The 570121-nt window shown below is 40.6% G+C and overlaps 40 protein-coding genes and 3 long non-coding RNA genes across 62 annotated transcripts; 19 read left to right on the forward strand and 24 right to left on the reverse strand.

Moving 5' to 3' along the window:
* Positions 1 to 220: 220 nt before the first annotated feature.
* LOC108114393 (GTPase-activating protein) lies at positions 221 to 16234 on the reverse strand. Of its 2 annotated transcripts, XM_017225363.2 has the most exons (6): positions 15602 to 16234; positions 4811 to 6672; positions 4406 to 4665; positions 4016 to 4021; positions 3656 to 3851; positions 221 to 2692 (listed from the first exon to the last, which is right to left on the reverse strand). In XM_017225363.2, the coding sequence occupies exons 1-6, from the start codon at positions 15747 to 15749 to the stop codon at positions 1700 to 1702; spliced, it is 3465 nt and encodes a 1154-aa protein (XP_017080852.1). In that variant the 5' UTR covers positions 15750 to 16234; the 3' UTR covers positions 221 to 1699. The 2 variants fall into 2 exon arrangements, with proteins under 2 accessions (XP_017080852.1, XP_017080853.1); XM_017225364.2 differs by lacking the exon at positions 4016 to 4021.
* Positions 16235 to 16329: 95 nt separating this feature from the next.
* On the forward strand, positions 16330 to 16884 carry LOC108114395. Its single transcript, XR_001772745.1, has 2 exons — positions 16330 to 16414; positions 16566 to 16884. It is a non-coding gene; the product is annotated as an uncharacterized LOC108114395 (long non-coding RNA).
* Positions 16885 to 18538: 1654 nt separating this feature from the next.
* LOC108114717 (poly [ADP-ribose] polymerase tankyrase-1) lies at positions 18539 to 20993 on the reverse strand. The gene is made up of 3 exons (XM_017225818.1): positions 20908 to 20993; positions 19461 to 20845; positions 18539 to 19059 (listed from the first exon to the last, which is right to left on the reverse strand). The coding sequence occupies exon 2, from the start codon at positions 20617 to 20619 to the stop codon at positions 19531 to 19533; it is 1089 nt and encodes a 362-aa protein (XP_017081307.1). The 5' UTR covers positions 20620 to 20845; positions 20908 to 20993; the 3' UTR covers positions 18539 to 19059; positions 19461 to 19530.
* A 369-nt stretch (positions 20994 to 21362) lies between these two features.
* LOC108114606 (85/88 kDa calcium-independent phospholipase A2) lies at positions 21363 to 25586 on the reverse strand. 2 transcript variants are annotated; one of them, XM_017225667.1, is made up of 8 exons: positions 25465 to 25577; positions 24985 to 25122; positions 24561 to 24853; positions 24207 to 24506; positions 23335 to 24152; positions 22636 to 23273; positions 22239 to 22574; positions 21363 to 22179 (listed from the first exon to the last, which is right to left on the reverse strand). In XM_017225667.1, exons 2-8 carry the CDS (start codon positions 25022 to 25024, stop codon positions 21947 to 21949), a joined length of 2658 nt encoding a protein of 885 aa, XP_017081156.1. In that variant the 5' UTR covers positions 25025 to 25122; positions 25465 to 25577; the 3' UTR covers positions 21363 to 21946. The 2 variants fall into 2 exon arrangements, with proteins under 2 accessions (XP_017081156.1, XP_017081157.1); XM_017225668.1 differs by lacking the exon at positions 24985 to 25122 and having other exon boundaries at positions 25465 to 25586.
* Positions 25587 to 25728: 142 nt separating this feature from the next.
* LOC108114489 (protein starmaker) lies at positions 25729 to 31827 on the forward strand. Its single transcript, XM_017225509.2, has 8 exons — positions 25729 to 25900; positions 26145 to 26451; positions 27629 to 27676; positions 28584 to 29017; positions 29513 to 30155; positions 30215 to 30538; positions 30610 to 31250; positions 31313 to 31827. The coding sequence occupies exons 2-8, from the start codon at positions 26170 to 26172 to the stop codon at positions 31620 to 31622; spliced, it is 2682 nt and encodes an 893-aa protein (XP_017080998.1). The 5' UTR covers positions 25729 to 25900; positions 26145 to 26169; the 3' UTR covers positions 31623 to 31827.
* An 8965-nt stretch (positions 31828 to 40792) lies between these two features.
* LOC108114551 (extensin) lies at positions 40793 to 46280 on the forward strand. 3 transcript variants are annotated; one of them, XM_017225597.2, is made up of 5 exons: positions 40793 to 40948; positions 41185 to 41434; positions 42032 to 42411; positions 44108 to 44407; positions 44468 to 46280. In XM_017225597.2, exons 2-5 carry the CDS (start codon positions 41398 to 41400, stop codon positions 46166 to 46168), a joined length of 2418 nt encoding a protein of 805 aa, XP_017081086.1. In that variant the 5' UTR covers positions 40793 to 40948; positions 41185 to 41397; the 3' UTR covers positions 46169 to 46280. The 3 variants fall into 3 exon arrangements, with proteins under 3 accessions (XP_017081086.1, XP_017081085.1, XP_017081087.1); XM_017225596.2 differs by having other exon boundaries at positions 40793 to 41434; XM_017225598.2 differs by having other exon boundaries at positions 40793 to 41434; positions 44114 to 44407.
* Positions 46281 to 46363: 83 nt separating this feature from the next.
* LOC108114550 (transcription initiation factor TFIID subunit 2) lies at positions 46364 to 50487 on the reverse strand. The gene is made up of 6 exons (XM_017225594.1): positions 50353 to 50487; positions 50236 to 50290; positions 48417 to 50182; positions 47947 to 48359; positions 47678 to 47888; positions 46364 to 47626 (listed from the first exon to the last, which is right to left on the reverse strand). Exons 1-6 carry the CDS (start codon positions 50400 to 50402, stop codon positions 46450 to 46452), a joined length of 3672 nt encoding a protein of 1223 aa, XP_017081083.1. The 5' UTR covers positions 50403 to 50487; the 3' UTR covers positions 46364 to 46449.
* Positions 50488 to 50566: 79 nt separating this feature from the next.
* On the forward strand, positions 50567 to 55252 carry LOC108114320 (calpain-B). The gene is made up of 4 exons (XM_017225233.2): positions 50567 to 50639; positions 51001 to 52089; positions 52154 to 52428; positions 52731 to 55252. The coding sequence occupies exons 2-4, from the start codon at positions 51152 to 51154 to the stop codon at positions 54290 to 54292; spliced, it is 2775 nt and encodes a 924-aa protein (XP_017080722.1). The 5' UTR covers positions 50567 to 50639; positions 51001 to 51151; the 3' UTR covers positions 54293 to 55252.
* On the reverse strand, positions 55190 to 55843 carry LOC108114325. The gene is made up of 3 exons (XM_017225243.1): positions 55645 to 55843; positions 55457 to 55593; positions 55190 to 55398 (listed from the first exon to the last, which is right to left on the reverse strand). The coding sequence occupies exons 1-3, from the start codon at positions 55714 to 55716 to the stop codon at positions 55254 to 55256; spliced, it is 354 nt and encodes a 117-aa protein (XP_017080732.1). The 5' UTR covers positions 55717 to 55843; the 3' UTR covers positions 55190 to 55253.
* Positions 55805 to 56668, reverse strand: LOC108114324 (protein Hezron). Its single transcript, XM_017225242.1, has 3 exons — positions 56480 to 56668; positions 56244 to 56432; positions 55805 to 56185 (listed from the first exon to the last, which is right to left on the reverse strand). The coding sequence occupies exons 1-3, from the start codon at positions 56558 to 56560 to the stop codon at positions 55862 to 55864; spliced, it is 594 nt and encodes a 197-aa protein (XP_017080731.1). The 5' UTR covers positions 56561 to 56668; the 3' UTR covers positions 55805 to 55861.
* Positions 56669 to 56715: 47 nt separating this feature from the next.
* On the reverse strand, positions 56716 to 61056 carry LOC108114322 (type I phosphatidylinositol 4,5-bisphosphate 4-phosphatase-A). 2 transcript variants are annotated; one of them, XM_017225240.2, is made up of 6 exons: positions 60950 to 61056; positions 60401 to 60647; positions 58331 to 58512; positions 58058 to 58267; positions 57833 to 57997; positions 56716 to 57767 (listed from the first exon to the last, which is right to left on the reverse strand). In XM_017225240.2, exons 2-6 carry the CDS (start codon positions 60516 to 60518, stop codon positions 57651 to 57653), a joined length of 792 nt encoding a protein of 263 aa, XP_017080729.1. In that variant the 5' UTR covers positions 60519 to 60647; positions 60950 to 61056; the 3' UTR covers positions 56716 to 57650. The 2 variants fall into 2 exon arrangements, with proteins under 2 accessions (XP_017080729.1, XP_017080730.1); XM_017225241.1 differs by having other exon boundaries at positions 60871 to 60961.
* A 108-nt stretch (positions 61057 to 61164) lies between these two features.
* LOC121530019 lies at positions 61165 to 61595 on the forward strand. Its single transcript, XM_041818345.1, has one exon. It carries the CDS (start codon positions 61165 to 61167, stop codon positions 61591 to 61593), a length of 429 nt encoding a protein of 142 aa, XP_041674279.1. The 3' UTR covers positions 61594 to 61595.
* A 776-nt stretch (positions 61596 to 62371) lies between these two features.
* LOC108114321 (nuclear distribution protein nudE homolog) lies at positions 62372 to 65562 on the forward strand. 2 transcript variants are annotated; one of them, XM_017225239.2, is made up of 6 exons: positions 62372 to 62482; positions 62561 to 62714; positions 62839 to 63112; positions 63175 to 63423; positions 63750 to 63841; positions 64734 to 65562. In XM_017225239.2, exons 1-6 carry the CDS (start codon positions 62403 to 62405, stop codon positions 64860 to 64862), a joined length of 978 nt encoding a protein of 325 aa, XP_017080728.1. In that variant the 5' UTR covers positions 62372 to 62402; the 3' UTR covers positions 64863 to 65562. The 2 variants fall into 2 exon arrangements, with proteins under 2 accessions (XP_017080728.1, XP_017080726.1); XM_017225237.2 differs by lacking the exon at positions 64734 to 65562 and adding an exon at positions 63978 to 64342.
* A 23053-nt stretch (positions 65563 to 88615) lies between these two features.
* Positions 88616 to 98546, forward strand: LOC108113906. Its single transcript, XM_017224613.1, has 4 exons — positions 88616 to 88637; positions 89762 to 90013; positions 91141 to 91194; positions 98417 to 98546. The coding sequence occupies exons 1-4, from the start codon at positions 88616 to 88618 to the stop codon at positions 98428 to 98430; spliced, it is 342 nt and encodes a 113-aa protein (XP_017080102.1). The 3' UTR covers positions 98431 to 98546.
* Positions 98465 to 99181, reverse strand: LOC121530025 (uncharacterized protein KIAA0754-like). The gene is made up of 2 exons (XM_041818366.1): positions 98975 to 99181; positions 98465 to 98884 (listed from the first exon to the last, which is right to left on the reverse strand). The coding sequence occupies exons 1-2, from the start codon at positions 99179 to 99181 to the stop codon at positions 98465 to 98467; spliced, it is 627 nt and encodes a 208-aa protein (XP_041674300.1).
* A 79-nt stretch (positions 99182 to 99260) lies between these two features.
* LOC108114524 (SCY1-like protein 2) lies at positions 99261 to 121885 on the forward strand. 2 transcript variants are annotated; one of them, XM_017225554.2, is made up of 19 exons: positions 99261 to 99443; positions 99681 to 99806; positions 99916 to 100014; positions 102015 to 102170; positions 102255 to 102375; positions 102478 to 102573; positions 102938 to 103083; positions 103561 to 103691; positions 105997 to 106111; positions 106464 to 106609; positions 107438 to 107591; positions 107967 to 108143; positions 108206 to 108278; positions 108775 to 108911; positions 108991 to 109204; positions 112025 to 112278; positions 113128 to 113187; positions 115987 to 116166; positions 119354 to 121885. In XM_017225554.2, exons 1-19 carry the CDS (start codon positions 99261 to 99263, stop codon positions 119378 to 119380), a joined length of 2595 nt encoding a protein of 864 aa, XP_017081043.1. In that variant the 3' UTR covers positions 119381 to 121885. The 2 variants fall into 2 exon arrangements, with proteins under 2 accessions (XP_017081043.1, XP_017081044.1); XM_017225555.2 differs by lacking the exon at positions 113128 to 113187 and having other exon boundaries at positions 116017 to 116166.
* On the reverse strand, positions 121851 to 122824 carry LOC108114523. The gene is made up of 4 exons (XM_017225553.2): positions 122567 to 122824; positions 122295 to 122502; positions 122132 to 122225; positions 121851 to 122070 (listed from the first exon to the last, which is right to left on the reverse strand). Exons 1-4 carry the CDS (start codon positions 122751 to 122753, stop codon positions 121906 to 121908), a joined length of 654 nt encoding a protein of 217 aa, XP_017081042.1. The 5' UTR covers positions 122754 to 122824; the 3' UTR covers positions 121851 to 121905.
* Positions 122825 to 123215: 391 nt separating this feature from the next.
* LOC108114586 (caspase Dronc) lies at positions 123216 to 126267 on the forward strand. The gene is made up of 2 exons (XM_017225642.1): positions 123216 to 124070; positions 125020 to 126267. Exons 1-2 carry the CDS (start codon positions 123642 to 123644, stop codon positions 125920 to 125922), a joined length of 1332 nt encoding a protein of 443 aa, XP_017081131.1. The 5' UTR covers positions 123216 to 123641; the 3' UTR covers positions 125923 to 126267.
* Positions 126268 to 126319: 52 nt separating this feature from the next.
* On the reverse strand, positions 126320 to 127186 carry LOC108114587. Its single transcript, XM_017225643.2, has 2 exons — positions 126788 to 127186; positions 126320 to 126720 (listed from the first exon to the last, which is right to left on the reverse strand). Exons 1-2 carry the CDS (start codon positions 127181 to 127183, stop codon positions 126331 to 126333), a joined length of 786 nt encoding a protein of 261 aa, XP_017081132.1. The 5' UTR covers positions 127184 to 127186; the 3' UTR covers positions 126320 to 126330.
* Positions 127187 to 127440: 254 nt separating this feature from the next.
* On the forward strand, positions 127441 to 128358 carry LOC108114589 (small integral membrane protein 13). Its single transcript, XM_017225645.2, has 3 exons — positions 127441 to 127490; positions 127995 to 128101; positions 128201 to 128358. The coding sequence occupies exons 2-3, from the start codon at positions 128023 to 128025 to the stop codon at positions 128356 to 128358; spliced, it is 237 nt and encodes a 78-aa protein (XP_017081134.1). The 5' UTR covers positions 127441 to 127490; positions 127995 to 128022.
* Positions 128359 to 128402: 44 nt separating this feature from the next.
* On the forward strand, positions 128403 to 129106 carry LOC108114588 (N-alpha-acetyltransferase daf-31). The gene has a single exon (XM_017225644.2). The coding sequence runs from the start codon at positions 128403 to 128405 to the stop codon at positions 128991 to 128993; it is 591 nt and encodes a 196-aa protein (XP_017081133.1). The 3' UTR covers positions 128994 to 129106.
* A 539-nt stretch (positions 129107 to 129645) lies between these two features.
* LOC108114577 (junctional adhesion molecule A) lies at positions 129646 to 228244 on the forward strand. 3 transcript variants are annotated; one of them, XM_017225629.2, is made up of 7 exons: positions 129646 to 130857; positions 160255 to 160739; positions 190670 to 190911; positions 194241 to 194451; positions 194906 to 195033; positions 198418 to 198586; positions 225399 to 228244. In XM_017225629.2, the coding sequence occupies exons 2-7, from the start codon at positions 160670 to 160672 to the stop codon at positions 225761 to 225763; spliced, it is 1185 nt and encodes a 394-aa protein (XP_017081118.1). In that variant the 5' UTR covers positions 129646 to 130857; positions 160255 to 160669; the 3' UTR covers positions 225764 to 228244. The 3 variants fall into 3 exon arrangements, with proteins under 3 accessions (XP_017081118.1, XP_017081120.1, XP_017081119.1); XM_017225631.2 differs by having other exon boundaries at positions 225417 to 228244; XM_017225630.2 differs by lacking the exon at positions 129646 to 130857 and adding an exon at positions 139133 to 139183.
* On the reverse strand, positions 211674 to 212543 carry LOC108114578 (FAS-associated factor 1-like). Its single transcript, XM_017225632.1, has 2 exons — positions 212154 to 212543; positions 211674 to 212085 (listed from the first exon to the last, which is right to left on the reverse strand). Exons 1-2 carry the CDS (start codon positions 212238 to 212240, stop codon positions 211720 to 211722), a joined length of 453 nt encoding a protein of 150 aa, XP_017081121.1. The 5' UTR covers positions 212241 to 212543; the 3' UTR covers positions 211674 to 211719.
* Positions 228245 to 241371: 13127 nt separating the features above from the next.
* Positions 241372 to 243637, reverse strand: LOC108114019. The gene is made up of 3 exons (XM_017224765.1): positions 243481 to 243637; positions 243238 to 243419; positions 241372 to 242816 (listed from the first exon to the last, which is right to left on the reverse strand). Exons 1-3 carry the CDS (start codon positions 243572 to 243574, stop codon positions 241641 to 241643), a joined length of 1452 nt encoding a protein of 483 aa, XP_017080254.1. The 5' UTR covers positions 243575 to 243637; the 3' UTR covers positions 241372 to 241640.
* A 929-nt stretch (positions 243638 to 244566) lies between these two features.
* On the reverse strand, positions 244567 to 246854 carry LOC108113978 (galactose-proton symporter). The gene is made up of 3 exons (XM_017224719.1): positions 246644 to 246854; positions 245835 to 246010; positions 244567 to 245777 (listed from the first exon to the last, which is right to left on the reverse strand). The coding sequence occupies exons 1-3, from the start codon at positions 246825 to 246827 to the stop codon at positions 244644 to 244646; spliced, it is 1494 nt and encodes a 497-aa protein (XP_017080208.1). The 5' UTR covers positions 246828 to 246854; the 3' UTR covers positions 244567 to 244643.
* A 425-nt stretch (positions 246855 to 247279) lies between these two features.
* LOC108113990 (solute carrier family 2, facilitated glucose transporter member 3) lies at positions 247280 to 249190 on the reverse strand. The gene is made up of 3 exons (XM_017224733.1): positions 248758 to 249190; positions 248523 to 248695; positions 247280 to 248466 (listed from the first exon to the last, which is right to left on the reverse strand). The coding sequence occupies exons 1-3, from the start codon at positions 249122 to 249124 to the stop codon at positions 247348 to 247350; spliced, it is 1659 nt and encodes a 552-aa protein (XP_017080222.1). The 5' UTR covers positions 249125 to 249190; the 3' UTR covers positions 247280 to 247347.
* A 666-nt stretch (positions 249191 to 249856) lies between these two features.
* Positions 249857 to 252016, reverse strand: LOC108113962 (high-affinity gluconate transporter ght3). Its single transcript, XM_017224676.1, has 3 exons — positions 251540 to 252016; positions 251136 to 251308; positions 249857 to 251068 (listed from the first exon to the last, which is right to left on the reverse strand). The coding sequence occupies exons 1-3, from the start codon at positions 251838 to 251840 to the stop codon at positions 249932 to 249934; spliced, it is 1611 nt and encodes a 536-aa protein (XP_017080165.1). The 5' UTR covers positions 251841 to 252016; the 3' UTR covers positions 249857 to 249931.
* Positions 252017 to 253279: 1263 nt separating this feature from the next.
* Positions 253280 to 254307, reverse strand: LOC108114068. The gene is made up of 3 exons (XR_001772732.2): positions 253724 to 254307; positions 253490 to 253597; positions 253280 to 253426 (listed from the first exon to the last, which is right to left on the reverse strand). It is a non-coding gene; the product is annotated as an uncharacterized LOC108114068 (long non-coding RNA).
* A 152-nt stretch (positions 254308 to 254459) lies between these two features.
* On the reverse strand, positions 254460 to 255976 carry LOC108114063. The gene is made up of 2 exons (XM_017224817.1): positions 255677 to 255976; positions 254460 to 255620 (listed from the first exon to the last, which is right to left on the reverse strand). Exons 1-2 carry the CDS (start codon positions 255974 to 255976, stop codon positions 254499 to 254501), a joined length of 1422 nt encoding a protein of 473 aa, XP_017080306.1. The 3' UTR covers positions 254460 to 254498.
* A 28990-nt stretch (positions 255977 to 284966) lies between these two features.
* On the forward strand, positions 284967 to 286369 carry LOC108114024 (antigen 5 like allergen Cul n 1-like). Its single transcript, XM_017224772.1, has 3 exons — positions 284967 to 285207; positions 285308 to 285726; positions 285799 to 286369. The coding sequence occupies exons 1-3, from the start codon at positions 285007 to 285009 to the stop codon at positions 286022 to 286024; spliced, it is 846 nt and encodes a 281-aa protein (XP_017080261.1). The 5' UTR covers positions 284967 to 285006; the 3' UTR covers positions 286025 to 286369.
* A 19256-nt stretch (positions 286370 to 305625) lies between these two features.
* On the reverse strand, positions 305626 to 345709 carry LOC108114516 (zwei Ig domain protein zig-8). 5 transcript variants are annotated; one of them, XM_017225540.2, is made up of 8 exons: positions 344993 to 345709; positions 341305 to 341521; positions 314694 to 314905; positions 313094 to 313304; positions 311774 to 311911; positions 309183 to 309310; positions 308507 to 308675; positions 305626 to 307979 (listed from the first exon to the last, which is right to left on the reverse strand). In XM_017225540.2, exons 2-8 carry the CDS (start codon positions 341342 to 341344, stop codon positions 307654 to 307656), a joined length of 1224 nt encoding a protein of 407 aa, XP_017081029.1. In that variant the 5' UTR covers positions 341345 to 341521; positions 344993 to 345709; the 3' UTR covers positions 305626 to 307653. The 5 variants fall into 5 exon arrangements, with proteins under 5 accessions (XP_017081029.1, XP_017081028.1, XP_017081027.1 ...); XM_017225539.2 differs by having other exon boundaries at positions 341305 to 341601; XM_017225538.2 differs by having other exon boundaries at positions 344938 to 345709.
* Positions 310011 to 311239, forward strand: LOC108114518 (antigen 5 like allergen Cul n 1). The gene is made up of 2 exons (XM_017225543.1): positions 310011 to 310283; positions 310337 to 311239. Exons 1-2 carry the CDS (start codon positions 310152 to 310154, stop codon positions 310952 to 310954), a joined length of 750 nt encoding a protein of 249 aa, XP_017081032.1. The 5' UTR covers positions 310011 to 310151; the 3' UTR covers positions 310955 to 311239.
* LOC108114517 (antigen 5 like allergen Cul n 1) lies at positions 323969 to 325474 on the reverse strand. Its single transcript, XM_017225542.1, has 3 exons — positions 325295 to 325474; positions 324823 to 325229; positions 323969 to 324764 (listed from the first exon to the last, which is right to left on the reverse strand). The coding sequence occupies exons 1-3, from the start codon at positions 325442 to 325444 to the stop codon at positions 324488 to 324490; spliced, it is 834 nt and encodes a 277-aa protein (XP_017081031.1). The 5' UTR covers positions 325445 to 325474; the 3' UTR covers positions 323969 to 324487.
* Positions 345710 to 349442: 3733 nt separating the features above from the next.
* LOC108114591 (nucleolin) lies at positions 349443 to 361370 on the reverse strand. 3 transcript variants are annotated; one of them, XM_017225647.2, is made up of 8 exons: positions 361175 to 361370; positions 355614 to 355848; positions 355197 to 355349; positions 354845 to 355111; positions 354278 to 354376; positions 350821 to 351055; positions 349829 to 350447; positions 349443 to 349757 (listed from the first exon to the last, which is right to left on the reverse strand). In XM_017225647.2, exons 2-8 carry the CDS (start codon positions 355837 to 355839, stop codon positions 349608 to 349610), a joined length of 1749 nt encoding a protein of 582 aa, XP_017081136.1. In that variant the 5' UTR covers positions 355840 to 355848; positions 361175 to 361370; the 3' UTR covers positions 349443 to 349607. The 3 variants fall into 3 exon arrangements, with proteins under 3 accessions (XP_017081136.1, XP_017081135.1, XP_017081137.1); XM_017225646.2 differs by lacking the exon at positions 361175 to 361370 and adding an exon at positions 360941 to 361106; XM_017225648.2 differs by lacking the exons at positions 349443 to 349757; positions 349829 to 350447; positions 350821 to 351055; positions 361175 to 361370 and adding an exon at positions 360941 to 361069 and having other exon boundaries at positions 352660 to 354376.
* A 13439-nt stretch (positions 361371 to 374809) lies between these two features.
* On the forward strand, positions 374810 to 376151 carry LOC108114014. Its single transcript, XM_017224761.2, has 2 exons — positions 374810 to 375435; positions 375504 to 376151. The coding sequence occupies exons 1-2, from the start codon at positions 374842 to 374844 to the stop codon at positions 375825 to 375827; spliced, it is 918 nt and encodes a 305-aa protein (XP_017080250.1). The 5' UTR covers positions 374810 to 374841; the 3' UTR covers positions 375828 to 376151.
* Positions 376152 to 377524: 1373 nt separating this feature from the next.
* On the reverse strand, positions 377525 to 379231 carry LOC108114069 (insulin-like growth factor-binding protein complex acid labile subunit). The gene is made up of 2 exons (XM_017224823.1): positions 378617 to 379231; positions 377525 to 378560 (listed from the first exon to the last, which is right to left on the reverse strand). The coding sequence occupies exons 1-2, from the start codon at positions 379229 to 379231 to the stop codon at positions 377571 to 377573; spliced, it is 1605 nt and encodes a 534-aa protein (XP_017080312.1). The 3' UTR covers positions 377525 to 377570.
* Positions 379232 to 379646: 415 nt separating this feature from the next.
* Positions 379647 to 380507, forward strand: LOC108114659. Of its 2 annotated transcripts, none has more exons than XM_017225736.2 (3): positions 379647 to 379761; positions 379823 to 380152; positions 380211 to 380507. In XM_017225736.2, exons 1-3 carry the CDS (start codon positions 379744 to 379746, stop codon positions 380505 to 380507), a joined length of 645 nt encoding a protein of 214 aa, XP_017081225.1. In that variant the 5' UTR covers positions 379647 to 379743. The 2 variants fall into 2 exon arrangements, with proteins under 2 accessions (XP_017081225.1, XP_017081226.1); XM_017225737.2 differs by having other exon boundaries at positions 380198 to 380504.
* Positions 380508 to 380586: 79 nt separating this feature from the next.
* Positions 380587 to 385827, reverse strand: LOC108114658 (phospholipid scramblase 1). Of its 3 annotated transcripts, XM_017225732.1 has the most exons (5): positions 385453 to 385827; positions 384139 to 384475; positions 381737 to 382227; positions 381519 to 381677; positions 380587 to 381261 (listed from the first exon to the last, which is right to left on the reverse strand). In XM_017225732.1, exons 1-5 carry the CDS (start codon positions 385618 to 385620, stop codon positions 381202 to 381204), a joined length of 1215 nt encoding a protein of 404 aa, XP_017081221.1. In that variant the 5' UTR covers positions 385621 to 385827; the 3' UTR covers positions 380587 to 381201. The 3 variants fall into 3 exon arrangements, with proteins under 3 accessions (XP_017081221.1, XP_017081223.1, XP_017081222.1); XM_017225734.1 differs by lacking the exons at positions 384139 to 384475; positions 385453 to 385827 and adding an exon at positions 382886 to 383257 and having other exon boundaries at positions 381737 to 382214; XM_017225733.1 differs by lacking the exons at positions 384139 to 384475; positions 385453 to 385827 and adding an exon at positions 382886 to 382984.
* A 15904-nt stretch (positions 385828 to 401731) lies between these two features.
* LOC108113971 (importin subunit alpha-3-like) lies at positions 401732 to 403253 on the forward strand. Its single transcript, XM_017224687.1, has 2 exons — positions 401732 to 402150; positions 402202 to 403253. The coding sequence occupies exons 1-2, from the start codon at positions 401791 to 401793 to the stop codon at positions 403144 to 403146; spliced, it is 1305 nt and encodes a 434-aa protein (XP_017080176.1). The 5' UTR covers positions 401732 to 401790; the 3' UTR covers positions 403147 to 403253.
* A 3630-nt stretch (positions 403254 to 406883) lies between these two features.
* On the reverse strand, positions 406884 to 408747 carry LOC108114008 (odorant receptor 67c). Its single transcript, XM_017224754.1, has 4 exons — positions 407473 to 408747; positions 407212 to 407410; positions 407001 to 407156; positions 406884 to 406943 (listed from the first exon to the last, which is right to left on the reverse strand). Exons 1-4 carry the CDS (start codon positions 408270 to 408272, stop codon positions 406884 to 406886), a joined length of 1215 nt encoding a protein of 404 aa, XP_017080243.1. The 5' UTR covers positions 408273 to 408747.
* Positions 408748 to 428241: 19494 nt separating this feature from the next.
* LOC108114742 (transcription initiation factor TFIID subunit 5) lies at positions 428242 to 432301 on the reverse strand. 2 transcript variants are annotated; one of them, XM_017225858.2, is made up of 7 exons: positions 432229 to 432301; positions 431974 to 432056; positions 431426 to 431901; positions 431032 to 431374; positions 430918 to 430981; positions 430706 to 430852; positions 428242 to 430650 (listed from the first exon to the last, which is right to left on the reverse strand). In XM_017225858.2, the coding sequence occupies exons 3-7, from the start codon at positions 431450 to 431452 to the stop codon at positions 428325 to 428327; spliced, it is 2907 nt and encodes a 968-aa protein (XP_017081347.1). In that variant the 5' UTR covers positions 431453 to 431901; positions 431974 to 432056; positions 432229 to 432301; the 3' UTR covers positions 428242 to 428324. The 2 variants fall into 2 exon arrangements, with proteins under 2 accessions (XP_017081347.1, XP_017081346.1); XM_017225857.2 differs by having other exon boundaries at positions 431426 to 432271.
* Positions 432302 to 434430: 2129 nt separating this feature from the next.
* On the forward strand, positions 434431 to 439896 carry LOC108113907 (odorant receptor 67d). Its single transcript, XM_017224614.1, has 5 exons — positions 434431 to 434476; positions 437729 to 438068; positions 438126 to 438563; positions 438618 to 438807; positions 438860 to 439896. Exons 1-5 carry the CDS (start codon positions 434431 to 434433, stop codon positions 439079 to 439081), a joined length of 1236 nt encoding a protein of 411 aa, XP_017080103.1. The 3' UTR covers positions 439082 to 439896.
* Positions 439897 to 497851: 57955 nt separating this feature from the next.
* LOC108114317 lies at positions 497852 to 531916 on the forward strand. Its single transcript, XR_001772740.2, has 3 exons — positions 497852 to 498507; positions 514168 to 514212; positions 525540 to 531916. It is a non-coding gene; the product is annotated as an uncharacterized LOC108114317 (long non-coding RNA).
* The last annotated feature ends 38205 nt before the right edge of the window (positions 531917 to 570121 follow it).

Genomic DNA, 570121 nt, shown 5'->3' on the forward strand with positions numbered 1-570121 from the left:
AAAAATATTCAACAGCTTTAACTTACTATAAATGTATCGTAAATACGACTAACACACACGACTAATTCAATTACCATATCGTTAGATATCACAACAACAGTATGCCAGATATTTCTAAAGCACAAGAATGAGGTACTACACTGGGAGGGGATAAGTAGTATAAGTATATAAAAACGTAACCAAACCAAAAAGCAACTCAAAAGAAAACAAAATGATAATCTCCATTGGCGATACGCTTTATTTTTCGCTAGAAAATATATTTAGATATATATATTTTCGTTTCTTTGTACCAACAACTTATTAGCTAGGCATGGTAAAAATAAACTAATATTATGTTCTTAAAATGCAACTGAAATTGTAAATGAACCAAGTGGGTAACTGCAAACAAATTAAATTCATAGCAACATCTCGTCGTTTTTGTTTTTCTCCGTTTCGTATCTCTATGTACATTATGCAGATATTGTAATTAAGAAATGCACAAATAATTGGAATGCAAACAAATAGCAATATGAATAAACGCGGCGGAGGAAGACACTTTTCAATGCGATTGATAAAACAATGAACTAAATATGGCAAAAATAAGATTATTTAACATAAGTTCTAAATGTGTAATTAATATTGGAAGAGCTTTGGAAACAAATCGGTGGAAGTAAGTCGAAGCTAACCAAATCGTGTTTGCGTTAACAATTTACTTGTTTATCGTTTAAGTTTAACATGAAATTAAATGCATTTAATAAATATATGTGTGCTTGTATGTATGTATGTAGGTGTTTATGTGTATGTTGTATATGCAAAATGGAAGTAAATTTGTTCTTAACAATGCTTTTTGTTTTAGTATCCTACAATTTGCCGAATACGTATCGTGTGTTTAACATTAGCTGTATGACAGTTATATAAAGTAAATATACATGTAGATGTATGTTTTTTTATGCTTTTCGCAGTTTTTGTTTCTTGTATATCGCGTTCACATTTTGTTAGAATTATTTGCTTTTTTGTTTGTATCGCCTCTGGGCAACACGCCTAATTTAGTTAGTTTTAGTTTATTTTTTTTAAAAATTTTCGCTACGCCTAAAATAACTGGTATAATGTAGTTAATATTACACTTGTACATATACATATAATTATATATATACGCATGTATCTGCTATTTACATTTTTTTCATTTCACTACTCATCATTGCGCTGGTATTGAACTTAGGCTAGGCTTTAAAAAATCTTAGCAATTTTTGAGTTTTTAGTAGTTTGGGCTTTAAAAGTTATCAGTTTTCAGTGGTTCTCTGCCCTCACAAAAGAGTAGAAATGCTCTTCTCATATTGGGTGTTTCGTTTTGCGTGTATAAATAATGTTAGCACATACAAAAAATAAATAGGCTTATAAATATTTAGATTTCGCTTTCTTGTTTGTTTTCATCTGCTTCTTATTGTTGTAGTTGTTGCTGGTGTAGGCGGTACCGTAAAAATCTGGTGTATAAAAATCTGTTAATTAATAAACTTAGTCTAGACCTTTACAACGTTAAACTCGTAAAAATTATACAAAAAAAAAAGAGCCTAGAAATTAGCACATAAAACTGTTTGTACAGCAGCATCCTGTGGGTTGGGGGCATCTCTCCTCGGTGTTTCAAGCTGCCACCATGATGCGTATTTCTTCACCTGGTCGTGATTATGGCCCGCGGCAAGGCGAATACGCATAGCCTTGAACGCTAATAAATCGGCGGAGCCGGCTGCGATGACGACGTGGTGCTTGGCGGTGCAGCCACCACACTTGAGGTCGTCGACGACGGACTGGATGACGAGGCATTGCCGCAGTTGTTGTTGTTCAAGTTATTGTTGTGACGCTGGAGTTGATGGCTTCGCAGGGGCTGAAACTGCGATTGTTGTTGCTGCTGCAGCGGTTGATGTTGCTGCTGCTGATGCTGCTGTTGGAACTGCAATCTCTGCTGCTGATGCTGCAAGTTGTGCAGATAGTAGGCGTTCATGTTACTCGTAGTTGGCTGATAGGGATACGCCCGAACATTCTGCATTTGCGGCAGCACTGGCTGCGGCTGGAACTGCTGGAGTTGCTGCTGCTGCTGTTGGTGTTGTTGCTGCTGATGGTGCTGCTGATTTAATTGGCCGGCTGCTCGCATCATTTGCCAATAGTTGTCATCGCCAATCGGCGCCTGTCTGCTGCCATACTTCAGCTGCCTCGTAATGCCCTGCTTGTAATCCCGATGATCCCGATCAATGGCGTACGCCTTCTCTCTTAACTTCTCAATAGTTCGCTTGAATTCCGCAAAGGCCTGTGGTGAATGCTTCTGCAGATCGGTGGCCAGTGGTACCAGAGGATTATGCTGTTGGTGTTGCGTCTGGGGCAGATGCTGGTGATAGGTGAGAGGATCAAGCAGGGACTCCAGCACACTCATGTTGGACATGATCAGCGTGTGGATGCGCTGCAGATCAAGCGGTGGATCCAGGGCCGTTACCAAATCCATCTGAAAATAGTCCATCTCCTTTTTCGACACATTCTTACAACCAGGTGAATTCTCATCCGAACGCCCACAACAGCTATAAAAGCCGTTAACAAAGGCCGAGGGATGGAAGTACTGCATCCGGATAGAGTTCATCAGACAAATCTTGTGCAGCAAGTCATACCACTCGCGCTCCTCCACGCAATTCGTTGTCTGTACAATTAGCGAGCGATCGTTGTGCAGAATCTGTGGGAGAAGAGGGGAAAGTAAGTCTTAGTCTCATCTTTGTGCAATTAACATAAATTCTGTGCGCGGCGCACAATTGCAAAACAATCGCGCCCAAGTGAAATCGCACTGTCTGAGATAATTCCCACCAACTCGGATGATACAAAAAACGTAACGCCAAGAAATCGCACCCACGATATGACTATTCTCTTTTGCGTCGGCTGCAGATGATTCTAAGGTTTTGGAATTTCCCTTTTTTGTCTTACTACCACCTCGACTGGCAATAACAATAGCGTACGCAAAGCAGAGCTCTGCCAGCAGCTCATCTGCATAATAATGCTAATTATTTTTAATTGCCGCAACTTGTCATTTGCAACACACAAAAAAAACTGTGTGAGTGATTAGTGAAAGTTACTTGGGCAACTGAGGTTCGGTTTTCACTATCACATAGGATGGGCCTGCTGCCGCTGCCACCGATGGATGGCTGTGCCATCGATTAGCAGAAACTGCTTTACGCCCACACAGCCACATGTCTCAGCCATGAGTCTGCCGGAGGCAGTGATGGCAGTTTTTCAGCAGTAATTTTAATTGGCTGAGAACTAAACGAAAGCTAATTAAAGCAGACCAAATCGGGATAATAAAATGAGTAGCTGTGATTTTACTTTTTAGCATATGAGATTATCTAGTGACCTATACGCGTGGCCTATTATAGGGATTGATTAAGTTGACTGATTTAAGTAAGCACCTGAATGCAAAGAACCTCAAATTTTTCCCGCTTTACATGTTTGCAAGTAACCACATGGCATGTAAAAACAGCTAAACTATCATCACTGCCCGGCGGTGAGTGGGCTTTTACTGTCTATTTATAGATGTGACGTGGATCACGCGTTTCCGGCAAACTGATCGTGTACATTATTTGTTGCAACAAGCGGTGCATGCAAATCCCAGATACCAAATCGAAATCGAAGTACATTCACTGCTCACCTTAAAGCAATTCTGCATCTTGAAGCTCCTGTCCTTCAGCTGATCCACGCTGGCGATCTCCTGGAGCGGTATATCACAGATGGGTTGTTTGCCCTTCGACTTGGCGTAGCTGAATGAGTGGGTGGTGAGGCGGAAGTAGCGCTGTTTGTACTGCCGACCGAAGCGTTTCCGGGATGTGGGATACTTGGTCATCATGCTGCCGGGAAGGAGAGCAAAGAAAGCGGGGTCTTAGCAACTGCCCTTCGAGATCTCGCACTCAGATAACTCTGTTCTTGTCCCAGACGCATGCACGCAATACGTCGCGATCGAAACAAAAACAGAGCTAGGATTCTTCAACAAATTACAAGCAATTTCTCTTACCCCTCGCTAGACGTTAGTATAGATTTAATGTGTGATGAGTAAGTGTGTGATTTTTGTGTGATGGGATGGTGATTGTGTGTGTTTGGCGTGATGGATTGATTTTGATTTATTATTGATTTTTTTTTTTTTTTTTTTTGGTAAAAGCAGCGCGCGGAAAAGAAGAGAAAGACAAAGAAAGTTTTGGTATTAGAATAAAACGAAGCGTAATTAACCAAATGTCTTGGGTGGGATATGCCAAATCTATAGAATAGGGTATATAGAGGGAGCATTGCACAATCCACCAATCGATATTCTCTAGAGGCTACAGTGAACCACCTCTGATCGGGCAGGTTTTCCCTGCCCAATCAAGGGGATCTCAAAGAGGAATAGTAAAAAAAACTCTTAACTTACCCCTCTTTAAGTAATACTGGTTCCAGTGGTGTTGATGCCGCCGCCGCCACTGAATGAACGCTGCTCGCCTGGGTGGGCGTCGAGATCACCTCCAGAAAGTGCTTTACCGCATCCACGTGCTGCTCCGTGCAGAACTTTTTGTATAGCTCGACGGTGAACTCCTCCTTGCAAGTCTGTTGCGATGATCGGGAGCTAACCAAGTTTCCCAACGATTGGATCGTTTTGGAGATCAGGGTCAGCGTACGACTCGTCTGGGCATCCTAAAATTTTAAAGAATTCATGAATTAAGTTTAGTCATTACGGTTTTCGCGATAAGCAGTACGTATTGCTCAATGACTGAGCTTGAAATTAAACTGAATTACTCAAAACTTTTGAATAAATCTCAGTTTAAAAGAATCTACTTACCAGACGCTCAGTGGTCAGATCGAAGAGTTTCGGTCCCAGTATGGCCGGAGCAAAGAAGCGCAGGAAGATGAAGCCGGAAACCACGGAGTAGCGCACCTCTCGATTGCTGGGGAAATGCTTTCCCGCACACTCCCGCAGGTCGTGAAAGATCTGACATAGAACCTTCGGGCAACGATCAGCACTTTTCGTAATCGCCTCAAAGATACGTTCTACATAATCCTGCAGATTGTGCAGATTCGTGTCCACCGCAGAGCGATCCTTAATCTTGCTAGGATCGATCTCACATGGTTTCTTTTCCGCAACAATCTGCGACAAGACGGGACGCAAAGTCTGATGTAGGTAATGCAGACCAGACAACCGCATCGCCTCGTCCATCATCTTAGATACCAATGTGTTTCCCCGGAAGATAGTGGTGGGATCCGTCAAATGAGAGATCTCGTGATCTGCCAACGCCTTAATGATAGGTGCAATGCGTTCCGTATGTGTGAAGAGTCGCACCAGCGGCTGAGCCACCTCCGTCTTGCCAGAGACCAGCTCGCCCAATATCGAGACAGCCGAGACGGTAATAGGTCGCTGATCCACTGACTCCAGGAGCAGGTTTAACAGATCATCGTAGGTGGCCAGGGGGAAGACGTGGTCGGCGGTGTAGTTCAGATTCAGACGGAGTGATCCAATGGTTGAATCCACGCTTAATCTCGTACCCGGAGGAGTGGCACATGAGCGGGGTGTTGCATTTAGCGAGCGACAACTGTGCGTCATGGAGCGGGGTTGCAGATAATACCAAGCCGATGGAGAAATTGCCTGCTGCTCCTGCTTGTTGAGCATTGGCAGTCGCACTTCACCGAGAAAAATCTTATCGGACATGGCGCCATGGGCATCATGCCAAAGGCTCACCACAATCTCCACCAGATCCGCTCCACCCAACGGGTATATGGCACTCTTATTACTCCCAGTGGTGTTTGTGCTGCCCGCTTCCGCATCGATGTGGAGATCAAAGTACATGGCCTCGTCAAACTCCGGATCCACAGTCTTCTTGCGCTGTTTTGTTCTTCTCGTCACCTGATGTTTATTGCTATAGTGAGCTGTGCAGACCACAAAGGGATCACAGGTTCCCTGCTTCTTGGCAAGATCCACGCAAGCTGGTACTTTGATGGTCACGCCAACGAATCTCCCATGCGACTTCCAATTGGCCAACTGATCCGACGATGTGGATGTGGTATTGATGGTCGGAAAGTGCTGTGTCTGCGATGGAGGATGATGGACGTGACCAAATAAACCAGCGGCTCGTGTTTTTAACGTCATGGCAGCGGAAGAAGATGCCGCTGCAGCTGCTGCCGCCCGCTGGATATTGCTCAGTTCGCTGTTCTCCTTGTAGTCGTTCAAGAGCGCCCGATGCTGGTGGGCTGTGTGATTGTGGTGTTGCAGGAACTGTTGTGTGTGCGACAATGTGTGCTGGCCCAGCTCAATGGTCTCCGAAAGAGACTGGGTTTGTTGGGCCTCTGCAAATGACACCTCCACATTGACCATGCCCTGAACTTCAGAGTCTTGATCAACTGGTCTCAGCGAGAACCAATGATCTTTGTGATTGTACATGTGCAACTCCTCCCGTTTGATCGCTATCTTTCCAATCGTCTTGTCCTGCTTCATGTCCCGATCCCACAGGTAAATGGACAGGTAGCGGAAACGACGCGGGATCTTGAACTGGTGCTCCTCGCCGAAGAACGGCGTCAGTGTGCGTTCGATGGTGGGTGTGCGGAAGATCTCCTCCTGGTCCAGCGCAATTGTGCAGTAGACATCGCGTGTGCCCTGTGTGCTGCAGCTTGTGTTCGCCGCATTTCGACTGCTCAGATTCTTAGCCTCACCTGGAATAAGCAAAAAATAGATATGAATTTGTAATCAAGTTGATATTACATAAATTTTTAATAAAAATCTTTTGAGTTTTAAAAGATTTTTTTTAGTTACTGCGTGGTTTCGTTGATTAACTGATTATCATAAGTGCAATATTATTGTTTAAGTTTAAGTTTAAGTTTACTCTATGCCAATTGATAAGTTTTCCCGATTGAAACTGAAAAGCAGTAATAGCCTTGTACTAAATTTAATAGGTAAAGGAAATGATAAGCTCCTATAATTAATAGTAACTTGAAGACTACTTAAGATAACAACCAGACTATTAATAGCTCAGGAAACTATGAAAACTAAAAGCCTTAATTAAAGAGTGGCTCGTGGACTAAGCACACATACTTTCTCCCAACCGGAAAGAATTATTAGCAGCTATTACTAGTTGATTAACATAAATTAATATATCACTATTCGCCCTTTTTAGTATCAGGTGATGTTCGGCCTTGACACCTGCCAACTGCTGCTGTAAACATTGTAAAAAAAAAAGGACACACTATATCCATTACACCTTATATACCAGCGGGCTCTTTTGATTTCCGAAAATGGATAGCGGACGTGACTTCCTGTGCGAATGCATCGTCGATACCTACGTATACATTGTATTGTGGCAATCTATTATGGATGCTCCGCCACCTGGGGCACAACAAATACAAAACAACAAGGGGGGCAGCAGCAGCAGCGCCACATTCGCAATGGCTGGCGCTTGGCTAGACTGTTAACGTTACTAATAAACGGCAGGCCTTGATAAGCGCAAAGGGTGAAGGCGCTGGCCCACAAGGCAAGCACTATAAAGTTGCTCAATGAAAGAAATTAGCGGCAGTCGAGCGGAAATATAATAAGTGCACACATACTTGGGCAGTTGTGCGTGTGCCGTATCTGTGTGTGTTTGCCGGCATTTGTATCTGTGTTCATATGGCAAATTTAGGTTTTGCCCACACTTCTACAGTCAAACTTCCATGACAAGCACCTTATGAATGGCTCTAGTTAGTTGCTTGGTTAAAAAGAAACTTACTAATCAAATTGTTATTTATTACAGAGTTACATAAATACTACTAGGCTACTGTCCTAATCGTATAAACTAGATTTTTGGCAAGTGGTTCGTAAAGTTTATGTTAAGAGCGGATTTCCGCTTAACCTGATTAACGGCTGGTTGGCAACAGCAAAGCAAAAGTCCATTTTAATCTCATAAACACGAACCTATCCCAATTGTTTAAGAAGTTGGTTTTAATTTAAACATTTTCCTAAGGAAATTTAAGTTATTAACTGATTGGGTAAAGATAGATGATAGAGTAGCAAAAGCCTACGCTTTGGAAGCTAAGAGTCATGGAAATTGAACTGTAGTTTGTTTTCCATTGAGACTCGATTGCCCCGCCTTGTTTTCCGCCCCTATTGACACAGCTGGGCGGTGGGCAATATGTGTTGGAGGTGAGCTATAGCTTCGTTTTTTTCTATATGTGTGTATATTTAGCTATCACCTCGCGACTATCAATGGGGTTATAAGTAGTGTGTTTGTGTGTTGGCAAAACAACGGCATTTTTCACAATCACAATCGCATGCTCTCACACTCTCGCCTGACGTTTTTTTTTTTTATGTTGTTGTAGAAACAAGAAACCCGCGATAACAAAGCATTCGTTTTCTTTTTCCAACAGTGTGCGTGTGTGTGTGTGTGATTGTGTGTTTTTTCCTTTCATGAATGAAAATCCCCGCAAACAGAAGCACATTTCATTTTATATGCAAAGTAAAGCAAAGTAGAGTAAAGCAAGGCAATCGGCAAAAGACAGAAAACAGAAAACAAACACAAAACGCCAAATGACGAAAAACAAGAGTATTGTTTTTGTTGTTGTATTTTGATCGAAGGAGAAAAGCAAAACAGTAAATTTCATTCATAAAATTATAGTGGTAGTAAAAGTATGGTAGAAAGAGGAAGAGAGAAAGGGGGGGGGATACCCGGCACAAAAGTGTTGAAATTTTTGCATTTCTGTGACGTTTTTTTAATTTATTTATGTGTGTTTTTTATGGCTTTGCCTTGTCATTGGACTGCCCCACTGAATGTTTTTTATTCGATTCGTTTTCGTTTTTAATACCCTTTAATAAGGTACTTAAGCTTTGACTGCAAACGTGTAACATAAGATAGATTCTTTACGGCTATGTAAAACTACTTTTTAATAGCTAATTTTAATTCTTACCAACTAAAAACATAATCAATCTTATTTCGCATATTTTTTATCGATAATCTAAAGGGTATATACATTTCGACTTGATTAACTTATCTTTCTTTCCTGACTTTTGGTAGACTTCCATGCAAAATGGCCAGACAGACAACGAAAGTTTTCTAAATTTAATGACATAATCGACGGAATTTCTATAGATTTTTTGCTTACTCACAAGCAGAAGGAAGGCAAGAATGAAAGAGCAGCGATAAAGGGGAAATTTCCCAATGAATGCCATGAGTCGAACGAGCCCCCACAGCGAATGGCGAAATCATATATTCAAATCCATATCGTTTAGATATAAAATGAATGTGTATTCTGGGTAACGTCCATCGGTCGTAGACCGTAGTCCGATAACCGACCTTCAGATGCATTGAGAAACTCACCACATCGGGTGATCGGTTGTGCATATATATGTATGTATCATCTTACATATGCCAAACACGATAAACGGAACCAGAGCTCGATGAACTGGGAAAATCCAGAAGGTTTATGCATGGATAAAGTCAAGCGGAAGTTGGCTCATCGCTTCTTCTTCTTTTTTTTGGGGGGTAGAGGATCATTTTGGAATTCTTTTTTGCACTTCCATGAGAACGGAAGTGGTACGATTTCTTTATATTACAACAAACATTCCTTTCCTATTGGGAAATATTTATATTTTAGGATTATGCAAGTTTTGAGTTTTTCGCATCTTCGTTGGGGAAACATACATATATATAGGAGGTTTATAGAGGAGGTTTTTAAAAATCCATTATCAAATATTGTTTACCCCGCCTAATGTGGGTGATCTGACATTTAACGAGATCCAATATAATCCCTCTGCAAACAGCATGATAAACATGCGGCATGTTTCTTTCAACATTTTCAGGGGTCACCAAAAATAGAATCATCCTGCCATGTGGCATGGCATGGTTATATGCCACAGCCCCGAAATAAAAATCGAAAACTTTTAAAGTCAGGACCGCTGGAAATTGCTTTTCCTCTCCACAACATTGACATTTGCCTTGGGGATGCTTGTTGAGGGGCGGCAGGGAAAATTACAACACGATCTCATTTCCACACCCATCATTATGTATTGGGTCGGGACAGGGTCTCATTAAATGCCTGAAATTTCCATGATTTCCCTTGCAGACGGAAAATTAAATTTAAAGACTTTGTAAGTAGATTTCCTTTTTTTTTTCTCCCTTTTTGCTTTTTCTGCACAATATGCAAATTGATTCAGTGCAGCATGAAACGCGCGCGAATTAATGAGGCGATTACTCCGCGAGTGCTGCTGCAAAAAAATGAAGAAAAAGTACAGAAAAAATATAAAGAAGGAAGCAGACAGCGCTGTAATAAATTCTAAAAAAGCAAATGAAACAAAAACCAGCCAGCCCAGAAGCAGACATTTATGCAAAGGAACGGAAATAGAGATAAATTCTTGTGTTTTTCTTTTTTTTCAGCTGCTTTGCCAGCGGATGGGAGATTTACACAGACAGATCTTTGTGTCTGTCTGTCTGGCTGGCTGTTTGTTTAAACGCCAGCTTCCTGCGGCCAAAATGATTGTTTGCACTTTTGGCGGAAAGGTGGGAAAAAAGCCCTTGGCTTCTGTTGCATTTCCCTGCACTCGATTCTATAGCTAGGGCACATTATATCCCTTTAAGTGCACTTCCTTTTCCGCTGCCACTTCCTTTAGCCATAAAACCAGAAAGGGCTCTCCTAACGTGTCGGGCAATTAGCCAGATTGTGGGGGCAAACAGGTTAGTTAACATTAACCAATCCCTGCTTAACACACAGACAGAAGTAGATCAGTTCGGAACTGATACTTTAATATCAATTAGATTTTCAAAACTTCTATAAACATCAAAGTTTTTGTTATAGTTTATAGGATTACAAATTCTATTAAATATATTACTAGTGTGCATTGTATTTATATAGAGAAACAGAGAGATATGAAACCAGTTTATTGCCTTCATCTCTCCTCCTCCTCTATATTTGCCTGTACGTGCTGATCGATTTCCGGTCTGATTACGCTTCTCATGATCATCTCACGATCTCCTTCTGTTGTGGCCAACTTTGTTTGGCTTCTGCCTTCTGTATGTTCATTGGCTTTTCATGAACGTCATCGATCTGGACTGTGTTTATTAACAATTCTCGCTGTATACAAGTCTATAGTATATATAGTCTTTTTAATATATATCTATTTTCCATATCAGATGAGTAATTCCCCTTGCGATTGACATTCCTTTCGACACTCGGAATTTAATTCCAATTCATAGCTTTCTTTGGCTTAAATTTTCGTGTTGCCAATTTACCTTTTTGGCACTATTAACCTTCAATTGCAAACATCACTCAATGTGAGCGACGCGAACGCACGACTTCCATTTCGAAATGGCCAAATTGGGCAGACGCCTATTACTTAAAAAAAAAAAACGAAAACTACAAACGTTGCTTATTAGAGGCAAGTCAACTGGCGACGACACAAAAACTCGCCTGACTGTGTGCCATAAAAATTTAATAATGATAAATACGCTTTGTAAGGCGCCCACACAATTTGGCAGTCAGCTGCGAAGCAACCAAGCCAAATTGGCCTTGGCCAAAAGTGGTTTTCTATGAGACGATATGTGAAATATATATATGAGCCAAGGATCAGTGGTTGACAAAGTTTTGTGGGAACAAACAACATTATGCAATTAAAAAGTTTGTATTATTGGAATATCAGGTAGGGTTCATTTTAACCATATTATTGATTTGATGGATCCAATGAATGAAATCAATCATAAATTAATTTTTTAGGAAAATAGAAAAATAGTGTGCTTTTTAGTGCTTTACTATCACTAAAAATCCAAGAATCCATTTCTGGCAATGAGAACACACAATTTCCGACCAAATAGAAGGTTACATTAATATAAGTATATATAAGAACACTTAACCCCATCATTATTCCACGTGGTTATGGTTTAACCCCTCCCTAAAACTCTTCAACTCGAGTTGTTTAGGCGCATCTAACGACTCCAAACGATCCCTCTTTTCCCATTAAAAAAAGAAAAACTTGTCCCCAGCCTTAGACAATTCTTGGCCCCTGACATTTCCGCTGTTGTGTTACCTTTGAGAAACAACCACACAGGCCAGAATAACAAACGACACTTGAAACGAGCCAGCGAAGCGAACAAATTGTGCCTCAAAATTAATAACACAACCCGAAAAAGTGAAATAAAAACAGAATTCATTTTAATTACAAATTACAAGAGACTGATTGTGAGATGGAACCGAGCAGCTCAGCTCCAAAGAAGCGCCACAATAAAAACAGAGAAACAGCATGAAGTTCAAAGCCTTGGGAGGTGGAGGTCCGGACGACAACTGACCGACCGGGGGTTCCACAGATGCCTCTGACCCCTGCCTAAAGTCAACAACATCAAAGTAAATGCGAGGAGGTCAAGCGTTAAGTCATAAAAAGGGCCCCCTAAAAACAAAAAAGAGTAGGGGAAATGGGGAAATGCGAGTATGTATAACATTATAACATGCTGCTGCCTCATTGTGAAAAGCCAGAGATAAATGTTAATCATCGCAGGCAGAGTCATCAACGTCATCGTTGTCATTGCGATTGTGGTTCCCCTTTTCTCTACTTATACACGGGAAGAAAATATATTTCCCACTTGATAATTTAAGCTAAAGAAACATGAGTAATGGTTGACCTTTGATATCAAAAATATATGATTCGATTTGAAAGTAGGAACCCAAACTTATGATTTTTAAACATGGATGATGATCATTTTCAAAACGATCTCATTTCTTTCTGTACCTGAAAACCACAAGAAGGCTTGACTTCGACCTGAATAAAGAGTATTTTAGAATGCGCTAATTATATAAAAACACTGGTTCCTTGGAAGCGGCAAACAAAGTTGTTGGGACAAACCTCGCTTGGCCAATAAAGCCTCCGGCCTTTAGGCTAATTAAAATTGTTCCCCGGCCATATTTTCAAATGAAAATATTCCGCTTTAATTGTGGCTCAAGCTGAAAAAATACACCAGTATGTGTATTAGAAAAATGATTTAAAGACACGACGAACCGAGGAACTAATTGTCAACATCGCTTAGGCTTCCAAAGACAACGAGAACGAACAAGCTAGAAAAGTTCCAAGCGATCTTTGGCTCGTTCAATTGCAACCAGTTTTTGGACCGATGGTCGAGTAGTGGAGCGTGGAGAGGGCGGGAAGTGAGGTGGAAAACTTGGCAACAAACTGGAGAACAAGACAACACAACCGGCTTTTAATTAATTACCTTTTTTGGCCAAACTATTTATTGTTGTTGCAGAACTAAAAAGAACAAAGTCGAGTCCATGTTAACTAGATATCTCTGTTCTGGGTCTTCAAGTTCAACGAAATCTCAATTGCGTGTGGTCTGAATAGTGAGTAATTCTCCCCAGTAAGCAACATTGATATGCAGAGGGAGATCGGTGAAGTGAGTCATGCACCCACACTCCAACACCTCTTTATTTTTGGTCTCGTAGAAAACGAAATTTAGGTTATGCGCTAAACATTTTAATTAAGTGGAAAAGTATTACGCCAATTTCGGTCGGGGCGGAGGTTTCGTGTAGAAATCGCAACGACCAACAAAATGGAAAGCTCCCGCTCCCAACAACAAAAGCGAAACTCCGTCTGTAATTGAAACTGAGCACGATGTGGAAGTATTATTATTAAGCATGCAAAGCACAATGGAGTGGAAATATGAAACTCGGTAGAAGAATGCAGGGAGTATACATATATATATATAGTGCTTATAACGTTATATGCCGGATGGGAACGAAACCGATTGGTAGGGGGTAAATAGGTGACAGAGCTAATGTGCTATAATGATGCGATAATCAATGATGATTATAGGAAATGAATAACTTTCATTCTCCAATCGTCGGAAAACGTGTTTCTATGCCGTTTCAAAATATTTTATGCCATCTTCGGTAAAGAAAAGCTTACAAGCATAGATAAGTTATAAATAATTATATATTTATTCAAATCTACAGAGATTTTAAAGGAGCGAATAAAGATATTACTTTTATGAAACTTTGTTGCATAGTCAATTCTACATTTTCAATAATAATATCAAGGAATCTCATGCAAGTTTTTACGTTTTTCGACCGCAAAGGAAATTGAGGTAAAAAGGTGTCAGCTAATGTGCCATAACGATCCGATAATCGGAGGAAGTGCATAACTTTCGTTCTTTAATCATCAGAGAAACGTGTTTTAATTCATTTTTAACCAATAATATGAACCATCTTCTTCACAGAACCCAAAAAGGGCGAAAAGGGGTTAAGACATCTGGAAGATGGAAGAAAGGGACTCAAAGGAAGTGGTGAGAGGAGCAGGAGGGGAGCAAAGAGGAGACCCCGACTGAGACAGAGGCGCATGCGAAAACAATTGAAGCGTGCAAAAAAAGCAGTTGGAAAGGGGAAAACAAGAGAAAAAGCAAGAGTTTTATGGCTAAAGAAAAAGAACACAAAACCGCATCACACGAAGGGAAACTTAGGCGATGGGAAACGGAAATCAAAAGCGGCAACATTGTTGTTGTTGCTTTTGCAGCTTTGCATATAATTTACGTTGCAAAAGCGTAGCAAAAGCTGCTTATGAGTTGTGAGATTGAAATTGTAAGAAGAAGAAGAGGTAAAAATAAATGCGTGTGCAGGTGTGAAATTGAGATCACGGGAACCCTTCCTTACCCCTGTTACCTCGACTGTGGTTATTCATAAATCTGCTTTACATACCGTATTTTTTTTTGACAGGAAATGTAAAACCAACAAAAACAACCGCAAGTTTTTTAGTCTATCTTTTGCAGTCTTATTCGCTCTCTCCCTCCAGAACGAAATAGATGGCAGAATAGAGAAAATGAGAGAGTGTCATTCATTCATTTGACCTTTTTGCCAATATATGTATAGTAAGCTATTAATCGATGCTCTTGTTCTGCTCTTTTCGCTTGTTGCTTTGATAATCATTCATAAAACAGACACCTTCGTATTGAGAAAAGTACACCGAATCCGAAAATTCCATTCATGAAAAAACCCACACATTGTTGCTGGGATCTCTCGACTGTGTGTGTGTGAGCATGCGCTGGAGCGTCACACATACATGCTTGATTTCCGATTCATTCACAAAAAGGGGCGCATTCAAAACGGCGGGGGGCGCATTGGTAGGAGAAGGGGCTCGGGGGTAAGGGTGAACCGAATGCCGTAACATTCAGCCTGGTCATCCATTACTTTTCCAGCAGCAACAACAAATGCAAATGCACTGCTGCTGCACGAATAAAAAAAACATTAGGGAAAAAGCAAAAGAAACACACACACACGCACATCAACACGCGAGTGAGAGCGAGACAGCATGTTTATACACTTGAACACAAAATGCATTTCTAGAACAAAAACACATTGGTTTGCTGAATTTATAGGTTTCTTTGGTTTTAAACCACACAAATTTGGATTTGCCACATTATTGCACTCTTCATTGAGTGACTTTTTAGTATTTTCTTCAGTTTTAATGTTGTTTTCTGCACAGAAGAGACTCCGCGGGGGAAACGGCGACGCTGTCAACATTCCAGCACACTTTGCACCATGAAAAACGAATGTTTCGTTCCGAATTTCACTCAACGTTTATGTCCGGCATGTTCTTCTATATTTATGTAGTATTTTTAAACCATTTCGCACTTGATTTACATACCAATTTTCACTTTTAATTGCTCTTCAATGCGCACTTCGCGTGTATCGGCCATTTTGTTGTTGTTGCTGCTTGGCTCGACGGCGAGGAGCGAGTTAATAATATTGACGTCTCGCTCGTCGAACATATAGCGCTTCTTCTTCAGCAGCATTGTGTGCGCCCGTTCTATAGCCGGCAGCTTTGTGTCGGCCACCTGCAGTTGGAACTTGCAACACACGCGTTGGGAAATTGTAATTTGTTTTCCCCTTTTCACGTAAATTCACTTGTTAAATTCACACAGTAAATTCGTTCGATGTTTTATTGAATGGTTATTAAACTTTGTAATTTCAACTCAAACTGCAGCGTTGCATTTTACTTTCGAGCTAAGGTGACGGAAATATGAGTCGATTTGCCGCTCACGAAATGCACTTTTCCTGTTGCTTCAGCTCAGCGAAATCAAACTTTTGTTGGTTTTTAGTATAAACTGTTTATGTCACGCAATCAAAACATATTGGATTAAATATCGAAGTATTAGAAAATTTAAGGTTTATTGTTTGGACTCGCAAAAACTTGATTTCTCAGAGTTTATCGGCTCCGCGAAGTTCCACGTCTCCGAGACACAACCTTCCCGAACGAAATCAAAACTCAGAGTGACCGTGCCGAGCTCGCTGAGTACAATGCTTGTATTTTCGTGAGACCGTCGCACGTCCATAACAAAATATCAATATATTACTACAATTGTTATTAATAAGTGTATGGCTTTTATAAAAAACCAATTCAAATCTTAAATGAACTGTGCATTCGTAAACTGATCTCAGTTGTGAAAAAACTTTCTAGGTGCAAATCGATCACTTTAACTAACTTTTATAAACAGTTATAAATTTTAAAAGTTTATCTTCTTTATGAACTGATGTTATGTTATATTTACTTTCATTTATGTTTATTTTATGCTTTCATTACATATAATTGGTTACTATTTATACGAAAGGAAACGCTCTCCGTAAAAGAAACGTGTTGCAGCGCCGCCGGAATATCACTGAATTCAAATTTTGAAGAAGCAAGTGTACGCACCACCAAAATTTTGTGAATGAAACGAACACATACAGAAATGGTCACCTACACTTGAACAAACACATGTTGCACCGGCGCCAGCGACAGCGGAAGCAGCGAACCGAAAACCAAGATCGCCTGCAGAGAAAGTCCTGGGCATATGCGACCTTAAAGTGCGCTACCTAAAAGTGTACTTTTGGATATACATACATAATAATATAAAATATAATATAATTATGTTTCTCACTGACACTTTATATATTTTTTTATCTTTTTTTAAATTGTGTTATTCGAGTACATTTGTAATACAATTGTAAAGCAGCAAAAGGATTTCTGTTTCTAGATCTGTTGTGAAAAGACTATTTTTATATATACGTAACATATCTAAGTCAGTGGCACGAAAATGCCTAGTTCATAATAGTGTAGCGCACATTACGTGGGCGTTCTGGCTCCCAGACAGTGCAGAGGAAGCAGCCAAACTACAAAATGTACATACATTTAAAATACACAAAAATACAGAAATGAGACAGCGAAACGTGAAATTCACACGGCATCCGGACAGCAACGACGCTCATGTTTTTTTTTAACGCATATGTTGCTCCTCCTTCATCTTCTTCTGGAAACCACATGCATCACAACAACAGCAAGGGAGATCAAAAAGTGAGACGGTGCAGCTCTTATCACAACTGCCGCCAATAAGTGGAAGCGGTTGGGTCAACATTTGAAATAAGTATGTAGTACGGGTTCCTTCTGCTCGGTTTCATTGTTTCCGTATGCCCTGCATCTGATATCATCTGCGACCACCTTACTTGAAATGCACTGAAGGAAATTTAGATGGAATAAAAGTTTTCAATTTTCAATTATATTTTGTTTCTTTCTCGAATTCGTTGCCATGAGAGAATGATAATTTAACTATAATCATGTATCATTTCAACTTAACTTCAATTCGTTATAAATATCATAAGTAATAAATGAATACCCAATTCGTTTTTAACTTTAAAATTGTGTGATTAATTTTGAGTGTAGGCTAATATTTATTAAGAAGGTATATTACGATATTTTCTGTGCATCGTGGTGCGTAACGACAATTTGAATATGTTGATCATTTCGCTCATCGAAACGTAACCGACGTGGGAAGAAGAGACACGGCTTTTCTTCTATTTTCCTGACCAGCTCTCCGCTCGACCCCCTCCCTTTCCATTTTCTCCTCCCACGAATTTTGGAGCAAGGTGCACATGTGATAAAAATAGTATTTTGTGGCGGTTTCATTCGTTTGAATGAATTTACGGGTTTCAGTTTCGGGTTTTCGGCCTGTTTATAACCCCCACCCATAACACATTTATATTTACGTCCGGGAAAGTGTTTTGGTCATTTGTCTAGCTTCCGTTATTATTTCTTTATGATTGGACTTTTTTTGATCTAGCTAATTTACAACATTTATTTCGTATTAACTTGCTTTGAACGTCAATATGGGTTCGTAAGCTTCGGTTAGTATTTTCGTCGTGGGCAACTTTTTGAAAATGTTTAACTTTTGTTATCCACCGCTTGTTAATGGGAAGTTTACACATAAATACTCATAAAAACTCTTAACGTGGGTTCCCTTAATCGCATTTTGAATACATTTACCCGTTAAGAGGAAAAAGCTGTTAAATAGATTTATAGATGACTTTCATGTTCCGATATTTTATTGAGTTTATGCATTTTTTAAATTATACTAATGATGGGCAATTAGTATATCTGATATTTTTATTGATTCGGCTTTAACTGGGTTTTTTGAGTTAGATGTTAAGTAATTTTATTTATATGAAACCTTTTTTTAATACCTTACCCTTTAAAATCTTATTACTCACCATCAGTAATCCTTATCACAAGTGTCCACCACAAACCAGAATTACTCACAAGTCCGCTCAGTTATATAGTTACAGATTTCGGCTTTATCTGCGGATTAAGTCAAATGGCCGTTTGGTTTTTCGTTTATTGTTCAGAGAGTGTTTACACGCATATGGTTGGTTTTTCTGTAGTATACAATAGACACTTAACGATTTCCATGTAATGTAGTCATTTAGTTAAATGTAATGTAGCAAATTGTTAGGTGTCCTCTTGAGTTGCGATTGCATCATTATTACATAACTTGATTACTTCTTTTTTTGGCGCGCTAAACGTAAAGCTTAAAATTTAATCATATTTGTTGATTGTTTGCATAAACAATAAACCTTAAATGAAATACTTAATAAAAGATCGCATGAAACAATGTGTGTTTTCTTTTGTTTGTGTGGGTGTGTGTGCTTGTGTGTGTGAGAGCGTTGGTCGTATTTGGCAGCTTGATTGAAATCAAGGATCAGGATCGGAATCAGGACCTCTTCCTCAACCCACTGCTTGTCACGATGCCAACTCCAGCTCAACGGCAGCCAAATTAGGAAACGATAAACAAACTGCAACAAGGAGAAAATAATATTTATTACCATATAACATTAGTGGATTTATATAATCTCTCTAATGTCTCTGGACTTAAAGGCAACCTATAAAATCCTGTGTTATAATATATCTTTCATTACCATTTTATTTTCATTTTATAGACTCTACTTCTATTGACTCGTGTGAATACATAATGTATTAAAGCGTTACAAACTTCTCTTTAAAATTTTATTACCCTTCAAAAGATTAAAATAATATAATCTTCTGAGTCACTAAAATCGCAAATAGTTTGTTGAAAGTCTTATGACAAATAAGACGTCACATGCTTTAAATATTTAATAATTCCGGCCACAACTTGTTTTTCTGTTGTGTAATTTATATCTGTTTAATTTATATATAATATATAAGGAGTACTCACTTTTTTTTCTCAACTCATCGAACGCAATTTGGGCCCGCCAGCGGATGGGTTCCCATGGCGTCCAGCGTGCCTACTTGTTGTTTATGGACAGCCGCTCGACACTGGCGAGCAGTTCGTCTGCGGTCTGGGATACAACCTGCTCCTGGTCATCGCTGGTGCTCAAGTTCTGTAGGCGCTTCTCCAGTGCCGAAAGATCCTCCAGCTCGCGCTGCTGTTTCACCATGTATCGCAAGATCAGCGTGGTTAGCATGCACATGTCCTCGAGAATCTTTGCCGTCTCCGGCGTGGGATGGTCATAGCGATTGCGCAGCAACCTAAGCTTGGCCTCAGCCAACTCTAGCGGTGACTTATTGCTTCGATCATACATATGGACACTGGCGCCGCCCTGTAGCAGCACGCCCACCACAACGTTAAAGTTATTGGAGCTGGCCGAGATCACAGCCAGATGGAGGGGTGTATTTCCCAGCGAATCGACCACATTGGGATTAGCTCCGTACTTTAGGAGCTGCTGGACAATGGGTATGTAGCCACGACAAGCGGCCAAATGCAGGGGACTGCGATTGTACTCATCGGCGGCATTGGGATTGGCCCCACCCTCCAGGATGCGGTTTAGCAGCTCGATGTTGCAGGTGGAGGCGGCGGTGCGCAGTTTGCGGCCATTTGACTGGACAATTATGTTGCTGTAGCTGTAGGAGTGCTTCAGCCGGTGCATTCGAGGACGCATCTTGAAGCTCTTGCTACCCGATGGCAAAGTGCTCGGATGAATCAGACTGGGCAGATACTCGGCATTGGGGGCATTGGGATTCAGCGGCAGGGGCGGCAGATGCGGCAGGGCAAAGTGCTCGCCCCGATCTCTGCTCAGCTGGAATGATGAATTCGTGCTGGGATTTGAACTCATGTTCAAGTTAAGGTTCAGGTTGAGGTTGATGTTCATGTGGGGCCACTCGCCGTGTGTGTTGGGCGAAGAGGTGGGCGTGGGCGGCATTGCCGGTGGAGGCGGCGTTATCATGATCCCCTTGGATGCGCTGGTGGGCATGGGCATTGGCGTCGATCTGGCCAGGACCATGGCCATCGACATGGGTGACTGCGGCATCGTCATCTCCACCTCCTCTTTGGCCGCCTCCACACCGGAGGAATCGTTGTTGGTGGCCGCAGCCATATCTCACTCTTACTCGGATTGCGTCCCCCGCTACCAGCGATGCAGTGCGTCTGTATTTCTGGTTCCAGTTTTTTGTCCTGCGGCGAAAAAGTCTTTCCAGGCACGCGCTGCTTATTTTCCTGTCTGTATTGTTTGTTTATTTTTGCTTATTTTCCTGTCTACTTTGGTCACTCTGACCACCAGCTACTGGTGTGACCCTGCCGTCTCCGAATCTATTTATCTTTATCTGAAAATGTTAGAAAGCACATATGGTTTAATAACTCATCATTTTAAATCGGTTTGACCCACCTGGTTTTCGATTTTTGATAAGTTGCGACCAAGAGCAAAAATTTGTGGCCCCCTCGTCTGTATTGTTTGTATTTGTTTTGGCCCTATCGATATGACTCATATCCTAGGTATCGATATGCTGTTCACGATAATGGTGTAAAGACTATCGGGATTTGTGGTATCCAGCCCTGATAGAAAAAGATTCAGCTTTTTTACATCTTGAAAAAAAATTTTTAAATTTTTAAAATTATTAAATATTTTCCATCTGTCCTTTTACGAGACCTTTTTATTATTATACAATTAAAACATATCAAACATTTCCAATTGGGTACTCCCCCGAGTTTAAAAATTAAATTTTAAATTTTAACATTTAATTTTATTAAGTTTTGTAATAAAAAGTAATTAAACGTTAACAAAATAATATAACTGTATAGTTTCGTCCTATGTATATAAAACTGTATAGAGAAACCGTTCAGTTAAAGTTCTGTAGTTCCGTTGGATATTTAAAGAATTCCATCCGTAAACCTGGGTATTTTTATTAAAAACTTGTTTAAACACCTATAAAGTTTTATTCAAAATTCGTGCTCAACTACATACATATATTCATTTTCTAACAAAGCGGCACGGAATGTTTGTTATCCATCATCCTATTAATTCTCAATACAATTGGAGGGTTAAATACAATACATCAGCGTTAATACATAAAATAAACGAATTTTGAAAGGATGACAATATGCTATCTTCTTAAATCCAATAACACAACATATAAAGCGTAATTCGTTTGGTAATCCTGCAGATTAAGCCTCGGAAGTAAGAAAAATAAAAGAACGTAAAGAATAACGCTTTCAGTTTGGGTGTATAAAAATACAGATTCTAGGTGGAGGACTTCGGTGTTATTGGGAAGGAGACGTCCCAGAGTGTGGGCTGATTTAGACCGCAGAAATGGTGCTTAACGTAAACGAACAGGGTAAAACGAAGCTAAAGTACACAGACAAGAGTCGAAAGGATCCCTCTAGCGAGAGATCATTACAGCAAATGCGGTCTAAATCCGTCTTGCATGCTATTTCAAGAAGTTGATCGTTTCAATGATCTTGTTTCGATTTGCGTGCATATACGCCTTGGTGTGCCACAGCATGTTGATTAGTTTTTGGTCGTCCTTTTCATCCATGGCAATGTCCTCGCTCAGCTGGGGATTGAACCTGAAGTAGGGTATGCCAATGGTACTGCACCAGGCACGGGCTCTGTCAACCACTCTTCCATCGGAGCAGGTGGCCTGGTCCACCAGCAGGTTGCCTAGAAATCATAAATATTTTTATAGAAGTATTCAAATAAGAATAGTATAGAGGCTTTACCAATGGTGGAGATGCCATAGGCAAATTTGGGCGTGTCCCAAATGCTTTCCGGACGGAAGACATCAATATCCTTTAGCTCAGTCACCGGAATGTGTCCTGTACCCAGGGACATCACCACGGACACGGGTATGGCCTCTGCCTCGCGACCTGCACTGCGCAGAGCCATATTATACTCGTGGATCTCGGTCATGGCGTCCAGCGTTGGGTTGTTGGCTATCAAGCCGCCATCTAGGAAGCGACCAAAAGCGCGGAAATACGAAGGAGCCGCTCCAGTAGCGCGGGCAGCACGCCAAACCAATTGCTCTTGTGGCGGCGGTGGAGGAATCCTACGATTGTCTAAAAAAATAAAACATCACTTAAAGTCACATTCATTGATCATATTGATTATTCTACTCACTTATAGAAGTCACAATGCCTAAGATGTCACTCGCACTTGTGTAGTTGCGGAATAAATGGAGATCAACGGGCTTGCGGTCCGCCATTACACCGGTGACCATGATCTTTGGGTGCTTGATATCAGTCATCACGTTGAACTCGCCCAGATTATCCTTCAGAATCGACTCAAAAAATTCACTGTTGTAGGGCCTTGAGCCTACGAAACACTGCTCCTTCATGCGCAAATAGAGGCCCATGCACTGACGCATCGTCTTACCGCAGCCCAATGCCAAAGCCAGAATTCCTCCCGTGCTGGTGCCGGCAATCCAATCAAACATGTGGATAATGGGAGTGCGCGAAAGCTTCTCGATTTCGAGCAGCATTTGTACCAGGACCAGGCCACGAATCCCACCACCATCAAGGCATAGCAAACGTCCACGACCGTAGGGTTTATCGCCTATTTCAGCGGCAATGGGCGATGGCAGCTGATCCGGGCTAACGGCGCCTGAAGCAGGTGTTGCAGAGCCACTAGCCAAACTATTCGAAGAGGTGTCTTTCTTCATCTCGTCAGCATTTACTTTGGTGGTAAACATGCCCAGCAGGGCATCCATAATGCTTTGGCCTTTCAATTCTTTCTCCGTGTCGACGACAACTGGTTTTCTGGAATACGCAGAGAAAACGGTTACTATATTTTTTTTTGTAGATCTAGACATTATCTTACTGTGCTGGTGGTGGCTTCTCCAATATTCCATTGGCCGCCGCTCCCAGGAAACCGCCCATCACTTGACGACTGGTGGTAGCCAGCATGGTTTCTATATGCTCGCGCTGTTCCACGGATTCTGGTGCCTCTGGTGGTATGCCATTGTAGTTGCCCTTTGCATTGCATCCTGGTGGGCACTTAGAACCGGACTCTTTGCAGCGTTTAGCCCCCACTGAGTGAAGGATGTAGAGTATTTCGTCCTCCTTATTGCCACTGGCATCATTGCCCACCATGTGACGCGGGCTTTTGCCATCCTTGTTCTTCAGGTTGATGTCACACCCAAAGACAACAAGACACTGGACTATCGGAACTAACTTCTTCTCTATGGCGATATGTAGCGCTGCGTTTCCCTCATTATCCAGCACATCAATATCCGCATCGTGGGCCAACAAAGTGACTACGCACTCAAATCGATTTCTGGCCACCATCACGTGCAGAGCGGTGCGTCCCTCAAAGTTCGTGGCGTTTACATCACATCCCTCCATTATGAGGGCGTGTAAAGTTTCACGAGAGGAACACCAATGCAAAGGAGTGCCGCCGTATTTCATGTCTTGTTTGTACAGCTTGCCCACATTGGTGCGGAGAAACGAGGATACCGAGGTGGGTGCGGATGTCTTGTACAGCTTGCTGATGTTCTTCGCATTTTGGTTGACGTCGGCGCCAGCCAATAGCAGTGCATTTACATTCTCCGGCTTATCGGCAAGGCAAGCCACATGAAGTGGAGTATATCCATCCGAGTTAAGGTGGTTTAGATTCACCGTACTTTTGTCCGTGATAAGCTAAGATTATAATCTTTATCATATGGTTGAAATATATATAGAATGTTTGCTCACATTTATAATATCTTTGGTGGTGCTGGCGGCATAGTGAAACACAGAATTGCTGTTGATATCCAAGTGTTCCAGCTTGCTCAGTGGTAGTAAAACCTTCACCATCTCTATGTGGCCCTGTTTAATGGCCAGCTGAAAGGGCGACATTAGGGAGGTGTGATCCGCATAGTCTACGCACTGTAGCATCTTCGGATTGCTGATATAATCCACCAAGTTGAAGTATGCAATTAAATGGGACAGTGTCCAGGAAGGATTCTCCGCCAGTGCATCGCAGACCTTTTGCAGCCCATTTACATTGTAATACTAAAATATATAATATTTGAAATAGTTCTATTTGTTTGCAAACCTCTCTAGAACCTCTTTCACAATGCTGACGAAGACGGGGAGCCTTTGAAGAAAAGCGTTAAAGCGTTCCTCGGCTTCCTGCTGAACCGGCGACCGGTACAGACTAAAGGATGTGGTACTCGAATCCGAGGTTGGGCGCTGCAGAATGATCTCATAGACGGCACGCTTTTCATTGCTGTTAAAGGGCGGTGCAAAGAGGAGCATCGCGTCATCGCGGGCTAGGACTTGAAGTGTTCCCAGTGATTCGCTCTTGACTTCCAAGACCTTATTGGCCGGCTGATCGCCGCCCAGCAGGCGCTGAAGAACTGTGTTCATAAAATAAAACACACATATGTAGTCATTAGATAAGAGTTTGCAGAAGGGTTAATCATAGGACAAATACATTCTTAGATAGTCTACTAAACAACGACACGACATGGAAACATGAGGAGAATACCAAAACCAGAGGCCAGGGCTCCAAAGGCCATCCACGACATGACTAAAGATTGCGGAATGTGCGGCTGTGGATGCTGAACGCGAACTTTGTACTCGGCAAATCAAATCAGATGAGCTGGCTAATGTGAATGCGGTGAACCTGACAGAGAAATAATGGCCAGTTTGTTAGTTACATGGGTGTGGGTGAGGACAGGCGAGTGGTTTGGTTGGGCTGCCAAGAAATCAATAGTACACATCTTTGGCCAATCGGAAGTGAACAGATCACCCGATTGTGCGCCCATGCTGTAATCTTCCTTCATTTTTTGTTCTTCCCCTTTTTCGTTTTTATTCAAAATCAATAACATGACTGTCATGAAAAGATGATTGTTCTGTGGGTCAGTTTCTTAAAATATGGCTTGATAACTATGATGCGTAATTTAGCGGAATATTTATGCCAACACATGTTTTGTTTGTATATTGATAGACACTTGTAATGGCTGACCATTGAACATATTACTGCTCTGCTTTTAGGTTTTCTTATCGCACAATATCACTTTTATTCACTTCCAATCACTCGCAACACAAAATAACATCTGAGCTGGTTTATGCAGCTTTTTTTTCTAAGGAAGATACGTTTGGCGATAATTCGTGACTTGTTAGCAGGGTTTACAACCATTTTAAAGTTGTACGGTTACCGGGTAACCCGGTTCGCTCAGTGTTGCCGTAAGTTAGAAATAATCGATAAATTTAAGCATAAATGTCTTCTTCACCTCTGGTCAGTCTGCGAGTTATTCGCCATTGCTAGACACATTCTTTGGAAGCGAAAAAGATTGGTGAAAATCCTAATAAATAGAAAGAGGACCGTGCAATTTTAAGCAATCGATTAACTGAACCTTTGCGCTTACTGTTACCGATCAGTAAAGAGTGTTACAAAGGAGGTAAGTGACGTAAATCCGTGTGAAAATAACCTGTAAAAAACTCGTGCCGGTGGCATATCGATTTTTTTCTCGCATCGAGCGACGCTACCGGTGACAACGACATTTCCTGAGGAAAAAAAAAGTTTAAAATGGGGTGCTTCGCTGCCAATGGACTGCGTTTTTTTCGCGCACATACACATACACGCTCCTAATCCTATCGGATATATCTCTTTCTGACATCTTTACTACCTTTTTTTTTGAACAGAATATAAAGGAAAAGTAAAAAAAAGATGCGAGGACGCGGCGGCTTCATTCCACGTGGTAGTGGCACCACTCGCGGCGGCTACTACAATAATCGTAATTCAAGCAATTATGTTAATACTCGCACCCAGGGCAATTATCGCCCCAATAATGGCCGGTATGAGAATAACTACCACAACAACAACAATCGTTACAACAATAGCGGAGGAGGAAATAGCCACTATGATAACCGGAGCAGGGACAAGTTCAACCATCACAATTCGAGCAGCGGGCGCTACGAATCCAGTTCATCGGGGCACAAGCGCAGCTATGTAAGTTCCATACTATTATTTCATAAGTAAGCTTTAATTTAATAAATAGCTGATTTACTACAAGAAACGATAGATAGCGTTGATAAATTATAAAATTAGTATATCTAAATCCGAAATTTATCTTATAGCTCAATTTTATCCATGAAAGAGATAAGGAAAAGTAAATAGTTACCAAATAAATAGTGAGTTTGGGCATCAGGGAGTAAATAACTGATATGGATTATTAAATTCAAATAAATAAAATCACGTCACAGTGGGATAAGGCAAAACTGTTGTTACTTCTAATGAGATAAGAACTATAATAATCTATATAATTTGAAGATAATGCGGTAAACAATGCTATAACTCTCAAGCGCAAATCTGTAGTTAATGAACATTAAATAGTTATTTCTGATTTACAGCTAAGTCCTTGCGGTATCTGCCATTCTTCTGGGGTCAGTTACCTGTTAGATAATTGTGGGAAATGCAATAAGATTTTTCATGTTATACACACACACACACACACACACACTAGTTTTCTCATAGAAAACAAGTTTAAGCTTCTCTAGCATATCTTCTACTTCCTTTTAGTCTGCAAACTGGAAATGTGCATTTTTCTGGCATCTTCATGCTTCTTCGCGAAACGAAAAGAGAAATATTTTTTCAATTTGATTTAACCTTAAGAACCTTCATTCTATAAACAAACTTTTGCTTATTCATAGCACACTTGTTTTCGTGGAATATATATATATATATATATATATATATATAGATATAAATATAGTATTCAGAAAATACAGGCGTGGTAAAAATATGTTTTCCACATTATTTACTTTAAATACAAAATAATAAATGGCAGCTTAAAAACGAATTTATATGAATTTTGAAATATTTTATATTTGAAATTATTATCTATCTTATGCAGTAGGAGATAGTTCTTAACATAGATATAATACGAAATATATTAAGTACAGAAAGTACCCATTAGTTTGACCACAACTATGAGATAAAACAAATCACCTGTTTGTCACAGATGAATATGAGTAATTATTGTGCCAGATCTTCTGCAGAAGATATATAGAGATTTAATTATATTTATAGTTTTCTGGCGGTTTTGTAGCAAATGAGTGATTTATTACACAAATCCATTTGTATTTATATTAATAATGCCATCTATTTTTGTTTAATGTGTGTCTAGGACTCATCTCGCGATCGCAGCGACGACCGAAAACGACCGCGCCAAGACGTAAGTAGTACTTTGCCCTAATTCCAATGCTAAACGCACGATATACCAAAGGTCTATACATATATTAATTATGCATTAAGCTAATCGACCTGTACTGTGTAATGTTAATGACTTTCCAAATATTTATAGCACTGTTTGTGAGGCTTAAACGCGGGACTGAGTTGAGCTTATCGAGCGTTAAAGCATAACATGTCCCAAAAAGACCAAACAGCGCGCGGACTCAAAGTTGCCAGACAAGCACTTTGGAGCACCGTCTGACCATAAATCTATATAAATCTGTGTATTGTCCATAGCATCGACAGCGGCGCGGCACCGTATAGATAATGATTTTGCCAGCATACGATCGATCGATATGATCCGATCCGATTCAATCCGAACTGAACCGCAAATATATGAGAAAGCAAAAACTTCTGTAGAGAACTATTGAAATATTGAAGCGATTGAAGCCGATTTTGATCTGTAAAACTCTTGTATATCTGTCAAATTTTTTCCCATACCGAATGTCGAAGGTCGGTTATCAATCCGAACTGAGAATATAGAAATCTATCAGTGTGTACATCCGCATATGCATTATATATCGATCCAAATCTAAGTAGCTAAGCTATAAGCGTATATGAGGTTTCTCCATCATGCGACCACACATTAAACACGCTGCAGGATATAATAACAATAATAATAATAATAACAGCATATTGCGATAATATAACCACCCACAACCAATCCGATCAGATCAGAATCAATATCAGTCTGTAGCTATATAGCAATTCTTTTCATACAACAAGTCTATATATGTTTTATATAAATATAAATCTACCACCTATATATTTGATAATTGATTCAAAAAATCAAAACCAAATCAACCAAAACAAAGCTCCTACACACCTTCCTACTCATCAATCGTCAATAGGATTACCGTCGTACGACCTCATCGAATGATCGCAGCGATCGACCCTCGTCCTCATCGCAGAATATTGGCTCCTCGTCGTCGAACTATCATCAGCGTAGCAGCACCGGCGGCACTGGCAATAGCGGTGGCGGTAGCTCAAGCTCCTACCGGCCTCGGGATGATTCCACCAGCGGAAGCCGGCATCAGCGGGACGGATCGATGGGTCCACCAAAGCGGATGATGCGCAGCGTGGCCGGCACCAGCTATATATCCCGACCCCGCGGCACAATGTCGATGAGAGGCGGCATGATGCGCACTGGGATGCGGGTGGGAGGAATGCGCGTTGTGCGCACCCGGGTCAACGAATCGAATGACCTGCGCACAATGCGTCGCCAACTGCTCTATGCACAGCAGAAAGACCGGGCCCGCCTGCTTAAAATTCAGCAGCTGAAAAGGTAAATAGACCAAAAAAAAAAAAAAAAAAAAAAACAAACCCAAATGAAAATACAAAAATCAGAGTTACGCAATTGTGTACAAAATTGAGGATACAGAGAACTATGAAAGCAATCTGTAAGATTGATGATAACGGGAATGTTATATGTGAGGAGATTCAGTAAGAAATATATAACCTGAATGCGAGATGGAGGGGGAGAGCACTTGGTGCCAGAATAACTAAGCAGCCTCCAGAGAAACTCCATTCTCTAATAGCACCAAGTATAATCCGTGTGTATATTGTTGTGTAACTAAGTATAACGAATTGAAATGTCCTGATATATAAAAAAAAACACTCGACACTCTATGACAAGAACGTACTTTGTTAGTTTACCCAGCTTCTTCTTATGTAATAGAAAAAAAACACAAAAATTTGAACTTGCCTTCCACCAAACAAACAAAAAAAAAACCATCCTGCCACATGACTTCACATTCGAATTCATTCCACCCAAATGTAGCTCGTTGCGACGACAACGCCAGGGCGGGAATTCCAGCGGCGATTCCAGCGGCAATGAAGACAAGGACGGCGATGATGCTGAGAAAAGCAAGAAGAAGAAAAGCAAGGACAAGGACGGAGATGGAGGGGATAACTCTGACTCTGATGATGATCATGACGATGATGACGATGATGAGAAGGACGACAAGAGCAAGAAGTCGTCGTCTGGTAAAAAGCGCAGCAGCAAGTCGGGCAACGATGACAAGAGCGACGCCGATGGCCACGAAGACGACGATGAGCACGGTGACGGCGATGACGATGATGATAAGGACCTGAATGAGTCCAAAAGCGCCAAGGCCGATGACGCCTCCGATGACGACGATGTCAAGGCAAAGGGCGAAGATGAGACCGGCGATGGTGACAAGTCGGACGAAAAGGCCAAGTCGTCGGCAGAGAAGTCAGGTAAGAAAAAGGACAAGGATGACTCGAAGGACTCCAAGTCGAAGAAGTCTAGCAAGAAGGAGCGATCGTCGCGTAAGGACAAGGACGACTCGGACGACGATCGTCGTAGCTCTCGTCATCGGGATGACGACCACAACAATCGCAAGCGCAGCTTCATCAAGCTCATTTGCGTCCACTGCCGCATCAAGTGTGTGACTTTTAAGGTAGGACGATCCTATCCTCTATTTTTTCTGCATAGTCACATATTCTTCTTGATCCGCAGGAGTACAACTACCATCTGAACTCTCGCTCTCACAAGAACTCCATGCGCCAGGTGGCTTTAAATCAGCGAGCTGATCTGCAGCGGATGCGTACCCGCCAACGCACCACGCAACGTGAGATCGAGGAGAACAGCAAGGAAGAGCACGAATCCCGCTATTGCCGACTCTGCCGTTTGGCCTATCGCCAGCCCAAGAATCTTCACCAGGCTTCCGAGCATCACAAGACCATTAAGAAGTTCTTGATGCCGTATTGTGGCTCTTGCCATTTGGCCTTTAAGAATGCCATGCTTTACGAGAATCATCGTTGCTCCCTCGATCACATTAGGGTGAGTTGTTATTACTTGCACCGATAAAGCATACTCCATTACTCCTTAATCTTTATAATTTTTGTTTGCAGAACAAGGCCCGCAACGATGAGTCTGGATCTGATGATAGCGTGGATGAGCGCGAGATTGATTTGAATAAATTTCACACCGTGGACTCCGTAGGCGAGATCGATGTAGATATGATTGATGCTGATGTGGATGCCATGGTGACCGAGGCAGAAGCCGCATTAAAAAGCGAGGATGAAGAGACGCGTAAGCGCGCTCTAATTGGTCCCGACAATGTGAAGACTATCGAGGCTTTCTACTGCGGATTATGCAACCACTATTCTGCCAAGACTGATGACGTTTCACTAGAGGACTACACTAAGAAGCATTGCTTGCAGCATTCCCACGTTAAGGCTTTCCTGCGCAAAAAGGAGGAAACTGAGAAGAAGAATAAGACAGAGGCTGATGACGATGACAATGATAAGGACAAGAAGGCCGATGATGATGATGCGGAAGGTGATGAGGACATCGATGACAAGTCGAACGAAGATGACGATGAAAACTTCGGAGATCGAGATGGAGAAGATGGTGATGAAACCCATGACGAAAAGTTATGGGAGGAGGTCGACAAGGATCTGGGCGACCTGCTGGCGGAAGTTGAACCTCTGGGACAGGAAGAAGATGAGGAGGATGAGGACGAGTCCGTGCTTAACATTGACATTGCAAGGTATGTGAAACTTAGTGAATTAACCATTATATGTATGTTATGTAATGAGTATCAACTTACAGTGAGAAAAACAAGCTTAAAGATGCCAAGGAGGAAGCGAACGGCGATGGCGATGAGGGAGAAAATACAGACAACGAGCCGGCGGCAAAATCGCCGGAGAAAAAGCCCGCTTCCTCGCCAGCCACACCAACGGCCAAGAGCACCGCTAAGCAGTCGGTCAAAAAGACAACGCCTAAGCCAGCTGGCAAAGCCGCCAAACCTGGTCCAGCTTCAACGAAGCGCAATGTCTTGGTCAGTGTGAAGCGTACTTCGGCGGCCGCCATAAAAGCTGCCACCAAGTCCACGAACAACGCGGCATCCGACTCCAAGTGAGCGACATTCAAGCAGCACTAATATATTAGTAATGGCAACAACCAAACCCAGTGAATGGGTTGCTACAAACATATTTCAAATATATAACATAACTATAATGTGCTCAAAAAAAAAAAAGTGCACACCAATGCCCAACCCGAGCTGCTCTGTCATCAGGCCACCGAGTCCAGCAAGCTTAATAAATGTCTAGACCTAACTAAACCAACCTGCTGTAGTACCCTGTTTGTCGTATCGTTGTTGGCGAATGTGCATGTGGAGTTTGAGAGTACCTTTCTTGTACCTTTCGCCATGACACCAGAGCGCTTTGAGTTCGGCCTTTCTAAAATGGACAAGGCTCTGCTTTGGCCACCTGGCCCAAACAATGGCAGAGAAATGCCTGTTGGTCGCCAATTTGTTGGCCCCTTCAAGGTGCTCGCATGTAATTGTCAGCTGTAATATTCACAAGCATGAATTGGCGCATGCTAAATGAGATTAAAAGGCGCAGACAGGCCTTGATATCATAAGGTTGGGGATAAGAAAACAATTCAAGCAAATGGAGATGTATTATGGGAAGTGAACCAGTTTTTACTTTCACTGATATGGAGTATAGGACACTATTTTATAAATATTTCAGGAAACAGTGTTGTTAATATCCTTATTTTTGATTTTAGAGTTAGCTAAAGTTCGTTAAAACCTTGAAAATTTTTAAACCTTATTAAGACGGGTTTTGTAACACATTTTTGATAACCCAAAGGAACTCCATATAGAGGGGTCAAAGAGAATAACCCGGCTTATCTGTTTGTATCACTTAGCGTGATGCTGTCAGCTCTTCCTGCTTCCATTCGAAATGAATTTATTAACCTATTGGGCGGCACAAGTGGCTACATGTGGCACCGTTTGCTTGTTTCTGTTTCCGCTTGATACTTGCCATTTGGCGGTCGGCGGTTGATGTTGTTGCCACAAAACAATGCCGATGCAGTGGCAACCGAAAGGAAAATACATTTCATAATTTTTCTACATATTTCTGGCAAATTAACTTTCACCACACGCCACATAGGATGGATGTTGTGGCGTCTTCGCATTCGTATTCGGCTGTTATGCAATCTGTCACTTGATATGCGTGTTGTTGTTGCTCGCCAGGTAATATCATCGTCGGTAGGCCTTTCTCACCTTCCGCCGATACAATCCGATCCGATCCGTTCCAGCTTCCTTTCTACGCCACTTTAAGTGGGGCTCTGTCAGACAATGTCAAGTTTTGATTTGATCACTGCGCCAGCAGGTTTTCGGGTTTTTGTTCACCAAGTTCCCCCTCCAACATGTGGATGGTTAATCCCTGGCAATCGCTCATTCAGTTTGCTTAAATTGCATTCATGTTTTGACGCTAGATTTATGCGCACATTGTTCTGTCGGTGGCTGCCACAAATCCGGTTTTTGTCTCAAGCGCCGCCGCTCCATTGTGGCCAGGTATTACTATTAACATTTAATTTGCGATTCCAACTCTATGCTGTGACTGCTTTTTAGTTACGTTTTTTATTTGTTTTTGTGGTTTTGGTGCTTCTATTAAGAAATTTCAACGGTGTCAGTGCAGTGAAAATAATTTAATGGTCAATTTTGGTCAATTGAAAATTCTATAAACTTCTGCAATATAACAGATCCTTCCTTATATCTTTTGATTTGCATTTTAGCTAGTTAACTAACCATTTATTGATATTTATTATTTTAAATTAAATAGAATATTTTAAGACAGCCTCAAGTTTTCTTTAGCTTACATTTAAAAATAATCTTTGGTTCCTGTAATTTATTGAAGATGAAAGTGACACATAATTGAATGACCAAGAAATGACTTTAAAAAGCTAAAAAAAAATATATTTGCTAAAGGCTTATGAGAGCAATTTTCTTGATATTTTGTGACCAATTTTCAGCAACTTTTTTATATAATCTTAAAGTGTAAGCTATATATTTTTTGTGAGCTGCGAGTGCTGCCATCTTCCTGTTGCTCGGCCACTTTTTGCACATGCTACGATTTAAATGCCAAGGTGGTGAGCTTGCCGCTGGGACTCGGCGAATCCAGTTATCATCATCAGCGGGGGGACCCACAGATCGCTTAATGCCAGTCACTGGCACTCGGACATGGTATCCGTGGAACCCAAGAATCAGAAGCCGAATCGCCACTCATAAATTGTGTTAAATGGAATCGTTCGACGATCGTATTGAAATGTCAGTTGGTTTACTATGGCCACTGGATGTCTTTAGATCTTTGTGGATCCACAGCCATGGCCCAGGGCCATCTCACTGTGCGGGTGCGTGGCTAATTGCCGCTTTTTGGCCAAATGCTTTGTTGTACATGTTTTCACATCGTTAACAATATGATGTGTTTGTTTTTGTTGAATTCATTCCCCAAGGGATTATTGCTGGTGTTTTTTTCTTGTAAAAAACCTTGGCACTCAAAGGCCAGGAATTTGCATACGTTTACAAAAGCGTTGAGATTAGAGAAAAATGTTGGTAATGATTTGATTGTGGGCATTTGTAATCTCCGATCTGTCATTGTCTTAGGATTTTATAAAAAGTTAGCAACCCAAAAGTTACAACATTGTCAACATTAACATTAACCGTTTGATTTTGTTGTCTTTTAAGCTGCATCTGATATAGGCTTAATTTATAAAAAACTTATTTTTAGCAACTATGTTTTGTTTAAGTGCTTTTGTTATGAGGAAACAAGCTTATAATTATCGTATAATTTTGTAATAAGTATTGTAAAAAATCTTCGAACCAAGAGCTCATTATTTTATTGGGTTAGTTTTGCGACTCTCCTGTTGTTTTTTAATTTGCACATTAAAATAAACCAAAAGGCAATCATTTAGGAGTTTAGTTTTCTCAAATAAATTTTGTCGTAAAATTATCTATTGGTGTAAGAAATCAGACCAAGGTTTAGATGTGGTTTTACAGGATATGAAAAGAAAGCTGTTATTTAAGGAGAGGCTTTAAGAGGGTAATTCTATCTTTAGTGTTTATAAAAACAAAACAAGCTACTTTTAAAATTATTGTGTATTATTAAAGTTAAGCGAGTTTTTAATTTGGAAAATGTACATTTAATTTAATTTCGATTTAACTCTAACACTAAGAGATTCACATTGGTATTATCTTAAGTGGTTTTCACAGAGCTCAACCCAACAATATTTCTAAGAGTTTTCCGAAACCCCCGATAGTTCCTTGAGATGTGTGAACATTTCGCACAGCGTTCTCTTTGAAAACCACAGGCGCTTACGAGACAAGTTAATTGCTTCGCTTGTGGCCGAAGTTAACCATGGCCAGGCAGCTAATTGGGACAGTAGGCAAATGCACTTTATGGCGAGTGCGCTTTATGGATGACGGGCATGGTTTTCCGCCTCGCCCTCATTATGCAATCTCGTCCCCCCTTATACTAACCATCTTTGGCACGCAATTCAAATCTGGGAGCAGATACCCCACATACCAAACACTAGTAGTTATAATCTAATTAAGCCAAACCGATGAGGCAGATCTTCTGTGTGTTTCTGCACCCGCCATTCTTCTCACGCCCAAAATGTAAATGAAGTTATCCGGGTGTGTCAGGGGGAGTCGCAGTCGGAGTTGGAGTCGTGGAGATCGGGGATCGAGGGTCTTAAGGCAGGGGTCTCTCTTAGCATTAGCTAATGCCGACGAGTTTACACGCCTGGTTGCCTGCCTGCGACTAGTAGTGTGAAAATCTTGTTTCTTCTTAGTTTTTTAACTATTTTATGGATATATATATTTTTTTCAACATATTCATTCATTCATTCATTTGGGGCTCTGTCATTGTTCGTTGGCTACTTTGTATTTTTGCTGATGACTGCAACGCTTTCCCGATTTCGTCCATTAAAGTCAGCGATTTATGGTGCAATCGGTATGTAGTGAAAAGATAAAAAGAAGAAGAAGTATAAATAATAAACAATAACCTAACCATCTGATTAGTGCGTAATAATCTTTTCTTTCTTTTCACCGTTGGCAACCATCATCCAGATAGATACTCTATAAATAACACACAGCAAGGTCGGCCACTTGGTAGATGCCCCATTATGCTATATATCAATTGTCCCGGCCGGCCCCCCCGACTCATTATCGGATCTCTGGGCTGGCGTGAATGGAAGGCATTAAATTATTGCACTGCCATCACAGCGGGGCAGTGGGCATTATCGCAGATGCATGGACTTAGCCCGATCCACAGTCCATATATTTTGGTCCAAATGACGGAGAAAATCAACACGGAGTGCTTAGGCCCGTCATTAAACGCTGCCCAGGTATTTGCCTCGATTATACAAAACACTTGTGGCCGCAATCCGAAATTAAAAAACCAGGAAAAGGCCTCGCAAATCATATAACAATGCAAGTCAAAAGTCAGCCAAAAAAACAAAAAGAAAAACCAAGCCAAAGATTCCGTTTTCCCCCATCCGAACTCCAGCATGTAAAGCCACGGATGGCTGCTCCTTTCCTGGGCTCATTAGCAAATTACTTTGGTGGTCGTGCATGTGCATTGGAAGAAATCTAAATAAATCTGGAGATGATCGATTCGATTGTAGGTGATGGTAGTTTTAAGGATTTCTTAAGGATTATTTAAATTTTATAAAGTTTTTTTTTTTGTAGAAAAAAGGACATTTTGAAAGCCTTCCCAAATGAATATTTTTGTATATATATTTTTTTAATTTTTACATAAGCTGTAGTATTAAATTTTTCTATAAAAATATTTAATAATCTAAATTTGTAAACAAATTGCTTTTGGTAAATTAAAATTTATGTGTATATGTAACATTTAATATGCTTAGTTAATTAAATTGGTTTTACAGCTTAAATTTATATGCTCATTTTTTCATAAAGTAGTACGTTTAATGCTAATCATAACATAATTACTTTACTATTTTACAACTTAATATGAGATTTTTAATCTATCTTATATCTTGGTTTCAATATCTTAAGAATTGAGGACATAAAAAATGAAACGTAAATTGATTCCTTGAAGTTTTATATTAAACTTTTACAAATTTATAATCAAATATTAATAACCATTTTTTATTACTAATTACAGAAATTATTATAAAACTTTACTACTTTACTTTGATTTTGATTTAGTTTTCTTTCTGTGTTGCAGCCACGCTTCATTGGAGTTGGGCGTCCAATCCCGGACTTTGGGGGCGAAAGACGGACACGGATTGTCGCCCGTTTGGATCACGAAATGTGAGGCCTTCGCTTGAGTAATACCTTAAGCATTCTCCATACCGTTTGGATCATTTTAATTGTATTTAAATGAATTAGAATGCACTTTTTCGCTCTTAGCCCGGCCGACTTGGTTTTATGATTCATAAATTGTCTCCGGTGACGTTTTATAGTCGGTTTGCTGTTTTGTTAACATAATTGAGCGCTGCAGATGGATATCTTGGATATGGTCTAGTCAGATGGCGATAGGCTAACTCAGCTGGAGATTGGAGGTTGTTTATGCACCAAGTTGGGCCCGAGCACAGTTCAGATTATGGAGTTATTACCGGGGCTAAGGAAATTCAATGGTTGTTCAATTTATGTTTTACCCAAAAATGGCTATTCTTTTTTTTCCCACAAGAAAAGCTTATTAAGTTGTTGTTAACTTTACGAGCTTATTAATTTGTTGTTGCTTACAGATAATATAATTGTAATAGGATTTTATTAAATCAATTATTTTTGTAGCGCATAAATTAAACTTATTATTAATTAGAAAAGTTGTAATCTATATTTTTATATGGGAAATCTTAACTGGGTGATATAATATACATCATGAGCACGTAATAAAAGTTATAGCTACTGTCTTTATTATTCTTATAACCCATTGAAGGACATAGATGTTGTTGTATTTCTGGTCTACCATTTGGATCTATTGCCTTTACATCATCATTGAAGATCACGATCTACCCACTCACTCTTTACTATTTTCTTGCAACAGTTTTAACATACCAAGAACACCCCGGCCAATTAGCCGCATATTATTGACCAACTGCCATTAGGTTTGTACATATATTATTGGCAATGCCATCTCGGTTCCGAGTGACCGAAAATGTTAACCAGTTGGGGAAGCATTTGAGGCATTTGTCAGTGAGTTAGTCCACTGCATAACAGTAGTTCGCCGAATGGCATTTTAATTGTCACTTGCCGTTGCTAAATTACACATTATTTATTCGTAGTACTGCTATTAACATTTACCCTGTCATATGGGGGCTAACTCTTCGTGGCAACAACTTGGCGATACACATTTTCCTTTCGACGTGTTATGGTATCTTCGCAGGTCATTGCTGGCCACAATAGTGATTGTGCAATTTCATTGTAAAACCACTTTTCATTAACAATCCGTTGGTAAGCAAGCAAAAAGGAAATAAGAAAAATAGTAGAAAAACGTCAAAATACATCCACGAAGTTGCCAATTAAGATCTCGGCAAATGTTTTCAGTCCGAGTATATCAAAAAGCATATACTAAATGTTAAGGTTGACTCCGGTCTTCGTCTGATAAATTGATACACATAAAATTTGGAGCATAAAACTGTCGCTTGGCTGCAAGAAAAATATCAAATCCACAGCGAATGTGAATTGCTGAATGCAAATGCCAAAATGTGAACTGCCAGCTACAGCATCATCATCATCATCATCGTCATCGCCGTCATGATCATCATTGATTTAAGTGGAGTCGAAACTGTTGCATTTCTGGTTGTTGCTGCACCACAAAAAAATTCAAGAAAAAAACCAGCAAAAAGCACTTGAAATTAAAAGCAAAGCAACAAAAACAAAATATCCATCCATAGCATAGAAACTAATACAATAATAAATAGTAGTTAAAGAAAAGAAGATGTTGCCACTGTAGATCGCATCGTCGTCGTCGGCTGATGTTGCTGCTGCAGTTGTTGTTGTTGTTGCTACTACTGCTGCTGCTGCTGCTGCTGCATGCAATGCAACAATTTCACAAGCAACACGCAGACAACTAAATGACAATGTGAACAAAATAGCAACAACATAGCTGTAGGAGAATTTATAATAAGTAAGTCCGATCAAGAGTTGCGCAAAAAAAAAAAACAAGGAGAAAAACAAAAGCTGCTGCCGCAAATCTTCCACTTAATTATAAACTTATTTATTTGGTTAGTTTTGCCGCCAAACTGTCCTAATCAATTTGCTAAGGATGAGGAAATGGCAGCTTGCATCAGTCGGCAATTTCCACGGATTTCCCCAGCGCCAAATTTCACAGCTACCGTGTTAACTTTGACACCACCAACGCAAAGCCCCGAAAATCGTAGACCAAAAATCGTCGGACTTAGCCTGGCATTAGCATTAGGTAAGCGGGCTCAATTAACCAGCACGGCAATTGCAATTGCCCAAATTGGCCACCGACTTGACTCCGTCCGTCAGCCGGAGTTCGCAATAAGTGATGCTGCCAGCAGGGGTTAACGCTAACTCCTAACTGTAGCTGCCCACGCATGCGCTGAAATGTTAATTTCCAATCCTCCGACAAAACAGAAGGCACAGGGCACAGTTGGGCAAAGTTTATGGTAATTCGGAATTCAGAGTTTTCGGAGTTCTTTAGTGGTTAAGAACTGAATTGTTATTTTTATGAATGAAATTTATTTTATAAAATATTTTAAAGTGATTTTATTATTAGAATAGAACACACCTAAAACAAATTTAGGACATCGATTAAAAGCGAATAAAATGACTTATCAATATTTCAAAGTTAGGATCTAGCAGACCTATGGGCTTTTTATTAATTAAACTTAACAAATTCTAAAGGCTTATAATGTAATGGTTATACTATAATTGTAATACTATTTAAATTGGTTCACTTCCGTCCACTTCCTATTTTTACATCACAAATATAAATCATTTCATATGAACATTTCACCAAGAACACATATTGAACCCACTGTGCCTAGGCAATTGCAAATGTCAAACGAAAGACTAAAGCAGCCAGCTTGCTAGCAGGGGTGGAGTTTTTCTTTTTTAGTTAGCTAGCTAGCTGGTGTGAGTACTCGTACTGGGCTTGGGCATATTAAATATGCATTGCTAATGCAAATGAAAATGGAAACGCAAATGGAGAGGCCCGCATCCGAATCGAAAACGCTTGTTAAAAGTAATGTGCCCAATTTGCAAAGATACAAAAAAGGTTTAAACCTACCTCCTCCCCAAAAAAATAAAAATAACAACAGAGAGAGAAAAACCAAAACAAAAGTGCCCTTTAGCCTCGACCAGCCCAAATAGCCATGGCCGGCAGCCAGATATCCCTCTCCCTGAGCCAACTCCGTGTTTTCCCGTCTCCGTTTTGGGTGAGGGCGGACGGCCAATTTAGTGTCACGTTAGCATTTTCGGGGCGCTTCCAGGCGGCAGGCAAATGCCCGGGCCGTACCATTAGCCTTAACTTAACTAGCGGTTAGCCACCGACAGGGCCGTCAACGTTCAATTGGCCCCCTGGAAACGAACATGGGTTCACGTAGAAAAAACTTCGTTTTTGTTTTGGGATTTTGGGAGTTTTCATTCAAATTAAGATTACCTAGTATTTTTCTTTAACCAAAATAACCTTGACAAATATGAAAGCTAGAAAATATTAATTTTATTTTTTGGGCTATGTAATTTAATATTTTACATAAACATAAAGCTACAGATCTTGGCCTAAAAAGTGATTGCGTTACCATTTCAAAGATGAAAATTAGGTTTAGGTATTTTATTCTGTAAGAATTTACAAATTCTGTTTTTGATGCAATTTCTATTATATAACTTTTATAGGCATACAATACTTTAATATTAACTTTAAAAATGCAATTTTAAGAACTTTTAGTAAGAAAATGAAATAAATATCTTCGGATCTGTACACATATATTAAACGGGTCTAAAAAATCCAAAAATAGCTAGAATTTTTAATAATTGTGTACAGAAAATAAGTGATATTTTGACCTCATCTTATTAGATCCAAATGAATCTCTTTTTCCCTCTGTAGAGCTGAAGAATCGAGGCGGAGAAGCGGTCGCAGACAGACCTTTCTCTTTGTGTTGGTGCCTGGCTGGCACGACGAGCCGCAAAGGTCGTCTTTTAGTGGCTATAGTGGCTATGGCTTAAGCTCGGAACTCGGGGATCGAAGCTCGGCTCTCGGCCGAGACTCGTCTGTTTTGGCCACGGGATTTATAAATACAAGTGTTGGCCGCATTAAACCAAAGATTCGTTGGCTGAACGTGCAGCAGCGCGCGCGATCTAATAAATTCGATCCTAAAAAAAAATTCACATCCGAAACGGAGCTTTAGCTCCTGGCTAAAAATCCAAAAAAAAAAAAGAGTACAAAATCAGGAAAGCAGAAGACGGTAAAGCAATCAGTTCATCTCATAACCAATTTGAAGCGTTACGAATTTCGCGCCAAAGACAAATCAAGGAATACGGGATACGAACTCCAAGCTGAGTTGCCCACTCAGAGTTTGATTTAGTTTCGGTTTTGCATTTCGCAATTCACAATTCGCAAATTCGGTTTCAGATTGTGTCGAATCTTCAATTGCATAACGGCAGTAATAATCGCATCGTGTTGTGTGCTTCTTTGGTTTAGTTTGTTGCAGCCGGCAATGCTCGATGCAGATGCAGCAGATGCGGCCATCGTAATCCCAACCGCCTGACAAGGAAAACGAGAAAAATAAAACAAAAATAAAAACGACTGGGAAACAAATAACCCAAGTGACTGTGAAAGTAACGAACGGTGAGGCACAGATTCAGATATTCAATTACTCTTACTAGTCTGCTGGTGCCTTGTCGCCGCTACACAATGAGAATCCAAATCTTGGTCCTGACACTCGTGCTGGGTGAGTAGACATCGGGATTTGCAATAAAAAAAGTGTTGGAGATTGTTAGTTTTTTTTTTGTAAGTTTTTGATAATTTGTTGGTCCTTAAAAAGAAAGGAAACGTAAAAATGTGCTTTAAATTCATTTTATTCATCATTTGGCTTACATCAAATATTTTATATTAATCAGGACATCGCCATTCCGTAAAGTTTGTAACAACAATTATTGTATTATTTTCTAAGAGTATGTGTAAAAAGTTTGGAATAATAATAGTATTAAACGAGAATTTTAATATCCTCTTTACCCTATGAACATCCTACAGTTTAAATTTATTTAGAAATTAATAGATTTTAAAATGTATATAAATGTAAATGTATAGTTTACTATCTTTGCTGATGATTAAACTAAAATATACAGCTACTGAATTAAAATAGTGAACATTTTAAAAAACAACTACTAAAATACTCATTTAAAAAAATGGTAACAACATTTATTACCCTCTTTAAAATTTTAAACATTAAACTAAATCTTAATGTGCACGATTACTGCATTATTTCCCATTATCTTAAATCTTAAACACTGTTATTTCTGACACCTGCACCTATCCTCCTACACAGGCCTCGTCTGCGCCCAGGCCGTGGATGCGGAGGCCAAGAGCAGTAAAGACAGCAGCAGCATTCGAGCGGCGGAAGACAGCAAGAGCTCCGCCTCCACACCGCTGGAAACGGAGGCGACCAAAGACAAGCGACAGGTGAGCTCCAAGGAGACGTCTCTGTACCCCAACCATCGTAGTTCGGAGGCATCGCCATCTGGCAGTGATGATCCCGAAGATGGACAGGAGACTATCTATGGAGCCAAGCCAAATCAGTTCATCATCCGTCCCATTGCCCCGCATCAACACCAGCAACACGAATCACATCAGGAACCGCAGTTGAGGAACTTTGCGGCTGGCAATTCCCGACCTCATGCAGCGCAACTTCTCGAGCAGAGCCAGGAGGTGAGTCCAAGAGATATTTATAAGGTTACTCTTAGTAACAGCCCAAAGCAATTTTAAAGTTTATGAAGATATATAGATGATGAAATCTTAAAATATTACCTAAAGGTTACCTGGACTAAGAAAGCATTTAAGAACTTTTTTCGAAGTTGACCCATTAAACTCCATCCAAATCCCTGTTTGCCTCACAGGGTGTGGGTGATCTATTGATCGAGTGGCCAACTGACAGATTACCTTTGCCTTTGAGGGATTGCAGTGTCTGTTTGTTTTGTGCCAATCAGGGGGCGTTTCATCAACATAGCGGCTGTGTTGTCTAAGGTTTTGACTTGGCCCCGCGGCCATCAGACATCGGACATTGGACATCGGACGACCTGGGGATCGTGACTTGGCATCGGCGGCAGCCACACGATTCTTTGCAAAATGCCGGATGTAAACATCTCGGCGTCCAACAGACATAAAAGGCAAAAGCCAAAAGGCCCAATCCCAAATCCCAGACGAATTTTGTCAAATTCTCCCTTTCGCCGAGGCCAAGAAACCTTGACCAATATCTCTCTCAAATTGCTTGACGGCTTTATATCTTCGGAACAAATTGCAAATAGGCACAGACAATGGCAATTGCAATTAGCCAAAGACAATGTTTATGTTGCAAAATGTATAGAAATTAATAGAGCCGGCAAAAAGTTTATAATAATAATATTTTTTTATTATAAATGCAATTGGCAAAACTAAGTCACGACATGACAGCAACGGCGACGGCGGCGGCGACAGCAACAAATGCATAATTGCACAATTATTATTTGTCTTATTACGCGTCAACACAACAATTTCCACCTTCCAATTCAACTCGAATTTCCACCATTCGTATTCGCCAATGGCTTCTTCATTTTCTTACCCCCTCTCTGGTTCCACCAACATTTGGTCTCGAAATAATGCAAGACATCGGAACACCGTGGAAAAACAATGGCGCTTGTCGTGGGAAGAAAGTTGACATAATGTTATAATCACCCCACTTTTGGTCTGTCAGCTTTGTGTCGCTTGATGGCGCCTTGACTCGCCGGCGGCTTTATTTGCCATAATAATGTGAACCACCGATGCTGATGCAACACTAGTCAGCAGGGTTTCGGTAGAATTGAAGGGTTTCTATGTCATATGTTTTGATTTTTCCAATATATTTTTTGTAGAATAGTATTGAATTCGAATACCAAAAAGTAGAATATAGAATATAGAATATTTAAAAAACCGAAGTTTTAGTATTAATAAATTAAGTTTTATAAGTTCCTTAAGTTTCGCTCTCTCCATTGATCTCTTTATAAGGCCTCCCACAGACGGTTCCTTTTAAGGCGAAGCCTTGTTGCACAGTGTAATGTTTGTTGTTTATGTTGCAACATCGAAGAGCCAAAGACATTGTTGTTGGTGTTGGCGTTGCCAAAGTTTGCCACAAGTGTTATATAAACTCATTTTTTAGATGCCACGCCATTCTCACAGCGTTTTCTGCTTTGAAGCACCTGCAACCAGTTGTTGCCTCTGTGGTTTTTGCTAAGTTTTGTTGTGTTTTTTCCTTTAAATAATGGTGATGGTGTTGGTCATGTGGCTCCATTTTAAACGGCTGCTGACATTGGCCGCCGGCTGAATGTTGGTAGTTCACACACCCACCATAATTATTCGCCCCCACTCACTTTTTCCCATCCGTATCTCGAAGGTGCAGCACTATGTCTATCTGCAAGATATAATGCGCCATCATCAGCCCAAGGCCCTGGTGGCCGCAGGTCAAGGCAAGGGTGCGGCCAGTACGCCCAAGAAGACATCGACTCCGGTGGCCGAGGAGGAGCAGGAACAGGAGGCGGAGCAGCGTTATGCGGTGTCCATTCAGCCGCAGCCACAGCCCCAGCAACCACGTCCGCGTCAGTATCAGGGAGTTGGTCCCTATCAACTCCCATTGCCTTTGCCTGCTCCACAGCATCAGTCGGTTAATCCCCAGCAGCAGCAGCAACATCAGCAGGTGGGTCATCTATAAGAAGCAATTTCGTTTTTCCTCTACCTAATCCCTAATTTCCCAAAGCCCTATCAAGTAATTCCCGAAGAGCAGTTCCTGAAACTTCTGGAGGAGGAGCTCCAGGCTAGGGCCTACCACGAGCAACTTCGTCAGCAACAGCAACATCAGCAGCAGCAGCAACAACATCATCAACAGCAGCAGCAACAGCATGTGCCACCTCAACCTAAGCCACTGCCCATCCACAGTACAGCTGCCACCCACAAGGTGCTGCAGCAAGCGGATCCCTCTCTAGGGTTAGGTGGCTATCGTGAGCGTTTTGTGGCCGATCAGGAACTGGTCACTCCCACTTACTCTCATCCTCGTGGCGGTCCCAAGTACCTTCCTCTGCCGCAGTCACAGCAACTCCAAGATGACGAAGAGCCTCAGCAGCAGCAACCTCAACGTGTACAGCTTCATAAGCCCATACCTCATCCTGGCCAGCAACTGATCCACGGATTGCCACCACAGATTGCCTACTACCAACCACAGATCAGTTACAAAACCCTGCCCAACCATCCTCTGGCCAAGTCCTCTCTTGAAAGCGAAATTGAGAAATTGCTTGCAGCCAATAAACCAGGACAATCTTTGGCCTATGTGGACAGCAGCAATGAACAGGTTGCAGTACGTCAGCCTCCTCCTCAACACCCACCGGCACCCACCTCTCATCCAGCCTTGAGGCAACCCAAAGCATATCTGGCCAGTACACCTAACTCCCTGCTGGATGCCAATAACCAGCCGTTTGTTCCTTCACTCTTTAAGTTTAGCAACTTCCAGCAACCGACGCCCATTTATCCAACCCCGGAACCCAAGCGATTGGGTCCCGTGGTCTATCCCACTCAGCAGGCTAATCAGCCGCAGCCGTCGCAGTATTACTACCAGGAGGCTACACCCACAGGTGCTCCCAAACCAAGCCCCATACCCAAGCAATATCACCGATCGAAACACTATAAATTGGCATCACCCACGAAAGCTCTGCTTTATGCAGACTATGATCGTCAGGGCTCGCCTTCTCCGCCACCACCATCCAACTTCTATCCCAGTCCGCCGGATCCGATAAAGCATGCCCAGAGAAATCTGGCCGTAACACCTACAGCTCTGCCACTGCATGCTGAATATCCCTCGCCCTCTCCTTCACAATCTAGTATCTATGTGTCGCAGGGAACTGGAATTGCTACCCCATCCCGACCCACACCTACTACAGCTCCGATTCAGAAGCTCCGAACTCTGGATGAAGTGAAGCAACTTAACCTGCCGCCTCCCAATGGCAAACCCCTTACCCAGGCTGAATTCCAAGCTCTCGTAGATGCTGGATATCCGGTAAAGGCAGTCCCTGTACCAGTTCCCGTTCCGTATGAGCAGTACGTAAAGGATCATCCGGAGTACCGTAATCACCCGCCTGTAGATTACGCTCATATCATGCGCTTGGCCACACGGCAATTGGCTGCTCATCAGCAACACAGATCACTGGCTGCTCCCTCGGAGCCGTCGGTCAAGATCTTGTCTACTCCGTCGGCTGGAGAGCTGCATCAGCAAACAGCGACTGGCATCGGTGGCGGTAGTATTACGTATTTGCAACCCATTGAGGGTCAATCCCATCCCCATACCCTGGCCCATGTCCATGCGCTGCAGAAGAGGAGGCCGCGTGATGAACAAGACACTGCCGTGGCTGGTAGTGAGCCCAAGGCGGCGGCTCCAGAAGCAGAGCCTGCGAAGGAGAAGGTGCAGTAAACCCGCTTCCTGTTTTAGTTAAAATGTCCTTGCCTAGTTTGTAAGTATTGTAAAAATGTTTCAGCACTTCCTTAATGTTAAATTATAAACCGACAAATAAAAATATAAAAAACTAACAAAAATAGTTAACCTTTTTAAGCATTTTTAGATACCTTGGTGATCTATTAGAGTTTTCCAAGAAATTACAACAGCTCCTTGGCTAAAACTTATTTTCCGTTTATTTTGCCACCTTTCCCCTTCACAAAAAGATAACGGTTTTTTCCGCCCATTAGAACCCTCACTTAGTTAAGGTTCATGGGCGGAAGGCTGTTACTGTTGCTACTGTCCGCTGAGCTAAGCGTGTCTGGAGTGGCAGTCTCTCGGGCCTGCAAACGAGATATCTGCGGATCTCGCTTGTCCTTATCCTTGCGTTCACGGTCCTTATCCTTATCTTTGTCCTTGTCCTTGTTGTGCTTATGCTTGTGTTTATGTTTGTGTTTCTTCTTTTCCTTTTTCTTTTTCTTCTTCATCAGGCCATCACCAGACTTAAGCTTTCCCTCCTCGTAGCTGCTCTCATATTTGGTGGAGTCGCCCACGTCAAGCATTACAGAAGAGTTATCATCCTCGGCATAGATTTCGGTTTTAAGGCGCTTAACAGCCTGATGCGATTCGGGTGCATCGTCATCTCTCGGCAGGATATTCACTTTGGTCTCACTGTCATAAGCCTGAACGTTGACTGGCTCATCCAGCACGGTGATCTCCTCGCTTCGTTCCAGTTTGATAATCTCATCTCCCACCTCAAAGGCTTCCGTGGCTGTTCTTTTTATTGTGACCAAAGCAGGCTTATGTCGCTCCTGCGGATCATTGTCTAAGACGTCCAACATTGTTTGCGGCGGTGGCTTAGAATCGCTGGTCTTCTTAAAACTGCCGGTAACACTGCCAGTACTGCCACTATTATCTTTCATGAAGTCCTTGTAGAAACTCTGGTTCTCACCGGCCTGTAAACAATTCGGACGCTTGCTTCCGTACAGAGCATAGTACAGATCGACGATATCGCAACGCAGTTTGGTGTCATTTGCCAGCGTGTTGATACTAAGCCACAGACGATCCACTAGATTGGGTTTATCCAGACGACTGCGAGATTCGCGAGTAAAGGGCGTATTGTTGATCAACAATTGAGCCAACGCATGGCGGGCAGCAGGATCGGGATCGGTTTCCAGCAGCGTGATCAAATGCTCCAGATCCTCACTTCGACCATCTACTTTTACAAAGTCTACCAAGCATTCCATAGCTGCAATACGGAGATCCAAATATATTCCATACTCCGCATAGCTGCGGTAAATGTGTGGCAGTGAGGGCAGGTGACCAAATTTCTGCAGCTTTCGGATAACCTTTAGGCAGGACACGGACACCATGTACTTGTACGAAGGGAGGTGCTTCTCCATGTTAAGAAGGCGAGTCACTTCATCTAACACCAGTCTGAGAAACGGAAATTGATATATGCCTTTCACTTTTCTGTTACAAACTTACTTTGCATCTGTTGATAGACTGTCCGTGGTAATTTGTGTTCCATGTATAGCCACCGAAACCACAGGTGTTAGTGTTTCGCCTAGTGCTTCCACCAAAGCCGCTCTGTAGTAGGCATCCGTGTAATGGTTACGCGAATTTTCATTGTACTTAAAGAGATCGAAGAGGAAACGCATCACTTCCGGCGGGCAGATACCGTGGGATGTGCGCAATCCTGCAATAAAAATAATTTAATGACTTACTCATGAACTCCTAGATAGTTTTTTTCTTACCCGCCATTGCCACGGGAATTGCCTTCTGCAGATAGTACAGCTGGAAATTTGAGAAGTTGTTCAGCTTGATGATGTGCGGAGCACTAAATGATCCAAAAAACTTCCTGAATATGTTTAGCATTGCGGGTGGGCCGCTCCAGGAGGCCACCATCTGGTTGGCTACTTTGGTCAGACTGTGCGCCGCCTCGCAGCGCACTTGGTAGAAACAACGTTCGCTCTCTATAGTGTCGGTCAAAGCCAGCCTTGTGGCATTTGTTGGGTATTTTTGCAGGGCTTGAATGGCCTGGAATTGGGCGGTAACATCGCGCTCATGCCGAAGCTGATACTGCCACTGGAAGTCGGGTTGCTCGATAATCAGGTCTCGCAGCAGAATCATCTCCGGGTCAAGACGGATCCAAAGCACAGGTGAGTCACTAAAAAGAAAAGATATTAAGTGGATTGTTTATCAACATATTTCATAAAAAACTTACTCCATGGCTGTTAAATCCATATCCACCTCCTCGCCTGTGCACAAAGGAATCTTTTTCTTTTTGTTACGCCTGCTCTTTGAGTGGCAGGTAATATCCGCCTTCACCAAGGTGTTCTCAATCTGCAGTGTGTGCTTGAAAGTACCATCCAACTCCTGTAGCTGAACTAGCAAAGGGCCGTTGTACTTCCTAACTCCTCGTTGGTTAACAAAGTCCTGGCGGATCTCCAGTTCAATGGTGTTCCGCTTGCGATTAAACACAGAGGTGAGTGAGAACTTTGCATGACCTCCAGTCCGCACCCACTGATCCATGAAAACGGACATATCCTTGCCCGTTACCGTAAAGATGGCCTTAATAAAAATGTTGGTCGAGATGAGCAGTTGAGACCAGAGTCCAGCACCAATCTTTGTAGTTGCCGCATTAGTGGCCAAAGCCAACTGCTTGTTGAACACCTGAATGAGCAGTTCCTGGCCGATGCGATGTTCCAGCATTCTAATAACCAAATGGGCCTTCCTTCTCATCGCCTCCACATACTTGGGCGAAACGGTGTGTAAACTCTTAATAGGAAAATAGTGCACAATTTCCTGCTGTTTGCTGGCAGCAGCCGATGGATTTGTACTTGAAACAGGTAACGGAGCTGGAGGCTGACTGCAATCGAGGATAATACCGCCATACTGCTCCTCATAGCGTACCACCCGCGCCAGTTCTGATTGCACCCAAGCGCGGTACTCGTTGTTGCCGAAACACTTTCTCGAATACAGTCCACACAGGTACTCGGCAATTCCCTTGGCCAGCCAGGTGTCCGACCAATGATGTGATGTTATGAAGCACCCAAAGAATTGCTCTGCCACAGCCCGTGACATAAAGGTTCGGGATACATAGGTCTGATCGATGATTGCTATGGAATGCAATAGGTTCACCGAGGCAATGCTCATTGTAGCATAGGCACTTATGTCCGTATCAAGTTCATCTACAAACACCTGTTTGTAGCACGAAAATGGATAGCGCGTAGATAGAGTCTCCTCGAAGAATTCAAAGGCCTCGTGCAGGTAGCGAACCGTGTTCTTAAGCAGAGGCAGCATTCCGGGCAGACAAAAATGGGTAACCTCGTGCATGTGCGGGTCTACGTAGATCTCGAACTGACCGACAGCCAGAGCAATATTTGGCGCACATACGGGAGTGGTTACCGAATAGTGAAAAGTTTTCTTTCGCAGATCGGGCGTCATAATAACTTCCACAAGTTCACCGCAAGATACTGCCGTCAGGTTTTTGTCCACAGTGAACTCCAACCGCCAGGTGCACGGATCTGCGAAGCTGTCCACACAAGGAAACCATAAACGAGTGGAATTCTCATAGCAGTTGGTGAACATATGTGAGCAGTTAATCTGATTTTCGTCTTCTGTTGATGTAGGTGGTATGACGAAATGGACACCGCCCTTAGGATTCTCCAGGGAGAATTCGATACGGATACGAAGACCTTGCCCCTCCTGGATCATCGAGTACCCCTCAGGCGGAACCTCTATCAACAGCTCTCCATTATTTACATCAGGATCAGTGATTTGAGCCGCGTCCAGATGGAATTTCGAGTAGACCTCCAATACGCGGCTTTTAGGATCCTTGTGCATAATGTCCCTGAAGGGATCGAAGTACAAAAATGTCGCCTGGCAGACATCATTTAGAACGACACTGTAGATCTGGAGCTGCTTGGCATTTAGGCGGATGAGGCGAAGGTTCTCGCTGTTCGGAACAATGGTTAGCTCAACCACGCCCTAAAAGAGGGAGGTTTTAACATATATCACATGTTAATAAGACTTATGCTTACGATTATGCTCTTCCGCTCGAAACTGATGCCTGTGAGACTCACAACCTGATGCGCCGTGCTGATGGAAAGAGAAAACTAATTACTTTAGTTTATTTGAAGGAACGGGGGAATACTTATAATTTAAATGGACGCAGCGGCACCTCGGGCACCTCAGGTTGTGTTTCCATCGCTTAATTGCCGGTTGTTCTCCAGATTTTTTTCTAAATATGCATTTGCAATCGAAAAACAAGAGCACTGTTTAACTTCTTCTTCTTCTTTTTGAGAATGCCGACAAGGCTAAAAAATACCAAAAATACCTTGCGTGTATTGGCAACTCTACTTGATGATGCAGCCCTGCAATCATAGTTTAACCATTATACGGTGCAGGTGCTCTGGTTCGATTTATATTATTAAATACAAATTAGGTATGTATTTAAAAATTGTTATTGAAATACCGAAGTTTCTTTAAATTTATAAAATTTGTTTCAAGAAATAAGTAATCGCTTTAACTTTTTTTAAAATGAGGAGCGCAAACAAATTTCTTAGTTTAGTATATAGTAGTAAGAATTTCATATAATTAAAAAATTAATTTAATAATAGTATTATTAAAAAAAATATATATATATTTTATAATTAATTAACTTGTATACATTAAAATGTTAAATGTTAACCCTTTTCATATAAAAAGCGAAAAAAAACCACTCCACACAAAGGTTAAAGATTATGAATCATTTACCGAGAAAGTTAAATTTGGATTCTTCTCCATTTAAAACGTACAATTCCCAGCGAGTCAGCAGTTTTATCACGGCAGCGAGTTAATCAACATCTGGATACATCTAGTCTCTGTAGTTTTACACGATTTGCAACGCCATTTGTACGTAGAATTAGGAAAACCCCGTGCGTGGAAGAGGAATACCACTGAGAAAATCCAGTGAAAATGTACGGCATTGATAATTACCCCAAGAATTATCATGCCAGTGGCATTGGCCTTGTCAATTTGGCGGCCTTGGGCTACAGCAAGAATGAAGTCAGCGGCGGGAATGAAGGAGGAGCCCCCAAGCCCAAAGCGGGTCTCTACCCCTCGCTGCCCTATCCGTCATCGGAATCCGTGGGCGGAATGCCATATGTGGTGAAGCAGACGACTCACGCCCAGAATGCCTCGTACCCGGGACCTGGAATGGGCATGGGAATGCCAGTGCCAGGAGCCCCATCTGCACCAGCACCCTATCCAAGTGCTGCGCCCTACCCAGGAGCAGGTCTTTATCCCAGTCTGCCTTCAGCTAATTCATCGTCGCTGCCGTATCCCTCTGCGCCTTTGGCGCCTTATCCAACCGGAATGCCCTACCCAACTGGAATGCCGCAACCCAATCTTCCCTATCCGGCTGCTCCGCTAGCCCCATATCCATCAGCAATGCCCGGATTGCCTGGCATGCCAATGCCATATGCACCATTGCCAACGAGCCCGGCTCCCCAGCATGGTGGAGGATTCCCAGCTCTGCCATATCCCACTGCTCCACCGCCGGCTAGTGCTCCAACTCAGGAGGAAGAACCTTCCGTGGGCATTGCCGAGCTGAGCTTTACCAGCGTCAAGGTGCCCGAGAACCAGAACATGTTCTGGATGGGTAGAAAGGCCACCAGTGCCCGGCAGAATAGCGTCAGTAAGGGAGATTTTGCCTCGCTTCGCGACAGCTGCGTGGCTAATGGAACCATGTTCGAGGATCCCGACTTTCCGGCCACCAATGCCTCGCTGATGTACTCCCGGCGACCAGATCGCTATTACGAATGGCTGCGTCCTGGAGATATTGTGGACGATCCGCAGTTCTTTGTCGAGGGATACTCACGATTCGATGTCCAGCAAGGAGAACTGGGCGATTGGTAAGACCCAATCTAACTTTTTTAAAGTAGAAGGAGATTTTAATCTATCAAAAACCCCTTACAGCTGGCTCCTAGCTGCAGCGGCCAATCTCACACAGGACTCGAAATTGTTCTTCCGTGTCATCCCGCCGGATCAGGACTTCCAGGAGAACTACGCTGGAATCTTTCATTTCAAGTTCTGGCAGTATGGCAAATGGGTGGAAGTGGTCATCGATGATCGTCTTCCTACTTATAATGGCGAGCTAATTTATATGCACTCCACGGAGAAAAATGAGTTCTGGAGCGCCCTGCTGGAGAAGGCATACGCAAAACTCCATGGATCCTATGAAGCTCTTAAGGGTAAGAATCGGTTTAAAAGATACACGAAATCATTATCAACATTCCTAAGAATTGTAGAAAACACATTACGGTATACAAACAATTTTTTCAAGTTGCTTTCTAAAAATATAAAATGCTTATCATTGGTTCTTCATTCAAACTTATGCTGATGTGGGCCATTCTGTGGTTGAAATTTTGTTGTTGAGATCTGGAATTTTACTAGGGTTTTCCTTTAACTTATCCGCAACTTTTTGCAATCAAAGAAGTTGTGTTTTGAAAACTCAAAATAAGTTTGATTAACCACTTCCTCTTTTTACATTTAGGCGGTACCACTTGCGAGGCCATGGAGGACTTTACTGGAGGCGTCACCGAGTGGTATGACATTAAGGAGGCTCCTCCAAATCTATTCAGCATCATGATGAAGGCCGCCGAACGTGGTTCAATGATGGGCTGCTCCCTAGAACCTGATCCACATGTTCTGGAGGCAGAGACACCTCAGGGTCTGATTCGTGGCCATGCCTACTCCATAACCAAGGTGTGCCTCATGGATATCTCGACACCAAATCGCCAGGGAAAGCTGCCCATGATCCGAATGCGTAATCCCTGGGGCAATGATGCCGAATGGAGCGGTCCATGGAGTGACAGCTCTCCCGAGTGGCGCTTCATTCCGGAGCACACTAAGGAGGAGATTGGCCTGAATTTTGATCGGGATGGAGAGTTCTGGATGTCATTCCAGGACTTCCTCAACCACTTTGATCGCGTGGAAATCTGTAACTTGTCGCCCGACTCGCTGACTGAGGATCAGCAGCAGAGCTCTCGCCGCAAGTGGGAAATGTCTATGTTTGAGGGTGAGTGGACATCGGGCGTAACGGCCGGAGGTTGCCGAAACTTCCTGGAGACTTTCTGGCACAACCCGCAGTATATTATATCGTTGGAGGATCCCGATGACGAGGATGATGATGGCAAGTGCACAGCTATTGTGGCCCTTATGCAAAAGAACCGACGTAGCAAGCGCAATGTGGGCATCGACTGCCTGACCATAGGATTTGCCATATATCATTTGACGGATAGGGACATGCAGGTGAAACCCCAGGGTCTGAACTTCTTCAAGTACCGAGCATCGGTGGCTCGCTCGCCGCATTTCATCAACACGCGCGAGGTTTGCGCTAGGTTTAAGTTGCCGCCTGGTCACTACTTGATAGTTCCCTCAACTTTCGATCCGAATGAAGAGGGTGAGTTTATCATTCGCGTCTTCTCGGAGACGATGAACAACATGGAGGAGAACGACGACGAGGTAGGCTTTGGTGAGACAGATGATCGCATTGCTCCGGCTTTGCCGCCACCAACTCCAAAGGAGGAGGATGATCCGCAGCGCATTGCCCTTCGTCGTCTGTTTGATAGTGTTGCCGGCAGCGATGAGGAGGTTGACTGGCAGGAGTTGAAGCGCATTCTTGACCACTCCATGCGTGATGTTATGGTAGGCACTGATGGCTTCTCTAAGGATGCCGTGCGTTCGATGGTGGCCATGCTGGACAAGGATCGCTCCGGTCGCCTGGGCTTCGAGGAATTCGAGGCTTTGCTTACCGATATTGCCAAGTGGCGGGCTGTCTTTAAACTATACGACACTCGACGCACTGGCAGTATTGACGGTTTCCATCTGCGCGGAGCGCTCAATTCGGCTGGCTACCATCTGAACAACCGTCTCTTGAACGCCCTGGCCCATCGCTATGGCTCGCGGGAGGGCCAAATACCATTTGACGACTTCTTGATGTGCGCCATCAAGGTGAGGACATTCATCGAAATGTTCCGCGAACGGGACACGGACCACTCGGACACGGCGTTCTTCAATCTGGACGATTGGCTGGAGCGAACAATTTACTCTTAAATTACCTGCAATTGATACTAATCTAATCCTAAGTGCCACAACTACTTAATCTACCTGTGCATTATATTATTCATGCATGCTATGAGCAAAGCAACACACAGATCCATGACATTACAGCCCGGAGATACACTCATTCAGCCAACAAGAGAATCTTATCGGATGACCAAATCCGGAAATACAAAATCATGTGGCGAAATTGGAGTGGCCTTGGTATGGCACGAGGTTGCTATACGCGATAAACGATATATAAAAACCTGCATAAACAATTTATACAATCTACAGTATAGATTTTATACTATATAGAGCCACTGGAGGGATGATGACTAAGAGTGAGCATCATTGGAAAATCTGCTGGATATTTGCTAGTACAAACTGAACAGTGCATTATTACCTTACATTTGCTACGAGCCACTCGAGAAGCCATTAATACGCATCATCAATATTTATTAGATATACGAAATGAATAAGCATGTATTTTTGTTACATTGTAATCTCTGAACCGCCACCATACACATTGAATCAGGTGCTAGAACTAAATCCGACCGGACTCTGTTGTCCAAACAAAAGTTGTTATTGTTATCAGGAAATGAAAGCGAAACGAACAGACCTTATCACGCATCGACTATTTGTAAGCTTTATCAGGATATGCAAATATCAATAAATTTATTGATAAATACAAATTAGTAATCCCATATAATTTGTATTCAGTGTTTTGATCAGCAATCTCAAAGTTTACCCTAAGCACCCTTCTATGTCAAATTAAGTGTTTTCTAACTAAAATTAACCAATTGGGATAAGAGGCTTTTTGTTGAATGCTTTTACACTATACTATATAATTTTTGTGAACAATTTAACTAATCAAAATGGTTTATCTTTATGTAATAGTTACAATCAAAATTTTAATTCTTGTATGTCTATTTTTTTATGTAAATAAATAAACTGCATTGATGCGACAAGACATCTATTTGACGACTACGGTGATATCGGCACCGCTTGGGATTCCAGCATCGACCATTGTTTGCTTCATTTCATCTATTTGTAGGTCGTTATCAGAGGCTAAATTGTTAAGAACCTCCAGAAAGTCTTCATATTCCAAGCGCCACTTTCTAGAGTGTTTGATCGAAGGTTATTTTAAGATTAATGTAGTTTAAATGTTTTACTTACTTGTATCTCATATAGATAAGACCCGTTTGTGTCCGAGTAATGGGATTTGGCATGAGCTTCGCCTGCTCAAGCCAGGCATCTAGTTGGGAAAGGAGTATACTGTCGAATACCTCGTTCTCGATATCCGTGGGTATAACCTGTCATAGTATAATGACTGATAATAATCTTAATTAACTGATTAGTCATACCTGATAGTTGGCGTACACCATAAACAGGGTGTCCAATGTGTGTTTCTTTGGTTTATCTTCATCATCGGCCATGGTTAAAATTTTTGTTTAGCAGTTCATAAAACCGATTGTGTACAAATTAAAATTGTGCTTTTTGGCAGATAAAGAGAAGTATTCTACGTGGGTGTATAGGGGCTATATGTATTTCGAATTGTATTGTTGATAAACAATGAGCTATCTATAAGTCTGTTGCCATGGGCACAGGCGTCGTCTGATTATTGTTTTTGTTAAAGTCCTCAACGATGCCCTGGATGTATACCGCCAACTTGGGGTCCCACCCACTACATTTGATATTTGACACAGAATACGGGGCTTCTATGATCACTTGCTGTAGTATCATAATGGCTACTTTGTCGCCTTGGTCATGCCATTTGACCGCGGGATCACCGAAACGTCTGACCATCAGTCTGAACAGGGCTTGACCAAAGGGCGAGGCATTTGGATGATAGCTTTGACAATGAAAAGTACGATTTTCCGTAGCCAATCGAAACCTCTCTTGAAGCTATAATAAATGTAATTACAAAAACACTGGATTTAAAGATAAATATAAATAAATTTACCACCCCGACATTGATCGGTTCAGGGGGCTGAACATTCTCCAATGGCAGCATCTCCTTGACAATTTCAATGTCTATGCATAGTGAAAGATTCACAATAGTCAGGTTGCAAAGGGTCTGTTCGTCGCCACCGCCTTTGCTGGGTGGACACTTCATTATCAGCATTTTAACACCAAGATCAAAGGCCAAAACCTAAGGAAATCTATTAATTACCATATAATTTTATAAAATATTTTTACCTCTCCCGAAATATTATCGCCAAAACAAGTTTTGCATCGGACTATTGAGCCCACGGTGAAGCAAGGAGCCAAACAAGACATTTTGTGAAACTCACTATCTAGGATAAGATATAAATACTGAAAATCAAATGGGATATGTCAACCGAATGTCCGATTTCCAATGTCAATGCCAAGGCACTCTCCGTTTTCTATAGCTTCGATATGTATTCGCCGAAAAAAAAATCGGTTATGCCATGTGGTTTTATTTCTTTTTATTTACAGTGTATGTATGCTAATTTATAATGTACTAAATATAAATGTTGTATATATATATATATTTCAAAAGTAAACCGTTCCTTTTAATCATATATATATTTATAATTTCGCAGTTTAGCAGTTGCTGTCTAAATTGTTTTCTTCTGCATGAGCGTTGCTTGTTCTCTGTTGTTCAAGAAGTGTTGGTTTTAATTTAATTTTCATTATAATTATGTATGTATGGTATATATGCGCGTATGTATGTACCTTCATTTAGCACTATTAGCATACCCTTTAAATTATTGCTAACGCCAAAAAACAAAACGCTCGCATCTGCTTTTGGCGGGAACTGAGAAGAGTGCATTGAATAAATTCTTAGCAACAAAAAAAATTCAAAGCGCATCAACGAATACGTAAAGAATAAATACCCAAATAACTGCAGGACAGGCACAAACGGATAACAAGTCGGACACTTAACAAAACTGTACAAATATTTTAAAATGGCTCCTGAAGATTCTATATATGAGTTGCAAGTGAATTGATCGGTCGCTGATCTAATAACTAATGACTGCCTACAGTTCTCCGTTTCTCTTTTTAGCACTTTAATGGTAGCTTTTCTTGCGACTCCCAAAATATTTGCTTTTAGTATAGTGTTTTAGTTAGTTACGGCCTTAACATCCTAATTATGCTTTTCAAAATCACTTTAAACGGGGACCCCTCTTTCATTAAATTTAGCTAGGTTTTCTATTTTTGTTTTTTGCTCAAAATTGGGAATTTTTTAGCTGGACTTCTGGAGAAATGTTCATATGTTCCGTCTGCAAATTGGCTGCTTGTGTTTAGTTAAATTTAATATCAAAAGGAATGATATATATGAATAATATATATATATAAAAATAAAACAATGCACTTCCTTTACTGCTGACCCCGTGGCTTAGCTTTACATTGGCCCATCGATGGCGCTCACTTTAAGGCGGAAATAGTAGGCGGAGCGGGCCAGCATGCACCCCGCAATCACAAACAGTGCCACATAGAGGAAGTACATGCCACCGTGAGTCTACAAAATTAAGAAAACAAAAAGTTTTAGAAAGTCGTTAACTTAATCTTCAAAATATTGCTTACCGAAGCAATCGAGTATGTGCCAATGGTTACGCCGATGCCTGTGATGAGGAACACCAATGCCACAATTGCAAACATTACGCCGCGACTATTGGCAAACCGAGAGCCCACCGATGAGACCTTTCTGCAGTGTGGACACCGGGCCAAGGCGTTGTGATACGTGTTGAACTGCAATGACAGCCATTAGAAGGTTCATTCTTTAGGGGCAAATATTAAAATAAAGCTTACCAAAAACGTGTCGGAACAATGTCCACAGGTGACGCGGCACATGCCCGGCATGGTGGGCACGGGCGGGGTGACGGGACTTGGGGCCAGGTTGATGATCCTCTTGCAATTCGGCCTTGGACAAGCGATACGCTGCGAGGAGCTCTTGCAGATTAACAAACAGTTGCATGGGCAGCGAACATACTTCTTGCCCGGGGGAGCATTTCGAATGGGCTGTGGATAGTGAAAGGGTGCGTGAGTTTTAACTCAAAGTATGTAGTAAAGTGTAAGACTCACAGTAGCCTCATTGCAATGGGTGCACTTGACCACGTGCTGCTCCCGCTTCGTGGTGATGTCAATCATTTGCTGACATACCCGACAGGTGACCATGGGCACGCCTCCGGTGTTAGAGCTCTGATGATACGGCGGCGGCAGTTCATCAGGCCCAATGCATGGCACTGCTGTTGGTGCTCCATTGCCTGCAATTCCATTAAAGAACGAAAAATATCAAGAAGATGAAGAGGTTAACCTTCTGCCCTGCAATGTATGAACCTTTGGTGTAGAATAAATACATCTCGCCAGCAGTGTTCCCTCAACAACACTGCTCATCTGGTGGAGATTGCCTCGCAGAGAGAATGAAAACTGCATTTTCTGATAGTGTGTGGGTTGGAGAAGCTGCGATAAAGCCAAATGGGTCAATGTTTTGGCTCTATGAATGCAGTGTTCCTGTCTTGGCAATAAACTAGTGCAGCTAGACCGCAGTTGTGGTTCTCGACTCTCGAGCAAAACAAGTTCGAACTTTGTGCAAGAAGTTTATGTATAAATATAAACAAACCGGGAGATGAAGACAAACAAAGGCCTCGTTGGCCTACACTTTCCATGAAGATCTTATGAAGTTTGGGGATCATTTTGCTGACAATAAACTTTTTTACGTCTACTTAAAAAAGAACCATGAAAGGTTAGGTTCAGTTTTACTTTAGCAAACAAGTCTTCAATGTTATTCATTTTTAAAATGACAAATGTAATTGAGTAATTGAGTTATATATCGTTTGCATTTTTGTTCTGTAAATAGATTGTATGACATCTTACAGTTTTATGAAAAAACCCATTGACTGAGTAACGAATTTGTAATTTTAATGTCAATGTTTCTTAAACACAGAACGCAGAAAAATGGTTATCAGTTCTTTAAATAGAAAACTAAAGAGAAGAGTAAACACTAATTTTTACTTTATCAACTGCGTTATTTTCAGACCTATCTACCTATTTGGCATTGCAAAATTTTGCCTAGTTATACGAAAAAAAACTGTATTGGGAACATCTGTCGTTAAGACTCAAACCCATTGTAACTCTTAAAGTGTATATTAAAGATATGGCTGAGCTTTCCCTGAGTTGAAGATCAGGTTCCTTGGTAAACAATGAAAACGGAGACCCTCTGTGCCTGCATATTCGCCTGGGCTGCGATAAGGCAGCAAATCACACGATGACTCATAAACTTGGCTGCCCCGCTCTGCCACCACTTTATCAGCACCGCCAAATCGATGTTGATTAAACAGCTGTGGGGAACGCTTTTTTACCTTGATTAAGGCGTCCTACCATAAACAAAAACAAAGGGAATTTGTAAATACGACGATACCGGCATCGGTTAACTAAAATCGCATAAACAGAGAAAAATATTGATCGAAGCAAAATTAAAGTAAATAATATTAACAAAAAAAAAAAAAAATGATGACATGTAGATAATAATCAGAGAAGTTGTAAGCTAAATTATAAAATCAAAGTGATATCTAGTCCAAGCGTTACAATATCTTACTAGATAATTCGCTTTTGAATTCTTTATCTGTCATATAAGAAGAGACTAGGAGTGGTATTTTTTGTCTCTGCTTAGAGGCTGATTTTAGCTTACCATGAAAGATCACTTCTTAATAAAATATTATATTTTAAATTAGTAAAATTGACCGAAAGATCATTCATATTTACAAAGCTGTTTTAGAAACTACAATAATACGGAGATTCTTCTATCTTTTTTAAACAAGTATTAAATGCCAAAATTTATTAACTTGGGCTTATACTAACCTCAAATGTATCTAGAAACTAACTTTGACTAACTAAGAGCATAAACTTAGAGCATTATTAGATAAGTTTTGGACCCCCCTACATAGTCATATCAGTTTTTCTTTTTGTGCTTCACCCCCACAATGACTCAGTTGGGTGAAGTGTGAAAATGCCAAGTGAGACAAGCAGACAACTTGGAATCACGGCTGTGGATAAGTAGAGCGCCCGCACACTTGTTGGGTTTCCAATGCCAACCAGTGCGTCCGGTTGATTGGATGCGGGTTGAATGCCCGGCTTTATACTAACAATACGCACCATCTTCGTTGGTAGCCACTGATGAGCTGCTCCCGGGATTATCGGCTCCTTCCTCTACAGCGTTGTAGTTATTGCCGTCGTCCTTGTTGATCAGGCTCTGTCGCTCTGGATCAGCCATAATGGATTATCTCCCCGGTTTGGATTGGCTATATATATATATACGTAGGAGCAACTCCCGTTAGGTTGCACTTTAAGCTGCCTTTGTTGTTGGTTGCTGTTGCTGCGGCTGCAACGCTATAATCTTCAACTGGAAAATGTGGTGGAAAACCAAAAATTTTAATTGCTGTGGCACATATTTTTGATCAGTTCTTTGTTCCCGATTGTCGCCGCAGTCACTTGTTCGTCGCGGTTTTCACTCTCGTTTATTGAAACACATCCTCCCTTTTTTCCCTTTTCGGCATGCGCCGCAATTAATCAATTTTATGCCGCTGCATGTGCAACGCCCACGAAGACTCCCTCCTTGCACTTACACAACTGGCACTTGGTTGCATATCTTGCAATTTAGTTAATTGTTTAACAATTGCTGGCCATATTTGTGCTATAATTTACCTTATTTTTGTTGAAAATGCACTGCCGTGACTGCGATCTGGCCACACTGTGTCAGACTTTCTGGCAACGTTTGGCCAGGTAGTGTTAGGTGTGAGACCAGCTCTGGTAGAGACTTGCCACTTGGTTTATTTTTTTACAAAGAACCAGTTTAAAGTTTACAGTAAACCAGTGCTCATTTTGGAATCAAAACAATCTCAACGCAGTTAATACGAAATATGTCTAAACAGTTAAAGAATTCCAATATAAACGATTATCAGGACACTGAGAACACACAGAACGACGATAGTAACACATCAACAAGTTCCAGTGATTTTGAGTACAGAAGAAAACACAAATTACGTCGTAAATGCGATCGAAATGTGTCGTTTCATTATCAAGCGTTGCCCATGCGTATAGTTGGCGATAATTCCGTCAAAATAGTCGATATTCCAAGCTCTTCTCGAGATATAACACTAAACTCTGCGCAGATAATCGAGGATAGTTCCGATTCGGAATTTCATATTTCAAACGATACTAGCAATGATGAGCCGGCCAACAAGCCCATAACTTTTACAGCACGTGCATTAGAAAAGCCCGATTTGAAATTTATAAGAAAACTACGTAAACGAAAGTACAAAACAAATAAAACTTTGTATATAGAATGACAATTTCAAACTACAACTGTTGACGAGGGCTGTCAAAAGCCAAAAAGGCAGAAATTATCCAACACTGGAAACAAAAACCAGGGTTGGCTATTGCATTTTTGGAGTAGTGGTAAATTTTTACGAGCATAACTATTTACACTGATTTTATGTAAATAAAACAAACAAAGCGTAGGAAATTTAAGTGCAAAGTGTAAGTAGGACACGTGGACAGGTGTGGAACATAGAACTGCAGCAATAGCCAATGGAATTTCAAGTGAAAATCGATGATGATTTCATTTTCATGCAGCGCGTTGTTGTATGGGAACTTCGTCGTAGCTTGGCTCTGTTGTTGCTGTTGCTCATCATCCCTTTGTTGCTGTTGTTGTTGTTCCTGCCGCTGCTGCTGCGTCACAAAAACAGCGTTTATTTAGTTTGATTTTATTTACCTTTTTTTATATAGTCAAAACCGCCTGCTATTTTAGGGCATCGAAAGAGAACAACAAATAACAACAATTACAAAAGCAGGGCAAACACCTGTTCCTAATTGATTTTTCGCATTTTCCGCCGCTCTATAGACTATTCAAACATAATTTCGACTTGAAGAACAACTGTGTTTTGGCATTTTTAATCGCAGCAATTAAAAATAAGATAAGCTAGAAAACACAACACGGAAAAAGTTGAAGCCACACATGCAGAAATAGACCAACCGTAGTACCTATTATTGAGTAGAAATAAAAGTTAATCAATTCGAACGAACGAAATTTCAAACCCAGTTTGACCACCGATTAGTACACAAGAAAACAAAAGTTAGAAATCAAGAGAACTTGAAAATGGAGTCGCCACCGATGTTTAACAGTGTCGAAGATGAGTGTAGATATTGGAAGGAACGATCCAAGCAGTACCACAAAGAGTAAGTACCTAAAATATATAAGATTAAATTTATTTTATTTATTTATTTATATTAACCACATCTGATTTTATTTACCAGATGGACAGACGTTAAACAGGAGTACGACGAGTTCGTGGAGCAGTCACGCGAAATGGAAATCGAAATGGACGCCACTCTGGACCAGAAGCAGAGTATAATCAAAGATCTCACAGCCAAGCTCACAATGTTTGAGCGGGAAAATGAGTCCCTCAAGGTGGGTATACTTTCTATAAATTTTACACTTGTATATCATTGATAATCAAAGAGAATAGAGATTGTGTGAATATTGTTTTTTAAATCCCATTCTGAAACTCATTAACATTTGATATCAATCTCAGCTCAAGCTAGACTCGCATGGCATTGAAATGTCAAACATGGAGAAACAGTTGGATGCAGTTAAGAAAGACCGCGACACCATGAAGGTGTATTTGAGGCAGCTGGAGCAGAAGAACGACGATCTGGAGCGTGCCCACCGCATACTAAACGAAAGCATAGAAAACTTCGAAAAGATGCTCGATCAGGCCTACGAAAAAAACGCCCTCCTAGAGCTGGAAGTGGATGAAAAGGGAATGCTGCAGGAAAAGCTGCAGCGGCTGATGGATGAGACAAGAGGTGAGTAATTGCTGGTCATCTTCGTAGTCCTAATTTTATTTTATTTTCTTAATTTATTGCAGATCTTAAGCAGGAGCTGAACGTCAAGTCACGCTATACCCCAGTGGTAAATGGAACGAGCATTCCCACGGCCAGCAACACCAACAGCTCCATGAACTCGTCCGCCTCGCTGCCAAATGGTATTGTGGCTAACGGCGAACTGGCGAACCACGACAATACCGTCGCCACAAGAGCCACCAGCGTCAGCGTGACCGCCCTCAATGGTAGTTTAGTTAATAGAAACGAATATAACCAGCAGCTTTCGCTTAAAAGTAAGATACTCAGTTCCCTCAAGAAAACCAAACACGTGCTAAAAATTTCCAAATCGAATCGGCAAACGTTCAAGCCTTGCATTTAAAATTGTTTATCATTTGTTTTTCTTTTTTTTTACTTTTTTGTCAAAAAGTTAGCAGGCTTAAGATCCTTTTTATTTGTAATTATATTGTATATTATTAAAATTAAGAGTCCACAATGTGATCAGAGAGTTTGCGACATTTCTTGTAGGCAAATTGTTTGCGTTTTGTGTGCGTCTAGTAGCTAGTAGTTGACCAACTAACCTCTCGACTAACCAGCTGTGTATGTGTGCTTCCTCTTGCAGATCCCGACAACCAAATCAATGGCAATTCCTTGAACCCCAGCTCCCGCACAACGGCGCTCAACATTGTGGCCGACATTTTAAGAAAACTAAACGTAAGTCCCTCCGAAAAACTATGTTCGCCCCAGCATGCCAATCTCCCACACTCCCATGTTTTCTCTATAATTTTTTGTTATCCCTGTACCCAAACACTCCCACCTCCAGCTTATGTGTTTTTCCGTATGTTTTTAGTGGGACAAGGCCCTGTTATGTCCCGAATGCGAAAAGTTTCGCTGCGTTTGCGAGCGACCGGCGACACTGCAGCCGCCGTCAACGGCCAGCGAGACAAGTCTCTTTCGCCGTGCCTTTGGCGGCAGCAGCAGCTCAGTGGCTACCAGTAGCGCCCAGTCCACGCCTGTCAGCGATTGCAGTTCCTACGGCAGCCTTAATACTGGCTCAAACATATTCAAGCGCTTCGCCGAGCGCATGCGCAACTCGCCGGACTCAAGTCTCCCGCCCTGACAATGTGCTTCAATATATAAGCCTAATTTTAGTTGCCCTCCGTTTGCATTTATTAATTGCATTGGTTAATAAATACAAAATTTATTTGTACCTTATTTTGCATTCTTTGTTTTTGTTTATTGAGCACTTGTATCTTGTAATGGCACACATCCTTATGTAATCACATTTTCAAAATTATGAGTAGGCTGATTACGTACAGTTCAAGACAAAAATTTGTTCGTAAAACCTTTCCAAAAAAGCTTACACATTTGAGACACAAAGTTCTTAACAAAATCATTAACATTTTTTTACATTATTATTGTACACTATATCATCATAAAGCTTAAGAGGATATTTCAATCGATTTTTATTCTACTGCAATGAAACTATCCATAAAAAAGTTGCAAAAATATTCATTTCAATTCCTATTCTACATAAATTTACCATTGATTGCTTTTGATTAGCCTGCTTTTTCCTAATCCCTTGCCGTTTTTGTACTTCTTATAGGCCATGGAGACGAAGCTAAAGACGTACCGCGAGAATGGCCAGCCCATGCCGCAGCGGCATCGCTCCGCCCAGCAGTCCACACATCCGGCACTAGCCGGACTGCCTTGCCTCTCGCTGGATGCCGAGTGATGGGAGTCACCTCAGACAAAGCCACATCCTTAAACCCCCATCCGCAATCACCAAGGGCGGGAAAACTGTTCAGTTGGCTTTACGTTTACGTTACGTTACTTTAATGTTACTGTTAGCAATAATTTAGCTTCTTTGCTGCCTCTTTATTTATTTGAGCTAACTTGACTTTGTATAAACCATTTGCGATATTATCAATTACACAATAGTTGATGTTGTCGTTTCGAGCCCAACATATAACATGCCTTAGTACGATTTAAGAGTATACCACCTAAGATAAGTCCCCCATTTTCGGTTCACTTTGACTTTAATTGTTAACAGCAACGCTATTGTTTTTGGCATACAATGTGTTTAGCGAGTAAGTTTAAGGATGAGATACCCCAGAAAAATTGATAAAAGCAAGCGAAGAAGCTCTGTCCAAGTATTATACTTAAAGCGGACAAACAAATACTCGTAGCGTTTAGGAAAAAAGACAAGATCTGAATCCGAAAAGAAAACACAATCGATCAGCTAGATAAAACTGTAACTATCCGAAGAGCTATTTTCTGTTTATATTTACGTGCGAATATAAATTTGTGAAAATGCAAAAATATTGTTAATGGCAAAAACTACTGTATAAAGCATAACAAGAAAATCCAACGAACAGGCAAAAATATATTAATATATGTATGAATAAAGAGAAAAATAATTAGTTTAATAGAAACACAAAGGCAGCACTTCTATGTCAAACTATCGTTTGTTGTAATTAATTAGTTTTAAATATTATTTGAGTTCATTACACAAGGTGAATGCTGCGTCAATTCCTATGCCAAGGCCAAGTCCGTTTGGAAAGCTTTTTGCAGGGGAAACTTCCCCTAGTTTTTAGACCAACTTCAATGCGGATTTCTGCCAAGCTTTTTACCCCAAGAAGGAAGTTAAGACGGTGGTTGGAGTTGGCAGGTGGACTAGGTGTGTTACTTGGGGGTTTCAAAAATAAACTGGATCTGAAGTCGACCTTGTTTGGCGGGAAGGTCCGTTGGCGGTAAGCTAATGAAAGTACTCTGCTTTTTATAAGTAAGCACGGGTTAGCGTCCTCGAGTGCTGGCATTAAGTGAGCACAGCCAGCATGGATGGAAAACTTCTCTTCAGATGGAAAATCTCCCACACAACAAATGCAAAAAAAAAAAAAGGAAGAAGAACTAGTAGAAAAATGAAAATATGACACAAGCTTTTATCATACGCAGAGCACTTACCCATGGCAAAAGGGAAAGGGACAGACATTCTGGTGTTGCTGCTCTTGTTTGCTGCTGAGTGCATTGTTTACCGCCAGGGGCGTTCGAGTTGGTCGTCCGCAGGGCGGGGCGTGGCAGAAGCCATAAGCGGATTGGGAATGGCACAATGCAATTGCTGTTTGAAATAAAAGTGAGCAGACACAAAAGCTAGTCCTGCATGGGTGCACCGAAAAACAATTTGGATGCATTTCGGAGATCAATTTATATTTATATTCAATTCAAAATGCAATTGTTTTGTAAATATTGTTGAAACTTTAGAAGCTGTTCAATAGAAGGCTTTCAAAAAGGGAAGATAAATTTAAAAAGGATATATTTAAGTGGGGACTGCCGTTAAAATCAGTAAATAAAATTAAAAATGATTTAGAGACAAAATTCTGTATTAAATCAAATATGTTAAAATATATATAAAAAAGTGAATTATTTCTAAGAGTGTTATTGTTAAAGTAGAAGTGAGCAATGTAGGCTATCTCCCTGTCCGGTTTTTTTCATTTTCCAAAAGTAATTTGAAAAATATGCCCCGGTTTTTTTCCTGCCGCTGTCGCTTGATGAAGTCCCGCGAGAGGGACGATCCCTGGCAGCTAATTAACTGGCCGCGAATACAATTTCCCGGCGAACGCACAAAGGCCAACAATCAGGACCTGGCCAACATCACAATAAGCGGGTCAAGCGAAACTGCGAACCCGATTTTCCCTCTGCAAACAAACTCAATTGTTTCGGCATAAAAAACGAGCAAACAGCTCGTAAAAAAACTGTATCAAAAACACTGGCTTAAAGTGGAAGCTCTCGAAATGCCACAAAACAGGGTGTAAGGTCTGTTGGCCAAATTATCGTAGTCGTTAAACGAATGGCTTAAAGCTTTTTGGGCATAACTGGGTGTGTAATTAAAGTCCCTTAACTGGTTGAAAAGTGGTTATTAGTTTATTTTCAAGAGTAATAGGCTGTAAAATAATTAAAAACAAAAATGTTGATCCTAATTTTATTCTGTTTTGTTTTCTGAAGGAACTTTAATTGAGCTCTCAAGCCATAAATTTGGTTGTTGTCTAAATTATTATTTTATTTTTATATTAACAAATTTTAGAACACCTTTTAAAGTCCAATCTCTTTAAAATCTGTTAACGAATTCTGAATTTAGACATTCGTATTTGCTCAGTAAATATTTATTTCCAGAGAAAAATCAGCCGGGAAACGGAAGTTCAATTCCTTCTGTATCATTATCCACTAATACCGATTTCCTCTGAAATATTGTGCTCCCATCTAATACCACTTCCTGCGGCACCCTCTAAAAATGTCTGAGGGAGGTTGGCCAAAAGTTTATGGCATTTATGCTCTTTAAATATTTAAAATACGCGACGCGACGTCGGTAATGTTGGTAGGTACGGAAACGAGTACACAAACGGAAATAATGATGAGGTGTGTGTATGCCTTTGTTTTTGGTGCTTTGTGGGTGCCCGAGGGCCTTCAGCCAGGACTATCCACACCGTATATCCACAGCTATATGGTATGGTCCGGGGCATATAGTCCTGCCTAAACATCAAACAAAATCGATATGTGGGCGGTGTATATAATTTTTGGCATAAACAAGCAACAAGCAGGGCACACACACAGGACACACACCCCATAAACAGACACACACACACACACACACACACACTTAAAGCAGACCGGGGGGCCGTTTACAGGTTTGGTCCTTGCTTTGTTTGAGCGCCGCAGGACGCTCATTTTTCGTAATGAGTTTGTCTATGGGCGGAGGATGGGCAAATACCAAACTTGACTGGCTGCTGCAGCAGCAACTACTGGAACCGAATCCTGTTTGGCCAAAGCCCGGCCATATCCTTGAAAAATGTTTCCTTTTGGGTTTAAACATGTGAAAGTAGGTCTGCTAAATGGCCAAGTGCACTTCATGGGGTTTTTGATGCCAGTTTTAATTGCGAACTCTTCAATATGGGTTATGAAAAGGTCAACAAAATATAATTTTAAAGAGGTAAATAAAGTTTTGGGTAAAATAAATGCTTTATAAACTTCTATCTATCTGTTTTTCAAATTTATTTCACAGTTTTGCTATAGCAGTCATAAATCTCAAAGTCTGAAACCACAAAGTCTTTACATCTTTTTCATTCTGGAAAGCTAATAAAAAACAGTTTATTATAAAACTGTCATGAATTGAAGTGCAGTTTATTGCTTTTGTCGCTAGCAAATTACAAAATATATCTTTATTTTATGTATCTTTTATGGTGTTATGTTTTATGTCCTAGATGTATATGAAATATTTTATTTCAGCTGCGATGACTATGTAAAAGCTCTTTGCCTTAAAGAACGACTCAGAAGTTGTGGATCTTGCCAGTGAGGGTATACCGTATAGAAAGCAACAATTCGCCTTGATTCGAGAAGTCCTTAAGCACACACACACACCAATACAGAAGCGGAAAGGGAAGCGCGTTTACACATACAACGGTAAATCGTCCTGGGGGTCATGCGAGTGTGTGTGTGTTAGCTTGTTAGGAGTTGCGCTGTCGTCTGCCATCTTCCTGTGTTGCCACCTTCCGGTTGCCATTACACTGAGCATTTGCTATAAATAATTTGGTCTCGATTTGAAGTGTGAGCCGTGATAATGAAATCCCCTTGATTAGCCACCGATTGGCTGAGATATATATCCATGGGTTATATGTAGGGAGATATATAACGATGGAACTGCAGTTGGTCAATCAGTTGGACTGCGCTTTTAATTAGCACCCACACACAACCCCCCTGGTCCTTTTGACCACACCTCAAGTGGTCCTCATTAGCTCACATTTAGAGATTTAATTTAATTGCATCGAATTGGATTCGCCTGACCTTTCGTCTTTTGGTTGGCTATAGCTATAGCTGTAGGATGATGTCCTCGTGTGCGTAAGTGTCCTCCTGCAATTAGATTAATTGACTTTCACTGCTACTGCTGCTTCACCTTCGCAGGGAAACCAGCTTTATATATATGGATTTTATGTTGCGCTCAATGAATTGCCGTCAGTGGCCTTATAAAAATTGCCAGCGAAATGGGCCAGAACCCATGTGTAAACTGTTTTTTATGACACCGTCGAGATGCTCACCTTTGTGCTGTTTAGTGAATGCCAAATGGCCCTGGCCATTGTCTGCCTTTCATCCGCCCCCGCCTCCAGTCTGATTTACAACCCAACACACACACACACACACATGGCCGAATATGACATTCGCATGTGAGCTCCACAAATCTCTGTGGACCATTTTTACAGCCTGATCCGGACTCGACCGGAATCCTAATGGAAATGCCGCAAGTAAATCATGCAAATATATATCATATCAACTGAACAATGCTATCCTGACAATCGATGAAGCATCTCGTTAGAAAGATATTCAAGGCAGGAACATTAATCAGCTTAACCATTGGAATGGAGAAGAACTTTCATGTACGTATGAAATACTATCCTGAATATTACTTAATTTGATATGGAAGATAACACATTTAGGGGAAATCAATAAGTCTAACTCAAAGATAAATCACGTTTTTCTCGGCTACCCGAACTTTATGTGTTATTTTTAAATTAGACTTATAACAGCTGTGAGCTATTATGAAAGTAAATATATATTATAAACTTCTTAGGTGAACAATAGATTTGATTTATCTTGACCACTGATAACTCCAAACTTAGTAGAACGCACACTTGAAAGCTATCAGGCTAGCCCGTATGAATCCCAAGAGCGAGCACCCCAAAATCAGTTCTGTAGCATACTTTTTGGGGGCAGCAGTGATTCAATTTCCGAACAAAGCGCAACTTTGTGTTGTCCACACTTAAGGGAACTTTTCCTGATGCCTGTGTTCTCCTGATCCGATGTAAGCGTAGACCAATTAAGCGTAAACAAATTTGTTACTGTGGAAATATGAGAACCACTAGTTGCCTTCCGCCCATTCAACCCACACAGCCAACTCAACCCATTGGCCATGGCCAATGTAACCCATCCACCCACTTACCCACCAGTACATTTGACATTGACAAAGTAACGGGAGGAAGGGGGAGGGCTGCTTTTCAGTTCGGTGGATTCAACGCGCGGCGTATGTAAATATTTTTGGCTATTGATACGCGCGACTGGTTGAGAGAAGGATGACCCTGATGGCCAACAAACTGTTGCTCGGGCTTTAGAACATGCCGGGGAATTTTTTTCCCCAGTTAAGGAGACATTTACATCGACAAGCCGACACAAGGCATTTTATATGGGATTTTCCCCTGCGCGCAACAGTCTTTTTCAGACAGTTTACTGGCTAGCACACCGAAACCAAACTGAACTGAACCAAACCAAACCGTACGAAACCTAACCACTTTTGTCATTAAAGCCAACTTCGTGCTGTGGCGCCGAACTCCTCTGCTCCTGAGTGGCTCCACAAAATGCTCCTCCAGTCTTCTTGGGGACTTGGCAGCGTGTGCACGTGTCTAACGCAAGGTGTTTTCGGTTTATATTTGTACTATAGCTAAAGGTGCCTCACACAATCCCCACCATACATCATATTTTTCGGCGAAGTTTCGTAAGTAAAAAAAAATTGTATATATATATATATAGATAAATATATATATATGTGGTATGACAATCTATTATCATGGCAAAATGAACGTTATGCTTTAACGTGTAAATCTCGGCGCTAAGAGGATTACAATGTTTCAAGTAATTATTATCGGTGTCTGTGTGTGTTTTTGTTGTTTGCTCACCATAAACCTGCTGCAGGGAATTAACTTTGTTTCGATCTAACCACGTTTGACAAGTGTTGGAGAAAAAGCGGAAACGGAAGTGGGCGGTGCAGGGAAGTGGGGTATAAACTGTTTTCGCCATTTAGTTTTTAGTGTTTGCCCGCACTTCTTTTTCCTCTTCTTCCATATTTATTTATGCGCTGGCACACACACACACACACACACCTACGCACACCACTCACACTGCCACGTGTATGTGTGTGTGCGGGTTCTTGTGATACACTTAATCCGACATTTACAATTTTTGCTTAAGGATTTATTTATGGATTCAATATGTGTACAACGCTTACATTTCCAAAGGAGTGCGTGTGTGTACACTGGGCGGGAAAAGTTGAAGTTTCGATTTAAATTCATGGGAAATAAGAATTTTTAATTATTTTCTATTAGTTTTATGGATCATAAATTCTTTAAAAAGCGGTTGTGATGATTTTTTTATAATGATTTAATCTGAAACTTTCTCTACTAAAAATCATTCTATTGGAAAGAAAACGAAAAGGATTTGCTAGAACTTTTTAAGATTACAGAGTTGAATTTCTGTAAAATATATAAATATATTTCTTTGTTAAACTTTGATTTTTAGGGTTTCAATATTAAACTGCATATACTTCTTTGCCGTGTATGTTGTGTGCCCGTCTTAGTGTGGGTAAGCTGGTACCTTTTAGAATTCTTTCAGGACCAATCCCAGCTCGAATCCCCAGCCCATTTGCATGCGCAAAAGATGCTCCACTGCATACACTTATTTTCTATTTTTTTCTATAACTTATTTTGCTCTGCACAGTCACATATATAGTGCATTACTTTCTAGCTGATCCAGTAAAAGGTCAGCCATTCCCTAGAAGAGTAGTAGTTCATCTCGGCAGTTGGGGTAGAAATTTAAATGGAATCTGAATGGCAGACGGCAGCCGGCAGACGACACAATCAACACAAGCTGACAAAATGTGCAAATTCACAATTTTTGAACAATTCGAAGTTATCCGGAGGAAAAAGTGCATTCTCTGGCGACAGAGAGAGAGAGAGAGAGAGTGAGGGAGCTCCAGGTGTGTTTGGAAAGTGAAAGGGATACTCGAAATAATTGGAAATGGCAATGGCACAATATCCAGATGAGACTGCTGGCATTTTTAATCGCTTCTTTTTATGCGTTTCTTGCATTAAATATTACGAGCTAGTGAAACACAAATTTGAATTGCATCTGCAGAGAAGAGGGGAAAAAATGGAAACAAAAGCTTAATGGCTTTTGACTTAATTAATTTTCTGTTGTGTAGCTCCTATCATTCTACCTTGTTTAACAAGAGGAAAACAGAGGGATCAAAGGAGTTGCTTTGAAGGTAGTTAAGGTAGTAAATTTATTTCATAAATTTGAATTGTGCTTAATATTTAATAAACAAATTTACACTATCAATCATTTCACATATTGGCTTGTTTAAATTTCGTCATTTTAAGCTCTTGGAAGTCCCAGTTGGCTGCCATTCAGGAAAAAGAAGAAAAACCAAATTGATTGACAGAATAAAATTAAAGATTCCATTTGGCTGCCTACCAAAAAAACGGAATTGGTAATTTCGGAAAATTCATGAATTTTATGGAGTAGTGAATATTTCCTTTGCGGCGCATAAAATCGACTTCTGAAAAAATTCATGCAAAAATTTATAAAAGTTTGCAGTTTAAGAAAATAAACAATAGGCAAATTCAGTAAAATTCCCCGAAGTGTTAAATATAATTAAAATGTTGTAAGGTTAAGAAAACTGACACTTTGATTGATTTCTGTTAATTGACTTAAATGTTTATTTGCCATATTTTAGATTAAAACCAAACTGAAATCTATAGCAAATCCCTTTGGCTTACAATTATAAATGATCCAAAGGGGGACTAAAAAGCACATTCAAAATATAAATTGGCCTTTTAAATCTTAGATAGATGAGAGATGACAGTGGCTTGTGGTTAAATCAATATTTCTAAGATGGGCAAAAGCGTATTTATTTCAGGCCAAATAATACCCAAGGGAATGGGTTGCAGCTGCGGCAAACATTGAGGTAAATATCTGTTTACACAATTCGGCCAGAACCATTTATCATGACATTCTAATGGCAAATAAATAGAATATATTCTTGTTTATTCCTTCTTCTTTGGCTTTCCCAATGCTGACTTGTGTAAACCGTGAAAGAATAACAATAAATTGTTTGTTTGTCTGCAAAATTCTACAACGAACTGACACTTGCCTATGGGCATTGGAAATTTATTATTGGTACGTCGACAAGTTCTTAGTGCAGATTTTCCTTATATTATATATATTATTTTTCACAATTCGATTTCAAAATGGTTTCCATTGAATTCATTAGCGCTGGCCATCTGCAACATTTGGTTAAAAATAGAAACAGTAAACCCCCGCATCATCCATGTGGACATTGTGTGCCGTGGTACTCGCTTTTTTTTTTTGGTTTCTGCAGTCATGGTTTCTGCAAACATGGTGACAGCGGATACTTTGCACCACTTACTCCGGCGGAACGCCCCCGCCTTTGTTTTTGGGTTCGAGTGGAGGGCAAACATTGCCAACAAGTGTACGTGTGGGGAGAGCACTGAGAGAAATATTTTAAGAAAGAAAGCCTTCTGGATATTCTAGCCCCTCAAAGATCTTAAAGGAAACATGGAAAATATTTGTTAAAGTTGTTGAAATGATAATCACGAATTCTAAAATACACAAATTCAAATCTGTTTGTAAACTATAATTTAAAAAATATAGTAAATCCTGGTTTTCTCCACGTGCCTGAGTGAAAAATAACTAAAAAATATGGCAACTGAGCGACGGCGGCAAAATCGATATGGAAACTCTACATGATGTATAAAGTTGTTGCTACATAAATATCAAATATGCAAATATTTGCGAGGCTGCCACCTGAAATTCGTTCGCCCTCCTCTGCGAAAATGCTTAACTGAACTGAAGCGTTGGAAAATTTGATGTGCCACTGGGATTTCGGGATGGGTGGTGGTTATGGTGATGGTCTCGGCCTCGGTCTCTTTTTCGGTCTCGATTTGCCTGGCAATATGCAAAATCTCTAAAGGCACGCTACCGTTGCTACAGTCGGCCTGGGGAATAGCTGTCACCTTGGAACCGGGAACACATTGGTACTCCATCCATCGACCAAAAGCTCAAGGAAACACCTCTCTATATGGGCTGCGTTATTAACGCAGTCAGCAAGTGAGGAACGAACGAAAAGATCAAAAGCTTTAACGCGCCACCGTAAGCATGTGCAAATATTTCAGTTGATTTTATTCTTTATTTTCATCTTATTTCCCTGCCATTCCGGGGCCCAAAATAATAACAAAAAAAATATATATATAATAATATTGTATTCGATGGAGATGAGCCCGAAAAGTCCCTTAATGCCAAAAACACAGACAGGCGAAAAGGGAGAGTTGCGCGGAAGTTAAGGGTCTAAACAAAAAAAAAAAAAAAGAAAGAACCTGGGATCTCCGCAAAAAAAGGACAGGCGGCCAACCGTGCTGTCATTTTTTTTTTTCTTTTCGTCCTGACTGCCTTTCCTGTTGCTTCTGCTTTCAGGACCTTCGTTTTCGGGTCGTTCTCGTTTAACGGTCTTATACCTGCAGCTGTTTATCATAATTTTGTTGATTTGCTGTCTGCTAACAGTAACAATAATAATCATAATAGCAACAAAAACAACGGCCATGCCGGCGAAATCAAAATAAAATAAAAAAGGGCAAAGAATTGCTAACAAAAAGTTCCACTCACCAAGGCGCGTCCCGAAAAAAAAAGGGAAAAAATGAGACAAAAAAATAAGCGAAAACTTTGCCAAGTAAATTTGAATGTCGAAAACTTGTTTCAGTCAACAGCATCGGCAAAAAGAAAATTCAGTTTCTTTTTTACTTCAGGCTGCCGATGCCCTTCAAGAGCGATATTATATTAATCAATTTTTGGGACTTTTAGGCGACTGAACTTTGTAAATTCGTTCAATAAATAAAAAGTTTTATCTATCAAAGGTCTCAATTTTATGTAAACAAGACCAGGTGCTATATCAAAAGTCTACATATGTTTTATGGAAAAGGAAAAATGATAAATTTACTTTATTATTTTTTTAACATTTTTCTATGTCCCAAAACTAATTCCAACTCCTTTGCTGTTTAATATTTATGAAAAAAAAACCCTAATAAATCTAATACATTTTTTTATATTAATAATTTCTATGAATATTTAAACTTTAATTAATATAAATGCTTTTTAAAATGGCAACACTCTTAATTCCAAAGAATTTAAAGATTCAAAGTGTCAGAATTGGTAGTTTGAAAGCCCGGCTAATCCCGTAGTACCTTACCAAACAAGGGCTTATAAATATATAAGCAGATATTAATATAAATATGTATAAGGCCAGCCGAAAAAGTTTGTTGTTTGTTTGGCGGCCAACGTGGCGTATACGTCATGTCAAATGGGTCGCAATGCTTTTCATAACTTTTTTTTTGGCAATGGCCCTTGGTTGTCCTTGGCGCCATTTTATAATGAATTGTTGTCACAATATAATGTGGCCATTGTTGTTGCTATAGGTGTGTGTGTGTGTGTCTGTGTGTGTGTGTGGTTGTCTGTGTGGCAATTTAATAAAATATTCAATTGACTTTTGGACGGTGTGTGTGTAGCATCCATCGTTTCCCCCAATGGAACGCAAATGACCAGACTTGGGCTGCCAATTAAAAACATGGCGTCATGGCAACATCAACTGCTAACGGCCAGCACGCAAATGTTTATTAGCCGCAAAACGTTGCTCATTAAAAAAGTTCGTCACGGCGCCAAGGCCTCGGGTTTTAACCTGGCTGACAGACAGTACTGGCCGCGGGATCTCTCTGCCTGATTAAAACTTTTCCGAAGCAATACACTTGGAAGAAAATGTGTGACTTCAAGTTAAGTAATCAAATCTGTAAGATGCAAAATATGTTAAAACAAGTTTTAAATAACAAAAAAAACGAATATTTTTTACTAAATATGCTTTTAAAATTTGGACTAAAATATGTAGCTTCATTTTTAATATTTTAAACTTTATTTTATAATATATCCTTGTTATCTTTGTTATTTTTTTTAAGTGCATCCATCACCTTCCCTTCTTTTTTGCCGTGGCTTTAGCAACTTGGCTTTAAAGTTCCACTAGTTGCCGGCTTGTCTGGTTCTTGGCTTAAACTCGTTTGCCGACAGGCGATAGCCTAATTACGGCTGCCCGTCATTATGGGCATTATCGTTATCATCGTTTACATCGTTATGGATGTCGCCTGATTTTTTTTCCGCCCGCTTTTGGCGGCCAGATGTTTCAGTCTTGGCCGCTGGCATTCGCTTTGATCTACCCGTTCTGATTATATGGCCACGATTCCGAGTCCTTTTTATTTGTTTTCGGTGTTTGTGTGTGTGTGAGTGTGTCTACGGATTGTATCCTTTTACACAGGCCAATGCCTTTTATGACTTCATTCATCTTTCAGCTGAAGAGTAAGGAAAATCCCAAGGTGCGGGTGGAGGAAAAGTTGTGAGAAGTGTCTGGAGGACATACTATACTATCTGTGTCGTATCATAACCAATGACCATGTGCAACGCGGGCGAAATTGACCGAGTATCTGCAGGTCGCCGCTCATCACTGCACCCTAATCAAGGGGCGGAAAAGGGGCTTGTGGAAAAGGGTTGAGAAAATTGTTGTTGGGGAAAAATGGGTTTGAGTGGAGACACGTCCGACACTTCTTGTCTCTGTGCGGAAATGTCGAGTGGAATAGATTACCATAATACTTTATACATGTGGGTTTGGAAACCCACTTTCTGGAATATAAAACTTTTGTCCTTCTTTATAGACTAGAGAAAAGTTATGTTACAATTTCGTTTGTTTGACATATAAAGTTAGGGAGAAATTGTGAGTTTATGTAATTAGTTTTTTTATACAAATAGTAAGCTTAACCTTGCTAACACATTCTAAATAATATTAAAAAAAACAATTTTAAACCCGAATATGCCTTGTTGCCAACAGAAGCCCAACATTTGAGTACCCAATAAATTGTAAATTTCATTTTTCTGCCAAGCTTCCTGTATAAATAAACAGTTTTCCTTGCATTGCCCTTGGGCTCTTTCGGTTAAAATCATTAAGAGACCAAGCCAAAGGAAGTCTTCTGGGAGGCAGTGAATATTCGAAACAATAACAACAGTCGACTGTGATGTTAACCCCCAGATATGCGAGACATCCGAGCATATCGTACAATTATATATACCGAGTCGGCAGACACAAGCCAGCTGAGTTGGAATATGAAGGCTATATAGCTGTGTGTGCCTGTTGCAATGTTCCATTTAAATAATGCGTTCGTATAAGTAAAAGTGTCTGTGAGACAGGAAAATGCATTGGGTTTCCACATGGGATGAAGGGATGGACGGATGGATGGTTGGGTGGGAGGATGGTAGGGTGGGAAATGAGGAAAATCGGGCTGTTGGGGAGAAACGACTCCTTGGCTGCGAAAGTTAAGCATGCTGTCACACGTTTCATTTATTATAAAATATGCAAACGTGCTGCCTTATAAATGATCAACATCTTCAATTTAATAATGTCATCGTCATCGTCAGCAAATGGCAGTCAGTGTCATTCGCAAGCAGCCAGGGCCATGGAAAATGGCCCATCAATTGCAATTATCAGCCAGATGACGAACGAAATCACAGCCCATCGCCGGATTAAAGCTCGCTTTTTCCACAATTAAGGCAAATAAGATTCCGGTTAATACACTTAATTGCCAGCGTTGGCATGCATAAATCTGCCACATTGTTTCAACAAAAATGCATTCTGATTTTTGCTTGTTCGATTTTTGGATTTAAAAAACTTGAATTATGGCAAGAATACAAATTTTAAACATTTTTCCTACCTTGCTAACTTTTATAAAATTACGAAAAAATCCATTTACAGCAGCGGAAAATATGAAATTCAGCTGAAAACTTTTATAAGCCATTTAAAATAGTTGGCGGATTTTGGCAGAGTTCCTGCTACTTTCGGTTGAACAAGTACCTTCGTTAATTAATTTCAACTTAATGCAACTACTAACTAGTAAAGTTCATACTTTTATTCCCGTTTTTTTTTTATAACAGAAGTCTGTATTTTTCCCGCTTGGTAAAGAGATAATCGTCAGTGGACAGTCTCTGTACAGCTCAGCGTTGACAAATCATTTTAGTTGCACTGTCGACAGTTGGAGTGTGACAAAGATACCAACTGACAGATGAACAGCGAGGGGGAGAAGGGGATTTTATGAGTGGTATATCCGCGTGATGACTGCCAACGCCATTTTTGATTGACATCCCTGCAGCTGTGCCGCTATTTCCGGTGGATATATATATATATATATATCTCGTATATATACTACAGAGTGTATAGCTAGTGTCGGCCTAAACTGTGTGCAAATTACATACATCATATTCATACGAGTGGCGAGCTAACAGATTATTTATGCTGCCCCTCCTCCAATGTGACTATGAATTTTTCAACATTGAGTTCCACTCGCCACTGACAACTATGCAAATTGTTACGTGTTTTTATATACAGAAAGGTTGTGTTCAAACTTATAGTGTCTATATAGAAAAATTAAAATAAGAAAATGAAAAGAAAAGTTACCTAAAAGTTGAACCCCTTTTGTTCATAAGGTAATAATATTTTGGTAGCAGTTTTATTTGGGTTTAAAGTTTAAGAATCATTGATTAGCATTTTCAATGGTTACTTTTTAGATTCCACTGCTATTAATTTGACCGCTGTTGTCATTATATATTCCTCTCTGTATATAGTGCATTGAAAAGTTGTTGCTTATTGAAAAAGTTTTGAGCATTTGTGGTAATATTATGCAGGTCGCCGGTGCCTGAACCCTTGCCCTCTCGACCGTCACCCAAATGGGCTTCATCGCAGTGTGAACTCTGCCATTGTCCTTTGGCCCACTAGGCGGCTACGTAACGTAACGAGAGGGCCAAACACCTTTACTTTGCATTTATTGTATGAGCAAGTGTATGTGTGTGTGGGTGAGTGAGGGTGTTCGAGCAACAAGGCGCAGGACAACAAAGCAAATGCTCCTGGACGGGGTCCGTACCCGGATCCGGACTCCAACAGTTTCAGTCGGGGGAAGCTCTTCAGTGGACCCTTGACGCGTTGATTGATTGCGTCAGGGAGGAGCTCTAAAAAAAAAGAGGACCAAAGACCAGAGGAAGTAGAGCGAGAGAAAAGGAAAGGAAAACGCACAGCAATTGCACATTGGTTAAGAAGGGGAAATCAAATTTAAATTTGCTTTGGGAAAAAACTCCAACCTAAGCAGAGGCATTTTCTTTAATGTTTTATTAATATATATTTTACCTTATTATCAGAATCTTCATCTTATAAAGCCTTACCTCCTCCTCCCTATCATTTCTTTGGAAACTATAAAATTTTCCCACAATGTTAATCCAATCGCCAGCCAACATTACTATTAAGCTATTAAATTTTTAAACCACAAGGCAGGTTGTACTAAAATCAATCTTATTTGCCCTTAGCTCGTTTGGGGATTTTTATTTTATGGCCCAATCCGGCATTGTGACAACCTTTCAGTCACTGTAATTTCGATTTCCCTTTATTGTCCGCCTTCTTTGTGCTTCCTCTATATATACACGTACATATATATATGGGATATCTAAAGGACCTTAGAGCGAGAGGATGGCGGTGTAAATTGTGTCTGTGTATGCGTATACAAATCGAGAGGGCAATGGCAATGTAAATTGTTGACGCGCATTGAAAGGCTTTGGCTGCTCGAGTGGCTGTTGCCTGTTTGCATAAGCCAGCCGAGCGGCGAAATCAAATGAATCGAATGCCAAAGCGAGTGGCTTTAAAGAATTGTTGTTTCACCTTTTTTTTGTGTACGAGAATTTTGCATTTTCATATAAAAACTGTGTGTGTGTGTCTGTTGGGATAGCTGGATAAACAGGCGCGAACTCGAAGGCGACGTGTCGGGCATGTTAAAGTTAGCGACCGCATATTAAATTACGGCCCACAAAAATGGCTCGATTAGGTGGCGTTGGTGTAGTAGTAGTAGTAGTGTGTGTCAACTTGGGGCTATGGCAGGTGGTTTTGTCTGTGGCCCCTAGAGTTTAAGCCCGGTCAACCGCAACAAGTGAACGCCCCCATTGGAAATTGTTGCGCATACGCCATGTTGGCAGCGTTAGCGTTAGCGTTTGCCTGCCAACGTAAAAGTTTCCATTTTTGTGGGTCATAAACGTAAAATATCTTTATTGTGAATGACGCTTTGAGGTTAAAAATAAATCAGTGCCCGACCACCACACGGCGTATGCGTAATGCGTAAATTTATATGCCGCTGTCTGCCGCGCGTATCTCTATATATATATTTACTTTTTTGGGTGGTGGCTTTTATGGCACTGCTGCTGGTGCTGTGTCTTTGCTTTAATTTTTCGAGGCTTCTTCTTCTTTTGTTTTTGTAGTCATTTGTGAAAATATTGCCTAACAAAGCGTTAATAAATGAGGCATTTAATTAATTGCCAGGCCAGGGCTGCAATTTAATTATGTAACCTTAGCACCTTGGGCGCTCCAAGGACTTTAATAGAATTTAAAGAGGCTCACTGCGAAAGTCCTTCTGTCAGCATGTGTACAGAGAAAAATACTAAATGGGAATCATTAAGCCTTTGGTGTTCGAAAATGTATGCTAGAAAATATTATATTTAATGTTCGTTTTTTTTATGAAGATAATAAAGAATTATGTTTATTATTTACTTTAGACTAATGGATTTATTAAGTTAAATATTAAAAATTTTATGACTTTTTAATGATAGTTAATAAACCTTTTGAGGTTTACTTAAGTATGTTTGATATGTTATTCATTTGAGTTGAGATTTAGAAACGCTTTTAACATTTTGTCTCAAGAGATAACCCTTTCTGGTTAATCAAGAGATAGAAAAAACGATATCTCTAAGGCATATCCCCTAAAAATCTATAAAAATGAGTTCTAATGAGTTAGTTAAATTAACTTTTTCTGCCAGTGTAAGTCTTTTGTAAATATGAGCGACACAAAAATAAATTGAATTGCATATAAAGACAAACAAAGAAAGGGGGGTTAGAGCGGTGTAAGCCCACTTGACAGCTGGTCACAAAAGCCAAGCAGACAGAAGGGGTAAGGGGGCTGCTTTTGGCCCAAGGGTTGGGGTAATAAGTGCAGACGTCAACACTCGACCCGATTGTGGGTTTGCTTTGGCAAGGAAGTGAGCGAGTTTGCTGCCACAATAAGCAGCAATAGGACAGCTACCAAAAAGCAATGTTTATTCTGAATCGCACACATCGAAATACACGGAAAGAAAGTTTGTATAATAAAGTCTAAAGTTAGAGCAATAATCTTTTCACTTTCTAAGTTTTTAAAACTAAAATAAAGTTTGCTTAAATAATAAGAAAACCAAAACAGAAACACGAAACTTTAACATGATTTTATATTCTGATTTTTGAGTCAGTGCAGTTTTTCACTTGCCAGCCAGTAAAATGTTTTCCACCAAAATCGTATACAAACACAGGAGCACCACAAAAACCAACACCAACACCAAAACCAACACCAAGACCCATAAAGGAGGCGAGGCAGTGCCGCAAGGAGGCGAATCGACCCAGGCTTAATGCTTAAGCCCGCTGCGACAGGACATTTAATCTCGCTGTATTAGAGGTAGTGTGGGGCAGCAGCTCGACACGGACGCCACACGACACGGAGGGATCCGAAAAAGAGCAGGGTAGAGAGAGAGAGAGCGAGAAAGGGGGAACTGGAACTCGAACTCGAACTGGGACTTAAAGTGCCTCAAGTGGAAGTCAACCGTGGCACAGGACTCCAAAGGGTAATGCCTATACTTAGCCTGTTGCTGTTGCCGCTTTTATTGTAATTCTAGGAATTGTTATTTCTACTTTAACAACCCAAAAACCCAATCTCGGTCCTCCATTTACGTGGACTCCGTATCCCTCCATCTCCCTCTCATTGTGTCCCATTGTTTGCCAGTGTGCGTCGGATTGAGAGATGTCATGGGGCTAATGTGAAATCTTTCCCCAATCTCTTTTCATCTCCCCGGCATCTCGTGTTATTGAGGTTTGACGCAAATTGCCAATGCTCGAGACTCGAAGCTCTCTCGAGTCTTCTCGAGTTTTCAAGAAGAAGTCGAAATGCCAATGCAAATTTTGACACACTCTGGATGGTGCTGCCGCTGCCTCTGCCGCTCGACTTTCAAATAAGAAATTCGAAATTTTTCAAGGGTCTTGCCTCAAGTTGCAACCTGAGTAGCAACACTCAAATTAAATTGCATGTTGACTTTTGCTGAATATTTTTGGCTACGCATGTTACAGCCAACTACTGGCTATGTGAAAATGTTTTAGCAAACAGAGTTTCTACATTTTGTTGGCCTCTGTGTGATTTTCATTACCCTAAGTGCTCTGTAGTTGGCCAATGAAATATGAGCAGCCGTTCCGGCCATTGGTCACATCTCGGTTGGCCAAAAGTGGCTTCGATTTGGGTTTTCAGATCAAGCACAAAGGGAAGAATGTTTTTGATTAATTTTTTAAAAATTCCTAAATGGGATGTTATTAAAAGTTTCTTTAGTTTAGACTTTAAAACTATGGAAATAAACCATTTTTATTTTTTCATTTTCATTTTAATAATTTATTTGAGTAAATTAATGGCTATTAGCAAAAATATAATAAAAACTCTATTGATATTTGCATTTAAAGACATATTAAACATATTTTTTGCGGCGAATGTTAAATAAAAACGAACAATTTTTCCATCTGTAAACAAAGTTGATTGCAAGTTGGGCAAACAAATTTGTAGTCCAACTCGTAGATGCAAATGCAAACACGTCGAACTATTGGACCAAATCAAATAAGAAATCTGGCTGCAAATGAAAAAAACAAAAAGAACCGGATCGCAAATAATGGTGTGAATTGAGAGGCAAAGAATAAACGAAACTAATTTCCGGTCACCGACACAAACAAGAGCGCATCGAACCGGAAATCGAGTTAGCCCGCAGGATAAAATTCCCAAAAGACGCAGTGCGTGTGTCTAATTAGAGTCAAGGTGGACCACAGCGGGTTATGGGGGAAATGGATGGAAAATCATCCAATGGAAAAGCGAGAAAAACATCTGCAGGATTTTGTGGGCGGGCAAAAGCTCCAACCTGCATGGATACTCCGCATATTGCGCATTGAAGTTTTTACTACCGCCTCCGCGAAGCTTCGTTGCCGTTGCAAGTTTGTAAATAATGCAGTTGTTGGCTGCACACCCACGCGATGTCTCTGTACATGTATATGTACGTCAGGACATCACACGGATGCTCACAAGGGAAACACACCGGATGAACCCCATGTGGCCAACAGCCAAGTGCGAAACTAACGAAACTAACGACGTGACCGAAACAACCCGAAAATGTAGCTCGAGTGCAGCTCAAACTGCGATTACGTTCGCCCTCTTTCCTTTCTTTTTTTTTTTTAATATTATTTTGCTCTCAATTTCTCTCCACTTTCGCTGTACTGCCTCCATATTTACCTTACCTGTTTTTTCTTGTGCTGCCTTCTTTTTGGCCCAGTTGCCAGCCATGAAATATGCATATTGTTGTTATTGCTCTTACACTCGTTGCACCTGGGAATCGCGGGCTATATTCGGTTGCATGTTGCATACCCAGTTGCAGTCTGTTCTGTCAACTGCCTTGCGTATTTGTGAGTGGAAATAGTTGGTACTAAATATTTACTAAATTTATGTTGTTTAACTTGAACTAAGTCGACTTTAAGAACTTTGGGAGGAATACATATTAGGTGATGATTTTTAAAAATATATTTTAAGCTCTGAAATGATGCAAAATAATTGAACTAACTTATAAAAAGAATATATTTCACTAATAATAAGTGAATTAACCTTTAGCTTTACCTTTTCCCAATTTTTACTACCTAAAAACTTTAAAGACCAGCACGAAAAAAATGTAAGCTTTTAGTAAACAAAGATTGATTGTGTTCTGAATTTGTTTCTACTACTTTTTCTGTTAATCCCTGCAAATGGCTGGGATAAAGGAAAGCAAAGCCAGAAAAAAAACTAGCATTACATTACACCGCATCACGATGTCGAGTGAATCGAATTACCTGGTTGTTGGCTGCTGCAGTTACAAGTGCAACTGCAACTGGATGCAACGGCATTTGCATGCACTCTGCACGCTTTTATGCATTTTTCAGGGGATAAACATCCATTTGGCCTCCGGGGTGGGGGAAATGTGACGTGAAAAATGCATTTCAATTATGTGCCGTGCTTTAAAACAAAGGCTAATTAATGGTCGGTTCACGTCTCGTTGGGCGTGGCACATATGCAGCTTAAATGGAGGGGGAGGGAACTCAGAACCGCGCCCTAGCCATGCACTCATCCAAATGAAGAGTGGTCCTTTTTGAGCCTTGGTCGAGGTCCTGTCGCTGGGCATTCTGCTCCCGACGCTCCGACGGTCACCGAGTCCTTTATTAAAGTGTTTCCTGCATGAAAAGGACATCGGTGGATGGGTTTGGCTCCGTTTGGCTCGGTTTAGTCCATCCGTGAGTGGATGTAAGTGTGTGTGTGTGTGTGGAAAAACATGGCCAAAACACACACATCCACACCCACAAAATGTTCACTGGTTTAATTTCCGGTCTGTTGTTCACCCAGTGAACTAATTAAAAGTTCAGACTACCTAAGATATTGAAGGTCTCCAGACGGTTTCTCAAGGCACCAAACTTGAAATTAAATTGAATTCGTTTTGTATGAAATTTTTGTATTAAATTCTTTATTTTGTAGCTGCAGATAAGATTTTAACAACGGTTTTTTAATTTTCTGGGCAATGGACAACAAATATGAAAAACAATGCGCTGGTGTTTGGTTTGGTTTGCTGCAGAACCAGCTGAAGTTGAACATTTTTGCAGCTGCAGCGACGACGACAACCACAAAAACCTCGTCATGGCAACCGAAAGTTTCGACGCTGCCACACACGAACTTCTGCATACATATTTCCATGTGGTTGTGGCAGCGGGAAAAAAAAGTTAAATTATGAAAGGCGGAGAGGTATGCCATAAGGTTAGCTTAAGCCGATTAACGTAAATTGAATTTTCAATTTGCAATTGATTGCACTCGCCACAAGGTCGGCCAATATACAGAAGGGAAAAGGGAAAAACTGGAAAAAAAAGGGTCCCTTTCACAATCCTTTTCAATACTCTGTCAGCCAAAACAAAAGTTGTTAATATAATCAGGTTAAGTGGCTTTATATGTACTGATTGTCCTTGATTGGAGCTGAGTTTCGATTGAGTCGGAAATCAGTAGATCCCATTTAGATTAAGCTTTACTTGGTAATAAAAGTCATAGATTAACTGCCCTTTAAAATGACTTTGGGAAATGAATTAATAGTTCATCTCTTTTCATGCCAATAAATATCAAATTAATTAGGTTAATTGCAAAATACTTTGTAATTAATGCTAGCAAAAACCTTTCCTATTTTTATACCCCAGGAAATCTGTTGAACTGGAAAACAAAAAGCATTCTCCCCCTAATAAGGCAAAATCAGGTCCCAGCTGGACAATTGTATTGAATTTTCTCAGAAAGGATTTTCTCACCGATCCGAATGTTTGCCAACTTTAACCCACCTTCTTTCTATGGAATCCTTGGCTTGTTTAGTTTGGTTTTTAGTTTTAAAATAAGAACTAAGAGAGAAAAACTTGTTTCGTACCGCAAATACTTTGACAACTTTTGCTGACCGCCATAAGAAGCTGACAAGCTGGCTGGAAAATCTGAGAGCGGTCGTCGGTTGGAAGGGTGGAAATTGTCAATTTGCTTTATCGCCTTATAGAAGACCTGAGACCGCAAAATTATATGTATAGTATTTATTTGTGGGCTTTTCTTTTGTGGCCTTTTCTTGCACGTGGGCGCCATATTCCTTCGTTCCCCCCTGATTGTCTTATTATGCGTTATAAATCGCATGACGACTGTTAAACTGACTTTGAATGCTATCAAAATCAGAGTCTGTGTGTGTATGCAAACGAGCATAAAAAAGCTTTTTAAAAAAAGTCGCCAAGTCACAAGGATAAGCAGACGTAGGTATATATTTTGGGCACTTTCCCTGCTTTTCCTTCTCTCTTTGTCTCTGTCTGTTTTCCCTTCGTGCGTTCATAAATATAAATATTTTTCACATTTTTCCTTTTCTTAGAAATCAAATTCAAGGTATCCCATGTGTTCGTCTCTGTGTGTGTGTGTGTGTGTGTGGATTTATTATGAAAATGCCATGAATTACTCGCGTATAAAAGTCATCATTAATTTCCCTGTGACGCTTTTTTGACAACCATTTTGGAATTTATTCACTCATTCATGAAGAGCCATCAGGAACAGACTTCTTGTGTGGCCGCGTAAGGTGCGTGGATGTGCCTACTTCCGGGGGAGGAAACAGTTTTTTGAGGATTTTCTAGAATTTATTACAACTTATAAGTATTATCTTTCTAAGCCTTTCTTAAGTGGTCGAATGGATAATCAAAATGTAATCCTTAATATTGATTTTTCCTCTCCTAACAACTGCCCTTGCAATTTATCCCTGCAATTACTGGGTAACTACTGTTCGACCCTAAGCACTAATTCATTTCCACTTATTCGTTATTCTTTTTTACGAGTTCATCAAAGTTGTGGCTGGTTTTTAAAGACTTTGGGCCATGTGACAAGGATAAACAAGGTCATAAAAGCGGCGTTGGCATATAAAAACGCTCGAAAGATTGCCACAAAACGGTGGCACAGATTCGTTCTGCGAGAGAGCAGCTGGCGTTGCAGTAAAAACCCGGCAAACAATGCCTCAAGTCTGGAATTTATTATGCATACGCCCTGTAGTGCATATTTGTAGCGTGATAAAATCGGTTAATAGTCGCATGAATAAAACATCAACCAAAAGAATGAAAGCTCAAAGCTAGTGAAGGTGTAAATAATCTGCACAAGAAACCGGAAGTTCTTAGCCATATCGCTTCCGTTGGCTACTAATAAAAAATTAGTCAAACAACATCTCTTCGCAGGTCTTTTGCCCAATCAGCTGACGGCTGAAACTAATTTACTTGTCACTTTTAATTATTGTTTGCCATTAAGCGAAGCGTAATGCCACGAAAGGGGGGATGCTGTTGGTTTTTCCCCTTACAGCTGGAGGCATATTATTAGACCATATAAATTCATGTCAGTCTACTTTCGGTTTAATTAACTTTCATGTTTGTATTAGCCGGGTCCGTGTAGGCTGGTCTAAAGTGTTGTTGCTGCTGCTGCTGCTGCTGCCAGAAAGCCAGGCAGTCTACTAACCAACCAAATAGGCTACCATCTAACCATACTGCTGATTGTTATTAGGCCATAGTCATACATAGTTTGGCTTCTGCGGTTGGCCCTTATTGTCGTTGGAAACCATGTCCAAAACCTAATTGTCTGTCCCCACAAATGTGCGACCGACGTTCGGTCAATTAGGCCTGTGTACGAGCGGAGAAATTAACTAAAATTTTCAAATTGTTTGGCGAACAAAGCAATGCACCTCGGGCCAAAATGGGATAATACTGTTTACTTCATATTTGAGCTTGGTTAGCAAGCTGACCAATATAAATTTAAACAAGGATTTAAGCTAGTCAGTCAACCTAAAGGAATGTATTAACAGATTTACACATTTTCATTACTTTTTTTTTAGAATTTTCTCTAACCAAATCATCTACCATTTCATGCAAATTGAGCCACTACAAAATCAAAATATTCATTCCACTAAAAAATTGTTTTAACTTGCGCATTCCCATAAACTCACCTTTTGACCTCTAAACTATTTGGTATTATCAATAACGAGAGCTGTGCATAAATGTGGAAAATTGCGCAGCCATTTGAAAAACAAGTGACTGTTAAATAACTTTGTATTTTTGTGAAAATGAAATAACATGGCTGTCATGAATTTTCGCAACTTCGGGGATTACAATTTCAGTTTGGCATTTTTTCTTTTTGGCCTACACAGACAAAATATTATTGAAATATTTCAGGCTCGACTTGTTTTTATAGGCAAAAACGGAACCGGATATGATTTGTTGTTCGTTTTTCTGTCATGTGGTTGGTTGTCGACACACACTCTCGAACTTTCAGTTTTGATTTCCGTATTTTAGTTATTTTAAATATTTCTGAATTTGTGTGTGGGCTAGCCGGTCATCAAATATTCGCACAGCTGCATCGGTGTGGCCGCAAAATTAAACCTGAGCTGGCATTCGAACCTGTGATTCGAAACAATCGGTGGTAAGATTTTGTTTTCCATGGCATGATACCATCTGGTGGAGCATGCAAACTATTAACCAACGCGATTCGAAATTGCAATCTCGGATTTACCTGGAAAAATATATTCATTTATGTTCGCATGTGCATGTGGCAGATTCTTTTCGGATCCTGGCCCTGTGAATAAACAAATGTTTCCACTCCATCCCTTAAATTTTCCGACCCCCCAGAGATCTCACATTTTATCCAGCATACTTTGCCGTCGTTATTTATAAAGAAGCGAAATAAACTGCAGCAAGGATGTAGTCAGATGTAGCTAGATGTAGATATATTTAAAGGGGAAAGGGCAAGTGATTTTAGCAGCTTGTCGTCTGACTCTTTTGATGACCTTAGCATTTAGCCTTGTCATTCGTTTTAGTGCATCTCCGAGTACTTTGCTAATTGAAGAAATATTTATTAATAGTTCGCTCAATTATCAGTTTCGATTATGACCTACCTGCTGCCACAAGGTTGTTCAAGTTACCGATTCATTATAAAATCATAAACTTGGAGGTCAACTCACTTAAAATTGCTCCAGGCTGCAGGAAAACTAAATACAAACGGAGGAAATGAAGTTACAGAATAAGTGATTAGGTTGAAGGGTCCTTCTACTTTTCTTTTCTGATATTAAAAAGGGCAAAAATGGAATCAATAAATTTGAATACAATTTTTAATGACTTTTGGCTGACATTTTTCTGTTAGATACCTCTGCGGCACCGCGAAATACCTAATAATAAATACAGAAACCATATTTATATACTTGGAAAAGGTTCACCTAGCCAGATGAAAAAGAAAAATCAAAACGACTTAAATAGAATGCCATTCAGAGGTATCGATTTCCCACTGACCCATTGATCGCGTATTTTTAGCCGACGCTTTGTCATCGAAATCAAAGGGCAGACTGTAATCAGTGCTGACTAATGCCGTTCACGGGGAATATCAAACAATGGCAGTAAACTTTGGCGACACAGAAGGCAGGATATTGAAGACAGGAGACAGGACCCAAAAGCAGCTGAGGGATATATAAACCTGACCAAGGGCGCGGCCAGTTCATGTGTGGCATAAAAATTGCCAACTAATTAAATACAGTTGCTATATATGGGCGTCACGTGCGCGACGATGTCTGGCCAGGTGGACACAGTTGGCCGTGTTGGGGTCACCTGTTTAATGTGCAAATAAAAAGGCGTCAATGTTCTTGCTGGGCATACTAATTGCAGTAGACCCGCGACCCGAATATTCCGACTTAATAATTGCTTTTCTTATTTTCTTTTTCTGGGAGCAGAGCAACAAGCATGAAAGTCAGGGAAATCAGCTGCCAAGAAAGTACCAGTACCAGTACCAGCCAACTCATAATTTACATAGCCAAGCAAGAAAAACTCCTCGAATGTGTGACATTGACTGAGAGACCCACTTCTGGGAACCGGCGGGCCGTCCTTCACCCACTTCTCCACCGCCCCCCTCGGCAACAAACTGTTGCTTCTCAGCTGTTTTAGTACCTGTACAAGTTCCCCTCCAATCCGCGCATGTGCAACAATCATATCCCTTTTTTTGTTTAGTACACATTGGAGGGAATTTCTCCAACTTTGCGCAACAGTTTGGGCCATTTTTGTTCTTTGGTTTGGATTGGGACTTTTTCGAGCTGTTGCTTCGCGGCATTCGGAGCATTCGACTTTCCTCCGGCGGAGTCGCAGATTCAGTCTGTTTGGGGACTTTACGGCGTGCGAACGTGTGGCAGCGTACGATCTAAGGTCGCTAACACAGTACTATAGTGATTTTCAAAGAGCCAACGGTGCGGATACGCAACGGTCAGCGTATATACACATACACATACAAGAATTTCACTCAGGTAAAGCACTCGCATCCTGTATGTGTCTACGTGTCTGTGTGTGTGTGTGTGTGTGTGTGTGTGTGCGTGCTGCATATAAACGCGTTTAATTAATGTGAAAGTGTCGTCGTCGTCGGCGATGGTAGTTTTTTTTTTCTTTGTACTCAGTACTTAGTACTCGCTTTCAGAATCGCATAACCGTTAGCCGTTAGCCGTTAACCGTTAACCGTTAAATGTGCCATTCATTTTCCGTTTCCGCGATTATCAAGTGCTAAAAAACGCTGAATTGATTTCACAAGTTTTGCTTTGAGAACTTTTGAATGTTTCCAAAGGAAATGGTAAACCAAATTAAAAAGATTTTCCTTTTCGGATTTTTAAGCTGAATTTTATATGGAAACTAATTGATATAACTCTATTCTAGGGAATTAAATTTGTGGTTTTGGTTTTACCAAGTATTTGCTTAGACTCAAAGAGTAGTGATTTTTGAAGTATTTTTAAGCAAGGACACTTTTACTTTAATCCTTCAATGGAAAAAAACTATTTGACTTGAAAATTTCTTTTGGAAATAATAATTTCTGTGTAGAAATAAGCATTCAAGAGAATTTTCATTTCGAATAGTTTTCGATGGAAATGATTTTTGTATGAAGAACAAACAAACTGACTTTTTAAAGGTTTTTAAAACCAAACCAAGCCAAATAACAGTGGAAGTCTCAAAGAGCAGTGAAAATAGAAACATAACAAAAAATTATGTATCAAATTCGGAAAGAGTTTACATTTTTAAATAATTTTTCTTTGCTGTTCAAAATGTGAAATTGATTTTAATCTTATCTAAGCTAAACTTCGAAGCGTTTTTATTTTTCATAGCTAAGTGAAAGGAAAGCCAATTAATATGTGCCTTGTTCTTAAACATGAGAAATAAAAAGCTTATTATATTAAAAAACAGATAAAAACTGCTTAGTTAGTAGTGAAAATTTTACCTCATATTTTTAATGACCAAGAAAAGTAGTTTTAATCCGAAAAAATATCAATAAATCTAGCAAGCAATTTGAAAGGCAAGTTAAATTTTCTTCTGAAAAAAAAGTATTTTAAATTCAAACTCTTTTACACGGCAGTCATAAAAGTGAAAATGTATTTTTTATTTGCCACAGCTCGGCGGTCTTGGTTTTGCATTGTGATCCGTGCGGCATACCTGGTCATTTCAGGTGAGTGAACAACTCGTATTGGGTTGCAGGGAGGTGGGAGGATGGAGCGGGGAATACTACTCTGGAAAACCCTGAAAACCACATTCAAAATGTTTCAACTTTGCAAAGAGCTTTTTACTTGGTATTTTGACTTTGTCCTTTGATTTTAGCTGTCAAAATGCATTAAAGTTCTAACCATAAACGTAACTAATTAAAAAGTACTCTCAGGCTACGAGTCAAGTGCTGTGCGGCCATAAAAATGTTCGCAACTAATTAAATTGTGATTATTCGAGGAAATTCAAGTGAATTTAATGCTCGCACAGACATATGGAAAATTTTCATGAAGTGTGAAGGGCAATTCGAATGACCTTGTGTGTGCTATGATTTTTAGATTATAAATTTTTAGCAGTCAATTAAATGATTAATAAACTCATTTTGATTTTCTGTGATTTTTGTTTTGTGATGAAAATATTAAAACGTATTTTATTTATGATTTAATTTAAAGCGTGCTATTTCCCTTGCATTAAAGATACACAAACATTGTATGAAAAGGCTTTCCATTGTATGAAAATTGCAGAGAAAAGGACAACAATCGAATTGTATTGAAAATGCTCAAACTGAGTAGGACTGAATTGGTTTTATAAAAGGATAATACCTTGAGCTTTTTGCTTTTGTTTGGCCAAACATAAATCAGGTTTTAAAAATAAACTGCATGACCTTAATATATTTATAACTTTTTCACGTAATTAGAAGACAGAAATACTCGAACTTGATCTTCTTACCAATAAGCTGCACGTCAAGGTAGCTTGTTTATTTTTTGCTTTGTCTTAAGCGCCCTTCAAGTATATATTTAGGTCATCGCGGAAACTGTGCCCTTATTATGCAGTTCAATAAGTTTTATGAAAGGAAAACAATTTGTTGGAAATTGGTTCCAATCGCAGACACCCCTGCAGCTATTTTCCAACTCAATGCAGTATTTTCTGCATCAACTTTGGCCACTTGAGGAGAACTGGTTGATTTTTCTTTAGCTCTGCATAAAATTTCACTTGAAACTTATGGAAATTTCTGGCTTATAATTTCGCCTGGAACGCAAATCAAAAGTTATAAGTAGAAGTGAAAGCTGCGTAGAGAGGGCAATGGAGAAACTTGAGCTTGTTGCCAATTTTAAGTGATTTTAAATAACTGCAGGCAACTTAAATGAAACAGCAAGAAAGTGAATTTATGAAAAAAATAAAAAAATATATAAGAGAAGACCGTGTAATGACATAATTTGTAATGTCTTTTGCCCGCCAACAAAGGACAATAACTCAACATCAGCGACAGCTACAAGGACGTCCTCTGAGTTCTGGCTTTGCAATTTAAAATAATTTCCACCGTGCCCCCTAAATGCCATTAAGTATTAAGTCAACTGCGGAGGGTGAAAACTTTCTGCGTTGAGTGTATGTTTTGTTATTTGTGTGTGTGTGTGTGGGTGGGTGTGTGTGTATGGCTGCAGGCTTTGTTTTGCTTGTTTTCTTTTCTTTTTTTTCCCTGTGTATTATATTTTTTTTGCTGCATTTATGCACATAATTGAGTGCTAAAAGTAATGGCCAGAAAGCTAAATTTTTTCCCTGCTGTCTGATGGTTTTTCACAGACCTTTTCACCTTGACAAAAGTTCATTTTGGAAAGTTTAAAATAACAAAGAAGGCAGATTTTTCTTAAGGTTTAACTCAAATAAAGTTTAAATTATAACCTCGATAAAGCCTTGTTTCTCAATAAAAAGGAAATACAGGGAGAACATAAATTTCTCTTCGTGTATCGCATTAAAGCCCTAAATCTTGAGGCAACATGCCACGTCACACCCTGTATTTATTTGTGCTCTTTTGCCGAGTAAATAACACATTTTTGTGCCACAATTCTGCTCGATTAGTTTTCGGCTAACACACACACACTCTCTGAACACCCTCCCTGTTCGATTGAACAAAAATGTATTTACCACTCCTGACACTACGGCAATTTGCAATTCATTGTCGCCTGGCAAACAGAAATTCATCATTTTGCATTGCAATTTTTGGAAAATATTTGCCATTCGCCATTGAATTCAGCTCTGCGCACAAAATTAATTAGGATGCTTTGGCAGTGCGGCTGCCAGACCAAATTAGATCTCCAAAATTGTTGTGGCACTTGTGAAGCAGCACCAAAAGGAATACACCCAAAATTCATCAAATATTCTGTGGCTTTATGTTATTTCTGTGTGAGTTTTATTTACCAAAATTGCAAAATGTGCACGATTCTAACTAGTTTATGCTTTGGCAAATTAAGACTTTTTATGCCTTATGGGCATAAATGGGAAAATTTTGTAGGTTCCTAATTGGAGGCATTCCCATTTAATGCCAAAGTTGAAGCTAGTTTGTATATTGAGGAGGTTTATTTTACATTCACATAATGCTTTATTAGATATTTTAAACACAAAACTAGATCTCTTTTAAACTTCATTCACTTAGCTATTTAAACCCGCTACATTTCCATCGAGTTAAAATCGAATAAAAGTTATTTCTAGCATATGCTGTCGCCTCGTCATATTAAAATTCATGTTGCGTGTGCAATAATAAGCTATCAAATTGGAATTTCCTTACGATATCCTTTCGGATTACTTGCAAACATGATAGTTACTCTAACCTAAGCTGTTAAATACCCCAACACAGAAGCCTTATTGAAAACTGATTACCCAAGTGGGGATGAGAGACCCTTCCTAGTGGCAACCCCTTGAACAAACATATTAACGCACGACAGCATCGAGGCCTGACTTTGACGCATATTGGCCTGGAAATTAATCCGCCTAGCCAAACATGGCAACATATTGTGCTTACGCACGCATAAGAATAACAAAAACATCCAAAAGGAGCAACTCTTCGGCCAAAACTAATTGCCCATTCTTTGGAATTGGTTGGTTTCTTTTCGGTCGGTGTTGTCTATCTACGAGCCGAAAATGTAATTAGGTTTCCTTGTGGCAGTAATTTGATTTCGTTTCGGTCGTCGGTGAAAACAGTTTACAATCCTTGGTGGGCAATAATTATGGCATGATTGTGTCTATACTGCTGGCATTGCATTTAGTTAGCATTTAGCCGCAATTCAATTATGAACGCTCGTCAGTCGCACTTAACCGAAGTCTTAAGCCGCCTTTGTTTGCCACACATACACAAGCTCCCGTTCAATTTTCAAGTGGATACCGTACTGTGGAGGATAACTAAACAAATTACGCAAAAGATTTAATTAAGCAGCCTTAATGCCTCAGTGACAGCAGCTCTCTGGCTCCCTGGGCACGTTCACGTGCCGTATACGTAATATGCAAATGTGTAGAGTGCCCGAGGGGCACTATCCTCCAATGTGGTGGATAAGGTCTTCTTCTCTGTCTGTGTCCGTGTATTGAACTCTCTTCTTAGTTTCCTGCATTCCCATCGGGGAATGAACCCTTCTTAATGGTCCGAGATTATTGCCCAACCTTAACAGATCCTTGAGTTCATCAGTAGGGGAGATGGTAATTAGCATTGCAGCAGGTGCAACCGCAGCAGTTGTCGTTAGTTGGCAAGAAGAAATGCGAGTGGAAATGGCCGGAAAGTATGCTATGAATATTCCTTCTGCTATCTTCCGGAGCGAACTGAGCGAATGTAGATGACTTGCACCGGGGGAGCCACTGGTCTCTGTTGTTCTTCTGCACGCCAACGCATTTGCTGTTGGCTGGGCACAAAACGAAACTATGTTACACTCAACGAAATATTTATTTACCCACAAAAAATGGTTATTTTGTAATTTCCTTTTTATTTACCAAAAAAAAAATAAGTTTTCCTCGTTTGCAATTCAATATCTCACACATTTTTTCCCCATTTAAGGCTTAAAAAATATCCTTGAGTCTAAAACGAATTCGTTTGCTGTGCATTTTGGCTTTTGTCCTGCTCGGCAGGCGAACAATAAATGAGGCAAGAGCAAACAAAAGACGGGCCGCATTGCCTTAACTGACACACACAGTTATGTTCGTATGTAGGTCCTCGTTATGTATGTGTATGAGTGTGTTGGTGCGGCTAAAGGACCATCATGTCTGTTCTTTTTCTAATTGAGACATCTGTGTGCGTGCGTCTGCCATCGTTTGTTTTGGCCACTGTGTTGGTGTGTGTGTTTGTCTTCAATCAGCGCTTGAGTTGGCAACACGTTGTTGCTTCTGCTGCCTACTTTTTCGGGCGCCTCTTTTGCCCATCTTCGTCTGACTTTCGGCTAAAAATATTTAACTCACATTGCTCGTTGGACGGAACATTAAATACATACACACACACTCTGATACTGTCAAATATAAAATACAGGAAAATCTCTTTCTCTCCGTTGCTGGTCCAAAAATATAATTCCCGGAGTTCCAAGAGCTTTTATCATTTAATTTTGGCTACTTTAGTTCGTGGGGTTCGTGCCAAAGACGAAATCAATAACGACCGGCACGAGCACGGTTAGCATTAACGGATTTTCACTGCCCCCGAAAACGAGCAACAACCGCCCACCCCCTACCTGGCATTTATAAAATTCAAATCGAAATGACATTTATTAGAAACCCGATGGCTGATCGATGGATTAGATATCAACGCCATTATTACTGCCATTAAATAGCCACATTTAATGTTGATTAAAGGCAGCCACTCGGCGAATGAATTATGTTGGGAAAATATAAATACGATACCCGCCTTAAATACGATACCCGCCTCGCCACAGTCTGCATATTTTATGAAACATATTCAATTAATTTTATTCATAATGCCTTACATAAAGCAGGCATATGATTTGATTTATTACCAGCTCGTAAGGTTTTAATTAATTTGATTTTGTTTTCGATTTAATGCTTGATGGAACTTTACAAGCCATAATTAAATGCTAAATCAAATTTTATTTGTGATGCATTTATGGGTTTAATTTGCATGCAATTTGATTTGATTTGGTTACAAGGCAATCGTGTTCTCTAATCGAAGGAAGGTAAATAAATAATATAAATAATAAAGTACAAAATGTGTTAAGAAATAAGTTTGGTAAAGTTAAAAAAGTCCCAACTCTCTGAAAACTCGTAGAGTTCCTTTCCCAATAGGATTACTTAACAACCTAATTAACCTGCGGTTAGTTTGGGAAATAATTCCCCAGAAAATAAATTCCAATAAAATGTAATTCACCCATTGGGAAAATGTCTTTTGGAATAAATTTGTTTTCCAAAATTACGTTGGTAAGCGGACTTAACCCACTAGAAAATTCCAAAAGGCTCGTAGATTGCAAAATAGAAATGCCGTAAAAGCAAACCGCATCCATTCGCCATGCTTAACCGTCTTAAATATTTAAGCTTGTTTGCCCTCAATTGAAGAATGCTGACCTAGAAAGTTGCCTCTGCCAATCGTTTTCCGCCGGACTTCGTTCTCTGCCCTCCGTCCGCCGTATTCTGTCAGCCATCATCAGTCCGTGACCGGTGTCGCCGAGTCCTTCCAGTCCGTATGTCCGTTTGTCAGTCCATCTGTTTGTCAGTGGATACTTTGTTCTCCGTGCTACATAGTCTATATAGCCACCGTTAAGCACACAATGCGGTCGGGCTTCTCGGGCTCTCATACTTTATTTATTTACCATCAACACAATTTATTTAACGAAAAAAATTTCACGCAACATTGCAGAAGATCCTGGGCGAATGAACGTTTTCCACTAAATAGTTTTACGTTTGCTGGAAAATTTATGTGGCCCCGTTTGCCCTCCTTCAAAAAGTTAAGATGTCTCAAGTCAATTTGTTGGCTTTGCCTCTGAGCTTCAGGGCGAGCATCTTGCCGAAAAATGTTTACTTGCATTGAATAATTCAGTCGGCAAAGAATGTGTATACACCAATGAGCGAACAGACAGCGCCGGGGGGGAGGGGCGGTAAAGTCGTCGACGGGAAAAGCCGGAAAAGTCGTCCGTGGCAGACTGAGTGAGTGCAGTCAGAATGCGAGATATGTGCCAGACACTTTGACACATGTTTGCCAAGTCAAATTGCATTAGGCTTCCATTTGGCCAATTGCCAAAAAAATAGTCACTCTCTGCTATTTCCAGAAAATTAATAAACTCATTAAGCCTTAAGCGCATTTTCATGAATTTGTAAAAAAAAAGTATTCCCGCCAACAATCACACGCTGTTTTATGTATTCCTGAAAAGTGAATGGTTGGGGCCAAACTCATTTAACTTTTTAATTGTGCAGTTTTGTGTGAAGCAGCCAAATAAATGACATGCCGTTGGAAACTGTAAAGCCAGGGATTTTTTAATACGCATAACCGACGCTTAAATACTCTACTTAAAAGGAAATTGAAGAGTTGTAGTTATTAGTTAGGTGCCCAAGAGAATTATATCTTTTTCTAAAGCCATTCTAGGTATCCAATTTATCTTGAAATATTTGCCAAATATTTGCGGAATAATTACAAAATTTAAACAAACTTCTTCTATATTTGAAAGAGTGGAATGGTTTTTAACTCACTGCACTGTGTATCCCCTTCTCATGCATTTTTTATAACAATCAATCCGATTATGGTCGACTTACGCTGAATTAAATACAAACGAATTGCAGGAACTCTTGACTTTATTAAGCAACTTATCGGATAATTGATAGCTCAACGATACGTATATGTAAATATTTGTTTATATTAAATAGTTACCTTAAATTGGATGCCAGCAACAAGTACAAATGAAAGATAACATTGAGTTATAATCACTTAATTAAGATAAATATTTTCACAAAAGCAGAGATGGAAAATATTCTGCTTAGAAATGCAAAAACAAATAAATATCAAATTTGGGCTTATTAAGTTTGTTATTGATTTGCACAACTATTTCGGTAGTTATTTTGCCATAGAATTATCCCTGCTAATTAGAGGTTCACTTTCTGGTGAAATATATGTTGCTTTCATAAACCTTAACCCACAACTTCTCTGGTAAAAATAATATCCAAAGGCGTATTGTGAATAGAATTAACCCACCTTGACTTAGCTAGGGAAATTTAAAGTCTCCTCTTTGCCCAGGGGGTTAATGAGTGTATAAATTGAGCACAAAAGCCAAGCCAGGCAATAAGCGCATTAATTGCCAGTGCAGAGGGAAGGGAATAAAATGGTTGTCTGGCCAACGGGGCGTATGAGCGATGTCAAGTGGCCGCAATTAAAGTGAAATTTGCCGCTCTTTCACGGTGCTTCCGTTTTCTGGAAATTTTACATTTATTTTTAATTTTTCCAGGAAGAACTAAATAGGGAACCGTCTGGAGGAGAGCACTCCTGGCCCATTTTAGATATCAAAGACGGCAACAACGGCGGCCAGAATTTTCTCACGTTTGGATAGTGTCGAGGAGGTGCAACGCGGTCGCAGTGGCAGCGCTGTGGGAATAACGCCGCCGGGCGGACCAGGAACGGTATCTGCCGGTGCGGTAACGGGATCAGGATCGGGAACAGTGGCAGCGGCAGTGGTGGCAACGGGTTCACCGGCCAGGAGTGGCCAGCAGCAGTTTGTCGGTGGCGTCGGTGGAGGCGGGGGCGTGGGCGTGGCGGGTACGGCTGCTGTGGGCGTGGCTGGTGCAGGAGGCGTGGCAGCGGTACGACAGCGAAGCGCCAGTACGGTGCTCGACATTAATTTGCCGCAGCGCAAAGTATCCGTGGGCGGTGGCTTGGCCGGACCACCATCTCCAGTTATTCGCAATGGATTTAGTGTCTATGATCCGCCGGTGTCAGTGATTCCCAGTCGCCAGCACGCCAACTTTAATGGCCAGGGAGTGGGTGGGGTTGGTGCAGCAGGTGCAACAGCCTCTGGCGTGGGAATAGTGCCGACTAATCGCGGACGACTGTCCATCAGTGCAGCAGCAGGTGGATCACTCATCGCATCATCATCATCACAATCATCATCGCCAGGAATTGGAGCCACAGCGGGATTAGGGATAACGACAGGCAGTGCAGTTTCCGGTTCAACCCTCGGGGAACCAGTGGGCGGAAGTGGATCGGCGCCGACCATCGGTGGCACTGCTCCAGTTCAGCCAGGACCCAAGCGACAGGGGAGCTTCTCGAATGTCTTCTCAAAGCTAATCGATGGTATGCCCGCCGGCACAATGTTTGCCAAATTCAAGAGCACCAATGTGGCCGCATCCACAGCCACTCAAAGCGTTGCCGATGGCAATCCCATTACGCAGTACTTCGAAATCGGCAAGCCTGTGGCCTGTGCCGGCCCAGAATTGGTATGGCGCATTCATGATGCCTACCGCAAGAGCGACAACAAGGTGAGTAAGGACGAACACAATTTTTTTTAAATTTAATTTAAATATTTTATATGTTAAGTTTCTGTATATAAAATCTTCTTTTTAACTTCAATTTTTAATAGAGTAAAGAATATGAAAAACCTTTTCTTACTTTTAAATCATTTTTGATTAACATTTAAGAACGATTCCCTCGCAGCAATGTAATAAGCTTTCTTCGTTCAACTCTTTTCTTAACGTAATTGCATCTCCGTTTCGCAGGAATGTTCGGTGTTTATATTCGAGAAGAAAATTGCCGAGAAGCTGCACAAGCCGCGACGCAAGGAGACCATAACGGAGCTGCTAAAGAGTTCGGTTAAGACACTGGAGCGCTTCCGTCATCCGCGGGTGAGTGTGCCGCGGTGTCCTCCAATCGATAATTACTTTTCCATGAGAACCCTCTCATGTTTTCCCTCCCTTTTTGGGTTCTTTGTTCTTTTTCCGTTTGCCCCCGCAGATACTACAAATCTATCACACGGTCGAGGAAAGTGCGGATACGTTGGCCTTCGCCTCTGAGCCCATCTTCGCCAGCCTCTCGAATGTCCTGGCCTTTCACGTGAGTTTTGGCCACAGTTTTAGTTGCCATTTTAGCAGTTGCCTGTTGCCAGTTGCTAGTTGGTAGTTTGAGTTGCTGACAGCGACATGGACATGCAATTTGTGTTGTCGCTTGGTTGCCTTTCAGTCCTATATTGGTTACGGCCTTTTTTCTGCCTTTTTACGCTTTTCAAAGATAAAACACGGAGAAAAATGTTTCGGGAATTTTTATTAAATTAATATTTATATATACTAATGTATATTTTATAGTTTATTAACAAGTTTTGTTAAAGTTATTCTAACTTTAATGTCGTTTATGGTTTTATAGATTTCTAAAATGTGTTTTTAAACTTTATTTTTAGGTTATTTGTGGTAGAAAACATATTATAATCCGCTTTACATTAGAATTTATAGCGGGAGACATTTTAAAATTATTTTCTAACTATTAATCATAACCCTAAATATTATTTTTTACGGTGCAAATGACCGTCCCTTTGCTGGTTCATCTACCATTTCACAGGTAGAGTGGAACAATGTTTAGACTGTTCGGTTGATTGTGGCTCTGTTTTTGGTGTTGCTGCTGCAGTGGATGGTGCTGTTGCTGTGTTTTGTTAAAGTTTTTGCAGGCCAGCCAAGTGCATAGTTTGACTTTGGAGCACAATTGCGAGTGGGTGGGGCAGTGGGCGTGGCTCTTAGCTCCTGGCTGCTGTCGGCTGGCTGCTGGCCAGTGGAAACTGGCAACTGATGGGTATGCATGACAGAAACACAAACGCCAGTTTGCTTTCACGCACACAACTAAATCGAATTACACAGTGTATGTGTCTGTGTCTGTGTGTGATTGTGAACGTGTATGTATTGGTGTGTGATTCTAGATCTGTATGTGTGTGTGTGTGTGTGGGAAAGTTTACGCTGCCAAGATTGAGTCAATAAAGAGCTTCAGTTGGTACGCAGAGGTAGGAAATTGATACTCACACACACACACACACAGTGCGTGTCGCAACTTAAAGGTGGTTTTAGCCAAGATATTGGATTATATTAGTTGCTCAACTCAAATTAATTTGGGGATCTAAACTAAAACTTCAACGATGAACTCACGAAATCGAGTTAAAGGAAGGAACGTTTTAGGGTTGGTCAGGAAAGGTAGATGGGGATTTAAGTAAGTTAAATTTATACTCAATTTTACTTCTTTCCATTTATTATGAACTTGGAGGTCTTATTATTAGACTCTCTTAATGGTTTATCTATTAAAATGTTAAAATTTGCAAGTCTGCTAAAGGGATACAAATGTATAGCATACTTTTAAGCGCTAAAAAGAAAATCACTTTCTTTGGGAATCTATAAGAACCCTTTACAGTATCGAAACGCACTGTAGGACTTCTGTTTAAGACTACGCAGAACAAAGCAACAACAACAACAGCAGCAGCCCTTATACCCATATAAACAGCTCAACAATAACCGGAAAGAACCGAAACCTGCTGAATAGTTTTTAGTTTCCATGAAAGTCGATTCGAGTTAAATTACATTGAAAATTGCAAAAAGGTAAAACTCAAAGCGTTCACACACATACAGAAAACAAACGAAAAATTGGTAAAGGAAAAGCCATGGGGAAAAACAAAAAGCCAGGGTCGAACAAACAGCAGAAACACGAGAGATTTGAATGGCTTATCATCAAATGCAATGCTCTGAATGGGAATTTTAAAGCCATGAGCTGAAAGTAGCTTGGTGAAAGTCCAAGTAGCCGAGGGTGAAAGTGAAACAAATTTAAGGCCATCCGGCCAGCTCAGTGCGGGATTAGGCCCTAACTCTTTATTACCTGTCCGCAACAGTACACAGGCAAAATTTTAAAAAGGTTTTTTTTAGCTTTAGATTTGTAGGCTAAGAATCAATCGAAAAAGTATCTAAAAACAGGTGATGGAATATGCCTACTATATACTTAATAAGTCAGTTAATAAGATAAATTTCGAGTTACTTAAATCAATGGGCTTAAATAGAAAACTAACAAAAATTTCGTTCACTGTTTAGGAGTCGAAGACCTACGAAACAACCAATGTCACGCCGGCGGCGGGTGGAGCAGCAGCTGCCCAGGCACAGGCGGCGGCGAGTACTGTGCCACAGCGACCGGCCCATGCCAAGGAATACAATTTCTTGGACATGGAGCTGAAGTACGGCTTTCTCCAGGTGAGTGGCACCTGGCAGGTGGCTGTTTTCAGGACAGCGGGTATAGCATGACCTCAAACGCTTTGCTTTCGTTCCCTTATCCAGCTGACCGAGGCACTGGCGTATCTGCACTATTCCGGTCACGTAATTCATCGCAATGTGTGTCCATCTTCTATACTAATAACCAAGCGCGGTATCTGGAAGCTGGCCGGCATGGAATATGTGGGTGAGTTTGTGTGTGTTCTTAGGTTTAGGTGCCTCAAAAAATTGAAATGGATTGGTGGCCGGATCAGCAATTTGTATTCATATTCACATATTTGGATTGCAGAGCGAATGAACGAGAACGATTTGAACAGCTCCATTCCGTGCCCGCCATGGAGCAACCGAGTGTCCAAAATGGCCCAGCCGAATCTCGACTTTATGGGTGAGTAAATACAGATTGGTCATGTCCTAAGCCACTTACTACTTCTGAAAAAGTCAAGAACATGAATGAACATCATCTATTTTGGGACTTCTTGATGTCAAAATAAATGATATATCATCATGAAGAGGCGTATTTAATTGGAATATTCTTAGGTTTAAGAGGTGGCTGGCAGATTACAGTGATAATGGTATTAACAAGGGTTTAAGGATATTAATTAAGTTAATTCAAATTTAGGAATATTTTAGGGTTATTTGTAAGTCAAAATTAAGAGAAAACAAAGATAGTATAAGACACCTTCTAAATCACAAACTAATTCCCTAATTAACTCGTATCACTTTATTATCTTTCCATTAACCTCGCTTAGCTCCCGAAACTCAGTCAACGTCCAAGTGCAGCCTGCTCAGCGACATGTTCTCGCTGGGAATGGTGATCTGTGCGGTCTTTAACAACGGAAGGCCACTGATACAGGCCGGCAACTCCACCTCCAACTATGCCAAGCAAATGGAAACGGTGGGTAAACAATTTCTAATTTCTGAATTGCCAGGATGGACTTGAGAGAGAGGGGGAGGAGGTTTTACGACGACAAGTGCCAATTGGATGGATGAAAAGTTTTGAGCCGAAGCAAAACGCTTGGATGGGCTTGTTTGCGAGCTGTAATTAGATTCGCAGCTTTGTCAAATGCAAATGTAATCAAAAAGTCCACTTGAAACTCTAATTATTTTGCCACTTGTGCGGACAGGTGACGGAGCAGGAAAAGCTGCAGGAGCTGGAGCAGCAGCAGTAGCAGATATCCCGCGGGCGCTTGTCATTAAAACTTTTCGTCCTGTCCTGGGCATTGGACGTTTCGAAGTTGCCTTCCCAAAAGTCCCCAAGTGGTTTCTAATGTTGTGGCAAAGTTTGTTTCGTTTATGCTTATGGACTGAGAGAGAGTTTCTGGCATAAAACTCAAACCCCTCAAACCCATCATCTTATTTACCCCCTTTCCAGCTGGATGATCTGGTCCACAAGTTGATGCCCAGGCTGCCAATTGCCCTGCAGGAGGCCACTTCGCGTATGGCCAGTCGAGATGCAACGGCCAGACCCACCGCCCAACTGCTGCAGCTCATCAAGTACTTCATGTGAGTGGCCAAATTAATTAACTTCCAGCTAAGACGACGAAAGCAACAGGAAGCTTAACAAACTGTGGCAATTTGCGCAGTTACTCTCAAAGTTTCTGTTTGAGTTTCAAATGAAATTGACACCTGTTGGGAACACTCACCTACACATACTCATACCCGTACTAACCCCGACGACACGCAATCTCTAAGCCAATTTGTACCTGTAGCTGAAATTCAATTGAAGGTTTCATTTTTTTTTCTTTTTTTTTTGCCCCTCAGTCAACCATCCGTCCTGCCACCTTTCCACAACCGACACACGCACACTTTAATTACGTCTGTTTGCCAAATGAAAGCGGTAATCAGACCTGAAAGACATACACAATGCAAAGCGAATGGTAGCTAGGCACTGAGAGAAATGGGTTAACTTTCAGTTCTCTTTTTACATTAAAGCTTCTGTTTACTAAACCAGAGAATGCTCTAGATTTCTGTCTGAAAATGACATCTCAGTAGTTACTTTCCCAGTGTAAGATCTCAGTGCTTTTCAGCTGATTGTGGTACGGTAGTTGAGCTGGAGTGGCATTGCTTCCACAACCCAGGCTGGCTGACTCTGGGATTTATGACGACAGCAGCTGTTGGGCTGCCTCCCGTCGAGATCTGAAAAAGGGGAAGGCGACGTGCCGCGTTTAGACAAACAAAGCCAAAGACGATGGAGATGGCAATGGCGATGGCAATGGCAATGGCAACGGAGAAGTGGCGACTGAAGTGGCTGCAAGGCACAAACCAAGCATGAAGTACATCAGTGCTCAGCTAGGGAATACCGCTGGCTGTCTCCGGGTTATATATGCCCCATAGGTGAATTGAATGTAAAGCAGCGCAAAACGTTGGCAATTGTGTGGTAATGCTGCTGCTATTGCCCTGCGAATTGAATTCAAATTGGCTTTTCATAAGTGCAATTTCATGGAGTAATCACGGGACAGGTCAAAGCAGTTCTTGTTTATTCATTTACTTAGAGCTGATTGCTTATTCGGATCTGGGTTTCGAGATTGAGACGTTTAAGGTTATAATACTGCCTTCAAGGATCAGGAAAATATATCTTCCTCTTATCTAATGAAAGCTAAAATGCTTTTCAGTTTCCCATTTCTTTAATATTTCTTAGTTTTTCAAATACATTTTAAAGGATATTTATTTTCGATATTATTCTCTTAATTTGTGTCTTTATTTTCACGTAAAATTATATTGTTTAAATATTAATAACCCCTGAAACTCAACCCATATACCTCCTGCTACCGCCTACGCTCCTAAACGCGCTGTCAGCAGCAACAGTGAAAGCAACAGCCTGCTGCCTCTGCTGCTGGAAAAGCACCGCCTTCATCACAATCTCAGCCTCTTCACCATGCCTCTCCTTTTGCCTCCTTTTTGTAGTCAGCCAGTCAGTTAGTCAGTTAGTCAGTCAGTGAGTCAGTCAGTGAGTCTGCCAGGTTGGTTGGTGGCAGCACTTTGAAGTTAATTTAAATGTTGTCAACATTTTCCGCGTTTTTAGCAGCGTATGCAAATGGCTTGAGTATCCTGGCAATCAGTGGCAAGCTAACTTTCCTCCAATTTAAGCTCAAGTAGAAGATTTTGAAATAAGATTTTTCCGCTTGGTCGATTGCCATGATTAAGTCAAGACTAGACAACGGAGGCGTATACGCAATGTGATTCGATTTCATTGCTTAACCGAGCGAAACTAAAAACAGTGAGGCATAGCTGAAATTTATTTGCCATTTGTGGTAAATTTCATAGAATCCATCTGTTTTTTGCGAGATAACCAGGAAGCCGCACTCAGAAAATCACTCAAAATGGGGAATGAAATGATGCGGGTCGAAAGTAAACACTTTTTGGCAATTAAATTTCAACAATTTAATTTACATAACAATGAAATGTATTTAGAATTCCATTTTAGAAAGTTTCGGCGCCTGTCTGTCCCTCTGCGGACTGAGAGGGGGACTTAATATTTTAATTTCAATGGCACAGAGATAAATATTGCCTTTGGCTAATTTTTGCGGGTTTTTCCCTGTGGCCATTTCCATTTGATGGCATTTCATTTTATTCGCCCTCGCACTTGCACTGCCAGCTTAATGTTTAATTGATGCCATTTACCAACTAATCCCAGGTACAATCGTTTAAACGAATAACACAAAAAATTCATGCAATTAAGCACTTAAAGCGATTACAAAACATTTTTTATTTACACATTTATACTCCGACATTTTTATAAAAAGCGTGCAAATAAGGTAATTTAATTCGTTGCCATCGACTTAATGTTGTCATATTTCTCGTTTCACAGCGATACGCCAATAAACGCTCTCAAATTCCTGGACGTGGTCAACATGAAGGACACGCAACAGAAGTCCCAGTTCTACAAGACCACCTTGATCGAGGCCATGCCGTTGATACCACGTGTAAGTGGCATCCACTCCTCTCTCTAGCCCTGCCACCGGAAACGGATGCAGCCTGTTGGACAACATTTTTGGGCCAACGAACTGACAGCACATTAATCATTAACGGCGCCAAGTTGTGCGCTTTACGGCCAAACAATTTGTGAATTACGAGCCGTTTTATGTCATTTGCAAAAATGTTGCCACTGTCCTTTTGTTTTCGGTTGGGGAAAAGCGGAAGGAGTTTGTCTTTATTTTCGTTTTGGCCATTGTCTGATGCCGCTTAATGACGGCTTAGCATTGGCAATTGAAATGACATAGACTGGTTAATGACTTCCCCGCATTCGTGAACCTTTTCCTTCTTTTTTTTATTTAGAAACTCTGGTGGCAGAACATCTGGCCCATGCTCAAGTCGGAGATCAACAATAACGAGGTCCTGGCCGCTGTCCTGCAGCCAGTAATGCTCTTTGTCCAGGAAGCCACGCTCACGGAGTACGACAACCTCATGTCGGCCACCATGAAGTAAGTGGTCTTATTTATAGCCTATTGGCTAACGAGGAAAATGGTTGTCCAGGTTGCTAGCCACCAATGAAAAAGCAGCTCTTGTTAGAACTAAAAGTGGCTTTAAAAAATGTAATTAAAGAGATTTTAACTATAATTAAGTAGGTGAGATTAAAGGCTATAGCCAGCAGTATAAATATAAACAAACTTTACATAATTTATAGTTTTCAAAGTCAAGCAAATGGAAGGCGGAGCTTAAATAAACCATAATTGAGAAGCTATTTCTATTCAATAATATGAATATCACTGAGGACATTCCGGTTTCAAAAGTTTCTCTATCGTGTCATTGTTCAGCCAGAATCCCTTCTGTTCTTGTCTACCGATCCGAACTTTTGTGTTTCTCTGAACAATTGAAAAACTTTCGCGACACTTTTTTTTATGTTATTCAATTTTCATGACGTTTTATTGCGCCGACTGCGACAGGCGACAGTTCGTATTGTAATTTATAGAGCTCGACTGGCAAACTTTCCCAGGACCTGGGAGCCCCCAGGAGTGCTCACCTTTGGCAGTGAGCCGTGCATAAATTAGTAAAACACACACAAAAGCCCGCACCACTACGTCTACGAAGCGACAGCAAGAGAGATAGAGAGAGTTCACTACTTTGGCCCAAAAACTTGGCGACAAACTTTGTGGCCACTTGTAAGACGCTTATTGACACCAGGCCAAAAAAGAAAAATACCTCAAAAAAGAAATCGAAACTTAGTCCTTGGAACTTTTCACGCGCATTTATTTTTAGTAATTTCTTCTGCCTAAGTTCTTTACTAATCAAATCTATGTGATATATCCCAGAATCATCTACAATACACCGAAATCCATTCAGGCCAGCGTTACGATACTTGAGAATTTGCATTTGATTATTGAGAAGACGAAGCCCGAGGACGTTACCACAGACATAATGCCAATGTTGTTCTACTCCTTCGATGGCTCCACGATACAAGTGCAGGTGAGTGCTCCTCTCGGCTATGCAAATCAGACCAGAAGCCGGGACAACCAATGGTAATGGAAATGGGTTGACGTTGACGGAGCTGATTGTGTAATTACAGCAGCAATTTCTTAATTAACTGCGACTCAGACTGACTCGACTGACTGGGAGCACAAAAAGTGCCGGGAAACTGAATTTGCATTTTCTTTCCGCAATTTCAAGTCCTTAGAGTGGGGTAAAGGAAATTCAAATTTAATAAATACTAACAAACATTTTAAGGACACAGGAAAATACGGTTTAAATTGAAGATTCAAACTTAAGATTATTATTTATTAATGACTAATATGACTGTAGACCACCCTGTAACTTAACCCTATAATTATATTCCGAACTTAGAGCGCTGCCGTTGTGGCTGTGGCCAATGTGTTTGATAGCATCGATGAGCTCTCCATTCGCCGGATGGTCTTGCCCAAGGTGAAAATGGTATTCGAGAAGAACATAACCGACCCGAAGATAGTACAGAATGTACTCATGTGCATTGAACGCGTCATGGACCGCATGGAACGGGCTCAGGTGAGTAATCTAGTTACCATTCCCGCTATCTACTTCACACATATATCACATTTCTATGATAGGTAATGGATGAGGTTTTGCCATTGCTGGCTAACATTCGCATACCCGATCCTGATATCATCATGCGTACTGTGCGTAAGTTGAGCCACACAGCCTACGGCAATTTCACACACTTCCAGTTCCATTGTTTTTCCAGGCTATTATCGAAAACTAATTAAAGTGCATGGAACACAATTTTCCCCTTGGCCCATTTCAAACAATGCAGATTTACACCGATTTATCTGCATGCTAACATGGATAAATACAAAATGCCCACAGAGGTTTACTTTTAAGAGAATTCTGTACTAGCTGACAATTTGATTTAGTTTGCCACAAAATTGGTGAAGCTTAATTGCTAACAGATAGCTTGATTTATTCTATAAACTACTGGGATTTGATTGTTGTTGCATTTAGTTTGATTTATATATTCATTAGAAAACTTTAGCTGTGATTAAAAGCTGGAAGGGAAACTGATAAGTTCCCATTAGATTGATTAAAAATGTCCCAAAGCTGACTTGTAGTTACTTGTTGATCATAAAAAAACATAAAATAGTAGTAAGTAATATGACAATCTTAATTTAAAATTCCCCAGGTATCTATCACAAACTGTTTGTGGACAAAACTTATGGCCTGACTGTGGAGACGATGGCCACCAATGTTCTGCCCCTGCTCATTCCGCACACCGTCAATCCGGCACTCAATTTCGAGCAATATTGCTACCTGCTGGAGGTGAGTGTCCCTGGGTGGTTATTTCAGGATGAAACTTGCCCAACTGCTGCCGTTTTTATTTTTCTTTTTTTTTTATCAGGTGCTGCAGCAAATGCTAGAGGCCATCGATCGCCAGCAGAGGAACAAGTTGAAGCTGGACAATCTGTCGATGGCCTCGCCGGAACGTCACCGCACCCTGCGCCATCAATTCTCGACGGACAACATGAATGCGCCGCCCTTCAATATTCCCAACTTGCGAATAGATCAACGCAAGACATCCAGTGCCGAGGACATGGCCCGCAAAAATTCTGGCGGTGAGTGAATCCTTCGATTTGTATAGAAAGACTTCCTGAATGGATAATAAGTCGCTAAGAATAATATCCACAAACATATGGGGGAAAGTGTGTTTTAATATTTAGGCAAATGTAGGTAGACTTAGAATTTAAAATGATTACTGATTGGAATAAATTTTTACATCAAAAATGCATAACATCACCTTTTCGATATAGAAATTAAACAGAAATCTTTGTGATATTTGTTCAATTTATAATAAATTATGCACACCTACCTACCTCTGGACAGAATAATTAAGCCATACCTTCGTATTACCTCATGACTAATGCATGACTGAATGAAAAGTAAACCAAATGCTGGGACTAAGAAATTTGGCGTTTTGCTTGTTAAGAAATCTATACTGAATCTGTATTTATGAGACTCCATCTGCCCACTTGGCTTGTCGGTTGAGTGGTTGCCTGTGGGCATGTATAATTGGAACTTTCGTTGTGATTTCAATTTGATATTCATCGAACGTGACAGTGGCTCGGTTTGCCATGCCCACTAATCAGCTCGGCTCCTTTCGATATCGGGACGGGGCCATTGTGCCCGGGCATTTAATTGTATTATCCTGGCTATGATAATTTTATAATTACGAACATGAAAATCAAAAGCACTGCCCGGAGCCTGGTATTATCGGCCATGGAAACACTGGCTGGCTGGCTGCTAGCTGCACTGCTGCTTAATGAACTTTCGCCGTAATGATGATTTATTATGATGGCCCTAATCGCCCGCAGACACGAGGCATTTCAGGTTCAGCTCAGTTTGGCTCGACCCACTGTGCTACTGCCCACCGACAATTTGCCACAGAGTCACCTTGAACCCACTCACCGACCCACTTGTTAATTTCCACCTTACCACCTGTCTGCAACTGCTGCATATTGCCACTTAAAAGTCACAAACAAACGCAAGGCCACGCCAGGCCATTTTCAGGCATTCAAACACAGGGCCAAAAAGCCAACCAAATCAAGATCAGAGTCTGAAAGTAAAAAAGTTCTTGATGTGTTTGATATTAAATTTTTGGAAAAAAAAATGACTTTGAAAATGTTATAAAGAAATATTTTTAGCCAGTTTGAGGGGAAATAAATTACAAGTATAACAGGGTATCACATTCCATACGACAATTTTTCGCATCAATCTAGCCAGTATTCTGAGTTTTCTATGCGAAAAATCATGATTACTTTTTTTGACGAAAGTTTAAGTATTTTCACCAGTTTTATAGCTACTATTTAGTAAAAAAGAGTCGCATAGAGAAACTACCGACAAGTTTGTGCAGCTAACGTCTAAATCTAAGTACCCTCATCATTCCTTTTCTGATTTTGAGAAAAATGAATTTTGGCCAATTTTCGATTTTTTATAAGGGTACCCCCCTTACCACCCCATTGACAAATTAAAAAAAATTCAAAATTCGATTTGTTATAGGTTTGAATGTTAGTTGAATTAGAAGCTTAACGCGGTATGGCACCCTATATTTGGACCATTATTGGCTTGGTTATGGGCACATTACTACTATTTTTGGGAAAAAATCGGGACTAACCAAATTTCGCATTTTTAAGAAGGGTTAATATCATCTTTGTTTGTCAGAAAATGTTAAAAATTTGACATTTTAAACTGTGAACGCAGTTTGACTAGGAATTAAAAAATAATCTCAACGAGGTATGGCGTTCCATATTTGGACCATTATTGTATGGGAATATGGGAATAATACAGTCTATTCGAGGGGGGAAATGTTATTAACCACATCATCAAATTTCTGGAAAAATGAACGAAAATTTACTTATTACTTATTAAGTTTGAAAGCTATTTGAATTGCGAGTTCAGCAAGCTTATTGGGTAAGTTAGGGACATAATACTGTCATTTTGAGGAGAAATTCTGAGATACCCAGTTTTCGGATGTTCGATAAGGGGTGATAGTATCAAAAATTGCAAAAATCATCTAATTTTTGGAATAATGGATAAAATATTAATTAATTGCTTATTATGTAAAATTGAAACTTTAATGGGATTTTAATTACGAGTTCAGGGAGGTATTGCATTCCATATTTGGACCATTATTGGCTTGGTTTTGGGCATGATTCTATAATTTTTGGCCCATTTTTACTGGCATTTTTGCTAAGGTAGCTTAATTCAAACACAAGAGATGATGTAATAAAAACGAACTAAAATCAAAACCCTTCACAGTTTCCGTCAAGGTTGTTTGTGGAATTTCAGGTTAATTGAGAAGTGAATGCCGAGAGTGACTGGCGCAGCCTTGACAATTGCCATGAATTTAAGTTAATAACTTTTGGCATAAATTGCCTTTGAATTGGAATGGAACTGGCAGGAGGGCGTTGAGGGTCTGAGAGGCCAAGTCAGGTGCAGCGGCCACAACCGCAAAATGTGCGAATGTCCTTGGCAGTGACAGAATCCCAGGCGTGCGAATCCTTGGCTGGCTGGGTTTCGGGTTTTCGGTTTGTCGGTTGTCGGTTTTTGGCACTGACTGCGGTCCCGACGTCGGAAAAAGCTACGTGCCTGTGTTTTAGGCCCTGACCGCGACCTTTATTAGACTTAATTAGCTTCACAACACAATGCTGGTGTGTTTAGCGTAATGGTATCTGGTTGAAAAACAGCATTCCCATATGTACAGCTACACTGGGAAAAATATTTGTAGGTATAAGTAAAGGAAAAATATGGTAAATTAAACTTCTTTGGACAAATTTGAATATGTAGAAAAGATTAAAGGTCTATATTTGAAAGGAAAATTAACCAAAATATTAACTCATTCACACATTTTGTTCTCCGTGTAATGTCCTTTTTCCCAGGCTCCGGCATGCTGGGTGGCTGGTGGTTTGGCTGCTCGCCCTCGTCGCCGGACAGCAATTTCCTGCGCGTGGGCAACGTGTTCCCCAACCGGCGGCTCTCGGACAACACACTGATGACCCCGAAGATCCGGATAGCGCCATCGTGCGCCTCCTCGCCGGGCGGTACTCCTGGCAGCGGGCTGCCGACGCGTCGCCACTCAAGCATTGGGCCCCAAGAGCGGCGTGGCTCCACCATCAATTTGTCACCGCCAACTGTAAGTTGTTTGTGTCTGGCCCGGCACAGGGTTTCGGTTTCAATATATACTCGTATATTATTTTATTTATCTTTTTGTCTTTATTTTATTGGCTTTTATTTTGTGGCCGTCATTGTTTGTTGTGGTTTCTCCCCCACGTGCCGCCCATGTGCCCTTTATTTATATATATATTTTACTTTTTGTCTTATTGCCATTGAATTGGTCACATCGACGGCCACAAAAGGCTTGCCATTATTTGATTTTTATTGAGATTTTTGATTTGAGTGCGCCCTGTCGCTTCTTTGTTTCCTTGGTTTGGCTTTTCCAGCAGCTCATGTGCTCATGTTTAACCCGCCGAACTACTCTGTATACTACTACTACTACTACTACTATAATTATATATAGCCAAAATATAGATATAGCGCCTAGAATAGCGTTTATCGTGTTTTTAACTACAGTCTACAGTTACAGTTACAGTTCAAAGTTTCTCAGTTCTACGTTCTCAGTTCTCAATGCGAACATTGCCCACATGACTACGTACAAAACCAAACAAGAAACATTCCGTTCTGGGTTCAGTTCACTCTTTTCCGTTCCGTTCTAATTTCATTTCCGATCTGATCAGTTTATGAATGCCATTATGTATTAGCTCATTTCCTTTCCAAATGAAACAACCGCAGCGAAGTTTACATATCACAGATGCTCTAACACACACTCTCTTATATATCTTATCTCCCCCGATCTCAAAACCGATCAACTTTTACACTTAACATAAAAACTTAAACAAATTAAAAATGCCAAAATGAACTACGGTGTTTTCCGGGGTCTTTCGATCGCCATGAATTTTATTTCTCCTTCCAAATTTATATATAGTACGGTGCCCGCGGTAGCTCTGGATCGAGTCTATCGGTGCCATCCACTTCGGTCTATGTTGTAAGTCTAAAAAACAAAGCAATCCCAGTGAACACTGCGAGCTTCGACCAAGTCGAAGATATTGTACCCTTGAAGGAAGGAAAATCTTTAAAGATTTTAGGATTTCTTTTAAAAGGAATCTTTAAGAATAAGTCAAGAAATTTGTAAAAGCCAACGATTTGTGATCATTAAATACTTCAAATAATTATTAGAACTTTAAAATATCTTGTCTGTTAGCTTCTATAAACAATTTTATATAATCAGTTTATAATATATATATTTCTAAGTACTAAGAAATTATTGCCTTCTCAAGGGTATAAAAGCCACCCAAACTTTGGCCAGGTCTATCTGAACGGATTCGTTTGCAATTCTTGTGCGAGTTGTCGGCAGCACTTTAAGCCAACATCGAAATGGACTTTGTCTTGCCAAGTTGTTAACTGTCGTTTCATTGTTATCGCTGTCGTCTCCAAAAGCACTTCAAAGCTACAATTTCTGTCCTATTTACCCATACACGAAATCACTCGAACAATACAACGATTGCCAGGCGAACGGAAGCCAAAAATGGATGCGTTTCCGTTTTCGCTTCTATTGCTCGCCCGCTCGCTCGCACCCGTCTCTTTGGCTGGCCTTTTTCGATATGTAATCGTATTTATGAGACTGCAACTGCAACTGCGTTTGAATATGAATTTGACTTGCTGCCTAAAAACTCTCGTTCTCGTTCTCGTACTCGTACTCGTACTCGTTCTTGTGCTGTTATTTGGATTGAAAACCTGTTGCAAGAATATTAAAAAAAAAAACTATTTTTAATTTCATATTTATGTTCATATATGTTTTTTTTTGTTTACATTTCCGTTATGTTTTGTGCATTTGCTGCGCTGCCGCTAACTGTTCCTCTACATGTACTCATCTCTGTTTGTTCTGAAAATGATTTTTATTTTGTGTGTGGTTCTTCGTTGAGTTTCAAGTTTCAAGTTTCAAGAGTCCTGTTCTTGAACTTTGTCTGCCTGTACTTCCGTTCTCTCTCTCTCTCTCTTTCTCTGGGAAAAAGAAAAGCCTATGCTAAAATCCAGTCTGGTGTATATATAAAGCAGTCAGCTCTGTCCCATTTCTGTTGTCTTTGGTGTTCATGTTATTATCTTTTCCTATCTACGTATCTTCTTATTATTTGTAAGTATACCAAAAGTGTCTTCAGTAGGGGAGAGTATTGAAAAAATTAAGTTCCACGATGTAAATTTGATAAATGGAAGAATTTTCAGCTAAGTAATCGAATTGATGGAGGAAAAATCTATCAAATGCGGCGGTTCAAGGATGTGTATACAAATTGTAGCATACTTTTAGGGCTTTGACGAAAAATGTCTAAATCAGACTTGTACCCAGGAATATATCTTTCATTTATAGATATTAAAGCTATTTACAAAATTAAAATCAGTCATATAATTCAAGTTTTTAAGTTATGAAAAGTGACTTTTTATAAAACAAAGGGAGATTACTACTCAGAATTATACATTTTCATTTGTAAGCCAACAAATAAATCGTAATTATTCCGCATAAAATGCTACACATATAACAACATTTTAGGTTTATTTTACTATAAACTGTAACTATACTATACTATACTATATACTTCATTAAATGTCCTGATCGTGCTCAGTGTTGATTTGATTTCGTTTCCATTTAACTTTGTTCATGTTGCGTTCGTATCAGAAAGAAACTAATGAAACACCAAATACCATACACACCTGAACATCTACACTATCTCTCTATATATATATATATGTATTTGGCTGATAAAAAAGAACGTTTAAAAAGTACAAATGGAAAGTCAGATTTTATGTGATTTTTTTTGCTGTTGAATTTTTGAACGACAGCGCTGTGATTTGATGTTAACTCGAGTTTTGTCTTTATTGAGCCAACAAAAAACACGAAACACAATACTGCCTTAAATTTCATGTGTGTATATTTCCGTTCTTCATTTCATGTACGAACAAAACAAAAAATAATTGAAACAAAAATCGAATATATACGTATAAAAATAAAAACAAAAAATAAAAAATTCGCAGCTTGCACGGAGCATGATCGTGAGTACACGTTTCATAATTTCGGATTTCGATTTAATTTTCTCTTTCAGTCTCTTCAACTCACTCCCTGACTTTTCTGCCTCTCAACTATTTAAGGTCTAGACACGCACACATATACACACACACACACAAAGAGACTTACGCACACACGCAGTATGCTGATATTAAATTTTATGTTAATGTAATTTGATTTCATTTGCCCCGTCCCCTTCCCCCACAACCACCAACCGCCTCTCCTCTGCCTTTCATGTCTGCGAGGCCAAATTTGATTTGGAATATACATATATATATGCATAAATACCCGAAACGCATTCAGCCTCATATGATGTACATACATATGCCTATCTATCCGTATATATCCTATATATATTCTCATTCAGTTTGACTTTCCATGTGTTCTGCAATTCGTTTGTATCAATGTTTTTTGATTCGACCTTCTCCTGTCCGTTGATTGATTGATTTCCAGTTTGGCTTTGTTTCATTGTTTGTTGGTTTGTTCGATTGTTTGTTTGTTGGTTGGTTTGTTCGATTGTTTGTTTGTTGCACCATCAGCTCAATGTATACTTATCCGTCGGTAAGGCTTGGGTACAACCAAAAAACACACATTCCCCCACATTGCAGACCCCATGTACATAGCACAGAAACCAATAATGATTATATATATATATAGTCACGATCCTGAAAGCATCCAACTATGATATATTGATATTACCATTGACAAGCCCCGACTAATCTTCCAAAGAAATCTCCTTTATTGTACTCCCAAAAACAGGGTGGCTCCATGCCGAACACCTCGAGCAGTGTACCATTCCTGCTATCTTCGAGTATGCAATCGATAAGGTCACGTCGCCAGTCAACCGTCCTGTCATCGGGTCCACTTGGCTCCGGATCGGGGCTATTGCAGCAATTGGGATCCGGCATGGTAAGACAATTAACTTCCGTATCTGGCACGGTTAGCCCGGTGCCGCTGTTGCGGGTAAATGGCACACGAAACAGCCACAGCAACGTCCGAAAGTGTCCGTCACTCAATATCACATTCAGTCAATAATACGATCTGAACGAAATCGGTGAGGCTACGGCCAACGCCGATTCCAGCAGATACGGTACAGCCAGCACCAGCAATTACAATTCCGGCTACAATTACGGCCCAAATAATTATGGCCTAAATTTCAATCAGAGCCTCAACAATGTACGTTACAAGGCCAAGCTGCGGAGCATGAATCTCAATCTCAATCCGCCAAGGAACTTTTAATTTCAGAGTCTCAGAGTAAACGAAAACAATCAGATCAAAACTATATATATATATATAGTAAACGAAATCAAACCAAATGGAGATGATATTATGCAAGAGGGGCAGAGGGTAAAATGTAGCAAAATCAAATATATATGCCAAAATCAATGAATGATCGTACCTATGTGAGACCTACTATAGCCTAGCCATACGTAATACTTACATTAAAAAACTTGATACTAAACTAATACCAGAAAACGAACTATCAATCAAATATTTATGTATATGCATACTAATAGATCGAAAACACACACAACTGTTGTCTTATTTTCTTTTTTGGGAATTTATTCAAGTCCTGTATTTGTATGTACCATAAGTGTTAATGTTGAGAAATATCTGAAAATCGTAACAAAGTTATCCAGCACATAGCCCAAAATTGGATACTACTAACTACTGTTTATCTTTATTATTGATTGATATTATTAACTATCTTAGTTGTTGCCATTCCAATCGATTTTAAATCCCTGCCCACAAAAAACAAACAAATCAAAAATTCAGAGAAAAAAAGTATATAACGACTGTGTGAATCGTCAAATTCAATTAGTTATTGGAAAATCAAAATTTAAGGAATCCCTAGAATTTCCCATCCACACATACCAACACTATGGCCACCGCTACACGTGTGTGTGTGTCTGTGTTTATGTGAGGAACGTGTATCCTTTATCCTTGTCGTCCTGATAATCGTGCTTGTAAATCCCACGATAGTGTTGTTATTGTTAAAGCCCACATTACCAGCTAGTCTAGCCTAAGCACCTGCACCATTAATTCACCGGATTTATGTCGGATTAGCTGGCATTATTCCAGCTCTTACGAGTTAGTTAGTGCGACTTGGAGTTAAACGATATTTTAGGATAGTTACCATTAGCAAAGTACTCTAAGCTAGCACACCTAAGTTCATGGAAATTGGGGTAATTGAGGTATATTGGTTTTTATTTTATTTTTTTTTTTAATTTTTATAAATATTTAAAAATGTTTTTTCAAAATTCCTTGTGCATGGTTTTAAAATTGACTTGTTGAGGATTTATCCCTTTGGAAGATATTTTTCCAATGTTTGCGGCTTATCTTAAAGTTCAAATTTATTCAAATTTTAATTCTTGAAAAGCTTAAATCTATACTATATTCCTAATTAAGAAAGTTCCAACTTTCCCAACCAAAAGTAATGAATGTAAAATGAAATTGCATGATAACTTAAATTTCTCACAGGATAGCCCTTAAACTTTAGGTTTCACAGGAATACAAAGATAAATATATGCTGAATCATAGGTGAAAGAGATGCTTTTTCTAAAGCTTAAACTCTAAGAGAGAAAAGATGAAATAATATTTAAAAAAAACAGAAACCCGTTCCATTGCATGCGCCTGCAAATATTTTTGGTTTTTCCCGTTCCTTCTGCATTTTCACGCAGCTGTAATATATTTTTGTGGTGTTCTTACTGAGTGTCATGGCATTATGAATGTATCTGTACTACTTGACTTGCCATTTTACTTTCTGCCCATCTGAACTGCACTATATATATATAAATATATATATATATATATATATACTCTGGAAATACAACAACTGAAAATGAGTTATACCGAAAAAGACGAAGTGAAAACTCAAGCTGATTAACGAATCGAACTAAACTGCTGATCATGGATATATTGTTAAATATATATATATGTGTAAACTTGATTGATTGACTGACACTGAAGGCTTCAGAAGGCTGCTATACCTGCTATCTTGCATACCTATATATACATATATATCGATCTGAACTATATGAATCTGTTAACCGACTTATCAGATGTTTATATGCATTTGTATTGTATTTTACTCAAACTACGATTAAGTCATTGCGAATTTATTGTAACTGTTAAATGTATACTTGGCTATTGCACAATCAGTGTTGCTTTTGACCTTTAATTAACCCCAAACTGACACCCCAACCCCCCCGCTTATGCATTTTCAATTATTATTTGCTTTTTGCCGTACTTATGATTACTTATCATTATACTTCGAAATGTGCCTTAAGAGTTCAAAGGTTCTCGCATTCCAAGTGCTTAGTGCGTAGATTGTGCGACAAATCTTTAAGAATATACTAAAACTAACTTTGATGAGATCGAGTAAAGAGTAGCTACCGCGATACCTAGACAAGCAATGCTCGGCTTGAACGTAAGTCAACCGGAGGTGAGAGGTCACTCCCGATGGAAACTCCTTCCCGATTATACCCACACTCATCCACAAATGTACCTTAGTAGTAGTTTTGTAGAGTCACCCACATATCCGGTGGTAATCCAACACACAAGACACATATCTTACACCTCCATAGCAGTAAGTCGTTGGCCCTAGATATATACTATATATGTTCGTAGTTTGCATTGCGTAACCAGTTGAACCCAATATACCAGATCCCTCAGAAACTCTACACCGGAATAACCCAGAAATAGGAACCAAAACCCGAACCGAAAATCGAAGCGATGCATGACAACCGATCCCGATGTTTGTCCCACCTTTTTTGCTAATCCATATAATAAATATATATATATCTTTATAATAACAATATATTGTGTGTGACCCTTTCTCTCTCTCTCTCTTCTTGTCTCCAAATATTTTGGTGTTTTCCCGTAATAATCGTAATTCCCGTAAAAATATACGTAATATCCGTAAACGGAGTGCGAGATACTTCGTTGCCAAGTAGCTTCAGCAGTTCCCAAACATATTTGCCCAGTAGCTAGATAATACCCACCATAGTATATGTATTTTGAAATAAAACAAAAAAGTTTGATACCGAAACAACCAGATTGATGGCCTAATTATCTTGCAACAACTCTATTACAGTATCAACTATTCTCCGGACGTAACTAAACAGATAAATACATTCAAAAGAATCCAATTACTTTTCAATGCAATTTCGGTCCATTTATGAAACACCAGTAATCAACTTATATATATTAGCGGTATAAAACATAAAAATATATAACATTGTAAACGTCTACCCGAAAGCGAACCGCAAGCTTAACTAAGTAATTTCAGTCGAATCTCTAAATGTTGTTAGCCAAACCAATTCGATGTGACCAATGCGACATAATAATCACAAATTAATTGTAATTTATTCAAACAACAAAAGTGTCAAACACAATCCAGCAATCACAATGAAATACACGATCCAAAAAAAAAAAAACTTAAAACCAAAATACACTATGCAGAATGCAATCAGTTCATAGAAACCCTAACTATTCTTGAATACATTATATATTTATTATGAATGTTTTACGCTAGGCCAAGATACATGTCAAATATACCTCTATGTGTCATAGAAATCATGCAAATTATATTTTCATTTAATTCATAAATAAGAAACTCATATCATTGTGAATTATTGATTTATTTTGCCAACATCAACCATATCGCTATCTCGGATACAAATATGCAATCAAATAAGAGGAAATCGTGTACCTACATCGTACCTAGCACCATAAAAATCAAACTTATCACAGAGCTTTACAGCAAACGCAATCAAAAAAAAAAAAAAAAACGAAAAATAATGAATATAAATAACCATGAAAGAGAAGTTTATTTTTAGCCAAGAACCTCGAGGGGTTCCCGCCTGCGCTTTACAGTGATGAATTACATATATCTATATATATATTTCCCATCATTCAATCCATTATATATACACTCTACTCTGTTCAACCGGAATATCTATGCAAACCACACCCAAAACTACTACTAAGGTGAATACACACGAAACCAAACCAAGGTCCACCGATCCACTAACTACCGATCCAAAATAGAACCAGAATCATTATTGCAGCCGATGTTCCTGAAGGCAAACATCTCAAATCTCAAAATTTATAGTCAATTTGTATAATTGGGCAGCTATATATATGCGTTTTAGTGTGTGGTATCTGGTATATTGTAAACTCTTGAAAATTTATATAGTGAAGACGTCATAAATGTATTCATAAAGTAACAAAAACGGCAATTAAAGCGATTATCATTGTTGTGGTATGTTTAGAGGAGTAGAAATGAAAAAAAAAAACTAAAACCAAATATGAATTTATATATGTATACAAGCAAGAAGCAAGACGAACTCTACCTAGGACACGCTAAAACCTACTTTATATACACATACATATGATCTATAATGCTCTGAATAAAACACGAACGGGAACGGGACAATCAAAATTGAACCGACATTAATTCTATAAAAAATACGAATTTCCAAAAGTAATATCTTTATATAGTTTATGTTACATTTGTTGTCGTTGTGTTTGTTCGATCCGTTGGATCTGCATTTGGTTTTAATGCCACCTTGAAGATAAATCCTGAAAACTCCAGCATATCCTTGCCATGCACCTGAATCTTTGCTTTGCATTTTGTTCATTCTGAAGTTTTTCGTTTAATATTTGGTTACGTTTTGCGATCTTAGACAAGGCATATCGTTATGGTTTACTAGCGTTTAATCGTACGTATACATAATTAGATTTACTTAATTTTAAATTAATGTTTACGTGAGAGGACACACAAACTAAACAAAACCAAAAAACGAAAAAAAGAAACAAAAAACAAAAAGCAAAAAAATGATAAATGAAAAAGGGGAAAACCAAAAGCTCAAACTGGACTGAACATTTAAGAATTATATTATGTACATTATTGAATTGCATTTGATTGTGTGAAGATCGTTTTAAATGAGAGTAACTACGGTTAATATTAAAGGGTATATTATATTTGTATTCGAACAATTTGTATGTATAACTCTGATCGTATGTACGTTATGTTATTGTAAGTGTGACATCCTAGAACCTATTACGAAATTGAAATGAAAAGCCAACTCTGTCTCTTGTGATTCTATTGTGATGCTATGGGAGTCAAGCAGCACTCAACTGTTTTTATGCCTCTTAAAGTTTAAAACAAAGCTAATCGAAGCAAAAACCAAAGGAACTAAACTACCTATCTCTATATACTCTAGTCTATGCAATGCAAATTGGCAACCAACAACTATTGAAAACAATCATGCACAATAAATGTTATGCAATTGAGAGAATCCAAGGCCAAAAGACCCTTAACCTTAAACTTTTTCTTATACTCGTACTTACACTACTTGAAGTAATTGTGTACAACTAAAGGAATTCTAGATTTTAAATGTGCTAAAACTGTTTATAGTCAAGTACTTAATTATGAGTGTAATTATCGAATATTAATACGTACAAAACGGTTGGGGCATTCGGCATAGTAATACTTTAATGTATAAAAGTGGGATCGATGGTTGATTGATAAGATGGAAAAGTGCAAAATGCATGTGACAATGTACGTATATAAAAACAAAACAAAATTGAATTTAAATGTTTAATAAATGTGTGGAAATGATACAAATGCCTTAATTTTTATTAACTTTCTAATCCCTGCGTTGGCTTTTCATCCAGAAAAAGCGGATCTAAGCTGCATTTGTTCGGCTGTTCCATATAGTCTAAGATCTGATGGTTACATAGACACTGTCCCATGCTGCGGGCCACATCATCTGACTCGTCCGTGTTGGCGTCCGCTATAAGAAGCTATTTGTTAAGCAGATTTTTAGTTAGGATCATCTTTTGATGGGAGGTGCTTTCTACTCACCTCGATTTCCCTGCACAGAAACGCCTTGGTGGTATCACTTAGCTTCTTCTGCGGCTGGCCCATCAAAGCATTTTCAACAAATTTATAAGCTTCGCTGAAACGGGTTAATAATAAAAGGATAAGTATTGTTTGGAAATTTTAATAGAATGAAAGTTATTCTTACTTCAAGTCAATGCCATGTAACTCCTTTGGCGAAGGCTTTGTCTCGTTCTGGATTATGGAATTAACAGTAGCAGCTGCCTCGAATTCACAAAAATCAGAAAGTTGGGCACTATTCATCAGTTCCAGCCACTGGGTGATGTTATTCAGGCTGACAGAGTCGCGATTTTTCACCATTTCCTCGCCTTTGGCGATAGCGTCGGTTACATAGTCTAAAAAGGATATAATTTATAAATTGTGAACAAGTTTTCTACTTATTATAATTATTAGACTTACGAAATACTTCATTTGTGTAGTTTTGATTGTTGTATTTGGATGCTTCTAGCAGGATTGCTTGCGAGTAGCCCATTCTGTTTAAACTCCTTTGAACCTTCAGCTTGCAGTCTCGTGATAATTTTCCATTTTTAGCTGCGTTTTTCGGCACAGGTGCCTTTGTTTCCGGCTTTGATTGGTTTTCCTCCATGACCTTTGTTTATGTTTTGCAAATTGCGCGAGTTTTTGTTGTACAAATATTAGGGTGGCCGTAGTATTTTTACCTGAAGAACAAGTTGCGGTATTTTTTTGTATACAGTGATTTTCAAAATTAAAAATAAATATTTCACATCGTATTTATTAGTATTCCAAAGCATATATTTAAAAGAAACCCACTTTTTGTAATAATCTTTAAATGCCATTTATTCAATGGCGCCTTGTACAATTTTTTGTATTGAACTGAACACACCTAACGTTTTTCATTTGGATAATTACACATTTATATATTACAAAGTTTTTTATTTGCAATAATCTTTTGTATTCAGATTTTACAGAAGAAAATGTAGCAGTTTTGCTCCATGTTGATCACAAATATATTTGCAGTATATTTGAGGTATATTTGGAGTTCGCGTTTTGTGGCTTAATGGTCTACCTCGCAGCAGTCACACCAAAACCCACAGTTAAAAAAATTTTGATTAGTGGCGAGTTGAGAACGAACGCGCTGTGTGGCTGCGTGAAGAGCCCAGAAATCCTTTTGTTTCAAAAGAAATCTTATTCGAAGATCTCTGATCCTGGACGGGATCTTCTAGTGCAATATATATGTAGACTAGGTAATTTGCTTTTGGAAAAATAAGGATACACTGCCAGGGTCGTCGATTCTTTTTGCTGTTGTTGTTGTTGCCAACAGAAAACAAGAAAAAGAACAAAAACAAATACTAAGACGACAAAAAGCGGAGACAAAGAAAAGAACAAATCGAGCGCGAAACGAAGTCAGTTTACGGAAAAACCTTGAGGTGACTCACTGCCAATTGGAAATTGATCACTGCCTTTACACATATCCTTGGAGTTGCCAAAAACGTAAAACAAAATTATATCCGGAATGCAGTCGTCGGAGAACGAGATTGGAATGCTGAATAAGCATCGGGAGCACATTCTGAAAAATCTAAATGTGTTGGTTAAAACGACTAATTACGGTCTTCTGGCTGCCAAATGCGTCCGATTGAAGATCTTGTCCAATCAGATGTTAAGAAATATCGAGGATCTAAAGGGTCGACAATTTAACATGGCCGACGATGATGTGAGTTTGGAGAATCATCGTCGGCTGTTCATAAAGATCACCAAGCGGGGTCCCACTGCCTACAACCAATTGATAACAGCCCTGCAAGAAATTAACTGTTTGGATGCGGCTAAGCTATTAGAATCGGTTGATGATTCCCCTTCAAGGCCACCCATAATCTCAATAAGGGGCAGTCGCAGGTCGGCAGATATTGTGGACACCCCGTCATTGGAAGGACCCTGTTTTAGCAAGGTGAGCTCCTTAGGTTTTCAATGTAAAATAATGTTTTTTTTAAACTTTCATGTTGTTCAGAAAAGCCTAATGGTGAAATTGTAGCGAAGTAGGTTATTGAACCGAATATTCTAAAAAACTGGTTTTTGTTCAATTTCACAAGCTTATTATGGTCATGTGTAGTTTTGTTAATACATTTAGGGCAAAATATGATATGATTTCACGTTTGCGACTCCAAACATATATTTTCATTCTAGATAATGTGGAGTGGTTTAGGAAGCAATAAAATAGCTCGATAACATTTCTCCTGAATCATGGAATCATCTTTGTTTGTACGTGCACTTCCGGTGTGCTTCGTCAGTTCATGCACTGTTTTTATATAAAGTACATACATGCTTATCAGTGAAGTGTCAGACTTTTCAATCTGTTTCAAATTTTGAAGAATATTATAATATTTGTTAATAATGCTAGGAAAAGAGTTAAAGATTTAGTTCTGTCCTAAGACAATGTTTGCCAAAAGAGTCATGCCATCATATTTGGTTCTTAAGTGAACATAATCAAGAGTAAATGACACCTTTTTCAATTAGCACATTTTATTAGGTTTATTTATAGATCAAAATTATGAAAGCTTGCTAATAAATAAACAGACCTAGCCAACTTTGGTGTTTATCACGAAATAATAACTTTTGCTTCCTATAAACTGACTAGGAATGTAAGCGGTTTAGTGATACTATCTAGTGACTTACCTATCAAGTAAATTAAGGGCTTCTTTACCACTTAGTAGGATGTACCTGTTGACTGGGAAGCTTTTAAATTGCATTTTAAATTCAAGAATCTAACGAATTATTCACTTTATGGCGTAGTAATCGAATTACAGAACAGAGTATATAGTATATAATGAGACCTCTTCAGAAACTAAAAATTAATCATTCCCTATCTTTTCTATCTTCTTTCCCATTGCATTTTTTAGAAGACCTCGGACGAACTGCTTGGAGAGCTCATACCTTACGAGAATCCCGACGTTAAACCCCGTCGTTTGGTGAATAAATCGGACAAGATTTACACGGATGATAATGTGGGCACATATAAAATGCAATCCCGTTTCAACCGCGGTATTTTGTTTATGGTGAATATTGTTGATTTCCCCGATCCCAAGCGCAAACGAAATGGTGCCGATATGGACAGCGACTCGCTGATCCAATTATACCACGACTTGGGCTTTACCATTTTTGCCTTCGAAAATCTAAGTCAGCATCAGTTCTTTGACATTCTGAAGAAGCTCACCTCCTCAGAGTATGCGCAGAAAACCGAGTGTTTCGTAATGGCATTGATGACACACGGCAGCCGTGTCCGCCAAGTTGATAAGGTGGAGTTTTTCGATGGATCCGTGGTCGATATGCAAACGATCAAGAATCATTTCCAGGCCAATATTAGTCCGTTTTTGGTGCATAAGCCAAAGGTGCTACTCTTCCCTTTTTGCCGCGGTGATCATCACGATTTGGGACAACATGCTATGAGTCCTTCGAACACATTGGCTATGTTGCATGAAGAGGAGACGCCTGAGATCGAAACGGAGGGTGTATCCAACGTTACCGTAAATGTGCCAACTCTGGCGGACACTCTCGTCTGCTATGCCAATACACCGGGCTTTGTTACTCACAGGGATCCCGAGACGGGTAGCTGGTACATTCAGAAGTTCTGCGACATAATGGCCGAGCATGCCCACAACACAAATTTTGAGGATATCCTTAAGAAGACGAACGCCTCCGTGGGCATCATGCGCACCAAAAAAGGTTCCATGCAGACGGGCGCCTATGAAAATCTTGGCTTCAACAAGAAACTCTACTTCAACCCCGGATTCTACAGAGAGTAGACCCATTAGCCACTGACTAAGATGAAATCATTCCCGACCAAATATTTGCATTTTTTAATACCGTATTTTAGTGTTTCTATCGTCGCATTTATGTCAATTTGTTCTCGCGTGCTATATATGTGTGCTCAACTCAATACTCCTATTCGGTCTTCGAATTTAAGTCTTTCTATGTGATAATTGCCACAAATTTAAGAACAAAAATTAAGAGATATATAAAACAGCAATTCCAGTATATATACACAGCCAGATTTAAGAAATCGAACTATTAAGCAAAATGTTAAGCAGTTTTCCAGTCTGATTTTAGAGTTTGTATTAAATTTACAAAATAAACAAAGAGTAAAAGTATATCTACATTCTTAAAATTTTATGGTGCACTTATTATGTAATCCTAGGAATATAAGTTATAACCTATTCATCCTGTTCATCTTCCTCTGCCAAGTGAGAGAGTTGTAGCTTACCAGTGGCACGACTTTGGTTCGATTTGGCCTTGGATTTCTTTTGTTTCTGTGACTTTTGGCCAATCACATACTCGGGCATCACCAGTTTGGAGCCTCTTAACTGTGGTTTATCCAGCTCCACATCCTCCATCTCCTGTTGTTTGAGGTTTTTGAGATTTCGATTGAGCTTGCTGGTTTTCTTGAACTCTATTTTTCCATCTGAATGATGGGAGTCATGATCTCCTTCAGCTTCACGCTGTGCATCCATTTGCCGGAGAAAAGATAGGGCGGCGGCGGAATTGCTCTGATCCGAAATGTCGACATCGGACAGGGAATACTTCTTCCATTTGTGGGGGTTTACCTATCAAATGGATAAGGAATTACTTAAGTAAGAACCTGAACTGCAATAGAGGATATATGTATTTCACCTGGTAATCTGGAGTTTTCCTCGGCTTCAGACAGCGACCAATGGGAAGTTCGGGCTTTTTGAAAATGCTCTCTTTTCCCCGCATTCGCCGTAATCTGCCATCCTCCGAATCGAGGCCAACATCAATGCTACGGCCGTGGCGGTAGTTCATCACCTGTCCGGATCCGGACCCATTTCCGGATTTGTTTCCCCGATCGAGAGCGTTGATGGAAAACGACTTGGCCTTGCTCTGATCCAAGGCAGTCCCCCTCAGTTCTTTGCTTGCATCATCGAGGCATGCGAACAATGCGTCACGCTTAGCCGAAAATTCCTGCATTTTAGTTTTGTTTATTGCATTAATCGCTTTATGTTTGCCCAGGTAAATGGTTTTTAGTCGAACAGCTGTTCTAGCATGCATACATCAAAAGCGGTATTTTTAGTACATCTAACTGTTGGTATATTTTTGTTTTTTGTTGAAAAATGACAATTTGGTAAGATTTAATTTAATTAAAAAAAAAAGAATGAAAGACCTCATATTTTTTCATATCTTTAAACTAAAAATGATAATTTAGAATTTTTCAATGAGAATTCAAAACCATACAGTATTAAGGCCAAATTATGATCGGTATATGTGTGGTATTTTCTCCTTCAACGAACTTGGTTATACTGGTGCCGGTGTGCAAGAAGTGTGCTCGTTCGCGAATATAAATAAATTAAACAGCAAGGTGGATATTAAATAAAACTAAGTCAAATGTGGAACAATATGTATTCTTAGCGAGTCGCTAATAATGACCTATTATAGTTTACAAATCAAAAGCAGTTTGTGCAGACTGCTTTGTGAAATTTCTAACCTCATGTGCTCTTTGGTGGCATCATAAGTTACAAGAGGTGCAAACTTTTTAAATAAAAGTGAAACCAAGAAAACATTTCTGGCTATTAGAAAGTTACCAATTAACTCATTAAACTCTCAACTTATTACTCGGTGTTTTTTGTTAAATTTTTCCTATATATCAAAATTTAGCTTTTTGTTGCAAAGTTGGAGCCCTGTTATTTGTCAGTACTGACAAACGGTCACACTTTAATTACAGCTGTTTTTTATTGTGATAGTCAGCAATTCATGAAAATCGGTGAAGAAATATTTAAATGACTGGCAGAGACTTAAAGCAAAACTTTTTACTAGTAGTTTAATGTTATTATTTCATAATCAACTTATAGTTTAATGTTTATAGTTTCCTGATTTCGAGCTAACCCGTTAGAATGTCCCTGCAAACGGGCTTGGTTTTCATTTTCACCATATTAGCCTCTGTTAGCATCGTCGCAGCAATTATTTTGTTGGGTAAGCAGGCGCCCGCAGACGATCATGCTATCTTGGAGTCGAATTTCATTACCCCGAACAACAACTCATCTAAAAATTTGATTTCTCTTTGTTTTGCAGGCTGGTTCCTTATCTGGAAGGCTTTTCTATCGAAATTTCGTTTGGTTCGGGAACTGTTGGGTCAAGAGGAGCCAGAGGAGCAGCAGCAAATCGCTTGGGATCATCAGAATATTCACCGACAGCAGCACGGTAGAGCTAGGAAAGCTCGCCGAGATTAAGAGTCAGTTAAGCGAAAAGGAGATCAAATAACCACAGCCCAACCATGAACATCCGCTGCGCAAAACCGGAGGACCTTATGACCATGCAGCACTGCAATTTGCTCTGCTTGCCTGAAAACTATCAGATGAAATATTACTTTTACCATGGACTCACATGGCCTCAGCTTAGTTACGTGGCCGAGGACGACAAGGGCGGTATTGTGGGCTATGTGTTGGCCAAAATGGAGGAGCCCGAGCCGAATGAGGAGAGTCGTCATGGGCATATTACCTCTTTAGCAGTAAAGCGTTCCTATCGTCGATTGGGTTTGGCCCAGAAGCTGATGGACCAGGCCTCCCAGGCCATGGTCGAGTGTTTCAATGCTCAGTACGTGTCCCTTCACGTAAGAAAGAGCAATCGGGCTGCCCTGAACCTGTACACCAACGCCCTCAAGTTTAAGATCATTGAGGTGGAGCCCAAGTACTATGCCGATGGCGAAGATGCCTACGCTATGCGTCGTGACCTCAGCGAGTTTGCCGACGAGGATCAAGCCAAGGCTTCGAAGCAGGCGGGCGAGGAAGAGGACAAGGCGGCTCACAGATCTAGTGGTCATGGTCATTCGCACAACCATAGCGGTCATGATGGCCATTGTTGCTGAACACTTACGCTGCAGGCTCATGCGGGTTTCGACGTTTTTTTGCATTTTTATGCATAGGGTTTTGTAATTAATTAACATATAAAACGTAACTAAAATTAAACAGAAGTAATGACAAAAAATCAGTTGTTTTAAAAAGGTTGGTTAAGTATGGTTAAAAAAAAACTTGTAATTTACCTTCGGTAAATTAATTTTGAATTTCAAAATTATTTCAAAATGTCACCCCTTCTCATCAGAGCGATAGAGGTCCCTTAGCCCTATGTAATGGGCAAATTGATGCCAAATGTGGGTTAAAAAATGTGGACCTTTTGTAATGTGAAAAGTTTGTTGGCCCGAAAAGTTGGCCAAGCGGAAAGATGCCTTTATGTGCGAAGTGTTGACTTTCGCGCCAACTTTTTGGGTCCAATTTCGGTAGGTTTTTAAGTTGTAGGTGACGTGTTGGTGGAAAAACCTTTATGGTTGAGCAAAAACTGTTCCCAATTCAAAGATTTTCCAGTCACAAAGCTTTAAATATTTCCCAGTTTTTCACGACAGCTCCGTTTGCGCATGCTTAGTGAAACATCTGCGGCAACAGCTGTTCGGCCGACACGTGGAGAACGGTACTTTTCCGGATGGCGCCAAAGAGAGAGAAGGCGCGAGAGCGAATGTACCGCAATCACAGCTGAGCCGAGATGCTGGCTTTTCGCGTATTTTCCAAGTTTTTTGAGTTCAGTTCGTGAGGCGCTGGCTGAGCAAAAACGTCATGTAAACGGATGTTTTATCAGTTATCGGCTAGCTACGTAAAACGTGCGCAAAACCCAAACCGAAACTTTAGCCATAATAGTGAAAAGTGCTAAAAAGCCTTAACGGTAATTCCGCTCTTTTTTCGGTAGTAGAAGAGAAAAGTGTTTTTAAAGTAACTCCTGATTGGCTACAAAAATAAAAACGATTCGGAAATGACTGCAATTTATTATTATTCGTGCAATAACGTTATTCCAAATCAATAAACAAGCCGGAAAAACAATAAATTTAACCGATTTGTAACATTCATTGAGTGTGCTGATCAAATAAAAATGAAAATAATGAAAAGTTCTTAACGGTAATTCTACTAAAAGGAAGAAAATTGATTGGCAAAACAAATCAAAAGGAAAATGGCTGTAGTTTATTTTTATTCCAGCAATAACGCCCTGCTAAATCAATAACAGGGAAGCCACTCCAAAAAAACCTCTTATTCAAGCTTACCATAGTAGCCCCAAAAACAGTAACGGACATAACTATAAACGTATTCAGTGTTGAAAAGCCAAAAAGCCGGCCAGTGGTTCAAAAAGCCGGAGAATAGAAGCCAAGCCTCCGCTCTTCTCGTGTTGTTATTGTCGAAACGGGGTCAAAAGTTCGTGTCTCACTCGCTAATTCAACCGCACAAAATATACACTCACACACACATTCACTAGCACACCATCCTAGATAACGGTTACTCAAGTGCAAGCAAAGACACTGCGTCGCCCGTCTGGCAGAAAAGTATGATAAAAGCATAAGAAAAGCAAAAGAAAGGCAGACAAAGGCATTAGACAAGTGCCAAGTAACTCAAAACTGCAGGCCTACGAAACACACGGAAAACCGAACCGAAAAACAACACCGAATCCAAATACCAGACTACAAAACTAGGCCAATTCGCGTGGAAGCGGGGGAAAACAGCTAAAAGAAAAGTGCTCAGTAAAACGTAGAGAAGTAAAATAAAATAAAATAAAAATATAAAACAATAGCAGCGCAGCTCCCTGGCCATTTGTCAATGACTCAGTCACTCGCGTGACTGCCGATTCTTGGGGAAAAGTGGAATAACTGTAGCCGAAACAGACTCCGGAACAAGGACTAGTCACAGAAATTTGTGGTAAGTCAACAGCGCCGGAAGTATGTCTATAAATATCTATAAATATTGATACAAATTGAATTTTTGTACACTTTATTTTGGTTATTTTTGATATCTTTTTATCGTTATTTTATTATTTATTTTATTAGTTAAAAGTTTTCTTACCTTAAGTAAGTGAACTAAAAGTACCAATAGAGAAAACTTCAAATTAATAATAACTAAATTCCACAATTTTTTTAATAAAAGTTAAGAAAGAACTGCTAGATTCTTTTAGTGTTACTCAAATATGACTGTAATTTGCACAAATATTTCCTGAAAACTTCTGTTCACTTAATATGGAAATATACAGGCATGCTAACCGTATGAACTTTCGCTGACAGCGGGTAGTGTATTTATTTATTTAAGCTTGCATTGCCCCCTTTTGTACGGGAAAACTTCAAAAGGCAACTTTGCTATGTAGATGGTGTAATGACATTTTGTCAGCAGGATTATGCCAAATGCTGGCCTGGCCTCCGTCTTCGTTTCCATCACCAGCACCGCCACCACTTCATTCCCACATCAGCCATGATGATGAGCCCCAACATAACCATCGTCGTCATCATTGTCTTTGTCACTGTCAACGCGTCTTGCATCTGTCAGGAGCAGAAGAAGCATCCGCAATCCCCATCCAAAAACCATACCATCCCATTCCATCCCAAAATTCCACTTCTTCTCGTGGGGTTCGCATCATTTTTAAGCAAACATTTGCTGTAGCTCCAGTTCTGGTCCTTCTTTCTCTTTGCCACTAGTGTGCCACTGTGTTTGTTCGTGTTGTTGTTGCCGCTGCTCCCGTCAAGTGTTTACTACTTTTTGTGTGTTTGTGTGTGTGTTTTTGTTGGTGCTGGCGGTACGTGTTGGCTCAGAAGATGTCAACAACTTTGCCTGGCACTCGCTGAAAAAGCCAGCAAGCCAGCAGCTCCTCCGTTCGCCACATCTGCGTTTTCGCTTCCTTCTTTTTATTCCATTCATTCTGATGAAATTTGCAATTTGATTAATTCTTTGCTTTCTTAGTTTCATTTTTAATTCCTGGTAGACATCGGAATGCATGGATGCACAAAGAAAAAATATAAGTAAGATCTGCTCAAGAAAGGAATATGAAAATCTGTGAAAAAGTTAAGTCTTGGATTTAAGTAAAAATGTATGCAATCTTATGAATAAAATAGATTTAGGAAACTTCGGTTTTGTTGTTTTTAAATCTCCTAAATAATCCTTAAACTAAGCTCTCAAATAAAGAGCTTTTATATTTGAAAACATTTTCTATGAATTAATATTTTAATACATTAAAAATACCTTAAAAGTAGTAAGTAAGTTTAAGCTGAGATAAAAACCTAAGTCTTTAACATATGTAAATCCTAACTTACAACTTTCATTACCAAACTCAGATCGTTACTTTTCGGGACACTGCACAAGCCTGTGAGCGTGTGCTTTGTTGCATAAGCGACAGGCACAGCTGTCAAAATGCTTAGCAATGGCCACGTGGCTTCCGCTGGCGTTTCCGCTTGCCATTTCCGTTTCCGCTGGCTCTCTCTCTCTCTCTGTATCCTGGAAACGGGCAAAGGTGATTGATGGCCGCATTCGCACTACTAATTAAAGTTATTTAGGGAGAGCTCCTGGCCGTGGCCATTTTTCATTCCCGACGCGCTCACTCCTCGCTCTGTGTGCGACTGTGTTGGTGGTTCTACTCCAAAGTGTTTATGGCTTCAATTCAATTAAACAACTGGGTCAGTTGTGGTCGCATTGGCACAAGGGCTTCCGCATCCGCATCCGTATCCGCATTCACCATCTATGCTGGGGATCAACTTTCAGCAGCGTAATTAATTCTCTGACTGGGCCATTGGAGGACAAAGACTCATCATAAGTAAGGCGGCGGCAATGGCGGTGGTGGCAGCAAAACAAGAAATAGAGCTAACTGCAAATTGCATTTATTATTCATTTTCTTGATATTAAATATTTCTTAAATGAGAGAGCCAACTCGTAAAAGGACGCCATGAAAATGCCTTTTAAACGATGCGAAAAATGATTTAAGAAAAAAACAGGCTCATTCTCATTGTGAATATTGTATATATTAAATCCCTTTTGAATGGAGAGATTGCGTCCAGACTGAGTCCTTTTCAATCGCTTCCATTGGACTTATTGCGTTACTCATGCCGAGCGGTATACTCCAGCTGTTAATAGTTTTCCGTTAGGTGCTTGAAAAGAAAATCACCGTTTTCATTACACATTTTTGCCCTGCTTTCCTTTTGAAGTTCTTAAATCAATTCCGCAATCGAAGGTACTGAATGCACGTGGGCTTGCGCCCAAGGAACGATTGCCACAATCGAAAAGTTTTCCTTACTCCGCAAACATTTTCTCAGAAGTTATTTACAGGAACACAGCGAGGATGCTGTTCTGCTACAACATGAAAAGTTATTAACGAGTGAGAATATGTAAAGCTGTTGTGCTGCACGAGCCGGGAAATCAGGGTTTTCATGCGACGGGATGTGGCATGTTCATAAAAAGTTGACCAGTTTTTCTTGAAAACTAATGATGGGACTTATTTTGAAGATGCAGGTTGTATTTAATTCTTGTTAATACAATGATTTAGATAATTAATTTACCCTTAAAAATATTTTACAAAATAGTTTGGTAGAGGTATGAACTTAGGGCTTAAAACTTCCAGAAGGGGCAAAGCTTTTCCTCATCTTTTACCGCACTTTAACCTTGTAAGTATCCCTGGGAAAGTTACTTTTTCGGGTCAGACTGCATGGCCCATTAATTTTTGCAATCACTGTCCACTTTGTTTCAATTTATAAGCTTCCTTATCGGGAGCATAGGAGCCACAACTATACCCAATCGCCATTCGGCCATTGTTTATTCGATGGCATTTATTTATTTTCCGGTTCCGCCATGTTTTCCTGTAACCCCTGCGGAGATGTTGTTCCCCATTAAATATGATTTTTTATTGCTGCTCCATCAAGCGAACAAAAAGCAAAATCCAGCAGCTCAAGCAACACATAATTTTGCAGCAATGAATTGGAAGTTTAAGTTTAATATTTATCTGCCATCGATTTAAATGTCAGGCAAAATATATCCTAAGGGAGTCGAGTGCGAAACTTTCCTTTGGGGCAGGCCGAAAACTTTTTGCCGGCCAAACTTGATCAATGAAATTAAAAAGATTTATGATTTTTGTTGCCCCCCCCTATCATCCCCCCAAAAAAAAGTTCCCAATGAACGGGAATCCCCATACGAAGGCCGGAAAAATCCCGGGTGCGAATCAGAATCAGAAAATCTTTTGCAAAACAATCAACGGCAATGTCCTGCTGGGAGGCAAAGTTTCTGGTTTCCGTCCAAAAGTGTCATCCCAGTTGGGTCCTTTGGATATTATTTTGAATTGCACTCATTTCGGTTAATGGAGGAACCCAGGTTAAGCAATAAAAAGTGCGACCGAAACGAAACTTATAATAATCATCAACGGGTCGAAATACAAAGCGCATTATTTTCTATTACGATCGAAGGGTCTTGGGCTAACACAGGAAATATAAAAGGAATTCGAACATAGAAAAGGAGAAATTATGTTAATTTAAAGTGAAGTCTCAATATTCGGGGGCCAAGCTCAAGTGTCCGAAAGTGTTTAAATCTGACAAAGGTCCTTCGGGGGGTTCAGCAAAGGCCTTAACCCCTTGATGCCACCCCGGAGTGGTCTGAGCAAACTTCCGACTGGCCCCTGACTTGCTGCCTGTTTACACTAAATCTCAAGCCGTCCTTACGAGGCCCAACTCGCCCAACAAAGGCCTCCCCCCCCAAAATTTGGTCCACAATTAAGGCTCGGTCACGCTAATTTCTGATGCTCAATGTTGTGTCAATGCCGCTGCAGCCACGCCCATAAATAGGGCCAACGCCCCCGATTTTGTTTGCAATGGCTTGTCCTCCGCTTGAGCCTTTAAATTAAATTTAAGCAGGACGAAGGAAAAAGGCGTTGCCTTGGGGGCGGTCTGCCAGATGTTTCTTTAATACACTCTTATTCTTCTCCTCCTTTTTTTTTGGGAAACATACATCCAAAATACACCCAATATCCACCCATACCACCCACCGTTAGCTGAAAGTGACAAAAAAAAAGGAAAATTGGAGTGAGTCTGAGGTGGAAAAAATAAACACGCAACTCTCTCGATGCTTCTGGGTTGAGTACAAAACAAGCAAAACTTCGGTTATCGCTGGTGTCACAGTTAACGTCAAGTGCACTGAGAGAAATTATTAAAAGAAACTTTAAAGACTATGTTATACTCTATAAAGCATTCATTTTCAGAGCTTGAAGACTTGTCTTTGAAACCATTTACGTTTAAATTTACTTTTATAAGTGCATGACACACCTTTTTTCTAAGTGTACTTATACCTCTCAACCATATCTTTCATCGAAAACTTAATTTAAGCGATTTTCCAGACTACGAGTCCCAAAAATGTGTCTGATTCAATGAATAGGTTAACCCACTCAAGCAGGTGGGCTAAGTTCCCACAAATGGCGTTATCTTTGGCCGTTTATCCAGTTGGCTGTTGGATTTTCTCGCTGTGCATTATCCTAGGCCCACCTATGCGACATGGCCATGGCCATTACATGACCCGCATCGCATCCCATCGAGCGGCGGGTGTCGTTTGCCTTTTGGCTGCAAAAAAACACGCCTTGGCAAAATGTAAACAACGTAAATGGAAATGGCGTTGAGCAGGCAAAAAAAAGGAAAAGGAAAAAAGGAAAAGTGTCACATTGAAGCCTTCCTTTTTTTTTCTCGCTCCTCTTTTATTCAGCATTTTCCCCTAGACCTCTGAACCTTTTTCCATCGGCTTTCCACTTTCTACTCTGGTATTCCTTATTCGATTGCTCTCGAGCTTGATGCCTGCTGTCAAAGGCAGTTGGCGGCGACGTTTGCCAGTCAAATCAAATGCTCAATTTGCCCGAATATTGCTCATACGCCACGTTGCCGGCCGGCCTGGGAAAAATAGAAAGAGGAATGCAGGAAAATAGCGAAAAAGGAGTGGAATATCCGCGCCTTTTTCGGATGGGGAATGTTCCCACACACACACACACCCGTCGCGAAATTAGTTGGCAACTTTTGTACGCCAAAAGTAATTGCGCAAAATCAGTGTGAAACTGATGACTCTGTAAGCTGCAACACCGAGAATTTGTTTGCGGTTCGTTTCGTGTGGCAGAATGTTTACTCGATTTATTGACACGCTTACCTGTCCGAAATGTTCAGAAAACTATTTTGCGTTGGGTTACCCGCTTGGCAATACCAACTTCACTGACAGCAGTTAATTAAAATTTAGTTTTGCATTTCGGTTTTTGTGTCCTGGCAAATGTTTATTCCCAAATATGGAATGGAAATTCGATGTCAATGGGGCGGTTTATTGAAACATTGACTGCAATTTGATTATGGCCAAACATTGACTAAAAATGCATTAATGTCAAGAGCTTTCACGTCGCGTATATGCGCTCTGAGCAGGCAAAATATTTACATTAATTAAAAGAAGACATGGGGCCACATGAGGAAAGTCAAATGTCAAGAGGACCGCAAATTAATTTATAAAAATATGTGTAGAGGGGCAATAATACCCTGGAAAGCAGCTAAATTAGGAGCTTAATTAGGCGTTCAATTAAAGAAGAAAGGGGATATTTTCCAGACAATGAATTTCCAATCTAATAGCTACAGCTAAACATGTGAGTTAGTCAGCAGCCGAAAGTTATCTTAAGCTGTTTATTATTTAATGGAGTCTCATTTTAGCATTCAAAATTCTGTCAAGGCTTAAGTTGTAATTTGCCTAAATTTTCTAATTAACAATAATGATGATTATGATTATGATAACGTCATAAAGGAAGTCTTAGTCGCACATGAACGATAATCCAATTAAATTTGGTTCAATTTCCATTTCCCTCCATTATTCAGGCTGGTTAACTATTAGAAAAGAGGATAAATAAATATTCTGTGAAATATTTAATACGATTCTAGTTTAAGCTGATTTAGCTGGTGGGGGGTATCAGGAATTCGAGACTTTCCAAGGGGCAGAGAATATTTCCAACTTGTTTTATTTTATTCCTTTTCGCCTTTTGTGTCTGCTTTATGCTAATGCCATGCTGGCTGTTTGGCTGCGGACGATGCCATAAAATGTGCTAATACACAGGAGATGAGGAACGGGAAGGGAAAGGGGAAGGGGAAGGGACACAGGAAGAGGGGGCGTGGCATGGGGCGGGGTCGCTTTGGGGCCGTAGCAGCGGGCAACAAGCGAGTGTTTGTAACTTTGCATTTAAAAAAGCATTATGTTAAAATCAGCCTACGGCCACAGCCAGCATCCCAAATGGCAAAAGCGGGAAACGTCGGGAAAGCGACGGGGAAATCAGAAGGAAAAGCGGCAGAGAGATGATGTGCAATTAGATTTCCGCTAAAGCGGATTTCGCGATATCGCGTGACTTGAACCACCCAACAATTCACAGAGAAATACACAGAGAGAAATGCTAGAAATTAATGGAAATATTTTTTCAAATATTCTTATTAAATAAAAGAATTGTGTTTTATGAACTGCAAGTTAGGAGAAACTAAAGATTATAATTAAATAGTGTTAAATTTATTTAAAATTAATTAGTTTATAATTTTATTTCCAGTGCATAGATGCGGATAGCAAACCAGCAGCAGTAGCGTTGCTTTTGGATTATATTTAAAAATCAGAGCGCAAAATTGTACAAAATGACAACGACAGCTGGTGGGTCGCCTACCAGGGGGGCTGCAAAAAAAGGAGGGGTGTGGCAAAGGGGGGGGGGAGGGGTTAGGTAGGGGTAGCGGCTGAAAGGCGGCAGGCAAGCGTAAAATGAAAACAAGTTGCTGGGCGCGCATGTAGGACGACGACTGAAACCAGAATGGCAACAACAATTACAGCGACGACGACAATAGGAAATGACGACATGAATAACAAGAGCAGTGGGAGGAAAGTGAGGCGGGCGGGGAGGAGTGTGACGGTTGGTTTTTAGGGGGACATCTAGGGGTTGGAGAATGGATGGCTAACAACTAGGCACACCAGGAGGCCCACAGGCGGCATCGCATCCATCGAATGATAACAGGCGCAAATATCAGGGATATTAAAAAAAGTCAAGCTGGGTGCAAATGCCTAACCAAAGGAAAGGCGACAAGTTAGATGCACTGAAAGAAAATAAGATTTCAATCAAAAATTAATCATTTAATAAAGTTAAAGTTGTATATAAATTAGCAATTCAAATTTCATTTTAACTTTTTATTGGCAATTAAGTTTTGATTATAAAAATCTTTTAGGCTAACTCAAAAGACCACAAGATTAATATTTAACAATCTGTGAGATTATGTATTTAGGCATAAAATTAAATTAAAATGAAAATGCAATTAAAAACAAAATTATAAATAAATAACTTCATGAGAAGGTCATGATTAAAAGGAATTACTATAAAAAAGAGTTGGCTTATTTAAGCATAAAGAGATTGATTAATTTTTTAGCAAAGAAAATTCCGCGGTTTGATGTTTTTTTTTTAAGATTAAAGACAGTTTGATTAAACGAACTAAATTATCAGCTTTTTTAATGGAAGGTTATAAAAATATTTAACAAATTTAAAGTAACTTTAACTTAATAGAAAGGTTTTTGTTTTCTAAGAATTTAGAAACAGAGATTTCTTCCCTTTCCTTTGATGCACAAATATTTCTTAGTACGAAGGGTTTTTATCAAATAATTTGCTTTTAATGGACCATTTTTTAAGTGTAGCAATTGTCAGAGTGTGAGAAAGGAGAAACAGAAGCAAACACCAGAGCTCCTTTTGTCTTAGCCAAGTGGGTGAGCATGCCCTCCTTATTATGCCTTGTTGATGCGCGATAACATCGAGGCGGAGGATTGATGGGGGACCAGAACCACGACCAACAGCTAGGGCAGGACGAGTAGCAGGATCAGGATCACAAGGACCAGAGCAAGGGGGGGAGCACTGTAAGCAACACTTTGCGTGACAATGCAAAACAAAGCGCGTCGAAACATAGGAGCGCTGTCGAAGATACTGGCACAATGAGCGTAAATTAATGCGGATTCGAGATGAGACCGATGCTGATGCTGATGCTGGAGCCAAACAGCCAGACCAGTACCGAGGGTGCCGGCAAGTGTCTCCTTCAGATACGTTGACATGGACATAATGGCGCTCGAGGCCCGAACCTTCTCCACCCTCTAACCCAAGAGATTTTTAATGGGCCGGGCCATTGGGTCAAGCAGCAATTTGAATGGCCCGGGGCATAAAGTTTGCCTAATCTGTCTTTCAGATGGATCAAAGATGGACTACAGGGTAATGGGGCGGTGTGGGCTATCACTTGAGTGCCAACTAGTTTAGGCCTTTAACTATCCTGATTTGAATTTTGAGATTTAATTAAGCCAGCTAACAACGAATCTAAATGGATTTTATACTTTATGGCTTTCTAGTTGTATAATTTATTTTGTCAAAAGTTGAACCGCTTTTATAGGGAAAGTTGTTGACCTTACGACGCCCCGGGGTGTATTTAAATATTTTTCGCATTTTTCTAGAGGCTATGAAAAATGGTTTTTATTTTGATCCTTTTTTTTAGGATTTTGTTTAAACATTTGCCGGAGGCTTACTAGCAAAAATTAATTAAAGGAAATTTAATATCTTAAATTTTTTTCGTTTTTGCGTTTATTTACTGAATTTGTGGATTCTTTTTAGTAGAATTTATGAAGGCAAATAGGAAATATTTATTAAAATGTTTTTATCTAGAAAAAAGTTTGATTAAAATTCATAATATTCGAGGAGCAGTAAAAGAAATATATTTTTTAATAAGTTATGTTTGCTTTTTCTGAGGATTTAACTTTCCTTTCCTAGGGCTAAAATAAGCATTTAAGCTCTTTAAATTTAAAAAAAACCTCAAATTGGTAACCAAAACTAAACCAAAGAATCCAAATTAATGTTTATCCTCGGTAATGAAATGCTTGTCATCAGTTATGGAGCCTAAAGACCTTGGCGATCGAGTGCCTTATGGAGCATTCAATGGTCTGAATCGTTTATGCGGCCGCAATTAACCCGCATGTTGCACACGGCGTATGCGTGATGTGTGCAGGCGTCAATTGCAGTGCGAAAATTCACTTAGGCACGGGTTAAAACGCGACGGTAAATGGCAACTGGAAATTGGGTAGTGCAAAACGGGAAAACGGGAAAACTGGTAAAATGTTGAATGGCGAAACCATCTGCGGATGGCAGTTGCCAATTTTGTGGCGGTCGAGCGGTTCAAATGTCAAATGCGATGCATTGCGGGCGCCTTAATTTATGCAACACCAGGTCAGCAGCACATGTTCACACGGATGTGTTTCTCTGTGGGTGTTGTCACATGTGTGTGTGTGTGTGTGTGTGGATGAAAATATGTAGGTGTATGTGTATGTTTCGGACTGTGTAAATAACGCATTCCGCGGCAGTCACCAGTGAGCAATATTTTCGTATGCCATTGCCGAAAGTTTGTAACTGAATTTTATTAGCACAAATTTCATTTGCATTTTATTTGCGTTCCAATTTTTTCGCTCTTCTATAAATTGCTGTGAAAATACCCAACTAAGTCAAAAACTAAAGACAAACAAAAGTACTTGGCCAAAAAAATTAGATATATAATAATGCAATTTCATCAGTTGGTTTTTGTCTTGTTTACCAATTTTTTCACCATAACTTTTTAATGCAGTTTGTGCGGCTCTGATGTAATCATACTCTAACCCAGAGGGATCGTACTATATATATATAGATTGTCACTCCGAAAGCTACAACTTCAAACTTTGACAGACCAAACGTCAAAGTTCCGCTGGCCAAAAGAGAATTTAAGAGAGAGAGAGAGGGAGCGGGGGGAGCAGCCTGGGGTCCTCTGTCCTCGGCAAATTGGCCATGTTCAAATACTGTTGCCAAGCGATGAGGGCCAGCGTGAAAATACAAATTCGTTTCGGCTCTGCTCTTTTATACTCGTAATGCCATAAAGTAGAGCAAATGTTTTGACCGAAATTAAACAGTTCTCTTGTTGTTAAACACAAAAAGGAAAAGGCCAACGAAACGCCGAGTTCTGGGACATATAATTGAACTTATAATTGGGGGAAAAGTTTAAATATTGTGCGGTATTTGAAAGTTTCTGGCTCGAAGGCTAAGCGAAGGCATAAAAACTTGGTCACTGAAATGAGGCTTAAAGGAAATGAAATAATATTTTACTAAAGTGTTCGGATTGTGTTGGGGACAGAAGTTGGTTAACTTGGTTTCGGACCAAACTTTCCGCCATTTCAACACTGCTGAGGTTGTTGGGGAAAAAGTTGTTTTCTTTACAGAAATAAAACGAAAATTTGTTTAGTTTTTTTTTATTATTTAGATAATTGTTAACTTAAAGTTAAGGCTTAAATTAAATTTTAAAGAATTATAAAAAAAACTATATGGATTTTTCCAGTTTCTTATAAAAAAAGCAATAATATTTTAGATTACCTTTGACATTATTAATCAAATTAAAGTCATTTACTGCCCCTTGACTCAATGACTGTAATCTGCTTTGGCAAGCTATAATTTATAAGGTTTTTTATGACTGAATCTGGTTGATCCCCCACTTGACTCCATTCCGACTTTTGACCAAAATCCTGGTCGCGTGTTTAAGCAGCAAATTTACGAGGTCCCCTTCGACCTCTCCGTGCAAAGTCATAGAATTTTATGCCCGAGTCATTAATTCGGGCGCTTAAATTAGCAGCTGGTGTGAATTATATGTCGAAAAGTTTGCTCGATAAAATGCCAAGGGGTCCCTCCATCTGCATGCTTATAAATATATTTACCCAAAAATACATATATATATATCCCTATATATATATATATATGCAAATAGTGAGGTGAGCCGACCCTCGTGTATGCATATAAATGCGAACTGTTGTCGCGTACCTTTTTTTTATTGACGTAATTTTATGCCATTTTCGGATTTTGTGTAAGCAAAACTAAGAGGCTTTTCCGGCACTTCCACGTACGTTCTCGTGGCGCTTATCAAAATTCTATGAAAATTTCGAATTGGCATTTAACAACTGGTTTAGTGCAAATTTACATTTAATTTGTATACGATTTTGATGTTCTCGCTTGTGACTTTTTATGATTCAAGATTGTGGCTTAATTTTCTTTTCCTTTTTTTATACGAGAAGGATATCAGGGGAAATGTGGCAAGCTGTCGTTTAGCCAGCGTAAAGTCATTAAAACTTTTTGACTATTTTAAGCACAGCGCTGAAAAATAAATAAAACTGTCATTTTATGTTGTTTGAGTTTGAGTTTTGTGCCGAGGATCATTCGAGGGATTCGCGAAGCCTCTCTAGGGAGGATACAGGGTGCCTCCACTCGAGTTTAAGCTTCACTTGATAAGCCACTCGTCGAGTTGCCTTAATTGCGCGGACAGTCGCGGTCGTTGTTGGCCCTTTGTCAAGGGGTTCATTCTAGGCGGAAGGGGGATTTATCCTCGCTAGCATAAAGCCAAAGTTTCAGATTTGAGTTACTCTCTCTGTCTCTTAATTGGGTCAAGGGGCATTCGCGGTGGTTCAAGGGATGGCTGCTTTTGACACATAATGAGTTATTTTTTGCCCGATAAATTTCTATACATTTTACAAGCAACAAAAAGAAAGTTTCGGTGTCGGGCTGTTGGGCTGAGGTAAATGAATTAGGTAATCAAAAGACGTAGAATCCCCGGCAAGATCAAAGGCTCATCGAGTGGGCGGGTATTAAAATTATGGCCGCAAGACGTGGTCAAAACACAAGAACAAGAACAAAAACGAGGCGAACCAACAGCAACCCAACTAATTACGCGCTAATTAATAATTCAAATTATGTTCTGTCCCCAAGACCCAAAAGAAACAACATGAACGGAAACAAGACGAATGTCAATGGTTCAGCTGAAAGGTTACAACTAGTTAGTACCTCTTAAAGGGGTACTAAAGCCGAGGAAGATCTAGGATTTCTTAATCAATCTCATAAAAGGTGCTTCTTGAGTACTTTTACAGATTAAAAGTGTATTTATAGGGCATCAAAATAAGAAGAAAAGAAATGGTATCCTAGATTACTGTCAATAAATTGTAATAAATATTTAAAAATTAAACAATTTCTCATTAAGAACTCCCATTATATTAAGGACATCTGCAAACTTAAGGCCCTTTGTCCCCTGTTTATCTTGATTAGAAGTTTTGCCCCAGAAAAAAAAGGGTTGCATATTTTTTCATTTTCATTTTTCGGGGCTAAATGAAAATGAATTAGTGAAGAAGTTTGATTTCCCGCTCACTGCCTCCAAGCAAGGTTGTGAGTTCTCTCCAAAAAATTCAACAATTTATCATCGGAATAAACTTTGCTTTTCTCCTAATGAATGAATGCAAAATGTTAATGCTCCTGCCGCTGCTCCTTCTGCTGCTTCTGGCAAAGTGAAACTTTTCGCGCATTTCGTTATTAATTGAAGTTACAGCAACAGATACAAAGGATACGGTTATAGATATAGATATAGATACTTTACGGGCTAAAAGGGGTGCTTTTCAAGGAACGTCTCGGCTTCATCAATCAGTTTCAGTGTTCATTAGCCCCAAGGATTTAATATGCGCGCTGAGTGCAGGTTTTATGATTTATACGGCGCGAGAAGGAGCATCGCATCGCAACGCCTCGCTTCGTATCGTTTCGTCCAACGCTGCGTATGAGTAATATTAATTATTTAAGTCCTCGTTATTCCGCTCCATACAGTGGGCAACAGTGGGTCATGTGAAAAGTCCGTATGTCTGTTTGTGGCACCCCAGTGCATTTGTCTGTCGGAGTCCGTAGTCCGGAGTCCGTTGTCCGGAGTCGTCCGTTCCGGATTGGGCCATTTGTTAGCCACTGCCAGTGGCCATTGGCCTGCTTTTTGGCCTGGCCCGGCCCCGTCCGACCGGGGCTTCATAAAAACCCATATATGTTTCTGGCCCCGAAAAGTGAAATAAAAAGAAAAACTGTTTACATTTTTACTCAGCTCCGTTTCAATGCGCATAAATGTTCTCCTCCTCTCCTTCTACCCACCCATCACCCATCATATATCCCATATACATATATACCCTATATATATATAGTTATGATATTTTTTTATATCCCTGAAAATGAGCAGCAGGCCCTCGGGCGAGTTCATTTCGGTTCTCAGCCATGGCAGCACACGAAAAACAAATTAAAGTCGACTTGCCATTGCTTACCTCTCTATATCTCTTTCTGGCATTATCCTCCAGGATCCTTATGCTTCGTTTTTTTTTATATTTCATTTCTGGCCCAGTTATCGTTGTGCAGTTACAAACGCTCACTGGGGAGTCATTGGGGGCATAAACAGCTGCTAAGCTGCTCTTGGCCATGAATTATGTTTTAATTGGGCGAGTTTTTCGGAAAGTAAAACCCCGGGATGATAATGAAAAGTGCGATTGCTGTTATGCCTTTCAAGCTGTTTCAAATTATATTTATGAGCCATTAGTGTTTTTATTTCTTTGGTATATAAAGGTATTTCCTTAACCATTAGAACTATTATTTCTAAATACATTTTGCATTTAGTTGACTTGATGAGAGAATGCTGAGAAAAAATCTATTAAAAATTATCAGCTAAATCTGAGTTTTGCTGCGGGATTCCTTAAGAAAATTTGTGCTTATCCTTGTCAGATCTTTATAAATATTTTTCATGAATTAATTATTTTTGCTTTTTGTCTAAAACTTAACCGATTGCCATACTTTTCTGAAGAAAAGCCTCTCAAACTCGCCTTTGTTTCAACGCCTATATCCTTGGTCCTTTTGCCCTTCAGTAGTTAGCTACTGATAAATTTTACGCCAAGCAGTTCGAGGGAATTGAAATTGAAATTCCTTTGTGTTTGGCTCAGAATTTTCGCCTCTTTTTTTCTTCTTCTTCTTCTTCTTCTTGTAAAGGTAACGGGGGCGTGGCACGTGTACAATTTATGTAGGCTGAAGTCATTCACCTAATGAATGCGCCAAGGTGAAGTGAACCAAAATTGGAACTGGAGGTGGGTGAACTCAACCATAAAAAAAAAATAAAGAAGAAAAAGAGCAATGACAGCAACAGGCGAAAAATCTGAATAAATAATGTAAAAAAATCAGCAAACTGATTTGTAAGGGGCGAAAAATATTGAAATCTTAATGAAGTTTACTTTCCGCTGATTTGTTGTGCTCCATCCGCGACTTCAGAGTTTCCAGAGTTTTCCCAAGCTTTTTTACGCTTCCTGTTGATTCTTCTGCCCGCAATCAACAAATGATTGGAAGCCATCCGAGAGAAGTTGTTGCCTCAATCAAATCAAATATTGATTTTAGCCAGACAGTGGCGTGCAAGCGTGTTATGTGATAAGAAAGCGAAAAAAGATTTTAATTACATTCCAGACAGCATCTGGGCCTGGTTCAATATAGACTTTGATTAAATTGGAAACTGAAGAAATAAGTAACTAAGTATTATATTTTGAAGACTAAAAGCTTGGATAGGATAAATTAGATTACACTTTTTATACTTCACTGCATTCATATTTGATTATTTGCTTAAAATTCTTCAAGTTTGAACTTTGATAATCAATTTTTGATAATAACTAACAGGTTACATCTTACATCCCTCCCAAACTCAAATCAAATCTAAACTTCAATAACTGAAATTAGCTATTTAACGAGCTTGCAACATATTCTTAAAAATTTAATTAGATTCTTGGCTAAAATGTGGCAACATCTTGGTCTCATTAAGTGTGTTCTTTGATGATTCGCTGTCTGTGTTTGTGTTAGGAGCACGTGTTGCTTTGATATCTGATTTGATGGGAAAAACTTTGCCACCTTCTTTCTGCAAGAAGAAAAAAGACAGCCATGGTGCCTTTGTGGAAGTCAAACAAAAAGAAAGTTTTCTGCATGTGAATTAAATGAATATTGATGTGTGTGTGTGTAGGTTTTCTTCTTATTTTATTTTTGGGTAGAGCCCCTGCCCTGGCTGAGTGAGCAATTATAGTAATTGCTTTGCCTTGGAGGTCGAGGGAAAATGAATGGCCTCGTCCAGGGGCCACTGTCGTCGTGTTCATTAGCATAAATATCAGCTTACTTCTGCCCATAATGTGCATATTTTAAAATGTATGAATAAATGTGTATATAGCTCAGTAGCGAGGTCCTGTCTTGGCTTGTTGATTCCGAATGAAATACATTATTATGGCAAACACGCAGGACATTGAACAGGATCCCTTGGGGGCTTTCTCGCCGCTCGCGCCTGCCAGCTTTATTAATTTATATTGTTGACTTTTATCAGCGGCGTCATGTCAATGTTATTCTTGTTGCGGGAGTCCTTGGAGAAGAAACACCACCCACCACCTGGCTGTAGTCCTGCTGTAGCCTTATCAGCAACACGTGTAATGAATGCCTAAACTGTCATTATCACCTTCTGTGTATTCGCCAAGTGAGAGTATGTTTTTCGGTTGTCATGTCAGCAAATATTGTACCAGGCCATATATCCCCGTGGCTCTGTGCAAGATTTATGGCAATGTTTCTGGGATAAGGCCGTGGCAGCAGCCGCGGGCCAACCGGCCTCCTCCTTGGAATGGCATAATGTGACACATATCAACATTTATGTTGTTCTTAGCCCGGGTAGTTATGAATGTATTTGCGTTGAATGTTGTTTATCCTTCGCAGGATGTGCAGCACTGCGATGGTCTCCGCTGTCGCTCGATTCCCATTCATTTTCCATTTGTATGATAAATTTTTGGGTTCGGGAAGGTGGTGCTTTTCATGAGTTTTCCTTCTGTATGTGTGGGTGGGTTGGTTGCAGAATAACAAACCACCTGACAGCCTTCTTTCGATTCGCATTACTCATACGCTCCGTGGGCGGCGACGTGGTTGGCAAATTTTAAGTTGCTATTTATATTTATGCCCAGGAACAGGCTAGAATAGCAGCAGCAACAACTACAACTGCAGCGAGAATAATAATAATAAAATCTCACGCTCAGAATCTTCTTGTTCTCGTTGGCGGTTTCTACACTGAAATGAAAACTAATAAAGCTAGGAAAAAGTCTTAAAGTCTAGACTGCTGAATATAATTCCACAAAACGTTCATTTCAGGCTCTAAAAATAATTCCTATAAAAAAGTTTATCAAGTTTACTAACCTGATATAAGTTTTTATTCCATATAACTGACATATTTTTCTGATAGTGCATGACTTCGCCTTCAAGAGCGCAATAAGTCATAAAAACGAAAGAAAGAAAGTTTTAAAGGGCTCTTAACTTTCACTTTCATCTCGAGTTGCTCATTGACTAACTGACTGAATGGCTGACTCGCCGACGGAGCGACTGTCCCTATTGTGTGCCCACTGTACAGTGTTCGCCACTCAGTGGACGGCGCGCTTAACTTTTATGATTCCGGCCGGAGAATGGGCCAAGTGCGGTTACAAAGCCGGAATCTCATCGAGAAAGTCGAGATGGAAGAACGTCGACGGGCGGTCGGTTGGTGGCATAAATAAAAAGGCGACTGTAAGTGATGGACTTTATTTTTAATATTGGCCGCCAAGGCAATGGCGAACGTGAACGGGACGCGAAGTCGAGATGAGAATGCCATCGACGGACTGAATATTAAGAATTCACAATCTTCCCTTGTGCGGGCTTTATTTTTTAAATGAAATGAGATGGCCGGGTTGTGGGGCGATATCTTCAGAGCGCTAATGAAAATATGTTCGAAATGTAAATTGAGACATTCGCCTGGCTTTGGGGCAGCTTTTACGATATCCGGCGCCTAATGAATTTGTCCATCTCTCCGTTGACCCACATCCACATGCCTGCTGTCGGTCATCTTATCGTTCTTCCCATGCTCCCACCATGTCTATCTATATCTATATCTATCTTTGTGGGTGGAGTGGGCTTCACTGTAAGTGGAGTGGACATTCTTACCCTTTTCAATTTGCTGATATTGTGGGAAATATAGGTCCCAGTGTGATAATCACAAGGAATGCGGAAATGGAAAGTGGAGGACGGCGGCCACAGCAGGCAGATAGGATAGGCAGGTCCCTTGTTAACTTAGTGTCTCCTTTGTCTACCGCTGTCTGACCAAGCTTTATACCCTGTAAATTATCAGGAAGGGGAGTGTTTATGGGTCCACATCAAATATGTTAATTAATTGTATTATCTTAAGGTTATGGTAGGGTATTTTTGGTTTTTGGTTTGGGAACTTTTTGAGCTGCTTTGGCACTTATCCAAATTGATTTCGGGCACTTAAGTGACTGAGATTAGGAGTTTGTCATATATTTTATATATGAACTTGATTTCATAAAGCTTTCTATTAACTTTATGATTTACAAATCCCCATGAAGGAATAGGTTTTGTCAAGTTCATAAATATGCTTTCTCTTGAGTTCCTTTTATGTAAGTCTTACCTTATTGTTATCTCACTTAATTAACCCCCGAGGTATCCCTTAGTTCATAGCCAAGACCAAGAGGCTTTTACTCATTATGAACTATGCTGGCGTTGTCAGCCGGAGAGCAACAGTCGTTGTCGGATCTGGGCGCCTTGGTTGCCGCATTCTTTGGGTCTTTATCGCGCACGCCAACTTGCGCAAATCGCCATAAATCTCTGGGCTGATTTATGTCGCCGCCCGGCATTGGCCTCCAAAATTTATCGCAGCGCGATGACAGCTGCGCCCAAGTTAGCCCACGGCCACAGGCATCTCTCGGTCGAATGTCCAATGTCCGTTGTCCGTTGTCCTTTGCCCGGTGTCCGATGTCCAATGTCCTTTTGTCCGCTCCTGTCTGCTGTCCATGAGTTGGGCGGCCGGCGTTTGTCAGCAGCGGCTACAATTTCTGGTTGGTTCTGGTGAGGATGGCTCGCGGCCGACATCCTTTCTCCGGATCCTTTCTCCATGAGTGGCCATCTTCAAGGCAAACTGACGGACGGTGAGACGTGTGGCCCAGGATATGGGCTGCGTGAAAATGTGTGTGGGCTTAATTATCCTGGCCGTACGCGTCTCGATGCCTTTCTGTGTGACTTCTGTCGGAAATTAATTTCCTCGCGGCACGTTTGCATTCACCACCAACACTCACTGGCCATCGTTTGTTTGCCGAGTGTGAGTGTCTGTGCAAACGCTCTTTGTGCCGTATTTGCGTTTAATTTTATATGAATAACGGAAATTTGCGGCTTTCCGACATTTTAAATTGCCATTAAAGCCGTTCGCGAAATGTGCGATGCCATTCGAGCCATTAAACAAACGGAAGTGCGAAGAAGTTGCAGTTGCGGTTAGCGAGCGTATACAGTATAGTTGCCCGTTAAGTTATACAAATAAATATATATATATATAAATAAACCATTTTGGTAAATTGTTTGGATGCCTGAGCTGGTGATTGATTTAAACTCGCGCCATGAACTTTCCCTTTTTCGACACCCGCAAAAGTAGGCTACAGAAATTAAATTAAAAGGGAAAACGCAGGCGAAAGATTAATTGGCCCAGCTCAGAGTTCGGATCGGGGCAATCATAAAGATTTTCCTCTGGAGAGTTAACTCGTACATCAGGCTAATTAAATGTCGATTTAATCTGAGCTTTTATTGTATATTAATATGAGCAGGGTGGTCTTTGATTGAAGGCAATTATTGAGAAGGAATATGGAGGGAATGGGGATGGAAAACTTCAAATTCATTTCAAATTTATTAAATATTATTATTACTTTTCCTTATTATTCCTCTGGTAATATCAAAACATCAAACTAATAAAAGCAATTTAACAGGAATATCTAAAATAACTTTTCATTTCAAATTTCTCTCTTAGAAGCTTAAATTTAAATGGCAGATTTCCTTAGACTAAGTAAGTGTTAAACGTATTATCTGATGTATAATTGAGATTGCCTTCAAATTGAGATTAATTGCTAGTCCAAATTCAAATTTGATGTTAATTTTGTTGATTTTGATTTTGGAAAGTAATTAAGATGAATAAATCTAACTTTAGATGAGCAAAAAGAAGATATTATATACCTTATACTAAGCACTTTTCACTGCATTGATAATCGTATTAGCTATTTAAATTTGATTTTCATATTTAACTATATGCATTCGCCTGAAGTCCGAGCCATTAGCCATTTGCTGGCATAAATCAGACTCAAGTCGAAAGGTCAAATCTCTGTGTGAATTATAACGACAATCCCTAGTCTGCCGCCTACAATGAACGCTCAAGCAAAGGCCCATGCAAATGAAACCAGAAGCCACCCAACCAACCAGATTATGAATCGGAATACACATATATATATATATGGTATATAGTGCTGGAGTCGGAGGGTTTTATTATATGGCAAAGACTCCAGACTCGACGACAGCTGTGTGGCTCTTATTGGCAATTATTGTCCATAAATTGCACATTTATGAGGGCGGGCATATGTGTGTGTGTGTGAGTGGGTGTGTGAGTAGGAGTGGGAGTGTTAGTTTACCTTTTTGTGAATGCCGCAAATGTGCTCGTATTTTGCGTCTAATGTGGTCCATTAAGAGCCAGCCTGACTTGCCATCTCCTCCAACGATCCAAGCAAATATTTGGCCAATGGTTAGCCACTCATCCAGGCTTGTTGGATACGTTGGAATCTGACTTTGTGGCTACAAAGGGAGAGAGAGAGAATGAGTACCCCGCAAAACCTGATTCACATTCACGGAAGACTCGGAGGCGTTGGCTTAATTGCATTTCATAGCAGCTTTGTGTCGGCTTTAAGTCAACCAAACCACCAGCAACCGTCTTGATTTGTTATGCCCCAGCACCAGTCCTCCCACTCGAAACGAATTGGGGTTTCGCCGGGTCAAAGGGCAACTAAATCAATATAAGGCAAAGTGGGCGAGTGGATGCCAACAAATCTACTTGGGGTCTTGGGTAGAAGCAGCAGCAGCAGGAGCAGCAGCAGCACAACCACCACATTCTCAAAGGGGAGTGAAAAAATCTATGCATGAATGCGATTTTCAACACATTTTTCACATTAATCCCAGCAGCTCGGGATGTCGACAGCATCGTCGTCTGTAATTTTGTATGCACAGTCAGCTGGCAGGACAACAAATCACCATCACCCATTGCTACCCAGTAACCATCTACCACCCATCGTAGTGGTTCCTTGTCTACGTCTCAGTGGGTCGCATCAGTGGGTTGATCCCTGGCCCCCACTGCTGCAGTGTCATATAAATAAGCCAACACCCGCAGTTGCAATTGCAGTTTCGATCAGAGTTAAGCGAGACCGATTGCCAAGTGGGGAGGGATTGAGATGGAGATAGATATGATAATGCCAGGACACGCCCAGTTGACTAGATGGTGTTGGAGTAAAGCAAATAAAAAGTTAGTACAAAATTTATATGGAATTTTGCATACGCTGACTTAAAATGTGTAACGAAACTTACAATTTTAACAAATTGAGAATTTAAATGTGTTGAGAAAGATGTATATATACATTCCTGATCAGCATCCGCATAAAATCAAAATGTAAGAGGAATCTTTTAGTACTTTTCTCTTCTCCAGAAAAAGCATCTTCACGCTTAAGACTTGACGCATTTGATTTCCTTATTTACAAAATAAGACACCTGAGACCTGAGCTATGTCATATGACATACCAGACATATTTTCTTCTCTGACACTTTTCCACCTCTGTTTGCATTGGAGTTTTCCCAAGTATTTGCCAACTGAACCTATAGATACAGCCAACTATCTTTGTAACGCCCATTTGGAGCCAATGTGCAGCCACCATAATTCAGCACTTGTCAATGCAGATTCTTTCTCCTTGTGGGTAGGGTCTTTTCCGTGTAAATGGGAAAAAAATTGACACGCATTTTTCACCTTTTGCCATTTGACAGAATGAGAGACTGAGATTGAAAGGGGTAAGGAGGAGAGGAGGAGAGAAGATAAAGAAGAGAACTTGGCCAGGCCAACACAGACGCTTCCTGTTGTTCAAGTTGATTTCCTTCTTAGTTGAAGCTCAACTTTCGATTTTCTGTTTTGCGTTTTGCATTGCAATGGGCGAGGGAAAACCAAAGGAGAGAAAAGCAAAGAAAAACATTGCAGTCTCGTTTTCTTGGATTTTTTCTTCTCCTCTCAATGCTCAACTTTTTATGCACTGTTTTTCCTTATCATTTTTGATTTATGTAACTGTTTTTATTATTTTCATATTGTTCACGAGCAGCGCGACGGGTGGTCGGCGTCGGCATTGGGCCACGCCCCCTCAACTCTGATTGCTGAAATCACAAGAGTTTTTCCTCACATCTCCAGCTGGCTACTTCCCGCCCCTCCCCCTTCAAACCCCTTATTCATATCATTTTTGTGTGTGTGTGTGCGTTGTGCCAAAAACTCGTATTCCATGGCTGAAAAGTTTACGGCAGTAAGGAGATGAGAAATTGCCGAAGAAAACTGGGGAGGAAAAAGTAGTGTTGGCTCCTCTATATATGTGCATGATGGCGTGCAAGATTTCTTACGAGTTTAGAAATTTGATTTCTGCTGTTTGTTGTGGAATTCGAAATGATTATGGGTGGCAGAGGCGTTCCCCCATTGAAGAGTTGCATTATGCGCTTTGTTGGTCAACAAGAATTTCTTTTGGCCAGCAATGCTGCGAAAGTTTTTGGCCAACAAACACAAACACTAACACTAACACATATACCCAGTTTGTACTTGCATGAATTATGCATAGATCAGGCCAACACTTGAATATTTTTGGGTTGGGTTGGGTTGGGTTGGGTTGGAAGTTGGGAAGCTCTCGCTTCCGGAACGGAGATTGCTTCCAGGCTTTTTCGAGTACATGCTGTTGGGATGCCGGAATGCCAGTCACTCGGAAAATGTATTGTTAATGTCCCTTGGAAGCAGCAATTAGGCAAATCAGCCGTAAACACACATACATACTCTCCTTCCCTGAGTAATTGCCCTTTTAGATTGATAAATATCCTGGTCATAATAGCACAATCACTTTCGTTTCTGGCAATTTAAGATGGCAATTTGTTCATGTTGCAATGTCCCTTTCGATTCTCAGTGAAATCGATAATTATGAAATGGAAAATCATGAAATATTAATGAACATTTTTCCTCAAAAAAACAGAAATGGAAAATAACAAAAATATTAGAAAATTTTTTTAATACAACTTCCATGTTTGTTATTCTTTTAGCCTATTGTATATTTTATAGCCTAGCCACATCTTAATCTATCTTAAAATAAAAGCTCTTGTCTTGCTAACAAGAACCTAATTTGCCACGCATGAATACCAAATCGATGGCCAATTTTCTTGACATGGCCCCTTGATGTAGGCAACACTTTTCGACTCATAATGGAAACCTCAAAAAGTACTTAAACGATGGAGTGAATATTTCTCTTTCTTGCGAATATTTTTGAAAGATATAAAGGGCAGGCGGAATGGATGGATGTCATGGAAGCATTCCAAGTGCTGGCAATTGTTGACATTCCTTAAAGTCAGCCACAAACTCGCTGGGAAACCAATACCCGTTACATTCTCCGCCAGCCTACCTCCCACTACGACGTTCACGGGCCCACACAATGAAATATTAATAAATTCCATTACTAAAGAAAACACACTCGAGTGCGCAGCAAAACATCAATGGCATCGGCATAGAGTTTGGGAATTCTTTTGGGGGAGAAAGGAGAAAGTGGGGCCTGAAAGCCAGCGGAATCAGCAAAGAAGACGACGACGCTTCGATTCGATTTCCAAGCTGAAGCATTTCACTTTTGCCACGCAGACAATTTTCAATTGAAGTAGGATCGAAATACGTACAGAGGGGGGGAAGACGGAAGACGGTGACTTTCCAATTCAATCTAGAAAATACATATAAAATGTATCGCATATAGACATTCAGATGGCATTCACTGCACACTTACAATATTTTCTGTGTCGCATTTTGTTGTTTGCCCAGGCTTTATTGACAATAAATACTTTCGAGATGATGATGATGATGATGAGGATAGATGGCGGTTTAAGTGCCTTTAGTTTTACCCTTAAAGCCGCACTCCTTCAAATGGCTAAAGCTTTAATGCCCATTATAGCCAAATTGGCACTTATCGACTGTGGGCCAACTGGAACACACTGCTGATAGTTGAATTGCTATTAACAATAATATTTGATTTGCCAAATGAAATCGGCAAACTCACACTGTGTGTGTGTGTGTACGCAGTTTTAGGCAAATGCGCTTGTTAACAAGGCCAACATGGCAGAGATGTTCTAACCAAATTTTCTCTTTCAGTTTTCCTTTCGGCAGCTCGGCAGCTGGGCAATTAAATGCAAATGGCGTGTGAAAGCCAATTTTGAAAAGTACACAGACAAAAACTAAGTGCAAGGCACTCGCACAGCTAATTTGTAAGTAGCTTCTGGAAGAAAGAGGGGAAAATGGGTGCCAGGATGGCTGAAACAATGACATTCAGACTCCGCCCGACTGCCTTTCATTGCTGGCCAAAAGTCATGGCAGACTTTGGACCAAATTGAGTACAAGGGTTCGCCTGATTACTTTCTGAAGGTAACTTTTTTGCCTTTTCAGACATTGGTTTCGAAGTTACTTTTAATTGGGGATTAATTTGGGAATTATTAACAATGGAAATGGAGAACTACAAGTTCAGTTTCTCTTTTTAATTTGCATTCTTATTTTCCGTATGGAAATTAATATATTTTTCCTGTAAAAGCAATATTTTTACATTCAAATTTATATATAAAATAATTATTGCACGTCCTTCGTACCTTAACATAAATACTTGCAATTACTGAATAATTACTTACAGCATACCAGGTTAATTATCCGAAAATGTAACTTGCAAATGCCACATGTTTAAGCTGCATTGCATTACATATTAATTAACAAGAAGGTATGGTTATTGTTTCACTTAAACCGCAAACTTCCCTACGAACCGAAACCGAAGCCCACAAGGTTTATAATTTACGACTGAAACTCTAGAATTTCCATTCAAATTGACTGTGAGCTGCTGTCTTTACCCTTAACAACAGCTTTTGTTCAACAATTTTAAGGCAATGATCCTTTGTCTATTCGAAATGGCTTTAATTGCTGAAAGGGCAGACGCGATATTCGAAACCTTTTATTATAATTTGGCCAAGACATGCGGCCAGTTGAGTTGGCGATGAGCTCGAGCGGAAGTGGGTCCTCCTTGTGGGCTTCCTGATGCGTGCCTCCAATTCATTTCATTCCATTGCCATCGTTGACCCCAAGTAAAAACCTCAAATAACGCAAAACACAAACAATCAGTTACGAGCCAGCCGCACGCCATGGCCAAAATGTTGGAAGAGGAAGTGGTGGGTGGAGTCATGTCAAAATCCAAAACCACAAACAATTAAACAAAATTGCAAATTAGACGTTATTTAGACCAGAAATACCGCCCAAAAAGTTGTCAGCCACCGCAGAACTCAACCGATATATATATATTTGTAGGAGTATACTCTCTGTACAGTGGAATGTCGAAAGGAAGGAAGTGTAGGAAATTGCCTATTTGCAATTGTAATTTATTCATTTTGCTTAATATGCCGTGAAGCGCAAGGCTTTCACTGCCACAGCCACTGCCACTGCCACTGCCCCACAAACAAAACAATAATTTTCTCATATTTTTTTCCTTTCCATGTTTGCTGTTGTATTTCCAGCATTTGAACGCCCATTTTTTGGGGGGGCCACTAGCTTGTCAATTGCAATGGTTTGACTAATGACTCGGTGCCAAGGTCATGGACAGAACCCATTGTTGTCGATTTCAATTAGGATCTGCGCTTAATTTGCATAATTATCATAAAGTTTGACGAGGGATAACGAGCCAGTCGAGTGGCAAATCGTCCTAGTTCTACTAGGATTTTATCTGATGGATGGATGTTCTACTCCTCGAGCATTCAAATTAGGTCTTGATTTGTCCCAAAATGAGACCTTTTTCCACTGATAATGGTGATTGCTTAAAGTGATTGAGTTTCCTGGCAAATTTGTCACAGCTTTCAAAATAAATACGTGATGACCTTGCTGGCAGAATTACCCGAATTTATAGTCAAATGAGAATTATTTGTTTTTAATATTAGAGAAAATCAAGATTTAAGCTTGAATTAATTCCGATTCAATAATAGCCTTAAGTATTATATTTATTTAAATTAATTGCATTTCACAGCTCACACAGTTTGGGGCACTCAAAGCAAGGTTAATTTTAAAATAAATATTATTTTCTGACATTTGAAAATCTGTTTTTGGTCTCTCAAGGATACATTTTAGTGAGATGTCACAGAAATTAAACATATTTTTAGCCTGAGATAACCAGAATATGGTATAGGAAAGAGTTTTCCCTTATATCTTACTTTTTATCGTCAGAGAAATCAATTTTAAATCGATTACTTAAACAAAAGAGAGGTCCCCGTATCAAAGCAACCGAGAAGCTGTGGTCTCTTCTCCTTTTGTTTTGCCTTTAAATTCCTTGCCGCATTTTCAGTCTCCCTTGGACTTAATCCTTAAGCTGTTACTCTCAATTTGCACAAGATCTTTGATTATTGGGATTCCCTTGTATATAAAGCCCCAGGCTCTATTCACCGGGATGCTTTGGCAAATGGACTGCAGAATCGGCTTGTTGCTGGTCGATGGAGCTATTTAGACAGACTTTCCTGATGCGGCTCACCTAGGTTGACTCCGAGGAATACGGGCCCATAGATTGCAGTTTTATGTCAGAACATTCAAACAAATCGCTGGCCATTTAAAACGGTTTAAAAGCCATTGCTGCAGCTCGTAAGAGCCACACGGTGTCCTGACTTTACCCCTCCAGACACAACAGCAGACAACCAACCGCTGAGCGGAATGAGTTTTTCCCTATCCGCTTTTTCGTTATCCAAGAGTTTTCCTTTTTCCGGGGGGATGACAATAAATGAGCGCCCATTTGCGTATGGTTTTCGTTTCGGGGTTGGGGACTGGCGAATAGTAGGGCCTGGGAAATTGTTTTGGCTGTCGAATTACGTAAACATTGTCATAAATGAAAAATTTAGCAGTCGTAGCCGAGTCAAGCATTTCATTTGCTGTGGCAAATTTGTCAATCTCGTCGAGAGTTTTTTTCTTTCTCCTTTTTTGCCATCACGACTTTGGCCCAATTCTGGTTTTTTGGCCCAGACGCCGCAGGGACTCACATGGACCACACTCTACCTCTCTCTCTCTGACTCTGTGTTTGTCTACTAACTTTGTTTTGTTTCGGTTTGGTTTGGTTTTCTTGTTTTTGGCCTGGAATTGCTTTCTTCTCTCGTGATGGAAGTCACAAGATGGAAGACTTTCTCCGTCTGCGTTAGGCGCGACATATTAATTATTCATTTCGATTTTGGTTTGCCATGGCAGCGGGATACCCAAAAATCCTACAAAAAGAGAAAGCAAGGCTCTTGGGCTGCTTGTGATTTATAAACACGCGCGTCGCTTTCGGTGATTTACTGCAAATTGCTTTATAATGTTATATACATTTTGTAGACGATTTTGCTGCCTTTCGGCGGCTTGCCTGCTTCCCAGTAATTATAAGAAAAACGGAAAGAAAAATGAGCCACGATTTGGTGGGATTTGTAATCCGATGGATTAAGTTCATGACTCTAGGCTTTAGGCTGTTAACAATCCAAAGATCAAAATATAAGAAATGGAAGTGGATTGGAATTGGAATTTTAGCTATGAAATTTGATTCAAGTTGAAGGTATTCTAAGAATGCTAGTAAACCTTTGATAGGAAGGACGTTTTAAGCATGAATACGTGGTATTTATATTTTAAGAAAATAACTCCAATGCAGACTTATTTCACAAAGCAAAAGACAGTAAAATAAGTTTATAATGTTTTTATTTATTACATTTTTTTTATTTTTTTTTTAACAAACTAAAACAATCATTACTTAGCAATGTAATAGTTTAAAACTCACTACTGCTTAGCTTTTTTCGCTTATGTCTTTTATTTTCTCCACCTCTTTTGTCGAGAGTCATCAACCAAGTGTCTTTTCAATTCTTGTTCATCCTTTCTGGCTTGTCCGTGAGCGAGATGGACATATATGCAAAACGATCTCTTAAAGCTAGCTTACATGCCAGAAAGAGATAACAGTATATATGGATAATATTTACAGTTAAGTTGTTTATCATTTGAACTTACAGTGGGTCTTATACCTATACCTCATGCTAAAAGTTGTACAGTGGGCCTTGGGCTACTTGTCCTACCACAGAAATTCACCTTTAAGTACCTGCGTATATCGATTTATTTATTATTCATTTTCCTTCCACAGAAACATCAACATTTTTGTATAAAAGCCAGGAAAGGATTTACAGTTAATATTTTACAATTAAGAGAAAATTTAATATTTTTGTATAATAGCCAAGAAAGGATTTACAGTTAAGTTATTTCTTCTTATACCTCATGCTAAATGTTGTACAGTGGGCCTTGGGCTTGAGACTTGTCCTACCACAGTAATTCACCTTAATGAACTTCCCTATATCGATTTATGTATGATTCATTTTCCTTCCACAGATACTTCAACATTTTTTTATAATAGCCAAGAAAGGAGTTCAATCAATTATTGAACAACCATTTACTTTCATTTGCATTAGTAACTTAAAAGCACAGAAATGCTTGGCCTCGAAGCATTTTTAATGATTATGAAAACGGAAGGAAGAAAAGTACTTTTCCGAGACACGTAAAAGTAAAAGCAAATCTTTGTACATTTCACATCTGCGAATTTAGTCCTGCGAATGCGAGTGTGTGTGTGAATGTGTGTATTTATGTAAATTTTTGGCAGGTTTTTCTTTTTTTTTTCGGGGTTGGCCAGCACATTTTATTGTATACATTTTTCGTAGCTGAAAATTAGAAATGTTCCACTGCGTTCAACTTCACTGACAGTGCGTGGCAAATTGCTTTCCAAAGTCTGAAGTCTGGCATGTCTATACAGCAGAGAGAACACACACGTTGCTGCACTGAGAGAAATATTTTTGGATTCTTGATGCATATATTAAGAAAGAAACTATTACTTAAAGAGACAGCTATACTGCAGTTTAAGAGATAATAAATAATGTTAAAAGTTGAGTAAATTTAAAAATATTATCCCAAATTTCTTTCTGTGCCCAACCAATAGCTAACAATAATAGCAAAAAATGGCTTTTTTTTTGCTTTGCTGCCTTCTTCCGTTTCCTAACAATGAGTACAGCTAAAGGGGAGGCGAAAAGTTGAAAGTGGGCGGGATGATATAGGACCCTATATGGCTGTTCGATGTAGCGGTAATTTGCATGTGCACATAATATCCATGCATTAGAATTATGAATCCCCTCCATTTTCCCCACTCTCGAATAATGGCAACGAGTTCCGTACCAAATTTCTAGTAGATAAATGCGCAAAAAATTGAAATCGAAAATTTTCCTCACATGTTACAGCTCCTGTGCACACGGCGTATGCGTAATAAATGTGCCTACTGCCATTATTATGACATTAATGCCGATGAATCGATCATTCCCATGGGTCTGGCAATAATTATAGTGCATTTTGGTATAGTATAGTATATATAGTCTATACTCCCAACTTGAATAAAACAAACTAAGCAGAGCGGGACATTACTAAGCCGACTGGCAGACAGGCAATTAAGTTAATTACTGTTTAAACTTTCCAGTCCTGCCAGTCGGCCAGTCTGGGCTGTCGGCTGCCGGCAGAAAAAAAATCGAAAAAATTATATTTAGCAAATTAAATTCCCAAGTTGCTGCCAGAGATTGAGCACGTGGCCTGGCCGAAATTTTAAGCAGCAGAAAAATGAAAACCGAAAAGTACCTTTGAACAGTGGGTGAAAAATTCAATTGTTTTGGGGGATAAGACGAAGATTATCCCATTAAATGCAATATGTCTTTTGAGGTTTTTGGCTTAAGTAAGCTTCTGTAATATTGAATTTAAAAGGATAACTTGTATGATAAGCTAGAGTTATCTTTTGACTAAATAAAAAATTGAAATGGCTAAAATTTAACTGGGGAACTTTTTAAGAACTTTTATCTTTTTTGCTAAAAATTAAAGCTATTTATGTAACCCTTTGAAATGGAACATGGTAATCTATTAAAAAAATATTTAAATAAGTAATTTTTGTCTTCTTTTTCATGTTGTTATCCACTGTTCTGCCCCTGCATCCATCGCTATCATTATGCAGGCGGCATGCCCCATTATCATTTTGCTCATTTCCGTTGTCGTTTTTGATTTTGTTGCAGTGCGGGCAGAATGGGCCAGAAAAAGCAGCTCTAAAGTCTGCCAATGAGTGCATTTGAGTTGGCAAAAGGGAGGGGAGTAAGAGGTTTCTTGAGCCCCCACAAAAAGTACCACTTCCCCCCTTTACCATTTAGCCAGCTTTGTCAGTTGCAATAACTTTCGCGTCAGTCCAACCAACAGATCGTAATGCTCCACTCCGTTCTGCTCTTTACAGGCCACATTTCGTGTTGGACGGCATAAAACAGAAGCGGCAAATAGAAAAGCCAAACGGCGGCTAAGTTGCCTTTGTCTGCCGTCGGCGAAGGAGGAAGCCTGGCAATTGGCCAAGTTAATAGAGAGCCGGGAGGCCCGATAATGACGTTGGTGCTGCTGGAGCTGCTGTTGCCGTTGCTGCCGCCCATGCTGATGATGAGGCTGCTAACTTGGTTATTGCTGCCAGCCTAAAGGACACAGGACGAAAGGACCCAGGACGATAGGACCCTCAGTTTATACCCCCCAACTAGACAGACAACAAAAACAAGGTCTGTTAGCTGCAACGCCGGGCTTACTGCATTTCCGCATCTTGTTCCTGTCGCCGCCCCCGTCGCTGTCATCGTTATAGCCCAGTCATTGCCACAGCCGGAGTCACCATGCCCATTGCCCACCCACTGCCGCTCTGCGTGGCCTGGCTGCTGCTTCTCGTCGTGATTGTGATGAGCGGTAAGTATGCAGTTAGAGAAAAATCTGATTTTGATATCAAAATTTATCAGAAAATGGAAATAAAAACATACTTCTTATCCCTTTAAGGATTTGACAGTTTAAAAGATTACTTACCTTACGTTCTAGTGGTAAAATGGCACTGTACTCCTTTACGACTGACTGATTCAAAACCTTTAAGATAAGTTATTCTTTCCAGTGTACCAGCCCATCCACAGCCTTCGGCGTTCCGCTTTCTGCCATATTGTTGCCGCAGTTAATTGTTGGCATTTGTTTGGCGGCGATTCCTTTCCTTTTTGGCCCCTTAATTGTCCGCTCCAGCTCGGGATTTTTGTTTCAATTAACAATTAGTTTTGCCAACTGCTGCAAAAAGTTATGCCCGGACGGGCATATTCCATTAAATGTAACAATATTGCGTATACGCCTGGCGGGCCTTGACCAAAACTCGAAATGAAAAGTTTACGCTTGCATCCATCACAACAAAAATGTTCAAAATAAATGAACAAATGTGTATGGTCTATGCTCAGTTTAAAAGAGGTCCAAAAATTCAATAAACTGCACAAAGTTGAAGAGAAACTTAAATCGGCTTTTAGTTGGCTTACCAAAGAAATAGTTTAAGCTGTTTTTTCTGTTCTGCCGAAAAACTCTGGAATAGCTTTTGGTCTTAGCCGCTGGGGGAAACTCTCAACAAGTTGTTGCTGTCAACAATTATTTTTCTTGGTTTTATTTTGGAAAATGTCGAATATTTTGGCCACATCTAATGGTTTTTAAATCGTTCGGAGCTTCTGCCGCATTCGTTGCAACAAATTAGTGTAATTGAGCTTAGGTCCAATTTGCCCTTAAGCTCAGCTTAAACTACTATGTCTGACCAAATATTATGCCAAAATATTCTATCATAGCTGACCGAATTCAATGGCAAAACAAGGCAATGCCACAAATTAAGTAAACGGCACGTGCTGCCATCTGCTAAATATAGTTTTCAACGCGAGATTAACACAATTTAAGGGTAAATGGATTCAATTTCCAATTGCCAAGACTGAAAACTGATTTAATTAACAATTGTCAGGGAAAGGAGCGGGGGCACAGTCGTAGCCCTTAATGCATTTGATTTATTTTTAAAACGCCGTGGAATTTATTGCAAAAATGGCAACAAATAACTCCCGGGGAGAAGGGTCATTGGAACAATTCAAAAAGTGCTCGAATTAATTGCATTTTTGGTGCAACGAATGAAGCGGGAAAAACAAAAAAATACAAATACAAAAAAATGCGGGGAAAACAAACGGAAAAACAAGTAAATCGTGGGAAAAAAATAGTCGACGGTCGTGGACATATTTCAAAATTCAATTAAAATAAAACAAAAAGGCGGCAACAGCGATAGCGACACTATGCAATTTCCGCTTAGGGCGTGGCTCCAGTCAGGTGGGCGTAAAAATAATTAAACTACGACCAAATAAACATCGGACATCGCGCTTTTCGACATTTCCTCCCCCCACCCCCCCCAAACCGAAACCCAAAAAAAGGCCAACAAAATTGATGGCAATTTTTTAGCGATTTTCCACTGACTTCTGCATCCGACATGCACAACATTTTCAATTGAATTACGCCAATATGCCGAAAGAGTTTTTAAAATAGCTGCTGCTGATCATTTGTTGCATGGAAAAAGAGGCCCAGAACCAACACAAGATGAATTAGCATCGCTTTCACTCGGTTTTAGCTAACAGTGATCAATCCCAACCGTCAATCAATCAATCAATTTGCTCCTAAGTGCATTTTCCTGTACGATGCGGCGCGGTCAAATTAAAAGGCAAAATGGGGCTACCTGCTAGTAGTGTTGATTCTGACCTGAATTCCCTGCCATTCCGATGTTCGCAAATAAATTATTTCCAGTCGCTTTGGCAAGCTTTCTATTCGATAAAAAAAAGAAGTGGAAAAAACTTCCATTTCACCAATTTAAATATTGATTATGATTGATTTGGCGGAAAAGGCCGCAACTAAATATTGTTTATTTGCCATTGCCAGCACACTTGAATTCAGTTAACGTTTCCCAAATTGTATTTTTCGATTCTCCCTGCGCTACTCTGTAAATTACACAAAGTCAAATTTACGAGTTCCTGCCACCGCCACTTCATACAAGTAATTTTAATATATATTTTCCATTTTATTTTTGGGCAAGTCTCGTGTGCATAGAAATTGCATATTTGTGTTGAACTTTTGGCCAGTGTTTGGCTTACGCAAAATGAAATCAAATAAATAATTGCAGTGCCCGAAGGGGATGGGTCTGGCCACTGGTCAAATATTTGCAGGAAAACTTTTAGCTCTGGCCAAGTCATTGAACGTTGCTCTGGCCTGGCCTGGCCTGGCCTGGGCCAACTCAGGAAGAACTCAAACACACAGTGAAAAACTAGATGGCAAAAATCAAATAATGCAAAAAACTCACAAGAAGCCAAGTGAAGTGGAGTCAAGCGAACTGCCAAGCTTTGCCAAACACTAGACTCGACGGTGGAGAACTTGGCCACGTGCAACCCACGTAGGTAATTGAGTATGAATGGGGAATGTGTCGAAAGCGTTTTCTGATGTTTGCCAAACAAAACGCTGCAGGTTCTCCTCCAGACACTGGCAACCAAAGTAACTGGAAAATGAATTCGATACATTATCATGACGTCAAGTCGTGCGTGGTGGCGACTGGCGAAAAGTATAAATTACATCTAATGCCTTCTATAGACGGCAGCTTGGCAGAACAGCAGCAGCCCATTTCTTATGCGAAACACCTGCAGCTCAAGGAAAAAGGAGTCCGGGTCTTTTTCGATGGTCGTAGACCGATCTATATATATACCACCCACTTTTGGGTTGGGGTTGTAGCCTGGCAAATGTGCGCATAAATGAATTACCAATGAACCGCATGGTTCACGTTTTCAATTTGAAAGGCTGGGCGCTAATTTTCGGGCAGGAGTCGAGGCGAGTGGCCTGACGGAAGGGGCCAACCTAGAACAAAGACCAGAATAACCATTTGACAGATGTGCTGCTCTAGTTGGGAGGCAAGATGGCACAGTGGAACTAAAGGGGGGAAAAGGGGTTTAAAAGTGTGCAAATATTGAGAAATTTGAATGGGAATATTAATTTTATCTTTTATATTTTCCACCTTCAGAAATCATTTTCTCAACTTTCTGGAAATCTTTGAACATTTTCCCTTCAATTTAAGAGTTCTTCTTCCGCTTTTAAGTCAAACGGGAAGCCAATTAAGTTAAAACTCACCTTAAACACACTCTCTGCCTTAAGGAGTAACCCTCCTAGACACAAGTAAACAACAATTCGCTTAAGAAGACTTCACTGTACAGCCAAATGCGGAGAAGTGAGATGGCGAAGACGTGTGTACGTGGGTGAGGGAAAGGGAGCAAATCGACAGCCTACATAAAAGCGCAATTTGCGCAATTCCAACGTCAAGTTCCATTTGATTACAACACGTTGACGAGGACATACGCACTTCTACAGGACTGGGTTGCTATATAGTCCTATATATATATGTTTGTGTCTGCAGCCGGTAAAAGCAATTTCAGCAAATCTGCAATTGTTATGTCGCCTGCTAAACAACTTACTTCGAAGGCAGGCCCTCTCGCACGTCAAATATTTATATTGCATTGCTCATTGCTATTCCTGTACATATATATACCTTGGTATATATAGCTAGCTCTTGTTGCTCTCATTTTCGGGGTATTTCGGGTATTGATTAAGCACCATCAGGGAGCTGGAACAATGGCCCGCCTCAATTACTGCAGCAGTTTATGTCCCCCACACGGACCCACATGTCTGTCTTCCTGCTTTTTACAGCCCTTTTATGTATCCTGCATATATCCTCTATAGATTGTTAACGTCACGAAAGGGGCCAGCAAATATATAAAAAACGGAAAACAGACACCGGCGAGCATAAATCATGCAAACGACTTGATGGCGTCTATTAGTCTGTTTATAGGCCTAGTTAAAATGTTTATAGAGCCAACTTTACGGTGAGCAGCAATTAAACATAACGGGCGGCTCCTGTTGATCGGAGGGGTTGAAGGCCCCTGAAAAAAAGAAAGGACAACGAAAAGGTTGGGTCTCGTAAAAAACAAAGTTGGTAGTTAACAATGTTGCTTTCCATACGATGCGGCCAAAAAATACATCAAAGGGCAATCAGTTTGAAAAGAGATCCCAAAGTAAGTCTTTAAATGTGTTTCTTTAACCAATTTTCTTATAAATATGTTTGAAAATAGTTTAAGTAACAATTGTGGTTAATGGAATATGGAAGAAAGAAATATTACACCTTCGAGTATCTTCAAAAAAAGGTTTCCCATGAAAAACAATTTGCTTACCACCTTCGTTACTTACAAGGCAAATCAAAAGTGTGATAAAAACAAAAGCCTTTCCATTTGCTAGCAACCAACAGGCTCAATCTCTTGAGGAAACAAATAAAAATAAAACAGAAAAATATCGTAAAAGCCCAATCAATTTGCTCAATAAGAGCATTGATAGCTCCTCGTATTTCCCCCAGTGTAAACTTGATGAGCAGTGATTACACATACTCACATTTCTCTCGGCTACGTGAGGAAAACACGGGGCACGGGCACGGGCACGGGATTGGGATTCATGGGCTCCTTTGGCTTCGGCTGCTGTCAGGATTTCCAGGACTCCCAGGAGTGCACTTTACGCACCACTTGTGTGGAATCCTCCACAGGAATCCTTCGAAACGGCGCAGCGGCAACAATTGAGAATTTATTCATTGAACTTTGGCGTTGCTTTTTCTCATTTTCCTCACTTTTCCTCGTTTCCTACACCAAACACAACCTCTCATTTAGACCTATTAAACGTGGAATTTCCGTGGTAATACAAACAATTTCCGTCAGAACTTAAAACACCCAATGATGTGGCTCACTGAGTCACGGTCTATTTATGGCATGCCTGGCCATTTATTGATGAATTTCATTTTATTTAATTTCATTCGCTGCCGGCCATCGCCATCGCCAGCTTCAGCACTTGAAATTGCTTTATTTCCATCCTGCTGTACCGGCGCGAATGAAAGTCGAAACACAATTCCCCAACTTTGTTGTTGTTTGCTTTCGATTCTCCAGCTTTCGCTGCCACGCCCACTCAAAGCCCACCGAAACGCCCATCCACCCATCTGAACCATCTGAAACGTTGCTGGCATCTAAAGTGGCTGCGATTAGTTTGCTAATGTTGTAATTTCATCATTGGCGGGGGCACCAGAGCTCTCTCTCTCTTTCATTCTCTTCTACGGTACGGAAAAGTTACAGCTACGGGCGAGATTACGGGTGAGACGGCGGACTGTGGTGAACCACTCAACGCATCGTATGCCAGGGCGCTTAGCTAAACATCATCAGGTACTTGACAGCCGGGAGACCGCATTTTGCTGACCATTGACCATTGTGCCACCGAGCAGCCAACGCACCGCAGGACAATGGCCAAAATGTGGGAATTATCAGATATAAGCAGGATAACTTAATAGGCTGGGAGTTTATGGGATGGAAAGATAAAAAGTGGTTATAAAATTAATTGATATATTCTGAACTTTATATTAATCATTAAATTATAGATTATAAAGCAAGTTTAGAGGTTTTTTTGAGACTTTTTGAGACCTTTTAAACACCTTTCTTTACTTATCTCTGAGAAAAATAAAGCCAAGAGCAACCACTGTGCCCAGGCCAGCATTTGCTGAGTTGTGTTGGCCGCTTTGGCTCAAGTTTTGTCGATTCATTGAAGTGAGTGGCTTTTTATTTGCGAGAAAATGGCAAACATTTTTTGCCGTTTTTTCTCTTCTCTGGCGCTGCCATTGAATGCCGAATGCTGGCTCATTCTCTCTTATTTCCAATATTAAGGCTAGGTTTTTTTCCCTCGACTCGTGGCGGATTTTCGTATTGAAAAGGAAATGAACTCATAAAAAGTAATTTGGCCATAATGCTTTGGCCGAGTTAGTTACTTAATTTGCAGTTGCAAATAAAGTTTCGCTTTATTAATTTTGATGTCGAGTGCTGTTTGTTTGTTACCCGTTGCCGGGCACTTGATAAACTTGCCCTGGCCCAAAAGTTCGGGTAATAAACCAAAAAAAAAAGAGAGGAAAACAAGTTATGGCCAAAAACTGTGTTTATTACAATTACGCAGCCAGTGTAAATTCTATTTTGAATTAAATTAATTTCTCGGTTTTTTCTAGCCTTGAGCTTGGCATTAAAATGAAACGTGCCACGGCTTTGGAGTGAAAACAAGAGCCGCAGGTTACCAGGAAAAATAAAATAAAAATCAGAACAAAATCAGGAAAAATAAATCTAAAACGAAACAGAGATTTGAGCAGACACATGGAGAGAAATTATATTTTCTCTTTTGGATGCCCGCGGCGTTTCCAATCGAGTTTCTCAACTTGATATTTTTATATTCAAGAATTCAATTAGAAGGCAACCTTTAGCACAGGTGTCCATATCCGATCCCACACACACACACACACACCCGCATACAGTCTCAATTTTCCATCTAACACTCCCACACGCACATAGCAACGCCAAGTAAGACAGACAGGGAAAGTTTGAAAAACTTTATTGTTTTTCTTTGGCTGACTTTTGGCCCTGTTTCGACGCGAGACAAAATTGCGAATATAATGAAATTTGTTCCGTTTCGTCTGTTGTAATTGTAATTGGTCTGCAGCACCTGCAGCGTCAGCGGGAAACTCGAAATGCTAGCTAGATTTTCCCCAGGGGCGCAACTTTAAATGAGTGAAAATTCATAAAGCGGCAAATTCGCAATGACTTGGCAAATAAATAGAAAAAGGCAATAAAAAGGGAACGCCGCGGCACACAAATAGAATTTTCCGAAAAATGAAAGCCTTTGAGCATCAACTGGACTTTGCTGCGTTTGAGTTATTTATGGCGAAAGTCCTTTCAAAATTGATAGAAAAACACTCCTTGTACTTGGTGACATTTTCCCCAACTGCCGCCTCAATATGCTTGGGTGAGAAAAGCGACGGGAAAATCGCTGCCAAGTCAACAGAAGCCAACAGTGTGAACTCAACTGCGTTTTGGGTCCTGACAGGACGCTCTGCCCTTTGTACCAAAAGTTCTTTGCCCCCCAAGCAGTTCATCCTTTTTTTTTCGCCCTTTTTACACATTCAAACGCAGGCAGACAATACATTTTCGCTAATGGCAGGCGACAGGAATCCCATCTTGGCGGAGTTCAGTGAAAATTTTGGTTAGTTTTTACAATTGTAAGGATTTTTCCGGATGATAAAAGTTTTTCCTCTTTAAAAGGAGCTAAAAATTTAAAGAAAATCCTCACCCTTCATAAAATTATCCTTCTTACTTATGCGCTATTTATTTATTCTGCTTCAGCTTGTCCAGGAACCCACTTATTCTGCCTTTAAATCAACTCCCCGGGAAAACAGATCTTTTAAAGTTTCATCTTCCATCTTGACTGGTTGGCATCCATTTGGATTTTCCGCTGTTTTAGCTTCCACTTGAGATCTGATTTCAATTTGTCCTGAAATCTCCCTCCTCCCAGTTGTTGTTGTTGTTGTTGTCACACGTTCAGCTTTATTGCATTAGTTTCCCTTTGAGAAATTATTTTCTTTACCTTAATGATTTTCCTGCTGCTCTCCTAGAAAACTTCCGCGAACGAAGATGAGGTTTCCTTTTCTGTTACAGCTACAGTTGCAGTTGCATTTGCAAATGTCCTGGCGAATGTCCATAGCCGCCGAGTGGCTATGGAAATATTTATGTTGACTCGCTGATTGTTGCTTCTGATTTTATTTCGTTGTTTTCCCGCTGTTTGTCATTCGAGTCTTGAGGATTAAATTGAGAAATGCACGAAATGTGCCATTGTGGCAAGCGCAAAAATAGTCGTATATAAAATCAATTCTTATATTTTTTTTCATTTTTTCCATTTCCATTTAGCTGCTGTCTGGCTGTTTTTCATGCGAATTCAATGAACCATAAATTTGAAAGTGCCGCACAGCCAGACGCGACGGCGTCAGACTTTTCTGACAGCCAAAAGAGCAACCAAAAAATTACAACAAAAAATAAGAAAAATCATGGTGAATAGTTAAGTTAAGTTGGGCCAAAAGGGCAGGGCAAAAGTTTAAAGTTCCCTGAAGTATTTGGCTTTTGCGGTAATCGCTTACCTGCTCAGAGCAATCGGACTCCGATTAGCCAGGACAAGAAAGTTGCACACAAATTGCAACAATTCGAACGTGATTATCCCGAAGGCACAATAAAAATAAGTTTTCAAGCGTACCAAACTAGCAAGGATAATACAATATTCAGTATTGGACAAAGGGACGAAAATAAAGAGGAAAAGCGTTTTACTCGATGATGTCTCTGTCTCTGTTTCTGTTTCTGTTCTACAAAATCGACCATCTCGCTCTTATCTAGCAAACAATTTTATGCTTCCGCCTGAGCGACAAACAATGGAGCGTAAATATCCCAAAAGCTCGACCAAGGCAAACGCAAAAGGACGAAAGAAAACGCAATTCTATGAAAATGCCTCACATACAGCACATATAAATGTGCAAATGAATGACTGAGTGAGAAGGCACAGGAAGAAAATGTACTACAAATTTAGCAAATTTATTAACTAGTAATAGAAGGGTAAAGTTACAAATCTATCAGACATTATCTTATCAAAATAATAAGTTTACAAGGATAAATTCCAGCTTAACTTTCACACAAATCATTATTTAGAAATCTATTTAAACTCCTATTAGTCAAAAAATCATTATTATTTTCAGTTTATAAAATCCCTTTGATTTCTTTCTCTGCACCTGAGTGACTGACTGAGTGAGAGGCCGTTCTGATGCAAGCATGTCCGGTGCAAGGGAAATGGGCGCTGGAAGATGGAAGAATCCAATAGCTGAGCCTCCGCATTGTTCCTCATGCATAATAGACGAAGTGAAAATGCCAGGCTTAGGCGGGGATAAGACCAGATGATACCCATGAATTGAAGTCCCACGAAATGAAATGATTTCAGCAACCCAACGTTGGGTTATTCGCCTGATATACCTTTTTGTGACAAAAGTCGGCTTACAGGATAGGAATTAAAAAAGAAAAGGGTCCGAAAGAAGGAAAACAGCAAACTGCCAGTGTAGTTGATAAGATTTGGATTTGTCTACAACATTTATTGTCCTCCAATGTTGTTGAGCAATTTTTCTTTTGGTTTTGCCAACATTGTATGGGTGTGTGTGTGTGTGTGCGGCCTGTAAAATGTGCTTTCTGCACAATTGTCATCATGACCCTCATGCAAAAATGTATTTCTGTGTGGGTGAGCCCATACACAGGCAGCAGTGTCAACAGCACTGGGCCTTTGCCTCACTGTGTAGGTGTTAGTCAAAGCTGTTTTGCATACTTTGCGGCGCTCTGACATTGGCAAATATTTGTCCCTTTTTTTCGGTTCGTGTTTCTACGGGGTCAGAGCAGGAAAATAAGCGATAAATAAATACAATTTGCTTGGTCTCTTTATTTGCATTTAAGATCGTCCAGATAGAGCACGCAAATGATGGGGCCCAATCCAATGCTCCAAGCCCTTGGCAAAATAAATGACCAAACTACTGAAAAATTATGTGCGACGAGACGGTTTTTTATGACCATATCGAACAAATTCTAAAGTCGCATAAAATGCAAAAAACAGAGAAAAAAAAAACAAAGGAACAGCATGACCTAAGCTGCGAGTTCGCTCTCTCTCTAATTTGCTTTGACATCCGACATGTGTGTTTTGAAGGCTTTGTCTTTGTGCGTTCGCGATTTGCCAGTCGGCGCTGGCTGGAAAAACCAGGCCCCCAAATCCATCAGGGCGAAAACCTGAAGAGCCGAGACGAGAAATAAAAGGCAAGTCGAGTGGAGCCATGGCGATGACGAGTCCTGTCGCAGGAGGCTTAGACATGCTCTTAATTAATTTGAACTCGCGATGGCTGCATTTGCTTTGTGACAGCCTGGATGTCAGCGTCTGTGAGCCAGCCCAGCGAGAGGAGAGGTTGCGTTTTCCCCCTTACATGTTCCTCAGACATTTTCACAACTGCCAAGTTCTGGGAAAGTAAATTAAGCCAGAAGCTGCAGCAACTGTTGCCCGCCGAAACGTTGCAATTTTTGCTACAGCCTATTGCTACGAAATGGGGAAGGAAAGTGTCTGTGACAAAGGATCATGATTGAGTTCTTTAAAGGTTTGAATGGTGGAGGAAGGGCTTAATCTAAAGCTGAGTTTTGTATTAAAGGCTAAGTTTAAAATACAAATTTCAAAATGAATTTAAATCGAATTCAATATTGCGATATCTGCGTGGCGAATGTGCGGGAGAACGAAATGTTTTGGTATTTCCATCATTGAAAATTCCCAATTAGTTTGTCTTTGTTATGCAAACATGAAACCCAAATTGATTGCGTTTTAAAGTGTTTGGAATTTTGGGTATTTAAAATACAGAACAGCAGTAAATAAAGCAAAATTTTAACAAAATTTAAAGGTTTTTAGAAATCCAATAGAATATTATTTTTCACACGATATTAAGCTAAATCTTAATTACGAATCAGCCTGCCTTGATTAGACAACTTATCCTTCTCACCATCCTAGCTAATTCCCAGAATATCTTCTAAATTGAACTAATTTCCCACCTTCTTACTTGAAACTTGGCAAGCATTGGGTTAAGTTCGAGTTGACTTGTCTCACGCTGCCTGAGCCAAAACCCAAGACGAGTCGACTTTCAGTCAGCATTTTGTTGGCCCTGCCATAAATGCCAACTTTTGTTGCTTATTTACATATTTAAAACTTGTCGGCGGGGGGCTATGGTTGAAGGTTTCTTTTGTTCTTGGCCCCGTTTTGCTTTCATAATATTCTTGTGATTTTCAACCATGACAGCAGAGAGAGAGAGAGCAGAGGGTTCACCTTTTTCGGTTGATGTGCCATGCAAATCGTATGCAATGTGCAAATTTTGTGTTGCAACAAGGTGAACTTGTGCGAAAGTGTTTGACTTTGCCAGCGTCTGGCATATTGTCTTACCTTTGTTCATATTTTATTTTATTGCGTTAAGTTGGCTTTTCTCTTGTTTACCTTCTGCCCGAGAAGCTGGCACATCTGTTCCCTGTTTGCTTGGTTAACTTTTGCGTTAGCTTAACTTGTCAGTTTTTCAATTGAGAATCCAGTGTGGGAGGTCCTCGGGGATCAATGGATTGCTTTAATGGTTCCATATACGAGTACGGCCACATGGCGTATGAGCAATATGCTATCCCTTTTTCCCAGGACATTGGCAATTCGTCTTTTCGTGGGCTTCGACACAACACAATGGTCGATCTGCAATGTCCATCGTCTCCGAAACATATTCTCCCTGAGAATTCATGCATATAGAAAGCCGCCATTAAATATGTCCCAGTTGAAATCGTTCAAAGTTACTATATAAATATGGATATATATGGATATATAGGGATGGGCATCCTGTAGATATATGCAGATATATGATGGCTGCGAGGGGGAGTCGCGGGCGAATTGACAACGCCAATACAGGTGCGCACAATGCAAACGAGTGACATGCAAATGCTTTCAACAACAATTGCAATTCATGCACACATCATGTGTGTTGGTGGGTGTCCTGTAGCGCGTGTGTGTGCTTTTTGGGTGGCGAATGGCAGGCAGCCGTCGTCTCACGTTTCGTTTCATTTTTGAATGTCGATTTTTCGAGAATTCTCTCTTCCCTTTTTTTTCCTGGCACTGCCTGTGGGGCTCGCTTTTTTCTCATAAGCAGGGTATCCAGGATATGCCTGTGTGTCACATAAATTCATTTCGTCAGAACTCTCTATGGGAATCGAATAACTTTTGTGGAGGAAATTTGAAAAACCAACGAAAATGCAGGTACGATTTTGATAGAAAGTCGGTTTTCCTTCGGACAGGTTTCCTTCCTATGCAGGTTCTTAAAGTGATCTTGCCTTGGAAACCTGAAATAAAAATCATAATAAAGTATTTCTTTTACCATTTTACACATCATCTAACTGTCGATTAGCCATCGTTGTTTTTCGCTCACCATTCGAGCATTTAAAATTCTCAACCATATGTGCCGGCGATGGCCAAAGATGCCGATGATTCTAAATGCAACGACGACGGGAAACTTTTGCGGCAGCCTGTTTTTGTTTTTCCGAACCGAACAAGGAGCCCCGATGACGACCACATCTCTGTTGTTGCTATTGCTGTTGCTGCTCTGCTGCTGATGCTGCTTGTTTTTCACATTTTCCCCATTTTCCTGGTGCTCCATCTGCGGTAACTGCCGTACGCGTTCTCACTCGCACTCGCACCAACCCACTAACTTATGCATTCGCACAAAATTGCAATTTCCACTAAGATTGATGAAAAACGTTTCCAGAGCCACGCCTCCGTTGTGGATGTGCTCCCAGCCTGTTCACCTGTTTCGTCAGTTTTTCCCAGTTTCCCGCCTGCCAAATCATGTCATCAATTGAATTTCAAACGATTATTCTTGCACGTTCGCAAAATCGCGGCAAAAATATTTGCCACGCCAGTCGTGCGTTGTCAGCAATTCCCGATTTCTGGATGCGGGTTTTGCATATCATCCGCGAATCCCCACAATACGTTTCGATTACGCATTCAAATCAAATTGTTGTCGTCGAGGTCGCATCAGCAGCAAAATACGAATATGAAACGCCTACGGCGGATTCAGTTAACCCAGCCCTCTAGAAGCACTTTGGAAAATGTGTTAAAAAATAAAGGGAAAAAGTGTTTTCTAAATTTGAAAAGATTTTTGGGTAACATACATCTTTGTAAAGTTCAAAATAGAAAAGAAAATAAAAGAAGGATTTTTAGATACATTTTAGTAAAAGATTTTCCTTTAAGATTTATCAAAGATTTTTAATTGCAATTTCCTTTCAAATATTTTTAATTTCAACTTCCAATTTCCTAACAAATTTTCAACATTTTTCCGAGTGTCATTTTGGATGCAGCCTTCCCGCAGAGTGCATTCATGGAAAATTCACATTCCGCAGGTAGCTCGAAAATCATCGCCAAGCTTTTTGCCGTAGGGTTTTGGCCTGGCCTGGCCTGGTCTGAAAATAAACTGAAATTCTTGGGAAAGGCTCGAATATTTCGCAACTTAATTTAATGCATTCGCAATTGCATATTTTGGGTTGCGGCCTGAACTATATATCAACTAAATATTGTATACAAACTGTTCTGCAATTTGCTTGATATTAATCTGGCAAATAAATTTCTGGAAGCACTCAAACGTGAAATGCCAGCTCTCCGCATCCACCGCGGCTGCTCAAATATTTAATGAATATTAGTTTTCTTTGGCGCTTCCTAGGTCTACTTTTTCACTATATATATATATATATATATATATTTACAACTTGCCTTGGGCAGGATACTGGAGCCTGTTCCCTTTTGGATTTGCCTTTTTGCGGTTGCTGTATTTGTATATCTGTGTGTCTGCAGTTTTCGGGTGGCAAGTTTAACGAGCTGCCTGGAGGCTCAAAACAGCGTGAAATGAGCAGATTTATATGCCTGATTTTTAGCGTTTAACTAGTGCTTAGAGGAGATGGACTTAGGAGGTTTAACTATAAAGTTAAACCAAAATGGAACCCAATATTTGGCCAAAACCTGTATGGGGTCAGCTCTGTGGTTTTCGGCTATCATTCGGTTTTAAGCCCAAACCCTAATTGGCATTCCAGGCCCATAAATACCGCAGACTTCGGCTGCAGCATTACGATTGTAAATAATTAGCGTATTCAATTACAACTTCATAACTCAAGTGCAGTCAGGGGCCCACAGTACTCGTGTGTTGGCCGTGTTATCCCTTAATTAGTTGCGCTCCACGATTTAACCATGCATCTTGATTAGGCAGCGATTACACGTGCTGCAAATTGTGCCAGCTGACAGCTGTTCTGGCTAGATATTCGCAATGGTCTCTCACAGATTGGCCAGCTGTATTCAAAATCCTAATGAAATAACAATGAGATTTGGGGGACAGACGGCGACTCTGGCTTAACATTAAATTCAATTTGAAACCATAAAAGTTAGCCAGTTAAATAAATTGAATGAAATTCATTTTAACAGATGTCAAATCACATAAAGAAATTCAGCCAACTAATGGCTAACAAATACAATTTATTTCTGGCCAAAAACAAAGCCAAATTGGATTCAAATTGGCAACACAATGAGCATTAGCTCGCGGCAACTTTGTGTATTCGTTTTCCTATTTTCATGAACTATTTTAGTAAACATTTTTGTTATATTTTTAAATAATTTAATAATCCATTTCTAGTGCCAGCTTATTGAAATATTTCTCTAAGTTCGCAGAGAGAGATAAAAGTGCATTTTGAGGTTTTCCGTTGAGCTTTTGCAGGATTTTCTTTTAAATTTTTGTTTATTTTTTCCTTGGCATTTGCTAGGCTGAATGCACCAAAGATTTGTTTATTTGAATTCTCAGTTTGTGCAAAATAAGTAAGAAAAATGCTTAAAAAATATATAAAATCAGTTACTAGGTGTAAAATGAAATTTATTATGCAGTTTCTGGCTGAGAAGTCAAAGTAGGAAACCTACAAAGAACAAGTTAAAATCAGAAACTGCAACTCTAATATTTATTTTACATAGTTTGACATACAAACTCGAGTGCAAGGACTCCCGCTGAGCAGCTCAAGTTTCTTTGTTGTCACTATTTGTTAACGAGGGCTGCTGCAAGGACCGCCGTCTAAGAAGTGCCAGAAGTTGAGACCGGGAGTTCCTACATCTGAGACAGAAATTTTCATAAAATATGCAGCTAATTACGTGTAAGTTACTTACAGTCATCCAACTAGTTGGGAAAGTGCTGGGTGCCCCCTCTACCCCCCCTTCTCACCCTATGTAAACTCAGAAACTCGACAAGCCACTGCCCTATAATACAATTTAATTACTGGAAAAATCACAGCTAAAAGGCAACTGCTGTGACTGCTTCTGGGAGCAGAAGGGGATGGTGAAAAATGCTTTATGTCAAATGGAGCGGAGCGGCAATAGTGCGTAAATCTCGGTGCCTTAAGTAGCAACATCTCCTAACCCCAATTGACAATGACATTTTGCCGTCATTAAGGAGCAGGGACCAAGGCTGAGGAACCCTGAGAAGGACGTTTCCAGCTACCCAGGGAGCTTGTTGGTTGCTGGTAACTGGATGTTGGCTGTGTTGCTGTTGACTCGTTGTGTGCGCAATTACAGAAATTAGCTTTCGTTTTTAATTTATTAGCGCCATTGTGCGTGCGCGTAATGGCGACAGGGGACCAGAACCAGGACCAACGACAGACGACAGTCGACATCCAGCCAGCGACAACCTAGCAAATTTCTCCTACCAATCTCCATTATTGCACTGAAAGAAAAAGGGTAAACATAAGTGTATATAAAACTTGAAGGAAATCTTGTTAGGTTGTTGTTGTTGAGTTAAGTTTCTGCTTTGAGCAACTAAAAATTGTTAAATCTGTAGTTTAAGTTAAGGTTAAAACATAATCAGAGGTTTTACAATTTTCTACATTTTTAATCTGTGGAATTTTAAGAAGCTTAACCGAAGTTTTCAGGGCAATAACTTATTTTTCTCAGTCCAAAACATCTGTTAGGACAACATTAAATATTTTATAGCCTTAAAGCAAAAATGATACAGTAATCCCTGATAATTTAAAATCACTTGAAGTGCTAAAAGAATGCTGTAAAATATTTTATTGCAGATAAAAGAAAAAGTGCTTTTAAATCGATGAAAGTCATACCTAGCAGAGCTTTAAAATCAAAGCAGATTTCTTAGCTCCTCACACAGCACCCAAAAAACTTAAAGAAATTCCTTTAGATCCCCTCCTGATTGAATGTATAAAGTATTAACCTGTAATTTATACCATCGACTCTATCCTAGAACGAATCACAAATTGTTTTCCGTGCAGTGGCTACACTTTGGTAACAGTTCCAGTTCGAGGGTAGCCTGTCCCAACCTAACGTATGGCAAGACAAATGCTTCTGGCTGCTGCCGGGGCAAATTAATGTGCATATAACTTACGCCTTTAGACCAAGGAGTGTCCCGAAGTCGAGGGTGGGCGTGGCACTGGGAGGTGGTAGAACCATTAAGGTTGCAGCATTTGTTTGCCTTCGGACGGGCAGAGTTTCATGCATTTTAAAGAACCAAACCACCCCAGACCCTTCCCACGCATGGCCAATGAAGTGTATGCAGGTTTTAAAAATTTCATGATGATTTAACAGGCAACACGGACGTCATCTGTTTGCCCATATATATATATTGTAGCACATGCATGTAGAAAGCCAAAAAAACATGAAAAATCCAAAAATGCCCTCGTGAGTTTCTGTTTCTGTGTGCCGTTGGACAAGTTTTTGGGTAACTATACGCTCCACTGGGCCACCAATGGCCAAGATTTATTTACTCAACAGGCAAATTGCGCATAATTGAAAGAAAATATGTGAATAACGCCTGGAGGGCTTGCGCCGCAACAACCGGAAATATACGGTGTGGCAATTATGGTTTTTTGTTCTTTTTTTAGGGAGAGTTTTTTGTGAGAATTCAAAAAAAAGTTTAAATATGTTTTGGGTTTTGCAACTTTTACCTAGCCTGAAGGTGTTTTAAAATTACTTGGCATATTTTTAAACTTAAATATTTATGGTTATCGATCTCATCTTACTTTAAAAGAATTTTCCAAGTATGGAAATATTAGAAAATAAATCTGCTTTTCCTCTCATATCAAAGTACCTTTTCCGCAGAGTTCATTGCCTTTTATTAATTAATGTTGCCCGCTTTCATCGTCAGTGCCTTTGGGAGTGTGCTCTGTTTTTTAGTGTCATTAATTATTTTCCACGCGGATAATAAACAGTGGCGCGTTGCGCATACGCAGCGTGGTCCAGACGTGTTTAGCGGTCATCGAGGTTAGCCAAGCGGTTCGAGTTGTTCCAAGCTGCTGCGGTGGCCGTTAATAAAAAGCTCTCTCGTTCGTGTTTTTAAGATGTCTCTGCGAATGGACGGGTCGTTGTCCGCTGTCGGTTTTTACCTGTGTTCCGTGCATGTTGGCCACAAGCTGAGCATTAGTGTGATTGCATAACATTTCCAGGTGGTGGAAGCGGGAAGGGGGAATGGTTTCGCTTTGGTTTTGGAAACATGAAGAGCAGCCTCTTTCTACAAAAACAAAAAGAAAAACTACTGAACAGCTAAAGCAACAACGAACGAACGAAGCCAAACCAGATCCTTATGTATGGGCCCAACCCTCCCCCAGCCCCGCCAATGCAGCTGCTGGGGATTGTACGTGCTGGATTTCCCCTTCGGCTTTACCCAACCATTTCCAACCATGTTTCACCCAAAAACACCCACAAAAGTTTGCACAACACCACAAATTCTCGCAAATTTCCAGCTGCCGGCTCATAGTCGGTGATAATTTAAGTCGGAAATTTCCAAGGAGATCTCTGCTTTCGCTTCGTCCGCACGTAAACCAAATCCAAATCCAAACGAAGAAAAGTACTCCGCCCCCATTCCCGCTCAAATACAAACGTAAATTGCAATTACAACAAGTGCAATTGCAATTGCAACAAGGACACTGACACGAAATACGAATCCGAATCCGAACAGTAATCAAAGGCAAGCAAAAATGCGAGAATGCAATTATGGCTGAAGGAAAAGCAAATGCAGGGCTACATCTGCCATAAAGTAAATAAAAATACAAAAATTTCTTGGCACAGTCAGTCGTGTAAGTTTACACACGCACAGCAGACGCATTCTGGCTGTCAAACAAACCCAAAATGAAATCATTGTCAATTCATAAAACTGAGCAAAAATGTTACAAATTGCATTTACATATGCTGCAGCAGCATCCCTTTCCCCCTTTCGTTTTTTTCTCTTTTTTGGTACATACGCACGTTTGGCCATTACGACGTCCATTATGCTTCATTGCGAAAGGCGCCGCTTGACACACATATACTCGGGTGTGTGTATGTACACACAGTTGGGGAAAGTTGGGCTGGCATGGCAGCAAGTGGCTTGGCAGCCCTGCAGGCTAAGCCCCTGGCAGTCATGTCGTTTATTTAAGATGACAGCGCCAGCTCCCGTTTTGGTCAAGTGTACAAAACATATTGCAGTCACTGTTACTCTGTTGGTTTATGTCGTAAATATACGTATGTACTTTCTCTTTCGCATAGAGAAACGATCGGAGAAATATGAGCAAGTGCTGCCTGGAAAATTGTATTTACTCGATTGGTTGGACTAAAAATTGCCAGCCATCCATAAGCCGTAGAAGCCAGCTGGTTAATACATTCTCCTGTGAATATTAATTGTGGAAAAATTTACTGATTTTTCAAGTCCTATCTAGGATTATTACCTTATTCCGTGAAATCTCTATCATCTCGAACTAACCTGTTATAAATATTGAGAAATAAACAAAGATTTTTGTAGGGAACAGCTTAAAGAACTTACCAAACTTTGAGATCATTTTCTCCCTATTCCCTCTTCATGATCTCTCCAATATCGTGACTTTGCTAATCGCATAAACCATAGTTCGCTGCATTGCAAGTGTTTCCTGCTGGACTCTGACCTTGTTTTTGCCGCCTCGAGCGAAATTGACATTTATTAATTGGAAAACAATAATTCGCCTGCCAAAGTGGCAGGACCTTTGGCTCCCCTTTTGCTGGGCTGGCTGCATGCCAAGTGGCGTTCCTTGTTGCCGGATGATTTATATCCGAGTTGAATCGAGCGGCATGGAGCAGCGATAACTCGGTGCATGGGGCATCTGGTCGTTTTGGTAATCAGTTATGCAGCCAGCGATTAAAGGCCGTCATCAGCAGGAAGCGCCAAAGTATATCGCCAGCTGTGCCCAGCCCACGCCCACTCCATATCTCTCGTCCCATTAAAAGCTGTCAAATTTTAATGTTTTACATGGCAGGCTCAAAGTGGCAGCAGCAGCAACATCATCATCATCATCATCGTCGTCGTCGTCGTCGTTCTCATCATCCACATCCACTTTTACGGGCATGGTCATGGCACCTGTCCGTCCCGACACACCATCAGACATCTCCGTGTCTACCCAGGCGGTAAACATTAAAAGCACATAGTTTTAATGAAGCAGGCAAGCAGCAAGGATGTGGAGTAGTGTTGCTGCGTGTCCTTGTACTTGCCGCATGCTTAACGGCTGCCTGGCACACGAGGCGTATGTGGAACGTGGCCCCAACACGCGATAAATTCATTAAAGAACTGCGACCGGCAAACGAAATCTGGCTGCCTAGTCTCGCGGGCAATCTAAAATAATATAGTGCCACAGAGTGAGAAATTTATAAAATAAAATACGAAAAAAAAAGAAAGATGAAAATAGTTATAAATTCTATGACGTGACCTGAAATCATTTTAAATTTTCAGAATTTTATTCTTTAAAGGAGAGAGTTTTATGAGCTTTTCTATGGCTAAATCTTATAGATTTGATTGGGGAATCAAGTTAACTTAAAACCATGGAATATTCATAGCAAATCTTAGTCACTTTTTCCCAGTATCCCAAGTTCTAAGTATTTGTTTTCTGTGCATTAACTGCATATCCTTTTTTTTTGGCCAGCGAGCTGGGAGCAGTGAGCAGTGAGCTGCGAAGCGCACACGTTTATAGATTAACACATTTTTACTGCTGAATGTACTAATAAGGCAAACATTTCCACTTTGAGTTGCCCCAGCCGCAGATTTAGGGAGCGGTTTCAGGAGTAGCAGGACCAGCACAGCCTGCAGGAGCTGCTATCTAGCGCAGAGGCAAACACAGGAAAGCTCGTACGTGAGCACGTGTGTGTACTTTCGAAATTTATAACACAGCACGCGGAATGGTATGGCAGTGAGGCAGGGGGAGGAATGGGTTTGGGAAAATTGGTGGAAAGTCAGGTGAAGAAAAATGTGAACGAGCAGCGCAGGGAAAACAAAGGAAAGCCAAGCGGCAAAAAATGTATTTCATTCAGTGCTCTGAGCCCCGTGAGGCCCAGTTCGTCCAGCCAGTTAAATGGCGAGTCCTTCGGGGATGTGAGTCCCCCCCCTTCACAGTTCCCCCTTCATTAAACTCCGACTACGGCTATGAATATAGCTCATGTTCCAGCCTTCTGTTGCTGTTGTGATTTTGGCCAAGCAGACGAACAGCCAACGTTTCCTGGGAATCCACACACATGTTACTTGTTCCTCGTTCCTGGTTGCCCAATCCCCGAGCCCCTTTCCCAGTTCCCTATTCCCTCTCTTGATTTTCACTCCTGAATCCCGATTACTACTCCCGGCTTCCGACTGCAGCGCGTGCCTGGCACTGGCAACTTGGCAGCTGCTGCCCGTCATCGATGGCGACGGACTCAGGCAGCTATCAGATTCCAAAGGACGAGCGACAAAAGTGCACAGGGAATAAAATAAGTTAATATTAAATATAGGAAGTGTAAAATATAATATAGTTTATACCCAACCTTAACCACAAAGTTGATGAAATCTGATTTTTAATAGCATCCACTTTAGATCTAGTCTTTCTCTTAGTTTTCCTCAGAAGTAACCTTCTTCTTTGACAAATTCTGAACTAAATGTTATAAATATTAAAGAACTTTTTCCCTCAGTGTATAAATCAAGTCCTACTGTAAGGCCGTGGCTTGACTTGTAATTACCACTGCATTGTGGACTTTTATTTTCTTTGTTTGCCAGTCACTTTAAGTTCGGTTTTCGGGGCCCCTGGGAGTCTGCTGCACCTGACGTCGATTGAATTACTGTTAAAATATTATCAGACAGGTCCTTGTTCTCTTTTTTTTTCATTCTTTCCTCGCTGACTTATCAGCTGGCAAGAGAAAAAAACAGACTAGTTGGCAGATGGGTTTGAGGCACGTTTTTGGGCTAAAGGCTTTCAGATTAGCTTGCCGCACACCTGAACGACTGAGGTTAACCAAGTGGAAAATTAACAGAGGGATTTTAAAAAGGGTGCACAGACTCCTAATGGATGACTTTTCATATACTCGTCTGTGTTTTATTTTTAGTTTAAATGTTATTTTTAGAACTTCCACTAAGCTGTGTTTATTGAGAAAGAGAGAGAGAGAAAGTTTTAAGCATTCATCTGTTAAATTGATATTGCAACATTGTTATGGTTATGTTGCCACACAATCGTAAGTTAAACAAAAACATAAATGCCACCATAAATTATTTAAACTATTCAATTTGCTGGCGATGAGCATGTGCAAATCATTGGCGCTGAAGAAAAAGCCATAAAAAGCTTAAACGCTGCCATTTCGTTGCATTTCACGCAATAAACAAAAGGCACATAAAAATGGCATCATCAACTATAAATCTGCTGATGAGAATTTCAAACAATAAACCATTCGAAAGTTGTAGATGAAAAAGAGAGAGTGAAAGCCGCTCATCAATGCAATCATGCACGCATAAAAATCCCAATTTAATTCAATCAATTTCGTGCCCGTTTTTTGTGTTTTTCTTTGAGGTAAAACCCACTCAACGGAATACAAATTGCTGGCAACGAACTTAAGTTTCAGCATAACCCAAACCAAAAAACAGAAAGTGCTCACTGACGAAGGATGAGAACTCTAGTCTGTAGCTAAAGGAATGACTCTGCTCTCTGTCTCTCGCTCTGTGTGTGTCGCCGTCGAAATTGTCTGATGAATTTCTTCAATTCAAAACGTGACTGACGCAATGATTGTGCACGTTCTTCCTCGTCCTGCCATCGGTCTATAACTAAGTGCCACTATGTAAGTGAATAACTGTCACTGCACAGATCCCGACACATCCTCCTCCTCCTGCGACAACGACTTTGTACTGATTGCACGTCATCAGTGCTGCTAAATGGGATATTTTACAGCCAAAGGGGGCTGTTTAATAAATTGCTAACTAAAAATGTTCAATAAGGTAAAAGCTGTTTGACTGGAATGACTAAAAAATGGTTACAAAATTCGAAGAGAAGCTGATTTTTTACAAGAAATAAACTTAAAAGTTCTTAAAACTCATAGAAAACCCAAACCTAATCTAAAATTATTATTATTTTCCATATATCTGCACTTATTGTTGAACTACCATGGACCAAAGTACACTTCCTAAAACAATCTAAACCTTTCCCTTAATAACATAAACCCCCTGGACCTAGCTACTTCTTCTTAACTAAATTCCTCAGCACTGACACTCGTGTGTGCCTGATGAAGATGGCCTGATGGACAGACAGGAGGGCCAAAAGAGGAACAGACATGGCTAAGCATGCCATAGTTGGCACTTTTAAGTCATTTGCTACGTTTTAACTCAATTCCAAATGCGGCCATCAACCGGAGGGGCACTCAATCAAACTCGAAGCTGGCAATGGAACTTGCAGGCAAAACGCGTTCGGCAAACAAGTTGCTTTGCCACTCCCTCAGTTTTCGCCGCCTCTAAGCCACATGCATATGAAATGGCTAGATGGCAGAGAACCAAAAAACCCCCACAAAAAAAAAACTACGAATGGGGCAGTTCTTAAAGCCTCAATCCTCCCCAGCGATGGCAGCACGTTTTGTGGATCTGCCATCGAATTCGTGATGGCCAAAAGTGAAGCTTGTGCTGAGCCCAAAGACCAGAAAAGCGACATTTTAGCCATGTGTGTGTGTGTTTTTTTTTGGTTGGTTCTCTTACATTTTTTACACCCTCTGAAAATGGCAGCTTTATAGCTCGACTTCAGTTGCACATTGATACGCACGCACACATGCATACAGACTGGTGTTTGCCGGCCTGCCATTTGGCCAGATTGTGAATTATTTAAAAATGATTTATTATATGTTTGTTTGCACTTTGCCATGTGGTTTTCCAGTAGCAACAGCAGCTGTGTCGGCTTACAGTGGCATAAAATGTGCCAAAAACTGTATAAAACTTAGAGGGATAAGCTTGAGCTGGGTTATGGGTGCTTAAGTTTTGAGTATCCAATCAGCTTTACTGTCCCACTGTACTCCTAAATATTGCAATGGTTGATGGGGAGCGATAAAAGAAACCAACATGCCTAGGGAGAGCTGAGCAAAATCTATTGTGTTTTCATTTGAATTTAATATTTCATTGCGGCAGCCGGCTCAGCAATTGCAATCGAGTTTGCCTTTTGCGGTTTGCCGCCAATTGTAAATATGCAATCCGCCCGTTTTTCTCCAACCGACATGTTGTGACATGTCACTTTGCCTGCCTTCAATTAAAATGTCTACATTGTGGTTTCCGGTCTGTGAACAGAGAGAGAGTGAACAGTGCTCAGGAGAGAGAAAAAACAACTCCAAAACGCTTAACCGACATTTATCAAGATACGCAGCTGCTGATTGATTAAGTTGCATTGCATAATGCAGAGACCGCACGACACCTGGCCAATCGTTGAAGACATCAATCGAATCCCGGAGTAAGAAGCAATTTTCGCAGGATACCCAAAACCCAGCGCCATGATAATAAATTGTGCCTTTAAATTGCCGCCTGACCCACTTCAATTTATGGGTTTGGGTGCTGTGCACCATAAATTTAAATTGAATGGCAGAGAAACCCAAAAATTAACACACGCAATTAAAATTCTACAGCAGTTGTGTCCTTCAATCGAGGCAAATCCATTGGCCATGTAACATTGTGACTGTCAGTCAGGCTTCTTCGGGTTGCTTGCCCGGTTCCAAGGACATGGCCAGACCCTTTTCCAAGTCATTGAATAGATTTCTTTCACACACACACACACCCATAGGGGTCCCAAAAAGGGTCCATAGAGGCGTGGCCATTGGGTTGGCTCCCCTTTTTGAGAGGGCACAAAGGCATTACACATTCTGATTGGAAAATCTATGGTGATCATTAATAAAATCGAGATTAGTGCAAAATGCCAAACAATAACAGACGGCAATGGGGCAGCTATAATCAAGGACTGAGCAGGCAAATTGCTGGCCAAAACCAAAGGCTAACCAGGCCCAAAGGGGGAGTCCTTGATTTAAATTATCATGCAAATATGGCCCACTCAAAGTTTTTCATTTTTCCATTGATTTAAACTTTCAGTTTCTTGGAAAACAAACTCCATATGAAGTGGTTCTCAGAATAGAATATTAAGAAGACACTCCAAACTTATTTCTCTCAGTGTTCTTGCCAAGTTGTAAGCGAATGTACTTTGGTTTCTGTATAAGTAGCTGCATGCATTTATGCGACCAACTTTAGTCACGGTAAATATTGTTTTAATATCTGCTGAAGACCAAGATTTCACCATTCTCCCTGCCAGTTGCCCTGGGGCTGGTCTTTTTGTTCAAGCCGAAGCCGAAGCTGGAGCTGATGTTGTTGTTTTCCATTCTGGCCAAACTTTGAGCGGCAAACAATGCTTCATTATAAGCTTCAACCCATGCCAGAGGTGATAAGCCATGCCAGAACCAGAAGGAGTACCAAAACGAGTACGAGAACCTGAACAGTAAAACCAGGACTTCCAGGACTAACAGGAGCAGAGGCAACTTCTTGTATAAACTTCACTTTATGCTGTTGGCCTTCTTCAATGCCTGTAAAGCACACACACACACACACACACTTATACACTCTCAGGCCAAAGGAAAACCATCCATAAACACACAAACACACATACACACTTCTTTTAACTTACTCACATGCCATTTGCTTGTACTTTGTATGAATTTTACGAATATTTCATAACAAGAATTATGCTTGTGTCTAAGCCAAGTGTGTGTGTGTGTGTGTGTGTGTATATCTATATATATACACACCCTTGGTCGTGTGTGAGTTGTTGCCTGTTCTTGTTGTCGTGTCGTATCGCATGTTTTGTCATACGAAGTGGCTATGCAAAGACAAACAAGCCGGAAAAACAACAGCAACAACAACCAGGAGGACGCTGCACAAAAATGTTGTCAATCAAGGTTGAAGATAACAAGAGACAAAGGCAGCAAACAGGATGTTAAGCCCTTAAATTGCCTCAGACAGCCGGGAAATGTGTCTTGATTATAAACCAGTGTGTGTGTGTGTGTGCAGCGGTATATACCGAAACAAATTAAGTGGAACCAACAAATTCCTCATGCACAAACTATTTCCTTTTGAGGCTGGCCGGATTTATTTTTCATAGCATACTTTTGCGGGCAAGGTTTGAGCGAAAAAGTTGCCTGTCGAAAGTTGACCTACTAAATTGCACTGAAATTCTCATAAATAAACTATTTTCTTATGAGAGATGGCGAATATTTTGTACATAGAATTTGTTTTTCTATTAATGGTTATGGTGGCTAAAGGGGTCTTATTATTAGAGGTGAGTTTTTATGTTTAGTAAAAGTTTAGAAACTTTTTTAGATGGTATTTTAGAGATAATTTGGTGGGATTAAAAAATATTATTAGCGATATCTCATGATTCGCTTAAGCTAATAGCTAAATCAATATTTTTAATGCATGATTAGAAACTTATTTAAAGGATTTTAAAATAATAAAAACGGAAATTATTGTAATTTATTATTATTTTCATTATAAATCTCATTTTTTTTTAACAAATGAGTTATTTAATTTATTAAGCAATCCATTCCATTTGATACTCCACTAATGAATTCGTTTTGAACTGCGTTTTTAATGCGACACATTCTTGACAATAAATGCATAATTTTTCATTTTCCGAAAAAAAAACAACTTGAATAATGACGAGCAATTTATGAACTTGTAAATCACTTATATCCAATTAATGGCTTCAACTCCTGCGGAGAATATGATCAACTTTTCGGTAGGAAACTCGCCAAGCAGCCTTTCATTGTGTTTGCAATTTGTGAACTCGCCTCATTTTCCTCTCTCTTTTTTTTTTTTATTGTATTTTCTTCACTTCTTTGGGGGTAATCATGCGAGCAATTAAGCTGCTCTCGATTGACGCTAATTAATGAACAGCATTAAAAATTATTATGTGTGAAGCAAAGAAACGGCGCAAATATGACAGCCTTTTCAAGAGAGACAGCTCTGCCACGCCTACCGCCGTCACAAACCGCCCATCCACATCCACATACACAATTTCAATTTTCGTGCCATGTAATTTGCGTGGATAATTTATATGCACGGCAGGCGTGTATAGAAGATGCTACTCTCCATCAGCACCTTATCCCCCAGCTGGCAATATCGCTCCTGGTGCGAGATGAAATAAATTTTGCAGCATCATTTAAGCTTAATTAAGACATCCCAGCCGCAGGCGATGATGGCCAAAAGAGCAGCGAACAGCGAGCAAAAGGCGGCCACAAAAGCCTCCCAATGCACCGTGCTCAACATAAATAAATGAGTGACTCGATCCTGGAGTGGTTCGGTGGGTTTCCGTTGGGTTCCATGGATTCTGCGGTTCAGGGTCCAGGGTCTATATGGTTGAGTTGACGCGTTGAGTGGCATGGCCGCATGCATATTCGAGGGGCCAACGAACATCTCAATGCCCATTTGATTTCCAGCCAACTCACGATTCCACGCATTAAATCGCTTAGACAATGTCAAAAGGCATCATTACTCAAGGAGCCGCTGGCAGGCCACGTTCAAGACCCATCCAATTGCCCTCGTCATCTCAAATGAGTGCGGCGATAAAGTAGTCAATAGAGAAAGAAGGGCTAGGAACGAGGTTGTGGAAGAGGGTGTCGAATTTGGGATACCTAGTAGTCGTTCATGGCTATTCCTTCAATATTTCTCGTATAATTTGCAGTTAATATCTTAAGACAGCGTTGATATCTCTCAACCACTTAAAGAAGCACAATATACCCCTCTTTATACACCATCACCAGGTATAAACAAGAGCTGGAAACAAGAGGACGAACTGTAGAGTCAAACAGAAAGAGAAGGTTTCCGTGAAACTCGATATCCAGCCAATGTTGGTTTTTAATTACCGCAGCGAAGGCAGCGAAATGTAACGATATTTACTATGAAATTCAATGCCATTAAACACAATTAAGTGCGTTGGGGGAACCCGTCTTCCTAAATTACAGCCCCAACATAAGCAGGCAATAATGGGGGTTGGCTTTTGGGTGGGCGGGCTTTATAAGCTAAATTCATTGAGCCAACGGTTCAAAGTGTTGCACATTACGCATCATTTCAGTCGACTTTCAGGACCTGCGGCCCTTTTTCAGCCATATTCCTTGTGTGACGTCTCTCCGCCGAAAAAGGGAAATGGGTGAGAGCAGCGAAAAAAAAAAGAGAAAACGCCGAAACAAAAGCGTGAAAATTGCAAAAGTTTTCTTAATTGCTCTGCGCGGCTCGTCAACGTTGTCGAAAATTAAGGGCAAATATGCAAAGTCATTGTGTGAGTGGGTGAAGTGAGTGGGTTGGGATCTATGGGATGGGTTCTTTTTTGGAGGTTGGCAGAAGGCAGGGGTGAAGGTGACTGGTGGAATGGCCTAGCCCCCGTAATGATTAAACCAACCCCCCCCCTCAGACACACACGCACATGAGGAGAAAAAGTGGGAAAACACACACTCGACTGGCACCCACTTGCACACATGCCGCTTTCCCATCGGCCTCAAATGAGGAAAATTCAGCGGTGGCAATTGAATTCGAATTTACTTGCTGCTCAAAGACCAACCAGGCTGGTTTATTAAGGCTTTAATCAAGGGAAAGTCTTGGTGTTTGTAAATTTGAGTAAGAAAATAAATAAAAACTAGATTTAGTCAAGATTTGATCCAGTGGATTGCCCTATAAACTTCAAAACTAAAGTTTGCTCTTCAGAACTTAAAACTAATTACAGAAAATTAATATTTTATAGTTCTGAGCAATCAACTGGCTTATAATGATATCCCTAGTATGAAATCCGGATTATATTTGCAATAAATTTTCGACTATTGTTGCCGTTCACTCAGGGATTGCAGGAACTCACTCGATTATGGGGATTTTCTCATAATAACTCTACCCGAAAGCTACACAGAACGAGGACCACAAAATGGCATGTCTTATAGTTGCATTTGGGGAATAAGAGCAACATTAACATGAGTGTAGTTAACAAACCACTAAGCCGAGCAGCGACAAATGCACAATGTCCTGCGGGTCGAAGGATACAGGATGCAGAATGCAAAATGCAGTAAGCCAGACAGATAGACAGAAAGGAGGTGCATTTGCCAGCTGGGTAAGTGGTGACTGTGGTGCAGCTGATGCCAATTGCAGTGGAGAAGTTGAAATTAAATGCCACATTCACTCAAATTTACCCACATTAAGCATATTGAGCTTGCCACGCCCACACATGCTTGGAAAAGCGCGTCACTTGGGCGGGGATGGGGAGTTCGACTGGATTTTCCCAGCTGCCTTTTGTTTAATGAAGCCGAAGTTGTGGCTATGCAGAGAGAGAAAAAATGAGAGCCAATTTAAATTAATAAATCTTGTTAATAAAGCAACTTTAGGAAGTATTTTTAGTAAAGAAAAATTAACCAAAAATCCAATCAGAAATCAATTAATTTTTATAAAAATATTTATCTTTGGAAAAGGATTTTTTAAGGGCGCTTTTTTCTTAGTAATCCCTCATATTATTTCTACCAAAAGTGATTTAAATCAACCATAAATCAATAGTTAATACCCTTTCAATATTTTTTCTGTGTATTTTATGTGCGTTTGAGGGCGTGCATGTGGAAAAACAGTTTTCGAATGAATGCAAGTTTTAATCCTTGAAATATGATTTGAGTGCAAATATTTTGCATAACCATGAGCCCGACAGTGAAAAGGGTTCGCCGCAGAAAAAGAAAAGGGAGACTTGTGGTTGCCATCTGTGTGTGTATGTAGTTGTGACACAATTCCGCTTGTGTGTGTGTGTGTTTGTGTGTGTGCACTTGTACTTGCCAACCGCAAACACTTCACTCGCTTGAAGGTTGCCTCCTCTTTCTCCCTTCCCCCCTCATACTTTCTGCTTTCTCTTTCCCGCCTTAACCCCTTTTCGTTCCTCGCAACGAAGAGCTGGAGCCACAGACCCCGGTGGCAGCCTCACTTCACCGATGTACAGTGCTTTATATTCTGGAAAATATGACAAGCAGAAAATATATCTTAAATAAATATTTTGAATTATTAATAAAACATACAAATGGTTACTTACAGATTTTCAAAGGATACCTTTAGATAAATTTACTGTTTGGTTGCTTTGCTTCTTATCGCAGAAGCTTATTTTAGTTAAATAAACTCTTCTCTTTGATCTGAGGGCTATTAAATTCATAGATTTAGGCAATTATATCCTGAAATGGCTTTATTCTGAAGGTTTCTGCTTTCTATATTGAAGCTTAAATGAATATCATTTGATATATCTAAAAATAAAATGTGAATAATAACTTTTAGGCAGTGTTTCAGTTTTGTTTTTCACAACTTTACCTTTTTCCATGATCTACTTCCAACGAAAGTTATTAAGGTAATCTATCTTTAGACTTTGGATCCTTTCCCCTTTCATTTCTCAAGTTACGAAATAGTTTACTCAAAATGGCAACACCCCATTCCCACTGCCTGCTTCTTAAAAATGCATTTGCCCATTAGCCCCTGGTCATCATTCAAATTGCTAGTAAATACTCCTGGGCCTAATACCCTAGCCCGAAGCTAGTTGGACTCACCTTTCGACCACAGAGCTTCCAGCAACATGACACTTTTAATGAGCAAAGTTAGGGCGGTACTCGAATTGGAACCCCAAACCTGCATGACAACTGCATCCAAAGAGTGTTAGTCAACGTGTTAGGGCTCTTTTATTTGGGGTGGAAAGGGGGTGTGGAGGAGGCGTAGCCGAGTGACTGAATGAATGTAAATGTCATTTTGTGTGCGACTGGCATGCTACACAAATTTCTTGCCAACAGCTGCACTTTGGGTTTTTAATATTTTCGTGGTGAACCGCACAAAGATAAAAGGTTCACATTTGCATACACATGTGCCACAGGGGGTGGTTGGGAGGGAGGGGGGGATTTAGGTTTTTAGATGCATTTGTGTCTATTTGCAGCTTTTGACTTTTTCACACCGAAAAATTCACTTCTCACTGCGTTTTCTTTTCTCTTTTTTTTGGGAAACCATTTCATTTCAGACATGACAAACGGCGGTGTGCAGGGACCCATCGAGGGCTACAATTCGCTGGACGACCTGCTGACAACCACAGCGACTCCGGGACAGGCGGCTTTACTCCTGCCCACCGCACCCACCGCCGCTTACACCCATCCCAAATGGATGGAGCCCTACTTCGATCCCTCGACGCCGCGCAATGTCACCGCCCTCATGGGCAAGTCCGCCTATCTCAGCTGCCGTGTGCGCAATTTGGCCAACAAAACGGTGAGTTTTTGCTCGAAGATGGGGCACTTGAAGAAAATGGCTGTAAGCTAATGTTAAGGATTAATATTCAACTTTTTAAATCACTTTTATTTGGATTTTATACATGCTTATTTCCTTAGAAATTGTGACAAAGAAACATAATTTCCTTGGTCTATAAACATTCTTGTTGCCTCTTATTTCTTAAAGTGTACACCTAGTGACTCCCTTTTTTTGGCTGGGGACATTCGGGGTTAACAGCGTACTCGTGTCGAAAAGTTTGTTGTCGTGCGTGACGACAACGAGTCGCCTTGCCATTAAAGTTTGCGCCAACTTTCGTTTATTCTCCATGCGCGGAATAATTTTTATTTTTTGTGACCAACGAACGCCGCCGCCTCTTGCGTTGATTTCTTGGCTGATTTCCTAACCTGGTCGTCGACGCGTAGACTAAAAATGTAATTCCCCTAGCATGACGGCAAAATTTTTAATTAGTTCCTTAACCTTACCCCCCTTACGCCGCCTTTTGTTTGCGTTTTGCGGTAAGGCGACTTTTAACTTGCCTCCAAGTTGTTGGTTTTTTTTGGGTTTTTTCTTTTTCTTTTGAAAATTTAGCAATTTTATTCTTACCATTCTCTTTTTGTTGTTGTTCTGTTGTTGTTTTGCAATTGTTTCCTTTGTTTATCTGCTTTAATTGCCCCCGTTCCCAAGATTTTCCCGGGTCACAAGAAAAAGGTCGCCCCGAGGCAACCTGCTGCTCCTCCAGGAGCCTAATCTTCCAGTGTTTTCTGCTGTCACATTTAGTCGGTGTATAAAAATTCAACCCAGATATATATTCATGTGTTTTGTAAGCGTTTTGTTGGATTTAATTAGGGCACATGGGATGCCGGGTTTGGCCTCCTTTTAAAATGTGTTTAATGAAATGAATATAATTGTCAAAGGTGACGGCAAAAGGGGATCAACTTTTCGGCCCACAGATAGGTTTATGAATAATTAGGCAGACAGGCGAATGGCAGGCGATTAATGTGACTGAAGGACACACGTCTGTGCCCCAGGAGATGCTTTAAAAGCCTCTGAAAAACTGTGGAAAATTTGCATATAGATGCTTGCCAATTCTCATTTTCGCCAGGGGGAGGGAAAAATGCGATGCCGAAAACCAACAAACTTTCAACACGCTCGCTCGTGAGTACTTGACACAAATGCGCCACCAGGAAGTGGATCCCGCTGGCAGCCAGTGAAATGGAGATGCGAATGCGGATGCGGATGCGGATGGCGTTGCAGGATGCCGTTAGCAGGGCGCAACTTTTAATTTCTTGCCAAACAAAAGAGGAACGAGTGGCAGTTCCCAGAAAACTCACCCATGTCGGCTAACACATACATCAACTGTTCAACCTCAAGTGGGCGAGCCTTTTTGAGCTTTGGCCCTGCCACGCCCACGCCCACGCAGCTGGCCCCCTCCGGCTTCAGCACTCTCAATTGCATTTGAGCGCGAAATTATTTAAACAATTTCATGAAATTGCTCTCGCCGCACGCGTCAACAGCACTTGGCTCACAGTCCGAGTTGTACGAAGCCAAAAGTTGCACTGCCGCCACAGAACACCACCCTGACGCAACACCACCCTTTCTGCACCACTTTGCACAACCACCCAGCCACCCTGGTGGCTCAATGACTCCCCCCACTGGGCACGACTTGCAACTTGAAGCGGAATGTCGAGCTGTTGTTGCTGTTTCTGATGTTGTACACGGAAAAGAAAAAGTATCTTAAATTTGAAATAAATTTAGCCCTGATTTAAGTTACTTTAAATGAAATATTATTTTATACGAATTTTCTATTTTTTGTTTATTTCAAATGGTTGGTTAAATATTAAATTTTTTGAAAGTTTAGTTACGAATTTCAATATTGATTTGTGATCCCCTTTTTTGCCCTCTGCACTTGCTGTTCATATTGCAGAGGCGTTGCTGCTAATATGAGACCCACCCCGAACCCCATCAGCTTGGGGTTTTTGAGGGGGGGCGTGGCTCCATTACAGCACCGCATGCAGCACAGCGTGCACTTGTTAATTACGCTTTAATTTGTTGCGTAAAATGTTTGTTTAATGGCGGCGTTGTCGTTGCGAGTGTGCAGGAGTTGTCAAAAGTGCGAGCGCCATGTTTTTCTCACTTTTATGCACTCTCGTTGCACATTCACAGAGCCATCCATGAACCTAAAAACGGGATCCAACCCATCAGGATAGGACCCTATCCATGCCCGTGCTACTCCTTAACCCGAAAACGGTATTGTTCGAAGGCGGCCCTCGAAAGTATGCAACAACATTGCGTATAATTAAACGCACGCACACGCAGGCTTTCTTTTCAGCGAGAGAAAGAACCATCTATACGTACGTGGGGGCGTACGTATATGTGGGCACTACTATACTGTCAAGTGCGATAATTTTGCATTTACATTTGACTTAATAAGTTTACATAAGCCGCCTGCCAGCTTACAAAGTTATCTCTGTGCACCGCAAACTACTTAAAAAGTTTGTGATAATTAAGCAAAGCCAAAAACAGCTCGAGCACGACCAGCAGAAGCAGCAGCAGCAGCAGTGGCTCCTCCACTAGAGATTTCCGCGGAGATTCCGCTGAGAGATTTCCCTCTTATATTGCCTTAGCCCGAAAAAAAAAGAAATTTAAAGCAGCTCGTCCTCACACGTTGCTCATACGTCACGTACGCCCAGTCGAAAAAGGATGCAAAACTTTTTTATATATCTTACATCCGTTTCAGCGCGAATTTTTAGCTCCTTCTAGCTGGCTTTTATTCGATTTTGATGGCACTGCGTCGGCAATTCGTTTTCAATTGCTGCATTTTTAATGGGACAGGCGGCTGCTCAAGGAGCAGACAAATGGCGCGATTTTACGAGTTTTCAAATAACCTTATCGTTCTGCGTGCAACTTGACTAATTGAATGTGATGCGAAGCGGTAAAGGAAGAATATCCATGCGATTAGCATATTTTGGCAGGAAGAAAGCACAGGAAGGTCAAATTTTCTCAAAGTTTGGTCTTAAAAGTTTTTCTTTAATGGTAAATCCTTGCAGATTTGAAGTCTTGGTATTATATTTTATATTTCCTATTAAACTAAAAAACTTTCTTTCTTCTTTAAACTACACACTTTTCTTAATCCAATTCATGTATTTTCGAAAACAAACTTACTAATTTATCTGCCCGGTTAAATCTCATAAATTCCGCCGACCAATACAGGCTCTCCATTAAGTTGATTACCCATTTTTCTCTAGAAGCCCTTTCCCCAGAAGAGCAATCCTTTTGATTTAGCCTTGTGCAAGAGTACAAATATTTGCGATTGTTTTGGAATTTTGCAGGTGTCCTGGATACGGCACCGCGACATCCATATACTGACAGTGGGCTCATACACCTACACCTCCGACCAGCGATTTCAGGCCACACATCACCAGGACACCGAGGACTGGACTCTGCAGATAAAATGGGCCCAGAAACGGGACGCCGGCATGTACGAGTGCCAGATATCGACGCAGCCGGTCCGGAGCTATTTCGTTCGCCTGAATGTTGTCGGTGAGTTGAAGTTGAAGTGGGGTCGGTATTCCGATGCCCGATGCCGATTCGGTTTCAGTGCAGGGCTTCATAAAAAATCCACCATTTGTCGTCGCAAATAACAAAGGGCACTCGGTGAGCGGCTGATGACAAAAAACCAAAAAACCAAGAAAGAAAATGCTGGAAAAAACCGAAGTTGTTGAACAAATAAATTACACACAGCAAACGAGTGAGCAACACGCACGGCCAAGGAAGAAGCAAAGGCAATGGCAAAGGCGATGTCGATGGAACGTCGAGGACTTGGTTTTTATACGACAATAATTCCATTTTATCTCGTACTTTATTATTCTACAGTGCCAGCCAACGAACAGGGCCCACCTCTCATCCTTTTTTATATTTTCCTCTTTTTTGGACATTTTTTTCTCCATGCACTTACATTTTCCACGCCTTGCTCTATCTTTTTCGGTGTCTCCAGTGCCAACGGCCACCATCCTGGGAGGTCCTGACCTTCACGTTGATAAAGGCAGCACCATAAATCTCACTTGCACTGTAAAGTTCAGCCCCGAACCGCCGGCCTACATCTTCTGGTATCATCACGAGGAGGTAATTAAAGTCTATTGTCGTAGAGATGGTGGCTCATCTCAACTACGAGGTTAACTGAGGGGTATATAATGACAGTTAATTTGGCTTTTGTATAATTTAATTACATATAATTTTTGTAGTCATAGAAATTAAACAAAATGTTAGACGAATTTAAAGCGATTTTCCATCAAACTCCAAGGTTGGCTATCAAATAGCCACAGAATTTTCCCTGTCACCCCACAAAGTAATCCCGATTTTAACTTATTTCTTAACCATGCTAATTGCCGTAATCAGCAATATTTTCTTCTCTTAACAATGACACATGTCATTCCCAACTTGGAGATGTTGGCTTCCTCTCAAATCAGAAAACTTCAATCCCCCGCAGGCGAACTTCGTTGCTCATACGCCACCGGTTGTCAGCAAAAGTTATCCTCCCCTTTAGCCTTCCGCTGACACTTCCTTGCCGCATCCTTTCTCGATTTCAGCGAGGACCCTCATCAGGTTTTTGGCCATTTCCCATCCGCCCCGTTGACCCCTTCAACATTGTTTAAACGTCAGCTGTTGTTATTTTAATGAGTGAATCAACGCCCTGGTTATCCTGCGTCCTTCACACATGCAAATGCAAATGCCGAGCGACGGATAACTGGGTCAATGGCGGACAGGTTATGTTTAAATTACCGCTGGTGACAGAGGGTTGGAGAAGAAACCAAGAAGAGAGCTTTGGCAGATCGACTTATCATCCTGTACTTAGTTGGTGTTTTCGCTTCTGCCAATTAGTCCTTTTGTCTTAGCCAAGTTAAGCAGCATCCACTGGATGGCTAATTGCAGAGTGCTAAATCCGCAACAGTTGCACGCTAATTGCAATGCAAAAGCCAAACAAAATATCAACAGAAAGAAGGTCCTGGAAAAAAGGCAGCCCGGTGTTAAATGCGCTCCACACACAAATCCGGCCAACAACTGCTGCTGCTGCTACTCACTTCTTGCACAGCCACTTGGCGTATTTTAATGTATTCCTGGAATTTTCTAATTAAAATCCTTCCTACTAGTACAGCTACCTGTACACAGGTATGTCTGTGTGTGTGTGTTTGTGTGTGAAGAGTGGCCGCAGGAACCTTAACGCGTCCTTGCTGCAGGCTTTTGTAAAGTCCTGCGCTGTCCTGTGCTCCGTGCTTCGTGCTCCGTGCTCCGTGCGCTCGGATTATTTACGATCCATGCAAATTTGCTGTTAATTAGTTTAATGGATGGATAAACCCAGTTGATGCACTTCCACCGCGGCCGCCTGAAATGCATGCCACACTTTTTGCCTCGCACTTCCGCTCGCTAATTGTAATTAACGTGTTGCATATTTTCACCTTTTTCCGCTCCTCGCCATCATCTGAGGTCAGGTCCTTGACAGCTCAGCTAGCCATACATATGTGGTGGCTAGCATGCCGGATGCATTCCGGCTAATTCCGGGCCAATATCTGGCATTTTCAATTTGCCTTGACTGTGGCTTGGCCCCTTATTCAATATTCAAGTTGAGTTTTCAATCGTTTGTCCTTCTTCTTGAGTGACTTTTATGTAGTTCTGATTTTTTATGGCCCTCTGTTTTGGTTTTTATGCTCGAAATATGCGGGCGATTATTGCGTTCGGGGAGTGCCACATAAATCGGATATATGCGCATTTTCAATGAGCTGCAAACATTTTACACGAATATTTTATTTACGTTCAGCCATTGTTTGGCAGTGTTATTATTATCTTTTGTATAGCAATCCCGATTCCTATCCCCATGCCAATCCCAATCCCAATCCCAATCCCATCTGATCCATCCAGATTGTGGAAGTCAGGAACAGCTGCAATTGTCATGAAAATTGCAGGCGGCACGCCATGAATTTTTTAAAACTACGAATGGCAGAATGTTTTTTCAATTTATCAAATGACAAACTGCAGATTCGCATTTATTCCAACTCGCTGATACCGACTCGGCCCCCTTCCCAGTCACTCCCTCAACCTCCCGCTCATTAACTAATTTGTGCCGAGGGCAGAAATATTATAATACAAATATGAAATTTATGCCGGAGTCAGCAATAATGGAGCCAGGATATCGTGTCCCGACTGATAGGCAAACTTTTCACTTGCCAAAAGTTTCTGCGACAAAGTTTGTGTCATTTTCATTGTTTTCATGACTGATATCCAGTCTTTTGAGGGTATATTTGAGTTGGGAAAAGGAAAATATATTGGCAAATATGGTGTGAATAAGTTCAGAAGCCTCTTAAGAAATTTAAAATATTTTTAGTATTACAAATTCTGTTACAAAAACTGCAGCCACTTCTTCTGCTTTTACTCTAAAAGTTTGCTGATTGTTAAAATTGTGAATTATTTAAACTATAAAATACTATCAGAAATGGCTTCCTCTTAACCATAGGAATCGTGCAATCAAGGCACTTCCGTGATCGGTATCAATGGACTGATTTTATCCAATTTCCTGCTGTACTTCTTGATGGCTATATCTATTTGGCCATCGTCATCATTATCAGTGACGCTAACTTTTCTTTCATTCCTCAAACTATTGCAAATGTCGTCGATTAGTTGGGATTAGATGGCAAATTATGCTCCAGGCAGTTGGCCTGGCAGTCCTTGGCCAAGGGTTGTGAGCCTTCTCATTTCCGTCGTTCTTCCTGCTGTTGTTTTCATGATTTTCTTTTTGTTTTTTGTTGGTGGCAAAGTCTTTGCCCTGTCAGCGGCATTATGTGTTAATATCAATTCTCTTTCAGCTCTGTGCTATCGTGAACTTTGCCTCCATCTCCTCCCTTGCCCTCTGTGTATTGGCAAATTATTCCGGTATTTGTTTCTGTCAGCTGGAAGGGAGCGACTTAATATGCATTCAGCTGCTGTTTATATCCAGTCCTCGACAGGAGCTGCCATTCAGCAGAAATCGATAATATCAAGTCGACTCCGATGGCTGCCAGAAAGTAATAATCATAATGACACTGGAGGAGCCTTAAACCAGCTTGATTCGCACGAAATTTCATGGCATCTTTGATGTCGAGAGTTAACTTTAATCACGAAACTCGCTCGAATCGAATTCCAATTAAAATCACATTTTCTACGACTGTCAGTCGATGGCATGCAATTATTTTGCAATTCAAATTTATAATTTTAACAACGAAAGATGAGATGAGAAAAGAAAATCAAAAGTGGGAAATTACAAGACAGTTTTCAGTAAATTTATATTTATTTTTGTTTAATTTTTGGGTTGGGTCAAAAATGACATTAGGAACAACAGCCGTCGCAACAAGAAAATTTCCTGTTCGGGCACTCATTGTTTTGACATTATTCGGGTCGCGGCGAAAAAGGAGTGGGCGTTTGTATACATGGAAAGTACTCATGAAAATGTACACTTTCTCCTTCTCCATCCATTTGCAGGTCATTAATTATGATTCATCAAGAGGCGGCGTGTCGGTAATTACCGAAAAGGGCGATGTGACAACCTCATTTCTGCTCATACAGAATGCAGATCTGGCCGATTCGGGCAAATACTCCTGTGCGCCCTCCAATGCAGATGTGGCCAGTGTGCGTGTCCATGTCCTAAATGGTAAGTACCCTTTTCCCTTCTCCCCCTTTAATACCACCCAAAAGTAACAGCATACCCAGCCCAAAATTGTTGCCATCCTCTGGGCAAATACTCGAATGCCCCGCCCATGAAATGCCATTTGTAGAAGAGCGTTTACATTAACTGACAAACGAACATTCGACAGCCACGCTGGCATTTTGTTTTCTTTGTTGCGTTTCAAGCTCCGCTTCACACAGAGAAATTCGCATGCAGTTCGTGCTCTCGACTATACAAATTGCAGATCCAATTTGCATATAGTTTTCCCCCCACTTTTTTTCGACAAAAATGCACCATGTGCCTATTTTTGGACACTTGGAAAAATCTTTCTTAAACGATGGAAAGAAGGGATACTGGTTTGGGGACCAGAAGTCTCTCTACTGAGTTTTTACATAATTTACATATTGTTTTCACTTCCCTTTTTTCAGAAGGAAGATTATTTAGTTGATTTATTTAACAAAAAGGAAGGTTCCTTTCCCTGAAGGCTTTTTATCCCCCAAAAATCAGTTTTCTTTTACATATTCACAGCGATCTTTAGTTTCTTTGGCAGTTTAAGCAGGACATAAATTTTTTTTATAAATATATAATATATAAACCGTTTTTAAGCCCCTTCAAAATTGATTTCTTTCTGTGTTCAAAAATTTTCCATCAGACTGGCAGATCTGCTTTCGCATCTGAATACATGTATCCGTGACAGGGCGTTACCCAGCGGGACGTTTTATGAAGTTGAATGGTCTTGGCCCGAAGGCTGGACCGATCCAGATCCACCACTGGAACAGTGACCTCTGAATTCAGTACCCTAAGCCCCCTGCAAACCCTGCAAATCCCTAACCACTGACCGCCTTGACCCATTGAAAAGCGAACAGAGCCCGGCTTCCGATTGCAATTTCGGCTCATTTCCGCCTGCATGCCAGGATGCCCGTGACTCTTTCACAATTGACCAGTCCAGTCCGGTACGGTTCGAGTCCTTAATAAATTGTGCAGGAACTTAGTTCGCTTGATTTCCACCAGGACCACAAAAGTGCACTACTGCTGTACCAACAATCTCGTCTCCCGTCTCGCCAAACTGGAAATGGCCCAATTTTCGGTTTGAAGTTTTGATGTGACCCACGGGGCCAGAGCAGAGGGGTTCGCAGCACATAATCGCATCAATTATGAGCAAATTAATTAGCACACTGCGGTTAATTGCAGTTAAGTGAGTGCCAGACAGAGTCTCCCTTAGAGTTGTCCTCAGAGTTGCCCTCAGAGGCGGCCGGGAAAAGGATTTCCACCCGCAACAAAGACGGATGCCGGCGACATTTACAAATTGCGAATGGGACTCCGTTGGGCGGTGGAATTGTTGCAATTTGCCAGCATAATCGTTGTCGATCGTCGTGGATTTGACACAGTTAAAATAAATTACGTAATTGTAAAGGCCAGAGACAAGGGCGGAAAACAGAGAGGGAATTCCCTTCGACAATGACAACGAGTCCTATACAATTTGAACTTTTGGATTGGCGGGGATGGGGTGTGATAGTGGGTGTGTGGGATGGCTGACAGGAAAAGGAAATGAAGGGGGCACGTTTTTCAATCATGCTAACAGCACCATGGTGACCCCGACACAATCCCACCGACCACTACCAACACCGCCCATCGCTTTTCCCGCAAATGGACCGCAAATGGTAACGTGCGGAAATCCATGCTGTTGCCATTGTAAACGTTTGCCAGCCATTATGCATGAATGCATAGAAATAGATGGTATAGCGCGGTGTTCTGGCTTTCCCCAGCAGCTCCAGGTGCTTCATGTTCCGAGGTGCAGTGGCGATAGTGGGTTAACAAACAAAATAATGAAGCAACAGAGCGCCACCAAACAAAACAAGCCAAAGGCCGCGCCACGCTGGAAAAACAACAAGCAAAATATGGTCACGGGATATACGAGTTTACCATTTTACCTTGTTTTAAGCGAAATAGCGATACGTTGGGGAGTAGAATCTGATGCTTTTTGAGTGTTTTCAAAAAACTAAATCAGTACTTTGAAAGCTTCTAAAATAATGATATAAAAGTGTCTGAGGGGGAAGGTTTGATAAAGTGATTAAGTTTATCAGTTAAAAAATTCCAAAAAATATTTCGATACAATTTTCATTTATTTATCTTTCCTTTAATGGCTTTAAAATATGTCTTAATGACTTTAAGTTTTTACCTGTAAACCAAATTAAATTTAAAATGTGGGTTAAATTACTTTCAAGTAGCCAGCAATCAAGTTCACACTTCCATCATAAATTTAACAGCAGAAAAAGAAACATGAGTAGCTTTAAGTGCATATTAAACACTTCAAAAGTGTGATAAAAAAAAAGAAATTAAATATGTTTAAAAATGTTTATTTTGTGTCGAACTACTAAAAAATTAAATGACATTTATAGAATTACTAAATAATTTAAATACCAGGAAAGTTTTTCCAATAAACTACCTCGCTGTCAACAGCGTGTTAAACACGGAAAAAATCCTTTCCACAATATTTTTATATAACACCTTTCCATGTTTTCCTTTTAGTTTGAACGAACAAAAATAAGTTTTTTGCTGAGATTAGCTTTATTTTTCCCTTCCTTTGTTGTCCAAAGTTTAACGACAAAGCCATTTGGGTTATTGAAAAACTATTTGTAAAATCGGATTAACAAATCCGAAATATGTTCTGCGCTGAATGAGTTTTGTTTTCTGGCTTGTTTTGTATGTTGTGGCTGGGATGGCCTTTCTGGTGTTTTCATAAAAGCTTCATACAATCGTAATCTGGATAAAAATCAGATTATCTATATAGATTTGGGCCACTCGAATTCGACCTTGCGCCTGCTTTTGGCCACAATGAGTCTCGCTGGGTCGATGGGCCACTTGAATTGAAGCGTTAATGACAGAAGCTCGTGTTGTGACAGGCAAACAAAACGCCGCTTAGAGTTTGGCTTCCAGAATGGTCGTCTCAATTGTCCTTTTAGCAGTCCCAGTTGCCTCGCAATCAGAAATGTCCTTTAGACGTACCACACTCCTTGTGGCAAGGACATGCATAGATCATCAAGGCTGGCCAGGTGGTGAGAGAGAGAGCTGGCTTGAAGGTCTTCTGCATTTCTTTGTTGCCTGTCAGATGGCAGTGGTCTAAGCTTGGTAGAAGTATCTTAACTATGTCAAACAGATTTCTTTGCTTTAATATAGACAATGAACTTACTGAGAAGTATTTACTGTGAAAGATAAGAAAGATAATATAGAAGCTAAACGCGGTTATGACTTAGTTTCTCAGTCTGATGCTGGCACCCAAGCTCCCAAGCTCGTAAATATTTTTAGAGATACCCGCTTCTCACCAGCAGAAGCAACCGAGAGCTGTCAGTAGCACAACATGTCCGGAACATTTGCTTTGGGCTTTTGCCGAATTGAGTTCTGGCCACAGCCACATTAGTGGGCTTTCCGAGAGTCCGGGCTCCATTAAATTGAATATGGAAACCGCAGCTGAAAACCACTGTGCAGTGTACCGCCCGCCACCAGCCACCCGCCGCCTGCTGTCTTGAGAGCGATTGCATTGGATGTGCCTGTCAATCAGGCAACAATTGGGTAAATCAGGACTTGGCTGTCCATGCTGGACCCTGCCCATCCATCGTTGCGTAGTCGGAATGCCTAAGCAGGTTGTTTGCCCTATTTGCTGTTGATGATTTCGATGCATCCCAACAGGATGCCATCGGACGGGGGTTTCCACCTGGCTCCATTCAATTATGACAGAAGTGGGGAAGAGAAGTAGCTGATGGAGGCGGTGGAGAAGGATGACTCAGGTGACTCGTGGCTCGGCATATTGATATTTGTTCGACGGACAACGTCTCCTTCGCAGTTTACACTTGAGAAATCAAACGGAATCCCCGACAAATGTCCTAGCCATCTGATCCCCCCTAAAAAAAAAAAGGAGAGAAAAAAACCTGGACAAGGAAATCCCATCGAAAGCCAAGTTCGAGTTTCGATTTATTTTCGCAAGTTTGAAATTTCCTTGGCTATTTGTGTAGCGCTTTTGTTGGCTGCTGCTCATCAAATGGCAAACGACTCAGGCCAGATCAAGGAAAGTGTGAGAAGTTAAAGCCTTGACCTGCTTCCTATCCAAAAAGAGTGAAAGAAGAGGAAAATCCCCTGGCTTGCTGCACGTATCGAAGTCAACCCGTATGTCCTGCTAAACACACACACACACACACCCAGGGAGAGACAAACAACCAGAGATGCCCGAAATCCTTTAGTCAAGTTTCGCAGGATGGCGAATTTATTCCACTCCGTGTCCCCCCCGACAACGTTCTACGCTGCAGATTAGCTTTGTATTTTGTCACAGGAAATTACATTGCGCCTTAAGGATGCCGTAGCGCAAAAATTTCGTTTCATTGTTTGCGCGTTTGTAGTTGTGTGCACCGCCGACTGAGTGCCCGACCTCCTGATCCCAGACTTTGGGCCAGCTAGTCCATGCCTGAGTCCGATTCCCCCTATGGCCCTATCCCCCTTGTCCCTGGTCGGCGGCCATAGCCAGGAACTGCAGACTGGAAAAATCTTTCAGATTTAAGAGCGGAATCGTACACGAAATTTACACTTCAAAATGGGAAAAGTTTTTCGAGTGTTGAAATTCAAAATAGAAAAGAAAATCATAAAAATATATCTCAAAGGAATAATCTAAAAAATATTATAGATACTATATCTTTTGATTATTCAGATTTTTGTATAATTTAAACTTTATCACTTCTCTCACTGTAGTTCTCAGGTATTCTCCGTCTTTTGCCTCTAATCGTGTGTACGTGTGCCATTGCCAGTTGGTGTGAGTTCTCCCGATTCAGAGAATCCTGGCAACTGTCCACCATTACCTTGCCCTCCATCCCAATCTCATCCTGCCCCATTTGTCTCTACATTAGGAGCTGGGCTAACAAAGCTAACACTTCCTGTGTGGACGACGGGTCAATGTGAATGTGACGCACTGTTGTTGCTGCAGCTAGTTTGGCATTCCGGCAACACAATTTAATACAAGCTACAGCAAATTGCACGGCCGAGATGTGTGTATTTAAATGGCAATGATGCCCGTTTGTTGATAGCCGCCAGCAATTACACTGGGACAGAAAATGGGCTACTTATTAGCCAGCTTTGTCTGAGAATTAACCTTTTTAAATGGCGATGGTTGTACATTCAAGAGGAAGCTTTATTTCAAATGATTGCCATCAGAAACCTCACCATTAAGAGAGTCTTCTGCTGATTAAGTTCTCTAATGATTATCCTTAAATTTTCCCCCAGTGCATCTTCCACAGAACTATTGCCTGGAAAAACTTTGTCCATAACTTATGATAACATTTCCGTGTGTGTGTGCATTTCCACATCTGAGCTCTGTCGGCATCAGAATCTAACACTCGGAGCCTTCGTTTCACATGCATAGTCAATCCTCAGAGATTGCCGACTAACATAATTTGTGCCATGTTGAACAACGCCAAAGCCAACTAGGAAAATGAGAAATAGGAAGAAGGCTTCGAGGATGATGGCGACCGCAGACCAACCCAAAGTCGAGATGGGGAACTTCTATGGCCAGGATAACTCCTTCGTTGCCAAAAATCCAGGGGAAAGCGGCAAACAAATCCGCAGCTAATAATATACGGCTTTTGTTTATTAGATTCATACATTTTCTAGCCAAGTTTTGACGCATATGCGTACGTGGGTGGTTATCCTCTATAGAATGTGTGTTCTTTGGGGGTAACCATTTGAGTTTGGTGCCCATTATGTTTGGTTTTATGGGAGCACTGCGTGCTTGAAGTATCCAAAAGAGAAAAAACACCAATTCCCATCTTCCAACCCAGCCACTCGAAGTGATTTTAATAAAATTACCAAAGCGTGTAGGTAAAAACAACTTGGAGCTTGCTGAGCGGCGATGGCATGTAAATCCTGGCCAGAAATCGCTGCCGTTGGCAGAAAATGGCTGGCATCGACCTATGATGAAATCGGGCCAAATTGCATGATTTACGTAATGGAATAAATAAAATAAATTGCTTAATTTACTGATAAATTACATGAGCAGCAGCATACGAAAGTTTGCCGTGACATATGTGGAAGTGTGGGTGGTGGTTGGGTTGGGCCCATGGCTGGTGAGTGGCTCAGGGTGTCATAGTTACACTTACGACCTGCTGTGGGGGTTTTTCCGAAACGGGCCTTTGTTTGCCTTTTGTTTCTGCATTTTTACTTTGGCACATTTTACGAGATTAATTTCGTTGCCCAGGCGATACCTTTTTGGATGGAGGAGGTTAAGAGATGGGAGTCAGAGTGGGCGGCCAGTGGTCAGGTGCAACCACAATAACCGCAGGCCACACACACACACACACACGCAGACTCACTCCCTTGCACACACAAAAGAAAAATGGCTAACGGATCTACAGGCGTGTAAACTACGGCTACTTAACCCACACAATCGTAAACGCACCTGGTACTCCTCCTCCTTTTGCCCTCGAATATTCACGAAAGATTTATGCCAAAAGCTAATTTCATGGAAAAACGTATTGTTCTCTGGTGTATTTTGAGGTCAGCATAAGCCGCTGCACTATTAAGCCGAAAGTGTTCAGTTCGCTGGCCAGGCCTTTGTTTCGTACGGCCACGTTATTGCCGCCCGACTTGACCCAAATCTAATTATTTATGTTAATCGCTCGCCTGTATAATACCTACGTAAGCATATATATATATATATCAAAATTTATTATCTGCCCAACGTTGTGATAAGACGGTTTATATAAATCTAAGTGAGTGCATCTGGTGCACTTGACAAGATTCAATTAGTGGCAGTTGCAAGAGGTCCGTAAACTTTAATTCATGGCTTAAAAAGTTCTGAGTAAATGAGCTCATAACCAAGTGGCTGGAATGATGAGGACGACACGTCCATAGACGAGTTAAGCAAACAAACTAATCGAAAGTCAGGACACTCCAGGTCACTGGACAAAAGTATAATCACACTGGCAGCAGCAGAAGGAGGGGCGGCAGCAGCACAGTCAACTTCTGCAATCTGGCAGGACTAATCTCAAAGGATACTCTGCGACTGGATGTGTGTGTGTGTGTGTGGCAAAGTCATCCCAGCATATTGGCCCTCTATCAATGTATCTGCTCGGTTGCACTTTTCAACCAGCACCACCCCCGCTCCACCCACCAAACCCATTTGAATTTTCAATTGAAATCAAGTCTTAATGTGACCCAACTGGCCAGTACTCGATCGAGACGGCCAACCCAAATTACAGCTGAACTCATTTATGGCCAGGACGGATATCAAAATTTAATTAAATTTTCATTTTCAATTTCGCTGCTGTCTCATGTGTGTGGGTGTGTGTGTGTGTGTTGGTGTACTGGTGTGTTTCTGTGTGTGTGTGTTTAAGTAGCCGGCAGAACTCAATTTTTTTCCAAACACTAGAATTCCAATTGAGGACATGGCAAAACTCAATTATGACAACTGAAACGAGCAAAAATGGAAAGAGAAAAAAGCATGGAAAACCCCGAAAAACAAAGAGGGAAATCGGTGAAAAAAATGTCGATTATCCAGCTCACGGGGTGAGCATTTTTCATCGTGGTGTATTTTGTCATTTCCAAATTTGTCACATGACATGAGGCAGCTACAGCAACAGCAACAGCAACGGCAGCAACAACTTGCCCTGGCATAATGTTGGCTTTGGCATTAATGTCATATCCCCGGCACATTGCCATTGCCATTGCCCTCTCCCATTCCGATTCCCCATTCGATTTCCCTGTGAGAGAACTTCCCCCATTTAGCCCAATCCCATCCAAATTCCCTTTGCCATCGTGGAACGCTCTGGGGATTTTAACGAATGTGATTTGAAAATCAAGTTTTTGCGCAAATTGTGAAAACGAATAAAAAGCATCAATCATTCAGTCGAGCATCGGGCGAGTGAGCTGGAGTGTATAGTAAATGTCATTGCCAGGGACTCTGCTTGGCCAGCTGAATAATGCGGAAAGGTATGGGAGTCCTGGACAGGACCTGGCTTGGACTTCCGCTTTGCCCGTAGGGCATTTCCGCTGGCCACTAAGCGCCCTGCTCAATATGCCAGGTCCTAGGTCCTCGTCTATGGTCTATGAATGAGTCCTTGTCCAGGAGCAGCAGTTCATGAGTGTGTCTCTCTGTGTGTGTGTGTGTGTGTGCATTTATGCGCTGATCCCCTTTTGCGAATTCCCTTTCACCTGCCGTCTATACTGGCATATTAACAAAGTTAAGCCAGCACACCGGGTGCTAACGTATATTTACTCCGTTTCTAATGAGATTTCCAGGTACTAATAGGAGTGAAGGTGCACCGGGAAAAAGGTTTTAGGGATGGCTTGCTGTCTTCTTGGAAAAATAATGAAATTGCTGAATTTAAATTGAATTTTTTGGGAGAAAATATATGGATTAGATTGACATAAATTTATGTGGAAATTGGTATTAAATCGCATTAAAATAACAAATTAAATTATAACCAATTACGGTCTCCAGCTAAGCTCATGATTATTTATATAAATTCAAATTAAATATTTAAATGTCACAAAATAAATAAAGAGATTAAAAACTACTTAAACATAATCTGCAATATAATGAATAATATTAAAGTTTACTCATTAAATATTTGAATGACTATTTTAAAGACTTTCCTCTGCATGAAATCTCTACTTTTACAGCTCTTTTAGGCCTTTATCCTTCCTTTTCTCAGTGTACCACCTTTAGTTCATAAACAGCAAATTCATGAATACTCCAGGCATAAACTTTAATTTCGTTTTGCGAATAAACGTGTCTGTTTATTTGTATTGCTCGTACGCCTCAATTTGCTGGCAGACTTGCTTTGGGATGATGATGTTTTTACCACTGCCGCCGTTGGCTTTGCCTTTCGGCTTTTACCTTTGGCTTTATTACCTAACTGGTACATATGTATATCTGACCACTCCGGGCCCGAAAATACCTGCTGGGCGGTTTTGGCTTTTTGCACAGGTGACACATTCATTTGTTGGCCGCTTTGATTATAGCAAACGAACCGAAAGCCGTTAGTGAGTTGGGTATTTTAGCCAAATAGGACCGAACCTGTTGGCAGGATTATGTCTCTGTCAAATGGTAAATGGTAATTTGTCTGCCAGACAGGACCCTTCTCTGGTATTTATTCGTATTATTCCGCCAGACCTTGGGGGTACCAAAGATTGCATTTGCTTTATTAATTAAATACCAATTTCCGCTGGCAATTCAATTATGAAATGCAGAGCCGCCACTTCATGTTCCATCCTATGTTTGGTCACATGCTGACTTATAGACAAAAGGTTTGCCATTTTGTCATTTTGCAATTGAAAGGAGTCAGATACTCCCATTGAAATGCTGTCGGAAAAACAATAAAATTTAATTCTAATTTCGATTCATCATTTTCTGGGGAATGCCTTTGATTCTCGACTCCTGCATGTCAGGTTTTCTTTTAAGGTGAAGAACAAAGGCGAACATTCCGACAGAATGTTTGTCAAATCTTCAATATTTCAGTCTTTTGTCAGGAGGAAAACATTAATCGAGGCACCTTAAAGCTGTTATTAAGTTAAAAAGAAACAATAGTTTAGCTTTTGTTTGCATTTAAAGCAAATTTAACAAACCTTTTATAGTTTTAGGCCTTTTTATTTTTGCAAAATTAACCAAAGACTTTGTAAGCTTCGTGTAAGTTTGAAAAGAAAAACCTTTCGGCCATAAATTTCCAATAAAAGTTAACTCTTACCATCTAAAAACCATTTTAACAACCAAAATTTGCCAATAACTGGTATATTGTCATATCCTTTGGTTGCCCATAATTAAATGGGAGGACGTTCTGTTTACCCTTTGATTTCGCAAGGCCAAACAAAAAATCCGAAATGAAATATGAACTCTTTTTTAGTTGTTTCCGGATTGATCCGACTGCCCCTCCAACCGCCCATCTGTCCGGTGTTTGTGTTCACCTGTCTATTACAAAAACTGACACATCTCCCTTCGCCGCAGCAGCAGCAGCAGCAGCAGCAGTGATGCATGCTCGCAATTTCTATTTCTTTTTTTTGACGAGTGCATTGCCGGTTTTTTGCCGCAAAAGGCAGTGGGAAAAAACGTGCAACATATTCAAAATTGAAACATGCAGAGTTGCCAGGCACCCCTGCAACGTTTTTTGTTCTTTCCTACAAACTCCGAATATACATGCCACGTGGAGAGGAGCATGATGTGTGCCAGGATTGCAGGATGCCGGATGCAAGGGGTGTCATTGTGTTGCACAAACAAATGCTTATGTTTTTGCTTAACCCGCCGCAGTTGCTCACAATCTTGCCCAGATTGAAAGCCATAATCCCGCTGCTCTCGCTGCTTTATACTCGTATTTTCCGCCACAAAATAGTGAAGGTGAAAATCCGAACTTTTGGCGGTCAGTTGCTTAATTGAAGGTTGCCCCCTCTCCCGAACAAAATGTACAAAATAAAATAAACAAAAAAGATAGGAATCCCTGCCGCAATCTTGCACCACAAGCGTTTCGGGCATGATACAGAAATTTGCTCAAACTCAAAGGCATTTGCTTTTAATTAAAAATTTCCACTTGGCGAACTTTGGCGACCCGCTGGAAAATTACTTACTGCCAACTACAGATACTCTCGACCCTTTTTCGCCATAACGTTGCCATCATCATAACCGAAAGAAATGCCTGTATTATTATATATACATAATCAATTTAGCTATGCAATTTTAATTACAATCTGTGGGCGGGGTCAGCACACATGCCACGCCTTCGACTCTATGTGTGTGTGTCTCTGTAAATAGCTGCATAATGGGAAAGTCCTCGAGTGCAGGCAAGCCTTGAATGTCCTTCCGCCCAAGCTGACAGACACTGTCTGCGAAAAGTTAATACACATGACGTGCAACAAATTATATTTATCGCGCATCGGCAAGCATCAAATTATCAGGGTACACCGCCAACCACTGAAAGTAGCGAAAGGATCTCAGCATCTCATCGACATCCCTGTCCTCCTTCTCGTCGCCGCTGCAAATTGATGCTTAAGGACAATTTTCACTTCATTACGCCCTGGCTCTTCCCTCTCCATCTCCCCCTCGGATTTCTTATATTTTTTCGAGCTTTTTAGAGCTCATCCGATGGGTATCAGGGGTGTAGTTTGCTCAGGTGCAGAATGTGCAGCAGGTGAAGTGTAGAGTTTGCCAGCTTTATTTATATCTTTCCTGAAATATTATATTTATTTTTGGGTATTAAAGGAAGAACCACTGTGTGGTTAGTGCAATGAAAGAACTTTAAGCTGACACTGAAGCTCAAGTGGTAAAAATCAATCAAAGAACTTATGAAAAGTAAATAAATCTGCTATCAAGTTTAAAGGTATCCACCAGTCTAATCCCTCATACATTACGTTTATTAATACACTTTTACCCGCTGTAATGGGAATTCGTTTCCCGTTTACCTTGGTCAGAATTGCTTGGCTGCTCGAGCAGCGCTTCACTCAACCATCACAAGTGTGGCTGGGAAACCCTTGTGGCCTACACAAAATAGTACTTGTAAATATGCAGTGGAAGCCGCATCAGATATTGCCACCGTGAAATTACACTTTTGACTCCCGAAGGCGAGGAAGCCCTATCGCTGATGTTGACGCGCATTTTCCGAGCTTTGGCGCACCTTAGCATGAATAATCTAATAAGGAGAAATGTCAGGGCGTATTTCATTTAAAGGCAACCCAAACACACACACGCTCCACTGACTTGCATAATTAATTGTGATTGATATAAGAAATTATTCGCCGGTGGCCAAACAGATGGCTGGGCCAAAAGTCAGGCCAAGAAAAGCCAAAAAGGGCGCAGTGAAAAATCATCTCGAAAACTGTCCCGAAAACCCAACGCCCAAGCAGACATTTATTCCAATCCACACATATGCAGATACTCTGGCGGTTGAGATATTAGTAACAAGAATTAAAAATCTATAAAAAAGATAATTTTTCTTTTAATTTTTTGAAACAATTTTGTAACTAACTTAAATATATTTATTTTGAAAATTTAATGAATCAGCTTGGACTGCTTTTTACCTTTGAATGTCTAAAATATTAATTAGTTTAAAAGTAAACTATTAAAATAATCAGTATAAATCTTAAAAAATATTAAAACATTTAGTTTACACTTTTAGATATCTTCTTAGATTGGAAATAAATTTTTATTTAATTTTATAAAACAAAAATAAATACCTAAAAAATAACATAATTTAAATGACAAAACGATAAATGATATTAACCCTTATTTATGATTTCCCAACACAACCTAGCACTATTATTTTGCCCTCTGGTGTTCGTATACAGCAAGTGATTCGCACACCTGCACACGGCAAATGGGACATCATAAAGAAACTCAATTTGTTGCCGCTCGAGCGATTTGTTTGCCACGCAAATGAACAAAACGAGTGGCAGTAAAGGTGTGTGTATGTGAGTGTGTATGTGTGTGCAAATGTGTGGGTGACCGGATGCAGCGGAAGAAAGGGAAACAAACGGAAAAGCAGCGTTGGCCATTTTAATTTATGTCGGTTGGCAGCGCTTTGCTAAGCTGCTTAACGCCGCCAACGGAATAAGAACCAGCGCAGCCAGAAAGCAGCAAGAAGTGCCGGGCAAAAATGCTGGCAAAATGCTAGGAAAATGCCAAATGGTAAGGCTAGGGATCGGACTGGGGTCTGGAAAAATAACCTTAAAATATAGCGTAGCCGGCTTAAACAATGGCTAAGGGCGTGGGTCCATGTGTATAAAAAAATATGAGAGGGGAGGGGTTGTGGGTATAATTCGCTAGCAAATTGAAAATAAACGCTCGCCGCTAACTAAAAAAGCTCTGCACACTTTTTCCTCGTTTGTTCAAATGTTTTTTTGTGTGATCCTGGACGGGCGGTGCTTACTTTTCCACTAAATGCCACACCCACACATAAAGTCCTTTTCGCCAAGGTACATATGGGTATTAATATGGGAGGAAACGTGGCTTACTTTCCTTAAAATTTGGTTAAGTTATAGTGGAAACGTAGAAAATATTATTTACAATCTCAATAAATCTTTGGAATGTAAAAAACAAAGTAGTTTAGTTTACTTTATTAATTTATTATATTAAATGTAAATTTATTTTCCATTTCTTATGCCAACTCCGTTAGCAGTTTGTGCTGTTCAAGAAGTTTTTGATCCAACTCTTCCCCACTAACATCTCCATGAATGACAGAAATACCCACGCGACGATCTCCAAAGTCCCGACTCAAAAGCATGAAAGCTGGAAGCTTGTCCAGCACTATACCTTTGACAGCATTAGATACTTCAGCGGAGATAGTAGTTCTAACTTCATCAAAGAAACAATTTGCTTTATCTTCCTTGGTTATATCCACACCATAGACAATAAAGTGATTCTTCAGGGTACTCAAGACTTTCTTGGTCTTCATAACGTGAAAGCAGAAAATGTTTGTAAGAATACTGCCATCGTGGTGTAAGTAAATCGCCAGTAGTTTGTTCTAATTAGGAAGTTAGATACTTAGAATATCATTTAAGAAAAATAAATATGCAAAAATGCAAAACAAACCTCCTCTTCTGGTTGCTGGGAAACATTCTGAAAGGCACTTTTCAAATCCCCCATATAAAAATCAGGTGTGGGATCACCAAAACGCATCTTGTAGTCATCAGCAAATGAAAAGCTTCCATCGGTTATCACATTTTGGGGTAGATGAATGGAAGCTTCGCGTAAAAATTCACAATTAGAGGCTCCAAATTCAGAATCTGACTCAAATTCTAAAGAAATATCTGAAAGCGAAGAACTTGAACTAGAACTTTCGCTTTTTGGTGATGGTTTCTCTCTGCTGCGAACTGTAAGGAGCTCTGTCAATTCTTCCAATCCAGCTTGCCGCAAAGTAGCCTCATCCTGTTGACCACAGCCGTGTAAAATCTGAGTACTTGGAGGAATTCCAAACTGGTTGGAAATGGTCTCTTCGAATGGCAAAATGACTTTCTCCATCTGGTCCTTGCATTTAACTTGAAATGTTGGTAAAGTTTTTGAACCTTCCTCATACTCAATTGGTTGCAACTCTTGGGGATTATTCTTTGGTATTTGATCGGCATCATTTTCAGATAAAATCTCTGAAGATTTTACTTTTTGAGATTCTACAGGTTCCTTGCTATCTTCTCGTTCTAAAATCTCTGAAGATTTAATGTTTTTCACAGCTTCTGCATTCTCTGCGTTTATATTCACATCACTTTCACCACTGGAAGCCATTTCTTTAACATTCAATGAAACTTCAGACTTCTTTAATAAAATTAGATTTCTATAATGCACTTTCCAATCATTTTTTGAAATTTTAAAAATTACTTGTTAATGCTAGTTTAGTAGTTTTTAAAACTCTTTAAAACTCTTCACTTGTGTAGTTATTCGCTCAACATTGTTTGACGGACTGCCGAAAATAGCTGAAAGTTTTAAAAATTCAATTGCGATAAAATGGAAATCAAGTTAATGAGTCTGCAAATTTGTTGAGAAAAATATACTCACTATTTATTACTAAGAAAGCTACATCCAAAAATATTAATGAAAGCAAGCCTATGAATTTCAAATGCAGATAACACAGAATTAGAAATAAGCAAAAATCGGAAACTCAGCTCAGCTGATTAAAATCGTTCCAAGAAGTTGAATACAATTTTGAAGCCTCTCTATACTGTATTTGTAGCTAAAGATAAAAAAGACATTATTTTTTCAATCTCAATTTATTTTGCAGACATTTGATTCGTCGTGATATCCCCCCATTAGTGGTAGTTTATTGCCCATAACCTAGGCCAATAGTGGTCAAAATAGAGACTGTTTTGACTCGTTAAGCTTTTATTTTAATTCGATCTGCATTTAAACTTAAAAATTATTGTCATTTATTGCAAGAAAATATAATGATATAATGAGGAACACATATTACTAATGCTCTTGTCAACAAGTTTTCATTTTTGGTTTCAATATAAAATTCTGGAAGCTATTAGTTACTTAGCTTGCAGTAAAATTAAAGATTTAACTCGTGAGTAAGTTTTCTAGTTAAGTTCCTCGATAACTAAGAGATTAGAACGATGGTCAACGATGACGCTTTCGGTTTCCAGCGCAGAAATGTAAGCAGAACTGCTTATGCTTGATAAGCGACGTATGTATCTCCGTGGTGGTACATAATTTCCCAGTGGCAGTAGTCCGAAAATGAAAAACCAAAAGCAGACTGTACCCGGCTCACTTAGGCAGACGGACATAGATATCAAAGTCAGTCAAGCTAAACTTAACTTATTTTTAGAACATCCACTTGCATTGGCGGCACAGAAGCCGTTCCAAGCATTGCGGGCGGTGGGGCATATGGACCCCTCAGCTTAGGCAAGAAAAAATAATAAACTGGCCACCTACCTTGATGTGGCGCTTGCCGTAGTCCGTTCTTGGGGTTATAGCTATCGTCATTTACATCCCGCATCCACGTGACCAGAATTCCAGAAAATATACTGCTGGGAAAAATCCACGACGCACTGCATCCTCCTGGACCCCATGTACCACTAATTTAATGGAGTCCCATCATCTCGCCCCAGCATTCACGTCATTCCAGAAAATGTACTTCCGTAAAAGCCAAGATGCACAGTATCATCAGGTTGTACCAAGGTGATGGGACTCCATCATATTGGTGGTACCTGGGCTCCAGGAGGATGCTGTGCATGGTGGATTTCTACCTGAAGTACAGGATAGAATCCGTGCATCTTGGAATCAACCACAACTAAACACTTCACTCTCACACACACTCTCACTATAGAGTAACTTCACTGAATTTTGGGTGGTGACCTGAGCCCTAGTCGCCTAGTAAAGAGCTAAAGCCAGTTGGGAATTATTAGTATCCCAAAGTGCACAAATTTTCAGTTAGCAATATATTAACATAACATGGCAGTCAACAGTCAAATTCGTAGTAACATAACTGTTAACATTTTAAACCTAACATGCTGTTAACTTTCTGTTAAAATTCAAATATTCTGTTAATATTTTAATTATTTTAAAGTGCCAGTAAAATTTTTATTGTTAATGTTTTTGCCATAAAAATACCAAAAATGGTCCAAATAGAAAAAATTAACCCCCGTTTAGCTCGTAATTAAATTTCAAATCAAATGGCTATCAAAGGTAAAATGCAAATTATTAACTATATTTGGGAAAATTATGAATAGTGAGGCTTTTTTAAAACACTTGCCATCACGAAAAATGTCCAACTACTGAGTTGCTGTTCTCGTAAAAGTGAGATCGATTTGTAAGCTTGTTTCTCTTGGCCTTGTTCCAATTGTTTTTGGCCTTATCGTTGCCAAGTTTGTCACTATTTGTTCGGGACTAACTTTTCCCTGGCGATATATCCAAGTCCTATTCCTGTGTCTGTGGATATCGAAATGTCACCGCAGCTCCGCGCTCTGAGCCTGCTGGCCATTCTGCCCCGTGGCTTAAACCATTCAAAGTTCCATTTCCAATTTGTTGGGGCTTTCAGTTTGAGAAGGTCCAGACACTAGTACTCGTTTTGTTTCGAGTTGGACAAGCCAAAGTTCCATGATTAAGAGCGCTGATAATGAAGCGAACGGATGTGCTCGTACTCGTATTTGTACTCGTATATTTGTTCAAGGAATTTCCAATTTAAAGTTGAAAAAATATCGCAGACTCAAACTTAAATAAGCAAACAAATGGCTAAGCACGGATCTTTGCTTATGTGTAGGTGGGTGGCTGCGAGAGCGCTCGACCACGCCCTCTCCTGGGAGGCACTCATTACCCACAAGCTATAGCCCAAGTGCACACGCACATACATACCGAACCACACTTTGCCGGCAGCACTTAATTACGAAACGGTTTTTTGGCCACGAGGAGCAGCTGCTCCTTTTTCGTCCTTAGATTGGGTGGCAAACTGGCGGGGCTCTGTGGGGTTAAGGAGCGCTCTGCCTTTTCCCAGTTGCCTCGCTTTTCTTCAGCACATATGTGTGGGTGTGAGTGTTTTTGGGGAGAAAAGCAGCTGCGCCTTTTGCCTGCCATTCCGCTGTCAATTGCAACATGCATTGTGTCTGTGTGAGTGTGTAAGTCTATATATATACGGGTATATAGGTACTTGTGAGTGTGCCACTGATGACGGCACCAACGTGGCTTAAACTGGTTTTATTTTGTATACTCTCACGCAGAGCGCACTGGGAAAGTAAGAATAATGCAGAAAATCATCAGCAGATGCGTTAAAGACAAACGAAGAAATATTAGAAAATGTTAGGAGAACACTAAATGGTTTTTATTATTTATTTTAAGGGGTTTTAAAGGGTGTTTAGAGGTAATAATTTGTCATTTTAAGTTTCACACCTTTCAGTTTCTTCCCAACTTGCAAAGAATGAATTTATTTTATCAGCAAAGCCAACTTATCTTATCTTCTCGTAAAAATCCGTTGATAAAGCTGTTGACAAATCTGCGAGGGTACTTGCAGCATCGGCTCTCAGCTAATCCTTGCAACTTATTTTCAGTTTTTTTTTCCCCAAAAGACTCTCGAGCAGCCCTCGCACATAAAAACCAGCCGCTCTTGTCCTTCTTTTTGTTTGGTTCCTGTGTTTTTTAAATTATTACATCTTATTTACAATGTGCGAGTTGTCCCGGCTGCCGCCTTAAAACGGCGTGGCATTTGTTGCCACTCTTGTTGCAGCATTCGTCGTTGTTGCTTCTGTGTTCTTGTGACAAAGAAATGTTGCAAATTAAGCGCTCGGCTGCGTGTATTGCACAAAGTTTCAAGAGCGCTCCACAGAACAACAACAACAACAACAGCAACTGCAGTTGCAACAAAATTAAATAAAAGTGCTCATGTTTCCCTGTGTGTATGTGTGTGTGGCAAGCAGTACACACACACACTCGTAATTGTATTTCCACATTTTGCGATGCATATTCGTAATATTTCATTATGTTCCTGCACTCACTCTGGTTTTTTACCCCACCGCGGCTGTAAAAATGTCGTCATTCTGCCGCTGCAACCGCTCAACTTTCCGCAATCAATTTGGACTCGTTTACCTGGAATTGCATTAAAGTTTCTGCCTTGCCGTCGTTTTCTTTAAAGTCTTTAAAGTTCTCAGGTTTTCTGTTTCGGACTAAGTAGCCTAGTTTTGTGTGTAGGGGAAGTTAAAGAACGAATTTAACTTGGTGATACCCCAAAAATACCCCTAAAAAGATATAAAATGGTTTAGAAAATAAAGTGATAGCTAGCATTGAAGATGTTTTTGAAGTAAAATATGAAACAAACTAAAATTAACTTTGCTTAAATAGAGAAAAATCTTAAAAATATTAGAAATGTTTGTTACCTAGCTAAAAAATCGTATTTTTCAGAGCTTCAACCTTTCAGATAAACATTTCTTAGTCTATAGAAACTACTTGCCCAACTTATCGCTTCATAAAAACATGCACTACAATGAAATATGCTCCACTACCTTTTCTTTTTGTTTCCGTTTTTGAGGGAGTCCTTGAAAAAAGTTCGATCCGCGAACAAATTCCCAGCATGCCATTCTCCGATGGTTCAATCGGCATGCCCCAAACCGCTCGTTCCGATGTGGCTTGTCCGAGGATAACAAGTTGAAGTTGGCCTTAATACATGTCCAGTTGGCATGCAAGTGGCAGGAAAACCCTCCTCTCGCCTCCTGGCTGGAGTGTCCTGTACACGGCAATATCGGTAAGAATGCTGGTAATAATATTTGAGGTGCACCGCAGCGATGCTCCTCTGGAACGCTCTATACTATATGAGAGGACGTGCATCCGAATACGGCACTTTTACGCTGCGTTGGCATTGGAGGATTGCAGAGAGAGAAATTGATTTATATTTTTTTTGGAATTTTGCTCAAGAAAACTCAGGGGTAAGGGTTCGGTTAACCATCTAGTAAGCTAGTAAGTAAAATGAAAGAAGGATCTGTTTTAGATTGAAGTTTTCATAAGTTTTCATCAAGACCTATTATATTTATTATGAAAAACCTAACAAATGATTAAATTTGTACTTCTGATATTCCGAAATGATAACCTTTTCTTTCTCTGCACCCACCCCTCCATTCTCCTCCCCGGAGGCCTGTCCAAAGATGACCCAGAATGCAACTTGTGCGGGTTAGTTGCCTGGTTTTCCCATCTGCACTCGTGTGCGTGTGTCATGTGACTCCGGGCTGCAATGTTTTACTTACCACAAAATTCTGTAACTAAACGCACAGGGGCGTGGCAGCAGGGGGGTGACTGTTCAGATGGCAGTGGGATATGGCGAATAGATACAGGATACAACGGGTCTACTTATGGAGGACTTGAGGCGGCACGCACACAGGTGAATGCTGCATCGGGCAGGATATATCCACTGGCAAGTTTTGTTCGCCAAAGTTGCCACAAAATGCTGAGCGAGAGTGCCGGATTCGCCCACAACATATTGTTACGGCAAACGGTAAAGTTCTTGGCCCCAAAATTGTCACCGTTTCAGGTTTCAATGGTGCGCACATTGACAGGATAAACTTTAACTAAAATTTAAGTGGGCAATGTTAGTGGGCAGTGGGCAGTGGGAAGTTGGTAGTTGGTTTGCGTCCTTTGGCCCGAAGCTTGAATTTTAAATTACTATAAAATGTCCGATAATGAAAGGCAGGCAAGCAGGTTTTGGTTACCAAGCAGAAGGCCTTGAATAATAATGGTTTTAAATTACATTTCCAGTATGGTTGGCTAAGGGAAACTTTTTCTTTAATTTGCTGTAACAACGTGGGACGTGGATGTATTGCCTGTAGGTTTACGAGTTGCTAATTTTCTGAAATAAAAACTTAAATTTAATGAGTGTTAAATCCTTGAATTTCGCTAAAGGAAAAATGTAAACTGCCTGCAACAAACGTGTCTTAAGAAGGTTTAAATAATTCGCAGACGGGCCAAACGTTAATGAAACCAACAGACTAATCTTCCCACTCCCAAAGCACCCCCTCCGTAGAAGCTCAAACCTAATGCTAAGTGCACTTATGGCTAATTTGGCAATCATTTAGGCACTCAGCCCGCCAATCAGTCAGTCAGCCAGTCAGTCACTCAGACAGCCAATCATCGGGAGTCTGCGATGTGGCCAGAAACAGGATTGTAATTGGATTGCCGGCTGGGCTTGTTGTAATGGCTGCGATCCTGAAACTCAATTGCAAAACGCGTTCAGATTTGAGCTCTTCGGTTACTGTTACTGTTGTTTAATCAAGCGACAAAAATCAATAGGGCAATAGGCCAGCACTGCGTATACATGATTTTTGACAGGCTTGGCCATGTCTGTTTGCAGTTCGATAAAACGCCAGGCAAATACTATAAATTAGGAAAAAGGAAGCGCTATCTGCACTTAGCAGAATGCCATCTTGGCCAACAGCTGGTGTCCAGCAATCTCAATTTAAATCATAAAATATTTAGCCAATCGATAAATATGAATTACGTTCTTCGAGTACTTCGCACGTTTAATTAGAGCAAGCAAACACTTTGGACAGCTCCTCGAAATCCCAGGGCTCAAATGCAATTTCTTATTTCGCTTGGCCTGCATAATTTTTAGCCATCCGCTTGGGCAAATCCATTCGATAACGAAATAAATTGCTTTCAACAAATGTTCACTGCCTTGATTAATAGCTGAGGCTGAGAGGAGAGTCAGCCAGCCAATGATTGGACAGCCAGTGGAAATCCTTTTTCCTCCCTTTGGTCCTTTCAGCCTGCTGCTGATGAGCGCACATTTACTTAAATGCTCTTGGTTCGGTGGCCGCTCTGGGGCTCTGGGTATTTCCTGTGTGTTTGCGCTGTACGAATTTAATTGAGTGCTAAATGGCACGTAAACTGATAGGTCAACACATATAGACAGGCACACACACACTCGCAGGGTAACAGGCGTTAGATGCTGCCTGGACAAAGTTTTGCACCCAACACTGCCACCACCCCCTTAAGAATCCAAGACCACGTCAAAGGCTAAGGCGTTGTCAAGGACACTAGTGGCTCACCCCTTGCAAACCGCAGCGAACGTGGCCTAATGTGCATCAACATTTCAACAAATCAGCAAACATTTGCTACTCGTAAATTGCGTGGGCCAGCACATGTGTGGCTGTCCAGAAGGGAAATTACTGGAGAGTTCAATTGAATTCATTAAAAAGGAAAGTTTCGTGCAGGTTCTTTAGTTCTTTAGACAGGAACTAGTTCCAAGAAGTATACTTTCTGATGCCATAAAATTAGTGAAAATGTAGAGAAGTAGCTGATTTCCTTTCATAGTTAAATATTCTTTAAAAATGTAGCTCACTTTCTCCATTTCCTTTGAATAAATACACTTTTAATCTTTCAGATTTGCACATCCTTTCGCTTTTTCAGAGCGTCACATTAGCAGGACAATTTGTTGGGTAATCTCCTTTTGGTCTAGCAAGTTGTGGCTCCATTTCCATTTCGCCTCTTGGCCTGGCCAAACTTTTTTGGTCTGATAATCTTGCGAGTCCTTTGAGCGTTAGTCTCTGTGTGTGTGTGTGGGAGTAGATGTGTGAGTGTGTGGGAGAATGGCAGCCGAGATAAACGTCAGCACGTGCAAATAAAGCATTAAAACAGCCGGCCACATATTAAACCAAAGACAGTGGGGGCATTTGCCTTGACCGCAATGACTCAAATGACGAACGGCAAAGGGCACCATCCTGCTCTCCAGGAGCCCCTTGTTGTGGGTCCTGACTTACGCAAACAGTAAGTCAGCCGGCAGACACACACATTGGCAAGGACGCACGTCTCAAGTTTATCAAAGAAAAACGAATGGGTAGGAAAAAAAAAATCAAGAAGAAGTCAGGGGAAAAAAATGAAAGCGAGGAAGCACAAAAAGCTACAAAGAGCACGGGAAATCCAAGGAAAAGCAGTGGTAACAGGTCAGGCCACACTTAATTCATTCGTGATTTATATGAGTCGCTTTCGGGGACTTAAAATGTGGTTACAGCTTTTGGCTTTGGCTCTGGCTCTGGCTCTGGTTGTTGGATTTCTGGCTTTGGCTTTGCCTTTGGCTTTGGATTTTGGCTAAAACTGACGAAACTATGTGTGCGGTCTGCTTTGGGCAAAAGATTTGCCTGCGCTCAATTAAAAATTCCCCTTGAGCTGCTCAAAATTCAATTGGAATTCCCCTTCGGCCATGTCCTTGTCTTCACATCCTCAACCTTAGCCCAAAAAATATATTCCCTGGCATTTTCGACTCGACAAAGTCGAAAGCCAGCAAAACCGCTGATAAAATACATATATATGTAGGAATCTGTATGTATATAGCTTTCTCTACAGGCCAGAGAGACTTTTGGCTAAGCCTGTGAAAACAAGTTTTTTGGCTAGCTGCCGCCGTTCGGCATTTTGTCACTTTGACAAAATTGTTTGGTAGTTTTCTCCCCAGATTCGCCTCTAGATCGTGGCTCCCAACTTCCAACTCCTCTCCTCTCGAGCCCAACTTGTCGTTCAAGTGACATTCAATTATTATTTCAGCCAGGCAGTGCACAAACTTTCCAACGAAACTCAACTAAACGAAACGAGTCGCTGCGACAAACGACAATATTGTTAGAATGTATTACAGTCAGGCAAATGTCCGACTGATAGTCAGATATGGATATAGGGGCATGGTGGGGACAAAGACGAAGGGCCCATAATACGTATTTGCGCATTAAATTCAAAACTTTTCCAAATAGTTTTGTGCCAAATAAAATCAAAACAAATCTGCAAGAAAATACAAAAAATAGAACCATAAGTATGCAAAGCTGCTCTGTGCGTGTATAAACTATATAATAAAATGAAAATGAAAATGAAAATGAAAACTTTTAAATTACATTTTCAATGAGCAATGCTGAGACACACAGACTCGAAACTCAGTCTCCATTATACAGCTTAGACAGGCATTTTAACTGATTAAAACAGAATTGAGGTAGTTTTTTATTTGGAAAACTTTTGCATCAGCAAGATGTTTTCTACCTGGCACTCGTTGCCCGGGATTTTCTTATAGTTTTAGGGCATCTTACAGCAGAAAATGTCGATAAGAACAGCATCAGCATAGTCGTCAGTGTCTCACTGAATAAATTTCGATAAAAGGCAGTGCAATTTTGAGTTTTACTTCTCTGAATAAGTGACAGCCAAAGATGTATCTTGCCTTTTTGGGCAATATAAGTTGTTTGCCTAAGAAGTTCTTAATTAAAATCTGAATTTTATAGGTAAACTTGTTAAATACTTCAGAGATAGTTTCATAGATTCCCCTAATAAACTAACTATTACTCACATCAAAATCTGTTCCAAACCTAGCTTGAGCCACCTAAAATATGAGTTTGTAACCAAAATAAATATGCCACACCTGTAAAAAGCGTAATTCCTATACTTGGCTATGCACAAAAATCACAGAAACGCTAAAAACTTTGTGCTCGATTTTGCAAACAATTTTCCCCCGGCGAAGCTTAGGTAAATTCCGAATTGTGAATGCAAATGCGAGTGGGTGTTTCTCATTTTCCTTTCTATATATTTTTTTTTTTTGGATTTTTCGCCGGATAACTCGTAATTTGAACTCGAGGCTGCCGCCGCCCCCCAAAAAGCGTGCAGCTTAAAATTAATGACAGCGACGTAAATGTCAACGCAGTATGAAAAACAAGCCCAACTTTTAGCCAGCCGCAACGTGTGGCAAAAACAATAATAAAGACCAAGGGGTTTTCGCTGGAAGGGAGGGTTGAAAATAGGGGCGATGCATGGCTTCCGGTTTTTGTTCGCGCTCTGGTATTCGCCGCCACGCCCAGTTCCTGAGGCCGCCCCGTTTTTGGTGAACTCCTTGCCAACGGCATTGCGTGCTCGAGTGTCACATATGCACATTTTATTTATAAACTTGCAGCAAAGTGGAAAATAAAACAAAACAGAAAAAAAAGAGGAGCGAACGACTCCGCGGAATGCAATGCCACCTCAACGGGTAGCTCCTTTTTGCTTCCTTTTTTTTACTCCTTTTTTTACAACTTGCCCCGGCGATAAAGTCCGTGAAATGCTTATCATGCCCAAACCGGATGTGCACAGTGTCAAGGAGCAGGAGCAAAGCGTTTTTATGTCCCACGACGGTTTAATGCATAATTGAAAAGCACGCAAAGTGAAACAATAGACCAAAGCCCAACGGTTCAGCTGCTCAGCTGAGTTTTCAGTTTCGAACGAGGGCCATTTAACCCATTGCCGACTAATGGCTATATAGGGGCATAGCTCTGGCATTAGCCTTAAAATATTTGCCAAATACTAGTAAATCTCTAACAATAAAATAAACATCAGTTGGCAAGCAGAAGTTATGTTGGGAGAAAACCCTTTTTTGTTTGGGTAAATTTAGAGGTAGCTCTGCTCTTAATAGCCCTCACATTCTGAGGTTTAATTTTGTGAAATATGCAACACCACAATTTGCATCTCCCTTTGTCAGGTAAAAGCACAATTAGGACTTGTCAACAATTTCTAAATTCTTTCTTATATTTGTCTCTAATTGTCTTTGTTATGAATAGGCTTGGAACATTAGATAGATGCAAGGATGGTTTATTGAGCTTAATTTTGTAAAATATTCAGAAAGGTTAAACTATCAAATAGGGAGAAGGATACTCCAGTTTTGTAAAATGAAAATTTTAAGTGAATAAATATTAAATTTAACAATTATGTAATTTGTTAAGCAAAGTTCGAAGAATTCTTTAACCAAATAAGCAAAAGAAACTTTATCTCTCTTTCTGATGAAGGCAGCTTAAAACCGTCTTAGTCTTAATTGAATTTTCTGCCTTGCTGGCAGCTTCCTAACGGCTTCCCATTGGCCATGTAAAACACAAATTAATGGCAATCAACATTTCTGCCCATTTGCCCTTGTTTGCACTTGATAATGGAAATTATTTAATATTTACGGGCTCAATTGGGCGCCAAACAATTGCGCTAATGAACTGTGTAATTTCATTTTTAGACGACCGGAAAGAAGTCGCATCAAGTGGTTAAAGTTAAGGAGGGGGGGTGGAAAGGAAAGGGCGTTCTAATTGTGGGCGGGTAATTGAATGGCGCTTAGGAAAACCAAATCGCAGCTTTATGTCGCTCTTTGGAGGCACTCGGAAAGTGCCGAGAAGAAGTGGCTGTCAGCCGACATCCGACATAAACTGCACAAACAAAGCGCGTTTAAGAAAATGTAAAAATACTGCCAAAGTATGCAAAGCTGCTCGTAAAAACACTCGAAACTACGTGCATGCAGTTCAGTTCGTCCTGCGGCGTCCCGTCGTCCCGTCGTCCTGTCGTCCTGCCTCCTTCGTCCTTGAGCATGAGTTTTGTGTGGAAGTTGGAACTAGTTGGTAGTCGGTTGCTTAGCTGCATCCTTCCATGACCGGTTTCCTTCCTGAAAATCCATCAGCGCTAATTTTGCATATTTCAGTTAGCATTTTTGTTCGGTTTTTGTGTTTTTTCTTTATTTTACTAGCAGCTCCTTTCATTTCAGTGCACTTTATTCGCCTTTGTTTGGCTAAGCCGGCTTGTGACTTGTGTTTTCCCAGCCTCGAAAAGCCCGAGGATATAGATATCTATATATATGTATGAGTTATGCAGCGTCTGGAGAAAGGTCGTCGGGATCTTGGCTCTGATGATGAATTATGTGCGCCACGTACGTTATTAATAATTCCAGTGCTGTCAACAAATACATTGTCTTGTGCCGCAATGTCTATGCCTCCCACGCTCGGCCACATTGCGTATGCGTGATATGTTTGTATGCTAGTTGTCTGGGTGGGGACAGGGAGGGGCCTTACGATAGTCCCCCAAAACTAGGCATCATCCAAATTTATTGGCCATCTTGTTGTGCAGCCGAGTACGAATTCGAATCGAGGGTCCCTCGACGACCCACGCAATATGTTTACAACAGATTGAAGGGGATGCCCCTTATCAAGTATACGCCGTGTATTACAAACCTACCCCTTCTGCGCTCATCACGCATACGCCGTGTATTACATCATAGCTACTGTTTGTTTGCACATCATTGTACAATGTACACAGTACAGCCTATAGTCTACAGTCTACAGCGACTCAAGTGGCAAAGTTAATGGGTGGAAAAATTCAACTCAATCAATTACCAGGACAACACACACTCTGGCCAGCTGAACATGTGTAATTGATGCGAGTCCTTAAAGGTGTTTTGTGTTATTTATGTTGAGAGGCCCTCCTTTGGCCTCAGCCTCGCGTGCAAACACACTTTCAGCTTGGAGTATTGTCGATGTGTTAACAGGACCACTTCATTTTGACAATTAAACGGTTACATTGTATGCTCTCTGGCTTTCTCTGATGAGATTTGCAATTAAATTGAGTCAATCGACAGATAAATCGTTTGTCAAATCAATTTATCAACAGGCAATGGCAGAAATTAGCTAATTATTCGATGGTCGGCAGTTTGATGATTAAATATTTCATACGCTTCGACTGACACTGAGTTTGTCCGACCAGAAATCCCAAATCTCTGGCGACCTCCCCATGGCTCCTTTGGCCCAAAAACCAAACACTGCAGCATTAATTAAATATTTATGCACCATACACAAGCAAACAAACAAACAAACAAACCGGCAAACAGACAACAAACACTTATGCGAGGCCAAACAGAGCGCAACAAATAAAGACGGTCAATTCAGTTACGGCACGCTGACTCAAGGAGTCGCCAGGATATATACTATATAGAGTCATATACTCACACAGACAACTCGTACTTGAACTCATATATGATACATATATATACTCGCATGTCCCTACATTCACTTGCTTTTATTTACCGCTTTAACATGTAAGCTCAAGACAATGCAATAAAGTTGAAATTAGTTCGGGCCATAATTTCAGGTGAACATCCGGAGGCAATGCAAACTGGTTCATCCGGTTGTCAGTACAATTGGCTGACAATCGTCCTGCTCCTGGGCCTTGTCCTTTGCTACAGTCAACAATGCAGCTCGGCCGTGCCAGCGTCATTAACATCACCATTACCATTACCATCGCAATTACCATTACCAGCGGCAACGGCAACAGCAACAGCAACAGCAACCGGAGAAAGTACATCCAGTGAAAGTGTGGCAGCCGCAACAGCAACATCAACATCAACAATAACATCAACGAGGAAGCGGTGTCCTGTGGTCAAAAGTTGCCGCCAGACCGCCGGTCATGTCCTGGCCAAAAGGTCCTGTCACAGATGATCGAATGAAGGCCACAACAGCCCCCAACTAAATAGAGTAATTTAAAGAGCCACCCACATGAAATGTGAGTGCAACTTCGACTAAGTATCTCTGAGTGTGTGAATGGATCGGTTGAGGGTTTGCCATTCAGCCGTTTAGTATGTCAGTTTTAAACTTGTACTCGACAACCACATTGCATAACAATGGCGCAGAAGGGGGCTTTTGATTTTTATTTCCCAACTTATCTAATTATTATCACAAATAATTTAAATTTTAATTTTACTCAGCAAATTCGAGAGGATTAATAATCCTTTTGGCCATAAATCAACTCTTTAAATCATATTAAATTCTTTAATTTTTTTACCCACCACAAACTCTTCATTAAGGCCTGTTAATTAAAATATAAATATCTATTCAAAAATGTCACCCAACCTGCCCCGACTGCCCAAGCCGTTGTCCAGCAAGGTTATTATATAAATAATACCTTATGTAAGCATATTGATTACAGTTTAATGTGTATATTTAAATAAAATCAAAACTTACCCCATAGGATGTGTGTAAATAACGAACTTAAATATAATTACGAAAGGAAATAAATAGATGTGTGTATCGGAAACATAGCGGGAGTGAGTAATCTCTATGGCCGGCGGCTCTGACTCTTTTTAATAAATTAATGAATAATCAAATAAAGTGCAGTGTACAGTGGAGGCTCGCTCCATGCTAAATAATTAGATAAAAACGTAGACAAGCCAAATAGCAGTGAGTCATAAAACATTTAAATTGATTGCCATATCATGCAAATATTTGCACTGCGCAATTTTCCACCAAACCAAGCCAAATGTAAATTCGATTTTCTGCTTTCATATTCGCCCACGCACAAAATACAATTTATTTAATTTTCTTTTTTTTTTTTATTGCCTTGATATTAATGTCACAGTTTCATAATTGACGGTAAGCCGACCTGCCGCATTTCCAATTGATTAAAAAATTCCTCGCAATATTTATCTAATAATTTCCTTAAAATTGCTTAAATATTTGCAAAAATTGAATACATTTTAAATGTCATTTTCAGTTGACACGATTACCTTTACTTAATAATAGCTTTCCCATTAGTTTTCCCATCTTAATTAAAAACTGCGGCGTTCTGAATGGCCACCAACTGTGAATGATTTGCCTGTTTTTTGTCCACAATAATTGCCATGGCCAGAGTGTATAGTAAATACAGAAATAATTATAGCCAATAGAAAAAAGTGAATGCCTAACTATTCCACCCAATAAATTGATTTAATTAAGCATTAAAATGTGAAAAATTCAAATATCAGATTCGATTTCAGGACCGCTGAAAGAAAACACTCTCTGTTGACCTACCGCAAATATTATATTTCATAATTAAAATTATTAAACAACAATTTGCAGCTAGGCAGGCCCGCAAATTAACTAACATTTGCCATTCAAATCAAGCAATAACCAATTAAAATGTGATGTGATTTCAGCCATCTTGTGTTTGGGCACAATTATAATGAAACATAATTCGGAATTAAGGATTGGCATTTTGTTTGCATCGCCAACAGGCAGGAAAAACTAATTTTATTAATTTCCGTTAAGCTGTAAAAATAATGTTAGTCATAAGCCAACTTTACGAGTGCTGATATCGGCAAATTGTGCCATAACCGATAATGTTTAAACATTAAATTTATTTCCAATTAAAGGTTTTTATGTTCTTTCTAGTTTAAAAGTTATAACAGAGAGGAAGGTCGACTCAATTAGAAATATTTTAAATGGCAGGTTCAATTTACTAATTTGCCATCTTTCCCTCCCATCCCCGACTCCAGCTAATCTCCTAATTGTTAATGCAGCCATAGCCCCACAGAACATGAATATATATGCTTGAGTTTAAGTGTGAATACGAGCATATGCCAGCCAATTTGAAATTCTAACTCAACGGAATGCTAATGCCATAAGCCCACAAGCATTCGCCATAAACCTTTAAAGCGCAGTACATAAATCTACATAAGTAAATATATATATATATACAGATATATAATATATCCGTATGCTCGTAGGCCATCAGCTAAGTAATTCCTGTATATTAAAGTTAATTAGTGAAACTCTAGAATTATGCATTAGCCAAGTAAATTTGCATACTGTGTGCGACTAAGGACATAGTTAAATAGTAATAATTAATAGAAATAAAGCAATCGAACTGTGTAAAACGAACTACTTTTAACTGTTGATTAAAACAAAACGAAAGCTAAATGGCAGAACTAGTGAAGGCATAATATGAATATACATTAATGAATTCATAAAGAAACATAGCAAAACATTACAATAATAAACAAATAGCAACGATAACAAAAGGCAAACAGCAGGGCCTATGAAAGTGAATAAAAACCAGAGTGTTTGTTGTTTGTCTTTCGATTGCAATGATTGTCGCCACATTGTATTGTAAAACAGCAAACAAACATGAGCAGAAACCAAACACAAAAACAAACGAAAAAACAAAATGCGATACGATTAAAATTTTTTATTTAAAAATTAACCCATGGTGTGGCGTTTTCAATCGGGGGCTTAGCTGTGTTAAAGGCACTGCCTGGCGCTCAATTATTTATGCAAACTACAAGGGAACCCAACCAGCTGGCTGCATCCTCCAGCGACATTCGAAGAAGAATGAAAAATAAGCTGCAACGTATGCGTGTGTCACATGTAATCGCTGGATTATAGACAGCTTCGGCCAGGATGGCAGGATGGCAGGACGGCAGGATGGCAGGCGTTGAAAACTGGGTCAGCAAATAAATCGAAAAGGCTTAAAACAAGGAAAAGGAGAGCCCATAGAACAGCCATGGACAGTCGAAGTACGCAGCTTATGCACACCGACCAGATTGCTTCTGGGCAAGGAGTAGGAGTAGATCCAAGGACATGGGTGTGGTAAGTAACCTTTTCTTCATGTACGAGGGGGTGTGCGACTGCAAGGAGAACTCACAACAATTTACATTTGTTGTCCTGCTGATGTGTTACAATAACACACGAACACACACACAGGACATTCTTCCTTTTCTAATTACTTTCAGCTCAATTCACGTAAGAGAAAATAAATAGAGCTCACGCCTGAGATATTCTGCCTTAAAGTATTTAAAAAGGATGTGGTTTTGATTGCTCATCAAGGAACTTTAAGTTAAGGAAAGGTTTGTTACATTATTTGATCATAAACTTTAGAGATTTCACGTCTAAATGTCTTTTCATTTCCTTACAATACATTTTTCCTGAATTTTTCTCTAATTCCTGATTATATCTTCCTCCCAAAACAGGTACCCATAACCATCGTGTATCTTCTTTCACCAATGAAAGCTTTTTAATTAAAAATTGACTAATTAAAAATTGTCTAATTTTGGCACTCCGCTGAGCCCTGAAATTCTGACAGCCAGGCCTTACAGGAAACCCCGCATTTGCGAGCAAAATGTGCTCGTATTTTAGGCTCGAGCTCATTAATTAACTATTACTCGATGGGCAGCTGTGAAATGCGAAACAAAAAAGGAAATGCAGCTGTAATTCTATTAAATTGGCCCCACAAATTCCAGCTTATCCGCATGCATCTCCATGCTCAAATTCGAAATAATAACAATCATGTGACCGCAGGCAACCCAAATAGCCGTGGTCTCTATTCCATAGTCCGTAGTCCGTATTTTGTATTCCGCAGTCCAGCTAAAATGCAATGAGAGCCCAAAAGTTGTGGCCCGATTTTTAAGGCCATTTTGCGACTGCGTTGGCATAAAAATATTTATACGCTCACTTGAGTCCAAATTGATGCCCGCTGCTTATGCAAATTTCTGGTTGCCTAAGCAACCGCAGTGCCAAGCTGTTGTTGGCTGGATTTCGGATTTTGGATTCGGGATGTAGAGAAATCAAGGAAAGCCTACCAACCCTGGGACATGGCCATGTAATTTGGCCTGATAGATTCTGCTTAATGGCAGGCATTAGAAACATTTGTTGCCCGTACGCCACAGCCACAGGAACAGGACGAAACGGGCGTTGGCTTTAGGGCCATGGATATTGATTCGAGAACAGCACGGGGTCTTGCAAAATCAGTTTTAAACAGGCTTCACGGCGCCACAGACCTCAGAATTTTCCCTACACATTTTCATTTGACAAAATATTTTACACACACACCGCATTCCCACGCTAATTTGACTGAAATTTTAGCTGCCATCAACATACTATTCCCGAAATCCGCAGAATTCCTCAAATGACAGTTGCACGTTGACTGACCGCGGGAGAGGGTATTTAATACTGGCGAATATCCCCCGATAAACAAGCGCATTTCCCGGAAATCTAACGCTTAGTCTTTCCTATTTTGGTTGGCCATTCTGCGAAATACGGAAAGAAAATTTAATGAAAGCGCAAAGCGACTTCTCAAGAATTCCTAAGGGTTACTTTTCAATGGAAGTTGAATTTTTGCATTAAGGTTTTCTATTAAAAGTTTACAAGTGTCTAGCCCTTATTCTGGGTAAAAATAACTTAACCTTGACGAGTTTGTTAGGTAAGCAGATTACTTATTATTATATTACACAAGTCGAGAGTATTAATAAAGCTTAAAGTTAAATCAAAGATGAAAATAACAATCAGTTCATACGGAAGGCCTAATTTAATCATTCGAAAAACCTTTATCTATGCCCTGATTACGAAGGATTCCCTGGGCACATACAATTACCAGCGTACCACATTATTTTTCGAGGGCGTTCAGTGTCAACGGGTGTTTGCGCCACAGGGGCGTGGTCACGGCCAATGTGGTCGGGCGTAAACTGGCCGCTACAGCAACCGCATGAAATGCCAGTTGAATTATAGACCATTTGAATGAAATTATTTTAATTGCGTAAATCACTTTGCAGCCAAACCGAAAATTCAACAATGCTGCGGTGCATTCGGTGGGCGGCATTACAACGGGGCGTGGCAGAGGAAAAATGAAGTATGCGTGGTGCGAAGGGGGAGGGAGTAAAAATTAAAGTGTGAGCATGCCACTGGCACACTTATTGGCCAATCTCATTTAATACCCACCACTTTTGCGGACTTTGTGGGCTAACAAAGCAGAGGAATGGCTGGAAAGGATGGTGGCACTTAAATGGGGTTACTAAAAAGGACCGAGGGCCATCGAGAATTTAACCGAAATATTTCTGTTTGCATATTTGCACTCCATTCCCCGATAATTGTTTTCGCTAGGTCGACACAATGGAAATAAATTCCGCCAACAATTGGGCACAGCTTCATTCCCATTTGGGGAAGGGAGGATGCGGGTGCCACTTGCAATTGCAACTATAATTTGTACAAATTATCGCCAATATTATGAAAGCATTTTTGTGCGCACACACCGCATGCACAGTTCTAATGGAGCACACGGCGTATGCGTGATATCAATAAATGCATATTTTACATGCAGCGCGGCACTTGAAGCCCCGATAAATGCAATGTTTCCATAATTTATGAATCGACATGGACAGATGGGGCAAATATTTGCAAACACTCTTCGTGCATTACATTAATAAAACAGCATAAAAGCCAGTTCAAAGGTCGCCCTAACTTTATGCTCTCCTGCAAGTATTTGCTGGCGCGGCAATCGTTTTTGGTCCGCGGAGCATGTCCTGCGAAAATCGCTGGACAAAATAACTTAGCCCGACCTCGCACCCCAAATGCACGCTTCAATGGTGTTGGCCTAGAATTTATGGCAAAAAATATAAAACAGTAGCGGACAAATAAGAAAGTTTTTCTCAAGGAAAAAGTATTAAAACTAAAGGAACTACTTGAAAAAAAAAGGATACAAATTTTAAATTTTTCAATACTTTTGAATCAGAATTTAATATTCAATCAATATAAGTTAATTCTCTATGATCTTATGTTGACCTCCATTGTGGGAAAAGTATGGAAACTGGTAAGTGTTCGGCTTGCAGGCGATTTTGTTTGACTCTCGAGTGGTTATTGTTATCAGCCGAGCGATATAGCCATCATAGGAGATATGCGTGACGGGGCATGATAAATGATGATACCTCTTCCCCCTCCTCTCTGTAAATAAGGCTTAGTGCTGCTGAGAGAGATTGTGGCTATGACTACTAGAACTATGAACTATGAACTTATGGCATATTTGCTCGCCTTCAGCAGCAATCGACTGCACTTAGCGTTAAGTGGGCTTACTCCACTCACGCTGCCAGCCAGCTGATTTCAATGCCCGCCAGAGAGCCACTTGTCGACGTCTTCAATTGAAGGCGGCGCCGTTGACACGACATGAGCCTCGTATCCCACATCCACTTTCAGGATCAGTGATAGCACCACTAGGTTGACTCGAGCGGACATGAACTTCCTGCCTGTCATCTCGGTTTCCTTACATCCTGCATCAGCCCGGCCGGATGCACTGACACGAGATTCGGATACAGCCTACTGGCTAGGCAGTGGTAACGAACTGTAAGTAGTAATGCAATATAAAGAAAAATAAAGTAATAAAACTGTCTATACAGTTCATTCACCATTGATTAGAAAGTTCAAAGTTTATGGTTTTCAGAATTCGTTGCGAGTCATCTCATAGCCAGTTATTAAAACTGCATCCAAATACTTAGAATATTCCATTACCTCGTTACTTAAAAGAACAAAATCAAAAATATGTTAACTCAAACTAACACATAAACTTCATAAAAACAAACTTCGAAAACAAAACCTAAATATCCTTGTCAAAGCCACCTATACGGTTAAATCAGGAACCAGCCAGTTCTTAGCAATTTCGCCAGGTGGCGCAGCACTTGCACTCAAACTCAACTTCGAAACGAGCGAATGTTTGAATAACTGCTTTCTATTAATGATACATATAACGGTTTTTATGAGCATGTAAAATGTAATGTCTTTTACTGTTTAAATTTTAACAACGCACAAATAACTTTTGTTTACTTATACTAACGGTTTTTTAACAAATGGCTCCTTTTATTAGAAACAAATTTGAATTGATTTTCGTTAAAAATAAACATGTGTGCCTTTATTCTGTATTATATACCTAAAGTATACATATTTATCTTCCTATTTCCATCTACAACTAATGAAGAGGAAACCCTGCATAGGTTTCTTAAGACACAATTGACACTTCAAAGAACTTAATTAAATACTCCAAAAATCATTTTCATCAAATTCACATAATTCGATTAAATCTCTATTATTCACAGGAAGCCAATCGTGACCACTCCTAGATAAAGTCTCAATTTGACTTGGAATAGCTGAAACCCCTCCGTTCGACTCTCCGGCAAAGGAAACGCAGCGGGCTGCAAAATAATTGTCTTGTCAACTTATGGATTTCGCATTGTTTGGCCATTTCCCAAGGACATCATCAATCAGGCCAGCAAGGACGAGCCACCCTAAATCCACACACACACACACACACACACGCTCCTGGACTGGCGCACATATGCCACTTATTGGTGTCACGACCATCATCAGAATGACGGACCACTTCCAGTTTCTGGGGCTTACTCTTATTTTAACCGGCAAAGGAAAAAACGTCGATCAACTTCCGCCCGAGACATGACCAATAAAAAAGGGTTAAATCGGGCCAAAAACGAGGACAGAAGACGCTTTGGTTGCCAACACAATGACAAACTAATTAAAATGCAAAACACTTTCCTATTTTTAATTTTCACCATTCTCACGGTCTTTTCTTCTTTTAAGCTGGCTGCCCACAAGGATTTTGGCAAGGAAACAATTTTTATTAAAATTAAACCAAATCTGTTATTGCTTTGTGAAGGACATACAGGGAAGACTCGTAATCGAAAATCAGGTTTTAACTTTGTAATATGATTTTTGTTTTAATTGTTTTTAACGACTGCTCACTGTACTTGGGCTTCTATCTATTGGCATATTGGAAAAGTGCCATGCCACGACCTTTTTAGGTTCCTTTTTATATTTTTCTCCTGCAATTTTCTTCTCCTCGTTTTTGTTGCTTTAGCGCCTTCTGGAGTCGCCTTCGCCTCCTTTGGGTCCTGGTCAGTTGCCATTTTAACATATCCCAACAATGTGTACTTTAAGAAAAGCATGTGAATTTAAATGATAAGAATATGAATAAATATGAGGACATTCAACTTAATAGCTTCAACTTAAAACGTTTTAATTATAAAACATTTCCCCTTTCGGTTTTTTCACTAGCTACTAACCATTTAAACTAAATCTTAGATTGTTAATATATAATAAATTTGTAGAAATAATGTTCTGGCCCTATAAGTTCTCCCAGTGCAGATGGAAATACATTTCGGACATACTTATAATCGCACGTGACCATAAGTGCGTCAGTCCGTTTGTCGCTCCCTGCGTCCGAAGATATTTTGTGTATTTCGGTCATGTAACGGTAAAAATTGTTTGCATATTGTTTCGGCCTGGCCAACACGACCATTGTGATTTTGCGTCCCGTTCTCAATATATATATTGGAATATAAATATATATATATATATCTATCTGTGGACCAGAACGTGTGCCAGATTGAATGAGGCAAATGAAGCGATCGTGATGACGCCAAAGACGAAGGCGGCAAACTTTCGTTTGTTGAACAAATTAAAATAAAATGTATATATGTATGTGTATGTGGCGAGGTGGGTCACGCACGTGCGCCTGTGGCTATGCAACGATTTCTGCACCATGTTCTTCCCCTCGAACAACATTCATTCCCCAACTCAAATTAATGGCTGGCAGCGCCATAAGTTATGCAGCTGCATATTAAACACCCGACTGCGATTTCGATACCGATTGCTATATACGGATTCCTATACCGATACCAAGTCGGTGCTGCTGTTTGCCCCGATTCAGCCATGTGGCATTTACACCAATTATCACACACACTTACAGCCCACACAGGCCGCCTGGAAGTTATATCATACATAGCTGGACGGAGAATATATATGGCAATGCTAATGGTCGATTTTCACACGGCTGCTTAAGCAGATTCCTCCTTGGCCCCCATCCATCTATCCATGTCCACAGAATGTGTGTGTGTGTGTGTGTGCATTTGTAGGCTGCATAAGCAAACAAACTAACTGGCCAGATAGATAGATAGATGGCTGGATAGAGATACTGGCCCAGAGACATATAGATAGCCCCTTGGGGTCCGCACATTTGCATTGAGTGCGACCATAAATCAGTTTCATTCAATTCACTTAAGGACATTTTAGGTGCTAATTTCGAGCTGCCCTACTGAGCTGCCATTTGGCCAGCAAAAGTCAGTGACAAGTTGGTCAAATAAATGTTGTGAGATCGAAAATGGATTGGCTTTGGGGGTGAGGCATCTATAACTAACTAGGGCAACCGCATCTTTAAGTTAGTGAATCTGTTTAGCCACTAGAAATTGGGGAACTTAATTGTGCTTTCTGGGAAGTGATTAAGAGAATGTTATTTGAGATTATTTTGGGGGAAACATTGGTCATAAAGCAGACCAGGAACTGCAATATTTTATAACCGGCTTTGGAAAGTGTACTTTCCTTATGTCTGAAAGTGAAATGGCAAACTTTACTTGGCCAACCAGAGCAATAGGTTTTTGCCTTGTCAGAAATATATATATCACTTTGGCCCACACACTGATTGCACTCAAATTGATTCCTGAATACATATTTGCATTTGATTATTTGTTGCTGGTGATTTCTATGCAAAATTAGACCAGGCTTTTTGCCAGTCTCTTTGAGCGTTTGTGTCTGCATTTGAATGTGAAAGTGAGTGTGTGAGTGCTGGTGACACATTTCATTTGATTACATTTCCGTCTCCAAATGGTTGGGCAAACACAGCCTAAGGTTGCCATCACAGTTCGGGGTAATATTGACAACAACAGGTGGGGACGATTCGAAAATCATTGATGTTTTTTTTTTTGCAAGTATGCCGCTCTGATGGAGCCGCTGATATGCAAATGCCTTCATTTTGCAGCTATAACGCGTAAAAATCTGTCAGATCCTGCGGAGGAATCCTGCCACTTCCTCGCCTGACATCGGTTCACCCCACATCCTGTTCTCGTGTTTGCGGTCGCCAAATTCGCGTTGTAAGCCAGGCTATATATGTACACATATCTGTGTGTTTGTGTGGGTCTGTCTGAGTGTCGAAAACAAGCCAACTGATGTGGATGCAACCGAAAAAAAAAAGTTAAGAGACAAATGGGCCAAAAGAAGTGGGAAGGGCAGGGGTGGCGAGAAGAAAAAGCACGTAAAGCAAAGTTGCACTTGCGTAAAAGTTTCTTCACCCTTTTGTTGCAAATAAATTAAGTGCAGGCGACGTTGAGGCTTATTGGCACAGCTTTCGCTTATTTTGTAAACAGCACAGAAATACACTGAGCCGCGCGAGAGGGGAAAGGCAGGCAAAGGAAAAGCGAGCAGGTGGAAAGCCCCCACTGAAAGCGACGTTTCCGCTGTCAGTTAAGTCAAATAACGGTGAGAAGACACGGAGCTGTTGCCGCTACACTGCGAAAATAAAATGGTAGCTATTATCTGAATAAAGAATTAGGAATTAAGCTTACAGTTATTTTATATGCGATCGTCATCGCGTCCGCTTCACCAGATCTTCTCGAATACTCTCTTCGTTCCTTTTGTCCTCGCTGCTTCTCTCGTCGTTTTCTACATCTTTCGCTGAACTTTTCGTCTTTGCCTTAGTCTTCTCCGCGTCTTTTACTTCTTTTGCCAGATGGCTACTCGTCGTCCTTTTAATCTTCTCCTTCGTTTTTTACTTCTTTCGCCAGATGGTCACTCGTCGTCAATTTAATCTTTTTCATCGTTTTTACTTTTTTCGCAAGGTTACCACTCGTCGTTAGCTTTTATTGATATCTCGTCGTTCTTGGTATTTCGTTCGTATATTAACCACTCCCAAATGAAAATTAGGACGAAATAATACAAATTTCTATGATATTCCAGTTCCATTTGCAAAGGGAAAAATATAAAGATATAATAAAATATTAAATAATAATAATAAAATATGCTTAGTACTTTATTTTATTATTATTATTTAATATTTTATTACTTAGTTTTTTAATTTGTGTTAGTAAGTGCTCTTTCGTACACAATTTACCAAACTATTTTCCCTCAGTGTACTATTATAGCAAACTGTTTTGAGGCAGGTTGCAGGTTGCATTTGCAGCGGTTGTCAATGGCCGGGTGGCAGACATTATCAGGACTTCCGCAACCTCGATTCGCGGGCTAGATAGGGGGTAGCGGATTGTGGGCGTGGCAAAAGGCTTGGCAACGGAACTTTGCTGAACAAAACGGAAGTGAATTGTTTCGTGTTTTCCCGCTCCAATCCCTTCAACAGAAGGAATGATTTCCAAAGAACCGCTCAAAGGAGCCTGATTGAATCGATCCAATCGACCGCAAGCACGACTGGTTAACAGAAATGATGAAAAATCAGGCATAAATAATGCACAAGTCAGTCATGCAAAATGCATAAATATATGTGTATATGCAGCACTTAATTAGCGCTCACGGATTTTTAATGGCGTTAATTGCATGGCATAAATGACAGTCGCCAATAAACAACAAAAGAGCCAACCGCCCGCCACTGCTCCATTGGCCGCGTTAATAATCTCGGCAAAAAAGGAGAATTTAATTAGCAACAGTCGCAGACTGTAAAAACAAAACAATTTTCGAGACAGGCTTAAAGTTCAATATTAAATTTAGTGATAAAAAATAGTTGATGCCGCATTTTTTGCCCTTGCAATTGAGTTGGAAAAAATTTCAACTTAAATCGCCTTTTCAATTAATCGAAGATAGTTTTTTGCGGGTAGTAAATTTTGTGGCTTTCAATGGGAGATATATTTGGGTATGGCTTTTTCCAGAAGGGCAGTAAAATTTAAATGAAATTAAAGGTAATTTATTAATAAAATATTTAAATAATATTTACTTACTTACATCAACTATTTTCCGAAAGAGTTAAACAAGAAGTAAGGCCAACTTCTTGCTCCATTTACGGCACTTTCTCACGCTCCACCGATTTATTTTCTGTTCGGTGACACTTTCAGCAGAGTTAGCTGTTAAGTAAATTGTTGAAACGCATGCAGCTATCATAACTTGAATTCCACTGGCTCTGCTCCTGAATGTCCTGTCCTCGCAGGACAAACTTTGCCGAGAGGAAGCGACAGTTGATTTAACACGAAGGCACATACACAAACAGCAGAGTTGCAGACGCGTGCACCTGTCGTCAAAACTTGCATAAGTCATGAAAGCCCCTGGAAAAAAGTACTGAAAAAGGGAAGGGGAAAACTGAAGCCCAACCATTTTCCAACTTCCCCCGAAACGTTTGCATTAAAAATGTCAACTCGAGTGATTCCTGTGACCTGTGCAGAATCCCAAAAGCCGAAACCTGGTTGGATTCTGAAGCGGGATTTATGTGAGCTAATTAAATTTAATGCGCTTTGTGCCGCAGTAGTCAATCTGCACGGCAGTCAGGCCTTTCTTTAATTTTTGATCAACTTTTCCAGTGCTGCTGCTTGGCCTGCTGCTTGCCTCGCCTTCAGTTGGTAAATTTAAGGAAAAGTTCCTGCCGGAAAGGCGAGCAAAACTTTATAGGCTTGTTAAGGGAAAAGTTTAGCAGGGCGGCATTTATTTTCGGCAACTCAAAGGCCAAAACTCCCGAGCAGAGGCAACAAATGAAATGAAAACGTGTCAATTTACTTTCTGACAGGCCAGAAACAGAAGCTAAAATGCCCCAGAAAATGCGTGTGTGTCAGTTGCTCGTTTTAATTTCCAATTAATTTATCAAGTTTTTACCAAATTTCCCATGATCTCTCCTCCTTCGATTTTTGATTTGCAGCTTAAAGTTTTTGACTTTTGCCTGTGGTGAAGTTGATTGGCGTTGTTGGCTTATTGAATGGCTCGCACTTTGTCTGTTTATGATCTTGAAACCCTTTTATTATTATTATTTCGCTTTTATATGCTTATGTATGGGCCATAGCTTTGTGGTTTTTGGATTTTCGGGTCCGTCAGTGCCAGCTCGTTTTTATGGCCATTTGACTCCGTTTTATTGTCACACCGCAGCGGAGTGGGTAGACCGAAAACCACTTGGTCGCTTGGCCACTTGGCCACTTTAGAGTTGTCTTTCGGTGTCATAAATTTCGCCACGTCGGCCATTTTGCGGCGTGCTGAGACATTAATTTGATGCCAGCAATGGCTGCTTACCGGGTTTCCGTTTCCTTTTCCTTCCCAACACACAGAGAGAGAGAGAGAGAGCAGAACATAATTTATTTGCCATTATGGAAACTTCATTCGCTGTTGATTGGAAACTTGTAATACAGTATGTGTACTTTTCAATTTCGTGTGAGGCGACGACGACGACGATGTCGTCGGTGGGCAAAACATAATTCCAAGTGCAGCTGAAGTTATGGCAGCCGAAGGAGCCACCAGGATCCATCGAATATATACGTATATATATGTGTGCTGGTGAAGGACGCAGCAAAATGCCAAACGCAAATGTCGCCAATATCCCAATGGCAATCGATGAAAATTTATAGAAAATTGCGCACAAATAAAATTTTACGTTTGTTTGCCTTTCTGTTTCTCTTTTTTTTTTTTCATTTACGATGCCGGCAAGCATTTTGCCTTTTTCTTAACCTGTTTTTCTTTTGGCTTGCGGGAAATGTGGAAATGTGCTTTTCCTTGACTTCTGGCCGTCAATGTGTTTTCTCCGCTGCACCAAAGCGATTTGCATTTGCGATTGTTGTTCCTGTTGCTCAGCGGGGAATCCCATTGCTGTTAATGTTTACGATTGTCGTTTTCAATTTCAGTTAATTGAAACAAGGGCAGCAGGGATGCATTAAGCCCACTCCAAAGGGGGGCCAGCTCATATGAGCTCGACTTCTGGTGAAAATTTGAGCATTGCTTCTCTTTGCTTTGCAGCTTTTCCTACCATTTTTCCATGATTTTTTGTTTGTTTGCAGTTTTCTCTACTTTGAGCGTTTCCCAGGCAGCCATAGTTTATTCTGTTTGCAGTGAAAAGTCTGTTGCAGTCCCTAGCTGGCAACTTTAAGGGATAAAGGCAGCTATTTCAGTCGGAAAAGGTTTATGTTCTACAAAACGTCCAGCTAAGCAGTAAATAGTAAGTCCCTTTGAGGAGAAATCCTAGACCAACACCCTAAATTATTTCGAATTTGAAGTTGAATGAAGGTGTATGTTACTATTTACATGGATTTTGCTTCATTGTACCCTTAAAGTTAAATTTAACAAGCAAAGTAAATGTACTCCGCATAGAGAAGCAAATTAATAAGTCAGTAAGACTAAGCCATTTATAAATCTATAAATAATTAAAGAGAAATATAACCTAACAGATATAAACTTAACATTTCTCTCTCTGCAATCGTGCTTGTTATTTATTTTCACATTTTTTTAATTGGCCTTTGCTGTTGCTGGTGCATAAACAAAGAAATTGTTCTGCCACTAATTAAGTCAATTAAAAATTAAATAAGTTTAACATGGATTCGAATGGGACAGAGCCTCGAGTTTCGTTGTTTGGCCGCATGTTATTGAATGGCCAGCAAGTGTTGGTCAGAATTGCTAATTGCGGTCAGATGTAATTGAGTAACAAAGGAACCGCAGCATCCTGGCCACACACACATTCACACGATCAAACAGGACTATCTCCAAACATAATGTGAAATACCAAAATTCAAAATATAGAGAACCATTGGCAATGGGAAAGCAACCACTTCTGGGCAAATGGCCACCCAAAGTGCTTTTGTCTGGCTAAGCAGAAATGTGGAACACAAAAATTGCATATCGATAAGTAGTAAAAGTATCTGGTATCTGCAGGGAAAACACAAAAACACAAAAACTAAAGAGCCAAGCGAATTTTCCACATCATTAGATGGCCAGCTGGGGAGCTGGTTCGCTGGTATTTCCCTTTCGGCTTTTTTTTTCGGATGGCCAATGCATATTCATCACACGCCATATTAATCAACTCGATTTCGCTCTCCATTTTCGTCCTTTTTCCGCTCTAAAATCAGCATTAAATCCAGGAAAGTGCCAGGATGCATGGAAGGTTGGGTAGGAGTCGTTGGGAACCTTTATGAATGAGTCGCGGAGCTTTCACTAGCCGGCAAGGGTAGCATAATCGTAAAAAACACTTTGTTTACATAGACCACGGAATGGTTATTTTTGGTCTGGCCTCCAGGAAAAGCTCTGGAAAGGCAATAGTGGTAACAGTTTTTCGGTGTTTATAGCAGAAAAGCTTGGAAAGCTGTAAAGGCTTTAGCGTGGCATCAAACCGCTTTTAGCAGGAGTAAAGTATTATAAAAGCTTTTTTGTGAAAGGAATTTCCCTACATTTACCTCGAAGTCCATGAAGAATGTAAACTAATTGAAACTTTTTATATCTTTGGTAACTTAACGCATTTTTATCGCCCTGATAACAAGAACTTGAAAATAAAGTTAATTGAATTTCAATTGTTTTTAAGAATCGCCAAAATGATTAAAAAGTTCATAGGCTTTCTTGGAATTTTAAACATATCTGGAAATAAATAGAGAAGAATTTTTATCAACACAAGTCCAGGAATAAATTATGATATCACGAATTTATCTATTAGATATGAAGATTATTTTATATTTCATTAAAACTTAAACGAAAGTACAGAAATTCGTGAGCTGTAAAACTATTTAAATCTAAAACTAATAAATTAAATAAAATTATTAATATTTTATACAGTAAATAAGAGAGTAAGGCACTTAGTGAATTAATTAGAAGGGTTTCCCAGCTTAGATAATCACTTATTTTATGAGGTTACCAGATTGGCAAAATATAGACAAGCGATAGATAATGATATGCACACGAGCGATCACGCGTGGGAATAGAATATATAAAGTAGAGTACGTATAAATAGATAACAGATAGGTGTATATAACAGATACTTAGCACTTATAGATACGGCGAGGCCTTAAGGAACCTTCTTGAACTTGAGCAGGCATTCATAGAGTGTCATTTGCTTGGTCTCTGGCATAAACATAAATACGATTAAGCCGACTATAAAACTAAGACCGCCGATCGAGAAGAAGAACACCGAAGTGGTGATATAGTGCTCGAAGGTGGCCAGGAGAAGGCCCAACTGGAGCATTTGCTCTAGGATCAGGATCCCAGCCAAGCATCTTGCCTTGTGGGCAATGCTAAATGCCTCAGCTGTATAGATTAAGGCTGGCACTGCCACGCCCCCTGATACTAACACCTCGAATAATAGCATTAAAAGGGCAATGGCCAGTAGATTTACATCATAGAAGGATCTCTTCACAGACTCTAGATGCTCGAAAACTCCTCCAACCATCACAATGACAATGCCTGCCATAAATAGGGACAGGGAACACAGTTTCCTGCGACCCTGCCAATCGACTACAAAAGCTCCAAGGATACTGCCTATAAGACCGGAAAATGCCAGCCAATACATACAGCTCATATCGCATTCCAGGCCATGCCAACTGACCACCACAAAGGCTCGATTGTAGCTCAATGATATGGCCAAGGCGGCAAAGCATCTTAGTAGCAGAACCTTGAAGAAGGGTAGAAGACGTCTTGCCCAGATCCTCCAACCTGGTACTGATTCATCTGGCTCCTCTACAAAACGCTCCCAGTCCCGAGCACTATGCAATTGTCTGCAATCTTCTCTCAGCCTCACCAACTCCGTGGTAGATTGTCCATGCAAGGCTTTCAACGTCTCACCCACTGCCATATCTCGTTCCTGATGCAATAGCAGTAATGGTGATTCCAGTCGATGGGCTATTGCCAGTATAACAGCTCCTAATCCCAATCCAGCCAATGCTATTCCATGCAACTGATCAATGTGCATCTCGTAGCCCTGAGAATCCAATGGCCTCCAGTGGCGCCAAACACGAGTGTAGAACACTTGCACCGAGACTCCCAGCCAAAGGAATATCTTCTCACAGCTAAGGAGCATACCCCGAATGGATTTGTGAGCCACTTCGGATCCTGTGACCAGAGCTTGGATTTGGGTCAATCCGTATGCGGCTCCTACACTCACGCTACTATAGCAGGCAGCCAGAAAGTGCTGGGGAAGCGCAATATTCAAAACTCCAGCTATGATCATCAGAAAGCCACTGGAGGTCTAAAAAAGAATAAATATATTTATTAGTTTCCAGTTTGATTAAAGTGAGTACTGAGCTCTTCAAAATCTGTCCCCATTAAAAAATCTGTTTGTCATCCAAGCTATTTTTAGCCAACAATGATGATAATGATTGCTTTTTTGTGTAATGAAGTTGCCGCTTGGGAAATCCCAACAACCGATCGATCAGCCCTCGCTTACCGCCCAGTGCCTATCGCCACTTAATGGCCAATGCAGGTTGAACGCGATCGCCTTATCAGTTTATTGGATTGATAAGCCCCTAATGGTTAACTGCTAATGGCTGCAGAATTAATTATTGGTGGCATGAAAAAGGGTAAGTCCAATCGGAGTTTTTTCGGGGGGAGCAGCACACAGTAGTATAAAATAATAAAAAAATAAATCTGAAGTTACATAAACTACTTACATATGCCACATTTTTCGTCACTCGCTGGACAAATAAAGCTGCCAAAAGGGCACCCAACGCAGCTCCAATGAACCAGCTCATCATCAGGTTGTGGGTATTGTTGTTATTCAGGAACTTCCCAGCGGGAGTATCAAAGATAGACCAGGCCAAACGCATTCCACAGCCGACGAAAACAATCGAGGCTATAAAATATATATAGTAAAGATCCTGAAGATCCTGATTTAGTTCTTTGATGATCTTTACCGGAGGCCATCGAATGGAATTGTAGGCGATATTTCCACATGACGCGAAGCCAGGACAACTTGGCCTCTTCCTCTATTGTTGGTAACATTGGCATTTTGGCTTTAATCACTAAATCACTGCGTAACGAAATTTACAAAACCAAGAGGCTTAACAATTGTTGCGCCGTTTCCGTTTTCAATTATTTGTCCAGTTGTTGATTGTTTACTTGGCCTTTTCTTTTCATTGGAACCGCTCTAGACAAACACTCGAGTTTGTCATTATTTTTGCACTTTGTGTCACCGATATTTGGCCGTAAATTTCGCACTTGCCGGACCCGCCAAGAATCAAGTCAACCGACTGCTCAGACGCCGTTTGATAAATGGAAGAGCATCGAGCGGTTATTGAGCGAGCACCTCGAATTGGCCAGCAAAGTCGATAAGATAAGAGCGGACACAACACTTTTTGCCAGCCCACTTATCGGCCTGATTAGTGGATATAAATAAATTAATTAAATTTGAATATATATGAAGGTTGAAAATCACATTGGTATATAGGGCGAACACCTTTATGGCCCACAGTGGGTGCAATTTTATTGTAAAGTTTGTTTAAGTTAAAATTGAAAGTCTATTGGAGATGCGCGAAATTGCTCAGAGAAGAACTAGTTCTTGGTTCAACAAAAATATAAATGATAAAAAATATCCTCTCTGCTTAAAAATTATATGTTTTACTTCACAAATTATGTAAATTTGTAAGTATCTTTACATTTTTTAAAGTTTTAATATAAGTCAAACAAAGCCAAATGAACCATAAAACTAGTTCCAGTTCAAAATTTATTTTAGTCACCTATATAAAGCCCAGCAAACATTTATGACCCCCAAATCTTATCAAAGTTGTATGGGAACCAAGTTAATTGCCTTTTTGAAATAAAACTTTTAGGTCGCCGGACTTATCTCACACTTTTATAGCCTAGGTGTTCCCCCTAAATACAATAACCATTAGCTCTTCACGATGATCGGCAGAAAAGAGTGCAGCAAAAACAGTCAAACCTGGACAGTCACTCTAGTGCCGATAAGGCAAGAGAAAATACGCACGTTTTCTTATAAAGATTTTAGATTTATTTCATAGCTATATCTACGGGTTGGCTAGTCTTGTTTTGTTGTCGATTATCTTTGAGTTGCCTACTTTTAGGATGGCGGAATAACAAACTCCTGGAACTTGAACTGCGCCTGCAGGAGAGTGGTGTACTTGGTTTCCGGCATATACCAAACGCTGAAGAGGAATCCTGCCAGGAGTAAGCCTCCAAGAATGAAAAAATAAGTTGCTACATAAGAGGTATCTGTTCCGATGGCACTGAAATCCACAAGTGAGCAGATGAGCAGCTGGACCATCATCTCAGCCATGTAGCAAATCGCGATTCCTGTTCTTTTGAAGCGTCGTGGAAATGCTTCCGAGAGATACGATGAACTGGGGGCAAAGGCAATGCCGGCGAATAATTGGTAGATCAGCAATAGCCACAAGGCCATTCGACTGTCGGAGAATGTGAGCAGGTTGCTGCCCGTAAATCTGCTGGCTAGACCAACACACAGACCTCCCGAGATCACGAGTCCAAGAAGCAGGGGGATTTTCCGGCCCAAAGAATCCAGGGCAAAGGCGGTCGAGCAGCTGCCAACGAGTCGCAGTAAGCCGAAGAGCACATAGGGTCCACAACTGAATCCGTATACCTCCGTACTGGTCCAGGATAATGTGAATGCCACAACCATACTTAAACTGAGGGCATAAAGAACCCTCAACACCATCAGTCGAAGGAGGGCTGGGAAGGCATGACGTCTTCCCAAGGATCTGTGCTGGTCCAAATAGGTCCTGTGATCTCTCACCTGATCATAGGTCTCAGCAGTCACGGCTCGCGGTCTCTGCAATCTGCTCAATGCTTCGATGGCACCCTGTTCATTTCCCTGCTCCAGCAGATCCACCGGAGATTCGATAGAGAGCAGGAAGGCCAGTAGCAGGGCGATGGCACCCAAGATTCCACTGACTAATCCTTGGAATTGATCTTCCGTGAAGTCACTCTGGACATCCCAGACATTACTGCAAACGATCTGGACAAAGATGCCAATCGTCGTGGGCCACTGTTCCGCCGCAGATGTGTGGGTTCCTCTCTTGTAGAAAACCGACAGTTCACCAGCTATGGCCAAGGTTGGCGCTATGGCCAGACCATTGGCCAATCCATTCAAATATCTTGCTGCCAGCATGGCATCGATATCCATTCTGTTTACAGCCATCAATATTCCACCAGTCATGGTGAGCAGGGAACAGAATTCCTAGAACGGTTAAAGATCTAAATTTAATTATTTACTAAAAAGAGTTAGTTTTCTTACCATTAGCACTTTATAGGGAAACCATCGGCTCAAAGTATCCCCAAGGGCGGCCCCTATAATCGCACCTATAAACCAGCAAATCCGAACGTGGGTGGTAATTTCCCATTCTTCTAAGAAAGTGCTGAACCCAATGCTCCAGGCTATGTGAATTCCTCCGGACAAAAAAATCAGGGCAGCTGAAAAAAAATTGCAATTATTTTATATATTTTTTAAGTAACGTTATCAATTAAATAAATGGAAATACCTAACAGGAAGATAAGATTTCTGCTGACAACTTGAATGACAATTTAAACTGATGTATTATCTTTCGCTTCATTAAAAGCAAACAATTTTTTAATGTTATTTATATTTAAATTTATTTTCTAATTATCTCCCTAATTTCCTTTCTTTTTCTGCGAATCGAAATGTTTACATTCTTATAAAATTATTTCTGTTTTCAAACCAACACGAAATAAACGATGTTCCCTTTCCTTCCCTTTCCCTTTTTAAATTCTAAAATTTGGCTAATAAATAACAATATTTTGGTTGACATTTATAGACAGGTGTCGGCCTTGATAATATCACTATCTACCTCATAAATATTACTAACATGCAATGAATCATTTATGAGTGGGAATTCCACTTATCCAAAATAATATGACGCGTATTCACCTCCCACGTAGGAAATGGTGGTTACTACAGATAACTTATGATGATTTATTACTCTCAAAGAACAGTATCAACAAACAAGTATAATCTGAGACGTCATAATACAACTTTAGATTAAATGTTAATCTCTGATTATTATATTTTAGTAACTAATCTCTTACCTGCTCCAACTGCATTCGCCTGCGGCTGATTGCGGAGATCTCTGTTACAGCATGGACTTGTTTGGGAACTCTGAAGGATCAGTTCCCGCTGGTGATCCGAATTGCTGGGGATGTGGGAATCTACGTCACTAGTGATGGGAACGACGTGGAATCCATCGCCTTGGGAAGGTCGATCGGTCTGCATTGGACCCTTTGTGGTCGAACTCGCGGAAAAGACTACTCGTCCGAGTTTATATTTGGTTCTTGTAGGCGAGCGTGTTGTACAGGTTTATCTATCGACGGTGAACTAATCTTATCGGGTATTGATTGATAAGTAGGTGCTTAGATATTTCAGTTCTTGCTATCTCCTAGAGCCCGATTTCCCCTATAACGATTTGTTAGCATTGTGCCGGAGAGTCGAGCATGTGTTTTGCGGGATTTGTTTGTGTACACTACCAGGTAGAACTGCCTTGGCCAACCTTCACCTTTAGTTAGTTCTTTCTTTACCCAACCACTCTCTTTAGGGTTTTCAAAACTCTCTTTCAATAATTTACTGAAAGCAATTGTCCAACACTTTAATCACGATTAAATTTGTTGACAGTCCGTAAATGTTATCAACAATAGCCGGAATACGATTGGGAAATACAACGCCTGGAGTGCTTGTCTAGCTATAAATATTTATTATCATTTCTCTGACTAATGCGTAATACAAAATGTGTTACTCGCTAGAAGCCTGTGTTGATGAATTTACTGAACTTCTCCTGGGCTTCTCTCAACGTTGTCCTTCTGGTCTCCGGCAGGCAGAGGATGACGAAGAAAAATCCGAATAAATAGAGACCTCCCATGACATAAAAGTAGGTGGCTCCAGCATTCTTGTTCCACGTAAATATGGTCAAAAGTATAAAGACAAGCATTTCACCGATGAATGTGAAGGCGATGAAATGCTGTTTGACTCCCAGTGGGTAAGCCTCCGATAGGTAAGGGGAAGTGGCTGTAAAGGCGATTCCTGCGAGCAGTTCGAAGAACAGCAGCATTACGGTGTTTCCGGTGTTATAATTGACTGCAACCACAAAGGCCAGGATACTGCAAACGAAGAGACCGAGAAGGGTGGGCTTCTTGCGACCACTCGATTCCATGCAGAAAGTGGCTACGAAGTTGCCCATCCAGCGACAGATACCAAATCCAATGAACCATCCCCAAGATCCTCTACCGTACTGATGGGTAAAGGTATAGAGAAAGCTGATGTACACGAATTTGGAAATACTCATGGCGTTCAGTCCACGCAGAAAGAGCAGTCGGATGAAGGTGGGTAGAGCCTGTCCGATGCTCTGACCCATCGATAGCTCCTTGTTGTGGGCCAAATACTTCTTGTGCTCTGCCAGTTGCTCGAAGGTCTCGTTGGTCAAGGTATATGGTCTCTGCAATCGTCGCAGAGCATCGATGGCTCCTTGTTCGTTATTGTTATTGGCCAGCATTATTACCGGGGATTCAATGCACAGCAGTGATCCAATAATCAGAGCCAAAAGTCCATAGATAATGCTCAGAACTCCCTTCATATTCTCAGATGAAAAGGAGTTGTACGACGGATAGGTCGAGTAGTTCCACGACGTGGTGTAGATGATCTGCAGGAAGATTCCCAGGCCAAAGCACATCTGCTCAATGCTGGCCGAGATCAGACCTCTCATATAGGGAACAGAGACTTCGCCGGCCAGGGCCATAAATGGAGCAAATACCAGTCCATTGGCTATTCCATCCAGATAGGAACCTGCCAACGTGGCATCCCCATTATTCCTGGTACTGGCAATCACACAGCCACCGATCATCACAAGGATCGAACTGAAAATCTATGGAAAGTGGCTTTATAAATGATAAATTGCTGTATAATATTTCTTTTACCTACCAGGACATATTTCTTTGCTATTTTGTTAGTGAGAAAACAGCTCAGCACCGCTCCTATGATGCCACCTATGAACCAGGCTGCGAAATTATGGTTGGTGGTTTTATAGAAGAGCCTTCCATGAAATCCAATACTCCACGCTATGTTCATTCCTCCAGAGACGAAAATCAGACCAGCTGGAGATTATAAAAGGTTGTTAGTTAGTGGTATTAGCATAGTAAATATATCTGTGACTCACCAGCGCCAACAGCATTTGATTGCGGTTTGTTCTTCTGATTACGACTGTACCATCCACCATTCACCGCCACCGTGGTGGTTTGCTGGGGCAGATAAGGTGGTGCTGGTGCTTGTGGTGCACCGTATCCTGGTGGGGCACCGTAGAACTGTGGTGGATATCCGTGATGCGGTGGTGGTGGTGGTGATGGATAACCCGAAAATCCCGGCTGTGGCGGTGGGGGATTCCAGGAGAATCCTGGCTGACTAAAGCCCGACGGTGGATATCCTGGCTGAGGCAATCCTTGCTGTGGAAGATATCCATGCTGTTGAGGTGCAGATGGAAAGCCCACTGGCGGTGGCTCTGGTTGCCCAAACTTATCGTTCCTCATATCGTAGGGTTCTTTATTTATTTTCGAGCTTAAACCGTCCGTGTGGATGGTCAATTTGGAACTGGTTGACGGACTACATCGGCCAATAACTTTAGCCATTTGGCATGGGACCAAAATGATAATTGAGTGGTACCAAGGCTTATCGGCACGTTATTGATAAGCTCAAAATGGCAAAGTGATAATGGTGACTACTATCGCAGTACGGTCGTGGATTAAATTGACCCCTAAAAGTTACCACCCACGAATTGGGATTCTTTGAAAATGGCTTAATAAATCCCGCTACCATACGGTAATAAATTGCTTTCCAATAGAAAGTTTTATTTGTTTTTCATCAAATAAACTGATGGGAGTTGGCGATAAAGTTATCAATTAAGAAAGGGCCTTCCCACCAAGTAATTTTCAGAAGTAACTATGACATTGAGATAGTGTCTTTATATATGATTGCAATAAAACATTATGACTTAAGCTGTAAAATAGAAAAGCGCTCACAACTTTAAGGTTGGAAATTGTGTTGATAGATTGAAAAAACCAGTCGTTCTGTAAAACATTCTTCAACTTTACATTCTGAAATCGAAATGTAGTTATATACAGATGAAGATGTGTATAGCATTTAGATTGGTATTTAATGTATATGATTCATATTCTTATAACTATGATAGTAACTTCAAGATAATGTGCTTCCCCGTTGGGATTTCCCTCTAAACAATCATTGATCATTGAAAAGAAATACGATTTGTGATGAAATGGAGAGCTTTTCGAACTCTTATATTCAAATACAGTTTATTTAGAACAAAGAAAATCCTCCGATTAATTGAACTTTTTGTTAATGAAACTGCTGAACTGCACCTGGGCACCGCGCAAGGTCATTCTTTTGGTTTCGGGCAGCGAAATGACTCCCAGAATGAATCCTACCAGGTACATGGCTCCCATGACATAGAAGTAGTTGTCTCCCTGCATGAAATTATAGTTGCAGAATCGAATGATGAAGAAAACAAACATTTCGATGATGAAGGTGAGGGCGATCGCAGGCTGCTTAAATTCCAATGGATATGCCTCCGAAAGGTACGATGAGGTGGCCGAGGAAGCCATTCCCGCAAAGAATTCGAAGACCGACAGCAAAATGGTCACTCCGCTCATGTAGTTGTAATAACTGAACTTGGCACCCACAGCAAAGGCAAAAGCAGAGCTCAAGAGCAGGCCAAAAACAGTGGGCAGCTTACGGCCCAAGGAGTCCATGAAGAAGGTCGGGATAATGGTTCCGGCCCATCGGCAGAGGGCAAATAGAATAAACCAAAGCTGTTCAGCGCTAAGTCCGTAGGAGAGATAGATCGAAAGGGACAATGTGGTGGTCACAAAGCTGGACAAGCTCATTGCGTTGAGTACCCGTAGATATGCGAGTCGAATGAAGGTAAGGGAGGTCTGGCTAAGCTTCTCTCCGCTTGACAGGTCCTTGTTGTGGGCAACATAACGCTTGTGCTGCGCCAGCAGATCATAGGTTTCCTCAGTCAGCACAGAGGGTTTTTGCAATCGCCGAAGTGCATCGAGGGCTCCCTGCTCATCGTCATTAACCAGCATTTGAACTGGTGATTCGATGATACATAAGAAGCCGTAAATTGTTGCTAAAATTCCAAAGAGGGCACTCAGTACTCCTTTCATATTCTCGGGAGTATAATCATTGTAGCTCTGATAATAGGGATAGGTCCAGGAGACGCTATAGACGATTTGCAGCAAGATGCCGACACCAAAGCACAACTGTTCCAAAGAGGCAGTGACCCCGCCCCTCATATAGGGCACAGTCACCTCTCCTGCCAAGGCCACAAATGGAGCAAATACCAGGCCATTGGCTATGCCATCCAAGTAGCAAGCGGCTACAGTTGCAGGTCCATTATTGTGGGTACAGGCAATCACAAAGCCACCGATGGTGACCAGTAGCGAGGCGATAAGCTGTACGGAAAGGAGTTCCCAGTGTCAATCAAGTTTTTAGATACAATAAAGTATATTCTTATCTTACCAGGGAATACTTTTTGGCCAACCTGTTGGCCAGCAGGATACTTAACAGCGCTCCAATAAAGGCGCCAATGAACCAGGCTACGTAATTGTGCGTGGTGGATGAGTAGTAGATGGGTCCTCGGAAGCCAATGGCCCACGCAATGTTCATGCCTCCTGAGAGGAAGATGAGACCGGCTGAAAGTTTTGAAAAATACTCATTAGATCAGTTAAAATTGCCATTTTATATATTAAACCAAAAAATATATAAGAGAATCATAAACATAAACTTGCTACCCATTAATGGCGTCATGGTAGATAATCTACTGTGGTTCCAGGAATAAGACATATTATTCGTGGACTAGATAAGATATTAGCCACAAGAATTTTGATAGTTAATAAACCTAAAATCCAAAAACCTAAACTCACCTGGGCTCACGGCATTGGACTGTGGTTTGTTCTTTCGGTTGCGCTTAAAACATCCTTCCCGTGGTGGATCCACTCTAGTGGGAGGATCCCTTGGAGGTTGTGGCGGTGGCGGTGGAGGAGGATGTCCATATGTGTCAGCTGGTGTGGTATAAGCTGGATATCCCTGAGGGGGATGTCCTGGCTGTGGGTATCCTGGCTGTGGGTATCCTGGCTGAGGTTGTCCCGGGATGAAACCAATTGGCTGTGGAAACTTGTCGTTCTGCCTGTCCAACGGCGGTGGAGCAAACTTGTCGTTCTGCATTGTCGATCGCGTTATATACGAATATATTTCACTTTCCACGAAGACAACCTGCTCGGCTTGCTGTCGATTTGAAACTGGCTAACACAGTGGATGGGCAAATGATTTTTATTTCGATCGGGATCGGGCCTGGGCCAACTGATAATCAAGTGCGGGGCCAACGCATATCACTGGCGCGCGGTACTTATTACAGTAAATGCTTTAGAACATTGTTCATGAGTGCCCGATAAGGATAATATTTTATGGTATGTGAGGTAAATATATATACAAGCCCCTTCACATCCCAACGATTCTGATTTGGCCATCACAATGGTGCGCAATGGAGAGACGGAAAAATGGTATCCCCCGACTTTTTCGGTTGCTATGACTGATCACCAGCAGTAAAGTTTGAAATAAAATCTGAATCATGCATTGCCATATAAACGATTCTGAGAAGCTATCACCAATTATAGCTCTAGATTTTTATTATTATTTTATTGGAATCATTCGGCATCAAATTCGAAAGCAAGGCTATTTTTTGTCGTAATCTTATTTGTTGTTCAATTTGGCCTGCGCATAATATTCTCCTTAAGTTATATTCTAATTAATCTGTAAAGCTTTATGTAATCTTATTAAATTATTAATGATTCAAATATTGTATAAAGACTAAGAGGCATCTTTTGTGTATATATTACATATTCAGAAAGCAAACCCAGAGGAGTACCTGATCACCACACTGGACGGACTGGGGACAGCACAGCTGGAAAGCTTAACTTAATTTATTGTAGGTACAGAAACCGAGGCAAACTTGGGGGACTATGCAAAGTTAATGTACCCCTCGGTTTATGCAATAAAAATAATAAATTGGCCACTTATCTTGATCTGTTTGTTCTTGCTTTCCGGAGTCATCTTTTGGGGTTATAGGTATTCCCTTATATATTTAGGATCGACGTCATCATAGCTCCAGAAAGAGAATCTCCGAAAAAATCCATGATGCACAGCATCCTGTTGGAGTCCAAGTACCGCCAATGTAATGGGCTTCTATCACCTCGGTGGTACTTCGGATCCAAGAATATTCTTCGCATCATGGATTTCCACCACTACCAAAAACTTCACTTACACACACACACTCACTGTAGAATGAGGTGAATAATTTATGGGTGGTAACCAGAGTCCTAGTCTTGTAGTAAAGAGATAAAACCAGTTGGGAATTATTGGTACCCCAAAGTGCAAAAAAATATTTTAAACGTTAAGTTAACTGTCGGTTAAAATTCAAATTTTCCGTCGATTGTTAAATTATTTAATACTAAAGATAAAATTAACTTATGGATCTATTTACACTAATTGTCATTTTAGTCTATAAATATTGGTTGTTAGGTTATGTAAAATCGTTACCTCTGCGAAAATATTGAGATTTAATGACAACATAATGGCGACAGACCCTCCAAAAAATAAATATTGAGTTAGTTTTAATTATTATGATTGTTTAATCACTTAGTTATTTAAGCATAGTTTTTCTAATCTGTTATTATATACAGATTTGATTATTTTTTTATAATATTTTTAAAGCATTTTAATATTAAGTATTGGATCACATTTGAAGAAAGTTTCTGTGAGTAGAAAATATTTGTTATAAGGAGTTTCGTTTAGTAAATTATTATTATCTAGCTTACCAATAATTGCTTCTCAACTTTTTTGCGCTTGAAAAAGAAGTCAAATGCTGTTCTTAAAATTCCGACAAGGATAGGGGCCAAAAAATTATATTTCGAGACCAACAAAAACTAGAATAATAAATTGTTTTTTTAGTAGAAGTGTTTTTCTGGCCAACATTGAGTAGTTAAAGTGTTTCCCCATTTTTATATATCCACATAAGATTATTTTGCATAAAGCTTCCTGCAATTACCAACCTGATTCCAATGCATTTCCTTTCCAGGAACTGTGGCTATCACCCCACTTCGGCTTTTTGCTGTTCATTTGGCTTTTATTACTTGCAGTGATCTGCTTACGTTGATATTATGTAAACGTGCTCCGCTTGAGCACGTCTTCTCTCCGCCAGATCTTCTCGAATACTCTCCTTTGCTCCTTGTCCTCGTTGCTTCTCTCGTCGTTTTCTACTTCTTACGCCGATCTTCTCGCCTTCGTCTTAGTCTTTTCCGTCTTTTTTTTGTATTTTTTTCGCCAGATGGTCACTCGTCGTTGCTTTAATCTTCTCCGTCCTTTTCTTACTTAGTTCGCCAGATGGCTACTCGTCGTTAGCATTTATTGATATGTACATACATATGTTTATCTCGCCGTTCTTGTTATTTCGGTGTTTAGGGTTGTTGCATGCCTTTGAAAGTGATATTATGTGTTTGTTGTTCTGACGATGTCCAAAAGAGTACTACTAGCTAACTGAGCGGTTGGGCACATAGTTTTCGATTGATTTTTATTGACGGCATTACTTAGTTTATTGCCTTTATTTACCATATCACAAACCAGTTTGCTAAGAAATTACCTCTTAAATTGTTTATTATTCGAACGATTTTAAAACTGAAGCCCCTGCTTGCTTAGGGTTATATGATTTTATAAAATTAAAGGGGATTCCCCTTTCTTAACCAAGATTTTATCTTTAGATAGAAACAACGACGTAGTGACTCAACACACTTCATTCTTATCTTTCTTTATTACCCCCTTGCCATGTACTCAAAAATCTTTATTGAACCATTTGGAAAACTTAACTTGTGCCTCTGCCAAGGTTATAAGTCTAGTTTCCGGCAGACAGAAGATTCCCAGAAGAAATAGCACCATGGAAAGTGTGCCCAGGACATGAAAGTAGGCGGTAATCCCAACGATCGATGGTGCAAAGCTGCATAGTAGTAGTCGCGTGATTAGTTCCACTGTGTAAACGACCGCCACCAAATGTGGTTTTATGCCCAGAGGAAATGCTTCCGTGAGATAAACCGCCGAGGCACATTGTCCCAATCCTGCGAAGAATTGCAGACTGAAGAACATCACCAAAGCGGTGATCATGTGAGGAGTTCTGCCGAATAAATTTGCATAGGCAATGGCAAAGGCACCGGTGGAGAAGGTTCCGAACAGAGTGGGCTTCTTCCGACCAGTGGTGTCCATTAGAAGCACCACAAAAAAGCAGCCGCACCACCGCAGCACTCCGAAAACCACATAAATCCAGGCATGAAAGCTGCTCATAAACTGACTGGCCGTTTCGTAAAGACCACTGCAAATGATATAGTTCAGGCTCAGAATGCCCAGCAATCGGAGTGCCAAGAGTTTGAGGAGCGATGGGAACCCTTTCTGTAGACTCTCCTTCAAACACATCTCCCGATTGGCAGCCACATACAGTTTATGTTCATCCAATCTTAGTAGCGTTTCACTGGTCACCATATAGGGACGTTGCAGGTGTCTCAGGGCAACGATGGCTCTCTGCTCATTGGATCTCATCAGCAGGTGTACAGGTGACTCCACACACACGGTTAGGGATAAAGCCAAGGCTATTACCCCGTAGATTATAGAAAGTACTCCATGCACCTGATCCGCCACAATGACCACGTTCCAGTCCACCTGCCATACAGCCGTGTAGATCAACTGCATCAGGATGCCAGTATTTGAGCTGAGTTGCTCTACCGAGGATGCCAGAAGTCCACGTATCTCGCTAACCGCAATCTCACCTACTGTACTTAGGGCTGGTACAAAAACTAGGCCGTTGGCTAAACCATCTAGATATCGGGCGGCTATGATGGCTCCCGGAGATTCCGGCCATGCTAGGAATAGTATTCCGGAGGCAATAACCAGGCAGGAGCCAAAGATCTTCGGTAGAAAGGATGTTGATTAGTCAGTAGTTATAATTTTCCCAAACTACTTACATAGATCGGTTGCTGTGGCAGTCGGTGGGTGTAGAATGCCCCGAAAAGTGCTCCCAGGATGGCGGTAGCATACCAGGCGACTTGCATGTGCACACTGAGCAGGAGTTGATCTCGATGGGAGGAATGTACTGCAAATCCAGCACCCCAGGCCAAGCTCATGCCGCCCGAGATCAGGACGAACGATGCTGATCCGAGGGCATTCCATTGGGAGTGGTTCTTGTGGCCCACGCGAAGAAAGGTGGCCTTTTGAGGCGTTGCAAGCGAATCCTGAGGCGGCGGCTCACACTTCTTGCTGGACATTTGTGATCCGTTTACGAGGCGGCCCTAACTAACCACTCCTATTTATAAGGGCTCCGTGATTGGATCGGTTTATCAGCTTATCTATCCGCATATCCATAACCATAACCAAAGCTATAACCGCGACCATAAAATCATCGACAGTAGCTGCCATCAATCGGAACAGCGAAAATCAATATGCTCACTCCCCAACAGTGAGGTGAAGAGTTTTAATTAACACAATTTGGGGTGGCATAAATCATAAGCAGTGGGGTGTTATCGATAGCTAATCAAAGTTTGGTTATGGCTGTAAATAATTTGGCTTTAGTTTACACACATGGCTGAGGTTGAATGGGGTATGGATAAGTCATCTTTGCAAAATAATGGCAAACTGCTGGAGTTAATTAGGTGTTATGGCTGCGCAGAAGGAGACGTTGTGACTTTAATTGCTTTTCCATAGTAATCTAAGCATCAAAGGTTGAACTAAAAAGGGGAAAACTGTGAAACTTTAAATAAATATTGCCTTCAAATTTAATTAATTTAATTCATAATTGCTCATCCTGAAAAACACCTTTTTAGGTTAATGATAATAACATTATCTATATTTATTATAATTTATTTTATATTTATAGCCCACCATAAAAGTCGCTTTTTATGACTAGCAAAAAGTTTATATTTGTTAATTGTTTTCAAGGTTTTTTAGAACTTATTTGTGGCACTTTTTTTTATCAATCAAATAATATTTATTAGTTTTTTAACATCTCATTTAATATAATAAAAACATTCTAATTGATATTCTCTAAATTCAATTTTATTTATTTTTATTTCAAAGCTATTTAAACGCATTAAAGATTCATTAGAATTACGTCTACCTAAGACTATGTCCAATTAGTATAAAATTATATTAAAGCTCCTCAAAGTCCTTACTGTAAAGCCCCATTTTAAGATGAGATCTGAGTCCGACATTTGCATCAATTTTCGGCAGCAGTTTGTGGCTAAGCGAAAATTTCTGCCGACTGGCAAGAAAATTGGGAGGAAACCCCCAGTCCCCAGTCCCCAGGCCCCAGTTCTCAGTCCGCATTTTCAGACCAGTCTGCCTCTGCATTGCGGCAGGCATATTAACTCCGACTGGCAGATTAAACACGGCCACGACCATTGGCAATATCATTGCATTTGCCGCCTGGTTTATGGGCTGCATTACTGTTTTCGACTCCCGGAGCACCGGACTGGTGCGTGTGCCCAAAAAAGCCGCCAACAAATACTCAGACACCGGCAAACTCACTCACATATACACACATCTACATAAAGAAAGTGGAAAATGGCGCAGAAAGTTTTATCGCAGGTGCTTTTCCCGGCCTTTCTGCCAGCGATTCCAGCGATTTCCTGGCCAAGAAGGGATAGTTTTCAAACAGAACTTGCTACCAAGTTGGCGATAGTGTTTGACTATGTGCGCACACCTTTGGCTGGCGTTAAAATAAATTTCATTTTATCGCTACATAAATACAGGCTCAACTAGAAAGGAAGGGAATTTCTGTTTGGAGTTGCCAAAGTGACACTTCCGGCCTGCTGCAGGCCATAAATCCCAGAAGTATGCACACTCCCCACATCGACTGGATACTTTCACCCACATATTAATTAGAGCACGCCAATCCAGCGATCATTTGAATGGCGCAACACTTTTATGGCCATTCCGGGCGAAAATATAAATAAATGTTATATTGATCTGTTGCCATTTTATGACCCAACACAAAATGGGCAATTTTCCATTTTTGTTCGCCCGCCTCGTCTCCTCAAAGATTTACGAGCTCTGGGCGGAGACGCAGAAACAAAAGCAAAAAACGAAGAGCAAAAGGCAAAAAAAAAAAAGAAAGGAAATGGAAACGAAAATTGTATAACATAAACTTGGCTAGAAACAAAAGCCAAGTGGGTTCGCATCGTTCGCTCGGCAAAATGAAGAGCAGAAAAGGAGCAGCAGACTGTTTTCCGTGCGGCAAGGAAATTTGCGGCGGCTGCTGTTCGTCATATTGCGCATACGCCGCGTGTGCATACGTAATTTAAAATGCATATTATGACAGCCTTATGATGCGGTGACTGCAGAGGATATACTCATACACACACGAGCCGGCCCAAGACAAAGGCCTTTCAATTAGGGCAAAACTTTAAGGACAAGCTAAAGTGCAGCCAAGGACAAGGGCTCTCACCTGCCGGCTTATACATGGGGCTTTCCTCAAGTTTTAGCCAACTTTTCAGTAAATATTTCTTTTGGAAACTTTGACTTTGGCCCATCGATGTTCGTGTCCATTGAATCGCACCAACTTTCAACCCCTTGCCCATGCCCTTGGCTGCCATAAACAATAAATCCCAAGTTAATGTAGTGAAATAATAGAGTTTTTCTTACTGCATGTTTACCCAGCTTGTAGTTTATTCTGTAGTGTTTTTCTGTTTAGCTTTGTCTTCAGGATTTACTGACGGCCTCTCGGAAATTATGTTTATGCAAATTTCAATAAAATGTCAAGGAAGCCGAGGCACAAATTAATTTATCTGTGCGTGCCGGGATGAGTCACAAATCCTGATTAACTTCTGGCCCAAAAAATAAAGAACACAACAAATGTGCACTTTAGCCGGAGCCAGAAAGACAAAACAATTGTTCCAGAATGTATACACACACACACTCACACACACACACGAGTTCTCTTATATTAATATATGGTGTATATATCCTGGCGAGTCCTTGTGTCGGTTAATGCAAGCTAATAAATTTCAGCGACATTTGTACCTTTTGTTAAAAGCGGGACGGCAGGATGCGGTGCTTGGCAGTGGGAATGGGGGATTGGAGGCGTGGCATACTTTCATTGTTAACACGAGGCGGAGGCGTCACAAATTCCCAGCTTTTTTTTCGGCTTTTGTCCTTTCCACCGAAACGTCGGTGGACGTCACGAGTCTGCCAAAGATGCCTGAAAAATGGCTACAATTCATTCGCAACAGCAGCTGAAGCGTTTGGGGAAAATGGAAAAGCAGGAGCAGAAGTAGCGGAAAAATCCCTTGAAAAGCTGCAGCTCCTTCCGGCAGGACCTCTGAAATTTAGTTGTTGGATCGGTCCGTTCAAGCAAGTGATTTGTTTTGCTTCGTTTGGCAACAAATCAGAAGATAAACGACATCGATTGCGGCCAACGACATGGCTGCCGGGCCCAAAAAGGATTCGCCTGCCGCAAATTATGAGTTCTCCTCGAAAATCTATATATATATTCGTACCCTGGATATATCTCTGTATACCTGCATATAAATTCGAATGGAAAACACAACTAAACGAAACATTGTTTGCAATTAAAATTGCATTATGTGTGCACAGAAAGGGAGGGGGGAAACTATTTTTGGGAATTTATTTTTTGGAAAACTGTTCTTTTTTGTTGCATTGCACCTGTCCTGATGGCAATCGGATATTTTATTGGTCTCCTGCCAGGAGCATTTAATTATGCTGCATTGCACAGCCATATTGGACGTTCAAGTTTTCACAAAATAATTGAAAACAATTTGGATTTTAATTATTCACAGCCTTCGATTGCCACGAATGAATAAATATATATAGAGCAGGGGAATGCGCATCCCAGTTAAGGGTCAATGTTCTCAGGCTAAGACCAGGGATTCAACTTGAACTTGATTTATTTAAATTTGCACTCCCGAGGGTTGCCATAATTAAAGGCGAACTTTCAGCCTATGAAACTCATTTGCATAAGCAATAACACAAACTTCGGCCCATAAAGGTTGACAAACTTAACGCGAGTTACAAAATGCAAATGAGTTTGTTTCGCCTTTTGATAACCAAGAGGCCATTTTATGCCCGCTCATATGGCTAATCTAATTAAATGTTATGTTTTCGCTGGAATACAAGACACTTACAATGTTAATTTGGCGGCGTATCTTAGTTGCCGAGATGGTTTACACTTTTAACGAGCCACTCAAACTGGAAGTTTCTGTGAGTCTCATGGGATAATAACTTTTATCACACCTTTCATAAAGCTGGCAGGCCGCACTAATGGCCGAAAACCTGGCTCACCAAACGAACAGTGGCGGCCATAAATCAATCATAATTGTCCTTGTTAACTGCAATCATGAATATTTCCTCGGCATGTGCATAAAGCAAATGACAGTCATCCCATATACATAACCGCACACATAACATAACATCACCATACAGCCCATTACTCCCTTACCTCCCTCTGAATGTCCTTCCCCAGGAATTTCAAACGCTTGTGGATTTTGGGCCTAATTGCTGCTGCTGCTGCTGCTGCTGCTGCTACTGCTGCTTCGAATTCGGATTTTGGCTTTCGGATCCATGGATCCATTTATCCGGAGCCCCGAATTAGGCTCGCTGAAAGATTGCATCAAATGAGGTTTAATTAATTTTCGTACCCATTGCCCCGAAAACGAAACGTTTGACAGGACAGCTGGAGTGGGAATAGGGGGCCATTGTGTTTGGCCACGCCTCGTGTTTGCTTTAGTTAATTGATTTTCTTTCAGTGCGTTCCATTTGCATAACAATCCTGCTGCCTGCCCTTCCGAATCAAAAGCGAAGTGGAAAGGCGAGCGGGCGGTGAAAAGTGAAAGCGGCGAAAAGCCACCAAAACAGTCGTCGGTCAACAGTCGTGGGCTGTATTTTTTGTGTGTTTTGTTTGACGTCGTCGGACGGCAACTAAAACTGAAATTAGAACCCGTCTAAATTGCCATTGGCACACTTAAATACGGGTTCGGTTTAATTGGGTTTTTTTCCATGCTTTTTTCTCTTCCTGGGAAGGCAATAAAAATGTCCTTAATAGTTGACAGTTAAAGTTGAAGGGATGTTCGGCTTAAATGCTTTCTAAGTGCTTAAATTATCGAATTAAAGTTTTAATTAGTGGTCGGCGAGGAACGAATGCTTCGTGTATTTTCATGGAGTCATTTAGGGAAAATGTATTTCTACGTTTGCAGGTAATAATAAATGCATGGACTAAATTCTTTCATAAATATTAAATTAGTTTGGGATTCAGTTTGCCATTCAGGTCGTTGCTCTAGGTTTATGACCCTTTATTTTCCATAAATAGTATATCTGAAAGGAGGAGCTGCTGGAAAAGTTAGTTTAGTTAATGGTTTGGTAAAAATACAATTGTTTAACTAATCTTCTAGGATAACAGGGTGTAAGCGTAGAAAAGAGTAATCCCAAGATAAAAACTAATTCCCTGATAATTAAAAATAATAAAAAGTTTAATTACCCAAGTAAATCCCTTTTGTGGTTGCAAATAGTTAAAAGGAAAACTCCTTTAAAGTTCTAAAAATAACTTCATAAAACTGCAAAAGCACTTTTGAACTTTAGAGAGTAAATGAATGGGTTAATCAGTCCCTGTTCCTGACATTTAAGACTCGCCCACGCATCCTTCTTCCCAAGTTGCCACAGAGTGCGTCCAAAAAGGACCAAACTCGTGCACGTACGCAAGGCTCACGATTTGCAGCTCATTAGCAGCCACAGAGTCGACACATGTCCGAACTGCTAAGCGGGCTCTAAATCACTGACACGACGATGGGCCTTCGAATCCGTTGCCTGGCTCAATTAGTCAACAATTACCAGCGACAATCCAAACTGACCAGGACATCGGCGATCTGAGGCAGCAGCAAGGACACGGCACCAGAACACTGGCCTCTAAATGCCACCCCAGAAGGAGTGGCAGCCCGTCTCGGGTCATCTGCGCCGTTGATCTAATGGCTTATGAGTAGTCACGTGCCCGGCTTGCCAACGTACTCATTGTCCCGTCCCGCCCTGTTCCCATCAGGAGTTCCCATCACTCGCTGTCTTTTATCACGTGAAACACGACAACTTTTCAGCGAAAATTTGAATAATTATACAACAATTAAAGGAGACCACAGAACATCACTTAAAAAAATTAAATTGAAAAAAATAAAATCATTTTTGAAAATGCTTTGGCAGAATTTTGGAAAGTTTTCGGAATTACAGTGAGTTAATGTTTACTTTTAGCTTTTATTTTCCTTTCATCTTGTTTATATGGGAAAATGGATTTTGTTGCCCCTTAAAAAGTAGAAAACAAATGTAGAAAAAACATTTACTTTCCCAGTGCAGCTATGACGAGCTACGCCGCTTAGCGGTTGCGAGTCCCGTTCCCAGATCCTATCCTGCCATATCCCTGCATATCCTGCCAGACGTCGGCCACAGCCTCTGCCAGTCTTCTTCCCATGTTAATAAAGTCAAGTGAATGCGCTTAATCAACACATGGAGAGTGGCGTTGGGATCCTGGAAAAGGATGCGCCCGACATCCTGCCAGATGCAAAAATGCCCACCTACGCACGTTAATTCTTTCTGAAGAAAAATTAATTAAATAAACTCGTAAAGTTTTGGGTTAACGAAACAAAGAAGAGGGGACTCTCCTGCATATCCAAAACAAATTTTCTGTTTCATTTTGTTGAGGATTTTTATTCTTGGTTTTTTTCCGTTGTTCTGTTTGTATTTTATACCCGTCAAAAGCCGAAAAAACGCGTCGGGCACAAAAGCCAAACTCATTGCCATTAAAAACGCATTATCCTTTGTGCCTTTTTATGACTTTTCATTTGAAGATGTCGGTGGAGCGGGTGCGTGGGCATTTCCCAGGGCGCTGGTTGCGTGTTTATTTGCTGTCGAGCCGTAAAAGGAACTCAATATGATAATGCATACATCCAGCTGGCTGGGATAATATCTTTGAACAGCCATATATACTTCCCCATTCGTACTTTCGGATAAATCTAATGAAGAACAATCCCATAACTCATGGGGCACCAAATTCTGGGCAAGACGATATTAAACGGCGCTTGCCAAAAACAGAAGGCAATTCGCTTAAAAAAAATCAAAAAAAAAAATATATTTACACACCCCGAAAAGAAGGAAATTTTGAGAAAAAGTTAAGGAAAGACGAAGGCGCGCACAGCCTGTTGTTGTATTTCAGCTGGGATTTGCCAATTTAGGCGCCTCTCTTGCGATTGTCTGCCAAAAAAAGGCTTACATTGGGATTTTTATTTGATTGCTCAAATGAAAGCAGAAAGCCAAATGGAAAATTGCTCTGAATCCGAGAAGGAGAATGTTTACCCCTCCAGGGGAGACGAAGAGTGGGAATAACTGGAGTATAATCATTTACAATGCTGCCCAAATGGATAGCCATCGCTTCGGGAATTGAATTATCCGAGAATGGGAAGGGTGGGACAAGGGTGTCGTCGATAGCGCGGCGGGAATTATAGTTTGCTGATAACAGTTGATTGATTAATGCAGTTGAGTGCACGTCCTTAACTTGCATTAACTCGCCCAATCATGGGAGCTATCTAGTCGCTAGGAATATGTTCGATGGAGTAATTTATTCCAAAATTCAGGTTCAGGGTAAGAATTCTGCTCATAAGAGATTTAGTTTTATTTAAATATTTATTTTGCCTTAAATATTTTACTAAATCCCCACTAACTTCTAAGCTTGTACCCCCAATTTTCCATCCCCTTAAAGAGCAATCGCAATAACTCCCCAAACTAGAAATCATATTTACTTTTGAAAATTCCATTAACCCGTCTCCGACTCCTTCTTCAAGTGGATCCAATAAGACAAGGGCCAAATAATCCCAACCCTTTCGACTTTGGCCGACATCTGGCAGAAAGGTTCCCCCACCGAACACACATTTGGGATGGTTGGGCGGCCTTTAGGACCCTCGTAGTTTACTGTTCCCATTGTAGTTTGTGTATTTATGCCAAAGATTCGTTCGCTCTTTGGGGTTGTGGCACGTGCATTGAACCCAGAAAATTAAAAACAGCATAAGTAATGGCACTGGCAGAGGGAGTCTTAAAAAATGAGGGGAAAATGAAAATTAATCGACAACGCATATGAATTTATAATAATAAAAGAAAAACACTGGCGAGCGAGAACATTTTCTGCAGCTGACTATCAAATAAATTCCCCCACAAATACAAAGAACCAGAAAAAAAAAAATTGGAAGGACCAAGACGCCGTTTCCATTCATAATTCACAAGCATAAATTTTGTGAGGAACAGGTGGCGGAGCAAGGGTTAAGGGTTAAGGGGATGCTGGCTTAGTTGGCTTGTTTCTGGCAGACGGGTGTTAACGTGCCACGTAAATTTTGGCTAACGATGCACTTTGCACTGGCAATTCCACCTGTGCTGCCACAATCAAGTGCAATTCATTTTGGCCACGTCAGCAGGATCTCGACGGGTTACGCACCCACCCACACAGCGTCCTACCAACTGTGGTTATCCTTTCAGCTTAAAGCCTTCGGGACAACTCCTTGAAACTATGCCGCCTTCTTTCATCTTTCATCCGCTGTTTGGGTAATTTTTCACTGATGTTTTTCTGCTCCAAACTCCAAAGCAAAGTAAATAATTTACTTTATAAATTCCCAAGTAGGATTAACACGGGAATATGCAGATTCGCTTAGTTCAACCCAAAAAGAAATGGTTGAAAAAAAGGGTCAAGGGTCGTCCTTGGGTCAGTTTGTCTGCCGGATTAACAGTTTTCCCGTGCTAAGCCTACGTATATTTATATAGTTCAAATGGCTGCAACTTTTTCAACCTCCTGTCAACTCTACGGGAAATTAAATTGAGTCTATTTCCTTATAAATGGAAAAACATTTTCGGGCACTTGGCAAGACATTAGTCCAAGCATGGGCAAACTTTCCACACACCAACACACACTTTGCACATGTAAATTTGTTTTGTCTGTTGACAATTATTGAGCAGATGACAAATGTTGTCCCGGAGCATGGGAAACATTTTTGAGACTTTCATGCGATGAAAGGGCATGCTTTCGGGGAGTGATGGATTGACTTGGCAACTTTGGACTGGAACTTGGGTCAATTGATGCAGCTTATATAAGCGGATTGTCAGAAGGGGCTTTTATCGCTACGGTCATAGGTAATGGGAAGTTTTTCTAGAGGGCTAGACAAACGTGTTAGGAGCCTTGATAAATGAAGTTCGATTGATAAACTTCCTAAATAACTATATCAGCTGAAATGGATTTGTGAAAACATCACGAGGTTTTCATGATTTATTATGGCTTGGAAATGGACTTGCAGTTTCATGAAAGGAACTAACAGTGGAAGAAGGATGCTAAAATATATCACTAGAGGTATTTAACCTTCCATTTGAGTAAGTATATGTGAACTACCATAACATTACATTCCATTCCTTTCCAAATTAATGTTTACTCAATACCTTCTACTCCAACGATATGCAATCGCAAAGGCCTTCAATGTAATAACATAAATGGCATTAACATATGCCTGGCTCATTGTTTGCTGATTTTAATGAGACCATAGCTGGGTATCAAAGGCGATTCGATAGACCAAACAAGAAGTGATGGGTTGCATTTCAGGCTTGCACAAACAAATGATCATTGCATCTTATGTCAGTGGCAATGCAGCAGACAGAACAGTCATGCCAACTATTATGTACATTTTACTTACACTTCCTCGTTACACGTCCTGCAACAGGGACTCACACATGTGTGCTAACTACCGAAACAATGTCTGTCTGCCTCTGAATTTGTGTGTAAAAGTATGTGTCTCTTTGTGTGTGTATGTAGGGAAAAACCAGTGGCAACAACAATACCGACGATGACGGTAACGATTTGCCGTTACATGTGTTTTTCACCATTTCCCGAACGAGTCTCGATTTTGGGCTGGCTGACACATTGACAGTACTGAACAAGAGTGAAGGGGTAGTCGAGATTGCTCGACTGTGGGATACCTTGTACTCTTTGCTGACTTTTACTCTCGCTGTACTCTTCCAGAATAACAGGCTACAAGTCGCTTAAAGAAACAAACTAAGAAAACCCTCTTAGAATTCAGCATAGGATCCCTAATTCTGATTAAGGAAATTGGACTTAGAAAGCAGCTAAGATATCCCATATACCCAACCTTTTCACATAAACCTTCAACCCTTCAAGCAAAGGGTAACACGAATGAGTGAGTGGGCGACTGAGAGAGCGGGATGGATAATAGAAAGCAAACGCTGGCAACTTTACGATAGCGTTAAATTAGACATCAACTTGGCAAAGTACACACACACAGTGACACACTCTTGCAGTGCCGCAAGCAACAACATTGATAGCCCGTCGAGTTGCCTGATGCCGTTGGCCCAAGCTTATCAAAGGCGGTCTACCAACAACACTGCAAAGAAAAGTGTGTGAAAAGTATAAATTATAAAACTTGCTATCTCAACTATTGTCAGACTCACACTTGATTAAGCTTGATATATGTTTATATAAATAATATTACTACCTACTGGCCTACTACCACCAAAAGCTAACCTTAAACTTATTTCTCTCAGTGCCTTGTGACATGCGGCGGCCAAAGAGAGGCAGAAACAAGCAGCTCGCCATCGTTATCGCTATCGCAGCGCGTCATGTTGTTCAACGCCTTGCAGCTTGCTGCAGTCGACAACATTGCAGCAACACACAGAAGGCGTGGTTCCGCCTCTAACGACGACGACGGCGGCAGCAGCACATGTTAAAGTGCCTAAGGGCGGCGGCTAGAGCAGTGGGCGGACATGCGTCTGGCCACCACGCCCACCATGCTCGTTTACATGACGCAATTGCCTGGCATTCATAAGCCATTATCAGAGCCAAGTCATCGGGCAAGTCTTAAAGCAAACAATGCAGCTGCCATCCATCACCCGACTTTGGCCATAAGTATTCCACGGACTTGTCTGTATGGGCTATGTGCTGCATGGTATGTGGTGCATGGCATGGCAATAGCTTTTGCTTGCTCAGTCTTATCATTTCCAGGACGACACAGATCTCTCGCCAAGATGTTTGACTTGCGGCAGTTTATGGCTTTATACATATTTAGTAGAGGGAGTCGTGTCCTGTTCCATTTCATTCCGGGCCCATCAAATTGGCAGCCAACGCATTCGTACAACTTCACTGCTTGCAACACAATTTTCGAAATGGGACGCGGAGGCAACGGGAATTAATATTTGCTTTCGGGATGAAGTTGGTTTGCGGATGCTCTTTATGGACCATATTATATATTAATATTTACAAATATTTTGAAAGAATAATCTTAAAGTTAAGAAGGCTAACTCTTTCGATATTAAATTCATCATTAAAATTAATTAGACCTCATGGGACTTCCAACAGGGTGTCCACCATAACTATCGATGGTTATCAATATAGAAAATTCCCCGAAAACTAATCAAAGCTCAAAGTCCTCCCAGCTGAATCACCCGAATAATATTTAGTACAGTCCACCAAAACAGATAACCATAATCAGGTGCATTCTGTTAGCTGATATTTATCTAAGACCAACTCAGCCACTTATCAAATATGCCCTCCCTCGGCAACTGTATAAATATATTTAGAAATAAACTTTGCCATGCGTCAAAGTCCCGTGAAATGTTCGTCGGTGGAAATTCAAAATGAAATTCTGTGCCCGAATCGAGGAGCAAGTGGGTGAAAAAAAAGGTCCAAAAAGTGGCAACAGAAGCAGCATCAGCGAATAAAAACTTTTGGCTGTTTTTATAAATGTTTATTTAGCACAAAGGAGCGGGAAAAATATAAAAAAAAGAAGAAACCGTCGAGCGTTAGAAGTGGGAGGATGGGAGGGTGTGCCAGAAAGGTGAATCAAGAGCAACAACAATGAGTTGGCCTTTTGTTGGCGCTGCGCGGTATTTGTCTTAAACAACGAAAGCAAAAGCGATTTCGTTGAGTCCTCTTTTCGTCTGCCCCTCGTTTTTCGTCTCCCCAACAGCACAATGTGCCTTCAACAATAATTTTGCTACTTAGACGGATTTTTCTATTTGTGTATCAACGTTTTATTTGCTGACAGGTGTAAAATTGCTTTAGCCTTGTTGTACTCGTACTTTCTGGCCAGCCATTTGCCTCTGCCTTGGCATCGACATTTGGCAGGATTTTCTTTTTTGTGTTAACTTTTTCTTTCTTTGTTTTATTTTATGTCTTGATTTTGGGCAACGAGGGCAGGGAGTGAAGGATAATTGCCAGTCGCAAGGCAACACAAAGCGATTAGTTTAATAGTTGGGCCATTAATGCTGCTGCTGCCTTCGATTTGTATCTCATTGCCACATTACGCATACGCCATGTTGTCCGCATGGAAGGCATTAATCAAAGCGGAACGGCTGGAATGAGTTGCCCCGCCTCCGCGACATACATTTTCCGGCTGCTCCTTCTATTTTCCATAATAAATATTGTTTGCTGCACTTTTCCGCGTGCCATATTCTGTGATGTGAAAAATATTTTACACATTTCTGAAGCGCCAACAACGTCAAATGCAGATGGAGAGCGGCCATATCCTTCGTCCTGGTCTTGGCTCTCTCTTATTTTCCGCTATTTGTGTGCATGTGTGTGTGTGTGTGTGTGTGGCTGTGTGTAAGGACTTCAGTGCCAACAATTTCGCCGTGTTTGCTCTTGGCATGCACGTGCAATTTTTTCCCATTTCCTCTCCATATATCGAATATGTTTTGATAAATATGCACGACTTGAGTTTTTGAAGTACGACAACTACGTCGTTCGCCCTGCCCTGCCCTGCCCTCTCCCCGCCACCATGTTTGCCCAATTTGATTGCTCAAAGTTTGGTCCTGGCCATATGCAATTTCCAGCGAGACCCTTCAATGTGAAGATGTTGCCAACTTTGGCCTGTAATGACCATATCAATAAATTGCTGCGAGTTTTCCTTTCTAGGGTTTCGATTTTCCAAGAAGCATTACAAATATCTTCGTTCCGATAAGGAATCTGCTCTGACTTTAGATAATTGCTTATGGTTTAAGGCTACGGGATACCACAAAAGCAATCTTTGTAATTAAAATTTAGTAATAGCTGCGATTTCATATGCCCAGAGATGAATGAGGGATCTCCTTTGTCTGCAATCGATTTTATCCACTTAAGCGGCACTCACAAATTATGAACCAATAAAACAAAAGGCAGAATAAAGGAAATAAACAGAATTATGAGCTCAGCTCGAGGAGCAGCGCCGAGATGCAACAGCCGAAGCAATTTTGACTGAAATAATAAAATTAAATGAATTTCATTTCAGATTTCTGAAGCTCAGCACAGAAGCAGCGTGGCGGCGGCGGCGGCAACATCAGAAGCTAAGAAAGAAAGCAAAACGAGGCAAGCAGCGTGTTCAGTGTTTATTTAAAAAAATAAATTACGTTTTAAAAGCATCATAATTCAACGAAAACATTACCAAGCCGGCAACCAGCCACCGCCAGCAGCAAGAAGCAAGGAGGAGTCCTGCGGAGGAAGCGCGTCTTCGCCTCGCTGGAAATTCATTAAGCATGTTATAAATGCTTTAAATTTATAAGTAATTGTAAAGGTTTTATGCGGTTCGCAACGGTTTGAACGTGTTTATCATCCCAAGAACAGTGAAGGGCATTTTCCCGGTAATTTATTTAAGAGCCAAATAAACCAAGCGACGTCCGCAGGCAACCGTTTATCGCAAATAATTGTTGGTAAACATTTACATAAGTAAACCCCATCCGAGACAACCGCAATTCGAGTTGATTCTGCGGCTGCCTAAGTTTTTCTAATTGAAATTTCTTCCCAAATAGCTAATCAAACTCCACCATCAAAGCTAATGTGTTCGCTTAAAGTGATTTGTTGGCTTTCATCTTTTGGGTGGGTGAAACTGGGAAAGAGTTGCTTGACTTTTGCTTGGGCCATGAAATAGTTTGTGCATATATTAAACATCCGCCCCGTTGGCTATTTCTTCAGTCAATTCCAAATCAAAGTATCAATATTTACTTGTCCTGTATCACAAACACACTCACCACAAACAGAACGTGTGTGTTCGAGGCTATGTAAACTTATCTATTTGGATTTATTATGGCTGTTGTTGTTCCTGGTTAGCTATCAAACTATTTGCTTATTTATTGGTCTCGTATTGCGACTGTAAATAATATGCCTGATTTGCATATCGGACAGCGCATTTCATTAGACAAATGTGCCTACTTCCTCAGTGGAAAATGAGCTTGAACTGAGCCTCAAAGGCTGACACTCTAGACAATGCCAAAACATAGCTCGATGTAGAATTCCAGACAAATTACAGAAATTGAAAATCGTAGCTGGAGAATTTCTAATTGGTTTCTGATTCGACTATCAATTAGGAACTTTCAGATAACTATCAATAACAATAGCAAATGAGCAAATGAGAAACATTTCTGATTAAGAAATTCACTTAGCCAACTTTCCCCCTCAATCATAAAACTCCTAAGAACCAGCATTTGATATATATGCTTACCCCTCTGAACTTTGCCAAATTTATGTTGAAGTATTTCCTGAAACATTCCACAAATTAATGGCGTTACTTTTAAAACCTTTTATACACGTCAGCAGAAAAAGGGAACGCAGTGGGCCCAGTGGCCCACGCAAGTCAGAAGCTCGTAAATTTGCGAGCTATAAAAATCAATATGTTAATGGCGAAACTTCCCATGTGTTCGGATATATATATACACGATATATATATATATATATATGTGAGCGGTTCCGACGAGACTGTTGAAATATAAATCCCATTGTCAACAATGGCCAGCAGCATTGACATGCGACGACGGACGACGGATGACAGTCGACAACGAATAACGAACATCGAACAACGACCGTCGAATGAGCTGCAGGAGGATGAACATGTGGACTGGATGGATGGATGTACGGATCGATGGATGGACCTGGCTGGCTGGCTGACTGGCTGGCTGGTTGACCGGGACGAAGGACTCGAAAGGAGCACGACCGCAGAGCGCAAAATAAATACAATAAATACACATGCGGACAGATGAATTCGCCCACAGATGTGAGTACTGCAGAAAACCTCATTAAACTGTTAAATCTTTTGACAGGCCAGCGACACTGATGAAGTTTGGGCGTGTGTGGTGTGCAGCACACTGCGGCATGCATCAAGTGCTGAGCACTTGAGCCCTACCCGGAGGTGGGCAAAATATTGACCAAGCAAACACCCAAGGCCGGCAAAGCCTCTTTCAATCCGGAATCGAGCCAAGGACTGTCTGTGAAATTTATGCAAACTTATGCCAGGCCATCCCGTGCCCACCCGTCTGCCCCCCCACCCACTTGCCTAGCCTTCAATTTAGACGAGACACTCGGCGCGGAGGCGATGCCGGTCCTAGCAAAACTTGGAATCAACTCAAATTGATTTATGGATATTTTTAGCTAGCGAAACGAGAGTAGAGTGGGAAAAGTTTAAATCGTGTTGCGTGCCAAACGCAAATATCAAAAATCGACATTCGACATTCGAGGCGTGGTCGCCAGAAACCGCTCGAAAATTATAGCTTTCAGTTTGCGCGCGAATTGTAATAAATTTAGGAAACTTATATACACACTCATCCCGAAAACCCTCAACCGCCCAACCACCCAACCACCCAACTTTAGAAACTCTGCATTGGAGTCGTTTTCATAAAGTTCGCCGAGCAATTGCAGTTTGCAGTAACGCTCCTCCCCGGGCGCCATCAGTTGGTTTTCTGCAGACCGGAGTTATCCGCCAAACGAGCCGCAACTAGCAAAGGTCGTTAACAGCTGGCACGGCTTAAGCCAATGGCCAACGGCTGCAGCGCCGAGAATCTGGCGGAGGAGAAAAAGGAATAATGGAAACCAAGGAGAGGTGCAAACAACCGTGGAGCATGAAGTGGTAAAGGATGTGGCCGCAGGAAGCTGCTCTGACCTCGACCATGGAATACACTGCCACGCCTCCAAGTTTCCAGGACCAGCCCAAGCCATCAAAAATATGCTAATGTTAATATGATGGCGGAAGAGCCAATGCTGGTGGATTATAGCCAAAAAGGAAGAGGGAAAAAGGATTGCAGGAGTGCAAATATTAAAACAAGAAGGTTGTGACTAGGAAGGATATGGGGAGAAAGGTGGTTTTGGTTATGATAATGAGAATAATGAGGTTTAAATTCCAAGTAATGGTAAATTAATTAATCTAATAAGATAGGTTTATATCAGGTACTTAACTAGTAAAGACAACCATATATTCAACCAATAAAAAGTTTACCAATTTTAACTGTAAGACAAAATTCCAAGGCCATACTCTTACCTTCCCAAAGACATTTGTCCTTCAGATGGACGAAAATTATAAACACAAACCAGTCGAAATTGTTGTTTACCCGCCAGAAGAGCCGCCAGAGCCGTTCATTATCCTTTCACCGCTAATCCTAGACATCCTGAGAGCCTGTCTGAGCCAGCTTAGCCATCGATGCCTCATTTTGCGGCCCAAAAGCGAACCGAACCCCGAACCCGCACCGGCCACGCCCATTTCGCCTTGCTGCACTCACTGCGAACAACATAATAACACCCCTGGCGAAAAGAACACAGGACCCGGGGCAAGAACAACTCGGCCAAGTTAAGTAACCAAGAGAACTTAGCACGCAATCCGAGGCAGGCTTAAAGGTTAAGCATTATAATTTGGCTTACCTTTTTCCTTCACTTTTCTTCTTGCTGTTGTATGTTCGCGGAAAAGTTGAAAATAGTTGGGAAAGAGCAGGAACTTGGATAAATTGAATTAAATGGTAGGCGCCTGCCGCCTAGTCCTTGCGGGCATTTAAAGTGCCGACAATTTTTATTTTTTTTTTTTTTTTTTTTGAGGGTCTCTAATTTATGACCCTCCTTCAACCTTCTCAGCATTAAGGTCTGGTTATTTATTGTAAACTGCTGGCGAAATTCCGAACGGAGAAAAGACTGTTAGATCGATAGGGCCAATCGATGGCTAGGCAATGGCTCGTATTTAATAATTCCAACATTTATTTGATGCCAACTTTGCTGTAATTGTAGCTTAAGCCGGAGCTGTCGGACTGCTTTTCCAAAAGGGGAGGAAGGGCGATGGCTATGATTGGTGATTGGGGCGGGGAATGGGAGGTCCTGTGAGTTCCGCTCGGGGCATTGGCGTGCCAAACAAAAATATTTAACACTTGTGCCATAAACTATTGTCAGGCTCGGTCTCGGTGGTTTGGGGTTTTCTGGTAGATTCCTTTTCCCTTGCTTTTTGTTTTTCCGCTCGAGAAAAGTGTGAGGGGTGGGGGGTGGCTGGTCCTGATTCCTTTCCTTGCTGTGGTGGCTAGCACACCACAGTGTAATGTAGGTCGTGGTTTGCCCAACAACCGCTGCCGTGGCTGTGTATGTAAAATAATTTATATAATAGTCCGCAAAAATTAAACCCAACATAAAGATGGTTATTTACGCCTGAACTGTTTGTCGCGGCTTAAGTCAATGTTCGATATTTGCTGGCATATTTGCGGATTTCTCGCACTCTCCTGTTTAACAACTGCATTAAATTGTAATTATATTTGCCAAGCACGAAAAGAAACAAAAAGTAACAATAAAAACATCCATCCAGCAATTGTGTTGAATAAATCTGAAATCTGCACAAATTTGCATTGATTCCGCCGAAAAGTTGCCGAGAGAAGGAGTGAGTGGGAAGTGTGAGGGGGAAATTAAAAGTGAGTGCCAGCGAATTGAAAATGCAAACTACTGAAATTAATTCATTTGCCATAAAATATTTTGCTTTTATTTATTCTCGCTCTTCCGTAGTGTGAATGTGGGTGCATAAATATTGACACACATACGATTTAATTTCACTATGAATGTCCATATATACCCACATGAGTGTATATAAACTTGGCCGATAAGCAGGGCTGATAAAAAACCGCCAATGCAGGGTGGCTTAACTCTGTAACTTCTTCAGGAGGACTCTTCAAAGTTTTTGAGATTGGCAGCTATGATTTATTCACTTTGATCTCTTACAGGAATATTTCAAATATTTATCAGCTTTCCTTTCTGCTCTTTTTGGTAACCAAATCACCCTGTTCACTGCTGATACATTTTTTATGGACTCCCCACCTTTGTGGCACTCAATCGGAGCTTGCAGCAACCATAAACGCAGCTGGATAAAAGCGTCTGTATGTTTGTAATTATTTTGTCATTCGGCAAATATTCCAATGGGTAGTGTAAAAGTGTTGGAATGAGGAATACCCTGCAAAGATATTTAATAACTGACTTTATATTTGATTCCACATGATTATTGACTGGCTTTAACAGTCATTGCCAGGTGTGACATTCTTTGCGCTTTATTCGTTATACCCGCATCGACGCTGCCCAATTGAGTACACAGCAAATTTATCCATCCATAAATATTTTCGCAGTTTTTTGCAGTTGTTGTCGCTGTCAAATATGTTTGCAATTGTGTAAATCGTTCGTCGTGTTTGCTGAGCACAAAGGAAAAGCAAACAATTTTTAATGGCGGCGTGATAAGCTCTTGGCAAACAAAAAACCAAAAAAGAAAAACAGAAAACACCGAATGCAACCAATAGCAAGTAACAGGAAAATAATGAAAAAGGAAAGCTCTTACAGTCTGAATGTAATTGTTTGTAGCTGTTCTGGTTGTTATGATGCTACTAACAAGGTGATCAAGATACAGAAAACCAATCCTACATCGAAAAAATCAACTTAAGGTAGTTAATAAGCTAAAGAATTAACGAAGGTGGAATAAAGTCTTAATAAATGGAAAAGTAACATAATCTGACCTTTACCTTATTAATCAAGTTAAGTTAAAAATATTTATCGTTTTTATACCCCATAAATAATTACCTTTACTTTACACATTTATGTTTAAAAAGCAGATTACGAACTTAAACTAACGTCAAAGATTTGTTATTTCACGAAAAACACTCCCCTAACTTACTTTTTGAAATTCTTAACTCATAAACTACCTTTAAACTTATTTTTAGCTACCCCAAAAAGTAGTAGTAATAAACTAATATTTTACCTAGAACTTTTAGTAAACACGTACGTACGCGTTGGAGTTACAGAAGTTTTACTGTGCCTGGCAGAAGCTGGCAAAAGACTCACCGAGGACCAAACTCAAAAGGACAATGAGTCGTGGGCGTTGAGTGCGAGTTCAGACAGAGATTTCCACTGCAGTGGCCTCAAGCTGGCTGCCAAGTGTGCTCCGTCTCTTTCTGCCAGCCGCATCAGTTGTCCCTTTCTTCTTTAGTGGGTTTGTGTCTGGCAGGCGTGCTCATTACGTAATTAATTATACGCCATGTTGTGCAGCCTATGGCCAAAAAGTGGCAGTGCGACTAAAACCGCAAACATAATGAGATAATCTCTGTACAAATAGCGCATATGCAGGGCCACTATCCCACTTCTCCGCCACCTACCAGCCACGCCTCCGCCGCCACCGCCGCCTTCTTCCTGGTCCTGTCTCTTATCCTGACCCGGAAAAAAAAAGCCAACGAGCATACGAAGTGAACTTTTGGCTTTAATGGGACTATGTGCTGTTTTTAATTAGCAGAGAAGGGCCGAGCAGAGTGTGAAAAGAGCTGAGGAACATGAAGGAGCCGAAGGAGCAGGAGCAAGAGGTGCAGGAGCAACTGCAAATGCAACACTTTATATGCATTTTTCTTTTAATTCCCATTTTTATGCCAGTGCGACGACTGCGAGAGGCCCAGAAATTTAGGTTGGCATTTCTTGCGGCGCATTCTCCGCTTTCTCCACACGAATGTGTGAGTTGCATTGTGTGCTTGTATGAGTGTGTGTGTGTAAGGGCATATAACTCGTAATTAGAGTGGAAAAAAACACGCAATTACCATTATGTACGCCGAATTTCTTTTTACGATTCCGGCCAACAGTCAAGGAACAAAAGTGCCAGCAGCAACAAAATCAGCATTCCACACTGTCTCTTGGCTGACCTCAATTTATTTTTAAATCCAAGTCGTTTAGCTTAAAACATGCGCCAGAGATTTTGCCCACCAAGTGGCAAATGGCAAGTCGCAGCTGCATCTGCAACTGCCACTGCCACTGCCACCGAATCCGTCCGGCTCTTTCACTTGCCATTTTCCATGCCCTCTCTCTCTCTCTCTCTCTGTCTGTTAGTGTCCTTGAGGTCCTTTTTCGGGCGGAGGATGGGGGCGTGTCCGGGTATATTTGATTCGGCTTTAAGGCTGAAGAAGGCGATTAAACGTGGGACTGTGATTGTGAGCCTGAGAATATGTAATCATAGGTGCAGCGTAACGACCTGCTTGTGATAGCCTTCATTACCTTGAGAGCAAGCACTTGGAAGTGTGTGGAAAATGCGAAATATATTTGAAGAAAACACCCATTTAATATTTACTTAAATGCCTCTTTTTAGTTTTTTAAACTCAAAGAATTAAAACTGCTAACAAAATTGGACCAAAAATATCTCACAATCTCAGCCAGCTTTTAAGAAATACTCTGTCTTTTATTACGAATGAAAATGTTTTGCATTATCTGGGGAAATTGCTTCAAGTGATTCAATTTACATTTCCCATTTTTCCTCCGCTTTTACTACGCCAGCTCAGCAGCCACTTTCCTTTCTCTCTCTCTTAGCCAGAAAGCTTAACTATTTCTTTATTTGCCAACATTTATCCATCACTTGTCTGCAGAGTCTCGCCCATAGTTTATGGTTTGTTGATGGATTCCAACGCTGTCCTGCTTGGCAATCGGATTGTCAAGACCCCGGTACTAGTGGCCACTTGGAGCTACAAATCCGGATGACTCTCGGTGGCCCAAGGTCAAGCTGTGAGCGACATTTATGTGACTCGCGGCCCTGTTTACCACCCACCCACCCACCACCTCTCCTGCTCATCTGCCCAACGGATATTCATCTGGCATTCTAGTTTACCCCACATGCTTAACTATTCAGCACATGGCTTTTGGGGTTTTCTTCTGTTTTGGTTTTTGGCCATTTCGGTTATACGCAAAACGACTGGCCTCTGTGGTCCCCAGAAGTCTCCTACCCCAGGACCTCTAGTCCATAAAAGTGTCTCCATTTCCATGGCATATCCCTTTTCGGCACCACTCGGCCACCAAATCCACCGCAAACTATCTTCTGGTCGCATGCTGTGCAATAAAAGTGTCCCAACTGGCCGCAGACACTTGTACAGCAGTCCATGTCCTAATGCTATAAAAAAGGGGCCAGCCAGATGCGCTAAAATCTATGAGAATGAATGCGAAAAAAGTTGTTACACTGAGCGAAAAAAGTGGTTTCTTCTATATGTTTATATCACTTATGGAGATTTCTAAAAAGATCCCAAAAATCAACTTTCTTTTAAAGGTCTTTATAGGTGATTTTAAAACCTAAGTTATTTTCGTTTATTTTTCTCAGTGCAGCAACACCCTTGCACACATGTAGGGGCAGGCTTACAGGACACAGATGCTCCTGGCCAGGCTTATGTACTTATAAGAGCAAGACTGACAATTTCGGTTTGGAAGAAATGTTGCCCGTCGTCCTGGTTGCAACAAAACATTGAAAAAGGGGAGAACGAAAGAAGTTCCGGGGCAGAAGAGACATTTTCAAGTCTTTTTCCCTGCTTAGCAGTTTGCGGCTGAGGTTTCTGCGGATGCAACTCTAATATGTCAGCCGAAAAGTTTCAACCCCAACTTTGGGGCCAAGTAATAAAATTGCTGTGAGCACTTTTCCTGGCCAAAACATTAAGAGAGCAAAATGCAAGGACAAGAAATTACTTGGAGTGGATTTGAAATAAGTCCCATGGCCGGGTGCAAATCAATCCAGAGCACTACAAATTTACATTTTGCAAAGAGGAAAAAGCAGGAAAAGCAGCAAAGCATTTTGCAGTCATTTTGCCATTGGCAAATAACCGTTTTATGGCACAATAATTATGCTAATTTCGCACAAAGTTGTGTCCGTTATGAGCACGAAATCGAAAAAGTTTCAATCAACCGCGCGAAAAGTTGCTGCTGCCTTTGGAGTTGCAACTTCGATGCAACATCATCATCATCATCAATATTTCTGGGGGGGTGGCAATAAAGAGAGGTCTGAAAATGTTTTTTAATATGCCGCAGCTTAACCCAAATTCCGGTCGAGTCTAACCGACACATACTTGACCCATACTCTACACTAGGATACTACAACCGCCTACCCACCGCCCTAGTCATCTTCAGATTGATCTATTGATTGCACGTAATTAATGATAATTTCACCCATGACAAACTCTTCTCCGGCATCTTGGCCCTCTAGACGTCAAAGTTACGGATCGAGCACTTCATTACCCAGCGCCCATTTCCCCAACCCTCCCATCCGACAGGGGAGGCAGGGTAGTTTCCATTATAATTGAGTGCAAAATTATGCATTGAAGCCGCTGCCGAGCTACCACCGATATCATCGAGGGGCCATAAAATAACTAATAGCCTGCCCGCAGGCCGTAAGCAGTTGGTAAGCCTTTCTCTACTGGGCCGTACTGGGGTCCTTTTGGTCCTTCCTGGTGCTTTCTGGCCACATTATAAACAACACGGCCAGCCGGCGATAACATGGCCACAACAACAGCGACAACGTTGGCCATAACAATGCTGGCTAATAACCGACGGCGGCCATGTGCATGGGCTCTCCTGCATACGGCGAGTGGTTCCCAAAACCGATTCCCCGACACTTTCATCCACTTTAATGTGACCCACATTCGAGTGGGGCACCTTTGTAGGTTTTTTGGGGACTTTTTACTTTTACTTATTCTTTGGAAAAATGCTGAACGAATTTAAGGACATTAAAGATAAAATATCAAACATATTTTTTAAAATAAAATATTTAAAATATTTAAAACTTTATCTATTTTTCCAAGTGTCTAAAATCAATTGAAAGAACGTAGTCAAAGTTTTAGTCAGCTCCCAACTGAGCAAACTTTCTCTGGTTTGGCTTAAAGATGACAATATTTTCTTGGGAATTTACGATGCACACTTGCCGGGGCACACCTAACTTAGAGTCCTGTGCCGTTCGCATTTCCCGTCTCCATGCTAAAGCGTCTCTCCACCCCCATGCCCATCCCATCCCAGATCCTTTGTGGCCTGGCAATCATAATGCAATTCATTTGCCTAGCGCTCCTTGGGGCACCGTTTTTGATAAACGGCAAAGATTAGGCGGCATTAAAGTCGCTGGCAAAACAAACAAAGCAGATGAAGAGGCAATAAAAATGTAGCCGCACACAAAAGCCACAAAGGAAGTTAAGAGAAAATAAAGACCATGGGTTTTCGGACATTGTAAAAGCCAAAAGAATCAGTGGACCAGACTGCAATAAATTTACAATTACAGCGGTCACTTGAAAAATATAAGCTTCTGATTTCTGGCTGCCTTGCTGGCGAAATTCAAATTGTTGGACATTTTCTTCTTAGCTGGAGTAAACATATTATCGAAAGTGTTTTCCTTGGGTTTGAGTTGGCAAACAAAATTAAGTCATGGGATATTTTTGCAGGGAAGTTAAGAGCTTTATGAAGAAAAACACAAACTTTGAAGTGGCTGTAAAAATTAAACTTCAAGTTTTACTTGAAACAAAGAGAAACGTTGTTTATTTTTAAGGCTTATGTGAATATTTAGATTAATAAGGCTTTCAGCTTAAAAGTATGCAATAATATGCTAGAAAATCGTTCGCTTACCTTGAAATTCTTTCAGTCTAAGCCAAAATAAAGAAGTCTAAGAGTAATCCGGATTACAAAAAAGTAATTAAAACAACAGAAATGTGTTTTTAACAATTTCTGCTATCTCTAGTAGCTGTTGACCACACAGTTTTCACCCCATGGCGCATACGCAATATCCATCGCCCTAAGCTGGCGATGTTAAGACATCTTATTTAGCCAATTAGCGCTCAAGCTGGGCAAATAAATTTGCACAGCTCATCAGCGAGGTAGAAAACTCTTGGCAAGAAATTTTAGCCAGGTGCTTACAAGCGCTTTGCAATTATTACGGCGCTGCAAAGTATTCAACAATTTATGCACTTTCAGCTCAACTTGAAATCTCCCTTCTTGTACTTGCATTTGTACTTGTGCTGGTGTTTGTGTTTGTTGCCCGACCAGTTGGCTGTTTGTTTTGCACTTTTGAGCTGTGCCAAAGATTTGCATTTTCAATTTGTACTTCTTTCCCCGATTTGCCAAGATTTTCCACCACCCCGCCTTGCCGGCTTTTCCCTTCGTTTTGATTGCTCGTGAGAGATAGAGATGAAGATGGATGGTGAAGGATTACTCAGGCAGGAAGGGTTCACAAAATCCTGCGACTGAGCCCTGACAAAGCGGCCACTTAACATTCAAATGTGGAAACAACATCAAATGCCGTGTTCAGAAATTCAACATTGTTATAGAAATCCGCAGGCTTACAGCACATTTGCCTTGCTATTCGATTCGATATATTTGTACGGAGGTATGTAGCTGGTCCTTTTTGTTCATGTTTTTTGCTTAGTTTGAATTTGAACCGGGCCTAATGGCATTCGTAAGTGGCGTCTAAGCTGGGGCATTTTGTTTACTTGTCGCTCCAAGTTGCCTGAAATTCTCAAGCCTTTTATTTTTCCTTCATTTTTCCGTACATTTTGCCAACATTTTCTACCTTTTCACCCCGACCTTTGGCCAATACAAATTGACATGTTATGCCAGAAATGAATTGGGTAATTTTGAATGCGTATTTCAGCCATGATTTGAATGTTTGGGCAAAGTGGAAAAGTTCCTTTTTTTTTTTTTTTGATTTTTCAACATTTCAGGCCATGCAACCAAATGTGATTGTGTCAGTTTGTTGTGTGTTGTTGTGGGTTGCCACTTTGCTGCACTAAATTGCATTTAATTCTGAGATTTGCCCGTTGTGGTGGTTGCCTTTGGGTTTTCCCCTATTTTCCTTTTTTTTTCAGCTCGTGGCCTTCACCCAAATAAACCAGCGAATGTGTGCTGGCATGTGTGTGTGTGTGTTGGTGTGAGTGCGCTGCCTGTGCTTGCCTAAAATTTATGTGCGAACACAATGCACACCAACACCATCACAACGCAACTCTCTGTAGCGAAATGCAAAAGGAAAATATAAACAAACACAAACACACTCACACATACGCCAATTTTTGCATATTTTTTTAGCGGGGCTTTAAAAAATGCGCGGACTCGAAAGAATTAAAAAACTTGTATGGACACACAGTCACACGTTTCTACATAATAAAACGTTGGCATAATTATACCCTCGGGCAAGACGGGCTGTGGCTGTGGCAGTGGATGTGGCGGCGGCTGTGGTGATCCTGACACTTTTTCAGCCAAAAGTTTATTTCATATTTTAAGCAGTTTGCCTCATTTTGTTGCTGATTTAGTTTATAGAGCTTTTTTCTTAGCTATCCTTGATAAACTTTGCTTGTAATATATTGTAGCTCAGAAAAGTTTGCATGCGTCGTCACTGTTAGCTGGCATAATATTGTTAGGATTGCAAAAAATATAACATATCCAACCCTTTCCATATTAATTTTTTAGTGATTGGTTAAATCAACTTTCCTGGCAAACAAGCCAATAAGTGTATCAATAATTAACCATGAAGTGCATTAAATATTTCCCACTTTTCACTTTGTTTCACATTAGTTCGGAAATACCTAAACTGAAAGAAGAACTCATTCCGTAAACATCTCATGAATTATTTAGCAAAATTTGCACTTTCAATAAAGGTCAATCGCAGTTCGTACTTTTTAAGCAGGACATTTATTTTTTATGAGTTGACGCAATGCAAATGAATGGGTTCTAGTTTTTGGCCAATGGCCTTCGGCTTTAACCTCGTCCAAATGTTTTATGGCCTTCGAAGGGCCTACAAAAGTGAAAATCCCCAGACAGACATTGGTTTTGTTCTGCGATTTGAAAGTGTGCTAGATCAGAAGTGTAACAACTTAATTAACTTAAATTCGGTTGATAAGGCGAAGGCGCAGTGCGCCGGATTCCTTTTCATGTTTACGATTTCGACCGAAAAGCGGAGACTTTGAGTTTGACACATTTTCCTTGGCATGCAAGACACGGACAAGTTTGCCACGCTGGCGCTTAAAAAGTTTTCATCCACCCAGCCCACGCCCAACCATCACCCTGCGGAAAAGTCTCGGGCAGAGGATTTTCGCAGCTAAGCTGTTGAGTTGTGGAAAGTGCGGGGTATTGAAAAGAGAGTGAGCGAGAGAAAGCCGAGTACTTTGACGAGATTTGCATAAAATTAGGGATTATTGTTAGCAGGATTCGCAGGGGGGCATTGCTTGGAAAATATTGAACTTTATGCGCATATTGATGGCCAGCGCAATCGGCAATCCTTTGACACGGCTTTGAATCTGAAGATTCCTTCCCCCCAAAAACCACCTCAAGTGCCCACCGCCACCCATTTTCATTAGCAAATATTTGTGGTCCAAGTAGCTCGCTTTGAGTTATGGCCAAAACCCAAATGCGGCTTTGGCCTGGCCAATAAATCAACTCAGATACACGCACACACACACACACTCTGACAATTGTGGCCATTCAATTTGATTATTCAATTGCGAAATTCTGACAGCCGAGCAGAGCTCACAGATGTATTGTCCAGATACCATATCCATGCCATGTACATCGTATACCTAACCATATTCCGTAACCAGATATCAAACACAAAGGCGCCTCCCACCGATAATGACATTTTAAATGCAAAAAGCTTGCATAATTCCACTGCTGATCCCCAACTTCTGGCTCCTTTGATTGCTGCCGCACACAAATTTATGGGCTAGTCGGCCAAAGAAAGTTGTCTCTCTATTAAAAATAAATTATAGACACGGGGCAGGGGCAGAATATACGAAAAAAAAAAATTGTATTTGCCTTGGCCACCACGTCGGGGGCCATAAATTTCCGCAAAACAAACTGACTTTGTGGCCAAAAAGGCAGTAGGAGAGCAGGGGCAGAGGAGGTGAAGGCAACAGGTGCTGGCCAACGCGTGCTGGGCACCTCCTCCTCTAGGAGGAGGTCCTGGCTGAAGGACTTCCGGCCAGAGGCTGGCCCCCTGTCTACTGTTTAATGCATGCCCTTTTCACATGGATTCGGCCCCGAGTTCGGTCCTGCCCTGGCCCAAAGCGATAAATCACAAAAAATGTTGCTCTTTTGCATTAAAATTTACAACCTACTAAACAAGACAGACGTCCAGAGTTGCCCACTTGACATGTGCACGCGCGCGCTTCTTGTATATTATATTTTTAGGATCAATGGAATGAGTGATTGCGCATAATTTAGGCCACTCCCCTCTCCTTCTTGAGGACCAAACAGCGGTGGCTTTAAGTCCTTGGCTCGGTGGTCTAATTAAGTCGGCTATAAGTTCCCGGGGAAGTTCACTGTCCAGCCAATTACACGCAAATCAACTGGGACCCCAGTTGTCAGACAATTAGCGACTAAGGCGACTCAGCTGGCAACCCGGGAAAAGCGTCTTTGCCCGTAATCAATTGAGCGATATTGAGTTATTAGGCTTTTCATACCGCCCTTTGCCAGTGGGTGGTTTCGAAGGGTTCGGGGGTGTGGGCTTTACGGAAAAGTCTCTGTGAGTGTGGTTACCCTCAAATAGCATTTAATGTGCTCTAATGCGAATGGCATTGACATCCGCTTCACTGCGAAAAAATGTTACAAAAATATTGAATATTAAATAGATATTAGTTCTAAGTTCTTATTTTCTGTAACTGCTCAGCTCCCAAATATTTATCAAAGAAATTTAGTTTACATTTTCAGTTTCAGCTCAAAAATATACAATCAAAGCATATGAAGAGCCTTTTTTATGCTTAAATAAAGATCCCCATTTAACTAGAACTAGAACCCCTTTTTCTTCAGTGTAAAAGCCAACGAAAGTGAGTCTCAGTCTGAAGGCACTCAGCTGTTAAACGCGACAACGATGATGACAGCCATTTTTGGTAACAGAATGTTTGCTACAACTTTTCGCGGCCAATTTTGTGGCCCACTGACTGACAATGGGAAGTGGCAAAGCCTGTCGCTGTCTCTTTCGATGTCGCCATCGCCGACTCTTTCGCCGGCTCTATTTCCCCCTCCTTTTCCATGACACTGACAATTAGATTTTGCTACAAGAGAATTAAAAAAACATAATAGATTAAATTGCCGATGTTTTTCGAGCCAAAAATCAGGATTACTTGAGGGAAAAGGCAGCTTATTTTTCACGTTTAAGAGAGAACAGCCAAGGTTTTGGTTGATAGTCATCATAGTCAGGGAGAATGGACTTTTGCCTTACGTAAAACATTTTAAAAATTAAAAACTTTTCACATTTTCATAAATTTTTTTAAATTAACGTGCATTTTTAATAATTTAAATATTATCGGAAAGGTTAAATATTAACTGACAGGTAATGTTAACGGGCATGTTAAGTTAACATATTATTAAAGTTCATTTTTGGCACTCTAAGGTACCAATAATTCCCAACTGGTTTTAGGTGTTTTCAACATGACTAGGGCTCTGTTGACCAGCCATAAATCAGTCCAGTGATCCTATAGTGAGTGTGTGTGTAAGTGAAGCGATTGGGAGTGGTGGAATCCAGGCTTGCTCAGCTTTTCTGCATTATCCAGGTACCACCAAGGTTATGGCACACCATGATATTTGTAGTACCTGGATTATCCAGAAGAGGCAGTGCATCCTGGATTTGGCCACTTCCAAATACATTACTTACTTGGTGGCACTGAAGTGCATCTGGAATTCTGGTGACGCGGATGCTGAACAAATGTGACGTTACCTTCAAGCCCAAAAATTGACTGAATATTTATTGCAAAAGCCGAGGAGTATATTTGCACCATAATCCGCAGTGCTTCGAACGGCTTCTACGCCGCCAATGCTGCTGCTGCTGCGATCGCTCTCTGTCCGTCATCCCTGGTGACTAGTTACCCCTTTTCTGGTTTATGGACAGCTGCCTCTGGGAATTTAAGGAGTTTATGGACCAACCACTCGGAGATACTTCGCTTATTCGGCATTGATATGTCCGCTCTACTTTTCTGCGTTGGAATCCGAAACCTTCTTCGTTGGTGATCTACCCAATGTCTTGGTTATCTGGGTACTTAGCTTTGAAATTACCTATTACGATATCTTTGTCTTTATTCTTCTTACCAAGTGTTACTTAATGACAGCACTAGCTAGCTTTGAAAGAACAGAAATCCGATATCTATCAAGTGACAATATTAATAAGAGCAATGGAAAAACAACTTTCAGCTGTTTTTTAACCGATATTGCTTTATAAGTCAGAAAAGCGGTTCACTTTCAGTACAGTCTGCCTTTGGCCAGCCATCCACCATGAAGGTGTCTTTATTACTGCTCACACTGGTCTCCCTTTTATTGCTGGCCAAATCTCAGATCTCAGTAAACCCGCATGATGTGGTCACCTTACCAATTATAAGGACGACAAAAACGACTCCTAAGCCACAGAGTCCTTACTGCCAGCCAAAACTGTGCCCCAAAGGACAACACCATGTGGCGTGCGAAAACTATTATAAGGTGACTTTTTCTCATACTACTATACCTTGGTCAAACTTTTGTCTTGAATATGTAAAAACCATTAAACAAAACTCTAAATAAAGTTTATCTCCCATAATAGAGCCTTCACGGAGCTTGTCCCGCCAAGCAGATACATTTTGTGAATCTGACCGATCTCGCCGAGACTATCATTAAGCAGCACAATCAGCGGCGTTATCTATTGGCCAGCGGCAAGGATTCCAAACTGCCAAGAGCTGCTCGAATGGTGGCCATGCAATGGGACGAGGAATTGGCCGCCGTGGCAGGATTCAATGTGAGGATGTGTCAGCCCATGCACGACGATTGCCGCAATACAGTCAAGTACCCAAGATCCGGACAGAATATCATAGTATTCAATATGACACACCATGTGGAAAAGAAGGTAATGGAACAGCTCTACCAGGAGTTAATGTCCATTGCCGTCAATACCTGGTGGTCGGAGGCAGAAAATATGACTGCCGCGAATATGGAGCTTTTTCCATGTGATGAGAAAAGGCAAAAGTGAGTTGAAAAGTTCCTTAACTTCATTTGAGATCAAAGCCTCTGTGAAACCAACTTCACTCCATCCCACAGAGCGTACCGCCACTTTGCGGTCATGGCCGTCGAGGGAAACTCGCACGTGGGCTGCGCCGGATTGCTCTACGTGGTCAAGAACCTGACCCAGTTCAAGCTGACCTGCAACTACGCCCGGGCTCCGGTATGCGGACAGCCGATCTACCGCTTCCAGCCCGTCGGTTGCCAGACGGGCCGCAACAAGAAGCACTCGTCCTTGTGCTCGCCCACGGAACTATTCCACTGAATTCCCAATTTGGGGGTCAGGGTAGCGCCACTTCATTTATAACATCCACATTGAATGCATCTTGTTTATCCATGTTTATCCGAAACCTGGCCATAAATACCAAACCGAAGGACTGGTCGCTTTTCAGCTGGCCATGCAAAATTCAAACAACTCCATCGGAATGGAATTTCTGCCAATTTCCTGTGACGAACCAGCCCCGAGGTTCTTGGCGGGCTTGGCAGGAAGTATCGATGGCGGTGCAATTACCTGCATAACAGCCCGGTAAAATAGCCACACAGAAAGAAAACTCTGATGGAAATATAAATTTTATTATACCCTTCGTATGTTTGGACAAAGCTACTTCGATTTATAAATGTCTTATTGAAAACTCTCCCAGAGAACTTTAAACAAAATATGACCTGGATAAGGCTTATGATTTTCCCAAAGTACACTTGTGGCTTTGAAGGGCAAACGATAGTAAAAATGTCAGTGGCAGACATTTCTATATCCGCAGATACAAGGGAACTTTAAGTGGCAAAAAATCGAAGCGAAATGATGCAATGCTCTTCATTATGGCCATCCCCACTTCCGTCGCCCCTTAATGGGCGCAAACAACTTGATTAGGACAACTTGCGGGGTGGCCAAGCTCGTTTAATTTAATTTTATTTCTGCATAAACTTTATGGCTTGTTTAGGATTGGGATTTAATGGCCAATCGAGTGGCATTGGGTCATTAACCGACTTGCAGCAACGGCAATGGGGTAAGATTTTTAGAGACCTCCTCAGCGAAATGGGATGCTGTTGCTGAACAGTATCATAAAAGCTAACTACCTCTGAGTCTGCCAACAGCGGGGCGAGGGGAGGTTGAACATGTGTTTTTCTTAGCAAGAACCGATACTAGAGATAGTTAATTAAAAGTGCCACACCGATTGAATGGCTGAATAATGTTCATTGGCCGCGGGAGGGGAGGAGCTCCTCTGTTTTTCAATCCGATTAGCACTCTCCACTGCACTGCCATTCCATTATTTTATGCGACTTCATTTGATTGAAATGCATGAGAGTTTGCTGGCGGGTTGGCTGGGTTGAATGAAAATGGCAAAGGCGGGAAATCGAGTTTTCCCGCAGCTTCTGGCAGCTGGTTTTTGGATTTGGCTTGGCTGGCATTTAACTGGTTACCTCCATTTCGACCACTCACCATTCCATTCGCATGTCTGACACCTGGCGAGGGAAAAACTAAAAGTCACCACTTCCGCAGCACATAAATTTGAAGCGCTGCTCGCTTTTAAGGCTTCCTCTTGGATTTCCAGAAAAAAAATGCAACAAGCTGGGCGAATAAAAAAAAAAATACTAGACGGTGTCCCTCGCTTACCATTTTTCCCTTTTTTCTATATATATTTTTTTAGTTTTTTGCAGATCGTTTTGCTCTCGCATTGCATGCCAAATTGTTCATGTAGTTTGCAGTTTTTGTTTCGCCACAATTTGTTTTGCCTTGGCTAACCGTTCCCTGTTCGCTTTTCACTTTGCCATTTCCTTTTTTAAGCACTTGAACTTAAAGCTTTCTCGTTTTTCCGGCAAGCGACGAGTAACAATTTATCAAAGTTATGGAGGTGGATCCGAAAGTAGAGCAAATGTTTGGACCCGTCATGAACCCCTCGAATAAATATCTATTAAAGCCCTTCAAGTTCTTCGTTGCAAGTGAAGATTTACGGGGACTCTAGACTCTAGACTTCTTCTCCTGATAATGGTGCATTAGCGTGTAAAGCGTTTTCGATGCACTTCCAACGGAGACAGTTGCCATTGCATTTTCCCCCATTTTCTCCTCGGTCCAAGGACCAAAGTCATTATCATTGTCAGCACGTAAAGCTTGCTCGCATGTTCAATATGTGTTTCCATTGCCTGGATGTGTGAGTCTGTCTCTGTGACTGTGTCTGTGAGTTGGGTTTTCGCGGTTTTCCTTTTGCATTATGCCTTTGACCGCACTTTTCTTTTGTCTCTACCCTCTCTCTGCACGTGTGTGTGTGTGTTTGTTTCACATATATATATACATCCATAAAGCTGGTGGAAGAGGTGTCCCGCCCCAAAAGGTAAATGCCACTTGAAAGTCTTTGCTTTTTATGCCCCTGAGCCACGGCTCTAAAAGGTAGACTAAAAGGTGGTATAGAGTTTATTGGGCTGAAGTGCTAAAGCAACGAGGCTTTTAACATTTTTGGCCTACATTTTTAACGAATTGCGTTCTCGTTCTCCCACATGGAATTGGTATGTTTACCAAATATAGGACAAGCCATTAGAAAATTAATGCAAGGGCCTTAAGAATTTGTAGTTAAAGGAGTTTGAGATAGACTGTCTTCTAAAAAGGGGAAGAAAGTGTAAGTTTCTTACATAAATAAGTAATTTTTCTTTTAAAGTTGTTAAAGCAAAGGATATATATTAATTTTATACCAACTCAGAATCTATTACCTCCAGCGTTTTGCCTTGCAACAGCTTTATTTCTACTTTATTTAAATTTGCATTTATAGTTGGCCTGGTAAAGTTTAGTTACCACTTCTCGCGCCGCTTCAAAAGCTTATCAGCTCATCAGCTCATCGAGAACTGCCTTTGGGGATGGAGAGTCTCCATCGGAGACGCGCCTGCAAATCGCTCCTGGCACTCATCATTCGGTCTCAGTTCTCAGTTCTCAGTTCTCAGTTCTGGGTTATTTTTATTTTTATGACTTCAACTTCCCTTGGTAATGGAGCTCGGTTTACGTTTATTAGCATACTTCTCAGCGGCTTTGGCCGTGGCTCAAGGTGCGTTTAATGGCGAGCATCTAGTTGCCTTCGCCGGGCACTTTATGACTTCATTAGGAAGCCATTTACGAGTATGTGCTTCAGATGTTTTCCGCCTGCCCATTTGCTATATACGTATCGTTATTCGAGTGTATATATATGTTTAGAGATTCCCTCGATTCCTCTTACCATCCTTAATGGCCTCGATTTGAAGGCCAATTGATTTGTTAGAGACAAAGCCAACAAGAAGGAAGGGAGAAATCAAGAGTGGCCAGAGCTAAAATCTAATGAAATTTATGCAGGCGCTGCAATGCGGCTAAACATGAATGGGAAGCCTCAAACTCTCACTCTCACTCACCTGGCCATGTGGCGGCAACTTTTACCTGGCTTTTCCGCCAGTTTACAATGTGCCATGAGTGTGGATGCACTCGGAAAAAGTTTGCATTTTATATATGTTCATTATTTTCTTAAGCTGTTGCATATTTCCATACTTCTCGTTAAAATTAAGTTCCATTTTATTAAAATTTTTTAAAATTTATATTAAATTTTCCTAGCTTATTAATGATTTTCCGAAATTTCGTCAAGTGCACAGCTGACCTAGTTAACTGGCCGGGAAATGGCAAAGAGGCAGCCTGGCTGTTTTTATGAACACTCTGGGAATGCCTTTGTCTCGGCTGTTGGCTTAGCTAAAACCCGACATCGATGGCCAGCTGGAGCCAGATTGGCGACCTGTTTCTCCTCTCCCCCCCGGAGTAGAAGTCCCATGCCCCGTCTCGATTCCATAGCTCAGCATGTGGAAGTAACAGTTTAGCGCTCGAACAGGCCCCAAGTTGCATGGCGTTGGCACTTTTCACTTTCGCCCGAAAAATCCTAAAGTCGAGCATATTTCTCTGGCTAAAGAGAAAGTTTCTAACGTCCTGGCGGCAGCCAAATACAATTTGTGCTCGGTTTCGTAAAAAACAAACAACTTAAAGTGCTCGGGAATGGAAAGGATGAGCATCCTGATACAAGGTGTCAGTCTCCTGCCAGACAGCCTGAAAGACCGAAAGACCGAAAGAAAGAAAGGAAGGAAGCTTTTTCAAAACGCCAAATGATAAATGCATTTTTAATGGAGCCACCGAGATGTTCGGGGCGGAAAAGCGAGCATTTTCCGGCGGCAAGGCTTAGCGGTAAGCGTGAATGAGAACGGCGGCAAGGGGCGAGGAGCAAGGAGCGTTAGCATTTTAAAAGTCCTTTCTGGTTGGGTGAATGATTAAGCTAATGCGGCGCTCCTTTTAAACTCGCTGTTTTCTTGTTTCAATTAACCGAAGCTAGCAGACGAACAAATTGCCTCCCCTTCCCTATTTTCACCTTCTAAACAAATGCTCGACACGTGTGTGTGTGTTAATAAATTGCCAGAGTTTAACCTTTTGCCAGGGCAATTGCCAGGGCTTTTATTTGTGCAATCAGCCTGTAATGCAATGAACCCCGTTGCCCTCTACAATTGTTTCCACTCGTGCTCACACTCCCAGTTGCCGTTTCCATTTAATCAATATTCCAAACACAAAGCCGACAAAAATGGAGATATAATAAAAAAAAGAAACAGAAAACCAGAGCTGTGAATCCAAAATTGTGGCTAAACAAAAACTAAATGGTAAGCAGAAGCTAAGGCAAAGGGTCGAACCAAAAAATAATGGGGTAGAGAGGATGTGAGCGCCTAAAAGCATGCCACACAAATTGAAAATAAATGCCAGCGAAACAAAAAACGCCTCGCTGACCATTTTAATTTACTAAGTTTTGATGATGCACAAAAAGGCAAAAGAGAATCGGTAAAAAAATAAACCCAACCGGCCAGAACATAAACTGTACCTATATGTACACAGCTATTTGATGTATAAAATGTACAAACTCAGTGAAAAAGCAGGGGGGAGGGGAGGGGAAAGAGTTGAGCAGTGAAAATGAAAAATAGCTTACCGTGTGTGAAAGGGGGATTTGCCTTGGAGATAGTTATTGATATTTGTACGCTCGGTGTGGCTATGGCCAGCACCTGGCCAGCAATCAATTCATAATGTTGTGCAGAACGGCACCCAGAAATGGCTATCCAATGACCGAAGCAGAGTGAATTTATGGCCACTACTGGACGAGATAGAACCGCAGAGCAATGTCATTAACTGGAAGGCGAAAATGAACCGAAGAGCTGGCGCTCCAGCCGAAAGTGGGGATGCGGGATAAATGAGCTGTTGATGGCCAGCCATAAGGATGCTGTAAGGATAAGCTGGTGAAATTGCTATAAAATTACTAACGAGTTGATTAGGTCACTAAAAAGGAAAAGCTTCACAGAAAATTGAAATGGACAGGAAGCTGGAGATGGAAAGTTTTATGCATTTCAAAATAAATTCTCATTTATTATTTACGTCTGGGATTTGTTGTTCGAAAACATGATGATCCTTTTTAAGAAATAAATTCCATCATAAAAAATAATATTTTATAACCTCCCATAATATCTTAACTTAAACTTTCCAGCCAATAAAAGCAACAGTAATTTCCCAAAGCCTCAGGCTAGGAAAACTTTAACGTAGACCAGGTGGAAAGGCAACGCTCAGCCTAACTTTTAATCTGTACTCGGGTATAGATAGCTCTGAAATAAAATACTTCTTAAAGTTTAATTGAAAGAGCAAAGAGAAAATTTAATATATTTTTTTCAACTCTTCTGCAGATGATAAAATTGCTCCTTTCTGCCTTTCGACTTATTGCCACCCCCTTTGGGGCATTTTTCCTTTGTCCACTTTCCACTTCTAGACTGGCAATTATGCATTTTTTACTCTGTTCTTCTGTTTGATTATTGCTCATTTTGCCTGGCCAAAGAACAATTTATTAATATCATTGACTGCATTTTTTCCAATAATGAAAAAAAGCCAATAAAATGTAGTTTTAATTGCATTCAAAGCAAATAGCCTCGAGTGGAAGGAAACGAATGGTTGATGGCAATATTCGCGATGTCGGTTCTGCATGGGGAGCGCTGAAATAAGAAACAAATGAAAAAATCTGTACTATATTCACACGTTTTGCCGTCGCAGCAACCTTAATAGGTGAAACAAAGGAACGCCGAACAAAGGGCTCTGCGGCAGGCCCAATTGGATAAGGACTGGGACTATCCCCACTCCAGGCCCAGAAACCCCTTTACCCCTTTATCCCTTTTTGCAGATTTCATACTATTCGCTCCATTGTTGCACTTGTCTGGCACAGACAAAGGCCCCACAGAACCGGCTAATGTGTTGCACTTTCTTTAACGTCCTGCGGTCCCTTCCCCTGCGGCACCGCTTGTTGTTCTCCCATCCAGAGGACTCAGACAATGCCCGTTCTATCTGCAATAAGGAAATGGTTGTGTTCTATATTTAGGCGGTGCCACGCCCTATTATCTCTATGCCGTGCTGCAGCTGCCCATTGTTTATGCCACGCGCGTTGATTCAATAAATTCCCGAGCACGTGGATGTCGGTCTATGTGTTTTCTGGGGTGAACATTTTATGCCATTGCATTAGGTCAACAAAGCATACAAAGCATACCAATAGTGATGCCGAAAAAATGTATTTATTTTGGAAGATTAATCTTAGTACTGGTATACGCTTTCATGTTTTTACATTGTGATTTTACCGCGGTTTTTTAAAAACACTTAAATAAAAATAAGAACCTTCCTTTTCCACCTATCAGTATTAGCAATATGATTTTAAGTCCTTTTTCCTATAGGTTAATGCCGTTATCTGTTAAGCAACGATTTCCCGATGGACTGGAAATTAGTTTTTCACCATTAAATTGAAATATAAACTCGCTCATTGGCATTTATCGCACGCTTGATTAGCAAACCATTCGCATATTACGCTCACACCATTATTTCCTGCGATTATCCTGCGAGTAGCAAATTGCAAGCTGCTGCTGCTGCAGGAGCTTCTTAGTCGTCCTGGAAAACTAGAGAAAACAGAAGAGGGAAAAAAAGGAGCAAGCAGAAGACACAAAACGGGGTTAACTCGTGCACTTAACGGCAACTCGAGCGCCTCGAGGACGAGGACAACATTATAAATCCTTGGCAGGCATTTTGCAAGTGGCAGTCGCAACTTGTAACCAGTGGATAAAACCATCCTCCATTTCGCAGTCCTCCCTCCCCCCTGAGCCAGCCCCTTTTTGCGACATCCAAACTAAGCGCATTACCAAGAAATGTAAACGGTAGGTTTCTCTTTTTTCGGCGATGTTGTAAGACAGCTCACACACAACTCAATTTAGTCAGTTTTTAATGAGGAACTCAGTATGCACTATCCTTCTATTTGCTGCCATCCACCCGCTCCACTTTGGTAATCACCCTTCACATTATACCCTCTTACACAGAGAACAACTTAGAGCTTCTTTAAGGAAAATTGACTTTACTTTGTTAGAAACTTAGTTAGTTTATTTAGTTACTTAGAAATATAAGCAAGTTAAGAAGGATTTAATACTAAACTGTCTTGTTACTAGAGTTATATCTTTTTGTTATTATTGACTTCTAGCTTAATATTCCTCTCAGTGTACGCACTAGCCCATTTGCATTGGGTAAGCGGTTATGACTCTGACAGGAGTCGAGCTTCGATGCTGGGCTGCGGGTTCCTCTCAAAGGAATTCGCCTCGATGTCTGTCATGTCATTTATTACCGCTCTTCCTCGCTTGCCCCTGAAACCCCCCGCCATCTCCTCAGACACCCATCCACTTACCGCCCTTCTTCCGGCCCCGCCCCTTTGGCATCCGTTTTGTTCAATCGTTAGACATTTCCGTTGCGCTGTCCCTTTTTAGTGCGACGCTCGGCTCGTCCTTTGTGTACGATATCCTTTGCCTGTCCAGCCCGTGTCCTGTTTTCCGCCGCTCTGCCTTTCCGTGCTTTACTGTACAGCGTTCACTGTACCGCTGCGCTCCCACAGCGATGTTGTTGTTGTTGTTGTTGTTGCTGTAATCGCATAAAGATGGCTCAATAACACAACATGACGGGGGAGTCGTAGGAGTCCTTTGGGCTGCGCCAGCAATTTGTGGGTCAAATTGAATTTGTATTGTGCCCGGGCAGCGCAAAATTGATTGAAACATTTGCGTGAATTTATGTCCTTGAAATGATTGGCCAGCCGCATCTTTGAGACGGCCGAAAACGTCGAGTCCCCGAGTCCAGCCGTCCTTTGCCAATCTGCCGGACTTGTTTGGCCTGTGCATTATTTATGGGATTAGTGGCCTCAGTCCATTCGGCCAATGGCCACGTGCCAGGACCCAAACTTGCTTTGGCCTCAAAACTGATTAGGTTCAATGAAGTCCCGTCCTCTGGTTCCCGAATGTCTCTGCTGGGCCGTTTTCTTTAAGGCAGTGAAGAAGGGCAGAGTTTTTTTTTTTTGGCCACCCGGCATCATCTATTTTTCATGCACATCGCCCGGGAAAATAAAACAAATTTTCACTTTAATATGAGAGAGACCGAGTTGACCTTGGGTTGGGTTGAAAACTTGCGCACACTCATGCCAACTGCTGCTGTCTGTCGGCCTGTCGGGGCAACAAGTTGTCTCGTGTATGTGGCTGGAAATCTGGCTAACAGACTGCAAAACAGCCAGCAGCACGGGCGTGCAAGCGCCACACTGGCCAACAAAGTTCCAAATTAAAAACTTGCCTTTATGAAAGTTTGTTAAATGCAACGCAAATTAAAACAAATTAACGCAGTGCTATTTATTTTATTTGCATGTGTTTTCTATAATATTATTATGCATTTCAGAGAGGAAAACTGTCACTTTGTCAATATAAAAATGAAAATTCTAAACAAAACAGAAAATAAACCATTTTGGTAAAACTAAAAGTTTCTTTAATAAAACTCTAAAAACGAAAAAACTAAGAACTGTTTTTTATCAGTTTTAAGCTTGCAAAACAGAAACCTTTTTAACCTCAATATAATATCAGAAAAATAATATCAAAAATAACTCAGATTGATGTATTTTCCTGGCCAGTGTAACGAGGCCAATGTCATGCTTCAACGTACACGTATATTTTTTAATTTAAAAAATGACGTTTCGGATTTTTGCGCCCTCGCATGCTTGGCCAGACGGACCGGCTAAGGGGCGTGGAGAATAGTTTAATTCCTTTAAGTGCCCAACGTGGCGTATGCGTAATGGGTGCAACGCTGAAAAGTAGGCTGCAGTAGAATTTCAATTACAAAATGTCAGACAAGCCGCAGATAGCGAGCTTATCAAGATGCCTGCAACTGTATGGTTGTTGCTATATATGTGTGTGTGTGTGTTATCATTGGCATTGTAAAACAAGTCACTTAACACACAAACACACACACACACACACACTCGTGCTTGGGAAAGAAGTTAAATTTGCTGCTTTTGTTGGCAGTTGTAAAACAATGGCCTGGAATTGTGTCCTTTGTGCGTGTGTATTTGTGTCTGCGTTGTATCTTGTATCTTTTTGTTAGCTCAAGTCAATTGTTCTGCATGTGTCGCACTTTCTCAACGTGTCTCTGTGTCTGTGCGGCTGTGTGTTTGAGTGTTTGAGTGTGTGCCTCTTTATTTACGTGTTATCTGCGCCCATTTTGGCCCCAAGAAACGCCCTCCGTTCGCTTCTGTTGCCACATTCCATCGGTTGTTGCTGCTTGTGGCACTTGTCTGCCTATTGCGCACTGATTGTTTGCATAAATTGGCATAATTAAACAAACGCTGCAAATGGGTATTAACTTGAACACCACCAGGTCTCTGCAAAAGTTTCTACTTATCAGAATGATAAGTCCCCGAACCATTTAAGTCTAGGATCTATTGCCTTTTGCAATTTCTAAGAGATTTCGGGATTACAGTGAAGTTGTGGTATGAAATAATTTATAAGTACTTTGGAAAGTGCTATTTATGTGGGTATATGATGGCAGTAATTTGGTTAAATATGACACAAGCCTCGAAAGGAAGATTTGTGATTCATTATTAAAAGAGTTCGCTGAAATCTGCTACCAAAAATAATGCTAATGTACTTTTATACTTTATTTTTCTATATTTAAACCCTAGAAAATCTGTAAGAAGTTAAAAAAAAAGACACTTTAGTTCCGGTTTCATATTTTTCCCTTGGGACTTTCACCCAGAAATGGCAAAAATTTGTGTTTTCTTTTTGCCACGACCTTTACGCGTGTCCAGTCGTGCAAAAAAAGCAGAAAACAAGGCTCTGCTGGACAGAGAGACAGAAAGACAAGTCTCCTCCAAGTGGAGGACCAAACGAAGAAAAGCGTTATGTAATGGGCGAACGCGGCGTATACGCAATGTCGGCAGCGTTGTCGCCTTGTTAGTTGGCCTTTTGCCATTCATTTCCATTTTTTTGTATGCACTGCTGGCTGCCATTATTTGGCTTTAATTGCTGCATGGCCCCTTCGTCACTACGTGCTTTAATTAAAATACAATGCGAGGCCCAAGAGGATGCTTTCCAGAGAGCGAGAGCGAAAGGCAGAATAAATGCCAAAGTGATAAGTTGGCGGCTTAAATTTCATAACTTGCGTATGTTGAACATCAATGCGCTGGGCTTTGTCTCTGCCATAATTAAGCAAATTAACTGTAAATAAAAATTCAGTAATTGCGTGCGCCAATCAAAAAGCAACTTGTTAAGTGCCACACCAGAACATCGGGCCATAATTCCACCTTCCCCCTCTACCAACCAACTGACAAGCTCCAAAAAAGAGCTTATTTATGCGCACATGAACGGCTCGAAGGGGAATCGTTGGACTTTCTCGCTGGCATTCGTAATTGGCCCACCTTTAATTTGATGAGAGCAGGTGGTGGCGAAGGGGTGGAGTGGGGCGAAGTGTAATAAATAAATTAACATAAAACAAACACAAATTAATGAATGAATAAATGATTGCCATGGAGGAGCAGCAGCAGCGGCAGCAGCTCCTCGAGGCCATCACCAGAGACGTATAAATATTTTGCAGATTTCTGTATAAATGGCAACTGTCGATCAACGTCAATTAGTTGCCAAATGGCTAAGGCAATTTCCAATCAATTTTTCTCTGTCTTTTTTGATAATTTCTTGTTTTCCTTTAGCTGCCCTCATTATTACGAGCAGGCAAATCCTGTTCTGGCCAAATGTAAATTGTAAGCAAATCAATCAGCCAGGAGCAACAGCTGTTCATGACTTATTCAGCGGGCGGAGCAGTTGAAAATTTTAATAATATACAAAGACTGTGTTGTCAGTCCGTTGAATTGATTTTCCCTGAATTCTCATTTAATGTTCTTTCATTTCCCTTACTTATTTATGCGATGCCGGCTTAGGACATCGGGACATTGGGACACAATCACAAAGAACTAAGCAATTTTCCGGGGGTTGGATCTGTTTTGGAAGTAAGTACATGTGTGGGAACTTGTCGTGGGGTAACAATAGAATGCTGTACAGGTCCCTTAAGTAGCTTCTAACTCCCAGTAAACCTTTTCTATTATTGAAATCAGGAGAGGGGCTGGCATCAGGGGGAAATTCTTATTATAGAGTTGTAAATTTTAATTAAACACAATTCACGTCAAATTCGGACAAGAGTATCTGCATAATTTATGGCATTCGCCACTCCAACTTCGCTGAGAAAAAGAAGAGCTCCATTTGGCGCGCAATACCATAAATAAAATAGAGCCTCAGTTCCAGCGGAAATAATTAACACGAAAGGCAAGGAAAATAACTTGGTTAGCAGTTTTGCTCTGCTCTTGTAGTTTCCCATGCTGCTGATGATGATGATGGGAACGATAATGATGAGGCCTTTGTCAGCAGTTTTTCCGGCAATCGTAATGAATTAATTGATTTGCGGTTGTCGTGGCAAAGGTGAATGAAATATTAAAGTCAACATCTGATGGGTAGTTAAGAGGAGGTTGGAGAAAGAGGTCGAAACGTGGCAACTGTCATTGGCATCTGTCGCAGGTCGATTTTGCATTCGGATGGCCATGGCAAATGGTAAATTGTAAATGGTAAATGGTAAATGGTAAATCGTATATTTAATGGCCCATACGGGTAGCTCTTCAAGTGCCACCGGGCCCTCATTAAGGCCACTCACACTCTTCCAGCTGTCCGGGTAATGTGCAATTAAAGTTATTTAATTTATTATTTGCCATTGATCAGCAAACTTCAGCGGCATAAATCATTGAGAGCAAATGGCCGTTGTTTTTCTGCAGTTATGTTGCATTTTATTTAAATGCTGACAGAACACATTAAGGCGAGTGTAGGGTAGAGTTGGGCACACTTCGTTATTTAACGACTTAATCCTGCTTAATCCTTTTACATTTCGTAGGTATTTTTCAACCTTTTTTTTAAATTTTAATTCAGAGCTGCTGTCGTGTACAGCAGCTACTTTAGTAAATGCTATTAAACATGCTCACTAATTTTTGGTTTAAGCCCTTTTCGCACCTTCAGCGTATTCCCGCTTCGCATAATCATAATCCCCTTCCACTCATTAATTCGGTTGTCGCTATATCCGATTAATTACGATCCCCCCAACTCGACTGGCAGGTAAAATGAGTTATGCTCCAGCAACAACAACCTCAAATTATGTTTGAGGAGATTTATGAGTGGCCCAATTCAGGCCAGGATCTGTATTTCTCTTCTACATATATTTCTTTATATACGAAATTTTACCGAATCTTGTAATTACATTTTTTAATAAGCAGTTAGCATAACGGGGACATCAACTAATCGCCGCTTAACATCTTAGCTTACAAAGTTAAATAACATTTTGTTACCTTTTCCGTTTAATAACTTAATGCGAGGACACATATCCCGCCTTCCTGGTTCTGTTCGTCGTAGCCAATTTAATAAGCTTAATGCTTCTGCCAGCGAACTTAGATGAATTTCCCAAGATATGCTGGGCACACCCTCTTGTATACACAAACACTCTTACACTCTTATACATACGCACATGCGAGTGACTTGTGCGCCCAGCAAATGCAATTAATTATAATTTTTAATTAGCTCAGCAGCAGCCACCCAGCCACCCAGCCCCCCGACCACCACCCATTACCATTCCACCTACAATAACAAAGGCGAAGAAAGCTGCAAAATTCTACTTCATATTGCCGACGCATGACGCGCCTCGACACGCGATTAATAAAAGGGGCCAAGCGGCAAGTCAAGTGATGGGCGGTGGGTGGTTGGTCCCTGGGAGGGGGGCGTGGCCGGTATAAGCGACAGAAACAGCGACAGCAAGTGAAAGGTATTTAGTCACGCGGAAAGAAATGTTTACTTTTATTAGCCGGGTGACCGGATTAAGGTGGGCGGAGAAGGTGTGAAGGAGAAGGAAAGCGGCGAAAAAGCAGGGAAAAACTGAAAATTGGGAGAGTTTTAGCCTTCGGGTGGACCTTTTAACAAAATGAGACAAAATATTTCTATCGCTAATTTGAAATTTTGCCATTTTCAGCATATTTATTTATCGAAATGCAAATAATTTCAAAGTGAATGCGGAGAAGGCTTAATTGCCATGGAAATTGTATTACTCATACGCAGTGTGGTCGCTGAGTTATTAATAAAATGCAAATATACTCGTATGTTAAAATGGCATTCAAGCTGCCAAGTTATATGTCGAAAACAATATTTCAATTATTTTGTTTATTACTTAACTACTTGACTTTGACAATGTTTTTCAATTCAATTAATTTTCTGTCCCGGGCAAAATGAAATATTTAAAGTCCTGTTTGCAGTGATTTGAGCTGAGTTTAAACTGGGCTTAAAATATTCGAAAAACATTAAAAACAAATAATACTTACCATTTGGGAGACTAGAATTAAGTTGATTCCATTACAGGCCCATCAAAGTCCACCCTATTAGCCATACATGCCTTGGCAACTTGAATGTGGCTTAGCCACGCCCCCCTTTTTTGGCCACTCAATGCGTTGTTTACGTGCGAATGTGAAATACTCATTTCTATTTCGCTGTTGTTTATTATTGTGAAAGCGGTTTGGGGCGAAAGGATGATGAAAGCAAAACATGGCCAGGACGGGGTGAAAGTAACCCAAGACCCCGTGCAATCCATCAGCCAGAATGGCTTTAATCCCCCCGCAGGGAAGTCTGTCTGTGCGTTCGCTGAATTGGATCCATTTAAGGCGTTCCGTCGGAGGTCTAGGGTTCGCCCCGGCTAAATAGAAGCGGCTCCAAGGTCATCTGTCGCCGTGCTCTGAGCAGCTGCTAAGGCGCAAATTAGATTTGGCTGAGCCAACCGTGCGCTGAGACAAAGCCGCCAAAGCCATGACAGATCAGGGCCAATAGGACTAGTAACTCGAGAACACGGCAAGAACAAAAGATTATTTGCAGCTGGGTACTAATCAGTATTACATTTATTCAGATCAAATCGAATAAATGTCATTTTTGGTTTGGTTTTCTGGTATTAACATAGAAATTGGGGACAAGAAAGGTTACATCTGCAATTTATTAACCTAAAAAATATTTATTTATATATTTTTCAGATCTTAAACCACAAACACCATTCTTTTACCATACCTTACCTTATTGAAAATCTTTTTAAAATTTCCTCCAGTGCAAAAAGGCTGTCAGAGAAGCGAAGGCAAAATTAGAGACTCGAAGACTTTGTCTCGTTGTTTGTTGCTAATTAGGCAAAAATTACATTTTAAAAGGCTGTCGAGCGTAAAATGGAAAAAGTTCCCGACCAGAACTCCACTCCGCGCACTCGTCCTTCTACCACGTCCCGCTCCTCCTGCTGCTGCTCCTGCTCCTGCTCCTGCTGCTGCATTTTTGCCGTTTCACCGCCTGCAGCTGGAAGGAGGTCATCTCCTGCAGAGAGTGGCACATATAACTTTTAGTGGCCATGCAGCGGCCTGAGTGGCGTTATAATGACTATGACACAAACGTGATGTTGCAGATGCTTGTCGAGTGCCAGGACATCAGCAAGGATCCCTTGGTCACTGGAGATTCAGATTCAGGGTCACTCTTCCTGGGTCACAAAGTTGCCACAGCTGCCGCTCCCACTAAACATGCCAGCCAACAAATTGCGGCCATTTCTCAGCCCGGAATTTATGCTATGCATAAGTGAAAATGTGGCAAACACTCATCACACCTAGCCCGCCTAATTTAATTGAGTTGAGCGATAAATTCGATTCATAAAATCACACCGCCAACATCGTCATTAGTGGCGATTGCAAAGAGTTCAAATTTAAATTGCAACAAATTGCGTTTGGCCCCCAAAGGCTGCCAGCTGCAAATACAATTTCATAAAATATATTTGGTTTTTATTATCGTTTTTTTTTTTTTTTTGACACAATTAGCGGGCTGTTCGGGCTTGTGTCGGGGCATTTTTCGGTTATTTATTAAAGCCAAAGCCAGCACGAAAAAGTGTGTGAATGCATGGGAAATTTATGCCTGGAACTCATTCTACTTTATGCCCACTAAGCCAATAAAAATTCGCACAAAAACTGGAATGACAAGCCGCCGAAAATGTCAGTGGGCCATCAAAAGGGATTGACACCAAACTCAGGGGACAGGACGCCAGGAGGAAAAAAGGACTCATATATATATTCAGAGAACCAGGATTGGGAATAACAAGAAGCCAGCTATTTGCGGCATATTTTACACGCTTTTCTACTTCGTTTACACGCACGAACCGGAGGACGAGCACCCAGGACGAAGGACCTTGCTCCACTCTATCCTCGCTATCCTTTTCAGCTAGGGAAATCAGAGAGAGAGAGAGAGAGAGAGAGGGGAAAATAGATAGAGGCGACGGCGGCGGCGGCCGAAGCATTTGATGTGCCTGTATGAGTGCGCATATAAAGTGAAAACATTTACACATGTTTGATTTATGGGTCAAGTGTGTGATAAAACTACAAAAGCTGGCTGAATGGGGGGAGGACTGTGAGGGGGAGGACTGTGAGGGGGAGGGCGAGAGCGAGGGCAGCCAGCTGAAATCAGAGTAAATCATGCAAAATACAAACGAAAGATGAGAATATGCCGGCAAAATTATGCAGTCACAAGGATGTGCGAAAAGTCGCAACTCGAGCGCAAAAGTATGCAATAAATGTGACAGAAGGATGTGGAGATGATGGTGGTGGTGGCCCATCACCAGCCAGGATTCCATTCCGACATTCTCCACTCCTCGCGCAGCCATAAAAATTGTATTTCAGTTAAGTGCCCGGCAATCGGACACTGTCCGCCTCGGCAAAAGGACCGGCTTAAATGGCATTAAATGCACACCAGGGCCAGGGGATTTTTCATCCATCCTGACAGCTCATAACTCGAACTACGGCGAAGGGATAATGACAAGATGTGCAGCCAGAGATAAGTGAATTCAATTGATTGTGATTTTAAATTATATTCTCACTCATCTCTTGGGGTATTTTGGCTTGGGGGTAGAACAAAGTACAACTATTTAAATTAATACGACCTCCTAAGAGGGTAAGTTTAGTTTGCAAGCTGAGGAAGTCTCATGAGAATGAGAGTAAAATAAGTTTCTTGATAGAAAACCAAAACTATTTCAACTACAAAGTGTATTAAATATTTTATTGCCAATTGTTTTTAAAACTGAAACATTTTTGCATTAAAATCCAAATAAAAATTTAGTCAATTTTATCCTATTTAGGAATCATTGCCCCGGATTTGGCCACCCGTCTATTTAATGGGGCACTCACACACATCGAAAGCAGATGGGTAATTGCATTTGATGCCAACTGAAATTGACCAAGAACGACAGTTGCCAGCAAATCGAGTTATCTTGCGGCTGAGCCCGGATCAGATGGCCATATGGATTAACGATTATGACAGCTTCGGTCGTGTAACCGTGACGGCTAGAGAGACGAGAGAGCAATTCCCCTTTACAATTTGCAGTCACAGCTCCTAATGAAATTGCCAACTGCTAACGAGATGGAGAAATATGCGAAAAATAAACAATTTGCATTCAAACAAAATGGCAAAAATAATTATTTACACAGCAATTTGAGTGCAGCACTGGCAAGAATAAACAAGGCCAGCTGAACAGACAGCTCGGACAGACGTTCGGGCCTAATTTATGTGAACGAAATGCCAAAAATTCCATTTGAGACAAAAGCCAGATCCACAGCCCAGTCCCAGAGCTAGAGCCATAGCCATAGCCAGAGCCAGAGCTAGAGAAACCAAAAATTGAAAATGACAAATTGCATTAGGAGGACTTTTCGTATGGGTTTTTCCAGAGGGTGTGCTTTAGTGGGAGTGTTGACCGCAAAAATGACAGCCCAAAGTGGGCACAGAGTGAGCAACAAATTCAGACCAGCGAGGTTATCCATTTATGGAGACAACCCCAACAATGTCGCACATATTCAAAAAGCAATTCTCGGCTAAAACTGGCTCACATACACATATACGGCACTGCAAAAACGGAAAACCACAAGAATACACAGAAAAATTATCAAAACGAAATTCCCAAACAAAAGCAGAGAAAAACAAAACGAACAGTCAGCGGGAATGGGAACCCATTTAAACCGATTTCCTAATCAAAGCCGTATTACTTCCCCGGCCCAAAACCGCAATTCCATACGCATCCGCCATGTAACCCCTTCGGTCCCCATTTTACCCCCATTTTCCTATTTCAATCCCCACGCACAAATGCGAAATTTAATTATGAGCCAGGGCAGGGTTTTTTCTATTCTATTTTTTGTTGCCGTCGACAACGCGGCGTGAAATATAATTAATTTGCTATTTTTAAAGCACAAAAATGAAAAATTTGAGTGAAAAAGTGGCGCCAAAATAATTGCCAAGGGAAACGAATGCGTATCCGCCAACCCGCTCTCTTTTCCCGGCTGAATAACCACAGAAATTTCATTACATGTGTAAACAATATAGCCAACAAATTTTGTTTCCTTTTTTCTGAGCCTCCTCCTCCGCCATTGTTTTGTTTCAAAAGAGAAATATTAAGGAAATTAAGGGAATGTGCAAGTAATTATACTTATTAATAAAGCTTTATGCAAGCACTAATGAGGAGGAAAGTGTATTGTTTGTGAGCTTAAAAGTTCGAAACAAAGTTAAACTTAACCGAGTTAAAGCCATTAGAGCAGCTTAAGTCGTTAGAAATCAATGTGGAAAATCGGGAAAGGAGGAATGCATTTAACTCGTCACTTTGCTGCAATTTAAATTGGCCAATGGCATTCGCTTTGACAGTGCCACAAACACGCCAGAACGTTCGAAGGGGGGATCAGTACTAGGAAAATAATGTACAATATACCAGTTGGCAGCTGGAGGACAATATTCGGCAGTCCATGACAGGGCTTTGGTCCTGCCAGGACTCACAGTCATGTCAATAAATTATGTACTGGATTTTCGCAAAGACACACGACTATGTACGAGTGTACATTGTGCATTTGAAGCCTTAGACCTTTGATTTATGTTCAATAAGCGAATTTAAATTGCAACTTCAGGTGCAGACGAACGAATGAATGGGCGGCTGAGTCGCATAAAATCAAATCAGTATGATTCGCATTAAAAGTGTACGCGGTCTGCTCCACAGGATACATATGGCAACATAAAAGGCGAACGTGTTTGCTTTTGCCTTTTATTATTTTTATTTGCCGCCCGTCAAAGCCAAGTGAAATTCCTGCCCAAATTTCCAGACTTTTTTAATGTTGATCCTGCGGCAGTGGGAAAAAGCGAGTGTAGTGTCCTTTTAGGCAGCGCAGGAATGCGGCACAAGGAGAATTACGTTGACAAATGAAAATGTCACAATGATGATAATTTATTTTCCCTTTTGTCGATTGCCTTTCCTCGGACCCAACTGTGTGCCACATTCCCCGGGCATTCCGGCTTTCATCTCTCCACTCCGCTCCACATCTGTGACCCGAACCCGAACCGAGCTATGTGCAATTAAAGGTAATATCCGACAATTGCGTTGCCGCCTTTTAGGGGCAGATTTTTGTACAGAACGAGCACCAGGTTGGTCTAGGTTTAGCCCTAGATGCCATGTTCTTTAAAGCATACTTTTTAAATTAACAAATAGTTTAATCAGCAATAAGTTATTAAAATATTTTCGATTTTCCATTTATTTTTCTTTCAGTAAACACAACTTTAAAACTTCCTGTGCAGATCCTCCGATTTATCGACTCCCTCAAGTCCATCCATCTTGAAGACGAGGCTGTGGTCCCGAAACCAGAGTATTCCAATCATCGTCGTCATCATCTAGGGTAATACTGCCTTTCCGGACAGAGGCAGGGGAACTTTCCGCTTCATGAGCCTTATGCGCCTTATTCGCTCCTTACGCTTTCCACTCAATGGATTCGGGATTCAAGACTCTGGATTCAGGGGGGGAAAGAGTGGGGCAAGCAGAGGTCCTGGGTTGTCGCGATGTGCGCTATTAAACTTTTTGGCATGATATTATGGGCCAGGACAAGCACACACACACACACACACACACACGCAGACACAGATACGTACATACTTACTTGTCATATAATAAACTTTTATGTTAACGGCTTTTGATGTCTTACCAAAGCGCAAACAGAGTCCTGCCACACATGGCCCACTGCTAGGTCTTGGAAGGATTCGTAGGAATCGTTGGATTCGTTGGGACAGCTGCCAGGCGGGCACTTAATGCCCATTCTTCTTGCCAACAGTTTGCCTGCCTTTGCATTGCGGCTTTATTAGGCTGAAAAATGGAAAATGCCTGCCCCGAAAAAAGCGAAGAAAACTTGCAGTCTCCCGTGGGGAATCATCTCCACCCAACAAACCTACCATTGTCTGTGGTCCTGTGCGTGTGGCCCATTAAAATTCCCAGGCTAAATGCATGAATGGCAATGGAAAATATTTGCATAAATCTTGCCAGGATTCAGCTCAGCATGCGGTGGCACCAGCTACGAAATCTCTTCTCCCTCTTTCCCTTCCAGAAATCGAAAGAAAAGTCGAGCGGCTTTGTTATACATATTTATCATTGGATGGTAGTAACTAAAAAAACTTTATTGAAATTTCTCATACCGATTTTTTACCATATTATTTATGGAAAGCTACGTCGCTTAAAAATTAAAAACAATTTCATAATCTTTATAATGCGTTGCCATTTTGTTTGCAACAAAAGTCAACAGAGTTTGTGTTTGTTTCCGCTTTCTGCTTTCTGCATTTCTGCTTTCTGTTATAATAATACTCGCTATTTTTCCCCCTATTATGCTTATAACATATATTATTTTTATTTGCTTAATTGCAATTATATTCTCGGTTTTTTTTTGCTCTCTGCCCCTTTATGGCAACATTAACTTACCCATTAAACATTCATTTACATGTCGCGACTAATTTTGCATGCGTTGGGTTTACATTTTTAATATCGATACACTCATGTACGTATATAAATCCATATATATATATATATATTTAAATACATATATATTCGCGAGCAGTGCGTGTTTGTATATGTAATGTATGACTACCACACAAATACTTGAGTACAGTTTATAGTTTATTCATAATGGTATATGCAGGTTTATTTACAATTTTGATCAGTTTAACTCAGCCATGGCTGGGGCCATACATTTTTAAATGTGGCACAGGATGAAGGAGCCATCGCCATCGCCATCGCCATCGCCATCGCCATCGCCATCGCCATCGCCGTTTGGTTTTGCCGGACAAAGAGTTCTGCCAAGACAAACCCAACCTGAAGACACACACACTTACAAATACTAAATCGACCGCCTTGGTAAATGGAAATGCAAATATTTTGTTGACAAGAGTGAAAAGTGACTTGCCAGTTGGGTCTTCCCCTTTTTTCCGGAGGGGCTGTGCTTGCCGGGCATAAAAATGCAACCGGACATGCTGAAATGGGAGCTCTAAATTTCACTCGGACTGGGAGAGCAATGAACTCGTGGCAATTGCCAGGAGTTTGTAAATGGGAACAGGAACTGCCCACATGACTTGGAGAAATTCTTCTAAATAAATTGTTAGTCCGGAAAGTCGCACTTCAAACTGAGTTGGGTTTTATTTTCTTTTCTTTGTTTTTGGCAGGAATTTCTCATGAATTCTCCGAGCTCCCCCCATAGATTATTGAGAGGAGAAGTGGACATGTAAATTTGTTCGAAAAATTTGTTTAGGAACCTTCGAAGAAGTTCGTGTCAAAAACGGTTAGCTACTTTGTATCTCTAAGTATGTACATGGCTTAAACTCTAGGCTATACAGGGTGACCCAAAAAACAACACACAAATCAAGAACGAATCCCTTTAATATTTACAACGATCTGAGTAAACTTTTTTGCTACGTATATCCTTAACTTTCTAATTTCGGGGGCTTTCTTCTAAGTTCTGAGAAATCCAGAAACAGCTGTTAGGGTGCCTAATCTATACACAAATAAGATTTTCTTATACAAATTATTAAGTTTTAAGAACGAATTATTTAATAACCTTTTTGTAGCCACCCAAAGAACTCTTTCCAAACCTCTGTAAGCTCTAAGAAAACTCCCCGCTTTTCCATTTTCTTTACTTTAATATTCATTTAAACACCTAGGCATGGCTCTATAAGCAAACCACTTGAATATAGTTCTCTAATTTGATGATTCGTTCGAAATGCTTTCCATTTAGCTAAGTTCGCTAGTGTGCTGGCAATTTACGTGAGAAGTTTATGTACATGGCTCTGATTTCCGCCTAACTAACTAATCCCCAGCCCACTTAATTAGAAACACACTTACTTACAACTTGCTACGGAGAAGGGGCAGCAGCGGGAGCAGCAGAGGGAGCATCACGGCGTCTCTTCCATCATTAGCATAATTAGTTGGTTTTTCAGAAAGGTATTACATGCAGCTCGAGTGGAAGGACCTCAGATGCTGATGCTCTAGGCTCCAGGCTGCAGGCTACAGACTCCAGGCTCCAGGCTCCTGCTCCAGATGCTCCCGTAACTTCTCCTATAAATCATTTCAGCTGCATTTGGTTGGCTGCATTGGCGGTGGAATTCCAACTGGGCGACATTAATTTATCACCGTGCATTCCGGCTGCCATTATTGACACGCTCCTCGGACGTCGTCGAGGTCTCCTTGGGGTCAGCTGGGGAACTTGTTGGCGGTTTCTCCTGTCCTGGCCTCTCCCTAGCTCCTCCAGTGGTTCCTCCTCCAGGACACCCTCCTCCTCCACCTGCCCCGCCTTGTAGGAGCAACGAAGAGCAGGCCTCCAACAATACAAGTGCCGCCACCATTGTGCTAATTACCCTGACCGCCTGCGTGGCCTGGCCAAAGTGACAGGACCAACAGGCCAGGGCGACGGCGGCTGGTGCCGCGTTCGTTTGCATCGCCTCGGGTCGCTCGCCTGTCCGGGAAATGGGAAATGAAAATGGCAAGTGGAAAATTGTTAGAGTAGCGTAGAGACGGCACAAGATTTTCGCTGAATGAGTAACAAATTTGTAGTTTGTCTGGGCATCATAAAAAGGCTCTACATTTGGTAACAAAGTGAAGTTTTGGAAACAAATTTTAGGATAAAAATAATACTTTGTAAAATATTTTTGCTAAATTTCAGTTCTTTTATGTTGAAAGATCTAGAAATGCCCAGAAAAGCATATATTTTTTAAATAAATTTCCTCTCCAAAAAGCACTTCGGACATAAATTTCTTCGAGTGTACTGCTGTTGTGGCCACTAGTTCATAAATTGCGCAAAAGTTGGCCCAACAAAGAGAGAACGAGATGCAAGTTTAATGCATACAAATCGAGGTCAAGCAGATGCATGAATGTATAATTCACATTATCAAACTCGAGCATCCAATTAAGGCCTTAAAGAGAGACTGAAAGCTGGCCAAAAAAAACGATGCGAAAATTGTATACTAAAAAAGCGAAACTCACCCTGAAGCACGTGGACGCGTATGCTGGCTATTTCCGTGTTCGAAGGATAACACGAGTATTTTCCGGAGTGCAAGAGATCCGCATCGTAAATGAGCAAAATGGATTTGGTCTCCTCCGACTTGATGGTCTTGAATTTCAGTCGACCGCCCGAAGTCTCCTCGCTGAGCACCTGAAAAGCACAAGGAAAATAGAAGCCGGGGAAACGGCGGTTGTCATATTAAATGCGATTTTCCCTCGTTGGAAAAGCCAAAGCTCTGGTGAGTGCTGAGCTAAATGCAAAAGCATGTTTTCTCATAATCATAAAAGCCAAAATTAAATACGTTGCGTATACGACGCGTAAACAAACGCGAACAAACTCACACACACACACACACACACGGACACACTGGATACTGGAGTGGCGCCAGCCCAGAGCTCATAAAAGTTAAAAACGTTTATCCTGCAGCAATTGGCTGGGCGTGGCCCCGCCTCTTTTGAACCCCACCATCTGCCCACCTCACCGAAACGCGCTCCACTTTTGCGCTTTTTACTGCGCACAAACTCAATTATTGCAAGATAATTTGGCACCAAAAAGGAAAACCTTAAATTGGTCTTCCCCCTCGCCCGCAGGTTTGCCGCTTTTTCGTTTTTTATTTGGTTACTTTTAGCCTGCAAATTGATTTTAAGAGATATTTACCTTATCCTGATGATACCAGAAGATATGGGTCGGCGGCTCTGGGCTAAACTTGATGATGCAAGTGAGATTTATGGTGCTGCCCTTGTCCACATATAGATCGGGTCCTCCCAGAATGGTGGCCGTGGGCACTGTGAATGTGAAAAATAGAGGGGAGAGGTTACATTTGCTATCCATTATGCAATCCGTTTGCCATTCCCTTTGCATGTCCGGGAAATTCCCGAGCTCTGCTAATCACTGCGTTACGTTGCCTAATCAGCGCCGTTCACAGTTTTCGCATCTCTGACGAGTTGTGAAATTGCAAAATGGTTTGTTTTTCCCCAATTTCCAGCAGATCGCCAGCCGACGACCAGTGACATGTTCCTCCCTCCCACCTCCTCTGACCAGGCCAATCCGGTCCAGCTCGGCTTTTGTTGCCAATTTCCATAGTTCGTAGGTAATAGTAGTAGTAGTAGTAGTGGTAGTTGGGAGCTACCATGTGCCAGTCAAAGTCAGCACGTTAAATAATCGATTACCGCCCGTCAGCCGGTCAGAGAATGCAAAGTTTGGAAAGGACAAGGCTGCACAAAGTTGAAAGCGATTTTAAGACGGGTTATGGCTTAATTTAATATTATTTTGGGGAGCTAGACAAGAATTTAATGTGCTTTGAAAAAGAACATAATGTTTAGTTTTTAGAAACGAAGCTTCCTAGGCAAAAGTTAGTGTTTTTTTTATAACTTTTTAATGCTGATTTTAGTATGAGAAATGAGTTGCCTTTTCCAACCCCGAAAAAGCATTTTCCAACTTTAAAAGTAAAAATGTAATAAGAATTTACGTTCAGTAGTTCAGTCAAAGTTAGCCCTGCCTTGTTAACTGTTTTTTCTTAACCCTTTTTAATTATTTTTGTTTAATTAGTTTACCGTTTGGCCATTTTTTTACATAACCATTATTACACTTAAAAATTAACTCGGAAGTGTTTAGTTTTTAAGCGAAATGCAAAGGTTGCAGTTCACATTCTTGCTGAGCTCCGTTTTGTTCCTCAGACTCAGAACCCTCCTGGCCATAGACTTTTGTCAAATTAAGTCATGCCAAGGCAAAAATCATATAGGTTGCAACAACGATATGGTAAGTTGGTAACACTTTATATAAAGATATATTTTAAAGCCCGTTTTCCGCAGATGTTCGACCACAACTGCCTGCGTTTTCACGGTCTGGTCAATATGGCTTATTTCCGTGAGTATTTACTGGAACTTCACAATGGTTATCGCCAGGAGGTGGCCAATAACTCGTTTATCGACCTGCCGCCTGCCCAAAAAATGCCTGAATTGGTGTGGGACCAGTACTTGTCGGTGGTGGCCGAGTATCACCTGAAACGCTGTCAACAGGAACTCCCAGACAACTCCTGCTGTGCCACCGATGACTTTGCCGATCCCCATTTCAACTTTGCCGAGGATTTCTATCCAAGACCTGTGATTCCCCAGTCGAATGTCCGCGAAATGACAATCTTAGCGGAGCAATGGCTGGACGAGCTCTACGATATGGATGACATAGTCACGGACGAGGCGGAAAGTGATATCAGGAATATCATCAACGATCAGAGCGCCTATATGGGCTGTGCCGCTGGTCAGGATTATGATCTGTGGAATATACACTTCGTGCTCATCTGCTACTACAGCTCGGGACCTCCGCACACAGGCCAACTCTACACGGCGGGCCAATTCAATGCCAGCCTTTGTCCCCACGGACCAAGTGATGAATATCCCAGCCTCTGCAAAACACTGACCCTGAATGACTAAGTCGCTGAATCTCTGGCTAAATAAATATTGCAAAGGCTTTGGGTATAATTAAATGTGCGAACCACTTGGCCCATAAGTGGGGAGAAGTGATGGACTTTTGGATTTCTTTCTAGCTAGGTGGCTGTTTTACAGTAGCTTCTAGCTTTTCTCATGGAAAGCTAAGCCTAAAAATATCAAATAAAAATGTTTTTAATTGTTCAATGAAATGGCGTCTCTTTCGTTTTTGTATCTTTAATTTATCATAAAAGAAAGTCAATATATAAATAAAATGTATTTCTAATAGAGCTCAGTCTTCTTTGTGTGTTTGTTATTAAAGCAATCGTTATAATTGTTTTAGTTTCCAAAAACTATTAAATACCGTTTCATATTTGTGTACTTAAAAGTTTCTATTGCAATTTCCATTTATTTTTTGAAAATATAACAATCTTCTGGCTAGCAAATTGCGGCAACACTAGAAAAAGCAACCGAGAAATTGCGAAAAGGTAGAAAATAATAGGTGGAGTAACAGTAACCGTAACAAGCTGGCAAAGTTAGTAGGTAAAAGCTTGTTGGAAAGCAATTTGTTCGTCATGAGCCAGAAAAGTGCTTGCCTCGGGCGCCCAGCACTTGACTCCATACCCGACCCCGTCCTTCCGTTCGCAGTTGGCACGAAAAATGTTGTAAAATATTAAAAAATAATATGCATGCATGGCAGCCCTCGAGCAGACCTCTCATCTCCGTCTGCCACCTCATTTTTTCCTCTATCTGCGGTTAGACTTGTCACTCAGCCAAAAAGTATGCCATGAAATAAAAACGGATCGCAGTAGTTCAGCAACTAACCCGCAACTGTCTGAATGGGTCCAAACATTCCGGCGAACTCATCGTTGCTAGACTGATACACCCGATTCTCCGCTATATAGAAGGCATCGTCATTATAATACTGCTGCATCATATCGCTGGTCTCGGCGTCTATCAGATCTGATCATCGTCAATCGTCAAATCATCGGTGTGGGTGGGTAACCAAAAATATAAACAAAAGGAAAAGAGTAAACAAATAATGTATAAATGAAACAAAAAATAGAAATAGAAATATTAATAGAAAATCGTGGAAATAATTATAACAAGCCACCAGCTAAACTAATCAACTAAAGTACTCTGCCAGGCATAAAGCCAAAAATAGAAAATTCACCGTCCATTATAATTAGGGGGGGGCTAAGCCCACCTGCTGAATAATTCATACGTAATTTGTTGGCTATTATTTTAAGGAAAAAACTTTAACTTTTGTTCCATCAAATTGTGCGTTCCCATCACGATTTCAAATTTGATATTCTGGCTTTTTCCACTTCATGCTCGCTTATCTGGCTGGAGGGATGTCCGTTTGATTTAGACAAAAAAAACCATAAAAATAATTCAACCAAAATATAAATACGCTTCGCAGCGTCGGGATTAAAGAGAAAATGTATTTTCTTGGGAAAAATAAAAGCTGTGAAATGATTTTGTTGCCTTGTTGGTTTTCCCTGTTATCTACACCTTAATTCCCCTATAAATAAAGTCGATATCCGTTTATGTGTGTGCGCTGCTGCTGGGCCGCTTGCCTGTCAGTCCATCAATCTGCCCGAAAGAATTTTGTGAAATTTCTCTGTCATATTTACCGGCAGAGTGGCGCCCTGCTTTTATATCCTGCCGCGACGATTGCCAAGTGTGCATAATTTACACTCCTGGAAATTGCATGAATATGCAAAAGCGATACTCAGAAATATGCGAAATTCCCCAAACATCAGGACCCTCTGACAGAGCCTATGAATTCTTTTTTGTCTTCATGTAAACGTTACGCTTAGCGAGCTGAACTGAAATATGCGTGGATGTAAGAGGTAACTTTAAGGTATTTTGTTTACATTTTATACAGTTCAAACTCCAAAAAGATATATGCTTAAAAATCGAATATAAGCTCTAATTATTTAACTCCTTTTGGTTGACCCTCTTCCTAAGGTCATTAAAACCATTAGCAAAGGTTTTAATTTTGGTAAATAATTCGATAATGGTAAATTATTTTTCATTTCAATTTCACATTTATAATTCCAATTGAATAGTCTACATTAGCTTAACTAACATTTCCCCTTTTTCGGCCCTAATTTTCCCCAGTGCTGACTGAATACTTACCCACGATGTTCAGGTTGACCGAGTAGCTGCGCACGGGCTGCGTGGATATTTGGCACTCGTACACCCCGGCGTCCCTCTGCTGGGCCCACTTGATCTGGAGGGTCCACTCGTCGATGTCGCGATGGTAGGAGGTCTGGAACCGCTGATCCGTCGTATAGGTATAGGTGCCCACAGTGAGAATGTGCAGGTCACGATGTCGTATCCAGGCAACCTGCAAGATGGGACACCAAATTAATACGCTGTTCGGTTGAGGACTTTAAAGAGTTGTAGTTTGTTCGAGGCCATTTGACACCACGAAAACCACAAAATTTATGCAGCTCACAGACTGAATTTTCATACAACTTAGAATTAGTGTGCGGAACGCATGACAGACCCGGAAAATGATACTCCCCGTCCTGCGACATTCACTCGACATTGCCCACTACATTTGATACAAATTTTTTCATCTGTCTGTGTCCTTTTCCCTATATTTTTTCTTGTTCCCTTTTTTTTTTTTTTGGCAGTGGAGGCTCCTTGTTTATGCGGCTAACTGTCTAACCAATGCACACACACACACACACCCTCGCCACACACCGACTGAAAGACAGACAGAGTCAGCCAACTGTGTGGCATCCATCTGTGCAGTTCCACTTTCCTGCCAGCCCGCCTGTCTAATTCTGCAATAACAGCAAAAAGAAAAAAAAAACCAAGGGAAAAAACCCAGAAAAAAGTAGGAAAGTAAACTTTAGCCTGGGCTGGCCATAAATTTACTGTTGGCCAAAAACCGAGCACGGCCAGTTAACTGGAGGATGTGTGTGTAGTTTACTGATTGCGGAAGCGGATTTGGCCTAGAGGAAATCTATGAGCCCCATGACCGTGGCCAAATCGCTTAACGTAATCAACGTTTTTGGGCCTGCCAACACCTGCAAACTTTCCCTGTAAAAGACAGCGTTGATTTTTGGCAAATGCGTGCAAAATATTTCCGCATTGTTTCTGCCCCCCGCCCGCCTAACAAAAAAAAAAACACAGTTTATAGCCACTAAATTTCGCCCACTTTGTTATGGCAACCAATTTAATTTTGATCGTTGAAATGCAACACTTTGTTTCGGGCCAACAACAAAAACTTTGGGGCTAACAAGCGGCTAGAAGAGACTTTAATTGGGTTCGTTGGATCAAGTGACGCCATCGTGGAAAAAGGAGAATGGGTAGAGGGAAAGTACGGACAAGTGGTCAGCATGTGTGTATGTTTGTGTGACGGCTGCTGTCACGTATTACATAATAAACTGGCAGCCAATTTAATAACCCCACTCTGTCTGTTTGGGCCATCTAAGTGGATATTTGGTGACACATTCACCACACTTGCGACCGCTTTGTTTATTAAATGTAAATAAAAATCAAGATTATTAATACGGAATGTTTCCGGCTGTTGTCTCCCTGTTGACTCCGCCTGCACTGGGAGAAACTTGTTGGTTTAACCTTGGAAATGGTTACTTACTAACTGAGGATTCGAAGGAAACTTATTTAGTCTATACTGACCCCTATTAACATAAAGAAGGTTACTTTTATACCCCTGATTCTCTTCCGTGTAGATTTAGTGAGTCAGCTTCGGGACAGGACTCACCGTCTTATTGCCCAGATGCTTGACACGACAGCCCAGATATGCGGATTTGCCCACCAGCGAAGTGATGTTCCTGGGCATCGTGAGATCAAAGTACGGCTCGTTCCACTTGTGGCCATGAGGATAATGCGAGGGGGGTGTGTGGGTGGGCTTCGCCTCGGCGTTGTTGTGGTTGTTATTGCTCACAGATTGCCGCTGGTAGCACACGGCCAGCCCTGTAAGAAAGAAAAAACGGAGGTAAGGAAATGGGATATAGAAGATATATATTATAAGATATAAGACATAAGAGAGATGTATGCCGTAGATACGACTTCAAGTGCGAAAATGGCCTGCCATAATGGGACAAACACCTGCCGGCAAGGACGCACCACCAATATTTCTTGGCCCAAACAGAAAAAAAAAAGAAAATGCTGTTAAAATGAAATAAAAATTCCCAGGAACTGCACCTTAAAGTCGCGTTCTTTAATTAAAGCGATGACACAACCCACCGTCATTTTTCCTGCTACTTTTTCATTTCACGCTTTTCCCCCACTTCAGGAAAAAAGAGTCACTAAGTGGCCTTCGGATGGCTGATTTTCTGAGTGGCGACCATGTGGAGTGGCGGTTGTTGTTGTTTAGTTAGTTGCTCGCATTTGCGAAAACACAGTTGTTGTTTCATTTTCATTTATGGCCTGCTGGCAGGGGTTAATTTTCTAATTACTCGACGCGGCGACGACTTTCTATGACTTCGTCGCAGTCGTCGTTGTTGGTATTTGTAAAACTGCAAAGGCAAAAAAGCTTTTATAGCCCACTCAAACCATTCCCAGTTCCCAGTTCCCCCCATTCCCTAAAACCAAAATACAAAAAATAAAAAACAAGGAAAACATAGAACCCTTTTACGGCAAAATTGTAAAACTGTAAAACTGCAAAAATTTCATTTCCGCCTAAAAGGAATCTAGCTGGCAAACAAAACAAACAAACAAACAACAATCTAAACGGACTCCCAAAAGGTTCAGCTCATAAACTTTGCCATTTACGAAATTAAGTGCGGCCAAAGGGGATTTTTAAAGTTGATCAAAATAAAACCAAAATACCAATCAAGAATCAGAGGGAGTTATGAAAGAATCGGCCAATAGCTTAAATTATATTTACAAGTGAGAAGGCTACGAAAGAATTCCATTTCTTTGGCAATCGAATCGAGTATTTTCTGGCAGAAACCGTAATGGAATCCTGCCACAAGGCGAAGCCCAACAAGGAAAATTCGGTGTTGGCGGAGAAGGAAATGCCTTTTGGTCGGAAACTGCATTCATTGGCCACCTGTAGTGGCATCACTCAATGCTCATTTCGAGAAGATGCACTGGGGGAAAGGTTTACTTAACATGCCACCAGTTTTAAGAGTAATATTTTAATATTTTATTATCAATCTATCAGAAAAAAGGATTTTCCTTGAGAAATATTTAATAATAACATAGGAAAATGTAACTCATATTATCCCTTTTGGCTTCCCTTCTATCAACTCGACGTAATTCGTTTGGTTTGTCCTGAATCTCCCATCCGAGTGTCGTTTAGCCAGAACTTCAGTTTTCTGAAGCCAGGAATGGACCGCAGAACTTAAAGAGCTGCCAGCCAGAAGCCGTACAAGCGCTGTTCAGGGTTCTCCACAGGGTTTTTCGCAGGGTTTTTCAGAAGGAGGGGGTGGAAATGGATGAGGGAGCAGAGGGAACAGAAAACCCCTCCGGAGGCAAACACTGGAGAGAAGTGAATGCAAATACCAGAGCTGTATCGGCATGCCGTCCGACCATATGCGTATTGCTTTTATATAAAACAGCAAATAGCAGGTGGGTGGGGGTGGAGCTCAGAGTACCCATGTCGGAGCACTGGATACTGCATCAGTGCCCCTCGAAAGTCCACAGATTGTTTGTACGGACTCGTTAGCCAGGCTTTTGTGCTCGGCCCGCTTGAGCAACTCATTTATTCATGGCAGCAATTTAAGGGCGAACAAAAAAGCTGCGGGCAAATCCGAAAATGGAAATTATTCAAAAAGCGGATTCATGACAAAAATCTCAGCAAAAAGGTCAAGGTGCTGGCTGAACTGTACGTACGATTCGGCAGTAATCGTAATCGGTAATCGGATTCACAGATTGTGCAATAAATATTAATGTGCTGGGATAGAATTAATTTTGGGCAATAAATCAATTAGTTGGTCCGCAGGGAGTGGCCAACGTCACGTATACGCCACCGTACGATAACGAATCGTGGTCGTTGACAATCTATGATTGATTCGCCGTGCGGGTGCAATGGCACCCCAAGGCATCGGAAGGTCCTTTAACCCAAACCCTGGCCAACTCCCACTTCCGTGTACATTTGCATATATGCGCATGCAACGAGTCCTTTGGACTCCCTTTGGGGAACCATAATGAATCATTCGAGCGGCTGCTCAGCGCTCATTTTACGCAAAATTAGCCTTGGCATCCGCTGCAGACATTGCAGCTCACCTGATGGCATAACAATTGGACCCCGAACGAGGTATACACGATATAACGATGACGATTACGGGAAGGAGAGTTTCTGTTTCCCTTCTCCCCCCTTCGTACCCAGCCCATGGCCACAAAACTACGGCTCAGCTCTGTGGAAACAATGGCCAAAGGACCATAAAACGCTTAGTCCTGGCCATGTTCGAGTGTGGCCAGCATTACATATACATGAGTGTGTGTGTTTGTGTGTGTGCTTGTGTGTGTTTGCTGTCTGTTCAATGGTCTTAAATATTTATAAAGCAAGCACAGGGCAAACCGCAGCGGCAAACGTCGAACTGCGGAACTGCCGGAAGGGTTAACGATTAATTGAAACAAAGTTGAACTACTCCTGCGGCGGCAGGTCAAATATGCACCAGTATGTATGGCTGGGGTCAACGCATAATTGGGACAGAAGTGGGGCGTTAAATTACATTAAACAGATTCCACCAGTTGCGGTTGTAAGCATAAGGGTTCCTTTAACTACATTCACCATTTTAAACTATTCATCACAGAAATATGATATTCCATAGTTCGGGCTTAACTTCCCAGGATTATCACAAAAAAAACAGGCAAATATCATTCCGAAAAGGACAGAATTGTATGGAAAAAGAACCAAGTGTTAGCTCTTTTACGTACCCTAATCCAACTCTCTTTAGAAGCCCCACTCTAAACTCAAACCCCAACTCAACTGCCAAGCAAAAGCAGATCCTGACAGACCGAAAGTAACCGCCTGCGAGTATGAAATGTGTGCTCATCGTGGCGTGGCAGACGAGACTTTTGTTGGTCTGCCGGCAGCCTGCGTCTCCGTGCGCCGTGCTGAATGCTACCTCAATTAAAGATAAGTATCAAAGTGCATAGTAATCAGGAGGCAGCCAGGCGAGCGACGGGCCAATGAGTAACACACAGCCGGAGGCCAATTCCGGGGCCTCAAAAACACGGCGGAGAGTGCCTGTCAAAATGATTGTCTTACATGCATTACCCACCTTCCTGGACGAAGGAACCACCATGCCATCCTTCCATCACTCAAGCATTTTATGTTGCTGGGGAGGCAGACCTGCTGGAGCTGGCACACCTGGCGTATGCGCAATTTTTGCCTGGCTGCGAGCTACTTGCTTACTTGTTACTTATTTTCGTTTCACTCCGCTTTTTTGTTGCACATCGTTTTTCACAACAGCCACAAAATGTAAAATTTTTGCGCCATTTTTACTGCAATTTATGCACATTGGCAGAGGGCTGGGTAGGGCGGAAAAGCGGGCGGAAAACAGAGGAAAACGAATCCGAAATCCCAGTCCTGCCGGGTTCGGCCCTCTTTGGTCATTGCTTGTTAACACACCCAATGGGAGTTATTAATGTTTGCGGCGCTTTATTTACGGCTGCCAGGACTCCGGCCGTATTCAGCCTGCCCAACGAGTCGATTTTTTACGGCCGCCCAAGGATTCGAAGGATTCGCTGACAGAACACAGCCCTCTCAACCTCCTCTCTCTCTCTCTCTCCATCCAACGAGAAACTTCATCCACTCCCCCCTCCCACACTGCAGTTGATTTAAATTTGGTGTAGTTAATTTTTAACCCAATTTTTTACTCAGCGAATTTTTTTATTTATGTGCACCGCCCTTTTAATGTTGCAACATTTTATTGCCGGGAGCCATGAAGAAGAAAAAATAAGTGCCAGGCTTAAAGGATTCAATTGCCCGAAGAGTCATTTGATAGGGGGTTGGATAGGATGTTAGGAGGGGCTGATTTCTAGGGTTACATTTCCGTACTTTCATGTTCATAAAAAAGTTTTAGGGAGTGCCTCATGGACTCCATCGTTTTTAATCAGTTGAAACCTTTAACAAACATTTAATTCCACTTGCCCCGGCTCGTGTTGAACTTTCCCAACCCGACTTGTCACATTTTCCGCATTTTCCTCCCTTGACTCGGCAAAGTTTTCCACTTCAATTTCTTGCCATGTTTCTCTCTGTGTCATTTGCAAATCAAATTGTAATTGAAGAACTTGGGTAAGTTTTTCCTTTTTGCTAGGTGAAGACTTGAGGCGGCGACGAGGGGTCTCCATTTTCCGTACAACAATGTCAGAATGTCTTGAGCAGTAAAATATTGTTCGGAAAATTCTTGAAGTGTGTGTCTGTGTGTGTGTGTGTGGCCTGTGGCATATCGAATTTTGATTTTAATCCCGCCTGCATTTGTATGCAAATGTAGCCAGAAACCGAAACTGAATCGAAATGATTCTTTACAATTTGATTTGTCCCTCAGAATGTTTGATTTGGCTCATTGGAATAGAGTTCTCCTTGTCGGGGGTTCAAAAGGGTTCACTTCAGACCCTCTAACGGATGTATGTCAATTGGTTAATACAAGAAAATCAATAGGGAAAGCTTTTCCGGGAAGCATTATGGTTGGTTTGATTAAAAATGCATAATTGCCGTGTTAAAGTCCATGGAGGAAGACCAAGAACGAGAAGCGACACGCATTGTCTATTTAGCATATGTACAGGTTGTTTACAGTGCGGCTCATAAATATAGGAATGTTGAATATTTAATCACGAATGGCTGCGTGCTTATTAGGTTATCTTCTATTCAAGGGGACCTTTATAAATTTAATTGGACCCCCAAAAAATTTTTCTGTTTTTTATCTAAGCAAACTATTTCCTTAAAGGGGTAACCCTTTTCTACGTTTTACACTTCTAGGTTGGCCTGTATCCACCTACCAGTTGATGTTGGCGATGTGAATGACCAGCCCGACATGCAAATGGCGGTGCACCTTGCCAATGGCCCGAACGACCCAGCTTTAAGCCACAAAGGAGAGCTCTCCGAGCTTCGTGCACTTGATTGCATGTTAGCCCGAGTCGAGATGGGTTTGCCATAATTCATATTTCAGGCAAGCTGATGTTTATTAATGTGCATTTGTCGTGGTGTTTATTTAAGCAATTATTGTCATTCAGCCATGTCATCCTGGCCGGAGGGGCCAGGTCGGGAAATGCTAATTAGGTTCCGATGTTACCAGAGCATGAAAGTGAAGGAGCAGGAGCCAGGCAGAGGAGATCTCTGTATTAAACGGCCATGAATTGGGTAAGGAAAAATGAAATATTTGCCAGACACGCAACATCAACTGTCAATTAATGTTGGTCTGGTAAATATTGTTACGCTTTCAATTAAACTTCAATCGGACTGCATAAGCGGCTAATAAATTTCGATGGCGACCGAAGCCGAGGCCGCTAATCGCATTATGTGAAAACATTCTTTGTTTGTTTTCCATTTAACAAGTTTCGCTGGAAAAAATCTCTCTCCAAAATGTGTACAAAAAGCAAGATAAATGTTTGCCGCAGTAGGAGAAGGAAGCGGAGGGAATATTTTTTTAACAAAAATATTTGCGCAATTCACACATCAAACGAGAGGAAAGTTTTTATGTTTTTGTTTTTGATTTTCTTATATTTTTTTCAGGGAGCGGAGTAGAGATTTTCTGTTTGATGTTGTTCAGAGGCGGAAATTGCGCAAATTGTAAAGCGCCACTTTCCGGACCATCTATCGCCCTCTCTCTTTTAGTTCGACCATATCAGTCTCTATCTATTTTTGTGGTGCGGCTGCGGCATCCAATTGGCCAGGCGTTAATTGAATTATGTTTGCTGCACAATTGGCCGCCGAAAGTGCAACAGAATTAAGAGTGACCTCTGAACATGTTTTTGAGCCTCGGTTTTAGTTGCACTTCTAAAAAATTGATTAAAATTTATAGAAAATAATAATATTTAACCAACTGGCGTTGAAATGCCTGAACAATGCAGCCAAATTGTATGCTCAAATGAGCAGAATAAACAGCAATGAAATTGAGAAATAAATTAAATCAGCTGGAATCACATTTCAAACGAATCAATTAAATCAGAACTTAATCGAAATGCCGTTGTACAAAAATCATGTCAGGCAATTTCTATAAAATGAAAATGCAATAAAAAATATTATGCTGCTAATGCAATAAAGGTGTTCGCAGCAGACATTTAACTATTATTTTATACAAAAAATATATAGAAAAAATATGAAGCAGGGTAATCCCATCATTACAAGCACTGCCTGTCGAGTGGATCATACGAATCGCATTAGCAGAGCCCACTTGACATTTGCACAGCCTTTATCGGGTTGTTCGATCGTTGTTTTATTCATATCCTTGATGACCCGCTCGCAGCCACAGGACGAGCAGCTCATTACAAACAATCAAAAGGCAATAGGAGCCCGACAGCCCGACCACCAAAGGCTCTATAGTTGGGGCCATAAAAACAAATAGGCCCGAAATCCCGCAATATTATCCTATGACCAACACACGCATGTGAGCCGAGTGCCAAAAATAAATGAAACACTAAAACTTAATTTGGTGTTTATGTCGGAAAGAGAAGGGCAATCGCCGGACGAACCCTAATGACAACTGCTGTCCTTTGTCTCTGGCTCCTTGGAGGATTAATAAAGCAAGTTCCTGGGCACCAAAAGGGACCGCTAATGAACTGTGCCGTTAAGATCCTGTCTCTATGAACTTGAGCCTCGTCGTATGTGTGATGGCCTGTCTGAGGTCTGATGTTCTTCTGCCTTTACTCCTCGTATAAATTATTTGCGCAAACAGAGCAAACATTTGGCGCTGATTGCCAAATGCCTTTGGCAATTGTTTTCTGTTTGTCCTCGCCAGCCACGCCTTGGAGCCACATAAAAAATAATGAAGAAAAATAACTTAAAGCGTCGGACTATAAAATAAATGATCCGGCAATGGGGGTCTCCTCTTCCGCTACCACATTGTCTGCATAAATTGTGTGGAAATTTGTGGCCAGTTCTGGCCTGCGGTCATATATACATAAACAAAGCATATATCCGTTCCGTTTGCATATCGCCATATATAGCTATATGGCCATATATACATATATGGCTTGGCAAATTTGTCGGTCATTTGCATTTGACTTGACACAAGGCACAAGAAACCCTGGCCGGGTGTCCCATTCCTGTCCAAAGTTTTACTAGCCCATTTATTATGCTCCATGTATGACATTCTAGGACCCCAGAGGAGAGGAAAAACAAGAGGTGGAGGAGCGGGGTTAAGGAGCTGTCTCAAAATCCCCGGCTAAGCATTTGCGGCTGCGTTCGGGCGTTCGGGGAATTCCCCAGTCCCACGACATGGACAAATAAATCAAAGCCTGCTTTGCCATTTTATTGGAATTGTTGGCCAAATTTTATTTGCCCCACACCCAGACCAGGCCAGGCCCAGTGTCATCAAATGGATTTGTATTTTTAGCGCAAATTGCATAAATCAAAAGTTTTGCTTTGTCAATTTTGCATGTTTTTTCTGTTGCCATTTTTCTTTTTGGCCAAAACTTTTGATTGCCTTTTTTAGATGTTTTTTGTTTTGCATGTCCGAGCCCTAGACCAGAAAGTCCGAGGCCAGGACTTTGCATGCCAAGACGCAGAACTTCAAACATTTGAGAGCGGAAAGTATGGGATTTCGCATGTTGTCGCTGGCTGTAAGCCGCTTTGTGACTTATGAATCATAATTAAATAAATTTCCATTTAGCCTGTTGACACATCTGAGTGCTCATTAAACAGTCAAATGGCCAGCACTAAATCAGGCCAGCTTTGTTTATATTGTTCATCCCTCATATATAGCACGCTTCCATAATTTATGCTCGCTTCCAACTAATATCATATTAACTTGTTTAAATTCAGCCGCAATTTATGCAATGGCCATAGTCCTCCTGTAGGCCATAAATTGGCGCTTTCACTCTGTCCATGCCATCAAATCATTTTCAACAATCAAAATTGTGAGGCATTCAGGGACGAACAGTCCATGGGAATGCTATGGTGCTTTGATTTCGAAATATAAATATAAATATTTAATATGCCATATTATATATTATGCGGAAAGCTTTAAGACCTGATAAACTTTTTACGACTACATTTAATCATCTGAGAAATATGGGTGGGAATTTATTAATAGTTTTATATTTACTGGGAACTTAAATAGATTTTAAATGTTATAAACAGAGTGTTTAATAGATTAACTTTGATATTTATAAGTTAATATGGAACACTTTATAAAACCCAAAAAACATGCATCCATCAAGCCCTAACAATACCCGAACACCGCTGTCAAAGTAGCAGAATAATTTATATCACTCTTACCACAGCCGCAACTTTGTACATTATTTTATTTACGCGTGTATTTATGCCTTTATGAGCCGCATGAAATATGTTGTTGGCCATGTTAGTGTTACACGCATTTAATGAGGGCCAAAAAAGCGACAGAAACAACAGCAATAACAGCACTTTACCGATTTTAATATTCCGCCAAAATGAACAAACTGAAAATGAACTAAAAACGTAATTAGCACAAAAAACGTCGAGATATAAAATATTTTCGGCTTGATAAGTTTATAATGGTGGTGTTTTCTAGGTGCTGGAAACTAATTCCAGTTGAATTTTAATTAAGCCATAATGAATGTGGGCTGGCATTAGTACGAAATTAATTATGGCGACGGCTAGAAATGAACAAAAATGTTGCCTATTTTTCTCGCCTGACTTTAATGAGCCTCGGATTTGACAAAGTAACGGCATATTAAACGTAGGCCTCATCCGCGGATGGACACTAAAAATAAAGCAGAGCCAAGGAAAACATTTTCTTTTTAGCCCCGTCGAGGCGGCATTATTAATAGGCACTTAGGAACTTCACGAGCAGAGGGCTGGCGGGGAGGCGGTCTCTATATTACGAGCTGATGAAGACACGTTTTTACATTTTGTATATTGACGTTAAAATTAGATGCCAACTTGTCGTCGTCTCGTTGGCTTTTTTTTTCTCTTTTTCTTCATACCCAAACAACGCGTATCATATTTTGGCTGCTGATGAGGATGATGATGATGATTTTGGGGGAGGCGCAATAGGGCCAGAATGTGTGTGAGTGCCAGGGATGTAGTTTCAGAGATTTTATAGCTTATTTTCTGGCTGTCTAAGAATGCCATTCTTATATTAAGGCAGGAATTTACTTAACAACAATCTTTTCTAATCTATTTAATCTAATAATATATCCCTATAAAGATCCTCTTTTGATATATTTGTTAAAATAATAAGAAAATATCTTTTAAGCTCGTATATTTTCTAGACATTTTCTGGTTAGACTTCCAAGTAACGACATCACTGCTCCTTCAGGTGTCTGTGCTAATGCTAATGCGGCTGTGAGATGATATATGACCGCCACGCACTGTGACACAAATCAACATGTTAAATAGACTGTGAGTGCACCACCGCCGCCCACTCCAACCCTTTTGGCCAGGTGTTATTTTTGGCACTCCTACAGCCTCCAAAAGCTCATCACCTTAGTGCTTGCCTCCGAGGGAGGTTCCTGATATTTCTCGCCAGCCTTGCAAAGGGATGGATACTTCGAGTCCGAACCGGACTGGCAACCAATGGCTTTCTCCCTGTAGATGGGCCACTCTGGGATATAATTGCTGGCATAATTACAGGCCAGCAGAAACTGTGGGTATCCAGCGGGCTTATCGAACCTCAAGGCTGCACAGCCCACAAATGTGTTGCTGTCGCGGGCCATAATGGCGAAATTGCGAAAGGAACTGATTAAGAGAAAAATATTATCAAAAAGAGAATATAATCAAGCTTAGGGAAACCCACTCTCCTAGTTTTCCGTTGGGAAAACGCTGCAGTTGTTCCTTGGTGATATTGGCACTCTGATTCCACCAGCCACCAATAGACATCTTGATCAGACTCTCATCTGTATGATTTCCCTCTCTCTCCAGCTTGGTTATGTTGATTAAGGCCAGATTCTGACCAGAGTTACGGAACTCTTGAGTATTGTGGCAAGGATCGTGCTGCAGAGTGCACTGCTTGACGTTCAGTGTGGCCAGATCCGCCAGTTCGGTATGCCACTGCAGTGTGGCCATGCGATCGGGCTGAGGTAGATTCGGAACCTTACCAGCAGCCAGAACATTACGCAAGCCGTTGTGCTCATCGAGGATCAGATCATGCAGACCACTGAGATTGACCAACTGGGCGTCCGGAGGACACTGCTGTGCTAACTCCTAAAGAGGAGGCAGATTACCCTTGATGGTTGTACTATTAAGTTGAGTAAATAGTGGGAACTTACTCCTTTGTTACGGCAGGCAATGTGCTTTTTGAGAATGTGGCACAGACCACTCTTGCAGTAGTCCGTGGGCGTAGCTGTTGTATTCTCCTGACTGTATACAACCTGCAGGAATCCAAAGAGAATGAGGGTAACTACAAATACTGTCGACATGCTGCTGATTCAGTCTTTGACTGCTAGCTTGCCAGCCAGTGAATCCCCCTTTTATACTGCCCAGAAGTCGGGCAATATCGGGGAGGACAACTGTTTCTCAATCGGGCCACTTGCCGCAGCTGTTTTTGCCCCTTTTTGCAACTTGATTCAAGCAGAAAACTGAAAACTGGGGCTAAGCCGGGGGCAGCACAAACACAGCTAGCCGTCCGTAAATGGCCAAGTTAAGACCTGGTTGCCAAATGGGATGACACCTGCTCCGATCCTATCAATGCCAGGTGCACAGGCTCTCTTACCCCTTATCCGTCCCTCCACCGACTTATGCCACTTGACATATTATCCCACTTGGCATCCCAATCAAAAAAGTAAAAAATAGAAAACTAAGAAACAGAAGCCAAATGAAAACGAATGCTTAAATCCAAAAAATTCCTTTCATAGTGCAATTTAAACTGCAAACACACAAAAAGAAATGGAGAGGAGTGGGCACAGCCATTCATGGCAAGACCAAGAAAAACATAGAAAGCCAAAAGGAAAATGAAAATACGAGAATAAAGAAAAAAGAAACCAGAGGGAAATGCCGCCATGTCCTTGTCGTTCATTTTCTACCTCAATTGAAATAGTTTTCTCCTCGGCTGCGAAATTGTTTGCCGTTGCTGCAACAGTTTTTCACTTTCATTATGGGGCAGAGGATTACGAGGGTGGTTTCAGAATGTCTTCCAAAGTGCTAGAATTTGAATGAGACTATTGATGGAGACAGAATTTCAATGGTTTTCTTAGATAAGTTTTCACTACATTTGTGTTCTCTTTTATTATAATAAAAACTATTTAACAACTCAAAACTTTTGTGATTCCCAACAAAGGATATATAAGTATTTATTATTTATTCTTGAGTGGCTAATTTCATGACTTAGTTAGAGTAACACATATGCTTGCACTATTTCTAAGCAAAGCCACATTTTAATTTCAAGCCACACGTTACCGAAATAGTAAAACTAAAATAATTTTCTCACAAAACACTTCGAGCAGACTCAAGTGGCATTTTCGCATCAAAAATTAAGTAGGACTGCCAACTGGTGAAGCAACTCTTGCCACATAATATCTCATTCTCTTTCACAGAGCTGGCCCTCCTTTTTCTTTTTGCCTCTTTGCCCATCACTTTCTTGTTGCCTCTTTCTCTGAACTAAATCTACGGGTGTTTTTGTGTGCAACACGCAACGACAGTTCACAGCAGACAAAAGTAAGCCAAGTCCAAGTCCAAGAGTGAAGAGCGAAGAGCAAGAAGGAGGCTTTGGTCCAGATAACAGCAAAAGATTTCTCTCTTTTTGTAAACACATTTAACCATTATTATTTATTATTACTATAGTCATTGTTGTGCCTCTAGCTGGGCAATTTCATTTCATGTTTTGCCCAGGACAGGGGGAAACTGGAGAACCAAAGGAAAAAGCGAGTGACACACTTGAGGGGAGGGAAAATCTAGAGAGGAGTGGCCAGAACCAGGAGGGTTGGGAAAGAGAACAAAAAAAAACAGGCTAAGGTCAGCAGCTAGAGTTACCCAGTTAACTACAGGGCGGGGGATTCAGGTGAGCTGCTGCTGGTCAGGTAAAAGGCATCGGCTTACACTTGCTTTTCACTTAATTGGATTTGCCTTGGCAGCGTCTCCTTAGCCGGGCTAATAATTGCAGTTTGTAATTATTTTCAGCCCGCTTTGGCCCAGCTAACAGGGATCCGGGATTAGGGATGCACTTGCAAAATGTCAATTGGAAATTAAAACTTTCCCCGTCTTAAGTTAAGCCCGAAAAAAGGCCAGGCCAGGAAGGAGCCTTTAAGGGAAAAGGAAAACTTTTGTGTGTGAACGCGAAACAATTTCAATTTGGTTTAATTTCCTCGCTGTTGGCTGTAAATTTATTCACCCGTCCTTCGATCGGGGTTTTTCTTTTGATTGGCATTGGGTGTGAGCAGGAAATTGAAATTCTCACACATTCGCACACATACTCGTGCACATTAGGGTGGAAGTTTGGTTAAAAGGCGGCGCACTTGCCACTGGCACTTTGGCAGTACTTATTTGCATATTTTAAGTAAAAAAAATTTAAGTGTTATGAAGGCACATCTCTCTTGCTCTCTCTCTCTGTGCTCTTCCTTAGTTTCCTTTCTGAATTCGCTGTGAGTGTTCGGCATGTCAATAAAACAATGACAATGTCATTTACTCGCCAAAGTCACAGACAAAGTCTGCAGTTGCTCTGCTTCCACCAGTTCCCTACCCTTCACTCCTTGCACAAACTGTCACTTAAAATGCCCCACTCAAGTCGAGTCAACTCAATTCGTTTGTGCCATCGACGGGTCTTGTCGGGAGCTCCAGTTTATGTCACGCATTATTAACACACGCCCCATCGGATGGGCGCAGTGCAACGTGGCGTATGCGCAACGACAGCTCTGAGGCAAAGTCACTGCAACTCGGACTGGCTGCCAAGTCGTGAGCTGATTGCTAAACGCATTGCCAACGACTGCACTTGGAGAAGTGCTTTATATGGATTTGATGTGTGATCGAGTTGGGTTCATAGTTAAGCCAGGAATCAAGTATTCATAGCAATGTGTAGTTAGAATAAGTTATTGTTTTTTTTACGGTTTTCGATGATGGAGTTTGGCACTCTGAGATATTTTTAACAAGGATTGGATGAGTGATATATGACTGTTACTTATTTTGATACTTCAACTTACTATTAAGTTATATCAAGATGTTGACAATGAGTAGTACTACCATATACAAACTTGTAGTTTTTAACACTATAAATAAGAATAATTATGAGATTACTGACACGTTTTTACATATTTTCTGATACTCCAACACCTTTTCGCTCAGTGCAAATATCTGGGTATGTGTGGCTGAGATTTGTTTTCTCACACGAGAAAAAGAGGAATCAGCAGGAGGAGCAAAAATATTGTCCTCGCCTTTTCTCTTATTTACGTTTCATTTTTTGTTTTCCTCCCCCCTCTCCCTTTCTTTCTTTTTCCCTTTTTGCACAACTGATTTCGTTGTCCGCCTGCGCTTATGCAATGTTTTTTGGCACGTTTCGCAATGCCTGGAACGTGTCGGTAGTTGGCCATGTGTGACTGTGTGTGTTTGTGTGTGTGTGTGTGTGTATTTGTGGCATGCAGCTGTGCGGCACTTGCACTAATGAAAAAGTCCTGTGGTCCGTCCTTGCCACTTTGGTGGCACTTTTTGGTCAAATTCCCCAGACATTTTCAACCAGGTGGAAGGGAAACCTCTGTCTTTAGTAGGAAAAACCAGTTACCACTTTTCTTATCGAACGAGGCTGCTAATGAAGCACATTCCAACTGAACAGAACTCAGCTATATCAGTACTTGAGGTATCCACTTCATGCTGCCTCATTGTGCCTCTCTGAAGTATTTCCCCAAAAAAGTTCGGTTCAAGGTCACTGGCTTCTGGCTTCTGCAAGTCTTGTCAAGCATATTGATGTCATTATCCTACCTAGGCAACAGCAAAAAGCTGCCAACATCAGCCTAGACAATGTCGGTTTTCCTCACGGAAAATTCCTCCACTTTCCCGCAATTTCCCACCCCCCATCCGCTCGAATGCAATCGAGGGTAACGGAGACAGACACGCATCGCGGTATTTGCCACAAGCTTTTCTCCGTCTGCTTGTAGTCATTCCACAAAATTAACAGTCGGAGAAAAATGTTTTCTTACGGGAAAGGAATACTAAGTACTAAGTATTTTACCATATAAAGTCGGCTAAAATATATATATGGAATATACGAAGGAATGTTAACAATTCTTTTCTATTCTTTAAATGTACTTAATGACCTTCTTTTTGCTGAGTGCACTAGCACACATAGCAATTTCTACCCAAAAAAACACAATCCCCCAGCAAACAGTGCCAGCATGATGTCGTCGTTGTCGTTGTTTCGATGTTGTCGCCGCGGTTTTGGTACCTCCCCCCAACCTAAAGCCCCTTCCCACACTCTACGTCACTGTCTGCTGTGATTTCTTGCCAACTGATTTTGTGATTTTCACAGGAAGAACAACGGCACAGCACCACTTGGGTGGTGGTGTGGCAAGGGGTGATATATGCGAGTGTCTATGGCTGCCTAGGTGGATTTTGGTACCCGGGAGTCTGCTCATTAAATACGCTTTGACAATCGCAGTGCTACGCTCCGATTATCTGATTGTGGGGCAGACAATGACGAGATTGTCGTATAGGACCTCCGATTTATTTCCGACCCCTCTGCTGGCTAACATGTGTGTGCCACCCTAATTAGCCTCTGGATCTTTAAATGAGATTTAACTTTAAAAAACAAGCCCCATATGGCGAGGGGAGCTCGCTCTGTACACAAGTAAACACAAGTTTAGTTATATATAAACAAGTTGATGGTGCAAAGTTGAGCTCCCCTTTTGCATTTTCGCATAATTGTTATGTTGATTGCAAATTTCCAACGCAGCGAAAGTAAATTCCCCAAATGCTTGCTAAACAACACTGATGATGGCCAAATGGGGTGGACCAAAAGCGGGCGAAAAACTCGAGACGCACTTTTGACATGCAAATTTTATGCAATTTTTATGTATGCCGGAGGGGGAGGGTGTTAGATGAGGACAAATGTCAAGTGTTGTTTAACCCCTTGGTGACGATGTTGTCGTTGTTTCCGTAGCAGCTGCAATTTAATGTTGCTCCCCACATTTCCCCGCGGTGACTCTTGTAATTAATATAATTTCTGTTTTCCATACGCATAAATTTTGAAACATTTTCCCCCGTCTAGCTTTTCCTCTGCGTGCTGCGTGACTTTTAACGACCGCTTGAAGCCATTTTGTACTGCAATTTGAGCTGCAATTTTTCACACTTGACAACTGGCCAACTCAACCGCCTTTCCCTGTTTTCCTCACACTCAGTTCCTCTCCGTTTTTGCTTTGCTGCACTTTTTTCGTGAGCCGGAAAAGCCTTGGCAGCAACTAATTAAGAAAATATTTGCCAAGCTCTCTCGGCTGAGAGAAATTGGGTTGCTGTTTGGGATTGGGAAAAGAGAGAATCACTGAGAGAATTTTTTGATGAAAAAGAAATTTGAATAATATTATTTGAAACTATAAATATGCTTACAAATATAATTGGCCCATAAGCAGATTGATGAAGGCACTTAAATATTGTGAAAAAATATATAACTTTAATAACAAGAATATATTTTTATTAGTGTAAAAACGATATAGCCAAACAGGCAGCCGGGCGAGCAATTGCCGCATTCCGTCTGCTGAGACTTGCTGCAGTTTGTATTGGACGGGGAAAAGGGATTGGTCAGCTCCATTCGCAGGATGCTGGAAGCGCAGTACAATTCTCAAGAATCAACATCTCTCGGAATGGCAACATTAACTGAAGCAGAAAATTCGACCACAACAAAATGAAATTTTCCCGATACCCTATAACGAAACCAATAAGGCATCCAATTTCAAACTACTTCCACAGCCCCAAAAAAAAATAAATGTCCCCTTAAGTAGAAAATAGTTTGATTTGTAGTTTTGAACGAGAAGTTGTTGAAACTATCCGCAGATTAAAGACAAACCCTTTGGAGCTTGGCCAGAACCGCAAAGGACAAAAGTTTTCAGTAAAGTTTTCCTCAAAGCTAATGTACCCCAATGGGATTCCCCTTTCCCGAGCTGTTTGGCCTCTGGGCTGCTTCGCTGCACCTCAGTTCACTCATCTTCCTTTGGCTCCCCCCACCTTCCTTCCACCGACCTTCTCGACTTTCGCCCCAACCCGCTTTTTTCATCCTTGAACTGGGTCAGGTGGGTCAGCCCAGGTGCGATTGCCCATCTGCACATTGGGGAAAACGCTGGACTTCAGATTGCTTCTGACTGATGGAATATTGTCTCAATGATCTTAAGAAAATATGGATTTTTCTGAAGGATATGATTTTAACCCCTTAATAAAATATTTGTTATAAGAAGCGTTCTTAGAGGGCTTACAATTTTAAAGCTTCTCACTAATATTTCTACCACTACATTTATGTTTATAATTTTTCTCAGTGCATTTCCCAAGTGCGGCATCATCTAGATTCCAGAATCTGGAGATGAGCTGTCGCTGATGGACATTGTTCATCAACTCAGAAATGCATTCCCTTTCACTCCCCTTCGAGAAAAAGAAAGGCCCCGAAAGTTCTCAACCCTGTTAAGTTATTCAAAGCCGGAAAGGAGACCCAAAATGAAGCCATAGTCAAGGTCGCTGGTCAGGGGTGCCTCCTCCCTGATAAAACATAATTTAAGCTCGCCTTGTTCATGCAAATTGAAGAGCGTGGATTCAGGGAGGGGAGGAGAATAATGATATACACCACCCGGGATTTCGGGTGGGTGGCTGTTTGGTAAATTTCTGGGTGTTTTGGCCATGGCGTCAGTGTAAACAAACCTGCCACATGCAGCGCCGCAAAAATTAATATTTGTATTAATAAAACCGTTGAAGGGAGAAGTGCGAAAGGGAGGAGCAAGAGGGTGAGAGAGGGAAGTGTTGGCAGCAGATGTGCGGTCGTAAGTGTTTACATAACATGTTTTGGATCCCAACACATTTAGTCAAGCGGACTAAAAGGGGGATGGTCTCTGTTGGATGGTGGTAGGGACTCTGTGCGGCGTCCAAAGATAAAACGAGAAACGTGCCAAACACCAAAACGCTTAAAATAGACGCCGAAACTCAAGCCATATAGCCTCGCCCCCTTCGACAGCCAACACATTGACCAAAAGAGGGATCGAAATCGCTCTGAACGCGCCTGCAATTGAAGTCGTGCAGCAGCGGACAATTCAATTAACGAAGTTTGCTCTGTTTTTTCCCCTAACTCCACTTTTTCCCACTTTTTTTCCCATTCCAATTGCGTTCCTTTTGCTGCGTTGGCGGTGACGTCTCAATTTTTAGCCACCGCCAACGCCGCAGGCCAAAAAGGCAAAAGCGATTGGAATGTCCGTGCCGCATTTAAAAGTCAGGGAGAAAACAAGAAAAACGGGTAAAGACCTAGAAGGAGAATGCTGAGAACAGTGGGTATCAAATGGGAGATTAAATAGTGGAAATTTCTAAGATTTATGCTCTGTCGTCTATCAACATTTTGGTATTTCCCAGATTAAGCTTAATGGCTCAGAATGTTTTATATTTAGTTTCAACTTAAGAATCTACTTTACATTTTCAACCACAACATTGCTATAGGATTTTTTATTGATCTAATTATTTAACTCTAGTCAAAACAAGTTGTTAAAAACTTCTTTTTAAATTCAAAGTTTAAGATCCCGTACATAACCTCACCGACTTAATATGTTTCTTTTTCGTTTCCGCCAAACTTTGTGCATACGAAACCACTCATTTGTTTTTCGTGGGTAACATTTCGCTCTGAAAACTTTCGCCAAAAAGGAAAAGCATCTCCAACAAAAACCCAAACGGCTTAAGTTGTTCATTTTCATTCTTTTTTTCCCCACTTGCAATGCTCATTGCACCCATTGTTTGGCACTTCTCTTTCGCTCTTCGGGCAGCTTCCCTCACTTTTGCTGCCACACTCTGGCACCTCGTCACCACCCACTGTTCACCCACAACCTTGCAAATTCAATGCCACCCAAGCACCCATCACCCAATACCCCCACCGCAATCACTCACACCATCCGTACATCCGTACATCCACTTGGCATTGCATTCTGGCCTGGCGCCTCCGAAATGGGTATTCATTGGGCGTATACGTAATCTCTTTTCGGATTTAAATGCAATACATTCAGATTCATTTTCAGTACGTGGTAAGCAAAGAGAAAAGGCAGTAAGTGAGTTTATTCTCTCAGGAAGAAAACTTAATAGGTTTGTACTTCAAGAATTTATAACACAAAAGGAAAATATAATGAAGAATTGGTTTTGTTCTTTTAATAAATATTCTTAATATAATCTTATGTAACTCACAACTAAACACAACATACTACATACTAAAAAGTACAAAAATTCCTAACACAATATAATATTTAACACATGTTTTTCGCCATAAACTTATAAAAGCCATAACCATATCATGCCATTTTATGATATAGTAAACATTCTTATTTGTTATTTAGTTAAAAAAACTATCGCAGGCTCTTTTAATGATTATTTTCTTTTAGTTTTGAATGACTTTTATTAATGGCTATCTTTGTTTACGTTTTTTGCTTCCTTCGATCGCAGTGTGCCCGTTTCGAGATCTTCCACAAAATCCCTAGCTTTCGTAGTCTTAGCTCAACTTAGTTTTACATTCTACTGGAACAGAGGAATGGAACATACAAGTGAACATTCATACTTAAATCATATGACTTTTTAATGGTCATCCCCAAGTCGATTCCCTCAAATCTTCTGTTTTCCCTTTGTTTCGCTGTTTTTTTGCATTTTACTTAAACCAATTCGCTGGAGCGAGTGTGAAATGGCATTGAAGGGAAATAAAACTTCACACCATTACCGACACCTTCTCCGTTTCCATCCCGCAGGACTGCTGCTGCTTAGCTATGAATGAAATGCAATTAAGTGGATGTCGAAGGGAGTTTATAGTGGCTCACTGAGCAGAAGTACAAATGTGGATGGCAGACGGAATGCACATAAAGAAAATTGAATTGTTTTTTATGGTAACTCTCCATAACATAAAATTAAAAAAATATCAACTCAATGAAATTTTCATATTTTTCAAGTGCAGCAAAAGGAATAATAAAATCACTCCTCAATATTGATGGTGAATCTCTAAGAAGCTCTTCCTTGAATTTCGTTTTTGAGTGATTGAATTCTCAAGGGCCTTTTCGAGTAGGGTACATATTAGGTGGTTCTAGAGGGTTTGTTTAAGTTCCTTGGACCTAATGAAGTCGCCCTAGTAGCAGTTGTCATGCCAGCTTATTTAATTAACTCGATGCCACGCCAACATGCTTCAGCAATCCTAAAACGTTGCACACACATATTTCAGTCGCTAATTAAGAGCAACAGTGCAACTTCAGCTGCAATTGCATAGTTGCAACTACAACTGCATTGTTGCAACTACAGTCACGACAACTCGGGCTGCAGGCCAAGCAAATATTATTAAAATAAACTACAACCGGACTTACTCCCTTCCTCCCTCACCAAGCACCTTCTGCTAGTAAAACTTTGTTGAACGTAGCCAAACAGTGCGTTATAAAAGTGTGCACTTAAAGGGTATTTAACTGTGAAAAGCAACATGGGAAATGAGAAAATTAACTTCGTAAGGGTTTTTTGAACTTAGTTAATGTCGCTTGTAAAGAGAACTTAATGTAGGGAATATAGCAATCGCATTTTAAATACATTTTAAATATAAATTAAGAACAAGTACAAACTAATATTAATAATACTTATGCGTAGAAATTCATGAAACTCTAATACTACAAATTACTTTTTTCTTCAACAACTAAACCTCATTTGACATCTTTTTCACCAGAAACTAATTTCCCAAAACGTTGTATTTAAGGCCAAGACCTGTTTATTTTATTTTTGTGGCTTTTTGTGCCGGAATAGTTGGTAAAGTTTAATGAGCCACTATGCTGGTCTGCTTCGTGCGAAAAACTGTCAAACATTGGCCAAAAGTTGAACACACACACTACAATACACACACATGTCTGCCACGCCCACACACTTAGTGGGCTGTCTTCGTAATGGCTTTTGGTTAGAAGAATGAAGAAAGTGCCAGTAGAGGAGTGGAGAGCAGAGAAGGACGAGGCGAGACAAAAGGAAAAGCAAAAATTTGCGGCTACAAGTTCATTTATCATTTTGCTTGAGTAATTGAAATTTCAACGTCGCCGGGCGGGAAAAAAGCCAGTAGAGTGGGGCAATCAGGAGATGCTAGGTGGTACAGGGTGGCACTGTGAGCCTTTCTGGAGGTGCACAGGCAGCATCCGAAAGTAGAGGGAGGGGAAAACCAAGAGTCGGAGTCGGAGCCAATACATTAGACGCTTCCGACGATGTGGCCGCCTGTCCGGACACATCTTTCGCTTTGAACTTAATGGATATGAAATACATAAAAAATGTATACATATTCCCCGACACCAGAGACTTCCTCTATGCAAAAAAAAAAGAGAAAAAAAAATAAAGAGGGAACCTCGCTCAAAGTCACCAAATGGCGAACGGAAACTCATTGAATGAGTCTTGCTTCCCTTTTCACATCGCTTTTTTCCATTTTTTTGTAAATCGATTGGGGATTACTTTCGGGGCATCGCTTTTCATTTTTACCTCGTTTCACATATTTATTTTTGGGCCCCTGGATTATCCCTCGAGGCGGCTGGTCGGTTCTTAAAGCTCTTTGGGGCATTTGCTTACGCATCGCCGCACAAATGATTTATAAGTTAGACAAAGGGCAAAAATTGAGGCAAGGCAAGGCAGGGTATGGCTACCTACCTACCATCGACCACCTTTTCCCACCCACTGGCTGACACAAAAATGAAATCATTTGACCATAAACATTGAACTAAATTCAAAATCAATTTAGCGTACTAATAAAAGCCAGCCAGGCTCAAAAGGGAGGCTGTCCTGGCTGTCCTCGTCTGCTGATGGCAATTGTGTCAACAATTGACTTCGATGGCCTAGCATAAGGCAAATAAAATGAAAAACTGATGATTTTCAAGTGCTTGGGGATTAAATATGCAATAAATAAGATATACATTTATTCAACACTTATTGGCAAAGATGATTAAGAGGCAACCCTTGGCAACGGATAGCCAAACACAAGAACTTGACGGAAAGTTCGGCAGAAGCTTAAGTAAAGTCAACTGAGAAACTGCAAAAGTAAACTTCTTTCGGGCAAAATGTGTTTTCATATTTCTTTTTTTTTTGCGACTCGCAGTTTGTTGACTTTAAAGTTGCCAAACTTTCGAGGCTGCGATATGCATATAGTAAGGGCCCATAAAGATGCCATGAAAGTCCTGGCCAACTCCGCCGACAAATAGCCATAAATAAGTGCCATGGCAAATACCCTTGGAAGTGTGTGTGTGTGTGTGTGTGTTACCTATTGGCCATTGTTTGGCCCAGAATGGCGACAACTGCAGCAGTCCGATTTGGCCTGGCCCAGAGCTTATTTATGCCGAAGAAGCCAAGAAAAAATAGCACAAAAAACGGTAAGAAAAAAGTACGGTGGCCAAAAGTCAAGTGAATTTCCTCAGCACACAGACACAAAGCCATGAAATGTAGTTTGTTATGAATTTCTGCAACATCCTTTCTCGGTTTTGGTTTCGGGTTTGCTTTTTTCCTTTTTCTATGTTTTGGTTGTTATTTTCTGGGAGGGGGAGGGTTGCCAGAGGAGCGGGTCGCAAACACATCCGTAAACAATTTGTTCATGCTCCTATTCGCTTTTATTTTTCTCAGCTTTTTGTTGCCACTACCCCTTTGTAACCCCCCTCTGATAAGCAAAATAAAGAAATGAACAGGGGGTGTAGAATTGAAAATAGGCAACCCCATTACAAGGGATACAAATGGTAGCCAAAAAAAAAGAAAGAAAACAATTCAAATGAACTGCCAACCCAAAAAGGCGAAACACGAGGAGCTCTGGAATTTTTGAAGTTTTCTGAAGCGCGCTCTTGCCCATTTAAAAAAGGGTTAAAAGGGGCAATCAACGCTTTGGGTGGCAATTGGTAAGAAAAAGGGTTAAACAAGAGCGTGAGAAAAGAGTTTCCAGTATCATGGTTGAGCTATGGCATATCGTTAATCAAACCGATTATGATCCTTCTGGAAGTTGCTTCTTTAATCTGCCAAACAGCTGTAATTGTTGTTTATTTCCTGAGCTTCTTACATGGCCTCAAGTAATTGAATTGCTTTGGCAAGTGTTAAAATTTAATTGAACAAAGCTTCCGTTTTAATTAACCTAACTATTCGGTAGCCATAGCTCTAATTGAGTACTTTACTCTCCCAAATCCCATTTTATTTAGCATTTCATTGATTTATAATCGCCTTAATGCCGTTATGACATTTAATTGTTCGATTAAATTCGGCAAACCAAACTATTTGTGCTGCGGAGTTTGAAATATGCCCGGCATACTTTGGTTTCCTAAGCCCAAAGTTATTGAATGTATTTGTAAAATGAAATGTGTTATGCAAATGTATCTCAAAGATAACTGAAACTGTTTTTGATTTCGGATTTTAATTTAATTATATAATTTTATGGTATTTCAATTTGTGAAATCACAATTGAAAGCAGGTGAGTTTTGCATAATATTAACATGATGTTCATGGAAGTGGTTAGTATAATATTCTCTCCAGAATCATACAACGAAGTACCGAGATCGACACGATGTCGATAAAAGCTAACAACGAGTGACCGTCTGACGAAAGAAGTAAAAAGAGGACGGAGAAGATTAAAGCGACGACGAGTGTCCACCAGGCGAAAGAAGTAAAAAAAAGACGGAGAAGATTAAGACGAAGATGAGAAGTTCAGCGAAAGAAGTAGAAAACGACGAGAGAAGCAAAGAGGGCACAAGGAACGAAGGAGAGTATTCGAGGAGTTCTGCCGAAGTGAAGACGAACTCAAACGGAGCCAAAACGACGCGACGCGATCGGAAAGAATAGAATAGAAAATTGTGTTAAATAATATAAAATAAATTTTAAACGCACTTGCTAATACAAAGTTCTTGCATAATTTAACAGCATGTTTTTCCTTTTCAAAAGCCTTTACTTTCAAATCATATTTTAAAATCACATTTCCAGTGAAGTGACTTGAAAAAGAAACAGTAAATAATTGCATTAAGCTGTTGCTGTAACTTGGCGGGAAATATAGGGGCTTAGGGGAGGGAAAAGTCTGACTTGGCCAATTCTCAACCTCGTTTGACTATATGAGTAGGTCCTTTCTTTTCCCGCACGTGTGTGTGTGTGTGAGCGTTTGCCTGTGTCAACGTAATTTTTCCCTGACTTTCTTTGCTCCACTTCAGTTCTCATTCTTGTTTGCCATTTCATTTCCATATGCACAAAGCAAATAGGCAAACAATTTGAGGGGGTGGCGGGAGGTAGGTAAGAAAAAGGGGAAAATCGGAAAAGCAGGCGGTTTGGAGGTGTGGCCTGTGAGTGACTGTGTTAATACAGACCCGATACAGTTTTTGCCCCCCTATTTCTGTTGGTGGTTGTCCTGGCAGCGGGTTAGATTCCAGTCGGAGTTTTGCAGGACTCGCAGGATGAACGCGCGGATCGAGGGGCTGTGGCATCTTGACAGCCAACAACTCACTGCTCAGTGACACGTGTGAAATGTTATGTTCTGCGGGGGTCAGAGAGGGGGGGAGGGCACCAGCCCGGGGTCGATTCCAAGTTTTTTGACACATACAAGGGGCGAACGATGGCAAATTGGAAAGTCAAGCCGAAGTTGACAGGATTTGCGCGCCAAAGGATTTTCCCGGAAAATATAGCGAAAAATACAGAAAGAAAAAAGTGTTGCCAAATTAAAAGGTGTTCTGTGGGTGTTAATAAAATGGCATACAATTTATACTAAGCCACCTTAAGTAATTTGTTAAAGAGAAAAGAAAAGGAATACAATTTATGAAATATGGAAAGAAACTTAAAAATTACATAAAATTTAAGACAAAATGATGGTTTCTTTTAAAGGCAAAATAAAATTTATATGCAACTTTATATATTATGCAACATTTTTTCCAGTACATGGTATATCTTTACATGTTGTGCATTTTGTCTGTAAGCGAGTTGAACAGGAAAAGGAAAAGGAATTGGAGCAGCCGCTGTTGGAGCCGCCGCAGCAGGATAATCGACTGCCTGTCATTGTGTTTACACTAAATTTCAATTAAATTTTGAGGCCTCCTTTGACAACTGACAGTACAAGAAATTCGGGCAAGGAGGAATATTCAAGTAGTATCTATATATATACATATATATATAGGGATCAGCGAAAGAGAAACAATTGACGATGCCACTTGCCACTTTTTGGCATACGACAACAAATCTCGGCGAAACTTTCGCAAGAATCTTATGCGGGTAAAAGAAGCCACTTTCCTTAACAACAACAAAATGCGGAAAAGTAATCCAAAAATACAAAATACAAAAAAGGAAGTGAAACAAAAAAGACCAGCAATCCAGCGAAAGTGGGCGGGGATTTGCCAACTGGATTTAAAATGGAAATTATTTGAAGAAAACCAATTCGCTTTATTACTTTGGGGCATACGCAGTTAAGTAAAGCAAGAGCAGTCGACGGTAACGCTGACAGCAACAGCAACAACAACAAAATACTCCCCAAAAACAAAAACAACAGCAATAACAATAACAAAAACAAACAAAGAACAACAAAAGCAAAAGCAAGCGACCATAAAAATTAATGCAATAAAAACACATGGCCAAACTGGCAGGAGCAAAAGCCCAAACAAAGGACACAAACAATGAAAAGTTGCCTGCTAGCCAGGATGGCAAAGAAATAAAGCCAAATGGATGTAGAATGTACAGGTAGAGTAGTGTTAGGATCGATAACTTTTTTGCTTACACAACAATCCAACATCGAACGGTGAATATATATGTATGCCAGGGGAAAACGCATTCATAAGGATCTACGGAAAACAATTTTGGGTCCTGTCAATGCATGTTAAGCATTTTTGGGACTATAAACTTAATTTATTTTGAAAGGTTTTCATAAGATAGAGTCATATGTTGACTAAATATTTTTGTAATATTTCTTAAACTCTTTGTTAGCTTGAAAACGTTCCAACACTTTGCAGAGTGAAGCATTGAAGGGAAAGTTCATATCACAGATATCCTTCATAAACGACTATATCATTTCAATATACTTCCAATTTAATTTTCAGAAGAGCCAGACCTTAGGAAAAGTCTGTTAATGTCAGGAGCACTTTTAATAGGTAGGGAAGAAAAGTAAATGAGTGAAAAGTAGGGACTTCTTGGCTTTCCTCGTTTAGGTTTTCTTACCCTTTTGCTCTTTGCAGGCGGCACGCAATTAAAAGTACTTGCGACTCATAAACATTGCGCTTGAGTGGATGGAAGCCTGGTGGTGCGTCTGCCTCGGTGCCAGCAGCACCACCCAACCATTCCCTAAAAAACAACCCACCCACCCACAACTGTTGCTTTTCGCCTGATTGAGCTCACAGTTTGCGGCTCATAAAGTCAGAGTCTCGGGCATAATTACACTTTTCAATTATGCATAATTATGTGTAGAAAGCAATTTGTGTGTGTTGGGAGCGCGTTTAAAATTTAAAGTGCAGTGACACCGGGCACCTCAACCCCTTAACCCCTGAACCCCTTAACCCACCACAGCACTCCTTACTCCGCACTCCATAACCTTTAACCCCTCATTCCTCATCGGAGCTGCTGTTATGCGATATGCCCTTAAAAACGACCCCAAGCGACCAGCAAGCGACCGCATTTGTTTGCTTTGGCTCCACGTTGGTCTCTCGGTTTTTACACTGCCAAAAAATAATACCCAGTTAGAACTTCTTAACCCTTAAAGAAGTTAAATGAATTATTACAGAAACTTGATGACCAATTTTAAATAAGTTTATAAGTTTTCACAAATTATTCTGAAAATTGGTAAAATATATATTGATTTATGTATATAACTTTTCTCCACGTGTACCCATCGCTTTCACTGCTCCTGCTGCGGTTGGCAGTGGCCATGTCAGAACAGCAGCACAGGACTGCAAGGACAACGCAGCAGGCAGAAACATAAATCAGGATTTTCGCAGCCCGAACCACAAATGTTTTTAAAAGGATTCAGCGCCCGGAGAGGCGGCAACAATAACAACCTTGAGCAGGGTGGTGGGCCTATATTGTATATCTATATATATATATATTGCTGATAATCTTATGCATGCTTAAGCAGGCTAAGGGAATATGGGAAGCGCTATATGGTGGTATATATAATGAAGGAAGGATGGATCCTGTGGGGAACTTGACTTACCCGTCAGGCAGCAGAAAAGTGCCGTCCACAGGGTCAACATTTTTCGATGACCCACTCGATTTGTGGTCTCTTTTTGGTGTTGCAGCTATACACTCTCTTCTTCACTCTCCTTCGAAATCCGCTTTTGATACTTTTTATCTAACACTTTATCAGGTTTGCTTTGTGTCCTATCAATTCGCACTTTGTTTGCCTTGCGAGCTTTGATCTATGGCAATCTCTGGGGAAGATATATTTTTGTTTTGATTCCCCTTATTCACACACAGCACTTTTTTCGTGTCTCTCTTCTATCAGGTCTTTCTACAGAGAGAGAAATTTGGGATTCTTATCTTAATTACTTTTTGGGAAACTTAATATAAAACTAAATTGTTTCCATTCAAGTGTATTTAATGCCGCTATAAAGAATGTTAAAAAAAGCAAACAAACTCATTTTCCACATTCAAATATTTCTCAAAATTTCTCTCTCTGTAGCTGCGCCTGTTTTTGATTCTCCCTTTTCCTTTCGCGTGAATTAAACACTTGCAATGACATTTAAAACACTTAATATCAATGGCAGACAATTTAATCCTTTAACGTTCGTTTGTTGAACTTTTTCAGCATTGTCCTTGTTGTTGTTCGTCCTTGTTGATGCTACTGCTGTTGCTGTTGCTATTGCTGTTGCTGCTGCTGCTTTTGCAGTTGCAGTTGTGTTTGCTCTTTTGGCTCGTCCTAGGCCGGAATAATATTTTTTGTTTCCCAGCTCGTTTCGCATTTCCATGGATGACTTTTTTTATTTTCTTTCCGGCTGGAACGTTCCCAAAAAAGAATTGATTTTCGTCTGGGGGCTAAAGAGCTTTAAAAGGAATTTTATTTGTCCTGTTTTACTTATTTTTTGCTCCTTTCAAACATAAATTGATTAAATTTGTGTTGATGTCGGGGCTGATAAGGCAGATTTTGATAGAGTACATGACATGGAAAATATTGTTAACTAAAGATTGGAAAAACAGCAATTTTGGGAAAAGAGCTTAAGAAACTAACTCTCCACTAAAAGAATTTTCGGAAAATGTAATCATAGAAGGACTTACAAAATCTGAAAAGGGAAAACTTTTCCCTCTCCTTGAAAACTCAAAAGTTTACAGTACAAATTAAAAGGGCATGGCCATCGGACAACGCCCAAACCCAATTTCCCTTTCGAAAGCCCAGCTCACATCATACAATTAATTATGGTTAATGCATGAATCAGAATCAGTTATTGACAAAAGTTTGGTTATTGTCTCTGGTCAGCTGCTCTTGTATATTTCATGGCCCAGAAACTTCGGTGGCATGTGTCCGGGTATCCGAAAATAAATCTTCTTCCCAGACCAGGAAACTAGGAAATTATGAGGAGTTTTGTGGAAAACTGTTCAAAGCAGTCACACCTATTTTCCACATATATCCGCCTGCGGCTATTTTCAGACCTGCTGCCATTCATTTACTTTGGCATCAATCAATTGCCTAGCCCTGGGGAAAAACTTTCCTGCTACTTGGGCATTTCCCTCACATCTAATTTGTTAAACATTTGCTAGGGAATTGCCTTTTTCACACGCTGCTGGAAAAACGGTGTGTGAATGTGTGAGTATGTGTTTTTCTTTCGAAATTTTTTTGCTCCCCTTCTCCCTGTGTGAAATTAATTAAAACTTAATTAATTGCAAACTTCGCTGGGGCGAGAGAGACAGACAGACTAATGAGAAAGGGGAAGGGATTAAGGTCCGAGTTCAACTGCAGGACTGATTCGTTGAGCAGTGAGAGAAATTGGGTGGTAAGTTTGATGCAGAATTTGATACATTTTAACTAAGAAAGCAACTTATACTAACTAGTAATATGATTTATAGTGTAGCTATGCAAAAGGGCATTGCCTTTCAGAACTATTTACTAATATCCTTTGTTTGCCAACTCCAATTTTCTTCTCTGCAGGATCCTCTCTGTGTGACTTCAATCAGAAGTGGCTGCTGGTGACATGTTGTTCCACTCGCCAGCACTCCTGCTCCTGTTGGGAATCCTGCCTGGAATCCTTGGCCACTTGTCACTGTTGCTTCCGTAATGGAATTAGAGGGGGTCAGGGTGTTTGGGAATGCAGGAATCAGGAGGACAAGCCCCGAGGCAAGGACTCAGGATTCAGGACTCAGAGACGGAGTCTGAGACTCCTGCCAACGTCAGCAATGTCTCTCAAAAGTGTTAACGCACTCAATTGCTATCGCCATCTCTTTCCCGGCCAACTATGTCCTTCTCTTTCAAAGTATCTCCTCTGTGTCTCCCTCTATCTCTGCCTCTGTCTTTCTAATCGTAAACGTCTGCATTTTGCTTCTCAGCTTGGGGGCAGTGTCTGCTCTAATGCTTAGTAACTGTGATTAGGAGGCAAGTTTAGTTCCGGGTTGGGTTTAATTTGCCACCCCCTCTCTCCCTCCGGACATTTCCTTTTACCCAAGGGCAAGCTTTGCTTTTGTTTCTGCCCCATTGTGTGTCGGTTAATTCCTGCTGTATGAATATTTTATTGAGGAAGGTTTTCTCGTTTTATTGGCAACATGGCATTATGTGCGAGAACAAAGAAAGGAAACAATTTAATTGTGTTTTGGGTATGGCAGTCGGGATTTCACATAAGCCGATGGCCTTAAAAGTTGATGCCACCGAAAACAATAGTCCCGGAAAAAATAAAACTCTGCGAAAGCCAAAGTACTTGACACTTGACAAAACTTTTCCATCAACAACTGCAGTTGAGATAGGCGAAAGTTTTGTGCCAAGGCAACTGAATTTTTCCCCAGCAGCAAGCAGCTACCAGCCACAACATCTTCTTATCATACCAATACAATATATGCTTCGCCTTCTTCTTCTCGCAAACAACGCACATTGCGCATACGCACTGTGATCAGTCTGTCGTAAATTTCCCTGCCGCTTCACACTTGTTTTCCGTTAATATTTTATGTGTTTTCTATTAATTTTTGTCACATTCTTTTAGTGCTTCCTTGGCTCGGGTCTCCCGAAAATATTGGATTACACAAAAAAGTGTATTAACGCTCGATATTTGTGGCAGCGATTTCTGTTTTGACGCAGATCAAAGATAGTTTTTGTTCTGTTTTAATTTGTTAATTTGTGCTTAGGGGCTGTCCCCTCAACAGTCTAAATATAAAACAACTTAATTTGCTGCATGCTAATGAGACGGCAAAGGGGGCGGGGCTGGAGGTCGTTGTGTGGGCGTTTAACACTTTTATAATTTGTTTGTCCGCAGTCGGATTTTCTTCTCCTGCTTTTATTTTGGCCACAGCTGACAAGCAGCTAGCACGCACCGAAATTCGTTAGATTTCTTATTACTTTTTGTTTTTTGTTTTTGGTTTTTTTTTTTGTATATAATTTTTTTTTTATTTGGGAAACGATGTCGTAAAATATTCGCGTGCCGAAGGCATTTTAACTTAACAACAAAGGCAATAGGAGCAACAGCAGTAACAGTAACTGGAACAACACAAAGAATGCGACAAAAGGTCATTCAATTTTCGACTGCCGGCAATGGGGCAATGAGGCTTTTCCTGCGTTTTCACACGTTTTCCAAAATTTACGACCCAATTGTGCCCGCTTTTCTTATCCGTTTGCACTCACACACTTTGGCCTCGAGTCACAAAAACACACCGCCACACACACGCTGGTCCGGAAAATGTCGCGCCTCACGTATTCGGTGCCTCACATTTCCATCAACTTTTCCTTTAGATTTTTTCACGCGCTTTTCCGCGCCTTCGCCTTTCGTTCACCGTCGATGTCGCGCTGAAACTGAAACAGAAACTGAAACTGATTTCTGGCCAGCAATGGAGCATTTTTATGTTTTTTTTTTTCTGGGACTCCGGGGGATTTTCCGAGCAGACACGAAGCTTTATCAGTGGTGATTCGGCCTCGTTGTCTTCGGGTCGGAAAAAGTCGGGAATTCTCCTGCTGAATTCGCCGCACTTCGCTCTCTTTTTTATAGCTTTGCTCTCTTAGTTTCCGCACTAAGTGCTCTTTGAAGGTCGAACAATAAAATGTTTCAAATAGTTTTGGAAATTTGCAATTATTTTGGTAGTGGCAACAGGGGGTTATAGCTTAATGACGACGAATTATGTGCCCAGGCCAAATGAAAGCTTGTTTTACGATCCTGTTTTTAAGGGGTTAAGTTGATTTTTATGGTGGGAACTCAAGATACAAGCAGTGATTCGAGTTCTTAAAAGCAAGGGAAATTAAATGGAAATGAAAGGCAATAATTCGGTTTATGGTTATGGTAGAGGTGGGCAGACATAGATAAACATTTGGAAGGCGTAAAACATTTATTAAGAGGGGTAGATGTTTGTTTAAAAAGGCAGAATTACTTGGGTTAATGGAATGGGATCTAACAAAGGCATATTTATCTCTTTTAATAGGAGACTCCAACAATGCTTACACTATATACAAGCTTTAAAGTCCCCAAACTAACTTAAAAGTATAAAAAAACTGCGATATGATAGAAGTTTTGAATAATGAAAAAGACATATTGGGAAACTTAATGGCTTTTTTTTAACATACTTAAGCCTTGTAAACCCATTCTTATTTCTTCATAAATATAAAACATAATTTGTAGTATTTTTTCTTTATAAAGCACGACCATCCGTCTGCCTCAGACAATATCTTAAGCAAGACTGACGGCCTTAGGTCAGTGCCAAAGAGTATTTTTATAGACTTCGAAAAAGAGTGCGCATGCACTGAACTACTTCGAAGTGCTCTTAGATTATCTCTTCCGTTTTTTCTTTACGGCGAATTGGGTAATGTGGCCAGAAGGCAGGGATTTCAATAAAATACTCTGGAGTTGGGACAAAAAGAGCTAATGACAATATAAATTCGCATGGCGTATGAAAATGCGTGGCAGATGGGAAGCTGGCCGAGGGATTTTCCGCTCTTTGCAAGGAAAGCGGGATCGGAATGATGAAAATCCGGGGAAAATGGCGGGGTGCAAGGCAGCTGACAGCAGTTATCGCTGGAGCGAAAGGCAGTAATTAGCGTAAATTGAGTTGGTAAAAAGCGCAAGTGTTCAAAATCCACCCACCCACTTGTGCGACACCACCCAAACCCACACAAAAACCACCCAACCACCATCCTCCTACAGCTGTAGTTGTCCCTTGTTTTTGTGGTTGCTGCTGCTGCTGCTGCTGCCGCTGCTTCTGTTGTTGATTATGTGGCAATTAGTTGTCGCTTTTGTGGCAAGCCGCGCGACACTTTCAATCAGAGCATCTTACTCCGACAGCCACATAATGCCCATCCAGGTGGGGCTTACTGAGCTAATTAAACACGGCGATTACGGCTCGACATCCCGCTGACCTTGACACAGCTAAGTCCACCCACTAACCAATCCCCACACCATCCACTAAGTAAGTTCATCTTGGGGAGAAAGTTTGCCACAGCTCCTGACCAAACTCTCGTCGACCCCATAACATTTCTCCAGTTATCAACTTTCTGCACATATTGTCAGAGGTGTTTAAAAGTCTGGGTCACTGGTGGGTTAAGTGGGCGCTATGACCAAAACTGGGGGCGTGGCTGTAGTCTAATGAGCGGCATTTGGTACTTGCTCGGTATTAGAAACTTTACGAAAAGGCAAAAAACCAAAAGTTTCCAATTTGGTTGCACAGAAAATATTGTTGCAGGAATTTGTTCAACTTTTCGATCAACGAATAAAAAATGCACTTTATAAGTTGAAAGGTAAATAAATTATTAAACAATCTATACTAAAACTAAACAAATTAAAACAATATCAAAGGTGTTTGGGAGGGTATTTCTAGCTCGAACTATGGCCAGAAAATCAGAGTTTCTCCTTAAAAATCACATTAAAATATTCTTTAAATGATTAATGACTTTTGGGAAAGCCAACTCCTTAGTTCCTTGGCTATTTTCTAAAAAATCTTTGCATTTACTTTAATTTTAACCCAAATCCTCACACATTTGGCATCTTACAAAACACTTCCCCTAGCTCAGCAGCCCCGGGGCAAATGCAGTTCATTTGCTGAGCGGAAAATTTTATGATTTATGAAAATGTTCTACGAATATTTCTGGTCTCTCCCTCTCGCCCGCTTTTGAATGGAAGGGCGTGATTCCGCCCACATTGTAATACAATCAGGATCTGGCTTGGAATTAAATCTGCTAACCGAGTTATAGCGCTTGAGGTGGGGCGTAGCGTGGGGCAGAACTAGGGGTTCTGTTCTGGGGCATTGTTGCATATTCAACAATTGCAACTGCAAACCGACGAAGTAATAACAAATGCAAATTTTAAGCTCAAGAATTTTCGTTTGCGAAAAATTGTATATATATTTTTTATTTATTTTTAGCTCATATTTTACTTATTTGTGCTTTTTGCCTTCTCGACAACAGCAGGCAAAAGTGCAAATGAGTTTTGACTCGGCCCCTTCTCGCCCCCTGAGAATTGAATTTGTTTAAATTGTTGCCTGCTAAATTTTGTTAGGGGTTTGGCGGCGGAATCGTAACCATGCATCAGCAATCAGGAAAGGGGAGATCCACTAAAACTTCAAGTCGAAACACATTGTCCTCCTCCACGCTGAGAGCCAATATAATCAAGCGGCAGCAGCTGGCAAAAAATTATGTGGCAATGTGTGGGTATGTGCGGGCTGCACTGCGAGAAAATGGTTAATATTTAAAGTCAATTTTATTCTTAAAAATACTATTGATAACTTATGGATATATCAATATTAATATCTTGCCAAATTGGTAAACAAAATGTGATACAAATTCATGAAAACTTAAACTTATAATATTACTAAAAAATTTCTCTCTCTGCATTAGGAGTATGGGCGGAGGTCGTGGGCAGCAGGCTGCAGGACTTGGGCACTGATGAGTTCACTTCAGTGAGCAAATGAAACGATATTGTTGTCAATTTAGGTGCAACAAAGAGCAGCAATGCATTCTGTCCCTTTTCATCTGCCGGCAGACAAGGACAAGACAAAACAAACAGCATTCATGATGATAGAGAGACAAGGGAGGGAGACGAGGGAGAGGTAGAGGGTTAAGGGAGAAAGTATCATACGGGATACAGGATGTTGGCGGGGGGAGAGCGATAGCTGGCGTAACAACAAAGGCAAACAACAACAAATTGCATGTCCTTCCGCCTAAGGTTGCAACACAATATACAACGCACTCATATTTACTTTGTTCGGAGGATCCTGTTCCAGGCTCACTGTCTCTGTCTCCATCTCTTTCCAATCACCCCTCTCTCTCTCTTGCACCTGGACTTTGGCGAACTCCTCGCCCAGTTGCAACATTAATGAAAACTGCAAGCGACCTGACACAGATACGTGTGGGTATGGAGGAGATGGCAAGGAGTATAGACGGGGTGAAAGGGTGCTGTAAAGTGGGCGGAGAAGGACACAGGACCAAGGCTGCACCTATATTTACAGAGCCAGAGAGCCGAGGACTGCTCTACCAGAATTGGACAATATTTTTAGCCATTTTCAGTGCCTGATTTTCCTCCAGGTGATCTAGGATAATTGCCAACTAAACTGGGCTTAATGGTTTGGCAAAGGTTTGCAATTTAAGAAAATGACTTTGGACCGAATAAAGATTGCAGACAATGTTGCAATGTTAAGAAAATAACAAATAACATATTTGAGATGCTTTCAAACTAAATACTTGCAATTCTAGTGGATAAAATGAAATGCCACAAAGAAAATAAACAAAAACTGTTGCAGTTCGAAACTAAATTGAGATAAATGTGCCGGCCAATGATTTATCAAAAAATTTGAAGCTGACACAGTTTGTTGAGCGTTTTGGCCAGGTAGCCAGCGTAGATTTTGGCACGATAAAAATCTAATTCAATTTGATAGATTTTCCCCCATTTTTCAGGCAGATTTATAAATTAACTTTAAGCCGTTTATCTCCATTTGGCTTTATTGAAATCCATATTTTTGGCCAGACACAAAGCCAAAATGATTTATTTTCCACATTAAAATGTATAAAAGTTATTTGGCAATATTAACCTATATTCTCTGATATAAATCAGTTATGGACAAGTGGTAATTTACCTTTAATTGAATTGGATCCTTAGATAAACATCATTTTAATGCATATCTAAATAGGTAATGATAACGATTTTCGGCATTTTCCATACAAATTAACCAAACGCCATTGCATAGACAGAGTTGATTTATTATCGATAGATGGGGTTGATAAATAGAAGGGTAAATAAGTTAAATAAATAAATAAATTAGACATTACAATTAGGCGTAGACTACAGCTGAGCAGAGCAGTGAGAAATGGCTTTTATATCCTCGAGGACCCTTCAGTTTTTTCTCCGTTCAGAGCCTGACAACCTCGACGCCCTGAGGGGCAAACAAGGACTCGGCTGCCAATTTGAGCTTCTCGTTGACCAATTTGGCGATTTTGGGCGTGCGTCGCCACACAAATTCGCGTGTGCGGTCGTGATTGTCCTTGCTCTCCACCTCCACCTGTGTCAAAGGTTGATTGGTCAAAGAAATCGAAGGAAAAAGAGGCAGAGATTCTAGGCTTTTATTCTCACCTGCTTGGGCTGCTGCACCTTGATGGACATTAGGGTGGCCCGATCGTCCAGAACGCTGAACTTGATGCGTCCAATCATCTCATTCGTCCTGGCCGTCGCACTCTTCACACTTCGCACACTGCCCTTCTTGAAGGACTTCTCCACTCGCAGGACCAAAGGACCCAGTGTGAACTTGGCCTTGATCGTGGAGTTACGGCCCTCGGCATCGCTGATCACCTTGACATTACCCACTCGCTTCAAGGATGCCAATCCCGAGAGCCTGCCCTCGGCCTTCTGCAGCTTCTCCACGGCTCCACTCGGCGTTGCTCCTGCCTTACTGGCCCCCGCAGGCTGATTGTAGTTTCCTGATTTCAGGCCAGACGCCTTTTTCGTGTTTTGCTTGTTTGAGGACTTCTTTTGACTCGTTTTTGGGCCCGAAACAGTGCGCGTTTCCGCCTTCGGTGACTCGGAATCTGAATCAGGATGAGATGCAGGGGATGCTGGGTCAGAGGGCCTCTTCTCAACGGCTTTGATGGCCAACTCGGACTGTAATTGCGTCAATTGCTCCTGCAGCTTCACCGCAGCCTCCCTGGCCTCATGGTTCGAATTGACGGAACGAGGCTCTGAGCGCGTGTTCTTCCTGCAAAAGGACCAAATTTGAGTTCGTAAATAGGAGCTGGCTTAATTGAACCTTTGACAGGGCCTTTAAACTTTACAAGGACTGGCCTAAGGATTTTCCCCAAAATAATGAAAAGCTTGAGTTATGACAATTTGACAGCGAATTTCTAGTGGCAATTCTTCTGAAGGAAAGCTTTTGTATTACTTTTTTATAACTACAATTTTCTACATTTCTAACTAAGATGAAGAACTCATTCAACAACTTTAAATTAACCTAATGAAACCTAATTTAACTTAATATCACCGCATTAGCGAAAATCTGAGCCGTTAAGGCGAGTAATATAAAATTAGATGAATGGCAGCGAATTATACTCTTGAGAGCCGCAGTCACTTACAGTTTCTTGTGCCCTCCGACCTTGCTGGTGGTGGTCTGCTTCTTGTTGGCGGCCTTGACCGTTGACCCACTGGCGGCATTTGGCGAAGCCCAGCGTCCCGTTAGGTTGACCACATAGGGATCATAGTTATCGGAGACGATGCGATTGATTCTCGAGAAGATGGCGTCGATGAAGTGATTGTGTCGGGCCTGGAAAGCATCCGTGGACATATCGATGACGTTGTTCTTCAGGTCACCTGTGGGCGGAAGGGTCGAAGGTCACCGCAGGAAGGGCGCAGGGAAAGGGCGGCGAGGGCGGAGAAATGTTCACATTAGTTTGGTTCAGCTGAACACAATGAAAGTTCAAATCGAGGTAGAAAGAGGGAGTGGGCGGACATTGTGGTTTCATTTTCGTGAGGGAGAGTGTGTGTGGGTGTGATTTTCCATAGGCATTCGCTTTGTTTTCAACCTCTAATTACATACAAGTGTAGAAGTATGTGTGCTGACCACAGATACACACTAACACACTAAGACCCCTGTGATTATATGCGGCGTGTGTGTGAGTTAGTGGTTGGGGCTAGCAAATAATGTAAAAAAAAGAACACTAACATTATGGCCCATGCCTAAACGTGCAGTTAAGTTCACATTCGTGTAAATATAAATAAAAATCCAATAACCATGCTGGAACCGAGCAATTTATAGCAGTTTCCCTATCATAAATCATTGCAACTTTAATGTTAATTAACAGCGTGCTAAATCATTTGATAATTGAGTGATTTGTTGAGTATTTTTGTTATTGCGAAATAATTATGAAGTATCTAAGTGTGAAATTCGATTTAATGGGTTAACTAATCATGAGTTAAATGGTGTTAGCTGGAAGTGATAGGATCAATGGGTACTATTTATGTTTAAAATTTATCTTTTTAGGACAAAAAGTATAATAAATATTATTAAATGTTTATTTCCTTTTTAAATTTATGGAATTTTTCCCAATAATGCGATAGTCTTATCTAATTTTGCCTAAATCTGCAGCTAACTAATTAGTTTAAAGGTATTTTCCAGTGGAAAACTTTCAGGAAGTTCCAACAGAATTTCAAAATCCCAACTTAGCGGTCAGTTAACCCCATAAATTTATTTCCTAAACTGTCATCCTCGGCGAGAGTGTGTCCAGCGATTCGCAGGACTTCCCCAGTTAGTCAGGAACCCCAGGTCCTAATCCTTGTCTCCTCCTTATCGCTGTGACCCATCACCGGGGCTGCTCCCCTTTCGGGGATGGTGGATATCCTAACCCGCAAGCGGATATAATCTCACACTCGACCTCCGTTGAACGTGATGAGGTACTAATGTACTTTTTGCATGTTAAACCTCGCCCCAGCCACAGTGAGTCCGTTAAGTACTCGCCCACGCCCAGAATAGGGTTCACTTTTAGCAGTTGCCCTTTTCCCTGGCTGTTAATTGAAGCGGGTATTTTAAATTTAAAGCGGCATATTCTAAAATAGATAATCGTGAGGGCGTTGGTAGGGGATGGGAGGGTGTATTTAGGTCTTGGGGGTAAGAAATGCACAATTACAATGGCTAAGGACCAGGATCCTAACTAATTACAGCTTCAGAGGGGTGAAATGGATGATATGAGGGTTTTGGCTGAGATAGCACCGAGCATTACTGTAATGACGGAAGCTGCTAATGATGAGTATGTGTAGATGTTTGTGTGTGTGTGTAAGTGTGTAGGAGGAGCGACAGAGAAGGGTAGAGGACAGACAGACAGAGACACCAGTACCTTGCCTAAGGTGACGCTTGAAAGTATGCTACGAGAGATTCCAATTCCTCAGTTTTCCAATACCATTAAAAGTTGCACAGGGAATTTCATTTCGCAAATTTATTTAAGCAAATTTTCATTATGTTTTGTGGTTTGTTCTTCATCATCTTGCTTATGGTTTGTTTTTTACAATAAATAATAAATAAATAAATAAATAAATAATAAATTATAAATTAAATGACCTAAAACGCAAAGTTTAACAATTCTCTATTTTGTTTTTTTTTGATGTCTTGTGAAATTTTGCGCTGCCTTTCAAGCGTTCAACTTTTAGCTACAATTTGTGGTTGATATTTTTAGTTTGATTTCTTTTTTTTTTTTATACAAAATTTGCGTTATTTACGTTCGGAAAATTATGCGAGCCGAAAAAAGAGAGAGGAAAAGCCAAAGATACAAAATTTACATCGTTGTTTTGTTGCATCTAAAAATGTTCAATTGTAAGCCAAATGTGTGAAAGCAAGAGATAGCAATAGTGCTTAAATGCGTGTTTGCGTGTGTGTATGTGTTTGTGCGTGAAAAAGAGACAGACATAGATAGACAGAAAGAGACAGAGCGTGTGAGATAGGCAGTTGATTACATCATGATAACTAATTCCGAATCAGATTGTTTTTGTTTAATTACACAAATAAGTACGAAAAAGAGATTACAACTAGGAATAAATAGATTACACTAAGTGAACATTCTTATTGCTGTTGTTGGTTGTTGTTACATCAATTTAGCTATAAGTGTATGCGGGGTGTGTGTGTGTGTGTGTATGAGAGATAGAGAGAGAGATAGATATGTGGATGTGATGGAGTGGGAGAGAGCGAGCAAGGGAAGTCTTTCTTTCAGCGATATCAGCGATTTCTTTCTATTCTTCTCATTCGCTGTGATATCTCTTAACAATTCTTCTCTTGCTCTGCTTCTTCTCATTCTTCCGCCTTCAATTCTTCTGCGCCTTCTTCTTCTTCTTCTTTATCTTCATCTTCATCTTCATCTTCTGCTCTGTGTTCTCTTTGAATTCAACCATTTTTGTGCTTGGGCATTAAACATGTTGCTGTTGCAGTTGCAACTTGCGTTGCTGTTGTGCGTACAGTTGCTGTTGCAATTCTTTTGTCAGGTGAAACAGTCCGTGCGTAAATAACTCAACAATTGTGCGTTGGATTTGGGGGGGTACAGTGGGGGGATATTGGGGGGTAATTGTGCTGTTCTTGTTGTTTTGCAGATAGTTTGACTAGCACCAAACTCTCGATAAATACATTTCCCTTTTCATCGGGAAATGCGTAAACATATGTACTTAACTCAGTTGTTGTTTTTTTTTTGTATTTAATAAATTATAGGATAGCGAGGGGTGGGGGAGGATAGTCAGTGCAGGCAAAGATGCAATTGCAAAAGTCCGGATCGCGTCCTGCCCCTTTGGGAAAATATTTTCCGAAAATTCGCTTTCCTTTCTTATCGTTTGTTTTTGTTTTTTGGGGGCATGTCATTCTTCGTTTGCTGTAATTGTGGGTCCCTGTCTTTAGTTGTTGTTGTTGTTCTGGTTGTTGCTGTTATTGTTGTTTTTGTTTTTGATTTAGCAATCTGTTTGGTTAATGCTTCAGCTCTTTTTTGGCCTTCTTGGAGGGACTTGTTGATTTCTTGGCCTTGGTTTCTTTCGTCGCCGTTTCCGACTTCGATTTGGACTCACGTGCTTCGCGGCGGGCCTCGATGATGTCATCGCCGATAATGTCATCGTCGTCATCGTCATCATCATCGTCGGCCTCCTCGTCGTCGTCACCGGCGATACCTGCAATTTCACCAATTTCATCGACTCCATCATCAATATCATCATCATCATCGTCCTCGTCGTCCTCATCATATTCGTCATCGTCAGCGTTGTCCGTGTCAACGGTGCCAGCAGCAACATTCCCCGGAGCAACAACACCGGCAGCAACAAGTGTTGCCGGTTGCCCCAAGGTCGTCCCACTGGTCACCAGCTTATTGTTAATGATGTGGTTATTGGTTAGAGTGTTCTTGTTGACTGTGCTTGTTGATGTCGCATGCTGAGATGAGGCCAGTGATTGCTGTTGCTGTTGTTGCAATGGCAGTTTCTGTTGTTGTTGTTGTTGTGGCTGTTCATGTTGCTGCTGCTGTTGCAGCCGTATGTTTGTTTGTTTCTGTTGTTCGTCAATTGCAAGGGTGCTACTTAAACTATTTGTGCCACCACTAATACCATCTACAAGTGCGTCTTCATCGTAAAAAACATTTTGTTCACCTTCGTTGTTGTTGCTGGCGGCAGCAGCCTGCGCCGGGGCAACGGCAGCGGACACGGATTCATCGGCGGAATTTCCGGCGGCCACAGCTTCTGCAGCGTTTCCAGATTCAGCGGGCAGATCAACGCCATCGGAGATACCAGAGCTCACGGAAGAAGCAGCAGCGGGGGCGACCTCATCCAAAGTTTGGGCAGGGGCAGCGGCCACAGAGCTCTGCTGGACACTGGCGGCGGGCGCAGCCTCGTCATCGTCGTCCTCATCATCATCATCTGGGATAAAAATAATAGTTAAGATCAAGATAGTTATGGTCTTTGTATCCTTAAACTAGTTATCACAAATAATAAGGATTCTTACCTCCCAAGATGTCATCGAACAGCCTGTCCAGATAATCGTCATCATCATCGTCTTCCTCCTCGTCATCATCGCTGGCAGTGGCCGCTGGGGCAGCCTGGCCCTGGGGCGTGTCATCCTCCTCGTCCTCATCATCGTCCTCCTCTTCATCATCATCTGAAAGTCCCGAAATCAAAAGAACTTTGTTACCCAAGGAGAAGGGAACCACAGAGGAGAGTCACAAAAAATGTTGGTTAATAAAAGCAGGATAAATATCGTTTTTGGCTTTGTGCTTATTGCAATGATCAGTCGATCAGTGGATCAGTGGGTCAGTGGATCAGTTCGGTGGTTCGAACTCTTCATACAGTGGTGCTGTGCTGGTGGTGGTGCTGCCTGGGTGCATTTCTGTGATCTAGAATTGGTTGCTATCTCTGAACCTACCGTCATCGTCATCGATCAAATCTCCTAGATCGGGCTCATCATCATCGTCCTCATCGTCATCATCCTCATCGTCATCGCTGGCAGGGGCAACCGCTGGAGCTACTTCGTTGTTGACCGCCTGCTGACGTGAAACAGCCCGCTCGCTCCTGGAAAGTCGCTGAAGAGGTGATGCCTCAATTTGCAGCAGCAACGCGCTCAGCACGCATAGCAAAATAACGAACTTCATGTTGTAGATCTGGAAATATAAGTTGGGAAATTGAGATAAGTCGGAGATCGGTAGATTTCAAGGCCCCTTGACCAACCTAATGCTCATAAATTTCGAAATATTTCTTAGCTTTAACTTCATTTACCTCCCCCCTTTTTTCTCTGTGCAGTCACTTTCTTTTTCATGACTGAGAAATTACACATTTAGTTGGCAAACATCGGTCAGCGGCGGAGTGGCCGCTCGGTCAATAAGCCAGCCACTAAAGAAAGCAGACAAAGGAGCGGCGCCCGTGTGAGAGTGCGAGTGTAAACATGTTTTTGAGCTACGCCTCAAAGTTGCCGCCGGCGGTGTTCACATGTCCAGTTGCTGGCACTTGACACACAGCAGCAACAGCAACAGTTGCAGCAGCAGCAGTAGTACTAGCCACCTGAGCAACAACAATACCTTTTTGGACAGCTTCAGGCGCCACAATGGCAGTTGAAGGCTGGGAGATATAATCGGGTCTCACTATCCCTGAACTCGCTTCGAGTCAAGCAAAAACAGTTACCAAAGTCCACAGAGGATGTCCGGCAACAAAAGGGTATTTGCAAGTTCGGTTTGATGTCCTGGCATTGCTGTCATTGTTGGGATGTTGCTGCTGTTGTTGCCATTCCTGGTGGCTTTTTAGTCATGACAATCAGCACGACCAACAGCCAACGGCAATAGCAAACAACCGCAGCAATTGTTGCCGTTGTTGTTGCTGCCGCAGATGTTGCTATTGCTGCTGTCGCTGCCGCTGCCGCTGCTGTAGATGTTGCTGCTGTTATTGTCGCACTGTCAAGTGCGACTGCTGCGGGCTTAGTGAAAGCGGACGTCGACGTCGACGGCGACGCAACGTTTTCCCAAAAAAACTTGTTCGCAGCAATTTGTAACAGCAACTGTTGTTGTTGCTGCCGCTTATTGAAAAATGAGTAAAACGCTTTCTGGAAATCAAGTCCAGCGCTGATAAGCAAACGGCAAAGTGGCCATAAACCAAAGTGAAAACCCAGTGACCTACTAGCCAACTGCAACAGCAACAGCAACAGCAATAGCGACCGTAAGCGACAGCAGCAACATTGCAGCGGCTGAGATTTGAGTGGGTTTAAGTTTCGGATTTTAGGGCTCGGTTTTTTGATAAGCCGCCAAGTCGCTGTTTTATGGCGTTCCACTGTCTCAAGTTTCTGAAGTGGAAGACAGCCGGCAGCAGCATCAGCTTCACGGCAGCAACATCAGCAGTTGCCGTCGCTTAATTAAAAGTTTTACCGAGCGAAGCTCCTGAACGGTGTTTATTAAATACCGATGCTCTAGGCAAATGCCTTCTGAGCCGTCGAGGGGGCTTGCGATGGAGGGAAAGCCGGGCAAAATATGATGACATATCACCTGGCCCTCGCAACCAAGTCGCAAGAACAGTGGGTCTTGGTTACGAGGGGAATATGAGTCTGGTAAAATGATTTGTTTACCAAAGTAGGAGATTTAATGAAGATTAATTAAGGAGTTTTGATTTTCTTAAGTACAAGGAAACCAAAAAAGTACATCTTGCTGATTGTTTATTGAAGACCGACAAGTTCTAAACTTTTTGTAATGAAATCTATTAAAAATAAATCGAAATTCAAACTGAAATCACTCCTTACTGTTGCCTTAGCAGTTTTTCCACTGTAAGCCCCGCTCTTCTTTAGCTTTCCCAAGGGCCTTCTGTTTGGAAGTACTTATAAACTCCTGCCTATTGAAGTCTTGGGGAAATTGCATTTACTTTTCGCACCGTTTCGTCCCTTACGCCGCAAAGCGCTTTTATCTACCATTTTTCTCACCGAACTCGGAACATTTCACGCGTCATGCCGCAAAAAAGGCAAGAACAAGAAGCTAGCGAGGGGGGTTCTATGGGTTTCTATAAGGTTTTTAGGGGGGAAGATAGGAGGGACTTAAGAAGGGTTGAAGGCTGAAGGGCAGGGCAACAATGCAATGCAAAACTTCTGACAAGCGTGGGACAAAAAGAGAGGGAAAGGGACAAGTTTTTGCAGTTCTTAGCTTTGGCAACCACTTGGCTCTAACCCTCTCTTCTGCTTCTGCTTCTCCTTCATCAGATTCTTCGTCTTCTTCTACGTTCTGGTGTTGTCTATTGTAGGAACTAACTCATATGGAACGCTGCTCCCACTATACAATATTTTAATGCCCCCATAGAAAAACGCAGCTAACCGTGTGTGCATTCTACATTAATATTCATGTGCGTGATGCTGATGGAAAAGATACCGGGTGGGGGTACACGGGAAGAAGAGAATGTTTAGACTACAAAATTAAAGTAATAATTACAAATTAAGTGTTTGTTGGTTAGGGAATCTAAAAATGATCCATACTTCTGACTAATTGACAAATAATTCTAACTTCTTGATTAGAAATGAAAACTAAACTTCTCTCAAAAGATTTTCCTACTTTACAGAATCAGCACTTAAAGTTCGAACTTCTTTAAAAACAAACGAATACAGATCAAATTTTTATAAAATTTCTTTCAGTGCCCTTTGGTAGTGTTTGCTGTGCACTTGCACGTCACATAGCCAGCAAAAATTACTTAAGCCCCACTCAGGGGAGAGATAGAAAGGGAGGAGTTGCGGGGGAGCAGGACGGGGTAACTATTGAAGGCGGTTGCCTGAGGCGTGGCAGATGCCACTTGACGTTGGGGTTCCTTGGCCCCTTTGGCTTCGTTGGATCCCTGCTCCTTGCCTCTATCCGCATTGTCATATCAGCGTCATATCAATAAATATGCAGGCCGCACAAAAGGCCACGTGCAGACAGGATTTGCATACCCTAACCCTAGTGCCATGAACCCCTTCGTGCACCTGATTTCCCACAGCCTGGGATCCTTCTTTGTTCGAGTTTGTCTCATACGTTTGCGGAGCCTTGTCTTCGCAGCTGCGTTGCAGTTAATTTTCCAAGACAATGGCCCACACGAGGTGGTGCAGAAAAATAAGCTTTACACGTGCCGCTTCAATGGCCACGCCCCCTCTAAATTTACAGTAAGCGTTTTTTTTGGCGGGTGGGAGGAGGGGTGCAGATGCTGCAGTTGCAAGGAGTTTTTTGGGTGGTCCTTAAATCACAGAAAAAGAAAGGAATGCTCTGTAAGGAAGAAACACTTCCTTTAACGACTCCAAGCTGAATTCCAAGGAATTCATTTAAAAGGTGAGTTTGAAAATATCTAAGCTATGTAAATTTAGTCAAAGATGTGATATTAAATATTATGAAGTTTGAAAAAAAGTGCTTAAGAATTCCCAAAGAACCCTAAAAGTGTTCCTATTTGATAGAAAACCAAGCTAAAAACTCGAATTTTCCACTGAAAATCTCTTAAATTTTCCTGAGTGTTCAAGTCTACGCAAAACTGCTTGCTATCGTTAACTTTTTTTTGTTTTTCTACATTTTGTTTGTCTCTCTCAGCCTTTCTTTTTCGCATGCACTCGCACGTCACTTGAATTAGGACTTTGTTATCGTCACGGCGACGCCACCTGGCGGAACAAGCTGGCAGTCGGGGCCGGACAGGGGAATCCTCAACCTCGAAAAAATCTTCTGACTGACAAGCTGCATAAACTTGGTCATGAACTAACTACTTAGTAAAAAAGAAGAAGAACGAAAAAGCAACTATAGTACATTGGCGGGAAATGTGCGAAAAAGTGGAAAATGAATTGGAGCCACTCGAATTGCCAAGCAGACTTTGCTCTGTTAATAGCTTGTCCTTGCTGAAAGTACACACCAATTCATCCGCCCCGTTAGCTAGCGACGAGTGTGTTTTGTTTTGGCAGCAAAGTGCTGGCCAATGTAAACAGTGTAAACTATAACTTGGCTGGAACTGGTTGAGGTTGAGATGCTGAAGCTGCTGCTGATGCTGCTGCTGGCCAGGAAACACTTAAATTAACTGCTTCAAGTAGTAGTTCGTATGTGGGTCAGCTTGGGCAGCAGAAGAAGAAACCTGAGAGCCAACAGAGATGATTACTCAACTTGGTTCGCATCGGTTCCATATAGTTTGGTATGGTTTGGTTTGGTTTTAGCTTGGCTTGGTCTGCTGACCGCAGAACCCCCAAACAACATCGCCAGCACATGTGAAAATAGAGCGCATAAAAACCAGAGAAATTGCCATTGGAGTGGATAGAGAAGGGGCGGAAAGGGGAGAATCGTGTTGTAGTGTATTGTACTTGGTTCTAAATTGCCGCAGATACAATTTATGACCCGGCCAGTTAAGAGTCCGACTCCGGGCCCAAGTTGCCTTCCGCAGTTGAAAATCAATTAAAAGTTCTTGCCCAAGACGTTTTTGGCCCATTCCAAGGCTGCATCGCGTCGAGCTGAGCTTTATGGCCCCCTTTCATTTTCGGGGCAAATCAGAGGAGGTTGGGGAAAACTGGCAGGAGGAAAAACTAAAAACTGGGCATGCAAACGTTCACATTTCCCAGTACAAAAAAAAAATAAATAGAATACTACAAGAGTGGAAGAAGGTTAAATGGAACAGATCGAAATCGCCGCTCTACTTTCACGTTCTTTTTCAGTCCAATGCTAACTTGCAAACTTGACTTTAAGGATACTCATATTTTCACACAGCAAAATCGATGATAGTCCTTGCAGCTTTCTCACAGTTTTCGTTTCGACTGTAAATATTAGCAGAATTTATTAACAATCGCTTAGCCTCTTCTAAGTGCTCTTGATCGAGTTTTTTCTAGGTGAGATTTTAGACTTCACAAGTTTTTAATCAATATTTAAGTTATCAATTAGTAAAACTGCGTTATGGTAGCTAAGGCTGCTATATAGCTGAGATATATTAACTGATAAAATTCACAACGCCTACTGCATAGGTTATCCACTTTGAAAACTACCTAAAGAATGTTAAACATTTATAAAAAATTATAGTAGAAAAACCTGCAGGATTATTTATTAAAATATTGTTTTTAATCCTCAGTATTTCAAATTATTTGTGTATCCATTTTTGTGGCCCAATGAAAACTGAAAGAAGTCCTTTCTATGGCAAATCCGTATTCAAATATTCAGCAAAGTACACAAAATATTTCAGAGTTACGGATAATCCTCTTGGCTTTCACACAATGTTTCTGGTATTTGTAATCCAAAGGCTAACCTTGACTAAGTTTTAATCACTGATCTTGGCACAGAACCGATTATAACCGATAGTATTGAGTTGTTTTTTAGACCGTTTCGTAGCGCTGCGATCACCTCGAGTTGCCGTGAAAGACTGTCGCTGGCAAACTGCTTCTTGGATGGTTTTTAGTTTCCAGTCTTGAGTCTTCGAGGCCCCCCTTCTTTCTGTCCGATTCTTGGACAAGTGACTTTCTTTTTTACCGCCTCTCTTTACCTGTTTTGTTTTTTGGTTTTTCTGTAGCGATTCGATTCGTTTCGATTCGATTCGAGTCGAGTCGATTGTGGATTCTGGCCTGAGCTTGGTTGGCTCTTCAGAGATTCGAATTGGAGTTCTTTCGGTTTTCCAACACCGCCGCGCACACAACTGTCTCGCTCGACTGACCGTCTGCAACTGATCGCTGGCATATAGCTCGTCTTACCAACTTACCAACTACCCAACTTGGCTCTGGTTAAAAAGCCGAAGCTCGGGCCCGAAGCGTGAATTTACATTTGGCTGCTTTCTGCGGCTCTGCTGGCTCTCTTGGCTCGATTCTTCAATTAATTTGACGAGCTGCGAGCTGCGAGCTGGCCTGGGAAAGTATTTGGCACACTAAACGGCCAGCTATAACAGTTAGCGGCTTGTCAGCCGACTGACACTCGTGAGCTATGATCTAAGAATCCCAGCCCAGGCGGGCGAGTCTCGTTGATGGCTGGGCAGTTGTTTTATTGCAGCTCTAAAATAAATAAAAACTTAAATGGAACACACGGCCAGGGCTATAAAATCCATTTAGAATTACTGCACGAATCATAAAACTCAAATTTTCAATTACTTAAATGAGAAAGCCTGGCCGTAAAATGGGTCGATGTGGGATGAAATGGAGAATGAAGTTTTCAACCTGATTTTGTGGTAAAACTCTTTTAAGTTTAGTTAATAAATTTAAATAATTAAAGGCCTCTGATATCATAGCTTAAATAGACTGAATGAAGACAACTAATTAATCAATATTTAAATATTAAATAGAGATTTAATAGAGTGTTGTTTTCTTTTTAAAAAAGTAATGGCTTTGATTTATTGCCATTTCTTCTGATGACATTTCTATAAGATTTAATTTCGATTACCATAATTCCTTTTCATGACATTCTTTAAATGTTTTTCTTTTTTTTTCTGATCAAATAAAATTCCAATGACTTCCTCATAGCCCCCTCCTCGATTTAGCTTATATTCATAAATATTTTTTGCCACCTGGAGTTGCGAATCGCCGGAGTGCTATATTAATATTGATTTATTCAGTCATCGTTCCGCACCCTAACCCCATTCCGCATTCTCCCGTCCTCGATCGAAAAAGAGTATTATGCATACATGGCCAACCGAGTGTTCCCCAAGTGCTAATTTCTGCTTCTGACCATCGAACCAGCCCATTTCAAAGTGAAATCGCAATGTGGGCAGCAGGTGGGGAACCAAAAAAAAAAAAAGGAAAATAAGTAAATACGTTTGATAGAAATACATCCGATGATAAATTGAGGTGTAATTAATTCGATTCGCCCTGACTGACGTTTCATTTTCAGTGTCCGGGACGAGGAAAATTGACAGTCACTGCACTGGCACTCAAAGTCAAAGCTTTCCCACATACTCGGGAAAATTGTTGATGTCGCCGCAGAGCAGTCAACTGCAGCTGCGACGCCAACTGAGGCGGCGACGTCAGGCAAAGACAGCGACGACGTTGAAGTCCAACAGTAAAACGTGTTCTACTCGTTTATGGCCAACACTACTGCCATTGCCACTGCCACTGCCACTGCCTCTGCCTCTGCCTCTGCCGTTTCTTCTTCTTGGGCAAAAGTTGTTTTTACTGTAGTGTAGCTGTCTATAACTTTCTTCTTGGCCAACTGAAGCCGCTGCGAGCCAAGTTAACTGGCTGTATGGCATAGTAAAGTCTCTCTCTGTTAACAGGTCAGTGGAGTTTTCTTAAACTTCCAACTTAGCCCGACTGCCGAAAGACAGAAACCGAAACCGAGTCTCCTCAGCACCAGACTTGCCGCAGAATGTTACGAAATTTTATGTAATGTGCCAAAAAAAAAAAAACATATAGAAAAAAAGTATAAAAAATAGGAAAACAATCTGGAAAAAAAAACAAAGCTCAGCTTGGTGAACACAATGCCCAGAAAACTTTCATTTCAAGGCAACAAACAACACTCTTCGTTGGCCAAACTTTAACTATTTCCGAGGGGGAAGTCAAGCCGAAGGCAAGTTCAAAAAGCATATAATTTTACATTTTAATGGCTTAATACACTTTGACATTTGGGGTCAAGCCAGGTGGCCAAAACAAAGTGGAAAGGGGTAAACAATCACATCAACACTTGCTATGTACCCCTGCTCCTTCTCCCTTCCCCTCTCATTACAGGCCAATCCAAAATCCTTCTCCTTCTAAATATTTTAGGGGTATTTTCCTGCTCCATTTGACTAATTAATTTCTGGCCCAGAACTTCCTAGGCTTTAGTTAGTTTGTGGCTTGATGGGGGGTGCCCAAAAAGTTTTTCCGGCTTATTAATTTTGGTTGCTGTTTAGTTTTTCCCCAAGAATGCCTCCCGCTGAAAATCGTAGCCAGCGATTGGCAGTTCTAATTGAGATTTTCCGCTAGCCGCTTTGGCGCTACATTCACCGATTAATTAAGCACGTCGAGAGGTTGGCTTATTCTGGGACATATTTTTAAGTGGAATAAAGCTAAAACTAGGAAAGGTAAAAGGGTATTACCATAGGTAATGGGTATCCCCCAGCTACTTTAAATATTATTCAAATATTACTAAAACCATAAACTCCACTTAAAGAATAATTTCAGCTCCATTTAATCCCATTAAGTTTGTGAAAATGTAGCAACTTCTCTTCTTCGCAGCTTTTGCTTTAATTCGTTTTCCCTGCAACTCTTATCGGTTTATCACTAATTGCCATGGTGCGGTCCTTAACCGCTTATCGTCCATGAAACTCCTTATTAACCCAATAATACCCACCCAGTGGACCCACCCACAACTCCACCCAACCACCAGCCACGTACATTGTTCATTTAACGCTCATTATTGTTCCGGCGCTCATTCAGGGAATCCAATTATCCTCACTAACCGACCTCCGTCGACAATTAAAGGCATGAAATTATTTGATTACCAACGTTTTGTCGCTGTCTCAAACGGATTTCGCTTTTCTTTCGAGCTCTTCACGAACACGAATTTCCTTGGCATTTTCCTTAACTGAAACTCCACGTGTGAGTGTATCTGTGTGTTTGAGTTTCTGTAAGTATTTGTGGTATTGGTGTAATGACTGTTATAGGTGAGATTATGCATGAAAGCGCTGCTGTGTGCTTGGAATAATCAAGGCTGGCACTTTTTCAGGGGCGTGGCCGAATAAGCGGGGGAGCAAGGTGGGAGGCTGCTCTTCACACGCGCCAACTGTCAATAAATTGAGGGAATGATTGAGGTGGAATACCCAACTACAACACCTCCCTGCCTCCCTTTCGACTAATCGATTTTCAAAAGCGGCTTATAGTTACTGGCTAATATTGCTGCCGCCGCTGCTGCTGTTGCCACCGATGTTGCTGCTGGCGTGCCAATTGGTGTTGCCGCTGTGCGTACTGATTAAATGCAAAGTGCGTGCCTCTAATTTCGCTTTGTTTAAAGTCAATACAACATGCATGCCGTTGTGGCCAAATGAAAACCATTGGGACATCGCCGGGATTTGTATTTGGATTTGCGTTTGACGCCGTTGAATTTCATTTGCGCATTACATTCAATTTTTCATGCTGCCCCGCCATGTGGCTAGCTAGCTGGCCCGCTGGCTGGCTGCCTTTTGGTTTCGTTTTTATTTCTTTATGAATTCATTCACGTACCGCGCACAATAGGCAACTCAACTCGAACCCTCTTGACCGTTAAGTTCCTGCACAGGGAGAAATCTTTAAAGTCCTTAAAGTCACAGAAACAGAAAATGTTAAACAACTTCCTCTAAGAAAGCCAATCATTCGATTGGGATTGTTTCTGCTTATAATCAATGTCGTCTATTTGAAGTATTCAAACTCGAAACATAGCTTAGGCAACTTAATTTTAGAAAATAGTCTTACAATATGAACTTCTATGACTGCTAGGACATAGAAAGTAAACAAGCATTTTCTCCCAGTGCCTTTGCAAGCGCCTTTGTCCGCGTTCAGTCTCATTTCGCATTCAAGAAGCGAACGCATCCATCCATCGAACGAAAGCCAAGACAACCGAGGCAATTTCAATACAAGCGAACAAAATCAACGGCAACAAGAAATGGTAAATGAAAGTGCCCTCAAAAGGTTTTCTAAATTTGTACCTCGAAGTGCGCGAAGAAGAGTTTTTTCCAATTCCGTTTATTTTTTTTTATATTTTTTTTCCATTTGAGGTTGGGCTTAATTGTGTCGCAGTGCAGTGAAGGAATGACTGAATGACTGAGCGATTGAGTGACTGACTGCAGAGAGAACTCGACGGCTTTCAATTAGCGAAAGTCCGATATGCATATGAAGCTGGTTCTACCCAAATCGAAGTGGACAGAAAGAAAAAGCTGTCAACGGATGGCAGGGGTATCGTTAAAACGCCATCTAATGAGCTGTTTATGCCTATTTTTACTTTCAGGTTAGCGGCTTCTATTTCTTCTCCAGGGCCAATAACCAATGGCCAAGGCCTAGTCAAAGTTGGCCAACAGACAAGTGGACGAACACTAGAAAAAACTTAATGATGGCTGTTTTGGATTTTATTAACTGGATTGTTTAGATAAGAGGGTGCCCTTAAAGAGTTTAAATCAAATCTTCAATAATAACAATAAGAATGGGTTTCTCTTTGATTTCAGTAGGGCACTAATAGTTAGCCAATTATCCCTGTTGATACTCCTAACAAATTTCTCTCAGTGTCCCAACTGGGAGCGGAATTCAACTCTCGCACAGGAAGGGAAAGCTGCCGGAGTGGCTGAGCATCCGAATGTGCTTGTGAGTGTGAGTGCCTCAGTCTTGTTTTACAGCTCCAAAGAAAAGCAAAAGTCTGAGGCACATTATGGCCAGAAATTGACATTCTTTGCCGCCACGCCCCCGCCCCTCTTAACCACCCGCCCCTCTTGGCCGACAATCCGCCGGCAGCATCAGCAACACATCGACAACAATTCGAACAACAAAATAAGAGATGAAAAAACATACCGAAAAAAAACTGGCTCCAGGCACTTTCTCTTTCTTTCACTGGCGATAACGGATGGTTAAAAGAGGGCGTTGGGGCCGAAAGGGGGGTGGCCAACAAGGCGGGGACCCCAACAACAACAAAAAGGGAAGCACACACACAATCATCGATAAACAGCCACAACAAATAGAAGAACAACAACGGCAATCGAAGTAAATAGACCAATTGCTCTTGTTGTTGCCGCTAAGCAAATTATAATTTATTTATACCGCTAACACACACACATACACACACTATATCTATATATATAATGGCTCTTCATCTTGGTAATTGACACTTTAAGGCATTGAAATGTGGGCGTGGCAGACGAGTGACAACTACATTAACAAAATACCATTTACGCTCATAAAACTGTCAAATTGAAGTGTCGACTTGGCTAACACGCAACACATCACAGAGATATGAGGCGAATGGGGGTTTTGGCCAAATCAACGTCACTCCAAAGTTAACTGGAGCAGGCTGTGAAAATCGCTCAACTCAGCCAAAACTTGGAGTTCATCTCCCCGGGCGTTTTTTAAATGTTTTCCCAGTTCGTGTAATGGAGAACTTGATTGCAGGGATAAATGATTAAAATGGTTTGAAATACCGAAATAGTTACTGTTTAGATTAACTTATCTTGACTTAACAAGATCGAAAAAGCGATGTAGTTCAACTTTTAAGCTTTCAAGAACCAATTTTACTCACAACTCTTAAATATTCTTGAAAATGTCGAAGACTTCATTTCATTTTCGTATTAGAACTTTGCATATCTGATATATTTTTAGAGCTTAACTTTTCTATACCCAAGGGGATTATTTCTCTACCTTCTTCAAAATTTTAAACAAAGCCGAAACTTGTAATTCTGTTTTTGGGTAACAAAGGAGTTGCCTCGAAGTTGTATTTCCAAAAACTACAATTTAATTGGCACGCATTGAAACCCCCGAACCGACAGACAGTTTCCGCTTGCCAAGCAAAAGTTTAATTTGTATCTTTCATCTCTTGTCGGGCCATAAAACTTGCCTCCGTATTGAGAGGAGCTTCCCCCCGAAACTCACACCATACTTTGGTCCCCTTTTACCTATTCCTTATTTGTTTCATATCAGTTTCAGTAATATTCCACATGGAAAGGGAACAGGATAATGCTGTAAGCCAACAATTTTATTACAACAGTTATTGGCAATAATAAAGCAGACATTTGAAAGAACATAGCTGAAATATAGAAACTTTCTCCCTTATCAAACATCGCCGTTTGGCTGAAATAAAGTCACAAATTTGACATTTACTATGTGTCAGACGGCGGGGAATGTGAAACTTGTGGCATTTCAGTACCAAAGACTTCCAAACTTGCTGACTAATTTAATGTTTTCGCTTTAACAACCAATTTAGTCACGAGACGTTGGCCAAAAATCAATGCAAACGTCTGTATTCGCTAATGAAACCGCAAGTTTTCGTCAGCCAAAAACTTTGTCGGAGGAAGCTGGATAGGGGATTCCAATCAATAAATCAGCTCAGCTTCGGCTCATCGAAGGTTTCACAATACGCCCCTTATCCCTTATCAAATTCAATCACAAAATTTAATAAATATGCAAATTTTTTCCTGCCCTGGCCGTGTAAAATTACTGGGTACATGAGAATTTTTCGATTATCCCATGGCACAGATGATAGCTCATCGAAAATAATATACCTGTGATGGGGATTTAATGGCCAATATGGTTCGAGTTTCTAGTTTGCCATCCAACTATTGTTATAGGAAAATATCCGAAAACGTGACTCAGCTAGCTGCAGAATTGCGCAATGGTAGAAATTGTCGAGCTTCAATGAATTATGCAAGCCTATGCCGAGGCACTTAACACACACGTTTAATTAAAGTCACTTTCTTTTCACACATCCGACTTGCTGTGGCTTTTGGCTGACAGTTTGTTGTTTTCAGTGTTGCGTGTGCTGGGCATTAAATAATGTCGTTTGAATTAACACCCAGCGGCAGTAACATTAGCATAAGTTGTAGCCTACTCTCGGGCGGAAGGTGAAAATGATGACGGGCGAAATTCAGAGAAAAAATCTGGTCGAAAATTGCGTTGGCATGGCCACTCGACTGCTCTGTCTCGGCCGCGTTGTTAATAAGGTAAATATTTGCCAGACATTTCAGGATCCCCAAATAAGCCCACACACAAATCTCTGCCCCAAGGACCATATACAAACTTTGGCTCAGAGTTTTTTTTCCGTTTTTTTTTTTTTTCAAGCGAGAAATTTAATTTGCATTCGTAATGCAAAATGCTCGCCTTTTCCAACTTGACAGCTGCTTGGGCCTGTTCATTTCGGTGTTTTCTTCTAATTGGATGACTCTGGTTTTGGTCAGTTGCATTTCCCAGAACGAACCCCGTTCGGGAGGAGGAAAGTCGGAGTCGGATGTGAATACACGGGACAAGCAAAAGGTTTCGGGCGAATGTCTGAAATCAAATGTCAAATCCACATTGACTTGACGTCTAGTGAACCGGGCCTAACCTTGCAGACCCCAAACCAACCTGATGTCATCTCGTTCCTCTCTGGCAGCACTTGGAGAAAAGCGATGGCTAAGTAATGAGTTATTTTTAATAATTTTTTAGAAATTTTTAAGCCATACTTTGTTTGCGGATATTGCTTACTGATTATGATCTTAAACTTCACTTTACTAAAAAAGATATAAAGAACTTTGGAGTTTTTAAAAATATATAATTTATATTACAAATTAACAACCCCATGACTATAATAATTTGTATATGAAATATATTTTATAATTATTAAAAATATATATATCTTAACAGCACATTTTCTCTCAGTGCTGCAATCTTTTTTACCTGTGTCTTTCCCATGTCTTTTCCTTACGCTTCTTTGGCTGCTTATTGCCTCGGGACTAAGCTGAAATCTTTGAGGATTTGTTTGCTGGTCTGTCCTGGCTGTGAGTCCTGCTCTTGGTCTTGGTCTGGCTCCTTTCTGTTTTCCTACTCGTGGCCTGCTGACCGCAAAGGAAACTCAACTTCCGGACGCAAATTCGATTTTCGTCGCATTTGTTTTTTTCTTGATTCCAATTCAATTTTCCCGGCGTTTAAGCACGGTAAACAATAATTAGATGTGCCCACTGTACTGTGTGCGGTACTCTAAGTACATCTATATGCATGTCTGGGCATCTGTGTAATGGAGATCTCTCCCTTTCTGGGTGCCCCCCTCCCTGGGTTCCCTTTGGCCAAATGCAGCCTGTTTTGCGGTGAAGCCTGCGGTTTTGGCCCGACCGCATCTTTAACGATGAGATTTTGGTCAGGGCACTTCGATTTGTGCAAAGTGCAGAATCAGTAAAATTAAATTGGATTTCCATTGTGACGAACTGGACAGCAGGCCAGTGAAATTTTGCGGTCACTCGGCCGGGATATCTTTCACTTTCAGGGGCGGGGGAAAGCCTTGGACCTTGGACCTTGGCATCTTGGACTGTTCCATTTCCACTCCCCTCCTCCCACTCGCTAAACTGGGACTCAACTTGCTGCTGGCCAGTTGAACTAATGTTTTTTTAAACGCTGCCATTGTCGGTGGCCCCTGGCTATGTATACTATATATATATATATATATATATAAACATAAATATAGGGGGAAACAGCACAATGGGAACTTCGATGGGAATTTGCGGTCGGAACTCTGCGGGATATCACAATGGATGAATGGACTTATAAACTATTGTCCATTAAAGATAATAATTGTTGTCGACAACATTTTTGTATGAAATACCAAGTTATTTCATTATTAAAACTGATTTAAAAATTCATAAAAAAAGTGTACAATAAACCAAAAAAGATTTCTTAACAAAAACTTCAATATATTCCTCCCATTGAAACTTTTAATTCCCATCGATAAGTAATTGTAAAAAATGATTCTTTTGAAAATAAGCCCGAGGCGCTCGTTGCCGTTCGCCCTTTGAGTACTTGAGAGTGTGGCGACAGGCCATTCTTTAATGATTATTTCTGCAGCCCCATTTCACTTATCGATAATCGCCCTATTGTGCCCGATAGGCAGCGCGACTCCTTGTGGAATTGAGCAATTGCATGGAAACGCAATTATTCGGTGTATTCACTTTGAGAAATTCCCGCGCTCCGCCTGTCTGGACTACCAATCTGCCAATCTCCCACTACCAATTCCAATCATAATTATTATTGATCGTATTTCAATTTATTGGTACGCGCTTTTCCATCCACTGGCGTCCAAGCTGGCAATATTGTCAACGCATCGCGTTTGTATTGTTGATGATTTTTCAAATGCGCTTAATGACATCGCGACTGATTCTCCTGCTTCACTTCACTTTTTCTGACTCCCATTTTCCGCTGCTTTTTCCTCGTACCTCATATCATCTTTCCAGGACACTGAAAGAAATGGTAAACATTACTAAAAATAGTAAAAATCACTTTCAATTCCACATTTTCATACATAATTTCTTTCTTAATAATCAAGCAGAGAGGCTTAAACTTAAAATGACCTTTAATTGCTATATTCAGTTTTCTCCTGTGCACCTTATTTGGGTTTTAAATGGTCGGTGGGTGATTGAAGCTCCTCTTAATGCATATGAAATGGTAATTACGCATACGCCGCGTTGTTCCAGCGGAAGTCGAGAAGTCACCGGGGAATGAAATCGAAGTGCCAGCGCCACTTATTGGCGCTCATTTATCTTATTAATAGCACCAAGCTGTTGGCACGATTTATCAAGCGGCTAAAAAACTCGAAATTACTTAGCATTGTATTGCCAGCCAGTGCTGCTTTTGTCATTTCTATAATCGACTTGAAGCCGTTGACTTGGCCCAAAAAGTCCTTCAAGTCCTGAAGGAGCATCTAGTTTTGACAGCCGCCTTGGTCTTCGAGTCTAGACAATGTAATTGTCGACAGCAGCAAATCGAGTGTCCATTTTCAGGGGGAGGAATGGAATATTTCTGAACCTACTAATAGCTGTTGTGGCAGTAAATCAACTGGGTTCATATAAATCACCGAAGACCAAGTCGTTCCCCGACTCATATGTTGCGGCTTTTAAATCACAAGGTGTCAGGTTGAAAAAAAGAAAGCCCCCTCAGTCTATTTTTGACGAGGGTAAAAGTAAAAGTAGAACTATTTGTGTGGCAAACAAATAGGGGGGGAAGAAAAGGGGAAAATCGGAATGTTGAGCTAACCAGGACACAGGTCGCCTTCTCGTTGGTTTGTTTATTTATTTATTTCAAGAGTCCGACCAGTCGGCCGACCACTTGTCACCGCCAACAGACGCAACTTGATTTATAAACATTTACATATCACAGGACTCCTCCATTTTTATAGTCCTGTTTTCCTTTTTCCATTCGCTTTATTGTTGCCCAATTAGGCGCAGCCATAAATTCAGGCAGGATTCTGGCGGGGACAAAAAAAAACGGGAAAAAGGGAAAGGAAAACTAACTTCTGCAGTGCCGTTAATTAAAAAGTTTTTTAACAAGTTAATTGAAATAGATCTCGATTGGAGTTTTTATTGATATTTGGCTGACGTTTGGCATTTGCCGCTGCGAAACGAAACGAAACGGAACGGAGCGAAACTAAATAATTAGTTTGCTGGCCTCTTTTGGGGCAAACTTTTTGGTGGCACTTGAAGCTCGAAGTTGGTAGAAGTGGAGCGTCGTTTTGGCCAAGACGCCAAGCTGTTTGCCAACAACTCGAGCACGAGCCACTCCGCTCACTTCGCTCGCTCGTCGTTGGCGGAAAACTTAACACATTATGAGTCCTGGGCTTTGACTTTCTCCTTTTCCATTTTCCCCTTTTTAGCAAAAAAAATAAACGAAACCAAATACAAAATCCAAAACAAAACCAATGCATTTGACATTTACGCTGGAGCAACAGCTGCTACATAAATTAAAAAATGTTTCTACCAGGCCCAAAGCCAATACAAATAAAAGAGCAATAACAACCGTGACAGGAGCAACTTGTATTGAGGGGACCTCTGGCCTCCACCTCCTCCTCATCCTCCTTGGAAACCCCCCGGGGAGCCGAGCATAAATAATATGTACAAAAGAAAGTTTTTGTCAAAGCGCCCCAAGTGGCACTCGCAGCTCACCCTTTTTCCAGATAAGTCTGGCGAACGCGAGATTGGGGCAGCCAGTCAGGAAATCAATAATGATTGGGCCTAGCCATCGGCTGTGAAAGTGGATGCAGTCGACCTGGGTTATCCTGCTGACTGGTTAATGCTCTTTAAGTTTGGGAAATATCTTGCAGATTACTAGGGAATATTAGAGTAAACTCCCATTAAGGTAAATCCCATTTAATGCTAAAGTCTACTTAGCAACAAGGTGTCTGCTATTAAGGATTCCTAATTGTGTTTCCAAAGTTTAAGCTTAAATGAATTCCAACCTGAAATCCTTTTTATTTTATGCTGACCAATTCGAAGAAGCCCAAATACCAACTTTATAAGCTCAAAAAAACGCTTTTGCACGTCTTTGAAATTCCACAACGTGTACTTCCCAAGAAGTGGATCCTTTCACACCGAATCTGTCACCCGACGGATGCGATACATTCGCCCCTCCGAAGATGAAATGACAACCTGGGCGGACAATATGTCCAGGAGTCATTAAAAAGTTGCCACAATCCCCGCGGTGAGGGTAAAATTAAGCGAGCCATTTGAATGGCAACCATGGCGACAACGACGAGAGCCAAAGACTTGGACGGTCATCAAAGCAAAGTGTTTTTCAACTTTTCTTTTCTCTGCGTTCTTTTTCCCTGCTCCTGATGCTGGTTTTCCCTGTATTTTCTTTTTCATTTTCATTTTTCTTTTTTGCATTGTTCTGAAACTTTGAGCAGCTGCTCCTGCGGCGCTTGTTATTGTTGTTATTTACTATTAAAGTTGGCAGGATCGTAAACAGCCTGTGGCCAAAAAGGGGCAAAAAGGCGGCTATAGTTGCCCCTTTTGAAACGGCTTTGGTGATTGGCAATTGGCAATTGGCTATTGGCCTTGCCCAGATGCAATTTTTCGCAATTTCCGGCTCCATGTGGGCTTAGCTTTATTACCAATTAAAGTTATTCAATTGCCGCGCAAAAGTTAAAAGGCTGCACTAATTTCATTTCCCATAGAAATACCCAAAAATAGCCCAGTAAATACGCAATGGCCATACATATCTATTTTATGCTGCCGTTTATTGTTTTCGCCCAGAGATAGCAAGAACAACGACGGCTGCTGGTTTTGGGCTTTTGCATGTTTAATGCATCTAATCAACATTAAGCCATGTTTTGGCAGGGAATGTGGTTGCCCATTTCCACCCAACGCTCCCCCCATTGTATTCCTGGGTCAACCGCTGCCCGTTGCCCCACAAAGAGATACAAAATTCAGTTGCAGATACATCTGTGTCCTGGTTGTTGTTGTCGCTGTTGCTGTCACATTTACATAATTTCATTTGCAACACATGCTGGGCATTTTCACCACCATCACTCTCCCCCAACATCGTGTTTTCGGCTGGCGGCAAATTATTACACGCTTTTATTAACAAAAATTATGCTCGACTGTTGATTTGCAGCGTCATCGGAGTGGTCGTAGCTCCACTCCTTCTCCCCATGAATATTCATCACAAAATATATTGAGGGGCCTATAAATAGATGCATTCTGGCAGCAGGATTCTGGAGGAGGATTCAGAAGGTGGTCGCAGGATCAAGGAGCAACGGCCGCAGGCTCTTTCATTAATTAAGTTCAGATTTTTTCTCCTTTTTCGCTTTGGTTACATGGTCAGAGTGCGTAGTCAAAGGTCAGTGGCGGGGAAAATATGAATTGAGGGGATACATTACTAAAAAGAGAAGACTCTAAAGATCACCTTAAGGCTGTAAGTTATATATAAAGTTATATAAAGAGAGAGGATATATATACCCGATTGAAGAAATCCTGACCCCTTTTGCTTCTGCCTCTGACCCAAAAAGAGATAGCCACGATGACGATGGCGATGACAGCGATACACGAGCCACTCAATCTTGTTGAGTAAGCGCCACTAATTTGTTTTTAAGGTCAGTATGGTCAGTACAACCACCCCGTCCACCCACCACCCACCGACCGCCACCACTTTGCATACTATATTGACCGCATCGACAGTATATGTATGTGTCTGTGTGTGTGTTTCAGCCAGGAGAACAACCACAAATACGCTTTTAAGAGGCATTTTACAGGACGGAGTCACCTGCGACCTAGTGCAGCATTTATCCCTTAGTCTTGCTCTTACAATTTGGCTATTAAAAATCATTAGCAGCCAGGAATTTCCAACCCCTCGGGCTAACATTTTGAGGTGTGTGCCCCCTCTTTCGAAAGGAGAATCTCTATAGCTGCTGCATGCAACATTGTGGCAGCTGCATACTTTGTGGCACTCTGGGCCAGGCATTTTCATTAAAACGCCAAAGGCGAAAATACCAAAAACTGGAAACAAAGATCTTAACAAACTGGTAATAAGAAATTCATTTTTTAGCCTTAAGCGTTGGGGAATTTTAAGTGTCACAAAAACTTTAGTTAAGGTATTTATTTTTGCTTGTTTTGTTTTTAGAATTTAAAGAGAACAGTGTTTAGATGATTTGCTGATGAACTGCAATTTCTCATATATATTATATCACAGAAAAAGTAATCCATGAGTTTATTAACACTTTCTAGTACTTACTCATCTTCACATCTCAAACACATTTCACAGGTTACACAGGTTTAAACTAAAAATGGGTTGTTATGTACCAGAACTGCCCCAATTCGGAAGTGGCACCGAGGTGACCCACTGCAGCATTTCCGCACTAGATGACATCCCGCTCCACGAAGAGGGCTCTTCGGACTTGGAACTCTCAAAAGCATTTGATAGGCTGGAGAAGATGAAGCAGCGGGCTTTATACTTAAAAGGCCGCTTAATACGCCCATTGACAGAAAAAGGATCCGAATGCTCTACAGAAAGCAATCAAATCCCGATGGATACCAAATCTGATAACAATACCAAATCGGGTAATGCCGAGCTGAGGGTCGTGCAAGAGGACACCGCTAGAGCTTACCAGCAGATCAGCTACATCACTAGCCAACTCAAGGAGACCAAGGGCTCCCTATCCATTTTGGATCGCAAGGTCCGGAGTAACATTCGATGCACCAAGCAGTTGCAGAAGAGGCTGTCCGAGGTGCCCAAGTGGCAGGAGGAACTGAGACACCACACGGGATTGTGCATTGAGCGGTTCAACGACCTAGATATTTGCAAGGGCAACTACCTGGAGTACAGCGACAACTTCGTGCGGCCCAGCCAGAACAACATGAAGTGCAGTTTCAACTCCAAGGTAGGTTTTTTGTTTTAGAAAAATATATCATTTTTAGAAACTTATGTATAATTCCACTCCGCTCCAAGGTACCCAATGTATGCTATAAGCAAGATTACTGCGACTTCAATAACCTCTTGAATAGAACTCGGAAGTTGATGCTGAAGTGCTGTGAACAGTTGAAGGACTACACCGAAGTCCTAGACAAAGTCGTTAACTCGCAAAAGGACAAAGCCCCGTTGCTGCCATCGATCTCAGAGATATCGCTGCTCCTGGAGCAGAACAGCCAGGTGACCAAGCCAAGGAGATCCAGTGTCAAGATGCGGCGATCCTTTAAGTTCGCCTGGGCAGCTCCTATGCCCAAGCAGCCGAAGCATTGGCTCCACATCGATCGTTCAGAGAGAGATTATTAGAAATCGCAGCTGACCGCAAAAATTTCAGACTCGTAATTTGAAGTGCAATCCAATTCCGGAGTTTTTTTTTTTGGCAAATATTCCGCATAATGAATATGCATACGGACATGGGACACACAATGGCCAGGCTAATTGTGCAAAAATGTTTTAGCAAATATTTTGTTAACAAATTTTGCGGCCATTTAAGCCACAGAAATGCAATTAGCCGTGAACGTAATTAACCAAACAAAATGTGAATGCGAGTGCAGTGCCGGCCACTCTGACCGGAATTAAAAATGAAAAGAAAATAAAATTAGGAAAACCACCTAGCGGATGTGCACAAAATTTAAATTTGAATTTATTTTCGTAGAATATTATAACGCAGTCGACAGGGGTTGCGAGCCGGGGGTAAATTGATGGCCGGAATGTCTTTGACACCTCGGCGGAGCTTCAGTTCAGGTTGACAAGGGTTCAGAACGCGCTGGCCTTGGGAATTTCACCCGCTTGATTTTTGGGGAAGCAAAGGGAGCAACAGGTTTGTCATGAACGTCAGAGCCATCCTGAAAATTCAGTTATCGAATTGGGCAAACAACAGAGCGAGCAAAGTTTGTGGCCAAATTAATTGAATGGACCCTGTCCGCAGGAGAGTCGCAAGGAAACGTTTTGCCACACGAAAGTCTCCATGGAAGCCTTCACCTTTCACCTTTGACAGGACACTTAATTCATCGAGCGAATGAGAAACCGAAAATTTAATTTAATTAGTGGCAGTCAGGCCAGGCAGGCACTTTAAGGCCTCGTTGGGGAGTATAACTTTTATGGCAGCTGTTGAGCAAGGATACGCCGTGTTACGTCCTTTATTCCCGTAATTGCACATTGACTGCACATGTCCTGGTTGCCAACTTCCCGGGTCCATTGTCCTTTTGTTGCCCGCCTGCGAATACCTGGAATACTTGTACTCGACTTGCTCTGACCCTGCGGCCTATTCATATAGTTGAATGAAAATGAGCCAAGTTAGGGGGGAGACCAGAAACAAGGAACTTTCTGCTGTTCTAACGAGGAAACCTTAGCAATCTCCGCTGATGAGTTAAACCATTCATAACTCCCTGCTCATTTACATATATCTGATTTTCCTGCCAAACTTATCCCATTTACTACCCATCTTCACATCCATCAATCAATCAGTCAATTCATTGCGGCTTGGTTAGAAAGTTTATCTGCAAACAAATTGAAAATTTTAATAAAAATTCTTGCGCTAAATTACGCTCAACAATCAAAGCCCCACCTTCGGCTTTTCGGAATTCCCAATCCTCCGTCATTGTCATTGTCCAACTGTTCGCTTAAGTGGTGTTAAGTATTTGAAAATCTCGGCTTCGGTTTTCCGCCCCAGTCACCTCCTTCCATTCTGCTCCTCAGCGCATGCCTTCCGTTTTATTGTTTTACGACAGTTGGCCAAATACTTTGGCTAGCTAAAAGTTTTGCCCTCATGGTCATCCAATTGTCTGTGATTTACGGAGGCTTCTCTAAGGATTCCTCGGGCGGACGTCCAGTCAGTCAGCGGAGCGGAGCGGAACCCACAACAGAAACTGCAGTCCAGCATTTACTGGATATTGATTTATGGCTCCTCAACTGGCCAGACAAATGCGTTCGAAAATCAGAAATACAAAAGTATTCTGTAATGTTGATATATTGAGACTGTAAATAATATTTTAATTCTTTTTTATTCTTGATTAAATATAAAATTAAACTTAAAACTGATTATGAGAGTTAAATTTTCTCGTAACTTTCCACGATTCCTTGAGCTTTCACTTCATTGAGGAACCTTAAACATTTATCCATGGGCGTGACAACACAAAGCGGTTTCTTGCCAGTAAAATAGGCACTGCTGGGTCTGGCATAAGCCACCTGATGCCCATTCAACCAGGAGGTGATCTCGTCCAGACACAGACACTGCCAGGGATTGCCCTCCAAACTAATGTGCCGCAATCCCTTAAGATTTTCCAACGACTTCAAATCCGGCAAGAACGTAAGGCGATTATTGTTGATCTCCAGATGAGTAAGACGCTCAAAGGTGTCCAAGATTTCTCCTTCGATCTCCTCAAGGCGATTCTCTCCGATCGTGAGCCATTGCAGTCGTCGCAGTGGCGCAAACATACGAAGATCAAGGTTAACCAACTTGTTCCTTCTCAGCCTGAGTTCCTGGATAAAAGGCAGAGATGAAAGGGCCAGAGGATGCAGCTCGGCAATGTTGTTGTTGCTCAAATCCAGATAGATAAGATTACGTAGAATCCTATCCCCAAAGACACCCATTCCCAGCTTTATGATATTATTCCTACTTAAATCCAACTTCTCCAACGACGTAAGATTGGCGAATACTTCTTCGGGAAGAATTGATATTTTGTTGCCTTGCAGCTGAAGGGATTGCAAAGAGCTCAGACCCAAAAAAGATCGAGGATGGATCTTATTGATCTGGTTGAGCCACATATTAAGGGTCCTTAGCTTGTTAAGTCTGCAGAAGACCGAATCCTCAAGGACCTTTACATTATTGGAACTATAATCAAGGAGTTCCAATGGCGCAACCTCGCCAGGAGCCATGAAAAGAGTCCGCTTGATGTCATACAAATTGTTGTTGGACACATTTAGGACTCGCAGATTGGGAAGAGCGTAGAATATCCCCATGTCCAGGTACTCCAACCAATTGCTGTGCAGATGCAGTTCCTCCAGCTTCGGCAATCCTCGCAGACGACACCATTGGAACTAGCGGTTAACGAAAGGTTTAATCAAGGTTTTTTAGTATATTTTTATCCACTTACATCTCTCACATTGTTGTTACTTATAGACAGATATCTTAGATTGGCATTCTCACCCAGAGTTATGTTCTCCTGCTCGTTAGTGGTTAGATCTAGAAATCTTAGCTTTTTAAGATTCTTGAAGGCATTGGGTTCTATCTCTGCTATCAGGTTAGTGGAAAAGTTTGCATACTCCAAATTGGCCAATCCACTCAACATTTTAGCAGTGATAAGCTGTATATCATTGTAGCTCACATCTATATTGATAAGTTGAGATTGGTTCGGAAAGTGTTTCGCCTGCATCTCCTCCAACTGGCAATGGGTTATATTAAGCTCCTGCAGGGCTTTAAAGTCGCTTAGACCTCTATCACCCATAGTCAGGCCACCGGATTCAGATAGATCCAAGTGCAAGAGTCTCGAGAGACCAGGTAAATCCTTACTTTCTGCATTTTCAATGCCTGTGTGCTCATTCACTACCTTCACGCTTCGCCAATTTTCCCCGACATATCGATTCAGTTGCTCAAAGCTCTCGATTTCCCGACAGAGGTGGCTTCCCTTTCCCAGATCCTCGCATTCCTGCAGATCCTTTCCAAGCACTCCAGATAGAAGCAAAGCGATCAGAACTCGCATCGCCTGCATTTTTGCAACTAAACTGAACCTTAGCTTCTGCCAAGTGCAATGCCTTAATCTGTGTTTATTTTTAATCAAAGAAAACTCGTTTCAGTTCTCTTGAGGAGCCGGTTTCCAGATCCATTGACCAAAATCAGCTGTTGAGTTGGTGATGCTTCCAGTTCAGTCGCCAACAACTTTTTGTCAACAAATGGTAAGGCAAATATTTAATATTTGCTTTTCTAAAATTTATTTGCAAGGAATAGATATCAGAGTTGTAAGTTAAACAGCTCAGAAGGGGGTTCATCAGCTTGAAAACTCAGGTAAACTAAAACCGTTGTCTGAGTTTAGCTTAGATGATTGAAAAACCGGTCTCAGTTTCTCAGCCGGCAACTGAGTCACAAACTCAGACAATCTACAATCAGTTTCTCTTTGCAATCTGAGCTGAGAAGTGCTGATTCTGTGTAGAATTTGTTATTTCATGAGTTTGGATCTTAAAAAATCTTAGCTAACACAATTTTAACTAATAAATATTACTTAACATGTCGCCGAGAAACGAGGTATATATATGTTATTCATAGTAAATATAAAGATCATCTTTAACCAACATATACTTTCTAGCGCAACACTCCCTGGAAAAAATCAGACGTTCTGCTTCTGCTAGATCTGTACGAGTCAGAGCCCGTTCTATATGACAACACATTGCTGCTATACAAGAGCCAATCATGCCGGCAGGATGCCCTCGAAAGAATTGCCAAGCATTTTCCAAACAAGACAGTGACTGATATCAAAACTAAAATTGGAAATCTGCGCGGACAGTTCTCAAACGAGAAAATCAAACTGAAAAGGGCCAAGAAAACTAACGATCTCACGTACAGCCCATATTGGTTTAGCAAAATACGGTTTTTGGATAGCTTTCTAAAGACCCGTTCAAGTTCATCGACATTTTCGGTTTGTATTTAAATATTACCTTACTTATTTACAATTATATTTTAGTTATTTTCTGTAGCTTAGTACGGATGAAATAATTATTCAGGCAGATCTCCCTTCAAAGAAGACCAAGCTGGACAAGGACGGTTCTTTAAAAACGGACTCTTTACAAACAGACTTAGCCTTACGAACTAATCAAAATCTAAGAAACAATCAAAAAGATGGTATCAATCATGCTGGTAAATACACACCATCTATCGATGCCTTTGGGGAGTTTGTGAAATCAATCGCAGCTCAAGTTCCCGAGGATAAACAAGACGAATTCATTCAAAAATCTATAACTTTCCTGTTTGCCCAAAAAAGGGTACTAAAATAAGCAAGCTGGACTTAAATGGCCAACAGGTCGACCTTCTAATTAATTAATGTTCAATAACAATTCGGATTTAAAGATCAAATACATTTCTTTATGATTTATTCAACCATCATAGTAATACATAAAAGAAAACATAAATTTCTTCGGTAGTTATAGTAAGGGTATATATAAATTCCTGACAGCTTAACAATATACTCTGGTATATATATGTTTCTATGTATAAGACACTCAAAATACAGTTTAAAGTACTTGGTTTAATAACGAGTAGCTCGTTAGTTAGTTTTCCTTCAATGTGCATCGTTAAATCTTCATGAATAAAGCTGATTTTTCGTTAAATATGTATATCGTTGATGTGGCGAAATAGCAAAAATGCTCATAACTTAAAGATAATTTAATATTCTGGCAATGTCCAGTAGAAGGAAGCCTGAGTTAAATAGGTTTCAGTTTCAATATCAAAATTAACAAGGAGTTTCATTATTACGAATTCATTTTCGTCAACAAGCATTTGGTACACAAGACTAGTACGCGACAGTTCACTGGGAAGATATCTGGATAAAGCGGCAACTCAAAAAATAATGTTCCTTCTTTTTTAATCGTCACAATCGCAATCAGGGCAATCGCAATCTGCGCAATCGCAATCAGCGCAACACTCGGCCGCATGGCATAAACAGTCGCAGAACAAGCCACCACCTGATTCCTATAGCATTCCTGGTCTATCGGTCTCTTGGTTTCCAGACTTCTCAAAGAACATGGCATCCTGAGGGGCAAAAAATGAAATAAACAAAATTAGTCTGAGTACCATACACGTTTAAAGGTCTTAAAGCTCGGCTAGCCTACTAAAAACTAAGCTGGAGGATTTGATGGGCTGGGGGATTCACATTACCTCAGCACCAACGAAATCTGCGCTGCAAACGTCGCAACAGCTTGAACCGATAGAAATGAACACTATACAACTGATTGGCCGAGGCCAACGATGGGTTATTAGGTAAATCTAATTTAAAATATATCACTTACAATCAGGAATGTGGCGCCCAGCAGAACGGCCTTCATGCGCACGTCCAAGTCCAGTGGGAAACTGATGCCAAAGAAATCCGCATCCGTGAAAATTTCACGAGCCAGGCCGGACCACTGCTTCGAGATCTTGCCGACCTTCTCGCCAGTGAGCGATACCACCTAAAGAACAAATATTAAAGTTAATATCATATAGTAATTAAGGTATATATCAATCATACATTAAATTCAACGTCGCCGCACAGCGAGAAGGTGCAGAAGGGTCCCTCGATGCGCATGACTGTGTCGCCCAGATGATTGAGAATTCGGAAGGATGGCGAGCAGATGGACCACTCCTGTTCGATGGTGCCAATGACATTGCCTGGCGGTGCCGAGACTTCGATGCTCTGCAGACAGCAAGGAAACAGACAAGAGGAGCAGGCCAATGGACGGTGCATGTGGATCACCTCCTGCTGGAAGTTATCGAAGACCCGCATGTCAAAGGGACGCGAAGGTCCACAGCAATTGCGCGTACAGCAGTCGTTGTCCTCCGCCGCGAAATATACCTTCTGACCCAAAGCATTCTTGATCGTGAACTTGTTGTTGGTCTCGAAACCGGTAAAGGCCTCGAGCAGTTCGACCTTCTGCTTAACTAAAAGCTGGTCGATAGTCGTAAGGTACTCCAATCCGCGCGGACAATTCGGAATTCCGGTAGGTATACTCATCCAGTCGCCTGCAAAAAGTATCAGGTATTAGTCCAATGTACTAAAGTTTCTTGTATAAACTTAGAATAAACTTGTGGTGGAATGTCATCTTCTATTAGACTTCTCATAATCTTGGCGGGCAAATTGAATTAGTGGGCACACAAAAGGGCATCTTGTTCAGCTCGTTCAGTTTGCCAGTGTGTCAATTGGTCAATGTCACCGACACAATTGCTCGGCCTTCCTAATTGGAGGCATCACAATGGAGCAGACCTCTCCACAAATACCCCATAGATAACCCTCTACCTCAGGCATCATGGTTCTTGTACCTAATCTGTGCTATTATGATATACTTTATCACGGGCTCTAAAGATAAACGTAGTAATAAATCTTTGATTTCACAATGTAAGGAAACCTTGAAAAGATTTACATAATTGAGATATTTTTAGGTAGATGGGATTTAAGTTTTTTGCACCTAACTACAGTAGATAAACGAGTAGATATCTTATCTGGCTACTTAAGAAAATGTGCTGCGATACTGACCTATTATTATAAAGTCCTCTTAAAAATATCATCTAGAAAGCCCTCCCATTTCTTATCCTGATTTTTAATAATCTTCTGGGTAATGAAATGACTCCTAAAGAGTATTTTCACAGTCTTGTCAAGACCACAATTGTGACCTCCTCTCACCTCCTGTCCTCGTCGCTAATGTAGAACTCGTAGCCCTTTCGCTTGGCCGACTTATTTAGCCGCATGGTGTGTCTGAGCTTCTTGGGCAACGGTTTGTTGGCCTCCCGGCGAACGAGTTGCCTCAGAGTCTGGGATCTTGAGCAGATCTGGTTGTACTGGCTATACAGCGAGTGCCAGATGAAACGCAGGACTTTTGAGCCACTCTTTACACCTCTGGAACTACTATCCTCCGAGTTTCCACGATTTTCACCACTCAGATCCAAAGTGGAAACACAACTTGTTGGATTTTCAGTGGACATTTTCTAGACTGTGGCACGACCGACTGCTCTGCTGCACAGAGATGAACTAACTGCTCGTCTGGGGGCAAAATCAACGCCATCCATGGCGACGGGCGTTTTAAATGCCGCTTTGTATTATTTTATTGGTTCAATTAAGGCAGACAACGCTCCGCTTGCCGATAAGCTCGAAGAGATCTGACAGGGTTTTCTGTGCATTTCGGACGGATCCGACGCACGTGTAAACAAAACAACAAAGATAACAACCAACTAGGTCTAAAAACCTCGAAATCTCTAACACTCTTCAAAGTGACTACGCAAATGTTTGCATCGCACTTTGCATTTGGGGCACCCTTGGTCCTCCACCCTCTATCTCTGATGATTGGTTCAATGGTTTCAACCTGAAAGAATCTCAAGACAACTGATTGGACATTATCTCACTTAGCAGGGCAATGACACGTTGGGCATACAAGATGCGCTTTTGTTTTGATTCAGCGGCCTACGTAGTATGATTATATAAGAAGTAAAGTAAGATATGACAATCAAAGTAATTCAAAGAGGGAAGCAAAAACCGATAATAGCTTGGGGTCATAAAACCTACGCCTTGAATTTGTTATTTGTTATACTTTAAAGAGTTTTGATAAGAACATTTCGTGGAATATGGTTTGGAATTGGTGAAACATAAATTTTTGAAATAACTACATACATGTATACAGTGAAACTTCAATAAGCAGTACTATCAACTCAAATTCTCCATGAAAAGTTGTCAAATCTTTGGTTCAATATGGTTTCTGTACAAACCTAACTAATTCCTACAGATAAAAGCTGTGATAGTGATTCCAGCTATCGGAGTTTGACTCTAATCTGGCAATTGAAACTTATGAAATCGAGAATAATATGTATAATATTCTTATCATATGTTTGTTTAAAAACTTGGGCCATATTGTTTTATACTTCACGGGTGCGTTCAATACTTGCCTCCTGGTCCGCCCTGTGGCACTGCCGGACCCATTCCTGGACCCATTCCCGGCTGCGTGACGATGGGCTGTTGCGGCTGACCCGGTGGATATCCTCCGAAGGCGTGTCCAGGTCCTGCTGGTCCTGCTGGCCCAGGGGGATATCCTCCAAAAGCCTGTGGCGGTGGGGCACCTCCTCCATAAGGTGTCTGACCACCTGGACCACCCACATAAGGTGGTTGGCCTCCTGGACCACCCACATACGGTGGTTGTCCGGCTCCATAAGGCGGTGTCTCTCCGTATGGCGGCATCTGGGGAACTGGAGCGTAACCGGCTTGCTGAGGACCTGGAGTGAAGCCCTGAAACGATCGAGAGTTGATCGACGAATGAGTTGAGAACATTTATTGAGGGGCGGTAATTGTGGTAAGTTTTTTGTTCTGTGACGTGGATTCTAAGTGCTGTTCTTATCGCTAATTCAGCTCCCAAGTGGTTTTTATATTTATTTACAGCGATGTTTATAGAAACACACTTTTATATGTTCTCTGGGATGTTTTATCCTTCTAAAGCAACAATTGAAATATACAAGGAACTATTCATAAATATATATATATATGTATATATACGAATATTTTGCCTCTATATTTGTTTTTTGAACCTTAGCTTGAACTTGCAGGAAAAAAAGAGTTTTTACATTTTTGTAATTATCTTTGAATACCGAAAACTTTTCTATCTTCCAATATTCATAAGATGAGCTCATTTCTTTAAAATACATTTTCATATCATGGATATACTGATTCTTATAGAGAGTTCTGCGACTTAAAAAGGGGAAAACCTTTTGGACTGCTATGTAAATGTAACTCATACAAGCTGATGAGTAATGTGCAAACTTTACAAAACCAAAAGCCCTGATATTTCCCTGTTTAATACCTAAGATTAACATAGCAAATCTGCCTCATTGCTTGATGATTAAAGGGTATACAAATATATTACTTCAAATATTTAATATTTATCAAGAGTCCCGGTTTCTACTTGTTTATCCAGTCTGCAGTTCTGGTTTTTTAAAAAAAAAAAATAAATGCAATTATTTGGTAAAAAACAGATTTTTTTGTTTATATATCCACTGAATCGCGTGCCTATCTTATAGATCTCTCTCAATATGTGATTTGTGTTTATAAATAAGCAAGACCAATTGGCATGACGTCATTGTTGTATCGTGTGTTTAAACAAGTGGCACCCCTACAACACTGCCACCCCTCCAACACCCACCTACCACACATACTTGCATACATGCATACATATTTAAATGTCTGAAAGAAGAAACATTTTTGGAACTCACGTAATTCATGGGCGGCGGCGGTTGTTGACCAGGGACGGGAGGATAAGGAGCGGTATGGACGCCACTGGGCGGTGGATAGCCAAATCCCTCGGCGGGTGGAGCATTCGGTTGATATCCGGAACCAAAACCAGGTGGGGCGTAACCGCCCTGATTAACGTTGCTCTTCATTTTGTGGGATTTTCTTGGGTTTTCTGACTTTTTCCGCTCTTTTTCTTCTTCGGCTCGGCTTGTGCTGCGTTGTTGTTGCACTGGAGCACTGGAATTATCGCGGTCACGCCCCCAACGAAAGCGCAACAATGCTGTTTTTGTTTTGGACGCACTTTACCGGGGAAGTAAAATTCACAAATTCCATTTGCTGATATCGATTCACGATAGGCAGAGGCTGCCTATCTATCGATGCTTAAGTAAGACCAGAGAGCAAAATTAAAAATACCATAAAAATTTGTTTAGGTTAAAATTTGTTATTTATTACGGACATGCCTTAGAATTTATAAACAATTATATTTTAATATGAATACCACTATTTATTATTAGGTATTCGATTTATGTAATATTTATTGTATGTATATTGTATCAAGATAAGGTATCGTGAACTAGACGACATTCAGATGGCGCTATTAATAATTTATCTAGTTTACCAACCTTTTCTAATGAATATACTATACAGTGCAGATTGTGTAGATAGTTGAGACACCCTCCATAAGCTGTGACACAAGCCTCGTACTTAGACTAAAAGATTAGTGCAGTCTAATTTGAAATGGATATTTGGCGCCTAATTTGAAATCCGTTTTATATAAAATAACGTTTTTTCATAATACTTTTGCTTTGGTGGACAGCCTGTAATGCAGTATCAGATCTATTCAAACTTACTTTAGAATAGTTTATTTTGTTATATATAATTATCTTAGATAATGTTTCCATTAACATTATCTAACAAAAGCTAGCTCATCTATAAGACTCCTAGTTACTGACGTGCTGTACTGGCTGATAAGTTCTTACAGTTAAGTATTACAAAAAATTGGTTTTTGATATAATATAATTAGTTTAAAATATTATTTTCCGTTTAAAGTATATAGCTGGCTTGAGGCAATTTTCAATTTGGTGGTTTCTTCATCGATTTCTGTATTTAATAAATATTTTTTATGACTTTTTTTTTAACTGATCAAACCTTTTATGAATATGTCGTTAAAATGATTTTACAATTTTAAATATTTTAATTCTACTCAATTTAAAAACAATATTAAATAAAAACAAATCTTAAAAAACTGAAAAAAATCCATTTTGTATGCCACACTAACACAGGCAAACACAAACACACACACACAACTACCATTCAAACACAGCCCACAATTTTTTCTAATGCGCAAATTTGCATTGTGAGTGTGCGCCTCTTCCCTTACGCTTACTTACAGGGTGCGACAGAGAGGTCAGTCGAGGGTGGGAGGGAGAGAGGCATAGAGAGGGCGGCGTAGTTAGCGCGCATAAAAAATGGCGGTTTCCGACGCAAGTAAAACGCAAAAAACAAATGAGAAAAAAATGTGAGATCAGAAAAAAATAACCGAGGGCAGGGTGAAGAATTGCCATTGGCGCGACAGAGACAGACTGCGGCAAATGTTGGAACGGAAAAAAACGGTAAAAACTGTGTATATAGAAAAAAACTGCGAGCAGAATTTCCACCCCATGGTCATGGACAGCCAGCAGACGTCCCTCACTCACTCACTCACACACACACACACCACTGTAATTACCCATACAAATGCATCGAGAAATGGAGGAATCGTCATCAACATTATTGTGAGGGGGGGTTGGGGGTGAGGTGGACCACCCACGCACAGGGGAAAAATTCGAATTTTGTTCTTGATTTTGTTATATCATTATAATAAGGAGATGTATGATATTTATGTTTAAAATAAGATAAATTTTAATTTAGTTTTAAGGATACTTTTTTTAGTATTTTACACATTTATCTGCTTTAATTTTACATTTTTACTACACTAAAGATTATGTTATACAGTAAATATCAGGTTTTTATGATCACAAATAACAGAAAAAGGATAACTTATCATAAAAAACGCTTTTAAATTGATTTACCATATATAAATTTTGGCTTTTTTTTAATCATAACAACCATTAATATTCTTAACAGATTATAAAAATTACTATAAAATCATTCAAAATAAATTTAGGATTGCAGATTGCAGAGATGAATAATCAAGACCCCTAAAATAAGTTTAACCCTCAAACATTTATAGTTTCTTTCTCTGCAGGGCGTATTCAATGGACTTAGAGGAGGGCCGGGGGGAAGGACTCATCAGGGTCAGGGAAGAAAGCTAGAAATGAGCTCTTAATGCGCCATATAACGCGATATTTGCGCTTGTGTGGGTGAGTTTAGCACATTCAATTAGTTGACTTTGCAATGGCAGCAAATGCAGAATGCGAAAATAAAACAACCAACGTAGAATGGGAACAGAGGAAATGGAAAATGGGAAATGGAAAATAAGAATGGGAACCAGAACATATTTGCGGTTGGCAACCGACCAAAGGCACAAAAGCTTGGCTCAGCAGCGCCGCAGCAATTGTTGCTAAGCCAGCCCCCTTATTCTCTCCTGCTCCTCCCCCTACTCCTCCCTATTAAGCCCCACCCATGACCTTTGGCAGGGCCGCCGGTGAACGGTTCAGTGCAGGAGAGGCCCTCAAAAAATCAGGCAAGCGGCAAGCAGCGAGCATAATGCAATGGTAAACAGCCATGCGGGCCTCTACACGGCTAGAAAATATTAAAAAATGTAATAAAATAAATAAGAAAAGAAATAGCAAGGTTTAAGAAGGAAACTTTGAAGAAAATATGTGATTTTTGTTATAAAAACTAAACATGATTATTATAATATTTTCCACAGTGTAGTCAAACCCCTTCAAAGTCCTGGATCGCATTTCGTTTGAGCCTTGCAAAGCGCCTCATTAGCCGTTGCTTCGTCCTTAAAGCTGCTGCCGGCTTTAGCGAACTTTCTGTCCGACTATCGCAAAGTCAATCTAATTTATGGCCCTGGGTTTTAGCAAGAAATCGAAAGCAGCCAAAAGGAGCGGAGCCTGCGACCATAAATCAAGTTTCAGAGATGCGATCAAGTGGACTTCTAATGTTCCGATCGATCAAAGTTCCTTTTGCCACGCGGCCAAAAATAACAAACAGCTTTGCAGCTGCTCGAGAGGATCCAAAAGCCAATCAATCCGTCATTGCTGAAAAATAATAAATATAGGAAAGGGAGGATGAAATGAGGTTAATATAAGTAAGAAATATTCAGTATTTGATATTAGAGTTCAGATCTAGATTCTTACTTTCCTTAGAAATATATTTTAAGAAGTAAAAATCAAACGTACCAGCATTTTAGGTGGAATAACTTTAACTTAAAACGAAAAGGAAGTCATTGACTCCATCACAAGCTAGTAAGTCCCACTACTTTAGATCCTCCAATAATCAACAAACAACATGCATATATATCTTCCAAAATCCCGCAAATCTTGACCGTTTAACCCAATCCACATTGCGCCTGGTCAGTAAAGCGTGGGAACACACACATAACCCCAACTCGATGGCAAAAATGAATCCGAAACATAAAAAATGTGTCAATGCCGGTCGAAAGGGGGAATTGCAACTGCCACTGCATTTGGTCAATGGCCAACTGGCCACTGGCCACTGGCCATTGGCCATTGGCCGTCCTTTTGGCCAGCTGCATCATCATCATCATCATCGAGTACACATGTGCATATGCCAAATGCAATCACGATGTCGCGATTTCCAAAACGAATGACAGGAAGTGCCGAGCCACAGATACAAAAAGAGTTGAACAGAAAAACGAGATACAGCCAAAAGAGCTAAGAGCTAGGAGGAGGGGGAAAGTCATACACCTGGCTCAAAGCACTTCACCTTGCGTGGGTCAGTTACCAAAGTTCACAGGCGGAAGGGCCAAAAAGGGTGAAAGTGTTTCCTAGCTAATTGCTTAATTACGATCCACGGACAAGAAGGTCAGGAGAAACTGGGTCAGAAAAGCCGGTCGGCCAAAGGGTTGTGCGGCGAAATCTTAATGAGTTTTCCACTCCCTTCCCTTTCGGAATGTTTTCCAATTAAAAGCACAATGACCCTTTTTCCCTTGGCCCTATGCTAATGAGCCCGCCACGCACTTTGCTTTTAGCCCAAGGATAACCGGGCGAAATTAATTACCAAGTGTTGAACTTGAACTTGAGCCGTTGTCTGGCCGCTTTTAAAGCTGGCTAAAAAATCAATAAAGAGATTTTTAGCGGCCAGAAAGGAAAGGGTTGTGCAGGGTGGACCTTGTCTGGTCGCCACATGTCATGGCCAAAGATTTAAATCAGAACCGACAGACGGGCTATGTACGAGTGTGTGTGTGTGTGTTTTTGTCCGATTTTTCTTCCCCTTTTTTTTCCACCGTTGAACCCTTTTCTGCGGCGCTTTTTGTCCTGGCCGAGTGGCTCAACCCTTTTATTTGTGTTATATTTTTGGCAGGACGCTGGGCAGGACTTTGACAGGATGCTGGTCGCTGGCACACGGTAATTGCTTATTTAAGCGCGCGCCTTTATCCTTCAACGGGATGCCGGGATATGCAAACAGGGGCAGGGCAGCGCCGAGGAGCGGAAAATAAATTTGAAATAAGCAAGAGAGATGCGAAACAAAGGCCAAGTAAATGCCCCGTGTAATTACTGGAACAGGGAGGGGATGGGCAGTGCGGTGCGGGGCAGCTGTCTAGCCGGACCAGGACCATCCAAGGAGTATCCTGAATTCAGGATTCAGTATTCAGGAGCATCCCGAAATGAACTGCAAATCAAGGGAGGGCAACGCGGAAAGTTAGAGGGTACGAGGCTAACCACGGGTCACCGTGCATGCATATTAAAAGTGTTTTTGGAACGAATTTTAGGCTGCCTGCTTGATTGAGGATTGAGGTAGAGGGATACACTTTAAAAAACTTATAGAAGTAATGTAAATAAAGCTTAAAAGAGGTTAAAAAAACATCATGACAGCCAAAGTCTGATTTCTTTTCATTACAAAACCTTTTCCATGAAACTGAAAATATAAAATATTCGAGCTGCCTGGGTTATGTTAACTACATTTTCCATTTCTTCAACAACTTTTTAAACTTCCCTCAACAAAAATCTAATAAAATGCTTATAAAATCAACATTAATGAAGACTTTTCCTCCAGTGTAGCCCAAAAAAGAGTTAAGGCCCACTCGCGGGCAGCTTTCGATGTGCAGTGAAGTGCGAGGTCCCTTTTCTCACTCCTCCCTTCGAAATCTAGCAGCTGTCGCTATCTAGTCTGGCCTATCGCCATCTCGAAATCTGGAACGGGTTAAGGGTCAACCCGGCTCGAAGGGGTGGCTCCGATCGATCTCCCTTCTGCACTTCTGGGGTTTTCACAGCCTATCGCGCCTCGGACTTCGATGAAAGATTAGCTGGTTAGACGGACAGCTGGCCAGCGCAATGGCAAACAACTTTTGTTAACAACTCAATAAGCATGGCAACAATTGCAGAAAAAGTTGACACCAGACTGTCCGTTCATAAATTATAAAGACTGGTCTTTGGTTGGTGCACTGAGATAAATATCTGCCTAAAGTGATATTTTAGTATAAGAAGATAGGAAAGTTAGAAGTATGATAAGTACATGTTGCATCAAAATGAAAAATATATTTTATGGCTATTGGAATTCAGTTTTATAAAGCAAAGTTTTAGATCTAGAAAAGACTAGATCATAATCCTTCAATGAAAAGAGAAAATCTTAACTTCCTCCTCTATTTTCTATAATTTTTCTTCATGTAACTGACTGGATTGGCCTGCAGATCGGTTAATGACAAGGGTCCAGTAAGCGAAGCAGCTTGTTGGAGCATTTTTCAGCCTTAATGGCACTAAACGAAGGTGGACGACGACATGGGCTGGATATATACATATAAATTAATATATATAAGTTTATATATAACCAGATAGACGCAGAGGGCAAATCTCCATACGGCTGACACAAGAAATAACTGAAATTATTGTCAATTAATTACAAGCGACCGGGGCTGGTCTTTGACGCGTTTGACAGACGGTAGGAGTTGTCCATAAATAGCAGGCGTGTGACGTTCTCTCAGCGGTTCTCAGGTGCTGATTTGGCCAGGGGTGTAGATCGAAGGGGGTTATAAAATGTGAATAAAACCATAGGAACTTTGATGCAATAGAAAGGCATATAGTTGGGAAGAAAGTTAACTTACCAATAAGTTAATTTCAATTTTGATTTTTAATTTTAATCTGAAATAATTTAACAATCAAAGAAAAATTTCAATTTTAACAGATAGTTAATGTTAACGGACATGTTATGTTACCTTAATGTTACCGTTAACTTTTTGCAATCAGGGGTACCAATAATTCCCAACTGGTTTTAGCTCTTTACTAGACTATTGCTCTGTTTACCACCCATAAATCGGTCAAGTCATTCTATAGTGACTATGTGTGTGTTTGTGTGGGTGAAGTGCTTGGAAGTGGTCGATCAAAGATGCAAGATGATGAAGTACCATCATTTCTTCAACTCCTATTAAACACTTTACTTGGTGGTACTCCAAAAGGATGAAATGCATCATAAATTTTACCACTCTAAGCGGATGCAGTGAACCCGGAATTCTGGGGACGTGGATTCTGGTCAAATATGACCTTCAAATATGTTACCCAAGCCAAAGTTATCCAGGTCCAAGTCCAGTCCGCAGTGCTTGGAACGGCTTCTACGCCGCCAATGCAATGCGGACCTTATAAAAATAAGTTAAGTTTGCCCTACTGCTGTGATCACTACCCGTACGTCATGCTTGGTGACCAGCAACAGCTCCGTTTTTGTTTTTTCTTGTGTTTGGGTTGCTGCCACTGGGAACTTATGGAGTTTGTGGAGATACTTTGTTTATCAGAAAATAGAAAAAATGGTAAAAGGTTTACTTTTTGAAGTTTGAATGCCGATCTATTGGAAACTAGAAAACAAACTCAAGGAGGTAAGCCGAAGTTATCGAAAAAATAGCTTCATATTGAAAGAAAGTTTTCATTTAAAAATATTTTTAAAGATTGCAACAATTTAAGAATTTGAATGCCAGTTGATTGAATATCAAATTACAAGATCAGCAAAATCTGATATTCCATATTCGAACCCCTTTTGTTGTGGGCAAAAACCTCTCATTTTGTTGAAAAAATCAGAATTAAGAGTTGTAATAAGAAAATCGATTTAATTGTTAAATAAAACTTGATTTTTTTTGATTTGGTTTATATTTATGTTTGAAATACCAGCAATTCTGCTGTAAAAATACATTTTGTTCTCCACTTTAATCCCCTTTTAGTTCTGTGGCTCTGGTTTTTCTGCACTTGCCTCTGCCTGTGGCCTTTAACAACGTGGCTAAGCTGCCTAAATGGCTGAAAGCGTTCTTTTTTGCCAGACATTTGCATAGACCAAGAGCATGGCTAAGAGCTGCCAATGGGCCACAACAATTGCTGGCATGTGAGCGGCGATTGAGGTAATAAACGTATGTAATAATAATGAATTTTAATGCCGCGCATTAACAATTCTTGCATTTTAATTGGTCCACCCAAACGATAGTGACTGGTCTGGATCCGAATCTGATTCTGATTCTGAATCTGAAACTGAATCTAAAGCCATGTGGGCTGGCATAAATTGCCGCTGTTGATATGATTTAGTGACATGGAACAATGCACTGGAATTTATGGCAAAAGCTCCCCGAATGGATTTAAGCGGATTATGTCAGAGCTCTGCAGTTTGGCGTGTAAATAAAATTCAGCTGTAATTTGTCAGCAAACATGACAAAATCGACTAACTCGTAGCTTTTGCTCTCGCTGCGACCATTCGAATGTTCAGAAAATGTTAATGAATGCACAAATCATTCAAGAATGTTGCACTCCTAAAGGAGGCGTGGTCACAGCAATCGATAAGTAACAGACTTGGGGGCGTTACCAATCGGAAGGTGAGTGGGGGGATCGGATCGAGATCTATAAATTGGGTCCAAGGCGGTGGCCGGCACTTCCATTAGGGAATCTGCTCAATCAGTGTCAACGATAAACTAATTTTTATTGACCAACTTTATGGCGATTTGTATGGGAATACTCTTTGGTTTAACTCAAAGGAGGTTTAGTTCAGGAAATCTGCTTAACTGCCACTCTAAACTCTAAAAATTTAAACTATTAAACTCATTGTTTATTATCAAAATAATAGTTATCTAAAGATAAAGCCACCAGCTATGATCAAATTTAATGAAGGTTAACTACTCGCAACTTTACTACCTTTTTATCGATGCTAACCACTAGGCAGGGTATTTGGAAAGCATCTTTATTTAAGCCAAACCCACACTGCAATCCTTTGCCTTTTGGCCAGGTCATAAAAGTTTTTTATTGGCGATGGCGCTACAAGCAATGGGTGGATCTTCATTAGCGCTGAAATGGTTTTCCAATTTGTAGCCACCGGCATAATTTAGGTGCTCCCTGTACCGCCCCATACGACCACCGCACTAGTGACTGCACCTCTGAAGAAGTTAGAGATGCCAACTATATGGTAAGCTACGTCTTAAAGTCTTAAAGATTGTAAATATATTATTATTTTTATACAGACTTAAACCACAAACAAGACTTTAAGCTTAGTTTATGGCCAGAAAATGTCCAAGGCGACATCACTGCTGGCATTCTTCCATAGAATTACTGACTTCAGGGCGATCGCCCAGGCTGGACTTGGTTTATGAAGTCGTAAAGAGCACTCCCCGGCACCATTTCCTTTGGGTTTTTACTCTGGTTTCTCCACGGCAGGTGATGCGGAGACGAGGCTTTTATCCAGCAGCAAGTGCATCAGCAGCATCAGCAGCAGCAGCAGCAGCATCTGTCACATGCAATTAGAAGTGCGCACCACACACTAATTAACTGCAAGGCGGCCTCCGCTCACCTTTTGAAGTGAAAAGTCCCCGCCCCGTTTTGGAGCATCCTTATAATGTCGCAGCGCCACTCGAGGATTTCCCTGAGGCAGGGACACAGCAGTTTGTCAACAGGAGACACGCGGAATGAAAAGAAATTGCCACTGTCTGCCGTCGGTTTGCTTTTTGCGCCTGGCAGCCCGGGAAAAAAGGGGGAAAATTCACAGGGAAAATGCAGGAAAAAAAATACACGAAGAAATAAAAAGAGAAACGCCAAGGAAACGCAGCCATCTGCACGAATTGTAATTGAAAAGATTTCCCTTGAAGGAATTACAAGAGGGTGGCGCGAGGATCCCTACCAGTTTTCCAAACAGTTTTCCTGGCCCTGGCTTCTCCACCTCCTCCATAGCTTTCCCGCCCCGGAGAAAGCTACGAATTTAATAAGGACACCCGCGGCGAGTTTATATTGTACTTTGTGTGAAAAATAATAGTTTTCTAACCAGACTGAATTGGCCAGCGGCGATAGGAGAAAATTTTCTGTGATATTGGTGGGGGGGGTGCCAAAGCTGGCTTTGCAAATAATTTTATTAACCGGAAAATATTTAGCCAAGGCGACGGAACGAAATTCCCTCAAAAATGTGGCATAATGAAGAAATATTTATTAGCGAGCCAAAGCCAAAAAGGAATTTAACATCCGGCTTAAAGGCATTTTCATTTAGACCATCATCATCCTCGCTCCCCTACCACAACCTTCCACTTTATCCCGTTCTTCTTTTCGGCTTTCCTCTGACTTTCTGCGGTTTTGCAAATGTGGCAATGGCAAATGGAAAAGCTGAGGCATTTTTTAATGAAATCCCTGAAGGGGAGTCAGCCACAAGAACTCTCAGATGAGCTGCAAGTGAAATTGATGGCCAAGGAGAGGTGCAAAAAGTGCACTTTTCTAGGATGTGCTGAAGGGAATACAGAGGTTAAGACGTGGCTATATCCTTTAGGTAATGATTAAAAGATTAACAATATTTCTTAATCAGTCTAATTTTATTCTAGATTAGAAAAAAAAAAAAATTTTTTTCTTAACATATTTTCCTTTTCAGATTTATTTAACTGTTTTTTCCTATGTGATTTTTCTTTAGTTTTGAAAACTTTCTTAATGAAATTCAAAAACTTAAGATACTCAGCAGTACCCTTCCTTAGTTTGTAGAGATTCTCTTTGGTGACTGTACATTTATTTCTATTTTTGCAGGTTTTTCCCCGCTGAGCTTTTTGGCTGAAACGAACTTCTTCTGGTTGGTTTGGCTGCGTCTGCGGCATTTTCATTTGGCATCCGCGCCTCGGGAGGCAGGGTCACACAAAAGGGTCAGAAAATAAAGGGGGCTCGGAGAAAATATCCCTCGGGAGGCGCCAATGAACTCAGGTGGCAAATTAAAGTATTAAAATAATTACTTGGCTGCCACAGACAATGCAATTATGGCCAGCAAATTGTGGCAATGGGCGGGCCAAAAACCCCCGAGGTGTTCATTTCTCTCCAGCCTCCTTTCTTTCCCCTTTTCTAATGAGAGTATCAACAATCGATATCACAATCAATATGCCAGTCAATATCCCAATCAATAGGAACCGCACAATCGATCTGTGCAACAACAGTAGCCGAAATAGTTCTTGCAACAAAAGCAGCTAAGTGAGCATTGATCGAATTCTGTGCCCTCAACCCTCAGCCCTCAAGCCCTGACTTTTGCCAGGGGTGAGATTCAGCAGGGGTGCAACCCCTCACAGTTTTTTTTGTATTTTTTTATTTTTAGTGGAGGAGAAAAAGGTTAATAGGCTTACTCTTTTTTTGTCGTCCACTTTTGTTTATTGTCAAAATTTGCTCAAGCACTTGAAGCTGACAATTTGGTGACTCTGCTTATTGACTTCCTACCGTCAAAATCCCATTTGTTTGTCAATAAATTTTGCAAAAAACTGAAAACATGGAAAACTCTGCTGCGAGAGGGGAGGGAAATTTAGTTAGAGAAGGAATCATCCTGTTGCTGGTTTTTCCAACTCAGCTTGATTGATGTTCTCACATTGCCAAATAGATTAATGTGGTTTCAAGTTAGTGGAAGATTTTGATGGATGCTGATGAAGTTGTCTAAGCGGGGAAATCTACCGGAAAATGTCCTCTTAATTGGTGGATAGTTGATGGTTTTCCCAGTGTCTATTAATCAAGTGAATTTGGAGGAGAGATAAATGAGGTTTAAATTTGGGGAAAAGTAAATGGAAATGGTATTAGTGGTTAACCATTGTAAGGAAAGGAAAGGCAGTAATATTTTTTATTATTATTTAGATTTAAATTTTAGTTTTTTTTAATAAAAAATACCGATTTTGTTGAGTTTAGTTCTTGCTGATTTTACTTTAATTTTACTATTATTGTTGCTTATATTTCTGTTTGAAAAAAAGGGGAAAATTACTTTTAAATCTAACATACAGGGTGGCCCATGTAGCGTTTGCTTTTTGAACTATCAATAATTTTGACTTTGACATTCCGAATGTCATTATCAGATATTTATTAAATGGTTTGCGGTTTACGAAATGGTTAAGACTACGCTCGAAGAAAATTGAGAAAAATTGATATTTTTATAGCGATTTTTAAACGCAAATCTTTCGTGGCCCCAAAGTTCCCAAAGCTCATCCAATAGACAATCTAACCCACTGAAAATTATTGTAATTATAAAAATAATCATTCTTTAAAAATACTTATATATATATTACCTATCCAAGGCTATTTCCTTAATTTTTTCCACTTAAAAAACATATTTCCGTAAATACTTTTCAAAATCCAACTTAATCCCCGAGTTTCCACTAAAAATTCGCTTCACCCGATTTGGAAATCCACTCGACATGACCAGGCATTAAGATCCGATTTTTTGTCCGCTACTTTGGGTCAAAATTTATAACACTAAATGTAGTTGACAGGCTGTCAGTGGCACTGCGCTTTTAAGCTAACAAGCGTGAGCAAGGCGAGGCGAAACGGCAACGGCAATGGCAACGGCAATGGCCAAAGACAACAACGGGCCAAAATCCATTTACATTAAAATTTATAGAGCATAAAGTGAGCGCTTTTTTATTTTAATTTCATTTCATTTCGTTTGCCAGTGCACAGCAGCAGCACCCCGTTAAGAAGGACGCACAAAAAATTGTTACAGTTTGACTATAAAATTACAAATTTTCTGTTTTTTTTCCAGCTTTTTTTATCCATTCATTTCGGGTCCTTTATTGTTAAAAGAGAATATGTCAGCATGTGATTCCAAAAGAGCCAAAAAAAAAAAAACAAATGTAAAAAAAAGATTTTAATAAAAAGCGACCGGAAATTATGTGCGTAAAGGTATGGGGAGAGAGGAGGTAGAGGGGAGGAAATCGCTGCCATGAGGTATATATATTCACCTATATAGACCATAAGTACGCAGCGCAATATTGTTGTCAGCCAGAGCGCTTTTTTTCGGCATTTTCTCTTGTTTTTTTTAATATGGTGTTGTGTTCCTCACTATTTTAATTTTTCCGCGTCGCTTTCTGTGTGCCGCGAACAATTGAATTATTTCAGTACGTGGAAAAAACGCGAGGGGTGTGCCTTTGCCCATTAGCCCAGTGCCACCCCACGATCATTGGCGGAACCCAAAAAAAAAAAAGGAAACTAGGAGGAATTCCCCTCCTCATCAACGCCTCAGCGAAAAGCGAGAAAAAAAATCATCAAAAAAATGTGAATAAACGGATTCTGGACAAAAAATTTGTAACAAAAGTTTTACGACGTGACTGCTGGCAAGTTTCTCGCTTTTTTTCCGGCTTCTATTATAATTTTTTATTTTTCCTCCTCTTTTTTTTTATAAATTTTTAGACGACTTGATTGGAATGTCAGATAAAGTCAAATGGATTTCAGCGTAAATTAAGTTGCCACAAAAATGGAGAGTTTCAAGCAGCTGCTGGCAGGAGTTTGGTTTTCGAGATGGAAAGAAAGTTGTCTGAGTTTTTGAGGGGAAAAACTTAGTTGTAAAAATTTATGAAAGTATATGTAATATATATATTCCAAATATATAAAGTTTAAATAACATAGAATAGTAAAATTAAATATAAAAATATTTTAAGTTAAGTTTAATACCTTAAAAAGGCTTCTTTTATCCTAATTACTGATAGCTGCTTCGTTTTTAAAGCTAATATTTTGTAATAAACCCTTTAAAAATGCTAATAAATGTATAAGAATCTATAATGACATATTCAAAATCTTAAAAGCAGTAAAAAAATATTTCACAAAACAGAAAACTTGCAAGGCTTTTGGATTTGCCTTACCCTTAAGCCCCGATCCCTTACCTTCAAGCTCTAACCTATGTTTGGATGGGCTGGCTTCCCCAGAAAAAGGATAACAGTAAATGATATAAAACCAGTTCGACCGGTTTTCGTGACGAATTATTGTGGTATTTTTTATGAAAATATTTGAGCCATTTCGCATATGAATATCCCGGCAGAAGGAATAAATTAAAACCCTTTTCCAGGCTGCAGCTGGACAAGTTTCGGGTGAATTCAGGTAGGAATTCAATTAAAAAACTGGGAGTTTAGGGGAACTAGAGCAGCAGCAGCAGCAGAAGCAGCGGCAGCATCCTTTGGACCCTTCCTTCTTGACACAATCACAATCGCTGGCATCCCAAATGTGGAAAATAGAAAACATAGATGATCGCCACATTGTGAGAACACAATCAGTGAGCAAACCGATCTCCATTCATTACGTGGCATTCATCTTTCTTTCACCTTTTTCATTTATTTCACCCTTTCACCGAACCGAGCGTTGACAAAACTGTTGCCTTAGTGCCTAATGCCGCATTATCCAGGCGACTGGGATTGTGTCCTGTGAAGTGACATTCCATCTAATTTGAATATTACCGCCGTCGTCGTCGTCGTTCTCCTCGTCGTTTCCCACGATTTATGCTTATGATTTGCCAGAGGTCTTACCTTTTCACCTCTCCGCACACTCGACAATCCTTAACCCTGCTCATTCTATGCTAATGCAGTTGCCATAAATTCGGTTCCTTCTTCTGGATACAGAGCTTCTCCTCGCTACAGGTTTGCCAATGTGTTTTCCCCTCCAAGCTAACATTCGAATGAGGTCCTTTGTCTGGGCCGTAATTGTCGTTGAAATTATTTACACATTTTTAATTGGCCCTCAAGTGGTCCGGGCACCTCCTGCTGGTATTCCTCATTTTCATTTTTCTTCTTAATCGAATCGATTGCTTAGACCTCTTCCCCATTAGTAACAAAAGCTTTATTCATATCTTGAGGCTGTTTTAGTAATTAAATTATATTCAGAACTTAAGCTTAATTTGTACTTACTTAAGACTTTCCAGCGAGCAACGACTTTCCCTGCCCTTTCATTTCCATTTTCTACCTTTTGTTGCCGCTGCCTTTATCTACCTTTTGGCTCTCCCTTTGAGTGCCACTTTGAGGCGTCACTTTTGACCTAGTCCTTTAATTTGGAACCGCCTCCGATTGATTGTCCCCTCATTTGAGGGGCACTTCTGTGGTTAGAGGCGACATGGAAACCCCATAGAGTATCATTTGCTTTGCTGACTCGCCCCCTTCCCCTCTCAGAAAAAAAACGCTAAAAAAAAGTAATTATGCCGACTAAGAGCTTCATCAGACATCCCATTATGCGGCCTGCACTCGACACAAACACACACATGCCACCGTGGTGGCAACAAAAGCTGGGTGGGCTACCTTTGTGCGAGCCATAGTGGCCCGGCCCCCCGTCAAAGCCCAACAGCCAACGCCCAACGCCCACCGCCCCTTTCAGCGTCATCATAAATGTTTGCATATGAAGTGCAGGGCGATGGAAAAAAATAGAGGAGGTAGAGGAGAAGGAGGAGGTGGTGGTGTGGCATGCACTTGAGTTGAGGCATTGAAAAGAGGAGAAAAACCTTGCGTTGGGATTAAAAATGCAGCGCATTGAATTTGCAGAGCCTTCTTTTTTGCCACCGCCAGCCTCCATTTGCAACAAATAATGATGCACTTGAAAAACTCTCCCTGTGTGTGTATGTGCCACACAACGGCGGTAGAAGTTGCAGAAACAAAACAACAACAACAACAAAAAAAGAGAAAATATATCATTAAAAGCTTCCCCTACTTCGTCCTGCAACATCGCTTTATTAGAGCCAAAGAAGCAGGAGAGAGCGAGCCGCTGCTCCTTGCCGACATCCATGCCATTAATATTTCATTTAACGCTGCAATTGTCCCAAGAGCAATACCATCCACAGCCACGCCCTCTGCTTACACCTACCTACGCCCCTAAATAGCCTTAAAATGTTTAATTCATTTTATGCGATTTCATTCAGCTCGGGTTTTAATTATGAGCAGGGACCACTGCTGACGCCGCCTCGAGTGGATAGTCAGCCGCCGCAGAGGAAGGCGAGTTCAGGATGGGAGTGCACTGAGGAAAGTATATTAGTATGTACTGAGAATGTTTTGGAAATTATGTTTCTTAAATATTAATCCAACTATCTGTTAATTTAGTTTAGTTTTCTCATAGAAAGTATCATAGTTCCAAGGAGAGCTCTGTCTTAAATTCTTGAAACTCATCTAGTTAGCGCTTAAATTTTCTCCCAGTGCATTTGTGTAGATGCCAGTCAACTGACTTGTGTAATTTGTGCATAAGTTTCATTTACTTTGGGGGCGACATAATCTTCAGTTGCTTACTCCTCACGCCGCCCCACGGCTAATGTCGTCTATGCTTGCTTTTTCCCTCCTACTTCTGCTCCTTTCCGAACCTGCAACTCCTTCTCCACTCACTACTCCATCGCCATCTGCCTGGGCATCCACTTTCCTAGGCAGTGTCAGCTCTCTCTGGGCTCGAAAAGGAAAAAAAGATTGTCTCAATGGCCTTGCCCGGTCTGGTTTGGTCTGTGATTATGCACTTGACGTGCATAAAGCTGAATTTTAATTACGAGTAAATATTTAAACCATTAAGCTCGAAAAGTATGCTGCAGGCTAAGCAGAAGACATTGGTGAGCCAGCTGGAAAGATGAGGAGCAGCTCCATGTCCTCCCATCAAGGAGGAGGAGGTGTCCAAGTGGTTGTCGCTGGGTTTTCGCCAAGCAGCTATGTTGCTTCTCAAAAAATTAGAACGCACTCGAGGCCAAGTAACATGAAGCCAAAATCTTAATTACAGCCATAATTATGGATATTGAAGCAGAGCTGTTGAAGAAATAACTTTACTAATGGAAAATGATAATGGCAAATGCATTTTCAAAGCTCAGATTGATAGATTATAGAGAGAAGTTTATACTAAGACCAAAGTAGGCCCCTTTTGATACAGCAACTTGTCACTTTAAGTCACGGATCACAAACTTGTAACAACTTGACACGAACAGAGCACTCAGTCACCTCTTTTTAAAAACCAATAATGGAACTAAATTCCGTGCAATATTATTGCCAACGCAGTAGGATGTTGATTGAACGGGCCAAAAAGTTGTTAACAGAGGACTCAGATCAGGACGCAGAACGGGTGAAACCCAATAGAAACCTCACGAAGCTTATCCAGGAAGTAGCAGACGGAGCTAATCCAGAGGGGCAACTCCTAGCCATACAGGAAATTCGCACAGAGCTCTCCCTGGAGGATGCACCCATTCAGGAGATGATCCAAAAAGGCCTTCTGCCTGTCCTGGTGGAGTGCCTCAAGGGAAACAACGCAGAGAAACTTCAGTTTGAGGCCACCTGGGCCTTGACCAACATTACCTCTGGAAGCTCAGACCATACCACCCAGGTGGGTGTTTTAGTATCCTCTTTTAGCATACATTAACCCAATCCCTATCAGGTTGTGGCTGCTGGTGCTGTGCCACATTTCGTGGAACTTCTCAAATCGAAAAATATGGATACCTGCGAACAGGCCATTTGGGCTTTGGGTAATATCATCGGCGATGGTCCTCTGCTTCGGGACTTTGTCATCAAATTGGGCGTGGTTCAGCCCTTGCTCCACTTGGTCCAACCAAATATGATCTCTTCAGTAGTCTGCAATGTGGCCTTAGTTATTGGCAATCTTTGCCGGCACTACGATCCGCCGGTAGCCAAAGAAACTGTCTTGGAGTTACTGCCGACTCTTGAAATCCTCATGGATCACAGTGACACGGAAATCTTAAGGTGCACCTTGTGGGCCATCAGCTTTCTGGTCGGCGGTGGAGAGGATTACATTCAAGTAATGATTTTCAGTAGATTGATCCCGAAGATCATATCCTACATGGGGGATAAAGAGGCCATATTTAGATATCCTGCCATAAATGCAGTGGAGAATATTCTGACTGAAATCGAAGAGCCAAACGAGATGACCGGTGATGAGGAGATCCGGAGGATTGCCATCCGCAACCAGGCTTGGATGGTTGTCCTAATCAGAGGAGGATTAGTTTCTATAGTCAGGGAGTTCTTAAAAAGTGGTGACCCAAGGGAACAAGCCTTGGCTGTCAGAGCAATGAGCAACATAACCATTCACTGTAATCAAGATCAGATTCTAATTTTGATCAAAAGGAATATCATTGAGCCGTTATGTGATCTGCTCACCTACACATTTGAGGATATTTCCAAGGAAGCTCTTAAGGTTCTTAACAACATGCTGAAAAAGTCTAGGAGCCATTTGCAGAAGGTGGCCCAAACCATCTTCGAATGTGGTGGCTTGGCCAAAATCGAAGCTCTACAGGTTCACTTCGATGAGGAAGTCTACTTGCTGGCTCTCCACATCATCGAGACCTACTACACCGATGAGATCTAAAGCGCAGTCTACATTTTGTTTATATATTTCGATAAATTTAAATAAATTCCAAAAATAGGAAAAGGAAAAGCCAGTCAATGGCAATTGTACTTTTCAAACTTTGCCCATAAATATGTATGCGATTTTTTTTGCTTTGTTAATTCTCTGATTAATTTGAACAAGAACAACGGGGAAATATTTTATTAATTGTTAAATGGGGAGTAGGTGGTGGGTGGTGGGAGGGGCACTCAATTAAAAGTTTCAACATCAGACGAGTGTCGATAACAGTGGCGGTCGAAAGTGTGTGTACATGGGTAATCAATGCAAATAAACGGGAATCACTCATCGATCGATGTTAATAAAAAACAAATGTTGATAAAAAAGAAGTGAAAAGCGAACAGTCGGGAAAACTTTGCAACAAAGCCATAAAAAATGGTGGACTTTACAAATGGGAGGGAAAAAATAATTCCATTTTTTAACGGTTGGAGGTGGAAGGAGGTCTTGTTAGCTGTTTGCCTGCTGCCTGCTGATTATGTGTATTTGCATGCTAAAGCAGTTGTCCCCACGTCCCCGTCACGACCTGTAATGGTCGAAGGTGCCACCCATCACCCATCAGCCCACCCACTTCAGCTGTCACCCCCCTCTTGCCTACTCGCTGCTAACGTAATTTCCATAAAACATTTTGTTACTTATTTATCTTAATTAAAATAAATTTACATTTTTCTAATTTAAGAGCGCGACGAAGGAAAAACAACAACGCCAACTAGTCAGTCGTGGCCCCCTGAATCTTCCTCTCCACCCTTGTTGGGGCATTAGAGAGCGACATTTTCTTAACAAGCCAAAAGGACATTTGCTGTCCTATGGGGAAAATGGCGGGCCATCGCACACACAAAGGTTCAGGACGAAACACAGCAACAAGGCAAAGGCAAAGGCAAAGGAAAAGCGAGGCAGGACAAAATGGTAAGGAAAAAATGCTGGAAAAACTCAACGTAATGGAAAGTTGCCTGGACTCTTCGCTTGGATCTCATTAGCGCCGGTTGCCACGAGACACGAGTCTTAAGTCCAGGACTCTGCTTCTTCTTCTTCTTCTTCTGAGATATCCCGGGTCCTGGGAGCATAAAATTAAAAGCTGATGAGCTTGAATGCCGGGCCAAAATAAAAAGATTTCCTTACGTATTTGCGTAGTTTGTATACGCCATTTTCTTTCTTTTCCACTCCCCCTTGTTTTAGTATGAAAAATAAAAAGAAAAACGTAACGAAATGTTTGCCTCGTTGGAAGGAAAATGCGACAGGAAATATGAGCAGCAAATGGAGTGGACGCAATGGGCAGCAAGGAATGTTCGATAAAAGGACATCAGAACGAGGAGAACTGAGGCGTAGATAAAAGGAAAACGAAATAGAAAATTTGCCTAATTGATTGAAATTTAAATCCTTAAGTGCTGCTCTTAAGTTGGTATTTTCAAGACATGATACATTGTTTGATGATATTTTGTTACTTTGAAAACACTTAAGAAGTCAAGTGAATATTTTCAGGAATTTTCCTCTTTAATTTAAGGATTTTTGAGTTAGTCAAGCCTAGCAAGTGCATGTTAAAGGCAAGTTTAGAGTAATACAAACCTAAAATTGTTTCAAAATGGAATCGAAGAGAGTTTGAAGTTTATAGTTTACAGATTTCTGATCCACATACTAACCATCCTCAGTACAGTCGCCTTCTGCGATGACTAATCATTAGCCTAGCATTAACCGCCTTGTTGGGCCTGTACAGTGAGCCCACAATCTGGCCATAAACAAGGCAAATCGGCAATAAATCAAAAATCAATACAGTCAACGCCATTTTGCATTCGATTGGTCGGGGGGTAGTGGAAAGTGGAGAGTGGAAAAGCGTCAACTGAAACCAATACAAAGGCTATAAGTAAATCTATGTTGGCCCCATCATCTCGCTCACTCTCCCGCCGTTTCCATCTGTCTCTGTCTGTCGCTTCGCGCTGACTGACAAGAAATGTTAGAAAAGAAACAAGCTGAAGAAATCGGAGCTTGGGGGGAGGCGAATAAAAAAGCAGAATCCACCCGTCAGGACAAAGTCCTGCCAAGAAGAAGAAGGGGAGGAGTCAAGCCAAGGGAAGCTTGAAAAGAAACTGCGCTGCGAAAGAAAGAAAGCAACAAAAAAAAACGAAGGAAAATAAAAAGTAAATTCAAAGCAAACGAGACTAAAATTATAAAAATTGCCCTCCTGGTGGTTCAGAGTGTGCCCGCCCGTCCATCCCCCATCCAAAGTTCCATCCTGCCGGTCTTGCTGCTCCTGCTCCTGCTCCTGTTCCTGCTGCTGCTGATGATGATGATGATGGTGATGATGAGGAGGAGGACAAGGACCAGCGGCAGGACCAAAACGAAACGAACGCGATTCCAATACGGGACATCAACGTCACTGAGGGTGGATGGTCCGAGCTTGAGTTTGAGTTTGAGTCCATATCCTGGGGGTGGTATATAAGGACCTTCCCTCTCCCTATGTCCCGGGTCCATTATATACACACAGCACTCGCTTCTTCGCCTTGTGTATACACTATATAGCAATGGCCCGCAGCGTCAATGGACCAAAATAATAACGACTAACGGCCTGTTAAGGGAAAATGCAACGAACTGAATGGAGGGGTGGGGTTTTATGGCCAAGTTGGAATGGGTGGGGGCGGCAAAGGAGCTGTGGGTTTTGATAAGAGCGGGGAGTGGGTGGCCAAGGTTTTTTAAGTGGTCGCGCGTGACGTGCACATCGGATACGTGCACTGGTGTATAAAATCTATATCTTTTAAATGATTATTTTTAACTTTAACCTTAACTTTAATTCTTAACTTGTTAACTCATTCAAAAAATTAACCTTTAAAAGGTTTTTATTTGATTTTCGTGATTAAATCAACTTGGGATTGCTCTAAGCTTGCATTTACTACTTTCTAGATTCATAAAATCTAATTTCTCTCTGTGTAGTTGGTGGATTGTTTGAAAACTGGGAGTTGGAGGGGGCGCTGGCATCTCCTGCTGACGTGGTATTTGCCAGCTCCGACTCTGATCGGTTGGCCGCCATGGCAAAACAAATTTTTCTACCACCCCCGCCCACTTATTTGCACACAAAACTCTTGTTACTAGCTGCCATTATGATTTTGAAAAGCCATTGCCATTGCCATTCCACCCCCTCACTCTACACCATCTTTTTTTTTAAACACTCCTCTCCACTCCGCTTTTTGCTCATTGAAAAACTGTGAAATTTTATAATAAGCATTTTTTTGTTGGTTGTTGCTGCTGGCAGATTATTGTCGATGATTGTGATTGCGTTTTATGTTGTTCCTTTTATGACCAGGTCAGAACGGGGAGTATTTTTTCTATAATGGCTACGATGGGGGATCCCCGTTGGCTTCGTTTTTTGTGAGTGTGGATGGATGGACGGGCGGTGGCGTAATATTCCTTTTGAAAAAAATGATTATTTTGTTTGGCTCGTATGCCCTGGCTGCTGGCGGATTTTCGTGCTCGGCCAGGCGCTATTGGTCTCCATTTAAGCTTATTAATTTTAAATGCGATTTTTAATTAAATATTATCAAAGCGTGTCGAGGGCGTCATTAAGTTCGAACGCTTCAGATGTAGCGATTGCCGTTGAATTGCAGGGCAGAGCCAGCTGTGTGTAGGGCAGAATTTTTGAAGAGATGTTGGAAAATCCCTATTAACAAATCGATTCATTGAGGCATTGAGTAGCACAGAGAGAGAGGCGCTTAGATTCAATTATCGCTGTAAGTGGTTCGCAGCAAGGCAAAGAACTGATACGACATGCTAATGACCTGTCAGGGATTTAGTTTTAGTATAGAATCACAAAGTACCTCTTAGTACAAACCCACCTTCATATAAGTAACCAATGAAATGGGTGGAAAAGTGGGGGGTCTGATCGAAGCAGGCTTCTGACTTCGCATAATGAGTAACTTCAACATGCTGCAGTAGGACTTGCTGCACTGAAACCACTTTTGATTATAAGCAGCATCTCCTACTTTGAGGCTCTGAAAAGGTTTTAGGATATAGTATAAAGTTAACTTAGTCGTAGTCTAAACCTACCGCAGCTATCAAAGAGTCTCCGTAGTAGCACACGAGGAAAACCTGAACCATAGATGTCATTAGAAATATGCAGTAAATAATAATCACTTCTATGGTTGATTCGGTGACCTGAAAGGCAATGAAGCAGATCTGCATGGAGGCCATCAAAAAGTTAAGGAGCAAAGAGAAGCTATAAAGATCGTTGACGTGCTCGCAGAGTCTAGAAAATATATAGAAAAAATGTATACAAATTTGGAATATAAAATAGAATCCATCACTTACTTAAGACACTTATCGTGATATCTGATAATCCCAATCAGAAACTCAATATTCTCCTTGTCCTCTTCCGGCCTACAGGGATGCTCCTCCAGCCTCATGGATATATAGTTAAAGTGCATGCAGATCTGGGTGATGACCACAACCAGTAAGAGATCAGCGCAGAGAAAGGCAATGCCCGCCAGATACGCGCCATGGGCAATATCCCAGTACATGATCCAGTAAATCAAATTACTGCTAGTGGCATCAAAGGGAAACCAAATGAGGAAGCCAAAGTTGCGATCAAAGGTGTCATAGCCAAGGAAATTAAACTTCACAGAGGCTTTAATGGCAGGGTAAAAGGAAAACGTGGTCGTATAGGCCAGGCACAGGAAAGTAAAGATATTGATCACACGTTTCATGATCTTCTCAAAGTCCGATAGTTTATACTGCTGCTGTTTTTCCAAGGTCTTCGGATGCATATCCTCCAGGTCGTCGAGCAGCAATATCAAAGTTTTCTTTCCCCTGACCATGGCAAATTGCTTGAAATCAGCCACCAGGGAAAAGCCAATGCAAGGAGCCACGGCAATGGCCAAGCGAATGGTGTCAAAGTCCTGAATTGAGTTGTAGAAGAAAACCAGTTCACCGATCACCAGCAGATTGAAGTTGATAAAGCCCGCATATAGATATATCTTCAGCAGAAGGGACTTTAAGGGGTTGGTGGATCGATGGGCGTAGATATCCTCTCCAATGCTCCTGTAAAACTGCACTGGCACTCGCATTAGTTCCATGAAAGTCCTCGCTGAACTATCCTCTGACTTTTCCATTTTAAACTTATTTCTTTTTTGGGCAGAACTTTTCCGGTTTATTTCTAAGAAGAACTGTTAGTGGTCAGTCCTTCACTTTGGTCTTATATATCGGGGCGGCTGTGGGCGTGTCGGCCAAGTTTTTTGCCCCATCATGTCGCGCCTTGAAAAGTGTTGATAATTGTGCCTAAACTTTAAACTAACCAATGTAATTAGCTGTGAACTTTTCTCACTCTTTGGAAGCAGCTGAAAAGGTTCTCAAATGGTTAAGGCTACGGGGTGTTTGGGAGGGAAGACTGGCCGCTAATCAACGTGAATTGCAACAAAAGGTGTCTCCATCTTGGCAGCTGCTTAAATTAAGTTACCCACTGAAGAAAAAAGTAAGGGATACTTAGAGATACTAAAGTAACTTAAAGCTATAAACTTAGAAAGAAAATCTTAAAAATAATCTCCAATTTCAAGCAGTAATCATCACCAATTAAATTCAATAGATTTTCCATGGCTAGTTCCCGAACAAAAGAGCCCGAGAAAGGTGTGGAAATGGACAAGGACCTCTCTGCTGTGGACCATAATGAATGTGTTGAATGAAATGAAAATAATTTTTCTTGTTATCCTGCCTCCCCAGGAGCACAAATTGAGCGGAAAATAACTAATAAAGTCGGACGTGGACGGAGGCCATGAATAAAATGCAAGGCTCTCTCCCAGGCATTTGCCAAGATTATAGGTGGGTGGTTGGCGTTTTGAAAATGGTGAAAATTCAACCAGCCATGGACCATTAGAGGGACTATTGAAGGGACCAAGGGTTAGGTTGAGGCAGCCTTCTCCGGGCACGTGCAAAATGGCAGCTCAAATTGAAATGCTGCCGATGCCACAATGGGTAATTTTCATTTCAATTTTCACAGTTTTCCTCCTCCATCCCGGTTGGTCGTCTGACAATTTTTTGCTCATTTGCAGTTTGCATTTGAGAATTGAACTTGTGCCCGGGGGCGAACAATGATGTTTCAGATGATGATGGAAAATCTCTTCTTCACGACTCGTTTTTCTGTTTTTTTTTTCTTGTCCGCTCGCCATCGAAGGAAAACTTTATCCCGGCAGCTGTGTGTGGCAAGAAAAAGTTTGGGAAATGTAGAAAATATTTGCATCATATTGAAAACTCTTAACATTCTTCGCCGCTTACGTTGCCATGGCCCCCGCGTAACTTTTAGTTAGTTTCTAAATTTAATAATACGAAGGGAAATGGGAAAGTATTTCTCGGTTGTCAGAGTGACAAGTTTGCTGAACTTAAGCGAAGGATATAGGTGGAGGGTAATATGTGCTTATTTATGTGGAAATTATTAAAGTTTTATGTTAATGAAACTGTTTAAAAATCAGTCAATAACTTTTTTAATTAAGTGTCAAAGATTTCTATGTTTGTAAGTTCTTTCAGAATTTTCATTCCAATTAATTTTTAACAAAAATAATATAAAAATATGCCTCTGCCTGTTCCTGCATTTTCCCTCTTTCAGCCATAAAACATTTTCAATTAAACTGTTTAATTACTAGCTTCGATTAATTAGCACAGCTGCCAGAAATGGTGAGTACATGCAGTCATACTTTTCTCTGTTTAGCTTAACTCAATTCGAGTCACTCCCCTCGCTTCCTTTTGAGTTGAGTTCGTTTTCCCTTTTTGAGTCTTTTCGTTTAAGGGGTAATTTTGAGTTGAGGGTGAGTTTGAGTTCCACTTTGAGTTGAGTGAGTTAATTCCATGTTTTCCTCCTCCGCGATGTTGTGCCATGTTTTCAACCCCTTTGAGATGTTTCTATGTTATTCCCCTCACTGAAACCATTCCCAATGGAAAGGTGTCTCTGCTAAGAAAGTGAGAACAGTTTATCCTGCTGATAGAGGGAGCTAGTGAGCTAAGCAAGGATATGCAAATTATTTCTAGGATTTTTTTCACTTTTTGCTTTTTACTGATTTATGTGTTATGTGTTACTGAAAACCACCGCCAGGTGTCGTCTGCTGGTATTAGAAAATCGTTTACTACTTCTGTCCGTTTTTAAGGACCTCATTGAAATCCTTTTTTGTCTTTCATTTCTCTGCAACTCAATTTTGTACTTTTTTTTTTGTTTCACAGCAGCATTTTTAAGAGCTGCACTTAAGCGCAGATTTTAATTACTTTCCGGCCGACTGGCAACGGAAGGAACACAAAAAGATTCTTGGGAATGGGGTTTCCATTTGTGCACGTGGTGAGGGGGTTGCAGGAAGAGAAGTGGGATAGTGGGGTGTGTGTATCCTTTTTGCAACATTTAGAGAATGCATTTATCTGACGGACCCTCTGGAGCCGTTGCAGAATCTGGCATCTGAATTAGCCGCTCGCCTTTGTCGCACTCAGAGGAAGGCAAAAAGAAAAGAGTCCGCCTCAAGTGCAGGGCATTATATATTCATGGCTAAGAGAAGAAAGGCTACGACTGTGACACATGTGTGTGTGGCAAGGAAAGAAGAAGAGTGGGGGTGAGGCATAAACGAACAGGAGGGGCCAGAAAGAAATGCTGGGCAAGTGCACTTAGCAGCTTGTAGACGCCCCAGTTGACATTGCCACACGCACACACCAGCGTGTCTGCCACTTGGGGGTTGTTTTCTTCGAGCCATAAAAAATTCGCACATGAGCAAAACACACACACGCACACACATACACACAGCGAGACAATGGCGTTGGCAAAAAAAATGTACTAGAGGAGGGGCTAAAAAGGAGGGGTAAGGGGTAAAGAGATCCTGACTCGAAGTGGTTGCTTGCAACCCTGCTGCAATTTTCAAATGGCCCAAACGCTCAAGGCGCAACAACAGCAACGACATGTCCATGTCCTGGCCGCCTTTGTTACAGTCCTTGCTCGCAGGACCCCCAGTCCCATTTCCTGCCCTGACCCCTCTTCTGCCCCACCGAACATGCAACGTGTAGCCCCCGCCACTCGTGTAATCACAAACATGCTACAAAAGCCAGAAACAGGCTCAAGTTAATGACTTGGCAACATGTTGAGAACGCGGCGAGAACAGAACTCGGATGCACTTCGAAAAGGACATGCACTGGAAGTATGATTAGTGTAATAATAATAATAATAAAAATAATAATAATATAGATATGTACTTATTAAAAAAACAGAAGGAATAAGCAGTTTGTTTAATCACCAAAACATTTTAAAGGAACTCATTATTGAGGAGAAACATTTACATATGTAAAAGTAGTTTTTATCATATTTAAAAAGCCTTATTTACATTTATTTTCTTAACTTAAACTTTTGTTTTAAAAGCAATATTAAGTGTAAACATTTTCCCAAGTGCAGCTGCAGATGAAGTTGAATTCAAAGCTGTGCCTGGAGATGGATGTGGGATATGCACCTGCATTTCATTGCATCCTGCCGGAGGGCCAAAACAATGGGGCCTTTGTCTAGGCCCGTCGACGTCTGCATCGTCTATCCAACCAGCCAACAGCTGTTGGCCAAGAACAATTCCCATTTCGCGGAGTCGAAAGTCGCGATGATCTTGATAGCTAATTGAGCTGGGACAGCTGGGCAGGAATTTGTCCACCATGTCCCCAAGTCAGAGTATTGTTTACCATATTCGATAGAGAAGTTTTTCGAATGCCTTAACCCGCCCCTGCCGCCTTTAACCCCATATTAATCCATCTCCTGGGGGTGTCACGCATGCGCCTTTGTCACCCGTCTGAGCCATGTCAACACTTCTAATGTTCCGTTGGCCATTTTTGGGCAAATAACTTGCTCAGCTCAGAGATCCCGTTAGCGCGGACGGGCCTAAAGAGTTGTCATTCAGTTGTCGCCACAAGACCACCGTTGGAGATGATGTCGCGTCTCCATCTGTCTCTGGGTTTTCCTCCTTTTTTTTTGGAATTTTTTTTTTCACAAGGAGCTCCAAGTTTGTCTCCTCGGCTTTGCGGCGGCGTGTTGTCGTCTGCAAATTGTTCGCGTCGCTATTATCCAGGGGCATCAATCTCCCGGCAATTGACAGGCCTGCTCCACTGAAAAACAGCCTTTTTATGGCCAAGACGAAATTATTTACTCAGCCAGTCAGCCAGTCAGCCAGTCAGCAGCCACCGCCACCGCAATTGTCAATCTGGGAATTGGCTCCCCCCTTTCTCCTCTTTTTTTTTGGGCTGCCCCTGGTTTTATGGCAATTTGATTTGTTGGCAGTTTTTCTGTAAATTGCTCTGCAAGTCTGCCTTTTGTCTCGTCGCTTAATTTAATTTGTATTTCGGCTCATTCGTATTTATGGTTAGTTGGCGGTCTTGACTTGATTTTTCTCTCATTCCCCAGGCTGATTGACGGAATTGAGAGGTGGCAAGTGACAGGATTGTCAGGAGTGTCGCAGCAAGCTGATTGCATGTAAATGCTTGTGTAGGGTTAATGGTTGATCAAGATCGAAAGGTGTTTTTGTGATGAAAGGGAATTTATTAAACCAGTTTCAGTTAAAGAATTCCGATTGTAAGTTAAGTAAGAATGTTCCCAACTAAGTTCTATATAACAAGTTAAGTTACTCAGCGAGGCTCTAGCCAAAGCTCTTACCCCTTTCCAGTAACCTTTTCAAACCGAACTGCTGGCTTTTTCAGCCTCATCGGACTATACAACTTTAAGCTGATTTTGCGGTCATAACTGCCCTCACCCAAGGCCCCCAAAAACAACGGCAATCCGACAACTTTTGCCATATCAATGCCATGCAAGAATAAAAAGGAACCAAAAATACGAGAGAAAATGGTTGAAAAATGTGGAAAAACTAAGAGACTGGGTGCGCGGGTCCATGCCATTGCATTTCCGTTGCTTTTGACGCGGTTTTTTCCCACACACACACCCATGCACAGTCGACGCTGCTGCTGCATGCAACAAAAGCGATGAAAACAAAAACAAAACTTTTGCCATTTTTAATTACAGCTCTGAAAAGCGCCGAAAAAAATTCGCAGTTTGCTTTAATTACCGCGCGAAAAGCGAGACAGAGTCTAGGGATAGATAGGGTGCGGTGGGTATAAAAAGTGGCAGGGTTTTTCCTTTCCCATTTTATTTTCCTATTTCTTTTTTTTTGTCGTTCTCGCTGATGAGGCGCACTTTGATGAAAGAATTGCAGCGACGACGACGATGACGACTACCTCGCAATTATGGCAACATGGAAATAAAGAAAAGCGAAATAATTCTCATACTTGAAGGTATCGCAGCAACTCCATTTTCGCCATGGCCCCTCGAGTTCTTGGTTGGTTTGTTTGGCTGTTTGGCTGGTTGGTTGGTTGGTTGGCTGCTCGGCAAGTGGAAGTGCATTGAGGCATGCAACAGGAACAGTGCCTCTGAAAAGTCTGAAAAACACACAGCTGCACTTTAACATTGGCGCGCAACGAGGGGATAAGTCGGCTGAGGATTGTACTTCGCATGGCCGCTGCTGACACGCCCCCTGCGGCTGCCATGAATATATCTTTCTATATATATATTCCATTCTAAATTAATGGAGAATTTGGTCTGGGAATGTGAAAGTCTTGGAGGTAAATTGGTTACTTAATTAATTTTATTTAATCTGTCAAAAATGATAAAAAAGAAATTACTTTCCAAAGTTTTTCCCACTAGAGGCATATTTTCCTAGGGCTCATTCGCATATGGTTAGTCTCCCGGAATGATAAACCAAATGAAAAACAGCCACAGATAATGAAAGCGCGGAAAAATGAGAGAAAGCTGTAAAAAAACGGGGGGCGCGTGATAGTCCTAGACTTTCCCTTCGGAGAGTGCGGGGAAATGCGGTGGCTTAGCTCGTAATTATGCTGACAAGAGTCTTCTGGCCGGGCTTCTTTGGGCACCGCCAAATGCAATGGAAATGTCATTAATATTCGCGCCCATTAAAATCGACGCCAAGCGGAAAAGTCCCAAAGGACAGGAGGAGAATTTCCAAGGGGGTAGAGAGATTGGGGTACATCATCATTGCACTTTGAATGGGCTTCATTAGTGCGGTTTATTGAAACGTCGACTGCTGTAGCTGCTGCTGCTCCATAGATACAATTACAAGTGGATGCCTGGATAGATAGATAGATAGATAGATAGATGGCTATGGATGCCATAGATCCCGTAGATACAATTGCAAAAAATTAGTAACCAACTTGCCGGCTGAAGTGGGAGTCCATTGAGAATGGCCACAATGGAACTGATCGGATCTGAAGTGGCCCGAAGTGCAGAGCGATGACGCTGAATGGAGCCAATAAACGAGCCAATAAAAAGAAAATCTTGAATTCCACATGAAACCAGTTTAGCCAACGAGGAAATGAACTGTTCGGGCAAATATTGTTAGAGCTCTAATGAGGATTGAGTTGGCGTCAATGCGGCGATTAATTAAAATCAAAACAAGTGCTGATTAACTTTTGAAGGGGCCCAAGAAGGGGCTACTCTTAATCTTTCTAAACTTTCTTTTACAATTGAGAGCATAATAAGTCCTAGTTTTATTTCCAAACTAAATTGAAGTTAACCAGCTGAGAGTTCATTTATGAGGTGATAAAACATATATGCCTGCCTTGAGTGCACTTTTTACTGAGACCTCCAAAGAGATGGCCCAAAGTCCTTTTCAACTTTATAGATTTTCTTAGCCTCCTGGCGATGGTTTAACTATTTCCATTACCCTCCGTCCATTATCAACTTCGTTTCCAATTTCAATCAGCGGTTTTTCTTTCGAGCTCCCCTCCGGACTTTCAATTTGAAATGAGCTCACATCAATTTTAATTACCATCTAAATACGAAGCTCCCTTCTCCATTTCTTGGCCTCTTCGTAACGCCCCTTTTTTTGGTATTATCTTGGCCATCATTTGCAGCGTGCGTTGAAATAATTTGCGTTAATTTTTCGGTATTAACAAGTGAAGTTTTAGTGCCCCTGTCTTTGGCTGCCTTCAAATGGTTATTCTGTTTTTTGTTTCTCTTTTTTTTTCGAGGAGGAGGTTGGACCGGCGCCTGCAAGCGGCAATTAATCATAAGCTGGCTAAAAAAAAGTAACGCTGAAACGGAACGGAACGGCTTCCCTTTTGGGCTGGGTCTTTCGCTTTTTTGGCCAGCAAATGTAAACAAAATGCACGCCCCGTCGTCATCCGGATCGTCATCGCTGTCTGCCGCAGACAAATGGTTGCCCAAATGGCCAAATGGCCAATGGGCCAATGTGACTGCCAACTGCAGTGCCCCCTTCCTTTTTTTAGCCCCCTTTTTTGGCTTGGCAAGAAATGTGCATGTGAAATAAAGTCTGTGGCTGAATTGGCTTTCACATGGGGGTTGAGCTGGTCAGATGTGAACGGCTATTTTGACATGGCCGACTGAGGAAATTTATAGGCCAGAAAGGGCACTGAGAAAAAGTTCAAAGTTAGGGTAAAAAATGAAACTCTTTTACAGAAAAAGGTCCTAAAAATCATCTATAAACTACAACTACAAGTTCCTTTCTTTTAATTCCATTTTTATTATTAAATTTTAATCTCTGCTTAATACTAACTTACTTTCTTTAAGCCAGGTTATCACCTTAAAAAATCATCCCTTCATTTTAAGGGTTTTTCGAGTGCAATTTTTCCTCGGGATAGTTGACTCCTTGATCAGCCTTTATCAAATGGATCAGGGTAAGGTGATCGTTGGCCTGGCTTAAAGCTTGCCTGCCTAGCAGTCGCTCTTTGTAAGCCACGTCGCTTAATGCGCTTTTAAGCATGCAAATTGGCTCATTATAGGCCACGTTTTTGGCTCCTATTCATGGGTGCGACTTAATTAGCCTGGCTAATTGCAAGGCGCTACCGTTCGCCGCTCTGACTCGTTCCCTATTTAATGGCCTGTTAATTGAGCCAGAGACCACTCAAAAGCCAAACAGTCAACAGTCACCTTTGTTTCAGCCCGATTTCGGGTAACTTTCTAGTTGGGTTTATGATGCCTGAAATTGATTTGGTTGCTCAAAGTGCAGGTTGCATTTGTTTGCTGCTAAAAAGTGATTTTAATCTTGGTCCGTAAACTAAGGAAGTACTTAAGAAGTGTAATTACTTTTTTATGGTTGAGTTTACTTTAAGTTCGCAACATGAATTTAATGGCAGTGCTTAAAATAGCTATTATTGTATTTTATTTTAGTGATTAAATATTATCATTTTAAGAACTAAACTTGTTAGCAATTTTATTGGATTTAATGAGGGACAACTGTTAATTTAATATTTATTGAAGAAATTTTACATCTTACATTCCATTTATATTTATTTTTAACTACTTTTTCTGCTAACTTGACAAGCTAACTACATGAACTTAATGACAGGGACTTAAATATTAATTCCATTTAGCAATCTTCTTTTTTATTGTATTTTTATTTCAAGAATTTAAGGTTTTGGGCTTCTGTTCCATTCGATTGGCAAGGTAAGGGCAAGCTTTTACTTACAAATTAATTTATAACATTACTCCCTTTTTAAATGTTTTTTATTCCTTATTTTCTACTAACATAACATGCGTAGAGCATGAATTTAATGTCATGTATTACAGTTTTAATTGCATTTAACAAGCCTTCTTATTGCTTTTATATTACATATTTTACCCCGACTAATAGCCTTGTTTAACGAATGTTAGGCAGTTAACTTTGATCGTATTTATATGCAAATATTGATAACTTTTTGCTCATATAAAAGTACTTAAATTTGATATGCAAATATTGTGCATTTTTTTAACTTTTTCTTTTTATTTGTTTTTAACTATGCTGTCCTTTTTATGGCTTATTTTTATTTATTTTTAATTGTAAAAATATTTCCACATAACATGCTTATAACAAGAGCTTAATGGCAAGGCTTAACATATTTATTTTATTTTACTAACCCTTTTTTATGGTTTTTATAATGAATGTTACGTATGTTAGTTATTAAAATGGGATGCTAATTGAATGCAAATGCCATTTTAACTACATAAACTATTTTATTACTATTATATTTAATCATTATTCTTACTTAGAACTTACCTATTCCTTGTGGCATGACTTACAATTTATCAAAGACTTTCTGTTATTTTATTGGTGCTTACCCATCTTAGTTACCTACTAAGTTTAGTTAGTTAATCTTTTACCACCTCCCAAACTACTTTTCTTACAAAAAACTGTATAATGCATCAACTTTTATGAAGTGATCCAGAACTGGTATCGCTTTCAAGGCCAAAAACAGGCCGTGTAATTCAGCCATCGAGCCCTGTAATAAGCCACCACTTGACTGGCTGAATGTAACACGTATTTACGATTCATGAGAGTCAATTGCAGAGGACAATTAAAATGGCAAGCCCCCCTTGACAGACTGACAGACTGACAAACTGACAATGCAAATTAGCACTTATGCCATTGATTATTGCCAATTGCCAATCGATTGGCACAAAAAAGGGACACTGAGGCTGGGGCAGAGGCAGAGGCAGAGGCAAAGTGCCACAACAAAGGCAAACAAAACCGATGTCCTGTTGCAAAATGAACAAAGGAACGTTGCAATTAAGCCAGGCAGATCCCTGGGTGTCTGCCTAACGCACTCTCACCCCAAAAAAAAGGATATCGAGTAGGATATCGACCTCGACTGCATTTGCATAATTTCCATATAATTCTCTGTCGCCCAGCTAGGAAAATACAAAGGAAAAGGGTTTCGCTTCGAGCGGGGAGAATATTTCCCTATGCAAATTTCTGGCGGCGTGTGAAAATTCTATGCCGCTTACAGAGTCAAGACAGCTGCTCCTCCTGGTCTTATTTTCCTAGCGATGCTGTGTTGATTTCCCTGCACCTTAGCTAACCCACCTCACCTCATCTCATCTCTCCATTCCCACTGCAGTCTATAAATATTCAGGCGCTGCATTGACAGGCCGCTGGTAGAAAGTTTTCCTCGGCCAAAGTTTTCATTCTGCGACAGCTTAAAACAATAAAAAAGCTGCTGGAAAAAATGTATAAAAATGTGTAAAAAAGGAAAGGCAAACTGTACTAAGAGAAGGGGAAAAGCGTTGCCTGAAAAGTTAGCGAATCATTTGGCGTTTTATGTTACGCTGATTTGCTTGGCCACGCAAAGTTGCAACAACTTGCCGGAGTTTAAAGTTTGTGCACCGCCAAATGAACTGCGTGGCAGGAACTGGACTACCGATAGAAGACTTTCTGGGAAAAACAAAGATTGAGTAAAGTTATGAAAGAAATTGGCAAAGCAGAAATGATCAAAAATTTCATATTTCTGAAATAGATTTCCTAAGTTAACCTTTTGTAAAAATATTCACATTTATTCTTGCACAAACGCTTTGTTGATTTTCTCTGTCAAGTTTTCCCCTTCAGGACTTGAACCCGTTTAACCCTTTGAAACCATTGTTGAGTTCCACAACTCCCCCTTTTCCCCCTCTAAGCTCAGCTAACTCAAATGAAATCCTGAATCTTCCTCTGCAAGTCGTCAGTTTGCTATTCCTGTTCGCCCAGCAACTTTTTGGCAGCCAGCTCGATGTCCTTTCACACCTACGTCAAGGACACGCACACAGTGACATCAGTGAGAGACGCACAGACACACACACACCCACAATGGTAGAAAGGAAATGGAAAACTCTGAGCCACGCCCACTGTTTGCCGAGGTAAATTAATTAAAAACTTTGCCTTCCATTTCTGGGAGCCCGTTACAAGTGACGGCAAATTACTCCGCCAGCAGATGAGTGAGAGAGAAAGGAAACAGAGAGAAGGAAAGCAGGAGAGAGAGCTGTTAAAAGAGAATTTTCTGAATTTTCCGAGAGAGTGTTAATTGCATTAGCGCCTGTGAACTTTGACCCCCCGCTTCAATTTGCGGTCAGTTGGGTTTTTTCAACACTTTAATAACGAGGTCAGCATAGCGCCACCTGCTGGACATTTTCCAGAGGCACGTCCTGCCTGCTTTTTTCCAAACAGAAAAAGGGAATTGCGTAAATACTTTCGCGGCGTTAATAAACTTTTTTCCTTTTTTTCCCATTTTTGACCGCTTAATGCGACAGTTTTTCCCTCACCTCCATCTTCCAGTTTCCTTCTTCTGGGTCTCGACCTTCGTTGTGGGTGGCATTTTTCACCGCCCGACTGCTTTTCCTTTGCTTTCTCTTCTCTTCGCCACTCTTCTTTCGCCCGTGACAGTGAAAATGATAGCAAGGACAAGAAAAGTGGCTAATTAGGTTTTTGCCCCGGCTTCCTTATTTCATTCTGACGTCACCGTTTGCGGGTGTAATTCGGTATGAAACGAAATTAGTTGGGTGGTGTTTTGCTCGCTGCTTTTCCGCCGGCCAAAAGCTTTATAATGAGTTTTTGTTTTTATTTTGTTTGGGTCTGAGTCTGGGTCGTCGGGTTCCACCAATTTGCATTTCCCGTTTCAAGGTCAATGTCAACATAAATTTACAGCCGGGTCAGGGTCACGGAAATGGCGATGATGAACGGTGGAATGAGAAATGTTCAAGGATGTTTAAAAAAAAGTGTTTAATGAGGGTCAATGACTTGGGTTATGAAAGGGGAGTAAAAGGGTAGCTATTAAATCGTTTTTATCTTAACATTAGAAGTTGAACTTATTTTCAGTCTTAAGTAAAAGTTGCTTCTTCTTCTATCTAAAACTCATTTCCATACAACCCCAATTACCAATTTCAAATATAAATAAGAACTTTTGTTCGCCTTTTCCCTCTATCAGTCTCAGCCACTCGAAATGCTTTCAATTTTAAGATCCCCCCGAAGTACATTTTCCTTCCATTCAAGCCGTAACTTAACCAAAACTGTACTCACATCTGCCTCTTTACATGGCTTTTCTTGTACTTTTCCACTTTTCCATTGCCTATGTGTAAGCACGCATATTTGCACAGCACCGCCCCCTGCGAGGAAAACTCACAAGTTGCCGCCCACCATTACTGCCCTACCCCCAAACTGAAGTTTACCAACATTTTCGCAAATCAACGGCAGACAAAAATCTTTTATTCAAATTTTATTTGATTGCTTTGCGATTTTCACTGTTGTTCAGAGTGAATAAGAAAGGTACGCTGAGAAGAAGAAGAGCGAGAGATAGAGACAGATAGATCTGCATAGAGAGAGACGCATGCGAAATCAACATCGGAGGGTACAGAAAATATTATTTCGAGGACGACAACTTAGGGTTATTGTTCAATTTAAGCACGCAGACAGTGGCTGCAAAAGAGTGGAAAAATTTCACGTCGCTGGACGGGACAGCCGAAAAAGAAAAGCTCTGGAAAAGTTCCGAATCAGCAGGATAAGAGCAGGACAAGAGGAGGGTCCAGGTCAGGACGAAAAGCCAGTCTGATGGGAAGACAGATGGACAGCGAGACAGCCAGTCACTTGCAGCCATAGACAAATTTGGCAGGGAAAATAGTTGCAGGAATTCGCTTTAAGACCGGAAAATGAGTTAAGAGATGAGGTGATTTTTGAGAAATATTTAGAGGCTGCAAGGGGTTAACGAGTTATGGTTATAGGATTAACATGGGTTAAGGAGAAGTGGAAGAATTTTTGAATATTAAAATGGAAATGGAAATGGAAAAGAAATTCAAAGTTAAATTTACTTTGTTAATAACTTAAAGAAATCTTTGTTTAATATTTAACCTTTGTTAATCCATTAGCTTGAAAATACATTTTAAAGTAACTTCTTCAAGTCAGTTGCATACTCCCAGCCCTTGCAACAAAATTGCATTTGCATTAAACTCTTTAACAGCCTCGGCGGGCGCCTCGTAATACTTGATTATTAAATTTTGCACATTAACAACGTTAGTGCCGGCGGTCTGGGCCAGAAACAAAATCTAGATAAATATGCCCGTTCAGATACCAGGCGATGGTCCTAGAAAAAAATGGGGCGTGGCTGGCTCCCTACACCTGCAGGGAGGCAGTGAAGCGCAAGGTTCAATTTTGAGGCAAACATTTCGCTCCAGAAACTAGGAAGTTGGGGCGACTCATGAGCGGGGAGCAGAGCGCCGCGCCAGTCAGTCGTCTATAAATTATATCCGTTCCAAATTGAAATGCGCGTTAAAATGCAGTTAACTTGGTCGTTCTGCTCTGTCTCTGGTCCCTGGTCCCTGGTTCTGGCCATGTTGTTATGGCCACGGTGGCAGAACTGCCGTTTTATGGCCCTTTCCATCCTCATCGCCTTTATGCCGCCGCTCCTGTTTTTACAGTTTGTGCGCACATAAAAATAGAAAATGGCTCTGAGCACTGCCGGTCGCATGGACACGAGCACATTAGAGTCCAGCGCTCCCCGTCCTTGTTTTTCCATTTCCCAGCCAACATTGTCCCAGCGTCTGTCCACCTGTTTGGCCCAAATGTTGATGGTGCATACCAAAAAAAAGTTGGAAAAATGGAAAAGGGCAAACAAAATTTCATGCCAACTAAAGACAAAGACAATGGCCGATGGGAAAATAAAGAGGAAGTTTGCAGAACGAGAGAATGGGAAATCGATTGGTGGTTATAGTTAGATATAGTCCACTGATTCTTAAAGTTGGTAATAACCCAACTAATATGGTAGAACATTTTCCCCATCAACCTTCTACCTCTTCCCGCAGATTAAGGAACCCTTTGCTGAGCTGGCCTCTTCCCAATCCCCCTCAGAATCGCTATCAAAGCCCAGAGCTGCTCCATCTCCGCTGCGTTTGGCGCTCAAGTGTTAAGCTTATGTCATCATTGAGGCATGAACGAGCTTTAGACACGCTGCCTGATTAAGCATACGCCATGTGTGCAGCTTTCAACATGTTTAAATTTTAAAGAGCCAACGGAAGAGCTGGCGGAAGCAATTGGCAAATGCTAATGCTAAAAGCAAATGCCACAGCAAACGGCAAGGGGGGAAAACTATTCAAGGCTTTTCAAAAGGCAAAAAGTTTACCAGCAAGAAGATGAAAATGCCACGCAATTTGGGGAAAATGCGTGCAAAGTTTTGAGGTTACCAGCGAGCAAACATGGCGGCCCGAAAAATAGAGTTGCTTGTAAATACATTTGCAGAAATTGCTGAATAAATGTGTTGCCTTTTTTGGGGTAGGCAGGGAGAGGGAGGGTGGTGAAAAAGCCATTTTCGCATGGGTGGGAAAAACTAACAAAGGCCACATAAAGAAAATTTTCCATTTTATATGGAAAATAGGAAAAACCCAGCACACGCACAAAGATACAGGGCGGATACAGACAAATCCACCACCACATGCATGTGTGTATTGCTTTAATAGAAAATTGCAAAAGTTTTGCAAAAGAAAATGCCTCAGCCAAGTCAGTTTGGGCCAACCCAAGTGAGCCAACCACCCACCCAACCCCCGACCGCTTTTCCTTTAGCCCTTTCCACCTTGCATTGCCGCTGAAATTGAAAAGAATGTGCAAAAGTAGCAAACCAGAGCGAAAACGAGTGGAGCCAAGGGTTGGGTTATGGGGGATCGGAAAATGGAGGAAAACTGAGGGTGGGCTGTTTGGCGGATCGGGGCTTAGCGGTTGCGGGAGGGGGCTTGGCAAGAAAGCCAAAGTAAGCTCGAAATAAACCCTCATCGTCCACGCAGGCAGTGCAAATGTTGTCTGCGAAGGCAAACAAGGAGCTTGCTGAGGGAAAACCTTAACGAAAATCAAATACGCTTTTTGTTGTTAGAGGAAAATGTTAGATGAGTCGGCTTTCGTATACTTTCTACCAGGCTTTTATATTTTTTGTTTATAACATTTGAAGTTGTCTTAAAACTAAGAAGTTAAGGCAATTAAGGTATTGAAAATCAAGTCAAAATCTTGGGCAGGAAGTATATTTTTATTAACATATCATTCCCTGGATAAGTTTTCCAAGAATGAAAGTTTATTACTTTCAATATAAGATCAAAAGAAATGGCTTGCAATCTGACTTGGCCAACCCAATCAAAATACCCACCATACCCCTCCCTGACTTTTCCCTTAGATCTTGCTTTAGTTCGGGGAAAACATTGCAGGCCAACACACGCAGCGGGCTCTATGAAGATTTACCGGTTTTAACGTTGCCAGTCAGCAGTTCGCCTCCGGTATGCGAATGTGTGTGTGTGTGTGTCTATATATGGGGGGGCGCTTAATGGGGGAGTGGCAGGAGGCTTGGGGCATGAACAGGGTTCAGTGTCGCGTCTGGCATTATTCGTCGCATGCCCCATGCTCGGTTTCCTGTGCGCCCTGCCATGTCGTCATGCTATCGGAGGTTGCAGGTCCGGAGATGGGAATGGAAATGGGCAGGAGGAGGATATGGGGATACGAGGATACGAGCTGCACAGGATGAGGACGAGGATGTGGCCGGGTCTCATGCAAAACGTATATCGATTTGTTGGGTCACGAAGACGGCAAGTATCTCAGGTGAAAACTCTGTTACGATTTCACCACGTGTTGAGATATCAAAATTCGAAGAGGAAATAACTTTTAAGAGGTAAACAATCTATATTTTTAATCAGTTTTGTCTAGTACTTAATAATTTATTATATTTACTTTGCCGTATTCCTAGGAACCCTTCCGTTTAGCAGACCGCTTAAAAGCCAGCTGCGTAAATTGAATTTATCCGATGGGGCATACAATGTGAAAATTGCCAAAGGCGACACACAGCCAGCCAGTTTCATGATTTACAGCCGTATATCTTTTGGTGCTTTATAAATATTTGATGAGCGATTGCTCGCCCATAATTAGGCGCTACCACCTGAACCGAACTCGTCGTATCTTTGCGCTGCGCTGACATGTGCGTGCAACATTGTGGCAACTGCTATCTGGACTAGATACCCTGGGATCTATCTGGGATCTTGGCCACCTTATCACCGACCACTATCTGAACCCGACAAGTGCGTGCGACCCGGTAATAAAGGGTAGCTATACCGGTAATAAAGAGACCTGTTCTGGAATGGAAAATAATTAAGTTAATGCAAAATGCATTTTCAAATTGTCGGCTCAGGCATAATTGCCAGTGGGCTGTGTTTATGCCATTCTGAATGCGAAACTGACAGAGGGCTATATTCGGAAATCTATCATTTTTAATGGCCACCTTTGTTATCAGAAAATGTTAATTGATATTCTAAGTGAGCCCTTTAATTAGCAAGTTTTCTGCTCTACTTAAAAGTCATTTAAATTGTGGGTTATCAGTTTTACTGACTTTCTAATTGAAATTATAACAAATTATAGAGGCTTAAAATAGGCGTTTGAAGGTGGAGTTTTCTTAATTTTATAACTTTTTTAATGAGTGTTTTACCTAAGTGCATGAACCTGTAAGATATAGAGGACAAAGTGTGAGGCAAACTGAAAAACCACAAAGTTAGTCTTTTTGATGATGATTTTGTTTCATATTTATCAGTTAAAAATCATAAAGTAGTTCCAAAATAACATAAATTTATGGCCAAGAGCATGTAATATAGAAAATACTACCTAGTTATATCAACTTCTTGCCTTCTTCCTGCTTTACTTTCCAGCAGACCCTGCAATTGATATTCAAAGAACACATTCGCAAGCCAAATTATGTTAACCCGACAATTTGATCTTAACATAAAGTTACCATCTTGTTAAGCAGCTTTCCTTGTGAAAGGCAAACTCGATCCTTTCAACGCTTCTTATTCGGGAAAGGACTTGTAAGAGGGTCTTCCTTTTTGCTTATCCGCAGGGCCATTAAATTCATTAAAAGTGCATCAAAATTGTATCAGTAATTTGCTTGTAATCCATCAGCGTGTCGCCATTGACACCCGAGGGCCCTTCACTCGACGGCTCATTTTTTAGTCTTTTTAATGCACATATATATATGGTATATATATATATAGGTATATGAAAAATATGAATTACAATGTGAGCCGCAACATGTTAATAAGATGAAGTACGTGAATATGCACTTTGGCCCTCCGACTGGCAAATTCAATTAGGCGGGACGAGCCGAGACAGTCATGTGCGATAAGTGGCCGCCACAAAAGCCGCAAAAGCAGGCGACTTCTATATCCTATATATAGCTTATCCTTATCCGATCTGCGGTTGAAGTTGCAGCTGCAGATTCATTGTGTGCGAAACGAGCCGAATGCGTAATTTAATAAACTGGCGAGGGCAACTAGGAGCAGGTTCAGGACATTTGCGACAACGCCTGCAAGGAATTCGATGGAGAAACTAGTTGGTAAAAAAAACAACTTTAATCCCCGCTTCACAATTTGCGTAATAAAAGTTTCAACTTTATTGTTAATTAAATGGCCAGGACATGTCGGCGTCGTGCTCCTTACCCCAAAGGCCTTTTTTGACCAAAGCAGCTGCCTTTTGGGCCACACGTCTATCAATATCAATGTAAACGTACGATCTCTGGCCATCTCATAGCCCGAAAGTGTGGAAATTATAATAAATTTTAGCCGCATTTGGCCCGCAGTTTCTGTCGGCCAATAATTATGCAGACACCTTGCCAGTCTCTCGATCTTCGGCGAACTCCAATTGCATATTGCCATATTGACAGGGTGATGGATGTTTGGATCTTGAGTACTTTTACCCCGAAATGAAATCGATTGAGCCGCTCGTGCTGCAAAAGGAGTCTGCATATATGGGGAGTTGAGTGCACTAAGAGAAAACAGGGGTTACTGATGAAATATAAGCTAAATAGGCTTGTTAGGAGTTAGTTTGGTTAAGTACAGATTACTTTCTTCACACTTTATCCTATTTAATTTATACGACAAACGAAATCCTCTTTTCCCTGAGTGCAGGAAACTGCAACGGGTGGTCTGCCGTCAAGTGGCTGGACATTAAGATTCGTCCGGCGTCTACCGTTGGCCATTTAAGACAATAAATTTCATAAATAGCTTATGCATAAAATGCAGCCAGCCCCTGTCCCCCTCTCTCACTCTTGGCCGCTCCATGCCGAACGTGGGCACTCAACTCCCGCTGCGTTGATATTAATTGGACGACATAATTGCGGGGCCACGTTGGCCATAATAATGCGGAGTGCGGTTGGTGGGGTAATTGGTCTGGAAACACGTTCCACTGGCAGCACTCCCTTGCCAATCGATGCTACCTACCAGTGAAACCAACTACTGGAGTTGGAATTTGTATAAATTTGGCTAACATCAAGTGGAAGAGAGGGTCCTCGGCTACTTCCACGTAATTATGGGTTTGTGGCTTTTGCATCGCTGCCTTTGCCTTTTTGGCGGCGGCACATACTTGAAATTATCGTTGTGTGTCCGCCTTTAATTTATTGTCTTTGGCGCTGCCCTAAATCCAATTGTAATACAATACGCGGCATTTATCATATTTAAGTACCGACTCCAAACGCACACACATCCTGTATTTACGGCCTGCTAATGCGCGGTTTAAGTTTGATGAGTGCAGAACTAAAGGGGAGAAGCTTTCGCCCAGAAACTTATGCTTTTTCAACTTTATTTTTTTTCATAATAAAAACATTGTTCCTTTGTTCCTTTACTTTATTATTGGTATTACTTCTAATACTAAGCATTGTCTCCTTTCGATATCTCACACCAACCTTACCTTCCCAAAGATATTCTTAGCCAAAAACCCTCACAATTTTTGGGTTTGTTTGCTCATCATCAGGCTGAGATTGGTTCGGAACCAGCCAGGACATTGTTATGATTATAAATATTTATTTTATGCGCAGCTCTGCCCAGCTCGGGGCTTTGCTCCTCCCCCGTTCTCAGTGTGGAAATCGGTTAAATGGACTGTGCTGTTTATTTTTTCGTAGTCCCTTAATAAGCCCCATGAAAAATGGGCAAATAAAGGAAGGCGTCCGTTGGCGTTGGGGCGGGCAGGTTGATTCTTTGAGGACATCAAACATGTGTGTAAATGTGTGTGTGTGTGTGGCATGTGTGTATGTGTGTGTGTGTGTGTGTGTGGAGGGGTGGTTCGCGAAATAAAAATGGCGCTGAGCCAAAGATATGGAAGATGATAAAGACAGAGTCGAAGGAGCAACAGAAGCAGCACCAACAGCGAACAGAAAACATGTCCATGGCGAAATTGCGCACAATTACGGGGCAGAAACGGACTGTACTTCGGGCCAGCGCCCCTCTGCCACGCCCCCCTAGCGTCTTATCCAAGCGGAAAAGAATTATTACGTTGAATTTTCCCCCAAAAAAGCAAAAGGAAAAGGAAAACGAAGCGAAAGAATTCTCATTTTTTGATAGCCCACCAGGACGATGCCGCAAGGATACATGCAGAGAAAAAAGGATACTAATATCTGAGATTCTATTGCCAAAAATATCCGATTTAGAAATACAAATTTATCTTTTCCAGAAGGAACTTTAAGTTTCACAATATATTTTTTTTAATATTTTTCTACTTATTTTTTCCAGTGCAGCCAAGGATATGCCAGCCACATCGCTTGGCTCACGTGCATATGACAGTGGAGTAAACAATTTCATTTCGCGCAGCAGGACCCACCAGATAACTGCTACAAACGAGACGCAAGATGCTGCATTGGCGAAGGGATGAGAGGTTGAAAGGGGGGTGGTTGAGGGGCAGCAAGGACAACGACAGCACTTGAGTTCTGTTTTCGAAGCCGAGCAGGAACAACAACCACCGGCAGCATAAGAAGTTGCGTAAATATATTGTCCTGTCGCTTATTTTTTCAAGATGTGGAGTAGGGGGTGGGATGATATTTTCGTGAATCCGGGACAGGACTCAGGATGCAGGATGAAGGACTTGGGGACTGCGGACTGCGGACTGCGGTCGGCCGGGACCAATTCGAAACTCAACTGCCAGCGCCGTGGGCGTTTGGACGCAGTTAGTCGAGCGTGCCTGGCGGATTTTTTAATGCGTGCCTCTATAAATTTTGCACGCCTTTTGTAAATGTGAGGGCCAAGGAGTGAAGCTCCTGGAGGACGAGTGGATTTTCATTTTTTTTTTAAAGGGCGTTAGGAGTGGGATGTGAGTCGTGGGCAGCTGTACACGTGGCCTGACCAGTTTTTCTTCTTTATTCTTTTGGAAACTGTCAGATTGTTATTGTAGCTTCTGGGGGTTTGTCTCTCTTTACGAGCATCTTTTATATTTGTCATACGAAATGTTTATCCCCAATAATGTTTCATAAATAACATGGAACAACCCTGCATGCCAAGAAAGAATGTCAGAAGTTGGTAGATTTATTATAAACTGGTTATAAAAGCTGTCTGCTGAATGCAATTTCCAGTTCTGAACTTCAGTTTTTCTCTATTCAAACTCATTTTCCTCCTCCACACATGAGGTATCCAAAGTCAACTTGTTACCTAGACCAGAGCAAGCCTTAAACTTCATCAAGTCCATAAAATCAAACCAATCATTGAGTTCCTCGACTAACTTATCCTTAGGCTGTTCGGTGGTGTCCTCAGGGACCTCATTCCTGGACTCCCGCGGAGACACACAAAAGGCCAGCAGTAGATTCCGACGGCTGAAATGGATCGTGTAGAACGGTTCTCCCTTGCTGAAAAACGAGTTAACTAGCAAATCCTGAACACTTGATTCGTGAGTTTCCGCATTGCTTTTCTTTCGTAAAGTCTTAGACCTGCTCAGATATTCCTTCAGCACTCGCTCAAAGTCCCAAACGCTCAATTGATAGTCCTGCCCGCCCACCACCAACAAGTTATTATCCAAGGCTATAGCCATGGTGTTAATAGATGACTGGTGATGGTCCAAAAAACGAACTAACGTCTCACTGGCTGTGTCCCAAATTATGATTAGCTTATCATCACCGCCTGAAACCAAATAACGACCACAAATAGAGAAGACCAAGGTGGTAATCCTATCCTTGTGACCTCTGAAAAGACGGACTTGTAAGCCGCTGACTAGATCCCACATCCTCACTGTACAATCGGCAGATCCAGTGGCCAAGTAGTGACGATTGGGATGGAATTGGCACACCGCTAGCTCTGCCAAATGTCCTTGCAGAATTCTAGCTGGTTTCCTACTATCCTGCACCCAAATTCTGGCCGTACAATCATCCGAGGCTGTAGCAAAATAAAAACCCATTGGGGCATAAACCACAAAGCAAACGGGGGACAGATGACCAGGATAAATGACCACACAATTCCAGGATAGAAGACACCACAAACGTACGGTGAAGTCCTCCGAACAGCTTAGCATAAACCGATCCTCCGGGTCAAAGGAACAACCGTAAACAGGTCCCTGATGCCCGTGAAGAGTACGTCGGGTGAACTTCTTGGTTGGATCCAACATGCCCTTATCAATCCCAGCCATGCCGGTGTCCAGCACTTTCAGCCAAGTTGCTGGCTTAAGTTGAACCAATTTCGAAGGCTTTAAAGAGAAAATGTATATGGTTGAGGATACGGTGCCCAGGGCTAGCATGCTGATGCTCTCCGAGAAGGTGACACAAAGTACCACCTCATCGGAGGGAGCAGAGGTGTAAAGGTAAGTAGAAGGCAATTTATTACGATCCAGCCTGTCTCTATGCTGTTCATCATTCTTCCGATGAAGCAAGTCCATTCTCTTCGGATTGGGATTATAAATCTTTCCGGGCAAAGGCAAATGTAGATTCTTGCAGATTTGCGGTTCATTCTTTCGCCTGCGACGTTTCTGCAGGAAAGGGCGAGTACTAAAGTCCTTTTTATGCAAAGGTTCGGGGGCACCGTAAAATATGGGTTCCAAGAGAGGTTGTCCAGGCATGTAACGCTGCTGTGGAATAGCTGCCTCACTGTAGCTTTGAATCTTAAAATGGGCCAAAAGAATCTCCTGCTGACCCCTTGGCCAGTCCTCCATACAGTAGATAATCTGCCTATGAGCTCCTTCTGACATCTGAATGTCTAACTTCTCATGACCAGCCAACAATTTTCTGGCCTTATTGGGCACTTCATCCGGCCTGCATATGTATCTGATTTTCAATATTCTTGATGAAAAGGAATCATCTAGATGGTCCTGATAGCGATTCAGGAACAACCTTGCTCTCTGAACCTTATCACTGGCTATCATCTGCAGATAGGCTATGGCAATCAACGGATATAGCAGTAGAAATATCTCGTATTTGTAATGACTTGGAGCCAATCTAACGAGTTTAACTATGTTCCTGACTGCCAGATCGTACTCCACGAAAACTGAATCCTCTTTGATGACTAGCACACTGAAGTTTTCCAGGACCTCTGGAAACTGAGCATTATCTTCGAAAAAGTCCGAACCATCATTTGGATTAACCAGTCCTGCACCGGCATCTACATCCATCTCGGAATCACTTTGATTTTCCTGAGCATTAGGGCCCTTTTCAGGAGAGTTTTCTTCTTCCTTTAAAATAGCCATGAGTTCTTCGTGGGTTATTTCACCATTGTCCACGGGCAGTCCGGACATTTCCTCCCAATACGATATTTTATTAGTGGCAGCTTGGTCATCGAAATCTGTGGAAGCACTGACTTCCTCATCCTCGCGACTGGAAGTGTCACTGCTAGAGCTAGATTCTGAACTAGAATCACTGTCAGACGAAGATTTATCCTTATCCTTTTCGCTTCTGTCCGAATCGCTTTTGTCACTATCATTCTTCTTCTTTTCTATTTTACTGGGATTTATTTTTTAAATAAGTTAGATAATCTTACATATTAGGTCAAACTTACAGTCTCTGAACACTAGTTTCAGGTTCTTTGAAAGTCTGCACCATTTCAAACTGACTGGTTTCCTCATCGTAGATGGGCATCGAAGGCATGGGCCCACTATAAGCAGGACGTGGATTGCATTCCTCTTCAGGCTTTAACTTCGAGTCTCTAGGGGTAAGGAAATAAGATCATAAACTTAGTATTCTGAAGAAGGTTATAAACGCAACTCCAACCTTTTCCCCAGCGAAAGAAGATTAACGCTCTTTATACTCGACAGCCATTCCTCGCCGGGTGAACCTGTAGCTCATTTTTGTCATTTATGATCTCCCTAAAACCGATAGACTCACCATCAGAGCTGGTATTACCCCAATCACTGACATCATCCGAATCCGAGCTAGATGACTTTTCAGTTTTACCTCCATCTTTATCTCCTTGGTCATCGGAATCTTCGATATCCAAACCCATTTGCTCTTGGAACTCCTTCAGATACCATTGGTTCATCTTCTGGTTGGACTTGGCCTTAGCCTGATTTTCATTTTGTTCTTCCTGTTCTTTCTTCAAAAACTCTTTTTTTATCTCTTCCCGTGAATCATCAGAAGATTCGAAACCGGAAATGTTACCCAATTCTTCATTGAGCGCTCTGCGGAATTCTTCAGCTTCCGCATCTGAACCATCTTTGCTCTCTTCCTTCTAATCATTTTTCATTGGTATTTTAAGCTAAGAAAACGCATTTTTACTTACGTTATCAGGCTTTCTTTCTTTATTCATGTTTTTCGTATGAATTTTATTTGCTTTTCAGCAATTTGTAAAAATTTTCTTTTCCTTTGTCAAGATTTCTATTTGACAGCTCAAAATTGTGTGGCTGCATTTTGGAGTTAATTTTCCTTAATAAAAATGTTAAATTTACAGAAAATGGTGAAGCCTTTTAATAATACTTCTTCTAAACTAAAAACCAAGTGTTGGTTAACTTATTATTAGTACCGTAAATTCACCTTTTCCAACACTCTTAAAAAGTTGCCATACAAAATAACTCTACGGCATTGCCAGCTCAACTTTTGCGGTTGATTTTACGCTTTCGAATATTTTTCGCTTACGTTTTTTCCTCTTTTTTTGTACACTTTTTTTGTATCCCAACATGACGCGACGACGACCGCTGATCTGAAACAAAATGCTGGCACAGCATCACATCACATGAGGGCGCTAGAATCCAGGGTGGCCTTAAAAAACGGTGCGAGAGAGGGGTGTTGAGGGACTGGTCTGTAGGTACGGAAAAAAATTAATTTGCATACCCAATATTCCAACGGATTTGCTGCTGCGACGTGGTTTCCCAGGCCCAATGTCTGTTTGAGGGATTCTCTTGTTTTTGAATACCCTTTTAAAGGGTTTATTGGATTTGGGGTAAAAAGATCATCTTGGAGTAATAATAATAATTCACAGAAAGAGTCTCTTTTACCTTCTAGAATAGAGGTAAGGATTTGGATATGATATGATATATACTCACCTTTAACTCATCAACTTAAAAGAAAACAACTAAAATATCTCACCTTAAAGTATTTCCTTAAACTTACAAAAGTTAAAGGGTATCCCCCATTCGATTCCCATAGCTAGCCTCATATCTTGATTTCCTTTTTTCCCCAGCTCACTTGTTAGTGGAATCAGGCGAGTATGCTGGCGAGCCTTAACCCGCGGATGCGTTTGAAATTCTTCTGTAGTTCGGGCAATATGTCGGTTCTGGCAACTCACTTTGCAGGACACAAAAAAAGAGAAAACAAAAGATGACACAGAGTAAAAAATGAATATACAAAAAATGGACGACAGGACAACCCGCAGCAGAAGCAGCAGAAAATATAGCTGCATATTGTTTTGTAATTTCCACAATGATTTACGGCCTTTAAGGGCTTTAATAGAAACTTGTTAATAAAATGCATACACACGAGATACAGCTCTATCCATGGATGGGTATGTATGTCAGTAATCAAGGGCCACAGTTAGATGGAGCCACAGAACAATGGCAAACAAAGCCTCATTATGGCTAACAACAATTGCCAAATCACTTGATATGTAATGCTGGGCCATAAATAAATCACACTGCAGCATAATCCATTGTAAAGTGTCGAAAAACTGCAATTGAAATGCAAATCAATGCAAATCGATACTTGAATCATCACCAGCAGGCCAGGCGGCCGTCGCAGCAAACAAACCGAAACTTGAACATGAATGATTCATGCAACGCACGCGAACATTCAAATGCAAATGCCCAGAATGCCACGATGCAAAAATTCCAAATGCAAAAATTATCCAAAAATGCAAATCGAAATGTTCGAGAGCGAGTGCGAATGTCCCGCTGTGAGGGCAACAATCAAATCAAAATAAATGCACACCACACACACACACACTCCTCACTCCGAAACTGCAACAAAGCCAAAAATAAACACACGGCAAACAATGCAGCTTGTGGATTTTCGCACTTCCGGTTAACTGTTGCTAATTTGATTAGGGAATTTTCCCATTCAAAAAAAAAAGAGAGCGGGTAGCAAAATAAGGGGCGTGGCAAGCGAAAAGGCCATAAACAATTTGAGCCGCTGCTGATTTCGCTTGGGCTGCCAACTTATGCAAATTATCTTGCGTGATTTATGCCCAGAACATTCTCGCCTTCCACTGGAGCAGCAGAAACTTTGCTCCTTGGGGTGCTGCCGCTGCAAATTGAATTTCACAAAATACCTCAGACGTCGGCTCGATGGGGTACATTTATCACTGTAATAGTGGGTTTTAACACTTAAATATAGCAAATGTTATTAAAGGTTCGGAAAACTTACTGAAAATAAGAAGTTTATTTTAAGGTTTCGATTTTATGCAAACCAATCAGCAGCTGAAGTCTCATATTTATTATATTTTTACATAAATTAAGTTGCATAAACCATAAAATAGTTATTTATATCCCTTAGACTTCCCAAAAAACGTCATCTTCCAGCCCATAACTACTTTCACACGCCATCCAAGGATGCTGAAATTGCTCATTTAAGGTCCTGTTTTCTTAGATTGAAATCTTAAAGGCAGCCTCATATATATTCAATTCAATCATATCCTGTCATCTTAGCACACCAGGAAACTGGTTCTTGAGTAAAGCCCTTTTTGCCCTTCCTGTCGCCAGCATTGTTCGTCCCCCCCTCCTCTAAACTTGTCCGTGTCGATTGTCATGCTAATTGAGGCAAAAAGGATTCCCAGGATTCTTAGGACACCGCCAGGACCAGGTAGATGCTGTCAAGAAACTTAGTTCCTTAGCAGACATTGTCGCGTAAAGTGCGCTCGAAAGGAAGGCAGTCGTTAAATAAACCATAAAACAAGCAGTCAGCCATGGAAAACAAATAAAGCCCACCCACAAAATAATAGCCTCGCTTGGTTGGCTGGAGGAGGATAAAAAAAGCAAGGAAAATGCCCCCACCAAGAGTAAAAACCACAAGCTTGACAAACATTAACACGGCCTCTGACGCAATTTAACACCAATTACAATATCCGTTACATCTAATTATTGTAAGCAGCCCACAAGGAAGCCACTGGGCAGCCGTCTTGCCGACTAAATTAAAGAAAAACACCGCCGCAGCCAGGACATGGGTGGCGCCATTTGCGGTTGCCAGGACATTAACAATGGAAACTCAAAAAAAAAAAAGAAAGAAAATATATATATATGTATATAAGGAAGCAGCAAATGGCGGCTATAAAACAACAGAGAACAGAACCCATGAAATATGAGCAGGAAGCTCAAGGAAAACGCATTGGTGGGCGGCGGCTGGGGTGAACATTTCTTAATTTCCAACAATTTACGCTGAAAGCTTTCAGCGCTCAAATGACGCACAGGCGGCAGCAGGACTCCAGTGTCCTGTTCGGTTCTGTTTTCTTTTTCCTTTGTATTTTTCTGGCTCTGGTTCTGGTTCTGGTTCTGGTTCTGGCCAAGGCGACGATGATGATCTAACGCCATTATTTCCCCGCCAAACGACAGGCAGTTGTTAATGGGGCTTACCACTTAAGCGCGACGGCATAAAATAAACACGCGGTCTGCAGACCGCCCTTATCCACTGCCACGCCCCGCTGCCCTCCGCCCAACAGCGGATGTCCTGGCAAATTAATTAACATGACGCCCAGTCGCTGCCAGCATTTTCCACACTCAAAATAATGAAGTTCATTTTGGAGTTTCCATGGCTTAAAGTGCGAAGAAATTTTGTAACTTAAATTTCCTGAAAACATATAACCCGATAAATATTATAAAATTAATGATAAAAAACAGTTCGTTATAAAATACATATTTTTTAAAGTAAAACCTTCATCAAAATGAAATTAAAATAAAGAAGCTCCCATCAACTTTTCCACAATTAGCCAACACATTTTCCCAAGTGCAGCTTTTCGCCGTTTTTCTTACTTCTCCCTGCTGTTTTTGTCTTTTGGCGGTTTTTTCTTCGGCTTAATTGTGGACCATCGTCTTCAGTGCTTCGGGGTGTCCTGTTCTGTCCTTTCAGAAAATATTGGCATGGGGCGAGTTTCCCGGCGGCAGTTTAACAATTAAGAAACGTTTAAAGTTCGGTGAATTTGGGGCGCGGCTTTCCTTTGATTACAAGCCACGAACAACAGCAGCAGGAGGAGGATGAGGATCTTGGTAAGGTGGGGAGAGCTACTTGTGAGTCCTTTGCAGGACATTCAACATACGCGGCACGTTGTCTGCATCCGTTTGACACCTTTTGTCGGGCCCAAAATGGCACAGGAAATGAGCTGGCCCGTACGTGACTTGTTTTCGTTGTTGCCAAGCAAATTGGAAATGTAAAATATATTTCGGCTGCTCAAGCTCAATTGTTTGGCTGCTTAGAAAAGGGTCACCAAGGGGGGGCTTAACACTCTTTAAGACTGACCGAAGTCAGTGCGGCTGTTTAACATTCTAAATTTGTGCATTCGCTCAATTTCCTTCCATTCCCCGAAAATGTAATTACCCCCCCAAAAAAAGAAAGGGCGGCTGCGAAATCTTTCTGATTTGACACGAATTTCTTGGTACCCAAGACTCCGGGCCGGAATAATTAGTGTCCATTGAAGGGGCGCCTCGGGCGTTACGTGCCAAACAGAACGCCCTGCGGCAAGGACGAAGGCGCTCCTTCGAGGACTGTCCTTCGTCCTCGCCGAAGTCCTGGCATAATTGCAATTAAAATGTTCGCCGGGAAGTGCAAACACTCGGAGGCAATTGCCGTGCACAGAAATAATAACAGGCAGATTGCGCAAATTAAAATATAATTAGAGATAAACAAGGCGCTAAGATGCGGTGGGTGGGCAGGGAAATGCTTTTAAGCTGTGGCCTACACTTAAGGGAAATTATTTCGAAACCTCAAGGCTTCTCCTTTCCGAATTTTGATGATTTCTTACCCACATTTTTCCCAAAATGAAGGAAATAATGATATACCGTTGCACTTTTTCTTTAGAATTATTAAACTATTATGAAACTAAAGTTTTATAATCTTCCAGCACTTACACAGCTCATAAAACTGCCCTCTTTTTATCGCCAAAATTGCAGTGTATACAGTGGCGCCCACTGGCGTGCGGTGGCCGCGAAATGCCACGCACTTTCCACTGGAAGAAGTTTTTTTGTAGGGCTGGAAATTAGCGTAAGACAGCCCACCTTTTTTTCGTTTTTTTTTTCTTCCTACGAGGGTTGAACGAGTGAGTGAGAGGGAGGAACGAATGCAGAGTGAGAGGGAAGGAGATTATAGAGGAGGCCAGTTCGAATTCCCGGTACCTCCTAACTAACGAGCAAGTAATTTTGTGGGCCAACTGAGCCGCCTGGCAGCGTCTTTAATGTTGCCTTGGCTACTTTAAGCCTCCGTTGTCTTGGCCTTTTGCCCATATTAAGTATACGCCGTGCCGGCGAGGTCGTAAATTGGGGGTGGTGCTATTTTCTCAGGAGGGTAGGCCTGTGAGGGTCGTTTTTTTTTTTGGCCACACCTTCCATGCTCGCAGGGGTGACTAAACAAGGAATATGTATTTATTTTTTTCCTGCGTGCGCCGAGCGTTCGCTTTTACTTTTGTTTGCTTGGATTTTCGATCGAAAGAAAAAAAATAATTTTATATAGAATAAACGAAAAAATGAAATAAAATAAAAAGAAGAGAAATGAGGAAGAACGAAATTTGCTTCGCTGCCGCTTTATGAAATGTCAAAACTTCAAAGCGAACTCAACTTAAATGCAAGAAAATGAGAAAATATTCACTTGAGTGCGTATGCGCTCTGTCGTCGCTGGCATCCATCCTCATCCTGTTTTCCCTGATTTCGTGTCCATTGTCCTTCAGTCCTTGTTGTTTTCGTTTTTGTTTGCGATGCTGCTGCTGCTGCTATTGCTGTTGCTGTTTGAACTGTTGTTGATAGCCTTTATTAGTTGTTGGCCCAAAGCTTAGGCGCTTACGCATTTTCTCCCCCAACCCCACCCCAAGCTCAACTTTCACTTCCTGTCCCGAAATTTCCACATCAAGACTCGTGCCCTCTGCAAATAGATATAATTTTCTACTGGCCTGGCAGGCAGCTCTCGTTTTTCCTTGTTTTTTAGATTTCTTTTTTTTTCGGGCAGCAAATTTTATTAAAAAATTTTATATTAAATCAATTGCGTGGAGATTTTCTTCTTATATTGTGTTTTTCTGGTCGGGGTGTCAGATGTGCTCATGCATAAAGTTGCTTGGATGGGCGGAGGAGTGTGTAAACGGTGGGTGAGGAAGTGTAGAAAAATCAATAGAGGTAAGGCGCCATGAAATTCATAATTAAATTTTATTTTTCCTTAAATATTGAGTTAATAAATTATAACGTTTTAGCAACCTTTTCTTTTAAAATATTATATAAAAATCGATTTATTTGCGTATTTATCGGCCACCTTGAACTTTTAATTATTAATAATAAATTAGTCTGCTAAATGCCTTACTTAAATTGTCAATATTTTGACATGAACTGCCTGCAAGGGGAGACTATAAAAGCGGATACTTTCTCCTAATGGAAAACATTCTTCCTAGAAGATAGTTCTTAACCAGAAATAGCAGTGAAAATGACCAAAGTCGAGCCCGTAGAGCGCTATTGTAAGGTCATTCGGATGATCCGCTTCTGCGTAGGGTTCTGCGGAAACGATGTGGCTGATCCGAACTTCCGGATGTGGTGGCTTACCTACACTGTGATTGGAGCCATTGGATTCTTCTTCGCCTGCACTGGATATACCATCTATGTGGGTGTGGTCATCAACGGAGATCTCACTGTAATCCTGCAGGCTTTCGCCATGGTAGGATCAGCCGTCCAAGGATTAACCAAGCTTTTGGTAACCGCCAATATGGCTTGTCAGATGAGAGATATCCAAAACACTTACGAGAAAATCTACAGGTAATAAGGTAAACTAATGCTTACTTTAGCTATAGAAATATGTTTACCCTTCGTCAGAGAATATGGGTCAAAGGGTGGTGAATATGTCAACTGCCTGGAGAGAAGAATCCGCACAACCTGGCAACTAATCATCGGATTTATGCTCATGTACATCATTCTTCTGGGTCTCATAATCGCCTTTCCAATATTTTACTTGCTGATTTGGAACGAAAAGGTTTTGGTTATGCAATTCCTGATGCCACTAATTGACCATACCACCGATGGGGGTCACCTACTGCTCACTGCTGTCCATGTGGCACTAATTACCTTCGGTGGCTTTGGAAATTATGGTGGGGATATGTATCTCTTCCTGTTCGTCACCCATGTCCCTTTGGTCAAGGATATATTCTGTGTAAAGTTAAAGGAATTCAATGAAGTGGTTGAAAAAAGAAAAGATTTCCCAAGGATGAGGTCTATGCTGGTTGATCTCTTTACCTGGCATCAGCTTTATTCTAGGTAAGGAACTACATATTTTGGGATAATTATTTGAGTTTTTAAATCTTTTTTTAGCATTCTTCAAACCACCAAGAGGATCTATAGCATCGTCTTATTCGTTCAGCTCTCCACAACCTGCGTCAGTCTTCTCTGCACTATATCCTGTATTTTCATTAAAGCCTGGCCAGCAGCTCCTCTCTATCTACTATATGCAGCCATCATTCTCTACACATTCTGCGGCCTAGGAACTTTGGTGGAAAATTCTGTAAGCCAATCAATTACTATATATAAGGATATATTTTATTTCTTTATTTCAGAATGAGGATTTTCTGAGTGTGATCTACACAAACTGTCTGTGGTATGAGCTGCCTGTGAAGGAGGAGAAGCTCATCATCATGATGATAGCCAAGGCCCAAAAGGAGGTTTGCCTCACCGCCGCCGATATGGCCCCTTTGTCAATGAACACAGCTCTGCAGTTGACCAAGGGAATCTATAGTTTCAGCATGATGCTGATGAACTACTTGGGAAAGGATAAATAAAGAATAAATTAAATAAGAAATATATTAAAAATATATACTAAATATAAATACACTGTAGGGCAAAGGAATTGTAGTGCATATCCCAGAAAAATTATAATTATATAGAAATTTTCCATCCAATCTAAACTCAGACTTTCATTGGGAAGAATAATGCTTCTCAATTCGACCACCGCCTTGCAACTTTCAAATGCCACATTTACTTCCTTCTAATGCTGCTGATGAGCAGACTCGCGGAGTAAATTTGGGCGGGGAAAAGCTGATTAATTTCTGCTCTTTGTCTAATGAACTTGCGGCAAAAGAATTTAATAAACAGACTCGCACTTTATGGGACCACAAAAAATATGATGTCTGCCAGGCCACAGACCATGAAAAATAGTAAAAAGCGAAGAAAAAAAATGGAAAAACCAAAAGGAAAACCCAGGCGATGTAAATGAGGGAAAAGTATGAAAAAGCATCGCTGGTAAGTTGTAAAAATTGTCTTTTAATGCCTCGCAAATCCAGCAGATTGCCACGTAGTGCTAATAAAATAAAGTTATGTCCGGGCATAAAGAACAAAAAGCCCGCGCGCACCGCTAAAACGCACCAAAAATAGTGGAAAACGGAAAAATCCACCAAAAATCCACAAAAAAAAATGGCGTTGAAAATTGAGTGCGCGGGCGCAAGACGACGGCCCAAGATGGTTGAGATGCGGGGTGAGGTGAGGTCGGTAAACGCATCATTAATCAAATGTCCGAAGCGTAAGCACCGTTATTCATCATTGCTTATGGATAAGGTGCTGCTTCACCTCCCCATCCACCAACTTGAAGGACTGCCTTATCCCCTCGTGCAGAAGCCTCTCAAGAAAGTCCGCATGAGTTGCCATATTCCTTCGACTGGATTTTTGGTAAAAAGGAAATTTGGTCGGACTGCTGCAGGGATCAGGAACCAAAGGGAGAGTATTCGGGAGTTGGTTAATAAGTTTGTTATTAAAAATATAAAATTTAAGTAATTTCTACTGCTATATATAAATTTAGTTCACATAAGTTAAATATCTTAGAAATTCCCATTTTTAAAAAGGGTAAAATGGCTTAAAAATCTTATAAAAATTTCTTACGAAAATATTAAAAAATTTCTATAACATCTTAAATACCAAATATTTCAAAATAAAGTAATAAAATAGTTAATAAAATTGAAAATAACATAATAAGTTAATTCAACATTCGTTATGCTTCCAAAACTCAACTTCCAAAAATGACATTTAAATTTTTCTCAATTCTTTTATAGAACTCTGGCAAACACACACGTGGCTGAATGTCAAGAAAATCCACCAAAAATGAACTCTAGTCTAGAGTTTCCCACTCCAGGCTCTGTTTTATTTTTTTACCCGCCACCCTAATCACTTTCTCAGCCACCCTAATGGCGCATATCAATTTGGCTCAGCCACGTGCTGATGATTTCTTTCCATTCTTTTTCTACAATTTTTTGTATTTACTTTACTTTTATTTTCGTTTTGAGGGAAAATGTTTGGCTATATACTGAAGAGCTTGTAGTGTGTATTATTGCGGCCTGAAAGTGAATTTCGTGGATTTTTTTTTAGGTAGAACATCATAAATCAGGCTTATATTGCGGAGAATCATCAAACAGGCGACAACTTTTTGCAGGAAAAGGCAGGCGGCGGTCTGAGAACGAGGAACCGGAACTGCTAATGGAGTTTTTACATTAGAGATTGCTTCCCGTCAGAATGTTGTTTTTATCGAGATGCTGCTCTCTAACACCCCTTCAAGTGTCAGTTACATATTGTCGGGACAACAACAAAACGCTTCACTTTCCATCACAGCCAACACAATCCGTCGACAAAAAAAAAAAAAAAAAAAACACAGGAAAAAAAGGTTAGAACCAAAAAATTTGCATACCCAGCAGCTGAAACAGGATGCGTCCTTTCTCGTTACTTTTTCGGTGTTGTTGTGGTTGTCTGTCCAGGAAGTGTGCACATTGAAAGGTTTTATTTTTTTTCACTCTCTGCCAGTAGCTGTCCTCATCATTTTTTTGGTGGAAAACGAAAAAATATTGTGTAGTCAAAGTAAAAATGTTAGCTATTAATTGGCCCAATACGAAGAGGAACAAAACGCCAGAAGGGATGCCGTAAGAGAGGCAGCTGGGGTGAAAATCTCCTAAATTAAATAGAAATTATATGCAAATTTGAATTGAGTTAACCCTTCGACGGCAGGAAAATCATATTTGGTTACATTTCCACATCACGTCGACGTGTTTAAGTACGCATCATTTGGCCGCTTGGCTGTAATTTAATTGCTTTGCCCCGGCGGGGCAGGTATCCTTGACTTGGCCCTGTGCGGCAATGAGGCAACTAATTTATACCGTCGCCTTTTTATTTTTCTTCCTTTCTGGTAGGGTTGAGCGAGCGACTTTGTTGCACGTGAATCGCCGTCGAGGAGTTGCCTTATTAATTATTATTCTAATTAATAAGACGCAGATGGTGGAAGAAGGGGAAGGGTAAGTAAAATGGGAAATAATAAAAAAGAATAATAAAAAGAAAAACACGGATGCCGGGCAATTTGCATATGAGTGACACAACAGGACATTTGCTTCCTGTCACGCAGCTCGGCGAAGAGGACACAAAAGAGGCGACAGGCACGTTCAGAAAGATCCAGGATCGAGGGGTGGGCAATCCTTCTTTTTCTTTCCAGCCTCTCCAGAATAAGTCTGCAGCATAAGTCTCATGCATAATGCAAGTGGAAAAAGGCCCGTGAGAAACTCCCAGGACGAAAATTATAGTCCTGCAAGACAAGGAGCTTATTCTTAGCAGCTGGCTTTTGGCTAGTTTTTCCAAGCCAAAATAAACCTCTTCCACTATCATATCAACAGGTTAGCGAAATCCCTCACAAATCAATCAGTTGCCGCCCAAACAATTTGCCAAAATCTATAAACCCCTGTAATCCCCACCCCTTGAACGATCTACCCCTGATCGATTTGCAAGAGATTTGCCAAATTGGCAGAGTCAAATGTCAAAGCAATTAAGTCGCAAAATCGAATCGATTTTCAGGGGTCGCAATCCCCTTTTGTCACTGCCACATTATCATTGTCATGTTTGCTAATTCCCATTGTTGTTCTTCGTGTTTGCCATTTCACTTTCACCTTTCGCTTTGTGTGCCAATCTCTCTTTTCTTTCTGGTTTTCCCCAGCCAAGGGTCGAGGGTTAGAAGTATGCCAATTTCCGTTGGTTGTTCTAATTATGAGGTGAAGTTATGACAGCCGCGGATTACAAAAGTAAACACAAGCCGCTTGAATGGGCCTTGATTACTCGTCGCTTTCTTCTAATGGTTTTTGATTAATTGGGGTTGCTAAGTAGGGTTTTTACAGAAATTATTAGTCTTTTGATGGTATTTATGTAGTATATGCAAAGATAACGTAAGCTAACAGAAGTCAACGGGCAGCTGATTGACTTATTTACGACATTACGTTACGTCATAAAGCTCTCATATTTGCGTAGGCGCTGTGAATCTAAGTAAGCGTTAGTCCTAATTTAGTTTATTTTTGTATGTAAGCCTAGAGCGCCGATAAATCATGATAACGGATTGCGAGATTTTATCTGATTGGCTATCGGCGGTGTCATGATTCTTCTGTACAACATTTCTTAGTCACCTATTCTTTGTTTTTAACAATTTTTGCACTTTAACAACAATTTTAAGGAATTTAATATATTTATATTCCCCCAACAGCTTCATAAAGTCACTTTTCTCGTTGTGTAACAATTATTTGTGAACTTCTTTCTCGGATTTCATTGTGCTTTCAAGGAATCTTGCTCTCAACTTGGAGTTCAACTGGCGGCTGCCTTTGTTTTCTGGCCGTTTCAATGAAATTCATAAAAACAATTTCTTTTATGGCAACTCCAGGAGTCCCCCGTTCCCAATTTTTGCCAACGTGCGTTGCTGGGTTGCCGAGGCTCAACGAAATTGGTTTTTAAAAATATTTCACATTTCAATCTCCCCACTTTCCCCCTCTCTTTCTTCTCTCTCTCTCTCTACCACTATATATATATCTCTCTGTGGGCCACCTTGGCCGGGAAAATTTGTAATAAAAGCCAGTGTCGTCCCGCCTCTGCTGTGGGAGGATTGGATTTATGGAGAAGGAGGAGAAAACCCAGCCCTGCCCAGACCAAGCCACAACAGTTGGCCAGGCCAAACGCACCGCACATTGTTGGCTTTTTTACTGTCCCCACAAATAACAATCAAAATATAAAATATCCCCCCTCACCGCTCTTCCACTCCGTTACTCCCCACCCCCGGGTTGCCACTGGGGATAAGATTCTGCCGGAGGGAAATCGCCGCAAGTCCTGTGGGGCAGGCGGCTCTGTGGAAATTACAGGTGCCTAATGCAAATTTGTGTGGCATATTTCCAGCTGAAAAATAATATTCGCTTTTCGCTGCGTTGGCTCAAAAAATCTACCATTTTATCTTCTTATTTTCTGCATCTTCTTTTTTGCCAGTTTTCCCTTTTTTTTTTTTGGATTTTGATTTTGATTTTGATTTTGAGTTTTTCCCTTTTGGCTGCGGCAACTCCGCTTGATTGTCATCATTGAGGCTGAAAAACAGATTTGCCTCCAATCAACGTGGCACTTAATTTCGTTTATTTGATTGGATTTGTGTTTACATGGCTGCCCCTGTGAAAATCTGTGGGTGGAGGAGATGGTTAGTGGGTGGGTGGCTGGCTGACGGGCTAGCTGGCAAGGCCAGACATGTGGGTGGGCGGGCTGTTAGAGGACCGAAATTCGTTGCAAATTAGAAAATCAAATCACTTTTGGCCGGACTCACACGCCGTCGGCAAAAAAGGAAGAGCAAAACGGAAAGAAAGAGAAAACCCACACACATAAATTTATGAATATTGAAAAATTAAATCGACATTTTCGCCACCCTCAATAGAGCCCAAAAATAAAAAAAAAACGTGCAAAAAAAAAGGAAAACAAGAGGGCAAAAAAAAAAACATGGCCACGGAAGTTGTGCGTTGTTGTTGTTACTCAGCTTTTTTTTCGACCATTTTTCCAATGATGGATTTTCGAAATTTTAATGGTTGCTCTCGCTGCTTGGATGAGCTCAGGAGTCCGGGGAGTCCCGGACTTCTGGCTTCCCAGAGACCTAAAAAACACGGAGTCAACTTCGTCAGCGTCGTCTGGCGTTGTCAGGCATGGTGGGTGGGGGTGGAAATTCGCCAGCGAGGGGTGGAATCCATCCGTGGGTGGGTGGTTTTTTTTTCCCTCTATTTGGTTTTTTTTTCTTGCCCTCCTCCGTTCACTTCCTTTGTTTGGGCAGCCATTGAGGGTGATGGTGGGCGGTGTGGGTGCCAAGGCTTAAGGGATGGAATCGATATTTGTTTTCCCTGGCAGCAAAACAGAAACAGCAACGGCCAGGACACCCGGGACATCCAGAACCAGCCAACCCCCCTCCCCCCCTCATCGATACCCGCCTAATCCAATGTCTCAGGAGCTTCGGCGTCCTAATCAATATGCGCAAATGATAATTTTTAATGGCTTCCGAGCGCGTTTGTTTACCAGCGAGGCAGGCCAACATCGCTGATTTGGTTACAGTTAGAGAAAGTTCAGGTATTCTTGGTAGTACTTAAAACAAGAAATGAAAGTTTTCCACAAAACTATAAGGAAAATGAAACTCTTCTTATGTGAGAAACCAAATTAAAACCAATGCAGGGAATGCCAATTTTAGAAATTTCAGTTTTATGAGCTGATGTGCAGCTTAGGCGGATCTAGCAAAATATTTTTTACTTAACTTATTTAAACATTTTTAAGCCCCATTGATTTCCCGTGTACTGGACTTGGCCATGCCAAAGTCTTCGTAAATTTAATTTCCAATCGCCGCCAAACGTCAGCGTCAACCTTAACGGAAATTTAATTTCCAGACTGGCCCAGGCTGAACAGATTCCTCCTCAGGTAAATCCTGACAAGCTATACCCAAAGATAATGCCACGCCCCTTCTCATCCATTGTCTTGAGTGGGCGCGAGAGTAAAAGATTCCAAATGCTAATTGCTTTCTAATACGGTAATTTCAACGTCTCGCAGCGAGAGCTTATTGCGGATTAATTCTACAAGCCAATTTCTTATGTAAATGCCAGGCCATTGCATGTTATTTTTACCCCAGAATTAAGAAGGAAGTTACGCGGGGGATGAGAAGGTCATTACAGGACAGGCACGACAGGTGAGGAAAACGGGATGGAAATGCTAATTCAAAGGCGTCGACTGTAATTAGAAGGCAATTTAAGTTCTAATAAATATTTCAGTTGGCAGCTTAACTTTGTGGAACAGCGGAAAAAATCGTGACTTGGAATGGGTATGTCAGATGGACAGGCTTAGGGATAAGGCAGGATTTCAGTCTGGTGGTCATGGAGATGGCTGGGATTGTTAAGAAAGGTATTACGAAAATTTAAGTCTAGGCAACGGAGAAGAGGAATATAAAAATCTTAAGTAGAAGCTCAGCATTGGCCAGGAATTTTTAAACATTTTTAATTCTATATTAAAATTCGGTTTGTAAAAGTTTTTGGTACGCGTTTTAGGAATATGTAATTGGAAACTTCTAACATATAAATACCCCTTAAAGAGCATCTGAAATGCAAATTCAATCTAAGCTTTCCAAAAATCTTGATCTAACCATTTTTTCGCTTCGTTTAGCCAGCGAAACTCAATCCTATCGATTACAGCAAACAGGCAGGCAGGCAGCTCGGCAACTCGGGTAAGAACTGAGAAAAAGTGAAATCGTATCCATGCTAATTTCCAACCATCGCTCAAAATCCGAATAAAAAATCTCAGAAAAAAATCCCTAAACGATAAACCCGAAAAACTGAAAGCCGACTGACAGGCCAGAGAGATCTATGGGACAAACGGCGGCAGAACAACAAACCGACAGATGCACGGCATATTAATCTCAGACAAACAGATAGCAATGAGCCATTTCCTATCACTGGAATAATAAACGGGGGGATAAAAATAGAGGAAAAAAAAACGAAAACTCGCTTGAAAATCCTTTTTTTCCATGCCCGTTTAATGCTAAATTATATCCCTATGCAAATAAGTTTTTTTCACTTGATTTTTTCATTAAATCATGACGATTTGACAGGAAGCCAGGGTTGAGGACGCGGAGGATGTTAAGGATGCTCAGAGTGTGGACGAAGAGGGGGGTTGATAAGTACGGGTAGTGTTTTTTTTTCCAGAGAGAGAGAGAGAGGGAGGCTGGGGAAAGGGTTGTCCAACATAGACATACGTCGAGAGTTGTAGTCCTTTTTGGCCCGAGGGCTTGAGAGTTCGCTTAGTTTGTTTGTTTGTCTCCGTCCTGACTGACTGGTTTCTATAGCCCGGGGCCTTTTAATGGCTTTTCGAAATTGGAGCCGAGCATGGGTTAATGCGTGTTTGTCCTCCTGTTTATCCTTCTGTCTGTTGCTGCTTTACTGAGCCGTGAAATTGTATGAGGTCATGGGTCAGGTCAGACGAGGTGAGCCCAAGGTGAGCTGGTCATTTGATTTGGACCCCACTCTTCTCTCTCTCTCTCTGTCTCTCTCTTCAAATTCCAATTAGTTATTGATCTTCCAATCGCTATTGAGCAACCCCCAAATCAATATGTATTCTATGACAGCGCCATCTAGCGTAAAGTGGCAGTCAGCGGCTGTCAAACTGTATGATCCTCCTTTAGGCTAACAACATCCATTAATTTGGCCCGTACATTGTACACTGTATAAGGCAGCTGGGGCGTAGTGTATCATTACTCATTAAGCCAAAATCAACAACTGCAACTTTGCAAGTCTTGTTCTGGCGATTTGAAAGGGGAAATCTATACAGCTAGGGGAGAAATATTAATAGCAAAGTTTGCAATAAAGAGAGATGCTATTTTCTTGAGCAGAATTGTTGGTTTTAACCTTCTAACTTTCTTTTGCTAGCATTGGTATACATATAATCCATATTTTCAGGAATTTAAATACCTTTTTTCCAAACTAAAACTACCTTTTCTCTACAATTTTGCACTTGCCTGTAGCCTTAACGGCTCCACACTCCATCGATCCATCAGCGAGCCAGTCTGCTGACCCAATAATAAGACCGCGTGCGTGCAGCCTACTTAATTTTCGGGAGCAGCGTGGCAACAACTTTCGATCGAGTGACACACACAACACACCGTTCATTGAGGTTCTTAAAAAAAATCCCCTCGGAAACCCCTTCGAAAACCCCCTTAACGGACTCCACCTTTTGGCGGTGAATGTCCCCCTGCAATTACCCTGAAAAAGAAGTAAAACCCAAGTGCCCCAGCTATGTTGTCCTTCACATTTTCGGCGAAGTCCAGAGCTGTCATCATGGTTGTCGTTGTCGTTGTCGTTGTCGTTGCCGCTGCTCTCCTCGTTGTCGTTTTTAATGTCCAAGGCGTGCGTCACTGGTAAAAACGAAAAAAAAGAGTAAAAGAGCCTGGAACTGTCATTAAAATAATGCACATACATCTGAAGTATGTGGGCAGAAACTGAAGTTGCAGTTGGGTAGAAGAAGTATTGGAAGGTGTTTATTAACAGATCGTTTGGCCGACCGACGGCTGCATCGAGGGCCCTTAGCCGTTCATCTTTCTTGTTTTTGTTGGGGTCCCACTTAACCGTCCAGTCGAGCAGAAAATCATGCAAAGAGTCGCACAGTGCACAGTGCATTTAAAAATATTGTTAATAACATGCATTACACCCCATCCAGCCATGACCTGTTATTAATTGTGGTGGCTAATGGTCGGGTGTTGTTGGCCCAGTTTACATGGGCTGTGTACTGGCTGGCTGGCAGCTTTTAGCCTGATTGCCATCTTTATGAAGACATAACGATGCGGAAATTTGCATACATACTACGTTGCGTGTGTGTTACCATAACTCCAAAACATTGTAATTAGAACGCGAACACTACATGAAAGTTGCTGAAAAGCCTAAGGCCTATTTCGATGCTAATTCCGTTTTCAGGCCGTTGCGTCTTTATGTTCCAAAGACATGAAAGCGAACTTGTTGCCAAGCAAAGGGAAATGTTGTTATAAAAAAGAGTGTTTTTGAACATGAAGGATTTTGTTAAAATTAATTTAAAATTAAATAAATGAGGGGAAAATAGCCAAGGATCACCCTGGGGAAGGTAAGTTGAATAGGAAAAAACAAGTTAAAAGAAATTGTTAACCCCACAGAGGGTATAATTTCTATATTTAACTAGTTTTGCTGATAGAACCTTTTAATAATATGGCTTACAAAGCTCAATTATTCTTCTTTAAAAGTATCTTTCTTGCAACTTTAAACAGTGGCTATCTGCCGTAAAATCACTTAAAGCGCCATCTACCCCTCTAATTATAAAATAACAACTCATTTCGCGGAACAACCTCGACCGGGTTCAGTTCCCTTTTGATGTCTGAGAACCAGTTATAGCCAAGTAACCAAGAGTACTCCCCTCATGATGGGGACTTTCACTTTTACACTTGGCACAGGAAGCGCCAAGTACATAAAAGCCCATCTCCCGATCTTGTTTCTCACCAGTCGAAGACCAACGACTTCGGGCCTAATTACACATAATTTGAAAGGGAATGAATGCGGAGTGGCTGAAGGGGGACTTCATAACTGCATTCGACATTCTTCATTTGGCCAGGCCAGAGTTCTTTAGCCCTTCCTCAGAGCCATCCACTTTATTTGCCCAACAGTGCGAATCCTAACGCCGGTTTTCCAGGCACTTCAAGAAATTTGAGTTAAGTTTGGTAGCTCGTTTTTGCAAGATGCCCTTTCATTCCATCAAGATAACTTCAGATAACATTTATATATATTTAAATTGATCTCAAATTTTCTTTCAGTATACCTTATAAGTCAGCCAGTTGGTCAGTTGATCGGCGATCAGCGAAAGGGACTTTGGCCGCGTACGTGTGTTTGGCACGCAAGCCAATGTCTGTTTACACTGGCGATTATCCCGTTGGCCCTTCGATCCGATCCGATCCGATCCGATCCGATGCGATCCGCAAAAGAGGAGATAATTTGCCGGGGCCAAAGTCAATGGATGGATGGATGGCTAACTTGTTTGTTTTGGCCAACGATCCAAAGCGAAAGAGCCTCTGCCTCTGCCTTGGATCGTTAACGCAAATTAACGAGCAATCATCAAATCGAAGCCAATATCGGTAGGATGGTTCTTCAGTGTGCCTTCTCCAGTTGAGTTCTGACTGGGCATTAAGAGCATTTATTTTGAAATTAATGCGCAGCTCAGGGAGCAGCTGTTTGGGCCTGCGTTGCGGTATTCCCTCATTAACCATTGAAATTACAACCCAGGCCTGGTCAGCTGGCAATGTCCGGCATTTACAACATAATTCATTTTTATTTTCCCCCTCAACAGCCAACCAGGCCCAGTGCGTAATTGCAAAGTTGCAAAGTTGCAACTTGCAACTTGTTGCCATCGCTCGTTTATTAATTGCTTTTTAATAATTGCCTCAAGTACAACATTGAAATATGCCCGGTAAATATTCGCACAATTTATCAGAATGGCCAGCGTTGGCTTGTTGCAATTTATTGAAATTAATTTTCGCATTAACTGGCTAAAAATGCAAAATGATAATTGCTTCGGTTTGTCTTTTATTAATATTTGTTTGGAATTTTTAATGTCTTAAATGAGGAAATTGCTGGCCTTCTTTTTTGGCGCACTGCTTGCCGGCTGCAGCATCCTGTGAACTGCTTGTTCTAACTCCAGTTTCTAGTGTAGCGCAATAGATGGCGCTGAAGTTCTTTTGGCTTGGCGAATTTTGTAAGGGATGATTTATTGGCATTAGAATTGGCTGCTTGAAGTGGAAATTGATTGTTTTGGATAAAAAATATTTGCAGCAATGCTGTTTTCTTTGTGTTTTATTGGATCTATGATGGATTTTTTATCATTTTAAGAAATTATTTATAACTTATTTTATATATGTTTGTGTCCTAGTAAACAGATTATAATTGTTGAAATATTTCTTATTTAGAAAAGAATTTCTGTTATTGAATAATTCGATTTGCATTTTGAGTTTCGGATAAGTTTCATAGCAATCAGTCTTTGAGAGCAGTTTTTGCAAATAATTATTTTACACTTTTTGAAATATTGTTTATTGAAGGAAGAAAAGGGAACATAAAATAATAAGTTTGTGATATTTATAAATATATATTAGCAATTTTAATCATGCATTTATACTGAAATGTGCCCTTAGAAATAAAACGAAGGTAAAACTAGAATCATTCTTATTGAAAGATGGTTTATCCTTCCTAAAATTAATTGAATGGAAATCATCATATACTAGTATGAAAAAATATAAAACTATTGCTTAAAATACTTCTTACATAATAAATTTAAAATATTATCAAAATAATATCTACAAGTTCAGAGATCCTTCATTAAAAAAAACTTTATCACAAGCCGCGTGCCATAGCAAGCAGCCTTAAGTCACACTCCACAACCTCGCACCCCAAAACGATCACCCTCTCTCCGAACTTAAGCATCCTGAACCTTGGCCTTTGTGTGCTAATTAAACAAAAGGAAAACCCTTTCACACCTTGCGACCAAAAGGGAAAACTGTTACAACTTCTTTTGTGTGTGCGGTGCGAGAATAAATTTGCATAATTTTCGCACAGCGTCATCAAATTGCGAAATTGCGAAATTGCAAAACTGCGCAAGCAACCAGAACAAGCGAAAATATTAATTTTCACAGTTTGACATGTCGCACTCTCGCATCTGCCTAAGGTTTTTCCCTCATGCAGCGGCATTCGCATGCAAATGAGCCAACAATCGAGCCGACATTTGATCGTTTTTTATTTTTGTGTTCCACTGACGACGATCCTTCCGAAATCCCATTGTCCTTTGATGATTTTGCATATAAATCAAGTTTCCTTTTGCAACCCTCTCAAGGAATTTGCATGTGACCTCTGGCTTACCTTCAAAGAACAACTATAAATGAAAATTGTGAAAAGTGAAAGGGCTGCTGCAGATCGTGTGAATTTCCTAGGTAATTCAATTAGCGCAGTTCCCCGAGACGGTGGACAATCCCGCTTCTTGTATATATAAATTTACATTCATCTCCTCAAGTTGCTCCTGAGAAATTCCATTTCGACAGGCAGTTAGGATGATTTATTGAACGGTCCAGTGTTTGTTGACAAAAAGGGGGGAGGGGGAGGGGGCGGGCAGCAGCGAGGGGACTCTTCCAGGACAAACCAAATGCACACGAAGATATGCCCCGGGTGAGAAGCTAGAGAAGAAGTGCTCAACTACACGTGTGCCAAATTCATTTCCATGCCATCCTTGTGGGCGACTATTGATGTTGCTGTGGGTGCCCCTGCCCTCCTACTCTATCTCCCTCTAACCCATCTCCCATCTCACTTGCTCTTAGAGATAGCGTATATGACTGTTTGCTAAAGGATAACAACAGCAGCGGCAGCAGCAACATCAGCAACAACAACAACAACGACAGCTAATACACAATTTGCATATATTTATCCATCAAATTGATGGATGCTACTGCACACACAGCGCCAAAAGGAGGGGTGGGGAGGGGGGTTAGGTTGGGAAATGGAGCTTGGAATGGGCAGGACACGACGTTGTTGCTTTGACACGTCGCAATACCCCAAAAGGATAATGACAAAGACAGTAACAGCAACATCAGCAGCAGTCAGGACAATGCCATAAACACTGCGAGGTTTTCTTGTAAATTTTAAATAAATATTTTTATAATTAAATAAATTGCTAAAAAAGACCTAAAAAATAAATAAATTGTAGACATTTTTCAAATTTATTTCGTAAATCGTGTTTTTATTTTATTAATTTACTTCTTAAACTAGTTAAATATCGTCTTTTCTTATAAATGTTATAACAGAGAACTCATAAGCAGAGAACTTTTCTCTCAGTGCAACCCACACTAATGCACACACACACTTGGCAAGCGTGAGCAATTTGCAAGGCGCTGGCGAAAAAGGGCAACAGGAAACTGTCAAGATGATGTTGCTGGAGGAGTACGAGGAGGGAGCGGGACGACTGCTCTTCGGGGGCAAAGCGCTGGCTGCTGTGAGCATCCTTTAAGTTTCCTTTCTCGCCTAGGTACCCCCAACCGACACTTCAATCGTGCCACGTTCGACGCTCTATACCCTGGAAAAGCGGGTGAAAAACGGAAAGCGGGCTGCTGCTGAGGAAAAGCGAGAAGCGAAGGTTGGCTGCTGCTGCTGCTGCTGCTGATGCTGCCATGAGAAAATTACATTTTCCCCGGAAAAGCACTCAACCCGAAGACATTTTCCGTTGGCACTGGCAACTCAGTGCGGTTGATGGTTTGAATTTTCGGGGGTAGAGAGGTGTGTGCGGTGGTCTTTCTGCCATTTCAAGTGGGGCCTTTGTATCCATGTATGCGAGTGTGTGTGTGTGTGTGTGTTAGAATGTGTGTTTTGCTGTATGTGTGTGGGTGTTTGTGGCGCTGCTTTATATCCTTTTCTGCCGCTGCTGCCTGATAACAAAATTTTCTATTTTATCTCATAAAAATATATGTAAAACGTCCTCCACGCCGGGCCAACAACAAGGCTGTAAAGAGGGAAAAAAGGGGGAAAACTTGAAGGAAAAGTGTAAGAAAAGGAAAATTCTTTTATGCATACTTATACATTTTTATGTTCCGATTGTTGTACGGGCTTAACTCACAGGCTTGGCTTTCACTCCTCCCATTTTCAAGTTCCACATCGAGGGAAAGATTTATATAATCTGATATATTCCTAGAATCGTTGTAAAAAATAACCATCTTGTCTAAATTCTAAAAGTAATATTCTAACATTTTTTGGAAATTTTCATTTATTTAAAAGCTCTACTTAAAAACAATAACAAAAAATATATTTTTAATGACAATTTTTCTTAGTGAAGTCTCCCCACCATCACTCTCTTCAACATTCCTCTTAAAAAACAATCGATATCGCCTTTATCTCTCTCCTTTTCCACCCACAATTAGGCGGGAGAATAATCTTGGCAACTCAACTCTTTTGAGCGCTAATTTCCCTCGCTTTTCCTTTTAATGAACAGCTGTTTTTCCGCCGGCCGCGAATCTGGCGATAAAAATAAAGCCAAGAAGAGCGAACGCAAAACAAGTCGCGGAAAATTAAAAAAGAAAATGAACAACGAGGGCGTCATCAGCTGTTGCTGTTGCCTGTTGGCTGGCACATCGTCATTAGCCGCGGAGAGTGATGGTGGTGAGAGTGGGTGGAAAAATGGGAAATGGAAAATGAGGTGGAAAAAGGGAGAGGGGAAAGTCAGCCAGCCAGCTGGGGTGCGCTGGTGTGGGCGCAATGAATGAAAATGAAAATCGCACAAATGAAAATGAGCGTCGTCGTGACGTTGCCGGTGTTTTGCAATGGCCAAAAGCACGTGTTGCCGGCTACCAAAATAAGTGAGTGGGGTGAGAGAAGCAGAAAATTAGAGAGAGAGAAAGCAGGGGAAAATTACACTGGCTGAAGCTAATTAGGAAAGGGATAAAAGAATTAAATTCTGCTACTAGTTTTTGGGGAAAATCAAAGATAGAAAAGGATATGGGGATTCATTTAGATGATGGGGATTTAGATTAAGTCAAGATAAAAATTGGTTTGGTAATAAAGATTAAATCCTAACAAATACATACCAAATCGTTTTACAAAAAGAACATTGGTCAATGAAAATATTAATTTGATTTATTTTCTTTGTTTTCTTTTACTTTCGAACTCAGTAAGACATCATGTAAGATCTTAATTAAGTCTAATTATATATATACCTTCCAATACCTTTCCCATTCTTTTCCCATTGCGGTAGTCATCAAATGAGCTTTCCAACCCCGAGGAATCTCCGAAGGAAACCCCAAAAATAAACCCGAAAATTCCCACCCACTTTCGTCGATCTCAATTAAAAACAGAACAAGGACAGCAGCCACCCAGCAACTTAGGAAACCAAACCACCCATTCACCCATTTTCCTACCGCACTTCTTGTTGTTGTGCCGGCACGTCGTCGCTGGGTCGTGTCCTTGAACTAGAAACCCGTTTAATTTAACTGTTGCTTAATTGCTGGCAGAAGCAGAGGCTGCGACGCCGACGCCGCATTACGTCATTAAATATGCTGCCAGCCGATTTTCCCACAGCACTTTTCCGTCGGTTTCTCCTGCTGCTGCTGCTGCTGCTGCCAGCGTCGCAGTTGCCGCACTGCACTGCACTTTTCGCTGCTGGAAAACTTCATTTTGGGTAATTTTTCGCCTTGTCTTTGTTTCTCATTTTCATTTTCATTCATTACCCGGCGTTAATTTCCTCGTGCCGAATGCCAAAGCATTCCCCTCACCACGATTCTTCCCAATTTTCCCGCTGCAAACGCTTGGGAAATGGAACGCAGCAGCAGCGCTGCTTTTCAGGGGTTGCAATCGGCGAGTCGGCGAGTGTGAACGGGATAGCATATAACAGAAAGCAGCGCGCATGCGCACTGGTCGACGTCGCTGCTGCCGGCGTTGCTTTTGGGCTGAGAATTTTCCCCTGCTGCGGAAAACAGAAGCAGCGTACCAAAGGCCAAAGGCGAATAATGGCAGTCGTGCAGTTTAAACTCCCACTCGCACCCACTGTTGCTTTCTTCTTCACTCTCCTGCTGTCTCGTTCTATATACCGTTGCTCTGCAGCGACGCTGGCAGCGAGCCCGCTGCCGCAGGGCGACGAAATTTGCATGTGCCCAAAAATCGGGTTAACTATATAGATAACTTGGTACAGTGAAGACTTATCTACTTGGAATTATAATTATACAATTTTTTAAAAAATATATTTATTTTTAATTTAAGTTTTCATGATTATTTTATAGTACATTTTTAAGAATTTTTAGACATAAATTTAGATTTTAGCTACTTTGACTTTGATTTTCCAAGGGATTTCATTTTTTTTAAAAGATTATTTTTCCAGGCTGTTATTTATGAAGTTGTTAAGCTTATACTATAACAGTTTTCCAGATCTTATCAGTATATATCTTTAAAAATAATATTTAAAAACTTTAAAAACTCAAACTCATCAAAATCCTTCTTCCGAGTGCCCACTGTCAGATAGATATCCGAGTACACATACAAAAGCATGTACCCTGGGTGATTGGGGGTGGCCTGAACTGGGTTGGGTACTTGTAGAAAGGGGGTGGCAGTTCGGGCAGATTCGCCGGAGATGTGGAGTGGAAGCTGAAGGCTTCAGCAATATTGCTGTATTTTTGAAATTCCAATTTGCATATTTTGATGTGCGTCGTCGACGTTCGACGGTTCCGCTCCCTTACGCCTCTTTCGCCCCTTTCGCCCCTTTGATGCCCCTCAGCAATTTTCGCAATTTTATCGAATGCGCCCTGGGAGAATTTCCCGGCAAATGGCGCCTCCAAGTAGGCAATACTTTTCCTCAGGCCAAAAATAAAAAATCTGTGAAAATTTCACTACCAAAAAAGTGGCAAAGACGCAAATGATAATTAAAAGTGTAACAAAAACAACCACCAGTTGCTTTTCCACCGCCAGTTCATTCACCTTTTCATTATGCTAATCAAGAAAAAAGGAAAAGCCGACTTCGCTGCCGACGCTTAATGAACGCCGCAGAGAAGCGACTGCGCTAGCGGCAGCGCGAAAAGCAAAACAATAACCACCGTCACCTTGACCTTGAAACCCACATTTAAAATAATTCACTCCCGGCAGCTTCATCATCATCATCATCACGCTTTTCCAGCGAGAGGAAAAACAGAGACACCGAAACCATTATCTCATCAACGAAAATGAAAATGAAAATGAGCGCAGCTCCCTCACACCAACGCTGGCAGAGACAGCGCTGTCGCCGTCGCAGTCAGCTTCTGCTGGAAAAACTCTCATTATCACACAGCGATAAAAATTTGTCTTTTCTTTGATTTTGTAATTAAGTTTTGGATTAGAAAGTTATTGGTTGATTTTTTAGTAAGAAGGTTTTTAGTAATAGAAGGTTTTTAAAAATCTTGATTTTTCCTCTTTTCTTGTAAAACAGAAAACTAACTTAAAAGGAAAACCTTCTCGTAGGTCTCTTATTAGCAACTTTAACTTAAAGGATTGCAAAAGCATTAAAAACTTCATCCATTCTTTAATCCACAGTTTTCCAATGTCATCTATTTCCTTAATTTTTCTCCGTGCCTTTGTTCACAGCCATTCATTTGGCGGGTGTAGAAATGTGAGCAGCGCTCTCTTGCGGCTTTGGCCCCAAAAACAAACTAACGAACGCCGACGCCGACGCAGGACGACAGCAGCAACTGGCAACCTGCAACACCAACAGCAGCAACACCAAAACCAGGCAGCAACAACATCAGCAGGAGGAGCAGAAAACTCCACTCTGGGTTGCAAAGTAAATTTTTAATGGGCGAATGAAATTATAGCCCCCAGTGGAAGAATGAAAGAGGATGAGGAGGAAAAGCTGTGGAAATTCTGCCGGCAACGGGCTGAAATAAATGAAATGAAACAAGCGGAGCCCAGCAGCGAGGAAAAGCGAACGCTGACTAACTACCAACTTGGCTCATTTTCACACAGCAGCAGCAGCAGCAGCAGCAACAGCAGCGATGACGTAGCGGCTGCTGCCTTGCCTTTTAATGCAACAGTTTTTCTTTGCCATTTCTACACCCACATTTGCCGCCCACTTTTGTGAACTCATTTCCACGGGGCTTCCCCAGACGCAGCCTTAGATGTTGTTGTTGTTGTTGGTGCATTTGGCCTTGCAACGTCTACCAAAACGAAAGCGAAATTAAAATGGCACAAGAAATTAATGGGCTACGTGGGCGGGAAGCTTAAAGTAAAATGGGCGGAAAAAACAAAGGAAATGCTATTTATTTTCCAAGATTTATGAACCACCAAGGACACATTCAAGTTAATGGGGAACATTTTCAGGACAAAACTATCTGGGAAAGTTTTTGAATGGAAATCGAGAAGTCTTTATAAATTCTTTAATAACAGAAATTGATAACCCTCAGTACCATTTTCCACTTCAGCAATCTAAAATGATTGGGTCACCTTCATCTTCCCCGCGTTGCTCATTTAATTACTCAAATATCTCAAATCCGCAGCGACAATCACTCATGGCTAAAGAAAGCCCACGCAATCAATCGACAATATCAGAAGTCATTTAATCTTTACATTTGCCAATCTCACAGAGCCCAAAAGAGTCATTGGCTGACTTGAAAGCTGAAAAGTCGGTAAAAATGGGAAAAATCAAGGAAACCAAAGCAATTGACAAAAGGATCAGCAGCGGACAAGACCCGAAAAGTGACCCTTTTTGCCATGGCTGCCAGAGAGTTGGTTGGCAAATGAAATTCAGTCGAGTGCAACCGAGAAAAAGAATGGAAATTCAGCTCTCCATTTTGTTGCTGCTATTTTCCTGCCCGACTGGCGTTCTCTGATTAGAATCGACTGTGGACACGCATCGTTGGCATTGAATGGCCCGAAAGGTTGCCAAAGTGTCAGCCCATATAGAAATGTTCAGATGCAGAGTTATAGGAGTTGCAAGTTAGTTTGGTAATATAAAATATTAAATTAAAACCATGATTAAGATAAGGAATCTAAGCAGATAGTTAAATTTATGAACTATGAAAAATATTCCCAACCGAAAATCTTCAAATAAAACTTTTATTTCAATATTGTTAGAAACTTTCCTTTGCCACATTTCCTTCCCCTTAACTGTCTCTTTTCCCTTACAAGCATATATATTTCAGCAGATCTTTATGCTTAATGGTTTTTACTTCTTGCCCTTCGCTCTAAATGAGATTAAAGAACATTGACAACTAAATGAAAAGCTCCTTTCTGTGCCCCAACCAATTCCAGGGTGTTTCGCATTTATTTTTTTTTCGGGCAAAAAGGAAAAATGGCAAATTTCCAGTACATTAATATGGCAGCCGATAAGGCAGCGGTTCGCCAAAAAAAAGGGGGAGGGCGTGGCACATCGGGCTACATGTGTGACATATCGCATGACATTCAGCGCGTTGAATTTTCAAAGAGTTTTTTTCGCAGCCATCTCTCTTCTTCCCTTTTTTTATTTATTTTTTTTTGGGAATTTTTGCTTGCCTCGAAATTGAATAAAACAACCTGAAATGACAAACGAGACCGAGTTCATGGGGTTGGGTTGGGAAAGTATGTGTTGTTGTTGTTGTTGTGGGTCAGGGGGTGGCTAGGTGTGTGTGAGCACGTGTGCACCCGTAATTTTCCATTTGTGAACTTTTCCCTTTCTTTCGACTGTAGATTTTCACGCTTCCGGCATTGATGAAGCTGCTGAAGGAGCCAGCGGAAAATGCTGAAAAACCAGCAGCAGAGGCAGCCGCAAGCTTGACAGCCAGATAGACATAACAACAACAACAACAGCAGAATAAGAGGAGAAACTACAACAACCACTCTAACAAGCTCTCTCAATGCGTGTGTGTGTGTGTGTGTGTGCGTGCGTGAGGGTGTCAATTTGCAAAAAGAAAGTAAAGAAATGGAAATACGCAAAGCGCGACAGGCAAAAATCGAAGTTGAAAAATAAATGGGAGACAATTTCGTCAGGACAGGCATTGGAAAAAAAGAATGGGAAAATGCACAGGGAGAAAATAAATAAATTGAGAAATATTATTAATATTAAAATAAGCAAAAACATAAAATTAAAACAAGTTGCTGATCAAGTAAAGAAATTATAGAAAGAATTTTTTAGATATTTTGATAAAAACTTAAGTGGCTCGGAAATTTAAGCTATTTTGAGGAATATTTTAAAAATTCAATAGTTGCTTGTATGAAAAATTTATTAAAAGCAAAAGAAAGTTAAAAAATAATACTAATTAGAATAAGTTAGGTTTATATCAAGATAAAAAATGAAGGCAAAGTATAACCCAAACTAAAACTTCACTATTACTAAACTCAAAAATGCACTTTTAACCAATCTTTTACCTAAAAATGTTTAAATTTTCTAGTATAAAGCTTTGTTTTAATATAAAAATTATATTTCCCATATAAATAATTATTTTTTCTCTGCACTTTGGTGGATTATGGCTCAGTTGAGTCCAATGGCGGGTCCTGTTTGCTTGTGCGGCCTATATGAGTTTCAAATAAAAAATGGCTGCCAAGGACAGAACACATATGTGTAGCTGTATCTGTGTGTGTGTTCGTGTAATAAGATATTTTAGTGACTTGTGTCACAGCGCATGCAAATCCATCAAATGTGTAGGAAGTACCCCCCGGAACCCCTGCCCTGCTCAGCCAGGCAGCTTCCTCTTTACTTATTTGTAATGGGATCACAAACACACTTCAATTTCATTTGTGACGCTTTACGCACAAACACACTGTCAACTTCAGGGGGATGGGGCAAGGGGAGAAGGGGCAGGGGCAGAAGAATTCCCCTCCCCCCTTAGCAAGATGAGAGCTCAGAGTCAGCGTATCAATCACAAATTAATGAGATGTGAGTGCCGCACAGTTTCTGCCAAGAAGAAACTCCAAACTGACAGTTTGCCATTTTGAGGAAAAGCTAAGGGAAAAGCAGGGGTAAGGAGGTGATGGCGATTTTCCCTCTCATGCAAATGTGTCGCCCAACCAAATTACATACAATTCATCACATTTCATTTGGCAGAGTCGATCCAGAGAAGGCAACACTCTGTCTCTCTACCGATATATCTTTCTATTTCTGTTCGCTGCTCCTGGGTTTCCGTTTCAGTTCAATTTCTGCAGATGCTACTGCCATTGCTCCTGGTTTTAAGGTCCTGGCTCCAAATTGGTGGCCCGACATTTAATGGGCTTTGCGACAAAGGCCCTGAAACGAGCTTTGTGCCATCGGAATACTCAGTGGCACTGGTTACCTATGCGCCTGGCTTTGTCTGCCCAATTTGTAGCCAAATCCAATTGCCTGATATGTGCATACATATAAATAAGGTAACCTTAGAGCCTTGAAGGATGTCAACCTGAGCTGGGTTTGGCTTCTGATAAATTCAACGAAAATGTTAGTTGGAAATGAAAGGTGGCGCAGGGATATGTTTTGCCTTGTTAAGGTGGAGATAAAAGCAGAAATCAAGGCAGTTTTGATGATTTAAATTCAGTTTTCAGGGATTAAATTGGGCTTAAGTTCTGTTAACTCTCTTTGCTACCAAACAAATATCTTAAATCTCCATAAAACTACCTACCAACACCTTGTAACTACCTTGAACAAGGTAAATAACTATCGGCATGGCCAAGTTCAATAACTAAATAACTATCTTTTTTCCACCTCAGCCAAAGTTACCTGTCATGTTTTAGATAGGTAAAACACCTTTTGCCCGCCCCGAAAAACTTTCGCCTTAGTCAAGAATCAAGAATTTCCCAAAGTCTTGGCAGCAGCCACAAATTGCGCAGCGTCATAAAATGTAAAATTTTCAATTGTCTGCTATCTGTGAGAGTGTGTGTGTGTGTGTACTAGCTGCTTGTCTTCGCTCCACTTGAACCCCAGTGAACTGACGGGGGATCCCCCGGAAAAGCCCTGCATTTTCCCAGCCCCTTTCCTCGCACCGCCTCTGAATCTGCTTGAGTGGCCAGAGAGACCAAACATTTTTATGGACGCTTACAGTTTGGCAACCGTTGGCCGCTTACATTGTTCACATGCTGCCGCCGAAGTCACTAACTTGGCTGAAAGGCAAAGTATTAGAAATACAATAAAGTCGACTCAAAGTGAAAAGTTTTACGCAGCGGCTGCCGCAGCTACTGCGTATTTTCCACCCACCTACCCCCACACCCCGTTCGACCAACAAAGAAATTGAGTAAAAAATGCAGGAAAAGCGACGAGAAAAAGTTTCGCAAACAGCAAAGTTTGCTGGCGCCCGATGAGAACTACCTTTGTAGGGGAAAATTCAGGGCGGGGGGGAAAAAAAGGGGCACCACAAAAGCGCTACCACAAATAACTTTGTTTGCCACATATGAGGCGGCGCTTTTCCCTTTTTTTTGTGTGTGTGTGTGTTTGAGGCGCGGCTTAAAAACTTTTAACAATGCACCAAAGCTGCCAAGTGATTTCTTTCATATTATTAACTTGGTCTTGAGGAGTCGGCTCATGTGAAGTGGCCACCAATGGAGGCGCTGCCACTGCTACTTTACAGCTACTGCTAGTGAGGAACTTGAGGAGGAAAACTCCCAGCTTTTCCAACTTTAACCCTCTCGAGGCACTGCCACTTGACCGTAAAGGAGTCACGCATGCGTGCAGGCCAATGTCATTTCCGAAAGGGGATTAAGCACTGAGGGAAAATTCTAGTGAAAATTTTGAAGTTTTTTTTATTACTTTTTAGTGATTTAATAGAATTTAGAAAAGAAGTCAGAAACGAGAGAAAACTTTAAGTAAACACTCTCTGTTTCACTTTCACTTGAATGATTTTTCTTATAATTTCCCAATTATAGGTTATTTTTCTCAGTGCAGGGAACTGCCTTTCCTATATCTCTGTCCATCTGAACCATCACCATCTCGATCTGGCAACCAACACGCTTGAACTTCACGCACAAACTGAGGATCTATCTAGAATCGGAGAACAGATGTGAAGGGTTCGCTGCTGCCTCAGTCATGCAAATCGCGCATAAATTCTAATTTATTCAGCCTGGATCAGCGGAGAGGGTTGCCCTATTCCTATGCCCATATCCTCCGCTCAGGTAGCACAAAACTCCTTTTTTTGCTTTTTGCTTTTCACTTTTTATTTCGCTGAGGCGTTTACGCCGGCGCATAAATTACCCAGCGAGAGGCCTGCGAAATCAGCAGATCAAACCCCTTTTCGAGGACTGAGAACTGGTCACGTAAGGCCCACATCAATCTGTCCTCCGTCTCCTAAATATTTCTCATTTTTCTGGAAGGCGTTCTGCTGGGGATTTTCGCCGGGCATTTGGTTATTTTTATTCGGCTTATAAACTGACAAATTCGGTAAATGCTCTCTGTCATTTGATTGATGAGCTGGCGTCTGAATTTTGTGGCGGCTTTAGGTTCGCTGTTCCTCTTTTCCGCTTACTGTTTTGCATTGATGATGAATATTGCTTAAGTTTCGAGCTGAAAGGAGGTTATTAAATGGAAAAGGGGTCCTTAAAAGAAATAGCTTTAATACTTAACGTTTAAAATATTGTTTTGAAAAGCGAGAACTGTCTAGGTAACTCTCTGGCTAACTTATACTAAGTTCTTTAAGAACTCTTCTTGTAGTTTTCCTTTGCTTTTCTTTACGTTTTGATTCCACCAAAGACCTTTGTTTACCTTCAATAGCCTATTACCTCTTCCTTGTTTACTTTAACTACCACAAGTCTTGTGTTTTTTGTTTCCAAACCACTTCACCGCCAATGAAAAACCAAGCAAAGAGTCACCCAACTCTCTCGGTGACATCGAGAATGGCTCTTGAAATTTCACGGCAATTCAATTCGGAAACCCTTTCACCCATTTCTGGCCGTCAAAATCTAAAATCTAAAACGCAATAAAATAGAGGACAAGCCAAACAGCATGTAAATGTGTTGTTAAATGCGACGTCGACATAAAGAAATATTGGCATTGCAGAAATTCGGAAATCCAACTTGCCAGGGCATAAATCAACAATTTTTATGCAATTGCCGGAGATAGCAGAGCAGGGCAGAGCACTAACCCCGTTGATTTGGCAGAATGGTAAAATCTAAAAAAAAAAAGAAGGGGTATCTTTAACATATGCCAGCCCATTAACATGCGATTGTCAGTTCGGTTGTGATTCGGCATTATGAATATTCATAGCCTCATAGGCATTGTTAGAAATCGGCGTAACGTAAATTAAAAGGCAAATTTATAATAATGCCCAAAAGCCAGCCAGACAATGCCAGATCACAAAAGGGGTTAGATCAGATATAGATGCTCTCTATCTATCGCCTCTCTGCCCAGAAAGCACTTTCCACGATCCGAGGGCCAAATCGGCAATAAATCGCCTTCAGACAAAGGTTACACAGCCAGGGTAGGGGAAATATTATAAAAAGGGTTTCGAGAGCATCCTCCTATCTACCGATTTTATTGACAATAGGGGTAGTAAAAAAAATAATAACAAAACACAGGAATACCTGACTTTCCATCGCTCGCCACGCAAAAACATTGAACTCTTCGGTTTGGAGTGTTTGCGGTTGCTATCGATTTCCGTTTTTTGGGCTGCACTTAATTAGACTTTTATGGCAAAAACTTTCAATACACATTTCATGCTCAGATTGCTGATGTGGGATGGGTTCGAATCTCGCTCATCTGCATACAAAATCTAGGCCCGCATTTCCTTGGCTACCTGAAGCGAATTCGTAACGCTTTTGTCTTTCGTCTTCACGCATCATGAATTTGATTGAGGATTTTATGCTTTGCATTCAATAATTTTACGCAGCTTCTCTTCATTCATTCACAGGACCGGAAGTTGCCCGGCGGAAATGTGTCTTCGAAGAGTGTTTGTTTTCTTTTATCATTTGTTGTGCTCTGGAAACTTTTTCCAAGAAAGTGAAAGTGCAAAAAGAAAAGGTAAAAGTTTGGCAAAGTAACGCACTTGAGAGTCACCTTCGATTGGGTGGGTTAATGAGGGCGGGGATTGTGGAAGTTGGGAAGGAAAAATGTTTTTGAATTGTTAGTTTTGACTTTTCACATATTAGTAGAACTAGACTTGTTACTTTGGCTAATTTCTGATATTAATTTGACTATATTCATTAGTATTTCTCTTGGAAAAGCTTCACCTACAAGAAAACATCTTCTGTAACCTACAAAAGCTTAAAACCCACTTCACTGCGTGCAACAATCTTAGCAAGACCTCGCACTTCACCAGCACCAACCACAAAGTCAGCTGAGAGATAAATAAACTAGAGAAATTGCAACTGCAACATGCAGCAACTCGAACTAACACAGCAGCAACATTTACATACCCAGCAGAGGCAACAAAATCTCCATTTGCAGGAGCAACATCGATCAAACAAGCAACACCAGCAACATCTTAAGTAACATAATGAAATTAAGCCACATTGTGCTGCTCCTTCAGCCTCATCCTTGCTCACTTCACCCCCCCTTCCCCACACACACACACACACACACACATTTTCCTCCGACATTTAACTGCTGCTGTGTCTTTGGAAAACTCAGGAAACCCAAGAGAAATTCGTGTACGTGAAAATGAACGCCCAACTTTTCCCAGCTTGACTCATTTTCATTTTCATTTTCCCCGCCACTGTGTGTGTGTGTGTGTGTGTGAGTGTGTTTCGAGCGCAATTAATTAAAACTTTGTTGGGGTTGGTTATGGTCGTGTCCTTGTGTCCTTGAGGGGGTGGTGGTGGGCGGCCGAAGTCTGCTGGCGGGGAAATTATGTCAAAGTGTCTGGCTCAGTTTTGCTCCTTCCTCTGCTGCTTTTTCTTTCGCCTGTCTGGGGCGTTTTGTGGGAATTCCCCCAATTATTTCGCCGTCGCCGTCGAGAGCTTAATTTGTTTTTACTTTCAGTCGGGCCGTTGGAAAAGTGGGTGGTTTTCTTTGCTTTTTTTCTCGTGTGGCAACTTGTTGCGTCATCTTGCCATTGCCATTTAATGAAATCAATTATGATGAGGAGAAGAAGGAGCAGCTGTGGCAGCAACTGGTGGCTATGAAAATGAAATGCCACTTGCTAGCTGCCACAATTTGTCAACTGGCACATCATAACAGCCACGAGACGGCACTATGTCCTTTCTTTTCCTCCCCCCCTTACATCCTGCAAGTTCAAGTGGCTGGTTCCGTTTCCCTTTGCCTGAAATATCAATAAGCGAACAATGCTCTGAATTCTGGGATTGGTTGCTACTCCTACCACCTATCGCCTCCTCGACACAAATTGTCATTCAAAATTCATGCAGGCCACGCAGGCAAAAGGACCAGGAAAGGCATCCTTCGGCAGGCTCTCAGCTCTCAGCTCGCAGCTCACACATGCAGATGGTGTGGCAGGCTTTGGAAAGGTCTTGAACACGGCGAAAAAACTAGGTGATTCGTATTTATAGTAGGCCATTTTCCGGCCTAATGGTCAGCAGAGATTAAAGTTGGCTAAGTAAGGAGGAGGTTGGTTGGATTTTAAAAGGGAATTAAGAAGTCAGAAAGTTGAATTCCTTTTGGTGGATATTTAATGGAGGAATTTTTAAGCTTTTACATTCATTCTTTTTATAATCCCAACTTTTCTTTATAGTTTTCCATATAGTTTTCTCTTTCAGTGCATTAAAAATAATAAAAAACAGACATCCTGTGCGACACATTCAATTCGACATTCCTATACGTGCCCTTAGTAATGCTCCCCCCTCTTCAGGCCTCCTTCAGTGCTGGCCCCTACTCGTACCCCTTTCACCTTTGTCAACACACATACAGACTCCTCACTGTACTTTGATTTTTATTCATTTCCCGCTCTCGCTGCCATCGACAATGACGCTTATTATGAATTCTTTGTGATTTCGCGTTCGGTTTTTTTTTCTTTTTTTTGTTATATGTTTTCAGCTCTCGTGTCTTTTTTCATATTTTCAATATCTTTGCCCGCCCCCGCCACCGCCCCTCTAGTCAATTGAAATAACTCGCATGACGATGATTGTTATTCAAATGTGATTTCGCTTCTTATGCTCCTCGCATTCCCATGCATCCTTTGCGACGGGCCGTGTTTATGGTGTTGTTTGCTTTACATTTTGTATGCAAAAATAATTATTTATATTGTTGCAGTTGCAGGGGCGGAGGAGTGGGGGAGAGTTGTGCTAAATTATGCCAAGGGAATTTTTAGAATTTTTAATTATTCATGGAATGATGATTGATGGAAATTGAAATTGAAATCGACATAACTTCGGACTTTGATTTTTAAGGGGATTTATTTGTTTAAATTTAATTTTATGATTTATTTTCTTTGCTGATTTTAATGATTTTTTGCAAGATTTAATTTTAGTTTTCAAATTCTGAAAAATGTATTTAAGCTTTCCCTTTTAGTTTCAGTTTTATCCTCAAATTTCTTCCTTTTTTCTGGATTTGGAAATATTTTTCTTTATATTTGCAAGTTCAAGCGTCTCTCTTGCTTCTTAAATAAATTCTAAAATATTTAAATTAACAAATTTAATACAATAAAAATAAGTATAGATCACAAAATTAGCTTCCCTTATCGATCCCATTAACCTCCCTATCATCTCAGACCATAACTCCAGTCAGCATTAAAAATGAAACAAAATTTAATGGCACCCCATCATGATTCATGATGTCGAAGGAATATCTTAACAATTTACACTAAAAAAGAGGGAAGACTGAGCCAGAAAAAGAGCACGGCTTTTCGCTATCGATTAAACCTTTCTTTGATGGCCAAACCTTGAACCCAAATCGGTTTGCGTGGATGATATAGATGGGGGTTTATGGGATGTGGGGTAAGGTATATCCCCACCATTGTTGTTCGAGTCGTCGTCGGCGGCTGTCATCAAAAAATATTGTATTGTTATTATTTTATTTTTATGTGCCAGTGTCGAGGACGTTGGCTGATGTTATTTGCATAAGGATGCCATGCTCGTGGTCCTAAAGGTCCTGCGGAGGTCCTGAAAACCAGCAGCCAGAAAAAACGAAAACGCTGAAATAAAAAGCGTTTTGTGTTCCCGTTCGTTTCGCTTGCTTATTTCGCATTGTAAATTTTTATGCTAAAACGAGAAAGTGTGCGTGTGTGTGGGTGTATATGTTGAGGTCCTGCCACACCCCCTTATCATTCTACCCAACCCCCCTTATTCAGCTGCCTAGCGAGCCAAGCAATCACACACATTGTAATTGAACACACACGCTCGAACGCATTTTGTTTAGATTTCATTTTTTTTTTCTCTCGGTGTGTGTGTCCTTGTTGCCCTCCCGCTCCGTTTTGGTCCTTCTGCTTTATTCTTCGGCGGGTTCGTCTTTCTATACGTACTTTTTGTGTGTATTTTCGTTTCTTTCTGTGTTTTTTTTTATACATTTTGGGTTCAGGAGATGTCGACATAAAATGCAAAACAGAATTTCATTTTCGGCAGGAATGCTCTGTGAGCGGAGTTGTTGTTATTGGGAATGCTACAACATTGTTGAAGCATGTAATATCCTGCCAAGGATAAGGGTTGGCACACTCACACACAAACACTGAGACACACACAAACACACACACACACTCTCACACTCATACTTACAAAGGACCCTCCCCACTACTACATCATGTATGTTGTTGACGATTTCTGCTCGAGTTTTTTTCCCTCCTTCTTCCCTTTTTTTTTCGCCGCTTCTTGCGAATTTAGTTTATTGGTTTTGTGTGCCTGTATGCGTGTGGGAGGAGCTGCCCATGGCACATGTGTGAGTGTATGCGTGTGAGTTCCCTTTTTTGGGGTGATTGATTGGCATTACGAGCTCGACATTTACATACACATTTCATTTATGCAAATGCTCGCAATTCATATTCCACAAATACTTTACCAAATTACAATGAGCAACAGCAACAGCAAAAGCAACAACAACAACAACTAGCTCACATTTCAATTTCCAATTTTAAGCATTTTCGCAGCTAATTTCCCCTCAAGATTTGCACCAGTTAGATATCCATGGCTGATATCGGCTTTAGATCTCCCCGTAATTTCCTGTCGCAGCCATTTTCGTATTTCCACGCCAATCTAAAGCGAAGTGGAACGAAGATGGCCAAAATGCAGCAAAAGGTGTGGCCAAGATAAGGCCATCACTTCTACCTCATCCCGGGCCCTCTTTCATTCAGTTATTCATTCGGTAAGTCGGACATTCAGGCATTAGCACAGCCATAGTCCGAGATAGCAACTACATGTAGCTGGAATGTCATGCCTGACGAGTTATGCTGATGAAGAGGCGTTTACGTTTAAGACAGCGATACAGTGGGCTAAATATCGTAGAGAGTTTTCATCAAATAGTGGAAAATGTTAAGGGAAGATATACAAAAAATCTAATTCAATGATTAAGCATTATCTTTTCATGACATGATAAGGAAAATCTTTCGTCTCAGTTTGTATAATTTGGCATACAGCTGGGATGGGTTACATTTCCTTTATTTTATGTAGCTTTATCTCCCATTTCTTAAAGACACTCAAGAGCTTCTATAAACCCCATTAATAATACATAAAACTCTACAGTTATTACCACTGTGCCATCAAGTTGAACAACTTCCTTAGCCCAAGACTTGGATTTAAATTAGCATTTTGCTTAAATGTTTGGCATGTCATCATAAAGCAACACAAGCACGCACACACACACACACTTAACGCACACATTAAAACCACACACCCACACACAGTACACACTGACAACCGAGTTAGAAACATCAAAAGGGCATTCGCAGCCACACGCGGCGTATGCGTAATGCGAAATGCAGACATTCCCTCAAAAGGAATCGAAAGATTCGTCTTTAGGTTTGTATATTTTCTTGTAACCATTTTCAGGGCGCGGTTAATTTTCTTGTTTCGCGACTTTTCCCAATGTGCAGCTGGGCAAATCCGTTTTGTGTGCAATCAGCTAAAGCTATCACAAAATTCGATCGTTCAGGTACACTCTATATAATGTCTCCTAAGCAGCGCACCAGAGAGGAAATTAATGTTCCTTTTTCGGGGGGCGACTATAGATGATGGGGGAAAATAATGTGGGAAACCTTCAGTGGATGCCTGCCACTGACGTCTGATGTCTGAGCGAGTGTGGCAGATTAATGATTTGCTGGGGAAAAATGCTAGGATGGGGCCGGGGGAGAAGGAAACCCCCAGCCCATTTCCAGAAAATGCCAAAAAACCGACCTCATGCCAGCCTGATTAGCTTTTTTCGATGGTCATTAGTCGCTGCTCACAAGGAATTTGCCTTTATTAAATTCCAAGAGTTGTAAATGCATGTGTATTAGTGACACATATGGATGATACTATGGGGGTCAAGATAATAGAATCGGGAAATGGTTATTAAGTATTAAGAATCACAAAAAGTAAGTAAAAAGAAAGACCAGTTTATAAATGATTAATAATACTTAGAAATTCTGAATTTTTCACATAAATCATCTCAAATAACCCCTTCTTACTATCCTTAATTTATAATATTTTTATTACTATCAAAAGCCAAGTCATGGCAAGTCTCAAGACTATCAAAAATGATAAGAAAATATCAAACATTTCCCAAACTGTTTAAGAAATATTTTGATTATTTTCCTACATTTTTGTTATTCGCTTTTCTTGCTTAAAAATAACATCAATTTCAAATTTAAATAATTTAATCACTACCCATTGCTGTTCAAGCCCACACATTCATCAGCTAACTAGGGAAATAATAATAAAAAATATTTTTGTGAGAGCCAAATAACTCGAAATGCCTTTTTGATGTTGTGGAAATATTCATGTTGCTGCTGCCATCACAACAGCAGCAACATGCAGCAGCAGCAGCAGCAGCAACTACAAGTTTCTCACATTCATATATGAAGAAAGGGATCTTATAATAAATTCCAGTACGGGCAGACGAGTTGAGGATGACGAGAAACGACAAGGATTCAATGGCAGAAGAAGGAAACTTTGCCTTCTTATTTTTCCCTTTCCGCATTTTCTTTTTTGCCCAAATTGTTGCATGCAAATGTGAAGGACTTGGCAGTGAGTGTGTGTTGTAGTTTCATTAGGATTACAGTTAGCTTACAGTTTTGCCGAAACCCCCCTCTTCTTGACAACCTCCCCCCCATCTTCACTCAACCCCCTCTTAAGCTGGTTATTGAGTTATGACGCATGCGAATGGTAAGCAAAAGTTGCCTGGGCGGGAGAAATAAAAATTTGCTGCTTATAAAAGTCGGTAACTATACTTACACACCCAAACACACACACACACATATACAAATAGTGAAATAAAAAATAAAAAACACATCCGAGCAGATTTCAACTTTTATATAACATAGTACCATAGTTGGTGTGTGTGTGTGTGTATGAGAGGGCATAACAAAAGCTTTGGCAATAAGCATGGCAGCCGAGGCTGACAGACATGGCTCGAGAAAATCACAGCCCCTTCTTCCACATTTTTCTTTTTGCTAAGCTCCCCTCCCCACCGTTGCCGCCTCTGGCATCCCTTTGAATTGAAGTTGCAGCTGATCCATGAAAATATGTTGCATCCAGCCCGACAGCAGCAGCAGCAGCAACAACAACAATATCTCGAGTACTGCTACTTACAGCTTGTGGCTCATAAAAAAAAATGCGAAGTAAAAATCCAACTAACATAAAATCTATAAAAATGTGCACAGAATTGAAGAGCAGCCAGTGGAGATGGGGAAATATTTGCCCCGGAATGCAATTTGGATTAGCTTTAAGTGAAAATTTCTCTAAGTAAAACAACAAATGCAGTTCAAAGGAAATTAGTCAGGAATATGGGAATTTGAAAATGTATTGTTAGGAATTAGGAAGAAAAATGTTAAAACTTAAAAGGTTTTATAAGAGGAAATTTAACATATTTTTGTAATATTTTAGTTTTACTTTAGCAAATCCTTAAGCTGATATTATCCATCATTTTTCATTACAGATGATTAAGAAACTAAACCAAAGGTCAGTTATCAATGAACTTTAGGTTTTCCTCTGTTTAATATCCCCTCATAAAACATATCCCCAACTTGTTCTTAACCCTTCACCCATCAATCCCTTCTTAAAGCTTCTTCAACTCTTTGGCAGCCCTGTTCGATTGGTTTGTTTGTTATTGGACGTTCCGAAGCTTCCATTATCGATTCAGCTCAACGAATCCCCTTTATTGGTACGAAAAAAAAAAGGAAAATGAAAACCCATACCATTTACCCGAGGACATTTCCTTGTTGGCGAATGCTGTTGGCATGTTGCTGCCTGCATTTTACATTTTTACTTCGTTAACTTGATTTCCGCCGCCAAATGAATGCAGGCGAGAATGTTGCAAAAATGAAAAACCAGAAAAACTGAAAAAGTTGACAGCTTGAAGCGATCGAAGAATCGTGCTTAAAGTTTAAATATTTGGTTACAGGGAGGTGGCGACGGCGGCAATGAAATTCAATTTACGCCAAACAAAATCATAATCCATCTATCATTCATCAGGCGGCGAACGGAAGGAACTTCATAGATACGCGCCAACCTGCACGCTCTCAGATACAAAATACAACGCATCTCTATATATAACAATCGTGGGTATGAGAAGTGGGTTTTCCTTGGGTGGGGGTAGTCGTGGAGGTTGAGAACCTCTCATGCCGGGGCTTTTCTTTATTTCTTTTTACATATTTTGTTACGCTTGTAAAGCTCAAATCCCCAGCGTATAAGCATTTCTACTTCAGTCGCTGCTCAGTTTAGCAGGCTCCCCAGTTCCCATTTTATTTTTATAAAAAAAAAAAGAAAAACAGAAAAAAAGGAAAGAAAATTCCTCTTACCCAACGCTCGTAGATTTCTCCTTGTTTGCCTTTGAATTTGACAAAATGCGTGGCTGGCATTTGCCTGATAACGTGGCCAGTACTGCCTTTTTAAAGCCCGCTCAACAAATGGCCAGAAAACGTTTCGAAAGCGTGGTGAGTACTTTGTTACTTTCGGAGGGGTACATCATCTACTTCCCTGGAAGTTTTCTCTTTTCTCCAGCTTCTACAGTTCTTTTTTTTCTACATTTTTGTCGAAGGAGAAAGGCCCTAACACCTGAGGGTAGAAAGAGAGGGTTTGTTCGGGCAAAAAAGAGAGGGCTATAAAGAGAGGGAGAGACCAACACAAGTGCGCCTGCGTTGTAACTTAATAAGAGGGAAAAAAAAGTGAAATACAAAGGCAGCGCTGCCAACATCGCACACTTGACGTTTCTCCCTCAATGATATTTTACTTTGGGGGTGGCAATACAGTTGGTTTTCCAGTTCTGTCTCTGTATGAGGGTGTTCTCCTGTGAGGGTGTGTGTGTGTTTCGTTATCAATGTGTGTGTGTCTACAAGCGGACCACAAAAACAAATGCCAGCCAGAAGTTTTGTGGGCAGTAGCTGGCGGGCCTTACGCCCGGCAAGTCTTCGTTCTTCGGTCTTCGGAACTTTGGAACACCCCCGCCCCCTTTCTCACTGAACCGCCCCCCTGCCTTCTGGATTCTTGACGCCGACGTCTCTCCACTCGCGATTACTCCAATTCGTGTGCGTGCGATAAGAAAGTCGAAGTCTCGGAACTCTCGAGGACCACAGCCAAAGTATCTTATTGGAGTCGCCAGCAAAATCATTCCTTAACGCGACGCGTCTCGGTGCGGTTGTGTTTGTAGATTTATCCCAAAAAATAAAATATAACTAAAGTTCTTAGAAACTGTGGACTTACATTGTGACATCGCCGTGAACTTGGACAATTTACTAAGAATTATTCTAAAAAAAAATATATAAAAAAACGATTTTATTCGGATGGTTGGCGAAGCCATGGTAAAGGGAAATTCTTTTTGGAATTTCAAATTATTTCAAAACTGTAAGGGTAAGTCAGTGACCCAAAGAAGTGAAACTTTCAGAAGTTTGTTTTAAAATTTGAAAAATTTTAGGTTTTAAGTGATTGATTATTATATGTTAAATAATCTTAAATAGTTTCTGGATACGTTGTTAAAAATTTATATTTTAATACAATTTAAGAATTGCCTTTTCCCTAATTCTGTTTGAATTTCTTTTCTATTTTTGGAGTTATAAGAAAGTTATGTTTTTTAAGGTTAATAAACAGTAAAAAGTTTTCTGGCACCTGTTACAAATTTGTATTTTTGCTTGGGTTTTAGCATAAATATTTTCCACTTTTAACTTTTTTAGTATTAATTTAAAAGGTGATTACTGAAATGTTATGGCCTATCAAAGTTACTTATGTCCTTTATGAGCTTCGGTTAATATTTTGTTTGAGAAAGAAACTTAGTGAAGCGGACAGTGACTTTTAAACTATTATTTAAGCTTTTGTGTTTTAAATTTATTTTATTATTTTTACAAACATTATTTAAAACGGAGTTCAAATAAAGATAATAAAATAAATTAGCAGTTTAATATGGTAGTTTATGGAAGTTTGTGAAAATGAAAGTTAAGTTTTAAAAGAGCAAAGTTGGTAAAATGTGATGATGTGATAATGGGAATAAAATTGTATAATTACTAAATATTATAAAACAAGAAAGAAGTTATTAGGGTCACTAAAAAATGATATTCTTATATACCATTTCTTAATATAAATATTTGAATTTGAGTCAGAAACTTAAATAATATTTTCAAATACAAATGTTGGGTTAGAAAATCTGTAATAAACGCATTCTGTTATATTTTGTATAACAGTTTGTTTGCTTAAACCAAAATTTTAAAATAAAAACTTAGGTTCTTGATTTTAAGAGTAAAACTAATACGCCTTATTTTCCTTTTGGAATTTCAGGAGTTAATAAATCACTAACAGAATATTCACAGCACAATATGAACCATTTTTTAGAAACCGCGAAATTATTATAATTATCCGATACCATATAGTCACATTATCTTATCAGTTAAGATCACATTTTACCGATCTGCTCAGCAAACACAACCGCACCCAACGAGCCAACGCGCCAAAATAACTTCACATCCTGCGAGCTCGAAATCAGAGCCAGAGCCAGGGCCAGGGCCAGAAAATGAAAACGAAAACAAGGGCAGCCGGCGAAATAATTGCATAAATTAAAATCTTAATTATGCCAGGACACACACAACAGAGAGAGCGGCTCTCACTCACGCTCTCTTTGTGAAGTTCTCTTCCTCTCTCTTTCTCTCTCTCACTCTCTGCCGACTGTGACGTCACTAAATGAGCGACGAGGGACAAAATGAAAAATGAAACAGGACCAAAGAGAGAGCCAGAGAATTAAACAAGAGGAGAAAAATATGCAAAAAAAAAAAAAAAACGGCAAAACGATGGGCGAAATTAATGAGTAACAGGAGCAAAGGCAGTCAGGAATTCGCAGTCGCTGCCTCAGTCGCCGTCGCTGTCGACGCTCTGCCCAGACTCTGCTCATTACTCAAATGAGAAGCGCAGGACTCGTTGTCCTTGGCCGTGATTTTGGTCCTGTTCGTGTGCCGCTGTTCCCCCCCTCGCCGAAAGCCACCGTTCATTAACATAATTTTAATTTGGGTTAGTGAGACAAACGGCCGTTGAACTTGGCTGGAAAATCAGGAAATCAGGACGAGAGCAGCTGTTAGACAGCATCAGAATTTCAGGTTTTTTCTTTTTCCGAAATATATGTTAATGAGTATCCAGGATACAACCCCATGGCATACCTCTTTTTTATGTAAATGAGCTTTTTTTTGGTCTCTTACCTGAGGGTCTGGTTTTTTAGTTCTCGTTTTTTCAGTTTTTTAGGGGCTGCTGCAGCTGGCCGGGATTTAGTTGCAATCCATCGATCACACAACACTCGCCGGCTAATTTGCATAAATTTGTGAAATTTCACTCGCTTTTTTTTTTGCATGTGCCAAATCTTTATGCAAATTCAAGTGCATTATTTGCAAATCATGTTCCGCGGGCAACTCCGCTGTCAATTACCGAATTGATTTCGACGGATTCGCAATGCTTGAGTGCTTGTCGCTGGTTGTTGGTTGTTGGCTTTGGACTTGGATTTGGGGTTGAGTTGTCTCAGTAGTTAGATAGGTAGAGGGTTCGTCTAGTTTGCCAATTATAAGCTTAGAACCGAATTACTAACAAGATGTGCTGGGGGGTAAGCGGAGTTAGTAGCTATCAAAGGGGGTAAGCAGGAGGAGGCTGTGAAGTGGCAATCGCTAAGGGATTAGTACTAGTATTAGGTTCTGGAAAAAAGGCGAAAAGTAGGGTTCTTTTTTATCTTTAATTTTTATAAAATATTCTTCTTAGTTCACAGGGTTATACTAACTCAAAAAGTTATTTATTTTTTGTGTATAAAAATATTTTTTACATATTTTATCTCTGACTATAAACATTTCAAAATTAAAGCCAAATATTTATGAATCATAAAATGGCATTTCCTAAGCCTCTTAAAATATAAAAGAAAAGGCATTTGCATATACTGCCACCTTCTGGCTCACCACCTCCCCAAGCCCATATCTAACCCCCCTTAAAATCAACTCCACCCCTCCAATCGATATCATTTTTTACTCGACGACTTTGTCAGATGCGTTTAGCGATTTGGTTTCGCCATCAATCGCGATGCGAAATCGTTTTAGATAAGGCCCGATAAGGGCGATGCGTTGGCCATTTATGACAAGGCGCCCATAGTTCAAATCTAAAACGCTTTCCACCCGCTGAAACTAAATGGGGAAATTGCCACCCACCAGCACACACATGTCAGACGGAAAACTGCCATTTTCTTTTGGCTTTTGCAAAGCACACACACGCACACACACGCTTACACACATGTTCGAATTCAGAGCGTTTTCTTCAACGCGACACATGAGTAAATGTTTGATGGTTGCTGTACCAATACAAATACAAACAACAGCCACAGACACACGAAAATTGTGAGGGTGAAAAAATAAAGCGACGAACACCAAAAAAAAAAGAACGAAAATAGAAAAGCGTGGGACACACACATGAACCTCTGGGGGGTGGATGTTTTTCCACCAGAGGGTGGTTGGTTGAGTGCTTCGTGTTTCCATATTGGCATTTGCAAAACGTAAAAAAAAAAATCAAAGGGACAAGGGAAAAAAATGAGAGACAGCGCGAAATAAACCAAATATTGTATCTGCGGCTGCCGCGGAAAACCCCCCTTTTCCACCCATTTCCCAACCCCCTTTACACCTCCTCTGCTCGCACTTCTTCTTTGTGACTCCTTTTGCTTGCTCTCTGCTTTGTGTTAGCGTAATCCTTTTTAGCAAAAAGCGAACGCTGCATAAAAAAGAAATAGACTACCAAGAGGAAAGGAAAATACATATCAAAATGTTGAAAATAACTGACAGGACGACAAGCACTCCCCCCGCCGCAGCTTTTCACCAGCATGTCTCTATCCTTTCCTTCTGTAACTCCGTCGCCATCTATTTCTCTGTCCAACTGTCGCGGCTTTTGAAGGGAATTGAATTATAGCCAGACATACATGAAGTTTCCTCCAGCAGAAGTGCTCAGGGAATACACTTTAGCAAAATGGGAAATTAAAGGGAAAATCAAGTTCTTGAAACTAACACAAATTTGCATGGAAATCCTACTTAAGACAGGATTTTTTTTGCTAATTTAAAACTAACAAAACTTAATCTTTTAGAATTGAAAACGTGAAATTCATAGATAGATTTCTTAAGATTCTCTTTAATATTTTGTATAAATATTTCTCAGTACTTTCTATACCCTCCCAACTCCTAAGAGCATTCCCAATTCGAATTTGCATTTTTCGCAGCCTCAGAGTTCGTTGAATGTTTGCCTTTGTCAGGTGCGCCGACAAAACCAATTTTCAAATATTTTCACTTGGTTTTTTCTTGGCTGTCAGGCCACTCATTGGCAAAATATTTGCTTGACTAAACAGAGATGTACATAGACACAGGCAGACAGCCAGACAGACAACCCAATGCGTCTGTCAAAGTCAACAATGCATTGCTGGCAAATCAATTTTTGGCCATTGGTATGATGAAGATGATGATGAGGATGTAGATGATCATGATGATGATGATGGTGTTGCAGAGCGAGAGTGAAAGGTTTCTCGCCGAGAAAATCCTTTAACGAGGCAGACGAGGGACAGATTATGCAAATTAACGGCGAACAAGTTTTTATTTTTCGCAAATCAATAACAAGCATCGTGTTAGGCGAAAAGTTAATTTGCATAAATTTCCACACTCCCCAGGCAGGGCTTTCACCTACGGGTTTTCCTTTATTAGTTTTGCAGGGCAACAACACAAACGCAAACGCAAACGCAACGCTTCGCATTCGACATTTTACAATTTTTACATTCTGCAATTTTGCAATTTTCATTCTTTTGCATTTCGGAAAAAAAGTAAAGAGAAAGGGAGGATTCGAGGGGAGGCGAGTTGGCAAAATATGCAAATGAAGCTCAAGTTGTTAGGGTTGCACATGACCTGAGGGGTTCGGGGATGATCTGCTGAGAATATATAATATATATATATAGAGAAATCTGGTTATTGATTTTTGTGTAGTTTTCAAAAGCTAACAGTTGATAAGGCAATCGGATAAAGCTTTTGTAGTTGAGTTAACTTAAGAGATGAATTATTACTTGACAGATAAGTCTTAAATGGGTTAAAGTAACAAAGGTTATGCCAAGAAAAACAACTTAGATAAGTTCCTAGTCAACACCTCTAAAAATAAATATCAAAACTAATCTCAAATCATAACATTCCCATACAGTAAGTTTCCTTTACAATCTCAATCCTAAACCCAACATCTCGCCTCATTCTCATCTGTTGGCTAAAAAGCTTTGGCCAAACAATTTGCCTCATTCTTAGGGCAGAGGAAACTATAACAAACAATTGTGCTGTTAAGGGAAAAACATTTTCAATTTCTGCACAAAGCAAACGTTACGATCCCCCAGCCAAGTTGAGAGCTCAAGTACAGTTAACAGTTTGCCCGTTCCAGCACTTCAGTTCTGAATAAAATGCAAAATATTAAGCATAAAATATGTAACCCATTTCAAAGGGAAAATGGTTGGGAAAAGCCAAGGAAAACCCAAAGAGTAAGAGGGGTAAACTGGCGACTGATGGTTGGGCGATGCCAAATCTAGAGGCACATTCTGGCAGATTTACTGCATATTGGCCCGGCGTCAAAAGCAGCCAAAAATTGCGCGAGGCGACGGGAGCACAGTTGAGTGCGTTGCTATCCCCCGCCCCCAAAGAGGATGCCCCACCGCCTGCCATTACAGCCAGTTTACCCCCTCCCCCCCTTAAAGTACACTTCTTCCATAGAGAAAGAGAATTTCTGGCTGTGACTCTGGTTCTGGCAGTCAGCATTGTCCTTGTTCTGGTCCTGCGCTCTCGTGAATTTATTTCCATCATTAGTTTTGGCACTTGAAGCTGAACATAAATGTGATTTATAAAGATTTCTCCGCACCCATACTTAGGCACACAAACACACACACACCGCGCGAAAAATCAATCTTGTATATGTATTTCCACGCAGATATCAGGAAAAACAAGAATGGCGAAAAGTTTTCTCAAGGTGTGTGTTGGTGTGTGTAAAAGAGACACACCCACATCATCGAATATGCATTATTTTGACATTAGCATAATTTAGTCTGCGGCAAAAGGAAAATGCTAAGGATGAGTAGGTGGTGTATCCTGGTACTCATCCTTAGACATCCTTAGACATCGCTCTGTCATTGGCACTGTGCGCGACTGACTACACGGCTTGTAACAAATAGGATTCCATCATAATAATGTACCCTTGGCTCAATCTATATAAGCAAATCTTCGAGATATATATGCATCTGTATCTGTGTATATATGTACATCCTGTGACAAATACGACAGGATTCGCAATTGCAAATATTTCAAACTCAAACACACGACGACTTTGGCTGTTTTTTTTTTTTGGGCTTGGGGGATTTGCTTTCAGCTTTCTGCCAGCCACGCCACGCCACTGATGCCTCGCAAAATTGATGACTATAGTGCGTGATGTCATTTGCATGACAGTTGCGCATCCACGGCGAAGGCAGCTAAGCGAAAAGTATCTACGTCTCTAAGCGATTCGAGGTGGTTATGCTGGCTTTATACTATATATATATTTAGGTATATATATGTAACTGCTTCTTTCTTGGGAGCCCTCTGTAGCTGTGTACCTAATGTACTGAATGACATTGTGTTTGCCTGACTCTTCCTTTGGCATTTTAAACTCTAAACAGCATTTTAAGAACTGAATGCGTTTGAACTTACTTAAATATATAGTTAAACGATTTCATATTTTACTTTCTTATTAGTTTATAATTTCTTAAATACATTTCCAATCTTATATTTACTTCAATACTCCCCCATTTCCCAACCTCCTTTCATTTTCATTCCCACAACTCAATTAAAATTTCAATGTCAACTTTTCTGCCGACTTCAGGAAGGCGGAAAAAAAGAACCTCAAGATGCCGGCGGAAAGAAAAATTTGTTCTTGACCTAGAAACAAAGGCAGGCACAGAACGATGACGACACCAGACTGGGAAAATGAGGAGGAAAAACCAAGACGACGTCACCGAAAAGGCCAAGATACGAGGAAAGGAAAGCGAACCAAACAAAAATTAAAATTAAAACAAGGACACAAAAAAAAAGCGTCATCGTCCTCGTCGGCTAACAGAGAGAGAGAGAGGGAAATAGCAACAGCCGGCAGCTGTGGGCCAGGCCAAAAAGAAAAGCGCCAAGGAAAAGCAGGCAGAACTGGGTTAATAAGCAAAACGCAGACGACGACGACGACGACGATGATGATGATGATGACGATGGCAACGAAGTGCATAATCAACAAGAGAGCAAAATTGTGGGTGCGAACTTTACTCATTTTCATTTAGGTTCCCGAGGAGCAAACTTTTCTTCTACCCCCCTCATGGCAGTCGTCTCTGTATAAGTGAGTATCTGTGTGTGTGTGTGTGTCTGTGCAAGGACGACTCCTTGCTGTTTTTAATTTCATTGCAAAAGGAAATGAACGAAGGCGGGCGAAATTGAGAGCCGGGAAAGAGAGAAAAAAACCTCAAGGAGCGCGAAAATGAACGCCAAGCCAAAGACACTGCCAGCCAAAGTCTGAGCGCCAAGTTTTCCCGGCTTTTCATCACCCACACTCCCTAACCCCTCCTGATGATTCACCCACCCCACCCCGCTGGCTAAATTAGCTGCAGCAGCCGCGCGACATTAAAAAGTTTGCCGGGTTCCTTCGCGTCTGGCGAGAAAAATGAAAAAAAAAGCAAAGAAAATGCAAAAGAAAAATTCGCCGTGAAAAGTGAAATTAAAATGAAAAGAAAGGAGGGTGCAAAAGTTTGCTCGTACGAAGCGGGAAAAAAGGAAGTGCAGGGAAATTAGTGGCGGAGAAATGAGCAAGGTCAAAGTCAATGAACCTGGAAAAACAAGTTGAACTTTCAAATTGAGATTTAAGTTGATTTAATCTATATACTAAGCTTAAAAGCATTAATGATCTTAGTAAGCCATACTATTAAGCCATCTAATACTAAATCTAATTACCTTATTGACCCATATTAGTTATCGGAAAACTCCGTTTGAATCCATTTTGCCATCAATTAACGCCCGATAAGTCCACTTTTTCAGTTCGGCAACTTTGTTAGCCAGTCACCATTAATTATTCAAACTCGATTCGTCGTTGGCCAAACAACTTCCTTTGGCGATATCAAAATTAATTTGGCTAACAAGCAACACAAAAAACCAAACTGTAAATTGATTTAGCTCATTAGGCGGCGTGAGCAAACAAATGGCGGCAGTTAAGAAAGACCGTTAGTAGGAAGAAGTAGCCGTCGGTTATGGAGATACAAATCTTGAGATACAAATTGCCAAGGCGGTAGCTGAAAATTCCAGAAAAATTATAAAAGATATCTATTTAGCTAAGCTTTAATTTGATAGCCTAGCTAAGATTTTGAAAAGAAGAAGATTAAAAATAATAGGGCGTAAAATATGAATTTTTATTTAGCAGAAATATCTGCGAGGGGCACGTCATGCACTGTTAGCTCATTTGTGGCAAGCCCAAAGTGCACTTTAATTGAAATGGCTAGGCAGTTGCAGCAGCAGCAGTTGGTGGTAATTAAACTGGTTCCAAATTAACATTAAACAAAAATTAAATAAATAAGATAAGCTAACTACAGTTAGCGGTCTGCCTCTCGTCTCTCTCTCGTCTCTCTCTCTCGGCAAACACGTTTGAGTACCGCACAAAATTAGCAAAGTGAGTGAGAGACCGTGCAACATGTTGCCTGGCAGAATGCCGACGCTTATAGATAAATTTCTGTCAAAATTGCTGATTGACTTCATTAATAACCACGCGCCCAGGCAGCCAGCTAGTCAACTATTTGCACTGAAACAAATCTTCTTCTAAAAGATCTCAAATTAGAAGGAAAATTTAAAGCGATTGATTATAGTTAGTTAATAATCAGCAGCATTTACTAACAGCCTTAAATCTCCAGAAAAACCTTTTGAAAAAATATCATAACACCTCATCAAACTTTCTCTCAGTGCCGCCTTTCAGCCAGGCTGACAGCTCAACAAGGCAGCTGCTGAAATGCAAAGCAGATGGGCGAGCCTGCCACCCGAGGGGGCGGCACTTCCAAGGGGGGGTTTTCTTCAAGAGCAGTAGAAGGTGTAGTGGCAGGGGGAGGGACCTGTACTAGTGCAAATTAATAGCAAACTTGTAGGACCTGAATGCTGTGTTTCGGTGGCGCGATTGATAAGCTGCGTGCTGCGTGGCCATGTTCGGTGTCCAAACGTTGCCACAACATGTTCTTTTTTTGTATTTTTCTGACTTCTTTTTTCTTTGAGTTAGCTTTGGAAAAACTGGTCGGGAATGGGTCGAAATCAGTGCGAATATTTATGTTTGTCCGGCATCGGGCTGGGAATTTTAATGGGCGCACTGTGCGCACTGACCATGAGGAAGCGATTTGGCCAATTTTGCATCTGCAACTTTGCAGCTCTGCATCTCTATCTGCCGGTTTTCGGGGCACCGTTTAATTGCGTTGCGGAAAACCGTTTGCTTTTAATTGGTCATGGGAGAGGTGAGCGGTGAGCGGTGAGAGGAGAGTGACGAGCGAAAGGGGAGCCAAATTAAAAATGCCAGGCAGATAACTCAATAAATGTACAGATTAGTTACAGACGCAATCAATCAGCGTCAAAGGCGAGCCGCACTAAATTGTCAGACTTGCTAATAATTGCAACAACCACAGCAGCAGGCAACAAAAACGGCAAGTGCAGCCTTTCGATTTGACCAAAATGCAGACGTGGCACTCACTGGTCATCAGCAGAGAGAGAAATAAAAGGGGAAAAACATGTTAAGATGAAGTGGAAACTAAGAGTATCAAAAGTTGGAGGATCATATTCCCTAATGACTTAATATATCTTCAAACTCATCTTTTTCTCTCAGTGTTCCTATGTGCCGGCTTCAGTGTGTGCTCGTAATTTGGTTGCCTTTCACAAAAGACACTTGACGTGGCCAAGATGCAGACAGACAGCCAGACGGACAGACACAAGACACATCGACGTCGGCGTTGACAACGGACATGGCACATGATACGTGGCTTTGGGTTGTTGTTTGTTGCTTGGTTGTTCTCTTGTTGGTCGTTGTTGTTGCCGACAGTTGGTCATCATCGCTGTCTGTATATGTGGTGTGCATTTTTTACGAGCATTTGCCTCGCTTTTGTGGCCGCAGATGCGCCGAGCCGAACCGAGCTGAGCTGAGCTGAGCTACATAAATTTTGTGGCCCGGCGAAAGGCAAAAATTAAAATGCGCTTATAAAGCAATAAAAATGCAGCATAATAGTAATAGCGGCATCGGCGTAATGACCACGTAATGAAAATGTCTACGATTTTGAGAGATGTGTCGAGTTGAAAGATACTGTATCTCCACATCCAGCCGTAGTAGTAGTAGTTGGTATGTTGGGCAATCTATCTGCTAGATGCAGATTGCAACAGAGAGTGCCGAAAAAAAAAAAAAAAAAAAACAATTATAGAATGTATCTTGCAGATTGCCGAGTGCAGATTGGATTGTGGCCGAACACCGAGAGTTATGGCACTGGCATTCTATGTTCGCCGGCCCTGTCAACGGCAATTTGCCATAACATAAAACTGCACGTTTACACTAATAGCACAGGTATCTAAAGCGCTCAGCAGGTGAGCCAGCGAGCTGAGCTCTACACACACAGCCTGCCTGGGTATCTGACTATCTCAGTATCGGACTGACTATCCAAGTATCTGTTTCTGAAGCTGGACTGGACTGGTCGTCGCCATGGTCAGGCCTTCACTTTTGCGCTGCCCGGCGCTTGATTAAAGTTCAATGCATATGAATTAATTAAGATTTTTTTTTCGTTTCGTTTCGTTTCGTTTTATTCCTTTCGCGAGAGCTCTCAAAGCTTATCGGTGGTAACGCTCGAGCCGGGCACATCCATCATCCCATCCAGTTTTTCAGTTCCAGTTCCAGTTTTCTGGCCCAATGTGGGCAGAGCTTCCTTAGTAAAAAGTTAAAAATGTGGCAGAGCAAAAAATGTGGCAAAGGAAACTGGACAAATGAGCGACAAAACTGGTCCAACACTCAGGCACAATATATCAAAAAAAAATAACAATTAAAAAAGGTAAATAAGAATAGAGGAAACCGTTATGGTTTTATGTTAATTATTAAAGAGAAATGTTACTTAATAATGCTTAAATGCTTTTACTAAGTTTGCTTTTTAAATATTAGAATTTTAGTTCGATTAATAAGCCTTAAAGTTGCTTCTTCCATGAAGATCTTCAAAAAGGAAACTTCTCAGAATATTTATTTGCAATTTTAAATTAATTATTTAAATTCATTTTTGTAACCATCAAGTTATTAAACTATCTTCTTGATTACTAAATTTACCAAGGAATAAGTAAACAAATTTAATACTAAACTTTTTTCAATCTTCCGCAGTAATAACCCATCATCTGAGCCATCCACAGACCGCCGTCAGATATTTTTTTTTTTCGTTTTAAAATTTCATCAAAATTTCGTGGCACGTTTGCTGCCTCTTACTCCAAAAGGGGCGTGGCACATTTGCCGCTGCATGGGCGTGTGTATCCATCCAACTTGATACATTTTAATTTAGTTGCTTTAATTAATTTTTTGTTTCAGCTGAGATTTTGCTCGGCCAGATATGGTATTTTGGTGGTTTAATTAATTCTTTGCTAAGTGAGAAATTGCCTGGCTGGCAAGTGGGTGGGAGATGTTGTCCATGCCCGTTTGGCATCAATCAAAGTGATTGTTGAAATGGATTTCAAGCATGTCGGGTCAGTCAGCCAGTCAGCCAGTGGGCAGTGAGTCAGTCTTAAACTGAAATTAAATCAGAATATAAAGTCAGAAATCTATACATTCATTCGCATAGCTGATAGTTTCTCAGGCTCATTAGGTTACTATTTAAACAGCTCATAAACCAGGCAGCTAATCAAGATCAGTGATCATTAGTCGAGCCAAACGTCAACACTTCAAGCCCGGCGATAAAAGTGTCAATCCGTGGCTCATATAAACCTCAAACCCAGGCAGTTCGTCAGTTAAAGTCAAGCCGAGTCAAGAGTCGATCCTGCAGTTGCAGAGATGCAGCCGAATGTTTGCCAAGCATTCGGTGAGATTTATGTGCGAGTTTTGTTTGCTCTGTCTTGGCTTTTTGTATGCAAACTGTCAATCAAAGAGACAGCAGCAGCAGAGGCAGCAGCAGCACTGGCTGCGATGCTAATCAGCCCAGACTTTGGCAGTTTATGTACTGGCCGGGCCAAAGTTATGGCGCCGTTATGGGCCACAAGGAACAGTAGCAGCTGCCATCGAACCATTGAGGTTTTGGAAGGCATCTGGGGGTACAGCACTGGTAGAAAAAAGGTGTAAATGGGGGTGGTAAATAAGCAAAAATATGTGAAAAATCAAGGCACTTTTCTTTAGAAGATTTCAAATCTCTATAACCTTAACTTTCTCTCTTTTTGGTTCTTAAAAACTTCATAATTTATCTACCAACGAATAGGTGTCACTTTTTGCGACAGTGAAGCTTTCCGTTGGCGGTCTCGTGACATCCCAGGGAGCACATATTGAATGTCTGCTGTGTGTTGGCTCACACAGCGGGCGGCTAAACATTTGCTCGGCTACCTTAGACCAAAAAGCTAAAGCCAATATGGCAAATGCAAAGCCAAAGGCAAAGCCAAAAGCAAATTGATTTACGTTGCTGGCAGACAAATGGCAGAGGAGTAAGAGAGAGGCAGAGGTGCAGAGGGGCAGAGGGAACAAACAGTCAAATCTGAAATGGCAGCAACTAAATGCAAATCATGGTGGTTACCCACTGCAGAGCGAATGTATCCAATGGATACTCGGTTAAGGCGATTCTACACAGCTACAGATACAGATACAACATGACTGGGTCTGGCAATCAAATGCATTTATTTTGCATATAATTCAAATGATAATTTGTGTGCAGTCAAGTGCTTTTGTAGTTGCATTCGCAGCGGTGTTGCGGTGGGCGTTAGAAAAGAGTCGCCTTCTCGAAATGTCAACTTGTGCAGTTCTGTCAGATAAATCAATCAAGTTGATTAGTTTTTTTTTTCCTTTGCAGTTGGTAATTAGCGTGTGGGGTGTGACTCCCTATAAAGTAGAAACAAGTATCCAAATGCGGGTGGAAATTTTCGCCAAGGTTAATTCATCCATAGAAATCGGTCTTAATTTCAGTTTCCCATCGCTTTCGAGTGCAAATCAAATAAGTCATATATGCTTTAGCCGTATCTGGGGAATATCCACACACTCTTTGCGGCTAATGCATTAGCCTAAGTATCTACAACTTTACTTACACATTCCCTTATTTTTTGCCTCTTCCATTTCTTATGTTTTACTTTTTGCAGGGAAAAAAAACGACGGCGCCAGCTAATGTGCAAACATAAAATTTTAAGACGCCGCCGAAAGGAAAGCCAAACGGATGGAGAAGGTTGGGAAATTCGACAGAGTCTGGCAGACGCTTTTGGGACTTTGATATTTGCCGAAAGTATTGGCAGGCAGCAGCCAATTTCATTATTGAGACCAGCCAATATCTGGCAAACATAATCCGTTTATGACTCTAATTGCAGCTTAAGTCTGACAAGTCAAACACAGTGGAAAGCCCAGCTAAGTAGACACATGAAGTGCAGTGTAACCGAGTGAGTGAGTGTCCATCGAAGGGCCAAGAAAAACAAAGAAAATACCGAAGCCTTTTTACCATCAGCGAGGTATAGAGTTCCTACGTTTCTATTTAGTCGTAGGAACTTAATACCGTGCTCTTGGAGGGCTGTCGACCATCGTAAAGTTTAAATATTAAAAGTGATTAAAGTGATAAAGTTAACTAACTAAAATGTAATGTTACTTTGTAATGTTTTCTTTTGAAGAAAATAACTTCACCCAAGAAATGAAATATAGAAAAGTAACAAGACTATCGAATGATCTCGAATATTTCCCTCATCACCCCACAAAGAACCCATTATCTTTACGTTTTCTTAACCCCCTAGCTTACAACTTCTCAAAAAGGGGTTGGAGATCGGATCGCATTGGACACTTTCCTTGAAGATAAAGAACCGTTTCGGATATCCTACGACCCGAGGAGTTCAACAACCTTTGGCTGCATCTTAGAGATACGCATTCACAGAAGGACCTTCAACCCTTTTTTCGTCCTATCGCTGTCTTTTTATCTTCATCCTGGCATTTGCATGGCCACGTTTAATTGCAAAAAATGTTTGCTAGGACGAGCAACCGTTACGCAATTGATAACGGTTCATTTGCTTTTTGCGGATTTTCATATCTACTTGATTAAAGGTAAAGGTAAAGTCTGATAGGGTTACAGTACAGGATACGGAAGGGGTTAACTAGGGGATAATGTGTTTTCGGAATATAAGTCAATGAAGCATTTTATGTTATGAATATGAAACGGGATACTATTATGTTTCTTGATGGTTTCATATCTAACCAAATAATTTAGTAACTCTTGAATAAAGTAAACTAAGTAGATTATACATCTTCTATTTTATTGAAATTTACAAAAAAAAAAGGATAAGAAAATTTATTCATAAAATATGTAACTTATTAACTACCAAATAAATGTACCAAATTAATATAAAAATCGATATTAAGCAAAAATTATTATTATTATTATTATTATAATTACCAATAAGATGTTCCTATGAATGTTACTAAATAAAAATTATTTCTGAAAATATAATCAATTTGAGTTTTAAAGGGATTATGGGAATACCCGACTGTCATTTAACAATAAAGGAAACAACATTTACATACTTTTTAAGCTTATAGCTTAAGTGTTTAGGCAACAGCTTAAAAACATTCGATCAAAACCAAACGGATAAAATTTCAAGCCACTGTGCGCCCTATTAGCCAAGTTCCGCACCAATTTCTAATGTCCTTCAAATAGGATTAATAATGACACCCTTCGCCACTAGAGGAGGAATGACCTTTTTTGCTCCTTTATATCCAATAGATGTCGCTGTTAAGGATGCTTAATCAGAACAGAGCAACTGGTGACAGAAAGGACAGAGGACAAATATTTTCTGAAAATTGTATTCCCATTTTAATTAAAAAATAAATGTTTATGAAAAGTCTTGTTCCTGGAATTTTATAGCTTCAGTTCAATTCAATTTCAATATCTTAATACTGGAAATGGGTATACTTTTTAAAAGCAACTAAGGTTCATGATTTAATCAAATAAAATTGAGAAAGTTAAAAATCAAAATCTTACTTTTGGAGTATTTTTGAGATATTTAACAAATTTAATAAAAAATTTATAAAATAGTAAAAACCCTTAAAGCCTGGTAGATGACCGAATGTGAATAAATTTCCATTTTCCGCTGCCCGACACTTAATGGCAATTTCCTGAGCAAGAGAAAACGCGCTCCGGCAAATAAAATAAAAATCAATTAGGCGAGAGTGATGCTGCAGATTCGCATATTGGAAATGCTTATTGGATTTGGCAGACGGGGAGTAAACAAGCAAATGAGAATCAATGCGAATTTGCTCCTGCTGTTTCGTCTTCCAGCGAGAAGAATCGATGGCCACCTGCTGGGCTTTTGTGTGCCATTCATGGGGCCAGCAGTCAAGCAGAGAGACACTGAATATCCTCTGGTGGGGGCACGCACATCAATTATGTTAATTTAAGGCGGCAATTACAAGGCAGTTTTTAAATTAAACTATGCGATTTTAGAAGGTTTTATAGCGGGAACGTGCGTGGACTTGGCAATCTATGAATAGAAAAGTGTGTAGAGGAATGTTTCTTGAGCTTGAGTAATGGAAAAAAGTTGCTAGAAACTGTTCAAAAGAATGAAAAGACATGAAAAATTCTATTTCTTAAATCCTTTCAATTCTTAGCCCTGACAGCAACCAAAATCAGTGCAATGTTTAGCAGAGATTTCATCCCCTACACCCGTAAGCTATGTTTCCTAATAAGGCTCAAGGACCTGTGCACAGTTCCCCTCCAATGGGAACAGTTTTATAAATAATAGAAAAAACGTAGATTGTAAAATCTGTACTGATTCCCAATGTAGACCCATAAGTTTCCCCTCTTTTTCCACTCAAAACATCGCCTTTGTGCGATTTCACTCAAATGGAAACATCGCACGACGACTGAGCTGCCCGCAAAACAATACGCAAAATGGGCGGAGTCTAAAAACCGAGCAATCCACTCGACACGAACACATCGCAAACATCGCCAGCGAGCGGAATATATTATAAATTTCCCCTCTCATTGGTTGAGTGGAATTTTTGTTTGAAAGATAAGATGTTTTCTTAAATAATGTTTATTGTTATTAATATAAAAATTTAAAAAAATGTAAAAATTGAAACAACCAAAAATCCCTTTAGCAGATTTTAAAATACGCCTCTGCTTTCCCCTCCGCAATTTAATTTTAAAAAAATTCTGACCTGACCGCGACCACGTTTCTAGTCTAATGCCCTAAAAACCCAACCCTTACTTAACCCTTTACTTATCTGCGATTGTAGAACTGGTTTCTCATTATATTGCGATAGGTAGAAATGCAGCAGATGATCAATGATCACGGCTATTCCGCACACTCAAAAATTATACCTCACCGCAGGCTACAAAGTTGTTTTTCATTCCTAACAAGCTTACGCAGATTCATTGGGTAAATAAAAGCTGGCTCATGGCAATGAGTTTGGTTTACAGTGGATATGAAATGGATTAAAATATTATTTAATATTTATATATATATGAAAAAGCTTGCAAAATGGTTTTTAAATCTATTTCAGATATTAGCTTATGTTTTCAGAAATGTTTAAAATAAACTTTTACCTCTCCTAAGTCCAACAAACTGATTCCCTCACAGGAATTTCCCCTAAAACTATCTCTACTTTAAAGCCTTTAAAATACCTTTAAATTTCCCTGGAACATTTTTCGTGTTAGAAACTCATTTAGAACGCGACCACTGTACATAGACATTAACCCAACCCACCTTTTGTGCATCTGCCTGGCACTTAGTCGCTTCCTGTGGCACTTTGCATCCCCCCGGCTGCACCCCCAACGGGAATGTCAACCCTTGCCTCTCTAACCCTTTAAACGTTTGACACTTCCCCGCTGACCACACTCTCTCGCACACAAACACACACACAAACAATTTCAACCATCATGAGTGTTCTTCAGGCCATGACGCACTTTTCCAAAGGACTCGCACAGCTCAATGTCCTGTGTTTTTGTTGTGCGTGACGCATATTTTGTGTTATTGTTTTTCGCGTTTTGGGTGTTTTGGAAGTGGCTACCGCTACCAACAACCACCCCCCGCAACAAACACACAAAACTCTCTCTGTTTGCTCTATAATAGAAGCCTCAACCCTTTCGCTTAACCAATTTGAACAAGTTTCTGAGCGGCGAAGGGAGAATTATGGCACGCAGCTTTCGGCCTTTGTCTTGTTTTCAGTCCTCCGAAAATTGATGCCAACTTTCCACATTTTCAGCGACAGTTTGCCCGCGTCGCTCGTCTCGAACAGTGAGAGAAAACCCCCAAGAACTCGGAGAGGAAAACCTCAAACAGAACAAAAAAAAAACACAAAATTGGAAAGAGTTGTGCTTGAGAAAAAGGGTTTTCCGGGATGAAAGGATAAAATTTTCCCTAATTCTGGTATTGTTTTGTGCGTTTGCCTGTGCGTCTTCTTGAGAGTTACAATTTTTTATGGAAATCTGTGTAATGCCACCATTGTCGGGGCAAAAAGGACAATTGGTAATGAGTCATTCGAATGGAATTCGAATGGCATTTCAGTGGCACAGGGCCAAAGGGCAAATTAAGTGCTCACATTGATGCTTAATTAAGAAGGGAGAATTTTTATGGCTTTTTCCCTGGAATGCAATAGGTGAGTGTGGAAAGCGGAAAATCGATTTAAAATGTAATCCGGAAAGTAAATATGCAAAAATAATAATCAAAAATGTATTCAACATGGCATAAAATATCCCTCTGCCTAAAATCTAAATCCACATGACGACATTTCTAATTGATTTAATATTCAGCATACTAAACACTTACTTAGCCCGTGGCTACAAAGAGAGGCCGCCCTTTGACCCCGTCTGAAAATAAACGAAAAACTAATTTAAACCGGAAAACTAATTTTAATGGCATTTTAATTAGCCGCAAAATAAGCGTTCAATTTCGGCCCAAAATCAATTAACTTAATTAAAAACATTTTATGCATTTATTTATGCGTTTCCATTATAAAACGATTTTAATTGCCGCCAAAACTATTCCGAATTGATAGGCCGGATAATTATTACGTTTTTTGGGGAAGGGCGAGTGGAGTGGAGAATGGAATGGAACCCTCGCTAAAGATGTACCACACATAAAAGTTGGAAACAAAAACAAAACATTTTGATACAAATCAAATGAGTAAGTTTAGATTAAATGGTCTGAGTTTAGTAGAGAGATTAGTTTGGGGGTTTGTCGGCCTGATAAAAATGCTGGGTTCATTGAACTCGCTGGCTGTTTTAATTAGTTAGTTGATATGGCTTTTTGGTGTGTTTTAGTATGGCCTTGGAATGTCTTTGTTATGTCACACAGGGTGAATATTCTGTAGGAGAATGATTTCTAATGATTTATTTAGTTGAGAAAAGGAGGTGAGAAGGGATGATAGTTAAGAACAGATATATATTGAAATTGTGTTAGAAATTATATAAACTATTCCAGTGATGAATCGAAGTCGTGTAATATCTTTAACCCATTACTTTTTTAGAACTTTGCAATCCCTAAACTGATATTTCTATCACAAATACTCCTAACTAATATTCTTATTTCGTTTCCAAGTTTACTTCCAATACTTCTAACTAGTACATCATCTTTCTCCCTATCCCATTTCCTATACATCACATATAGCTTCCTTATAAATCACCCCTAACTATCCCATATATAATTTTCTATTACCTTCGACTCAATTACATTTTCAAAATGGCAGCAAGATGAAGGCGGTATCTTCGGCGAAAGGAATTGCAAAAAGCCGCAAAACTGCATCTGGCGATATTAGGGGGTTGGGTTTTTATTTTTTTTTTAACTACTCAATCTATATATACATCTAGATATATATAGCTATATATATGGAGGGGTTGCAATTACGAAACACTGCGAAACACTTCCACTCAGTACTGAGTTTAATTATAGCGCGCGACTAGCGAAAAAACTCAGCGAGCCGTTAATAAGCATTTAATTACTCATTCTGAGTGCCGGAGATGTGTGGCTGTGTGGGTGACTCGTTTGAGTCTTTGTATCTGTGTGGTTTATTGCATCTTTGTATGGGTCTGTACTGTTGTCATCTGTGTGAGTGAGAGCTCTCTCTCGCTTGCTCTCCGTGTGTCTCTATGAATTCTGCTGGCGTTCTGCCAGCGTTTGGGCTTCACCTTCGCGCAGACGCTCGTCTTGAAAAGGGGGCGGAGTTTTTTTTTTATCCCATACACTTTCTTGCTGCCCCGACACCCACACGCCACCCAGTCACCCAACACCCCCCAAACTGCCCAACCACCCACTTACTTAGCTCGTCTCGCTGCGTTGCCAGGGCAAATAATATTAAAAACGAGCAGGAAAAAAAAAAGAAAATTCTGAAAAAATAAGTGGGGGTTTTGAAAAAAAAAGCAAGGAAAAGAAAAACCTCCCGAGCACATTTTCATGTACAATTTTTTTCTCTTTCGCGTTCGCTCTTTCTCTCCCTCTCTCTCTCTCTCGCTCGCGCGCCCGCTTGGCAAATTGTGGCCATATTGGATTTTTAGCACTTTTTTCCGCCGCCGCCACTTTCTTCTTCTTGGCCAAATGCCGGCGGTTTCTGTGGGCCGCTGTATTCACCCTCATTTTTCAGGGTGGCTCAAAAGTTGATTTCTCTATTTTTCCTTTCCCCCCTCCTCTTCCTCTTCCTCATTCTCATCATTTCTTTTTTTCATTTTTCCAGCTCGCACATAAATTGTATATAAAATAGGGGGTGGTGGTTGGGCGAAGGGCGGGTGGTTGGTATTGGTGAGCTTTGTTGCTAGGTACAATTTTTTTACTGCCTCTTTGATTTACTTGCATTTTGGCTCAAAATTAAACTCTAAGTGCGGGCGAAAAAGAAAAATGAGGGAAAAATATATATATAGGAAAATGTGGAATACATTTCCCCGGTTTTTTGAGCGCAAATCGAGATTAGTTTGAAAAGTGTGCGATCTTCTGACTCAAAACTGGAAATAAAGTAAGCAAAAATAATACACTTTTTGGAAAATTGACTTTCTAAAAATCTTTAAAAATATTTAAAAAATATAAAACATACAAACAAATCTTGACCATAAATAACAACCAACATCGCTGTCCTTGCTGGTTTAACTCAAAGTATAACTCCATTTAGAGGCAGAGAGAAAAATAAACACAGAAACATATATATAGATGAAAAGCGTCATGAATTTTCCCCGCTTTTGTTTTTTGTTTTGAGTGCAAAACGCGGTTCATTAGAAAAAATTGCAGAGGGCAGCGCAGTCGGCGTCCTGCGGTTGATGGCTGCTGCTCCATTTTTATTTCCAACTCCCTTTTAATTTGCATACGTATGAGTGAGTGTGTTGCGTGGTGTCCTCGGTACATATACATATACATATACATATATATTTATATATATATATATATTCCATCCGATTTTTATATTTATTTTTCAGTTGTTTTTTGTGTGTTTTTACCACGGCCACGGCCAATGCCACCCCCTTTTATTTGGAACTGCGGATGAGATGAGAAAACATTGCTGATTTTCAGCCGGGACAGGCTCCGTGGTTCATCCTGCCAGTCGGCCTTGTGCAGTTACCCGCCAGCAGCCGATGTCGCCAGTTGCCAGTTGCCAGTTAGCAGTTAGCAGTTAGCAGTTTCCAATGGCCAGTTGGCCACGAATAAATCTTAGTCATCAACAGACTGGCCAAGATCAGCAGCGGCAAATGCCAGAATCAAGTTGCCTGTGTTGCCAGTGACACTTGCAGCAGCGGAACCACGACGAGACGGCCAGGCCAGGCTGGGCAAGTAAAACTTGCAGAGAGCTAGCTGAATTGATTTATGGCGCAAATTTTATTGTCTGGCCAGGGAACTGGAACTCCTGACCAGTTGTTGTTGTTGTTGGCTCTTAACTTGTTAGCCACTACTAACTGTAAAGCCTCGAAAGTGCCTCAGTGTTGGTGAATCGTGCGCGTGTCATGTGACATTGACTCTTTAGCCGGGTGAAGTTCTGCCCAGACATCTATATATATAGTATATAGTATATAGTATATCCACGCCAACCGTGTGTACAACTTTGTGTATAAATTATATTATAAAACTGAAACATAAATTTCAACTTAACGCAACTATAACAACTTTCGCTCTGGACCGCAAAAAGAGAAGCCCGACAAACTTTGCCAAGCATTTGTTGGGTCAACAACAAGTAAGTTTTAAGCGACACGTTTATTTCTGGCAAATTGTTAAGTAAACAAAATGTTTTTGGTTTTCTAACTTTTTTCAAATCATTTATGTTGAATAGAAACTTTCGAAGAACAATTAGAATATATTTAGTATTTTTATCTTCTTTTCACTAGAAACTAGAAACAAGTTACTGCTACTTAGTTACCTGAAACTTAAATTTATAAATTATATTTCTCTAAAAAAGAAAACCAGAATCAACCTCTATAACCACATAATTAATAAAAAATGTAATCTAATGTCCGCTAATAAGTGTAATATTTGCATATCTGAAATGGCAAAATAAAAGTGTCTGCCCCACAGTTTTATGTGAATGGTGAAAAAAAAAAAATCCATTTCCATTTTAATTGGATTTATATTAATTTATTCGAGATTGCATTTATGGTTCATGAGTGCTGCTTAATTGAATATAGAATAGCATTAAATTGACAATAAATATGATTTGCCATTCACAAATATCAATTTACACTCGCCCATGACGGGAAAGGCGCTTAAAATATCTCTGCAACATAACATAAATCCCCACAATTTCCTCATCATTTCTTAATGGGGAAAACACAGAGCAATCGAGTTGAATATCTGCACCTGTATGCCATTAAATAAATAATGAAAAGACAGCAACAAAAATCGAAACCGTCGAAATCAGTGGCATTTTTAACGCTTCCACTAACTGAACAGCCGTGAATCCAATCTCACTTTACGATGTCTCTGTATCTTTTTACTTTCGGCCAACTCCACTCTCACGACTATCGAATTAAAATTTCCTCGGCCACTGCCTCAATATTGATATTTCATCAGCAGCTCGAAGAGTTTATTTTAAATATATATGTACGTACGGAAATCTGTAGATATATATATATATATATATTTGTATATATATGCACACTGTACACAGGCCAAAGTGAAGTGAAGTTGGTAAAGCGCATTACGGTTTTAAGCTGGCAGCCGCTTATCAAGGACCACTTAAACAACCGCCGACCCACTGCGAGAATTTCGCATTCACATTCACATTTACATCCACGTCATTCAGCATCCTCCTTCTTTGCTACGTTTCTCGGTTATTGTCAGTGCCTGCACTGAGAGAAAATATGCAAATTTATATCAGCTTTTTATTCATTAAATCAGCTTTTACTATCTTTTTGATCTTATTACTGTCAAGCCTACTTAAAATGTAAAACTATAAAATTTCTGTTAAGTAGAAGCCCCCTTTAAGCATTAATTTCTTTACGTGCACCTGCGGTTGACTTGGGCGGAAAAAAGAGGGCGGGGATTGTGGAGCGCACTGAAGTGCAGATTGGCAGCTTCATCGCTGTTGATTCAGAACTGGACTGACGGGAACCCGAAAGCCCACTCCCAGTCTCATCATTAAAAACAACCGAAAATGAGAAGAAAACGAAATATTTCGTACACAAAAAGCAACAACAACGACGGCAGCGGCCAAAAAACCAACCCAAATAATAGCAAGTGAAATGTGTATTTTCATACCTATATATATATGTATATAGAGGGGGGTAAAAATAAGGCTTACACGTGTCTGGGCGTTGCTGCCTCACATGTATCTGTATCTGCATCTTTGGCCGCCGATACATGCGGGGATACATGTGGCCAAAGGTGACCCAAATTAAGAAACTCATGTAGGAGAAGCACAAAATTAATTGAAACTTTCCAAAAACTTGAAAATAACATCATTATTTTAAATATTAACTGCCCAGACTTTACCTTAATTAAAAAAAAAAAAAAACCTTTGCCTAATTAGTTCAGCTTATCCTGCATAACTTTTGCCTGCCAAATCCTTGTTTTTTCGGCTTAAAACTTTAACCATTAGTGGCAAATACTTTGCTGTCCTTATTTTTAAATCTTTCTTTACCAACTTTAAGTCCCACCACCACCACCCACTGTGTTGAAACCCTTACCACCCCCCTTAAACGAAAACCCAGACAATCCTTTCTTTTTCTGTCTGCACTTTTTGCCTCGCTTCATCAGCACATTCTTTATCCTTTCCTTTGCTCTCGTACCTTTTGCTTTGTGCTGCCACTTCTCCGGACTTGGTTTTTAATTTTCAGCTGATTTTTTGATTAATGCTTAAGCGTTTGCTCCTTTTTCCGGAGGACTCCTTTTATGCAAATCTCCAGGCACTTTAATTAGAAATAAGAAAATGTCTTTTTCGGAGAAGTTCTAAAGGAAAAGGGGGATAGAACGCCATTCACTTCCCAAGTTTTCCTCATTATGCTCTCGCTTTTTGTGTTTGTCATTTATAAATTGGAAAAGTTTCCTTAAGCAAATTATGCCATTTTTTCCCTGTCTCCCCACCAAAACGATGACCAAAGAAGAACCCTTTTGGCCAAGATAAAAAAAGAGGAAAACATTAAGCCCAGATTGCCACAAGAGCTCCCTTTTCGCTCAGCTGACGTTCCTCAAAAACAAACGTCACATGGTCTTGCTTCCTTCTTGATTATTTTTTTACTTAATTTTTTATATATCCTCTCTCATTCAGATTTGTTTTTTTTTAAGATCCCTCATTGAGGTAGGACCAGGGAACAGTCGTCAAAAGGTTCTCAAGGTCCGCTTGTTCAGGTTCCCAAACGAGCTGGTGACGACTTTGCATCCGCCTTGTGCCTCTCCTTTTGCCTTTTCCTCTGGTGGTGCATTCAACTTTATGTCTTTGATTTATAGCTGCCTCGGCTGCCTCTTCCTTTCTCGGGGGATCGGAATCAGAATTGGGATTGGGATCGGGAATCTGAATCTCAATGAAAGCGAAACAATGCCAGGCACAGTTCGGGGGCCCCTTCTGGTTCTCCTTATCCTGTTGTTATCGAGAGTTGACCCTGCCCGTATGTAGGTCTATAGGCTACTACCTCATGGCACTTTCGGTTTTAACCGCTCCTCGAGAGTTCTGTGATTGCTGCTGCTACTACTTCACCCCTTTACGATTCTTTTTTCGTTTTTTTTTTTTTTTTTGTATTTTCCTCTCCGACTGTGATGTAATAAATACCCGCGACTGCGACTGCGACGGCGACGGCGAGATCCCTAAAAACGTTTACCCCCGATCCGCCATCCGTGATCCGTGATGGGTATCTTTGTATCTGCATCTGTCTCTTTGTTCGAAACCGAATGGAACATGTGCTTGTGCCCCTTGTTGGCCATAAATTGCCAGGTTGAGTTGGAGGGAAAATCTGTTGATTAGTGGGAAAAATCGAAGAAACGAAATGCCAAGCGATGAGCAGCGGCAAAGGGAATAGAATTCCTAGCCGTACTTTGTGGTCATCTGGGACCCAGAGATTATGTCATAAAGATAAAAGGCTAACCAACAAGTGTTGCCTTTTGTTACCCAAGGTGTGTGCATCGTAATTAGCCAGGGATTCTTAGGCGAGAGGGCGTGGCACTACTCCACACGGGATGTCTGTCATTGAGGATTATTTGTAAGCGGTTTTACCTGCCTGGCAATAAGAAACTATTAAGGTCTTGTTAGGAAAATCATTACCAGAAGTGGTTATAGATTAATAGAAGCTGCTCTTTGCTAATATTTTTCCCAGATATTTCCCTCAATATATATATAAATTTGAAGACGAATTCACCCCTCCCTTGATAGCCCATTTCTGACATGCATTTTCAGCCATGATAGCCGCGAAAATTGTTCGTTGTTGCATCACCGAAACAAGAACAACACCCACAATTAGCGGCTGAGCAAAAACAATGCAATTGACTGTGAGAAAAAAACCGACTCGAGGCGGGAAAAACTCACTCAACCCGCCGGTGGTTATAGCCCAGGCTAGCTTGCTTTTCCCTTTTTGGCCCCTTTGCGGCAGCTCCGTCATGCGCAAGACTTTTGAGTTTTGAGCCAAGTGTTCTGGGGGCCTTCTGAGTGTTGTGCTGTGTGTTGTGTGGGGCTAAAATGTCACGTTCGATCATTGAAGTTGCCCCGGCCCCCGGGCACCGCCCCTGCGCCGCTCCCTTTGACCTGCCCCCTCCTCTCTGGGGGCCAACTAATGCATATGCCAAAGCGGGCACGTAGGCGCATCAAAAGGAAATGTCAGTCAGGCGACAAGCCCACAAACGGCCAAAGCAACACGGGCAACATTACACTGGGAGAAAATAAGCTAAAATTGAAATATTTTCAAAATATTTTTTAACATTACTTTATTAATATTTAAGTTTGTGGCACAAAAAGCCGTCGGGATTTTGACATGAAATATATCTGAAATGATAAGAAAAATCTCCGCATTTTCTTTCTGTGACGTTCACCAACAACAACAGCTGAGTTTCGGATTCTAGGGTCTGAGTGGTAATCCTTTGGCGAAACACGTGCAAGCCCACATACACACACACACACAGCTACACATACAGGGCAAGCTCACGGATAAGAAAACACACACACACACCGATAGGAATACTACAAACGAGTGTGGTGGATTCTCAGACTTGTGGTGGGCTACAAAGCCACAAAAAGCACACCAGCAACATGTTGACTGCAGCTGCTGCAAAATTGCATTTTGCAAAAACGCACACACACACACACATACAGTGTTGACTTCAAGAAAGAGAGGTCTTTATGGGGTCAGAGGGAGAGGGCGAATATATATGTATGTATTTTTTTTTTTTTTTACTTTCTGCCTACCAAAAGTTGCCGTCGACGCCGACGTTTGCGAATGTGTTGCGCTGCGGTGCGAGTGGCTTTTTTAGCCGCCAGTTGCCAATTGCCGCATTCGCTATTCGGCTTTGAAGCCGCTCGGGTTGCCAAAAGAACAGTTAGCCCAAGCAATTCTCCGGAGAATCGAGAAGAGATTCTCCTGGGAAACGAACTCGTGCCCGCCTCTAACCGTACGTTCTTTTTTAACCCAGTTAAGTTAACTTTATCAGAACTTTTCCTCAACTCGTGTGTTTTTTCCTGTGAAATAAAAAACCAAATTTAGATTTTCGCAAGCATAACCAACAAGCATTTTCCGGCAGTGTACTTGTGTTTGTGCCGTCCAGTGTCTGTGCGATTGCCAATGTTTTTTGCGGCCTCTCAGCTTCGGTTTCTTGGTGAGTTGTGGATTTTTAATTGAAAAACGCTCGAGAGAGAAAAGTTTCCATTAAAATGAATTTTATATGGGTTCTGGGGCGAAAGAGTTTTGCATACCAAATTATGAAAGTTTGTTGGCAAATAAAAATGAAATATAAATGAAAATTCATGAGGAGAATGTTGAGGAAAATCAATTTAAGGAGAACTTTTTTAATCGTCAATATTTGCAGGCCAAAAACTTGCTTGTGATTGTACATTTTCCAGAACTTAACTACTTTTAAAAATAGATAAAGTATTAATTTCTTTAATTTTCCTTAATTGGAGATGCATTTTCTTTCCATCTCATACGCTCCCAAGCCAACCAACTAGAATCACAATTTACCTGCAGGAAAAACAAAAAGGGAGGAGCACGAAAAACACACTCCTAGCAGATGTCAAGCAATGAAGTTCTTCCGGCTGCCTCTTATTTTTACAAAAAGAAAAAAGTAAGACTTGGCTCCAGTCAGTCACATACTGGCTTACGAACTATAATCGCCAGTTTCCTTTTGGCCAAGTCAAGACGAGGCTTCCTGCACGACAGCTAAAAGTGCAATACAGAGAGAGAAAATATAAAGTCTTTGCCTTAAAGTAGTTAGGTTGTGTATTCAGATATAATATCACTTAAAAATCATATCTAGGGTAAGAATTAAAAATGAAATTATTAAAATTCCCAACTTGATAAGAAGGTATGCCCTACCAATAACCACTTTTCACTGTGCAACATCCACAGTTCAGCAGCATTCACATTGCAACGTCAATGAACAAATGGCAAGCAACCTTTTGCTGACTGTCTAATATAATTTGGCTTTGGAATAACTCAACTTAGTTCCGGGGGAAAAAAGAAGAAGTGGCCCATCAAGATGCCAGAGCGTCAAGTTAGGAAAACAAAATGTTTACTTGCAGATCAGGGCCACACAGGTCCAGGAAAAATAGAGGCCAAAAGGGATAAGCCGGAAAGCAACACGGAACCCAAATTAATACAATAATTGAAGCCAATTTAGTGTAATTTTCTTCAATTTCATTGTTGTTGGTTTTTGCTGGCTGTCTAGCCATTGACTTGGCCAACTATTATCGCATTTGTTTGCCATTTGGCAAGAACCCTTCTCCGTTTTGCCCCTAATCCACATTGAAGTTAACGTTTCTTTTTTTGTCTTTTGTATTTTGTATTTTGTTTTCCCCCTGTGGCTATGTCTAGTCTATCTACCTTTATACTTTTGTTATCCATTTCACAGTGACCGGCAGTAGTGACCACACCCCGAACTGAGCCAAGTTTGATTAGTTTGGGTCACATGCTGGTTAAGCTAATTAAATTAAAAGCCCGACAAGTTGCGACTGTTTTATTTTGTTGATCTGGTGAAAGTGTGGCTTACCTTTCACTAGTTTCAGAGCTCTCCTCTTCTCTTGCATTAACAGATTAGCCATCTGCCCAGTCGCCAGTTGCCAGTTGCCAGTTTGCCCCGCCTGGCTGGAGTTTAAAGTTTTCCTCAACTTGTTGACCGGGCCATGAAAATCAAACATCAAATTTATGGCCTAAGTTATGGGCCTGCAAGTCGTTAACAGTTCTACGTTTTGTTTATAACTATGAAAGAAAAAACCAAAGCCAGCCACGAGTGGGGAGTTTACAGTGTAAAAGGGGGCTTGCCTAAAGTCCGATCATAAAATTTAAATAAAAGTTTAACCACGAGATTCGGTTTCGCTTTAAGGCTCTTCGATGGAAAAAAAAATAGAGATGTTTTATGAAAACCCTTTTGGTTGTAAATAAAGCAAAGGAGTTGACTTTGTTGGGCGTGGAAAAAATGTCGTTTAATTAAAACGCAGGACACATAAGCTGGGCCTGCCCTGCAGCATTTCCATGTTTTTTCGGTTTTCGGTTGGAATTAAAAACCCCTTGTTGATGAAAAATCACCAAAAAAGCTACAAATCTCCTGATTATTTTATATACTATATAGATATATATTGTCGGCTTAACTTTTTGCCTTTTTAGCTTGTTTGGCTATGTTCGCTTATCCGTTGTCGTTGCTGTTGTAAATTGTAATTTGAAAAACATCACCGCAAACTGTCAAAATGCTCTGACATTTACAAATTATTTTGCTGGCAGCGCGAACTGGTCTGAGTAGAGACCAGCCACCGTTGCACCACCTTGTGGCACCACCACTCTGCACCACATCAACGGCGACGACGACCGATTTGACGCTTTGAAATGCGAAATGGAAGCGGTCGCCGTTAATTTGCGTCAACGGGCTAATAAAGTTTTGGCATTTGTGTGCTTAGCTCTTTTTTTCCCTCACAGTTTTTCTCATTTTCCTCCTTTTTTTCGATTTGTTTTTCATTTTGATTTTGGCATTTGGCAAACACGACAAAGTTGCTCTAGCTATATCTGTTTCTATATGATTGGCTGTGTCGGCACATCGTACACAAGGAAGCAAAACTAAGATTGTTTTTCATGAATGATTAAATAAAGAAAAGTGATAACTATGGGTATGATTGTAGATTAAATTAAAGAAAGAAATAGTTTATAGATCAATTTTTTAGCCTTAAGAATCTCTGATTTCCTAGCACTTTTCTCTCAGTGAACTTTTCTTTTTGCTTGCCTGCCAATTTGCCCATGCAAATGATATGAGACGTAGTGAGCTGGCTCGTCGAATGACTAACCCAAGCTGACATTTCAATAGCAACAACAAACATCGAGCCAAAGAGCCGAACTTCCGTTCTGCTGGCCATATCTACCGGCTATATGGGTATATATACCCACTCCTTTCTAGTCGCTGTTAATTGCATTTGATTGAGCACCTGAGCTGCAACAGAGTATCAATGAACTCGAGAGTGTTTTTGTTGTTGGTTGTTTTTTTGTTCCCAGCACCGCGGGCTATGCAACCGAATAAGTGAGGAGGATCCTCGTCGTACAGTGCAAGGTGCAAATTCCCAAGCCCAGATTGCTGCAGCATCGAAGGTAGTAGTACCTGTAACCAGTATCTCTTAGCTCACCTGCCTCTTTAGTTTTCAAGTCCCCTCCTCTCTCTCTCTCTCTCCCTTTCTCTATCACCTGGAAAAATGGCTTTATGGTCTGTGCCCCGAGGCTGCGTGTCTAGGAGTGGCCGCAGCCTAATAGCTGAGGAATATCATCGGTGGAGAGGGGAAGCCACCGAGAACCTAGAACTGAGAACTGAGAACTGAGAACCTAGAACCCAGACCAAAAACCCGGCAGGGGGAAAAATGAATTATGATTTGACGGTAGGCATTTAATGGATGGCCATGGATCTTTGACTTCGACTTTGACTCCACAACGAAAAGAATTCTCGTTTGGCGCCAACATATATTGACAGCTGCTGCCCGTGGTTAGGGTATCTTTGTATCTTCTTATCTTCCTTTTATATTATATCTCTCTTCTCTTCTTTTTTTATTTTTTGGTGTTTGAAGTTATTTCGGCGGACAGGTGAATGCTATTTAGTTAGAATGCCAAGCGGATCGTATCGGTCGCTCTTTGTCTTCTAATTGAATATCCATTGGCGGGTTAGGACTGCTTAAAAGGTGCCATTGAAAAGCATTCCAAATTGGAGCATGACAAGTTTTTGGTTCGATTGATGGATTGCCATGGCTCTGCGGTTGACGACTCTCCATACTGATGGTTGATGGATAGTGAAAGGATAGTTAGGGATCGCTTGGGAAAGGGCATCTTCGACCTACTTGAGCCGCGCATATCTTGCGGTTTTGATCTTTCGGCAGTGGGAAAGGGTTACTTTCAAATATTCACTTTGAGTACTTTGAGATTTAAAGCGAAGATTCAGTTTTAATTAGTAATTTATAAAGAAATAGACTTATGATATTACATTTAGTATCTATTACTTCTAATGCTAGCATACTTGGTATCATTGGTATCATGAAAAGAGTATCTTTTTTCAACCTTTTTCATTCGAGGGAGTATCTTAACTTATCTTCCGTTAAAGATTATATATCCTCCTCGCCATATCAACTGCTTAAGGTATAATCTCCTTCTCTCTTCTGCAACCTAAACTGTATCTTGACTCACTCAGCCCGCAGTCCAATTAGCCCGGTTTACAGCCGAAAGGGGCATCCTTCGTTTGTGGCAGCCTCCTTAGAGCGAAACTCCGGCTGAGACAGAGACTTGTGCCACTTGCAAGTGCCCAGACAACCCACACAATTGTGTGTATGTGTGTGAGATGGGCGTTCAAAAACCGAGTTTGGGCCAACTAGGGGTAACCGCAACGGAAACTATATTGCTGGAAAACAACCGCCCACCGGCAAACACAACTTTGGCCAGAGAAAACAATGGCAATGCATAAATTTCCCGAACAACAGCCCAAACACGGTAACATCTTTTTGGCCAAGATAGAAGATCATGATGGTTGCGGTGCGGGGGTAAAAACTCATTAGTAACAGCGCCTACGAAACATGAATGCAATAATATTCAACAGAAATTACGAGCCTAATAACATAAATTTATAAAGAATGAGGCAAAAAAAAAGTGTGGTAGAAGTAACCTTTATGCAGTTTTCTGTATCTATGAGATATACGCACTGCGTAAAAGTTCATTATAATAAAGAATGCGACGCGGCACCGAAAAGGAGTTGGCCAAACCCATCGCTAACCGCGCTTATCATAAATTATTACCCAGAAATATGCGTGGAGCCAATGTCATAAACATAAACTAGGCGAATTAATTGAGACAGAGACAGGGAAAAACAGAGAGAGAGAGAGAGAGAGAGAGATGGCTGCAGGCAGATAGCAATAGAGCGGCTCATAAAGCCCGGAAATTATGCGTTTTTAAGTCATGACCCATCCATATACATAGTATTATTGCACCTGCCTCCATAGACGGTGACTCCACTCCGAACCGGACCACATAGAGACCATCGGAGCATTAGAACGGCATTTGGCCAAAGTGCCAAATACTACCTGAGATGGTTACAGTTGGGGTTAAAATAATAGTGCCCTTTGAGCTGGAAATATAAAAAAAAAAACTAAAAAGTTAAATGGAAATTTCAAAAGTTCAATAAACTGCATTTGGATTTTATTTTTAAAAATTAAATTATTATTTTTAGCACCCTCTTTGTTGACTTTTCAGTGTCAAAAATAGTAAAGAAGAGTTTTAAAAATAAAAAAATGTTTTTACAAATCAAACAGATCAAAAATACTTCAAAATGTGAATTTATATGTTTTTTAAGAACATTCCATAAACCCAAACCTATTCCATTGACCTCTGCTGTACATTAATCGCCAAATAGAGATCGAGGAACCATCCGACTAGGCCTAATTGAGTTTTGAGCGGCGTTACACTTCATCGCAATGGGAGTAAATTAAACTGTCATTAGTTTACCCTTTGGCATTTTTGTCACTCTTTTTTTTTTTTTTGTTTTTGAATTTTTGTTAACTGCTTTAGGCCTGGTCAGAACATGTGAAGTGCCGGTTATAAGTGGCTTTATGTGTGTACTTTTGTCTCGTATTTTTTTCGACCTCTTCCCTGTAGTTTTCCTTTTTTTTTTACGCTGTCTTCTCTTGCAGCCGTAATAATTTTGTAGGTTTTACGAGTGCCGCCAAGACAATTAGGCATTTGTTATGTTGTGTGTGTGTGTGCTGTTGGCCAAGTGTGGGCATTTTGCTTAGCGGCTTTTGACGCTTTGATGTGAGCAAGTGAAAAAAAAAAGATGTAAAGAAGGAAAAAAAAAACTAAAAAGAAGAACGCGCGCGCCCGCAACGAATCTAACGCCTTTTCAAACTCGCTTCTCAGCCAGCTTTTGTGTTGCTTTGGCTTTTCGGAGATACACGGACGGACGGCTCTTAACTTCTGCCGCGTTTCTTAGAGTACCAACAATATATCGAAGATTTATTTTTCCATTATGGCCCAGCGTTGTGGGTGTCGGATGCCCTGACACAAACCATTGGGCCATGACGCTACAAAAAAAAGCAAATAAATAGAAAAAAACGAAGCCAAACAAAAAGTTTTTTTCGGGGGGATTTTTAAGCGGTTTAAACAGCGCGATGATCAGACTTTTTGGCGGTTTTAACAGTACAGCATTTTCGGCTTAGTCGGTCCTAAAAGCATGTGCAAAAATTAAGTTAAATAAAATAGTTTTAGACGGCGACTTAAGCGGTTATAAAATCGCTGGCTAGCCGTTAAGGTTGAGTGGGGAAAAAATCGAGTGGGTTGATAAGTCAATTACAGTTTTAACCTTGAATAAAGTCGGGCCAACGCAACTTTTACCTCAGGCCAAACGTCTAATGATACCCAGGCAGGCTTAAAGGTATTTTAAGAGTCTCTCAAGTGGGCTTTTTACTTCGATTTTCTAGGTTGCTATATCTATATTGGATTTTAGATTTTAATTGGATTTATTTCAATACTGAAAGTACTTTTTTATACCCTCAACTGCAGCTAGTCTTTAGAATATAAGCCATAATTTGATTTCCATATCAAATCCAGATCAAATAAAAACTCACATTAATTAAAAAACATGATATTCAAATTAGTTATAGAATCGTTTTCGGTATATATTTTATATTTAAGTCAACTAATTAACGACACGCCATAAAAATCTGGCGAATGGAAAATGTTTATGATGGAAAGTCGCGGGAACAAATTTCCCAACAGATCAAACCGGCAAGTAGGAGGCGTGATCTGAGGCCATAAAAAAAACCCACCAAAAAGCTGTTCAGAAATTCTCATTTTCCATAGTTTATACCCCCCTTTTGGCTTTTGTTCCTAATGATTCACTTGCTTGGTTGCTATTGTTGTTGCCGTTAATGACTTGACATTAAAGTAGCCTACACAATTTATAGCAAAAAACAAAATTAAATAAAAAACAGAAATGAAACTTGTCCGCCTACAATTTCTGTTTGTGAGTTTCCTTTTTCTCGTCTCTGCTTTTAATTGAAACATTTTTGACCATATTTTCTTAATGATCTGACATGACATGGCGTCTGTTTTGTGTACGTCTGTCTTTCGGTTGCCTCACATCGCACATCGCCTCCTCGCATTAGAAATTCAAAACGATTTCCACTAATTTAAGCACAACCAACTAGCCAAATTAGATATAGCTATATAGTATAGCATAGTAAGCAGATGCTGGTTTATTTTGGCTAAATAAAAGCGTTGACTGCGTGACATTTGAATTGCCGGCGATCGTTTTCAGTGACATATGTATATTCCCCCCCATATCATTATTATAATTTGTTCATTATGTACCCCTCTTCGGCTTTATGGCTGCAGTTCGAAGTTTTTGCTGTTGTTGTTGCCATGGCAAACGCCAACGCCTTTGGGCCACAAAAAAGCTGCAAATGCTGGCCACATTGGTGAATGTGATCGGTCGGTCGGTCGGTCGCTGTCTTGCCCCGGCACTTGTCGTTAAAAAATGTGTTGAAAATGCTTTTTTATGATGCGAAATGAGCCGCCGCAGCCATAAAATTTAGCCGAAAACCCCAAGCAACGCTCTATAATGATGAGATGCCTTGCCTTCTGGGGGCTTTTCTTAAGGTCTGCATTTCGGGTCTCAGCTTAGCACCTGGCTAAGAAGATGTAGTCTTAAGGTTTTGGTATTGCGTTATTCCTTTCCTTACAACTTTCAATGGTTTCTTAGTTAGTTTTATTCCAACTTTTCTATCGAAAGACTTTTTTCCATTGACTTAAAATATCTAAATAAAATATCTAAAATCTGTGGCATATTTTTTGCCACTTCACCAGCTCTGAGACAACTCCTTGTGACTTCTGTCTTTTGTTTATTCTCCAGTCTGTGATCAGCTTATAATACCTCGCTAATTGAGTTGATTTATGCAGCTGCTGGCGCTGCTTTAACCCCTTCGATTTGATTCATTTGAATTTTTTTAGTTTTTCATAATTTCTGTTTGCTACGCTTAGATTTTTGTCGCCTTTGTTTTTGGTTTGGTATTTTGCTATCAATTTCAATTTTTGAATTTATATATATAGTATTTCTTGTTGCTAATTTTGCCTGGTCGGTAGGTTGTCGCGTTGTCGCGTTGTCTCGTTGTTGGGTGTCCACACTTGCTATTATTTATTTATGTATGCGGAGGGGAACAGATTGCGGGCCATGATTTATGCTTGGCACATTTTATGGCCATTTTGTTGGTAATTTATTAACAAGCTTGTTAACAACACAGTCCGCTCGGCGCATCGGCTTTTGGGTCCGGCCCAAACCTAAAAACTCGCATCCCAACCCACCTCTTTGCCGAGGCCAATATGCAGATGGTCAAGCTCAGAAAGCTATGAAAACGCTACAAGCCTGCGCTTTTTGGCATGGCCAAAAAAAAAAAAAAGAATTAAAACCAGACGAGAGACGAAAAGGTTAAAGGCCAAAATACAGCAGCTAGACGCAGCATTCCGGACAGCAGGTGGCTTTAACGACCGCAATAATGCCGATGTGTCCATGATGTTGATAATGATGATGATGGCCACACTGCAAGAAAACTCATTATGGCTGAGATGTCGTTTAAATATGATTATGTTGGAGATGAGATCAAAGTTGAGGATTAAAGCTGCAGCTCTCTTAGGTCCTTAATGAACTTGTAAGTGCGATTTATGTTGATATTAGGAAGGAAAAAACAGATTGGGAAACATCCTGGTTAATTCCTTTAGTTTCTTAACCTTTTTAAGTCTTTTTAAGAAATATTAATCAATAATTCCAAGATACATTACGCAGTAAAAACCCTTTAAAAATCAGCATATCAAACCCTTCTTTCTTTCCTGCCTTCCAAAGACTTTGACGCTGATATTGTTGGCTTAAACTAGCCAAAGTCGTTTCCATATTTATAGAAAGTTTAGCACACACACATGCCCAGCTAGATCCAACAAAAAAAAAAAACACACACTTTGACATGCAATTGGTTCTGCGGGGTCCCTCGAAGGCGTCCCTCCAACTCAACTCCTCTTCGGAAAACATGATTTGTTTGCCGAAGCGCGTGCAGTAGCCCGAGTGGCCAAGTGGCCGGTCTCCGTTAGCTGTTGCTCAAATATTCTAAATATTTGCTAAATAATAGAGGAGACAGCTCTGAAAGGTATAGAGAGGGGACTTGTCTTTAGTGTGTAGGCAGTCAGGCGTAGACAAACATTGGCGAAACCAGCGGACAAACGAAGTCCAAGCTAATGGCAGTGGCTTTGCTTTTGGCGTTTGAATAGCCACGGCTATTTGCGTAGTAAAGTGTACGTAGACCAACTGACGGACAGTCTCTATATAATACTCGAGAAAACCATATCCAATATACCCCCCTCCTGGATATATATCGGTGCCCGTATGTGGGCTGATGATGATGATGATGATGATGGCCATTGATGGGTCTGGCCTGGCCTTTGTGAGCGGCCCCAGCTGCGACTTCAATGGGAAAATACAGCCTAAGTCTGGGTATACATCCACATGGATACATAATGGGGGAAACGGGAACATATATATATATCAGAAATGGAAAACTTATGCCATTATTGTCCTTATACTATAACTTAAGGGAATATAAATTAAATCGAAAACCAAACCATTATCTCCAATCTCGTTAACGAATCTATATATTTTCTACAAGCTAGTGACACTTTAATGCATAATATTTCTTAAAAAATATATTTACACATTATTTCTCGGACACTTGAAATTGATTTCTTATAAGCCAACTTCAATTGTGGCGGCTTCGAGCCAGTTTTGCGAGCCGCCAACTAGCCAAGTCAGCGGCAGTGGCAGCAGCGCCAAGTTGTCAACTTAATTTACAGCTAACATGTGAGCTACAAGTTCGCGGCGATTGAGCAAGCGATAAAAAGTATTAATTTCATAGACCCCATGCAATTAACATAAACTGGACAGAGAAACAGATCTCTGGCCGAGCTCCATATAGGAAAAAGGCTTATAAATATGCAAAACAGTTTCGATTACACAGGCAACTCCAACTCGCTGTTGGCATTGCAGCAGATACAAATCTGCATCTATCTATATATCTAACTAACGCGAATAGTTCCACTTCATACTTGATCGATCGGATAGAGGTTTTATGGTTTTATGGTTTTATGGGCCACGGCACGAGCGACAAACATTTTGCATTTGTCACTTGGTTACCAACAAAATGAAAGAGTATAAAATCTAAAACCGACTTTAATTTGCATAATCAGTAATGAGTTTTCATTTTGTGAAATGCCAAAGAGGCCATAAAAACCAAAAGCCTGTTGAATGCAGCCAGAACTAGTCTGATTATGACGGCCGCGAATCAAATCTTATTGTTTATGGCCTTGATTTGGTATGGTAAAGATTACCCTCTATTAAATCTATATTTTTCGATATTTATGTTGCAGTTTAGGAAATCCCAAAACCAGTTTCATAAACTCACTAGAATCGTAAACACATAGGAAATGGCTTTTTTATGCTTAACATTTTGGCCAGCTAACTAAAAAGTTTAAACTTAAAGTTGGAGTGCTAAAAAATCAGTTTCTTTCCTTACCTAAAACCCTAAAAAAGAAGAAGCTACAGAAGCATCTTAAATAATTTCAATAAATCGTGCAAGTGCCATAAAAGTAAATTAAACGTTTTCCTTGGCAAAAGCCAAGTTGTGTCTCAATTTGTTTTGGCCCTGCAACTGCAAACTGCGAACTGGTAACTGGAATCGGTGGAGGTGCCGATGCGAATCCATAAGAGACTCCAGCTGCCCTTGATGAGGTGCGGCAGACATGGCCCCAGGGAAAGGTTAAGAAAAGGCAACGCGGAAGCTGACTGAAAAATAACAAAAAAAAAACACAGCAAGAGGCCAAAAGCAAAAGCTGAAAAAGAACACAACTTTCTACCTTCTTTTATTTTTTGGCAGGGCACCCGAAGGAATTTCCTTCCAACTGGTTTACTCTTTTTGGGGCGCAAATGAAATGCAAATGTGGTACGAGAGGGGGGAAGGAAAGGGGGGGGGCTTATCATTAATCTATTGACTGAAAATTTGCAACAGATAAGGCGGGGCACTATTAAGCCATAAAACGCATGCAAATGAAGGCGTTGAAATGCGCATAAGGCCAGAAAGGAGTTTCGGGGCTGGTCACTTCACTTAGCCAAAAAGTTAAAGGGCGCAAAAACTAACGCGTTTCGGAAAAGATAAAAAACGGACAGTGTCGGGTAGTTTGGTTGTAGAAGGGGGGTAGGGGAAGGGGAGTTTTGGTTGGTGGCAGCTGTCTGCTTCAGCGGGGGTAAAATTCAACTTCAACTTCAACGAGGCCAACGGCTGACTGGCAATTAATTATGCCCAAAGTCGCTCATTCTCACTCACTCGATCCTGCCCTCTCCCTCAGAACTACTATATAGCCAGCCCCCCTCCCCCTTTCTAGTAGCGGGCATATGTTTATTTACTTAATTTACTTAATGACACACATCTAGAGAGGAGCACGAGTCACACAAAGGTACAGAGAGAGAAAATTGCCCTTAACATGGATTAATAATGATTTTTAGCAAGGAAATATTTTTAAAAATATTATTTCTTAAATATAGAAAACTAAAATGAATTAAAAACATTTATAAAATATTTATTAAATATTCTAAAATATTATTTAAATTATTTAACACTTTAGAAGGGCTTCCTCTATTAGCCAAACATTTTTCAGAATTCCTACAAAATTTTATCTTTATATACCAAAAGTTCTATCACTTTTTCTCCCCGTGCATGTACACACAATTTTCTGATGGTGAGGTCATCCAGGCAAAGAGGAGCAGCCCATGTTTGTCTAATAAATAACATTATTAATTACCAGTGCAATTAAGCATAAGTACGAGTGGGGCAGGCAGCACCCTCTCGCCGAACATAGATACAAACTCAAAACCCGACAGAGGGACAGACAAGACAGAGAGACAGAAACTATAACAGACCGACTGCACTTGATGACCCAAATTTGAGTTCATTGAGTGATATATGAATGCATTAATCTTAGTTTATGTTTATTAGTTTGTTTATCAAATTTTATGCAAGCTGAAAAATATATATAAATTCGAAGCTAAAAAACTGAAAACCGATCCCAAGCCAAGGAATGCATAAAAGATCAGAGCTGTGATCTCTCAGCTGAAAATTTATGATCAACATAATGCGATTTTATGTTGCTTTAATGGGATCACTGGATATTTATGATCCAGCGTAGACTTTTTAATGGAAAAAAATCTATTTAGTTTAGGAAACTTTAAACTTTAAGATATTTTAATGTATTCTCCTTAAAACTAAAGCGAACTTCTGGCCATTAATCTTTAGACGCTTGTTATTTGCTTAAATATGGCAACTGTCACGAGCAGGACAAATCAGGCAAATACTAACGAGAAAATGCTGATGAAAATTACAGAGCAGAAAGACTAGAGAGTTTTCCCAGTCCAAGTCCCTTTTCGGGAGGGAGCATTCTAGTCAGTCTAGCCGTGTCACAACGTTTAATCTTTATTAATTACACTGAAATAATAAGTAGATCCCTCCGACGTGCACCCTTCCGTTTCCTCCGCTTTTTCTCCGCTTCTCGGCATGTCTATTTCTCTATTTCTCTCCTTTCTCTGACAATGTCAGACGCACCACCGACTGATTAATGCCGGGGCTAAAAGAGCCAAACAAGCAAACATGCCACAAGCAGCCGAACGGGAAACTTTCGGTCTGGTTTAGGAATTTTAGCTATGCACTGGGAAAAATAAATTTTAAATTATTTTTAAAAAATTTTATATATAAATTCTTACTTTTCTGCTTATTTAAGATATAATTTTTGAACTTAGAAATATTTTATTAAAACTTAAAAAATTCTAAATATTTTTTAAAGTACACTTCTGGGCTGAGGTTTCCCCTGTTTTGTGGCGTTCTAGTGGGACGACATCCATCACGTTGTCGTTGCTCCGCCTGGAGAGCAACTCCCCAATTTGTTTGGTGCCAAAAAGCGCCCAGCGGGTGGCAGCAGCGGCGAAAAACCCAGCGAAAGGCGGGAGAAAGGCATTAAAAAAGAGTTAGAGGAGGAGGAAGAGGGGCGGTCAGAAAAAGAAAATTAGATAGCAGCGTGTGCAGAGCGACCATTTGATCCTTTTTTAAGGTCAGCAAATGGAAGGCTGGAAAACCGCGCCTTGCCTAATTAAGCATCTAATCAGGAGAGGTGAGCCCGAACTTCCCAGGCAAAGGAAAACATCTGCCTAAGCAGAAGTTAGTGAAAACTTGCGGCTTGTCAATCAACCGAAAGCTGTTCAAATATTTAAACAAAACTCAGCCTCTCTCGATGCGTATATTATTTGCACTTAAACTTAGCTCAAACTGCGCATGCAAATACAAATACAAATACAAATACAAATCCAAATCCAAATGCAAATGCAACAAATTCGAATAAATTGCGAGGGGACAGGACAATTAAATATGCGCATAACTGTTTGATAATCATCGAATCAATATGCTGACAATTTTCTCACGCATTCGCCAAAGACTCGAAAGATACGCGCTACGCAGAGAGATAGATATTCAAATGAGTTGCATCCCAAATACAGACAAGGACCCAGGACGAAGGTTTTTCTCATCAACATCACGATGATGATGATGATGATGGTGATGCTGGCTGGCAGTTCAAGCGGCTGAAGTCAATGAGTAGAGCCAAGGAAAAGAGGGTTTCCCCTCCAGGTCCATAAACGATTCGTTCGGCCTTCGAACCCTTCATCTTGGCTTGTCATAAAAAAAAAAAAGGATTTGTAATTTGAATGTTAAATAGCAGCAGCCGCAACTCTCATTCCCTCCCCAAATTCCATTTACTGCTGAATTAATTCTTACTTACTCTTTTCTTGAAAAAAAGAAAAACAAGAAAACGAAAGGACTTGCCCTGTTTGCTTAGGGTTTCCTTTCATTTCCATTCAATTCGATGCGCCGCACCGCCTTTCAAGTCCCCGAGAAAAGTCTATAAAGAAAAAAAACTAAAGAACGAAATCTATTAAGAAAACCGATTTTTTTTTTGTATTCCTCTGATTTCTTCTCCAAAGTTTCGCTGGCTGCTTAATGGCAATTGACAGGCGCAGTCATATGTAAATCTTAGGGCGTGGCGCGGTATCGACATTCAACCAGCTGCCGCCGTTGGTCTCCGATTTCAAAATCAGTTCGGTTGCCAAGGGAGCGATTAAGTAGGGCGAAGGCGAAAACATGTTTTTCACGGTTTTCTAACGGTTTTTGGGAAAAATATTATGGAAATTTTGGAGAGAAATGGGTGAGTAAATAAGCCAAAATAAATTAAAGAAAATGTGACGAGGAATACTTTTAAATTACAGGAAACCCTTTCATGGGAAAGACTGCAACCTTTTTACAGAAGTCCTCTGTTAAGCTCTGCTAAAAATCTATAAAAAATTTGATACTTAACAAAAGTTTTCATTTAAATTTCACCAATTAAAATTTTAATCTCAGCTGTTAAAAAACTTTCGCAAAGTTTAAAGGAAAGCCCACACTAAAAACTATCCCGGAAAGAAACCTGTCAACGAAATTCAATTTTCCATTCAGCAAATCAAGTTGTAATCCTTTAGCAGGATTTATGGCAACTTTTGTATTTGCCTTCCTTGAATTGAATGGACGCCAGCACAGGCAAGGCCCCTCCTCGCAACGTTGATTGCATTTTGAAAGGGGGTTAAACTGCTGAATTGCAGCAATAATATTGCAACCGACATCGATATGTGCCATTTGATTTGCATAATTCAGCAGACGAACAGGAAAGGCAGACCCAACCCTAATGCGAAAAAATGAACTAGCAAAATATTGACAGGACCTGTGGGGATTGTGAAAGGAAAAGGGAAAGGGAAAGATATATACCCGAGTCTATATATATATCTCTGTAGATATTGAACCGCTTAAGCTGCAAAAACAGCCGCGCCCCTTTTCGGCTGTCTGTCTGTTTGTGTTTTTGCAAATTCATCGATAATTGGCAATTTGAAATGGCAACAACAGCAGTGGAAGACACAGCTCAGGGGTTGCTTTCAACTTTCGACACACACATGAGAGCAGTGCCCAACCCATATTGACTTTGGCACTCTTCAGCATAACCCACGGATTCAGGACCCTAACAGCAAGCCAGCCAGGCAGGCAGGGCTCGTGTCAAGGGCACATTGCAAAAAAAGAAAACACAGCCAAAAAAAATATAACAATAAACGAGGGGTGGGGGGGAAACAAGACTTCGCACAATAGATAATGACTTAATGACACTTTAATTGTAAACAAGTTAATTCGGGCCATTGATGGCCAGTCACAACCAATTATCGCATCGATTCAAGCCAAAAGCCGAAAGCCGAAAAAGAAACGGTGGCAGCAATTAGTGTCAGATATTAAAATTGGCAAAACAAAGCTCTGAATTATAATTATCATCGCAATGGAAACCAGATTCGTGGCTCATAAATTCAAGACAAGACTAACAGATAGAGAGAGAGATGAGTTGAGATGTGAAATTAATGGGCCATGTCTGTCGGCCAAATGTTTTCGATTTGTTTAAAAAACAATTTTCAAGTTTGCCTTAGCTCGATAAAAATGTTGCATTCGCTTGATGGATGTGTTCATTCACACTGGAAGATATCTCTCTCTCTCTCTTTCTAGTTTGTAGAGTAGAAATGAAGTTTTCTTTCCATTTCCCCTCACCACCAAGCCAATGAAAATTCCTAACAAATCTCTTATTTACCCCCCTTTTTTTCTTCTATTTACAGTGGAAAATCACAACAACGACTTCTGGCACTGGGCAACGCAAAAAGGTAAGAAAACGGCCAAAAAGAGAAACTTTGCCAAAAAAGGCCAGGCCAGGCAGAAACTTACGAAACAAAACAAACATATTGCAACTTTTACTTTGGATCTGAGGGCTGCTCACAGCAGAGAGGCTTTTGGGCCCCCGAGGTCGGTTCGCTTTCAAGTTTCGTTTTTTGACAGCTGCTGTCAAATGCTGAACGGCAGCTCCCCAGCTCCCATTCGAGCACAAATCTAAAACAAGTCACACACGAAAAGAGTCGAAGTTTTGGAGTAGGAGTCGCAGTCAGAGTCAAAGACGGAGTCTCCAAGTCTCAAAGTCTCGCAAGTTGAATCAGAACCAGGCTGCAAGTCTCGGTCTTTGAGTCTCTGTGCCTAAGCCATATCGCCAAAACATCTCTATACCAACACACACACTTATGGTTATGAACAGCAGGGGGTAGAGTAATAGGAATTTATGAATATTTTAGAATCAGTTTTTTATATATTTAATCCATGGCCAAAACTATAAGAACTTTCAAAACTAAACAGTTCACAGAATTTTAAGTTTAATGTTTGGAATTAGTAAACCCATCAAATTAAACACCATAAAAACTCGCTCTACAAAAAGGAACTCATGCCTAGAAGCCATTAAAAACCAAAACCAGTAGCCTAAATTAGTCGCTAGACTAACTTTTATTGTTGATTATCTTAAAAATGTTTTATAAATTCATTTTTTAAGATCATGACGGTACATCGTGCTTGAGAAGTATTAACAAAAACCAGTTGCTAAAACACATAAGAATAACTTATATTTTAACGACACCTTAACAAATGTTCTATGAAATTTATATTAGTTTATTATATCCTGGATTAAAAATATTACCCCCGCTGTACACACACACACCTGGCTATAGCCTGGCTATGTTCCTTAGCCTTCTCTAAGCAAGTTCTCAAAAACACAAAGCGAGTGAGCGAGGAAGAGGAAAAACAATGAAAACATTTTTATAGTTTTCATGCACGAAGTCCACGAAATGAAAAATTCTACAATTTAAACTGACATTTAAATTGATAGTTCAAGAGATGCACACGACAGATACGAGAAACAGGGAGAGCAGCAGTCGTCGAGGCCCGGCACATACTCGAACACATACCCTCGGATAGGAACGAGTCCATCTGTATCTACGGCTTTGTACTCAGTACTCTATACTCGTAGTACATGATGGGAATGCATAAGCTGCTGGGCTGCTGATGTTATGGAGAGCTTGATGCTGATAACAAAAGGCACTCTCATAGAAAACAAAACTCAGGAACTCTGAAAAAATATTATGATTAACCGCATAGGAAATGTTGGGCTGTGGTTGAACCTGCTGCGGATGATGGGAAAGTTTTTATAGTGTCAGAGGAGGGTCAAAACGTAAGTTCCTAAAACCACAATGAATACGTTTTATTGAAACTCAATTAGAAAATCAGTAGTATCGACAATCTTAGGCTTGAAACCGCAAGAAAGTGATTTATTAGGGTGGTGGCCGAACTTTATACTAAAAATTCCTTTTCAGGAATGTGGCTTTATGAGTTTTTTATGATATTTAAACCAACTTTTAGCTTGATTTAAAACAATGTTTTACACAACACAAAGTAAGACAACATTTTTCGCAACACTTCTTTAGCCAAGATCTCAAACACACATTAACACCCATTACTACACCATATAAAATAAGAAAAATGAAGACAACTTATGGAAAATGTACGAGAAAAACAAGAAAACCTACACCGCGAACAACCTTCACCAACAATCACCGCCAGAATCCTCCAGCGACATTGTCAAGTGTCGTGTGCGTGTTCGCTATCACCCAAGTGCCGCAGATGGAGATACAAAGATACAGAGATAGTCAGACACCCAGAGATACCCACTATGCCAGGGAAATAAGTATAAGTATATATAATATATACAAGCATAGATTGGGCTACGGCGCTAATCTTATAATTAGCATTCCTGGCAGATAACAACAACAAGAACAGAGTCAGTGACAGGCAGGCGACTGCTGACTGCTGACTGCCTGACTTGGACTACAAATAACAAATAACAAACAAGTTGCAATTACTACAGCAAAGGCAGTTTCAGTGGCAGTGGCAGCAACGGCAACGGCAACGGCAGCAGCACTCGACTGTTAATCGGGTTGCATGATAACTGCACATTAATTAACAAAAAAAAATATAAAGAAAGAGGCGAGCGAGCTCACAACGTGGGGGAAATTACAGATCCCCAGCTAATATATTTATGAAACGAAACGAAACCGAAAGAGTGCTAATTGAATTATTGCAACAAAGAGTTGCCTTCGTTTCTTGCCGTTTCTTGGTTGCACATTTAATTGCGCCAACAATTCGCCTCCACCTCTGCCTTCTCCACCTCCTCCTCCTCCTCCTCCTCCGATCAACAATTTCCCGTACTGGTTCTGCCCCCCAGAAGAAATTTAAAAAAAAAAAAACCCTTTCGAGCATATTGCTTACGGTTCCAGGAAGACCCACAAATGCCCAGACAAAGCCAGACTCCGTTCTAACGGTAAGCAGCTATATAACAAAAACCCAAAATAACCGAAAAAGTGTATTTAGATGGGGGCAAAGACACACAGAGAGAAAATGTGTAGTAATTCTAGTTGTAGTTTCAAAAAGATTGTCTTCTTAAAGGAAAAGTATTTCCAGCATAAAAGATATTCTGGAAACCTTCCATGGTGTTAATGGATGTGATCATTCTTAACCCATAATCTATATAAAATATAATTTAAACACACCCCCAACTTTCTCTCACTGCACAGCCGCACAGCCAAGTTCAATTTCTTCTCGTTTTTCGGGCAATTCATAAACCGAAAATAAAACACAGCAAAAACAGAACCGAAAAAACTGTCAAGCTCAGTTTTCAATTGCTTCTGGCCCTGTAATCCGAGAGCAGGGATATCCACCAGACATTTGGATAAAGGGGCATTGGAGAGAGAGAGAGAGAGAGAGGGGCGTAGGGGGATATTAGGCCATGCTGCGGGCTTAGTCACTTCTGGGTAATGTCCTCCAAGCCCATATTAGTTTTCAAGTCCCCAAGAACAGAGCGGACCTGAGTTAAGGCATTGTTGTTATGCTGCTCTTGTTTTGATATGACGGAGCACACAACCCGAAAGATACAAAAAAAAAAAGACAAACACATACCAACAACTTGAGTATCTGCAAGTGCACGCAATACTGTACACTGGAAAAAATTTCTTGATATGTGTTAAATGATTTTCTTTACTAAATGCAATCCTTAAAATCCATTTTATAAAGCAGTAAGTTAGTTATGAAGAAATCCATGTTTGCCATCATATTTATCCTATGACTAAGGACCTTTAATAGTACATACTTTCTGCCAGTGCAGAGCGCTTCTATAAGCCCATATCTGTGTATCCGCATCTGCAGGCCATGCAATGTCTAGGGCCAAAAGGCGGTTCGGACATTTCAACAGCATGTCGCTTCATTTAAGTTTTTTGCATCAATGCACTCGTGACAATTTGTCATAAAAAGAGAATAAAACAGAATGTCCAACCAGAAAAGGCCAACCACTGGCCAGGAGGAAGAGCCATGGGTGATGTTCTTCTTTGGAAGCAACCCATCTGTTTCTGCAACTCCCAATTTAATTTAATTTAATACAAACGAAAGTCAAGCGAGGGAAAATGTGGTTAAAATTGTGGGACTTCTGCCTGGGAAATGTAAGAAATGTATAAAAAAAATTATATCTCAAGGGAATGATAGGAAATTCCTTATAGTTCATTCTCTTTAACATAATACAGAAAGTGTTGATGTCTCGAAAAATTAGTTTCCCATTGTCTCGAAGCCAAAAGTTCTATCTTTTAACAAACGAACTGCACATAAAACTCTATGACACTGTCCGAAAAAAGTTTATAGCCCTCATTAGCAGCAATCAGTGTTGCCATCTGGCACCTGAAATCTCTCTCCCAAAACCATATCTGATACTCATATTTTTGCCCCTATTAAACCGGCCAATAAAAAGCTAATTGCATGAATAAAAAAACCCATCTTTGGGTGAATAATCGAGAACAGCCATATTGGGGGGTCAACCTCCTGCTGAGTTATCAAAATATCGAAGGAGGCGGGGCAGCTAAATGCCAGATTTGTGATCTCTTTAAACGCCAACTTATGCATATTTATATAATTCATTTAAAAATATTTAAAATCACACAAAAGCCACGGCGCGCACTCAAAACATATATTAAATATACAGATTTTACGATGCATAATGTGCGGGGTAGTGAAGGTGGATTTTTATTACCAATAATTTTTAAATTTGTTGCCGCTGCTGCTGCTGCCGCTGCTGCTTCTGCCTTTTTTTCTCATTTTCATTTTTATTTTTGCTTTTTTTATATTTTTGCTTCTGCTTGGTTGGACGGGTGCAAGCAACTTGTTATAAATATAAACACAGATACTTATGAAGGCGCATATAGACGTGCATGCTCATATCCATCGGAGGAATATACATATATATATATAAGTATATATATATAGACGGACGTGTGTGCAAGTGAATTGATTGTAAAGCTGCCCGACCGACCGAGCTACGCGATTATTTACGGTTTATTTTCAACACTTCAAAAATAAACGCAGGCGGTACGTGGAAGGGAAAGTTTGGGGGGCTATTGGGTGGTTGGGTGGAAAAGAGGGGAAAAGCGCAACATGAACTTCTGTACCGCTCCCCCGCCCGCTATCTCTCCCCTCTTTCCTTCTCGCTCAGGCCCTCATTTGAAACAAAAATATTGCATACTAATTTTAATACGTAACACGCGGACGACTTTGAAGGCGGCCAAAAATATCAGCACCGCTGCACTGAGAGAAAAATATGAGATTAAAGAATACGCAAAGATTGGAAATATGCAAAAAATGTTAAACAATATTTTGCAAATACCATTATAAAGGAGATAAAAGAAGATGGCTATCAAATCTTTCAAATTTCCTAGCCAAGATATAATCTCCAAAATTTTGTCTTTGTGCACTTTGGGGTTCAGGCGATCTCCAAGCGGTTAGGGCTAAAAGTGTCAGCCGTGTTGTGGGGCTTTTTTCATGAATTTTTTGGCAGGTGGAATGAACGACAAGTGCCTGCCGAGAGGGAGAGGTGGGCAAGCTGGGGAGCAAGATGCAGTGACTGCATTCATATTTCAATATTTTCGGTTAGTTTTCGCTCCCAAAAATAGCCACCAAGAACAGAGTGTGGAAAGACGAAGGCAGAAGCACACAAGCTATATAGAGAGAGATATAGCCAGCGATCGAATAAAGAGCAAAGAAAAAAAACAAGCTGCAATGCATAGGAAAAACGAAAACACTAAAAATTAATTTCCACATAATTTTTATGAGGCAATTACTCATCGACACCGACTCTCTAGTTCTCGCTCGGCTCTCGTTTCTCTTTCGCGTTTCTTTGCCTTAAAAGTTATTTATAAAAATGCGATATAAAATAAAAGAAATTAAGCACCGAAGCGAAATGAATCAATGGAACATGGCGTATGCGTAATTTTAATAATAGCTCATTGATAGAAGGTAGGCATGGCTGTGCGCCGCACCCGTGCCCCAAGAACCCTGCTGAAAAGAGGTCGAATGACCAAAAGCTGACCAAGGCTGTTTTGATACAGTACGGGGCATAGTTATAGGTTTATTTTATAAGGGAAAGTAATACCAAAGTAAAATAATGTCTTAAAATTGTGTTTTCTAGTGGAAAATGTATTTTAAATATTTTTTTTAATTATAAAAGAATTAGTAAACGTGTATCCTGATATACAGAAGTACCTTATGGGGCCTGCTTTCTTAGCAATTAAATAACACATATCATCTTACATACCTGAACTGCTCTGTAGGCGCCACTCATCCCCATATCCCATATGCATATTATTCCCATCATTAACCGCCGCCATCAGCCACGCCCACACATCTAAAGGGCCGAGGTGAAATATGCTTTAAACTGCATATTATTATAATAATTCTTTCTGTCCAACCATTTCTTGGCTATTTTGTGTTAGAATTTCCGTTTTGGTGGTGTAATTATTTGGAAATGCTTTTTAAGCGATAATTGCCGGTGGCACTACACTTCTTCCTCCTCAGACTTTTCTTTTAGTTGGGTTTGTCAAATTATACAACATTTATCATCAATTATCGCAGACTTGCTAGTGTCGCATTCGTTTGTTGTTGTTTTTTGTTGTGTTTTTTGTTTTTTGGGTGGGAGAATGATTGTTCTAGGTTCGAGGCACACGCAACATTCATTCATGTGTCATGAAATTGAATAAGCAAATGACGTGCTGACTGCCGGTTGAAACTGAAATTTCCAACATGACGATTGCACGTCGTGTCCACTCTCTGACCCCCCCCTCCTACCATGTGGCATTCACCTTTTTCCCAACCACAAAACGCAGTTTAAATGGGAACCATGCCATCTACCTCAACTTCTATATAGGTATATATATGACATTTCATGCCAAAATGCAGACAATTGTCAATTGTAACAACTACACCCCTTTTTCCATATGCTCAGTTCGCTTCTCTGGCTTACTTTTTTCATCAGCTTTTTCATGGCATACACTGAGAGAAGAAGGAAGAACCCTCTTCTTGAGTTATATTCTTCTCTAAAACATTTTCTTTAAGATAACAGCTAGCATGCTTAGCCCAGCTATATTAATATTACCCAGATCAAGCACGTTTAATATTATCAGATAATATTTATCATGATTGTAAATCACTCTTAAGATTAATTTTGCCCGGTGTACGGGCCAGAGACCAGACCACATGCTAAACGAATGTTGACAAACAATTATTATTTTATTATTATTTGTTTGTCTGTTGTCTGAAAGTGCCCTCTCAGCACCTCTCCCTATCACTATCGCCGCTGCTGCTGCTGGTTCTGGTGCTGGTGCTGGTTCTGGTTCAGAATGTCTATCTATCTATCAGACTGACAGTTAGTTTGCATGACTTTCACAGATACTACCCACACACACAGATACTTTTCTCCACACTCACATGTCAGTGTTGTCGTCAGACCGTCTGCCTGGCACTTTTTTTCCAACGCCTCCTCTCCTCGCTCCGCTTTCTGTTTACTTTGTCTAACTGCTATTTGTAATACTATTCATGTTCTGCTGTTGATTATTTTATTATTAGTTTTTCCTTCGTTTTTTTTTTGTTTTTGTAGTTACCAGTAGAAGGCAGCAATCTTCACATGCAACATATTTTTTCGAGCTAAAATTAACTAAAACAAACACAGAGCGAGCTGAAGGGGCGAGTGGGTTGTTGGCGGCGGGGCATAAACAAAGTTTGACAGTTGAAAATCAAGCGCTAAAATATTTGCCACATCTTTTTTTTCCACTGCCCGTAATTGTGGCGAAATATTTAATGAAGTTCTCTGGGTTGTCGGTCTGATTGGTTTGGATTAAATGGCTGTCAGTTGGTGAAATGACAAGATGGAAGGGGATTTAGTAGATTGGGAAATTTAGTTTTATAGGGAAAATCATAGCTGTATAAACTCACATTTTTTTAGAACAAAAGATACAAGTTCTTTCTAACAAACCAAACTAGGTTTGGCCCCCCCGCCCATGATAAATATGTATCTTCCTTATCGAATCGCAATAACTTTCCACATTAAGATGCGTGGCAGAACCGTTTCCCCCTAACAGTATCTATCCATATCTGATCCATATTTCCCAACAGAATTTTCTCGGTATCTCCGAGAGAACATTTCTATGAGCTGGCATACAGTTTTCCAGCTGAAGCATCACTAATAACTTAATTCGATTCGAGGAAATGGCCAGCTACAGCAGCAGCGAGCGAGTATTCTCATTCACATTGGGGCATATCTAAAGGCAGAAATCTAAAGCTTAATGGCTCATTAAAGCGAAGAGAGCGGGCGTTTTTCTTTATTATTACGAATTTATATTGTTGGTAATGTGAATAAAAATTCAAATTCAAATGGCAATGTGTGAGAGGCTGCTAATTATGCATGCCGCATATATGCGTTTGCATTAGAAAAACGGCAGCAACAGGCTGCTTATGCAATCCGAATGCAATGCAAACCGACAAGGAGGGAAAACTACAACAACTACTATATAAAAAAATACAAAATAACAGCAAGAAAAATTATAATAATAATGCAGCAGCAGCAGCAGCGTCAGGAGGCGTCAGCATGAAGGGGGAGTGTAGGAATATAAAAAGAGATAGGAAAATGTAAAGGAAAAAAGAGATACAAATAGGAGAGCGTTGCAATAATGGCAAACGAACCGAGGCACGCAGTTGGCCTACCAAATGAGCATTTCACATCGTGTGAATTTTAATTAAAGCACCGCCAACATCACTAGCAGTGGCAGAAGTGGCAGCAACAAACAGCAACCAAAGTAAGACGCACTAAGTCAGCGAGCTTACTGCTTAATTAAATGCAACATATGCCGCTAATTAAATTTATGTGACCGTCGCAAACTTTGATTATCAAAAATTATTTATGCAAAATCTCTGACAGGAAATACCTGGCAACTGGCAAACTGCAGCTAGCAAACTGCAGCTAGCAACCTGCAACAGGCGATGCATGGCCTGATAAGCCCAACAGCAACAACATAAACAACAGTAGCAACAAAAGCCAGACTTAATTTAATTGTACATAGTTTTTGGTTGCCATTGTTAATTATGCTGCAGCGTTGTGGCTGCTTTGATTTAATGAGCGAGTGCGAGGTTAATTTATTGAATTTATCGGGGGAGAGCCAATCGAGTGATAAACTCAATTAAAAAGGTGAATCACCTATCGATTTACCAAGAAATTAAGCTATAATTTAAGTCTCAAATATATATTAAATTAATGGCAATTCATTTTGTATGGTACTCAGTTAATTTATGGTCCCTGGCTAATATTTTGAGCTCTGAAATTGGAAAATTGATTGGTTTATCTAACCTGCAATTAAATTAGCATCATTAATTAGCAGAAGTACCTCCTAAAACATACATTTTCAAACCCGAAAATAACTTCCAAATGGAATTTGTAACGTTAAGGGTATTACTCAACTCCTGAATGAACTGCAATGACACTTTCTGTGAATGACAACAACTTTCTGTCCGATTTGCATTTGTGCAATGCATCAGCTGTACTATATATACGCAGATATATATCTAGATATATATATATATATAGTATACATCAGTCCGAGGTGTATAAACAATGTGTGGCAAACACTTGCACTATGCGCATAATCGACCAGGGAAACCTCTTACATATTTATTTATCGTGCCAAGGCGGCAGAAGGCAGTCGCCGGCAAAGTGCGGAAACTTTGGCCAGATACAGTGAGTCACCCTAATGGAAATTGTGATCTCCCTCTCTCTCTCTCTCTTTCTATGTCTGAATTTAATTCATTAAATTAAAATTAATGTTTCGATTTACGCGCAATTTTACAGCATTTCTGAGAGTGAGTGAGCCTGGCCAAAAGTATTGCCAACCGAGCATAAATTAAAATATATTACCAGCAACTTCAGCTTGTTTAAAATTAGCCAGTGGAGAATGCAACAACATCATTATGATCGCGATTAGCACACAGATAGCTTAGCTTTTCCCTCGTAATTTAATTAGTTTGCTGGGGCCAGAAATTGGATATTGTTGATGGCTTTGCATCTGACACTTGATTGACAGCAGCTGGCAAAAACCAAAATATAAGCAAAAATGAATGCCTCCTAATGGACTTCGCAGATTTAAGTTTAAGCAAAACGGGTTTTCCTTTGGCTGGGAAAATCGCTGAGCCTGATAAGAGATCTTACAAGTAAATCAATATTTTTCTTACCCCCTTACATCAGGTACTATAATTAAGCGATTGTGCCGCCGCGATTGGAAAATTAAAAACGTTTTAACAGCGATTTCGCAGAGATAAGATTGCCCAAGCTAAAAAAAAGTAAACCAAAAACTAAACTATTAAAAAACAAGTTAAACAAAATGTGTAACAAGCGAGAGAGCGATGGGGATGATAGACTACACTATGTTAGGCAGCTGTTTTGTCATTAGAAATGCCAATTGCACGGAAAACTCAAACGTCGAATGTGAAATTATTTTTAATGAAATGTTGCGTCATTAGGCTAGGGCTAGGGCGAGTATGAGAGGGGCGCGTCTGGCCGGCGATTAGATGACCCATTGTTGGTTTTTGTTTAATTTAGCTAAAAGTCCATTAAACGTTGTTATAGTTCTTATGGCCCGATGGCACTATTAACGTAATTGTTTATAAGGCAGTCGGGCTGCCTTTGCTTTACACCTTATGGCCTGGCTTATATATGTTGGCCGTAAGGCAGAAGGATACCAACAGCCAATAGCCGTAATTATTATGATGTGTGACATGCAGAGCCTGCTCGGCCGGCGGTCATTATCATTATGCTCAGGTACAGTGAACTGTCCTTGATGATGATGGTGATGGGGTAACCTGATTTGGCCTCCAGTGAAGAGCAGCCTGGTCAAAAGGATCCCAATGATGGGGTTCGGTCTTTAAGGTTTAAGTACAGAAATTTTGAGAACTTTTTCATATTGATGGTAGTCTGAAATACTGATAGTAAGCCCTATAAAATAAATTAGTTATTAAGTTATTAAGAGTTATTATCGAAGTCTTATTGGGGGAAAACATGGCCAATAAAATGATTTTTTCTATAATTTTCATCGCTGAAATCGCATAAAACGACCACAAGAGACTGGCCTGATATAAATAGCACATTTACAGGGCTAATAAAAACAGTAATAAAAATTATACAATGGAAAAGTTTTTCAAGCTGCAGTCTATATACCATATATTATCGCATAAAATTCCAATAGGCCGGGCATGATAATAGAAGAGCCTCCATAAAAGTTGAGGAAACTATTTCCTCTTATAGAAGTTTATGAAGGTGCCTTTTCGGTTTCTGGTTTTATGAGAGTAACCCGAGAGTTTTTCACAGGTGAAGAGGAGTATAGGCAGTTACAGGTTCATCGACTGGCAAATGTAGTTAAAAGAAAAGTAAAAGAGAACCAATAGCCCAGAAACAGATACGACCTCGAAAACATATCGACTTTGAATCAGCAACAGTATTTACCAGGCCCATCGCCTGCCCTGGCCACTTGTCAACGCCATCAAATGGCAAAAGGCAAGGAAAAATAAAATATCAAAGGAGTGAGCTCACTTTATTTTTATTGCATTTTAGCAACGCTTACTTTCGAACAATCAATTCAACTCTTCCTACCCTCTAAATGCCTCACTTTACTTAAGCAAACTGATTTTTATCATCGCTGCCGTCGCGTCGTTTTATGAGCATCATCAAAAACTAATAAAAACTCAATGCGTTCTTTATTTGCAGGCAGACGACGACAACGACGACGTCAAAAGTCTCTCGTACTCTCGTACTCATTTCTTCTTGCCTCGAAAAAGACAGACCTCTCAGACCCCACAGAGCTGGAGAGAACTGGAAGACCCCGAAGACAAACCAAAAAGGAGAGACTCTTGTGGAGCCGCAAAGCAAGGCAAAGCAACATGTTGCACATGCACTCGCCTAAAAGCAATTTGCATACAAATGTTGCCAACGCACTTCAAAAACTGCACAATCACAGGGGGTTTTCTTTAGGGGTTTCCGGAGGGGTGGTGGTGTGCTGCAGCGGCAAAGAAGGGTAAAAGCCGCTTCATAATTTGATATTAAACATGCACGCGTCTCTCCTTCTCTGTTCCGCTTATGTCGATGCAACTTGTAAATTTGCAAATTGCTGAAATGCATGACAGGATGAGGAGTATCTAAAAGGGGCGGGGGGTGGAGGGGAGGGGTAGTCCTACGGGCAGCTGCGTGAATTTGCATTTACATCAAGGAACCGCAGGACAGGAAAAGGACAGTAAAAAGTTAACCGAAAATTCAGCCTCGCAAGGAAACTGAATAAAAAAGCGAGGTCTGGCTCAATTGACTTTCAATTGCAAAACAAACCTAATGCACTGGCAGAAAAGTGGGTCAATAAGAATGCTTTATTTTGTGATTTATTAAAGAAAACAAAGAGGTTATCACTGGAAAGAGTGCCAGCTTCCATTCCTAATAACTTTCCTGTACTTAAAAGTTGAAAATTTAAAAACAAGAAGCTAGAATTTACTACTTGAAAAAGTTTTTCAAACCTTCGGGCCATAACTCAAATACATTTCTCTCAGTGCTCTCCTTTTTGAATACAAAAGACAAGCCCAAATGAATTTATTTTCAATTTTATTTTCAATCTGCTTTTCGTCCGTCATATGATTGACATGGTCGATTGAACTGCTGGCAAGCCAGCGAGCCAGCGAGCGAGCGAGGGAGTGGAACGATACACATATCGTTTATTTTTGGCAGCAAGTGTTTGCCTTCGGTTTGCAGTTTTGTTAATACTGCACTCGAAGATGCCCGCCCGAGAGACACCTCCTCCACTTGCCCAAAAGATTCGAAAAGGGCACTCGAAAACAAGATCTTCGCCGTCTTAATAAGCTGGCATACACACTTTTTATATCAGATTCATACACGCAATTATATGTACTCAAATTCCAAGATATATATATATATATCAACGTGGGTATATAAATCATATTTATGAGACATTTCCCCTGGAGGAAAAAGAGAAAATACGGAAAAACATGTGAATGTTAAATAGGCACGCAATGTGCAAAAGGGATGGCAGGAAAATGCGTCACTCTTCCCCCATTTCCCTCAGACTTTTCCTTAACGAAGGAAAACAATAATCAATAAGTAATACCACTGTGTGTTGGGAAAGTCACCCTCGATTTATCCATATTTTCCTCCCTCTCATTGCCCGCCGCTCATATGTGTGTTACAATTTCTGCTGCCTTTTCGCCTGGGTAGTTCATAACTTTTCTCTCCTGTCTGTGTGTGTGGTGGTTTTTTCTTGGTTCTTGGCCAGGACTTTAGGCGTTTGACAGCCATGTTTGTCCTTCACATATACACCACACAAACTCACACATGATTGTTGTAGGCGTCGCCTTGTGGCACCCCCAAAAAAATACCTATAAGGAAAAAGTGTTGCGGAAAAGTGTGCCACCAACTTTTTGCCCGAAAAAAAAAGTTTGTCTGCTGACACAGATCTGTGTGTGTATGAGCGAGATAGGTAACTTAAGCTTCAGACTCTGGCTCTCTCTTTTGCTCTGAATGTAGGCAAAAAAAGGAAACTAATAGGTTTGGGAAAATTAGTCTTTTATGCTTTTTTTTTACAATAATTATCACAACTTTAAATATTGGTACTGGTAATTATCTTTAATATTTTTAATGACACTTATAAAATCGTTTTAAAACATAGAATTATCATATTAAGAGGTGTATAATTTGTAAATTAACTTTAAATAATTATGCAATATTTATTTATGAATTTTATTCTAAGCTTTCTCTCTCTAAAAAGCACTTAAATTGGATTTTAAACTCTTTTATCGACAAAAATAATTTCTAAAAATATTAAAAATCAGCCAAAATATTTATAAAGTATAAAAAATACTTTACTATCTTTCGAAAAAACTTCCGAAATTTTCCATCAACAACATCCATGAAACAGACCTTTTTTGGCTGGCCAAAGAGTTACCAAAAACAGAAACAAATTTGAAAAATTTGGTTAAACTTCGGGTTCGTTTTAGGCCCAGCTGATTTATTGTCATAAATTTCATTGAAATTCATGAGACTCTTGGATGAACCTCAAAAATGTAAAAAAAAATAATAAGAGAGAAACAGGGCGTGGCCTAAATGATGTGTGTGTGTGTGTGCGTATGTTGCTGCGCCTACGCAATATGCCTCTAAAAAGATTTATTTGAATGGAACGAAGGGAAATTATAATATTTTCCAACTTCTATTATTGAAAAAGAAATATAAAAGAAATAAGTTAGAAGAAGAAATCTGTGGGGAGATTATGAAAAGAGCTGTTGATGTATGAATTGTATGGGGCCCTCTCATAAATCTACGGGGCCCTGTCAAGGTGTCCAATACTATTTTGTGTGTTGTTGTTGTTACTCTTGTTGTTGTTGCTGTTGTGCTCAAGTGGCAGTCATAAATTTGAAATTTATGTTCATCTCTCGTTTGGATTTTGTTCCCACTTTTCTTTGTTGTTGTCCATTTACCATTTTTTTTTGTCGGTTTTGGTCAAGAGAACCTGCCACAAAGCAAAGTTCTTTACTCGCTTGTTAATTAAATGCGATTGCATCATCGCATCTCTCAGCTGCCGATCTCTATAGTAACAGTCGGGGTAAAGATAATAGTGCTTGGATACAATTTTGCCAGAAAGTTTCTTTACTTTTTTCTATCTAACATTTTCCATGCAGTTAAAAATCATTTTAAATTCTTTTTGAAGCATTTTTTTTGGGTAAATCTAATTTCCATATTGTTAACCCTCATTGTTGATATCTTTTATCAAGCTATGACTGGACAGAAATTGTCGCTAATCGCTGCTCATGTACCCCAAGACATGACGCATTTGTCTTTGTCTTTTTCTTTCGGCTTTGCCGGCTTTGACACATTTTTCTTATGAATTTTCTGTATTTTCTGTATTTTTCCCCAACTCACTAATTTTTCGTGGCGTGTTTGTTCTGACCGCCAAAATTGCTTGTCCAACATTTGTTGGACATGTTTTTGTACTTTGGTTCGGCTTTTTTAATGTTTTTTTGTTGTTGTTCAGTTTGGAACATACAAACTACACGCAAGTGCGGAAGATTTTTAGGCAGATCCGTTAAACATCAAAATCAACTCTTTCAAGCTCATTAAACAGTCAGTGGGGAACACAGCGCCAGCAACAACAATAAAGTTATGGAATAAAGCCAAAAGTTGACCTTCAAAAAACGCAACGCAACCAAGCGAAAATGGCAAAAAAAAAAAAAAAAAAAAAAAAAAAAAGGGAAAAAACATAATACTAAAAATAACAAAAGTCAGAGCTGCTTGGAAACAGGTTGTTGAATCGCTCTCTCTATTGTTAACATTTTTTTATTATGCTTTTTTTTCAAGCGGAAAGCAGCAAAAGCCCCGAAACTCTTGCATTTTTACGATTATTTACGATTCGAATTCATTTCTCTGGCGATTTTTGACCTTGCAGTTGTTGCACTTAACACGTGCCAGAAATTAATAATGAAAGAGCGTGTTTTCAGGTGTTAATCACACGGCGGGCTGTACGAACAAAAAACAACCGAAAAAAGCAGATATGGCCAGCTAAAAAAAAAACAGTCTTAAAAGGCGCCAAAAATATTTCGACGACGAACAAAAAATAACATTTACAAACTAGAAAGGAAATTGATTTCCAAAAACCGAATCTTTCATGCTCTTTTGGTAGGAAGAAAAGGTTAAAGAGTAGAAATCAACCAACCATGTCACGGCTTTTAGAAGTTGCAAGTTAGGCTTACGCTGCAGAGTAGTTGTTGTAAGGAAAATATAATACAGCGAGGAAAACTTACATAAATATATTCCTAAATGATCTTGTAAATCTATCTATCAAAAAACTGGAAATATTCTGAGCTTTAAGTATGATTCTCCCCCTGAAAAACAGAATCTTCCAACAATCCCGATAACAGATTACAAAATATCAAATCATCTTTATCTCTTAAAGTATTATAACTGCTTATTAAACTACCGTTTAAAGTTATAGTACCCTGTAATACTCTCAGATACAAAATATTCTACTCATAAATGGTCGTTTGCCGCGATGACGAAGAGTTTGCCTATTGTAGATCTTTATTTGCCCGTTGCTTTTGTTGCTTTTGTTGTGGCCACTTCAAAAGTCGTGTGCGAGTTCTTGTTGTTGTTGTATATCGCTTGTTTACTTTTACGGTAAATACGAAAAGCAAGACCAACAACAAAAACAACAACGAGGACTACAAAAATGCGCGCGCTCGTCGCGCGTATCTAGATAAATATCTGTGAAAATACACTTGAGGCCAAGCTACTGTACATACGCACGGCAACTGCTATGCCGGCAGCGACGTCAACTGAGATAGGCCTAGGACACAGTGGGGAGCATTAAAATGGGAAAGGTTTTCTATGAAGGTTCTTAAAAGGTATTTTAAATGTTTTGCTTAAAAAGTTTAATATTATTACTCTAAAAGTTAATAGCTCAAATGTTAGTACAAGCTAAAACATTATTTTTAATTTAAAATTAAACTCAGCTTCATTTATTTTCAGTGTTATAAGAAAAAACTTCTTCAGAACTCCCTATAATTTCCTCTCAGAATCTTTCGAAGCTCTCAGTTTTTCGCCCTTAGCTGTTTTTTGTTTGTTGCTGCTTTTTTTTTTGCTCCAGCGAAGGCAACGACCAAGAACAACAACAACAACAACGAAAGGCAGCGGCAGCAGCAACAACAAGCGATGACGATGCCGCGCAAAAAACAATCGTAAACAGATCATCGAACTCCGTGGCTCTGTTGTTGCTGTTGTTTGCTGCCGTTGGCCTTGAAATGCTTTTTAGATTTCAAACACACTTTTTTCTCAGTGCAAGCCTTTTTTGGCTCAAAACTTTTTAATTGTTTCATTAATTAAAAGAAGCATTTGTTTTTGTTTTCGTATCTTTTTCTATTTCGCCTTTTTGGTGATATTAATTGAGTTGAAAACGCGTGCGGCGCCCACGCGGCAAGCAGCGACGTTGGCGTCGACGCTGACAGAGCGGCTTTCACCGCTGCTTGCGTCATGTTGGGCCACAAAGCTACACGGCGGCAAAGCAACAAAAATATGCAGTTTATGTGTGAGTATGGGTGTGTTTTTGAGCGCCAGTATGTGTGTGTGTGTGTGCATTGCAGCCGCTACAAGTGGGCAATTTCACCACCGTTTGGAAAACCACCACCGCAGCAAAGAAACCCACCATGGCAGCGACGCCGACAGCGACCAACCACAAAACCGCGTGCTTTTCTGTTTTCAGTTTTCCGTTTTAGTCGCCAAACGACTCTCAAAACCGAAGGTTGCAAAACGCGGATAAAAATTTAGCCGATTTACTAAGTACAAAAATTTAAAAATACGAAATTTATTAGAATTTTTAAGGAAAAGTAACAAAAACTTGGACAAATTTTGTTTTAAAAAATCATAGAACACCCGGTTTTCAGTGTTAATTTTACCCTTTAAAGGTTCTTAATAAAAGAGAACGAAAAACTGGAATTACTTGATCGGTCGGCTAAAGTCGCTTATATACGCGCGTGTGTGTGTATTTGTGCTGCACTTGTAGCGCTGCTTACGTGCACAAGTGAACGTCGACGCGTTTTCTAATCTGGCGATTATCGATTGATAGCGATAAGCCGCAGTCGACGTCAGCGCTGGCAGCGGCTGCAACACGCACACTAAGAAAAACAGGAGAAACCCGTAAAAATACACTTAACGAAAAAACATAGAAACTTCAATAGATGCGCGCGAAGTTTCTGCGCGCGTTTAAAGTCGCGCGATCGAAAAACCTACGCTCGGCCGCAGTCGACGCCGCTGCCGGCTGCCTTCAGTCGCAGTCGCTGCCTCTGCCACTGCCGCTGCCAACGTCGACGTCGAACATCGCCGCATTTCGAGTTATTTTCTGCGCGACTTCGCTGCGTTTTTTTCACTTCGGTTTCGGAGCTCCAAAGTCGCGCATCAAACGCTCGCAAATCGCTTCGTGTTTTCGCATTCGCGTGACTTGACAAAAAATTCGTAAAAATTTTCAAAAACATTTTACTAGTGTCGTAAAATATGGAAATATATTAAAATAACGGACTAAATAAAAGAAATGAAAATTAAAATGATTTAAAATTAAAAATAAAATTCATGCAAAAATTAAAAAGGAGTTTAAAAAAATATCAACTGAAAATAAAAGCTCGAAAAAGACGAAAAAATAAAAAACGTTATAAAGATAATGCTAGGAAAAATCATAAAATTAAAAATAAAGAAATCAATAAATGCAAAGGAACGGCTTAAAAAATATAAAAGAAAACTAGAAGAACTTAAAATATAAAAATTCTTCAAGAAAATTTCTGAAAAAATCTAAATAATATCTTCCTTCCTTATGAATAACAAAAATGATCTGCAATTTTGAGAAATTTCCAACGAAAATAAACAAATAAACTTTTAAAATAATTGTTATCCTGTTTAAGTAGAAAGAAAATCAAATTTGTCTAACTTCCTCTTATAAATTGCGTAAAAATAAACAAATATTCACAAAAAAATACTTAAAAATTATCTTGGAAAGATAAACTTTTAATATTTTCCATGAATTTTTCTAAGAACTTACCTTGAAAACTTTCCACAAAAATCCTGAAGAATCATTTATATTTTTAACAAATAATAAACATTAAACCCGCCCCTAAAAACACACATTTCCAGATTATTAATTATGATTTGAAAATTATTTAAATTCAAACCAAAAGTTGATCCAGCAAAAAACACCAAAAACGTAAAAGAAATATGTAAAAAACTAAACTGAAAAAGCTGCCAAGCGAGAAACGATGGAGGAGGACGGACCATATATACCATATATAACCATACCATATAGTCGTCGTCATCATCATCAACATCGAGCTAGAAATTCCCCCAGCTCGCAAATCCCATGAAGAGAATCCCATCAGCAGAATAACAACAACAACAACAACTACTACAGAAAATATAAAAAAAACAAATAAGAATAAAAAAAAAAAGAGTTGGAATTTTTGTAAGCTGGTATGTGAGTTGCTGTTCGCCTCTTTACGGTTCGAGTTTTGTGAAAAAAAAAACCATAAGAATAAAAAAAAGAAAAGGGAAACACGCTGGCAAGATATTTTTTACCTGGTTTTTGCCATCAGCGAGGTATAGAGTTCCTACGTTCATTATAAACTCGTAGGAACTTCATACCGTGCTCTTGGAAGACCAAAAAACAACAAACTAAATGCAAAAATCCCAAAAAGTAAACCTACAAAGCAAACAAAAAGTGCGTTTTAACGTTTCAAAAAAAAAGAAAAGAAAGAAAACAAAACTAAAACGATGAGAAAATGCTGGCCATACCAAAAGGAAGTTGCAAATGATGGGAAAGTAAGAGTCACTATTAAAAACACTGATCCAAAAATACAGTAGCAGTGTGTTGTTTACCCAAGTTTATTATAGTCATTTAATGAGAGGTCTTTAACTTAAGTTTGCCCATTAAAGTGCGGCTTGAAGAGATTGAAAAATGGTTGGTAAGAAGTCTACTAAATACTATAATTATGCTTATTATATAAATGTTAATTTTGAGTTGAAAAGTTATAGAAGTTAGAAAGGGATAATATCAAATAGGAAAGCTTGTTCCTTGGAAACTTATTCGTTAGCAGTAACTAATTAATAATTTGTAGTATAACATCATCAAGGGATGCGATCAATGGAAAGTTTCTTGGTTTCTTTAAATATGGTTTATGTTTTGAGTTAAACTTTTAATACATTTCTTGGTAAAATAACAAACATCTTAAACAATATTTGAAAATGCAGACAAGTCTCCAACCAACACTCTTTTTATAGAAAACACCTAGAAAAAAACTGATAAAAATAGTAAAAATCATTCATGTAAAAAGTAAGTTTCCACAAAATTATGTTTAAACTTGATCTCTTTTAAAAACATCCCAAAAAAATCCTACAAATTATGAATTAATTTAATTTAACATTACAAAATTCTGTAAAATAAAGTTAAAACTTTCCTTTCAAAAAATCCCCCATAAAAACGAAACATAAAAAATGCACAACGATCTCAGAGAAACACTTCAAGATACTAAAACACATTCACAGCCACCGATAAGATATGGAAAGGCACTTCTGAATGAGTAATGCCCAGAGTAGAAGGGCGATCGAGGTGCGGCTGCTGCTGCTGCTGCTGCTGATCCGAGCCACTTGAAAGTACTTGTCATAAATTAACAAACATTATTTCTAATCTAACTAAATATCAATTTCAATTAATTGCCAGCCCACAGATAACGTTGGATTTGTGGGTGCCTCCTCCTCTGTCCCTCTCTAAATCTGTATAGCCGTCTCTCTCGCCGGCTAAATGGCTACCAATTTGAATTTAGTAATTACTAAAGTTGTTGTCTCTTCGACTAATGGAAATTGTTTGTTGTTGATTGGTGGCTAGTACGGCGAGAGAGAACTTGCTTGATTGTGATTTGAGATGAGAAGATTGTCGATCTATTAGAAGGGGTTAAAAAAGGGTTACGCAAAGCCATTAAAATTGTATGAGAAAATCACAGAAAAACCTCTGCAATATTTAGTTTATTATTTCCTTAAAAAGTCTACCTACTTCCATTTTTTCGCCAAGAACTTTTCAGTTTTTATATCCTCAGAAATAAGCAAAAATACATAAAAAGTCATTTACAAAAATCATTTAACTCGATATTAATGTCTGGACATGGGAAAAGATATGGACTCCAAACTGATAGGGGAAATGCATGCCATTTTTATTATATATATTTCTTTTTTTTTGCTATGCCCGATAAGCAGAGAAATAAAAAATAACAACACCAACAATTTGCAATGACACACACCAAAGGCCACAATGATAATTTTATCAACTCAAAAAAAAAAAAATATGAAAAGAAAAATGGAGGAGTGTGAAAAAAAAATATATAAAATATAATTTGCTTTATCGTACAAAATGGGAATGAAACGAGCAAACGGCTTCCTTGTGGCTTTCGCAATTTTCGCAGCAGCATATTCGCCACTGTCAGTTGTTGTTGGCCAAAAAGGATGGCGACCAGCCGGCCAACAGCGCTTTAAATTCCTTCACTTCGCCACTGCTGTTGCAGCAGTTAATTTAATTTCAGCTCATAAATCAAAACTGTGCCGCGCAAAATGTTTGCTTTTGACGCGCCGTTTTTGTCGCCAGTCTACCGACATCGCTGGACAATTGGACAGCGGACATTGGCCATTGGACAACTGGAACGGACATATAGGACAGCAGCTGGAGGATCAGGAGTGGGAGTTGCTGTTGGTCAAACCAGAAGGTGGCGGAGAGTGCAGGCCACGAGTCCACTTCAAAGCCGCCTGATGTTTGGCAAACACATGGTCAGTAGTGGAGGAGTAATTGGCAGGGGAATAATATTAAACCTTCTTTTTAGAAAGCAAAGAAAAACTTAGAAAAATAATATACTTAAGAGGTCAGTCAGAAAATCTAGAAATAAGTTGAATATGAAAAATTTTTAATGAATTTTTCAGAAACATGTAAACTTCTCAAAAAACTCTTTAAGAATGTTTTTAACATCAACATATTTTGGCATTTTCTGCGATATTTAATATATTTTTGGTTTACATTTAAGATTATTAAGCTAAAATATGTAAAGTCAAGATTAACATTGTTAAGAATACATTTTTGTCAACCAAATTGAAAAAACATTGTTATTAACTTTTCTAATGTAATATTTAAGTTCATCATTAAAATTTTCCACTATTTTTTCCAATTTTTAAGCCTATAATTTATCATTTATCTTTAATGCTATATAAAAAAACGTTACAAAAATAAAAACCCATATGGTCCAAAAGTAAATTGAATGCTTTTTCATTAACCTTTATCATGAGCTAACTCCACTCTATGATTCACTGGCCAAACAACTGGTTTTTTTTATCGCAGGTCAGTCTCTGTCCTCTGCAGCTCCCTACACTCCCCTACATATCTCTCGGACGGCCCTTCCCAGAGTTAACCAAGCCCCTTCGGCCGCAGACCCATTCCCAGTCCCAGTCCCAATCCCAATCCCATTTCCATTCGAGGGGCACTCAAAAGCGTGACAGTAAATAGTAAACTAAATGACAAGTACTCACAATAGTTAGATAGATAGCCGGGGATAGTTGGGCCCAGAGATGGGCGACACAGATATATGTGCCAGCAGAGAAATACTAAAACAAAAAATGGTAGTAAAATGGAGAAAAAATAAAAACTGGGTGTGTACTTTTATGCCAAAATGTTAACCCTATAAGCAATGAAGCTCGTTAAATGCCAATCGCATTGACACGACCCAAAATGTTGACTAAGTCGGGGAGAGAAAGATATATATAGTGTTGGTACTTGACTAATCCGATGGGCAGCCATGATCATATAATGGTAATTGGAATTATTACTGACTGAAGTTTAAACTTTTCTTAGTTCAGATGTTAACTAACTAAAGAGAATCCGAATGAGATCTCTAATGGAAAGAGGAAAAGACTATACAATAATCTTTTTAACAAAAGTAAAACCCGTAACGGATTTTTAATAGTTAAACATTTATTGTAGTCCCCCTGAAAAATGTTCATAAATCTTGTAAAACAAAGCTACTCTTTTATTGAAAAAAAAAGGGAAAAAGAAAACTGTAGAAGTCGGTTGATAACATCAAATGAAAGCTAACGGACCGAAACATCAGGCGATGTTAGGCATTTTTGGCTTTATCAGTAAATAGTTTTCTAATTTCGCTTTTTACAAAACGTTTATCATTAGGCAGTGTTTGTTCAAGGTCTTTGTTTTTGAAAACTTTCTTAAAATGCTTCCATAAAGATGCAAAATAATGTATAAAATTTGATTATTTATTTCTTATAAAGAGTTTTCTTCACTTTGCGATGGTTATTAAGTAAATATCTATGAAATACCTTTAAGATAGGCCACTGAATCACCCTTTTACATTGAGAAAACTTCAAACTGATAGTGCCAAATTATGTAGGTAGTTTGTATTCAATCCACATAAATATCTGCCATTTAATTTAATGTACTTCTCTCCCAGAAAATTTATTGTTCGGTTTTAGTTTTGCGATTCGAGTGGCGACGACTATTCCCTTCCGCCCGCAACTTAAAAAAAAAAAGAGAGCTTTGTTCGAGGGCCCAACCCAGTTTTTAGAGCGAACACAGTAAGGCACAGCTAAGGCTGACCCATATCGGCGCAAAATATGCTAATTATCTGGAGGGGGCCAACACTGTGCTGATATATACATGACTATCTCTAAGTCTGTCAACCAGTTGTTGAGCCACTCGACATCGCCGGCGGTCAAGGCTGGGCTAATGGGCAAAAAGGTTTGGGCCTGCCATCCCCCCCACAGCCCTGTTTTATACCGATTTGAGTAGTATCTGTAGGTGGCTATATAGCTATATATCTGTGTGGTTATATGGCTATATAGCCATATGGATATCTAATAAATCAGCCACGTGCATTCGAGTGATTCAGCTCGAGAGAGTCGTGCTAAAGATTTGTGCATTATTTTTTGTAATTTTTTTTTGTATTTTTTCTGCTTTTCTGCTCGTGTAATTAACGCTGACGTCAACTGAAATTATTTACAAGAATCAATTTTCAATCGATTAAGTTTAGTTGCGGCTTTACAGCTTCGAGATCGCCTGAGGGGCAGCGCGACTGGCTGACTGACTGTTGTCACGTCGGAAGTTGACTCAGCAAAAGATTGCCGGTGCACTTTGGTTAGATAAATATTTTAAATTTTATTTATAAAGAATAATATGAAATATTAAGCACGTTTTTAAGTTGAAAAAACGAAGGTTTCTAGGTAAATAAACTTAGGAATATTCAAAAGTTCAGCAAGAAAAAGCTAAGTTAAGGCGAATATTCTTATAGAACCCCACTATTTCTCGCAGTGCACAAGAGTTTAGAAAAAGTGGAATAATTCCAGCATACACTTAATGGCAGCAGCAGGAAATGCTGGGCCACGATTTAAGCCCCGTACGAAACTTGTTTCGTTGGCCGGTCAACCCACATACTACCCGCGTATTATACTACACTATACTGACGTCCGATCTCTGGCCAAGAGAGAACGATCTAAACAAATCATTTAGATCATTTGTTATTCATTGAAATGTATTAATTTTGAATTCAACATTCAGCAGCAGCAGCAGCGGCGGCTTACTGGGGGATATCTTATATACAAAGTGTGTGACTTTGTATCTGAATCTTTTATTATATTTTTCGTTTTTCGTTTTTTTTGTTTGTGATTTTTTGACTCTTATTTATTTGAGTTATCGCCGGTGTCTCCACATTATTTCACTGTCGGATTTGCGTAGCATTGTTGTTCGGGGGGCAGCAGCAGCAAGCAGAGACTTGAAACTTGAAAAACGAAAACCGAAAACCGAAAACCGAAAAGCCAAAAGCCGATTTCCAACTAGATATGGTGGATTGGCATTGCCCCTAACGGATTGTGCGGCGACATAAGCTTTGATGGATTTTGACATAAATATGAGTTGGAATTTCGTGCGAGTGGGTCCATGTTTGGCATGCCAAAAGCAGAAAAGCAGGGCTTATCAGTCCTACCACATATAGCGACCATATAAGCGATCTATGCTCGATCTACTCTACCCCAAACGATCGATTGATCGACGGTTTGCTTTGGTTTTGAGTTTGGCAGCCAAACTGACGACGACCACGACAGGCCAGAAAATAAAAACACGGCCGTGTCCAAAAAGCCACGACTATATGTCTATATATACATATATATGCGTATGGTTATGGGCATCGATCGAAAAAAAAGAGCACAAACGATCGAATGAACACACAATTTATGCTAATCCCGCCGGCCATAATTTGTATTTTGTTGGGCAGTGTAGCCGATGAATTTTAGCAAAGTGAGCGCGTGTGGAGCATGAACAAGCAGCAGCCAACCCGGGTCCATCCCATTGCGTTTAAATGATTAATTTACATAAATATTTTTATGATTTGCCAACAAAACGGCCGACAACAGGGTAAGCCTGGCCAGCTGCCAGCCTACACTAAAAGTTAGCTATTAAATTTTAAAAGGAAAATTTAACTAACTTAGTTTTTAGTTTAAGGAGAGTAAACGAAAGCAAAATAGTTATCTTTTGGGATTTTCATAAAGATATATCTTTAACATAATATTTTTCTGAGTGTACAAGGTCCAGTGGGTCTTATGCAATCCAGCCAGTTGGCCGAAAAAGTTGCGCCCCTTTTTTCAAAAACTTCTGTTGGTTCTGGCCACGTGCCTTTGACGCATTTGTAGGGAGTGCGAGGGGGAGCGGCACAAGAGGGCGGCAGAACTAGTTCAAGCAACTGTAAAAGCCAACCTCTATGGGCTTCGATGTTTTTTTTTTTTTTTAGCCGCCACTGGGTGTCATCAACCTCAAACGTCTTTTGTCTTTGGCTTCAGCTAAAAAAAAAACGAAAAAAAAAATGAAATAAAGAGCCCAGATGACAGGCTTAGTCGGAGAAGCGAAGGAAGCGCAGGTTCTAGAAGAGAGGTGCGGATGGATATGCACAGGACACAGGACGTGAGCCACATGTGACTCAAATGCTCAAATGCCAATGAACTCAGAGCCGAGAACCCAGAACCCAGGAATGAAGAACGAACGACGAGAGCTAACCAGGAAGTAAAGTTCTGCTTCCTACATCAAACGCACAAGATGGCAACAGGTGTAGAGTTAAGCCCCCCGCGTTTACCTCTCAAGATTTTCCCATCACTATTACAATCAAGATATATAGTATATATATATATATATAGATACTGCGTCAGCAAATGGATCCAGCTCCTGCATCTTGTCAAATGGCATTTAGATAAGTAAACGATCGCCGTAATCTGCAATCTATAAGGTAATATCCATAATCCATAATGGCATTTGCATAAATTAGATAATTCTATTGCCGGGGGGATTAGTTAAATGCAAAGATATCGAAGAACGGAAAACCACTTAAGAAGTTTATTATATTTGCCTGGCAATCTGTAAACAATTTTCTTCATTTTTTTGCTTTCATAAAGTCGGAGTTTTAAAATAGATTAAAAATTCTTTAAAAAATTAGGGAGTCTTTGGAGTCAAACTTGGTTATTATATTAAAACAATTACTAATATTTCAAGTAATAAATAACCTATGACTAACAAGAGAGTTACTTAAACTGCTCTTTTTATAGTGCTTCACCAGTTAGTTAGGAAATTCCTTTAGATAACCAAACTCATTAACTCTAAAATTGTTTTTCAAAAATATATTTTCTAACCAAGAAAACAAACTAAACAAAGAATGCGAAAGTCTAGATTATAGACAAATGAGATCATTTAAAGTTATCGTACTAATGACAGCACCCTCATCAAGCTATAATTAGTTTGTATTTATAAAACAGAAATATCGAGGTTTTACTTACTAAAAACTTAAATCGTTAATCACATTTTAAGCATATACAGTTCTTATCTCTTTTGGTTAGCTGTATAATTAATTTTTCCATTAATAATTAATACTTTCATTAGATTATTTCATTCTCTATATGTGTGTATACACATATATGTAAACTTTTTTATACAGATAAGTTAATGGTGACCCCATGACAGAGGCTTGGTCATTGCCACCGTCATCCCAATCTCACACTCTGTAGTTGTTGTCTCGCTGCCTCTGTTAATCTTCAGCTACTCAAACCCTTTTTATGCAAATTCAAGAAAAAAAAATGAGTGAAAAATATAGCTGTATAAATTTATACATATATAGTATATATATATATGGAAGTTCATATGTGGAGACTTTGTAGATAAATTTGCATATTTCAGTCGTTCATAATCCAAGTCTTTCCTTAAGTTGAAGTCTGAGACTGCGACGACGGAGACCTTAGGGGGAAATCAGCCAACCAGCAACAACTACAAAAAATAAAAATATATTAAAAATAAAAAAACAAGAAGAAGAAGAACAACAACAACCTGGGGCCGCGTCACTTTGAGAGGCGTCGAACCATTTGAAATGCCACACCTAACTAAATTTTGTTTTATTTTTTGTTCATTTTATTTTGCGCCTACTACCTAAGTTTGTTGTTTATTTTTTTACCATATTGCTTTTACTACCCAAAGGAGGAGTGAAGAAAACACCTCGTATAGCCCCTCTACAATTTCTTCGATTTAAAGTCAAGTAGGCGGGGGGAAGCTCTGCCTCGGTGATTAGCATTTTTTGTTGAGTATTTAATTTGATTTCATTGAATTTGTTATCACGCTGACAAGTTGCTGGACCACTTAGCGGAATCGAGGAAACGGTTATACACAGATATTTCAAAAGCTTTAATGTTTCCAGTTTTTCAGTTTTCGAATTTCGAATTTCGATTTTTGTTACTTAACTTAAGTTAGTTGCCCAAAAAAAAAATAAAACACACGTGGATCTCTGGGAAAGTTCTAACGATGACATAGCCGCACATCGAGGCACATAAAAACGTTCACGATTTTATTTTAAACGTTGAATTAATTTTAAGTTTCTTTTTTTTTCTTTCATTTTTGGCTAGCAGATCCTTATCTATGCTAAAATACTTGGCAAAAAGCAAAACAACGCAAGCCATAAATGTGACTAAGGAGGCGCTGAGTAAGCAAACACGAAATATCCATACTAATTAATTGTTCAATCAGATAACACTCGACTTTTGATATAAAGACATTTCATTTGGTCACTAAAAAAGATATTTCAACCAAAGAAATTAATAACAGATACAAAAGTTTTCATTGTTGTTGCTGGAGCTTCGTTAATTTGTGGTTTGTGGGCAAAAAAAAAAAACAGTTTTATACTTTTTTCTCTTTCTGTTTGTCCATTTGGTTAATTTATGACTGGCGTTGGCTAATTTTGGCAGGCACTGTGTGTCGTCAGCGCCCTAGTAACAGCGAAGATAAAAAGAAAAACTGGCGGGAAGAATGAGGGTTTAATGATCTTCGATTAGTAGAGTAAAAATTTGGTGAATTTTGAAAATACTTTTATGATAAGATAGGCAGTTTTATAATTAAATAAAATGCTTAAATTATTATAAAATATTTTTAATAAATAATTGGGTAAATTCTTATAGAAGATTATGAGGAGATTGATTACAAAAACCGGTTACTAAGCCATTAAATATTAAAAAACCAAACCCCTAATTAAATAAACATAAGAAATCCATAGGAAATGTAAACGATTTCGCCTTAATGGGTGATTCCCCTCCTTTTCTTATTACAAAAAACGATTGAAAAAAAGTAAAACCATAGGGCTCCTCATTAATCTCATAGAAAGCTAAGCTTTATATCCATTCTTATAGGTCTCTAACCTCCTTTTTCTCATATCTTTCCACCTAGCCTAATATATAACCGGAAGATTTGGCATATGAACGCAGTAAATCACTTCAGCAAGGCGCTTGGAAACAACATGTCAACAAAATGAGCAATTCAACAAAATTTAGCGTTCAAGAAAATATATAGCTAAATGGAAAACAACAAACAAAATGGCAACAAGAAAAAACAGCGAAATAAATTCGCCAACAAACGAAAACATTATTCATTGAATGTCTATAAAGACAGCGGAAAAAAATCGCATAGCATCGGCGACCTGTACGAAATAAAATAAAAACGAAATTAATAAATACGAATGTATAGCGGCGACAAGAGAGTTATATTTGTTGGATTTATACAATATATATTTTTTGAAAGGCAAATTGATTATAAATTATGACGCTGCCAGCTGACTGACAACTATTTAAGATTCAAACAATTATGATTTATGGCCATGTGTGTGTGTATAATGAGGATGCGATACCTTGACATGATCGCCAAGAATCGCTAAAATATACTTTTATAAGCGGACTAGATCTTTGCGTAACTTATAAAAGCGTTGAAAATAGCTCTAAAAAGTTTGCCAATTTTCAAGCTTAATCAACATCGAATGAGAGATAAAAAAAAAGCGCTTAGCAACTGCCATCAATCATTAGACCAAAAATTAGTCACTCTTTTTTAAACATTTTCGATGAGCTTCTTTTTTCTTCTTTCTGGTTGGTTTGGCGAGTTCAAGGCATTCGCCTTGGCTACTTTTGGCAAACTTTTCAGCCAGCCCCCGCACAAACATATCAGCCAGCATGCTCGTATGGGTTTATAATGTATATTTAATAGACCATTTTACAAGCTAACTACAAATGAGACGCTGAAATCATCAAGGTCAGGTTCAAATTATTTGACACACAAAATACGGGCAAAAAATTAATGAAAATGAAAATTCATGTATTTTAAGATGGAATAATTTAGGCAAAAGATGAGCAATTTCTAGCTGAAAATATTAATTTAGTGATGTTATAAAAACATATTTATTAGCTAATATTTAGTTTAAGAAGAATACTTATTTTTGTCAGAACTTCTTTGATTTAATTAATGGAATTTTCTAGAAAAAACATTTCTGTTTTTATGGTTTAATTATTGCCGTTTCCGCCAAACATTTCATAATTAAATTTTTATGACCCATGACTGTTGTTGCTTTTAAAGCCAATCGATAGATTTTAAAATAATAAAAAATATATTTATCTTTGTACATATTTCAAAGTATAAACTTCTCCTTTGTATTTAAATAGTTTGACAACGTTTTTCTTGCCACCGATTGCAGCTGTTACCCCTTACTTTTCCGGGGAATGTCACGTATACAGAATACATACTCTTGATGATGCATATACAATATTGCGAAAATTTCGAATAAAAAATATTAAGAAAAAACTAAATAACAAATGTGAATATGAAACGTGCCACTTGCAGCTGTTGATAACGAACGGCAAACATAGCTTTGACTAAATATATATACATTATATATATAAACATTTTTTAAACGAATTTATAATAATCAACATGATTTATTTGGCAGAGGTCATTGCTGTCTGTCGCCCATAAATGCTGCTCTGCTGCTGCCTTTATACCCAAAAAAAAAACATTTTTCTCGTATTTTGAAAATAGTTTTTATTTAGTTTTTTTTTTACCAAAGCATAAACTTGATTTATTTGCCAGGCCAATGCCAAAAAGGAGAATGCATTAAGAGGCAGAGAGGGCAGGGAACGAATTTGGCTGCCAAAAAATGTCTCAAATGAGTTTTTACAGCTAAACTGGAAACTTGAAACTGTACGAACGTACGTACGTACGACCATTAAACTGTCGTCGAACATTTTGCAGCTTGGCGAGCTTGCCCCGAGGCAATTTGCAACATTTTCCTTGCTAATTAAAACACTCAAATCCATTTAGCAGTTCCCTGTGGAAAGGGGTTTTTGGCGGGGTGGAGAAAGAGAGAGGTAGAGGGAGAGGGAATTCGAGGCATGCCCCTTAAGCCGATTAGCGCATCGAATTCCAAGTCAAGTCGTATGACAACCAACTGAGGAGGCCTAGGCTTCACTTTGCCTCTGCCTGTGCCTCTGCCTCTAGCTCTGGCATGACAATGTTATCAAATATCAATAAAATGAGTGCCAGAGGACCCCATTCGTTTCTCGTTCTGTTTTTTTCCCATTCTATATTTAGATGCATTCTATAAAGTGCAACATTGTTGCAAATCGCTTTCGGATTAACGGATCCGAAGAGGTGGAAGCTAAAAGTGTCGGAAGATTTGACTCTTTGATGAGCCATTCGCTGACTATTTTAGTGGCCCAAAGATTAAAGTGATGAGGGCATTTTATTGGGTCGAGGATAGGGCGTTAAGTCTGAGTAATTTTATTATGATTGAGATCATCTGTTTATATATGAACAGAGAAGAGAAGCAGCATTCTCTCTCTCTTCTGTGGCCAAAAACTAACTGTTATTTATTCCTTTATCTTATTCTATCCTTGCGTAATTTGTATATGCATTGGTGATATTTGGTTATTGTGTGAACAGGACATACATAGTGTTCGTTAGCGTGACCTTTATGCAAAAGTAAGGGATAGGAATACATTGTGACTTTTGTTACTCGTGTTAGTGTGACCGCTTGCTGCAAACCAGAAATGCTCTTAAAATAAATTAAATAAATTCCAAACATACATATAATCCTAATTGGTAGGACTTCGATCTTATGTTTCTAGAGTGAAAGTTTATAATTTGTGTCTTGTTTTTACAATCCAACATAATTTTACTACCTCTTCTGCCATTCTTGCACTAACTTTGTTTCTAACAGCCATAAACCATCATTAGAAACAGGTGACCAAAGTTCCTAGAACTAACTTGTCATAGTTTTAAGGCCGGAACTTTATGGATCGTACCCACCTATTAGCACATGATAGATTGCTGCCGTCTGAGGGCACCGTTATTTGCACTTTACTTTACATTTTTACAACGGCCAAAACATTTAAGCCAAAATCAACATGCCAGCGACGACAGAGTCATAAAATACAAAAAAAAAAAAAAAAAAAAAAAAATGAAAAACAAGCAGAAAACGCAGCGCCAATTTGAAGGAAAACCAAAAGGCAAAGGCGGTTCAGGGGCGTAGTGTGCCTAGGAGAAGGAGAAGGTGGTGGGGGGAATTCGCACAGGGATGCAGTTTGTTGCAAGTGGGCGGGGCATCAGCGAAGGGAGGCGGGGTAATTGCAACTAGTGATTTTCGCGCATGTTTCATAGTTTTAGGTGGTTGCTCTGCCAAAAGTTGTTTGTTGCTGTTGTCGCCTGTCGTTGTCATTATGTGTGCTCCACATAGACACTGAGAGAAAATTGTTTGAAAATACTATTTATGATTTATGAGTTCTGCATCTTAGAAAAAAGGCAGTAGTAAGTAGTTTTTTCAACCTTTTCTTATACTTTCTTTTTTTCAATTTTTAATCCACATTTCTTTCAGTGCAGTCGCGTTTGCCTGCCCAGGAGAATGGGTACTGTGTGTGTGCCCTGTCTCGTGCAATTTTCAAATCAATTTTGTTTACTTTTTATGCAGCGAACACTGAAGCGACAAACACGCACGGCCACTTTCCACTTTCGCACAGCCCGCTCGCTCCTCTCGCATTTTCCCTCCGATCGCCCAGAGTCGAGCTGAGTTCAGTTCACTTTAGTTTAGTTTCAGTGCATCGTGTGTTTAACAACATTTTTATGGTTTGGCACACACCCCAAGACGATGGCAAACAAAAGGAACACGGGCCGGGCAAACACAGAGTTTGTTGTTCGATGGCTAACTGTAAATTATACATTTCATAATTTTCGCTACATATTTCATGATAATCGCATGTAATTGCACTTTATCTACACCTTTCCATCCCTCAGCAAACAACGGTCAAAATTTTTTATATATTTTATTTTTTTTATTTTTGGGACAACCCTCTTGTCTTGTTTGCACCTTCAAGTTGAAAAGTGCAGAATGCAAAAATTGTAAAATGCATTTGCAGGGTGCGCTTGAATGGCGATTTACATCGGACGATAGGAAAACGGTAAATGCACTCTCCACTTACAATTATATACGTGGATATATATATTTTTGTAACCCAAAAAGCCTGGTCAGCAACCCCGAAAAGGGAATTGTCCAGCATTATATTAGCCCTTGCGGGTCTGCTGGGACTTTCACCGATGTGCCGACGGGTTGGCTAATGGTCTCAATTCCCCCTTCGAATATGTTGTGATAACAACTCACGCGATTATCAATTTGACACTCAAAACACTGAAGTTGGCCAAAAGAGCGATCACGAACGAAACGGTGGCCAAAAACACGGCACCGCAATGTTCTTTACTTTTCTTTATTGGCTTAAATTGGGGAAAGAGGGGATTTCGGACATAATGCAGCTGAGTGCCTTTGAGCACAAATGATGTGAAATGCAAGGGGGAAAAAGGGCATCCCTAATTTAGCAATTAGCCACTGAAGAAAATATGTTAAAATATTTTATGATCAATGGAAATATTCCTCATTAGTTTTGAAATTAAATTTACATTATTCTCATGTAAAATTTAATAAAAATGTGATAACATTTTTTCAGTTCTTGTTAACTAATTCGCTTTAGAACGAAAACTTAAACTTCCCCTTTCATCACCAACTTAGTTCCCCTTATTAATTACAAAACACAACTTTTACTCATCTGCATAATTTGAGTGTAAAAGAAATTTAAAAAACATAACAAAAAACTTGATTATTCAAAAGGCATTTTCCACGACAAATACGAATAAACGATTCGAAGATATGGCGAGCGAACGAGCGAGCGAGCGAGAAGGAGACGGCCAGTTTAATTATGCTGTCAAAGTGGCTTAAAAAAGACTTTCATCTTTCACCAGACCAGGCCAGGCCAGACCCGAAGAAGAGGCTACCAAATAACAGCCAAGGTCCAGCTAAGTAGAGGAAAAACGAAAATAAATTCGAATTTATAATCGCTTAATTACATTTGACATGACATGTTGACGGAGTGGCGAATAAAATGCTGTTGGTACTGTGTGAGTTGTGCTCATATGGTATGTACATATATATATATATATATGTATATGTCTACAAGATCAAGTGGCATTAAGGCAGCAGCGATTGGAACAATTATAACAACAACTTTTTCTTTTTCCCAGATAAATTCTCTTTGAGTTTGTAGAAATTTTGTAGTTCCCCCTTGTAAAAGTTCCTTGGGAAGTTTCTTGAAATGAAAAATGGAAGTACTAGAAAAGAGATCAGTAATGAGAAAGTAATCAGAAAATATTCTTAAAATATGTTGATAATGTACCTATATTCTGTGTTTATTGTTAGATCAGTTTAAATCATTAACCAACTTTGTAAGAATTTTTAATGATTAATAAAAGATGAGAACTAAAAAGTAAAATATGTCGAAATATTTATGTAAAGTAAATTTTTAGACATGAATTAATCCTTTGGTTTACATTTTATGTTAGGATTATCTAACTTAATTTACACTTAAAGTAAAATTTAATGAGATTATGAAAAAATACCCAGGTGGTCAAATTAACTTTTTAAGAGTAGATGAAGTCTGGGCGTTCTTAGACCTAAATTAACATACATAAAACCACTAACGAAAACCTTAAAGCTATGAAAAAAATCACTTAACAACCTATGAAGTGCATACTGCACACCATTACCTCCCCAAACAATTAATTTGAATTAAATTTACAAAAAAGAAGGAGGAGGAACAGCCTTCAGCATAAAAGAGTTAACTCGGGGTAAGCAATTTGCGCAGGCGCTTTTCAGCTGAGCCGATGACATTTATTGTAAAAACGAACCTCTAAAAAAAAAAGAATTAAAATAAAATGCATAAAAAGATGTTAAAAAAAAAAGCAAAGAGTTGTGGGGGAAAAAACAAAAGGCGGCCATGTTGCGGCCAACCGCAGAGTTATTATTTAAATGTGCATTGCAGTTAAAATCGACAGTTGGCTGTCGTTGGCCGACGCCGCTGCCTGCTTCTCTTGCCCCATCCCACAGGGAAAAACCCCTAACCCCTTCGACCATTTCCACTTCCACTTCCCTGACATGTTGTCATCAACCCTTTTGGCTGTTCTGCGGCTGCGGCGGCGTCATAATTAATAAGAGAAATCCCTTTTCAATTTGACGGAGTGCATTTGTCATTGCATTTAATTTGCGGAGTACGCCGTGGACGCAGGACTCCGAACTCCGGAAGTTTAAGCAATACGCGGATGAGGGGGGATCATTTCAATCGTCTGGTGTCAAGTAGGGGCTGTTCCCTTCTCTGCTCTCTGCTCCTTTCTGTTTAATTTTTTACCATTTATTTTTGGGTTTTCACACGAAACATTATTTAAATGTCCCGCCGCCTAGAGAGCCAGCACTCGACAGGACTCGCGTTAAGGATGCGAGCCAAATGAAACGCGTTAATTGATTTTTATGTCGTTATGTTGTTGGTCGCTTTTGGTGGTATGGTATCGGTTAGTAGAATAAAGGGTTTCTGTTCGGGAAACAGTTGGCTAATAGTCATTTAAGTGGCTAACAGTTGGTCTAACTGGGTGGGTTGGGGAGGTTATAGTTATGGCTGATTGGTTGTAAGGGGAAAGGTAATGTTATAAAGATGGCTGGAATAAAATGAATAAAAATGGATTTGGCTTAGGAATAGATAATCTCTCTCTATATATATGTGATATATTTTTTTAATATTTAAGTCAAAAAATAATCCTTTTAAGTTCCTTAATAAAAGCTAAGCACTTTACAGAAATTCCTATTAGCCATTTCATTGCCTGCACTTCAAACTTAATCACTTCGATTACCAAGCAATGCCCCTATCTAGCATTAATCTCCATCAGTGGCCATGTACACAACGTTATCTAGCCATTTATCTTTCATTTACCACAACAGCGCCCTGAATTTCTGCTCATTTCCTCTGCCCACAAAAGCGTTTGGCAAATTTGCAGTAAGCCATCGTCATCATTGCCGGAGGCCTACTTAACGCAGCATTGGCCCAAGGGCATTGCCAATCACTTGTGGCCCCCTGAATTTTCCTCTATATATATCACCTCTTCTCTCCCTCCCTCTCTCACTGTCCAAAGATTTTCCAACGGAAGCGGATGTATTCGAGGAGTCAAAGCCAAAGCTGTAGCTGAAGCTGTTTGTATTTTAAATTGGCAACGCGCTTTTGCACATCCGTTAGCGAGATGCATGATTAGAAGGGGTTTAAGAGGGGTTTGGGATGGCTGCAGAAGTACACTGAGAACAAAATATATGATGTTTTTGTTAAGTTTCAGGAAAGTTGTAGGATAAATGCTGTATCAAAATTAAGCTTTTATCGGGAATACTTAAAAAGAAAAACGTAAGAGAATAATAAACCGATCTGTGAAACACTTTTCCTTTAGGAGATTACTTAAGCTAAACTTATTTAAACCAAAAAATATTCTAACGAAGTCAATCTAATCTGCAAATATTACATTTTTATCGAATACCTCTTTTTTATCTGTGTGGGTGTGTGGAATAGTCAGAAGGCAGCCAATAATTGATTGCCTAACCGATTGGCTGCATCAGCAGCGGCTGCTCAAAATGCGCAAGCGACAGCAGGTGAAGCGGGCCAAAAGCAAACCGTTACCTGGGCTCACCTGCCCACCCATTTGCCTACCAATACCTCCGAATGCCATCCAATACCCTTCCCTCTCCCCGTTTTCCAGCCACTTTGCCCAGATGAGATTTTCAATTTGGCTAGGGCCCGGCCCGAAATGTTTGCGTATTAAATTTGCATGGAAATCTGTCTATATTGACCGAGAATGGCCAATGCAAATGTTTGCCGGCCAAATGAATGGCCAGTGGACACCCGTACAGTGGACACTGGCCAAGCAGGACAGGACAGGACAGCGGGACTGCAACTGAGATCGGCCATTGCACCCGTTGCCCACCAAATGGTGAAATGGTGAACCAACATCGGAGCATCGGACAACGGCCATTGGCATTTGCCTTCGCCAATGCTCTTTGGGCATTTTTAATACGCGCTTGCGTTTGGCTTGCCGTTTGCATTTGCCAAATGTTATCAGTTCAGGCTACGACATCAGCGCTGTTACACTGTGAGAAAAAGGCTATAAAACCATTTGATGTTTGTTTTCAACAGGGAGGTATAAAAATGATTGCAAATGAAAGTTAATAAACTAATTAGTTGTGATTAAGTTGTACACCTTCTCAAGGCAAATCTGTAGCAGACATTTTATAAACCCAAATACTGATTTTTATATAAATGTATAATTAATTTTCTCAGTGCAATAATATCATCATCATGGTCTTTGTCAGTGGCCGGTCCAATGGCCTCAGTTGTTATCGATGAGGCCTACGGCTGCTATCAGCTATCAGGGTACAGTTGCGCCACTGCCCCCTCCCCTCTTTGCCACACCCCCTTTGAATTGCGCCATTGGCCCTACCTCCCCCCTGTCCCTATCACTCCCTCTGATTGCACTTAGAACGGGGAAAAGCAAACATTTTACTTGAGTAACATTTGTTACTGCTGTTCGCCTCTTTTATTTTCATTTCAACAGCAGCTTCTTTTCATACCCTTTGCTGGGGGTGTTATAATTTATACAAAAAGCTTGCCAGGCAGGTAAGTAAGACCTATAATCAGGTACTTGGTAATAGAACACACTTGCATTTAATAGATGGTAATCAAAGTAGAAGTGGTTGAATAAATCGACTGATAATTAGTGACACTTTTAGCAAAGTAATGTTAAAAAGCTGTTAAGAAACTTTTCAAAACATACAAGATATTGTTGTTCATTTATAAAGATCTTTCCAGGGTATCTCAATCTTCGTTTCCCCCAGCCAAGCCTCCTTTTCTCGCTTGTTTTTTTTTCCTTTCAACTGTCTGCAAATAGTCGGACAAAGTCGGGAGTTGGTCTCTGCGTTGATATGTGGACACATGTGGACTACTGGATGTCCAGTCCACATCATGTCATGTCATCAAGCGTCAGACTTTGCACAAACAGTTTCAAATTGATTATTTGCCGCTGCAAATTAAAATTAAGTCATTAAGTCTGTCAAATGGACAAGCAGAGTAAAGAAACTGTGCATAGGATGCATCGCCATCGGAGGGGCAGGGAGCAGGAGTGGAATGTGTTAATTAACTTTTGAAAGTGCCTTGGGTTGGGTATGACTTCAGATTGGTTTTATTTGGTCGAGTGTCGAGTTTTATGCACTGCTCTTGACCATGAGTATGGACTGCTAACAGTAAAATATTTACAATTGCCATTCACCAAAAGTACAGCCAAAACAATTGTTATAAAAAATATAACAAAAAAAAATAAACATTAAAACTGCAATCAATTTTAATTAAGCTAAAAATCATTAAGCTCATTGCCTCATGTCTTATCAATAATATTGCGTTGCATTCGCATTTGCAGCTGCTGCATCGTTAGATGAAACAATAGAATTCGATGGCTGACTTCCTCATTGACCCCGCAATTTGAACTCGTAGCACGTGCTTATCAATTTTCCATTGGTCCTCCCCACCCCAGCCAATGACACATTTTGCAAAAATAATAATCATAAAAAAAATACAAAAAGCATTACCAATTTACAATATTTATTCATTATAATTTTCTATTTATTTTAATTGATGACTTAATGGCGAAAAAAGCTCAAGCGCTTTTATTGTTGTCACAACTGCAATTGCAATCATTATGACAAAGTCCCTCCCTCTCCCACCCCCCAGCAAATTTTCCGTTGATAAGCGTTTTTCATAATTGAAGCGGCTCAAAACTAGCCAGCAAAACAATAAATCAACGACGAATACTTTGTGGGCAAAATGTGTGCAGCTAAATATGCTTTGCGGGGGGAATTTTAATTATTTAAGCGATGATTTTGCGAGTACAGAAATAGGCTATTTATATTGGAATATTTTATAGAAATGTGTGTAAAATGTTGAACTTCATAGGTAATATTGAATAATGTGTGCTTTAGAATAAATAATAATATTTAAAAGGCTTTTCCTGCATAAATTATTGATAATATTTGCGTAAAATTAATTAAGAATCGAGTACAAAATATACAACGCCATCTGTTAGTGATTTTTTTAGATAAGTTTCTTGTATAAATTTTATTAAAATATTTATTACTAACAAATGTTTGTACTATGACAACATTTCCTGATCCTGATATTTAAGTAGCTTAATAAATAGAATAAAACACTTTTCCAGTTCAGTAGAAAAGCTGGCTGGCCAAACCCTTTCCTATTTAGAAAACCTTCTAAATTTAGCGTTATAACCACACCAATTCGCAATGAGCAATTAAATTCTGCGTGTTGCCGAGGCCTGTTGGAGTATTTATAAAACCCACTTTGGACCAACACTCCAGCTCCCTGAATTCAAGCTGCAAATGAAGGTGGATCCATTTCCAGCCACTAGACAAGCAGGGAAAAAGCAGGGGGGAAAACAAGGAAAACAGGACTATCAGATGACTGATGAGAGGGGAGTGGAATGGATGGTAAACAGGGACACAGTGCGGTCTGCCTGGAATGGACAGCGTTGGTTGAAGATGAGGAGCGAAGGGTGAAATTCAATTACATGTTTGTGGCATGCCGCAATGCTCAATAATGCAGTTAATATTGACAGCAACATTGGAGATGGAAAAACGGGTGGCGTTTGAAGCCAGGTTGTCTCTATGTTTCCCTGGCAAACACACGGTCTGCTGCATCTAATTCAATTTTCAAAACCCCAAAATTCTGTTGACCCAACTGCGTTGAAGGGTTGATCATCACCAAACTCCCCTCCTCCAATCTCTCAAATAGAAACCACCGCCGCCCTCTGCAAATCCCGCCCACAAAGTGTTTATAAGTTTTTGGCTATTTGACTGCCTGTTTGTTGCCGTTGTTGTGGCTGTGGTCCGAAATGGAATTTTGTTAGCTAATTGAATTTCAGTTGCAACTCATTTGCCATGCACAGTCTGTCGGATGGAGGGAGGTAGGTAGGAGGGGGCTGGTTTAGGGGGTCTTTTGGTTTGGCTTTTGGCCATTTAATTGCCGTTTTAATTTTGCAAAACAACACCAGCACCCGTTTGTTGCTACAAAAAAGGCAACAACGAAACGCTTTTGGGACAAAGAGTTTTTGGTGCGTTGTTGCTGTTGCTATCGATCAATTTTGGAGACAAAAAACAAAAACAACTACAACACACATTATGTTGATTAATGCAACAAAAACGCCCACAAGGCAAGAAGGCGAAAAAAAATCAACAAGAAAAGCTAAACGTTAAGTAAAAGAAAGAGGAAGTCTGTGGAGGTGAAATAAAAAGTTTAAATACTCTTTCTAAATATTTACCAAAAATTGGAATAAAAAATACGATTTATTTTCCTGAAAAATATTATGAAACGATGTTAAATTGTTAGACTTTCTATATTTTTATTTATTAAATTTCTTTTTTTATTACAAAGTTAAATAATAATTATATTCCAGTCGTCAGCCTCTTCTTTCAGTAAGCTTATTAATGAGACATTTTAGTGCTCTTTTCCCTTAAAAAAAACAATATATAGTAACACAGAATCATTAAAAGTCTCAAATAAATACCAGCCCGGCACTCATAAAAAACAAATTGAAGTAAAAAAATTTATTTAAATACGCGTGACATGCGCCTGACTTTTGCACTCTGCGCGCGCTGCCACAAAACCAAAAACAAAATAAAACACAAAACTCCGGAATAGGTAAAAAGTCAAAATAAAATAAGTCCCAATGAAGGCAACAAAACCGCAACTGGCCCGCCCCTAGCCTTACAGCCCCTAACCCCTACACTACCCCCATCGTAGTTCCACCTCTGTAGAAACCCAGTTTCCTCCTCCTTATCCTAACAGACTTTCAGTCAGCACAGAGCTTAGCACAGTTTGCGTTTCGGGCACACACAACTCACTCGCATCGTGTGATTATTTTGGATTTTGTATTTTATATATATTCATGCACTGGAAAAAAAGAAAATTGATTATTATTGATCAAAGACAAAATATTTTATTATATTTTAAGTAAAATTTTTGTAAAATGAAATAACATAAAATACTTTCTTGCCAACTTATTTACCATATTAATATTAGACCTTCTCCTTTTTCTCCCAGTGCACTTGTATATTTATTCAGAGTTTTGTTTTTTCCTCAGCTGAGCCTGAGCGCATGATTCATGCTGTGATTTCCTGCATAAAAAAACGAAAAATAGAAAAAAAGCGAAAATCTTTGCCGCAGCTTTGGACGCGGAGTCAGCTTCAGCTTTGGCCAACAACAAACAAAATTGACGTGACTATGACATGACGCGATGGTTGTTGTTGTTTCTGTTGATTCAGTTGTTGTTGGTGCTGCCCGCTTGGGCATTATTATTTGCAATTGCCGTTTGCGGGATTTGCCCGTTCTAGTTGCTATTGCTGATTGCCATTGTCTGCCGAAAAAGCAGCGCAAAACTCCAGCGGAAAAAAAGGAGAAAAATAAATGCTTTGAAAAAAAAAGAGCTGGCACAGCTTCGTCCAGCAGCAGCAGCAGCAGCGGCAGCGACAGCAACAGCAACAGCAACACGAGGCAACAACAATCGCTCCGTCTACGTCTCTTTTTGATTGTGTTGCTCGCTTTGATTGAAGCCTTTCACTCCATGCAAGGCAATTGTCGTTGATGTTGCTGCTTTTCGTTTTGTAGTTTTATTATTGAAATTACCAGCAGCAACAGCAGCAACCATAACAACAACACCACCATCAGTTCTTTAGCTACTAAACATAACTTAACGTCTATGAAACAATTAACGAAATGCTGCAGCAACAACAGCAAACAGAAATTGATGTCAATATAATGGCAAAATAATGCCATAGCTTCACTATATCTTTCCGACTACTCTGGTCCAGCGATCGGTGGCTAAAAACACTCAGCCAAAAGTTAGTTATGTTAAACGAAGTGTTACATTTTCTTAATGATTTTCTTGATTTGGAGAATTAAGTAAATAAAGAACTAACTCAAATAAAGGTTTTTGAATTTTTTCTTACTTTAATTCCTTTAATCCGACTTTAAGCAAGATTTTAGCACATGAAGGTCTTAGTGAAAGTGCCGTTTTCTGTGTTCAAAAAATAACTGTTATTTATTCCTTTATCTTATCCTATCCTATCTTTGTCTGTACAAGTATTGGTGACATTGGCTGATTGTGAGAACAGGACACACATAGTGTTCGTTAACATGATCTTCATACTTAAGTAAGGGAGAGGAATACATTGTGCTTACAACTGCATAAGTGTGTATAGATAAGTTAGTGTGACCGTTTTCTATCACCAGAATAAACAAGAAACTTAATTAAATACTTTTACAACTTTGTTGACACTAGAAAGTATAAAGTATCAACTTGTTTTGTCTCAGTGTACGGGTATTGATGACGCTGATTGCTGACTTGGCCGACACGTTGCTGGTCTTTGACGTTTTCAAAATGATTGCAACGAATTACACACAACAGCCGCAACCGAGAGCCGAGCGAAACCTTTCATAAAAACAATGCCAATGCTGACATCGAATCAATGTAACTACCAGGCTAAGTTAAGACTCCACTCCACTCTACTCCACTCTACTCCAATCCAATCGGCAATCCACTCCAATCGACGACGACTCCGAACTCGACTTGGCCAAAAGCAAGGAGAGATAGTACAGAAAAGACAAAAAAACAGACGGCACATTAAACATGCATCCTGTCTGTGCCAAGGTTGCCGCATTTGCCGTTCTGCAACTCTGCGACTGAAAAAGTCCAACCTCAGAGAGATATACTTTGCCACCAACGCCGACGCGAAGAAGCAGGTGTTACCAACAATTACTTTGCACACGGCTGGCTGCTCCCTCGCAGATGAAGACAAAACCAAAAAACAAAAAAAAAAGCAAAAATACAGAAAACAAAAAAAGAAACACAAACGAAGCAACTGCAACAGCATGTTGCCGCTGCTGCGCCAGTTGTTGTTTACAACTAGACAGCCTCTAAAGCTAGACTCGGAGTTTCTACCCTGGCGGATGCTGGCGCATATTAAGCGCAAACTATTAAAAATAAATCATGGCACAGTATCAAGATCGGGGCAACGACGAAGACCCGGTCTTGGATGTTGCATGTGCTGCATGTTGCCGCTTGTATGTCGCTGCATGTTGCTGCTGTTGTGGCCAAGCGCCGTGCGGCGCTTTTGCATGCCACTAGTGATCACAGAGAGGAAAAATAAGGTTGTATATTTTCATACTTAATACTTCTTAAATTTATAATTTTGTAAGCTTTAGAAATAACATCTTATTCGTTTTTCTCAGTGCACTGACCAATGTCGAACTTCGGGATTGGAGAATGCTGGCTGGATGGCTGGCTGGCTGGCTGGGCAAGCTCCTTTATATTGGAGTTGCCAATAATGTCATTGTGCTGCAACTGCCATGCCAAGAGACAGCCAGAGATGCCCTGGGTGGACTATGTGGAGCAGTTGTTAAAGGACAAACAAAGGGACAAATGATTGTTGCTGCCGTTGCAGGGGCATTCACATGGGGCAGATCGTACACTTTAAGAAATTAAGATGTAAGCTTAAGGAGAAGGAAATCAATTTTTAAAAGGAAAACCAGAAACAACGAGTACATTCTTAAATACAATTTTAATCTTTCTCTGTTAAATATATATTTGATTTTTCCCCAGCGTATTAAGAGATTGCTGGGGGAGTTAAGAACTAAGCTGAGCTATGGGCTAGTTAAAGCTTATGCTGCTAGGGGACACATGTTGCTGCTGCTGCTGCTGCTGCTGGCGCTGATGGTGCTGCCGGGAAAGGGCCAGATATTGCTGAAAAAACTCCAACTGATAAGTGAATCATAGCAATGTACGTGGCATCGAAGGGTTGCAACTAGATTCGTGTTGCCCAGCACCATGATAAATAAACACACGGAGCACATGTTGCACATTGCCGCTGCCGTAGTAATAGCAATAATGGTTACCAGCAGCAATCGGAGAGGAAGCGATCGGATCTCTAGTTGGGGAACTTATTATAGATAGAAACAACAACGGCTGCTGCTGCTGCTGCTACAGCTCATTATGACTGGCCTCGGTGGCACAGCCCGGATATTAGTGTCACATGCAACAGATTTGGCTGCGAGCAACATGTTGCTGCTGCTGCTACTATAGCGGTTATTGTTGCTGCCGTTTCTGCCGTTGCATATCCGGCTGCCCACAACATTTAACTGCCAAATCAGCGTTACTTATTGCCAATACGTAGCATGCTGCCAGCAACAACAATTGCTTTGCCGTCTCTCGTCCATTGCTGCACGGCAGCAACATGCAACAAGAGTTGCTACCATGCCTTAGACATTTCGCTGGACAGAACAAAAAAAATTTATGGTTTCCCTATTACGGCTTTGACATGTATTGGTGGAATTATTTTTAGATTTATTGATTACGCGTTCGTCGCTCGTCGCGTTGTTGTTGCTAGTACTGCTGCTGCTGCTGCTGCTGCTGCTGCTGCTGCTGCCTGTAATCGCTTGGCTCTATTAAAAACAACAAAACGTTTATGCCCCTGCCTTTTGGCACGGATGTGTGGGCAAAGTCAGCGGCCAGTCAAGAACGAGCGAGCCCGGCAGTTGCTGCCGCTAATGTTGTTGCTGCTGCGTGGTCGCTACTGTGGGCCACTTAGTTTGCTGCATCCAGCCGATCGTCTGACAGCCGTTTAATATTGAAAACGTTGATCGGGAGGCGCCCTAATGGGGCGAAAAGATTGGATTGGCATGCCAAAGCGGAGGAATGAAGGAAGGAAAATAAAAAAAATATAAATAGAAGACAGAAGAGGTCTGAAGCTGCAGAGTACCGGTTCCTTCCAGTGCCTCCAAAACCAGTCAAATTTGTTATTGTCGCTCGCTGATAAGCAGCAAAAGATCTCACATTAGCCGGGCACACTAAATGTCCGGCGGAAAGCTTTACAAAATTTTACGATCTCAATTAAATGTCAAATGAAATGCCAGAAAATTGCTATTTATGCGACGAACCCGAGCCAGTGGACAATCACAACAGGCACATTGACTGCGCCAGCAACAATTCAACGTTTAAGTCCGTCTACGATAATTTCTAGGGAAATAAAATCAAATACAAAATTCAAACAAAAACGGAAAGTGCACTGGGAAAAGTGAGTTTGAGATTGGGATCTATGTTAAGATTAGGAAAATGGTTTAATAACTTTTTTTAACAAGGCCTTCCAAGGCACTTTGTAGAACTTTACAATTTGTAGAACTTTGTAAAGAAATTTATACTCTTAGAGATATAAACTGTAATCATGTTTTGATAGTGAATATTGTTTTCTTTTAAAGTTACATGATTAAACTTATAAAAACTTGAATCCATAAACCAAACTTAATATTTATTTAAGTGTAAAGACCCGGCACTTTGGCTTTGGCTCTGCGGCAAGCCGCCACGTTTAATATCACATTTTGATCATGACAATTTCTTTGCCATGTTTATGCAACTGGCTGCGTTCAATTGACAATCTCTGGATGTCGGTACGGCGGCTGTGAAATTCGATATTTATGCAGCAGGTTTTTGCATTTTATGCTTATCAAAATTGTTCGAGTCCGTATTAAGTTTCACGCACCACTTGCCCACCACATGCGGGCTAAAAAACCTATACGAATCTGAATCTGAATCTGAATCTGAATCCGAATCCACAATTCGTATCCCAGTTCCATTCCCAATCCTGAATTCAATCGAAACGAAAAATGCACCAAATGCATGACAATTAAACGCGAATGCCGGTAAACTAAAGGAGCACATGGACAATCCTTAAAATGTTTGCCCCAGCACGATGCGGTGGCATCTCGCAGGTTTCCCTGGCTCTATGAAGACAAAAGGCCATGGCTGCGATGATGGGGTGTGTCCGAGACACACAATGTTTACTTTACAATTCAATTGAAAGTTATTCAACTCACGAACTACTTAAGACTCGAGTGCCAAGAAAAGGCAAAAAAAAAAAATATAAAAAAAAAAATAAGGAAAAAATGGGAAAAATACTAAAGAAAAAGAAGCGACAATGCGACGCTGGGAAAACGATTGCAACTGCAACTGCAACTACAAACTACTGCAGTAACGGGCATATTGCACACGTACGTCGAATGCTGTTGTGCAGCAACTGTTGCCGCTGTGCCGCTGTGTTGCAGTAGCAACAGTTGTCGCTCGTAAGGTTAAGGCAGCCCCCAGGCTCTCAGAGTGGCTGCCACAGTTCGGTATCTGTGTTGATCATTTGTAAGGGGCAATGCGACAGATTGCAGGATCATCAGGAATGGAAAATGCTCTTCATTGGAGGAACCTCTTAAAAATTAAACTTATTATCTTTCCTAGTTATAAACATATTATTATAGTTTTGAAAACTTTCTTTTTTACTAATAATTTAATACATTTTCTTATTAAAAAACCTTTCCTAACATAAAGAAGAAACATTGCTTATGCAACTTGAAATTTCATAGAAGGTTGTCCGCCTGCAACATGACAATCGATTTGTGGCCCGATCTCTGGGCGATTGTTGCAGCTACTTACGTGCCAATGCAAAGGGTTCAAAAGGGCCACAAGTCGAAGGCATCTCGAATGTTGAAAATCCACCGCGAGCGACACACATATGGAGGATATATCTAAGACCATTTTATAAACAGAGAACGAACCGCTGATCTTTCGCTTGGCCCCGTTTGTTACGTTACCAATGTTTTGTGTTTGCTGTCCATCAGATGCATACCAAATTTTTAGTTACTCTGCTGGGAGGAGAGAGAGAGAGAGAGGGAGAGAGATACTTAAAAGCAGTCAAAACAAAACCAACCAACTAGGAAACGAGTCGGAAAGGAATTTAGTTGCTGCGGCAAACAGCAGCAACAAATGGCAGTCTGAAGTTTACAGTTTGCCAGAGGAAAATGTCATTGTATGATAATGAGCTAGTCGAGTCAGATGCAGCTGAATGAATGATAAAATATACTTTAAATGGTCGTTTCGACTCTTGTCCGTCTAGTGGAGAGTGCACTATGGAAAAACTATAACTAAATAGGGGAGTGTGATGGCTGTGGGAACTAGAGAAGGCTAGGGAAGATCAAAGTTGCAATTAGAAATTAAAAAAGATTAAGAATAGAATTTCTCACATTTTCTTTTAACTAAGTTTTATGATCTTAACAGTCAGCGTATTCCTCTCAGTGCATCTAGCGGTTCAGTTTGTGTTTCTGCTTTTATTTTCCAGGCTTTTCCTCCTATTTATATTTCTTTGAGCAGATCCACTTTAACTGGTTCACATCATTTCAGCCCCAGTAGCCCGCAGCTCGGCGACTTCTTGTCAGCTGCAGATGCAAGCGATCTCGACTCGATGTTGCAGTTGCTATTGCGGCTGCTGCAGAGTTTGTCAAGCATATTTTGTTTTTTTTTTCTTTTTTTGTTTTTGGGGTCGAAGCAAAGTTCATTTGGTTCGCCTTCTGACGTGCCTCCCGTTTCGGTTTTAAAGACTTGGCCGCGACGCGTGTTGCGCATGGCCAAGTGACTTGAACTGTGGCCCCCAAAGATACTTTATCTACGAGATTGCTGCAGTTGCAGTTGCACTTTGGTGGTACCACATAATTTGGCGAATGTTTTTGAGTAAAAGCCTTCGGCATATCATAAATTAATTATTCGGTTGTTAGGGTACTTAATGAGTTTTTTTTTCGTTTAGCTAACAGTTTGGGCCACTAACTACGAACATCAAAGCCCAAAGTGCCGACTGAATTTAATTGCACTTATCCCACTGCGCCAGCATAAATTAACAAGAAATATTCTAATTTGCAGGCGGCCTAGACCGATAATGTTGTATTTTTAGGTAGGAAAAGCCTTAATTTTCCATTTTCCCCATTTAGGTTCTGTTTTTTCTGTTATTAACCCAATGCGCGTTTATGTCGAAAAGACTGCTGGCTACCTGGCAGTATGTGTATAGTTAAAAGGTATGGGAGTGGAAATGGAAATGGGAATGGGACAGGGGTTCGTTTGTATGAAAATTGAATTCTAAACAGGTCTCGAGACCGCCAACGCCCCACCCCAAAATGTGCGGTGAAGCACGCACAGCAACAACTCTATACATTTGGCGTTATAAAGTAGCAGCGTGACCAAATCAGATAAGAAAGTTGACACATTTTCACCATATATTTTGACATTTGACATTCCGCATTAGACGCGGCCCGTTGGTCAGCGGCAACACCAGCAGCAACACTACCAACAGCAACACCAAACGGCAGGCACACCAGCAACATTGCTCCCTACTTTTTGTTTGGGATTTCGCATGTTTCGCTTGGCATGATGGGGGTTGGCTTCGACTTCAGCCATAATAACTACATACTATATACTATACTCGTACTGACCACCGACCAGCGACCCTAGGTCGCTAAAAGGTTACTGAACCTGCAATTAAAACAGCAGCAGCAGCAGCAGCAGCAGCGGCAGCAACAGCACAAACGCCCACAAGAAGCTGCTGAAGAAAATGGTAAGTAAGTTCCCGAAAAAATACAAGAAAATGCGGGTCGAATTCCAGCAGACAAATGAATTATGAGTACAAATTGTTTTTACTATTTATTTTTCCGCTCTCATGCTGTCTATTTTAAACTGTGGCATTTTATGAGCTATTAAAAAATTATTGTAATGTTCACCCGGCTGCTTCCACGGCCAATGACAATGTGTAAAAATATTTTATGAAAGTGTTGAAAGCATTTTACAGCAGCCCCTCTCTACCCACAGCAGTGTCGCCGACTGAAGTTGCCTGTTATCGGTTGGCGATTCGAATGTGTTTTTCGAGTGTGTCATCGTTAAAACGCTCGTCTCGGTGTTTTTACGACTGAGAACAACTTTTCGTGTTTGCTCGAAACAAACAGGAAGATACTCTTTATCTGAATACTTTGCATATGCACTGTGATGTCATCTTCTAGGGGAGTGATTCAGGAGCCGCGTTCGTAAATGATAAGTAGGCACTCTAAAAGGGTTATTAACTGAAGTTATAGCAGGGGAAAATCTGAAGTAATATGCTGAAAAGGAACAAGAAATAACCTTCTATATGCCAATTAGAATAGAACTTATTTTATAAGTGTATCTAAAAGAAGTATTTAATATCGTTCCACTTGAAACTCCTAACAGATCCAAGCCCAATCCCATGCCCCTTCCCAAGAGATCGCTAAAAGGGGTCATATAATTCGATGACAAAAAGGGGGAGGAGGTAAGGTCAACGACAAGCATTTGAGTGGGAGCCTAATTGTTGGCCCCTCAACCCCCAGAAAAACTATTGCCCCATGTGGCACTAATTTGTAAATTGCCGCTGTAATCGCAAACATGCCCGACTTCCAAGCCATTAAGACTTATTAATTTGTGTATGAGGGTGGACCCGAATTTCAAAGCTAGCTGTTGCTTCAATTACCCCGATGATTTATCGTTGTATTCGATGGCTCCGAAAATTATTGTGAAATATTAAATCAAAGATTTATGCCTAGGGAAATGTGGCTCAAAAGTTGGGGGTGGGTGTAGGGTAGAGGGTGGGAATATAGATATGTGCCTAGCCACGCATAACCAAATGCAATTTGGTTGGAGGGGGCGGCTGAGAGAGCTCAGAAATTATGGTATTGCAAAATATGATGTAGTGTAAGGGCGAGGCTTTGGATTGGGAATGAAAATGGAAATGGAAATGGGGCTGGGGCTGGGGCTGGGCCTCTCATCATTCATTGTGGCAAGCGGAAGTGCGTAGCATGTTCATTAGAAATGCAAACGCACCTTCGCCGCCGTAGCGCAGCGACTCCGTCGAACTCCCCATTGTTGTCAGCTACATTCGAGTAGTTTGCTGGGAGAATTCACTAGAAAAAAATATAGCTGAGAACAGCTGGACGCCTATTAATGGTTAAGAATATGGCTAAAAATATTTTTATATATTTTTAATAATTTTAAATATTTTTTCTTCTTTCTTTCAAAGAGATTTTGTCCATTGATTACCTCTTTCTGTGAATTTTTTAAAGTCTAAAATGTTTTAAATATCATTTATTTCTTACTTATCATAACAATGTCTCGATTAAAATTCAAAAACTAATTTATTTTGAGTGCAGGAGGGCTCCATTGTCCGTTCGTTGACTCGAAGGGGAGTTCAGTGCACGCCCCACAAATTATATGGCTAAATATTTGCCCGGCACTTTTGGTAACCGGCAATCAAAGAGTGGCTCGCTCGAATGCCAAATACCAAATCAGTAAAGTGGCAAAGTGGCAGCCTGATTGCGGCAAGTATGCTGGATTCTCGTTGCTGCTTTTGCTGTTGCTTTTCTATCATTTCCATCGATACAAAAAAGTCTGAGGAAAAGCGAAGCGAAAACAAAGGCTGCTGAGTTACTGCTAATTGCATATTTGTCTAGAGTCGATGACCAAAAAGGGGTAAAATAAGAGTGGGGCACTTTTGGTTGCAAGAGGGGGTCAACTGTTGCACTGACACTAAGTAGCGACAGGCGGTGGAACGCGTGGAAATTGCAAAAACTAATTAGAGCCTTTGCCCCATGTTGCTGTTGCTACTGCTAGAAATTGCTGGTTTGGTACGCAGCAGCAACAGCAGTAGCAGCGTTGCAAGTTAGCGTTGCAGTTGCCGCAAAATGTTGCACGTTGAATAATTGCACTTCCGCTTGATAATGCATTGTTGGATTTTATAAATATTTGCCTTGGCCAGAGATTTAAAGAGGCAAAAAGATAGGCGGCCAGTTAGATGGACAGGTGAAAACGAAGGCTGAGCTTGATTTATGTCGGCAACTTGGTAAATGTTTCCAAGGATTTATTGAACATTTTTGTGGGGCAGATAGGCAATTAAAATATTTGTTATTTTAAAGTGGGAAAGTCTAAGAAATTTATTAAAAAAAGAGAAATAGATGAATGAGAATCTGCTCAGAAAGAGTCAGGCTTCCTTCTTAGCTTTTAGGTTTAATCTTAAAATAAATATATAAAAATAGTATTGTTTTTCCAGTGCCCTTTTCCACCTGCCTAACTGTTTTCTACAACTTTTTCGACTGCGGCTTATCCAACTCGATTCTAACGAGGATGCAACCTGAGCTGTTATTTTCCCATTTGCCACACAACTCCGTCACCTCAAACTTCCATCTTCACACCGCTAACCATAATTATAGGACTTCTCCCTGCTTCCCCTACCCTCCCCCCACAAGTTACTATAATTATAATGCCATTTGGCGTGCAATGTTGCAACAGTTTGCACCGCTCATCGCTCATGCGTCTTTGATTGCTTTGGCTTTGACGTTGCTGGCTTGCTGACTTTCCAGTGGCTATCGCTGCTCTATCGCCCTGCAACGTCGACAGTCCATGGCTAAATACGCAACACCACGCGGGCCACGCCCACAAAAAAGCCCACACACTCACGCACTCTCAGTCGTATGTAAATGCATAATTACAGCACGCGTCTAATTATGCCAGGGCGTGGCACTGGAAAGGGTTAACAGCCCACACGACCAAGTGCAAAGGTAAGGATGAAAGCAGGGGGGGAAAAGTCAAAGTTTTTACACGGAAATTAATATAAATTACTTTGCTTTTATAAAGACATTTGTTAAATTGAATTTAAGATAAATATTAATATTACTTTTTTCATATATTTCTATAAATAATTCAGATTTTTCTTTATGGATTATCAGAACCCAAAAAGTAAACCTTTCCCCAAGTGCATGCAAATTACGTGCCCTATCGAAGTATTCTAGTAATGGGGGCGGGCGTATGCCACGCCCACTGTCCCACTAAAACTGAAGATTTCATTTAGCTGGCATTTTAAACTTTACTTTTTGCTTTTTGTAATACTTTTTGGGATCGACGACGAGCGAGTGTCTAATGGCAAACGACACGTACGTGCCAATAACCATTTGTATCTATTTGTCAGGCTGCATTTTGGCTTTGGCTTTGGCCAGCACAGAGTTTGATTTAATTAACGTTACATTGACCAATTTTGGGCGCAACAACACGACGCAAACCAAAACGGTTTTGGCCAGAGATGGAGGAGGAGTTGGCATAGTTACGGGCGGGGGTATTTGTTGGGCAAAAGGAGAGTGCCAGTCATTACCATCATTAAGGCAATATCATTTTCAGGCTACTCGTATGGGCCGTGGCTCGTACATTTCCGAGAAACGCATTAGACCCGCTCCAATATGGTCTAATAATTCATGCCACATAATATAATTATGGAGCGAACCGGGCCAGACAGTGAGGCACGGCCATGGCCACAGTTCCGAATCATCCATCCATCCTGGTCTCTGGTCTGGTCTGGTCTCTACGTTTGCTAGTTGCATCTCAAATATGATTGATATCTGTGGATGTTAGGCTGCTGTTCGTCAGTTGGCTGTTGTTGCAGGTTGCTGCTGCTGGGATGTTGCTAGTTGCTGTTAGCTACACTGATAGAAAATTGAGATGTCTTTTAGAAAATATATGACTTTGACACTTCTTAGACAGAAAAAGCTTCTTTCTTTAGTTTCAAAAGGAAAAGTTCGCTCATCACTGTTGACCCACTTGGAAAATCTATTTTAAATCATATTCTTACCATATTTTCTCACTGTGCAACTACCTAGCGCATTCATCTTCACTTAGTTATGTCAGTCAGTTAAGGCAACGCAAAAATGGAGCACATGTCTCAAAATGATGATGAAATGCGCACATTTTCTAGGAATTTACAGCGCCGTCGAATCGCAATCGCAATTGGCAAACTTACGATAGATACGATAGAGAAGAGAGACTGAAGTTGCAGTTGCGGATTGGGGCTCATTCCGTGTTGCCCAAGTTGGTCATCGTGGCCATAATGAGTCCGGCATCGTCGCCGGGCCACAACTGTCAGCTGTTGACAGCCGTGGCATGTCAACATGCTAAAATGCTAAAATGCTGGCTGGCTGGCCATCCAGCTAGAGAGGCATTGATTAAAATTTTTTATTTGCTCTTTGCTTCTTATTCGATTGCGTTCCCTGGCATAATTAGAGATCAATAGATATCCCGTATACAGATTCCCTTCCTCATTTGTCAGGTTTTGTGGCAAGGAGATGCACTGAGCACTGAGAAAAAGTCTTGAAGTTGAAACCAACCCAAGAGCTTGAAAGTGACTTTCAACCTCTTTGCTAATCTTTATTTCCGCACTTCACCCAATTAATATTAATAGAAAAAGGTAATAAATCATATAAATTGGTTTTTCATTAAAATTTTAATCCATAAGATAACGATCTAAAATTAATAATAATTTATAATATTGATAAGCATTTGACTGATTAGGTTTGGCAGAAAAATAAGTCTTTATGGCCGTTTGATATGAGTTTCTATGATAAGATTTAGTTGAAATAAATTTTAACAATAAATGGTAGAGCAATAAGCCATGTATAGCTGCACTTTTAGGAAAGTTTAAGTTAAGTTAGTGAGTAACTTTGGACTAGCTATAAAACAACCTTTACTTTTCCCAAATTAACCCATTTAAGATCTTTCATTTTATGTTTAACCTTCTAACAATTGGTTACTACACGATGTTAGATTTTACTTTCCGGCAGTGCACTTTAGCTGGCCAATGATGCTGATGAACTTTAAGTCGAATCAGCCACGGGGGGGCCATATGCAAAAAAGCGTTGGGAAAGGGGGAGGCAAGTTGAGGGAAAAGCTGATTGAATGCTTTTGGTCCGCCATCCGCCGTTCGATGGCCATTAATATGCGCTCTAAGTGATGGGAATTACTGTAATTTCTGTGCAGAGAGCTAGTCCAGCTCCCTGGCCAACTCTTTTGGCTCTGGGCCTTGGCTTTTTCTGCTATCTACCTACCCCCCTCTCTATTCACCCCCTTCTTTTGTTGTTGTTGTTTTTGTTTTCTCATTCCGTTCGGGGCGTTTGCAGTAGCCGTGTTCGTAATTGAAACCTCTTTAGTGTGGCTAAATGGCAGGGCCAAGAGCATCAGAGAATGGGGGAAATGGTGTTCATCCTCTGGCCAATATTCAAAGTGCTCTATGAGCCGTCGAATCGAGCCATAATTTTTGCATACTTCTTGCCACGTTTTTCCGTTCATCGGTTTATGCGGTTTGATCTTGCCACAAACTAAGAAAAAAAAGAAATAGAAAATAGTGTTGTGTGCTGTGTTGGTAGGTAGCCAGCGTTTTTGGCCCGAAGGCCGCCACATATTTGCCAAGCATTTTGTGTGGCCAAAGCTGCAGCAGATATAGCAACAGCTTGATCTGCCATGAATTATGCATGTTCAGATACAAAACGAAATGGCAGTGGGAGGTGGATATTCCGATTTGGGTGCGATTTATGGCGCGGCAGATCTAGCAGGCAATGCATACCTAATCGCGATTACAATATATTATAACCGCAAATGTGTATATTACAAGATATACTAAATATATATATATATATATAATATATATATCTTATGTATAAGATCCATCTGCATTGATCGCTGAGGGGGTGGCATGTTTGCACCGTTAGCTTTGCAATTACAATGCAATTACTCTCTGCAATCGCGAAAAAGGAAGTGCAGTTGAGCGTGCGCGCTGCACAGGAGGTGAAAACTTTCCCCCAAACATCCGCTTGCAAACAACCTGGCCGCGTTTGTTGTTGCTGTTATTGTTGTTGTTGCCGTGTTCGCCATTGCAATCGATGCGTTAATACGTTAATAAAGTGTGTAAATTGCGGCTGAGGCTTATCGCCGGGACACGAGGCCAGAATGCTGCCAAGCGAACACAAAAAAAGCTATAAAAATGCAGCAAAACTTTAGTTATGCACTGGGAGAAATTGTTATAAGATCCTAGAAAGCAAAGGAAGTTATAAAGGGAAGAGTTTTTAATAAGTGAGTTAGATATAATAATGAGTTAATAAGCTGTTTCTGGCATATTAACTATCTAAAAGGCAATCAAACTTCAAATATCTAAGTTACCACCCCGATTTCTTCCAGTGCAGCTTGAACTGCAAACGGTGAATTAATAGAGCGTGTTAACCGTTGTGCAAATTATAAACATAATTAATATGGTAGGCCATACTCACACACATGATCGGGAAAATGCGGCGGGGAAAGGGGGCGGTGAGATTAATTTTAGCGATAGTGTTTGCTTTTGGCTTGAGGTTACTTGGCTTGGCCCGGTGGTCGACAACTGCCTCTGGTTTGGCTTGTTAGCTGATTGATTTGCGTTTTGTTTGCACTCTGGACGTGGTCAAGTATGGACATCAATTAGAAATGCCTTCCAGCCGCAATTATGCAGATGAGCCTTGAAGTCTGAACGAAGTTGGGAGATCTCGTGGGATGAGCAGCAGCAGGTCGATTGGCTTTTTGCCATTTGTCAGATGAATCAAGCAAAAATGTCTATATAACGGGTCCCGAAATTGATTGCAGTGAGTTGCCAAATGTTCATTAGCTGATTGATGAAGACAAAGTGGAATATAGATCGGCTATATGTCCCGATAAGTTATGATAGCGATTGTTAGATTTATTAATGGAAAACAAAAAGGCGAAGACTTTTGTATGGCTTTATAGGCAATGTTGGGATGTTAAAAATGTAGAACAAATTTGTCAAGAGTTGATTTTCATTGATAACTAGATTTCAAGTTAGTAAAGAACCAAATCTATCTCCCATTTTAGCCCACTTAAATTCAATTAACCTTTTCAATCACCAAACCCACTATACAAATCCCTGCCATTTACCATTCTACTTCCCAACCCAAGAACAACCTTCAATCGACATGGATCCACACCCAAGCATCCGATGCACCCATCTATATGTACGAATATAAACCCATCCCAGCCCAGGCAATTTTCCCACAATCATCACATTCAAACACGCCAACCATCAACGCCAACATATTGGCATTTGTCCATTTGAAATGTACAAAAAAAAAACAGAGAGAGAGAGAGAGACTGAGAAGAGCCAAGAGCCAGGCAAGAAAAATGGCAAGAAATCTTTACAAATTAATGCCAATGGCAACACAGCATTCAAGCCACTTGATGGCGGGGCAGAAAATGATATTTACACCACTTACATATAAAATTAGTTTGTACAAGTTGTCGTCCGGCCAGCAAGTTGGGCCTCCTCCATTGAGCCTGTCCGACTGCCATTGACTTATATAAATACATTAAGTCACAAATCACAATTTTCCGATGCTTGAAATGAGCAAACGGAAGGCATACATTTTAAATTCTCCAGCTTCTGCATCTCTTTGGTTTTTTTTTGTTTTTTGCAGGAGACCAGTGTCCAATGCAGACTCGATCTGGCCAATAAATAGCCCGCGGCGATTGCCGGCCAACCAACGGCACCAATCAATGCAATGTCGTCTGGTCCAGACGCGCGATGTCCCATCGTCTAGGGGGAACCAGATGCTAGGCCATCTCCTATGCACACACACACACAGACAGTTAGTTACCCGAAACCACCTGACCAGATGCCCAACTGCCCACCTGCAGCCTGACGCCCCTCGGAACCACCCTAGGATCCATTCCCCGCCCACCTGCTGCTGCTGCTGCAAGGGGCTTGCGTGAGATTGGATATCAATCTTTTTGCAATTTCGTATGCAATTTAAAATTCATGAAACACATTCCTTTTGACTCAAAAGATGCAGGCAAATGTGGTTGACTGCACTGGGAGAAACAAGGTGATTAATCTAGTAGTGATAAAGGATTTAATGGTGTTCTAACCGCTGTAACCTAGTTTTTTGATAACCTTATTAGTTATCTAATCATAATTTTCTGAATAAATTATTTTCCTATTTTCCTCATATGAAGGATGGTAAGCCAAATACTCATTAATCTACTTTTTTCCCAGTGTACTGCCTGCTGCTGTCTCTGCAACCACCACCAGGATTGGGATTGTGATCTTCCTCATCATCATCATCGTCGTTGTCCATCGTCGTCCAGTGTCCACTGTCCGTTGGCTTTGGGGAGCAGAGAGCAGGCTAAAATTGCCGTTTGCATTATTTATTTTGCCTCTATTGATGAGGCGGCTGTCGGCTGTTGACGGCTTTGCCAGCACTGTTTT

This window comes from Drosophila eugracilis, unplaced genomic scaffold, assembly GCF_018153835.1.
Source record: "Drosophila eugracilis isolate 14026-0451.02 unplaced genomic scaffold, ASM1815383v1 contig_2154, whole genome shotgun sequence".
Classification (NCBI taxonomy): Eukaryota; Metazoa; Arthropoda; class Insecta; order Diptera; family Drosophilidae; genus Drosophila; species Drosophila eugracilis.

Bases quoted from the DNA above. Each gene is read 5' to 3' on its own strand.
- LOC108114658 (XM_017225732.1), bottom strand. From the start codon at position 385,620: ATGAAGAGCAACGTTAATCAGGGCGGTTACGCCCCACCTGGTTTTGGT. The intron at 384,476-385,452 runs GTGAGTTCCAAA...CGATCGTTTCAG, and splicing joins CGCCGCCGCCCATGAATTAC to GGCTTCACTCCAGGTCCTCA. The intron at 381,678-381,736 runs GTATGATTGATA...TTTGTTCTTTAG, and splicing joins GCGGCGACGTTGAATTTAAT to GTGGTATCGCTCACTGGCGA.
- LOC108114589 (XM_017225645.2), top strand. From the start codon at position 128,023: ATGTCCCTGCAAACGGGCTTGGTTTTCATTTTCACCATATTAGCCTCT. The intron at 128,102-128,200 runs GTAAGCAGGCGC...TTTGTTTTGCAG, and splicing joins CGCAGCAATTATTTTGTTGG to GCTGGTTCCTTATCTGGAAG.
- LOC108114063 (XM_017224817.1), bottom strand. From the start codon at position 255,976: ATGTCCAGCAAGAAGTGTGAGCCGCCGCCTCAGGATTCGCTTGCAACG. The intron at 255,621-255,676 runs GTAAGTAGTTTG...TTTCTACCGAAG, and splicing joins TGCCACAGCAACCGATCTAT to ATCTTTGGCTCCTGCCTGGT.
- LOC108114550 (XM_017225594.1), bottom strand. From the start codon at position 50,402: ATGGAAACACAACCTGAGGTGCCCGAGGTGCCGCTGCGTCCATTTAAA. The intron at 47,889-47,946 runs GTAAGAAAAAAA...TTTTTATTGCAG, and splicing joins AATTCCCGTGGCAATGGCGG to GATTGCGCACATCCCACGGT. The intron at 47,627-47,677 runs GTAAGTTTGTAA...TCCGTTTCTCAG, and splicing joins AGTCTATCAACAGATGCAAA to ACTGGTGTTAGATGAAGTGA.
- LOC108114587 (XM_017225643.2), bottom strand. From the start codon at position 127,183: ATGCATGCTAGAACAGCTGTTCGACTAAAAACCATTTACCTGGGCAAA. The intron at 126,721-126,787 runs GTGAAATACATA...TCCATTTGATAG, and splicing joins GGAAAACTCCAGATTACCAG to GTAAACCCCCACAAATGGAA.
- LOC108113906 (XM_017224613.1), top strand. From the start codon at position 88,616: ATGACCTACCTGCTGCCACAAG. The intron at 88,638-89,761 runs GTTGTTCAAGTT...TTTGCGCAACAG, and splicing joins GACCTACCTGCTGCCACAAG to TTTGGGCCATTTTTGTTCTT. The intron at 90,014-91,140 runs GTAAAGCACTCG...TATTTGCCACAG, and splicing joins CATACAAGAATTTCACTCAG to CTCGGCGGTCTTGGTTTTGC.
- LOC108114523 (XM_017225553.2), bottom strand. From the start codon at position 122,753: ATGGAGGAAAACCAATCAAAGCCGGAAACAAAGGCACCTGTGCCGAAA. The intron at 122,226-122,294 runs GTAAGAATAACT...AACCCGTTTCAG, and splicing joins TTACATGGCATTGACTTGAA to CGAAGCTTATAAATTTGTTG. The intron at 122,071-122,131 runs GTGAGTAGAAAG...CTTAACAAATAG, and splicing joins TTCTGTGCAGGGAAATCGAG to CTTCTTATAGCGGACGCCAA.
- LOC108113978 (XM_017224719.1), bottom strand. From the start codon at position 246,827: ATGCAGACCGATCGACCTTCCCAAGGCGATGGATTCCACGTCGTTCCC. The intron at 246,011-246,643 runs GTAAGAGATTAG...ATTTTTTTTCAG, and splicing joins GGCGAATGCAGTTGGAGCAG to CTGCCCTGATTTTTTTGTCC. The intron at 245,778-245,834 runs GTAAGAAAACTA...TAACCGTTCTAG, and splicing joins TTCCCTATAAAGTGCTAATG to GAATTCTGTTCCCTGCTCAC.
- LOC108114024 (XM_017224772.1), top strand. From the start codon at position 285,007: ATGAAGGTGTCTTTATTACTGCTCACACTGGTCTCCCTTTTATTGCTG. The intron at 285,208-285,307 runs GTGACTTTTTCT...CTCCCATAATAG, and splicing joins CGTGCGAAAACTATTATAAG to AGCCTTCACGGAGCTTGTCC. The intron at 285,727-285,798 runs GTGAGTTGAAAA...TCCATCCCACAG, and splicing joins TGTGATGAGAAAAGGCAAAA to AGCGTACCGCCACTTTGCGG.
- LOC108114322 (XM_017225240.2), bottom strand. From the start codon at position 60,518: ATGGCTGATCCAGAGCGACAGAGCCTGATCAACAAGGACGACGGCAAT. The intron at 58,268-58,330 runs GTGAGTCTTACA...CACTATCCACAG, and splicing joins CCCATTGCAATGAGGCTACT to CCCATTCGAAATGCTCCCCC. The intron at 57,998-58,057 runs GTAAGCTTTATT...CTGTCATTGCAG, and splicing joins ATTGTTCCGACACGTTTTTG to TTCAACACGTATCACAACGC.
- LOC108113907 (XM_017224614.1), top strand. From the start codon at position 434,431: ATGAGCAGGAAGCTCAAGGAAAACGCATTGGTGGGCGGCGGCTGGG. The intron at 438,564-438,617 runs GTAAGGAACTAC...ATCTTTTTTTAG, and splicing joins TGGCATCAGCTTTATTCTAG to CATTCTTCAAACCACCAAGA. The intron at 438,808-438,859 runs GTAAGCCAATCA...TCTTTATTTCAG, and splicing joins GAACTTTGGTGGAAAATTCT to AATGAGGATTTTCTGAGTGT.
- LOC108114588 (XM_017225644.2), top strand. From the start codon at position 128,403: ATGAACATCCGCTGCGCAAAACCGGAGGACCTTATGACCATGCAGCAC.
- LOC108114524 (XM_017225554.2), top strand. From the start codon at position 99,261: ATGCCCGCCGGCACAATGTTTGCCAAATTCAAGAGCACCAATGTGGCC. The intron at 99,807-99,915 runs GTGAGTGTGCCG...TTGCCCCCGCAG, and splicing joins AGCGCTTCCGTCATCCGCGG to ATACTACAAATCTATCACAC. The intron at 106,112-106,463 runs GTAAGTGGCATC...TTTTTTATTTAG, and splicing joins CCATGCCGTTGATACCACGT to AAACTCTGGTGGCAGAACAT.
- LOC108114517 (XM_017225542.1), bottom strand. From the start codon at position 325,444: ATGTCGACAGTATTTGTAGTTACCCTCATTCTCTTTGGATTCCTGCAG. The intron at 325,230-325,294 runs GTAAGTTCCCAC...CCTCCTCTTTAG, and splicing joins TTGCCTGCCGTAACAAAGGA to GAGTTAGCACAGCAGTGTCC. The intron at 324,765-324,822 runs GTGGGTTTCCCT...TCTCTTAATCAG, and splicing joins CCCAACGGAAAACTAGGAGA to TTCCTTTCGCAATTTCGCCA.
- LOC108114489 (XM_017225509.2), top strand. From the start codon at position 26,170: ATGCGAGGACGCGGCGGCTTCATTCCACGTGGTAGTGGCACCACTCGC. The intron at 27,677-28,583 runs GTAAGTAGTACT...AATCGTCAATAG, and splicing joins GAAAACGACCGCGCCAAGAC to GATTACCGTCGTACGACCTC. The intron at 30,539-30,609 runs GTGAGTTGTTAT...TTTTGTTTGCAG, and splicing joins GCTCCCTCGATCACATTAGG to AACAAGGCCCGCAACGATGA.
- LOC108113971 (XM_017224687.1), top strand. From the start codon at position 401,791: ATGGAACTAAATTCCGTGCAATATTATTGCCAACGCAGTAGGATGTTG. The intron at 402,151-402,201 runs GTGGGTGTTTTA...AATCCCTATCAG, and splicing joins GCTCAGACCATACCACCCAG to GTTGTGGCTGCTGGTGCTGT.
- LOC108114019 (XM_017224765.1), bottom strand. From the start codon at position 243,574: ATGCCAATGTTACCAACAATAGAGGAAGAGGCCAAGTTGTCCTGGCTT. The intron at 243,420-243,480 runs GTAAAGATCATC...TATATTTTATAG, and splicing joins ATTCCATTCGATGGCCTCCG to CCTCGATTGTTTTCGTCGGC. The intron at 242,817-243,237 runs GTAAGTAGTTTA...ATTCTTTTTTAG, and splicing joins TGACGAAAAATGTGGCATAT to ACCTCCAGTGGCTTTCTGAT.
- LOC108114577 (XM_017225629.2), top strand. From the start codon at position 160,670: ATGCCCATTGCCCACCCACTGCCGCTCTGCGTGGCCTGGCTGCTGCTT. The intron at 160,740-190,669 runs GTAAGTATGCAG...ATTTCATTTCAG, and splicing joins CGTCGTGATTGTGATGAGCG to ACATGACAAACGGCGGTGTG. The intron at 198,587-225,398 runs GTAAGTACCCTT...AGTTGAAATTAG, and splicing joins GCGTGTCCATGTCCTAAATG to TTCGGGCCATAATTTCAGGT.
- LOC108114321 (XM_017225237.2), top strand. From the start codon at position 62,403: ATGGAGTCGCCACCGATGTTTAACAGTGTCGAAGATGAGTGTAGATAT. The intron at 62,715-62,838 runs GTGGGTATACTT...TATCAATCTCAG, and splicing joins GGGAAAATGAGTCCCTCAAG to CTCAAGCTAGACTCGCATGG. The intron at 63,113-63,174 runs GTGAGTAATTGC...AATTTATTGCAG, and splicing joins GCTGATGGATGAGACAAGAG to ATCTTAAGCAGGAGCTGAAC.
- LOC108113962 (XM_017224676.1), bottom strand. From the start codon at position 251,840: ATGCAGAACGACAAGTTTGCTCCACCGCCGTTGGACAGGCAGAACGAC. The intron at 251,309-251,539 runs GTGAGTTTAGGT...CAAAACTTTCAG, and splicing joins GTCCAATGCCGTGAGCCCAG to CCGGTCTCATCTTCCTCTCA. The intron at 251,069-251,135 runs GTAAGATAAGAA...CTTTCCGTACAG, and splicing joins TGGCCAAAAAGTATTCCCTG to CTTATCGCCTCGCTACTGGT.
- LOC108113990 (XM_017224733.1), bottom strand. From the start codon at position 249,124: ATGAGGAACGATAAGTTTGGGCAACCAGAGCCACCGCCAGTGGGCTTT. The intron at 248,696-248,757 runs GTGAGTCACAGA...TATAATCTCCAG, and splicing joins ATCAAATGCTGTTGGCGCTG to CTGGTCTGATTTTCGTCTCT. The intron at 248,467-248,522 runs GTAGGTAAAAGA...CACTTTCCATAG, and splicing joins TAGCAAAGAAATATGTCCTG to ATTTTCAGTTCGATCCTTGT.
- LOC121530019 (XM_041818345.1), top strand. From the start codon at position 61,165: ATGTCTAAACAGTTAAAGAATTCCAATATAAACGATTATCAGGACACT.
- LOC108114069 (XM_017224823.1), bottom strand. From the start codon at position 379,231: ATGCAGGCGATGCGAGTTCTGATCGCTTTGCTTCTATCTGGAGTGCTT. The intron at 378,561-378,616 runs GTAAGTGGATAA...GTTAACCGCTAG, and splicing joins GTAACAACAATGTGAGAGAT to TTCCAATGGTGTCGTCTGCG.
- LOC108114659 (XM_017225736.2), top strand. The intron at 380,153-380,210 runs GTTTGTATTTAA...TATTTTCTGTAG, and splicing joins CAAGTTCATCGACATTTTCG to CTTAGTACGGATGAAATAAT.
- LOC108114551 (XM_017225596.2), top strand. From the start codon at position 41,398: ATGAGAATCCAAATCTTGGTCCTGACACTCGTGCTGG. The intron at 42,412-44,107 runs GTGAGTCCAAGA...CGTATCTCGAAG, and splicing joins TTCTCGAGCAGAGCCAGGAG to GTGCAGCACTATGTCTATCT. The intron at 44,408-44,467 runs GTGGGTCATCTA...AATTTCCCAAAG, and splicing joins AGCAGCAGCAACATCAGCAG to CCCTATCAAGTAATTCCCGA.
- LOC108114518 (XM_017225543.1), top strand. From the start codon at position 310,152: ATGCAAAGGTTGCAGTTCACATTCTTGCTGAGCTCCGTTTTGTTCCTC. The intron at 310,284-310,336 runs GTAAGTTGGTAA...CGTTTTCCGCAG, and splicing joins TAGGTTGCAACAACGATATG to ATGTTCGACCACAACTGCCT.
- LOC108114324 (XM_017225242.1), bottom strand. From the start codon at position 56,560: ATGTCTTGTTTGGCTCCTTGCTTCACCGTGGGCTCAATAGTCCGATGC. The intron at 56,433-56,479 runs GTAAAAATATTT...AGATTTCCTTAG, and splicing joins GCGATAATATTTCGGGAGAG to GTTTTGGCCTTTGATCTTGG. The intron at 56,186-56,243 runs GTAAATTTATTT...CATTTATTATAG, and splicing joins AACCGATCAATGTCGGGGTG to CTTCAAGAGAGGTTTCGATT.
- LOC108114578 (XM_017225632.1), bottom strand. From the start codon at position 212,240: ATGCGTTTTGGTGATCCCACACCTGATTTTTATATGGGGGATTTGAAA. The intron at 212,086-212,153 runs GTTTGTTTTGCA...CTTCCTAATTAG, and splicing joins CCCAGCAACCAGAAGAGGAG to AACAAACTACTGGCGATTTA.
- LOC108114586 (XM_017225642.1), top strand. From the start codon at position 123,642: ATGCAGTCGTCGGAGAACGAGATTGGAATGCTGAATAAGCATCGGGAG. The intron at 124,071-125,019 runs GTGAGCTCCTTA...TGCATTTTTTAG, and splicing joins AAGGACCCTGTTTTAGCAAG to AAGACCTCGGACGAACTGCT.
- LOC108114325 (XM_017225243.1), bottom strand. From the start codon at position 55,716: ATGGCCGATGATGAAGATAAACCAAAGAAACACACATTGGACACCCTG. The intron at 55,594-55,644 runs GTATGACTAATC...ATACTATGACAG, and splicing joins TGGTGTACGCCAACTATCAG to GTTATACCCACGGATATCGA. The intron at 55,399-55,456 runs GTAAGTAAAACA...CAAACACTCTAG, and splicing joins CTTATCTATATGAGATACAA to AAAGTGGCGCTTGGAATATG.
- LOC108114393 (XM_017225363.2), bottom strand. From the start codon at position 15,749: ATGCTGCTGAAGAAGAAGCGCTATATGTTCGACGAGCGAGACGTCAAT. The intron at 6,673-15,601 runs GTATGTAAATCA...TGCTTATTCCAG, and splicing joins GCAATTAAAAGTGAAAATTG to GTGAGGCTAAGAATCTGAGC. The intron at 4,666-4,810 runs GTAAGTAGATTC...TTAAAATTTTAG, and splicing joins ATCTGACCACTGAGCGTCTG to GATGCCCAGACGAGTCGTAC.
- LOC108114717 (XM_017225818.1), bottom strand. From the start codon at position 20,619: ATGGCTGCGGCCACCAACAACGATTCCTCCGGTGTGGAGGCGGCCAAA.
- LOC108114591 (XM_017225647.2), bottom strand. From the start codon at position 355,839: ATGAAGTTCGTTATTTTGCTATGCGTGCTGAGCGCGTTGCTGCTGCAA. The intron at 355,112-355,196 runs GTAAGAATCCTT...TTTTTATCCCAG, and splicing joins GTTCGATGACATCTTGGGAG to ATGATGATGATGAGGACGAC. The intron at 351,056-354,277 runs GTGAGTCCAAAT...TTCCGCCCACAG, and splicing joins CGAGGCCCGCCGCGAAGCAC to GTGACCTGAAGAACAACGTC.
- LOC108114008 (XM_017224754.1), bottom strand. From the start codon at position 408,272: ATGGAAAAGTCAGAGGATAGTTCAGCGAGGACTTTCATGGAACTAATG. The intron at 407,157-407,211 runs GTAGGTTTAGAC...AAACCTTTTCAG, and splicing joins GAGACTCTTTGATAGCTGCG to AGCCTCAAAGTAGGAGATGC. The intron at 406,944-407,000 runs GTGGGTTTGTAC...AATCCCTGACAG, and splicing joins CATTGGTTACTTATATGAAG to GTCATTAGCATGTCGTATCA.
- LOC108114742 (XM_017225858.2), bottom strand. From the start codon at position 431,452: ATGAATAAAGAAAGAAAGCCTGATAAC. The intron at 430,853-430,917 runs GTTGGAGTTGCG...CCTTACCCCTAG, and splicing joins CTTCTTTCGCTGGGGAAAAG to AGACTCGAAGTTAAAGCCTG. The intron at 430,651-430,705 runs GTAAGTTTGACC...AATAAATCCCAG, and splicing joins GAAACTAGTGTTCAGAGACT to TAAAATAGAAAAGAAGAAGA.
- LOC121530025 (XM_041818366.1), bottom strand. From the start codon at position 99,181: ATGGTCGGCGCCGATCCACTTCCGCCCACTGGTTCCCCGAGGGTTGAA. The intron at 98,885-98,974 runs GTTGCACCTGCT...GGCGGATCATAG, and splicing joins CTATTCCCACGCCAGAGGCT to ACACTAAATCCATTGCGAAT.
- LOC108114516 (XM_017225540.2), bottom strand. From the start codon at position 341,344: ATGTTGACCCTGTGGACGGCACTTTTCTGCTGCCTGACGG. The intron at 309,311-311,773 runs GTTAGTTGCTGA...TCACATTCACAG, and splicing joins ACCCATTCAGACAGTTGCGG to TGCCCACGGCCACCATTCTG. The intron at 308,676-309,182 runs GTAAATATCTCT...TGTGCTTTTCAG, and splicing joins TCTGGTATCATCAGGATAAG to GTGCTCAGCGAGGAGACTTC.
- LOC108114320 (XM_017225233.2), top strand. From the start codon at position 51,152: ATGTACGGCATTGATAATTACCCCAAGAATTATCATGCCAGTGGCATT. The intron at 52,090-52,153 runs GTAAGACCCAAT...AACCCCTTACAG, and splicing joins CAAGGAGAACTGGGCGATTG to CTGGCTCCTAGCTGCAGCGG. The intron at 52,429-52,730 runs GTAAGAATCGGT...TTTTACATTTAG, and splicing joins ATCCTATGAAGCTCTTAAGG to GCGGTACCACTTGCGAGGCC.
- LOC108114014 (XM_017224761.2), top strand. From the start codon at position 374,842: ATGGGTTGTTATGTACCAGAACTGCCCCAATTCGGAAGTGGCACCGAG. The intron at 375,436-375,503 runs GTAGGTTTTTTG...CTCCGCTCCAAG, and splicing joins AGTGCAGTTTCAACTCCAAG to GTACCCAATGTATGCTATAA.
- LOC108114606 (XM_017225667.1), bottom strand. From the start codon at position 25,024: ATGTCGTGGATGGCCTTTGGAGCCCTGGCCTCTGGTTTTG. The intron at 22,575-22,635 runs GTGAGTAGAATA...TTATTTTTTTAG, and splicing joins AGGCATTGTGACTTCTATAA to ACAATCGTAGGATTCCTCCA. The intron at 22,180-22,238 runs GTAAAGCCTCTA...TATGATTTCTAG, and splicing joins CTATGGCATCTCCACCATTG to GCAACCTGCTGGTGGACCAG.